Below are 494,614 nucleotides of genomic sequence, written 5' to 3' on the forward strand. Positions count from 1 at the left end.
ACGTGTTTAGTCACCACGCAGTGTCACTCTGGTCTTCCGAGTGTCGCTCCACACCGACCTGGGTTTCCTCAACTATGAAGAGAGGGACGTGGGCAGACTGAGGAATGCATGGCTTGCCTGCCTTTTCTTGACAGTTCCTTCAAGATCCGCCTTCTCCCCCTCCCCCACCCCTACCCAACCCAGCCCAGAGGGCTTTGGCCTTGGAGTTCCGGTCACTCCCCTCCAAGAGGGCGGGAAAGGCAAACCTCTCCCACTGGACGGTTGAGCAAATGCAGCAGTGTGTGTGCTTGGGATGTATTCTTTCAGAGAGAAAGTTTGATTTAAGAGGAACAAGAACAAAGGGAAATATTAACAGACTTCAAAGATCTGAAAGTGGAATGATTCATCACTGGGAAGGGAATAGAGGAGTAGCCTCTAAAGATGAGCAGTGGTCATGGGTGCAAGGGGCACTGCTGAGCCATCAGTGCAGAACCGGGTAGACAAGGAGGGAAGGGCATGGCAGTTCAGAAACCTGCAAGCATTTGGGGGCAAAACAAGTAGGTAGCAGGGGATTTTGTTGAAAGATGAAACTGGAAGAAGGATATTGGAGATCAGAACATGAAAAGCCACCTTAGGCTGACTAGGGAGCTTGTGCTTGATCCTTGTTGCAAGACAGGAAGGATGTCATTTTGGAAGATCACTCTGTAGTTAAAGAAAAGATTGGAAAAGGGCGAGACTGGGAGACCAGCTTGGGGAGATTAATGGTAGTGGGCACGAAAGGGAGAAGCTGGATGGAAAGAATATTTGCATTTTGAGGCAAAGAACTATGGGGTTTTTTTCCCTTTAATTTTACTTGAAATTGTAGTAAATGCCCATGCTTAAAAAATCAAAGAAAAGAATATATGAATTATATTTTATGGATATTAAAGGTGTGGGATAATATTTGGATGAATAGTGTCCCCCAAAAGTCATATCTGCCTAGAACCTCAATGTGACCTTGTTTGGAAATAGGTTCTTTGCAGATTTAATCCATTAAGATGAGGCACTGCTGGATTAGTCTGGGCCCTAAATCTAATGACTGGTATCCTTATAAAAGGAGAGGATGCAGAGATATGTAGACATGGAGACACATGGAGATGGAAGAAGATATTGGAGTGGGTAGCTTCAAGCCAAGAAATACCAAGAGCCAGTAGGAACTAGGAAGAGAGAAGAAAAGTTTATTCCAAAGAAACACAGCCCTGCTGACAACTTGAGTTTGGGAAGGTAGTCTCCAGAACTGCGAGAGAGTAAATTTCTGTTGTTTTGAGCCACTCAGTTTGTGCTACTTCTCTATAGCGTCCCAAGGAAACTAATTACAGGGATCAAGATAAAGGATTATAAAGTGGTATTGGGTTGAATTTGTAGCTCCTTTCATCACTTGACTTCCATCCACCCAAGAGTGTCTACACTAAATGAAGTGCCAGAACTGCCTAAGATACTGTAGAGGAATCCATCCAAAGTCATGGGGACATTGGAATAGTAGAGTGTATTTTTTATGTAAGACCTGCTCACCCACCTCAGGAGGGTTCAGAGGACATTACCTTTCACCATGACATTGAGAAATAAATTTGTGAGGGGAGCCCCAGCATCCTTGAAGAAAAATGCAATTGCTGTTCTCTGGAGTCAGATATACGTTAAAGTGGAAACTTCTACCATCAAACTGGATTCCTAAAAGTAGTGGGGATTATGGGATCCCAGGTTGGCATGAACCAAGAGTATTACTTAATTGCCAAATACTAGGTGGGCGTGGTTACTGCAATGGACAGCTGAACTAAAGCAGTAATCAGAAATGTTGCAGTTTCTAGACTTGAGTCAGTTTATACACCCAGAACTCTTTGAATGAAGGGAAGGCACAGAGCAAGTGCCTTGCTACATTATCAAAAATGTAAAATGTTATTCTTGTCCCCAGCTTTCCCTGGAGGGTCCTGTGGCCATCTACCAGCACGACTGTTCAGTGAGGGAAAAGAACTAGTTGGACTTTGGAGAGATTAGAACACAAGGCTCTAATCTGACACTAATTCATGGAAACCCAAAACATCATTGTGTCTCCCTATCACAGTAGGGGCTTAGGGAGATCAAGAGTTCAATGGATCTTTAGCTCAGGTTCATCTCACATCAGGCCCAGCGGGTGTCTGAACACATCCTGTGGTTATCTCCCCAGCTCCAGAATGCATGATTAAAAGAGACATGCTCAGCCACTAGCAGAATCCCCACATTCGTTCCCTGACCTGTGAAGTGAAGGTAGGAAAGGCCAAAGAGAAGCCACTAGAACTGTTTCTACATAAAAAAAAATGTAAACCAAAAGCAATACCACATTCATGGAGGAATTGTAAAGACTAGCACCACCATCAAGGACTTGAAAGTTGCAGAGGTTGTGCTACCCACCATGCCTGTCTTCAGCTCACCTATTTGGCATGTTCAGAAGACAGCTGGACCTTGGATAACAACAGAGGATTTTTGTAAATCTAATTATGTGGTGATTCCAGTTGCACTGTTTTTCCAGATGTGGTTTCCTTGCTTAAGCAAATCAACACATTTCCTAGTACCTGGTACACAGCTATTGATCTGGCAAATGCTTTTTTCCTCTATACTTGTTGAAAAAGACTGCCAAAAGGAATTTAATTCAACTGGCAAGGCCCGCAGTACATTCTCGCTGTTCAAACACAATACAGAGCAACCCTTTGGCCCTGCATCATGATTTAGTCTGCAGGGACCTCCATCCCTCTCTTCTTTCCCTTCCACAGAACATCACACTGCTCCGTCAGATTGACAATGATATGCTGATTAGTCCTGGTAGATAGGAAGTAAAAAATCACTGTACACACATTGATAAGATACTTGCATACTTGAGGATGGGAAATAAATCCCCTAAAATTCAAGTGCCTTCTAATTCAGTGAAATTTCTAGGGGTTCAATGGTGTGGAGTATATCAAGGAAAGGAATAAGTGCCTCTATTTGGCCCCTTCTACTACTACTTAAAAAAAGGCATGACAACTAGTGAGAGAAGAGAAAGCTGCAGCAGCTCCAGGCTGCTCTGCCACTTGAGTCACATAATCCAGCAGATTTAATGGTGCTCGAAGTGTCAGTGGCACAAAGAGTTGCTATTTTTAGTCTTTGGCAAACACCTAGAAGTGAGTTATAATGCACACCCTTAAGATTTTGGAGCAAAGCCCTGTGGATAACTCCTCTACTTTTGAGAAACAGCTTTTGGCTTCCTACCGGACCACAGAGGACACTGAATGCTTACCACGAGCTACCAGCTTACCGTGTGACCTGAGCTCAGTGAAATATCATGTTTATAGATTGTAACCTTGATGTGGTCTGGTGAAAATAATTCTGCCCTTCTGTGATCTTCCCCAAAACCATAACCCCAGGATAACTATGAGAAAAACGTCAGACAAAGTACACATTCCATTAAAGAGGCACCCTGAAAAATGTTTGACTAGCACTCTTCAAAACTGTGAAGGTCATCAAAAACAAAAAAAGTCTGAGGAACTACCACACTCAAGAGGAGTCTGAGGAGACATGACAACTAAATATGGCGTGATGTCCTGGATGGGATCCTGGAGCAGAAAGGGGTATTAGGTTAAAAGAAGTCTGAATGAACTAGCCTTTAGTTATTGGATATTAGGTGTAAAAAAATGTACCATATTAATGTAAGAAGTTAATAATAGGGCAAACTGGGTGCAGGGTCCATAGAAGCCCTGTACTATCTCCTGCATTTTTCTGTAAATCTAAAACTATTTTAAAAAAATAATGCCTATTAGGAGAAGATCAAACTCAAATGGCCATGGTACAGTGTTAAACCAAGAGTTTCCGAAACAATGAATATCTAGTTATACTGTTCTTATTTTGAGCTTCAATGGAAAGTTTTAAATTTAAATGTTAATGATTTCATCTTTAATCTTTTAAAAATGTCTACTGTGTATATATTTTACTGCATATATAGTACATAAGTACACAGGTACATGTGTGCATTTTAATATATGTATATTGGAATATACTAACATTTTTATTAAGATTACAAAAATAAATTATTAGAGAACAAATATAGTAAACTAAATAAGGCAAAAGCTAAATTAGGCTTTCTTAGTGGAAATTGTGAGAAGCCCATGAACTGTAATATAATTACAACGAATAGCCTATTCGTATGTCAAGATGAATAAATAACAAAAAATCTATAAGTTAAGTAACAACCCATAAAATAACATTGCTAGAGACAATTCCACTTACTTTCCAGCTTCTTCTTAGAATTACACATTCCTAAATTAGATAACTAAAAGTTATATGATGCTATTATACTTTGTAAGTCCTTAGACTTGTTAACTTACATTTTGAATCATCTCAAACTAATAGAGCTACTTCAGTGCGCAGAATAGATAATGCACGAAAGTCCCTCTGCTTTGAACACTCTAGCCGTCATTTACAAACACTGTTCGTGAAGGACACTGCTGACCCATCAGCGTTCGTGTCGTTCGTTTGTCTGCTTGATTTTCAGTGCTCTGTAAGGACCTTAGTACAAGTGAGGTCACATCTCCCTTCTCCATACCTTAAATCTCATATTTTACAGCAACGTCAAGACACCCTATTTTTTGCTTTACGGAATTTCCCACTGTCCCAGAAATAAAAAATAGATTTCAGATGTATTCTGTGTACCAATTTTCAGGTATTCACAGGAAAGCTACTTTTTGGTCTGTGATTTCACAGGTTTGCATACTGTACTCAAGCTTGAAAGGAAGCATGGCTAGTTTCACCCAGAAACGAACTGCTCTAGAAACGTCCATGTGTTTATTTGGAAGACCTTCTTGATTGTGGAATGTTCACTATTGTCAAACACAAGGGGGGACCTACTATGTTTTTGCAGTTCTGAGACTCTAAGATATAACTTTAGAGAGGAAAAAAATAGGAGAAATAGTTTATAAGAAAAAATGTCTGGCAGTAATTTAGTTTCCTGGAAACCCCCAAAACTGTCCCTGAGAGTTTTCTTTGTGATGCCTCCAGGGCTGAGTTATCCAATACTGAGCACCTGAAATGGAGCTGGTCAGAATTAAGGTTTATTGTTTGTCTGAAATGCTACAGGATTTCAAGGGCTAAAATCCCTTGATTTACTTAAAAACAGAGAGTATAAATTATCCCATTTTTAATTTTTTATATTGAGGGAGTATTGAAATGATAAGTTGGAAATATTGTATCATATACAACATTAATCTCATGTGTTTCTTTTAGCTTTTAAAAATATAATACTAAGAAATTTAAAATTACCTATGTAGCTTACATTGTATTTCCACTGGATGGTGCTGTTCTAGAGCACCCAAACAAGGGGACAATTTATTTTTTATTTTTTATTTATTGCCATTTTATTCTTTTTTTATTTTATTTTAATCATTGTTCAAGTACAGTTTCCTGTCCTATACTCCCATTCCAGCCCACCCACCCATCCCTCCCCACCTCCATCCCATTTCCAACCCCCTTAGTTTTTGTCCATGTGTCCTTTATATTTGTTCCTGTAAACCCTTCCCATTCTCCCCTGAAATTCCCTCCCCTCTCCCCTCTGGTCACTGTCAGCCTGTCCTCTATTTCAGTGTCTTTGACTATATTTTGCTTGTTTGTTTGTTTGTTTTGTTGTTTAGGTTCCTGTTAAAGGTGAGAACATATGTTATTTGTCTTTCACTGCCTGGCTTATTTCGCTTAGCATAATGCTTTCCAGCTCCATCCATGCTGTTGCAAAGGGTAGGAGCTCCTTCTTTCTTTCTGCTGTATAGAATTCCATTGTGTAAATGTACCATAGTTTTTTGATCCATTCATTTACTGATGGGCACCTAGGTTGTTCCAGCACTTAGCTATTGTAACTTGTGCTGCTATGAACATCGGGGTGCATAGGTTCTTTTGGATTGGTGTTTCAGGGTTCTTAGGATATAGTCCCAGCAGTGGAATTGCCGGGTCAAAAGGCAGATCCATTTTTAGTTTTCTGAGGAAGTTCCATACTGTTTTCCATAGTGGTTGTACCAGTCTGCAGTCCCACCAACAGTGCACTAGGGTCCCCTTTTCTCCACAACCTCTCCAACACTTGTTGTTTGTTGGTTTGTTTATGATGGCCATTCTGTCTGGTGTGAAGTGGTATCTCATTGTGGTTTTAATCTGCATCTCTCTGATGGCTAGTGATATTGAGCATCGTTTCATGTGTTTCTGGATCCTCTGTATGTCCTCCTTGGAGAAGTGTCTGTTCAAGTCCTTTGCCCATTTTTTTAATTGGGTTGCTTGTCTTCTTAGAGTGGAGTCGTGTAAGTTCTTTATATATTTGGGAGATTAAGCCTTTGTATCTGAGGTATCATTGGCAAATATATTTTCCCATACAGTTGGTTCTCTTTTTATTTTGATACTGTTTTCTTTTGCCGTGTAGAAGCTTTTTATTTTGATGAGGTCCCATTTATTTATTCTTTCCTTTATGTCCCTTGCTCTAGGGGACATGTCAGTGAAAATATTTCTGCGTGAAATATGTGAGATTTTCCTGCCTATGTTCTACAAGGGGACATTTTAAATCTTGCTTTCAGAGAAACCTCTGAACATAAGGCACCAAAAACTTGCATTCAGTCTTCATGTCTTTCCTTTTCTTCTCTCAAGAGAGGAGATTTTGTATTTAAATTGAGTATTTGGTGAATATGTAAATTCCGATACATTGTAGAGTTGAGTTATAATAATGATGGCAACTTCACTCAAAGAAAGCATTTATCCATTGAGGGAGAGTCTCAAGAGAATGAAGTAAAATAATGGTGAGAAATAGCAGTGGCATCTTCTGTCATCCGGATGACACTCAGGCAGGGCTGTCTGGCTGCCTTACTTAGCAATCAGGCTTAGCAGGAGTGCTTGTCAGTGAGATGATTGTGTTGGGGTACTTCCCAGAACTGAGAAAGTGACTGACTCTTGACTGGATGGATAATCAATTCTTTTGTAGGTCAGGTGGATTCTAATTCATTGCTTTCAACAGATTTGAAGGAGAACCAGAAGTGGTTTGTTGATGACTTAAAATAGTATTTAATGGGAGATTACTATGCTACTTTCGGCATGCAATTCAGAAGTTGAAAGAATTGACTTGAATTATTTAGTTATAACAAAACTCTTTTCATCCACTTTTGAGAACAGTGTTTCTCAGTGTTTATATCTGTAAAACCCAAAAATACAAATAGAATTGAGATTAAATCCTATCTCTAACAAAAAATAACATTCCCCAGTAGATTTTGAAAGGGTTGTATGTATCCAATAAAATTTTACTATGTGAAATAATATATAATATTATAATGTAGTGATTCAAATTTTACTATTAATAATTATAGTAAATAAAAATTTAAGTAACTTTGAGTACAAATACTTTCAAACATAAAAATATGGTGCATCAAATAAAATTCTGGGAGTGGAAATAAGATTTCAATGAAAAAAGCAATGATGCAAAATCAGTCTGTTTTTATGAATGACAGTGATGTTCTAATAAACATTATTTAGACTCTAGTGCAAACTAAGTCAGGTGATGATTTTATTTTAAGATGTCAATATTTATTTATAACGCAATAGAAATTACATCCTTAAAAACTACATTTCTACTGGAAAATTTTAGGTATCAACTTTCAAGTATGGAAAATTTCCCAGTTTTTCAAAACTCTTTTAGAGGAGAAGGTAAGTAAAAATACTCAGATTACTGCCTTGAATGACAACTAGTCAAAATTTATTTTTTTTATAGATGTGGCAACTGAAGACCAGAAGTTCTGCGCAAGAACCAGAAATCCAGCCCGCACTCAGTCACTGGCTCTGCAGCTCTGTTCCGGCTCCCACGCAGACAAGGCCCACGGATTTTGTGAGGAAGCCCACGTGCATCAGTGATGACGTATCTCCAAGTAGAGGTCATCTCTCTGAAACGTATTTGGGTTTAGAGTTGCTGTCTGGCATCTGGTGGCAGCCCGTTACCACCGTCTCTTCCACTGTCAGGATTCTTTCTAAAGCACAGGTGGCAAACACAGGGCCCATGGGCCAAATCTGGCCCTCCACCTTGTTTTATCTCGCCCGGCACCTTGTTTCTACCCAGCGGCAGCACTGAGCTCCTTGCCCTTAGTTAAGGAGTACTGTATTTTTAGGATTATAAGACACACCGGATGATACGACGTACATAGGTTTTAGAGGAGGAAAATAGGAAAAAATATTTTGAAGCAAAAAATGTGGTAAGATATTTAATAACATAAATAACATAGGCCGCCTCCACCACCCCAACAGTGAGCCAGGTAAGCTACATTCGACTATAAGACACAAACCCCCTTTTCCTCCCAGATTTTGGGGGGAAAGTGTGTCTTATAGTCCAAAAAATACAGTAGTTACATTTATACAGTCCTAAAATTACATTCAGCCCTTTGAAGGCAACTACGAGGCTGATGTGGCCCACAATGAAAATGAGTTTGACACCCCTGTAAAGCAATCATTCAGAAACATGAGGTGGTCATACCTCTACCTTGGCAAGTTGAGATGTCATTTATCTGTCGATTTCCCTACTCAGGCTGGGAGCACCTTGAGGGAGGTAACTCTGCACCATCTTGGCTCGGGCAGGGCTACCATAACAAAATCCCACAGTCTGGGGGCTTCCACGGTTCTGGAAGCTGGAAGTCCAAGATGAGAGTGACAGCAGGGTTGGTTCTGGTGAGAGCCCTCTTCCCGGCCTGCAGGCCTTCTCACTGGGCATGCCTGCCGAGGGACAGCGAGGTCTCCATTCTTCTTCTTCTCATAAGGACACTAATGCTATTGGGTCAGGGCCCTCCCCTGTGACCTCATGTAACTTAATTACCTCCATAAAGAACCTATCTCCACTTACTATTGCATTATGGGTTAGGGCTTCAACATATGAATTTTAGTGGGACATAAATATTCAGTTCATAACACTCATAGATCTTTATGTACTTTTTTCCTAAGCCAATGGGTGGTATCAGTAATCATTAACAAATTTTTGGTGAGTGACTTAATATTAATTTTTAATACTGGCATCATAATGGCAATGTAGTATAACAAAGACAAAACTGGCTATATGACCTTGGGCAAGCCATTTAACCTCTCTGAGCCTCAGTTTCTTCAGATGTAAAATCTAGATAATAATGCTTATCCGGTAGATATGTTATGAGGATTAAGGAGCTGTGTCACGGGCCTGGAATAGTGGTGTGAAAAAATTGCTGTATCTAATACTTTCGCATAACACATTCTAGTTTATAAAGCACTTTTGTTATACCCCACCCTACAGAGTCAAGGCTTGAATGCCTCAGACACTTGTGGCGCCAAACCTAGCAATCTGTTCACTATGCCAAGTGACCTGAGACCTCACAGAAAGTGCTGGTTTTAAGATAACCGTGGATGTCACTAGGTCATAACTTCTGTTTTATGGAATGAAGTAATTCACTGAATTGGTCCAGCCCTCAGGGCAACCCAGAGGCCGGGTTAAGAAGTCTGCCTGATAGGGAGAGAAAAATGATAGGTGTTTTAATAGCTATTTTAAGCAGTTGCTTGCAATTTCCTTAAATAAATTACTTTTTAGAGTATGTGTAGTCAAAGCTTTGTGGATAAGTCCAATCACAGACACTAGATGGCATCATAAGAACCTCTCCTGGACCAACCAATTCCTGCAGGTCTGAAGCTCTTCCCCACCATTTACGGCCTGAAGATTCTGGGCGCAGACTAGAATGTAGAAAACTTAGAGGAATGCCCTTCCTTTTCTGTGTAGAGTCCATAAGATTCTTTTTCTAAGAGGCTGGTCTTCTACTGTGCATAGTACACAGAGGAACAAGGCTCTTACAGCAAACTACAGCGTGTGGCACAAATAACGCCCTTTTTATTACAAAACCTTTTATTATAAAATAATACACATGTAATTCTTAACATAACAATATCACACTCAAGCACATCATAAGACATTTGAGGTGAAATGTTCAAATTAAAACTATAAATTATTACACCCATATTATTACCCTACCAACTACACTCAAGCAGGCGTTCAGGATGCTTGACCCGAGCCCTAATGCTGATGTGAAACAGCTGTTTTTCTTGGAGAAAGTCTATTTCCCTCCCTGTGTGCATCTCATCGGGTTCCTGGGAGGACCATGCGAAGTCATGCATGAGAGCTGCCATGTGCTAATTAAAAACCAAGGTTCTTCCACCTCTGTGGCCCTCCTCTCCCTGGGAGGTGCCTGCCTTGCCCCAGCTCAGGGTCCTACTCACCCAGCCCCTGCCCACTCTTTACTAACTCCAAGATCACTCTCAACATTTATAAAGGACTCTGACACCAGACCTGTTCATTTCAACATTCACTCGAACAACTGAAACTCAGTCTTTGTGTCCTCCACAGCAGTTGTGTTCAACCTCTCTTCAGCAGCTCAGTTCAATGGTTACACCCTGGGTCTTGTCATCTTCCGAAGCAGCCCCCTTAAAATCATCAGCTTTACCTCCCACCCTAGGCCAGAAGTCACCTCTCCTCCCCCTCTCCAACTGGCTCCTCAAGTTCATCGGGACTTCTAGCGCTTTCACTTCTTCCTTCTCTCCTGTCCATCACCCTCCACTTCTCTACACACAGAACCCCTCAGTAAACACAGAGCCCTGTGTTTTACTGAGGGGGAGGGGCACAGGCTCAGAATGGAATTAATCCCTCTGAGAGTCAGGCTTGGGTATTTTAGGTTGATAAGAACATCCTCTCATACAAGAATCAAGAGAGATGATCAATGAAATGAGACTTGTGAAATATATCTTTATCTTTTGGATCTTCCATGTCTATGACCTTTCCTGTGACCCAGAGGGATCTATCTGGAGGACAAGCAGACGAATGGATAGACTAGAATGATTAGAATAAAAATGTGCCCAGAGGAAGGGTGTAGTTTACTTCCAAAATAGGTAATTTAAACTCAAAGCTAAAGGCCTGAGGGAAGTAGGGCTTAGAGATTAAGCCAAAATACAGTTTGGAACAACAATAGGAAAAAGCCAGGTAAACCTTCCCTGTTTGAGCCCTCTGTAACCAGGGAGGATCCTGAGGGCCACAGAGGAGGAGTCTGAGTAGGGCACACCCTCAGAGGAAAAACTCCACGTCCACCTAAGCCTGAAACCAAGGTGCGGCCCTTAACTCCCAGTGCAGGAGGTATAGCAAGGAAATCCACAGCATGTATTAAGATACTTAGTCCTCAAAAATGCCACAAAACCATTATTACCAACATGAAAACAACACTGCAGATTATTACTGGTCCCCTTTTACTGAATAGGAAGCAAGTGACAGGGTCAGGATTCTAACCAAGCCAGCTGGCTTCAAAGGCCGTGCTTCTAACCATCATACACACAGCCTTTCAATAAGCACCAGTTCCCTACACTCAATCCAACCCTTTCTCTATTAAAATCCACATTAAGGAGCACAGTTCAAAAAGATAGGCTACCATGTGCTTCATGCTATTACCATTTAAAGTCTAAACTCAATGGGGCCTTCGGTCCTGCTCCATGACTTGTTTGCTCCATGACTTGTTTGCTCTCAGTCTGCTCCCTTCCCCCATTCCTGCAATGGACCTCCTAAACCTCCATCATTCCCTGCCTGCCTTACTCGTAGCAATGAACTTGCCTGATTCACAGACAGAATCAGTGCCACTAAGAGTGGACACACTCAGCTTCTCTCCTTCTCCCAACTAATGTATCTTCAAAGGCACCCTCTCATCTTTCTTTCCAACCAGTTTCAGTGGAAGAGACAGATGTCTGTCTGTCTATCCTTCTGTTTCAGACCATTCCCTCCTTTGCCTTTTCCCCTCCTTCAGGATTTCCATTGAGTGTCTCTTTTCCAATATCTTTAATCAGCCCTCTCTCTGCTGGGCTCTTTCAGCATTTAAACAAAGTAAGATCTTACCCTCCCTTCACATTCTTTCCATCCATAATTGTCCCAGACATCAGAAATTTCCAAGTACTAGTCTTTGAACTCTTCCTAACAAGTGATGAAATTTCACAAATTTATTAGAAAAATGAGAAACCTAAGGATAACATAGGGGGTTTCTCATTAAACAAAGGCAATTAAATTTAAATAATTTTCTTTTCTTCTGACAATATAGCCTTTCAGAAGCATGAAGACTGTGCATGAGCAAGAAAAAAAGACCTCTTTGCTGTGTTAAGATATGGATGTTTGAGACTTCTTTGTTATTTACATAACCTAGACCAGAAGTTCTCAAACTCTTTGGTCTCTGGAAAACCTCTATGCTCTTTGCACTCTTAAAAACTATTAAGGGGACTTCCAGCCAAGACAGAGGCATGGGTAGATACACTGTGCCTCTTCACACAACCTAAAGAAGGACAACAACAAAATTAAAAACAAAAAACAGCCAGAACTGCCAGAAAATTGAACTGTGTGGAAGTCCAACAACCAAGGAGTTAAAGAAGAAACACTTATCCAGACCGGTAGAAGGTGTGGAGATGGGCAGCCCGGGTGGAGAGGATATGCGGCGAGGCAGTGGCTGGAAGACCAGAGCAGGCAAAGTTGCAGCTGGTAGACTAGGCGAGGTGGCGGCTGGTGAAGTGGGTGATCCCATATTTGCGTGCAGATAAACTGGAAGGAAAAACTGGGGAGCGAGACAGACCATGCAAACCAGGGTTCTAGTGTGGGGAAATAAAGCCTCAAAGCCTCTAACTAAAAACACCTGTGGGGGTTGAGGCAGCAGAAGGAGAAACTCCCAGCCTCACAGGAGAGTTTGTTGGGGAGACCCACATGGTACTAGAATGTACACAAACCCACCCACCTGGGAATCAGCACCAGAAGGGCCCAATTTGCTTGTGGGTAGGTGGGGAAGTGACTGAAAACTGGCAGAGAGCAGAGCAAGTGGCACTGTTCCCTCTCAAACCCCTCTTTCACATACAGTATCACAACACATAGGTTGCCCCACCCTGGGGAACACCTAAGGCTCCTCCCCTCACTACATAACAGGTGTGACAAGACAAAAAAATGGCCCAAATAAAAGAACAGATCAAAGCTCCAGAAAAAATGCAACTAAGTGATGAAGGGATAGCCAACCTATCAGATGCAGAATTCAAAACACTGGTAATCAGGATGCTCGCAGAAATGATTGAGTATGGTTGCAAAATAGAGGAAAAAGTAAAGGCTATGAAAAGTTAAATAAAGAAAAACGTACAGGGAACCAACAGTGAAGGGAAGAAAACTGGAACTCAAATTAACGGTTTGGACCAGAAGGAAGAAATAAACATTCAACCAGAATAGAATGAAGAAACAAGAACTCAAAAAATGAGGAGAGGCTTAGGAACCTCCGGGACAACTTTAATCATTCCAACATCCAAATCATAGGGGTCCCAGAAGGAGAAGAGGAAGAGCAAGAAACTGAAAACTTATTTGAAGACATAATGAAGGATAACTTCTCCAATCTGGCCAAGGAAATAGACTTCCAGGAAGTCCAGGAAGCTCAGAGAGTCCCAAAAAAGTTGGACCCAAGGAAGTACACATCAAAGCACATCATAATTACACTACCCAAGATTAAACGTAAGGAGAGAATCTTAAAAGCAGCAAGAGAAAAGGAGTTCCCTATAAAGGAATGCCCATAAGACTCTCAGCTGATTTCTCAAAAGAAACCTTGCAGGCAGGAAGGGGCTAGAAAGAAGTATTTGAAGTCATGAAAGGCAAGGACCTACATCCAAGATTACTCTATCCAGCAAAGCTATCATTTGGAATAGAAGGGCAGATAAAGTGCTTCCCAGATAAGGTCAGGTTAAAGGAGTTCATCATCACCAAGCCCTTATTATTATATGAAATGTTAAAGGGACTTACCTAAGAAAAAGAATAAGATCAAAACTATGAACAGTGAAATGACAACAAACTCACAACTATCAACAACCAAACCTAAAAAAAACAAAAGCGAAAACGATCTAAGCAAAAAACTCTAAGAGGAATAGAATCACAGAAATGGAGATCACATGGAGGTTATCAGTGGGGAGGGGAGGGGAATGGGAGAAAAGGTACAGGGAATAAGTAGCATACAAAATAGACAGTGGGAGGTTAAGGATAGTATAAGAAATGTAGAAGCCAAAGAACTTATATGTACGAGCCATGGACATGAACTAAGGTGGGGAAGTAATGCAGGGCAGAGGGGAATAAATGGGGGTGATGGGACAACTGTAATAGCATAAGCAATAAAATATATTTTTAAAAACTATTAAGGACCTGTATTAACTATATTTTCTTTCTTTCTGTATTAGGAGGTCCTAATGGACCTCCTTTCCTGATGCTCTGGCATTTGGGACCGTGCTGGCCCAGGAGAGATGGCCCCTCCAAGGACTAGGTAATTCCTGGAGATAAATTACTCACCTATGAACGAACACACCTTCATATGCACACTAACCAATCTTCTACAGATCACAGTGACATCAAAAATAGAACATAGTTCTTATGTATTTATTTTAAAAAGTAAGTCTACACAGGAATTATTTAGATAAAATGTAAAAAGTATTTCAGATGTCCCTAAGTCTTATGACATTAAGGTACTAGGGCAAAATATATTGAAAGCTATATAAATTAGGTGGAAATTTCAGATATTTGTAATTGAAACTATTATATCACTCTAATTTCTGCCCAACAAAATAAACATTAAAATAAATGTTACTAAATGTCATCTACTATTATGAACAAATTAACATTTAAGTATTTGAATGATTCTCCAGTTATATTGGTAGCAATTATTAATTTAAGCAGGAGGAAAAGCATTCCCTTAAGCTCATAGTGGAGAACTGTCAATATGGGAAAGATGTATTGAATATTTTCAGCTCAGGGCCATGAGAGTTAGGAGATATTTTTTCAACTCAAGGGTAGGTGTTGGATAAATATTGTATCTGGAACTTTTTAAGAGAATAAAACTGATCTCATTTAACTCACTAGATTCTTTTTCTCATTTTGCTTTTCACCAATGGGAAAAACTCTTTTGCAGAAGGTAATAATTTCCAATTAAAGCAGTTTAATCTTTCTCTGATTGTATAAAAGGGATTATTTTCTTGCCAAAGAACAGAATTGAAAACAAGAACTTAATAGTTTTAAGGATAGAAAAGAGTTCTGGGCTCTCATTTATTTCTTTCCTGGCTATCATTTTCAAGCAGTGTAATGAGAAAAGCACAGTGGTTGAGGCACACCTCTTCTTCTGCAGATGTCACATATCCTATGCCATTCAGTTTCACAAACAGGTCTTTTACTAGAAAACCACTAAAATTTTTCTTTCACATAATATTTCCCAACAATTATGTTGTAAATGAATCCCCTGCTTCATAATGAAGCTACTCAGATGAATATTGGAATTCTTATTACATTCTGTGAATAAACCCTGGGAGAATTGCCGGGGGGAGGATTGGGAAGAATCAGAGAAGGATCACTGGTTTGAAAATAGTCCTTCACATATCAAGAAAGTGAAAAGACAACCCACACAATAAGAGAAAATATTTGCAAATGGTATATTTAATAGGGGACTTGCATTTGAAATGCAAAAAGAACTTTTCACCATAACAATAGAAAGAAAAACCACGCAACTTAAAAAAAATAGGCAAAAGATTTAAATAGGCCTTTTTCCAAAGAAGAGAACAAATGGCCAGTAAGTGCAGGAAAAGATGCTCAACATCATTAGGCATTAAGGAAATGCTAGTGCAAGTCAAAGCCACAAGATAAAACTCCACACCCACTAGGGTGACTAAAATTAAGAAGAAAGACAATAACAAAGGTTGATAAGGGACATAGAGAAATTTGAATCTTCATACATTGCTTGTTGAAATGTAAAATAGTGCAGCTGCTTGGTATTTAGCAGTTCCTCAAATAATAAAAAGATTATGTTGCCCAGCAACTCTACTCCTAGCTATATACCAAAGGGAACTGAAATCAAATGTCCACAGAAAAAAATCTGCATATCAGTGTTCCTACCAGAATAGCCAAAATATAGAAACAATTTAAATGTTCATCAGCTAATGAATTAATGAATAAAATGGTATATCCATTCAATGGGTTATCGTTTGTCAATAAAAATTAATAAAATACTGATACATATTACAACATGGATAATTCTCAGAAACATTATGCTACATGAAAGAAGCCAGTCCTGAAAGGCCACATATTGTATGATTCTGTTTATATAAAAGTCCAGAATTGGCAAATCTGTACAGACAGTAAGTAGATTCCTGGTTGCTAGGGGCTGAGGGGATTGGTTTCTCTTTTTAGTAGTAAAAATGTTCTAAAAGTACCTAATGGTGATAATTCCATAACTTTGTGAATATACTAAAATCTGCTAAATTGCATACCTTCATAAGGTAAATTTAATGGTATGTCAATAATAACTAAACAAAGGTATAGTTTAAAAAGATTCCTTAAAGTGTTTGAAAGTTTTTTTATAAGTATAGCATTTACTAATACTATTGCCATTGGAAGTAGAAGCTAGAAGAAAATTTGTAGGAAAATTGGTGAAGGACGTCCTCTGACCTATTTTCAACATGTCGGATTCAGCACCAGGGATAGCTCCCTGGCCATTGACTTCCTTTCAGACAGCAGGTCCTGCAAGTTTTTTTCTTTCTTTTTTCATTGTTTATCTTTTATTGTTTATGCTATGACAGATGTCTCATTCCCCCCCTTCTTTCCCCTCCATCCAGCCCGCCCCCAACTTTCATGGTCAAGTCACATTTCTACTATAAACTTTTCTTCTTTTCAACACTGCCATATACTATGGCAGCCATGATTATACATTTTGTGAAAATTTGACCAGGAGACTAAAGATCTGTCACATTAATCTACTTAGAAGATTACATGAATTGTTAAGTACCAAGCATTTACTCAGCATGAGATCTTAGACAAGTAATTTGCCTCTCTTAGTTTTATTTCCTTATCCAAAACGTGTGAATAATTACACATGCATGATAACTAAGACAATATTTGTGGCATAAGTCATGGTTTGCATTAATGAAAGGTAGTATTCCTGAACTCTTAATAACATCACCATTGGTAATACAAGCCTTGAAGAACATACGTACAAAAATTGGTGAAGGCAATCCTCTGACATTTACACCATGCCAAGTTTGGCACCAGACACAGCTGAAGTCACCCCATTGCATTGCTAAGCAATTTATTTTATTCTGGGGCACATAATACTTTCTGAAACCTGGACTAGTATCCTGGATAGACTCAGGCTTAAGATTAATTCTGCTAACAGTCTTCATGGAAAGAATCATCTTCTTCAGCATGCTTCAGATGGGAGCAAATTGCTAAGACATAACCCTGGGTCTGGCCAGATAATGGGTCTATTTCTAAGGATGAAGAAAGGGTTAAAAGCCTTTTTCTAATTCTTTACCTATTTACATTTAGTAAATGAATGAATGAATGAATTAATTCAAAGATGAACTTCAGCTGAAGTGTGACCCCTACACATGTATCTATACTATCAATCCTGTCATAACACAATTTACATGTAAAGTGGATGTTGCTTTTAACCCTATATAACTTGTATAAAGGAATACTATAAGATTTAACAGTTCAAAATAAGAAATTATATAGCAAAGTTTCACAAATGTGTGAACAGCAAAATTGTGTCAAGCCATGTAAACTTGTGAATTCACCTGTATGACTGCAATAGGACAGGTGGGCCAGATGATCTACAAAGATCACTATAAATACGTAGGGTTCCACTTCAGTGTTTTTCATTACTCTCATTCTTACTCAACTGGTTCGCCTTTAATTGTCATACAGTAATCATGCTCATGTTTGAATATCAAAATAACTAGCATAGGCTGCTCTGAATGCTGCCAAATTCCATAAAGCCAGATGTTGCTTCCTTAAAAAAAATTTAAAAAACATAAAAAATGATTATTGATTTTTAAAGGGAACCGAGTGGAAGGCAGCCCTTTGATCTCTGGATGTCCATTATTTCCTTTGTTCTGGCTTAAGTAAAAATGTTGTATAAAAGTCAGAGTTCATTTCCTTAGGAACCCTGGGGGTTCCTAACACGAAAGTCATAAATAGTACTTCTCTTCCTGAGGAAAGAAAATGCATCATTTTGAGTAGGCACAAACAGGATCCCCTAACATTCTGAGAAGCTGGGAGGTGGATCTTGAGTCCAAATGTTTCCAGAAACCAAAAGCTTCCCATTTCCACTCCATAATGATTCTTTAATTTAATCCTTACCTTTTCCTTCAGTCAATAGCTAGTCTCCTTTTGTGGTGCACAGAATCTCAACAGTCTGCTTCTTTGCGTTAATGATTTCTCCACATTTCCCATCTGCCTACATTCCTCTGCAAGGTTTGAATATGCCACATCATTTCATACTCATCACTCATCAACATTTATTATGTTTAGAATACCTTCTTCTCCAAATTCATTAATGTATTTTCTTTCTGGTCAGTCTTAGAGTCCCATTAGAAAAATAATAATAATTAATACATATTTACAGGAACACAAGAAGAGAGACTGCAAATAAAAATTATATTGAAAAAATACCTATAAATAAGTCCACAACACCAGCTGCTATATCAGTTTACTTCAGGCTAAAGGCAAGCCATATTATACCTATTATGCTGGGTTTAGAACCATAAATTCCATTTCCACAGATTTATAGTGCAAAAGCATTAACAAACTTGCCCTCTTCAGTGTGGACCCCAGACTCAGAAGTACAGCTGGGTGATACATTGAAGGCGGGCTCTGTATTCTGGGGACACCGAACCTTGTGCACATGTCCCCCTGGGGCTTCTCTTTCATTTGCAGTACCAAGGAAGGTATGTTCTGGTCATCCAATGTCCATCAACCCTTCCCAAGAACACCCTAAATTCTTTTGGGGAGGTAGCCCCTCCTCTTTATGTACATGCAATCTCTGTCTAACTGTGATTACAGGAAGCAGCCGTCCTGCTACTGAGACCCTGAGGGGTCCTGGGCACTTCCCAGCAGATCCTCATGTATCCAGAGAGTGGACAAATGATGAGTCAGGTGCTCTCTTCCAGGATGGAGACACTTGAACCAGTGAGATATAGGTTTGAAGCAAGACTGGAGTTCATTTATTTACTCCAGTGGAAGCCACCTGAGCAGACTGTCCCTGCTATGGACCATCCCTGGAGTTCCTGCTCCCTCCCTGAGGGAGCTGTCTCGGTTCCAAGACTAATTTTCTGATCTTCCTAATAATTTTCTTCCCCATAAGTCAGCCAAAGTCCATTACTGCTACTTGCAAGCAAAGAACCTTGACTAGTTCATTTCTTATTTCCAGTGGAGTTCCTCGCCATGTTTAATGACTACTTACAATAGCCAGTGTTGTGTGCTATTACCAGATAAAGTGCTAGAGCATTGCCAGGCTGAACTGTCTGGGAAGAATTATTACACAAAACAACTTTGCTTTCCCCTCCACAAAACTGGAGATTAAAAGAACTATAAAATACCATATAAAGGAAGACATCGCCAATATTGCCGTGGATTCTTTTTAACACTTTTGTGCACATTGTACCATGTGTATGTTTTCATTTTGCCACTCTCCTATTTTGTCCTCACTTCTCCCTCCTACTGCCCATAAATATGCAAATGTTAACAGCCAATATTTATTTTTCCACACTTTCCCCATTCTCAGACTATCATGGATGTATGTATGTATCGATGGGAGGGGCAGGGAGAGAGAGAGAGAGGTTTTAGTTCCTGTTTCCTATACATTGAACAAAACGGAATCATACTCTATTATACAACTCTGCGTGTTGCTGTTTCCACTTCACAATGCATCATTACATTCCCTGTGTCAGCTGGGTCTAATTCACTCTTTTTTGAGGGTTTATAGCCCTCTATATTTAATGGTTGGGATTAAATCTACCATATCGCTGTTTGTCTTTATTCATCCCATCTGTTCTCTGCTTACCTTTCCCCCTATTTCCTGCAATTTGGTTTGCTAGCTATACCTGTACATTTTAGGTTTTAATGGTTGTGCTCATGTTTATAATGTATATCCTGAACTCATCAGGTCTACTCTGAGTAATAATATTGAATGTTTTATAATAACCTTCTAATAGTACACTTCCATTTTCCCCTCCATCCTTTGTGCTGTTGCTGTCATACATTTTGTTTCTGTGTAAGTTATGAACCCCAAAGTATGTTTGCTATTCTTGCTTTTTGTAGGTAATCACTTTTAGAAGACAGTTTAAAATGAAAATAAAATAAATTCATATTTGCTCATGTATTTATTATTTCTTGTGTTCTCGGTTCCTTTGTGTGGATCCTGTTTGTCTGACTACTCTTTCCTGCTTAAAGACCTTCTTTTAACATTACTTACAGTAATTGAAAGGCAAATTCCCTCAGCTTTTGTTTATCGTCAAAAGCCTGTATTTCACTTTAAATTTTAGAGGAGGTTTGCTGGATGTATCGTTCTTTTTTTTTTTCAAACTTAAGTCATTTTTTATTTTTATTTTTTTTCAAGATTTTATTTTATTTATTTTTAGAGAGGGAAGGGAGAGAGAGACAGAGAGAGAGAGAAAGAAAGAGAGAGAGAAACATCAATGTGTGGTTGCTGGCGGTCATGGCCTGCAACCCAGGCATGTACCCTGACTGGCAATCGAACCTGAGACACTGGATGTATCGTTCTTTGTTGACAGTATTGGCTTCGTTCTGTTCTTTTCATTCTGCACCTTAGCAGTGATGCACCATTGTCTTCCAGCTGTGTCACACTGGAGACGCAATCTGCCCTCATTTTTTTTTTTCTTTGCTCCTCTGTACCTCAGGTGTCTTTTCTCTGGCTGATGTTAAGATTTTCTTCTCTTTATAACTGTTTTTCAGGGATTTGATATGACACGTTTTGATGTGATTTTTTTGTGTATGTTTATACTTCTTGAGGTTCATTAAGGTTCTCAGATATGTGGATTCATAGTTTTTATTAAATGTGGTATTTTTTCAGTCATTATTTCTTTATCTTTCTGTCTCCCTCTCTTCCTTTCCAGCCAACACACACTTTTCTGGAACTCTAATTACAGATATGATAAACCAACTGTTTTTATCCACAGGTCATTGAGGTCTCATTTATTATTTCCCATCTTTTTTTTTCTTTTCTATGTTACAGGCTGAATAATTTGTATGGCTGCATCTTTGAGTTAACTGATCTTTTCTCTTTCCAAGTCTGAGCTGCTGTAAACCCCACCCAGTGTATTTTTTCCATTTTAGGTATTTTAATTTTCATCTCTATAAGTTCCATTTGGTTCTTTTTGTATCTTCACTATCATTCCTAATTTTATTCATATTATTTTAAGACCCTTAAATACAGGGCCTCAAGGAAGGCCTGCTTGAGTGTGGTTGGTACAGTAATAATGTGGGTATAATAATCTATAATTTTAATTTGAACATTTTGCCTAAAATGTCATGTGGTGTGCTTGAGTGTGATTTTGTTATGTCACAATTACACACTTATGCTTTTGTAATAAAAGATTTTGTAATAGAAAGGGGGCATTATTTGTGCCAGGCCCCATATGTTACGTATGTTTATAATAGCTATTCCGAAGACTCTGCATGCTAATTCTATCATCTCTGCCATTGGTGGGTCTTTTTCTATTGACTCTTTTTTTCCCTCTGGGTCATGGGCCAGGTTATTCTGATTCTTGGCATTCCAGCAATTTTTTATTGGATGCTGAATATCCTGTTAAGTTGTTGAGTATCTTAACTTTGCTATCTTCCTCTAAAGAGCATAGGGTAAGTTCTAGAAGGCAGCTACATTACTAGAAGATTAGATTGCTTTGATTCTCTCAAGCCTTCTTTTTAAATTATTTATGGGTAGGTCTGGAGTAGCCTCTATTCTGAGCTAGTTTAGCCCTAAGACTAAGGTGTGACCCTCTGGGTCTCTTGAAGAGTCACTTTGGAAACTGGCTCTCCTGAAGGCATAATGTGGAAAGTCCCTCACTTGACCTCGGCAAAAAGATTAATACAATCTTCTCTCAGTGTTGGTAAAGCTGGAGACGAAAGAGTTGTTGTGAGGAAACGTGGAACATAAAGTTGGCTACAGCTGTATAGAAGGACCAAACATATGGCTAATGCTTAGAAACAGAATGCTCCCGTAAAGAAAGGTATCTGTCCGACAGTCAATCATTAATCACAAAGTCAGTAATTCAGGCTGATACTTGATCCTCTTTACACATAAGGATTTGACAGCTTTCTGGCCTGCCACGTGTCAGTGATGCTGAACTTCCTGGTCCCTGCTGGGATACAGTGACACTGAAGATTGCATTAATCTAACTATGCATCCCCTTTCCAACCACCAGCCTACAACTAGAACTCCGAGGTGCTGTTATACTTTTGAGGAGAGTGTTTCTCATCGTGTGTCTTTGCACACATTCCTTTATAAACCTCTTTAAATAGTTTTATGGAAAGGTACTCCTTTCTAGTTCATATGTAAAAAGAAACTAAAATGGTAATGGAAAAACATAGTAAAGATTACATATTTTTAAAAAATAAACAACTTTTTATCCATTTGAAAATAATTTTGGTTACAATCCCTGCTCCTTATTCAACACAATAATTGACTGTGAAAATCTCAGTATTTGGAGGTGATTTAGAGATAAAGTGGGGGACATGGCTCTGGTACCAATTGAAATTATTTCACTGTATTTATTTACTTTTTCCTGAGTTGAAGTAACTAACTATGGGTACGGCACCAAAAATATCTGTTTTATAAGGCACTTGTTTCTTCCCACATGGATATTCAACTGAGGTTAGAATGAAGCTTTAAGTCTGACTGTCTTATTACTGTGATTTGTATAGCATTGTTCAATACATTTACCCATTCACTAGGTCTTTCTGATCATCAGCTTGTAAGAAATATTTCCTCTTTTCCGTATTTATTTTTAAGCCATGCTGCCCTAACTGTGGCTTGCTAAGTTGCATTGATAACCTTTGAAATGTAGAAGTTTAATGTCTCCAGCACAGGTTGGTCCAGAGAGAGATTTAGTGTATTACTCATTTATAATACCAAACTATCTCTTTTGTTTTCCCTGAGGTCTTCCCAAGGCTTCCCACTGTTTTTATTTACTTAATTTCTAGAAAACCACAAATGCAATCTGACCAATGTTATTAACAACCACCAGGTTTAACCTTCTAAAGGTTTGGCTGCTCTGCTCTGTTCCCTGGCCCCGGGTTGTACCTTAACAGTTAAAATATTCTCTAGAAATCATAATAGGCACGGGGAAAACAATATCTCCTTACAGTAAACACAAAACTAACCTGTAAGGGAGCTATTGGGAATTCTGTGCAGAAGTTTCCACACAATCAGATTTGACCTTTGTGCTTATTATGCTTCAGAGTGGAGGAGCCAATTTCCACTGCTGGTCAGAATTTACTACCCATGGCACAAAGAAAACAACACATTAAGGAAGTTGTCATGGAACCTGGAGGAAGCAGACAATGCGAAGTCCACCTTTGCCACAGGAAGTTCAAGTCCTGGAGCCAGAATGCTTGACAGAGCTAACCAACTGCAGGCCCAAGATGTGGCTGGAAATGCACCTAGGTAATGGGTGGAGGACAAAAAAGAACTGTAATTCACTTTTTATCAAAACGCTACAGAACTCATAGCACTGTGGCTTGCATTGTACAAACAGCATATGTGTACCTTTTTGGCTCTTCGCCTTATCCACAGCAACAAAACCACACATGAAGGGATTAACCTGTGCGCCCGTATCCTTTTCTTTTTATCTTCCACCCCAATCCCTTAGAAAAGTACTTCGTGAGGGCAACTTTGTGCGACTGCTACCCTCACTGCCACCTCGGACCGGCCTTTGTTCTTCTCCAGTGACCTCATCAGCATTTCTTTCAGTGAGGACAGTAATTGGATGGTTACCAACATTAACTGTTCACTACATTCTTCATCCATCACTGAAGGTCACTGCTGTGTGACTCTCCACATGCAGTACATGTGGTTTGAGGCACATCTTGCTCGTGCCCTCTTCCCAGGACTTTGAATCTGTGCTACAGGCAACCAGGCAGGCCCTGACCACAGATGACTGGATAGAGTTGAGAATGTAGTTCAAGGGCCACAGGTGGGCCAAGCTAATCAGACTCTACTTCTCAGGAATTTGAACTGATGACCTAAGATGCAGTTTCCTTCCACGGTAGGAGCTGCCTTCTGTACCAGGAGGATGAAGAGTAGGGGACAGAGGTGGACAGCGACAAAGAGAGGGAAGGAGAGAGAGAACATGTAGAGTGAGGCTGGGAAATCTTGAGCAAGGAGACCAGGGGTCACACGGACTGTGAGAGATGCATCTGGGAAACTTAATTCTTGGCTCTCTAGGTCATAGCAACTTCCCACCCTGTCACTCTGTGGGATTCTCCCTAACAAATGCACCTGAATGGTTTTCCCTCTCCCCACACCCTACACTGCTTGAATAGAATCTAAGGTATGTTAGAAACTTATTTCTCACATTTCTGGCAAGACTAACTTAAGCTCAGGCAATATTTCACACTAATCATAAAGCAGCAACCATAGCTTGTAAGCATTTGTTGTGCATACAATAAAACCCACATGGAATTAAAATTCATGGACTTGCCCAAAGCATTCTTACTCTGGACATTTGGCCTGTGCCCTGTCTTCAGTCCGCCATCCGAGGCCAGCAGAGGCCAAGTACAGTGTTTGTCTTTCAGAGGCGTGAAGACCATCAGGACCTGGGGGTGATGGATGTGTCTGGGTTCATACAGTCTGGGGGAGAAGAGACCACTGCATGCCTCCTGTTGTTTAAGAACTCCCTCCTCCCCTACTTGCTGCCAAGAGGTGTTTTCCTCTGTGTTGGTGATAAGCTTATCTGGGACTTCATTTTTCCTGATTTCAGCTGTGCACCTTGGGTGTGTCCTTGTTTTTGACTTTGACATCTATTTGAGGTAGACCCAAGTGTTCCCGCTATAGCCCTTCCAATTCAGGTTGCCTGTGCCCTCGCTTCCTGTTTGTCATGCCAGCCTGACCCTACGCTGCAGTCTCCAACCTGGGACCTGCAGGGGGGCTCCATGGCATCCAGACCAGGGTCAGGCCTCTTCCACAGGCAGTGGAATGTGGCACGTGTGTTCCCTGGACACCATAAGGTTCTTTCTGTTCTTTCTTAGGAGTCCATGACCCCCGTAAATGTTTTCCAGGAGCCATCTTTGTTTAAGAACCTGCTTCTGGGCAAACTCAATGTCCTTGGTTAATTTTAACCTTGCTAGAGATACAATGTCAGCAAAAGTTGGTTTGACCTCTAATACCTAGTGTAGCTACTCTGTAGGTTGCACTGACTTGATGAATATGCCAGGACATCACAAATTTCAGGAAGCTCCTCTCCCAGGACTACACCTAAAAACTTGCTCTCTTCAAGTCCCAGATCAAAAAAAAATATTTCAGGGGAAATAATCACATTCTTAGAAACTTTGTTTCTTTAAGTAACAGCTGAACTTGGCTATCATAACTTGCCATTCAGAAGTCAAATGATATCTGTATGACCATTGTCATCGTCACAGTGACGTAAGACATATATCCCTTCCCATAGGAGCTTGAAATCCAGTAAAAAGGTAAAATGTGGTGATGAAGAGTTTTATAACACACAAAGAACCGATATACAAAGGAGATTCTTGCTGACTTCTGCTAAGAGAATGTAGAAATCTGTGAGAGCCTTCCCCCATCAGTAGAGTCCTACTGCAAATGCAAGCTGACCTGAGGACCTCTGCCCAGCAGGCCTTTTACACAAGTGTTGGCCTCAAACAAAGAGCCAGACGCTTTTCCAGCAAAATGGGTTTATTTGGGAACCATGAGAAATTACAAGTCAGGACATACTTCTAATGGTGAACATGCGCAAGTCCAGGGAAACCAAGGAGAGGCATGCCCTTTTTTGAACTCGGGAGGGGGGCTGTTGTAGTTGAAGGGTCCATTGGAGGAAACTGTACTTGGAACTGTGGTGACTTTTCATCAGCCGAGTTTCGGCCATCTCCCATTGGCTGAGCTGTTACTGGGTGAAGAGGAATCTGTTCTTGCCCCTGCTGGGTGCTGAAGATGCAAAGTACCTACCTGTCTTCCTGTTGGGGTCAGCGGTCTGTGTTGAGTGACCTGTACGTGAGTTCTCTCTTCCTGCCTCCTGACTCCACTTTAAATGAGGTTTCTGTTAATTCATCTTCACACAAGTCAGGAAAAGGTGGCCCCACTGGTACGGGACTTGGTCAGTGACCTGATCCTCATTGGTAGAAAAAGACACCCCTCCCACAGGGGCAATGACATCCTCTCCAAGGGCCAAGGCTGGAAGGGCAGGTCCTAGCCCCCGCTCACCTCCTCAGTCCAGTGCCCTGAGCCAGGCACACACTGCACGGCTCCTTGCAGCAGCCTTGTCTGGACAAGAAGGGAAGGAGGAAGGGATGGAGGGAAGAGGGAGGAAGCTGCCCTCCCACCTCCTACACCAAACTCCAGACAAATAGCCTCGGAATCTACCGGTTTGTGCCTGAAACTCCTGCTTCAGTGCCGCTGAAGAGTGCTCTACAGACCAGCGTGACGCTGAGAACTCTTTCGCCAGTCTTCACGAACACGTGTGGAAACTGAGGGAGGGTTTAAAAACTGTCACAGCAGTTTGATCTTGGTGCAACACTTTCATTGTATTTTACAAAAGTGCCAGTCTGCAAGGGTTGGGAAATTTTAAAAAACTTGCTCACGACCACAGATAGTTTTAAAAGCACTGCTCTGCCACAACTAATTTCAGAGAAAAAAAGGCCATTTTACATCCTGCTCTAAACAGAGGATCCCATGGTATTTCCTTTTCCTGTACGGCACAGAGAGGATCTTTCAATTTGCTTGCCCCTAAGACATACAGTAGGACGGGCGGAAGCTCAACTACTGACAGAGCTGGTCTCACGAGCACGCTGAAGTGTTCCAGTATCACCTTGCAGAATACAAACTGGGTGGGAAAATTAGTGTCTCTCATTTACCATTAGCTGGTTAATGAACTAAACGTCTACCACATAGACACTGGTGCTCTTTCTTTTAATCTATCCAGCATGTTTAATTGTAGCTAAAAGTAGCTTCTGATAAGACATAAACGTTTATCTTTCCTATTTACCTATGACATGAATGTTTTATAACAAACATCATTTTCAATGTGTATCATTTCACCTCTGCTCCTTTTTAAGGGAATCCTAAATGTGTCTATTTGGAATCCCATAATTAGAGTTCCGGAACATTCGAGCAGCCTTTCAGGTTTCCGCCCCAGCTGTTAGCTCGCACCAGCTGCTTCCCTTCACCTGTCCTCGGGGTCCTTTCCCACGAAGCTCCATCCAACAGACAAGCCGGCCCCCAAGGGAAGTCCGTGCATGGTGGACAAAAGCCGAGATCTGACAGGTACTGGGAGTAGATCCCAGGTTGCTTCCCTGCTTTTGTCTTTGGGGGTGGCAATAGGACACAAAATGGGGCCAGGAGAGTCTCCGACTTCTGTGCTTGTCCCTAGAAACGTGTATGATAAGGCGACGGAGGACAGTTACCCACTGTCCATGACGCATCCTGGCATTCGTGATCCGACCCTTGTCCCACCTTTTCTAACGTGCGGGGGAGTAAAACGAGATTGTAAACCGCTCTGCTGATACTTAGTTTTAATTACTGATCTCTGTTCGGTTCCTTTTAGATATTCTGTCTGAGGTTTTATAAGTTAGGAACAAGTAAATAGGCTTTGTTTGCAAATATGCTATTTCAGTGGAAAAATGTTTCTGTACTTCAGGAATGCTTGTCTGTTCAAACACATTACGGGTTTACATAAACTACCTGTGCAGAAAGCCTTTTATAACCCATCTAGACTAAGCTGAAAATATGTAAAGCAAACCCTTTTTTTAAAAGATTTTATTTATTTATTTTTAGAGGGGGAAGGGAGGGAGAAAAAGAAAGAGAGAGAAACATCAATGTGCGGTTGCTGGGGGTGGTGGCCTGCAACCCAGGCATGTGCCCTGACTGGGAATCGAACCTGCAACACTTTGGTTCGCAGCCTGCGCTCAATCCACTGAGCTACACCAGCCAGAGCGCAAACCCTTTTTTTAATTTTAGAAAACTCTCTTGACTGAACTTTCCAAATTATTATTAAAAATAGGTGACACTGGTGGCATTAACATGACTTAAAAAGCAATCTAAGACCCGATGACATTGAGTATAAGGAAGCACCAAGAGACCAATTATATACAGAGATCGCTTTTTTAAACCGAGAGTGTGATTTTACATCCCACACACAGTCCCCTCGTCCACGATGCTCTTGTCTCCTCGCACACACCCTGTGACCTCCACAGGAAGACACGCGGCACAGCTCTGGCTGTGCTGTGGAGCACTTTGGTCTGGGGGCTGTGAATGTGTGGGTTAGCGGCTTCTCCGCTGGCCATGGACCATGTGGACACGGAGCATCAGTGTGGTCCGCCAAGCGTTTGTTCTCTTGGCCCGCAGGAGTACGGCAGGGTTAGCGCTAAAGTGAACTTGGGGCAGACCCATCTATTTTGAACAAATGAAACAAAGGTGATTGTACTGTTTGGACCCACTTAACTTTGTGTCTGACTATAAAAACATTGTGATAAAAATAGAATTTGAAGAAAACAATAGTACAGAGAAAAGTATACCTGAGTGTGGCCAATACTTAGGTAATGAATGCACCATTATTCAGTTCGCGACAGGAAACCCAATGGACGGTTGAAGTTTTAGATCCATAAAACTATAGATTTTATTTTAATAGCAAAATACAGAAATGATCCCTGAAAGCACAGTCTTTAGATTTTATTTTAAAATTTTACACAGCAACAAGCGTTAAGCAGTGTGAAACACATTCTTATAAAAAGATTACACAGCTTTAGCAACTTGCCCTTTAAAACTAAGATGACTGAATTAGTCGTCCTTTTCTCAAATTTGCACAGGTTTTCACATGTCAGGTTAGATATCAACCTAAAAAGATTCACCTTCTTTCATGTGGCATTCCCAATATTTTCAGAGTACTCAAAATCAAATAAATAGTTTCCTCCCCAAGACCAACCAGCTTAGACAAAAGTAAGCTGGTCTTTCTCTGGTCTCACTGAAATCTGAGGAAATCACCTGGTCTACGACAACAACAAATATTTCCGCCCAAAGCTCATCTGCAGGGAAGGCCTCGGAAACGTGATGTGAAGGCCCCTGAGGGAGTGCTCCTGCCCTGGCCTGGCTGAGGGCTGTCCGTGCGCTAGCAAAGGCCCGGGGGTCAAGGCTGTGAAGGTCCACAGCCAGGCAATTCAAGTCTCCCGGTGGCCCTGAGTTAGCACAGTTTCCTGGGAGAAGCTTTCAAATGAGAGCGCCCCTAGGATGAAGCCAGAAGCCACCCATGGTTATTTCTTTACTTTACAGACGAAATGAAACCTGATTTGCCAGATCCATTCATTCGGTCACCTAAACCTCCCTCACATTGGACATCCGCACTGGGGATCGTTTAAGTCGGAAAGAAATACTCAGATGAGAAGGGCATGACATAAAGATGTGGTGAAAAGGAAAAGAAAAAAAAATCCAGTTACCAGGCGAGGAAATCCCACTTGCCTCCTATTAAAAGTCAGTCTTGAAGAGGACAAAGTTCTGAGGGTGGGCAGTGGCGATGGTCGCACAACAGCATGAAGGCACCTGACGCCACTGGGCTGCGTATTTAAAGGTGGTCACAATGCTATGTTTTATGGGAAGTGTATTTTACCACAATAAGAAAAACTAGTCCTGTACGGATATTCATACAATTCCTCGGGATGGACACACATGCCCAAATTTTGACAGAAACATTCTAATATCAGAAAAAAGACAAGGGCATATGTTTTCATTTTTCCTATAATTCTCTTCTCGCTGAAAACAAGTAAGGTTATAAATACACTAAACGTTGGTGTCACATGTCAATTCCCCTGTGCCGCTGTCATTTTAAAGTGGTACTAATTTATTCGCAACCCTTTAGAATGTTTGTTACAGTCCATATACAACTAATTTTTTTACAAATAACAAAACGCCTAATATCTCCTCCCTTAAAATCTTCTGTTTTGATGCCTTTCTCAAAATACCAACTATTTAAAGGTCTTTACTTTTTCCTTTCATTGCATTAGAATGTCCTGTTTTCACAAGTTAACCTTGCCCCTCTGTTTAAAGAATTCCTGCCCCACTCCGCCCTGTCCCCACACAGTTGAGGGTACACAGAACGGGTTGATACGTCGCAGAGATACAGGCTGCCAGTCCCCGTGAAAGAGTTCTCCCTTTCAGTCCCGGACTGACGGAGAAATAATTACACTGGGCAAGGAGATGCAAGGCGAGTGGAAATACACAAAATCCAGGCAGATACCTGGATGGCCGCACTGAGCCAGAAGTCCAGAGTGGCAATTCTAGGGGTATCAGACACAGCCTGCCGCAGGCTCTCATTGTGTGTGGTTGTGAAGCGAAGGGTCGAGTTCATTTTTCTAGGTCACAGTAATGCATCAGGGGGATAACTTCCAACAGTGTCCATTAAATGATGGGGTTGTGCAAGGCCACAGACACTTCCAAGCAGAACAGGACAGCAGAGGTCAATTAAGAACTCCCGTTTTGTTTGCGTGGTCTCGAGGTAATGCAAGGCCCCTTGGTCTAAGCTCACTACTCTCCAACCAGAAGACAAAATGACAGCAGGTGTAATACAATGCATGATTGGACACCTGGCTTCCGTAGTGCATACAGGTGATTACCCCCATTAAAAAGTCTGAATATTATTTTGGTACACCACAGCATTTAACATACCTGTTTTTGGTTACAATTTTATTTATTTTTTAGAGAGAGAAGGGAAGGAGAAAGAGAGAACCATCAATGTGCAAGAGAAACATCAACAGACTGCCTCTCCCGGCCTGTAATGTGGGCATGTGGCCTGACTGGGAATCGAACCAACAACATCTTGGTTCATAGGCAGGCACTCAATCCACTGAGCCACACTGGCCAGGAAAACATACCTCTTTTTTTATTTATAGTAGAAACTATATGAAAAAAGTGAGAAAACGTCAGCCTCGAACATGTTAAGGAAGCCATTTCTCGGGAGGGATTTGTAACTTAAAAGTTATTTTGTATTTATTGAAATTCACAATAGATTTAGTAAAGTACCTCCAAAATGAAGATGATCAAAATAAACTAGAAAAGTATTTCCAAAATAAAGCTAACCAAAAATTAGTTCACCTGAGTATTGTCTATCATTGCTGTAACACATTGCCACGAATTTAGTGACTTAACACGAATTTGTTCTCTCACAGTCCTGGGGGTCCGAGGTCTCACCCAGGTCTCCCTGGGCTGGACTCACAGCGCTGGTAGGGCCGTGTTCCCTCCTGGCGGCTCTAGGAGAGAACCCATTCCCTTGCCTTTTCCCGCTTCCCGAGGCCACTCCCATTCCTTGGCTGTGGCTCCTTCCTCCCTGGTCAACACCAGCACGTTGCGTCTCTCTGTACTGTCCTTCCAGATTTCCCATTTCCCTCCGACTATGACACGCTTCCAATCCCCCCTTCCTCGTTTACAGACCCCTGTGATTACATTGCATTCACCTGAAAAACCCAGAATAATCTCCCTAAAACAAGGTGAGCAGATTAGTACCTTAATTCTACCTGCAACTTGATTCTCCTTTGCCATTTAACCCAACAACATATTCACAGGTTCTGTGGATTAGGATGTAACATATTTCTGAGCAAGGGGGGTGGCAGGCATGACTCTACCTCCCACACATTAAATACATGTGTCAATACACCGCAGGTTAATTTTTTCATGACAGTTCAATAGTTGTCATTCATTTGCCTCAAACTACAAAATTTATCTGTTTCATCTTAGAAAATGTATTAAGCTGGCCAGATGTAATAACAAAAAATGTAAAGAGATATGAAACAAACTGTACATTACAAAGTAGTGGTTATCTGTGTATGTGTTTATATGTGTATATATAAAACTATACATGTATACATTGGGGCATGAGTGTATATGTGTACATACACTGCCCTGCCCCCCATAATTTTATAGTTAATCAAGTGGTTCTAGAAAAGTCAAGATACCATAAAGATTCCTGGGAAGGTCATCCTTATAAAATAAGACTATGTTTATGAGGATCCAAAATCAACCAAAGGCAAGATTCTTAATGAAGACTATAAAAGCTAGACACAAATTCATTCTTTCTAGGTTAGTCTTTTCTCCTACTTGTCTTCTCCATGTTTTCCTGTTGTTTTCGTCCACATTAAATGTTCTCATGCTCTTAAAAACCCCCAGGTATGGAGGGACCCCAGCTCTTATGAACAAGGTCAAACCGCGCACCCACAAATGTATTAGTGCAACTGCTCTGGAGGAAACCACTGAGAAACAAAGAAAGGCCGTGTGTGCGTCGCTGCGTCCAGTGTACCTGGCATTCTGGAGAAGGTCCTACTTCCTTCAGTGGCTACACCGCCAGCTTTGGTTTTCCCGGAACACTGCACTTGCCAGCGTGACCACTGTCACTGGCGGGTATCTGGTCCACGCCAGACTTAAAAGACGGGGATGTGGTAATGGCGGTCATTCTCGGTCAGCAGGGAGATCTCAGGCCACTCCCTGAGTGGCTCCTCTGGGTAGCAGACTTCAAAGTCCCTGGAGTTAAACTTGAACAGTCTGAACACTTTTATCTTGACTTCAAGTGCATATCCAAGTATAAACATATCAATCTGGGAAAGAGATGAAAGAGAGGTCACAATACACATTTCAAACTCCTGCCCTCCCACCAGTGGGGGGAGCACGCTCTTCGTCGTCAGCTTGTGAAATAACGTACTTCTCTGCAGACCCGCGCATGACCCACGGAGTGGGCACGGGCCAGGAACAAATGTGCACTACGTGGAAGGCAGGGGACCAACGGAGGAACATCTCTCAAGACTAGCCCAAAGAAATCACAGGGAAAAGTATGTGGACAAAAACTAATAAAAAAATTAAGGAATGCTTATAATAAAAAGTACACTGTTTTCCCCTCTGGCTGGTGTGGCTCGGTTGGTTGGAGTGTAATGGAGTAAACTGAAATGTCACGGGTTTGATTGCGGGTCAGGGCGCATGCCTAGGTTGTGGGTTCGGTTCCCTGTCGGGCACAATCCATGTCTCTCTCCTTCCCTTCTCCTGTCTCCAAAATCAATGAGCATGTCCTCGGGTGAGGATAAACAAAATGTTTTTAATTTAAAAAAACTACACTGTTTTCCAACCAGTTTTATATCATTTTAAATCAATTTATTTAAAAAGTTAAGATGATTTTGTATACCTCCTAGGAAAGCAAAACAAAACAAAACAAAAACCCTTCGGGGGACATAAAAGCATTTTCTGGGTTTTAAAAAAACTGAAATAATTTCAATTTATCTGCAGTAAGTAACCAAACGCTTTCCCAAACCTTATCTCACTTTCCAAGTGGGATTTCTCCTGGTTACCTCTGCTGTGGGAGACCCTATTGTCAACTGAGAAGCAGCGTGCAAGGTCAGAAAGACGACCCAGCAAGGGTGTCCTTCAGCCACAGGGGCGAGAGACACACGGCAACCAGCTCAGAGCGGCGAGGCTGTTCCTCTTCTCTGCTGCATTTCCGGGGCTATAACGTCAACCCACCGCTCTGCAAGCGCAGCCAGTCTCACCACTGCGGAACGCAAACACCGAGCCCCTGCGTGTTCCAGGATTGCCAAGATAATCCTTGATCAAACACACCCGATTCTTCCACCCCTGCCCCGCCCCTGCCATACCTGCTCTAGTCCACACGTGTCGCCGACAGAATTTAGGTGATTCATCATGAAGCTCAAAGGATCAGACGATGTCTCCCGGGAAAACAGGAGTCTGAAAAGACTGGGAATGATCTTTTTCGTCTTCATTTGTTCATAAACTTCAGTGACTTGATAAAGCATGATGAACTTTAAAGCTTCATACAGTTTGTATTCCAAAATGGCGTCAGAGAAAAGGATGTTGCACATACTTCCTCTCTTGTGATAGTCTTTAATCCCACTGAATTCAGTCCACTAAAAACACAGACGGAACCGCAAAATTTTGAAGGGTAAGGATGAATACGTATACCCCTGCATAACGTTTAAAGTACATACAACACTTATAACATAAAACAAAGATGAATAGAGGAAAATAGAACTTTCACTTTTCATTTTATATCTTTTGACATGGACTTTTTAAAACATAAGCATACATTACTTTTACAATAACAAACTAGCTTCAATAAAATGTTTTTTCACAAAAGCACCACCCTCCAGGGAAAACACTAAGCGAGTCAGTTTCCTTCCACTGCTGATGACGGCTGCGCTGCACAAAGGCCGCTACGGCGCCCGGCGGCGCTGGCCCGCCTTCTGGAACGCCCGCTGAGTGCCAGGCACAGTGTAAGGCGCACTCTGTGTGTATTAGCTCACTGAATCCTCACAGGAACCATACAGGGTCGATACTATGTACAGTTCCGTTTTACAGACAAGAAAGCTATGGCCCAGAAAGGTTATGGTGCTTCCCAAGGAGGATTCATTCCAACAATCCAAAATCTGTTTTTACTAAAAGACAGGAAAAACTCTGCTCTGAGTCAAATTATAACATCTCTGCCGTTGCCAAGTCACTAACAGGGCGCATTCCAGAAGGGCATTTCTGAGTGTCTTGTCTGGAACTTGCACCCCATTTCTCTGGGGAAACAAAGGTTCGTGCTTGTTAAGGTTTCTGGGCCAGCCCTCAAAGGGCCTCTTAGTTCGCGAAGGACCGAACTATCGGATCGTGTAGAACAACATTGCTTTCATTCATCGCTTGAAGGAGAATGAAGATCAAGGGGAAGGAATCTCAGGCACCTGAAGCAGCGTTTCTGCCCGCACTCCCTACGCAGCTAACATAGAGTGACAGGCCTGACACGGGAGGAAAGGGGCGAAGTGTGGGACGGGTGCTTTCGTTCCCAGCCTCTCGCCCCAGCCGCCAAACTCTCACCTGTGTCTTCAATAATTCCACACATTTACGCAATTTTCCAAACACATTGGAACCTGTGTACTTCTCAGGGCCAAAACTGTATTGCTGGATCCAATTACAACCTTGTGAAAAGAGCAGTTTCTCAGGAAGCTTGAAAAAGAAGATGCCAACGGTGATTAGTGTGTCAACATTTATTATGCACAATTGGGACTGTCAGAGCACATAATCCCACCTCATTTAGCAATCTTCATTTATTTAAAATTTTTTTTTAATTTTTAATTTACTTATTTTTAGACAGCAGGGAAAGGAGGGAGAAAGAAAAGAGAGAGAAACATCAATGGGTGGTTGCCTCTTGCATGGCCCCCACCCAGGCACATGCCCTGACTGGGAATCAAACCAACGACCCTTTGGTTCACAGGCTGGCGGCACTCAATCTACTGAGTCATACCAACCAGGGCCAATCTTCATTTAAAAAGACTATAACCTCAGTAAAGGAAAAACATATAGTCATTTTCTTTTAGACTTCTGGATTCTGTGACTTGGATCATACTCTTAATTCATAATTTCATAACTGATAAAAACTTAACTATAAGATTAAGTCCATAGAAACAATCTTTTGGGATATAACATTTCCCAAACTACCTAGATATAGGTACTACTTAGATATAATAATTTCTACCCTTTAGAAATTATCTTTAACCAGACAATGCGAGAGCAACACAGCACATCCGGGAATAGGCGGGTTTGGGGATGGTGCTTGTTAGGGCTCAAACCCAGCTGTGTAAATCACCTGCTGGGAAGTTACTCAACCAGCAGGTTATTTAATGACTCAGCCGCATCCTCCACTATAAATCAAGGACAGTTTTATAGGACTTGGGTTGGGGCTAAATAAGATCACAGCGTATGTAAGAATCTGATCCACCATAGGCATCCAATGCATTTCCCACCAGATTCACCATGTGCAACCCAGGCTCCCAGGGGTAGTCTCTGTCCTCAGCCATGAGCAGCTGGGCTGGCACACTGAATACACCTGGCAAGCATTTGTGAGATAAAATAAAACTAATAAAAAAATCTCTGGATTAAAAATGATAAGGAAATGGAACATGAGGAGCTATCTGTGTAAGCATACACTTCATATTTCTTTGCTCCTCCAACTTAAATGTGCATCCCACATTAGGATACTGCATTCAAAATAAAAATTCAGGTTAGCACCAAGAATGTATTGGTTTACACTGTTAAGAAAATGAAAAACAAGGAAAGGACTGGAAGAAAATATCTGTAAATCACATATATGATAAAGCACTTGTATTCAAAATATATAAAGAATTCTCCAAACTCAATCAATAACAAAAACAAGACAATAAAAATATGGGCAAAAGATTTGAACAGACACTTCTCCAAAGAGAACACAAGGATAGCAAATAAGCAGAGGGAAAGATGCTCAACATCGTAACTCACCAGGGGAATGCAAACTAAAAGCACAATGATACTAATGCACACCTATCAGAATGGCGGAAACAAAAACAAAGGTGAAAATAAATGAACAAAAACACCTGACAATCCCGGGTGCTTGTGAGAATGTGGAGCAACTGGGACCCTGACACATTTGTGGTACGCATGCATCATGGTACAGACATTTGGAAAGTGGTTTGGCAGGTTCTTATAAAGTAAGCATACACCTGCCATAAGACCCAGTGATCCCACCAGAAAGGAATGGAAACTTATGTGCACATAAAATCCTGTATGGGAACATTTATAACAGCTTCATTCATGGTATTAACTGTCACATTGCTGTCAAGCAACACCACTCAACAATAAAAAGGAATGAACAACATATTCACGGACCATCTGGGTGAACTGCAAATTCATTATGCTAAGTGAAAGACCTCACTTCAAAAGGCCGCACTCGGGATGGTTCCATTTAGATAGCATTCTGGAAAAGGCAACAAAAGCACAGGGACACACGACCTGTCAGCAGTTGCCAGGAGACGGGAGTGAGAGAAGGACTGACTGTGGCGGGAAACAAGGGGGTGTGTGGGGTAGTAGGCACACACCGAGTTTGTCAAAACTCAGATAACTACAGAGTCCAAAAGTGAGTTTCAGTAGACTGCCTTCCCTGGAACCGGCAGAGGGCATTAAAGACGATGCCAGGAAAAGACAATGGCATTAACACATTAACAACTGGGTCTGACTATCTTTCTGGGACGGTCTGTGGGCAAACGCACGTGGGAGTCGGAGGGCCTGGTCAGCGGAGTTCAGCCTCGGGACCCCCGCATACAGAGCTGCCCACGGCAGACCCAGAGCGGCGGGGCTGCTGTTGTCACCAAGGGGACTCTTAGGTGTTTCTGGTGGGGGGACACACCTTAACGATGTCTTTCTCCTTCATCCAGGATGGAAAAGAAAGGCCCTGGCTGAATATCTGGAACAACACAGATCTCAGTGCGTCGTAGTTGTCTCTCTTCACTTGTCGGACACATTTAATGTGACGCCGCCAGAACAGCTCCTCGTAAGCCTATTTAGCACAAAAACAGAAAGCTGCTCTTTAATTCTATTGGATAAGAAATAAGGAAAGTGATTTCAATGTACTGTCCAGTGAGGCGTGCTTCTACATAAAGCAGACAACAGAAATAAAACAACTCTAAATTATGAATTGGACCACACGTCATTTCATGTCATGGTGTGTGTGGAGAGACGAGGGTCCCGTGCTACCCTACACGGTAAGTTCCTGGAGCCCAGGCCAGGGAATGTCACTGTGGGGAGATCACGGGTACGGCTCGGTCACAGTGGGAAATGCTGTGCACTTTAAAACCATGCTAAGGACTATTTTAAATGTACCACCTTTTTTTTTTTTCCCCTTTGCTAGTGACAAGTTTGGGCAGCACTGCTGGGAATATTTCCCAAGACTGATCCAATGGAAAACTCTAAAAATCCTCAAAATATTTTTATCAAGGGGCCAAATCCCTTCAAGGACAGAAGTCGCCCCCACAGCCACAGAGGTTTGGCTGGCCTGGTGAGGAGAGAGCCGAAAGGAGTTGATTCCGTTTTCTGAACTCACAGACTGGACTTCGCCCCAGTAGTCGAAGGCACTGGCTCTGGGCAAAAGGCCCAAAGCCAATGTCTAGCAGCTGTTTGGCTTTTAAATTAGCGCCACGGTTGTCCCTTATGTCACATTCAGTTTCAGTTAGTCTCTGGGTCCATAAAGCAGAGTGGAATGTTTGTTTACACACAGATTCTCCATCCCCCATGACCTTTACAAACCTTCCTCATCAGCTTGGCACGGGGTGTCTCCCCTTTCCACTCTCTTGCACAATAGCTGAGTAAGTCGACTTCCGCCTCCACGCTGAGGTTCCCTGAATCAAAAATAAAGGGTAGTTAATTTTCCCTTTCTTCCTCCTTCTTGAACCCTCTCTGCAACTTAAAAATAAGGACAGATGCACATAAAAATATTTACTTTTGAATTTTCTTTGCAGATATCCACTCCACCTGAAAGAAAGAGGAAACAATAATACCAAAAATACTACCTTCACGACAAGAATGTTTTAGATATTCCACAGATGACGCAGCCACCCACCATTTCAGCCGGTGCCCTAGGTGTAAATTCAGCCGTCGGAAGTAGCAGAGGGTGGCCAGCAGCAGCGAGACTGCCAGCATCACGGAGCCCTTCGCTATTCCCCACGCAGTGTCTAAGGCTTGGCTGGTGACGAGTGTCCAGGAGTGAACTTGGTCGTTTCCTACAAAAATGTAATTGAAAAAAAAATCACATCACAATTACACAAGTCTGCTTTGTTTAAGGGGGAAAAGGATACAATGGATAACTATCTGCAAAGGGTCTACGGTTGATTTATATAAACATATTGAAAGCATTCAAAAATGACATCTGAAAATTAAAGAAATGCCTCGTTCCAATATAATCAGGGTCATATACAAGAATATCTTCATCCCCAAAATCCAAGAGGAAGAGTGAACATAAAGAATGTAGGTTTTGCAATCCCTCCAACCTGAACTCAAAGCCTGCTTCTCCTACTCACCTAGCTGTGTGCCCGTGGGAAACCCACTTCTACCCTGACTTGTCTCAGCTGTGAAGTGGGTAAAAGCCTGACCTTGCTGGGGAAAGACAGAATGAGATGATTTATCAACCAGCACCATGCCCTGTGCTGAGTATCTGCTGAATCCAGAAATGATGCCGCCCCATCCACTTCTGCCCACTTTGGTATTCTTTTTTTTTAAAAGTATATCCCTTAGTTCACATCCATGGGTTGTACATGTAAGTTCTTTGGCTTTTTTGGCTTCTCCACTTCCCATACTATTCTTAACCTCCCCCTGTCTATTTTGTGGCTACCAATCACGCTTTTTTTTTCCGAAGTTTTTTTTTAAAGATTTTATTTATTTATTTTTAGAGAGGGAAGGGAGAGGGAGAGAGAGAGAGAGAGACAGAGAGAGAGAGAGAGAGAGAGAGAGACAGAGAGAAACATCAATGTGTGGTTGGTGGGGGCCGTGGCCTGCAACAGGCATGTGCCCTGACAGGGAATTGAACCTGCGACACTTTGGTCCGTAGCCCGAGCTCAATCCACTGAGCTACGCCAGCCAGGGCCCAATTATGCTTCTTATTCCTTGTACCTTTTCCCTTATTCTCCCCCTTCCACCTCCCCACTGATAACCCTCCATGTGACCTTCATCTCTGTGATTCTGTTCCTGTTCTCGTTGTTTGCTTTCTAGTTGTTTTTTAAGGTTCAGTTGTTGATAATTGTGAGTTTGTTGTCACTTTACTGTTCATAGTTTTTATCTTCTTTTTCGTAGATAAGTCCCTTCAACACTTCATACACGGGCCATAACACATGGCCTTACCACACGGAACCAGTGACTCAAACAGCAGGCACACAGACACCGTTTCCAGCAAGTGGCCCCTTAAAAGAACAGTCACGAGATGGAGATGGATGTGCTGCGGGTGGTGCACGCTCTCCTTCCTGACTCGACAGGGGGGAAATTATGAGGCCTGAAGAGCCCAAACTGGGTACTTGCAATATTTTACTAAGGCAGGAGATTCCTAACGGTATTATGTTTGGGCGAAGAACAATGCTGAAGCACAAATGAGGAAGAGGACTCCTGGGGTTCACCGTGAAACAGTGTCCTCCACAGCACAGGGTTTAGTAAAATCCCCATGACTAATGCAGTAAAAGCCTCATCCATTTGGAATCCACACCTTTAGTATTTTTTTAAAGAGAAAAATACTTTAATGCAGAGCATTTTTTATTATCTTTGATGTTTATTTACACTTTCAATAAAGAATTTACCAGAAGATAAAGAAATGAAAAAAGTTACCAGCAAATAAAAATGCCTATTTTTTACATCATTACTTAAAAAGACATTTTCAAACACATTATTGTTTAGGATTAGCTATTTATTATAGACTTACTCCCACCTAGCAATTTAGTAATATGGTTTATAAATTATTTAAAAATGTAGAGCCATACTGCCTTTACACCTATAATTTAGACTCTTATTAATTCAGTCTGGTTTCCCAACTCTGAAAATTCTCATATATGCACATATTTTTAGTAAGTCCTTAAAGTCATGGAAGAACTAAAACATGGTCAATGATACATGATTTCTCCTATCGCAGTCACAGACATTTTCTAGAAACATGCAAAACTGCACAAGACAGTACAGGTTGTTTCTTCTCTTCATATTGATGTCATATGAAATTACAAGTTGAACATCTTTTCATATCACTACGTATAGATCCACATTATTCTCTCTGAAGACTGCTATGGTACTTTGTACTGTAACACTGCAGTACAAAGACAGACCATCACCGCCGTAATCACAGCCCAATTACTAACCATTGCTTGCTTCCACTTTCCACTTACGATCATGGCTGAGACAAGCATTCTCTTCCACCAGCCCGTGTTTGTGGCTCATGGTGGCTCTTAGGACAATTTCAGCAAGGGGATACTCTGGGTCAAAGGGCTTGCACATTTTTAGTGTTGACAGATGTTGACACAGTGCCTCCCAAAACAACACTGCCACTGGACACTCCCCACTGGGGCGCTGGAGCACCTGTTTCCCTGAATCCCACGCCAGTTACGGACTCTCACTGTAGCCTGCAGTTCTGAGCAACACGCTCTCATTTCTTCCTTTGTGAAGGGCTTTCCAGAGCATCTGTCTGCTTTCCACTGGGTGGGGCTCACCTGTATGTGGACTTGAGGGCCCCAGTCTCTACACTGGGGCCTGGCTGCCACCCTTGGTGGGGCACTGCTCTCACGGGTCACGGACTCCCTCTGACCCGCTGCATTCCTCTAAGCCGACATCTGGCCACTAGGGCATTTGATTTGAGGCCCCAAATGAGGGCCTTCTCTGCAGCTGCACAGGAAGGACCCACTGCAGACCATGGCTCTCCCTGCTCCAGTATGCACGCACGCATGCACACCTCCCCAGCCTGCTGCCCTTATCCTCAAAATGAAACCCTGCCCACAGCCCGAGAAAGGGTGATAGTATCAACTTAGCAGGAAAAAAGCCACATGAGGCTCAATACGCCCTTTCCAGGCATGCCTAGAACAGAAGCCTGAACTCCCAGATCTCATGGCCCTGACACAAGAGCCCCTTCCTGGCAGGTACTCCAACCACAAATCACAGCCAGTCCCGAGGGGCCCCCAGATGATGTTATCAGGACAGGGCTTGTAAGTCAAAGGAGAGGAAGTGCTGTACAATGTTTTAGTAGGAAAAGGTATGGCTTCATTGATCATTAAAACAGTTATAGTTGATGTTTTGCTATGTGCCAGCTCCCGTGCCAAGAGTTTCACAGGGATTATCTCATTTGCTCCGGAGCTCCGTGGCGTGGGTCCCATCCGTCGCTGCACACACGCTGGGGGAGGGCCTTCACCTCCAAGGCCTCTGTCCCCTAACCCGGAGACGGGACAGTATATAACAGTGAGGGCCAAGTGGTGCCCGCCTCTCAGAGCTGTTGTGGGATTGGAGGGTGTAACGGGAAGACAGGTATAAGGCTGTCGGGCGTACTGTAAGCACCCAACAAGTGGTCATAATTATTTTTATTGCTATTACTCTAATCACCCCAATTTTTAAATGAGAAAACCGTGGGGGACAGAGATGAAACCAGCAGTCCAGCCAGAATTCAAAGACAGGGCAATGTGATGCCAGCAGCTGTACGTCTCATCACCGGGCTGTCCTGCCGTTGAATTATGTAGCTGAGGAAATCTTTAAACCAGTGTTGCTAGATCAGGTATAGAATAAAGACTTTAAAAAGAGAATTTTTGTTTAGAATTTATTTATTTATTTTTAGAGAGGGAATGGAGGGAGGGAGGGAGAGAGAGAGAGAGAGAGATACCAATGTGCGGTTGCTGGGGGTCATGGCCTGCAACCTAGGCATGTGTCCTGACTGGGAATTGAACCTGCGATGCCTGGTTCACAGCCCACGCTCAATCCACTGAGCTACACCAGCCAGGGCTAAAAAGAGAATTTTAAAAAATGTTTCCTGCATGTGTCAATAACTGGATGACAACTCAAAAAAAGCAAACAGAGCCCTGGCTGGTGTGGTTCAGTGGATTGAGTGCTAGCCTGTGAACACAAGGGTTGCCGGTTCGATTCCCAGTCAGGGCACGTGCCTGATCCCGAGTGGGGGTTGCGTGAGAGGCAACCACACACTGATGTTTCTCACCCTCTCCTTCTCCCTCCTTTCTCCTCTCTAAAAATAAATAAATAAAACCTTTAAAAGAAAAAAGACTTAAAAAGAAAGAAAGCACACAGAGAACACCATAAATTAGGAGCCTAGCAAAACACTATCACGACCACAACTCTGATAATCCTGTGAGTCAAATCTCACTTCCCCAGGCACTGCTGAGAGTGAATCAAACTTTCCATGTCGGAGTCTTCACCAGGGTCCCCCTGCTGCCGGCCTGCCAAGGAGAACTCAGCACTGGTCTGCCCGCCTTCCCCTCCCCCTGCGCTGGGGAAGTCCCGGCCTCACAGGGGGCTGGCCTCATGGGATGCTGACTGGACTGGTCGGAAGGAAAAGAAGGTTCCCCCAAAAGGGATTCAATCATTCAACATAATGAAAAGAGGAGCCAGAGCAAGGGAAACAAGCAAAAAGAGGGTAGGTGGCGGAAGGTTTTGGCCGTGGAGAATCTCAGAAAGTGAGGGTTACAAGAAGACGCAGTAAACAGAAGCAATTGCCAGGAATTTCGGATTTGACCCTCTTTAACGTTCATCAAGTGACAAAAACTGAACTTTCTTTTTTAATACTTTTGGACTGGACCACTGGGGTGGTGGCTGAAGGAGGTTCTATGTACGCACCGTGCATTCTATTATTTTAGAAAGTGGATTGACTCGGTCTCACTCACTTCCCCAATCATCACCACCCAAACATTCCCAGAGACCCCAATCCAGACTCCCAGAGGTAACACTTCAGATATCTTTGAATAATTACCCCACAACCTCCTGAAATCAACAGCATGACGATTTGAAACTAAAATCTGATCTGTGATTCTCTCAGACTATATATGGCAGATGAGACCACTGACTAAAAGTAAAAAAAAATTTTAAAAGCCACCGTTTTTTGTGGTAGAATTCTACTTAGATTTTTTTTCCGTTCTCTAAAATGTAACAAAGCTGAAATAATTCAAACATTCAAACAGGAAACCAAAACGAAAAAAAACCCCTGAAAACAAAACTAAAAGACACTGAAGATCCGGAAACCGGGTGAGTACCCAGACGGCAGATCCGCCGGGAGCCCCGGAGCCCCTGGCTCGCTCCCACGGAAACCCATCCTTGTGTGGTTGGCCTCCCAACATGCACTGTTGTTCCAGGTCCTTTCCTACCCCCATGTCCCCACGGGTCTGCCACACTGTCTTCCCCACTTCCTTTCCCAGCCGTATGCAGCACAGCAGTGCATGGGGCTTTCTCCCTGCACAGCTACACTGTCACCTGCGTCTAGCACGGGGACTTTCTCCAGAAGCAGAGATGGTGGACTGAAGGATGCCCAGTGCACCATGAAGGGGAAAATAATGAGGCCTGAGCTAAAAGGCAATTTAATTTCGACGTTTGAGGCAGCAGAGCGAATGAAGATACATAGGCATATATTAAAATCATCTTGTTAAGAAATTTTAAGGTAAAAAATACCAGCTTTAATGTAAGAAATACAACAGGTATTTCTACCTGCTGTAATGCCATGTTATGGTGAATCACCAGATGAAGGACAGAGAGGCCAAGAGACACAGGTGGAAACAAGCAGAGAGAGTGGCTGCGGAGGCAGCCATCCCCAGACAGCGGTGCCCTCCCTGCGGCCAGAGCAGTGGAAGGGTGGGGGTGGGGTGCAGCGGGGAGGGCCCAGACGTGGCAGAGGTGCTGGGTGAACTTTTCACACCTTCTGAGCTGTGCTGTGGAATGCTACTTACTCCCTCTGAAAAGGTGAATGTGGCTTTTGGGTAGTTCTGAGCCGGGAGGGAGGTGCTGCAGAGAGGGGCAGGCTGAGGCCAGGTGGGACGGTGGGCAGAGAAGGGCCCACAAAGCCCTACTTTCCTCTCCCCTCACCCTCTGCTTATCCTTCTTCCCACGTGGGCTGGGCGCCGGGCTGGCAGTGAAGCGACGTGGGAGACACACAGCCTGCCCTCAGGGAGCTCATGCTCCGGGGGCATGATGCCCTCCCGTCGGGAAAGGCTACTTACTGGTCAGCTCATCCCAGGCCCACAGAGCCACGACCTGCGCTCCCCGGGCTCAGCCCATCCTGGTGTGGGCACCTGGCCAGCACTCAGAATAACACAAGGCCCTGTGATGCCCAGATGGGCAGCAGACCTCTCTTCCACAGTGGGTCATCGCCCTCAGAGGTTAGTGCTGAAAACTCAGAGGCCCCAGAACAAAGCAAAATATCACCCATTAGTCCAAACAAAGAAACCAAGCAATATGCAAACTGAATGACAGACACGCAGAACAAATTCTATTAAGTCATCAAGGTTTCTAAATAATCGAGAGCACTGGAAGACCCCTAGAGAATGTTAAAGGGTCAGCACGGCCCTGGCCAGGGGGCTCGGTTGGTCAGAGTGTCGTCCCGTACACCAGTACACAAAAACGCTGCAGGTTCGATCCCCGGTCAGGGCCTGTTATGTAGGTAGTGCATTCAGTCCCCAGTCGGGGTGTGCACAGGAGGCAGCCAGTCGACGTTTCTCACATCAATGTTTCTCTCCCTCTCTCACTTCCTTCCTCTCTCTCTCAAACCAGTAAAAAAATATCCTTGAGTAAGGATTTAAAAAAAAAATAGCAATAACAAAGGGTCAGCACAGCAGTGTGAGAATGGGTTTAAGCAGTCTTGGTTCTTTAAAAAACATAGGTCAATTATTTCATGTCAGTTACGGGGGAAATATTTAGAAAAAATATCCTCTTAATAAATCTTTGAAATGGTGAGGTCAAAAGACTTCCTTTGCTTTTGTATGTCAGGTATCAGTTCTGGCTCAGTTAAGAAACGAGTCTTCCACTTAGTGAAATACTACAACCAACAACCACAAGATCAGTTATCACTGAGGAAGAGAACCACCAAGTGAAAGGTTTTTATCTGGAAAGTCACGACCAGTAAGACACTCAGCTGCAGCCCTGTCGTGCAGCATTCTTAAGTGTTCAGCACATCCCCGCGGGACCGGGCTCCTGTGCAACTAGGAGTGTCGGTGATGCGACAGGAAACTGCTCCTTGCTGAGCGAACTGTGTGTGTATTTAATAACATCAGAGCTCAGGTTTGTTTTTGTTTGTTTGTTTGTTTGTTTCATTTACTGGGCACATCTTTAGGAGTATTAAATGCAAGCCATCATATTAAAAGGTATAAGTTTGTTTTTCTAATCGTGTGGAGAGGTTTTAAAACCCGCCCAATTATTAAAACACAAAAGCTGTAGGTGGGATAAGCTTCGGTGGAAGAGCGAGCTGGAATCCCTCCCCGGGAAACCCCAGAGCCCGAGGATCACTTTGCCCAGGCAGGCTCCCGGGCCGGGTACAGACAACTGGTTTGGCAAGACGGGCCCGGGGCTCTGTCTTCACTCTGCCGTGTTCTAGCTGCAGGACCTCCTTGGACAAATTACGTGGCCTCAGTGATCCCTAAAAGCCTCCCCAGCAGCGGAGACCAGCAGTGACGACAGAGAGCTGGAACACAATGCACACAGTGAGCCCCGAGAGAGTGCTCACAGCGCCGAGGCGCCCTGCAGATGCAGGCCCTGTCACAGTCTCCCCTCCACCTAGTCTCGGACTGCCAGTTGCATACCTCTCCCGGGGGGCACTCACTCCCTTTTTGGGGAGTCCATTTCTTTTTCTGGAATGTTTCTCTCCATCCCGATCAAAATCTGTTATTATTCTATGAATACAGATAAAGCTCCTCTCGCAGGCAAGGCACTGTGCCAAGAGCTGATGCTGCAGCTGTGAACGCAACAGACTGGAATGTTCTGGCATCGATTCACAGGTGGACGCTCCAGGTGCGTCTGGATCACAGTCAAGGATGGCCCAGGAGAAAGGGATGTGGCTCTGTCAGCAGCGGTAACACGGGCACTTGGCCTAGACCTGCGTCAGACGAGGGGCAGAGCTGGAACCACAGGATGGACAAGAGCTCCTGGGGCCAGGAAAGTGAGGGGAGGCCAGCCGGGCTCAGATCGGCAGGGCCTTTAGATGCTGTGGGAGACGCTGATGCTCAGCTGAGGAGCAAGCAAGATGCTTCTGTGATCAGATCTGTAACCACAATTTAAATCGTTATTACTCGGGTCATGAGGCACTTCTGATTCCTCCTCTGTAGGACAACCTTTTATATCTCTCACAGAATCACAGAATGCTTCAGGCTAAAGGTGCTGGATTTCCACTTGCTTTCCAAGGCCTGATTCTTACCAGCCCCTGAGCAGAAGAACTCCCTCGACCAGGTGCCCCCTCTGCCCTCCGTCTACACTGCAGGCAGGTGTCCTCAGGACATGTCCCCGACTGGCCTGAAGGCACCTCTAAGGTGAAAGCTGCCTCTTCATTCACTGTGCACCTGGCCATCGGATGAGCTGTCACGCACTTCTTTGACATGAAGAAACAAAGCCCAGAGAAAGCAAGAAGTCTGAATTTGAACCCACGTGTTCTGACTCAAGGTCAGCGTGCCCTCTAAACTAACCACATACATAACTGCCTCCGCTGAGTGATTCTCATCAAGCATTCAAAACAATGAACGGGTGTGAGCGTAGATACCATTTCCACCGTGCCTGTTTCCCTTCCAGATTAAACACTCTCTCCACCAGTTCTCATGTGACATGGCTGGCACTATCTCAGTCTCTTCTCTCTTCACTGTGTCTTCACCGTCCCAGTCACTCTTCTCTGAACCCCATTCCACACTCACATCAGACCCCACGTCAGAATACAATGTCCCGAGTGCAGCCCGACCAGAAGGGTGATCAATGTCGTGACCACTTCTTCATTCTTGATCAGCGGTCAGCAAGTTCTCTGGGCAGGGTCAGGGAGGAAGAACTTCAGGCCTCGCCCGCCATCTGGTCTCTCCCCGACTACTCGAGCCTGCCCTGAGAGCGTGAACGCAGCCAGCAGACAACACGCAGCGGGGCTGAGTTCCAAGAGAACTTACGAACACTGAGATCCGAATTTCATATAAGTTGCACATGTCAGGAAATGGTATTCGTCTTTTGATTTCTTCCCAACTATTAAAAAATGTAAAACTATTCTTAGGTTGTAGGTCATATAATGAAAAAAAAAAAAAAGCAAAAGCTGAGTGGGACTGACATGGCCCAGGGGCTGTGGTTTGCTGAACCTCATTCTAGATGATACATTCCAGTTCATGTATCACCTGTGACTGTGTTGGAATTATAGAGCCGAGAAATAAACGTGCCATCAACTCTCATTCAGCCTGCTGTCAACTGAAAGCCTTCAGAGCTGTTGCTGGAGTGTGTCGCTCCCACTTCGGAGGAAGGAGTTGGGAGAGGCGCCTTCATCCCGGCATCCTCCTGGCATCCGCCAGTTTCCAGGAGGAAGGCTTTCCTGGAGCTCTGGCGCTGGTGTTCACCTCCCACCCCTGCCCAGGGTCTCACTTTACTCCTTCCCCAGGGAGACATGTGATGGAGAAGTTCCGGAGAGTCTGCTCAGCTCAGCCCCTCCTCTCCAGGAGGTGCCCTGGGCCAGCCGTCTCCCTGGGAGAGAGGCCTGGCCTTTTATGGGTAACTTCAGCTCCGCACTGCTAGCAAGGCCCTCTGGCCACACAACTTAGACCTATGAATTTTATTAATGAGCTTACACTTAAAAACCTCTGACTCCTGTGTCTACCTTTCAGTTCATTCAGAACCTGGCAAGGGAAGCAAGGTTGTGTGCAAGTTCTGTGCGCTGTGGACCCAGGTGCTGATGTGTCTTCCTGCTACATTTTATGTCACTGGATGGGGCTCACTGTTCCAACCTGCCATCACCTGTGTGGTTCTCTCTCTCTCTCTCCTCTTAGATGTTTAAGATTAAGCTTGTCTTCTATATCCTAATACAATCATTTACGAACATGTGACAAAAGAGAACTAAAGGGACATTCTGGGACAAGCCACTCTCCACTTTCACCCTGTGGTGACTTTTCCATTCATCAGAATCATTTGGGCTCCATCGCTAATGGTTGCTAGCCCTTCCCGTTAGCTCCCCTTCCCCAGTGCCGTCTTCCCCCGTGGCAGTGGTGAATTTTGCGGGCAGGTGGGGGCAGCAGGGGATGGGGTTGCTTTGTTTGTGTTTACATTCAATGGATGTGTTATGTCTTATTTAGAAATCTTTGTGGCTTCTGTTACTTGTAGGAAAAACCCAAACTCTGGCAGCCAGTGCTCATGGTGAAAGGGGAAGGACACACCGCTCAGTGCTCCATTCTAGCCAGAGGCCTCCGGAGGTTCTTCTGGAACCAGGAACCTTGCCTTGGAACCAGATGAGGAGTCGGCACGTGCCCACTGCCGAAGGAAGCACACGGCCGAAGCCTCCCCGTCCTCCACCCCAAATCTTTCCCTTTCTTTCCTCCCACACACCCATCTGTCTTTACATGACCCTTGAAGTCTCCTCTCCTAAAGAGCAACCAGTGACATCAAAACAAACTCATCAAGTGTTAGAGAGCTTTGTACTCAAAGTCTACGCACCAGAAACATCCACACCATCTGGGCACTTAGACGTACAGATCCTCAGGCAGAGTCCGTGTCCACAAGAGCCTGCACCTACAAGACCCCCACAAACCCACGGCGAGGCCCAGGCACCCGGAGTCTGAGGGGCGCTGTCGCGGAGCCGAGAACCGCCCTGCCCTGGATCCCCTGCAAATTTTCCCACGTAAAGGGCTGGGGCCCCATCAATCCTTTTAAGTTCCCCAGTGATCCCAGGATGTTGCCGGGGCTGAAAAACGCCGCTCCAGGGTAAGGGTTTCCTCCACATTTGGCCGTTGCTGTTATCTCCACTGTATTATCACATGCCAATTAACTTCTCGAAGTACAGTTAAGAGACATCATGCCAGATAAAGGAAAGTCTCACTAATGTTGTCCAACTAGACGTAAGTATGGCCTATGCTTTGCACCTCTCTCCCTTGGTCCATGCGAGGGGCTACTTTTCACAGTCAGTGGTGGTTTACTTTGGCTGGCCAGCCATGCTTCTGTACAGAGGAACTTTGCTGAAATTCACAATAAAGGAACCCAACTATTAACGTGACCTCCAGGGAAGGTGACCGACTCCTCCAAGCTGGCCTGGGACTCTCCCAGGGTTAGCACTGAGAGCTCCATGTCCCAGGACATTCCTCAGTCCCAGACAAACCGGGATGGGTGGTCACCCTGCCCCCAGGGTCTTTGGGGTCCCCCACCTCCAGGGTCCTTGGGGTCTAACCTGGGCTCCCCAGTACCTTCTCACCTCTTCCCCTTCCCTAAGATTACTGGCCGTTCCCCTGTCCCTCACCCCTGCCGCCTCTCCCACCCCCCATCCTCTGCCTCTCAGCTCAAATGTCACTTCCTCAGGCAAAGCTTCTCAGACCCTTTCCCAGCCCCCAGGACTGACCAGGTCCCCGCCACACTCTCCCACAGCACATGGTGTCCCTTCCCGTCACAGCGCTTGTCACCGTTTATACAAGCATGTTTGTGTTTGGTTCGTGTCTGCCTCCCTTTGTAGGTAAACGTCATTGGGACTGGAATTGTGTCTGTTTTCTCTCTGCTTTCTCGGTGCCTCGGCACACTACAGACCATTAATAAATATTTGTTGAATAAATAAAAGGAACCCGTGTCATCAGGATCTAGTCCAGGATCTAGACTGCCTGCCAGCAGCCATCCTCTCCTCTTCCACAGAAACAGAATCCTGACTTGTGGCTGCATGCACAGCTCCATCCCACCCTCTGTGGGTGCTGGGTACAGCCGTGTGAGTGAATTCTGGCTAGGAGGTATGACTGGCGATTTTCAGAAGGCTCTGTTGAGAGGGGTACATTCCTTGCCCTTGCTCCTCCAGACTAAACTGGGATGTAAGTGTGGTGATGGATGTTCATCCTGGGGGAGGAAGCGGCTGTGGGCGTGGAAGCCACGCAGGGTAGAAACAAAGTGGAAGGAGTCTGGGCCCCTGACACTGTGGAGCCCGCTGCAGCCCTGGGGACTCATCTCCAAGCTCTGACCTGGGAAAACCTGATTCACTTATTTGAAATTGTTCGGTTATTCCACTATACCTGGTCCTCACCAACAGCCTTGATCTTGGTGGTCCCTCCTGACTTGTAACACGTATGTCAGAAACAGTGAGCCACCAGTGTGGTTTCTCTTCCCTTAATTACACGCACGTAAATGTAAAGTAGGAAGTGAGACTGCGAAGCGGTCACCTTGTGGGCTGGTTTCAAGGTGGCGGAGTGAGCAGACACCAGGGAGTCGGGAATGCAGGGTCTCGTCCTGGAGAGCTGAGCGACTCTGGACCACAGCTCCCTCCCCTCCGGGCCAGCATCCAGGGGCCAGGCCATTAACCCCTACTTCCCTCTATAGGCCTCTTTATGTTCACGAGTTTCAGAATTACTCTGGAGGTAGTCATGTTGGGGCACAAGGCACAGGGTCTGAAGTAGTTGGGAAACAACTGAAGTTCAACTAAACTTAAAACATTGCTCAAAACTCGCACCACAGGAAAGATGCCCAGAGCACGTACAGTACGTACTAGAGACGCTGACCTGCCAATACTCCAACCTTTGGCAGTGCATACTTAGTTCTGCAGCTCTACTATGTCAGTTAATGTGCACTACAGTCGTTTTGGTAAAATCCTCACCAGAGGACATTTTTTCATTGCTTTTAGAGAAAGGGGGAGAGAGAGATAGAAACACTGATGGGAGAAACACCGATTGGTCACCACCTTGTATGTGCCCTGAGCGGTTACTATACCTGCAACCTGGGTATGTGCCCTGATCGGGAATCGAACTCATGACCCTTCGGTCTACAGGACAACGTTCCAACTAACTGAGCCACACCAGCCAGGGCCTGAACCATAGTTTTGATAAAGAGCCTTTTCCACAAGTGCTTCCATGGAGGTGACCAGTTTCTTAAAAAATGGCAAGAAAACAAGGAAGACACAGAAGACTGAAACAAAGTCAAGAGGGGGAAACTGGACCTTCACCTGCTACAGGCTCCACATTGTGAATGAATCAGTCAATGAGGTGTAAGTGGGGACGAATGCTGGGATATTAAAGCATGATAAAATGACAGGACAGGGTAGGACAGCAAGCACCGCTGTATGGGTTCCATCAGGGTTATCAGCTGAGTACTCAGAACTGAGTTCGGAGATATACCATGAACAAACCATGGGGAAAACTGCCCTAATAAACTCCCTCTCAGTTCAGGTGATTCTTCTCCCTGCTTGAGATTTCAGAGGAAGGAACCAACCTGCCTGAGTGTTCCACACGGCAGGTGCAAAATGGAGAGACCCAACATTTAGACTAATAGTTCCACGGGCTACACTTGGGTTTCAAGGGGAGCAGCCAAACTAATCCTTAGCTACAAACTGAACTCCAAGTTCATTTTCTAAATGCCAAGTCAAATGACAAAGAGCTGATCTTGTCCACTGCCATCGGAGCCGCCCAGCCCTTCGTGTCCAGATGGTGACTGACTATTCAGCCCACGCAGGCGCTGGCTTGCCTCTCTTCCACTTCCCCTTTCCTACCAGCCGTTCTGCTTCCTCCGCAGCACTTCGACCTGTCCTAGCGGTCGATTTGGAAGACAGAGCGTTCAGTTCTCCTGTCACTCTGGAGATCTCACAGGAGAGCTGAGGCCTTCTTGTCGCCAGTCAGCAAATACGCCTGCGAGGTGCCAGGTGTTACTCTAAGACCTACAGACACACTCTCTGTTTACCTGACAAGAAAGAAGCCAGTTCACTTCTCTTACGCCTGGGAGATTAAATGCTCCAGGGAATACTCCCTGTCCTGGCTTAGAGAAGGAGACCCAAATTGTTCCAAGCATGCACCCTGATGAGCTCCCACCACTAGCTCCCCAGCCCACCTCTGTTCCTGAGCCACCTGGGACCTGGTCTCTGCCTCACCTGGAGAGAGCAGGGAGCCCGTGCCCACTGTGATGGGGACGAGAGAGGGCAGTCTACCTCTCTTTTCTTGGCCCTTGACATTGAATGAGATTCTGCTTCTCTCTCAATCCGGGGAGGTCTCTCTTAAGAAACTGACTTCCAATTACTTTATCACCCATCCCCCACAAGACTAACCCTATATTCATTAAAAAACCAATAACAGGATATGCAAAAAAAGACTTGATGTTATTTTAAGTTACTATGTATCTATCACTCAATAATTCCATATAGACTCAAAGTCATAATCCCCTGGTTAAATCAATGACGAAAGACTTTATTAAATTCTGAACTCAGAATTTATTGAGGATAGCATTTTATATGCTACGGTTTCCGCAATTTGGGTTTATTACCTGGGAACCCCAGTACTAACAGACAATAGTCCTTAGTCTCCCAGAAAAGAACATGTAATGTTTCGTCATCTGTCCATTTTAAACATGATGCTACCTGTCTGTTCTGGCTCCAGTCACACGAGGAAGCAGAAAAATGGAGCATGCCTAGAACAAAAGATCACCGGCACAATGAGTGCAGAAACAAAAACTGTTGATTCACTATGACGTGACATCTAAGTGTTCTTCCATTAAACTAATTACAAATTAATAAATGTGCACACAATCTCAATTTTCAGAAAGGATTGTGCTAAGTGACTGAGTATTTACCAGAGGATTCAAGTGGACAAGAGAGAAAGGCCAAATTCACTAGTCTAGTAACTCTTTCAAAAGTTACAGAGAGACCTAAATAGCCATGTATAAGGAGCTGTGCATGTAGAAGTTTTGGCTTAATAATGAAAATTTTTCATAATCTCTCTTCCCCTGTACCTCAGACCTGAGACCCACCTTGAGAGACAACAATGGTATAAAGATGATAGCCCAATTTAATTTGGAAGAGCTGAGTGTGAGGAGGTTCCCTGGGGAACTAGGGCGCTCCCAGGAAGGAGCTTGCGCTGTCTCAGGAGATAGAAGCCGGCAGATAACCCGCCGAGGTGGAATCGCACTGCCTGAGTTTGAATCCTACCACCTCTTCCTTTAGCTGGGAACTTTGGGCAAATTCTGGAACCGCTCTGCGCGTCAGTGTGGCGCTTGGAAGGGTTACGTACGGCTATCTGTGGGCAGTGCCTCCCTGTCCAGCACCACGAAGAGAACTCAAATGCTCAGCCGTTGTGGCAGGGACAACACTGGGCACTACAGGCACACAGGACAGTACCCACCCACTCCAGGGCAAAGGTCATTTCAATTCAATGACTGTGCCAATTAAGGATTTTGACTTAGCTCAAACATGTGGTGCCAAAAGTTACATTTTATTTGATATTTAACCTATCTAACAGAAATGTTAAAAGTAGAAGTATAAAGTGGGGGCAAACAGGCTGGCAAAAATATCAACTATGGAGCATTTAAAGCATTCTGTTGTGTGTTAATTGCAATGTTTTTTCCTAAGCCCTCAAACTGTCTTTTAAAGAAGGAAAATATTTCTCTTTAAGGTCACAACTAGCACATGAAGAACCACAGCTCTCCCCTTTGGCACACACTGCCCAGACAGGGCCCCCTCTGCTCCTTATTCAACTCCTTGACAGCAATGGCTTTGAGAGCACTAAAAGAAGGTTCTAGAACAAGCAGACAATTCTAAGCACCCTTTGCAGCCTGTGTTGAGGAGGGAATGTCTGCGCCCTCCCGTCCTCATAAATGCGCTTGCTGCTGACCAGCCACCGGGTTCCAATTGGTCCTCTCCCTTTGACACAGAAGTGCTCACCAGGTAAACTCACCTGCCTACCTAGTGTGGTACCTGTGACTCCCCAGGGGGACGGGTTGGACTGCTTATGGCAGGTCAGAAGCATCTGCTTCATACATAGTCAGTCACCCTTGAATGGCTTTGGAATAACAGGACCCGTGATATTAAGGAATACACCTTTTAACTAGCAGGAAAGTCTGCGTAAGAAGTTGTGGGGAGGGGTCTTGTATCAGTTCCTATGTGACTCAGTTTCCCAAAAGGAGGATTGAAAATAACAACTACCTCATGTATAAGGCAATGATAATAACAGCAGCTAACCTGGGTACCTACAGTGGGCCATGCACGGTTCTAAGTACTTTATAGGCAATAAATGAGCTAACACATAAGCAGCACTCAAAAACATTAGTCATTACCATTATTTCTAAACTTTTGTTGAGCATTAGACCCTTCCCTCTGAACAAAATCTTATCTAGAACAGCATATCAAATAAGAGGTGGGGAGCAGAGGTGTTCCACATATAGCTGGAGTGGGGGGATCTGGCTGATGGGTCTCCCATTCCGCACTGGGCATGCCGTCCCTGGGGACCACCACAGAGTCCTGTGGCTCCCAAGAACATCACTGAAAACCCAAGAGACTCCAGTCTCCCCTCACATTTCTACCAAACAAGTGGACAGTGGGTGAGCAATGGTAAAGAAGAACCACAGCTCACTGAAAAAGAAATAGTAACAATGGCTACCAAAAACCTCTGTCTACCTCTGCCTGTTCTGCGAGTTTTCTCCTGATATTCTGTTTGCTTTTTATTGTCAAATATTCCTTGCTATCATTTGCTACTTTCTCAAAAGCAAATCTTGGTCTCTCTCTTACCAAAAGAGTTAGGGTAGGTTAAAAAGCTGTGGCATCTTAGCTTTGGCAAGTGATTTTAAACTTCACCACCCCAAAAAAACATCACCGGCAAAGAAAGGAAACTATGCTCCTAAGTCCCTGGAGGTTATGTTTGGGAGAGAAAAGTTTTCCATAACCTGATCCTTGAAACACATTCTTCCACCACTGCACACCAACTGCAGACGCCACAGGCTGGAACAAAGAATTCTTGCTGGGTTCACAGTGTGGGCACACCTTGAACTTGGTGTATTGGGAGGAAAAACTCCTGGTGATTATGTTAAGCCCAGAACAGGCACCTTTCCACCTCCCAGAGCAGCTTTTTCCAGCTGTGCCCCTACCTCCATTTCCAACTTTGCTTTCTCTGCCAAAATAAAGCAGGAAGAAGGGAAGAAAATAACCCAATAAAAAGTTCAAATGAATACACCCACAGGAAATATTTGGCTAATTCCATAATAATCCAAGGTGCAGAAAGGTTCGAAAATGAGTTCATTCTCCAAGCTTTTGAGAGTGGGAGGATCACTCTCCATGACAGAATTCTAGAGTGGAAGGGCCTTGGGGATCAGCCTTATGGAAGTCCAGAGCGGTTGTGGCTTGTAGGCACGCAGTGCTGGGCAACACCATGTCTAAAACGCATGTCCTGATCTCAGAGGGTGCTGCTTCCACTACACCCACAGCAGCAAAACCCCCAACTATTTGCTGTGTGGATCAACGCTCCTGCTGGGAACCAAGAATGGCAATTAATAAGTAGACCTGGCATCTGCCAACTTCCCATAAATGCTGCAGTACCTAGAGTCCAAACTCTGTGTGTGCAAGCAGACATGCTCCCCAAATTCACTGCGGGCTCACACCCCTTGGGTGCTCACCAGAGTTACAGAAAGGGAATGTGCTCAAAGCTGAGAAGCAATTATGCTCATCTTCTTGGAGCTGGGACTCCAAGGCACAACTGAAGGATGGCAAGGAAAAAACCCTTCACTTCTAAGGTGAGGAGGACCCAGCTGCCCACGCAGAGGGTGAAGACACGGAGACACAGGCGGTGTGCCCAGACCTCAGCGATCCGACTCACAACCTGTGCCATACTGGGCTGCTGCTTTGTCCTTGGTGGCAGTTTTGTTAAGAAGCCAGTTTTCTGTTGTAGAGAGAGTCTCGATTGCAGCGACGGTGTGGCCCACATCCTCTGGCGGCAAAGCGCGAAACCCATCAACTTCCCTCCGACAACAATCAAGTTCTCAGAGGGGACACCGAGCAGGGGACACCCCGCTCCTCGGAGGCAGGGCCCGACACCAACTGCTGCCTGGACCCCTCACCCTGCCCCTCCCCACCCCCCGCAAGACGGCTTTCTATTTTCAGGAACCTGTCTTCCCCACCTAGACAGATGACTCGCTGCCTGGACCCAAACAGCTCTCCCTCCCGAGGACATTCATTGTTCCTTATTCAGATACGACCCCGGTCCCCGACGGATGCCCAAACCCTGCAGCGGGTGTGGAGGTGCAGCCCGTCACCGTCGGCGCCTTGGCCAGGGGTCCAGTCTCCCACCGCTCAGAGCGCGGGCCTCGCACCCCAAACCCGCGGGAGTGTGGACTGCAGGCGGAGGAAAGCGCGTCCCAGGCTGCCCACTGCCCCCCCTCCCGCCTCGCCCCGCCCCATCGCCCCGCCCGGGGCCCACCTGCCGCGAGGGTACTAGACCGTTCTGGCTCCCGCGCCTGCGGGGGGCTCCTCCGCGCCGCCATGCCGGCCGCGCGCTGCGGACGGGCGCGGAGCCTCGGCCCGTGGGTCTTCCAGTTGCGGCGGCCGCCCGCCGGCGCCGGGGTTAAGCTTCCCGGCGGCAGGCGGGCACAGGAGGATCGGGGCCGGGGGTGGCGGTCCACGCTCCCGCCCCAGGTGCTGTGGCGGCCGACTGACGCAGGGTTCCACCAATGGGAGGCCGCTGCGGAGCCTAGGGGCGGGCCCTGAGGGGATGGGCGTGACCTCAGGGTGGAGTCTGAGTCTCATGCCAGGGCTGAGCCCAGCGTTGGATGAAGGATAGTAGAGCGGAGGCTGCTCCTGCGATCCAGGCGCTTTTCCAAGGAAAACAGCCTGGGATTTCCACCTGGATGGATCCCGCGATCTCCCTGGCGCTTTACAGGGATGGCCTGTTGAGTGGGAAGGAGAGAAACCTGGAGGGTGGGATGATGGCGGAGAGGAACCAGTGCCTTTTTCCTCTCCGCTGCAAAATAATAGGATTCCCTTTCTGGCCCTTAGGTCACAACGCTGGGGTGTGTTAGCCAAGGGAGGGCGAAACTGGAATCCAGATGTAGCTGTTGGCCCAGGGCCAGTTTCACTAGAGTGGGCAACTTTTCTGATCTTTATTTCCCTCTGGGTCAGCAGAACCGGTTCGTGCTTACTTAGAACTTACAGTTTACTTTAGGAGCGGGAATGTGTGTGTTATTGGCAAAATTAATCCTCCGACAAAATGATTTAAAAAGGAAAAAATATGGCAGTAGCAAACAGTAACAATGAACAGCCCAACAATAAAAAGACCCTCACAACAAGGTTCTTTTGCCCCCATTTCCTAGTCAGATGGACACCCCCCTTTTCTTTTTCAGAAGAAAAGGGAAGAAAAAAATCCAGTGAACACTTCCTCTTTTTCCTGTATACACCATTCCAGAGACAGACTTTCTTGTGCCTGTTTTGGCACCTTTTGAAACAGAAATTTCATAACAACAGAAAGGTGTGGAAAACACCCTGAAATTCTAGGTGGCTCCAAGTGCACCTAGCAAGTAACAGAATCACTGTCCCCCTTTTCAGAATCTCAGAGCGAATGATGCAATCATAGTGGTTGGCAAATGCAATAAAATTCTGAATCACAGCAAACAGCAGTTAATACAACGTTAGGCATTTACTGGCAGGCGACATCAAGCCAGCCACTAGGGTAATCCATTTACCTATAATTTATGTATTATTTCACCTAATGAGGTAGGTACTGCTATCATCTCCAGTTCATAGATGAAGAAACTGAGGCTCAGTAAATGTTAGTGCAGTGTCTAAACCTAGATCTGATCTCTCAACCACCCCACCTACTGCAACCATGACTCAGAAGATAATAAAAATGTTCCCAAACTCGGCTGCATGTTTAAGAAAAAAAAATCCCTTTTATCCAAATCAGATTTTAACACAGAGGGTAGTTTTCTACAGCCATAAACCAAAACTGCTGTGTATAGATCTGCATTACTCATATAAAACAAATGACTTTAAATTGCTGTGCCTAATTAAAGCTAAACAAAGTTATGAGCAGTGATGAGTACAGCTGTCTAGAAGCAGTAAATAGTAGGACTAATTTCTTGTGGTAAAAAAATACAATAAAATTTACTTAAGTCTTTAAACCACAAAACAATTTAGCCAGTAACTTTCCTCCTCCTCCAGCAAGATAATATTTATGAACCATGTTTGGACTCAGCCTACACTCTTTTCAACTAATTCATGTTTAGGATTTTGTGATTTGCTGTCCATTGTCACTCGGAAAGCTGAGGGGGAGGCCCCATAGCGTGGTACTTACTGACCTAGACCTTAAAGCCAGACAGCCTGGTGTGGCTGCTGGTTAGCCACAGTCTTATGCAATTATTTAATGTTTTGTGCCTCAGTTTCCTCATCTGTAAAACAGCATTCATAAAAGAGTATCTTCTTCATGGGGTTGTTATGGGGATAAAGTGACTAAATATGTATAAAATCCTTAGAGTGATACTTTGACGTAATAAACACTATAAAAATATTCGCCAAATAAAGAGGATGTCACTACACAGATTTGTGAGTGACTTTCTGAACTACCCACGTGTGATTCACCAGATGTCTTAACAGTGATAAGGTTATTGATTTTTTAAATAAAATACCTGGATAGTGAGCTCTTTGAGGACAAGAACTCTGATCTCTAATGCCTAGTGTCTAGCTTAGAGTTAGGGGGGAAAAACCAAAGCAAACAAACAAACAAAAAAACAAAAAAGAACCTGGTCAATAACTGTTTGCAAATATTTTCTTGGAATTTTTTTTTCACAAAGTTTTGGCCATTTGAACTCTGAAAACAAAATGTCAACCTCCAGAATGCTTGAAGACATTGAAAAATGTATTTTCTATTCCTATGCCAAGCCCTTCATTTTGCTCCAGGGTCACTCATGCATACCTGGGTCAGCCTCAAGTTAGGACAAGTGGACATGGGGAACCCACTATACCTTTGGGCAGTGATTGCACTTTCATTTCTGTTGAGAGTTCCCTTGGTTGATTGACTTCTGCTGAAACATCCTCCTCAAATAAGGACATTGCAAAGGCAGTTGCTGGTCAGTTGCTGTAATCCCTGTACCATGAATGGTACCTGGCACATGGAAGTTCCTCTCAACATTCATTCAATGAAAATACGAGTGAATGTGTGAGTGAAGGCAATGACTGGACTTACTACTAAGAATCAGTGAAATTTTCCCACCTGTGCTCACTTCCAATTGTGCTTATCCGAATTCATTGTCTTTGTGTGTGTGTGTGGTGAAATAGAAAAAAATACAGTTTACCATTTTAACCAGCTTTTCAATGTAAAGTTGAGTGATATCAAGTCCATTCACACTGCTGTGCAAATATCATCAACTATCCATCTCCAGAACTCTTTGCACCTCCCCAAACTGACACTCTGCACCCATTAAGCATAACAAACACTCCTTTTCTCTCCCTCCCTCACACTCAGCTCCTGCACCCATCATTCCACTCTCTGCCTTTGACTACTTCCTGAATTTGACTATTCTAGGTACTTCATACAAGTGGAATAATACAGTATTTGTCCTTTTGTGACTGGCTTATTTCACTTGGCATAATAACGTCTTCAAGATTATTCCACATTGTAGCATGTGTCAGAATTTTCTTCCCTTTTAAGGCTGAATAATATCCCATTCTATGGATATACCACTTTTTGTTCATCCATTCATCCATCAGTGGGCACTTAGGTTGTTTCCACATTTTGGCTATTGTGAATAATGCTATGAACATAGGTGTACAAAAATTTTTTGAGTCTCTGCTTTCAGTTGTTTTGGGTGTAAACCCAGAAACGGAACTGCTGGGTCATACGGTAATTCCAAGTTTAACTTCGTGAGGAGCAGCCATTCTGTTTTCCACAGCGGAAAACCCTCCTACCAGCAACGCGTAAGGGTCCCAGTCTCTCCACATCCACATCAACACTTGTTCTTCTCTGTTTTTTAATGCAGGGTGGGGCAAAAGTAGGATTACAGTTGAGAGAACACAAAACACAAAGTTTATGCTTGTATTATTATGTATCGGTTACTGTATTATTTTTCATACAAACAACTGTACACCTACTTTTGCCCCACCCTATAACAGCCGTGCTAATGGGTGTGGAGTGGTATTTCACTGTGGTTTTCACTTGTGTTTCCCTAATGATTTATGGGACATCTGGAGGCTGAGCATCTTTCTATGTGTTTGTTAGACATGTGCATATTCTCTTTGAGAAAATGTCATTTAAGTCTTTTGACTATTCATTGTCTTTGAAAACATCATGTCACCACTGTAGATATCCATCAAAATTAAAATTTGAGCAACCCTCATCTTTCTACTTTCATTCTGCCTTGTATCTAAGAATAAGCAGATACAGGGCAAGATACTACATTACATGAAGTCCCTGAATAACTACAGAAACTTTTATTCCAAAATCAGTTAGCGTTAGTTTTTCTAACAGAGGACAATGTGTAGAGGCTGATAGGTGAGGATAAAGAAGAAGAAGAAGAAGAAGAAGAAGAAGAAGAAGAAGAAGAAGAAGAAGAAGAACACAATGACAGTAGAGTATAACTGAGCACTTACATGGTGCCAGCCCCTGTTAAGTGCTCTACATGTATTAATTAATTCAACTCCAGCCTGCTTACTTGAGATATGTACCATTATTATTCCCAATATACAAACAAAGAAACTGAGGCACAAAGAGTTTAAAGCATTTGGTGCTAAGTCCTCCCACTATTAAATGGCAGCCCAGGATTTGAACTCAGCTTCTAGGACCATATAGAAAGTATCCTCTAAAAAAATACTTATTTCTCAGGAACTCAATGACTCCCCAAAAGCCCCGTCTAATCTCTTTCCTGGATGATCCGAGGCTAGGCGAACCGGCCCACCTTGGAACACGCCAGCCCAGGGCACAGGCGAGCTGCCCCATGTCCACCATCACAGCGTGAGGATGAGGTGGTGCTGCAATGGTGAACCTAGTGTGAGGCCAAGACCCAAGCTGGCACTTCACAACCAGTGCTGAGAAACCCTGAGTCCAAGGCAGAGATAGGGAAGCCAGGGTGGGGAGCCTACACAGGCAGGGAAACCAGGAGAGTCCTTGAGAGGCGCCTGGGTGGCAGGAGCAGAAACAAGCCCGAAGAGCCCTGAAGCCGTCCAGCAGGCACTGGCAGAAGCATCCGTGACTCCTTTCCACTGGGTCCTTTCAGCTGTCCAAGCTGGGGCCTCACGCTACAATTCAAAATGTGTTCCTTGGTCTGAGATTTAGTCTACTGTAAATATAATCCAAATCAACTAAATGACAACACTATCCTGTAAGTCATTTGCACCTCAGTGTCAACAAGCCTCGGCTCTTCCTAAGAACAGATGTGCAGAAGGAGTGCATAAAAAGAGCTTCATGCTGGCTAGAGGGATAAGGAGGTCAGCTGAGAGCACTAAAGGGAACTGAAAGATGCAGGGGCGGTGTGTGTGGAAAAGAACTTCATGATTTGTGTAGGTCCAGACCAGAACTTGGCATTTTCTTAATTTTTTTTTAAAGAAAAGTAGACAGCTTCACTGTTTCCCAAATTCCTCTTATTTGCCCTGCCTGCAAGTTGCATAGGGTGGTGCTCACTCACTATCTCTGGCCTTTGAAAATCGCGTTTGAACTACCTGGGTCCTGGCTGGCCCCTCTGGTTTTTCCAGACTGCTCCCATTTGGCAAGCCATCCTGGACCACCCATGATGAGTAAGCAACCCAGCTCCACCACCTTCCCGTGCATTCCCCGTGGTCCCACTGCGTGCACCGGGTGTGCCGGGAGCTCCTTGTCCAAGTTCTCAGCTCTCCCAACTTGATTGTGAGGTACGGGGGCCAGAAACCAAGATCTCAGTGTCCCCTGAGTCTTCTGTTCAGTGTCTGCAGGACACTGAATAAGCGCTTTCCCAGTAAGGGCTTACACTCTGCTTTTCTCCTCAACACCAGGTTCAGTGAGCCTGCAGGTAGATTTCTTTCCTTTCTTTGTGAACGGGCTCTGAGTACTTCAGATGTCCTTGTTGAGGAACTCTCCTGAAGGATGGCACTTCCTCCTTCAGGCCTGGTAAGTGTTTTAAGACTACGGGGACAGCCGGAGCCTGGCCACATGAAATATACAAATGAAGAAACAATTTTGCCATGTAATCTGACAACCAAGTAAAAATATACGGACAGCTGCAATCCCTAAAACTTAGGGACCTTCCACTGATCTGGCAGTTCTGATTAACCAACAAAGCACTTTAAAAAAATATTTAGTTAAAGAGGAACAAACAAACAGCAGCCTTTGTGGCTTTGTCTACCCACACCCCACCCCCATTTTTAGAAGTAAATCCAAGAATAGGAAAGAAAACCAGATCACTGTTATTCTCTGATTCCCTTAGTTCTCAGAAACCGGAGGCAGGCACACTCAGTTTGCTGACTGCTTTTCTGGCCTGACATTTTGCTTCATGGTTGAAACATAGAACAGCTGGCAGAAGAAAGTGAATCTTGGAACCACCAAGATCTGCCTCCCCACTGTCAATTACTTGAACAATAATGGGAAATCACTTACCCTTTTTGGACCTCTGTTTCCTCTGCTGAAAGGAATAGAATGTGCTGGTGGATCTCTCAAACCCCATTGAACCTTGTAATCACGATTCTGAGATGAAAATTTCCTCAAAAAGTTTGGTTTAAAACCTCTGGTGCATCTAAAAGATCACATATCACACAGCAGATAAATAGCTAATAATCTTGATAATATGTAATGGATATTATATTCCTGGCACTTCTCAGTGCTTTACCTCCAACATCTCACCCATCGCCTCCTTACCCAAAACCTCACAGAGCAGGTAAGATAATTACCCCCATTTTACAGCTGAGGAAACAGAGACACAGAGATGTAACAAGATGCTTTGAGGTTGTATCAGAGAACAAGAAAGAATCCTTGGAAATTAAAAATGTGATAATTCAAATAAAACATTCAACAATGTCCTGTCAATTTTTGCAAAAATGTCGTAGTACAATTTTAATCAATGTTAATTATTGCTTTGGACCATTTGCTTTCCGGTTGCACTTTCCTATTCCACTATTATTTTATGATCGACACCAAGATCTAAGTCAAGGCACCTTTTATATTACAAGTTCCTATTGGACACAGTGTAAGATTTTAGGATCTTGGATAACCTGGCTCCCAAGTTACTGCCCTTCCATCTGATGTCTTGTCTTGGTTGCATGCAGCAGTGGGCATGCAGGTTGGGGCGGCTCAGCTCTTTCTTTCAAGAAACACGCACCATCCCCTGGTCTGTGATGTCTTGAGTGGGATGCCAATCCCAGGGGCCATCAGAGCATCCTCAGTGCTTCTGGTCAAGAAGGGGCCAATGGCCCACAAAGAGCTAACAGGAACCTTCTCTGGATTTGGGATGTAGACATTAGAATAAAGAATTCACCTTTCATGAGGGTTGCTAGTGTAGCAATCTTTTTCCTTTACTCATCTTTGGTTCCCTAGCTGGGGTCCTCTGAATTAGACACGTCAAAGATGGATTGACAGGCAAAAAATAAACAGAAGTTTATTTATAAGTGCATTACTCATATACATGGGAATGCCGAGCAGTGAGTGAGCCAAAGAAGTGTCTAGAATTTGGGCTTATAATACTCTCTGAGGCTAAACAAAAAAAGGGGTATGAGGCTTCTGGGCCAGGGAGGCAAGTTATGGGAAGGTGATCAGGAAAAGTATAGTAAACAAGGTTTGTTTAGTAAGGTTTGTTATGCATATTGGTGTCTTCCCCATTTATAAGAGTTAAGAGTCCTCCACTTCCTGGTAGAGGAGGGGGAGACAGATTGACAAAGGGAAATTTATAAATATAAATTTCCTTTACAAAAGGACAACTTGTGCCTTGTTTTTGGAGGTTTTCCTGTGTCTGCTGGGTCTCAACAGAATTTAGCTCAAAAGAATCCTTTTTGCAAAGAGGCATGTTTTGGGGTGGCATGCTCTGGTACCCTTCATTCATCAGGAAGAATCTGCGAAGAGAGTGGCTGCAGGCTTCCCATGGTGTGAAGTGTGATGTCGGGTTGACCCAGGCTATGGAGACGAGACAAAGAGCCTTGATAACACCCCTGAGCATGGCCAAGGGCAGTCCCTGGATAACAGCTGAGCAGCCAGTCTAGCAATCAGCCAGTGCAGTTGAGACAGGAAGCCAGAGGGTTCTGGAAGGGAGGACTCCAGGGAGAAGAATGGAATGGGTTGTGCATTAATGCATTTGAGCTTTTGGAGAATAATATAATAGGTATCTGATAAAGCTGATGGCACACTTGGAAAAAGAAATAAATATGGGTGCCTGGAAAACTAAGCAAGTGGACAAAAGGGAGGCAATGAACTCAGGAAGAACACACAGTTGTACAAGAAGGGGAACATCCTGCTTCTTGGCTCAGCAATAAGCAATATTGACATAGTTATAATAAGGCTAAAACATTGCGATGACCATATTGGTAGAATGGAAGGAGATAAAAATGAGGGAAAGGGTAAGAGACAAATTTTCCTCTTGTAACAGGAAGTCAAAAGATAATATCTGAAATGATAAAGGGTAGAAAAGGCATGTCATTTAGATATAGGAAAAGAACTACCAGACAAACTAGGAAAAGAGCTCACATTTTTAAGCAAGAAGTTTGGGAGTTTTGCTGCTGTTTAAAAGCAAAACTATGTAGTTTTTAAAACCATATTTATTTACTATTGAGGTATGTAGTATACCTCAATAGTAAATATATATAAAACCATATACACTATTATTGTAAATAGAGTAAATATTATACACATATATTCATGTTATATTTTTCCAAAATGTACATGTTTCAAAAATATATATATTAAAATATAAGATAATCAGTAGCCCCTAAGAAGCCATAAATGTGGGTCATATCATGACCTTAATAATATTTTTAAAATGTAATCTTTATTATATTTTTTTCATTACCATTTAGTCCCCTTATACTCCCTCCCCGCAGCAATCACCATACTGTCGTCCACCTCTGTGAGTCCCTCTTCCGTTTCGGCTCCACCCCTCCTCTGCCGAGCCTCCCCTGGTTCCATTAAAGTGAGTCAGCAAGTATAAACACAAGAAACAAAGAACACATGCTTCCGTCAGACACAAGTCTCTGTGAGGGCAGTGAAATTTAATGATATGGTGAGAAGGAAAGGCCAGGGAAGAAAAGGAGTTTTCATGAAAAGAAACCTCTTTATGACAAAATGGCCCAGAAATGCGAGCAGAGATCTTTGTCTGGACAGTGGCCCAGGAGCCTCAGCTGAGGGGGAGGCAGCCTGTGAGCAGGCAGGAGGCAGGTTATAGCCCCATGTCCCTTAGAACATCGTGTTCAAGGGCAGGGCAGAGATCTCCGTACACAAACATTTAAACATCTTAAAAATAATAGCTATAAAAGTGTGTGCATGCACGCATCCATGCCAGAGGAGAGTGAAAAGTTTCCACTTTTCCGGAACTCCATCTTCTCAAATCTGCTTTCCTTGGTGCAGTTCCTGGGACTGTCTCCCTGTAATCCTGTCCCTTTGGTCCCAGCCCTCCAGAGTCCTGCCAGTAACGTGTGGGCATGTGTGATGCTCTCCGTTCTGCCTTGAAGGTCCAGAGAAGATTCCCCAGAGGGGACCGCTTGGTTGCCTTTACGCCCAGGCTGACCTCCAAAACCGTGAGGGGGTGTGATTTAGGCAATCCCCCCAAACCCTGGGTCTAGACTACTCCAGACCCACTCTGACCTCACCAGGAGGAACTTTCCCCACCAGGAGATCACATAAGGACAAAAGATCAAATACAATGACAGACTCATCCTGTGGAGTGTGGCTTATGCACTACAATATAAATCAGGACCACGTGGTCACCAGTGACAGAATCCCAATCAGCACTAGCACATGTTAAAAAAGGAATACATTGACTCCATTAACTGGGAAGTCCAAGGGGTAGCTCTGGCTCCAAGCATAACTCTTTCCCAGGTTCATTACTGTCTTGGTCTTGGTCTCAGTCTCTACCTCTGTCTCGCTCTGATCAAGGCTCCTAGGATTCTTAGCACACACAGTCTCACGGGAAGATTCTCCCTTCCCCAGCAGCCACAGACATCCTACAGAATGGGTTGTGGTCCCACAGTAGACACCATACACACACGCGTGCACATACACACACGCACAAGCACACATGCACACACTCACAGGCACACTTCTGGAACAAGCGTCGTATTGACACAGCCTGGGTCATGAGCCCGGAGAAGGGGTGGCAGGCCCTTGGGTGAGCAGCCCCTCCGAGTAGGGGACAAGCCATCTCCAGACTGGACAGGCCCATCTGTTCCCACAGAAAGGGAAGGAATCGTAGGCAGGCAAAAACTATAGAAATCCACATTCCTAAAAAAATATAACTTAAGTTTAGCTCTGACTTAAGCATAATTATATACTTAATAGAGTGTTATTGTTGCATTAAGTAATTATCCCTCCTTACCAGGAAATCGGTGAAACCCATTGCCAGGAACAAGCTGCTTTCCCGGGCCTTTCAGATTTCCTCCCTTTGTCCTGCTCACTCCACAGCATCTCCTAGCCCCCGTTTGTCCTCATAAAATCGTATTCCCGGTCATCTTCAGAGCTCTTCCTGCTCATACTGCGGCCCAGGGGTTTCTCCTGCTCTCTGTCAGCAGTCGCTTAGGGAACACAGCTGAGCTCCATTGACTGCATTTTTCTAAGTCTTGTTCTGCCTATTCTTGTGAGCATTTACAAAGCAACCTGCAAATGGTGGAATACAGGAAATCAGCTCTTCTTCAAAGATTTTAATGATTTTTTAACATATTGAAGTCATTGACTTTTGGATAAGGAGGTAGATCCTGTGAGTTCCCATTTATGTTCTTGAACTCATGATGGCAGATTTTCAGTGCTGGCCGCATACTATGTCCCATCCCAGTGACATTCTACAATGCCACCTTGCCACCCTCCCATCAAGAGGTGGAGTCATTGTGGAAATGATGCTGTGTGTCACAGGTGATGCCACTTCCCCCTTGTTCTCTGGGACACTCGCACTTGGACCGCCAAGGTGCCCTGCAGCAGTGTGAGCAGCTGTGGCCGCCATGCTGGGAAGAAGTCCCGTTACATGGAGAGGCCCCGTGTGAGCACTCTGGTCGGCAGCCCTTCGTCTTTGCTGCCCCCAGCCCGTGCCATGCACCACAGTGAGAGTGAACACACCTTCCAATGAGGTCAGCTCCCAGCCATCAAGCCACACCAAGTCTTCCCAGCTGAGGCCTCATAATACCTCGTGGAGCAGAGACGGGTCCCTGCTCTGCCTTTTCCAAATTTCTGGCTCACCAAACCCATACACATAATTATATGGTGGTAGCTTATGCAGCAATGGTAACTACAACTACCTCCTGAACAAACCCCCCGAGGGGCAGACCCGGAACTTATAGCGCCATGGAATTGCCCCGTAGTTCTGTGGTGTCCAGAAGGGATCCCTGTGGAGTGTTACGGGACTCAGAGACTGTGACTATGCAGAGCACAGGGGCCCTGGAGTCCGTCTCACTTTACACGCAAAGAAACTGAGTCTGTGACCTGGGAAGCTGAGTCACACAGCAGTCCTTTTCATTAGGGATTGGAGGCCTAGTGATCTGAATAATGTCAATCCAGGTTGGCTGGAGAAGTATAAATCAGAGGCAGATGCGTTGCACTACCTAATGCCTTCCTCAAGGAAGTACAACTGGAAAGTTCATTAACCATCTCTGTCTGTACTTCTGTTTCAATATATTAAGAGCCACTTGAGGTAACGCTTTAAGCTTGGTAGCTACCTGGACCAAAGTGATGAGTTGGCTCTTTGCATGGGCCATTTGACTTCCATGGGCCCAAGGTGAGAAATTTAATTTGTACACCACAGGTTGCCTGTCTTGGAAATGCATGTGTCAGCTCACAAAATGAGCTGAGCAGGAGGGCCTAGGTCAATGGGGACCAGATTAGTTTTGTCATTAGGTCCTGAGACTCCAAGGTCAGATGCTGCATATGAACCCTGGTTTCACTGCTGGCTCACTCTGCAACCTTGGGCAAGTCGCTCAGCCTTCCTGAGCCTCAGGGTCTCAGGTGGAACACCAGGGTGACAGCAGCGCCTCCCTTGTCGGGGTGGTACAGATGGGATGAAGTTGTGCATGGGAAGCACCGGGAGCTTGCCTGACACATGGCAAGCATCCGATCATGTGGGCTCTGATAACGGATACGACATGCTGCTCCGTGGTCCATATAACCATGCTCTCCTACAAATCATAACAATGCCTTAGCTAAGAGAGGCAGGCTTTGCATCCAGAGCACCTGGGTTCAAAGACTGACTCTACCATGTGGTAGCTGGGTGACCTTGGCTATGTCACTTACGCTCTTTATTGCTTCAATTTCTAACTCTGCAGAATGGGGATAACAGCAGTGCCTACTCACAGCGGTGATGGGAGTTAACTTGCGTGAAGCCTGGAGCCCAGGCCTGGCAGGTGGTGATAAATGTTAGTTATTTTTACCGTAAACAAGTCCTCTGTTTTATAATTTGAAGCCTCCCCTGACTCTTAGATGCTCAGAGTAGGCTGTTTGATCTAAAGGCACTGGCTTGAATTTAAGGCCAAAGGTTAGGGTGGCGATGGCGGGGTTCTGGCACCCAGCCCGCAGCCTGCGCTCACAGGGCTCCAGAAACACCGACTGAGTCTGCGAGTCTCGCGCTCGGCTCCTTCATGAGCGTTGCCTCTGACTCAAAAATCCCCCACTTTTCCATTCAACAGGCGAAAAAGGCCCACAGTTGTGATAAACAATCACAATGCTTCCATCGGTGCCCCATAATACACAGCCAAGCTTAAAGAAATCCAGACCCCTGGCCCTTTAGGAAGGGGGGGGTCCCACAACTGACCCCCTCTCTTTCCCCATCTCCCTTCTCATCTCCCTTCTTTCCTTCATCTTGATTGAGATATGACTGACTTATAACGTCGTGTAACTGTAAGGTATACAGTGGGTGGATCTGATATACTTATGTGCTGCAAAATGGTTGCTCCCATAGGTGAGCTAACACTTGCATCGCGCCACACAATTACCATTTCTTTTTTGTGGTGAGCGCACCATCTCCCCTCTTGGCTCACATAATCGATACCTCTGCCCTACTCCTTTTCAATCTCCCATGTCTCTTCTTTATCCCTAAGAACTGAAGAGGACACTGAAATAAGGTCACTGCTTCCGGACCCATGTGGACAGAGGTCAGGGTATTTCTCTCCATCACACACCTCATATACGTTCAGGAGGGGAGAGAGTTCGGGCTCAGAGGCAGAGATGGAGGGTGGCTGGTAACAACCTCCTGAGTGACTTCTGAATGAAGAGGGTGTGGAACCCAAGTTTCATGTGGTTTTCGCTCTCAGGTTGGCAGCTTGAACTTCTACCTCCTGGTAAGCACGCCCACGCCCACGCCCATTCCGGATCCCCACGGCAGCTAGTTAACCCTTATCTGCTCCTTAGCAAGAAGCTATTGTTCTGGCCCCACCATCTGTCCTCTGCCAGGAGAGCAGCTTGGGCAAACAGAAGCATTGGGCAGGAGGGGGAGGAAAGAGCCCTAATAACCCCCGACTGGAAACACTGGGCAGAGATGAAGGACCTCAGGCTGGCGGGGCACAGCAGGGCAGGAGCAGGGAGTCTCACCCTGCAGGGCCCACAGGAAGCTGGGGAGGAACCGAGTTCACCACACCAGGCACACCATTGGCTCTAACGGGTTTGCTTTGAAGCGAAGTCTCACAACACATTTCAGCAGCCACTCAAAGAAAAACCATAACATAAATTGTGGAATAAGTGTCGCTCCGTCCTGTTTCTAGATAGCCTTATAGTCAAGCATGGAGATTTTTCTTTTATCTCTTTCTCTTTCTCCACTTCCTTAAAAACCAGTAACAGTAGTCAGTGGCCATATCCATTCAGGTTTCCTTTTGGGGGGTTGATTTGAGGCTTGCTATGGCAAATTGGGCTCAGTCCCCAGAGTCACTCTTCTGCCCCTCAGCTCCCGTGGCCGCCTCCTGCAGTCCGCCGGGGCGTCTGCGGGCACAGACGCAAGCCAGAGCAGCACGTGCCCGGGAGGACACGTACTCCCCGCCTTCTTTTCTTTTTGAAGATCTTTACCTCCGCAAGTGGAAGGCTTGAGAGTTGGAATAATGTAGTGCTTGCACTAATTACAACTCTAGGATTTTTCTGGCGGAATTCACCTGGGTAACCTGAGAGGTCCGAGGCATATGGGCAGCCTCTGTGACTTGCAGACATCTCTGATGGAACTGGGGGAGTCCGAGAGCCAGGCCATTCCGAGGTGGTTCGCTTCCCGGGAGAGCCCCACAGGCCTGCAGCTTCTGCTAGGGCGGTCTGCCGTCCCCGCTGATGAAGAAACAGAAAAGGGAGGAGAGACTCGAAGTGCACCAGTCAAGGGGAGAGAGCTGGGCGAGACCTGGCATGTGGGTGTCCCCTCTCCCCTCCTCTGGGCCAGGTTCACAAAAGTGCAGTTTCTCCAAGGGTTAGACTGAGGCTGATGTGTGGGAAAGGAAGGGACCCGGCTCACCTTAGAAACGATGGGGCTTTGTGGGCAAACTGTGCCTGAGCCAGTGCTGGTCATGTGTGATACCGTGTTTGTTGAATGACTAAACACAGAATCGTGAAAGGGACCCAGGTTCTTCTCAGGTGAAGTACTCTCTTTGAGGTTCACACACCCTCCTTGAAGGTGAGTAGGATGCTGACCTGAAGTTCGGGTTCTCCCCCAGGACTGTGTCCCCTCCGTAAGGGGGTTCCCTTTCCCTCTGCTCTTTTAAGAAGGCAGGTTTGGGGAAGCTACAGGCACTAAGGGGTCTCTCGGCTACTTCCTCCATGTCCTCACTTGTCCGCTCTGTAGAGTGGTTGACAACCCCGTGTTTGGGGTGGTGCCGGTGTGCATGACCCCATAAGGCCTGGTCCTTACCTCTTGCCTTGCATTCTGCAGCCACCTGTCCTGCTCGTCTGCTGGTCCTGTGCACTGGTCAGCCCCTGTTCCCCCCCCCCCCCCCGCCCCATGGTGGCATGCAGCAGCTTCTGGGGCGACATACGCATGCTTCAGAATTTGAGGTGCTACTCAAGACCCCTCTATTTGGTCGCCTCCTTCCACCCTCCCAGCACCACCTTCCTGTGCCTTGTGGAATGTGGCGGGGGGTGGGGCCCTGGCCTAGGTGCTTCTGGCTTTCCCCCAGCCTCTCTGCAGGTGCTGCACAGGTACCTCAGGCCCGCGTGGTGCCACGCTCAGCCATTTCTAGTCTGGAGGGATGGATATTGGCTGTGGTCTGGTGCCCACACGAGGCTTCCCCTGATAGGCATTCAGTCTTTCCCCCTGGCCTGCCCTGGGGAAGCTGAGAACATGCCTTCTGTGCACAGAATTCCTGCCCCGCCTATCCCACCTGCCTTGGTGTGTCTGCTCATCTTCACCTCCATGGGATTTTGATCCCAAGAATTAGTGGAGTCTCTCTCCTTCTCCCTCTGGTGTGTTGGGGCTTCTCTTACATGGATCCTCCTTCCCTATTTTGGCCTCAGGACAAGCTCTTTTCTCCCAGAGGGAAGGTGGGGGCGGGGGGAGAGAGGAGAAGGAGAAGGAGAAACAACCCAGGGGATCAAGAGGAAAATTCATTTGTAGGCATTTCAAAAACAGCTTCCTCGTTACATCACAGTGATGGAAACTTTCCTCATTTCCTAGTTGCTGAGTGAGAAATCAGCAAGCAAGGAGTGACAGGAGCCCTGAACTACTTCTGTGTCTTTCTCTTGTGACCCCAGGAAGGCTTTGTGGCAGCTCAGGCGGGAGGTCGGGACCAGCGGCCATGCTGACTACCCCAGTGTAACTCTGGGGCGACCAGAGACCCCCCTGCTCCCCGCACCGGGGAGGGTCAGCCGAGGACCACTGCTGGCCCGAGGTAACCAGAGTCCCAGAATGAGGAGTGAATTCCAACACTTCATAGAGCATACTCAAGGGAGGAGGGGGCACGTGATTTAATCCAGATCTTTCCCTTTCAAGCAATGATCAAACGTAGGTCTTATGTGAAGCTTCCAAAATTGTGTGCAGTAAAGAACCATTACTCTGACCTATCCTGCTCTGGACCCCTCTTTGCCCATTAGAAGCCTGTGGTTTATACCCATGGGCAGGTCGCGCTGTCTCTCCAGACTTCCTAGGGCATTCCCCACCCCCAGCCTTCTGGCAGAGTTCCCACCAACAGAAAATCGAGAAGTAGTTATGTAACATTGTCTGCTGAATTTCCTCTTTGAGGGGCTGCCTGTCCCTTTCAGCGGTTGCAAAACAGGAGGAGCTCCCCAGCACTGTTTGGAGACCTTCAAGTGTTCTTCCCCAGCTGTGGGTCTGGAAAAGCTGGCAGAATTGCATTGGCTTACACTGTTCAGGCTGGCATGGCTATTATGCCATAAGACATCTGCAAAGAGGGCAAAATACCCAGTTCCCAGCAACGAAAAAGCACTGTAGGAAGATCTATGCTTTAAGGATGGTCTAATGGTTCATGTGTGATGGGAAAAATGCATTTGTAATTTTATATAAGATTGTAGCCCACAAAATACTAGTCGTGTGGCAATGGAAGTTGATATTCTTGAAGGGGGGGGGTGCCCTCTGTCCGTGCTGTTGTGAGGAGGCTTAATAGTGTGACCCACGATGCGACACAGAACCACCTAGTTCCATACAAGGATGGAGGGGACCGAGGTCGTGTAAACCTGCATGGTGGGGCAAAGAGAGGAAAGCACGGGCTGGATTGCGACGGAGCCCGTCTTTTCCTGGGCATATCGGGTGCCCGCAGATCTCCAGTGTGATTTACAACAGCACCCCACTGGCTAGGCTGTGCAAGGTACTGTTTATGTTTGTCTGTAAACTTTTTAGGGCTCATGCAGCTGTGAGTGGCAGAGATATAACTCAGGCAAAAGGGAGAGTTCATGGCTCATGTTACTAACACATCTGGCCGCTCTTGGCTTTGGCCATGGCTGGGTCTTGTGTTGAAACGGTGTCGTCAGCCCACCACAGGGAATGCAAACAAACACTTAAAAACCCTTAGCCTGCAAACTTTCCAAAGCTGGGTGTCACGCACGCAGAGCACATTTTACCAGAGAAATAACGCTGGGAACAGCAGGCGGGCCCCAGGCTGACCACGCAAGTCTACTGAACCCACTGGGGGCCGAGCCCAGGCCACACGGAGTCCTTGTTGTGGGCCGGACCAGAGAAAAAGCAGAAGAGCGAAAAGCCAGGGGTTTGTGTCTTTGTCTCTCCCTCTAGAGTTCACGTGTTTGAAGAACAGTGAGCTGAATGAATGGAGAATCAGGAAGTACACGGAGTAACAGTTTCTTTCTGTCTTTTACAATCACTAAGAGAAATCGTGGCCCTCGTGAGCACTTTAGTAGCCAAAGCACTGGTTCTGTGCAGTGTCTACTCTCGGCTGAAGGCGGAGTGGGGGGGAGTGTATGAGAGAGAAAATGGGAGGGCTCACTGTATGGATATGTACGAAGACGTATAAGATACATACTGTTAGTTACCCCACCACACTCAGCTGCAATACATGCCACCTTCTTCATTTTTTATTTTTTAATTTAATTTTTTTCAAATTTTATTTTTTATTTTTTTTAAAGATTTTATTTATTTTTAGAGAGGGAAGAGAGGGAGATAGAGAGAGAGAGAGAAACATCAATGTGTGGTTGCTGGGGGTCATGGCCTGCAACCCAGGCATGTACCCTGGCTGGGAATTGAACCTGCGACACTTTGGTTCGCAGCCCGCGCTCAATCCACTGAGTTACGCCAGCCAGGGTCCAAATTTTATTTTTTTTTAAAGATTTTATTTACTTGTTTTTTAGAGAGAAGGGAAGTCAGAGAGAAAGACAGGGAGAGAAATATCAATGTGTGGTTGCCTTTCATGTGCCCCTCCACTGGGGACCCAGCCCAAAACCCAGGCATGTGCCCTGACTGGGAATCAAACGAGCAACTTTTTGGTTCACAGGCTGGCGCTCAATCCACTGACCCACACCAGTCAGGGACCTTCTTCATTTTTTAAATCACGACTCTGACTCGGTCTGCTCCTGTAAGAGAAATGACAAGAAAATCTATCTCACTTATGTGGGAGGGGAAGTCCCCCTCCACTCCCAGGGCATTGTATAGAAATTCCTTGAATTAATGCTGTCTAAGAATTATGAGGCAGGGCTTCTGCCGTTCCCTGTAAATAGTAACGACATACCAACGGTTGCCTGACACTGCTCTAGAGGCTTCATCTGTGATGACTCCTTTCATTCTCACGCAGCAGCCCGAGGGGCTGAGTGCCCCCTGTCCCCATTTTACCAACCGGAAAGCTGAGGCACCGCACTTCTGCTAGCAGGTGGGGCTTACCCACTGTGCTGGGCCGCCTCCGACTTCCTGTGCCCCCAGGCCATGCAGGACCAGGCAGGTCCGAGCCTCCAGGGCCCTGCTCTCCACCCGGGACACTTAGCAGCATGTGGGGGGTGGGATGGGACTGGCAGGGGAGGGTGGAGATGGAAAGATAACTGGCTACCGCTGTGAGCAAAACCCACTCACTGGAATGTAGGGATGTGGCGACAGTCAGCTACGGATGTTTTGCCTGCTTTTCAGAATTGAGGGTGCACTAGATGGAGGGACATAGGTCATACGATGAAACATGTATTAAAAAGTTGAAGTTTACGAACAAATGGAAAAACATTCCAGGTTATTAATATTCACTTCAGCTGAAGGGATGATACATGAGCATTTAGCCTATTACATAAGCAGTTATTTCAAAGAAATAAACCTGACTCTGTACTCTAAAAAAGTCACTCACTGGCTGGAGTCGTTAACTCCAAAAAGACCAGAATAACTTCATTCAAAAGAACAAGAAAGTTTTAAAATTGATTTCTGTACTATAAAACCCAGGGGTGCATAAAGGACACATACAGTTGAACGCTGTCCCCTCAGCTGGTCACTCAGGCACGGCGTCCCCTCCCATGTCACGGGCCCTTACGTGTCCTACCGGGGGCTTGGGGCTCAGGGTGTGCAGTCTCCCCATTCCCGCTTTTACCCAAATAGGTGGTCTCTCCCCCGTTCTACATGTGCTTTAAAAAAGCACATGATCTACTTCGTAGAGCGTTCCATATGGTTCACACCCCCTTTCCCCAGGGAGCGAGACTGCGGTCACACGTAGAAACAGGGAGAGCGAGCTGGGAGGCACCCGCTTTCAAAGGCTGCAGGGAAGTAACTGCACTTACTGTGTATGAATCACGCCGGACAGAACAGCCTCACTGCCGCTAAGCCCAACAGGACATAATATGTTGGGATAATTATTTATCAACTTATAAACAGTGACTCCATCAGACCATGGGGGCTGTGTGGTTAGAGAGCTGAGCTTCAAAATCAAAGATGTCTACAAGTGTAGACACACAGGCTGAGCGGAAGGGTCCTGCCCCAGCGCCAGAGGAAGAAGCCGCCTCCAACCAGGCAGGAGCACCCTGTGAAGGGGCTGGACGTGTGTGTGTTGGTGGGGGCAGGGTGGTGGTGAAGCACAGTCTCTGCCTGTCCTTGTTTCTCTCCGTCTCTGGAACTCCAATGGGGGCAAGTCAGGAGAAGGAGGCAGTTAGAAGCAGGAGCAGAAACTTCTAAGGGGGCCTGGAGGTCAGGGCTGAACTGCTAGGATGTGCATGTGTGAGCATCTGGGGCAGGGGAATTGTGAGGGGCCCAGAGAACTGTGGTGATGGTGGGGCCCTGGAGAGCAGGTCCCCAGGGCTTGCTGCTGAGATCCCCAGGGGCTGCCTGGAGTCCCAAGCAGGTCTCATTCCCGTCTCCACCTGGTCCATCTTCACGTCCATCTGCCCAGATGTCCCAAACTGCCCTCCTGTCACCACCTGCAGTACAGGGGCTGACGTTTTGGGTTTTGTTTAAGTCTTAATGTGGTGTGAGCAGGAAGAGTTAAATCTAGATGCAAGGGCACTAGGGAAGCCAGGGGAATGTTCCAGGGATCTCCTTAATTAAAAACAGGAAGCATTTTCAAGGATTTTTCAAGAAGGCTTTTCCAAGTAATAGAGTTTTAAAAATACCACCCTGAGGTTTGCATCGGGGACAGGTGGACCTACGAGTGGGAAGTGTCCCCCTGCCCTTTTCTCCCCCAAGTGTGGGTTTCTGTCAGCCCAGGCTCAGCTCTGTGGACTCTCGGACTCAGACCCAAGCAGTGCTTGCAGAGCGCCTGCCACTGGGTGCCTGGAACCCGCCCGGGTGGTGCTGCACAAAGCCCAGTTAGTCCCTGTTCGCAGGTCAGTAGGGTGACCATTTGTCCTGGTTCGCCCTGGACTGAGGGGTTCCCCAGGGTGCCCAAACCAGGACAGCCGTAGGGAAACCAGGATGAACTGGTCACCCTAACATGACACTGAGACAGAAGTGACTCCTCCACTTGCTCCTGTCCTCCCCACGCCCCTGGACCCACCAAATGACTTCATCAGGAACACTGCTGCCCCACTTGACTATCAGCTCTTAGTCCTCTGATTGTCCTAACTCGAACGAACTTCCGGTGACTTCCTCCACCAAGTTCCACCTTGCTGCTACTAGGACTTCTAGCCCAAGAAGAACAGAAATCTCAAATTCTATCTTCCTAAAAAATGTTTGCAACCGAAACTAATGCGTGAAATATTTGAGCATTGTTTTAATTTGTAGTCACTGGCTTTCGTGATCGAACGTTTAATTGTAACGTTAGTACCGATGTAACAGAGGAAGGGTACTGAGAGCAGGTGGCAGGGCCTTTGCTGTGTTGGGGGATGTGAATCCCCTTTTCTCTCGTTCCCGAGGGCCTACCCTCCCTGCAGTCTGGCAGCGCAGTTCTCCAGAGTCCTGTCCCTGGCCAAAGGCCTTGATTTCCTTCCAAGTTGCTGCTGTAATTACAGATTAACAACTCCTTCCTCCGGCAGGACGTTGTTTGATGAGCTGTGTATGGCGCGCTGTTTTGTTTACTGTGCGAGGCTCACGGAGCCCGGCGTGTTTACCTCCCTGGAAGAAGCGTGGCTGTGCGGAGGGAGACAGGGCGAAGGTCCGTCTGAGTCACCGCCGCTCCCACGCCGACTTTGTTCTCTCCCCAGCCCTGCTGCAGAAGTCCCCAACCACTCATCTCTGGGTATAAACGCTGGCATGCTTTGTGTTATTCCGGCTGACTTTCCACTCTCATCTTTGTTATTTTAAAAACTTTGCCTGCACGAGTGAAGACTAAGATTGCATCTTTGAGTCTGTGTTCTTGACGATACATCGGCCTGACTCTCGGAGTCTCAGGCCACAGAGCGACCACAGAAAGGCGGAGGGTGGTGCCCTCTGCCCCACGTGGCCAGCTCAGACTCTAAGGATTCAGGTTCGGATCCCATATGTCTGGGATCCAGGCCTGACATTCTGCTTTTTTTTTTTTTTCTAGGCTGAAATACATTTTATTTAATTCTGCATTCATTATAGATTCGCATGGAGAGAAACACTAGGCCACGGAGGAAGTAATGAGAAGGCGGGATCAGCCTCCTTTCTGTAGATGGGCCTGTTCAATCACTTCTGTCTCTATTGGCTTACACGCTCTGCTGCAGCAACGAATCGCGGGTCGTGGTGTGCAGGACGTAATCCTAAACTCTTTTCACCACATGGATTTTTACATTGAACACCAAGCTTTATACACGCTTTACACATTCCACAAGTGAACAACAGCATGATGCTCGTTACTTTTGGCTGAAAGAAAAGACTGCCTGGAGCTAATTCTCCAGGCAGGAAATGACATTCCGCATTTCCAGCCAGCTCCTCGGTGATGTCGATGCTGCCGGACTAGGGACCACGTTTTGAGCAGTGACACAGTTGAGAATGACGGAAGCCCAGGGCTGAGGGGCCAGGATGAAGGTTACAACCCAACTCTTCATACCATGCAGGCAGACTTGAACACCTGCAACCATCAGACCATGGACTCTGCAACCTGAAAGCTTGTGTTGTCGCGAGTTAATAGGATCGATTGAATGTGGTTATGACAGTTAAATAAAAATAACACTCAAACTCCCCCTCTGCATTCAGGGGTCCGCCTATACTGTCTTGCACTGCGCTTTTATTTTTTAAAATTAATTGTAGTCACTATTCCAAATTCACACAGACAAATGACCTTACTGATACAATGGCTAGTATAGTATTCCCTTGTATAAATGCACTCTGATTTATTCAGCCGATCCTGCACGAGTAACCCTTGCTTCAGTTTGGATGTACCTTCAGCGGCTTTCCGAACGCCCTGAAACCTGGCCGCATCACTGCCCCAGATGGTTGCCGGAGGCCCTGAGGGTAGTGCCCCCGGCATCCCGAGGGGCACCTGGTGCCGGCCTAAGCTTGGTGGGCTGGGGGTGGGGGTGGGGGGTCGAGGGGGCCACAGAAATAATGCCAATCTTGTTGTTGGCCACACTGCACATTTTCCAAAAGGACGTTATTAAAAAGAAAATTTAGAAAAACATGTTCTTAAAGCAACAGTGATATCACTTTCTGGAGAACAAGGTATGGCTGCATCCCCTGCCTCCCTCCCTCACCTACCACGCTCTCTGCCCTCTTTTCTTCACAGGGACGTTGTAGGGACCTTTGACCTCCGCATTCTGAGGGTGTGACCTGAGGATCCGGCCCAGGTCTTTCTCCCGAGTACCAGCCACTTACTGGAAGGTACTAATTCCAGGATCTTCTCTCAAGCAGCCATGGTCTCTGTGAATTCTGGGGCAACCTAGAGAAGCCGGAGACCACCTAGACTGCCCCACTGGGCTCGGTGTCCTGGTGTCAACCGCACAGTGTCCTGACTGCTGGCATTTTGTGCCAGGTCTTGGTCGTGTAAGTGCTTCAGCCTCACTGCTCTTCAAGATTGCTTTGGCTTTTTATGGTCTTTTGCGTTTTCATACACATTTTAGAACTGGCTTGTTAATTTCCACAAAAACAAACAACAAACAAACAAACAACAGCCAGGGCTGTGATCGGGATTGTACTGAACTGACAGGTGAATTTAAGGACAATTTACATCGTCACAGTGCTGATCCACCCAATTTGTGAACACAGTATTTCTCTCTATTGTTCGATACTTTTTAAGTTTCTTAACATCCCTTCGTTGTTTTCAGCGACAAGGTCTTGCACAGCTTCTGTAAGATTTTTCTTGGGTATTTTATTTTTAAAAATCATTAGAAATGAACCAGTTTTCATTTGTAAAGGACCCTGGATACTATCTCCCAAAGCCTTGCTTTTATGACTATCATTTACATTTACTTAAAACATTTTTAAAGCTTCAAATGGAGCTAGAGCTTCCTTACTTGGGGCCTATTCACCTCTCCCTGAAACATGAATGCCCTGGGGACACTGGGAGCCACTGATAGAAAAGGTAAATGTCACAGTGACTCTTTACTATTGACAATTAGTTTTCCAAGGAACCAAAGCACCAAGGGGGAAAAGACACCGAAGTGTGGAAAAGAACCCATTTGTGGAATGGGTTTTGCACATGCCAGTGGCCATACACAATGACTACATCACACTCGGCCCTCTCGGCTTCTCAAGTCCTTCTTAGATTTTCTGCAGAAACATCCCTCCCTTCGCCTGCTGTCCCAACTTGGGAGCACTGCAGGGTGTCAGGTGCAAATAGGTAATCGGTGTGCGGAACTGGACACTCTTGCCTAGAGGCAGGGCTCTCACGCCAACGTGCTCCACGTCCAGGCCGGGATCCGTCCATGTCCGTCGTGGAGCCCTGCTGAGGGGAACCACCGCTGGGTGACGCGAGCAAGGACCTGCGGGGAGACCAGGCCCTGCGATCAGCAGTGCCGCTCCGCTTTGCACGGATGGAAACCTACGTCCAAGCCTCAGTTTAGAGACGGAAGTGATTTGCTTGAGCCTTTTCTTTCTTTTCTTTTTTTTTTTAAGTCTTTTTGTGCGCTTTATTCAGATGGCTGGAGTTCTGAGAAAGCCCTTTTTTCTTATAATTACTTTGCTTATCTTCATTATCTTCATTCCCTGCCTGGGCAGCCATTTAAGTTAACAGAAATGACTGCTAGGCTCCCTGGCAAAAGACCGTATGCCCTCTGAAGCCAGTGCTAGGACAGATCGGCTCTCCTTCGTGTCACTGAAAAAATGAAAGGCAGTTTATGGATTAAAATAACGTATAGAACTCACTGCAAGGAAATAGTCTTTTCCATTTAGTGTTACAGGCCTAAATGGTTTTTTCTTAATTAGTAAATCTATGCTCTTAATTTTCTGGCTCTTGCAGAATGATAAACAGCTCTAAGAAAAGTCTTTTTTTTTTAAACATGACAATTTTTAAGCAAACACATAAGAATTTTAGGTTCCTTGTAGAAGCAAGTCATCTTGCAAATGCAAATATAAAATTTGAGTCCTGGCTGGGGAGCTCAGTTGATTAGAGCATTGTCCCCATACACCAAGGTTACAGGTTTGATTCCCAGTCAGGGAATGTAAAAGAAACAGCCAGTGAATGTATAAATAAGTGGAACACAAGTTTCTCTCTCTCCCTCCCTCTCTCCCCTTCTCTCTCTCTCTCTCCCTCTCTCCACCTTCCTGTCTCTCTAAAATCATAAAGAAAAAATTTGAAGATGGTGTCATCATTAAAAACAACCCACAGAATCAACATATAGTATGTGGTGGAAGCTTCCCTGACACTTGGCAGATAGTTGAAGGTTTTCTCATGGGGCGTATGTTCGGATGAGCATGACCCATGGTTTTCCACCTCAACAGAGCACAGCAGGTCCCCGTTTCTAAGCTGGGTTGTAGTCCAATTGGAAACAGGAGTTATGAATAAAATTTCCTATGCAAGTAATGACATAGAGGTAATGGTTAGCTTCCCAGGGTAGCCTGCAGCCCACTAAAGCCATAAAGTACCTGGGACTCCTTTTCCAATTGGCCAGAGGAAGGCAGATGCCCTCAGGAACTCAAGGTTTGAACTCTGCCTGGAAGTTTGGCTCAAGGAGTTTTCCATCAAAAAAGTTAGCCCTGGTTCTGCAGTGCCAGGTTGGGCCTGGAATAGGGCTTGGGGAGGGAGCCCAGTGGCTCAGTGAGTGATGGAGTGCTGCCTGGCTCCAAGACTGCTCTGTGCTGGCTGAGAGGGAGGAGGCGCCCTGCAGCTCCTGAGGATGGACATCCTTGGGCTCTCTCCTTGGCCCCACACCACTGACCCTATCCTGGCCTCACACTGGCCTGGCAGGGGGAGGGGTAAAGGGCAGGCAGGGACTGGACTGAGGGAAGGGGCCGGCATTGGCTCTGCAGGGATCCCCCAGGGAAGGGACTTCTGGCTATTGCATCAGCAGAAAAGGGTGTTACTTTCTTGGAAGCCTTGTCCCAGGGTCTGTTTGACTCTGGGATGTTCATTGGTCCAGGGGAGCCTGTGCCCAGTGGTCTGGAGAGGGGGAGTATGACACGTCTGGACCTTGTGAGAGGATGGTTGTTTGTTGTGCACCGACCGAGTGCTGAGAAACAGTGATGGAGAAGACAGGTAAGATCCCTGCCCGCATGGAGTTTGCCATCTAAGAGTGGTGTTGGGGGAAGCAGAAATGAAACACGTAAAAAAAAAATGCATCACTTAATGCACGGACGTGCAGTGCAGAAAAGAACAGGGTATGCGAGGGACTAAAAGAGACCAGCCCTTGGGGGCCAGAAGGACTTACCTTCAAGGACATCTACCTTGAGGTCAGAGGTGAGAAGGCAGTCAGGTCAAGGTTGGGGGGTGAGCGTGGGGGTCCAGAGGGCCTAGGCAGACACAGGATGGTGTGTGAAGGCCCCGAGGTAAGATGGGAGCATGCTTGAGGCCCTGAGCGAACCTAGTGTTTGGAGACAAGGTGGCGAGAGATAATGGCATGTGGTGAGGCAGAGACACCGTAGGGGCTGACGTCATCCTCACAGCCCCCCAAGTTTAGGCAAGGAGTTTGATTGCATTTCCCCAGACTGACTCTGCTCTGGGCAGGCAAAGGATGAAAAGTGGGCAGCAGTGGAAGTCATGAGTCCAGTTAGGGGGCCTCTGTGGGGCGGATAGGGACATAGAAGGAGGTGATGGGGGGAAAGGAAGGGCCAAGGGGGTGTTTCGGGAGGTGGATGAAATGCAGAAGGCAGGGGAAAGCCAGGACAAACACTGGTCTCAAGATTCCTGGTCTAGAATCTGGGCAGATATGGTGTGGGTGTTAGGTGAATACTGAATTTCAGTATCTAAGCAGAGTCAGGTATAGGGGAGGAAGAGTAATTTTTCCTCTACCTCTGTGAGTTATTGCCTCAGACTCCTGCATTGAAAGACAAACTAACAAGAGGAAAACAAACCTAAGTTTGTTAGCATGTAAACCTTATGGGTACATAGGAGACATCTAAGGAAAATGGAATAACTCAAGGAAGGGCTTAGAGCGCTGGCTTACCTGGCATATTCCATAAAGAACAAGAAATCTGTGGAGAAATGAGAGGACAAAAGAGACAGTTTTAGGCTTCTGAAGCAAATGTAAAGGTTAGTTAGTAAAATTTGTTATGTAGATTCCTCTAATGTCAACCCCAGGCTGATAGGTCTAATGTTTTCTCCAAGGACTGACTTCTGTCTTTCCTGGCTGGCGGAGAGGGGAGGGGGACACCTTTGACCACTTAGGTTCTGCTTTTAGGTCGACGAAGGGGAGGGCAGGGAGCTTTCCTTACATCTGCTATTTTCCACCTGCCTTCAGCTAAAAGCAATCCTTACGCCCAACTGGTGTATCTGATCCTTTCCCTTGGTATGTGACCTGGAGCACAGGGAACTTGGCTGGGGACACAGAGTTAGGAACTGTTGGTACAGAGATGGTGTGGTATGTTGAAAAAAAAAATGGTCCATCCTCCAAAAGACATCTGTGTCCTAATCCCTGGACCCTGCGGAGGTTACCTTATATGGCAAAGATGTGATTAAGTTAAAGATCTTGAGGTAGAGAGATTATCCACAGGAGTGCTATACATGCCAGCGCAAGGGTCCTTCTGAGAGAGAGGCAGAGGGGTTTAACCCACATACATGGAGGGGAAGGCAGTGTGAGGACGGAGCAGAAAGATCTGAAGGTGCTGGCCTTAGAAACTGGCTTGATGTGGCCACAAGCCAAAGGGTGGCGGGAGCTACTAGATGCCGGAAGACGAAGGGAACGGAGCCCTCCCTGGGGCCCCGGGCGTGCAGCCCCCGCCGCCACCTTAACTTCAGCCCAGCGATGCTGAAATTGGACCGTTTGCCTCCAGAACTGGGAGAAAACGCACTTCTCTTGCTTTGGGCCGCCACGTTTGTGATGACTCATTAAAAAGCCACAGGTGACTAACATGGTGTTACACAAAGGAGCAAGATCAACTGAGGCCACCTGGGAGGAGAGCCTGTGTGGTCGTCGGAGGTGGCCCCTGGCCAAGGTCTGAGCAAAGTCCCACTGAGAAGGAGACAGCCTCAAAGAAAAGCAGGATGGTTCAGAGGGCTACAGCGGGTGAATTTAACACCCACCCCGCTGTGACGCCTACTCCCATTTGTTATATCCCTATTCTGCACCCTCGGCCATGAAATCGGAAAACACGGAGTTCTTCCCACGCTCGGCGAGCCCACAGAAGTGGCTCCGGCTGGGCTGAGCTGAGCGGGGAAGGTCATTTTCATGTTTGCAAAAGACTGATGCTTTGCATCATTTCCCTTTTCATGTAAAAGTTTTGAAGTAGATATGAAAATCAGGTCACTACCGTATCTTAACAAGCCAGCCATATGGGCAGTTCTCAAATTATCAATAGGGCGTGTCTCAAAAATCTGTTTTTACGTCGCTTGGCCTGACACATTCTTTCCTGTGTGAGCACATTCACATGAGATAAATGCAGTCATAAAGAAACTGATGGAGAGGGTGAAATTGAGTAGAAGAGGCCTTTTTGGACACTCCGTATCATTTTATATTAGCTCCAGGGGCGCAGCACAGTGGCGATGCCGTTATGTATCTAACTTCCCAGGTGACTCCTACTCCCCACCCTCCCGAGTGTGTCTAGCACCCACCTGGCACCCCACACATGGGGTAAAAGAGGTTTTAAAGTTGAAAATGGAGCAGAGATGCATGTTTTCTACAAGCAGTCACTGTAAATGAGAAAATTAGTTTTAAAACCTGAACTGTTCCCGGGTTTTGTGAGGGGCTCAGCCTTGTGCACCTGCCGGCTTTCCTGCACTCTGGGAGGAGGCAGGGAAAGGCTCTGGGAAATGCAGAAGCGATACCTCTGAACTGGGATTGCAGTAGAAGGGAGCTGCTCAGTGAAAGATAAACCTCTACAAACTTTTGACTTGTAAATAGGTTGCCAGTGGAAGAAAGAGATCAGAGGAAGCAAATGTGCTGCTGCCTCAGATTACACCGGAATCCTGCCCTCCTCTCCCGAGCCCTTGCCCTGCTGCCAGAGCGACTGCACACTGGGACCCCTCCTGGGGCCGCTGCCTGGAATTCTGCTCTCCCTTCCAGCCCAAGTGTGCATTCCTTTCTTTTGTTCCTTCAGAATTCTTATTGGACAGTTCATTGCACTTCCCCTTCTAGAGGTTCCCTGAGTCAGTATTTTTCCCCAGACACATCCTGAGAGGCCAGCCGACCATTGCGTCCCCTCCAGCCCTGCAGCGTGCGCAGCTGTGAGCGAGCAGCCAGGGCCGGCCTGGGCTGTTCCTGCTCGGCACCCTGGCCTGGCCTCACTTACCTTCTCTCGCCAGTTATCCTTCCCGGATGTTCTGTCCGGTTACTGTGCAATGGGAGTGGAATACTAGTGCTGGTAGTTAAGTGAGATTTCAAACAGAAGTGAGTCAGCAGAAAAGTACAGGGCAGTAAAACGTGCAATGAACTTAAATGCTGGTGAAGTCAAATGCTGGTGTGTAGTTCCCCCTGTTATAACTGAGAAAATCGGTCACTTTGCAAGTGAGATTAAGTGGTTGTTTCGTGCCCACCTCAGGAGACCAACATCACAGAATCCTAAACCAACAAACAAAAAGAGATGCAGGCCTGGGAAGCTGGGGCGCAGAGAGGTTTCCTGTCCCACTGAAATTGCCAATGGCTGCAGACAACCGAAGTCCAAACAAAACCCTGCTCTCCCTAGACAAAGGACCAGGAGAGGGGCAACCTGGCAAGACAGAAAGCTTTTAGACAGTAACTGCTGCTCTAGTCAGACGCCACAAAAAATGTGCAGAGGCTCCCACCTCTGCTCCACCAGCAAAGGCTGATTGCGGAGCCTGCACTGCCACCACTGCCAGGTTGTCATGGGTCACCCAACCCCCTGGGTGCCCCATTGCTGAAAGTGGGATTATGTGGGGAGCCTAGATTTCCATATTGTATTTATGGATTGCAACAATTAACATAGTAAAAGGTATTGCTTCTCCCTGAATTAATATACACATTTTTAAAAAGATTTTATTTATTTTTAGAGAGGGAAGGGGAGAAAGAGAGAGAGAGAAACATCAATGTGTGGTTGCTAGGGGCCGTGGCCTGCAACCCAGGCATGTGCCCTGACTGGGAATTGAACCTGTGATGCTTTGGTTCGCAGCCCTCGCTCAATCCACTGAGCTATGCCAGCCAGGGCGATATACAAATTTAATGCACTTCCATCTGTATTTTGCTTTGGGCAGTGATCACAGGTAAACACATATGTACAAATGTATTGAGTTATATACTTAAGATTTGTGTGCTTTTTCTGTAAATTGCACACACACACACACCCTCACACTCAGAGCATCCTGTTAGTCCCACACGTTATTTTTGTCCTCAAAATTAAGTCTCACAAATGCACAGTTGAAAACATGTTTCTTCCCAGTGGTCTAGTGTCCTTTGGATTAATGGTTGCTGTAAGATGATGCTTATAATTTATTGTCAGCTGTGGTGGCCATGCAACACATTCTGGGGCCCGAGACCCCGCCTGCGTGCTGCTGCAGGGGCTAACACCAACTTTACATTTCTGTCCCTCCAGCGCCTGTGGAGCCACCCGTGTCCTGGCACTTAGAGGAGGTGCCACCTCAGGGCGAGCATCTGTCTCGCTGACTTAGGCTCTCAGGACACATGCTGTCCTTTCACGCCTGTCTTACCTTCAGGATTTCAGCAAACAGAAGAAAAATGAATCCTGCTCCCCAAGTCCCCCAGGACAAGGTGACCCCCACATGGGGTGGAGTTGGGGGGCTCTTCACAGGGGCAGGATCTTTGGTTGGCTTGTAACACGGGTGCTTGGACCTAAGCACTTCCTTTTCCTCACTCCGTCTGGACGAGGTTAACTTTAGGATGCAGCGGCTCTCTCCTCTGCTCTGACTCCACACCCATCAAGGAACGGGACGCCTTAGATATTCTAACCGGGACAAGGGGTAGCCCCAGGGTAAGCCGTGGGCATTTGGTTTACACACCTGTGTCTGGGTTCTGTGAACCAGCCTGGCCACGTTCGGCTGAGTCCCAGTCCGGGAGACTCTCCCCTGGAGTGCCCCCACTCCCTGACCCACGAGGGGCCCCCCTTCAGCCTCTCCCTCAGTGATCTGTTTGATTCAATCATGACCACTTCAAATAAAAGGCCTAACACAAAATCAGGCAAATATGTTTAATTTTTTAAAATAACTGATGGCAAAATAAAATATTTACATCACATCATACTGTGTAAACATGTAAGGTCTCTGTACAAAGAAATATACATGCAAAGTAACGTAAAAATTTAACTGAAATGATAAAAGAAACAATACACAAATAAAAGTTGAGGTTACGAATACACATCCAGTTTTGAATCCAATCTCTTTTAAAAAGTTTCTGTACAATTTTACAAGAAACAAACAAAACCCAACAAAAGAATAAATAAAATACATTGGAAGCTGCAAGTCTTAACTATGCCACGTTATGGCTCAAGACCCAGGTGTCTGGCTGGCTCGGGAAGCAGCTGGCCTCCGTGTTAGTGTATTTCACACAACAAAGATTAGAAGACACCCCCAAATATTCAAGCATGCCCAGAAATCCAGCGTCTTTTGTGGAAGGCCACCCCTCACCAGCGTGACTCGGCCACAGTGACACAGCCAGGGGACGCCAGCCTCGGGGCTGCTAGTGCTGAATCGGCTTTTATTTCTTACCAGAAGCTCAAAGGCCAGCCAATTGGTATACCGAAAGTTGAACGTCAAAAAGTCTAAAAAGTAGTAAATGTCCGGACTGATTTTGGGGAAAAAAAATAATACTTTGGCATTCTGAATAACAGCATAGTAAAATTTAAAACATTACCCTATTGTCCAGTTTTATATTCAGAGTATGAAATCGCTTTTTACAATCCTCAAAACTGACCACTTTCACAAAGAGTTAGGTCTCCTTGAACGGATGGCACCGGGCTACGACCCCCCCACCCCTCGCCCCACCCCCGACACACACACAAAACCATAAAGCTCACCGTACGAAGTATGTGCTTTTTCTATATATTTATTACAGGTACAACAGAGGTCTTCATAAATAGTTGCATAAAATGTTAAAGCCACGACATTGCACATGATATGAAATAAAACCAAAAAACCCCCCAATGAGTGCATTTACAGTATTTTCATCGGACTGTGTACTGCTCAACAATCTGATTGACGGCTTGGGGGTGGGGGCAGCGGGGCAGGGCCCAGCCTGATGTCCTCGGTGGTGGGCAGAACCCGCTGACCCCCAAAGGGCGCCCCAGGCAGAGGGCAGGGCGTGGGAGAAAAGGCAGGTGGGAGAAGGACAGACCGAAGGCAGGACCAGTCTTATATACAAGTAAGGCCTACATTTCATCAGAGCAAAACAATTCATTCTATTTTTTTATGCAAAGGTTTGAGGTTGGATGCACGTTTCAGAAGCCTGGTCTGGCATCCCAGAGAGACGCGCACAGACCGGGCAGCTGGCAAGGCTCAGAGCCGGGCGGACGCCAAGCTCCGGCCCAGGCCGCGGGCCGGCCGCCACGGGCCGGGGGGTCTTCCCCAGAGGTGTCCAGTATCTCCGTTTTGTCCGTTAACGCCAGTGGTTGAACACAGGCATTTCGTTTCCTTGAATAAGTCTTGGAAAATGATAAATTTGCAAAATTCTATTTGAGTTCGTTTAAAAAAAGTTTCTTTTTCTTTTTTGCAGAAACCTGAATGAAAGACTGTGACACAGCAATGCTGTCTCCGCCCTCAGAGTGCAAGAGAAGGTCCTCCACCCCAGCACGGCCGGCAGCCCGAGCCCCGAGCACAGCCCAGCGCGGCCCGCTCGGGGGGCGAGTTCCACACGATGAACATACGGCAGCTGAGCAGCCACGTTGGTTTGTGTCTCTCTTCAAAGTTCAAACAAACAGCTGATTGGCAGGTGAAAGAGAATGAGAAAGAACTTCAAGACAGGTCAAACCCTAGGCAAAAGCCTGCTCTGTAAGAAGTTTTTAATGCTACGAATCGGTCGAACATCGTTCTGGTGTTTGCGCCGCTCAATGAAGGAAGTCAGTCTGGACGTGTCGAGGACGCCCGCGCCTTTGCCGTCGCCCTGGCCCGCCTGCAGCCACTGCTCCTGGAGGGCCAGCGCAGCCGAGGGACGCTTGGCGGGGTCCTCTTGCAGGAGGAAGCACACGAAATCCTTGGCCTTCTGGCTTACTCCTTTAAAGTAGTCATCTGGGAAGCTAAAGTCTAGTCGGCAAATGTTCAGGCAGGTCTCTTCCACGCTGTCGTCCAGGAAGGGGGACACGCCGCTAAGAAGTACATATGTGAGCACTCCAACACTCCACGTATCCGAGGTCAGGGAGACCGGGTTCCCCAGGATGATTTCGGGGGCTGCAAACTCGGGGCTCCCAAGGAGCTGGTGGATGTAGTAGGTCGTGTTGAGTTGGACGGCATCTCCGAAGTCAGCCAGTTTAATTGTGGGCTTGGCTGAGCTCTGGTCCACCAGGATGTTTTCGGGCTGGAAGACAGGACAGGGCAACTGTCATTTTCATCAACCCCAGTCTTAAGCTTAAGCACGATGCTCACCGGAACGTGTGAGGTCGACTGGAACAAGCTGTTCATGTGCAAAACAGGATGCAACTCCCGGCTCACAGGCCCGTGGCAGGAGGAAAACGCAGCAACGTGGAGGAGCCGCTTGCCCTGGTGCAGCGCCCACCGGCCCTTTCCGGGCGTTAGCGTCAGGCAGCGCCTTCCACGTGCTGGCTCACGACACTGGGTGGTCACTTCCCCTCCCAGCACCTTCCTTTCGTCATCCACGCCGAACCGGCCCCACACCAGCCCAGCAAAACTCCCAGAACCTCCTGAAATCCCATGAAATGTGTGGAGATCTCACACTGCCGAAAGCAAACTCTTGAAAACAAGAGTTTGGAAGTCAGCGTTCCCATTTCCCACCTTCTCTAATTCGTCCCCAGCCCCCCTTGAGGCATGTGGCCTGGGTTCAGAGGACAAGCGGAGGGAGGACCCCCCCCCCACACGCTGCAGCCGTGCCGTGGTCACACACGCCGCTGTCCCGGGAGCCCCACTCACCTTTAGGTCCAGGTGTGCTATCCTGCAGTTGTGAAGGTATCGCACAGCTTCCAGAACCTCCCCCAGGTACGCTCTGATCTTCCCTTCGGTGAGGTTTCCCCATCGCACCACGCAGTCGAGGAGACGCCCCTGGTCAGCCCTGCGGAGGGGGGAACGCGCACGCCTGTCACCGCGGTGCTGGTTCACTTCAGAGGCCTCTTTGGCCTTGTGTGAAACAGACGCGCCTTCTCCAGCCCCACTGTCAGTGCCCTGTTGGCATCTGAAGATCCTGCTCCACCTGAAGGCACAACTATATGGGAAGGGTGATTTCTTGTTAACAGCAGGGTGGTGATGAGTGCACATGCATGTGTGTGTGTGTGGGGGGGGGGGGTAGGGTGGGGTGGGGACAGGGCCAGCAAACCCGTGGAGGGAAGCGGAGGCACCCACCCAGCCGGCTCCATTCAAACCCGCAGCCACAGTTCCGTCACCTGTGGAACGGGGGACGGGAAGGCTGTACAGACAACGGAGGTGGAGGCAGGCAGTAAGGCAACACAGTAAGGGCTGCACACTAGTCTTCCTGCTATGGATTTACTTTTAATATTTGAAAAACACATACACAAAAGAAGTAAAAAAAAAAAAATTAAAAAACACTTATATACAGCTGCCTATATACTGGGGACTAAATTCCTTCTATTGATTCATGTAATTTTCTGAGAAGAGTGTTTTACTTTCCCATTTTATGGATGAAGAACCCGAGGCCCAGGGAAGGTATGTAACTTGGCTCCGAGGTCACACAGCTCGTAACTGAAGGCTGGAACTGAGGTGAGGTAGTCCGGCCCCAACCTTTCTGACCACTGGTCTATGATGCCTTCTTTGTTTGCAAAACAGAAACTTATAGGGAGATCAGCCACTTGACCCATAATGCGGAGTAATCCAGAAAAACTTTACAGTAATTTGGTATGGAATAACTTCATAGTATTGTTATGGGATAAATCCTAGTAACACTATGATGAGGCCAAAACATTCAGTTTCCCAAGCAAAGGGAAACGACGGCCCAATGCACTAAAGCCTCTAAACCACAAACGGCGGTCTTCTCGGTTTTCGACGGGGACTCCGGGCTGGTCACGTGTGCACCCCCAGGGAAGACGGGCACTTCCCAGTCATCAGGCTCCCAGAGCTGGAAAGGGCCCAGCCGGTACTGAAGGCCCGCAGAAGCCAGGTCCCTGCTTGGACATCATTTCAGCCGCACAACAACCAGGACCAGGCAGAGCTCTCAGGGCCTGTGGGGACCAGGTAGCCTCTCCAGGCTGGCTGAGACTGAGCAGGAGCCTGGACAGTGATGCCAGGCTTGCTGCTCCCGTGTGGGACAGCACCTACCTCAAGCCTGTGCTGGGAAGTTGTAAAACTGTGCTCTGAGCGTAGACACGCTTTTGAGAAGTTCTGTGAACCCTACAATCCGGATTTCTACATGAAGCAACAATAAAACACTCAACGCTGAGGCTGATGGTTACAGAGAGAGGACGGAAGTCCAGGTGTACGCACATTTCCAAAACCAGGACGTAGCTGGTAGGGGTCTCAAAGGTGTCCAGGAGGCCGACCAGGAGCGGGTGCTGGACGTTCTGCAGGACTCCAAGCTCGTGGGTGACCTGGTCACGCTTCATCAACTTCTTGTTCACGAACTTCGTGGCCACTGCTCGTTTGGTTCCCTTCTGGTCACACTTCTTCACGACAGAGAACCTGCCCCTGGAACACAGGTTGGGGGGGGACTGTCAGGCCTCTGAATGTCATGGGGAAGAGGCTCGGAGAGCCCCCATGGCCGGGACGCCTCCTGACCGAGCCTGTCCACGCGCCCAGCGATGGCCCCGAGGCAGCCAGCCTGTGTCCAAGCCCCTCGGCTGGGTGACAGTCTCTCCTCCTCCTCCAGGCAGACTCCGCTTGCCCGGGTCTGGCCAGGGCCCGTGACTCCCCCACCTGCTGAGTGCGGCAGGAGCCGCACGGTGAGACCCACTGGGCAGACCCCACCCTGGCTCTCATGGAGAAGTTTCCTCATCCTGTGTGAAGCTCCGGAGGGGCTACTCGGTGCCTCCTGGTCACCACCCCACTCCTTCAACAGGTGTGTCACTGCCACCCTGCCTTTGCAGGTGCATGTGCAGGTGCAAGCCACTCGTTGCTCGTTCGCAGCCGCCAGAGCTGCACCCCAGGGGCCACGCCCAAGAAGCCTCGATGGCACCTCGACATGCTCTGGACCACAGGGTCTCGGGCCTCAGGTCTGAGCCTGCTGCTGTAGTTGGATGAGATGTGGGAGTGTGGAGGGGGTGGGACATTGAGGAACGGAAACTAACCTGTGGCCAGGGCAGGCTGTGGCAGGTTAAGAGGGCCACACTCCTTTGCTCACCCTCCTGCGGGGATTGGGGGTGGGGCGAGTGTGTGTGCGTGTGCGGGGGTCTCTCTCTCCTCCCTGGAACCTGGGCTGGGTGGGGGCTAGTTGTGACCTGCAGAATTTGGAGGGAGCATGGTTGCTGATTTCTGAGGCTGAGCTTTAAAGAGGCCTGACAGCTTCCTCTTTTGCTCTCTTGGAGTGCTTTTGCCGCCACACGAAAGAGTGCTGGGGACCATGTCCCAGGTGAGGCCGCAGACAGGGGGTAAGGCCCAGGAGAGGCCAACAGAATGACTGCCAATCAAGAACCTGATGCAGGTGTGGTGGATCCCTGCTGCTCTGAGGTGGCTGCCCTGTGCCACACGGTTCCTGAGAGCCACCCCCCCACCCCCGCCACAGCACAGCCACCTGAGTATAAGAGGCTGCTGCTGGGGGACAGCATTTTTGAAAGGGACCAGCTCAGTCAGAAGGGGCCTGGGTGCCTGAGGACACTGTCTGAGCCTGGGCTGGCCCTCTCCGCTGAGCCTTCTCCCTGCTGTGCTCGAGAGTCCCCCGCTCCTCCGCCCTCAGCTCCCTGTGCAGCTGGATCCGGAGGGGCGCCTTCAGCCTTTCTCACCCTGGACTCCAGGGGAGAATGAAGTCCTACAGGACAGGGGCGGGTGACTCCTCCTTGAGTTCCCCAAGGATGGGTCGTGGGTGTGCTGCCCCGGGGGCACAGGGGGAGTCACTCCGTTATATCAGTGGCAGCTCATGGCACTGGGTCTTAATTTTCTCTCAGAACCTGAGCTGAAAATGTCTCCGTTACTTCCTGGCCATTGGGTATTGAATGGCGGTTATAGGCTATGTTGCAAATGCAGTATCTGTAACTTCTGCCCGCTGGCAAACACACCGTTTATCTTCATTGTCTACCCTTACAGGGAGTATGTCTCATGCGCTGCTCTCCCGACAGGGGCCCTGGCTCATACCTGCCGAGCTCAGCCACTTCGCTGTAGAAGGAGTCAAAGTTGTCCTTCCAGGTCACCATGATCCCATCACTCCCTGGACCTGCAAGAAGAGCAGCACCTGTCCTGAGCTTGGTGCATGCGGTGTGCCGCGGGGAACCAGCCCACAGAGCTGTGCCACCCCGGCAGGCACACGCGGCTGCCGGGCATCCGAGGCTCCTTGCAAGGAGCACGTGCTGCCCTTATGTGACGAAATGAACTCACACCTCCACTTCCATGATTTTCCCACTCACTTCCCCACGTGTCGAAATAGCCCCCTTAACTTTCACTCGTGATTTGTTTTTTAAAAAGTCACCTGCAGAATTCTGTGACATCTTTTAAAAATTACAACATTGGTGATTCTTCACTATCAAATTGAAGACTTTCTTGTGCCATAATCCCCAAATCAGAATACTTCCTTTCTCTGACTTAATGGGGTTGAAAATTTAGGATTAAAGCATCACCAAGCCCTTATCATATGAAATGTTAAAGGGACTTATATAAGAAAAAGATCAAAATATGAACAGTAAAATGACAACAAACTCCCAGCTTCAACGACTAAACCTAAGAACAAAAACAAACTGAGCAAACAACTGGAACAGGAAGATTCACAGAAATATTGATCACATGGGGAGGGTTACCAGTGGGGAGGGGGTGGGGGGAGAATGGGGGAGAAGGTACAGGGAAAAGCAGCATAAATGGTAGGCACAAAATAGACAAGGGGAGGTTAAGAATAGTATGGGAAGTGGAGAAGCCAAAGAACTTATATGTACGACCCAGGGACATGAACTAAGGTGGGGAATACTGGTGGGAGGGGGGGTACAGGGTAGAGGGGAGTAAAGGGGAGAAAAAACTTGGACAACTGTAATAGCATAATCAATAAAATATATTTTAAAAAAGGTAATGTGAAATAAGAGTTCTAAGGCAATTCTGTTTATTGTCTACACACAGAGTGCTCCATATTCAATTCGCCTTTCAGTTCGGATTTTTATTCTCATTCTTGGAAGCAGCTTCTCATACCTGGTACAGCTATAGGATCAAGAAGAAATCGCAGCAGCGCCTATTGCACAGCTGGCCGTGAATGAGATGGTGGTTGGAGGTCAAGAAACACGGGTTGCTACCGAGCATCTCCATGTGTCCAGTGAAACCACTGGGACATCTGAAAGGCTTATGGCGTGGCCTCTGCCTTCAATAGCGCACAGTTCAGTGGGCAGAGAGAACAAGGCCTTGCCGGGCAATGGAGAGAACAGGGGTTCAGATCGGAGACTTGGACCCCTCGAGGCTAACTTAAGCTCATGGAAGGGAGAGGAGGACACATCCCCCAGATGAGTCTTTGTTAGGGTCCGAGACAGGCACAGAGCCTGCACAAGCCTCAACCACACTCCCCCTTCCCCCCCTTCGTTTTCACTCATATTTCACAAGACCGACAGAGATCAGATTCCCTTAGAGCTAGAGTATCCACTGACTGACTAGGTCGAAGGGAAACTGGGTGCAAGAATGTGTTTTGATGACTCAGAGCACAGAACACACCTTGTTCCAACCCAGAAGCTCAAGTGCCCAGTGGCCGTGGTCCGAGGTCAACCACCACCTGACGACCCAAAGACTGCTACTGGCAGCTGCGGGCCTTGGGAAGGCCCGCAGTGACACACTGCCCTATTTTTCTGGCCGTGCTGTGGGTGGGGTGGGGGGGGGCCTCTGGACTTGAGACTCCAGCTCAGGAGCGCAGCTTACCTAGAACCCTCAGACTGGCCGAACATGAGGCTGAACCCATGTCATTCACCGCGATGCACGTGTAGATGCCGTCGTCCTCTGTGGTCACGCCGACGATCTTCAGAGCGGCCTCTCCTAAGTCACTGATGCACAGACGAGAACACGCCCGTCAGACAGGCTGCCCCCAACCTCTCTCTGTCAGGGTCACAGAAAAGCAGGGGCCCGAGGACCGAGGAGGGATTTCAAATGGAGTTTTAATTTTAGCCGCACACCCAGATAACAAAATGTTCCCTCATGGGAAGCATCCCAGTGAGAAAGGCGACCCTGGGCCTCAGTGACGTGACGCCGGCCACAGCGAAACCCGCCCGCAAGCGAGCCCCGCTCACCTGTAGGAGATGCTGTAGTGGCCATCGTTGTTCAAGGTGTTGTGTTCAGGGCCTTTCCAGGTGATCGAGGCCTTCGGGCGTCCACAAACTCGACATCTAAGAACAACGGTCTCCCCTGTCTCACACGTGACTTCACTCAAGGGAATGACGAATTCTGGGGGAACTGCACGAGAAGGGGGTCAGTGTCGTGGGATCTCTGGGCTCCCCGTCACACCCGCCAGTGCCTCCCAGACGCAGGAGCGGGACCTCAGTTCCTGCCTGAGCCCTGAGCCCCCCCCCAGGAAACCTGTTCCCCCAAGTCACACTTGAGTGTTCTGAGACACACCCCCAGACCTACAACCTGTGAGACCAGAAGGAAGAGAACGGCACTCACCGTCATAAATGTAGTTGGGATTGAGAAGCTGAAAGGGAAAGAACACACCAGTATTAACCAAAAACAGGGCCATTTGAGATACACCACTTTCATTCCAAGGCTACAATGATCACTGAATGATGAGCAGAAATACGACTTGGTTTGCCTGGGTTTCATTCACAATCGACCACATTTTCACTCCTTTAAGCACACCCGAAGCTTCCTGCCACAAGAAACGGGGTGAATTTAAAACACAAAAGCGCTGCTGAAACTCGGAGGTGTCCATTTTCCTCCTCCTACGAGCTGAGTCCAGCCAGGCCTGGACCTTTCCTTCTGCAGGACGGCCCGTGTCCTGACCCAGGGTCCCTGGATTCCCATCGGGGAATACTTTCTTCTTCCCCAGGCAAAACCCCCACAGCTTGAAAGCAATCTGATTATAAAGAGTAAAGCGACTGGAGCCAGGGAGTTTGTGCCAAGGAACCTCTATGCCGGCATCTAATCACTGCCCCCGGGATCTGAGGAGGCCACTGAAGGAAGTCCGAGCCGCAGCTGCTCTGCACTGTCTGCTCCCCGGGATCCAGTCTCGGCTTCTTCTGGGGACCGACAGCATTTTTTTGGTAAAAGCCAGGCGTGCACCTGGTGAGGTGTCTGCTGCGTGTATTCCCGGTTCCTCAGAATACACATGTGTGCCGACGCCAGCCAACACTGCCCCCGAGAGCCCTCTGCAAAGCCTGGCGGGATCTGCTGGTGCCAAGCAGGACGGGGCCCCTGGCCTGGGGCGCACCACCCTCCACGGCTTCCCGGAGACACCTGAACCCACCTTCACAGATACCTTGTTGCTGAGGCCTTCCCGCGATTTCCGATAACCGTTCTCTAACTTGCCTTCCCGTTTGCCGTCTTTATCTTTTTTCTCAGATTTTTTCCTTAAACGGAGTGCTGTGTGCCAAGATGTTGACTTCCTAGGGGGAAGTTAACGCATTGTTAATGTCCTGCCTTTCCAGCGTTCAGCAAGTGATTCCGGAAAGCTTTGGAGAAAGAGGACTAGGCAACTCACGCAGACATAGGGTGGAGGAGAAAACTTCCTAACAGTGATCTCTGCTGAGAACACTTCCCCATGAGTCTCAACGACCAGGGGATGAAACCGACACTCTCTTAAATCAAATCTGGAGAATAAAATACAAAGACCCCTGTAATGGTTGACTTTAGGTATCAACTTGACTGGGCCATTGGGTGCTCAGCAATTTGGTCAACATTATTCTGGGTGAGTCAAACATGTTGGTCAAACATATTTCTGGATGAGATTAACATTTTATTTTTTTAAAGATTTAATTTATTTGTTTTCAGAGAGAAGGGAAGGGATGGAGAAAGAGAGGGAGAGAAACATCAGTGTGTGAGAGAATCATCGATTGGTTGTCACGCTCCCAACCAGGGACCTGACCCGCAACCCAGGCATATGCCCCGATGGGGAATCAAACTGGTGACCCTTTGGTTCATAGGCTGGTGCTCAATCCACTGGGCCACAATAGACAGGGCTGGGTGAGATTAACATTTTAAGTGGTAAAGCCAGTTACTCTTGATGCAGCGGTGGGCTGTACCCAATCAGTTGAAGGCCCAGCTAATCCAAAGAGCCTCCTTGAACAAGGGAAGGGGAAACATTCTCTAGCAGACTGCCTTTAGATTTTATCCGCACCGTGGGCCCCCTGGGGTCTCTAGCCTGCTGGCCCGCCTCTCTAACTGCATGAGCCGGTTCCTTATAATGAACCTCTTTGTCTCTCTCTCTCTACACACACACACACACACACACACACACACCCTATTCTATCTCTCTGGAGAAGCCTAATACAGAGCCCAAGAACATTATTGGAGAAAACAAAGCATAAAATTGGAATTTTCGAACAATGTATTAGAGTAAAACGTTTCCGTGTGCCAAGGAGACGTGACCAAGGAGAAACAGGACAAGAGATAGGCGTTGGAGCTAGGCTCTCTGTAGCCTGAACTCCAGCCCAGCCCCCCTTGTGGGGTGTATGGGTGAGGGTCCACAGCGGAAACCAGAGGCACAGACTGGACTGCAAACTCGGCCAAGGGCAGGGCCAAGCTTGGGGAGGACCACAACCACCACTGGTGCCTTCGGGGCTGGGCTCCTGAAGCCTTTGGAACTTCCAGAACCATCAAGTTCAGCAATGCTTCCCGGAAGCCATGTGGCTAGCCTTGACCACAGCCAGAGAGATTCAGTGAAGGGAAGTTTTTGAATCCAGCACCCAACTTGAGTCCTCTTTAAAGTAACGTTTAGCCCTGGCTGGCGTAGCTCAGAGGATTGAGCACGGGCTGGGAACCAAAGTGTCCCAGGTTCGATTCCCAGCCAGGGTACATGCCTAGGTTGCAGGCCATAACCCCCAGCAACCGCACATTGATGTCTCTCTCTCTCTCTCCTTCCCTTTCCTCTCTAAAAGTAAATAAATAAAATCTTAAAAAAAATTAACGTTTAATGCAACACACTTGTTTTCAAGTTTCTTAACTAACCTTCCAGTAAATATAACGTAAGTTACCTTATATCTTTACCTTCAGCTTACAGCATGAGCACCTTTTTAAAAAAAAGATTTAATTTATTTATTTTTAGAGAGAAGGGAAGGGAGGGAGACAGAGAGGGAGAGAAACATCAATGCGTGGCTGCCTCTCACACATCCCCAACTGGGGACCTGGCCCACAAAACCCAGGCACGTGCCCTGACTGGGAATCGAACTGGAGACCCTTTGGTTCGCAGGCTGGCACTCAATTCACCAGCCAGGGCCAGAATGAGTACCCTCATCGATGCACATCAATAATAAGTTAGGGAAGTCCTGGAAAGTCCTGTAGAAATGCCCCCACCCCCTGGATATCCAGGAACTAAAATACCACCGCCGTCTTTCTAATGGCTTGGAACAGCTGTGTAGTTCGCAAGCGCAGCCATTAAAAGAGCCTGTAGGGCAAGTCTGACCGGTGGAAAGCCATCTTCACTCTGGGGTTCCACCCTGTGCTTGGAGAGGAACCTGAACTCACAGAGAAGAGTGCCGCTTTCCCTCACTGCCTTTCGGCTTCCCGGGGCCCTCCCCACGCCTGCCCCACCGGGCACTCACTTGAGGGTCCCGTCGGGGTTCTCCATGATGACTGTGCTGGTGTGCCCCAGGACGAAGCCCGGAATCCAGCCCTCGGCTGCGGGGCACTGGTCAGTGGCGGCTCGGAACACCAGAAACATGTTCTGCTGATTGCTGGCCAGAATCTGAACGACCTCTCCTTGATAGACGTTGATCTCATCCTCCTTCACTGCCGTGTAATCGTGTGTCACCAACATGGTGGAGATGTTGCTACTGCTGCTACTTTCACTCTGCAGGCGGGGAGATGGAGAGAAAAGAGGCAGAGGGACCTGAAACGAGGCTGGGGACGGGGACTCGCTCGTCGGTGCGCATCAGGGCACGGCGACGCAGAGCAGGGCTCGCTGGGTGGACACGGAGGACGCCACACTCTCTGCTACTTTGTGCTTTTTCAATAACCGAAAACCAGAGTTTAAGCAGTTTAGGAACAATCTTAAAAAAAAAAAAAAACACAAAACCCCGTGCAATGATGACACTTGACTTTGGAAGCTTTTATTTCAGCCCCATTACTTCAGCCCCACCTCCTTGCACGGTGGAAGGAATGGCTTGGGTCTTGTGTTCATGCCACGTTGGGTCCCTCCTATGTCACAGCAATGCCACTGCGACTGTCACGCTCACTGAAACTGCTACTGAATGAAAGAGCTGTGAACAGCAGCCCTTCAGTGCATGGACGGATCAGACCATGGAGGAGCCCCCAAGTCCACTAGATGATAAAATGTTCATTGCGGACGCATATGCCAGGACCCTGCCGAGCTGCTGGTGTAATCATTTCCACCTCCTTGTCCCTTCTAAACGAAGAATGCGTGATACCTAAAAAGTAAATCAAGCGCGACTGCTCTCAGGGATAGCTGCTCTGCCTCCTCCTCGTGTCCCTTGGTGGGTGGCCTTCTTGTGAGCTTGTGGATGCAAGCGTCCCAAAGGCACTGTGGCTGTGCGAACACATCATCACAGAGGACCTCTGAACACTACTGGCCCCGAGACTGAAGCGTCAGGGACAGACTCTTTCAAGTGAAAGCCCACACTACACTTAACCTGCAGCCCCAGTGGTGCCCGATCTCTCTGGGACACTACAGGGTCTTCAGAGCCCAGCCCAGCGACAGACATGTAACAGGCACTCGATACATGTTCAGTAACACAGTCAACGAGGCAAGATTGCAAACGTGAAACAAAGATCATTTCTAAGGCGATCTCCCCAGGCCCCAGAGCTGAGTGCTACTGGCTAGAGAGTAGAAAAACACAAATGGCAGTATTTGTCCCAAGGTATCATTTACCAAGTGATCTATTTGTTTTGGAGGAGGAGGAGGCAGGAGAGGGGGAGAAAACTGAGACCACTGCCCAACCCTAAGCTGCATCTTGCCCGATCCCCTCTATCAACAGCCAGGGCGCAGGGAGTGGCAGTGGGTGCCCTGCTCCCATTTGCTCTACCCAGGGTGCTGTCCAGACATTCCCGGATCCCCAGGACTCTGATGACGCCAGCCTCTGCTGGGCTCTTAGACACCTGGAATAGGTGTAGATGTGACTGTCAGACAATACTGCCACGTGTCTGTCCGCCCCGGGCTACTGCACTGGTGTGAGGACGCGCTGGGGCCGAGGCGGACCACTGCCAACAAGCTGGCGCACTGCGAACCCACAGGACGGGCTCTGAACCAGGACAGCCGTGGTGTTGAACTTCAACACACCAGCATTGGGGGGAGGTGCGAGCTGTCCCTCCTGTCTCACTGGGGACACTTGCGCGTTCCTGCCCCTTGTGGAAGCCTATGCTGTCCTGTGGGGCTTTGGCACCTGCACACTCATTTATACTGTCTTATCCTTACAGCGTGTATTTTAGTAGTCCGGCTTATCCAGCGACACCCAATAGCTTTGAGATTACAAAATCAAATTTGCTGAAAAACATAAACAGAAGACAACTGCTGGCACAGCTGCTTTTGGTAACGTAGCATACCAGACTATGTCTCATAATCTGAGTATTTTCCACAATCATAATAGCTATTTTAGAAATTCTTCCTATGTACCAGACTAAGTAATAAGGACATCTAAAATCTGTGTCATTTATTGCTCACAACCACCCCAGGGTCCGCACCCCTATAGGATGGGAGGTTAGGAATCTGCAAGGGCCACCTGCCCTTGCAGAGAAAGGCAGGGTTGCCCTTCCAGTGTTGCCCAGGTGGGCGTGTGCAGGGGGTTATGCGCTCATGTTTGGGGACCGGCACAGTCACCGTTTGGGTTGACCCACATCCATGCCACTCCTGTTCTCTGTAACTCTCTAGAAGGTGCCCATAGAAAGGAGGAAGGAGAACCTGGGACGTGGGCTAGGCACAGCTGCTGACTGTGACCGCAGACAGCTCCACGGAAGTGGTCAGGAGGAAGGAGGCCGCTGCCGACTGACCAGCCAGGGGATAAGGTGGCCCAAGTGGGTGGGAACAGGGCAGGGCAACAGTTCCTTTTAACTGAAATACTTAAAGAGTCCAGGGGCCAAACCCCCATCTGAGGCCTCTAGTGGTCTTCCCGGGCATCTAGGGCAGACCCATCAAAAACTCTGACCCCTCCTTCTGACCCATCAAAAACTCTGGCAATTTCCTTGTTACCTGCCACATAAGAAAAAGCGAGAAACAGAAATAAGAGGTAAATTTCGCAACCTAAAACTGCTGGATTATGCACCACGTGTGTCTGTGCCTCTGTCTCAGTGGACATTCCGGGAGGGAGCCAGGGGGTGGCCGTTATGCCGTGTGCGCTCCCAGGCGCCCAGAGTCCAGCACGGGCTCCTGGGCCGGAGTAGCTGGGTGTTCATTCTGAAACACCGACTCTGAGCACTCCTCAGGGGCTTGGGGAGAGTGTCCAGGTTAGGATGAGCTCACATCTGGGAGACGGGCCTGGCCACTGGGCCCTCTGCATCTTCTCCTCTGGCTGGAATCCAGTGCTGACGCTCACCTGCGTACCAGCACTGCAGGCCGAACGAAGGGGCCAAACTACTCTGCAGGACACGGAAAGGCAGCCACCCCACGGTCACTGGTGATGGCCACTGCAGGGGGCGCCTGCTCAACTGCCTGCTTTTGAGAATAAGACTCAGGGTAAATAAATGTGCCAAGACCCATTTCCTAATTTCTTCCTCAATTAAATGCAGAGATTAACAACATACAAGAAACAATAGGAGTAAAGGATAAGGCCATGTCAACCGGAACAAGGAATTAATAGAAGTCCAGAGAGAGAAAGACATGCAAAAGACATTTTTTTTATATATATAAATAGAGACACAGACCCTTTTAGGGAAATGTATTTAAAATTTTATAAAGCGATCACACATACACTCATTAGAACAGTTGTATCCCCTCACGCATGCCTTCAGGAAGGTGTTATGGGTCAGACCGTCTACTGTGGAGGACAACAGTTGGGCAGGAGAGTGAGGAGGCCACAGGATGGGAGGAAAGCCCACCACCACAACCCTTCTGCTTGAGATCACAACACAGGTGTCCGGCAAAACGAGGGTAAGGATGCAGTCCGCACTGCGCCCCCTGCTGGACAGAATGCAGACACGCTCCCACTCCAGCTTCCTGGGCCTCTGCTCCCAGCCGCTGGCAGGAGCCCCATCTCCAGAAGCCCTTAAAGCAGTCTCTCTCTTCGCGAGTGAAACTGGGGGGGGGGAGCAAATATTTTCACTGGAGAGATTCCTGCCCCCCCATATTGTCAGTTTAGTTTGCTTTGAGTAGCTGTTGGAAGTTTTCTTGAGGAATTTTTTTTTTCAGCAGATGAGTCAAAAATGCTGCAAGGATAATTTAAGGCATAAAAGAGCACGACCAAGGGACGAGCAACAAGCTTATCAAATGTAGGTTTCAAACTAAACAGGAGGGAGGCAGCAGGGACACTGACCCCTCTAGAAAATGTGAGTGAGGAAGGCAGGGCCAAAAAGAAAGTTCCAAGAGAGTCTGCTGGTCGGAACACGGAAAAGACTTACAGATGCTGCATTCAAAAGGTTAATGACCGGCTTCCCCGTGTTAGGAGACACAAACAAAGCGAGGAGCGAGTTAGTAGAGATGAGAGCAGCGCTGTCCCCGGAGCAGGAGGGGTTAGGAGGCGCTCCTGTGTCGGCTGGGCCGCGGCACGTCCAGGCCTGCAGACAGCGGACGCGCGCACACAGAGCTACACGTGGTCTACGTGGTCAGTGCGCCGACGGAGGCCCGGAGGAGCTGGGTACGGCGGCGCGGCGCGGAGAGCCAGGAGTTAGTACGAAGAGAGCGGCAGCGGCGGGAGGTTTAGAGGAGCTGGCGGGACAGAGGCGGCGGGGCGGACGGGCGGAGGCTGCCGGGCGTTCTTACCCCATTGCTCTGGGCAGACTGCACGGACTGCTCGCTGGCCGAGGAGCACGTGCTCATGCGGTCCGTGTCCTTGCTGGGGGCTGCGTGGCGGTGCGCCTGCCGCTGGAGGGAGTCACTGTCTCCCGGGAAGGTGAAGGAGCCCGGCCGGCTGGCAGGGGAGGCGGGGATGGAGCTCCAGAAGGAGCCCCCCTTCTGCAGGGGGCTGCTGGGGGAAAAGGGCTCCTTGCCCAATGGAGAAGGGAACGTGGTGGAGAGAGGAGAGTTCAGCGGCGAGATAGCCCCAGGCCTGGGCTTTCCCAGGGGCAGGGAGCCCAGGCCGCTCCGTGAGCGGCCATCTTCCTTGGCATTTCCATCCTGGCTGGCACCTGCAGCGTTCCCAGTGGACTTCCTGGGGCTGTCAATCATCTTCATCTTGGGGATCTGCTCCGCTTCTTTCTCAGGACCTTCAGAGTGGCTGCCGGGGGGGTGCCTGCCGTGCTGGCTGGGACCAGCCTCCAGAGTGAGGCTGCTGCTGGGAGGAGGCAGTGAAGGGCCGGGAGTGGACATACCTGACATCTTGTCTGCCTCTGCCTGGCTTGAGGCTGCAGAGGAGACCAGCACGGGGGAGTGGTGTCGGACAGGCTGGGGGATCCGGGAGGGTCTGCTTCTGCTGGAGCTGGGGAGGCCACTGCAGCTGCTGGGGCCACTGCTGTGGTTGCTGCCACTGCTGCCGCCACCGGGGGTCGCACCTGCGCTGCCCCCACCTGCGCTGCCCCCACTGTGGTTCCTCTGATACTCGATTGGTGATGTCAAGGCTGTAAAACAGGCAATACACGGAAGAGAATCAGGGCGCTGAGGAAACTATTGTCTTGGGCAAAGCAAAAGGAACGGGGCGTGATCCAAAGGGAGTGCTGGATGTGATCTCCCCCAGTCACCCTAGGGTAATTACCATCATCATCGCCTTCAAACCTCCAAACAGCCACCCACCTGGCTGCAGCAGACTGACGCCAGCCAGCAATAAAGGAAAAGGTCTTCAAGGCCACTGTCCAGTCCAAGGACGAATTAAATGAACTTGATGGAGGGCAGTGGGCATGCGTGAGTGGGCAGGCAGCAGGAGAAAGCCAAGGGTGCGGAAGGACAGAGTGAATGAAGACAAGGGTGAGGGAGACGTTCACTGCCTCAGAGCAGCGGCAAGCAGAGCCTTAGCATCCCCGCCAAGTGGAAAGGAGTCGAACTGGCTGGAGGTCCTGGGCAAACCGCCAATGTCAAAGGGAGGCCCCGTGCTGCCAGGAGTCTCCACTGGGACTCCACCGGCACCAGCTGGCTCCTGTGTGGGGAAAGTTTACTCCAGCTGCTGCAAAGAGAAGCTGGCTAGGAGCTGAGGAATCCTCGGTCACCAGGGAGGAGGCAGGGGTCTGGACCACCTCTGTGTTTTGCAGACTGGACACGAGAGACCAGGGGTAGAAAAGCACTCTACGCACTCCCTTCTGGGTCATGAAGCTGTCTCAGCTATAGTGATTTGATCTGTTACACAACCATCTGCAGGGAACCTCAGGAAACGTGCCAGGTGAGATACATGGAAACACTAACACAAACACTTAAGGTGCAAAAACCTTTGAGAAAGACAACAATCAGACACAGCCCCTTTCTGCTTGGGGCAATCAGGCATGTGTGAAGTAGCGCCCTGGAGCCAAATGACATTTCACAAACTCCGCACCTGCCATGGCCTCTCACAGGAATGGAGGCGGGGGAGAAGTGTGGCGACCCGCCCCCGGCTACCACTCCACTCCTGACCTTGTCCAATCCTCCGATACTGCTATTATCCTACCTAGACCGAGGGTCCAGGGAACTAGAGCAGCCTGGCTGACTCATGCTTGCGATTTGGAGGCAGTTCATTGTACTTTAAAGAGGAAGGTAAAAGTGTAGAGATTTCCCAAAAGTTACATGCTACAGACTGGCATTTAATACAACACGTAAGAACAACACATTAAAAGAGGCCTCGCTGCATTTGCTCACTGCCACACAGTGAAACGTTTTTCTGCGTGCACAGGGGCCGCTGTCCCTTGACCCCGTGCATCTAGTTCTAACAGCAAAAGTAAAATAAGGTCCATCTACGATCTGGACAGGACCTTGGAGCTAACATCCAGGCAGCTCATTTCTCACGGAGGCTCTTGAGTGTCATGCAAGGTAGAAAGGCGGGTTTGTGGTGACAGAGCAATTACAATGCCCTATTGGACTGGGGCACAGACACTGACCATGAACATGGAGAAAAGGACAAAGAAAAGCCATTAAGTATTTTAACTTCTGACGGAATTCTTGAAGTTCTTCAGTGATCACCGAATTGAAAGAGTCGAAGTCAGCAGTGACAAAAAGAAGCAAGCAGTTTCAGGTCATACATATAAAGCCACAATAGTTATCTGCAATGGAAGGCCCGTTGCTCCCCTATAACCGCTCATGTTGTGGAGCTGGGGGGGGGGGCACATGCAGAACATGTCTCGTTTTCTAATGGCGTCGGGAGGTGCAGATGCGTGATGCCACTGAACACAGACTTCACAGTGGCACTGGAGGACGTCCCCATTCCCCCTGCTGCCGTGAGTTTCCTCACACACGGCCGTCCCCGGATGGGGCTCTGGTGCACACGGCACGAGAGACCGTGCGGGACAGGGTGAAACAGGGCAGCAGTGCGGGGCCCGTGTCTGAGAGCCAGGCGGTCTGCTTGGAATCCTGACTGTGCCACCGACAATCTGTGGGACTTGGGGCAAATTACTAATCCACTCACTCCATGCCTTGGTTTCCTCATCTATAAACTGGGAACAATGAGAGTGCCTGTCGCACAGAGGCGCTGTGCAGAGGGAATGACGCGGTAGATGGCCAGTGCTGAGAACCATGCCTGCCACACGGAAGGGCTGAGTCAGTCCCGTCGTTACGGTTCGCGTGTGGTGGGAGAGGGCAGAAGAACAGCAATGCACACGTTAGGGACAGACAACACATGCCTAGTAGCGGGGCACAGATTACCGTTTAGAAAATTGCGCTGGTTTTCTAAAATCTGGTTGATTTCATGGATCCATGTTTGCCGGACACTTGGACTGGACGAATGCAAAACGAAGGTCTCCACCACGTCACCCGTCCTCGACGTCAGGGCAAATTTACAGGGATCGTTTTCCACGTTTTCCTCGAGGCAAAGGCAACTCACCTGGAAAATATTAGAGCATGATTCTCAATGGCCAAAAGGTGGGAGGTGAGTGTTGATGAATGAAAATGGCCTATCCATACAATGGAACTTATTCAGTCTCAAAAAGGAAGGGCAGTCATGGCTGGCCAGCTCAGACAGTTAGTGTCGTCCTGATACACTAAGGTTGTGGGTTTGATCCCCGGTCAGGGCACATATGAGAAACAACAAATAATAAGTGCATAAATAAGTGGAGCAACAAAGTGATGTTCGCTCGCTCTCCCCCGCCCCCTTTCTTCTTTTTCTCTGAAATCAATAAACAAAAAAAATTTTTAAAAATTATTCCAAAGGAAGGGCACTTTGACACATTACCTTGTGGATGAACCTTGAGCACATTAGGCTAAGTAAAAAAAGCCAGCCACAAAAAGACAGACACTGCCGTGATCCCACTTAGAGCAGGTCCCCAGAGCAGTCAAGTCCACAGAGACAGAAAGGACGGTAGCTGCCCAGGGCGGGTGAAGGTGGATGGGGGACTTAGTGCCTCAGGAGCATGGAGCTTCCGTTTGCGAGATGCAGAGTCCTGGACCGGGAGGGCGGTGATGGCCGCACCACAGTGTGACTGCACTTAATGCCACTGCGCTGTGTATTTTAAAATGAGCAAGGCAGTGCATTTTATGTTACATGTACTTTCAAATAAAAAAATAAAGCGCATTCATTCTTGTTGCTCAGGAGCTAAGTAACGTTTAGCCTATGTCAATGCTGAAACCAGCACACTTCAGGGTGTGGACAGTACAGACAATAATAGATGGGTGAACTTAAAGGTTCTGAAATGCCGACTATTTACTGAAAAAAGCATCGGGACGCATTGTCGTTAAAGAGGAGACAGTCCATCAGTGTGATGGGCACACACACTAGCACATGAAGAAACACGCCAACACGCATCACCTTGATACTGTTCTTGAACAGGAATCCTGGCATGGAGAAGCCCTTCTTTTTATCCAGTGGCTCACTGAAAATGACGATCTGCTCGAAGAGGAAGACCCGCCTCTCTCTGCAGCGAGGCAGGAGCCCTGCGTCTTGGTCTGTGACCAAGAATGTATCCTGTAAGAGCAGCTTGCCCTGGGCAACAATTTTACCCTAAAACAAGGGAACGGGGGCAAAAGAGGAAGAGAAGAAAACATTGCATTCTAAGTTAAGACACACGAAGTTCTGTTTTCTTTAGACATCCTCCCACAAAATCATATTTATTTCTTCTATTATAGAGCTTAAAATTTTATTTTCATGAATTCTTAGCTCTAAAGAGAACTGATATCTAATTAAAATTCTACCCAACTTCTGTGTAAACCACTGGCCTCCGTGGCAAGCACAGACTGAAAGTGGACCTGCAGTGCCCAGGTCGCCGGGAATAGGGTTCTGCAGGCTCGGCCTCTGCGCCCGCGGCACCGCCATCCGCTGGCAGGATGCAGGGGCAAGAGCCTGCATTTTTGGAAGCCCTGTGGGGGCTCTGTGTGTGCTTTCTTGAGAGCCACAGCAAAAGAACTTTAAGCCCCAATCTCTAGCAAAACAGTAGATAAGAAAAGTAACAACTTCTTCCCTGTCCTTATTCAACAAATTTTAAAAAGTTGCTGGTCTTGAAATATCCTGAGGACACTAATAGGTAATAAATACGTGACAGGAGTCATTCGGCAACTCACAGAAACGCTGGTTAGACTAGCGATGAACACAGGGACCCTGAGCTCAAGCTCCCGGGGTGACGGGTGGACAGAGCCCTCCACTTCCGCCACCTGCCAGCAAGGCAACTCTGCTCTTACGGCAGCAGAGAACCCAGGAGACAGGGCACAGTAAGGTCCCCCAAAAGCAAATCAAATGCACCAAAAAGGGGTTGATAGAAAATATCTGTTTGAAGTAAAGTGAGAGAAGATAGAAAGCCAAGCACAAAAGGATCAGTTTTCTGCACACGCAGATAAACAATCCGGCCCAGGGGATGGCGGTGGAAGCCCGAGGGGCAGGTTAGAGAAGAAGAGCACATTACGTCGAATCCTTGCAGCCGCCCGACGTTCATCATGTCATTGCAGCGCTTCGGCACGATGCACATGACTTCCACGGCTCTCTGGGGGCGGGGACAGAGCAGTCAGCGGTCAGCCCGCAGCCACACTTCCGAGTGCAGCTCCCGCCCCTCCCGCCCTCCGGAGTGCAGAGGGACATCCCTGTGCTGGGGAGACCACCACCACCCATGACAATGACCCCTCCCAGGGACAGACCCCTCAGGGACAGCAGGTGGCTTCAGAGACATGCAGGAACAGCCTGGGGAAGACTGGGCCGGGCCAGCGGGGTGCACGTACCTCTAGTTCCGACGTATCCAGGCTGGCTTTTTTGGAATACTTGAGGAAGTCCTGCAAGGGAAACGGAGAGGACGTGAGCAGGTGACGTCATGGCAACAGCTCACTTTTGATCACTCCTGACACCCTGGGCACTGGCTGAAGAGCTTTAGTTCCGATATCTCATTTTCCCCCTCCCAGTAACACAAGAGAAAGGTGGGTTTCCAGCTGCAGCAAAGCACAGTTGGAGCAAAACTGTCCAAGCAGGTGACGGCTGCTGTTTCCATCCTAAACAAGCCCTTGGTCTCTCTTTTTATATCCACTTCATATGCAAGAAAGGTCTCAGTGCACTTAAATAGTCACGTTCCTCACGGAAAACAGCACCTACGCCTTTAGCTGTGATGAGCCAACAGAGACGAACGGGCAGCGAGGAAAAATTTCATTCTATCTAAGGCTCCAAGAGGGTCAGGGAATGTGTAAGGTCAACAGAGCTGAAGAAGAGCCATTGGCATTCAAAGGTCCTTGGTGGGGAAGAGGTTCACCATAACTGACACTTTGATTCCAAACTTGATGTAAATGAGAAACTGAGAAAACAATGTGAGGTGTCTTATTAAATTAAAAAAAAAACACTATTCTGAAACATTTAAAATCAGAAGTAACAAGACTGCTTTATGGTTTTGTACAGGAAAGACTCCCTCACCTGCCCATCCCTCCCCGCCCCCCACCACGTCTCCCCTCACCCGACACATTCCCGACACCAGAACCTGCACCCGCTGGTCCGTACCTTCAGTAACAGCTGGTATTTCATAATTCTCTGCACTGGCTTGATTAACAAATCTGTGAGCTGCAACCGATGGCCCAGGCGCTGCTTTAAGTCCTGTGGTTTTCAAGGAGAAAGAAAGGTTAGTGTTGCCTTTAACAAGCAATTTGTGAGCCCTCAGACTGGCCAGAAACGCTCCCCCACCCAAGTGAAAGTGCTGAGCAGGGGCCACGCTGCACGGACCCCAGTTAGTGGGCACTTTTTCTCAGAAGGCCCGAAGTTTACACTTCAGCCTTTTAACCTATTTTTCAAAATAGTCTTTAATACTTGTTTAAAGACCTGCTTTCAACTGCCTTCTTCTATCCATTCATATATTTGTTTTGGGCTAAAAATTTAGTAGATCATGAATTATTCTGAATTTGTGCTGAGCATTAAGTTTAAAGCTGATTTTTTTTTAAAAAAAACCTATTTTCATAATGATCCCAATTTTCTGAACACTGAGGGATATGATCCCAGATTGAATTCATACTTGTTTCTCTCATTTACAGGAAAGAAACATGGGTTCGGATTTCTTATAATTGAGGCTAACTTCCTGAATACTCCTGGGCAACAATTAATATTTAAAGTTTTGAAAAGCAATGATAACAAAAGATTCAGAAATGCTTTGTTTCTGTCTTAGATCTTACCTCAAAAAAGGTATCGATGTATTCTGAGACAATGTGCTCAGACTTTGGTTTATTTTGACAATAAACTATGTACATGTGCAACCTTCTCTCCTAGGAATGAAAAAGGCGAACAGATGGGTTAAGACACTTAGAAGGTTGCTAGACTACAAGAGCACACACACATTTTAGCACGTCCAGAGAGGCAATTTTCCTGAAAGAAAGCGGCACGGTTCCGACTCGGGGGGCACATTCCCGACGCAGGTCAGCCCCCTTCTCAAGGCTCCCCGGCTGTGGCCGATCAAGCCCCTCACTCCACGGGGCAAACACCAGGGGCAGTGGGAGGACATGGTTCTTGATGCCAAAGGAAGAACTACTCCCGCTCCTACACTCCTGCCAATCATCCTGGGAAGTCTGGCTGTTTTTAACAGGGAAGAAAAAGCTCCTTGGTCTCACACATGAAGGCAGGAAAAAGCGGACAGTGAGCCATCCCTGACCTAGGGAACCTCCCAGTGTGGTGTGCACACCCGCAGGGTCCCCGAGGTCTTTCAGGGGGCCCGTTCAAAACTGTCTCCCAAATAACACTAAGATGTCAGGGGCCCTTTCCACTGTGCTACCCTGCGCACCGAGGTGCAAATCCAATGGTGGGCGAAACCACTGGCGTCTCAGCAGATGTCCGTCACCACCACACGTGTGCAGTAAAAACCACCGCCAGTTTCACCTCGGAATGTCCTCATGAAGTAATGCAAATACATTGTATGAAACTCAATCACGGAGCGTGCATCTTTTCAACATTCTTGCAACACGATGAAGGCCCTCGCACCAGGGGTGCAGCACACGCTCGCTGCGTCCAGGAAAAGCACTTGTGTGAGGGCCGGGGGCTCAGCCACCGCTTCCACTTGAAAGAATGCTGGACACCAACTACAGTTATGTTCACTCGGGTACCTGGTGGACGCCTTCGTGAACAGGAACAAAATGAGCCTGTTATGTCAAGGCAAATAGCACTGTCTGGAAATAACGACTCTGCCACCGTGAACTTGACAATGCTTAAAAAAAAAAAAGGGAGGCTTTTCTGAAGAGATGGGTGGTACTATTAACGAGTCTCATTTCTGATACTGTGTAGTGAGATGTCCAACATCTGGGGGCTTGTCTAAATCAGTGCAGCAGTGTTTTCTGAACGATTGATGCATGATGCCACATGCTGGCACACGGGTGGCAGAGCTGGGACTTGCAAGACAGTTCAGTGGCTTCTGGTGTCACAGCAGGTGAGAAAGAAGGTCACCGAATGGTTTTCAGGTTCTAAGCTGCAACTAACCTTTAAGAAGTCATCACCCAGTCCCCCAACCCCCCTCCGTTCTGGCAGCCCTCAGTCCACTGTTCTCTGTGTTCATGAGTCTGCTCCTCTTCACCTGTCCAGGTTCGGGGCAGTATCTAAGAAATCTCTCTATATTGATCTGAAAAAGCTATAAAAAGGGTCAGCCCTTTCCAACCATATATCTGTGGGAGAACAGACTTATTTTAACTAAAAAATAGCACAACAGAATCAACACATAAGCAGATAGGAAAATCCATCTGTCTTCTAGTAAGCTAGACCAGGGATTTTCAACCTTTTTCATCTCATAGTGCACATGAACTAATTACTAAAATTCTGCAGCACATCAAAAAATATATTTTTGCCAATATGAAAAAAGTAGGTATTATTTTGATTGATTTAAAAAAACAGTAATAGTAATTATCTACCCTTTTTGTTCCAAAGTAACTTTTTAAAAAATCAGGTACCTATACTTGTATATAAGGATTTCTAGTATCAAGAATTAAGCAATCAGATGCAACCTTATTATGCAATGTGACCAATAAGATGCAACTCTATTACATGACCTACATATGTATGGTTCAAGACGGGGGAATTCACAGCCAGTGGCTACTTGTGTTGGCTGTTGTCATTCGTTATTTGACAATCTAAGGGGAAAGAGGTAATTCTTCTGCCACATCGGCTGAAATTTGCTGAGCTAGACATTAAAGAGATTTGCAAAAATACAACTACTGTCATGAATGTTTTGAAGATAGAATAACTTTTCACTAAAAAAAACAAAACAAAAAACAACCCTTTAATGTCAGCAGAGTTATTTTACAGGTACACACGTATTTGGCTACCATGTTGAACCCACTGCATGCCTAGGTATGTCACCATCTCCCCCACACACCTGTTTGCCCACAGACACCCCCAAATATGCTCGTGCTGCTGGTCTGGCTCTGGTCCCCTTCTGCCTTCTCTGTACTGCTGTGGGTTTAAGAGCCAGCTGTGGCCCGGTGACCATGAAGGCCGATCATTCATATGTAGAAGAGCTGGTGAGGACTTTGCTTTCAATTCTCTGACACTGTGTTGTTTGATTTTATTCTTAACACAGGCACTTTTGTAAACTGTGAGTTCCCCTGCAGTCTGACAAACCAATTACTAAACATGACAATATCAGAACAGAATCTAAATAGCAGTATTGTACTTACATGCTTCACAAAAAGGGATCCTAGCTTTTCTGGATCTTCAAGGCACTTCTCCAACTCTCCTAAAAAAAAGCTGAAACGAGAGAAGTATTAGAACCATTTCCAATTTGGCCTTCTAATTTTAGATTGCGGTTCATAACTCCAGAGCAGTCTGTTTGGGCACGAGCTGCCAGGAAGTGTCGAGTATAGACACTGAGTTAGGACAAGAGAGCAAAAGGCGACAGTTTAAAAAGACAAAGCAGATCGACAGCATCCCTTCACTGGCTGGCAACTTTCCCTTCCTTTGGGCAATTAGCATCTTTGTCTCATTTTTTAAAAAATGACACATGCAATAATATCCTGGCTGAATACTGAGAACAATAAATGCTCCAAAGCAATGTTTATTTCAAAACACTTGGTCCTTGTACCTGTAAGATTCATATTATTCTATTACATTTTTAAGAGGCTCAAATTGAATAACATGTAAAATATATGTAAAGTCTGTGACAGTTTTATGAAGTTTTCTCAAACATCATCAAAATCAGCTTCTAGGCCATAAACACGAGCTCCCATGCAGATCAAGATCAGGTATGATCACAGAAATACGACAGCTGTGGGCCACTGCTCCTCATCTCCTGGGCTGTAGCTGTTTGCAGAGGGATGCCCACCTACTGTCATCTACATGTCTTGATATTTATGCTTGGTGTTTTATTAACCTGCAAACCTGTATACCAATTAATGCTGTGTTGAACGGTCTCGCTAATGCTGTGTTGGGTTAAAAATACCCCTAGTTCTGCAGATGTCATGACAGACACAATCTCCGGGTGCCAATTTCTCTGTCTGATTAGCCAGGACCACTGTGTTATTTTCCTCTTCTCTGTCACAGCTTAAAAGCCAGCCTTGGGAGAAGTCTAGCTGATAGCACCAAGTATCCCTTTTTAAATTTACTGCAGACTATTGTAAGTCTACAGAGTCGTAAGTTAGAGTGCTGTTTCTACAGCTGATTGGTCATTTTTATCTGAGTCTGGCTGAGTTAGATATTATAGGAAATATAAAAATTAAGACCCTGTACCTGGGTTCAAGAGTTTCACATTCTATTAGGACAGATAAGTATTGAAATAATAAAACACCGCTGGATACACACCATGGTGATCCCTCTTTATATCTGTGGAGTATGTTACAGCTTCAAAAGCACATGTACATGTGTTATCTGCAAGGAGGAGAGAGCATGTCTGATGGGAGTGGTCAGGGCTCCAGGGAAGTGCCCACTTGACTTGGGTTCAGAGGCTGAGGACAGTGTGTTCTACGCTTCGGGCAGCTATGCACGTAGAGGCAGGAAAGCAGGAGGCCTGTCCACCCAACAGAGACCAGAACAGCACAGCTGGAACGTTTCACAATAATAGCAGCAGCTGGCACAGAGCAATCCCCAAATGATTAAGGATTTTTAAAACCAGGAGCAAGGTGACCTGAGGGGACAGATATGCGGTGACCAGCCCTGGCAGGCTGTGGCAGCTGCTGTGGAATCAGCCCTGGCAAGGATCTCCTTCTCGTTAGAACAGGCATGGCAATGTAGTGGGGTCAGTTTGATTTTCATGGGCAAGTCATGTCTACTTTTTCCATTAAAAATTGGTTGGAAAAATGAGCATCTTCCAAACTCTCTAGGGATAACCTGGATTTATTTATTCAAGAGGTGGCTGCAATTCTTTAGAACCATTTATCAAGGCTTACTCAACGCAGGTGGTGCTCTAAGTGTTTCACATGGAATAACTTAGTTTATGAAAATCCCAAGTCCGGCCCAGGCTGAGAACCCAGCAGTCAGGCTCGGTGCCCCCACGCAAGTGCCCTGGGCAGACCAGCGTGAAGGAGGTAAGATTCCTCTGTGGGCCACGAAATGCTGCCACATAACTCCTCGGCCCACAAATGTTTCCTCTGCACTGGCTACCTCCACTAGCTACATGGTTAATAGATAAGACGAAATGAACCAATGAATACCCATCCCCATTTGTGGACACACTGCCAGTCTGGCAGGTGACGCTGTGTGCACACCCTCGAGCATGAGGTGGGTTTTACGTACTCTCGGTGCCAGTCATAAATCTGGTGGATGTTGCCAAACACGATCTTGTCTTTTCCTTTCATGTCATCAGGAACGCCATCTTCTTTCATAAGTGCCATGTAGCCCTAGAATTATTTAAAAATACATTTATTTAATTGAACACGTTTGAATAATGGTTTTAGTAAAAGTCATAAAGGATAAAACAGACACGCACCGTGTCTTGGAAACAACTCTTTATTTAAAAACAAACAAAAATCCTATATGAAAAGTGCCCTTAACTGGCACTTGAAATATAGTTGATCACCAAGTAACACAGGGGTTCAGGGGTGCCAACCCCCATGTGCTTGAAAAATCCAGGTATAACTTGATTCCTCAAAAACTTACTAGTCTACCGTGACCAGAAGCCTCCCCAATAACAGTAACTTGGTTAACACATACTTTCTATTTATATGTATTATACACTGCATTATTAAAGTAAGCTAGAGAAAAGAAATGTTACTACAAGCCCTGGCTGGCGTAGCTCAGTGGATTGAGCGTGGGCTGGGAACCAAAGTGTCACAGGTTCGATTGCCAGTCAGGGTGCATGCCTGGGTTGCAGGCCATAACCCCCAGCAACCGCACATTGATGTTTCTCTCTCTCTCTGTATCTCCCTCCTTTCCCTCTCTAAAAATAAATAAATAAAATCTTTAAAAAATCAAATAAAAATAAAAACCACTTAAAAAAAAAGATGTTACTACAAAAATCAAGAAAAAGAGCAAATACATTGACAGTGGCTACTGAGAAAAGTCCATGTATAAGGGACGCACGCAGCTCACACCCCTGAAGGCTGAGGGTGCATTCAAATAGAACGCAAGTACTGTTCCAGTCACGGCCGTGATTTCCGCTCCCTGACCTGTTGGGCATGCATAGTCAAAATTCTTCTAAGGAGCTGAAGAAGTTTAATAAATGTAAATGGTTTACACATCTTATCATAAAACAAATCTTATCAGCTTATAAATATTACATTTTTGGCCAGAAACATTTTTTTCTGTTTTCAGCATTTCTCATATAAATGGACATTTCTCCTTTTGAATTATTTAAATAATTTGTTGAATCAGGATTTTTAAACAATGACTGATTGACTACATTGCTGAAATGTGATTAAAACTTCCATTTAATGCCAAAGAAATTCAGCCTGTACCAGAACCACTTACATATTCAACTGACTTATTTCACTATTAACAATGACTGTGGACAAAGCAAGTATGGCAAGTCTTTCCAGTTACACAATGAACTTATTAGCCACGACTTTTAATTGAATGGAGACCCAAAAAGCATTGCCCGGTACATGTGTGCAAAGCTGAGAGAGCAGTGGTGAGACTTTACACTGTAACAACAGCTTCCGAGGAGCTGAGAGTATGAGAATGACTACGCCCTGAACCTAAGGGCAGGGAAAGCCTGGAGGTGGCCCTCCATCCGGTGTGACAGGCAGTGTTTTTCTGATGGCTGCTCAGGACATAGCAGCTTCTGGGCAGTGAAAAGGGTGAGACCATCAGTTGTTCCGAGGAAACACTGAGCGGCGATCTGGTGCACCCACCGACATCCCCTGAATCGAGGAAGGTGCGGGGTGGGAGTGAACCCCAGCCGGACACCCTGACTCTGGTGACCAGTGACGTTCTTGTTTCTGTGGTGATACCCACTCCAGTAAAGAAATTAAAGGCTCCCATATGAGGGAGACAATGGCTGGATACCACAATTTTAAAACTTAATTATTAAAAAATTATTGTGTCAGGTATGTTAGGCAAAAAGAGGCCTTTAAAAGTGAATACAGACTATTAAGATTAATTGGCTAAACTTTATTTTTCAAAAATACTTTTTTTTTTGTCAAAAATGTTTTTCAAAGCTTTTGAGAAGGTGTGGGTGCTAAACTGTAACACAATATCCCTTTGTAGACCCCGAGGGCTGACAAAGGTTATGACTTCTCTGAACACATACCTCAACCACGTAGCCGAGGTCCCGCACGTAGTCACGCTCTGTCTCCACTAATTCTTGCAAAACGTAGCTGGAGAGAGAAAAAGTGTTTACAATCCAAACTCTTTGTTTTCTACACGAATTCTTTCACACTTCTGCTTCTGTCAAGTGAAGACTCCCCCAGGACTGAACAGGAACGGATTGAGCTTGCACACCTGAGTGCCCGATTCTGAGTGTCCCGAATGCTGACAGGCTCATGTGGGTGACCCTGAGGGCTGCGGGGGTCACAATACAGTTCCCTGTCAGGGTGAACTCCCACCGCCGGACTCGGGTCACACACACGAACAGCCGAGAGCAGCTCAGACATGCCACGGTGACCTGGCATGACGTGACAGGGAGCAGGCTCTGGTTTTCGTTTTGTGGTGTTCTGTTTGGTAAGCTTCATTGGACTATGAGAAAAAATTTAACTCGGAAGTGTTTGTTTTGAGAAAATTTAACTTGGAAGGTTTAGAAACTGCTTAAGGCCACTCAGATAACAGAAGACAATTACTTGATCAGTAGAGCACATCCTCTGGCCGGAAGTCATTCCTCCGTTTGTTCACTCATTCATTCAACCAGCCAGCACTGACCGAACACCTCCCACGCGCCCGGCGTCACTCCAGGTGCTGGGGAGGACTCCGCGTGCACAACGGCCCTGCCTCTGCCCTCGTGCAGCCTACCCGTTTCCCTCTCTCCAGAGGCAAGTTTAAACCTCGTATTTACCAGGACTCTGTTTTTTTCCTTTTACTGTAAGATGCTTTACTGGAGCTGAGAAACACTACCATTAACGTGCACTTGAAAAAATATTATAGTTTCTGGGACTGTATTTAATTTTATGTTGCCTTCTTTTTCCTTCACAACCATGTACACAACAGAAAGTATAGGAGTTTCTCAGCAGAAGTGACAGAAGGTATTCTCGCCTGAAACCATTTGTACTTATGAATAAAGTATAATATACAAACAAAACCATAAAAATTGCAGTGCTGGTTTACCGAGCGCTTTTCAAACACATACAGTGGCTCAGAGACCCTGGGTCTCCTCACTGTGCCCAGTTAGACGTCAGCCCCAGACACAGGTCTGAAGGTCACAATGACGGGAGGAAAGCCACCCAAACAATGACAATAAAAACATTTGTGTCTTACTGCCGTCTCTTTAGGGAGCTGGACTTCCTCTCTTCCATCTCATCAATCGGCGAGGAGGAGGAGAGAAGGGAATTGTCTGAAGGGTTGAAGGAGGGGCTGCTGCTGTCTCCCTGGTCGACTAGGAGTGAGCTGGGACGGTCCTCCAGGGCCTGAAAGAAAGGACACCCTCAGTCACATTTCTGCCTCATCGGAGCCCAGGGCAGGATGGGAAAATCTCACACTGAGGAGATACAGAAGACCTGCTCGCAAAGTTAGAAACTCTGTGTTTGTGAAGTTGCACGGTATTTAATAACAACTCCCCTCCATGTTAATTTAAACACTGAATAAGAGGAGCTGGGTAAAAAAAGGAAAGTTAAAATGAAAAAAAAAAAGTGAATTTATATACATTGATATAATCTATTCACAATCGCACATAATTAGAAAAATATACAATGTGTTTACATCAGAGCACCACACCCATTTTAAACCCAGCAATTTTCTTTTCGGTTACATTCCTGCAGAACAGAAGCATGATCATTTCTGACAAGTATGGAATTGTCTCCAACAGGCCAGCTGACCCCAGATACATCCACCCATGAGCCTTGGTGGCCCATGTAGCAGTATCAGCCACCTATGTTTTAGTTTAAACAAAACTGGTTCAGTTCTTGATCACCTATGAAGCCTTGACCCACACTTTGGGGCACACAGGCCGCTCAGTTAAAAGCAGTGCCTATCTCCGGGACACCCGCTCTTGCCGTCTTCTCTCTCCTGGAGGAAGCAGTTGCCATGCTGGCCTCGACTTCTAGTGGAGAGCTCCCTGCTTCTATCCGCACCCCCCGCCCCCTGCCCCATTGACGGGATTTCAGTTTTTTTCAGGTAACAGTTTTCGATGTTGTACCTCCTGGAGAACCTCCAGCAAAGCTTTGTGGGTGATCAATACATCTCTCAGTTAAGTATCGGTGACATCTTTCCTTGGATTAGTGTGACAGTGATTTGCAATTGATTACTTTCTAATTGGTACATACTCATTTTCTTCCTTAGCCTGAATTCACAAAATATAGGTTACAGTTTTAGAAGCTCCAAAGCAACCCAGCTGGGCATAGAGATGATCAAGAAGTACTTGGCGACTGAACTGGAAAAATGCGATCAACTTATCTTCAAACAAAAAGCCCAATATAAACTGCAAGAACACAGTATTTCCTGTCAAACCAAACCTCTAACACTTGTCCCATTTTCTCCCCTTAGAGGACCGGCTGATGCCGACTCCATCACCAGGCACAGGTCGGAGGACAACGTCCATACATGCAGTCTTGCCCACCACACAGCACACCCACGGAGCTGTGGAAACACTTCAAGTGCTGCTCTGACTTAGGGAAGACAGTTGAGGAACAGGGTTTAACGAGCAGACAGCCCTCTCATTTTCAAAGAATTTGCTATTGACCTTTACTGGAAGCAAGTGTTTGCAGTGAACAGCAGAGCCTGACCACGTTCCTTGGTTCTGGAGGTCTTTGGCAAGAGACCAGAGTCTGAAGAATGAGGGGGAGGAAGGCCTGAACTGTCTCCTGTCTAGATTTGCAAGGGAACAGCTGAAGCTCCTCAGTTTTAACTCTGTTCACTTACATGGTGAGAAAAAAAAAAGGAAAGAGACATGCCCCAGAGGCGCCCTCTCTCTGAGGAGGGAGGGATGAGGTCAACTCCTAGGGTCCGGGGATGTCCGTGAGGCTGGCCCACTATAGCTGGGCGACGGGCTGTCTGGCCCAGACCTGGGTGGGCATCCAGGCAGAGACACGGGTGCAGACACCCGCACAGGGCGCGGCCGGGGGTTATGAGTTCCCGTCACATTTACGCCGTCCACTCCCTGCACCACAAAGCTGGCTCGGACCCGAAATGCCTGGGACTCGACACACTCAGATACATTACTTGTGAAGTCCTCTGGGTCTGGTGGTGTTTTGGCGGGTAGGTTTTGGTCAATTATATCTCTTAAAAATTGTCCATTTCGTCCAGGTTTTCAAATTTATTTTCAAAGAGTTGAACAAAGTAATGTGTTGTGACTGCTTCAATTTCCTCAGTTTAATGATCCCTCATAATTTTTTATTTTGTGAATTTATGCTTTCTTTCTATTTTCTTCAGAAGCTTACTTGATACTTATATTGTTTGAAGGAACAAAGTTTTGGCTTTATTATTTTACTATTTTTCTGTTTTCTAACTCAGTAATTTCTGTTTTTATCTCTACGAACTCATTCTCTCTTCTTTGCTTTATTTTGTTATTGTTCTACTACCTTGAGTTATATGTTTACTTCATTAATTGTCATTCTTTCTTGTATCTTTCTTAATATTTAGATTAATGCAAAGAAGAAAACCCCGAGGTCAAACTCAAACAGCCACTGTGGCTGTCCACTGCTGCTGCTGTGTCACAGATGCTCCGGAAGGACACGCTGCCTCTGAGTGGTGGCTGGATCAGGAACGTGGGGACGAGAGACGGGGGGGCAAACCCCAAGGAGCAGGTTTCTGGGGGACTCTGACTGTTTGGATCGAATCCTCAGGCTTTTGGGTGAAGAGGTTCCAGTCCACGATTATGTAACCGTTGAGCACTTTCCCCTTTCTCCTCCCCCGTCCGATCCATTCGCACACAGCTTCTGAGGCATGAACCGGCCAGTCTTCCAATCCTGTCAGGAAAGTGCTCTGGCCTACAGATCCCGCCCCCCCAAGAAGACAAATGTGATGACTAAGCATCTACAGCACGTGGTAAGACAGGCAGGAGTAACTCAAGAGTCACAGGGACCAGATTGGGGAGGAGAATATTAAATGATTGCATTGAGTTGGTATCCACAAAGAGTAGTTCCTGTTTGTCATTAGAGAGTTAGTGACAGGACATTAATACCGAGTGATGTTTTTCTTGGACCAGAAAAAGAGGCAGAATCTAGATTACATTCCATGGACGATGAAGAAGGGGTGAGTCCATCACAAACACACAAGTATGGCTCTCCAACGGGGAAGAAGAGACATGCGTGAATGCCCACATGACGCAACCCTTTTAGAAGAACAAGCCGCACGTCATGATGCCCAGTTCACCACTGAAGGACAAGTTCGAGCGGCTGTAGCACTAAGTGGGAGAGTCTGAACCCTGGTCTACCCGACTCCAAAACCTATGCCCTTCCCACAGTACTAATAACTTTGTTAGGAAGACACATGCACGAGTAGAACTGGAAAGGGGGAATAAGCAAGTAAGAGCTGAAAGAGACAAGCCGTAGAACTCCTCTCCATTTGGAAGTCTATCTAAATTAACTACAAATGAATCTCAGACCACTCAAAATGGAACGCAATTTAAATGTGTAGAATGACGACTATAGCAAGTTGACAAAATGTTGCCATATAGCATTCCTTGGGAATACTATTTCCATTCATAGGCAAGACTGATTTTAATGATTATATATAATTGATGTGATGAATGGCTGTTTTTAAAATGTTTAAGGATGCTTGAAACTCACTGAATACAATTTGAGCATCCTTTGTTTGAATTATTAATTAACTTCTGTCAAAGAGACAGCCAGGATGTGCTTTAACTCAATTCACACTGACACGACCCCAAATTCTTGACCATGGAGTCAAGTTCTTGAGTTATCTGCCAACTCCCAGCAGCCCTCCTTGTCTAACTTCCTGTCGAACTGCCAAGCCCACTGCGTCCTTTTCAGAAGACAGCACGACTACCCAGGGGAGATTCCAGGTACGGCAGGGCAACAGGGTCAGTCTGAGGCTTTCTCGATATATTTCCCATTTGTCCTAGTTAACTAGTTTCATTAGAAGCTGGTTAGGAGTTGGAGAAGAAATTGGAATGATGTATATGGTACCTACCATACTGACCGAAGGAGGAGACATTTCTAACTTTCTACCCTTTGATGTAGCAACTCCAGTGCTAGAAATCCGTCCTACAGATACGTGGATAATCACAGACACAACCAGCGTGGATGTTTATAATAGTAAAAAGCTGAAAAACCAACTTAATATATATTAGCATGAAATTTATTTAAACAAGTTGTAGTATAATCATGTCTCTGTCCCTTATTAGCCAGCCAGATTTTTAAACATTCTGTGTGCCTCAGTTTCTGCATCTGTAAACTGGGATAACAGTCGTGTGTGCCTACCTAATAAAGCTATTGTGGGGAGTATTTACATTAAAACATGCTTGGCACTTAGAATAGCTCCTGGTTTAGAATAAGCCCTTGGTGGTATTATCACTGCATCCATTAGTAGAATATTATACAGTTAGTAAAAGGACCAAGATAAATCTATAGGTACTGACATGAGAAGATCCTTAAGATACAGTAAGTCGAGAATTTTAAAGACTGAACGAATCCATTTTGAAAGAAAAGGCACGCGAGCACACACAGCCACGTGTGCCTGCACCGTGAGGGAGATGTGTCCAACCGTTCAAAGTGGCTACCTCTGCAGACCGGACAGGTGGGAGAGGTTGGAGGCTTTTAGTTTGGGAGAGGTGACTTTTAAAAGACATTAAATAACTTTACAGGGGAAGTATAATATACTAGTCTAAAAAGTAATTACCATTAGTGATTTTTCCATTTCGTAGTTAGGAAAACTACGGAAGTATTTGAATCAGAAGCAATGCACACCTGTCTAACTTCAAAGAATCAACACCTGCTTTGGGCTTTAATAAAGGAATCCGTGTCGACAAACTGACAATGCAGAAGTCACTAACGAATTAACCTGCACATAGCCATCACAGACCCTCCTCTCTCACACACTGTAAATCCAAATGAAAGACCTTGGAGACAGCAAAAGGAAAGTGTCAACCTATGTGAGTAACCACTGACTCTGGCCACATCCTTACACAAGACTGGAATTAACCACATTTGTTATGAAGGGGCTGACACTGAAGACAATGTAGGTGAAGGAAAGGATCAACCTTGGCTCCAAGAGGTACCTCACTTGGGAGGTACCTCACTTGGGGGCTTTGGGCCAAGACGGGTATGCTAACAATGTAATTTTGGTGGGGGCTTTGAGCCATGTGTTATCTTGATCTCTAGAGGGGCATGGGTCAAAGGTGAGCCATGCAAGCAGTCAATCTTATAAACATGACTGAGCCCCTATAAATGTCTGAATACCAACACCTGGGTAAATGCCCCTGGTTGGCAACACTCTGTACATAACGCCAGACACTGTCGCCAGGGGATGTCAGCACTGTCCACACTGACTCTACTGGGTGAGGACAATGGGCAGCTTGAACCCGGAACCTTCCTGGGCCCTGCCCCACATCTCCTTCCTGGCTGATTTTAATCCGTGTCCTTCCATGCAGTATAGTGCAACTGTGGCTTTTCTAAAGTTCTCAGTCCCTCAAGTGAACTACTGAACCTGAGGATGGTCTTGGGGACCCCAAACTGAGCAGGGCGTCAGACTCCTTCTGTAGCCCAGAGCGACACACGGCCAAGGGCACATCCACCTGCAGCAGCGCCGCGGAGCAGCTTCCGAACCTCAGACTTTCTCTGGGGAGCCTTACCATCTTGCTTTTCACGAGTTCCTCAATTGCACTGACAAGCTCGGCTGCGCTCGGCGTTTCGGAGCTGGTGGGGCGGACTAAGAGCCGAGAAGAGGCCTATGGAAGAAGTTAAGAAAGAGAAAGGGAGGGGGGAGGGGAACGCCTTATGTTAGTCACTGGACAGACAGTAAATTCTCCTGCAAGCTCAAGCTTTTTAAAAAGTAATTCCAGACAGAAAGACCACAAGTTTGTCTTTGTTTGCATTTATTTAAAGTCATCCTTTAAAATTTACAATATTCTGACATGAAATATTAAATAAAACCTGTCTCGGATACATGTGGAAAGCAGACAATGTCTGTTTTTAATCCGCAGTCATGTAACATCATAGTGTTTTTCAGAGAGGTGACTGGGCACAGGGAAATTCTAGCTACAGCGTTTGCCAGCCGCTGGCTAGGCTATTGGCGGAGGAGGAAAAAAATACAGGGTCTGACCAGTGGGAGCATGGAAGGGTTAAGGTCTAATGAGTGAATCCTTAAATAACTAGGAAACAAAACAAGATACTAAAAATGGCTTTACTGTGCTTATGGGGTTAAAAGAAAGGAATGAGAAAGGAAAGGAACCAGGGTGCGCTGACCAGACAGGGAGGAGGGGGACGCGCTCACCATTTTCTGTGCCATCCACTTCCCCAATGATTAGTGCAGAGTACAGAAGATCTGTGGCCGCACAAGCTACCAGATGCCGTTTACGGCTAGAATCAGGGTGCACGGGGGTGACAGTTAAGGATCTGGGGGAAGGGCTACTGAGTTCAAGTTCAGTAATTAGCAAACAGGGTGTGTTTGCAGATTACTCGTGCTGTTCACTGATTGGAAACTAGAAGGGGGCGTAATATGAACCTCGCTTCATATTAAGGACAGCGGAGATGCATGCGACACACAGCTAGCTGTCCTAACGACGCGCTTCTCACAGCAGACAGAAACGGATTTATGCATTTACAACGAGGCTGTTACGTATGTGGACTCAGGTATGCGCTTTGCAAAACGAATGTTGGCTTGGTCTAATGAAATCTGGAATATGAGGTGAAGAAAACAAAGAAAAAAATTCAAATGGAGAGGTAAGGAAACTGAGCCAAAACAGACACAGAACACAAATCAACATAATGCTGCAGTGAAAGTTTACAAAAAGAGAAAACAGAACAAAACAAAATATTAGTCACAAGATAATATACTCTCTGGGAACAATCACTATAAATTTTTGTAAAGGAAGAATCGCTGTTGACAATACCTAGTGAGATAACAACTAACCAATAAATGATTTTAGCAAACAGAAGAATACAGTGTGACCCCCGGTTTAAGTGGAGAAACATGCTCTTATTTGGTAAATAGCCAGGTTTAGCACCTCACTTTTGTCTACCATCCAAATTTAAGCCATTTCAGTTTTCTGCTTTTGAAGAATGGGATAGCTTCAAAAACTACACACCAGCTTCGGAATTGTCAGAGAAACAACGCAGCCCTGTTTCCTGCTGAGTCCACTGTGGGCAGTGGGGGGTGAGGTCCTCCTCTCCTCTCGGGTCCCACCCACCCCCAACAGCACAGGGCACGCCCCAAACTTCAGACGCAAACCCAAGCTACATCCTTCCGCCCGGACCTGCAGCTCCCTGACTGTGTGTATTGAGTGCCACAAAGGGAGGAGGAGGTGAGTTCTACAGCAAAGGCGCTGGAGAAATATCTGCCTTAGGTTGGACCTCGTCAGCTGTCAATCACTGGGCCCTGGCTGACCCCCGCCATAAAATAGGCAACTTAGCAAGGGATCGTGATAGCACTGAGGAGGGAGCCAGGAAAGGAAAATGGGGAAGGATGGGGAAAACTGATGCAGACATCTGTTTTATTCCTAGAACAGTTATTGCCAAAAAATTAAAAAATAAAAATCACCAGTAATGACTTCACAGCACGGTTTTCAACACCGGACAATTTGGAGGAGCACAATGGGCCAGGGTGCGAGAGGCTGTGTAAGCCAGCCATCAGGTTTCCTTTTTGATATTTTAGGGTTCTACAATTGGGACATATTAAATAATTATAGATTATGTATGGACTCTAAGACACAGCGAGAAAAGACTGACTTGGCTTCAAGCCTCCGCATTGATCCAAGAAGCAGGTTCTGAACTGACTCTGGCCCTTGGACGCCTATCCCCACAGTCCAGAGCCGTCCCGGGTCCTGGCACATGGGAGAAAGGGGGTGGACGGCAACACCGTTTCGTTTGAACCAACACCCCTGAGCAAAAACATCTAACGGGGAGAACAAGAAGGCCTAACGCTCAGTGAAAACGCAGTCATGCAGACTGCGCGTGACTCTCTGCTCTCTCAGGGACCCTGGTCAGGACAGTAAAAAAAGTGAACATTATTTCAAAGGTAGCAGTTACTGTGATACCATTTATACAAACGCACGTGTATGAGAAACTGCACACATCGGCCTATTACTTAGTCTAGCTGGACTCTATCATCCACAAAGGTTTTGGGGTAAAAACCAGCAGAATCTGCCTGGAAACACAGCATGCTTCCCAGCTGCCCCTGCACAGCCCTGGAGTCACCTATGTCCTGCAAGGAGGCTGGAGCAGGGCAGCTACCGGAGGGCCCTCCCCTCCTGCGGGCAGCCTGGCCGCCTACCTTGTCGTCCTGCGAGTCTGGCTGGAGCAGGCTGTGCTGCTGGATGGCCATGGGCGGGGGCAGAGGCACGGCGTCGGCCCCCTCCTCCCCTTCTTCTTCTCCGCAGCTCTGCATGCCGGAGGATGAGGACTTGGAGAGTGTGCCGCTGCTCAGGCCCTCGTTGCGGCCCCTCTGAAAGTGAACCAACATTCGCTCATTATACTCTAGGCCCTGATTGCCGGTGTCAGTTCACAGAAACGAGCCCTGAGGGGTTAACTGGAAAAACACGGCCTGGACAGAAACTCAGATGGAGCGCGGCAACAAGCTCTTTCCAACCCTGGAGGCAACTTCGCATCCCTTCCTGCAACCCGGCCACCTCGCTTGCCAACTTGGACGAGAGAAGGGCCACTGAGTGTGCCTTTTGAAGGGGCTGCCAATGGTATCCGTTAGGCTTTGAACACATCATCTTATCTTCAAGAAGGAAAAAAAAAAACATTCAAAATTTGAACCATAACCCTCACAGTGAGTCAGGTCCTTTGGCTCATGCTCACCTCACTTTCAGTATCTTGCTATAACAAAATTCATGGAAATAATAATGGCATAAACAATGCAATCCAAGGTGCATTTTTAAGAATCTGAATTATCTCATGAATATTCCTCTATTCTTACTTTAAGAAAAAATCTGAGTATTACTTCTGCTTAAGAGGACACAGATTTAGAAAAAATGGGATAAAATGAACCACACATTCCAATGCAAACCCGTGGCAGAGCATGCCCAGGAGCAGAAAACCCGTATCTGCAAAAGAAATTAAATGACACAGAGCTTGTCTTTTCTCTCCGTCTGCCCCTTTCTTTTCGAGTCTATGAGCGATCCTGGTAGGCCCGGTGAAAAACTCCGTGAGCCCCTCGCCGACACCACCAGGGCTTCTGGCCCAACTTGGGGATCACGAAAGAACTTTGTTTAAGGTATGATTTAAAGCCCCCTTGTCTCCGACAAAAGGAAATGAGAAAAAAGAAAATCCCTGGCTGACCGACATACATTTGTCTTTGAAGACACAGGACTAACCCGGTGTTCACCACTGGGTTAGCAAAGTGAATTATCGGGGTATTTCCTACTCAGGACAGATGTGAGTGTGAGTATGGTGGTGGGGGAATAACTGGACGACGCACACATTTCTCTAGTCCTTCCGTGTCTGACACTGGTGCTCTCCCTGCAATGTGCTGCTCCCGGGGTCTAGTGCTAACATCCCTAAATCTTTGTGGCTGCTCAAACCTTGGGCAGCACAGGCCGGGACTGGTCAGCACCCCCTGATCTCAGCCCTAGTTGAATGAGGAGGAGAAGGGCTGCAGCGGCACGGCACCCGCTTGCTCTGGAGCAGACCTGGGGTGCCCAGGCTCTGGGAGGGAGGGTCACGGTCCTCTGCTTTGTTCATGACCCTGCTGACGTGGAAGCAGCTCTTCCTGGAGCTTGTCCCCACACTGGGAGTTGAGTGGGCTCCCCGACACCTCCAGGCACACACAGAACACAGAAGCAAACGAGAGCTGTCACCCGACCAGCAGCTATGCCTGCGATCAGGGTCCTGACCTCTTCGACGGTCTCGTCCTGGGGGGTGGCCGCGCTGTCATCGGAGTCCTTCTGTGAGCCGGCATCGGCACTCTTGCGGACCTCCCTGCTCTTCTTGTGCTTGTGCGCCAGCTTCTTCACGTGCCCGTCTGCCTTGCCGCTGCTCAGCCGCCGCACCGGGCTCGTCAGCCACTTGCGCAGAGTGTTGCCCGGGCGCTTGGGGCCTGGGGAGCTCTGGGCCCCCATCATGTGGGGTTGAAGGGAGGCCACGGAGGCAGGTGGGCTGGCATCGTTGCTGGAGACGGACAGCGAGTCTGAAGGGATGACAGAGAGACAGCAAGTGTGACTGAATGGCTTGCCAACGCTCCCAAATGTCCAAGCGGAGCCATTCTGCCCACAAGCCTCAGCAGCGCCGGGCGAATGTGGAGATCGAGGGACGGCTGAAAGCTGCACCCACCGGCTCACCCTATGGCGCAGAAATGTCACAGAAGGCCCACCCATCCCTTGGACACACGCTTTTCAAATGTTTATCAAACTTGAGTTACACTAGAGATGCTTTTACTCAAGATGTTCTGCCCACTCCAAGAAACCCCAAGTGTCCCATCCAGTAGTATTATCTATCACAGATTTAAACTGTCACTATCACTTAAAAGGCCACAGACATCGGCAGACAGAATGTTTAATTATTTTTACCCATTTTCTGGATAAACGAAAAATAAGAAAGAATGGTTTAAAGAAGAACTTAAAGGAAATTAAAAACTAATCCTGATGGGTAAATGTTACTAGTCTGATTCGCTCCCAGTGAATAAAAGTACAACTCAATAAATGAATGTGTTTATGTGTGTGCGTGTAAATCAGTCTAGATTTGACCGGGTCAGACTTTGTGGCAGATGGCAGCCTTCTGGCAAGTTCAGTGTCAAAGGCACACAGTGGCTGTGGCAGAGCTGAGGGGTGTCCTGGGAGACCCAGTCACGACCCCTTGTTCACAGCCAGACTCGGAAACCACACAGATGTGCGTATCTTTGCTCGCAGAAGCCTCAGTGAAGTTTCTTCACACGCTGGAGTACACACCAGCAACAATTAACAAAGCAACAACACATTTTCAAAAGAAATATGCGAGGAGGAGAAGTTCTTCCCCAACAAAAATGCCGTAGAGAAAATATATCCAATCTTCTTATCGGATCTTAAAAATGAAATATAGTCAACCCTGAGCGGATGATTTTTCAGGAGAACAAAGGAGATATAAAAAACTTAGGTTACAGCTGATACTCAGCGGACCCATGGAGCTATGTGTGAGGCGTAAATTAATTTACAAACTGAAAACCAGGGTCCACAAACCGAACCCTGGCCCTTTCCTGAGTGCTCCGATCTGGGACTTCGCCAGAGTGAAATGGAGTCAACACTTTACTTTAGGAAATGGCATGAGGAAGGAGATCATTCACTATGCTTGCTACTTTCTGAATCTTTTGAAGTCTTCACAATAAACTAAAACAAATCACTGAAGATTCTTTCACACGGACTAGCTGCATTTACCTCCGCTGGCACCGCGGACCATTATGCGACGCAGGTGGAAAGAAAGGGCGTTAATTCCCCCCAATCCTGTGATTACAGCGAGAGTCACGGCAGTTTCCCACTCACGCCCCAGACGCCAGGACGAGACAGCGGAAGCCCGTCTAATTGCTGTCCCATGGCTGTCCCGGCCCAGCCTCGAGCGGCGGAGGGTATAATCTTCCACAAACAGACGCGGCATTTTAAGCAGGATCTTGAATCTTAAGAATCTAGATTTTCTCAGGGGCTGACTTTGGTTCAAAACTAATCAAAATAGCATTCTGTTGAAGAGTAATAATCTTTCCCCCTCTACATGTTTTTATACACATTTTAAATTTTTAAAAAATGAGTTATTACTAAAACATTTCCACATTAGTCTTATTTTTCTCAAGTGCCATCTGGATGAGGCAGAAAAGAATGCCACCATTAAGGTGGTATTCACCAAGTAAGTACTTCCGAGGGACTGTCTCAGGGACTGAGAAAAGGCAAACGAAGGAGACCCGGTCCCTCGCCTTCGAAACTCTTGGTGCTAGTGACAACAGGAAGGACCAAAGGAAGAGGAGGGTTTGAGTAATCCACATACCAGATGATAATTTATTCAACTGAAGTTTTTTTTTTTTTAAAGTACTATTAGCAAGACACAGTGACATATTTCACAGTCATTTAGTATGCTGTGACTCAGAGCTGAGCCCTGTACTCGCCACCGGGCAGAGATGAATGAAACCTACTTCCTTTACTCATGGGGTTTACCACATAGTGTTTTCTGGAATTGCATAACTATCATACAGGCAAGAATGGGCACAAGCTAGAAGCGAGTCCAAACACTGTTAGAGGCTGAGAAGAAAGGGAACTAACTGGCTGGAGTGATCACGGGGGGCTTTGTGAAGGAGGCGGCACTGAAGCTGGCCTTTGCATGAGCTCAGCCTGAGGCTCGGGGGCTAGAGAGTGTAAGCTCCATGAGGGCAGGGGCCTCATCTGTTTGTTACTTGATGTACACCTTGGGCCTCACCTACGATAGGTGCTTATTAAGTACCCAAAGGAAACCTCAGAAATCTCCAGCCTAAAGAAACAGAGCACGCGGAATCACAACCCACAGTTCAAGGACAGTCATTTCTTCAATGGGTATGCCCTCAGCTGAATGACTGCACAGGACAAAGACCTAGGAAGGTGGCACACGAGTGGAGGTGGGGCCCCATCCTGGGCAGGCTGAGCTGGGCCTGGGTGTCACTGAGGGAAGTCCGCTGTGCCTTGCAGGGACTGGGGCAGGCAGGAGAAAGACTGAGGCCGTCTACTTTAACAAAACTGCATCAATTACAGGTCTTAACACTCATAAGCATAATACGCAGACATCAGAAGTAATGGGGAATACCATCTAAGTCAGCAAATGAACTTCACGTGTATTTCTGTGCTTAAATGTGAGAAGCTGGGGGGCTTTGGCATGGGAGCAATGCAGCACACAACATGACTTTTAGGTGCAAAGAGGACACTTACCAGGAATTCTGAGTGTCTTTGTCCACTAACACTCACAGGGTTACAGAAAAGTGAGAGGGCTCTTAGATTGGGTGAGAGGCATGGGCAGGGCATCCCCACCCCCGAAGGTACAGACCTCCCCACCGGCCAGCAGACCCAGCAGGCCTTAGCAGGCAGCACACAAGTACTGCAGTCAACCAGTGATGCTTTGGGGGCCCTGTGGCTTTAGGAGGATGATTCTTAGGACAGTCTATCCTTGCCTGGGAAAGGAGCTGGTGGTTGTACCTGCTGGTTCTAAAGAAAAAGAAATCAGAGACGTTGTTTCTTAGCTTCTGTCCCTGGGTTCAGCTGTATAGGATCTGGTTCTCTGCACTTCGGAAAGTAGGTTCAAAAGAGAGCTCCTCATCTGGCGGGTGGAGCATTACAAACTCGGCCAGAAACGGGCCGTCTCAGAGCCAGGAAGGGGCAGAGCTGCCCGTCAGAGCTCAGGATGCTGCAGGCAGACTGATGCTCTGAAGGCGGCAGGTGTCTCTCCCTGAGCTGTGTCTCATCAAATCGCTTAAGTGGCATCATTTCACGGAACTGGAATGTTTCTGACCTAGGAAAAGAACCCTAACTGCAATTATAAACTAAAAAGGAAATGTTTGTCAATCTTTAAGTTATATCTTGAAAAACAATTTGGTTTCAGAAGTCAGAGTATGTAGAGGAGAAATTTCATCGTCTGTCTCTAAGATCATCAGATATTTTGTCCTGGTGCAGATCTGATACACTTTTTACAATTCTGGTGATGAATGAAAAAAAAATAGCCAAAAGCAAAATAGATAAATGATTCCTTTTCTACTTTGTTTTTAACAGTAATGTTCTATTCTTTATGCTTTTGACATTCTCTGAAAAACCAATAAATTGTATTTTATTTCTTTCTTTTCAATACACATACTCCTTTTTCCAAAATCAATGGATTATAATAGTCCATTTGTATACTCTTTCCTGGATTGTGATGTAATGCATAAAGCAGTTTTAAAAACTCAAAAATTATTTAAATACAATCTTTAACAGGATGAAATAAAGTGCCTGCTATTACTTTTAGTTACCTGAAGAACAGACCTTGCTCACGAGCCCAACTGCTCTCTTGCAAATTTGAAATTAAATGAACAGGTCCTGACGACATCCAGTAGGATTGAGTTTCCCATGTTACTGGGCATTAAGGGAGAGTGTAAATCACACAGTAAACAACCCGCTTTAGCAAGTCTCCTTGGGAAGAGCTTAAATTACTGTCTGCAGCTGGTGACTTTCCCAGGAGAGCTCCTGGGGGCTGAGATGCGCTGCGTCTGCAGAGCCTGCTCAGCTGGGAAGGGGCCTAAGTGCTGCTCGGGGGCCCCTGCCCCCGAGACCTTGCATTTCTGCCCTGAATGGGACTGTGGACAGCTCGGGCCCATGACAGGAGCGGTCCTCGGGCGGAGAGCCTATGTCTAGAGCTCTATAAAACCATTACAGGACAGCCCCTTCCCAGCTGAGTAACTGTCAAGACAGGGAGCTGCTGTGACCTTGCCTCCAGGCTTCACGGTAGAGGGCGTTGGGCCTGCTTTGTGTGCAGCCACCGGCCCCGCTGCCAGCAGGCTGTGTGGCACAACCTGGGGGCCTAAAGGGTGCATGTGGAATGGATGATGAGGAGGCAGATGAGCGAGTTGATGGCCAGCTGCTGACCATGTCCCGGCCTCTGCGTCCTGCCCGATGACTCAGGCCCCACGTGCATGGCGATGTCTGGCCGTGGGGCATCCCCTGTCAGTGTTGAGATGAGCTACTAGTAACGTTTACTTTTAGTGAAGTTCCAAGTTTATGAGTTATTACGAACGGTAATTCGGAACATCTCAAGGCTATTCTTGTAACAGCCTGCACTATACGACACTTTCTTGCAAGACAGAGCCAGGCTAGCTGCCCCTCGGGGAGGGTGGTATGCACGGGAACATCACCCACCACGCATGGCAGGGGCACGCGGGCAGAAATGGAGTACGGGAATGAACTGCCCGAGAAACAGAGCGGAAAACTCATCTGCCACTCTGTTACATTCCCCTCAGTTTCCACACTCTTGGAAAAAATACTGAACACTCAGTGCTGTGCTTTTCAGCACGTGAACTTTCACCTCGATAAGAATGCCTGCAGCTCAGGCCCGGCTTTGCTTGGGAGTGTGCCTTCCCCTTTTCAGCTTGGGGAAGCTCCCCCGATTCGAGGTCCAGATGGAAGACCAATTAAGGATGTCAGAGGAACTCTGGACTTGTCAAGGGTCTGAGTCTGTGCCCAGCTCTCCCCCTCAGCGGCCACGACCCCACACCGAAATGCTGGCACCTGAGTTTCCTCATCTCACACGGCTGCAAGAGGATCACGTGAAGTCATGGGAATGAAGGAGCTTTACAAACGGCCAAGCACTATTTACAAATGCAGGGCAGCCAAGGCCCTGTCCTCCTGGCCTCCCTGGTCTTCCAGGACTTAACTACACTGTATGCATGCAAACTGCGAGTACTCAGAACACGGGGCTTTGCTCCAGTCACTTCTGTAGTCACAGGCTCAGCATGCTCAGACACACTCAGAGCCATTTTTAGATGTATGAAGGATGAATGAGTCGCTCTGTTACTTCTTTTTTCAAAATAACTTGTCCCTTATGAAGGGGACAAAGGAAATTTTCGCATAAAGAGATACAATCAGAACATCACAGCCATTTAAAAAGATGTTTAAGCAAGTGTGTGTGAGAAAGTCATTTGTGATCTGCCTGCAGCCCTAAGAGAGAAAAGTCAGTAAGTTGACCTCTCCTTATTTCGAGGAGGAAAACAACCCCAAGAAGACGGCTTCTTGGCTGAAGTCAGAGTTCACACAAAGTCCATGCTAGATTTCTTCTTAAAATAATGAAAAAGCTAAAGAAAGGAGGGTAAAGCTGGAGCCCTGACCCTCAGCCCCACACAGGAAAGAATTCCACCATGGAATACACACACATGCACACACACCACTAAAATTGCTGCGAGAGGAGAAATCGCTTGCTATTCCCAGACTGTAAATTTGAGACATCTGTGATTAATAAAGCACTTTTTAAAAAAATGTAAGAAGAAAAGGAAAAGAGTCCATATCCTGCTAGATGCAGACTAAGAAGGATCAAATTTCATTTTAACCCTCTCCTCGTTTTTGGAATGGTAAAGACTTAAAGATGTTTGCTCTTGTTCTAGAGTAAAAGCTGGACTGCTGAGTAGGGCTGAGTGTGCACCGAGTTACAAACGCCAGCCTCTGAATCGGAATCTGAATGTGTCGCCACCAACATCTGTCCATGCCCTTGCAGGCTCTATTTGTATCTCCGCCACTACGGCCTCGACAACATGCTCCAGCAGGGCAGAGATTTTTGCTGCTCGTTTACGCTGGATCTCTAGAGTTTAAAACCTGCCTTCACCTTAAAGTGATCCCTTTACAGACGAATGGTCATTCAAAAGCAATGGGGCCAAGTTCCAACCCCACTGTGGGGGGTCACGCGCTGGGCCTTTTACAAGGCTTTCATTTCCTGATTGTGCAATGACTGATTCCTCAGCAGGCTGCTGGGGAAAGGAGCAGAAATGGTCCTTGTAAACTGATAGCCTAACAGGAACATGAAGCAATAGTCATATTTTTGCAGAGAAAAGGAAATAGCCAACGACAACGTTAGAATTCGGGGCAAAGTGGAGCCGGGAGATGTGCACAGACCCATCTGGGAGACGAGGGCCAGCAGCGGGAAGACAGAGCAGTCGGGACAGTGAAGCCTGGTCGCTTTGACGGCCGGTGTCTCAGTGCTCCCCTAGTCCCTGCACGTCTGCCGGGACAGGCACCCCCCACGCCACATGCCGTCAGCCAAACTCGAGCATGTGGGACCAGTGCTGACCCCGCAGCACGTCGGAGGAGGCACGGCCGCCACATGGATGCATGCATTCCGCCCGCACTGGGAGACTTTCCAATAAACAGCTGTCTCACATTTCAAATTCTCCTCCACAGTCTCCAAGAACAAATTTAGCGAGTTCATTTTAAAGAAAGATGTTTCCATCTTTCTGTCCATTGTAGGTGTTTGAAAATATCAGTCGCGTGAGCAGTGCAGTGATGGCCTAGCATGGACAGTCTGACTCGGGTAAGCCCAACGCAGAGCTGGGCTCACTTCCGAAGCAAAGTGCGCATTTACAACTCTGGCTGGAAGGACTTTGAAAACTGTTTATCAGTTGTTTCGATGTGCAAGAGAAAGATAATTCAAGGACACTTTGGGGCGGTTGCTTCTGAAATCTGAAGGTAATCCCATCAGACTATGTTAGAACAGACTGGGACAGGATTTAATCAGGGACACCTGGCTTACTAAACCTCTATCTTATCAAGAATTCAGAGTAGCAAACCATGTTTTTATTTAGGAGATTCTTCAACCACATCAGGAAGGTGGAAATGTACATGTGGAAATAAGATCAATAAATTGCTTATGAAGTGAAGAGCAGATAAGTTGTTAGCTTAAGACTGCTGCCTAGGTTGGTTCGAATAAACTGGAGCAAAATTTTGAGTAAATGATTCTCATCTCTCTGCTTTTAAAACTGGATTTTTAATTTTTATTTTTATTTATTTATTTTTAGAGAGGGAAGGGAGGGGGAGGGGGGGAGAGAGAGAGAGAGAGAGAGAGAGAGAGAGAGAGAGAGAGAGAGAGAGAGAAAGAGAGAGAGAGAAACATCAATGTGCGGTTGCTGGGGGTTATGGCCTGCAACCCAGGAATGTACCCTGGCTGGGAATCGAACCTGGGACACTTTGGTTTCCAGCCCGCGCTCAATCCACTGAGCTACGCCAGCCAGGGCTTAAAACTGGATTTTGATCCCCTGCTTTTGGGCTCAAGGTGAACTTTTGTTGGAATAAAAACAACAACAACAAAAAAGGAACATGACACTCTAGAAATCGTCTTGAAGATCACATAAAATGCAAGGTAATCTGTAAATTGTTCTTCCAGGTGCATTTCTAGGGTCACATCATCTCTAAATTTTACAGTGATCACGTCACCTCCACGTCTAGGTGTAGTGAGTGATGACGGTGAAGAGTAAGTCGAAGCTAGGGTGTCAAGTGGGGAATTCCAGGACAATGACCTGCCCAGATATGGTGATGCTTTTGGTGGTTCAGAATATAGCAGATCTTTTTAGAATATTTTTCCAAGTTTAAATCTACATGCAATTTGTCAATAAGTGTCTGAAAACCCAACTGACTTCCAGTTTTTCATTCTAGCTACCTTACTGATACACACGTGTCACTCCTCTGCCCTGTGCGAGCCAGTGGCTCTGGGTTCCTGGGCGCACGGACAGTCACCGGGGACTGAAACTCAGACTTGAACTGGACGCTGCATCCTTGGTGAGTGGCTGCTTCTCTGCACACACCTGGCTTCAGGTGCTCTCAGGTTCCAGGGCTTTACTCCACGCTCTGTCATGCACATTCATGTGGACACGGGAAAGAACCTTTTTAAAAAGTCAGAAGCTGGGCGGAGGCACTGGGCCCTAGTTTGCAGGATGACGGCTGGAAATGTGGCAAGAAAACACTGGATGCAGATTTCACAAAATTTCACAATTTGGTGACACAGTTCACAGTGGGTCCTTAAAGGCAAACATGTGAACTCTGTGTTTGCTTTCAAATATGAAGCGAACACAGAAAAGATGATGAAGAAAGATCAATTTCCCCAACTTTAAAAAAAAAAATCCCCAGATTCAACCAGAGGGCCAGCAGAGCGCGGCCCACAGCTCTCACACTGTAATCAAGAACACATGGTCTTTGCTGCCTGAGAAAATACACATAAATGACCTCCGCATTCATGCTGCCCCCCCTCCACAATTCACAGGGGAGCCTTCACTTGCAGTCCACCTGGGGACCCCTGAATAAAAGAACACAATGCAATCACTGGCATTAATTAAAACAGACTCAGCTAGAAACAATGGGCTCCATGAGGAACAACTGCTCTACCTTTGTGTGGGGGTTGAAGGCCAGAGTGTGGGCTGGGCGCACACACAGCAGTTTCCCTGCTCTGTGCTCCAGGCTGAGGGGACGTGTTTGGCAGGGAACAGCCCCCTCTACACCCCCGAAGGGGGAGCAGGAGAGGGAGGGGCCTGGTACATCCATCCAACCTAACAGGACGTGCAGACAGAGGCTGCATGGGCACACGTTTGCTCTTCTCACTCTCAGGGAAGCTCTGAGTGCCGCCCATTCCTGGGGTGGTTTCTGAAAACAGTTAAAACATTACAGAATCATTGGAAAATGTGGCTATGTCAACAAAGGCAAAACTCCAAGCATCATTTTTCCTCTCAAACTCCTTCTTGTGAGGGGATGGGAGTGCTAACCTGTCAGAATTTCTAGTCAGAAAACCATCTCATTTTAAAGGTCCTTCTCCACTTGAATTTCACCACTTGCATTTCCAATAAAGAAATGTAAAGACATTTAATGAAAGCAGATGGCATAAGCCTTTGCTCGGCCAATCAGATAAACAGCATATTGCATACTGCTGAAGTGCAGATCTGAAAGCACCTCAGAAATAAAATAAGGAGCAGGGTCATTACTGATAGTGAATAACAGAAAGAATGGGTGAGCTTTGATCGCCATAGGAATTTAATGCAAACCTGCTGACGAGAGTCACCCAGGCCCTGAACAAAACAAGCCCTGCCTCATCTGCTGCATGAGGGGTGCTCCAGGGTGCCAGTGGGGCTGGGGCTGGTGACCCTTCACCACTGGGCTGCTGGTTTCCAGAAAAAAAGGACCTTGGTAGATGTCATGGTTAGTGACCCGCAAGCTGGGCAGGGGCAGCTCTAGCCAGAGGCAAACTGGCCCCCAGCAAAGCTGAAGCTGAGGTGACATCCTACCAGCACTGCTGGGGGGACTGACAGGCCTGACAACCCTTCCGGCAGGTGGGTTCACACCTGGGTCAGCGGCTCGTCAGGTGCACACATCCACACACTGTTAAAACCACATGGTTACAGAACACAACTGTTGTCCGGAAGTTCTCCTCTTTTAAACTCTGCTTTAGGCCGGAGCCTGCTTCTCAGTGTGATCCTTCTCCCCTCAGTCCAGACACTAGCCTTGTTCCGGGACAGTTTTGAGCCCATAGTCCCATCTTCTTAGAATGGCAGGGCCATTTTCTCTGTTTTTTATGGGAGCTACAGCCCTTGAAATTTACTCCTTGGGAGAGGAATAGCAGGCTTTTTCTGCAACCAAAAGTCTAAGCTGTCACAAAAGGAAGAGAAATCCCCCAGGGAGGAGATCTGGGCTCATTTCTGACTTTTACACAAGGACAAAAGCAGATGTTTCAAGATATCCTTGCTGGATGAAAGAAAAGACTTTTCAAAAAAAAAATTACATAAAAATGAGGCTGGAAACACACACTCAAATCCTGCATGCTGCTGGCATTAATGTCTACCAGAGCTTTCTGACGCCTCCCCACTGGGCCCTCAGGCTCCGAATGCATGAGCCACAGGGCCCTTCAGCGCCACTGGCCAGACGAACTGAGAACTGACTCGTGAGAGGAGGTTTCCTGTCGGCCCTCACGTGGGAAGTTCTCCAGCCAGCCAGTGGCCCCACTGCCCACACCAAGCCCCACGGTGGCACTGCTCCACGTGCAGTCCTGGGCAGCGGAAGGGACTGGGGCTGGCCTGACAGTGCTGAGCACAGAGGCTGAGGTGAAGAAGGCCGTGACGCCTCACCTGATCCCACCCCCCACTCCCTACAGGATGCAGCAAAAGGTGTGAGCCCCAGTCTAGGCTGTTCCACAAAGGCTCTGCAGGAGAGGAGGCTCTGCAGGAGAGGGCACTGCATGCAACTGCACGGCCACCCAGGGCCCCGCCGCGCAGGCGGTTAATGACATCCTGTGGCATGCTGATCTTGGCCTGGTCTGCTTACAGGCTCAGAGACCAGGAAAACTTCTGAATGCTCCTCTATTCAGTTGGCTTTTACAGAGGCTGAGACCCTCTGTGTTCCCAAGAAGTCAAATGATTAATATCACTTACACAAAGGAAGACTAAAAAACAAATCCTGCCTGTTTATCAGATTACTTAGCATTTAGTGTACTGCTGACTTAGGGATAATGAGGTTGCTCTGTGATAAAATAATGTGTTCTTGATTAATTCCTTCATTTGGGAAGTCACTTCCAAGGCAATACAGTATTTGTTCTTGTTCTGAATAGATAATCATTCTTTGAAAGAACAGAAAGTGAATTTGAGGGGAAACAAGCAACCACAGGACGCTCACACAACATTCCCTCCATCTGATTCTGCCTTTCAGAGGTTCTGACACTAGGAAACATGGATATTTAACCTGTGGACAGTTACTCCTGATATTAAACACAAAGTGTTAGTCGTTGAAATTCTAATCTTAGTTGAAGGAGGCTTACATTTGGAACTATGTTCTTCCTGATGAATATTTATGCTTTTGATTAATGTCTTCTTATTACTCATTGAAAAAAAATGAAGTAACTTAGGTAACCTGCTTAAAGAAGAAACCAAAGATACTTTTTAGGGACGATATGTAGATTTTCAAAGTTGCAAGTGTCTTTAAATGAAGACAAAGACATCCCATGTAAAATGGTTTAAAAGAACATTCTGCAGTTAGCAATTTAAACTATGTGACTGATTTATTTCAGGTGGTGATAGCTTTCTCTTCATTTATATATAAATTGATTATTTTAAATTAAGACCAGATTCAGAATACTAACATGCAAAAGTCTTTTTCCTACAATCTAGAAAATGCATGAATTGCCTAAGAACGCACCTAACCAAAATATGCTATAAACCACACAAACTTATGTTTTCATAAAGCCACATAACTCATTTCATGCAGCCATATACTCATTTTTATACAGCATTAACTAAAGCAAACCTGGCCTTGGAATGTTCTGCTGGGAGCTTGCCAAACTGTGTCACTCTTCACATCATCTACCCGCAGGTTAGCTGAAGTTTCAGTCTCAAGGGATGGAATATTAGTTTAGAAAGAGTTACAGCTGTGCAGAATCAGGAAATGGATGATCTCCCCCCACCCCAAACCACAAAGCACATATCTAGGACATTATATTCTAGGGTCCCTGGTGGTTTGGTTCAAAAACAAAGAAATGGAAAGCCCTAACCAATTAGGAATTCCTTTCACAAGTATATTTTTGTAGCACCTCTACCAAAAGTCAAACGCTGCTCTAATTAAAGCTAAGCATGGGATTAAAGTGTGAACCGCACAGATGGAAAGGCGAAAAGCCCAACATGTCCACTTCCAAGAACACGGGGGGTACGGGTTGCAATCTTACAACCTCATCTAGATTTGATTTTACGACATCCTGCCCCCAGGCCCCTACAAGAACTGAATGGCACTGAATTTTAGTTTTCAAATTATGATTTTGTAATTTCTTGAGGACTGCCTGCTCTCTTTCCAGGAGCTCACATGCTAAAACAACAAAAGCCCAAACAACAACAACAACAACAACAAAACACCCCAACCCAGAAATAAGAGAGGGTTGGAGCAACTGCTGCTGGTTTATTCATGTGTCCAGTTCGGGACCTGAAATCTCCAACTGCAATGTGCCTCTGGAGGAGTGACTGAGTCCAGGACAAGGCAGCTTCTAAGAACGCCCCACACCTCCTCACCAAGTTGCCCTTTTAGGAACTCTTCATATGGCGGCAGCTGAGCAACTACAGTGAGAAGGAAGGAAGGAGGGCAGGAGGTTGGAGCTACTCCAGGAAGGAACAAAGCAGGCACAGAGACAAAGGGAATGAAAAGAACGCCTCTGCTAGGAACGCCAATTAATGCACAAATTCTGCCTTTGGCTTTAATTAGTGCCCCGTGTGACAGAATGGCACTGCCAGGGCAGAGAGCGAAGGAGGGAAGCAATGTAGGAAATAACCAAATAGCCTCTTCCTGGGGAGTGGGGTGGGGGGGGGCGGGATTGGGGAGGTGGGGAGAATGACCTGGGTAAGTGCTGTATGTTGGCTTGCTTTCCAGCTGCAGAAAGACAAAGGAAAAACATCCAGTTTTCAGTTCTCATAATAAGCACTTTCCCTTCTTGTTATTAAAGACTCCTTACTCAACTTCACAAGGCCTACTGGGCCTTTGGGCCACTTCTTCCAGTAACTCATCCCACCTTAGGAGACAAAAGAGAAAGGGGAGTTGCCTTAGGGCTATACCCTTTGGTCCAGAAGTTTCCGGGTGGCTGCACCCTTAGATAGAACCACCCTAGGCACACTGCCATGGTGTAGGTCCATTTTCACGAGGACATGGACTGGCACTAATTTTAACACGATGCAACAGTAGAAATTTCTTCAACTTTGCATTTGAGAAAACAAACCATAGAAAGGATTGAGATGACTTCTTTTAGTCAAATTTAAAAAGTATAAATAAAAGATGCATTCCTTTACACACAAAAAGATTGGAAGGACACGTGTCCAAATATTATCTGTGGTTGTCTTTGGGTGTTATTTCCCCCTCTGCAGGCTACGTGTGTCTGTGAATTTTCCAATCTTTTTTTTTTTCTTTTACAATTTGCATATGATTTCAGAGAAACGACGTATTTTCGGGAGACGCACTTTGTTCATGTTTGTGAAGTTTTACGTGAGAGCTGTAAAAAATGACTAGGGCTGTGGTTCCTCCCAGTCCCCTGCCCCCGCCAGTCCTTGGAGACAGGAAGAGGAAGTGGAGGGAGCCTCCAGGCCTGGATTCCATGGCTCATTACCCACCGGGCAGACCGCGCTGGGTTTATAGACTTGCTCACTCACCCCCGAGGCCAACTTTCAGCACCTGGAGGAAATTCTTCAGAGTAAAAAGCCATAAATTCATGTTTCCCTGAAGCCTAGCTAAAGGGAAGTGCTCAGAAGGACCACATACTGAAGAGAGACCACGGCTGAAGAGGAGGAGGCTGCTCCCTGTCCAGAGGAGGAGGAATTCCGGAACCCGAGAGGTCATTTCCTCCAAAGGCCCCTGACTCGGGACCTCCAGGTTTCTAGGGCACTTTGAGGGAACACTGCAGCCTATTTTTTAAATTTGAAGTTCTTAAATTAAAACTTCAAAAAGTCTTAATATTTCAACTTTTTATATTTGCCCTAAAGAAGGCCAAATAATTTTAAGTTTCTTTGATTTTTTTGGCTGGAAATGTACATAAATTCAGTGTGCAACCCTCCCCTGCCCCAAACTGTCATCATAAGCTCAGAGTAACAATTAAATACAGCTCTGATCAGTGAAAAGTGAGAAAACAAATTAAAATTACTTTAAAATTGCAGTCTACTTAAAAGGAAACCGAACCTTTTGTAACTGAACCTTTTATGTAGTATTAGAGAACATCACCAGGACAAGCATAGTTTTTTTTTTTTTTCATTGTCGCTTTCAGATGAGGAAACTGCAGTTGAGCGACAGTAACAAGGACTTAGCCAAGGTCACACTGGCAGGGGTGAGCCGAGATGCGATCACTGGTGGTCTGACTTGCACAGCGGCACACTATTCACACTGCATTACGCATACTGTGTCCTAAACTCTGACTCATTTAAACACACCGAAAGAGCAGCTCTCTCTGAGACGGAATTTAGTTTGCAGAGTCACTTATGTGAAACGACCAGTCTTCACAGCTGCAACAATACAGTGTTGTACTGAGTGCTGGCGTGGCTTCCGCTCACTCCCAGGAAACCGACTGTCCCGGGCACCGGTGTCCTCGTGTGCAGGGGGCCCTGCTGGTGACCGACTTGCATACTTTCAAAGTGGGCTCATACTATATTTCAGCAAAGAAATGTCTTTCCTGCACTTAGTCTTTGAAATATTTTCCTTCATTTTTAAAAATTGCACTGGTGAGAATGCACACTCCTCATCAAAAACCGAGAAGACTGGAAGAGAGCTCAGGAATGAGAAGGCACAGAGTTCACGCTCTCCGTACACGGATCTGTTTAATGTCAAGGGAGATCGCTGCGTTTACGCTCTTCCTGACTCAGGGGGCCATGTCCAGCACTGGGGCAGGTTCCGTGTGTTTTATAAAAGGGTACACACTTATTTCAGAATGAGAACAAGTTTAGTATTCCACTTCTGTATCAGTATAACCGGATTCTCCCACTGGAACCCTCTTAAAAGATAATCTGTAGCTCTTCTGGACCCCACCCACCGTCTCTTGAGTTCTTGTCCTAACAATCATGTAGCAGGGAAACTGCACAGGCTCACGGCCGTGCAAGGGTTCGGCAACAGCAATGTCTGCAAATGCAAACATGCTTCCACGCAGGTGACCCCAAGCCAGACTGATGCGGACAAGGAGGACGCCCCAGTGAGTGTGTGAGAAGCAGACAAACGGTCTGTTCCCGAGGCACTTCAACAAAGGACCCCCAGCCTGCTTGCGGGGGGAAAGGAAGGCTTTGTTACCTCTCTCTCTGATTTCACCAAGCATTTTAAAGTTGCTTTAGGATTTAGTCTTGGAATATTACTCAAAGTCATTTTTTCCTTTCCCAAAAGATGCATGTATATTTTCCCACAACCAATTAAGTGGAATCGGACTGTATTAAAATATCACTCATATAACATGGTATTTAGGAAATTGTCTTGGAATCACTATGAAGGTTTGGAAAGAAATGGACAATCATATTTCTCCAGAAAAAAAAAAATCAAACTAGAGTTTTGCTTTGCTATCTTTTACTGTAAAGAGATTTTTTTCCCCATGAAAATTCCAGAAGACATCAATTTCTTTCCAAATCTGCATTAGCTCAAAACGATTGTGGTGACAGCCTGGGTAACATCACCTACAGTTTCCATTACAGTCTGAGAACTGCCAGAACAAAACTAGATCTAGAGAAAAGCAAAAATACACTAATGTAACTATCTTCCAGTGTTTAAAAAGTCAAGTTAATAATGTTTCTCCAGGAGAACGCCTAGGGACTAAAATACTGCTATGATTCAAAGTTCCCTGTATAAGAAAAATGATGTTTTCTTAAAATCTCTGACTTTTTTTTTAATCCTCACTCAAGGATATGTTTATTGATTGTAGAGAGGGAGGGAGGGAAGGGGAGGGGACGAGGGAGAGGGGAGCGGGGAGAGAGAGAGAGGGAGGGAGAAACATTGATGTGAGACAGAAACATTGATCACTTGCTTCCTTATGTGCCTGGACTGGCGATTGAACCCACAACCTGGGTATGTGCCCCAACCAGGGATCGGAATCCACAACCTTTTGGTGTAACGGGACAATACTCTTATCTACTGAACCAGGCTAAAATCCATTACTTCCTGGCAAAATGTTGGGGATGTTTATAATATACTGACAGGGGTGCTCTGTTCTTATTCCCATTCTGCAGGCAAAGAAAGTAAGTTCAGAGAGAGAAGGTACTTGACCAGAGACCAGCAGCTACTGAGTGGCTGATTCAGAACCAGACTGTTGGTGTGGTCAACTGTTCTCTTCACAGCACAGCCATTACTCCCTTCAGGAGAGACCACGCGGAGCACCCGCCCTCACCCACCCCGAGCAAGGTGCCCAGTGCACAGCGCCACTAATGGGCACCCCAGCTTCAACACCTGTAGAGAGGGAAGCTGCTCTCGAGCGGTTTGATGAGCATAAATAAGAAAAATGTTATGGTCAGTGACTTTTAAAATGTTTTGATAGCTCTGTGAAAAATACAAGAGATGTTATCAAAAACAATGTTTACACGAGCAAATTTAATATCCACACAGCCAACACTTATCCCCTTCCGGACCTGTCAATCGAAGGGGATTTTGTTGCTTCCCTCTGGTATTTCACGAGGAAACATGTCAACGGTGCCACTTCCCCTTCACGGGCTGCAAGACGTGTCTGAGCTTCCCTCTCCCTCGGATCCCCCTTCTTTTCTGGGTCCCTCCTCCTCAGCCCTTCCCTACTGAGCTCCCGGTACCCACTGGGCCTGCCTGGCCTGCACCAGGTCCCTGAGGCCCGCTCCTTCTCGCTCCCACTTCTGAGACACGTGTGAATAATGCTGGCAGCGAGTGGAGGCAAACATTAAAAGTGCATCCGGTCAGGAGTGAAATTCCGGCAGGGGCCATCCCTGCGGGTCTGCAGGCGACAGCCTGTGAGAAACTCGCTTTAACGACTGCACAGCTTGCTCACATGTCAAAGGTTACCGCTGAAGAGGGAGCCGCCTCTGGGGCGCTGCAGGGGCTCCGTGGGGACCCACGGACCTACCGGGCTTCCTCCCCCCACTTCATCCTCTTATATTCGACTGCCTTTTCCTCAAATGGAGGAAAGCTTATTTACTTGGCATGAACCGTGTTTTCTTGTCTGGATTCCAGTTCTGTGTAAAACTCCAGAGGCTGGCACACGCACGCCCTGGAAATATGCTGGTGGTTACCGGGAGACCCTTCCCCCACATAACTTCACAGTATCTTATTATATGGCTGCAGTGCTTAAGAGAAGGAACAAGAGAATCTAAATATAAACGCGGGACACTGCAATTTTCTTGAATAATCTGAAAAGTCCCAAACAAAATTAAACCTGAAACAGACATAAGGCCAACTAAAATCCTAAGAAGGCAACTGGCAGCTCAGATGACTTGAGACTGCTCACACGCCGTCTATGAGAAGAAAGGGGTGATCAGAAGCATCCCCAGACACGAGCAGTGCCTCACAACCGAGCAATCAGCACACAAGCACACAGGGCAGAGCCCCCCATTTCTCCTTCCGTTTATGGAGCTCCCCACAACCACCCCCCCAACACAGCCCCCTCTCACACGCAGTCAGCACCTATCACTCCAGGGCAAAAGCACACGACATTTCAGAGTGGGGCGCACAGCGACCGTCCCGGCAGCCACCTGGAAGGCAGCAGCAGAGGGTGCGTGTGAGGAAGCACGGGTACCTAGGTCGAGGATCCAGTACTTGCAGGTGCCAGGCTGCCCACTGTTGCGGTAGGCTGAGCCGACGGAGGAGAGCGAGTCCAGCGGATCAACCGGCTTAACACCGTTGGGCATGGTGCGTGCTGAGCGGACTGGAGGCTGAAGGCTCTGATCCCTACCCGCTCTGACCCTATGAGCAGCCAGAGTAAGCCACTCTTCAGCAAAACCAGATAGCGGGTGGACAAGCCCTCAGCAGCAGGCTGGGACGGCCACAGCGGCAGGCACACTGGCAGGGACACGCAGCCCCGGGGCCCAGCCGCAGGCGACCCGCAGCTCCTCTCCTGGTGGACAGCCACTCCCTCTGCCTGCTTCTCAGCTCTGCTGTACAGTTGGGTTTCACATGGGGGAATATCCAGACGCCCTGGATTACATTCTACCACAGTGACTCTAATTGGAGCTCAAGGAAATTCTGAGGGCGCAGCGAGAGCCAGATGTTTCTCCTCCCCTCCACCAGCCAGAGCTGCGGTCTCTTTACTCAGAGTGAAATGTCAGGTGATGGATCCACGCCAGGCTTTCTGACTTGGGCTTTGTGAGTGTTTGGACGGAGGTCTTCTCTGAGACATACAACAAACAGTGCCTCCCGATGTGACTTGATAGCAAAGAGAAACCGGTTACATCACTGTGATACAATGCCACTCCTCACTTACTCGAAACATATCTTCATTCGTCCTTACAAGCAGCAGCCATGCAAAGTGAAAATAAATACCCCTATTTGTGACTTGTAAAGGCATTTTTCTTAGTAAGGCATCTTAAAGGCTCATTTTTGTCCTTTTGGGAAATTGGGTATTTTCTTCAGCTGACATAAATTCTTGCTCTTTATTTGAAAGTTTCTGTGTGTTCTCTCCCTTGTCTTACCCTGCACAATGGCTCAGAGAATACCCATGGTTTCACAGCCACGAAGCCTGGCTTCCCACCCTCTGTGGCGAGTGTCTACACTCTCATTTCTCATCAACTCCAGAAGCACACCCTCACTCTCCAGCCTGTACGGGGATGGCCCACCTCCTGCTGTGAGGCAGGCACCTGGGGTGGTCTTCACATGTCTGAAACCGGGAGGTGGCCCTCAGCGACCCAAACGTTTTCAGAGGGGGTGTTATATGCTGAAGCCTACACCTGCCTTAACAGAGTCATGTGCTACTTCTCTGAGTTCATTTGATTAACAATTCTTCTCATTTCTGCTTTATATAACCTGATTGTATAAACGATTAGGTGTTGTACTATTGCTTTGTTAAGAAAAATGTTGTCTTTTTTAGTTCCTTAGTTAAAAAAAAAAAGTCAGCCCTAGACAGTGTGGTTCAGTTGATTGGGTGTCGTCCTGCAAACCTAAAGGTCACGGGTTCGATTTCTGGTCTGGGAACATGCCTGGGTTGTGGGTTCCATCCCTGGTTGGGGCATGTACAAAAGGCAACTGATCATGTTTCTCTCTCATACTGGTGTTTCTTTTCCTCTCTTCCTACCCCCCCCCCCCCACCTCTAAAATCAACAAGCATGTCCTTGTGTGAGGATTAAAAAGGCAAAAAAAAAAAAAAGTTAATCTTGGGTTCTCCCTCCATTCCCTCTTGCAAAGTAAATTTTAAAAATTCTCAAACTGAAAAACGTGAAAATAGCATAGATTTCTAGTTGGGTATCAAACTGCAACCTGTTGGTATATGGGACGACACTCCCATCAACTGAGCCCCCGGGCAGGGTGCCCTCTTCTTCTTCTTAAGAGACCAAGAGCAAAGCCGAGGTGGCTTCTCCCTGCAAACCGTCCCATGGCCGATCCAGATGGCGTGCCTCGGCCACGACCAACCAAGAGGTGGAATTCTGCACAGAGCACTTTTTATGCAAGAAAAGAAAACTTTATTGCCAAATAAATAATCTTTCTTGTTGGAAAAAAAAAGCAGTGAAAATTATGTCCTAAAGGAAATCAAGTTAATTGACATTCTAAGGTTTCGTTTACTACAACATTTATTAAATATTTTACTTTGACCCCTTCCAAAAACACAGACTGTCAAGCCAGGGCCATTAATTAAAAATTTAAAAAAAAAGAGTTGTCAGGAAAATTAATTATTTATGTGTAATATATGTTCTCTACCGAAGAGGAAGGGAACAACGCTTTAAAACGAGTAAAATGCTTTGGCTAAGACATATGGGGAACTTCTCCAGTGACTGCCCTCTTCCAACTTCAAGCCCACATCTGTCAGAGAAATGGAGCATAGCAGGAGTCAGAAGGGAGCTTTTCTCACCCTCTTCTTCTTCCCATTCACGCAGCGTGAGACGACAGAGTGTTCACCGTGTGATCCGGCACTTTACAAAGCAAGTGAAGATCAACTGCATCAGGCGAAGGTACCATGTGATCCCGACCGGGAGGGACTGGTAATCCAACCCACCGGCTGACAACCACGGAACCAACAGAGTACCGATGTTACCGAGGGAAAGGGACACGCAAGGAGCTGAGGCAAATGAGGGAAGGGAGAAAGTTCCAGCAAGTGGCAAAGCATCCCTTGGTGGTATGACCGGGAATCTGTTCTAGGAGTCTGAACCAAGTTCAAGTGAGAAAGACCCGAGGGTGGCCTTGGCAGACTGTGGGAAGGAAAGCCCAGCAGGAACCGTGGCCGGGAGGGGTGGGAAGGAGAAGGTGAGAACGGGGGCCGGTGGCTTCAGTTAGCAGGAAGAAGTCTTAGGAGACGTGATAACCAGAAAGAAGATTGGAAGCGACTGAGAAGCTCAAGCATGAGGGGGACCAGAGTATCTGCAGGGTGAGAGCATCATCAAGTAGGAAAGGTGGTCAGGAAACAAGGACAACAGGCTGAGATTTAAATGACCAGGACCCAGGAAGGGATTGGAGCGGTCATATCAGTCTAGAGAAGGTGCAGGTGAACTGGGCAACGAAAGAAGACACAAACACTGATTAAATGAGGGTGGGTTAAGGACAAGCATTTTAGGCATTTGGCAGAATAAGAGATACACAATGTAAAAATTAAAAGAGTAGAGTTTGTGAAAGAAAACAAAAAATGGTTTTTCAGTATTTTTATATGTTTTTGATGTTTTCATTTGACGCCTGGACATAGGTTTACTAACATCACATACACAGAGAGAGACAGAGGGAGGACAGAATATGAATAGAGACACGTGTTCACATGCCTGTCTTCTGAGAGGACCTAACAGTCATGACACCACATGGCAATAAGCACACCTAGCACCAGGTTTTGGTTTTTCATTCTACTCTCCAGTAAAGGAACCAGGCTACGCTGGAGAAATGATGGATCCGGGACTATAGCAAAGAAAACCCAGGATAGCCAGGAGCATCCTGTATTGACAGAAAGCAAGGAAGTGCTCCAAAAACGATGAGGGTGTGTCCGAAGTACACAGAGGCGAGCTGGAAAGAGCTCCTGACAGCCAGAGGTGGAACAATTTGAGCAATAAACAATGACAGTATTGGATTATGACCCATAGAACACAGTAAGTACCCATGACTCCACACTGATAGAAATAATTACATGAATAAAGGAAGCAGAGGGAGCGCTCTTTCCTACAGATATCCAGTTAATGGATTTAAAAGAAATGAGGAAAACAAAATCACCAGCAGGCAACCACCACAGCAAAAACTGTTGCAGGTCAGAACCATGCTGCATGCTGACCTGAGTAGGTAAAGGCACACAGGATCTGCATCCAAGTATCTCCCACAAGGTATTTATTAATCACAAAGAGAGAAACAGTAACTTTACAGAGGAAAATGCTGCAGGCGCTACTTTAACCACGACCAGCAGTGCGACGTATGTGGACCCTCTCGTGCCCCCTGATATGAGGCCGAGAAGGTCCCATTGCTTTTGTGGTATTCATGCCCAAAATGCATGAATTTCACTTAGTCAAAAGTAGTATCTGATACACCCAAATTAGGAAACATCTAACCAAATAAAAGACCAGAAAGACCTCAAAGGTGTCAAGGTCATGAAAAACAAACAAACAAAAAAGATGTTGGAACCATGTCAGCTGGAAGAACACTAAATGCGAGGCGGGTCCTGGATTGCATCCTGAGCCAGAAAAAAGACATTAAATCAAAATCTGAAACAAGGTCTGGCTTGGGTAGCAGGGCTCAGCGGGGCTGGTGTCCTGGGTTTGATCATGAAACCAGGGTCATGTGACAGGTAGCACCAAGGGGTCTTGGCAGGGGGGTGGGTGGGAGCGGGTAGAGGAATTCTCGGTACTAGTTTTGCAACTTTTTCTGTACGTCTAAGATTATATCAACATAAGGAGTTTTGAAAAATAAAAATATTGAGTATTATGTTATATAGATGAACACTGCTAAAGAAATTAGAAGTATAAAAAGAGTCATCAGAGAAAAATAGGCAATGTCAAAGGAGAAATTTTGTGCCAAGAGAAATATATTAGGTAAATTAATTACCTGTGAATAAAGGGATGTGTGATTGATTGAAAAAATACACCGTGGGAATATAAAATCATTATTTGTCCGTACATTTATAAGACAAAATTATAACAGCCAACTGCATTCTCATGAAAATAAAGGCATTTTTAGATTGCCTGAAAGAAATTCTTTTGCTCAAAATTAATACTCCTCCAAAACTGCTTTTCATATAATCATCTTTTATGATAATTATGCCTGAAATGTTTAAAACTAAAATATCGGTGTTCAAGTGCCTGTTATTTACGTGTCCATAAAAAATGAGACAAGGTCATTTTTGCCAATGAAGATCTCAAAAAAAAAAAAATCCAGTGAAATAGGTCCATATAAAAATGATACTTTTAAAATCAGGAGTAAAAATATAGTTAAAAGAAAGTTACTTGTAAAACTAAAACTGAGATGAGCCAAAGGACCCCATGCCTTCCCATTGAGGTCACGGCACAATCTGCAGTGGAAATGAGCATTGATAATCAGCCCTTTGATGTGAGGAGGAAAACGCCCCCCAAATCTTAAACAAAAGACACATAAAAACAGTGCCAGCTACATTTTATGATTGCGACTCAAATGATGTAACTATTAGAAATATTGTTTATAGCTTCCTCTAAAAACCAGGGATGGTGAGTGGAGGCCTGAAACATCTGTCATGCTGGTAAATGGTCAGTGGTCTGTCCTGCAGCCGGTGCCGACACCCCTGTCATTCACAGCAGAGAGCGTCTGCGGTTGGGGGTGGGACCCGGGAGAGCCCTGTGGCTTCATCAGCACAGTGACTCCAGGCGGGTTTCCGCCCAGCCTCCCAGCCCTGGTTTTCTCTCCTGCGTTTCCTTCACGCCCAGCGTGGCCTCCGCACAGCTGCACCAGCGGGATCGCGTTTCTCAGGCCCCACGCACAAAGATACCCCTGTTTGGAGGACGTTTTGTGCAGTTCCTCACCCCACAGATAACACCTCCCGCTCTGGAGGGAAGGGGCTGGATGACTAAATCCTGCTTCTTAGGGCTCCATTCAGCACATTATTTCCTGCTGCTTTCCAGCACAGTGGCCAATCCACAAAAGCACCTTTATTGGGCATTCAACCACTTCATCTGGGTGCCAAAAACCCGATAGGCCCCTTTTCATGGCTTTACTTACTATCCTTTCACAAGCAATGATGTGAGTTTTTCTCTTTCTTTAACAAAACAAACATTCAAAATACGCCTTTTTTACCCTGCACTTTAACTCGGTATGTGACATTCTCTGTTTGCATCAGCACTGAGCACGATTTGCAGAATGGCAATATGAGATGGTAACCTCCAAACGTGTTCCCTAAGAAAATAACAGAAACAACAGTGTTCAAAAGATCAGAGCCATGCTACCACCCCGAGAGCCAAAAAGAGCTTGTGATGTCCCAATTCTGTTTGACCTCAGAGAGTGAGTGACATGGGCCACCTCTCGCTCAGGGACAGGCCGGGGTGGAAGACCTGACAGGAAGCTGCGCTCCCCAGGTCTTTCCAGGAAGCACTGTGGTGGCCATGCAGATGGTTTTAATTACTTTTTGGCGGGGGTGGGGGGAGGGTATGGGTTGTGGAGCAAAAACCTTCTGCTCTGGGATGCGAATGGTTTAAAAAAACTGTTTTTACTTTGAGACTGGTTCTTCTGTTCATTGACTCACAACAGGCCCACTGTGACTCGAGTTCTGAGCTGAACCAGAGGAGGGAGAACAGAGAAGTAGCTCACAGGAGGGAAAGGAACCAATTTCCATTAAGATGACTTCTCTGGGTGACGGAAGGCTGTTGGATTTGTTGTATCATAATTCAGATCGGAAGGGAACCGAGGCATGGGATCATGGAACAGACTGACAGCTGCCAGAGGGGCAGGAAGAAGTGGGGACTGACTGAAGGAAGGTGAAGGGACTGGTCAAAGAACATACACGAAGGACGAGTGGACATGGACGACATTGTGGGGACTGACTGTGGGAGTGCGGGATGGGCTGGGTGGGGGACAGTGAAGAGGAAAAATGGGACGTCTGTAATAGCATAAACCAAAAAAAAAAAGGAAAGAAGCTGAAAACGGATCCGATGTCAGAGCAAAGGCGTGCTGGGGGGCCAAGGTCTCTCAAGAAGGGACGCAGCTCTAGGATGCAGCCACAGTCTTGCATGTGGTGGGCTTTGGAGACCGGCTTCTGGAATCAGCCGTTCCACAAGCGGTGAGTGAGGCCTGAGCAACTGAGGATCTCTTGAGGCTACAGCTTCTACCCTGCACCCAACATTCCTTCCCGCTTGTAAGGGGTGCAAGGTGGTCACTGGTTAAGGACTTGAGCTCTGAAGTCTCACTGCCACTTTTAAAATCCCACTTTCCGTCACCTGCTAAGCGTGGTCGAGTTAATTTCTGTGCCTCCACCTCTCGTAGACTGCTCTGGGAGGCCCTGGGGGTTAAAAAGTACAAAAGCAGCACAGTGCCTGGCTCACTGCGAGCCCCCAACACACCCTGTTTGTTATTACTATTCATTTTCTAAGGGTCCCACAGTACCCTCGGCATGGGCCGACTGCCCCTCCCAGATCTGTACGTTGAGGTCCTAATGCCCAGTGTGTCAGAATGTAACTGTGTAGGGTCTTTAAAGAGGGGACTAAGTTACAATGAATCTGTTGGGGGTGGGTCCCCGTCTAATATGACAGTGTCCTACTGGGAAGAGAAAACTCAGACGGAGACACAGAAGTGTGCACAAAGAGAAAAGCCTGCGTGAGGACACAGCAAGAAGGTGGCCGCCTGCAGGCCGACAGGAGGCCTCAGAAGAAACCCAACCTGCCAGCACCTCCTTCTTAGATTTCTAGCCCCCAGAACTGTGAAAACAGAAACTCTGGCTGATGAAGCCCTGCAGCCTGCGGTATTTTGCTGTGGGAGCCTGTGCTGACCGACACACCCCCTTTCCCTCCTCTGCTCAGTCTGTTCTGTAACCCAGGGCTGAAATGGTTTGATTGTTTTTGAGACAGCAGGAGAACCAATCCATCTCTAAGAACAGAACAGAACAGAACAGAACAGAACATTAAAATATTCCTTCCCTCTAGTAAATTCCAAGTTCTACAGACTCTGGAAAGGGGGTGGGGAGGGAAAGGATGGACTCAAACACAAAGGGCTACATTACAATTACATGTAATATGGGGTTCCAGAGCTGCCTTGCGATGTCGCCAAGGCGGGTGAGCCTGTTTACTGTCCTCCGCGGTGTTTGGAAAGGCCCTTCGAACCATAAACACCCGTCCTGCGCCTGGCTGGGGGTTTCCGGGGAAACGATGACCCCCTCGAACAGCTGGCCCTGTGCAACGCCCCAGCTGCCCACAGCACTCCCATTGCTGCGGGCTCAGACCACACCAGGTTGTGCCTTGGCCGCTCAGGCGCTGAAGTGTCACACAAGTTTCCAGGGTGGCTGCTCTGGTCCATTCAGAACACCAGAAAGGGCAGCCAGGACCTTTCTCCTACACAAAGCTGGCTGCGGGGGTCAGAGTTCAAAGATCAGCCTCCTTAACCCTCTGAAGGGCCTCCAGCCCTCCATCTCTCTCCTCTGTCCCCTCCCAAATCCTTCCATGGTGTCAGTAAAGAAGGGAGTTAAGACTGGGGTGGGCTTGAAAAACAGTGTTTTTAAAAAATTTGCTGTGAAGTGTTATGATAAGAGTCCTTATGAACACGAATCCTTCAGAAAGCACCCAGGTTATACGGAGACCTACAGGCCCATTAGAGAAACCACAGACGGCGCATCTCGGGAATGTTTCCCGCGGAGACGCTGCGGTCTGGGCTCACAAGCAGCTTCGCCTGTGTGGAAGGCAAACGCGGGGCACCCCCGAAGCTGTTTTTATATACTCAGGGGAAGTTACTGGTTCTCCGGAAACCATCCCCTTTGGTGGCATACTCCTACTTTGCAGCCCTTTAACAGAACCTATAATAAAAACGCAGGAATTGGGGTGAAACGTGATCTACGTTAACATCTCACTGCATGCTCCTGGTGGAGAGCCCCACAGGAAAATGTCCATCAAAGCCTCGCCTCACGGAAGCCACACGGAGACTGGTGATTTAATTTAGGTGAATACTTTTAATTTAAAGAGTAACCTTATTCGAACGGGACAGTTTTTTTTTCCTAAGTGGGTAAAATGAAATTGAGAATTCAAGGGGTTTGGTATAGCCCAGACATCATTAAAATATATAAAGCAAAACATATAAAAGCAAATGTCATTATATAGCATGTTTACTATGACTTTTCTGATCTAGTTAATTTATGACCCCAGGGATTCCTCTTTAGAAGTTTGTTCTCTACAGATGCATTTACCCTTTATCTCATCCACCCTGGTCTCGAATTCCGTCTGACAGACACACTTGATTATGGACGGAGCATCGCTGCCTGGTGGCCCACGGTGGTGCCATGTGCCCTACGGTTGGCAGCCCGCACTGTGCGCACATGAAGTGCCGTCCCTCCGTGAAAGAGAGTGAGGCTGATCTCTGCACTGGCATGGAGTCCCTTCTAAAGGGTGTGACCAAGTGAAAAAGAAAAAGCAGGGGCTAAACAATACCCTAACTTTTATGTAAGAAAATGGAGGGAGGAATGCGTATGTTTGTATTTGTCTAACGAAGTCCCACCAGAAGCAGGAGTTAGAAATGAATGAAGTTTATTACACACGACAAATCGGACTGTGGGAATAAGACTGCTCATTTGTACCTTTTCTTGGAAAGTCAGTTTTGAAATCTGGGTTCTCTTCTCTTCTTTACAAAAGAAGTCACAGAAATTGTATGCAGAAGTTTTGTACCCAAGTGTGTTGCTCCTCTGGAAAGAGGACCCATCGCCTTCGTCAGAGCTGATCAGGGTACGTGATTCAAACCCCTCCGAGCCCGCTGCTCAGAGTGAGCAAGAATCTGCGATGACATTGGCCCTCCCAGCGCAGGTGCAGCTCAGCTATGAGGTTCAACAGTCGGACTGATCAAACTTCTAGGTCTTTATGGGAAAGCTTGCTCTGGAAATACAAGACACTTACAACATCACCCCAGGCTTCCCTTAAAGGAGCGAGCAGAGGCGAAAGCTGAAGCCCACTGTGGTCTGCCAGGCACACACTTCTTAGGAGCTGTGTTACCAGAGCCACAGCCCACTGCATCACGAGGCCAAGTGCAAACTGACCCAGAGGAACACAGAATTGTTTGCCTCCATGCACAGCACTCATCCATTTTCAAGACACTTAATGCAGTCCAGCACCCTGAACTCTCCAGCATGCTCTTAGCAAATACCTCATTGCTTTGTAATTTTTCACAGCTAATTAGAGTGAACAAGTTTAAAAGTGAACCCCCAGTCTGTCTCAATAGCAAAGTCAGATAAATCCGAATGTCAGAAAGGACCCAGTTGAAAAGCAGAGACCACAGAGAGTGAGGGAGTGGACACCCCCGCCCCGCACCTGCCCTGAGCCTGGCCCCGCTGTGAGCCGCCCTGAGCAGGGCGGGCTTCTGTCACCCCTGGTGGTGTCTTCTCTGATTACAGATCTCCCGAAATGCTTGTCGTGGCCATATGAAGCCGAGTGTGGGAAGGCAGTTTTCTCATTGTTTATGACTTTGCTATCTATGTAATTTTGTGATCATCTAATACGGGCAGTGTCAATACCCGGTCCTGGTTTTCTCCTGTTTTAATAAACACTTTAATGTAAAGCTGGAACAGGAAAACACCTCTACCGCGGAGCTTTCGGCAGAGTGACGGCCCGCTTCTGCGGCTCCGTAATTACACACTGCACACAGCTCGCTCCGTAATCACGGGGCTCGGGCTGATCGCCTTGCCTGGAGCCTCAGTCCGCAGGGGGGATGATGTCTTTGTTCTCGGTGGGACTCCGCTTTTCTCAGTGCTGTTTCCCACGGGGACGGGTAATAGCAGCTGGCCAAAGAAACTAAAAACTGCCCTAGAACAGGCTCACTAAAAAAATATTTAGATCTTCCATTATGTGTATTTTAAAAAGACGGCGTGGGCACACGCGGGTTTGAAATGTCTGCATGCGTGTGCCTAGGTGCGTTTTCTGATTCGGAGGGGCGATCTGGCACCATGAGTATACCAGAACCACAATACATTCAACCCAATTTTTTAATGCCAATGAAGTCTTTTGAATGCCCTACAGTTTTTGAAAACCGATTAGGTCACTGCAACGTCATCACCAGTTGTAAGAGGTAGGAGACGTGATCCACCCTTGGGCCAGAGTGGTTCGCAGTTTGGGAGAGACGACGTTGGCCCCGAACAGACTGGGACCAGGGAGCTCTGTGTTTGGTCACACAGATTTCTGCAGAAGGCAGAGAAGCCCCTCTGGCTCACAGAGCTGCTGCTTTTCTGGGCGGTGCTGACGTTGGGGGTCAGGGGGTGGCGAGCACTGGTGGAGGCCGTGGCCCTGAGCGGAGGCCGGCCCTCTGTCGCTGGACTGGCCTGGGCTGTTGCTGTGCCGGGAACTGGGAAGGTGGTTGGATGGGGCCCGGCATCTCAGTGACTGCGCGCACTCCACGGAGGGAAGCAGCTTGGAAGTACTCTGAGCTGGGGGCCCACTGAACCCTGATGAAGGGAACGGGCTGGGAACACAGGTGGTGAGGCCCAGGTGTGGGGTTCTCAGGAGAGGACACCCCGATAACCTTCTGAGGCCTGTCCTTCCATCATCTGAAAAGTCTGGTAAAGCCCTGTCACCTGGTCTCATGGGCATGACTTGGCGATCAAGGGCCAGGGAGCTGAGGGGAGAGAAAGGCCAACTCCAAAAGCCGTGGAGCGGGCAGTGTGGGGCAGCCCCAGGCAAACAGGTGGAGCCACGAGCTCACAGGGCCCAGCAGCTTACACAGAAGGCGGAGGAAAGGGCGAGGGGAGGACAACAGCCCTGAAGGGAGGATGGCAGGGGCTCACAAGGGACCCTCTTCCTAATTTTACACTCTCACAGTGGCTACCTTGAGAACAGAGGCAGAGCTTAGCTCCTCCATGCACGGGGTATGGGCACTTCCATTCACTTTAAGAAATGACAAGTGATTCCGAGGAGTGACCCTTGGTTACATATCTATATAAAAGGCGTTATCTTCAAAGTCAAACAGAACGGAGCCTGGCAGAGTGGACCACAATGAGCTGCTCTCATCTACCCACCAGCACCCTGGCTGGAGATGGTGTTCCACCTGCGGACCCCTCACCTCCACCCCCCGTGACGGGCCTCATTTAAAGCTCCCCTGGGCCCCGTGTTCGTTCTCTCAGTGCTGGCTGCACGAGCAGGTCCACTGCCCCTCATCAGTCCTGGTGTTTGAGCCAGTGTGATTTGTATTTCATCCGCCACATTTCTAGGTCTGCACCATATCCGCACCCACCCCTCTTATTAAAATCTGCTGCAGAGTCATCTCAGTGAGTTCCCGCGTGGTCTTCAGGGGCCCCGGGGCTCATCTCATTGGGACCGCCCCTCTCAGGTTGCCCTGGTGTCGGGCACTGTGCTGACACTGTGCCGACACACTGTCTGCACCAGGATTTATTCTGTGCCCCCCTCACCACCACAGACTCACCGGGTAAATTAATTTTTCTCCTTTAGGACTTTTCATTTTTTACTTATTTGGTGAGAAATGACAGAGAATGTCTGGTAGGGGTGAGGGACTAAGGAAAAAAGCCTCCACTACTTGATGTACTAAAGCAAGGGGTGAGAGAGGTTGTTTGCACACGTTTGTGTGCACGCATGCATGTGCATAACCTATGCACATATGTGAGGTGCAGGCCTTGTAGGACATGTTAGGAACCTGCAATTTTATTCTGTGACCAACAGCAATCCCGAGGGAACTGAAGCAGGAGCCTGTGTCGATGGCTTTGTGTTTCAGCTGCAGTGAGAGGGTAAGAGGGGTGAGGCTGGGAGACCCGGGGGGGCGAGAGGTGACGGTGGTGTTGGAAAAAAGAGTACGTTGGAAATATATCATTTAGACAATGGGAACAAAAAATGAGGGCGTGCTCAAAAGTTAAAACTTGCAGGCTTGTTCCCAAAACACTGAAGGCAGGGACCTGAAGAGGGATTTACCGCCCGGGTTCAGAGCAGCATCACTCCCAGTAGCCGGAAGGCGGAAGCGGCTCCAGAGTCCATCAGCAGCTACATGGATGAACAAAACGTGTTCTCTACACACGATGGAATATTATTCGGCCTTAAAAAGGGAGGACATGTGACAACTTGGATGCACCTTGAAGACATTATGCTAAGTGGAACAAGCCAGTCACAAAAAGAGAAATACTGTACGATGCTACTCACATGAGGTGCCTGCAGAGGCCGAACCCACAGACACAGAAAGCAGAAGGGGAGTGCCAGGGGATGGGGGGCTGCGGAGTGCCTGTTCAGGGGGCACAGAGGTGTCACTTGGGAAAAGCGTGCTGTGGAGGGGGCACAACAATGGGAATGTGCTTCGAGCCCTTATACACTTAACGATGGTTAAGTTGGTAAATTTTATGTTTTGTGTACTTGACCGCGATTAGAAAAAAATATGGTGGGCAGTGAAGAGAGCCCCAAGTGTGCTGCCGTCTTCTGGATGAATAAACGGGGCCCTCCCACTTTCGGAGAGGGGCCAGCAGAGGGAATGTGAATGTTACTGGTGTGAAGAGGGGGGTGAGGCAGTCCAGTCAGAGTGAGGTGTTTGTGTGGACAGAGCAGGATGGACAGGAGACTCCGGGCAGGGACCTCGGGGAGAGAGGCGTGCAGGCAGCCCGGCGTGGAGCCCGGAGGAAGCCCTGCACTTCAGGTACCTTCTCATGAAAACGTCTCTTTCCTCCTTCTGAGCTAAAGCAGATACCACTTTACTGATCGCAATCACACACCGCTGATTTATGAGAAACAATTCCTGGGTGCTCTCTTTTAGAGCGCAGCCGGTCCGGCCTTGGCGGGAACCTGCTCCAGCCGGCGCCCGCTTCCTGCAGGTGCTGCGGCGCCCAGGGAGCCCGGGGGCCTGCTGCTGGGGCGGGTTTCGGTGACTACAGGGGTTGGGAGGCCTGCTTCTGGGGCGGGTTTCGGTGACTACAGGGGTCGAGTTAAAGCCCCTCGGTGCTGAGGCGCGACTGCCAACAAGCAAGAGGTTTTACTTTTGTTCCCTTGTTTTTTCATGAAGAATTCAGAGTAAAAAATCATGGTTTTTTTTTTTTTTTACTTCTTCAAAACAAAATGCAAGTACTGGGCTGTGCACTATCCAAAGGAGAAAAAACTTTAGAGCTTTTAGCTAGTAAGGTTTTTAAGTGGGTATTTTCTTCTAAATATATCAAAGAACTAGTAAAAGACTACCTGCCACCTCACTGTGGGTTAGCGAAAGGAAAAGGGAGAGGTCTGAAACCGGCCTTTACTCAGAAAGGCCTCCTAAGCAATACAAACCTAGAACGTCGGAGCCGGCGAGGACCTAAGACAGCACCGGCTGACCTCTGACCTCAGGCCTGGAGCTTCAGGGTCGCCAGAGAAGGGGACAGTCTCAGAACGCGGTTCTCCTGATGAGCACAGGCCTTGTGATTTCAACCCATGGCCTCTTCTGAAAGCTACGGCCATACGCTCAGAGGGCTTCTCTTCAAGCCGCAGGTTAGCAAAAAAGAATTCAGTGGGGGAAGAAAGTGACTTTTCAAATTCGACCCAAACTGCGCCAGTCCAGGTAACGGTGGAATGTGAGTGACAGGCAGTGTCACGACAGTCACAAGGCGGTTTTTCAGGTGCAATGAGTTGGGTGTGAGCACAGTAGAAGGACCACCTGAAGACCAATGATGGACCCCAGTCTCACCCTTAGAAACAGAGGAGATGGTCAGATGTTGCCTCTGTGCACTTCAGACACGTGCCCTGAAGAAAGTACGCGGTGCTGCTTTGTCTAGGTTGCTGCAGACAACTTCGCTTTTACTGAGTATCCTCCATGCCCGTCACCACCAACTCTGGGCACTGCCGCCCGCCCAGTGCCCCGTGCACTGCCCTAGGTAAGCCGGTCAGGCTGTCACCTCAGCCACAGAGCTAAACTCTCAAACACTATCATGCATGGTAGGTAGTTTGGGTTGTGAAAAAGAAAAGCTGAGTTACTCGGTTCAGGGTAGAATAAAAAGGCTGACGTTTTAAATTGCCCTGGTTGGCAATACAGCTGTTTCTAATATCCCTGTTTACTTTCTGTGACCAACACCAAGTAAACAGAGAAAAGTGACAAGTTATACAAGCTAAGACAGTAGGAAAGAAAAATCCCTCGGATTTACTAAGAGATCAGAGATAATTACGTGGTACCCACTCCAGGAGCCAACCAATGCCTCCGACGCAGGGGCTGGGGGAGAACAGAGCTCCTCCGTCCGGATGAAGGGCACACGCGCTGGGGCCCAGATGCAAACTCCGCACCCCAGGCCCCCGGTGGCCCCAGGGTCTGCTGTGATGGTAGATGGCACAAACCACAAACACAATGAGGCTTCCTGAGCACAAGGAGATACCGAACCCTTATTCTACTGTAATGTGCTGGCTGTTTGATTTGTGACTGAGATGCTGTGAAGAAGGGAGAGTGGCTGCCGGAGCAAGACGAGAGTGAAACACCAAGCTGGCCTGTCTGCAGAGACTGTCCCCACGGCAACCTCCCGATGCGGGCCTCGCCCACACATGGGACAGCAGTTTCCAGAGGAATGATGTTCACGCTGGAGCCTAGTTTCAGACACAGAAATAACTTCTTGAAAAACAAACTGTACAATTACATTCCTTGTTCATTTAAAATAAGTTATACTTTTATCCTCTGCCCACATCACCCAGAGACACAGAGCATGACAAAAGAAAATGAGTGCTCACAAATTCCACATATCCTCTTTGTCCCACAGACTTCCAATCCCAGCTGCGCTGCAAAGCCACGGAGGGGCCCTGGGCAGCGCTCCCACTGAGCTCTGAGAGCTTCTTGGCTGATGTGAGTATTCACAGTCACACTACGAATTCTTAGAATACTTTACAATCAAAGAAATAGACATTTGACCTTAGCAGGCATGTTTTTCACATTTGAAATGTATGGAAATTTAAGTTGATTGGACCGGGGAGTTACTAGAAAATACTGAGGCAACAAGGCTGAGAAAACTCTGGAGCTAGAGATAAATAAATGTGCTCCTTCCTCCTGCTGGAAGGTCAGAATGGTGAGCATCAAACACACAAAGCTATCTTTAGACATCAACAGCAAGTGACTGGAAGCAAAGACATAATGACAGCTCCCTAATGCACAGGAGTTTTTAAGTGTGTGGAGGGCAAGACCTCTTCCCTGTCTGAGACAGAGGAGACCCATATGGTGACAGACACCAAGTTCTGTGAGAAAAGAGGTTAATGTTTACCTCCTTACTACAGTACCCATCAAGCCCAGTGTGGCTCTCCAAACGAACAGGGGCTCAAAACGAGACGATGCCTAAGCAGAAGCAGACCAAGATCTCTTGTGTCCCCAGTGGCAGTGGCCTTTCCCCCCAGAGTCTCTACGTCTTCTTTTGGACTCTGCTCCTAGATCCGCACCCTCTGCTGTCCGGACTATCTGATGAAGGCCTCCTCTCTGAGATGGTGACCCTGGTCACAGCTGCCTGCTTGCTTGGACTTGCCCATGGACAGGAGGCTCTGGGAGAGGCTTGTCAAAGCACCCCAAGTAGGCCTTACCGCTCGCCCAAAATCTACCGCCTACGTCCTGACGCTGCAGGGGAACAGGTACTCTTCAGACTCCTTGCATTATATGAAAAATAATGGGGAAAGAACGGATAAGGTTTGAGTCCCTATCTACTTACCAGCTGTTAGTCCATACAGGTGATGCTCAATGAAGAAACACCTTCTTGGAAAGACAGAGCATTAGACAGAGGGGCAAGGAGTAACTCTTCTAGAATGTCACAGACTCTCAAAGGAAAAAGGGCTCAGAAAACAAAATGGCACTTGAGCTGAAAAACAACTGAGAAACCCAGCCCCCATAAGAAGTTTTTGGGACAAAGTCAAGTGTGATAAATACACAGTTCTTTCCTCTCTGCTGGCCTGCAATTACAAACCCCAGGGAGGAAAGAGCACACCACGGGACAGGCACATATAAAAGGAAATCTTCCAGAACCAGTGTTATTTGTAGCACGCTAAGTTCACCAGGGCTCCTTTGTATAAAAGATCAGCTTTAGAAAAAAACAGCGGATTTTATTTTCTAAAACCCAAGGCTTCAAGTGCATTGAGCAACTCGGGAAACACTCCGGCAGTGGGCGACCGGGCAGCCCCGCACAGACTTGTACTCGACCCCCAGTGTGACATTAGGGGACGTCTGATGTTCCTCTGAACCCACGGACAGCTCCGCCAGAAATAAAAGCAGATGCCTCGGCTTTTGGCCAAACTCTGAAATTCTGTCTTTTTTTTTTTTTTTGATTCCTGAAGAAATAACAGCTGAATTCTTCTATTTCTTACTAAGGTGACAGTAAGGTCCTAGTTAGGCCACAAGGGACCTGGAACACAGGTGGGCCTTTCACCAAGGAGAGGAGCTCCTCAGGGGGTGTCCTGCACAGTGTCACTTAGCTCGAGGCTGTGACTGACCTCCGTGGCCAGAGGATGGACTCCAGGACACGCCGTGATGAGTGTGAAGAGGGCACAGATGACAAGGGGAGGGAGCGACGGGAATGTTTCAGAATTAACAGAAAAGAACTTAAATACAGCAGACTGTAGTGATCTCTCTCAGGAAGGGAAAACAAACTGTACTGCCCCCAAATCTAGAAAACTGGCTATTTGCTAGTATTGCAAGAAAATCAAGACTGTGACATAATACGGTTCAAAGTACGTAAACGCGACCCATCCTGCACTGTTTCAGATGATACAGACTGATGTGTCTTAAAAAAGGCTTTGAGGCCTCAAATTAGCTTCCCACTAGGAGAGAGATTAAATGAGCATGGTCCGACAGAAACACAGTGCAAGTTCATAGATAACGTGTTCCAGTAGCCATAACTTAAACTAAAAAGAAACAGGTGAAATTATCTTTAGTAACACATTGTATTTAACCTGCTCTATGACATACACAGGGCCAGGCAGAAGTAACGCCCCGGAGTGTGGTTGGGAGGTTATGTGACTGTCACACGCGAGATGGACAGCAGTTCGAACATCTCACCTAAAATATCACACGGTGTGCTTGAGTGTGATGTTGTGTCACAGAATTACATGCTTATGTTTCGTAATAGAAGATATTTATGGAATAAAAAGGGGCGTTATTTGTGCCAGACCCCTGTATTACCAATTTAACATGTAATAGATACAAAATAATTACATGTTCTTTCTTCCGACTAGATTCTGAAATAGGTGTGTACTTCACACCTGCAGGTCACCTCAGTCCAGAACATCTCCACAGCCACACCTGCCCAGTGGCTGCCCAGGGGGCGTTCAGGAGACGCAGACTCACACTCCCCCCGGAAGCCCGGTTTTGGCCCGTCTAGACCCCCCTGGAGAAGCAGTCCAGGTGCAGTTACCTTTACCTGAAGGGGTCACCGCAGGTACGCCTGAAACTACTACAAAATAAAGCCAAATGTCCACGGTGATGGAAAAACAAAATACAGAAAATTAAGGAGGGACTGAAGAATGTGAAACACCATTCTGTCCACACGCCCTGTTATTTCCACCTTCCTTCCCGAGCCCGTCTCTCGTCACAGCCGCAGCCGCGGGACCGACACCGAGCCCTGTGGGACTCGGCAGCCCCTCTGGGCGCCCCGCTTCGCACCCTGTCCGTGCAGGGGGCTGGGGGGGCTGGGGGTGTCCTCAGACACCGCACTACTATGAAGACAGCGTGGCTACACTCTCAGGGCCTGCATGCTTGACTTTCTGGGATTTTACACTAACAAAATAAAGAACCTGCAATGGGGAAACCTGATAAGGAGATGCTGCTTTTAACATCACCTGGGCGAGAACAGTGCCTTCTCTGTGTTCTCCATTTGTAAGTGACACTGGCCCCAAAAGAACGGCCCCCTGCCCCTTCGCTAAACTAGTATTTTATTACACCGTCGTGGGAAATGAGGCAATCATTCATTATTTCTGAGTAACAAGTGAAATCCTCATTTCTACTTCAGCTCCTGATGGATTAAAAGGGCCCAGAGACACAGTGATGATGGCCTGACGCAGGAGAGGCAGGAGTCATACCTATCACAGGGTTGCGAAGACACAGGGGACAGAAGCGGTGTCATTCCCATGTGCACTTGCCACCCAGGCCCAGGGAGCCCTACCTTTGTGGTTGAAGATGCCCTCCATTTCCATGCTGCTTCTCGAGTGGGCGATGCACAGGGAGCCGCAGGGGACCAGGCCTTCTGCCGCGGGCGACCGGTCGGTGGTGCGCACCAGACACCAGTCGGGCTTGTCGTGGGGCCGCTCCAACACCTCCACGGTCTGGCCGCGGCGGATGGTCAGCTCGGTGCTGTTGCAGGCCGTGAAGTCGTGGATCACCACAGTCAGCTCGCAGCCGCCAGAGAGCTGGGGAGGGAGAGGGACACGTCAGCGGGCCGGGGACACGGGACGTCTGCGGCGAGGCTGTGCACTGGGCCAGGAACTGGACTTTCTGTCCTGCAGTCGGGTCAGCAACAGTGAGAACCACCTGAGGGACGGCTCTCCACTCTCACTGTCCCTTAATTCTTTCTCCCTTGGAGTCCCATCACATACTTATGTGTGATGATGCGCTTCTGAGTGTTTCACTGTAAGAATCTGATACAACTGTTCATATGAAAAATTTTTCATATGAGCATCCAAATCTTTTGTACCTGAGACATTATTCTCTGTGCTATCTACTAATTTTTAAACTTAGGGCAAACTAATAAAAATTTGGTTTGAAGGCCATTGGGTGATTGCTGTGAAATGTGCTGAAGAAATGGGATCGAGTTTTGTTCCCAATTTGGTATCTGAATGCTCCAAGCTCTCTGCCAGCCTGGGGGCTCTCACACACGCCGAGGGGAGACCAAAAAGTCAACGGGGCTCAAGGTCCCAACACAGGGCAGGGCGACACCTTTCTCTCTTTAAAACCCTTCAGGATACTCCTCAGAGGGCATTCGGACCCTCTGGCATCTGTCCCTGAACCCTTTCTAGGCTCCCTTCCCACTCCACGCCTCCCACGTTCTGTGGGCACTGGCTTGGTTTCCACAGGCCACATCTTTTCTGGTCTGAAAGTCCTTTTCCCTCTGCTTTCCTTTAAGCTCAGTCCTGTTTTCTTACTGTCAAAACTCCATGAACTCTGTGGGCCTCTGAAGCACATCTGCACACTCCATAGACACAACAGAGCCCTGGCTGGTCTGGGTCAGTGGGCTGAGTGCTGGCCTGTGAACCAGAAGGTTGCTGGTTCGATTCCCAGTCAGGGTTCATGCCTGGGAAGTGGGCCAGGTCCCTGGGTGGGAGCGTGTGAGAGGTAACCACACACTGATGTTTCTCTCCCTCACTTCCCCTCTCACCACTGAAAATAAATACAAATTTTTGAAGTTATTAAAGGAGAAAAAGATACCCCTCCTGGAAGGCTGGTGCATGGTGCTGGTCCATGACCGTTCACTCCCTCTGGCCTGCGCCCTTCTGTCTTCCCCTGGATGGGCGTTCCCGAGCGGCCTCCTTGCTGGGGGCTCCAGGCTCGCCTTCCAGGCTATCACAGCACTGCTCCCAGTTCCCAGTGTAAAGTGGGGGCCCCCCATGCAAACATGCCGTCCTCTTGTTGGAGAACCTCAGACACCAACTCCTTAACACAGGATTCGAGGTCCCCACACCGGGTCCTAGCCCACCTTGCCGGCGCGGCCAGCGGCTTCTCCTCATGTGCGTCCCAGCCCAGCGACCGTGTCCTCCTCCTGAGGGGGTCCTGCGTGCTCCATGCTACCCTTTCTGCTCAGAGTTTCCCATCAGTAGGTATCACTCCTGTATTGACCACCCTTAACGTTTTATAAATAAGCAAATTATGTCTCACTTCTGAAACGAGCTGTGTCCTGGGCTGTACGCACACGTGTGTGACCACCCTCAGCACGAGAGAGTAGTTTGTGTTGCTCCTCTGTGAACTTCCCATGCCCTGTCCGTGGCGGGGGGGGGGGCGAGCGCGGGCCCATCTCAGCCGCCACCGCTGAGCCCCTGGTGCCAACAATGCAAGCACAGGGCTCGTGCCAGGAAGTCCCTGGAGAGTGTCTCCAAAAACCTACCTCACACAGCACTGCGTATCCAGCAAGCAGTCAAACATTGGATGAAGTGGAAAAGGCAAAACTGATTTGCTCTTAAGAAAAAGAAAAAGGCAGCTCCTCATTTAAAAAAATCAAAATGAATCACGGGTTTCCCTGGTGATTTCAGGAGCTAACTCTGCCTGTGTCTAACCTCAGACACGCCCAGTCTCCCTGAAGGACACCAGCACAGAGGAGAGAAGGGACAGAACAGCAGACAGCTGGGCTGCGGTGCGTGAGAGGAGGGAATGGCGCGGGGGTCTCCTGCGGGGGGACATCCCCGGTCCAGGGTGGCCACCCGGCCCCAGTCCACTTGCAGAGGGCTGGGGATCGAGCCCGCCGCTGCCGCTCACGGCCGGCAGTGTCCTCGGGCCGCCGGGCCCACCATGCACCGCGCCTGCCAGCCCTGTGCGCTGCCCTGTGCTGTTCATTACCCTCTGCTCCAACAGCCTGTCTTTCAAGAGAAAGTTGAGATATTCAGAATAAGAAACACATGTCCATTGGACAACCACAGAAACCAAACCAACACAAACTCTTCCGTAATAAAGCACAGACATGACAAAACGAATCGTCTTTGCTCGGCCACAAAGGGAATTTTTCACAAATGTCTAATCCCCTTCTACATTTTACAAATTGCTCTGTGGGAAATCCTCGCAAATCTCACACGTTTCCCAGTGAACGGCGGAGGAGGTTAATGCCACAAGGTGACAGGTAGAGGCCTGGAGCGTGGAGGAGCCTTGCTGGAAGCGGTTCACCCCTGTAACGCAGAGGAGGAGTGTTTCCTGTTCCAGGGAACTCGCGAGCAGCCACGCGGCCCCGACGTGGCGTCCAGCTCGCCGAGGCCCCGCAGACCCGTGCTTCCCATGGATCCTGTCCTGCCTGCCGGCGCCTGTGTGCGCCTAGCTTGCCCCCCCACCCCCACCCCGAGCCCCGCAGCACAAGCCCATCACACTGCCTTGACACTTCTCCACCCCCAGCCTTGGGAAACGGAACTTCAAGATGTACCATCTCGTCACTAGCCCTTGGCCGTTTCATTCTCGAGTTTTATTAATTTTTCAGACTGCTCAAAGACACATGGTGCTTTCTGTGGATGGGGGAAGGGTGGGAAGGGAGAGGGGGGCTGTCCAGGGAGAGTTAAGTTAGACCTTATTTCTGGCACTGGTTTTTTTAGCCCCTTACAGAGTAATAAAAACACTATTGGAAACATCTGTGTACTTGACAGAGCATGAGAAATAAAAGCCCAGCCTGCTCTGACAAAGAACTGCAAACTGAGTTAAAAAACTCTTTTTCAACGGCTTTAGAGAACTCAGTAACAGAATCGAGTACCAGAAGACTGTTTTCAAGCAGCGCTAAAATTATCATTACGAGAAAATATGTATCTTTTTGGCTTTACCCCTAAGAATCAACTGGTGTTTCCCATAAGAATCTCCCGCACAGATCTTTAAGAGGAGGATTAAATGGATGTTTTCTAGTCCAGAGAAGAGACATCTGTGGATTCCTGTCTCAATGTTCACATTTGAACATGTTAAACTTATTATAAAACCTCTCTTTAAAACCAGGTTTGGAAATTTTTTAAAAATGACATTTTTGTATAAAGGACTTCAAATAGCTATTTTGCGGAAGCAATGCAAGTTACTGCCGCATTCCCATCAGAAAAAGTTCAGACAACGCATTACACACCACTAAGTACAGCCCGGGTCTTACTTGCTTTCAATGACTTTCTGACCCTCAGTGGCCCAATTTCATTACTATGTTGAGTTACCATTCCATTTGTCTAGTGTAAAATTCACTTTTTCCTTTCCAGAGATGCCTTGTGAAAGTTTTCAAAGTATCTTCTTTACTTCCGTACACGTCATGGACTTCTACCACGGGCTCCCAAACACGTGCATTTCGTTTAGGATTGCAAGTTATGAAAACACCAATTTCTGTGACTCACATTAACACTCCTGTGAGATTCACACCACAAGAGATTTTGAAAAACTCTGCTTTTTACCTTTAAAAAATGAACATGGTAACTAAACAGCATGAGAGTAAAATGGCCTTACTCGGAGCATGGACCAGGGACGCCCCCCCCCGCCAGACGCCCAGAGCAGCTCTGGGGTGAGCTCCGCCCGAGGAAGAGGGGGCTCTTTGCTATTGGCCTGGTGGACGATGAGGTCTGCTCTGCAAGCGATTCTACTTCAAGCGCCCAAGATCACTTGCAGGTGGGTGTCTGGCCAATTTTCTGAGAGCAATTCAAAAGGAAAGGGGAATGGGTCTGATAAAAGCCGTTTTCCGCTGAAGAACAAAGTGTGTCAACTCTTGTGAACAGTCACATCCTACAGCCCAATGCAGTTCAGCTACTCAGAAACCTCACAAAAGGGCCCCGCGGTTTCGTGGAGGTTTCACACTGAGCGGACCAAAGACTGACTGATGGCTTGGTTAAGGGGATTAGGGAGCACAGCCCCATTCCTGGCAGGGGCAGCAGGGAAAGGCAACCAGCGGGAGTCAGAACCACACTCCGAGGAAGTGAATCACACCCCGCGGCCTCACCCGCCCACGCTCCGGACTGGCAGCTCCACGGAGGCTTGGGCCGCACAGCAGCCGGTCGTCCGGAGGACAGAAGGCCCCTGTGCTCGGCCGGACAGAGACCCAGCTCGCAGAAGCGTCCTCCAGAACCTGCCACCGAGTTTCAAAGGGGACGATTTCGACAATCTCTCACTTTGGAGGAACATAAAGAAACTTGTGAGAACTGAGAAACAGTTAAGGTGATAATTTTTTTTTACCACCAAATAAAGAGTCTGTGCGAAAGATGTTTTCAAAAGCAGTAACTTACCCTATCCAACATTTTTATCCAGAAAATAAACAGTGAGTACAGTACTCAGACACTATCCTCTACCCTTCACCAAGGCAACCACATGCCGGTTTTCTGACATGAAGGCAGCTCTTGGAAGGCTTCCTCGGCCGTGTGATGCACATGAGGTGGAATGGAAAGAGAGATGTAAGGGAGTTCAAGGGGCGAACTTTAACATAAAATGTTAGGTAAACCAGAGAGACAGGACAGCCATTATGCACCAGGCATCAAGGGGTCAGGGAGCCAACGTGACTTCCAGTCCCCACGCTCTGAACACACCCGAGTGAGAAAGGCCACCACACACTGAACGGGACTGCGGGCTCTCCCACAGGAAGCAGAGTGAGGGCTGGGAAGGGCGGAGACCGTTGAAAACCACCTGCATCGCTCTACGTCTCCAGGCCCTAGGAAACACAAAGTTCCTCAGGACAGTTTAACCCAAAGAAATCCATTTACTGCATTTCCTGAGTGAGCATGACCGTCTTCTATCCAGAAAAGTTCGTCTGAAATGTCTCCTTCTGTCTGTAACAAAGGGACACCAATCCCACGAATGTAGATGTGAGAGCTGGTTGACCAGCTGCCGGGCCCCTCCCAATGAGGAAGAGCAGCTGGAGTAAGCCTCCTTCCTCAGTCTGCATGGAACTGTGCCACTGTCCTCAACGGGAACTCTAACTCTGATTGGCAGTTTAAAATCTACATTAAAAGGCACTTTTCAATGCGCCAGTACTCCTATAAATGCTTCTATTACATTTCTACCCAATCTTTATATAAAAAAAAACCCTTTGCAATCGAGGCTTTCCACTTCAACACGGGGGAACTTTGTTTTCTTGAGTAACTGCAATGATCAAAGACAACATTCATTTTGTGGTTTTAGGAGAGCCCTTAAAAACTAGTTAAAAGTTACAAAAAACCACAGTCACTTACCAAAATAAAAAACAAAGATTAGCAAAAGGAGAAAACAAAGGCAGGTGCAGGAGGACTTGTCTCCTCGCTCCTCCCTGTGCTGAGGAGCCTGTCCTGGGCTGGCACACGGGGCTGATGCGCAGTATTCATGAATGAAGGTCTACCTTGTGAACAGCACAAAGTCATTTTATATACACGTGGCCACTGTGCAGCTGACTGGGTAGGAGCAAAGGTGAATAGCTTGAAAAATGTTTTAATCAAACATCTGATTAAATGTTTAATCTCTTCTTCAGTAACTGCCCATTCAATTTGTGGCCAGTATTTTGCAGCTGAGGCAACAAAATGCATAACTCCAGGTGCTAAGGCTGAGCAACTCATCCTTAGGACAGCTTCTAGCTCCTAACAAACAAGACCAGCCGTCAAGAGTGCCCACATAAGAGGAAACAGAGGCTGGTATAGACAGTTATCTGCAACAGCTAATATTAACATCAGCAACTCAAGAGGGAGGGAGGAGGAAGCAATTTTTAAAACGAAGACATAGCAACTGCTCACGTGTTCAGTGCTCTCAGTGCATGCTGGGCGCGACACTAAACACACTGCATATTTTTAACTCGCACAGCCTATGTGGTAGCATTATCCCTGTTTACAGATGAGGACACGGAGGCACAGAGAGGTGACTTGCCCGAGGCCACCAGTCACTGAGAGGCAGAGCCCGAGGTCTGCTGGTGAGCACGTCCCGGTTCTCAACCACCTGCTATTTGGTGTCCAATACTCCGCGGAACCCCAGTCGGCCCTCACTGAACTCATGGATAGGTTCTGTGGCTTTAAGTGAACCGAGGTATAATGACACCAGCTTTCCCACAGGCTAATCATGATAGACAAGACTCGGGTTCCTACGACATCCTCAACATTGTAACTACCTGGTGTTAACTGAAACGACATTTTCGAGGACCTGCTTGCTTGTACCCTGTTACCCTCTGAGCAGAGAAGGCTAACGGATGTCTGGAGGGTTCTCTCTGAGATTAAAACCACGTGCCACGCTGCAGAAAAGCTTCTGAATTAAATGACTCGATTTCATGCCGACACGGGGCAACCCTACACGAGGTCCTGGGAGACCTGGAGAGCTCTAGCAAGGCGCCTCCTGTGAGGACATGTGCCCCGTGGCTTCCAGACGCTTCGGCCAGAGGAGAGAGGGCTGAGCAACGGACCTGGGCTCCTCTCCACTGCCGCTCTGTGCCAGGTGTGCAGGGGGCGGAGGCTGGATGACAGGGGGTGGCATTCTCTAAGCAGGCAGAAGACAAGTTTCCTCTTTCAAAAACGTGAATTCAGCCACATTTTAAAATGGATCAGCATTAAATGCTTTATATACTATCTCAACACTGAAATTTCCATAAATCCAACCTAGTTCCTATGGTATAGAAGGTCACTTCACAGAGAAAGTTGACTTTTTAAACTACACGAAATCTCAGGTCCCCAGCAGAGAGCTGTGGCTTTATTAAGAGTAACTGAAACCATTTATAGTTTTAAGTATGTGGATTCATATATTCCTATTAAGCTCAGGAAATTCATGCCAAGTACCTATCCACCAACTTTCCCATTCCCTGAAAATCAGAGCGGCGTTACCTTGGGTCCAGAAGCAACCTCACACCTGGCCCCTGCTGGCGTGGGCCGGCCTCTCTCCATTGGCACCTCATCGTGCCCGGGGGATGTTTTCCATCTCGACCTCGAGATGCTTTGTTCCACAGTAGCCTATATCTTAGTCCATGTTTTCTATTTTCCTCATAATATAAATTTTATTGTAGGAAATACATCATGGACTAATTATAATAAGGCAGAGAAAGAAAAACGCTTAAAAATTCTTTATTATGCTGAAAAATATTCGGCTTCATATGCCGCTCTCGTGTGAAGTAATACCAGAGTTATTAGACCCACATTCCATCCCTGGCTTGAGTGCGCTTGTGCTGAGCGGCCCTGCGAGGGTCATCAGCCACTGTCATTTCCTCACGGCCCCAGGGGCTGGCTTAGCACTCTCCGCCCCACCTCTGGGGACAAGCTCGGGGCAAATGAGATAAGGGCCTGGCAAGCACTTGATTTCTTTGGAACCCAAATTACGCTTTCGTAAGCTCATTTTTGTCAGCCTAAGTGCTATGAATGTGGGCAAGAATCAGTGCTAAACTCACTTGTAGAACAAAGAGATGGCATTGTCCACAACTGGTGTTTGCAGAGAAAGGAGCGTGCTTTCAGGGCATGTGGTTTGTATCAGCGAGCAGCCTCCCGGGCTCTCTGATAGCACTCCCTGGAAAGAGGGCGTCTCTGGGAGCCCCTCCTTAACAGACTCCTCCCCAAACCTTCTGCGCCTCATCTGAGAATTACCCAGCCCTGGGCAGATGACTCTTCCTTAAGCACTCTCCAAGAGGCTCAGTCAAAAACATCCCCCCACCCAGTTTCTGCAATGGAATCAAATTCCATGATAACAAGTAATTCATAACAGACATCATAAATTAAGTCCCACAGGCAGAATGTGGTTGAGTAATTTCCCTCGACAGATATATCTACCTGTGTCATCAGGGGCTGTCTAGACCTGAAGAATGCACGGTGGAAAGGACCTTGAGACATAAGAAAAGTTCCTGCCATCTGAGGAACAGAAGGGGACTTTCCGCCTAGGACTCGTTCAGAGAAACTGTGTTTTACAAACTGACTCAGGAAAGAATGCAGTTTCCCGATTTTCAAATAGCATTCTCCCGAATCGTCTACCGAACCCAACATGCCCTACCAGAGAAGTGCAGAAAGGGAGATGGCCGTGAGACACCTCCCCGCAGAGAACACACACATGCAGGCGTGGGCGGGAGCCAACACGCACCCTCTCTTCGGAAGGCCTTCTGGGTGTAGGTTCTCGCCAACTCCAAACTCCAAATGCTCACTTATCTTTGTTAGGCCCCGCATCCTGTTTATTCTCACCCCCAACGCAGACCCCAAGAACGGAAGACAGCCCATTGCAAGTCTATGATCTTAGGAAGACGTTTCATCCCTTTTTCCTACTTTTGAGCCTATTGAGGGCTGGTGGTCTCAGTGAGGGGTATTAAAGCAAATACATGCCACACCCACTTAAAAAAACTGAGTTTTGGAGTGTCATTGCTTCAAGATGGGTGAGAATCATGAGAACGTTGAGCTGAGTGCTGCTGAGTGACAGAGTATTGTCACAGTTTCACTCAGGAACATCAGGGGACACCTCCACAGAGCTCAGGTGGGGACAGTGGCTGCCTTCACAGAAGTGGTCCTGCAGGGCTGACTGGGCTGTGGAATGAAGCTTAGAGATAACGCATTAGACGAGATGGACAGAAATTGGTGAATTATCTCCACGGATAAAATACCTGATAGGCAGTTTTTCAAAAACTCTGATGTCCCAGTAAACTCCCCGGCAGAATGATCAATTTCTGCAAACCTACACTTTTCTCTTAGTGATTTATTCTTCCTCTTTCACTGGATACAAATAGAATTTGCTGTCTGGATGGCAACAGCCCTTCAGATCATGCCTGATTTTACTACAGGAGTAATGCAGGCTGGGTTCCAGGTTCACATAAGCCTGTTAAGCCGGAACGGATCTGAAGCAGAACTAGTTCTGCAGTTCCTAACGCCAGGAGAGAGCCTGATTTCTGTGGCAAACCTCCTGTGGACTCCAGTTGGCCACACCCCAGGGGCCAGGGCTGCACTGGGTGCTGGTGCCCGAATTCTCCACATGTGAGGAGGCGCGTGGGAGCCCCTTAGCTCATGCAGGGGGCAGCTCTGGATCCCCACCACCACCCATTTATATATGAGCTGCATGAGAAAACCAAGTCAGCATTTCTTCTTGCAATGACCTCCAGAGGAGTCTTAACACACTTTCCAAAGGCAGAACTTCTTACATTTATTTGTCTCTTTGGCAATGTCAAATAACTTAAAAAAATAAACCTTAAACTCATGTCTAGGTAAGCCCAGACCAGATCCGTGAGGACGTATCTGGGAAGAATGAATTTTGGGCTTGATGGGCCTACAGCTGGAGCGGTGAATCTCAGCCAAGGCAAGTCTGTGGAACGGTCTGAAAGAGCGTGGCCACTCCCCTCGACCTGAGCTTCTATTACTTCCTATAACTATTAAGAATCATTACTGTAATTCTTATGCAAACTGTGTATTGAAATTACTCAATTGCCTCAATTACTGTTTTTTTTTTAAAGAAAATAATCAGAATTACTCTAATGAAATGTTTCCAAGTTTAAACTTTATTTTCTTAAGGGCTGTGGGGTGGGGCCGCGGGGAGAGATGCTATTAAGAACGAAAAGCAGGAACATGTAATTTATCTTATTCCTCACTATTACTACTGGCAAGAGATATGTGCTGAATGCTAACACACTGAGCTCTGAAAAGAATGCAATGAGACATTGTTTTTATTCTTCAGTGCTGATACTCTAAGCATTTGAAGTTCTAGGAGTTATTAAGTGAACTCAAAAAATGGAATAAGAAACAACTGATTATTCAAACTAGAAGGATTTTGAAAATAAGATCCCTGAAGAAAAGCAGTATTTTAAAACCTACTTAACTTGTGTCTTGGAAATTACATCAAATACCATGAGTTCTTCTGTAAACTTAGTGAGAAAAGACTAAAGTCTAAAACTGTAAGAACTGCCATCTGAAAATAACCCCAATATGGGACCCTCTTCTCTGTCAGGAATCATTCCCAGATGAGGGTGAAGTCGGGGCACTTCCTTGCTATGAAGGAGCTTCGCAAAGAGCTCCTGCATCTCACGACCAGGATGATGGTTTCACACGGGAAAGCACAGCCTGCATGAGGCAGTGAGAAACCCAGGAACTCTGAACTGATGATGGTAAGTTAAATAAAACCCCTATTTATTGTCAAATACTTCTTTTTTAAAAAAAAATAAGTTGGTCTCGAATTCTAGAAAAAGAACAGAGCAGGTGCTCCTGTCAGCAGAACAGAAGACTTGGTCGAGATGAATGCCCTGGCTTTTACGGAGGACATCTGTGCATCATGTAAGCCCAGGATTCCAGCTTCTCCTGTTAATTTACTTTGTAGGTTTTGTGACTCTGTCAAGACAGAATCAGGGATCCTCCAGGCCATGACTGTGGACTTTGATACGAATCAGATCTCTCTCGATACCAGTCAGCACCGGTGCAGGCCCAGCCCAGGGCACACTTCCTATTTCTGTTGTGTTGGCCAAAAAGTCCGCTATGCTTTTTTCCATAAAATAAAAGGCACAATCTTCATTTTCACCAATCACTTTATTGATTTAAGTATTTTGAGTATGTTGGCTATCTCCTGCTATGGGCTTCTAGTATAGGCCAGGGGTGCTGCTAAACATCTTCCAATGCATAAGACAGCCCCACAGCAAAGAGTAATTTGGCCAAAATGTCAGTAGTACCAAGAAACTTCACAAAACACTTTGACACATTCAATCAGTCACAGCACCTTCTCCACACACTGTACATTTTTTTATGTGTCAGTTGTGTTTTTACCTTTCTTGAAATAATAAAGCATAATATGCCAAAAATGTTGTATATTTTCTTCTATCTTCAACATTATAATGGCTGCACAAAAATTCACCAATTTTGATAAGTTTTTTAAAAAATGCACGGTGATACGACAGCTGTCACAATACAATCTAACAAAATTGTTTCAAATGACATTAAAGACAACCAAGCACTACTAGAACCATCGTACAGAAAAAAACACAATGGACTTTTTGGCCCACCCAGCAGAAGGCTCCTCAGGGCCAAGGTGGAAGAAGCCGGTGCCCCTGCTTCGTCAATCGAACGCCTCTGCTTTTATGTGCCAGGGCTCTGTGTAATACTATTTCAAAATAATAGGTTCTCCTGCTTAATATAAAATTAAAGAGCTTAAATGCACTGCCTGCGACACCATGACAGAAAACCAGGTGACAGCACTGGGAAAGGCAAGTGATTTTTTTTTTTTGAATCCTCAGGGTCAACATCTTCTAACCCTGATAGCCCCGAGTCTTCACCCTGGGACTGAGTCCTGACCTCGCTCTGAGCACATGGCAGCTGGCTGAGCCTACTGATGACACCTGTCGCTGACAGACAGAGAGAGGCTACTTCACATCAGACCCCTGCCTAGCTGCATTTGTGCCCCCCCCCCCCCCCCCCCCCCGCCCGCCAAAGGCTGGGTGCGGCTCACCTTATCACTGTCCAGTGTGTTCTGAGACGTCCGGGAGGCGATTGAAATTGTGTCGGGCTGGCTGCTGCCATCACCTTGGCTGTCCAGGTCCTCACCATCCCTGGAGACATAAGACACTTTGACTTTCTGACTCTGTTGGAGTCGTTTTTCAAGGCTGGTGAAGATCATCCGCCAGTCATTGGAGACAGAACAGACGTGTTTAAAAACATGCAAGTGAGTCTTCGTGGTTGCTGCGACCCCACTGCACTCACAAGGACTGATCACGCTTTACTGGCACAGGCTTTTTGCCAGGCACTGGGCCAAGCGTCTAACCTATCTTATTCCATTCAATTTACAGAATAAAATACAGTTGATATGATTATTTCCGGTTTAGAAATGAGAAACAAAAATGGCTACTGTGACTTGTCCAAGGCCTTGTGCACGATTTGCACATGTGCCCAGACTCACCCTGGGTGGGAAAGGGAAGTGACCAGGGATTTGTACCTAGCCCTTCAATTACTTTAAGCTGCAGCAGGATCTTGTCTTGATAAAGTGATTTCATTGCTAAGAATGTGACATATAAATGGTGTTTAAAAAAAAAAAAACATTCCTCAAAATGCCTGACAACTTCTGAAAAATATGAAGTTAACATTGCCTTGTTCCTTCCCCATTCAATACACAGACTCACCGGAAGTTCCTGCAGCACACTCACCTCCTGCCCTTCTGTCTGGTGGCCGGGGCTGTTTTGGGGATGTGAATGGGCTCCTTCAGGGCGCCTTTCAGGTGGATGGTCCGCTCCTGTATGACTTCCCGGATGTGCTTGATCCAGTCCTGCTTGTTTTCTATGCTGGAGGCCTTAACGAGGCATGAGAACCCATCAGGACACGGAAGGGGCCCTCTCCGGATCCTGCGCTAACCACGGGCAGGCCTCCTGCATTCCTGGGGTTTCCCATTTTAAAAATACCTTCCCAGCAGAGAAGCAACCACATCCGACGTTTGATGTGCCACCAAACCAATGATCCTTGTTTTGAGTATTTTTTCATCAAAACCATTTTTATTTTTTAGCATTTATATCATTTCAGATCTCTGGATATTCTTATCATCAATCATTCCCTGGCCCCAAGACATTAAAAGCAGCCCTGGGAAAATACGAAAACACAGCCACCCCAAACCAAAACTTCTCTAAGGCTATTTAGGCCAAGAGTAGTGGTCAGTGGCTACTGAAGTGTCAATGGAACTGAACTAATGCCCACGAGTCGTGTTGCCCTATCCGCTGGACTCATCGAACAGCTGCAGCGGCCGCAGCACAGCACCTGCATCCTCCGCTCACCCCACGAGCTCCGTGTGGGTCAGGCCTCCTGATCCTCGAGGGAACACGGCGTGGACACCAAGTCACACTACCAGCAGGTGAAGGAGCTGGAGTTGTTCCAAGAGTGCATGGCAGAGCCTGCCCCTCAGCTCTGCATTAATGTCCCTCTGCTTATAAACTGGAATGAACCACTAGAGTAAACCAGTGCAACCTACTGCCAACTCCACATGGTGGACGTGCCTCAACTTGATTATAGCTGTGGAAAAAGATTCTCCGAACATGACACATAGTAGATACTCAATAAGCATCTGCTGAACGAACACACATGGCATCACTTTTTCCAAATTTCTTTCCTTGCACTGTGCCTCAAAGGAGGTGGTTTGTTTTTCCTTTTTACATGTGCTAGGCCTTAGTAATAGTTTTTAATCTCCTTACAGAAAACACCAACCTCCTGTGATATAAACAGAATTCCCTGTAAATGATTAAAACAATCATCGGTGGGATTTGTAGATGAGATCACAGAAGGGAGGGGCCCCACCGCTTTCTCACAGTGGGCCTTGTTTCGGAAACAAGAAAGCCGAAGCCTGTGGGGCGAAGGGAAATTAAAATTGAGAACTCTCTGGACAAAATGCTCTCTCTGGAGCACACGTCTGCAAAGTCACTGTGGGGCAGTGACGGGGACAGGAAGGATAAGAGGAGCCTGTCACTTCCATCACGGAGCCGCTCCCAGGAGAGGACAGCAGTCGGACCCACGGCTTTGGGGCGGGAGGCAGGGTGGCCAGGGGACAGCGGCGTGTGTCTGAGAAACAAGCATCTGGGGCCGGCACTCAGAACAGGCAGATCTCCTGGAATCTAAGAGCCTGATGCAAACGTTCGGGAGGAGGAGCAAGGAGAAGCACCCGAGGAAGGACGTTGGGCAGTGCTGGGCGCCGACGGAGAAAAGCTGCCGCCGTGGCTCAGAAACGCAGACAATTCTCACGCCAGACAGCAAATTCATCGCTACATTTGTGGAGCGCAGACCTCCTAGTAGTCTCAGTCTGTTCAAGGGAGGACTTAGAAAGAAAATTCTCCCTTGTGGACGATAAAAGTAAAAAGAAAACAAAAGGCCACAATTTTGTGTTCCAGTTCCTGGGCCGTCACCACCACGCCCACGCCCTCCTCCGGCACCACCGCCACCTCACTGCTGTCCCCACCGAAAGCTCCAGCATCTTCTCAGCCATCACGGTCACCTCTGCCCCCGCCTATTCCAGAGCCACCGTCACTACCACCTCCACTGCCACCACCTCCACCGCGGCACCACAGAGCAGTCTCCGAAGTTAACAAGGACATCATTCCCTTTAGTCTCTACTTGGAAGCCAGAAAAACCTTCCTCAAAATTCCCTAGAAAACCTTCATCTGGTAAAGCCCACAGGAAGTCTTATTCAACTGCACCATGAGCATTTTATCATGTCCTAAGTGAGAGTAATCCATATCTGGCTAAGACATCTGGCGCTCTTTTTTAGACACACCCTTTGGCATCTGTCACTGCAACTAATCTGGAAAAACACTTAATATAAGCTGGAACTTTTAGGTCTTCAGTATAGTTTAAAATTGTATGCCTTAGAGAAGTTCAGTTATCTACAATTTAGTTAACAGTGCAATTAATACTTTACAGGGCTTTATGCCACTATTAACAAGAACACACTGGTCTGGTAATCATATACTCACTGCAAAAACAATTCATCCTTTCTATGTGACTAAACACCTTGATGCACAATGACGTAACAGTCAGTGGTCAGTCACTCAAGTACAGGCTGCACAAGAGTGACACGCTGCTGAATAATCATGGGTGCTGGAAATACCATAGGGAGATTAGAATGAATGCACAAGGCAAAATCGCTGACATGCAAGTTCACACACCCGAGTCCTATTAAGCTTTTGGCTCATCTCCCAATTTCTACAAATCTCTGTCTACATCTCCCCCAGAAGGTCCTTCAGTGGACTATGGTCTTTCCAGACAGCTCAGAAACAGACAGTTCCATCTGTATTTTCTCAAACATGGAGGGAGGGAGGGAAGTTATTTAAGACACTCCTAAGAGTCCTCTGCCATGCCTAGGAGACGCCAGGACAATTGAAACAGAGCTCAAATCAAATATTCAAAGGTATTTCCCTCCCCCAAAGACTATGTACCTCAAAGCACTCTTAGTGTTTTTCAACACTGGAAATCAAAGCATTATCAAAACCCCTGTGTCTGGTAATTATCCCCCTTTTCCCTCTGCCCCCAAACTAGAAAGTGAAAGAGCCTTAGGGCCCCAACGGAGACTCTTGGCATGTTCCACCTCGAAGCTCTCAGAGGCAGTCACAACCCCATCAGGTGCCCGTCTCCTTCAGGAAACCCGAGGTCAAGTGTGCAGTGAGAGCTGTGGGTCCATACCCCTTTCCTCCTCTGTCTTAACTTCCTGCATCTCTTCGGGAATGTACTAATTCTTTTTAGGGCTGGAAGTATGGGAGAAGCCTGATGACTTGCTCCATTCGGTCTTTAGTAGGCGAGCAAGAGCTTAGCTCACATTCCTTCAACCCTGGAATACTGAACTGAATGCATTCTACCCTTCTTTCTGGGGTGCTCACTGATCCCAATAGGACATTAAAGGAAGCCATAAAACTATATGAAAATTAGTGTGTCCCAACCACAGGGGAAGAAAAGCATACACTGCCATGACAAACTTGTCATACAGCACATCCCCGAGCTCCAAGTGAACGTACCTTAAGGACAATCTTATTATCTGAGGTTGGCGTCCTCCCCACCCACAGTGCAAATTTGCAAGGATCTCCTTCCACGTGTTCTGTGACACCCAACTCTGAGGTCTGAAGAAAAAGACAAGCATGAGTAGTTGAGAGTACAATTCAAAGACCCAAACAAAAACAAACAAATAAACCCCCCCCCACAAAATGTTTTTGGTGACTTGTGGTCATGCTAGGTTATAACGACACAGTTTGTTAACATGTTAATAGGAAATCTTTAGGCCCCATTTTAGTTAAAATAAGGAAATTTTGTTCTTCGGCTAAAACTATGGGTTTTATCTTTTTTTTAAATTTCCTCTGAGCACCTCTACTGGAGATTCTAATGCAAGTCAACAAGTATACCCAGAGAAAGCAAAGCAAAGCAAAATATCTGAAGGCTCTATTACCTGAAAAATCAAGAGTGGACTAATTTCAACCTTATAAGTAACAAAATGAGTTTGTTCTAGTTGTAAAAGCTGCCACCTTCCATTTTCAGCATCAGTCGAGTAGCTTCACAGAAGGCAAATGATGTCCACTTTGTTTATCAACAGCATTACCTTTTAGCATTTCACCAATAATTGTAAGGACTAAGAGACAAAACTGCTCTCTGTAATATATGCAGCTGTAACATGCAGAGCACGGAAGAGCATAGATGAAGGTCAACATCTTCAGCCCCCACACCCCACCATGATCAAGTTCGCCCTGAATGCGTTCTTCTCCCTCCAGCAAAGGAAGTGATTCATAAGTCGTAGCTCCAGAGGTGGCCTCTGAGGGAACCCTAACTTTTCGAAGATAAATTAAGTGAAGATGTATCAGCTTCTAAAACAGACTAGCTTGGTCTCAAAGGATAGATTAAAGCCAGCTAGTGAAATCACTAGCCAGCAACGCTGCACTTTTCCTTTGCAGTTAGAACATGATCTAAAATGACGTCAGGTGGGCTGCGATCCAAAGGACAATCTCAAACCGGGTGTCGGCCAAAGAAAATGGTATGAAAACCATTAGTTTGAACTTGCAAAGTCCAGATTATTATTCAGATGATTTCTACACTTGGTAGTATTTTATTACTTTGGGAATTTGATTAACATATGGATATCATAAAAATGTATAATGTATAAAATATAAATTATCCAAATTCCAAACATCTACCAATATTTATAAGCAATCTGCCATACCTTGTAGCAAGAAACCAAACTCTGCTGCATTTTCTCTTCTTTCTCTGATGGTGACTTTTCCTTAGTTTTGCCCAAACCGCCCGCTGCCTGACCCTGCCCGGCTATTTGTTTGGTGACAGTCCTCTGAGGTACTGCCCGCCAAGGGAAGAAGGAAATCCAGGGGGCCCAGGGGACGACATGGGCCCGAGACTTCTCTGAGCATCGAGTGTGATTCTATAGAGACTGGGTGGGCACTAGTAATGAAAAAAAGGTACCAGGTGTGTTTCTCTTGCCAGGAAGTACACTGACAAGTAAGAATTCAAATGTTTCACTGTATCTACCAAGCACCCAAGGATAGCTGCCTCTAAATAGGTGGGATCGCAGACCTTTAAAACTATTATTGCTTACATGTATTTTCCTCCAATAACCATATTTTGCTATTGTTAACCCACATACTCATGTATTACACACTTATTTTTAGTGAAAAAATTCTCAAATCTCATCATTAAGATCCCATAGTGAGCCACCCAGTAAGGCGGCTTAAATATATTCCAATGTTGGTGAAGGAAAATGTAATTACAATAATATGAGAACTTATTCATAGCCTGATGTGATCATTTTATGTATTTATAAAGCTAGTAAAGGTACACGGGAGGTATAGGATTTAAATTCACTTACAAAGTGTTTTCTTATCCTGTCATTAGATTCTCTGGAATTTGGAAAAAACAAGTGTCCCGAGTCTAGGAAGCGCACACGCAGGAGCGCTCTCTAGTGGACCCAGGCTGTCAAAGAATTTCACCGAGGATGAAAACAGGACAATTTTGGACTTTCGCATTTTAGGATGGCTGGGGAGGTTAAACTGAAGGTGACAAATAGTGCTTTTCCCCCATCTACAGAAAAGTTGCAATTGTGTGACCTTTAAACTTAAAATTCTGCATGTCTATACTTACAAACAGTTTGCTTTTATAAAGGTACTTGCTTCTCCCACTGGAATCTTTCACTTCTTTACTAAACACTAAGGACATTTCAAAAAGGAAGAGATGCCGCTCTCGACCCTTTCGAATTAAGGTTTTTGGGTCCCACACTTGGAAGGATTCCTGCAGGATGAGTTCTCCCTGAGACTCAATATTTTCATCAAACCCTGCAACATAAAAAGAGGAGGCGCAATCAACTTAAAACAAAAATGAAAAAGACAGCATTATGACTACTTAAACATTTGTGGAACGCCCATCGATTAAATGTCAGAAGACCGTTTCCCATTAGGGCCCCTGACTCCAGTCTCCCCAGCACTGACCCATCCATCCGCAAAGGACAGTTCTTCCTGAAACAAGTCTTCACATGTATTTTCCATAGTTCAAAAAAAAATTTGCAGGGACTCCTCTTGGTTTATTTTTCAAGTTCTATCTCTTTAGGGTTCTCACCATCTGGGACTGGCTTAACTCTCTACCCCGGGTTGCCCTTCACTCACGGACTCCACCATACTGACCTCTTCCTCCTCCTCCCAGAACGCCCCCTGACTTCCCACAGGCCCTCATCTACTCCAGCCTATCTTGATCCTCTGCTTCCTCAGCCTAGAACACCCTGCCCACACATTCCACGGCGGTTCTAGGCATCCTTCAAAGCCTTGGCTAGCCTTCTTTCTGGGAAATGTCCCTGGCTACTCATCTTTGGTGGAGTTCTCCTTCCTTCGAATATAAAACTCTGCATGCGAACCGGTCATGCTCTGGCCCCTGGTTGGCTCTCCCTAACACTCACCTCTTCATGGAAGTGACCCATTATATGGACTTAAAGATACCCAGGGCAGGTAGGAGCTGCTAGTTATCTCCCAGCTTCCACTCTGCCCCTCCTCCTTAATAGCAGACACCCCCTTCAAGGACGCAGAAGGCAGCACTGCATTTCCCCAGCACCCTCTGCAGTTCAGGGCAGCCACACACCTATGCTCAGGCCAGGTGGGGACAGTCATGAGTACAATGTCTAATTTCTGCCCTTCTAGCTGTTCCCTGCCCTCCCTCTCCCCCTCTTCCTGCCAGACAGAAGGTGAACAGGGTCTCGACACACCCTGAATCCAGCCAGCCAGCCAGACAACACCCAAGGAGTGGAGAGAAAAGAGTTGGAACAGAACCCGAGCCCCGGACATCATGAAGGGCTGCCGCACCAGCTCAGGGTTTCACATCAGAGAAGGAGAAAGCCATGTCTCTTGGCCTCTGGTTTTGGGGTCTCTGCAACAAAGAGTAAGCAGCACCTCTGTCCTAATTAGTGTGCTATCAAGGCAACAGCGAGAATGACACTGGCCACCATAGGTTTCTTATAAAGATTTCTGTGTAACTGATCATAAGAATTAAGCTATGTAACACAGAATGAGCTTTTGTGAACAGAGGCATTCACAGAAATTGTAATTGCGACACAAATTTTGATGTGCATTTAGCTAATTCTCTACTGTGTTATACGCCATGTGGAACTACATACCCAGGTATATGGTACCTGCTATGTTCAAGGCTTCAGTGAATGATGCAAGACAGAGAGATGAGGAAGCAACAAGCTCTTTTAAGGATTTTATGGTCTTGGGGGACTGACCTATCCCGCCTTCCACCCACCCGTCTGTCACAGAGACCAGGCAGACGACACAAAGTGCCCCTGGGGCTCAGGGTGTGCAGAGGCCATTCTCCAGGAATGAACAGGGACAGGCGTTTAGAGAGATGGAGGTGGTTCATGTGATCTTTAGGGGAAGCAATGAAACCAGTTCATTAAAAAAGAAGACATTCACATTTACACTCTTGGATCTTAAGCAAACACAGAGGCACGCAGCCACGATTTTCAGGGCACGGGAAATTCCTTTACCGACATCGGCAGAGAGCATACCAGTGCACTTGGGGGACGCGGGGGTCCCGTTACCTTCCAGCATGCTTAGGTGCATGGCGTCGTTGGCCCGCTTGGGCACGCTGAGCATCACCTCCAGGCCGTCTTTGATCTCCCCCTTTCCTTCCTCGCAGCACGTGAGCAGCTCCTGCGGAAGACCAAGCCCATGAGCTGGCCCCAAACTGTGAAATTCTCTACCACTGTGGTCTTTGCAGAAATGAGAGTCCACAAAGATCCATGGTTTTCAAGACAAAAAACGGCCTGTGGTCTACAGGGCGTATATTCTCATAGAAAATGAATTACTGCCCACACATCACATCAGAATACACCAGGGGTAGTAAAAATTTAATATAAAATTAGTGTTCACATTAGCTATCAAGCCTCAAAAAAGATAAATAAAAATATTTGGTTAGCAGAGCGGAGCACAGTCAGCTCCTGGTTGTATCTGAAGGTCACGCCAGAGTCCGGCTGGTGCTGCTGTGCTTCCCGCAGGCCCCCAGCGAGTTTTTGAAGCTCTGTGCCATGCACACAGCGCCGTCGAACCTGGAACCGCCACACAGCACAGCGGGGCAGTAACGCTGTGGGAATGTCCACAGTGAAACAGCTTTCTGTTGTGTGGGGGAGGTTTGGAAAACGCTCCAATGACTGCACTACACTCCCGGGTGCAAGTACACCTCAGATCTCAGTGGAACATCGGTGTGACATGAACATGGCAGGGACAACAAGTCCGATTCTTCTGCACTCCAAGATATTGCACCAGTGCATTAATGACTATTAATCGGTGAGGGACAGTGTCAACAGCTTTTTGTGTCCCTGTGTTCAATAGAGGGACATGACAGTGTAGTCAGCTTTGGTGTCACACTGGATGGCTAAGAGCAACCCAGCTACCCAACAAATGCCTTTACTCACAGCCGGAGGATGCTTATCTATTATTTTGAACAACATGGCAAAAAAGTGCTTCAAAAGCACACGGAGACTAACTGCACTGGCGGAAAACCGTACGTCTGTTCTTCACAAGAACCGCTCAGCAGAACTAAGGGAGGTTTATAAATTAAAGCACCAGTCTAACCGTGAGTGACTGGACGGGAGGTCACACAGAAAGCGATCTTTAGCGGAACCACATGCCAGAAGGAAAATCCTTGGAGCCTGAGGACGTCAAGAGGTAAACTGCTTTTGTGGAATTAGAAGGCAAAGAGCAAACATTAATATAAACGGCTCAGCCTCCTGGCTTCCATTTCACGCTCACAGCGCCCACATGTCCTGCACAGGCCGGCAGACCAGCACTCAGCAAGGCTCTGGTACCGAAGTGCAGGAGGTCTGTTCTGATAGAGAAGTCCCAGGACCGTCTCACTTTCACAAAAGAACGCAGCTACTTCCTAACTGTTTCTAGATTTTTCTTACCAACAAAAAGAGTAAAGTGTTTTCGTAACTCCAGGAACTCATAGCTCCATCTATCTTCTGATTTCATTGTCACCTCCTATTGCTGTGTTGGGGGTGAACTGGGGACAGCTGGAGTCGTAAATACTATCCCTGGGATGAATGGATGGTTGGTATAGTCCAAGGCTTAGTTAGTAACATTCACCAGCCAGGGAAACGGCAGGGAAACATCAGATGGAGGCTGTAGATTATTTTTCTTGTAGTCAGGAGAACACGTATCGATTATGTATGTAACACATTCTTTGATATTTTTATCACAAATTCTAAGTTTTCTTTACCATGCAATTGTCAAGCTAATAGTGATTATTAAATTTTTACCAGTGTGATTTTAATTGTGATCATTCAAAACCAAGAAAAAGCAGAGGCCAGTGTGACTCACATGCTTGTGATTTGTATGAAGAATATGCATGAATCTGTGCGACAAATGGACAGATGACTAGCTAGAGATAAGGGGGAGGAAGCTCCCGAGGGTGAGTTCTCCCTGGATTCACTGGAAAACCCAGGCATCAGCCTGACCTGAGTGCAGGGCCACGCACCCAGGTGGTAGGGATCCAGTGACAATGCTGGGCATGACCCTCGCCCTCAGGGGCCAGTTGACACCTGCAGATGAGCACCGTGCAGATTAGCCTCACCCTGTGAGGCTAACTTAACCTACACACGTACACAGCACAGCACAGTGGCTGGCCCACAGTCAGCTGCCATCGTAGGAACAATGGTCTAAAATATCCAGGGCTGACAGATGTCTCTCTCCTTTCTCATTCTGTGTTGGGGACTACTACTGCTCAGTGATGTTGAGGTGCATAATGAAGGAATATACTCTTAGTTACCTGCTACACTAAGAAACTGGGCAGCGAAATAAATGGCAATGTATTTAAAAATAAAAACAATATGCTGGGTGTTATTTTAAAAATTCAGAGTACTCTACATAGAAAAAAAATGGTCAGAATAGTAATGTATAAATCAACATTTTGCGGGCCGATGCTTCATACATACTTTTAAAAGGAGCTGATACTTCGTTATTCGCTGAACTGGTTTAATAAGGTAGGAAGAGATGGAATTGGCTAATCCATGCCGCTGCTGTATCTCCTGAATGAAACAAAAATTACATATATAAATAAAAACATCACTGTGTAAGTTAGATAGCACCAACTAAAAGTTTACATTTATTTTCCCCACAATGAATATACACAGATAATTTTTCTGTAAGTATACAGCAGAAATAACTGATTATTCTTTTAATGTGGTCAACCTAAAAATAATAAAGCTCAGCCAAGTTATCACTTTGAACCCAGAGGGCAGCAGCGTTTGCTCTGTGCTGCTGGCTCTCCGGTGCAGAGATCAAACAGGCCACACCCCAGTCAGGGACTGACTCACCGTCTCTCCCGAGGCTTCCCCTGCTGAGTCACAGACCACAGCCCGCCCCATGGCCCACCTCCCGCTACAAGAGGCCTCCTCCTTCCATCTCCGCACTATTAAGGAATTCTGCTCTCCTACGCACGCTGGTTACTCAACTACCTTCAAGCCCAGAATTTCCACACCAACAGATTGTGTCTGCATTTTCTTAGTTCTTGGCATCCTTCTCAGAAGTTTTTCAAAAACACCAATTATCATCTGACAGTCTATGCTTCAACTTCACTGTTGGATTTAGAAGCCACCACATGCCCCTGTGACCCCCGGCTGTCATTTAGGTTTGGCTCCCCAGCACAAGCGGACTAGAGCGTGAGTGCTGTGAAGTGCCACCGCAGGAATCGCCAACCACTTGGCATCCAGCAGATTAAATGGAAAACCTGACTCCTCCTCCTCTGGCTCCCAGGTCATAAATATGTTTTTGAGAGTTTCTTTTCAACTGGCAAAGATGAAAAAATATGCAATTCAAGATGTAATGACGATTACACGCCATTGTCATTTAATATCACATCTAAAGGATTTCTTTCCACATACAGTATAATTGAAAGTCTTAAGGACAGGTCATTGAGTTCTGGACAGTGTTAACCCACTTGCAACCAACTCCCAAACCAAGACACAGAACATTTCTGCTGTCATGGAAAGTCCTCTCATGCCCCTTTCTGATCACTTCCTCCCAGCCCTACAGCCCCGCCGCCACCAAGAGGTGGAGACAGTGTCATCCTTGTTGGAGATTCTGTTACCACAGATTGGCTTTGCACATTCTGAAAGCTCATATAAAAGGAATCATGCAGAACAGAATTCCTTTACATCTAGCTGCTCTCAGGCCACATTTTTAAGATTAATCCATGCTGTTCATGTAGCAAGAGCTGACCCTTCGCACGGCTGAGCAGCAGCCCCTCTCCTGGACGTGCCACCACACACGGGAAACACAGCGCACCGTCTCCTTGGTGCACCCTGTTCCAACAGCATTGTCAGAACTGCATCTCCAGTGTTTCTAAACATGGATCTATTCTGTTGACATCCCTATTACCTCATCATAGAATTATACAATTGAAAAATGGTTATAAGATCACAGTAGTCTTCTAAAATACCTCACAAAGATTTAATCCTGCTGAAATAATAAAGTTTCCCTTTTCTGAAATTTCTTTTCCTATAAAATTTTGCTTTGGATGGGAGGGTGCGGAGAGCTGGGGGTAAAAGGAGTTTCTAGCTCCCTGGTCAGCGGCATATGTATCCGAGGCCAGGATTTCTCCTTTGCATTTGTAACTAAGTCATTTACAGGCAATAAAGTCCTGGCTGTTTTCACTCCTCTCTGCACAGGTGGGCGCCCTGTGTTACTCCCACTCTCTGCACAGACCCTGAGAGTCCAAGGAACCCCCGACAGATGAGCAAAAACACTGTACAAAAAGAACTACAGACATGTAACCTGTGAAATCTCTAAGTTAGACAAACATGACTTCCTGTGTTCTTGAAAATTTTTAGGGCAAAAGGCTTTTAAAAAACGGCTCTGGTTCCAAGCCTTAAATGTGCCACGTGTTCTCACTGCTTAGGCCTTAACTCGTTCTAACACTACATGTAGCCATACAGTGTGGGGTTTCTCCTCATGGCGAAGACCCAGGGCTGTGTGAGACACTGAGAAGAAACAGCAGCGCTGGCCTGGGAGCAGACTTCGTGTTTACGAGGGCAGTGACGTGGGAGCGCTGGTCCTGAGAATGACGGTGAAGACAGGGCCACCTGCAGGTGGGGCCTCCCCTCAGAGACAGGAGCTAAACTGTGTTCTGCCCTCGGAGGCGGTCAGAGAAGGGCAGGTTATCTATCCCCGCCGGCCTTGTGCAAGCGTGCCCACGGGAACACCCAGCGTCCTGGTGGCCTGGTGCACCAAATCATGCACAATGTGCAAAAGCACCTCCTCCTTCAGTGAAGATTTATTTGGCACACATTTGACTGCATTCGGGAAACCCAAAAGGCATTCTACATGTTACACCATAAGTGTCCATTCCTTTCTGTAGTAAGTCACTACCCTGTAATATCTTTTAAAAACAAAGATGAGCTACCTCTGTGTTTACACCAAGGAGAATACAACTGGTAAACCTCCCGCTGTGCCTAGCAGTTACAGTGCCATTTGTAAAATTGTATGGGTAGGTCACTTATGGAAAATAGTAACACCATGAAATTAAAATGGGAAAAATAAATGATTTAAAAAGATTCAAAGTTACCTTTTTAAGAGGGGGGAAAGGCTTAATTTCATAGTTTATATCTTTGATACAAAATTTTACAAGTAAAAATTTATGATTATATAAAAATAATAGTAATGATGTATACACATGTGCATATAAAATCTGAATTTCTGGCAGGGGAGAGTGGGGGGGGAAGGGGACAACTGTAATTGAGTAACAATAAAAAAATGTTTTACATATCTGAATTTCTTACTGATACATAGCTTGCTATACTTCAGAAGGAGCTTTTAAAAACAGAAGGAAATACAAGAATATCCCACCATATATGTGATAGATAAAAATAAAAATGTTGTCCCATGAATCGGGTGAAAGTCATGAATAATTCTGCATTTTGGGCATGCTGAATACAACTTAGGAAATTTCACCGTCTCCTTAGCTTTTCACGACTTACATCGAAGTAGGACCCAGCGTGCTCCAGTATCAGCTGAGTAGAATCAGGCTTGTTTTTGCAGTAAGTGACATACATTTGAAACTTGTCTGCCTATAAATAAAGAGAAATTAGACTATCACTGTCAAATGGCTGCACATCAAAATATGATAAACTTTTATGAAGAAAAGAAATGGTGTGGATTAAAGGTATTTAATCCCTAAATTAAAGAAACACTATTTTATAAAGACACCTATTAAAATAAGAAGCACCTCCCGCTGATACCACACACCTCCAGAAGCCTCCCTTGACCCTGCTGCAAGCTGGGGCCGGGCACCTCTCTCCCCGCACAGTGGTGTGTGGAAATGCAGGCAGTGTGCTTCGATGGCACGATCACCAGATCACTTGCTTGCCTTCCCTCAGGACTGGGTGACCCCTTTGTTCCCCCCACCCCACCCGGGACCGGCACTCACAGCAAGCCGAGAATTCCCAGGCCACGCAGAGGTCCAGCACACTACAAGGTCTATTTCAGACCATCACTACTGCCAATAATAAGCTCGTTCTGCATTAATAACTAGCTGGGGAATGCAATTCTTTGAAACAAAGCCTGGTTCTCTATGCAGCTACCAGTAGAAGACGGTGACAGAAGAGACATGAACACTGTTCCCTCTAACTTCCTTCCAAGACACCAAGTAATTGTGGGACGAGAAGCCGAGGTTTCATTACCCAAGTGACAAAGCAATGCCCGACGTCCTCTGGCAGCTGCTCGTATTTTTCCAGCTCTTTCAGGAATATGCTACAGAGAATAAAAACATCATATTACTAAGAGATTTTAAAACATTTTAGTAGTGAAATATGGTAGAAATTTGACCAAGCATGCCATGGCTTAAGGCAAAACCTGAATTTCATCATTTTAATCATGTGCAGTGAAACATGTGTGCCCCCTAGATTTTGAGATTTAACGAAATGTACAGCTCTTAACTAGGCTAAGTTATTGTGACTTTCAGCTAATCAGTTCAGCATTTAAACACTGTCTAATATAAACTCATCTTAGTGGCTCACTTCTGGGAAGGTGTGATGTTTAGTAGCCAGGGGCATAATGTAGAGAGGTAAGTGTCTGATCGGAAGAAGCCCTTTAGATGCCAGTGTCTTTTGTTGGGGTGGGAGCCGGGGAGTGAGGACGACCCTGGAAGCCCCACATCGTCTTTCCACAGGCTACTGGGCTGTGCAGACTCTACCTAAAGGAGCTTCTGCTGCTTTTTAAAAATTTTTTGGAAACAAGACTATGTGTCTCCTTAACCAAGGGAAAGTATATTTAGTTTGCACAAACCACGCATCAGCTCCACCCTCAGTTCCTTCTTCCCTCTTCTCCAAAAAGACCAAACGTGAGCCTGCCACCCACGGAAATCTCTTCCTTCTTTTAACCCTGCGAAACAACTTATGTAGCAGCTGATGGCACATAAGCTAGAGAGAGGCTCAGGTTCTCACAAAGAGGGTTTTCACCGTTTTCCTAGTCTTATTTCTGCAGAAAGTGAGCACAGATATAAAACTGAGTCTGGATTGAAGTAGTCTCGAGAATGTCAGTCTTTCTGAAGAAAGCTGGACAGGATTCACTCAGATTTCAAGAGTCACTGAAACCAATCTTTGCTTCTCTCGGAACCCCTGATTTCTTGTTATGAAAGGTCAACACAGGACCGAGATTCCCGGAGTAACTAGCCACGGATCCCCAAAGATAAAGCCACTCACTTGTTGTGGAACTCATAGATTTCCTGCATGTTCCCGAAGATGATGAGTTCTTTGTTCACGATGCCTGGGGGGATCTCCTCCACGCCGCTGGTCATTTCCCACAGGTAGGTCTGGCCGGGAGGGAAGCAGAGGCGTTAGACAGAAACCAACACCACATTTTTAAGAAACGGATGTTCATGACATCTGTAGATACGGACCCAGAGTTAATGTATACCTGAACACATAGCTTAAGAATGGAATCTTTCCAACAAGCATTAAAAAAAACTGGGGGGGAGGGGGAGAAAGAGCTCCCCCGTTGCTGTAATACTTGAGAACAGTCCCTATACTTTTCTGCTCTAAACTTACTTCCAGCTTTGAATGACCTAGTCCACAAGGCACAACAAATATTTGTAACACTGAGCACTAGTTGTCAATTATAATTAGGAGGCACGCTTCTCGGAAGCTGCTGTAAAACTCTGCACAAAGGGACTGTCAGCCAGGCCGTCATGGGACAAACGGAACACGAGGATTAATGCTGCGTCATCCCCGCACTGAGCAGAAAACAAGCCCGGAACTTCACAGAAGTGCGGAAACACGAGACCGGCGGCTTACACACACTTTAAATCTCAAAAACAATGAAAAAGTGAGATTATAAGAATTACTACTAGGAAGGAATAAATACAAGATTACACTCAGTCTAAAGAAACAAGTTACAAAACTTACTTACATCCATACACTCCCGGAGGTCTCTGACGTAAGCCTTTTCCGTCTGAATTAACTCAGCCATTATGAACCTTACACAGAGGAAGACAGCAAGTAGTTCAGTTCACAGGCACGATACACTACCCACTTCTATGGTTATGAAATAATAAAGCGGTTTAAAAATCTCCAGGCAGTAATGGTTTTTTTTCACAATTAAATCAAGAATAGATAGAACGATAGTAGTATCCAGCCACCATTCAAAGGGAAAACAGTTTAGATTGAAGCAATTTATCCGGGGCCAGACAGTGCTTTGCGGGGGGCTGTCCTGTGCCTTGTGGGACGGTTAGCAGCCTCCCTGGTTGCCACCCACCAAGTGCCAGGAGCAACCCTCCCCCCACCACCTGAGTGGCAACCAAAAATGTCTCCACACATTGCAGTGTCCCCCAGGAGACAAAACTGCCCCTGACCAAGAATCACTGGTTTAGAACTATCTTTTTGTTATATTAATATCTAGTATAGTTCACTAGTTGGCAATGTTTAAACACCTCCACTTGTGTTATTAATTTCTTCTTAGTACTGCTACTCATGACCTACTGATGATGAATGATAATAAGTCAAGTTGCCAGCCCCACTTGAAACAGGGGCACGAGGATAAAAATAACGAGATACTATTTCTGACGTAGGTGATAAGGGTCAGTGCACGCAGTCAAGTCTGAGCTGCAAAAACTAAGCACATTCAGAACAAGAAGTCATAATGCCATTTGGTTTCAGAGCACACGCAGAAGAAGAATGTTTGTCCAAGTGACGTTTTCTTGACTCTTTCAATAAATCTGGCAGGTTCTTAAAGACCAGCTTACTCTTTCCTGCGGGCAGATTTCCGTTTTTCTTCATTAAGCTCATGAGCGGCATCACGCAGTTTCACCTCTGACCCAGGGATACTGGCTGGAATGATATCTAGCTGAAGACTTTTACTCTGCGGAATAAGAGAGTCAGTGAACTGCAGTGAGCTGAATCAACAAAGGGGACTCGAAGAAGAGCACCGCGATTTATTCAGTTCGCACAAAGCAATTTACCGATTTGTTGGAATCTGAAGAAATCCCCAGGGCTTTCTCCAAAGAGGTCCTGTACTTCTCCATCCGCAAAGAGAAATCTCTGTACCTCTTATCCACGGCAGTGACACATTTTTTTATCTCTGCCGCATGGGCATGCCCTTTTTCACAAAAGCCATCAGCTAGCTGTATCAATAGCTTCACCCTCTCTTTGGTTTGCTGCAAAAAAACAATACAACAGGAAAGTATTATGAAGCTAATGAACCCAGCTGCCAAGGATCAGAGACACCAGTAACTTGCCTAGAATTCAGCTCTAAACCAGAAAAACACCGCTGGTGACAGAAGCCCAGACTCCCGTCCCAAGTCCACCCAGTTCACCTCCCTGAGTGGAGACGAGATCTTTCCTCAGCTCCTCCACCACAAAGGGTGTTTTTAAGACCCAGGCTAAAAAAAAAATCTAGACTTTCAACGTCTTCATCTGGTCAGTGATCAGTAAAAATCTGTGGAATGCAAAATGAATGCGCACTCGGGATGTGCTCCCCGTGAATCTAAGACTATCCTCCTTTGAATGTACATGTGTGGGTTGCAGAGACCGTCCCTGAGTTACGCGTGTTTACGCTGTGTGCCCGGTTAGACCACAAGTTCGATCAGGGCAGCAGCCATCCGAGATTCTGCTTTTCCTGATGCACACACGTGTCCTCCCGTGGCGGACACTCAGCAGAATCCCTGATGCAGCTCCTCTGCATCACACGCTCCTGTCTCTTTCCACTCTTGGGGGATGTCACCAGTCAGGGAATGATGTCTACAGAGGTATTTTAGCTTTTGTTCCCTGTTTAGAACTCTCTCTTTTAAAAAAATTATTTCAGCCCTGGTTGGTGTGGCTCAGTGGATTGAGCACTGGCTTGTGAACTGAAAGGTCGCCAGTTCGATTCCTGGTCAGGGCACATGCCTGGGTTGCGGGCCCAGTCCCCAGTGGTGTGCACGAGACAGGCCACAGGTAGGTGTTTCTCTCACACATCGATGTTTCTCTCTCTCTTCCTCCCTTCCCCTCTCTCTAAAAATAAATAAATAAAAGCCTTTTAAAGGATTTCTTTTTATATATACATAGAAAAAATCTTTTACTAAGTTAGGCATTACATTTCTTACTTCTTGTAAAGTTGAGGACAACTATAAAACACTGTCCTATATATGCGGCAGTAACTGCACTCAACTTTGATTTTTCCACTGCTCTTCAGCTGCATCCATTGCATTTATCTTTACTACGAGGCTTCCTTCAATGTTCCCACAGGCATTTGAAATGAGTCTACCCTTCTGCTGCGGAAACTGCTTTTCTCAGATAAGCTTTAACTAGAAAATCTTTATGACCAACGTTCAGGAAATTGACTTTAAAATCCCCAAAACAAAGGTCAGAGTTCAAAACTGGGATCAATTATCTTGGTTCACACAACAAAATTTTTGAGCCAGAATTCACCAGAGAACCTGTCTAATCAGCTGTAAAGATCTGCAGACCGTGCATGAACCCCGGGCGACCTGCCGGGGTCTGAGCATCAAGTGCCCCCGCATCCAGCACCCATGTCCGCTCTCGCCTTTGGCTCTCTGCACAGGTCTCCTGCTGCCTGCGATGCTGCCCCCCAGATAGCACCATGGCGCCTTCACGTCTTTGCGCCACCAAAGGCCGCCCTCCACCCCGACCGCGCTTCCTCATCCGCTCCACTGTTTCTAACAGCGTGCTGCACCTTCCGCCACAGGTGCAATTACTCATGACATCAATTTACTCTGACTCCCTTCTATTAGATGGTGATAGCCACAGGCCAGGGACACTGGTTTGCTTGCTAACCTCTCCCACGCCTTCCACGTGTGGCACACAGTGGCCGTTCACCAAACATTACTGGGAAAATCAACTAACAGGCTCTTACACAAGACTGTGTACACCTGTAACTTTAATGGGCACAGCAGTTACACTTACCAGCATAAATACACATGCTTCAAAAAATATGTGGAAAAAAAAAAAACACCCTCAAGGAACATCAATGACCTCTGTGAAAAAATGAATACTGTGGATTCTACAGAAGCTGCTTAGTTGGGAAAAGTCAGCAACACTGAAAACACTCTCCAAGTTTCTAGGGCTTTCGTTCTGTGTGATGATGAACTCTCACAGAGTGAACCACAAGAACACGACCTGCCACACAGACCTTTTGGTTTGCTGTCTGCATGGAACCTTTCTAAAGGTAAGACTAGCCTAATTATAAACCAAGGGAACCAGAAGTCCAAGTTTCACATCTGGAAGCATAAATTCCAAAAGGAATTAAATGAGAAACACTACTAATTTTATTTAATTTAAAGATTTTATTTATTTATTTTTAGAGAGAGGGGAAGGGAGGGAAGGAGAGAAATGTCAATGTGTGGTTGCTTCTCACACGCCGCCTAGTGGGGACCTGGCCTGCAACCCAGGCATGTGCCCTGACTGGGAATCAAACCCCTTTGGTTCTCAGGCCAGCCCTCAATCCACGGAACCACACCCGCCAGGGGGAAACACTACTAAATTTTAATATCTAAGAATATTAATATAACCAATGCAGGATTTGTAAAAATTAGGTTGCATTTATCAGCTTTCACTGCTGTGTGCCAAGACGCTAACCTGCTGAAAAGCACAGAGAAGTGTTGCTGTCCCAGCACTGAAGCACAAACCACACAGATCTCTTCAGGGGCTAAGAAAGCTAAGTTGTGTTCTAAGTGCTGGAGACAGAGAGGACAAAAAAGATAATGCAGCTTACCCACATTAAAAGAGAAAACAAAACAGCAAGAAATTTCAGGAAGATTTCGGTGTTTGTGTAACATCACAAAACAGACCAGTTGCTGGCATGCAACACCAATGCGCTGATGCTGATTACAGGAATGTATTTTAACACGCAGAGTTACAAATGAATCGAGCTGTTTAGTGAGGAGAGGCTTTATTTTCCTTAGCGCTAAAAGTGTTGCAGTACTCATTGCTGTAACAATTGGATTGGAAGATCGTCCTGTCAGAGTGAAGGATTCTCTTTATATAACAGGAGAAAAATGACTTCTTAGAAGATGGTCTCACAGGGTGACAGAGGACAAACAAGAAAGTAGCCTAGTATCAACAGCAGAAACTAAACTACATCTCCAAGCACCAAAACAGGTACTTTCTGATGGAAAGGCAGCCAGAAAACAAACAAAAAAACGTTGCTAAGAAAAAAAGGTGAAGGGTATTTTTTTCAAAACCCACCAGTTCCTCTCATCAATATATCCAATGAAAGAAACAGCTCTGTATATTCGTGAAACAGAAAGTCAGATGTAATCTATGGTTTTAGACACTTTTTAAAAGATAAAACACAAGGGCAAAAAATAATGCCTGTTTACTGCTCATTTTTCCACCAGTCCTCCAAAGTTGAGGAAACCAAAAATTTAAGAGTAGTAGGAAAACCCTTTCATACACATTCCAGTGGGAACAAAGCTGTCATGCTCCTCCAACCCAGACAGGGACATGCACGTCGCACTCTGTGTGCACGGCGGCCCCCGGAGTTGTGCAGAGAACAGGCTGTGTGGCCACGCAGAGCAGCCTGCAGAGTGGAGCTTTACCGAAACTCTCAGTCCGTGAAAAGGGACAATTCTTACATCTATCTCTGAGTGCTAACTTAAGTATTTTTTCCATACCTTTATGTTCAAAGGATATTCAGAGAAAGAAATGCAGATCATACCATGCCCACAGTAACTGTCATTTATGAACCCACCATGAACAAAAATGAAGATGCCACAGCTAACATCCACAGTGTTGCATCCAGAGGAAGGAAGAGGCTTGATCCTTACCTGCAGAGGCAGGACAGGCTGGCTCCCCTCTGGGTGCCCACGATTCTTCTTATCATGGCAAGGCTATCCTGCCTGCCTGCCTGCCTGCCTGCTTGCGCCTGCCCCCTAGCCCCCGACCCAATGCTCACGGCGCCCCATGAAGGGCCAGGTCTCTTCACCGGCCCTGCAGTGGTCAGTCTGTCTGTACCTGCACTAGACTACATGTTTCTTCAGGACAGAGCCAGGGGCTGTGGGTGCCTGGTACCCAGAGGCTGAGTGGAAGGAAATTAGCTTAGAGCTTGGACTAGGGGTGCGGGGCAACTGGGAGTGGAGGGCTGGGAAGAAGAGGAGGAGTCAGAAACCGTTACAGAAAACATAAAAAAGTACAAATAAACAGAACACAAAGTAGCTGTCTTTATCCCAAACGATTAAAAAATTCCTCTTTGACATGTTTTCAAGCCAAGTTAAGGGCGACTCACACACACAAAACAATCTCTTTACTTTATAGGGACACTTCTTTTTAACCAAGAATATTATTTAACTTGAGACATTCTGCTCATCAATTTAATTGTTAGCTTTTTCTAATAACTCAATCTATCATGGAAAACAGAGGCACTTATGAAAATATTATATTAAATTATATTCAAAAACTTAAACAAAAAGAACGCCACGGGCCAAGAAGGAGACTGAGAGAGTCGCAAACTGCCCTGAGGCTGGGGCAGAGGGAGCCCCGCAGGTCCCTGTGGAGACGCTCACATATTTGCTGAGAAACCAGTAACTCCTCCCACAGACTGCCTGTGCCACAGAGGTGCGTTCGGTTTTATTTTGATTTCCGGGAGAAAACAGAAAATGCCTCTGGTTCCACAAACCTGTGAACCACCACCTACGGCGCTGACATGAAGCCTGTGGCTAACAAACACAGCCGGCTCGTGCGGGCTTGCGCGGGGCTGAGTGGAAACGCTGCAACTGTAACAACTTCCACTGACTCCCGGGAGGAAAGAAAACACCCACGGAACAATTCAAGTCCAGCTGGCAACACCTAACGGTGCTTCAGAAAAACTGCCGGTACCCAGAAAACGGAAAAGAAATCAGAAAGAAAAAGAGAATAACAATGAAAAGGACACGAGAGCAATACAAAGGAAGGAGACGGGAAGGATTTGCAGAAATCAGAGAGAGAGCAGCAAACAGATAAACGAAGGGAACAGATAAACCGAGGGCACGTGTGCAAGGCAGTAAGAAGTACCAAAAAATTCATGTGTAACAATCCATTTCGGCCACCCTGTTTCTTGTTTCATAGAGTATTTCTTAAATGAGACTCTGGAGAGTTACTTTGTTGACTCAAAGCACGCTGTTTTGGGCTACTCTGCAAAAACCTGAGCGGACCTATGGGCCACTCACTGATCGGACGCACCTTGGCGGTTATCTGGAACTCCTCGTGCTCCTTCAGCAGCTCCTGGGTGTGCTGTATGCTCGAGCCCGTGGAGGTGTGTGTGGACAGGTAGAACTCCCCATTGTCGTGGATCCATTCCAGAGCCTAGGCAGGGAGGGAACAGAAACACGCTCACGGGTGACCAGTGGGGAAGGCGGTCCGAAGTGCTGAGTATCTCGGGGAAACAGGAGGTCACAGGCCGCGTACCTCGAGAAGTGTCCCCTCAGAGACACAGACAGCCAAGTTTCTGAACTAAGGGTCATGATGCTAAAACTTAAAAGTATAGTTTCAACCCTTTTTTCCCCCTATCCCTGTGTCTGGTGAACACCCAGACGTGGACCCACTTTGCTTGTTTTGAGGGCTCTTGCAGAGGACCTGTCACATTCGCCTTGGACGAGCCACCGGGCAATGCTGGCAGAGGACGTGGCTTAACCCTCCCAGCTGCAGGAGAGAGGTGACCACACCTGGAGAGAAGGGGGCCGGCGAGGGTCAGCCTGCAACGGGATGGCGCTGCTCTCACGCACCTGCTCTTCCTTGTTAGATGGTAGCTATGTGTTTTCCTTCCATTTCCACATAGCTGAAGTGAAATTGGACTTATTTAAACATGCACACTTTCCACTATGTATGGAAAAGCAGCATGAGAAACTAGAAGCTTTTATATCTGCCCTTCAGATCTCGAAGTTATCCACCGTCGTTTGCTGGCATTGGAACAGAAACGTTACTGTCTCTCTTGGATATTTCACAGCACGGATAGTGCTTTAGGAGAAAAAACAAAAAGAAGCCCATGACCCAGATTACTCACCATGCAGTTTATTGGCTGGGGATCTATGTTTGTTATGCCTGAGCGTGCCTGTCCCATCTCAGAAACAATGTTAACATTGACTCTGAATCAAGGCAGAAAGCCATTTGTCAATTTATTCAAAGGTCCCTGGCTTCTCTATCCAAACAGCCAATGGTACCTGAGTGCCTACCATGGAGTCAGGTGCTGGGTGAGGAGGCACCAGGGAAAGAGCGGCTTAGACCCTGCTGCTGTGGACCGGGAATGGGGGAGAGATGAAGTAAGACACACAAAGACAGACGAGAGGGGGAGACCTTGCCTAGAAGAGTGGTCAGGAGAGGGGTAGCAAAGCTGGGACCCGCAGGCTGAGAAGGGATGGGCTCAGGAGGGAGGCAGAGAAACTGTGCAGGGTGGGTGGGGTATGGGGGTGAAGGGGAGCACCCCATGGCCCTGAGCAGAGGGAGCTGGGTCCACTGCAGGGAGAGGCTGGAGGTGAGGCTGTGGAGGGCAGGGGCTTGCTGTGTGGAGAGGGACTGGAGTGAGGGGAAGGAGCCACGCCAGCCAGCACACTGGTCCAGAGGCTCAGACAGGACCCGGCTGGCTCTGGACTCGAGACAGTCAGGCAGATCTGACACTCGTGGGTGGTTTCCACCTACAGGACTGATGAAGGGGTGAAGGTGGGAGACAGGAGTCGGGAACCACACATCCTGCAAGATGAGGGGACACAGGGCGCAGTAACTCTTCAGTCCACTTCTGCCTCTCGTGAGGCCAAAGTGGAGCCGCGCCAACAAAGTGGCTGGGATTATCAGTCTGGACTCCACAAATGGAGACCAGGGCTGTAAGACAGCAACAGAGAAGATAAGAGAGGAAAGAGAAACAAGAGCAAGCCTCAGCTGAGCCCTGGAGAAAGTCGACACGCAGAAGCGGAGATAAGGAAGAGGGGGCAGCGGCAGTGTAGACAGCAGAGGGCAGCACTCTCCGGGGGCAGGGCCGGGCAGGAAGTCCGCTCTCCACCACGGGGGAGGCTGCAGCCAGTGAACCTCCGGGCGCCACCCTGAGAACTGCAACCGGCCAGGGGCCTCAAAGACGGGTCTGTTGTGAGCAACTGGCACTGACCATGGCATTGTGATGACGGCACAGGACAGAGCCCAACAGGTCCGCATGGCCGGGGGGGGTCACCCTCGGTCGTGGCCTAAACTTAATGGTTTTGTATTTGGCAAATGAGCTGACTTTAGGAGAAAGCAACAACACATCACCCCCGTCGAGGGAATTATTTACAGGTCTGTTCTGTGTAGCTGAATGAGTGTCTTTCGACAGAGAAATAATACAGACATATGAGAGAGAATTATGAAACAATCTCTAATTAGAAGCAAAGTCAGGCTGCCTTAAATCTAAAACATGGTTGAATTGAACTGTTTTTAAATAAGAGGTTAAGAAAATACAACTTAAACATTAAAAATACTACTGCTTTCCTCCTCTGCTGGAAATGTAAAGTCAGCCAAGACGAGGAAAAGGCCGAGGCATGAACTCCAGCCAGCAGCCTCTGGGGAGTGAGGCCACCCACCGTGAGAGTAACAGTCACCCACAGGGAACAAATATGCTCCCTAAGTGGGAAGACCGTGTGAGGAAGATACAATCGTCTCAGGCCGTAAGATTTCAGCAAACGCCTGCTCTGGGACAGGGACACAGGAGGCAGACGGGTGGATTCGGATGGCGGTCTGTGTCTGGCATGGTTACCGTGGTGACGAAGCTCCTTGACATGGAGCATGTGAGACAGCTCCACAGATTCCTAGGCCACTGTGAAGGCCAAAGAGAAGTGACAGGGACCTCAGTGTTCACGTTAGGGGTCCGACAGACTTCCCCTAAAATGACCTTCCATCCCTTTCATTCAGGCAGGAGCACTTCATCCCAAAGTGACTCCAGAGCGGGGGGCACTGTAAGTGTGCCTGCACTAGGCAAATGCATGAACGTTTCTGACCATACTGAACTGTCAGAAACGGTCACATTTCTTACTTAATTTTTCATCAATTTACCTGAAGAACATTTTATCTCGAACACATAAATACAGCCACGTAACAAATCTACCCCCCACAGTATTCACACAAGCACGGCACCTCGACTCTACAATGATCTCTAAATTATCATCATACGTAACGTGTACTCTGCTGTCTTAAATATGAATGAGGTCACGACAGTGGAGGTGAGCTGAGTGACATTCTTGCCGGGGGCCAAAATCACCCAGTGACACGCTTTCCTGAGGTGGTGGGGTTTTCTTTTTACGCCGAAAGGTTAACTACAAGGCACGGCCTGTTCAGAACATCAGAGAGTGGTTCTGAAACTGCTGACTCAAGGTCTGAGTACAGGGTGGAGGGCACCGGGCAGCGGGTGTGACACTGACCTGCTTGGCACTTCGCTCGAAGACCACGTACTGCTGGCACTGGTCCAGCCGCCTCTTCCGCATGGTCCAGTAATGCAATACCCTGTTCTCCCGCTGGAAGAGCTCGTTCAAGATATCTGAGAGAGTGAAGAGAAAGGTGCGTGCTGGTGTTGCAATCGATGACAATGCCCGCAAAACCTCATTCACTTTGACTTAAGAGACTTTTCATTCAAATGCCACTGCAAGACAGATTTTACACAGGCTACACTGGTTGCTTGTCCCGTGTTCCCAATGAGCCTGTCAACCAGAACTCTCCTTAAGTCTTTTACCCCAATTTATCACTGGAAGATCAAGATCCCTCTAAGGCACAGGTGGCAAACACAAGGCCCATGGGATGAATGCAACCCTCCACCTTGTTTTATCCGGCCTGGCACTTTGTTTCTACCTGGCGGCAGCGCCGAGCTCCTTGCCCCTTGTCAGGCAGTAGTTACATTTACACAGTCCTAAAGTTACATTCGGCCCTTTGAAGGCAACCACGAGGCTGATGTGGCCCCTGGTGAAAATGAGTTTGATACCGCTGCTAAGGTTACAGTTGGCCTCTAAGACCTCAGGGTCATGGGATCAGTGGGCCACGCTGCCTCCCCTGCTGGGCAGTCTGCCAACATCAGTATTAGCTATTTCGTTCAAGACCATTGAAACCTTCCCATATATAGAAGGAATTCAGCGCACGTTAAAGGATGTATGTCAAAGTGGTGAAGGATTAGAAGAAAATAAAAGGTATTCTTAAAAAAAATATGAAGTAGACAAAGGCCAAAAAACCCTGATTACATAAAAATTAAGACTGTCATCACCAAACAATAACTGCCATAAAAATATTATACCAATCAAAAAAGACAGGAAAAAGTATTGGGAAAATATAAGACACTGACCTAATTTACTTAATAGTCAGGAGACAAAGATGAACAATCTGTAGAACATGAAGTTTATGATTTTTAAAACGTGGCCACCAAACATGGAAACGAGTGTGAGCTCACTCTAACAAGGAGACTGTCTCCGGCCACCTTTCCGGGCAAGCACTGGGCTGTCATCAGTGCTAGGAGGGGTCGGGGAGGCGCTCGGGCCCCTGTCTTCTTACTGAGGGAGGACAGAGCACAGCCCAAGGGCTGTGCTGGCAGAGGGCAGCTGGCAATAGGGGGCGACGTTGAGGTGTTTGTCCCCTTGAACCAGGATTTACCTTCCAGGTGGATGGCGCTCACACAAGCAGCCACAATGATTTGTACTCAGATGCCTGAACACTGACGTGCGGCAACTGGGGGATGAATTAAATCAGTTATGAAATCACTATCCTAGACATTAAAAAGAATAGGGCAGATCTTCAAATCTGATACAAAAATATGACTAAGATATACTACTAAGTGACTGAAGCAAATTGCAGGGAAATATAGTCCCATTTTGGTTAAAAAAAAAAAAGCAGGATGGGTGAGTAGAATCCACCTATGTTCAGATTTCTCCACATATTTAGACTTATGTGTCGAGACAGGATGCACAAAAAGTCTTGACAGTGGTTATCACCAGTAAAGGGATTATGTATTTGTCACTTTTCAAACTTTTTACAGTAAATCTGTTTTACTCCAGAAGTTTATAAAATAACCATATAAAAAAACTTCCGACGAATGATCTCACCTGTAAGAGGAACCTAATGAACAAAACAAACAAATGAGCAAAATAGAACCAGAGGCGTGGAAACAAGGAACAGACTGACAGTGACCGGGAGTGGGGAGGGTTTAAGGGGGAAAAAGAAGGGGAAGGGCCTGCTTAAAGAACATGTATAAATGACAATGACCCATGCACATGGAAAACAGCATGCAGATTGACTGTGGGAACAGTGGGGGGCAGAGGGGGACAGCCAGCAGAGCAGGGGAGAGCAACAGGGGATATTTGGGACAACTGTAATAGAACAATTAAAAAAAAACTTCAAAAGAAAAGTCCCGAGACTGAAATTGCAAGTCAAATAGATGGTAACTAGACTATAACCCCACTGTACTGGAAAATTCCACTAAGTGTCCCACCAACGCTCACTGGGTTCTCAGTAGGCTGAGCACTGTGTGCAAAACAAGAGTCTGTGAGCATCCTCCTCACTCTGCTGAAAACGTGAACTAGTTTCATAAAACAGAGTAAGACTTCGAAATCTGAAGCTCGTCAAAAAATTAAGTTACTTCTTAAACAAAAACATCACATGTGAAAATTAACATAAACCTCTGGGTCTTTTCTGCTCTCTGATTTCCCTAGTCTCTGCCTGGGACAGGGCTGACTTGGGGCATGGAAGCCGCCCAGCAGGGGGGCGCTCAAGGGCTGCCTGAAGCTCCTGAGGGTTACCCTGATCACGTGGGCTGACCCTGCTCGGCCTGCACCTTCTCCTCTGGCACCGTCATCCTTGCATGAATCTACTGCAGTGACCCACTATAAACCTTCTGTCCTCAAGTCTATGGTGAGAGAAAAAGAACGTTTCTTTTTTAACTCTCCCCAGCACACAGCATGGAGAGAAACACTAGTGAATGCATGATGATTATCTGGTGAGTGAGTACATGAACATACATCCCTCTCGCACATGCATGTACGTATCAAATTAGTACAACCTAGAAAGCTTCCTAGCATCTTCAATTAGAGCAGAGTATGCCCAAAAATCAAAAGCAATATTGAGAGATGAGAGAAAGGAAATGATTTTTCTGTGAAATGAGTCAAGGAAACTGATTACCAATGCACAGAACTTGCAGGCAATGAGGATTCCTTTCTGCTGAAAATGACTGCGCCTCTTAGTCACTCATTTTTCCCAAGAGAAAAGCCCACTGACTAATAAGTAAATAAATCTCTTCTGTAGAGCTTTGAGGGTTGTACCAAAGTGAGACGAAATCCTTCTGGGACAGCAGATGAATCAGATCACCAAGGAGGAGAATGCAATATACAAAGTTTTTGCCGATCATGTTTTAAAAAGTGTGGGGTGAATCATTAGTTAGGTGGTTGGTTGTTGCAATTTTTCCCTGTGAAACTCCACTGCAGGAGTGCGGCTGTGCATGCTCCGTTTCCCCTGGGACTGACTGCCAGGCTCCAGGTGAGGATCACGCGGACAGAATGTGGACTCAGCTCAAGGCTACTGTAAACATCTCTCACCATTTTCTCAGGACCCACTCCCATGTCATTTCAATTGAATTTGCAAAAACTATGATTACATTTGAGCTTAAAATTATGTAATACCTGACTGCATTTTCTCTGTAAAATAGTCAGAATTCTACAGAGTAGAAGTTTAAGGCCTCTTCACCTGCATCCACACCAATCCTGTTTATCATTTAGTATAAATTTTGCCAGATTTTTTTGTGTATTTACACATGTATGTTATCAAATGATATCAAACTATATTATTTTGCAATTTTCCTTAATAATGCTTATATAGTAAAATTAATAACACTTTATTTTGCTTATAGATAACTCTGGTTTTCATTTTTTCCCCATTTATAATATTTTTACTTACTTTAACAAAATAGTCAATGCCAATATATATCATCCTAAATCATGTTTTTTCTGTTTATATACTTCAACTTTATTCAGTAAATTATGAGTCTATATACAAAGACCAGCAGAAGTATCACCTGCTTGAGTGTGGTTGGTAGAGTAATGATATGGGTGTAATAATTTGTAGTTTTAATTTCAACATTTCACCTAAGATGTCATATGGTGTGCTTGAGCGTGATATTGTTATGTTACAGAATTACATGCTTATGACTTTGTAATGAAAGATTTTGTAATAAAAAAGGGACATTATTTGTGCTGGACCCTGTATTTAATATTCTATTCTTAACCTAAGATACTCAGTAAGAACTTTAACCATCGGAAATGAGCGTTTAATAAAGTGAAGCCCCCGGCAAAGACTTCCAAACACACCCGCCCGGCTCCTCCCGCGCCTGGTTGGCCGGGTCGGCTGGCCAAGTCCTGGCCGTACTCACTTTTCACTTGCTGCTCGGGGGCTTTGACGTGAGTCACCATGCCCGGCATGTTCACGCTGTTCCTGTGCAGGTACTTCAGGAAGACGTCTGCGTTCCTCCTCGCAAGCGTGCAAGCCTAAGAGCAATGGGGAGTGGTGTGCTGTTAACCTGACTCACACAAACACGGAGTTGTGAGTCCTCATGGACACGAGTTGGCTCTAACACACACCTTTGCTGAAAGTGTTCACCTACCCAGCTGTGGCTTAGAGAATACATAGTTTAAAGCACATTTCGATGACAAAAATCATGTGTTGGAGCCCTTGCTCTGATGAAGCCAGCTGCTCTGTTGTAAGCTTCCCTGTGGAGGGGCCTGGGAGCAGGGGGTGAGGGCAGCTGTTAGCCAGTGAACAGAGAGCAACCCAGGCCAGCCTCAAGGCAGCCACATCCATGGCCAACCCCTGAATCACAGCCGTGGGAGAAGCCCTGAGCCAGAGGCCCCGGCTGGGCCGGGCCTGGATTTCTGTGAGCAGCAGGCAGTGCAATGCTCTCGGCCTCTGAGTCATACAGTCTGTGTCTCTGCTGCCTCTGCTCGACCCACCACCGTGGAGGAAAGCGGCCGTGGATGATCTGAGGATGACTGGGGGGGATGGATTTACTTTCAGTTCTCGGTGTGCCAATCCCTGGTTTAAGCCCTCAAATTTGGGGGTGGTTTGTAATGTGGTGTTATTTTGGTAACAGATAACTAATATCACATGTTTATAAACCGAAGGGACCAAAATTCTACCACCCTGAAGCTACTTTCTGAGGATACTGATTTTAAACTGATCATTAACAAATGAAAGACTCAGAAAGAACCTTTGGCCCTCCCCCCTTTTCTGCCCAAGAAAGATAGACTGAGATGCTTCAGAAAGGAAATCTTAGGATGTTTCGTTCACCTAATATGAATTAAGTATGGTAAATAGAAGGTTTCAGGTAGGAGCCTATTAGCTGAATACCCCATGTGAACTAGAGACATGGAAATAAGCAAAAGTCTGACAGCTGGGGGAGGAGGGGAGGGGAGGAGGGGAGGAGGGGAGGAGGGGAGGAGGGGAGGGGAGGAGGGGAGGAGGGGAGGAGGGGAGGGGAGGAGGGGAGGAGGGGAGGGGAGGAGGGGAGAAGGGGAGGGGGGAGGGAGGAAGCAGAAGGGACCAGTCAAGGAACATGTATGCATGACCCATGGACATGGGCAATGGAGAGGGGTCTGAGTGTAGGGACAGAGGGGTAGGCTGGGTAGAGGGGGCAAAAGGTGAAAAATTGGGACAACTAAAATAGAATAAATAATAAGTAAATACCCCGTGTGTGCCACTGTTTGAGTCACTTAGCAAGGATTTCCCCACTATGAGTTCCACTCTCCCTCCACCACCTGTAAACCGCCCATTCTCACCTCTGAAATCGAATATTCATCTCCCACCCTTTTCTCCTTTGTCCAAAATGCCTTATACACGTATACTCATCGCTGCCTCGCTGTCTTTGGAATTTTCATGGATTTATCACGTCTATGTGAACTCCCCATGCACGAGTATTAAGCTTGGATTTTCTCCTGTGTAATCTGTCTCTGTTAACTTGGTTATTAGCTCAGCCAGAAGAACTTAGAAAAGTGAAGAAAGCATTAATATGTTTTAGCCCCCACAAAACCAAATAAGTAATTTTATTAATGTATTAAAAAAAACAGAAGTTCAGTAAGAGAAATAGAATATAAATATGAAGTGGAAGAAGTTAAGGAAAAAAACCCACATTGATTATATTTGAATAGGAAATACCTTACACATTTCCTGCCCCAGATCTGGAATTAATCTTTTCTTCAAAGAGCTCTGCCTCCTTCTTGTGGTAAGTGGTACTGAGAGACCACAATCTGGGCACGAGGGGTGTGCATTATTATTGGGTAGGTCACTGTTTCCAGGCCTTTCCCATAGATGGATGGAGCTACAACACATTTTTTTTTAATTAAGCTAAAAATATACCCTGCATCTCTACTGTTGAGTCTAAAAGAGCCAAGCACGTACCGTGCCTTTTCTACGTAAACTCTATTTTAGATGAACCTAACAGCTGAGGGGTAACAATCCTAGCTAATCAAGGAGGAGAGCATGGCAGAGCATCATCATTTTGCAACGCCTAAGGAGTGATGTTACCAGTGGCTACAAAACCCATTAGGTGAGAGGCTGGTGGGGAAGCGTGTCACAGGTGAGCTGGACTCAGCACGTCTGAGGCACTGATGGACCCTCACACTGCAGAGACAAAAAGAAAAGCGGGCCTGTGTGCCTCCTGACGCAAAGCATGGGAAGTGCAAGCACCACCCATCGGGTGTGCTGAGTGCACACACATGTGCACACACTCACACACACTCACACCTGACGCCGATCAAGGCTTTCAACCTAAGAGAAATTCAGAGACTCTGGGAAGGTGCTTTCACCAAAATCAGAAAAGTGGGAAACACCCCAGAGTATGAAAAACTTACTTCCTCAATTACAAATGGTAATGAAAGAAAGGGTGGCTTTAGACGAAGAGAGACTTAAGAGGCGTACTAATCAAATCAATGTTTGGACCTTGTTTGGATCTTGATTAAAACCACGTATAAAAAGGCACTTGCAAGACAATCAGGAAAATTTGAACTCTTTGATTTTACATGAAATAAGTTATTATTAATTTTACGATTCGATAGTGGTATTGTGGTTGTTTTAGAACAGTGTAATTTAATGTTTAGATACTTGCCAACATGTTTGCAAATAAAATGAGGTAAGGTCTAGAATGTAAAACGACCCCATGAGGTCAGGCACATGCCTGTATGTTGATGGTCACTGAAGCCGGGTGAGATGCACGGGGTTCTCTCTCTCTCTCCTCTCTCTAGTTTTGTACGCATCTTTAAACTGCCATAATGAAATGTTGAAAGGCATCTTGTAGAGAAACACTACAGAATTCTAGTGACCAAAGGAATCCAAACAGGCCTGTGATTATTTTTGCTTTTTAATTTTACCGAAATCTTTCTTCATGACATTAACCACATAGTGTTCAATTTTGTGTTGCACTAAGTGGAGCCCAGAAAGAGAGGGCAAACTATGATTCTAAGTCAAAACATCGAACACTGGTTGGCATTTCCCAAACCTGAAGAGCAACAAGCACAGCGGGACTTCCCGGTCCCGTTTGAAACAGTTGCAGTCAGCGACTCCGGGGAAGCTACAGCTGCTTTCCTGCCCTGATTTGCTTCAACAGAAAATCACTGGGGTGGAAGCTCAAAGTCAGTACACCAGGTAAGAATTTTCAGGGAATTACCATTTATTCTCCCAGACTAAACAATAGCTTTCCCTTTCGGGATGGACCGTCACCTCAGAAATGAAACAGAAATTATTAGATGTAACAGGAAATAGTGTCAGAGAGGTCCGAATGCTCCAGTAATGAGGAAAACTAAACTTTAATAAAGCAACAGCGAAACAGCAAACACCACACCGGTTTTCAACATGTCTGAGTGCCAGCAAGATCCTCAGAAAATCTGTTGCAAGAGGAAAAGAGTGCAGCGTGGAAACATTCGATGTCAATGCTACTAAAAACACTCCGGCCACTGTTTAAAGTTTCATTGTCTGAAAGCACATCAGTGACTGAGGCACAAACAGAAAAGTAAACACACACACACACACACACACACACACACAGCAGGCCTGGAAAAGTCCTCATTTAAAGCTTCTCAGAGGTAAACCTTACAGCCTGGCGCACACTGCACTCAACTTCTCCTGCAGGAAGCACTTCCGGAGGAAGTAACAGAAACTGATCCTGTAAATCACAAGAGGTGTTCCTGCTTTGGGCTCACGTATCTTCTGAGGTACAGCCTTTGTTCCTGAGAAGTGACCTTCCAAAGGAAGGTTATTTTATTTAAGGCATTTGTGGTTCACCAACTCAATCTCTCTGTCCAGAATCATTTGGCATTATGACTTTCACCTGTTTTTAATTCACAGCCTTCTAGCTTTCTCTGTGAACACTAGAAAGACAACATACATAACAAAAACATTTTTAAGATTTTGTCTGAACAACTAACCTGTTGCCCACGCGACACGGCCCGGACTACTTTCCACACCGGGGGAGAGCCGTGGGGTGTGCGGGACTGCCCCTGGAGAGCAACGACGGCACGTGTGCCTGGCCTGGGGGCACCCACGGTTCTCTGACAGGCCAGCGCTCGCACCCCTTCAGAAGACCCCCCCCCGGATCTGTGCACACTGCTCAGTGAGGCAGCGGCCCCCTGAAAGCCGGCGCGTACCTTCAGGAATGCTTCCTTTTGTTCAAGGTGCTTGCTGATCATGGGAGTGACGTGATCCGTCTCGGAATTGGGGCCCAGCTTGTCGGCCCCGCCACACCAGTCCTCCTCTCTCTTGTACTCCTGCTCCAGGCTCTCGAGGACACTGCAGACCTGTGGGCAGAAGCAAGGTCCAGGCTCAGAGGGGCCTGCTGGCACCTCAGGGCACGAACCTGCATCTTTGGGGAGCGTTTCCAGTCGGGCTCTGGGCACAAAAGTGCCAGCCCGAGGGCCAAGGCCACTGGAAGGAACCAGGGCTCTGTCTTACATGAGGACAGATGCAGGGCATGTGGAATAAGGACAAAATAATAGCTGACCTTCCTGTCTTTCAGGCCACATAGTTAAATGAGAGGAAAAGGGGCACCTTCTTGTGCTTTGTTTGATACCTAAGGTAAGCAAAAATTATCTTTGAAGAACAGCTTCTCTTCTCAGCTGGACCTGGACTTGGCTGGTTCCATCATGACCAAGGAGTTAAAGACTGAGCTGTCCACTGCAATTAAGCTCAAAATAAAACGTCAGTTGGGGGGCCCAGGGCCAGAGCCCCCGCTCCCTACCTGCTCCGAAGTTTTGTAGAAGGCGACGGAGGCGTTCACGAGCTTGAGGCGGTCTTCCATCTTGAGCATGAGCTGCTGCCAGTGAGAGGCCACCTTCTCGGCACAGTCCCTGATCATGTCCATGTCGTAGTGGTTGGCCTGCAGCATGGCTTCGGCCTTCTGCTGCACCTGCAGTGCGCTCTGATGCGTTTTCTACGGAAGGACAGCGACAGGGGGGCTCCTTTAACAGGGGCGTCATGCACGTGCTGGAAGGGAACCGGGCGGGCCGCAGTGCTTCTGCACTGCTTGCTTTCACAGAAGCAACCTCAGTTAACACGGGTTAGGACACTTCTAAAAACACAGCAGATAGTTTAGTTAAAAAAAAAATTAAAGTTCTCGTTTCTGGCAACGACTGTTTCTATTTAAACGACCTAATGAAGGATGAAGCGCACGAGGACTTTCCAGAACAGGCCGCAGCAGTGGGGTGCTCAGCTCGAGAGAGCAGGAGCACCTTTCACAGCCAACGTTCTGAAAAAGCTGTTGAAATGTTCCAAGTTGATTATTCCCATCGATCCTTCTCATAATAGCAGCTGCAGGCAAATGAACAAGTGGATAAAAAGGGGGGCCAAAGTGAGTACTCTTATTTTCATTTTCGACTTTAACTCTGGACCAGTATAAAAAGTTTTCAAGAACTATTGATTTTTTTAAAGAAAAACTTAATGAAAAGCGAAGAATAAATGAACTGTTTTCTCTGGAGGTCCGTGCCATAGTGAACCTACCAAAATAACATGACAGTCTGGGAAGACCCCTGAGACCCCCGCTCTCACCTCCTCACTGGGAGACCGTGGGAGGGGCCGAGGGGCCGGGCTCTCTCTTGCAGACCTGCACCGCCAGGCAGGGCAGCAGGAGCATCTCCAAGGACAGACTCTTTTATTATTTTAACAATAGCCACATTTTACATTGCATCTGCAAAGGAACTGAACTAGTGATTCCATAAAACTCTACCCAATATAGTCCTTACACCAGATCCAGGATGTGCTCTGACACCCTAATTAATAGAAATCACTTGGCACAGTGCGCACATTTCAAAAGATTCCTGGGGTCTGGGCTGCAAGAAGAGGTGTTAACGGGTGTCCATGGTACTGGTTAGTTAAAAACTAATCTAGGGAATAAATTCATAGTAATTCCTGGGGCTTCCTTCTCTGGTTGACAATATTCAGGGTTTGGCACAAATAACGACCCTTTTTATTATAAACTTTTATTACAAAATCATAAGCATGTAATTCTGTAACATAACAATATTGCACTCAAGCATACAATATGACATTTTAGGTGAAATGTTCAAATTAAAACTATAAATTATTACACTCACATTATTACCCTACCAACCATACTCAAGCAGGTGTTACTTCTGCCAGACCCTGTATATGTAAAGAGAGAGGGAAGCAAGTTTTTTGTAATGAAATGCTCCTTCACCTTTCACTTTATCTTGAGACCGCCTGTCGTAATTATTACTGCCCCCCTACCCAGGAAAGCCGAAAGCAGTCATCTCCCTGCTGTGAGAGTGAGTCTGAGTGGGCCTGGAGTGGGCACGGCACCGCCCCCCACGATCAGGGGGAGCGCTTTTCGCCAGGCTCAGAAGAGCGGTCTGTCGGGAACAGTGAAGTGTGATCTGTGCCTGGCCGTGGGGAGCCGCCCGGAACGCTCTGTTTGGCTAAAGCTGCTTACATAGCAGGGATGTGCCTACGGCACCGGCAAAATATAGGAAATCCTCAGCCCGGATGCCAACTTGGGCTCCTGGGTGCAGGCTCCCGACCCAGGAAGGTGCCTCCTGCCAGGGCTGTCTCAGCGGGCCTTGGGGACCCTTGCAGTGAGGCTCTGCTGGCTGGCGTGCACAGCCTCTCCACTGCAGTCACCAGGCTGCGGCCTTTCCCTGGTATAAACTGTTGATTTGTAAGCACTGCCGTTTTGGGTCCCGCTGGCCCTGTTCTTGCTTGACACATGAGGGGATTAGCAGGCTCCCCTTCAGGCTGGAAAGACCCAATGCAGAGGCGAGCCAAGCATTCCTACCTCGATGGCATGCTGGAATTGCTCGTGCTCCCTCTGCAGCTGCTCTGCCTCCTGCAGCGAGCTGGCCGTGATGAGCCCTGCGTTCAACATCGACTCTCCGTTGCGGATCCAGCCCAGCACCTGAAATGTTACACAGGGTACTACTCCAAGCAGCGGCCTTTCCCTGGGCAGCCTGTGGGCCAGCAGCAACTCGGTCCAAGCTAGCAAGGTGGTCATGATGCGAACATCAGCTACAAAGTGCTGGTTTTCTTAGGACCCTACGGCCATCAGCCTGATAACCTGCAGCAGTGCGTGATCATAAGTGCTGCCCTTTTAAATGAACCCTGTTATTTTAGCTGCAAATGGGAGCTGGGAGGTAGAGAGAGGGTCTAGAGGATGGTTATTAGTCCACAGGTCAAAGCAGACTGAGGATCACACATTAGAAACCCTATTACCACGAAGAATTCTCTGATAATATAAAAGAAGTATTTTTTCATTCCTTTCAGTCCTAATGAAAATGCAAAATTGGCAAACTGCTTGATAAAAGAACTATTTCATATCAATAACAAATTTTCCAATTTAACATCAGTATTAAATGGCACAACAACCAAAGTGTGAATGAAGCTGTACCATAGTGCTTAAGGCCACACCACAAGAGTCTCAACTTCATACACAAAGACAGGTCAACTCTGGCTGCAGAAGTCACAGAGGCTGTGGAAGGCCATTCGGTAGTTACTTGAGCCAGAGACCACTCATTACCGATTTTCCTTGTCTCCTTTTCTCAGAAGTCTCCCACTTTTGGGGATGGCTTTAAACAAAACCACTTCTTGTCCCCTACTACAGCCTGGCTACAGACACGACATAGTAATTCCAGCCAATGAAATCAAAGCACCCACCACTGGGGGGTTTTGTGAAAATGTTCTTCTGATACATATCTTGCCTCTTTCTTGTTATGCTTTCCCCTTCCCGATGTCTGGACCATGGTGGTGATGGTCAGAGCTACAACGCCATTTGGCAGCCATGAGAAAAAGGCCAATGTTATCAAGCTCGCAGCCTAATAAATCAGGGGGCCGCTGAGTGGACACCAGCAATCCTACCACCTTTTGAGTCGGTATGTGAGGAAATAATTTTTTTAGCCACTGTTTTTGGACTCTGTTACTCATTAGGAAAATGCAATTCCTAATGAATATGTCAGTCTATGCCTTTATTTCTCAGATTGTTTTCTCAAAAATTGTTTTATTTTTGGCAAGAAGGAACACTTTATTAGCTGTTCTTTAAAAGGCAGGTCACATACTTCACTCATTACCCAGGAGATCAGCAGGCACTCTTTTCAAGATCTCTGTTCAATAACGCACCTGCTTTAATGTTTAATGTGAGTGCTGCCCACTTACGCACCACACCACTGGCGGTCTGGGGGCACCTCAAGGCCCCTCCAATCAGATTAACATGTGCTTTTCTCCGCATCTGCCACAAAGCCACACTGTCCCTGCATTGTGCCAGCATCCAGTGGTTTCGCTGTGCATGAGATAAAATGTCACGTACATGCTGAATATGGGTGTGTGTGGAATCCCATGGGCTCTGAGCCAAAAGCGATCACTTCCAAAGGTTCCACTTTATTTTGCCTTGCTATATGGCAGAATGGACAACACGAGAAAACCCTAGCATATGCACAGCCTGTGATCTAGTCCAGATTTGTAACAGCGTAATTAGCAGGAAAACCATACAGCCAGTTGGACCAGGAAGCAACGTGTGCAGGGTTTCAAGCAAGAGAGTGGCAATAACAAAACAAGCTAAATGGACATTCCTCTCAAGGGCCCGCTGGGCGGTGAAGCCCGTTTCCCCTGCAGCGAGAACACACAGCTGTGGGCTTTGGGGGGGCGGGGGGGTGCTGGATCACCTATCAGGGCAGCTGGGTTCTGGTCAGAGCCAAACTTTCCCAAGGCTTCCACGTCCCAATTACCAGACCCTTCACGAAGTCCATGTCAGCTGGCTCTCATCCAGCACTGTTTACCTGTTTCACTTCCGCTTGCAGGTGGCGAAGCTGCACACACTGCTCCAGGTGCTTGCGATGCTGCTCCGCCGCTAAGTCCAGTTCTTGCTGCTTTTCGTGAAGAAACTCCAGCAAGTCCTGGACCCGGGTGGCCATGTCTACATCTCTGTCGCAAAGCAGCTCCACACCTGCGGACACCAGACGGAAGCCCTAGAGTTCAACTAGCATTTCAATTTGTTCTTAAGGGGTGAACGCCAGTCTACCTGTGTGAATCGTGGGCCCAGCGGGGGCGAGGCCATTACTCTGAAGGCCAAGTTCAAGGTCACAGCCAGAAGCGGAGTATTTACCCCTACCCTGGAGTATGCAGACGTGCTTCAGAAAGTGTATTTGACGTGTTAAAGCCAAATGTAATAGTGTCTAGCCAACCACATTAAACCCATTTCCTGTTAGTCTGCTTCTCCTATAATAACTGTGAAAATGTGACATCCTTTATAAATGAGTGAAGTTTGGCTTGTTTGTGTTATCTGCTGTATACCTAGTTTACTTTTTAGAAAGCATTTAACAGTACGATTTGTGTAAAATTAGTAATGTGCTATGCAGGTTGTAGCTAAGTTTCTAACACTGGAGTTCTCTCTACATTTTTGAGCCTGCAGTGCCATCTCCTGGTAAAACATATATTAAGAAAAACAGAATGTGAAAATATTTTCTTCGGATTTACATTTTGTTCAGGGAGATACAGTAAATAGATCATTTATAAAGTTAAAGTTCATGCTACTTAAAATAACACCTAAGAATACTAAGGGTAAGAGCACTGACTGTGATGTTGGATGTGACTGTATTACGTTGGGGAGGGGGTCGGTGGAAGCAAAATGTTTTCTTTTGAAGAGCAGCTATCTACAGCACCTGCATCGCAGGGGCCAGCTGAACCTTCAAGTCGCCACATGGAAACAAACTATACGATTCCCCACGGGGCCAGGAAGAAGCCACAGCTGACACAGAACGGAATGCACTTCTTACCAGAGGCCTGCACTTCATTGACATACTGCAAGAGGTCCTGCCCCTGGTGGATGACATCAAAGGTCAAGTTGTTCATGGTCAAAGCTTTGTCTGCGTGGTGCTGGAGGCGCTGTTCCGCTATTGTGAGATCTTCCGTGTCAAAGTCATTCATCTGCTGAGAAAGCTCATCGTTCCAAGACTCGAGGTCTGAGATGATCTGACAGAGGAAAATCTCTGTTTAGGATCAAGGCTTAAAAAATAAATATCTGTTGCAACAGCTTCCGTGCCAAGTAAGGAAGACACGGACTCATGTGATCATGTGAAAAGGACACAAGCTAATTGAAGGGGCTCCCACTGGCCAAAGATGGGATGATTAGACACTAAAAAATTAAAAATCACCACAGTTGAATTAAATATACTTAAAAATGTATTATTTCCTAATGATGCTTCAAAAAAAAGAAGAGCTTAAAGCCAAACATTAAATGAAAAAGTATTGGTTCCAATGACAGGGAACTAATCTTTATCCTAAAAATTATTTAACTATAGAAGAAAATTATATAAGCATTTAATGGTAAAGGAAAGTTCCCCTTTGTGGATAAATCTATTTAAAAGTAGAAAAAATTATAAAATCAGAACATTTTATTCTAATTTTGTTTGAAATTCTAGTAAAATGGGTAATGACCATCAGTGCACGGTAAACCATCAAGAGAAAGGCTGATGGGGAACCCCACAACAGATCAGGCTGCCACCTCCTAAACCTGCAGACCAATCTGAGCCTCCCTGGAGGGGCGGGACCAGACAGGACATGCCTTCTGATGGGAGGAGCTAGGATATACCCCCTGGTGAAGCAGTCTTGCCCAAACACAGAACCTGAATTCTCATCAGGTCTTTACATCTGACTTCTAAGTTTACAGGAGATACCAGGGAGAGAAAAACAACTAAACAACCTGGAAGAAATCAAGTGAGCAAATGCAGAAAGGGGGATCGTACAACTAATGAAGCTTTCCAACAAGTCATGGCATGGAGGGAGAAAGGGGCGGGGGGAGAGACAACCCCGGGTAACAGACAGGGCTGAGCAGCAAATGCAGGTGCAGACCCCGCACAGCCCCTGACTCCTAGGCACCTGCAGAAATCTGCACAGAGGCTGGTGTCACAGGACCATCAGCATGGCTGTCAGATGGGGAGGTGGGCAGTGCACTGACGCTATGTAAGTGACTGGCCTCATTTACTAGGACAGTCTTCAGGGTGAAATGATAGGCTGACCAAGATTTTCTCTAAAGTACTAGAGCTCAACAAAGACAAAAGAAGGGATACCCGAAGCGAGGGGGCAAAATGATGTTGAATTTGGGGGACACGCAGTTTATTGTACTGTCTTCACTACTTTTGTGTAGGTATTTAGAGAGGGAAGGGGGGAGAGAGAGAGAGAGACAGACACATCAATGTGCAGTTGCTGGGGGTCATGGCCTGCAACCCAGGCATGTGCCCTGACTGGGAATCGAACCTGCGACACTTTGATTTGCAGCCCGCACTCAATTCACTGAGTTATGCCAGCCAGGACATTATAACATACTTTTTAAGAAATTAAGAGTAAAAGTATAAGATCCAAAAAGGAGGAAAAAACTTCTTGTGGAAGAATATTATACAATCAACTTGAAAGGAATAACATTTCCCACGGGTCCCACTTTCCTTCACCCACAGGAGCAGTAGGCAAATGACTATGAAAACTGGTGAAGGTGAGCGTGTGCACAGAACCCAGCGAGGGGATGGGAAATGACACCAAACTTGCAGCTTCCCCAAACTCCCACTGCACAAATCTTCCTGACTCTTTCATTATAGGGGCCTGCAGGCAACACGTCCATTACATTAATTTGTGAAGGTGTACTTATTTATAAATTAACAAGTTTAAATAATATCAACTAGACATAAACCAAACGCCACTGAGAAAAACATTGTTAGGAAAAAAAAATTACCATGATTTTAATCTTTCTCTCTAAGGGGAATTTTCTTTCCTAAGGTCTGTTCCCTGGCACTGAGGGTGAAGACACTGAGGTGTGTGTGGTGGGAAGACACGGACCGGTGACAATGCCTCATGGAGCCCCGTCGGGCCCAGACCACACACCCTCCGGTAACGGATACCAGACCAGGGGCAGCGTGCCAAACCAGCAGGGTCTGAACATGCTCCCTGGGCAGAAAGAAACCCTGGCAGTGGCCACGATCAAAGGGTCATCGGAACGGTCCTGTACGAAGGCTAGCATTATAGCTTGTGAGCCACACAGGCCAGCAAAGAAATCTGTGCCAAAAACAAAGTTCAAGAAAGTGGAAGTCATTTTTGAATATCGATTATTTGGAGAAATATCCTGGAAACAATTTTTTCAAATCTCTCCCAGAATATTTTGAGTCTAAATTTTTCTTCCTAAACACACATATAATGAGGAGTGCCTCCCATACCTAACCTGTCACAGGATGCTGTAGTAATTACCATGTTCTTCCGTCAACGGAGCAGGTTTTACTTGGCTATCTGGGGGCTGAAATAGCAATATCCTAAGCCACAGAAATCTCTATCCACCCTTGAGACACGGAGCTGCTACTCCGACTGACATACAGAGATATGGAAGACTTGAAAAAAACTAGCCAAGTAACAGAGGAATGTCTACCAACACCGTAACTCCATGCTTCCCATGGGCGGTGAGACGAGGCATCTTCCCAGCTGAAACCGTGACTGCTCAGATTTTCACGTTTCAGGACCATTCAAGGAAAACAAGGCTCTAAGGATGTGACATGTTCAAAGCTTTTAAACTATATCTTAGCACTTGCCCTTAGCCTGGCACCCTGGCTTTGCTGAGGCCAACTGGGATCTTGGGCTTTAGTGTGGGGGGAATGCACGTGCCGGGTTCCTGGTCTCTACTTTTAACACTGGTTCAGTGAAAGTGGAAACGCAATTAATTTTCCCCCTTTTAAGTGCCATTAATACAAGTGAAGCCAATTTTCCTCCCCCCCATATCCAAACGTCCCAGAAGGAAAAACTTCAAGTAACGCTTCAGATTGTTTTATGTCCCTGTAACTGCAACTATTTAATAAGCAGCTGAATTTACAAAGGCAATTCCTCCGAAGCAGAGGTCAGAGAAGAAACCAGGCGGCTGGGGCCCCTGCTCCCACGAGGCTGCAGGCTGGGCCCAGGTGTGTTGGGTCCGAATCCACTGAGGCCACAGCAATTCTCGGCCACGTGGCTCCAAGTGGACTTACAGGTCAAGACTCTGAGAGGAATATTTTTTAAACCAAGGACATGTGCAGGGGTTAATGCTTTTCTTGTCATTAACTGATGGTGATGATGATGATAACGAACACGGCCAAGAAGGCCTTTCTTTCAGGAAAATAGTGATGGGAGTTTAGACAAGCACATGACAAAAGACCCCGCAAGAGGCCTACACGGGGCCTGGCCCGGCCCCGCACGGCACGCGGCTCTCCGAGCTGGGCCGCAGACAGGCCCCCTTCGGGCAGGGGGCTCCACAGAGCCTTGCCATTGTTCTGCCTGTGGTAGCACTGAGGGTCCGGGCCCACGTGCCCTCAAGGCACTATTCGAAACCCAGGACAAGACAAAAATGTGCAGAGAGTATCCTCTATGCACCCTGGTCGCAGTCACGGGGACCTCCCGGGTGACCTGTCCCTGCCACCCGCTCTGTGGGGCTGAGGGGCAGACCCCAGGAAACCGGCCTCCCAGACTGAAGTGAGTTTTGGTTCCTTTCATCGTGTTTCACAGACAGACGTGGTGCCGTCCAATAATACTTCCTTCTGCTTTGCACTTCATCAAGTTCAAAAACAAAAGCGACCTCCCCTGGCACAGAATTAAGAACCACACTCCTTTTTTTTTTTTTCTGAAGAAAAAGAAACCTGAACTGCCTTCTCCTAGTCACACATAAAGTGTAAAAGCCAAGTTTTAAGTAAGAATTACAGACCATCTGAGAACACTTCTGTGGGAAATAAAAATTGGGTTTTCTACTCCCTAAGATGCTATCACCACATGCTTAGCTCATTCCTAGGCTTGGACAGAGAAGAAAGGGCGAGGGGAGGAGGGGAAGCCCGGGGAAGGCGGGAAGGGGAGAGGCTCCCTGCCTTGAGCTTGTGCGCCCTGCTTCGTGGACAGCCACGTGCTGCTGTGCAGTGAACGGAGTGGTGAGATGTGCTTGTTGTCAGAAGCTCTGCCTTCGATCCCCCTCCACCTGGCCCTGCTCCATCCTGCTGGGCAATGGGGACCCCGCTGTCCCCTCTGCCTCCACCGGTTTCAACCTCAGATGGAGCGGCTGTGGTCCCAGCTCCCCTCAAGCTGCTGAGGCAGATCGTTTTCCCCTCCTCTCTCCTCTTCATGCCGAGGCCAAGGGAGAGGATCCAGGAAGGGAGCCGGGCAGGGGACCGGGAGGGGACGCAGGGGGCCCCCTGGCGGACACAGGCGTGGCATGGGAACACTCACGTCAATGGCATCCCTCTCAAAGATGCGCAGCTGCAGGAAGAGCTCGAGCTTGATCTTGCGCTCCTGGAAGAGCTCCTCCATCTGAGCCTGGGCCTCGTCCAGCTGCTGCAGCACCGTCTCGATGTGGCTGATGGAGCTGTTGTGTGGGGTCTTGTTGCTGGAGATGGCGGAGTCCCTGCGAGGGAGCAGAGCAGGGGAACGGGGGTTGCACGGACACAAACAGGAGTTGGAGGAGCAGGTCTCAGTGTCAGACACCAGATCCGGAGGAGGCTCAGGGCTGGGGTGGGGGGCGGGGGAAGAAGGCCAGCAGGAAGCAGGACTGCTTGTCTCAGAAAATGGAACGGGCCGCCCCTCCCGCAGAACAACAGCGGCTTCCTCCTCTGAGCAATGCTCCAGACCTGAGGACGCACCGAAGAATTTCCCATTTCCTCCCAGTCGCTCGTATAAAAAAAATCTAACGACTAAGTAAGAAAACCTAATCATTTCAGCAGCGTACCATTTCTAGCCAGTTCTCTCCTTAAGGAGAAAGAATAGCTCACACCTGTTTACTATAAAGGGTGGTTATATTGGCGATGAGAGGTTAAACTTTGATGCATCAATTAAGTCTCTGTCAAGTAACTTTTGCCTGACTCTGCAAAATTGGCATCACGTGAAGTTATTGCCAAGGATTCAATAAACCGGCCTCTGAGTAACAGAGTCGGGAGACGACATTTACATAAACGGTCCCTGTGATCCAATAAAAGGAACTTGCTTCCGGCCCCAGAGTACTGTCCCCTCTTCCTGCCACGAGAGACAGGTGTCACCCCGAAGCCTGGCCTGCCCGGGCCACAACTTTGAGAAGGGGGACATCCCACCACACTCTAGAGAGACAGGTCACTCAGGGCCTGAAGGACACAGTCCTAGGGGGTTTAAATTAATCTGGAGTTAAAGCTGAATTCTGGGAAGGTTTATTAGTCAATGCTGTAATGAGAACAATTAGAGAAAAAAACTGTAAGGGAGAAAAAAAAGAAGCTACTCTCTATTGTATCACAGATGCTATTTGTTCCCTACGTAGCTGGACAATGAATTATAGCCAATTCTTCCAGAAAGTGAGGGGAAGGGGAAACCGCTGGTGGCATTTCAAAGTGTCTGCTCAGGCCAGAGGACAGGGCAGCGGGCTCACCTCAGCTGCTGGATGAGGTCCTCCCCTTCCTTGATCACGTTGACGGTCACTTGCAGGGTCGTCTGCTGCTGCTGGCCGAAGCGCTTGATGAGGTCCTGCACAGCCTCCACGGACTCGGCGTACACGTCGTCCAGCAGCTCCTTCTGCAGCTCCTCCAGCCATGTCCACAGCTGGGGGAGGAGAGACCAGTGAGGCCGAGCCCCGCTCCACCACCGGGGAAGGCCCCGTGTGGAGGCTGGGAATGACGGGCGGGGAGGGAAATGGTGGCAGCTTGCCCTGGGGAGGAGGGAAGGGGGGAGAAGTACCCCAAACAGCCTGAGAGCCAGCAGAAGAGGCACAAAAAAACACAGTATGCAACCTCTGCGTGGTGAGAAAGTGAACAGGCAGAGAGCCGAAGGGGACTGTCGCTGAAAGGAAAAAAGAAAGGGACAGAAAGCCAGGCTTTGCCACTCTTCCTGGGCTCAGTCTGGGCGCAACAGAAATCTGAGAAGACCCCCTCCAACAACGGAAGCATCTGCTACACGCAATGGACTTTCTTTCCCGTGTCTTCAGGATGGTTTTTATTTTATTTTTAGCAAGAGCATTACAATGCATTATTAATTATTAAGCCACTGCACAGACACGGGAACTCCGCAATCCTCAGAAAAGGAAGCACTTCATGTGGTGGAATAAACCCATCACCGGGCCTGGCAGGGGATCCGGATATGGCACTGCGAGGTAACCGCGCCCAGCCAGAACAAGTTCCACCGGGCACAGCTCAGTGTCTGCATGGAAAGAGCGGGCATAACTGAAACCACTTAAACAACTCCTTTGTCACCACCATTGAAAATGTGTCCCCGGGCTTGGACGGCTAAGACAACTTGGCTTCAGGTCTGGTGGGAGCAGAGCACTCCGCCTGTTTCTGGGAAGTCGGCAACTCCTCCAGGTCCCTGCGGAGCCATTCAGTGAACCAAAAAAGACAGTTAATTAAACCGAATGGGCCCTGGTGGCTTGGAAGTGGTTTGTGAGTGGAGAAGATGCTTCCTGCTTCCTCGGGGATGTAAGAATCACCTCCAGCACCTTACACGTGTGCATCTCCGGCAGCTGCTGTTGCCTGAGCTGCGGTGACATGGCGCCCAGAGGTGTCCCTGCCACTGCCCAACCATGCCGGCCTTGATGGCTCACACAGCACAAGTGCACTCACTAAAACAAGTTACTTTGTGCATTTCGTCTCATTTCTACATGCATCCTTTTTGAAAACTGCTTTTCTGGGGTGTAAATGCCACACGATGAATTGCACGTATCCAAAGCGTACAGTTGGCTAAAAGTTTGACGTGTGTACCTGCCCATGAAATCGTCTCTGCTCTCAATTAAAAATCATATAAGCAGCATTACGCAGTGTATACTATACTCTTTTTGCAGGGGAGGGGGGCTGGCTTTTTTCATTCAGCATCATTGTTTTGAGACTCATCCATACTATTGGTGCATCAACAGTTCGTTCCTTTTCATTGTTGAGAAGCACTCAATTTTGCACATATCCCACAATTTGTCACTCATCTGTGGATGACAGCTGGGCTATTCCCAGCTCTTGGCCATTACAAACACAGCTGCTCAAAACACCTGTGTACGGTCTCTGCACACACCTACGCTTTCTATCTTTTAGGCACCTATCTGGGTGGACAGTGGCTAGAGCATATGGCAGGTATGTGCTTAACTTTTTAACAAACTGCCAAGCTGTTTTGCCAAGTGGCTGTACCACTTCCATCCCCACCAGCAGTGTGTGCGAGTTCCGATTCCTCCGCATCCTCGCCGGTACTGCCAGCGTTGGTCTTCCTAGTGCAGCCATTTTAAACGAGTGATGTCCCTATGGCTTTACTTAGCGATTCCCCAAGGACTACTGATGGTAGCCCCTCGTGTAGTTCTTACGAGTTCTTTTGTTGTCACACCACATCTCAGCGGGAAACAGAGGGCTCTCGTCAGGTCCACAGAGATTTTAAACGTGGCAGGCCAACTGAAAGATGAGGGGAGCGCTGGGCCTCAGAGGTCACTGCATCGCTTTGACACTCACTTTGCTACAGCACAGACACTCAATGTCAACACTGCCCTCCAGAAGTTATTACGAAGGTGGTGAGAGAGAGAGAATGCAGGACTGCTGGGTGATCGGCGATGTTCTGTACAAATTTAATTACCCTAAGTATGACGACCCTCTCGAATTAACTGAAGAGGCAAGATCTGCTCAAGAAACCACGCATACGCCAACAACCATTTCTGAACAATGCTGAATAGCTCACCAAAACAAGGCTGTAATGTTTTGTCCCAGTTGAAATACTCAACCCAAAACATCCATGATACGTTACCCACCAGGGAGACTTTCTGAAAGGTGACATGGTTCCCTCAGTGTCACAGTAACCCGCTTTCCACGTGCCGGGGCAGGTGACTGGCCACTCGCTCCCAACAGAGGAAGCCTTTCAGCAGCGCTCGGCCACTGCAGCCCTCCCACCCTCTGAATCCTGGCCTATGACGAATGTTTATGAAAAAGTGGACCTTTACAACTGTATTTCTCCTGCTGAAAACAAAGAGAGAAAACCACGTAACTTTGCTCCCTTCTCTCAAATTCTCAACTGTATCTTCCATCTTAGTCCACGTGCTGTGCTGAAGCTGCCCCACCTGGCCACTGTGTAACGAAGCCCCCAAAACAGGCGTGTCCCCCTACCCCTGCCCTGCACAGCTGCCTGGGACTCAGCCCCAGCAGCTAACAGGTGCATAGAAAACGGAGAACACGGAAGGAATCAATGGAAGGACACTGCGTTTAAACTGCTGAGTCTTTGGGAATGGTGCTGCCTCAGCATTTTATGCTCATTCAGTGGAGCTGAATGATGTAAGCGAATGTACATCCAAAAGAGATTGCTCTTCTCTTGTGTAATCTAAATATCAGCCTTGACGCAAAGAAAGGTAAAGGAGCCAACTCGACCAGAAATATCGAATCTGCACCATAGAAGATGGTGTATGGCGGACACATGGGACAACAAGCTGGTCTTCGAAGACACTGAGGGCTGGAGCCAACGCAGCCTCCAGTTCTAGCCACAGGATGCTTTTAACAGCTAGGATCTCATAACATTGGTAGAAATCAGAATCACTTCTTTTAAATTTGTTGAGAAAACACAAATGCAGGTTTTTAAAAGCTCACTAGAAAAACACAATGTCAGCAACACAACATGAATTAAGGCAGCTGGAACAGAATTTGTGGGGCCTGGATAAGACACACCTAGTGTACAGGGGTGTCACCTACCCTCTCGCCCCCATTCAAACAGTTGGGTCCAGGATGTAGCGTGCGGTGCCTACTGGGTGGGGATGTTCCAAGATTCCTCTTCTCCAGCAAAGACTACACCATTCACTGACACTATCATTACATGCCACTTAAACTGCAAAATCATTATAACAAGTCTGGCTTCTCTACAAACACACAGCTGTGCTTCTATATGACTCTACTGCCACGGCATAAGAGTTCATGTTTTATCTACAAATCATTGAAGTAAAATATTTCTCATACGAGAGAATGCGGAATTACATTAAGAGCATGGGTTCTCAAGTCAGATTGCTGGAGTTCAAATCCTAACTTATCCTGACTTAACATTTCCTACCTGTGACTTTCGGCAAGTCACTTACCTGGATCCACGTGTCAGTTTATTCTCCTATAAAATGGGCATGGCAATAGTGCCTACCTCACAAGTTACCAGGAAGATTGGACAAGGTGAGGCTCCCCGAGTGAAGAGATAAGGAAATGTTTGCCACTACTGTTAGTTCTGTTTTCGCAAGGAACATTCTAATAATAGGAATTACAACGTTTTAAAAATCTTCTTTCTCTAGGTATTTTTCAAAATGTATCTAGGTTCCTGCCAATTGTTCAAAATCTGTCACTTAGTCTGGTCAGCTTAACACCATCCCACATCTCCATCTTTTCACACCTAAAAATAGGGCAGCCTGAGGAAAAGGCTGCAGTGAGCCTGTTGGAGTCTATAGAAATCACTTCCCCTTGGTTCCAGGGGAAGTGCCGTGTGTACTTGTATGTGAAACCTTTTCCCTTCCTCCTGGTAATTTTTTTTAGAAACTGGCTTATTCCCTCAACATCCTGGACCTCTCACACGTGTCCGTGGTGGAAACGTGCTTGCCTGCCTGGCGGCCAAGGACCAGGGATGGGCCCCGGCTGTGCGGGAGATGGCGGGGCCCAGGCGTGGGATCCGGCAGGGGGAAAGGGAGAAAACCGAGGAAGGAGGAGTGAAGTTACCTCCAAACACATGAGGATAAAATGTCCAAAGGTCCTCTGCCCCTTTAAAAATTTTCTGTCTGGTCCAAGAAATATTCTCATTCGATTTGGAGAAAAAAGTCTCAGAGGACAGCCTTTTCTAACATCAATTGCAGATGAACTGGTGCACGCTTAATGCGATAGACAAGATTCAGGCAAAGTCTACGTTTAAGCTTCGAGAAGGGTACACGACTCCTAAAATAACCTTTGAACAAAAGCAGTGAGAAAAAGCCTCTAGAAGACCTGTGAAATTTTTACCATAAATTTCCTGAACATGGAAAAAACTGCACTTCTGTGCATGCTGTTAATTTCCCATAAAAGATAAATTTTTGCTGGAGAACAAGAGAGGAGTAGCATCCTATGAAAGCTCTCAGCGGCAAGAGCTCTCAGCAAGGGAACTGTGTGGCCCACAGCCTCGCGCTGCTCAGGCAGCCAGAGTTAGGCAACACTGCCCCCTAGAGGCCCTCTGAGCTGTGGCCAGGAGCATCCCGTAGCAGAGAACTTGAACCCAGCCCCCAAGTGGGTGCACGTGTGTACACCCTGGTTCACAGACCAGGATCCATAGCAAAGGCTGGGCTACGGGAACACAAGGGGGCTCTGGGGAGACAATTCCTGTGATGAAGACAAGAGAGCCTGGTCCTGGATCCAGCTGGTGTTCAGCCGAGTCTGGCCCAGCTGCACCCTTCCCACAAACTCTGGGCTGGGTGAAACCTGAAGGAGGAACCTCACTCTGCTAGGAGCAGAGCCCTGAAAAGCCCCTTGCTCACTGACTGGAGGGGGGGACCCCACCAAAGAAGGCTCCTAGAGGAACTCATTGGGGAGGGGATTCCAGGCAAGGACTGAGCTTCTAGCTGATTCGGGGTGGGTAGGATCAAAGTCCTGAGATTTGGGGGTTGCTCTAGGGACAACCTTTCTCAGATGTGCAGTCTGGGCAGAGGCCACAAGCCGGCTCCCAGCACACCGGAGGTGCGGCTTGATCCCCTCTGCGACCATGGGAAACCCTTGGAGCTCTTTACCTCCAGTTTTCTCATCTATGCAATGGGATCGTTTTATCATACAGATTTCCCCACCTGGCAGAGTGAGCCCGAGAGTCCATTACTCCATGCTCTTTATAAACAGAAGCTACTGCCACTGGGATCTGTTGCCCTGCTCCTGTTTATGACTAAGATCGTTCGGGTACCAGCGGGGATGGGCGGCAGTAGGGTGGCGTGGGAAGGAGAAGCAGAAGTAGGTAGTTTCAATGGCAACTCGCAGGTGGAATTTCAGAGGGCAGCCGGCGTGAACACATAATGGGACCCAGTTTCAGGCTGGAGAAGCAGAAATCGAAGCGGAACAGTTCCAGCCGCGAGCATCACAGCACACTCTCCAGCCTGAAACAACCAACCGCACCGTGGCACATGCGCCAGTTGCCCTGACTAAGGAGGAGTGAGGGTTTCAGCAGTACTGGTTATTCTCAGTGCACCGCAGACCTCGCTGTGCTTGGGTGGGGATAAAAGATCTCTTAATACGATGAGAGGAAATTTATGAAGGGTGGCTGGGCAGGGCAAATCAAAGTCAGCAGCATGAACTAACAGCACTGCAGATCTGTGTCAGAGGGGAAAAGGGGAGAAGCCAGGAGCACTTCGGGGCAGCCTGCATGTCAAGGAGGGACGGCACGTGAGAGTCACAGCGTTGGAGGGTGGGAACGCAGTGAAGTGGGAGCGAGGACAAGGAGTGGCCTGTGTGTGTGACAGGGCTGACATTGAGTTCAAGGTCGGTGCCAGAACCTCAACAACCAGGTGGTTACATGAAGTCTAATTTGCTAAAAAAGGAGATTTTGAGAGGAGAAAAAAAATTTTTTTTATTTCCCAAATCCTTGAAAGATAAGACACACTGCCCAAAGTGCCAAGTTTGAGAAAAGCCCCTCCCCTCCCCAGATCACTCTGGAAGCTACACTGTCTCCCTCAAATAGGCAGCTGTTGGTCAGAGTGTTCATTCCTCTTTAACTCTCCAAATCTTTGGAGGTGGCGCCCCTTTCTGCAGCCTGCCCTCCTCTTCCCAAGGCTAGCACTTGACCCTGAACTCCGCCAGCACCGCGTCATCAGAGTCACCACCAGCTCCCTGTCCCCTGAACTGTCTCCCCTTTCAAAGTACGGGCTGCAGAACTGAAAGCAGCCCACCCCGCTTCACGATCCTGCGCGTTTCCTCATCGCCGCAGATACGCTGCTTTGGGGCATGACATTGTTGTGGACACGGTCCATGACCACGTGTAAGATTTCTGTTTGTTTAATGCCTACATGCCCCTTACCCTGTAATAAACCTGCCTAAGTTAGTAGTTCTGACTCAGAACAGATTCATGTATTAAAACCTACAAATGAAATCTCTGTGAAAGATACTGACTTACCCCTGCTGAGATCTTTGGGGCCCTGTTCTATTACCTGACATGTTTGACAGACCCTGCTCTAGACTTCCATAAGCTTGCCTTCTTGGCCGATGCACCACTCACAGGCTTTCTGCGTGGGGACAGAGATGGACAGCGCCACTGGAAGAGTCCCCCTGCCCTGCCGGCCTCATCCACTAGCCAGCCCCTGTCCTGACAGTCTCCCTTATCAGGGTTTTAATGCAGCCACAGCTGTTTCTGCTACAGCACCAAGAGTTTCCTCCCTTTGTGGCAACTTGCCCATTTTCAAGACAAACACCTCTCAACATTAGCAAAGGCGAGTTTTCAGGTTCCTGAATTTGGATGCGAGATCTCTCCAGATGTCCCATACGAAGTCCAAGTTCTGAATAAGTTAGTGGCATCAGCCCAAAGGCATGACAACTGTACAGGCTGCTGCTCCCTGATGAAAGGTGACGGCAGGAATTGAGAGCTGTCTGTTGGGCCTCGGGTTCAGCTGGGATGACTGGCCTGCCACCCGCCATCATCACCTTCGTGGACTGTGGGTCCGGACTGGAAATCACTCCCTACTCACACACTGGGTGTGAGTGGTATCCTGCTATGACACACACTTTCTTCCTGGCATCTGCTTGGAGATCAGTGTGGGAGGATAAGGCAGTCCTGCTCCTGTGTCAGCTGACACCCTCAGCTGACCTTTTGTTGCAGCCACTCCGCAGTGGAGTTCCAGTGCAACTGTACCAAGAGGGTCCACATTTTTCTGTCTTGTCTATAATTTACACGTCAAAGGCCTGGTCAAATGCCCTTCATCAAACCAGAAACATAGTATAGAATGAAATAAAGTTAACACGCTGGGACCTGTTTGTGAACAACTTCCTTTACTGGCTGCTTATAAGCTGTCATTTCTAGAACCCTGCCTGAGATTGCTTCCACCTGAGTAACATGTGGAATCCACCTTCCTAAAAAAGCAAGGGTGTATTTTCAACCTTCTGGTGTCTCTTCCCTCTCCCGAAGTTCGTTACTTAGAGAGCAACAGACCTAACATGGTGATGTAATACCAAGCTCTTTCATTATCTGGGGCACTAATTTATTTTGGAAGAGAGACTTAAACTCTTTTAGAATAAATAAGCCCTTCCTTATAAAATCGTCACCCATTTTGGTCTTTGACTTCTTCCAATTCAGCTTGAAGAACAGTCCCCTTGATGAGAAAAAGCTAAAGTGAGAGTTGTGTTTTTCTGCCTTTTCTACTTTGCCCCCGTATCCATCCACAGCACCGGCCCCAAGCAGAAAGCCTGACCCTTCTTTGACCTTGTGGCTCTGAATTTTGTGCTTTAAAAAAGGGAGAGAAACCAAACAGCAGCAGCAGCAACAACAACAACAACAAAGCCTCATCACTTTCTACCAGCCTGCCTTAGCTGGAGCTTTAAGCTTTCCTGACAAAGCCCTGACACACTGCTAGCGATCAGTCCTCCCAGTGTTCTTGTTGACTAAGTCAACAATGCACGTCAGAAATACATACAGATACTTTACTTCTTCACGTGCAGCAATAACAATGCACATCAGAAACACATACGGATACTTTACTTCTTCTCCCAATTAACCAAAGGTCTCATCTACTTTGTGAAGCTGAGTATCAAACTGAGAAAGTAAAAACATTAAAAATACTCTATAAAAAGAAGTCTAGCAAGTAAATGAAACCACATATCCATCCATTTTAGCTGGGCATTTTAAGATCCATGTTGTTGCATTTCCTGACCTTCTGTGGAAGTGGCTCACCCTTCTAGAACATTCACTGCGGCCAATCTACAGACAACTAATACAAGCAGACACCTGCAACTCCACTTGGAGGTGACCTTCAGCAACACAAGCATACAATTTAGGAATCAGTAGTTATGTATTTTCAATCCCTGTTGTAATACTGAGTAATAAATAAAGAGACTACCATATATTATTAATTTATCTGATAATTATCCTAAGTGACTCTTATTAACACATCAGGTATGTTAGTGGTCCCCCTACGACTTTTTGCATTAATTTCTCTGCTGACATAAAAATATCCTCTATCTGAAAATACAGGGCCAATATTAAGACATAGACAATTCATGAATTTAAACAAGTTTTAAACCATTTTATAGAGAAATATAAATATCTTACATGAATTAAGCTATTCTGACAAAAGGACTTTCCTTTTAGATGATAACATCCCTCTTTTCCCATTGGTCAACACGAATGTTTTACATGCATTGACTTCGTGGGGGGAAAAGCATTCATTTATTTCACAGCTTTGGCTGGGAATAAAAGTCCCTAGTGATGTGTACAAAATAGCCTGTGCCCATACGAATGGAGCTGCCAGTAAAGAGGCTTCGTAGCAGCAGCCTGCCCTGTCCTGAAGGACTGAGCCGGAGCTGGAGCTGAGGCTGCACACATCCCAGAAGGGCTCTCTGACTTTCGACCTCACAACAAGGGTCAGCGAGGCACCTGCTCTGAGAGTGGGCACCAGAGGCAGAGTAAATGGTTCTTGCTGTTCAAAGGTGAGTGAGCAAAATAGCAGATCATGCCCAGGTACTTACACCTTTGTAATTTATACTTAAATCTCTATCATTTTGTTGATGTTGAGTAAGTTACAATGGGGGTGGGAGGGGAAAATGGCAGCTACAGTGAGACAAGCACTGTGGCATTTTACACCTGTAGTTTCACTCAGTTGCACCCTGTCCCTTGGAGAGGTCATTACTCCCATTCTGCAGAAAGCCAGGGACACAAAGAGCAATGTGTGTCATACCTTGCAGCTGGCTAAGGAAGGGGATAATGTGTGCCAAAATATACTTTAGTTATTGTAATAAAGGCTGTATTTTTACAGAAAAAGAATCGTATATGATTAGATCTGTTTTATATTCTCGTCTATGGGAAGACCACCTATTATAACCACTATTTTTTAAACAGCAGATACCACAGTCTGTGTGAAAACCAAGTGCTAATGAACTGGTAGCCCACAACGGAATGCCTGAAGTCAAACCTACGGTCCCGTCGTGCACAGGCTGGTGACATGGGAGACGGTTCCAGGGGCCTCGCTTCCTCTTGCTTTCTCTGGACTGAGGCCATTTAATTGCCTGTTTGTATCTACCTCAGATAAATAAACAAATCAAACATGTAAGAGTGCCGGTACATGTAAAAAGTTCAGCTAAGGAATCAAATGTTAAAACATAATGACCGAGATTTGATGATACAAAGCAAATACCCTAAAATATGCGTTGGATCTTAACCTTTCCCTCTGACAAATTTATCAAAGCAATCCTGGAGTTCTGGGATGTGAAAAGCTGGAGATCACCCGTGTGTTGCTGAGGGGAGTGTAAAGTGGTACAACCATTCTGGAAAAGTCTGGCACTTCCTTCTAGAGCAACATGTGCTTACAAAGGGCCCAGTGATTGCTTGCACTCACGGGCCTTTGTCCCGGAGAAATGGAAAATCAGTCTATGTGAAGCCCACATACATAAACATCCATAGCTTCTCCTTTTCTCACAGCAGGAAACGGAAAACACGGAGCACAACTGTCCCTCAATGGGTATACAGTTGTGCAGGTCATGTTACTTCTATACTACAAAATGCTACACAGCAATGAGGAGGAAAGAACTACTGATATACAGGGTCTCAAGGAAATCATGCTACATGAAAGAGGATGGTCTCAAAAAGTTACATATTGTGGGCTTCCATTTGTATAACATTGTTTGAACTAACAAAATTAGAGACAGAGGATGATGGATTAGTGGTTGCCAGGAGTTAGAGATCGAGTAGGGGCTGCACAAGGATACACGGAGGCAGCCCAAGGGAGCGATGGGACAATTCTGTACGACTATGTCCATTTCCTGCGGTGGTTAGTACAGGAATCTACCCGTGATAAAACTGCATCGGGCTCCACATGCGCGGGTGCAGCACACCTGGGGAAACTGGAGTATCTCTGGGGAGTGTAACACAGTCACCTCTTTCCTGCTGCGCTAGCCCATGTGGTTGTATAGGATGTGACCACTGGGGGGGGGGCGGGGGGGCTGGGAGGGGGGTACATGGACTTCTGGTTTGATTCTTCCCCATACCCAATTTCCAGTGAACTTACAATTATTTCAAAAAAACCTTTTTTTTTTAAAAAAGCTGGGGAATCATGTTTAAAGATATCACATCTATCTTTGGAGGCATATATGTGGGGCAGAAATAGGAACAAAGGAAACAAGCAAATCATTTTAAAGACTATGTATAGGCAGATGAGTCATCAGCAGCGCTACTGCAAGACAGCCAAAATGAAGGCTTGCGTGTGGAGAGCCAAATTTTAGGGAACTCTGCATGGGAGATAGGAGGAGTCTGGAGGAATTCAATGCTCGAGAGGCCGGGATCACTCAGAGAACAAACCTGTTCCCGTGCAGAACAGAAATAGGCCTTCCCTGGCAAGGGAGGTGTGGTGAACAGGCTCTGCTAACGATTACCAGAGTCCACTGGAGGGCAGCTGGTCTATGCCAGGAGCAGAGAGAAAGAGAGAGAGAGAGAGAGAGAGAGAGAGAGAGAGAGAGAGAGAGAGAATTTCTTTGTCGATTTTCTTGAATTAGGTGAACCACCAAGTATCTGATTGGTTCTCCAACTCCCGAAAGGACAGGAGGGAAAAGAAATCTGGACCCTTTAAGACCAGTGGCGAGTTGAGAAAGCAATGGATGTGTTTTCGGCAGACTCCTGGGGCAAACTAGGTGAGGCTGCGAGAAAGGGCAGCCCCTGGTGCCTGGCTCCCCCAGAAGTGAAGAGGGCTCCAGCTTCCTGGCGACCCTCCTCCGACCACAGTGTGAGGGCCAGGAAGGCTTCTCCCCACTCCCCAGGGAGAGTGCGCACTGGCTGAGCATGAAGAAGAAAGTCTGTTTGCTCCAGTGTGAGGCATAAAAATGAAGCCAGACTGGTATGAGGGACCAAGAAATCTCCAGGTGGCTGGGAGGTCTTTATTTCTGACTTCTGAATAAAATGAAAGGTTCCTGTTTTCCCAGGCATTACCCCAAACAAAAACTTGTCCCAGTTCAGTGTGTACGTTTGCAGAAGTAGAACCAAAAGGCTTCTTTACTTAAACGCAGCAAGGATCACAGCCCGATTCAAATGAGAACAATCTTTCCTGGGAAACCAAGGCTGCTGGGAATGGCGTGAACAAAAACCGACTCAGGGCCACTGACTCAGTTCCAGAAATGGACTCCGGCGGAGACTTCAGTGTGACCACCTGGTGGCCTCAAATAACCCGCAAATCTCAACAGTAATTATCAGTTATCTCAGGGCATCATTTTGAGAAGGAAGTGAAATGAGTACAAATGAATGAAAATAATTATGCTTTTGCTATATGTAAAAATGGAAATACGTCTCTCAGAACATATGCTAGAAATACACACCATTATTCTACAAGCATCTGAGTAGCTCCTGAGTGTGGCAGGGAGGCTCACGGGCGGGTACGAGGTGAGACGCAGTCTGGTCTTTAAGGAACTTAACATCTACCAAGGGAAGCGAATGGACGTCTGAAATACATGACGTACACAGAAGCAGGAGTAGGTTCCCCACCGTCACTCACTTGTGCATCACCTCCTTGAACATTACAGCTGGCTTAGGAGGTGCTTTGGAATGAATAAGTGAAAGAATGAAAGAATGAGTAAATGAATGGCAGTGGGAAAATGCATTTGAAAGGAAAGGAGGAGAGGTAACAGAAGGCTAATAATGGGGCTACTATAATCAGAAACGATGTGAGGAAAACACTGCAAACAATCCTGAAGGGAACAGAAAGATTGGGAGATGGGAAACAAATAGAGGAGATAAAAGTTCTCCTAAAATAAAATCTAAATTTATGTTAGACTAATCAACAGTTCTTTTAAATACGATTTCAAAAACATTTTTTAAAAAGGCATAGACCCAGTCTTCGTCTTCTAGGAAGTTAAGCATCTCATGGATTCCCTTCAGAGAAAAAAGAGACAGAAGGAATCCCAGAATGCTTCCAGATCTGAGCTTACGGGTGAAATGGAGGCAGACACCTCCAACAACCACGTTCTGCATGCGACCTCAAGGTATAACATATTTGCCATCTCCATGGAAACATTTCCTCTTCTCTCTCTTCCCGGAAACAAGTATTCTGCTCGCTGTCCTCTGTCCTCTGGGGGTGAGAGAGTAAAGCGTCCGGAGATCTTGGTACACTACACGGGAGGATGTGCCTGGTCTGGACGAGCCTCGCAGGCCCAGCCTACTTCTAGGAGTGAATCTTAAAGGGGAGTCCTGAGCTAACACTGAGCAGACGTCACCGAAGCCAGGGTGTCCTTAATTAATGCTGATGTCTTAGTCCTGGCTTTGGCACATTCAGTGTTCTGTGAAATCCACTTTTACTAGTATCTGAGAGTGCCCCTGCAAGTCTGATACAATCAGATGGCAACTGTGACTTCAGCCACACGACGAGCTAACACACAGAAAGGAAACCCGACAGCTCTGACCACAAGGCGTGGGCCGTCTATTTATGCTGACATGGGTGCACACTGTCTCTCTCCAAGTGAAGGTCCCTCCTTCAGCTCACCTCCTCATCCACACCTCTCCCCAGACACCCAGCCCTCACGGGGCTGCTGCGGACAGACACACAGGCCTCCACCACCCCCAGCAAAGGCATGCATGTGCTCGTGCTGCAAGGCAGGCGTGCATCAGCACCAGCCACCTCTGGTCCATTCTCTCACACCGTGACCAAGCCACATCCCTTCCAATGAGTTCAAAGACCCTGCAGTCACAGGCTACATCTCCGTCCCCCCGGTGTCTTACCTCTTTCACGTGGGTGTGAAAGGACACGGACATGTCCAGGAGGATCTTCCGTTGCTCGACCCGCCGAACAAAGTCTTGTATCCGGTCTTCGAGCTGGTGTGCAGCCTGATAAATCTCTTCGGGGTCACATTCCCCAGTCTGAGCCAGCTGCTCTGCAGCTTCTAGTAACTTGTCTGCATTGGTGTATGTGTTCTGCACAAGAGAACAGCCAGAAAAGCACAAGGTGAACAAAACCCAAACCGGTCAGGCTGGGAGCCATAACACTGCATCCGAGTCAGTCTGTGCTACTGATCATTTCTGTAAATCAAGCAGAACACACACGATGCAAGGGCTGATTTCGGGAGTTCACTACATCTCTATCAGCAGCCCTTGCCCTGACTGTCGTAGACTGTTAAACCTCGAACCTCATGACCAGCCCTTCCGTCTCCAGCAGTGAGGAGATATCTGCAGGCAGTTGCTGGCTGACTCCTGACTCATCCAGAGCTCTCAGAGCTTTCTGCACAGCCAGAAAACAGCACGGAGCCACAAGGGCCCGCTTCACTTTTTCTCCCGCTTTGGTGACAGCGGAGAGTTCCAGTTTCGTGTCTTTCACTATGATAGACCACCACCTCATGATCACTCCAAGTGCAAGTGGGAAGGTTCACTTACACACAAGCATAAGTTACTGTCCCTTTTTACATATTTCTACTTCTTGATCATTCTGTGCTTATCTTTTTTTCTACTTACAGGTACACCTTTTTTGAGAAAAAGGAAATAATAACTACAGTGGCTATAAAGTAGTCAAGAGTTAAAAAGAGTTGGAAGTTAGGGCAAACAGGTGTCTCAAATACCTGGAAGATCGGCCCAGTTTTAGCTCTTGCTCGCTGAGGCTGCACATGGGTTCCTGGAATGAACAGGTGTGCCGGAGCCCTGATCCTGTGCATCTGTGCAGTGTCAGTGAGAGGCTCGCTAATGGGGGCACGGGAGAGGTCAGGCAGGTGGAGGACTTCTAAGAAGACCTGGGAACCTTGTGGTCCCCCCGGTGGAAGACAGGCTGGGCCCTTCATGCTCCTCCCCCAGCACTTCGGTCCTGAGGCTGCACAAGGTCGGTGACTCCTCAGTGAGGGTTGGTGGCACCCTGTGTGTGGGAGGCTGTCCCTGTGGGGAGTCCAAGCCTGATGGGGGGCATGAAGCTGCTAAGTGCAAACACTCAGGACAATGAGAGGCAGGTCCCGCACTTTGGAGGACAGAGTCACACACGTGGAAGAGGAGAAACCTGCGTTAACCGTGTGGGGCGGGACTAGAACTGGAGGTGTCGTCGTGAATGAGGAGGGGAAGCGGCCAATTCCAGGGCTGGGATGGCACAAAGTACAAGGTGACCCTGAAACAGTCCACTGGGCCAAGGCAGGGAAATGCTCCAGAACCACGTACACAGGTCTGGACACGGAGGTCAGCTTCAGGAGGCCCCTGCTGGCCCTAGCAGGGATGATGAGTGTCAACAGTAACAGGGACAGTGTGACCCGCTGAATACTAGAGGAAGCTGCGAGTCTCCTCTGACACCAACAAATAACACTGGATGAGGAACGGGAGTCTACCGAACTTCAAAGCACCTCCCCACCTAGGACTCACTAATCACAAGGGGGGGGGGGCGGGGAGACTCACTTCACAGGGGAGAAGTCAGGTAGGCTCACCACCTTACCCCAGGGTGAGAGTGAACCAGCTGTCACGGGACAAAGGAAAATCACACGCCCCCTGATGAGGTGGCCTGAGAAGGACACAGCTGCACTCCCGGGACACCCCTGATGAAGACAAATAACCACCGGAATCTAATCATGAGGACACGTCAGACAAACCCAAAGGGAGGAACCGTCTCCAAACCAGCGGGCTCAAAATCTTCCAAAGTGTCAGATCACAAAAGTCAGGGGAAGACGAAGACTGCTCCAGGCTCAAGTGCCCTGGGGACACAGTAACGGTCTCAGGTGATTCTTCCCCGGACCCTTCACCTGTGAAGGGCCTCATGGGCTCTGAGGGCTACAAGGCCACCAGGTATCGGTGTAAATTTCCTGATTTTGAGGGTAGAATTTTAGTGGTGTGACAGAATGTCCTTTTAAATAGAAAATACATGCTGAAATAAATGGTTCAGGGCAAAGCAAGTTCTTTCCACTTTTCCTGCTAGTGTAAAACATGTTTAAACAGCTGTAACACACAGCGTGCCAGGTGACCGGTGATGCCCACAGCGGTAGCGACGCGCACGCGCAGAGCTTGCACACCCAGTGCGTCTGGCCGCGCTGGGCGTAGTCCGCCGCGTGCAGGTGGCAATGGGGGTGGATACAGTGTCGGCAGGGTCTAAAGGGATGACAGAGCCCAGCCAAATGTTAGCCTGCTCTCTTCATCGCCAACCCTGAGTGTCACAGTCATCAACACATACTGCGCATCAGATGTGAATGCCGCCCTTGCACTGGGCTGTCCGGTCCCAACCACAGCCCTCTTACAACACGGAAGGAAACTGAGGCCGGGAGGCAGCCACTGGGTTCGAGGGACAAGGCTGGCAGGCGCTGGAATCAGGAGTCCGGAGCCCGCGCTTACGCCACGCGCATGTCGTCTGGCACCTGGGGCTGCTCCACACGGAGTTTCAGGCTGCCCCGCTCGCTCACCGCTGTGAGGCAGGGCTCACGGTCATCTCCTCCTCCCTGTCTGTTGGGGAGACCATTTTCGGGGCGTCTTTTCATTGCTGGTACTACCCAAAGTCTCATGGGAATACTCTGTACCGTGAGCGAAGGCTCTCTCAGAACTCTTTTTAGAATTAAATGATGGAAGAGATGTCAAAGAATCCCTTAAAACTTACCAGTTATGGCCAGACTTGAAAAATGCTTGTGTGCATTTTACACGTTCTTTGGAATCCAATTATTTGAAATAATTTGAAAAGCACAGTCAGTTCCCCAGTCTCACTGTGGGACTTTCAAGAGCTCTGTTTTATACACTATATTGGGTTTTATGTCACTCAGGGTGACATATTTAAAAGCTAAGCTATAATGTCCTACATAAAGCAGAAACAGTGAAACTGCCCACTTCAAAAGAACTTTGTAACAATGAAAGTATGTTACATAAATGCCCACCCTCCACCCCGTGCAATTTTCTAGCCCTCCACTAGACCTCCCTGTGCTGTAGTCTGGCCACCTGCCGATGATGACCGTGACAAGAAGCAGCCCTCCAACGCAGGCTAGGACACTGTCAAACCCCCTTGGAGAAGCAGAGTGACAAGACAGGACGGAGACTCTCATCAGAGGCCTGCGTTCCCAGACCAGTCCCGTCACTGACTTTGTGACCCTGAGCCTCGGGCTAGAGAGGAAGGATCACTCCACGCTATGGGATGAGCCAGAGAGGAGACAGTCTATGACTGAGGGTCAGAAGAATGCCGTAACGATGAGGGAAGGGATGACTGCCATTAACGCCGACAGTAAGAATAATGAGAGAAACTGTAGGAGCCAACAGGAACCTAAGGAGCCTTGACAAATAGAGAGAATGCAGTATCCTGGGCGCGATCCTGGAAGAGGAGGCGCCTAGGGACACCTCAACACAGTATGGACTTGAGGTAACAAAGATGCAGCAACATTGGTTCATTCAATGTAACCAAGGTACCATACTAAGAAAGATGATAACAAGAGAGGAAACTGGGGATGGCGTATGGAAACTTTTCTATGTCACTGTCACAATTTTTCTGTAAATCTGAAACTGTTCTACAGAAGTATAGATAAAAACGTGAGTGTGTGTGTGTGTGTGTCCGTGTACACACCCAGTCCTTCCCCCTGAGATGCTAGCACCCTGCCGCTCGGCGCAGACTCTCCACACAGAGCAAGCTGTCCTGGAGGTGGCCGGCTGTCGGCATTAAGGGCTCCTGCTACAGAGGCCCTGCACACATGCTGCCCACAAAGCTCCTCCCATCACTGGAGGCTGCACTGTGACGTGACTTCCGGGCAGGAGGGGCTTCTGGAGACCCACGCTTCCCCTGCAGGGCCTCCCGCAGGACCCACGCCCTGCTCCTCCCAGCAGAGGCACAGCTCACAGAGAACTGTGCTTTATGCTGCACACACACTCATTTTTAAGAGCTGAACCCTTCTTCTTATTGATTGCCACTGCCAGGTGACAGTGCCTCCCAGCAGCTAAACTTTATGGCTCTGAAAGAAAGCGTCCCACCTCTTTGCTAGCAGGTAAAGACATCTGCAAGAATAAATGTCCAAAGGAACAAGTGCATTGTTAGATTATCTGGGCTGCTAAACAGCATCCATTTAACCCCACTACTCAGTCTGCACTTGAAATGAACCAGCACCAAGGGTTCACGGCCTCCCCTGCGCACCTTCCCACAAACAGAACCTGCCTCGATCCTTTACCAAGAGAGGTCCCTGTGTCACTAACCACAGAGGCCATGAATGCTAACTTCGGCAGAGTACCTACCCCAAGCCCCACCACAGCCTGAGACGTGGACATTATTTCATTCCCACATCACAAGGGAGGAAACCGAGGCACAGAGAAGTAAAGGAATTAACCCAAGGCCACCAGTGGAGCTAGGACTATTCACACAGCAAACGCCCGGCCACGGTTCCTCTTACGAGGGAAAACGGTCACTCACGTTCAGGCGCAAAGACAGGAGGGGTGTCAGGTAAGAAAGCCATTTTAGAGCCTGAGGAGACTGGACTTCCCCTCGCTCCTACCTGCAGTCCTGTCCCTGGGGGCATCTCTCCAGTCTCCCCATGCCTGTGGGTGGGTAACAACCACCGCCACGGGGATCCAAGGAGATAAGTAAGGGCAGGGCTGGGGTGGGGGCCCCACCGTTTCCTCTTTTCTTGAGAATTAAAATTGTGTAACTGCTTGGAGTCAGGAAACAGGGAACCTCTCACAGGCGGGTCAGACCTTCCCCCTCCTAGTGTCCTGAGGAGGTAAAGCCCCCAGACGGCCAGAGGCTAGGGTAGCAACCTGGTGGAGCAGATGGGTCTCCTGGTCTTAGGAGAAACGGGACAGGAGGAAAAACACAAGCATTTCGCGGCCTGAGTTTAGGCAGTGCTACAAACGTGGCCCGGTACCCTCCTTACAGAAGTGGAGGAGTTCAGTAGGACCAGGGAGTAGGAGAATCGGCCTGCTTATCTTCTGAAAATCTAGAATGGCAGGTAAGGTTTCCTGCTTTCGAAATCCCACACCTCTTTGTCCTGGGAGACAAGATAATTACATGGCACTTATAAAATGCTGTTGACAGAAATGGCTTCATGGAGAATGACTTCCTGACAGGTTATGTCTTTGGAAGGTAATTTGAATCCCGAGGGATAAGCGGGCAGGAGAGAAGGCAGTGGAAGAACTCGCAGAGTAGGCAAGTACGGGAAGATGTGCTGCCAGCAGCTCACTAATCAATCATTTTAAAGAAATCTGTGCTCTTAAAATCAGTGTCTTCCCTGAACCAGAGTTTTCTGGGCTTTAGTGGCTTTTGTATTCAAGGCTTCTTCCATCCCAAAGGGAACATGAACACAGATGACTGTCACAGAGCATCTTCCTCTCTGCCAGTCATCTGCAAAAAGCTTCACGTGGAAAGCACTTTAATTTTTTTTAAGCTCCTGCATGAAGCATTCAACATGGCTGTGCATGCCACACCATAAATTCATTAGCACAGATTCATTCAACAGGATGTATCTACTCATAATCCCTGTACCAAATAAAGAAGGAAGGGATCTTCAGGTTGGTGCGGGTGGTCTTTGGCTCTGCAAAATTGCATGCAAAAATGATGCAAGTGCTTCCTCATGTGGCTACAGCGGCCTTGGAAACAAAGCCGTAGGCCGGGCCCTGCAGCGAAGTCTGTATCCTGCAGAAGTGATGCCCGGCTGTATGGCTCGCTTCCACCAAGCACACAGGAGAGTCCTTTCGGGTTCCTCCTTAGAGCACTAGAATTGTTCTACATGATGAATCTATATTTAGTGCATTTCAAAGGAATTCAGCCAGAAGACTTTCGCCACTTCCTTTCTGAACCTGTTGTGTTACTTCTTCATGCCACAGCTCACTACTTTGAAGAAGGTGATTATAAACAGAAATTATTAAATAAATTGCTAATTCAACACCTCTGAACTAAAAACAATTTAGAATGTGTTTTACAAAGGATCTTTCAAAACACAACCACAAGAAACAAACTAAACAACTTCAAACTTAACTACTAAAGGACATTTCTTCTCCCTAAAACCAAAATTGGCTTTATCTTTGTGAATAGGTTTCAGAAAACCAAGTTAGCTCCTTATTAAGCACTGAAGTACCTGTTTCCATTTTTAAGGTGCCTCCAATGGTTATTCTGTCAAAAAAAAAATACATAGATCTACAATACAAACTTAGATCTCTGCCATAATCCCTTCTATTATAATTTGCTTTGACAGAAAGCAGTCACAGACACGGAGGGCAGAGAAGGAAATTTGGGGAAGGGAGTGATTCATGTCCGTGGGCCTCGCTTCCCCTCTGCTAAAGTGAGATTCCGGTCATTCTGTTGTCTGGGACAAGCGAGGGGGGTGCCATTGAATGAAGCTACAAACACAAGCATAAATAATCTTTACTAAACCAGGTAGAGAGGCTGCAGAGAAGGCCACCCTGTTTTTTCAGGTCTTATAGCTCCCTCCCCACCTCACTACATTTAACCTGTGGCTAGTTCCAGTCGCAGAGGGTGGCCCCTCTCGGCCTACACGGCCTGATGGTGTACTCTGAGGCACAGCAAACCCCTCCCAGAACCGCCCTGGAGTGGTTCACAAGTGTTCTCTGTGGTGTATGAGGCCTGCAGGCTCCTGGCTGGAGCGGCCAGATTCCTGAGCTCTGTCAGTGACCACCTGGGGCCTTTCACACAACAGGAGTCTCTAAGGGCTTGTGGGAGGACAGAATCAGGGCTTTTCCCTCTGACACCAGTGGAGGGAAATTATATGAGCGGCTGGGTTGACTTCTGAATGTCTACAATGAGCAATGGCGATCACTGCTGGGCCTAGTGCATTCTGGGCTGCTGGCAACCATGGGTGATGAGCAGGCAGAGGAAGATGGCATCTGAGACATGGCACAATCAAGTGCCGTTCTTTAAGACAGGGATGGTCTTTATTGCTGGAAAGAAAAGAACTAAGAGCAGGAGAAGCTGAAGATGCTGGGAGAAGAGGCCGACTCGCAGGGTCCAGGTCTGGGCAGTGAGGTGGGAGGACAGTGCAAGCAGAGAGGGCACGCTGAGCCGTGGGAAAGCGAGAAACCGCAGTGCGGCCAGGTGCGGGGCGAGTGCTCTGAGCCTGCTCCCGATGGTGGGTCTGCAAAGGAGAGAGGCCCGCGGAGAGAGGAGGCTCCCAAGAGTCCACCCTCCAGCCTTCCAGGCCACATGGCAATGCTGCCCAGCAGTCCTACCGCCTGACCCCAGGCCTGCCTCTCACATCTTCTTCGTCACCAAGCAGAATTTTACTAATTTGTGGGTCTTGGCTTAGCCAGCAAACCTACCAGGGAAAGCCCTCTGACAGGTGGCCACACCTATTCAGGAGGTCTAGGCCTGGCCTACCTCCCCCACCCCCCAGTGCCCAGCAGAAAGAATGCCTGACACATGACAGGTGGATTATTTGAAACCAGAGCAAGAAAAAGTGGGCAAAGAAGTTTGCAAAGTGAGTAAAAAAAAGGTGTTCACATTTAAGGTTTCTTTTCATGCACAGCTCAGATTTAGGTTTTTAAGCCATTTCAGTTTAAGGAAAAGTGAGTCTGGCACCCCTTAGAATCTCAGGGGCAGTGAGCAGAGATGACAGGAGAGGACTGAAACCCAGGTGGGTGGAGTGCGGAGCAGGCGAACACCTGCCTTTCTCCCAGCCAGTGGTGAGGAGCAGGCCACGGCTCAGGGCGCTACCCTTGGCTTGAGCTAGAGACCTTTAGGCAGAGACATTGCCTACAAAGTGTTCTTGCTCTTGCTGCCCCCAAGAACCTGTGCTAACAGCTCTGATGATCACCTCAGACCTCATGAATAAACTGACCAGGAAAACCCAGGGCAAGATTAGTCATAGAGGAGATTTCCCTAATTTAGAATGGAAGGAAGCACAGGAATTGGAGGGAGGAGGGCCCATGGGTGCTGGCCCTGAGTGCTGGACACACTCGAGGACCTTCAGGAGACCCTCACCCTTCCTGTGTGAGAGCGCACTCAGGAAGGGAAGAAGAGACTGGGTGAGTGCACCTGCAGTCCTGCTTCTTAGGTTCTTTGGTACCCAAAGTCTTTGCTCACAGGATACAAATTTCACACCCATCCTGGAACTACACTGGCTACAGCAGTAGCTTATCTTATAGAGAAAACAAGGGGGAGATAAGAGCACATTCTTCACATACTCTTTGCTACAGAAGGAAGGCAAGTATTTTCCAGCATGTGCAAGAAGGAGACCACATGTAATGCAGATTAAAAAAACCCAAAGACACATCCACCTGTGGCAAGGCTGCTGAACACTATTCTTAACTGTTTCTTGAGATTCAGAAGCAGAAAGGTTGGGATGCTTATCTTTAGTTTGCACATGAAGACATTTAAAGAAGGTAACATTTTAAAGGCACTGTCACTGAATAGGACTTACCTGCCGTGTGTTCTGTTATCCCACAATTCTAGCCGGTAGTTCCCTGAGTAACTGAGTGTGTGAATGAGCCTTTATCATATAAAACCTACCCACATGGGAGCCAAGGTGACTGCAGTTTACCTTTGTTTTACAGATTTGAGACTACAGTGTTAGAGGGCTAGTGACACTCTTCCTTCTACAACTGAAGACCCTCTTCATTTCTACTAAGTTTTCATGCTTTTAAGCTTAGTTGCTTACTATTACTATTTCTATGGTAGGTTTTGTTTTTTTTGGGGGGGGGTTATATTTGCCTGGTAGACCTTTTTCTAATACTTCATATATTTTCAAACTTCCTGGGTATTTATATTTTAGGTGTGTCCTTTGGGAAAAAAAACAAGCAAGATTCTTAAAAAGTATTCAATTGGATAAAACTTTGTTAACAACTATAGTCTGTTTTGGGTTTACTGTAATTACAGATACTTATGGACAAATTACTGCACCTTAATTGTTGTTTCTGTCATGATTTTTGTTGTTCTCATTTCTTTTGCTTCTACCAGATCCATGTAGTAGGCTTTCATTTACCCAATTTTCTGTATTTCTTTTCCCTTTGTACTTATTTTGAGGTGACTTCCACTCCTAAGCTTAGAGTAGTCATTCAAAAACACTAACATACACACCTGGATTTGCAAACCTGAGATAAACCACACCCCCCACCGGACCCCTGAGAACCTCTCTCCATTTCCTGCGCTGAGTGGTCTGGTGCTTTTGTTCTGTCTTGTTTGTAACTACCCCCAAATTCGCTGCATTTTGTTTAATCACAGGTGGCAAACACAAGGCCCGAGGGCCAAATGTGGCCCTCCACCTTGTTTTATCTGGCCTGGCACCTTGTTTCTACCTGGTGGCAGCGCCAAGCTCCTTGCTCCTAGTTAAGGAGTAGTTACACTTACACAGTCCTAAAATTACATTCAGCCCTTTGAAGGCAACCACAAGGCTGATGTGGCCTCCGGTGAAAATGGGTTTGACACCCCTGGTTTAAATGGTCACTCCACTGAGATTTACAAACATATTTACCAATATCTGTGCTCACTGATGCTGGTGGTCCTTTCTTCTTATACTTTACTTCCTCTCTAGGAGCCTATTTTTCAGGTAAGACATTTAACCTTAAACATTAAGGAACTTTTCCAAAGTCACACAGCTAGAGAGCACTACAGTCAAACCTCGAACGGGACCAAACACCACAGCCTCTGCCCCGTCTCCTAAGCACACACATTTAAAGGAACTGGGAAAAGGACATGAAATGCCCACCCAATGTTACAGAAGGGCAAGAACTGCTATTCTCTGGTTTGAAATGAAACTTTGCAAACTAGTCAACAAACCTCGTACAATAAATATGGCAAAAATATTCCAGATGTTTTTTTGTTTCAATAACATATTTCAAAAGGGCCAACAGACTACAGCACTGTTCCGCCTCTACCATGCAGGTTCACTCTAAAATCTGAGCACCGTCTCCCGTGAGTCACCTTCAAACACGTGTAGCCGAGGCTAACTCTTCTCAGATGTGGTTAAAAGTGATTTAAAACCATGCACAGAGGCATTTATGGAAAAAAACGGTCCCAGCCATTGTTTTACCTGTGCTACTTCTTCAAAATCTTCATGACGTTTCTGCAAAGCTCTGGCCCGATGAAGGGACTTCCCCACACCTGTGTGTTTGCTCAGAAATGCTTCCCCGTGGTTCTCGATCCAGTCCAGCACCTGCAGTGGGAACAAGTACACGTGCCATCAAAACGATGCCCTGCCTTGTTCAAGGGTAGGGCTATCTACCGAAGACACATGCTGTTGCCCAACTCTATAAAAAAAAAAGCAAAGGAGAAACAAATGGAGGCAACTGTATGCTAATCTAACACGCTTGAGAATTACATCTTCTATCAGCTTTCCAACACAGTTTTAATCAGCTCTTTAAACGTGTAAATATATGTATTAACGTTACAAGCATGATGGTTGATTTAAACCCCACCGCACTTTATGCATGATGAAGCCACCAAAACTGACTAGATATGATAGTGGTTATCAAGCCACAGGGGACCAAGTTAACATTTTTGTAAGACTCAGAGTGTCACAACTCAGGCAGTTCAAGTTTAACTACAGAGCTAACGTTTTTCTGTCTCTCCTTTAGAAGACTTGAAACATATCAATAAAACCTAAGAAAACAAAACACTTCAACACCTCTGTCCTGGTCTTGAGGATAATTAATTCTATAAACTAAGCTGTTGTGAAAGCTAAACCTCCTATGGATTTAATTACTTAGGTTGCTGTTGAAATCCACCCCACTGCAGAGAAGGAGGGAAAGCACAGCGCACAACTCTATGGTTTTCGTTCTCAGTGGGGACTGAGCAGCTCCGTGGCGCTCGGGCTGGAGAAAACACTGGCAGTAGCACAATGTCAAATGCACATTCTGTCGCTTTCTGCTGAAGGAAAGTAAGTAGCAAAAAACTAAGTCAGTGACATCTTTGGCTAAAAATGGAAAGATATGACTTAAATATTTAAATACACTTGCTAATATGCCGCCAAAGTGCTGAAGGCTGCCTTGAACTTGCACTGAGGTAAACATGGTAACTGCATATGGATCAAGGTGATTTGGGACTGAAGAAGCTGCTGGGCAGGCACAGCGGGGACAGTGGTCTAGAGGGCCACCTGGAAGCACAGCGGTAACGGCGAAATAGAAGGGGCCTCCGTGTGGGGTCCATGGCTGTGAAGGGGGTTCCTGGCCCTTTGTTCCCTGCACTATGGAGAGGTCAGTGGTGCTGCCAGATACCTAGGAGGGGCAGTTAGGGCCAGAGGCCCCAGCCCAGGGACGACAGGACTTGTGCTCTATAGCTCCAAACCAGCACCTTCTGAAGCCGAGAGTCTGAGGGGTCCTCTCTGCACAGGCGGAGCGACATTAGCAGTGCATGCAGTAAAATGGCTTGTGAACCAGAATGAATCTCTGGTGGGCCGCTGTGAAGACCCTTGCAGACAGCAGGAGCTGAGAGCAGAAGTGTGTGTTCACGGGGGAGGGTGGGGCGGGGCATGGAGGCCCAGCCTTGCAGGGGGTGCCCAGGTCAAAGCTACGTGGTTAAAGTAAAAAGTTGGTTTTTTACTAGTTTGTTTCTGACACTTTTGTCAGAAACCTTTTACTAGTTTGTAAACTAGTTACTACCTTTTACTAGTTTGTTTCTGACACTTTTGTCAACGCCACCACTCTACCAGTCAGTCACCTGGGGTCTCACTATCAGAGGAAGTGTTACTGGATCCATTTGTATTGCCTATCAGCTCAGTTCCTCAGTCCACCTGAAAGCTCTCTCCCTGCACACCAACACAGGGTCTAGCTGTGTGTTTTTAGGCAAGTTCCTCACAGTTTCTGAGCTGCGGCTTCCTTACCTGCGCAGTGGTGATATCATGCAGGCGTTCAGTGATAGCTGTGTTAAGCACCTGAACATCAGAGTGGCAAATATACTGAGCATGTGTGCCCCCACCCATAAACTGTGCCCGAGGCAGGCTCCCATCAAGGTGTAAGCACTCTGGTGGCACAGCTAAAAAGATCCCATTGCTTTTTAACTAGTCTGCTTTAGTACATCTCTTTTTCTTTCCAGAGACAGAGAGAGAGACAGAGAAGCATTCAGTATTGTCCTGCCATTAGAAGGTAATGCCACACTCACTGACTGACTTCAAGGCAGACATGAAGCTGCTGAGTTGTTTATACTATGGGCTCTTCGTACACGTTTTAAAACACATATTTTAAAATTCATTGGACATATTAAAAAATGTCCAATGACAGCTTCAAGACATCTCAGCCTCCAAGAATGGATACGGTAAATGGAATGTGCTTCTGGGCATGAGGCCAACAGCATGCAGAAGACGGGGATCACATATTTTAAGAATGAAAAGAATTTGGAGCTACATAAGTAACATCTGTGCCTCGGTCCCCCTGCCCATCAGATCTGCATGAAGGGCTGGATGACATTCTTTACTGTAATTATAATTCATTCTGTATATTCCTTGACCATAAAGAAAAAAAGGAAGCCATGGGTATGCAGCAAACCTTATGACTGCTGGTAGCTCAGTACAGACCTGAAATGAGGCACAATTTCAGAAAGTAAAAGGTAAACATTATTTTTTGGTAGTAAGGGCTCGGAACGCAAAAACACAGTAATTTAAAAGTAATTATAATTTGTTTTTTAAGCCTAAGAAAAGTTGGAAGTAGAAGATATTATACACTGACCACTCAGGGTTATCATGGGCATTTTTCTTTTATCAGTGCTTCCTTTAGACAAAAATTGTAAATACCAGGTCAAATTACATTTCCAACAGATATGAACACAATTCAAAGAGTGTACACATTCCAAGCACTTTATTAAAAGAGTAGCAGGTGGTTATGAAATCCATCCAGCTAGCATTCAAAATGCAACTCCCTCACAGGCTTTATTTTTCACAAGCCTGCCAATATCTCCTGGATGGCCAAGGAATCCAGAATCAACAGAGTGGCCCGAGGAGCATTTCAAAGGCATGCTTGTGGATCCTATCAACTCAAAATGTGCATATAGGGGAGGCTTCATCAACCTTATCCAGCCCGCCACTACTGACCTCAGCTGTGGTGGCAGTGGCTGCCATCTCTCTGCCCTGTGACCTCGAGGCCAGAAACAACGAGGACTGCGAGTAGGATCTGCTGTGTGGCTGCCAGACTCGGGGAAAAGGGCAAAAGCTGATCCCTCCCGGCAGTCTACCTGGCTCCAGGCACAGGGCAAAGCTGGGAGGGCAGTTTCTGTTCAGAGGATACAATAGGAGGTCACACCCCTGCGTGCCAGTGCCCTCTGAAGGACACGGTGACAGCTTCAAGGTCAAGGTCAGTCCAAAGGGAGCCACCAACACTTACATGTTTCACAGCATCAAATGACAGATGTGCAGGAAAGCCTATGGATTGTTTAGCTTAATTCTCAGGTTGTCATTACACAATTGAACGTGATGCTGGTAAGTACGATTGTGCTCATTTCTTAAATATTGATATTGTTCTCAGCACGCTGTCTAGGATTGCTGATTATGAAAACAAGGTAAGACCTCTGACACTAGACATCCAAGAACACACAAGCCAGTATATTTTTACTGGTATTTGAGGACCCAAAGCGTATTCAGAGAAAATATACAAACATCTGTCAATTCCAGCTACTGTCTGAAAGAGACAGTACACAGTAACGTTCTCTGTCATAGTAAGGAGAGCCCCTTCTAAGTCACGTTTTATACATATAAAAGTGAAAATAAGCTCTTTTGATTCTATATTCAGTTAAAAATAACGATGATTACATGAAACAAATGCAAAACAAAGGTACTTCTAAAATACTCTGCATTTCTTTTTTTAATATAAAATCAGATTTTTTCTGGTTGTAAAATATGAATTTTTCCACACCTTACCCTCTATTCCCTACCAAACCAAAATTAACCTAGTTTCACTTATTTTAGTTATTTCCTTGTTCAATCTGTTGGCTTTTATTTAAACCACTGGAGATGCCAATGTAGACAGAAATGGACCTAATGAGTTTCTAGCTGTGCTTTTAAGTAAGTGCTGCAGAAAGAAACATTCACTTGTATTTTGCCATGTATAATGTGCATCCACGGTGCTGCGTGCATCATACATGGGATTATCACACTCATTACTATACCCATGATAAGTAACCATCATACCCATGTATAATGCACATCAGCATTTTTTCCTAAAAAATTTGGGCAAAAAAGTGAGCAGTACACATGGCAGAATGTGAACCTTCTTTATGATCAAATCAATGTTATGTTAGTGATTCTAACGAAGGACAACTGATCAACCTAACAATGTCATTTCAAATTTACTGAATGTAAATAGGTGACCAAACAGGAGGCCTTCGCTTAGAAAATGTTTGTTTTTATTACAGGCTGGTGTTTAGCATCACTGGCAAGTTACCTAACATGCAGCTTACCCACAAAGTTTAAAATCACAAATGAAGAAATGCTCTGAGCGCACATTACTGGCCTCTACATACTCATCCTATGTTGGGCTGCCTGACGCATTTTTGCCCCACAAGCTTGGAGTATATTTTGCTCCTGAAGCCAGCGTCTGAGTCGTGCTCTCTCCGCCCCCGAGGAGGCCAGGCTACCTGACCCACATTGCACGGAGAAGACGCAAGGCCCCGGCTGGCTGGGAAGGGCTGGGCTCCAGGCTGCTAGGAGGCGTTCATGCCCTTGCTCTCTCCGGTTCCATTTATCCACTCCTAAGGTGATGGGCTAAACTTCAAAATGTTGTTTGTTTGTTTTTTTTTAGTCTCCTTGAGTAGCTATTTTCCTTCACTCTTGGGGATGGGCAGTGGCAGCTGCTGAGAAAGCCCTCTTCCCTAACTTTTGAAAAAGCCCCCTTTCCAGCCCAGAAAGCCCCACTTAAATAGTCCTTCCTAAGTAACAGGTCAAGTCAATTTTACTCTCTGACCAGCTCATAAATGAAGCATCCCCCTCAAATCAACAGCGACAAAGGAGTTACTAGCCTTCTGGGAGCCTCGCCAAGTCCCCTGACTTCTTTGAGGCTCTGTTAGATTACCTGGAAAATGAGAGGCCAGCACGACACAACTTCTGCAGTGAATGGAAACAGACACGAAAGCCACACGCATCTGTGGTCTTTGGGACTGAAGGGAGGAGGAGGAACTTAGGTCCAGCATTTTCAGCTGCCTGGCAATAATGACAGTCTCCCGCACCATCCCCTGCTTCTTTATTTCTCTCCACTGGGGCCAGGAACACTCGTTTCTTCATTCATTGCATTTCAAAAGCAAATTAAGTTTGTCCTAAATATATATATTCTTAATATGGAAATATCTTTTTAAAAAAGTGGTTTCTAGAACACTACAAAATCTACTAAGCCAAATCACTTGGGGATAAAAAAAAAAGCTATCAAAAAAACAACCCCCCTGGCTGGTGTGGCTCAGTGCACTGAGCACTGGGCTGCAAACCAAAGGGTTGCCAGTTTGATTCCCAGTCAGGGCACATGCCTGGGTTGCAGGCCAGGTCCCCATTAGGGGACAAAGACAGGCAACCACACATTGATGTTTCTCTCCCTCTCTTTCTCCCACCCTTCCTCTCTCTAAATATAAACAAATGAAATCTTAAAAAAAAAAAACACCCCAAAACCAAAACTCTCAGTTAAGTTACACACAGGAACTATATGGTACAGAACCAAAATGCTCTGCGTTGCAAGAGCGGCTTTTGTTTAACAACATGCTCCTATGAAATCTCACTCCATGCACTTTCTTGACTGAAAGCGTGGGTGAAACCCATGAAGAAGGGCTCACAAAGAGGTTAAAAGATTTTTAAACTTCTACAACATCTGTCCGTCTTTGAAAAAAGAAACCACCAGTTCTAGTATTAAACTAGTTTTAATTACGTAAATACATAAAATTTCTTAAGGAAAACAACTTAGAAAGAAAGAGGGAAGAAGAAAAGTAGGTAGGTTATTATTAAAATAAATAGTCTTAACTTGGATATCCGCATAAAACCCTAACCAAGCAAACCACCCCTCTACCAACACTGGTTAATCCTTTCAGTAATTTTATAAACATTTAAAAATTATTTTTTCATTCTTGGTTTAGAAATGAATATAAAACAGTCCAAAGTTGTCCAGAAAGCTACCTTCCTATGCCCAGATAACTTTATCTGAGAAAATGAAGTTATTACGTACAGATTAAGTCTACGCGTTGAAGTATATAGATATATACACATAGACAGGTACGCCTTATGCATGCCTGTCAGCTTCCCTGTCCAGCTGATCCTCAGGCACTGACCTCACAGGGGGCCCTGGCAATGGGCTGGCGCTCACTGAAAGGGAGTCCCAAGCTGTCTGGGGTTTGGCCTGGGCTCTGCTTACTCCTCATCGTCCCGGCTTTTAGCAACTGCAAATTCAAGGGCTCAAAGGCCTCGGCTCCTCGCTGACTTTCAATTTACCCCAGCCACCTGGGCTCCTGTTCCAGTTCCCCTGGCGCACAGTGGCAGCTCCCGCACCCTGTGCTCTTGTCTGGTATCGGCTCTGAGGTAGGGATTCACCCATTTTCCCACTTCCTTACCTCCCGCCATTGAACATTCAGCTCTCTCCAAGCTGTGGTTACTAAGGTTACTCTGACAGTCACGTCTCTTCTGGGTTCACTAGGACAAAAGGTAATTAAAGCCAGCTCCACGCACACCAGGAGGCGTGGTCAGCCTCAATCTGCTGTCAGCAGGTTACCAACCCCAAACGCTTGCCCTCCAGGACTTCCTAATTCTAATTGTAAAACTCTCATAAAAGACAGCAATCCTTTACAGTCTAAATCATTCTTATCAAGAGCCACAATTGGAACTGCGACCTATGACCGTGGGAATGTGCCCAGAAGAGAATGTTAAATAGCTGGGGCTGTATAATGAGCCTCATGAGTGGGATGAGAAAAGCCCACCTTCCTGGCTTCATGAGCAAAGGACACATATGAGGTTCAGGAACCTTCACTTACGGAGTAGGCCCAGTGTCTCTGGTGCCACCTAGATTGAGCCGCTGAGTCAGCCATCATGGGGAAATGGCTTTTACTGGCAAAGGATGGCAGCCTAGTGTTACAGGGTGCAGCCAAGAGGGGAGACCCCAAATAGGCATTTGAAATGGGGTCCAGAACTCAAGGTGTCCAGGAGATTTTAAGGTGTCTTCACCCCTTCCCCCACAGGTATGAGTTGGGGGAAGGGGCACACAGAGCAAGAACATGCAGGGCAGCTTTGCAGCTAATCCATGGCATGGTCATTTAGCATACCTATAGCCTTTGGCTGGTCACTTAGATATGCTAAATAGCTATGGCCATGCTCAAGGCCAGGGGGATGGAAAGGGACCTTCCCCCCAAGATGGGACCTGGGAGGCAGGTCCCCTGAGTTACAGCGCCTGTGTGGGAGCTGGGAGAAGATTGGCTCCATGACATGGGGTGACACCTGCCCAGACTCACGATGGCGACCAGAAAAGCTGGAGAAAACAGCAGATTGAGGGCAAGTGTGCCCAAGTGTAGGAGGAGTCGGAAATGGAGCTGCAGAAGAAGATTGGTGCGGGGGATTTAAACACGGACACGGCAGCCATTGAGAGAGAAACCACGCGGCCTTGACGGAGTGGAGACTCCTGCAGCCCTGAGAGAGAGGACCACATGCCTGGCAGAGTGGGGACCCCCACAGCTTTAGAAAGGGGAACCACCACCTGGTTTTAGCAGAGATCCTGGTGACTCAGCCGAGGGTGCCGGGAATCCAGGGAGGTCTCCCAGTCGATGGAGTTCTAACTGGAAAGAACCAGAAGACTACCTAAGCCATGGACTTCTATTTCCTTTCCTGAGATATGGTACTCTGGACTGGGCAAAGGGGGAAGGAAGGTAGGACTGTGTGTTTGTGGGTGTTTTTAGGGACTTTAGGATTTTTTTGATAAAGACATTAGGTCACTACTTTAAGTTAGTATAGCATTAAATAATCATTTTCTTTCCTTTTCACGAATCTCTGGCATTGAGAGACCTCTTTCCTAGGGCGGCGGACATAACGGACCGGGGCCTTCTTTTAATAATAGTATATCGTCCCAGGCCCCCCCTTGTGTGTTCTATAACACTAGGACCCTGGTAAACCCATGAAATCACTTCTCTGTGGACCAGAAGAGCGTTTCTTTGCCTCTTTGGCATATCCTGACTTCCCTTTCCCTGCTATAACCGGGCAGTTAGGACCCTCATTTTGCATTCAGGTGCCAAATCTTTAATGTTTTAAAGAGCTCATGACGCTTGCAAAACTCCTACGCACTGAAATTATCCCTTCCTTCCTAAGTCCCTAACTTCCCAACATCAATCAAAGCTGCTGTTTCTGCAGGATCCCCCAGCTGGATTACTTGATTCCAATAAGGCCAACTACCCTACCCCCCATTCCAGAATAAAGAAAGAAATTTTTAGTTTAGCCCAAAAGAGTCTTTTAGCAAAATTGGGGAATTCCTTCAATTCCTTCATTCACTCATTAACTCACTCAACAAATACTGAGCATCTAGTCTATCCCAGGCACTTGGGAAACACCAGGGAATAAAAAAACACAGAACAGATCACTGCCCCCAAGGACCTTACGATTCTGCTGAGATTTCTCCATGGCTGGCATGGACGTCCACAATGGGAACTTCATCTGTCTCCTTACGTAGAGTCTGGCTCATCACACTGCAACCAGAGCAATCTTTCTAAGGCAAGTAGCATCATGTCATCCACCCCCGTCCCCCACTGCCCACAGCATCGAGTCAAAATGCTCTGACGACAGGCCCTTCACAGTGTGAACCAAGGTGGTGAAATGGGAAACGCACTCACTCTTCAGCAGGCTCGCCGTGAGCATCAAGTGAGTGTTAAGAAAGGACAGATACCTACAGGTCAGTGAACACTCACAAAGCACCAAGATGTATGAGATATCATACAGAGGTTCCCTCAGAGCCACACACAAGTCACTCCAGGCCCTGGCACCAATTCACAGCCCTCAGTCAAGGTTTGCTGTGTCCCTGCAGTGGTGTCCTAAATCTTACAGCAACAAGTCCCAAGTGTTCATCACAGAGGTCACCTCTCCTGCAGCAGCCCCAGCTCAGGCCTCCCCACCTCTCCACACAGGGCCACCTCATGCTCTTTGATTAGACCCTGCCCTCCTGTGTCTCTGGTATCTTTGCAATTCCTGTTGCCCATTCCTCAACTTACTGACCTTCTACCATCCTTCAATGATAAGCTCCCATGAGGCCTTTCCTGGTGTCCAACAATTGCTGCTTGCAACTCTATTACAGGACTTGTCATTTCCCTTGTTTACTAGACCCTTGACGTTTGAGAAGAACACAGACAAAACTCTCGGGAACGCCCAAATCTGGACAAGTCACTAACTCACAGATCTGTCCCCTCAGAGCACATGCACAAGGTAGGTGGGTAACAGATGAGGGTAGGTGGGTAACAGATGAGGGTAGCCAGTTTCATTTACACTCTCACTCTGGGTAACACCCTGGTGGGCATGACTCAAACCAAATGTGTAAGTGCCAAACCTGAGTGTGTTGTGGTCTACTTTACTAGACTATTAAACCATCTATGCCTTGATTATAACTCCTTGGGAAGAGGAACTGTGAGATATTCAACATATTTACTTCCACACCTCTCACAATGTGACACATTCAATTAATATATTTTGAGGAAAAAAAAAAAGTATGGATGAGAAGAATCTAGTGTGACCGGATCTGTTTGACTATCGTTTCCCAATCTTAGTTAATGACCCAGCATGAACCTGGAGAAAGTTCTTTAAGAGATACTTCATCAGGGGCAACACTACCACACAAGAAGTGCTGCTGGGGAAGCCAGAGGTCCTTTTAGGGAAAGGTCTTTCCGAGGGGCTTCTTTGGGGGAGCCAGCCTGCACAGGACGAGTCACCTCACCTGCAAGTTGGAGTAACTAGCCCCCACCCATCCAAGAGGCAGGCGGGCTGAACTGGTGAGTCAAAAGGCAGGTTTGATAGAACCCTGCTTCCCAACTATCACCCCATTTGAATGAACACAACCAAAATACACTACCCTGCTATAGTACACTAAAGCATACTCTAGACTGAAAAACACCGTTTAGCAGGTACCCAGCCACTCATGAATTCAACCAAACATCCACCGAGCGCTGCTGTAACAGCCAACGGAAGACAATGGGGATGCGTACTATGTGACCATTGGGACGTGCGGCCCAAAGATCACTGACTTCACTTTTAGGTAGGCAATGACGAAGGCTAGTGCTGAAAAGGCCAGTGCTGAATGTCGGTCAGTAGCTAGCACGTGGGCGGAGCAAGTCTCCGGCCAGTCTTCCCACCCCCGTTGCCCTTTGATATGGACAAGTGCTAAGTGCTATGTAAAGCAGCTTCACCTGCCCCTACACCGCAGCACCTGACTCGCATCCCAAACACCTTCCATAAAGAAATTACAAAACTGTCTTTGCTTGTTATGGGAAAAAAAAAATAACCACGAGGACAAAATTACTCGTGTTTTAAAGATCAAATGCCCCTGCCACATCCCCACCATCCCGCCCTGCTGAACGGCTGGTGGTCTGTCTAGAGCCCCGTCTCCCAAGCACTTCTTTTCAGACAGTGCCTGCCCTTCAGGAGGCTTGTTTCTGTTGAAATGCCGTCATTCCACACCCACTGTGTGCTAAACTGCTGCTTTTTTCCCCTCAGCAGCATGTATAGATGCTTCCTCCTCAACCAAAACAACCAGACAAAAACTTGTGGCATCTCCAGTTGGCTTATGATGTTTCTGTGGATTTTCATTCTTTTTATCTTCACAAATTTATTTCTGTTGACAGCGTCTTTCTGAAGTACTAGTTTCTTTTTTCACTTATTCTCAGCTTAATTCTCCTACTCCTGCTCAATATGGCAAAAATTTCCAAATGCTGTAACTTCTTGAGTTTTGAAAACACAGTTTTGGTTCTGACATCCTATGCACCCCTTCAAGGTAAAAGACTTTGCTTCATCTTGCAACTTTGCTCCTGACTTCCCAAGTCAAGCCCGCATAGCAGTTTCCTGTACGCATAACAAGTCCTAACCATTCCCGATGATTTAATCTACAAAACCTTTCCCTCCAGAGCACCTACCAGGTGTCTACGGAGGGCTGAGCATTCCGGGTTCTGCAGGACACTTCCTCCTGCTGACACCCTGCCCCACCAACTGCTCCTAAGGAGAAAAGCTAGCTGAAAGAACTGTCCTCATTATTGTCACCACTACCTTTCTAATATAACAATTACTATTTGCTGTGTTCAAATTCAAGTGCATTAAGTACCTGGTGCCAAATTAGACTAGACTCCTCAGCCTATTCCCACAGGCTGCCTTTCCTCGTGCCTCCCCCTGACATAATAAACAGTTCAGTGGCTTATCCTTCCGTGACTGGGCCCCCAGGAACTGTCGGCAGTGAGGGTAAGAAAGGGGGGGACACCCTGCTGCCACTGCAGACACAATCCACAAGTGTGTTGGCCCAGGTTGTGGAATGAATACTTGATCCAACAGCCAGAGAGGCGGGTAGGCAAGTCCTCTAACAGTCACAGCTCACGGCGTGTGAAAGTTTTTGGACAATTAGGAAAAACTAGTCCTCATGTTTCCAGCCTTACCATTTCAGTCCGCAGAGTAACTCCTAGACCTGGACTCCTTCCCCTCACTCCTCACTCTGTATTCTCTCCCCCGCAATTATCTTCTTGGACTAAAACAACACTGTCAAGAAGCATGAATCACATCAAACCCATGATTCCTGAGGCGCTCTGTGTATGCAACTTCAGAGAACTCAAAAACGGCAAGTCAGTCAAAGCACAGTATGTGAAAATTAAGAATTATGGCACAAGTAAAAGAGCTGTGAACTCACCAGGCTCCCATTGCGCGGAGAAGGGTGGTGAACAATGTGGAGAATGTGTGTTTATCAGAACACAGCGTGACTTTCCACAACCTCAGCCCACTCAGCAGAAACCCTTCTCACCTTCGGAGGGTGCTGGGGAGAGTGAAATCTGAGCTCCTGCGTGTCTGAACAAAGCGCCCAGGCTCTCGGACGCTCAGGCAGAGTGGAGTGTCTATCACTGTGGCTTCCAGCCAACTCCCCTGGATGCCGAGCTCCCCTGCACCCCCTGCACCCCCGAGGATTCCTCATCCCCAGAGCTGACACCTCATTTACACCCTTTCCCCCCTCTACTTCAGAGCAAGGACACAACTATTAGCTTATTTATCACTAAGGCCAAGTTGTATTGTATCGGTCCCCCCAGTTTTAATCCTCAAAACGCTGCTAGCGGGACAGCGTTCCCTGTTCCACACTAAGGAGATGAACAGCAAGGGGGCTGGGCTCCCTCCTACTTTTTATGACAACAATAACGAAGGGATGTCAACTGCTTAGAAATGAAGAGTCATGAAAGGCCACTTTTCTTTAATTAAACAGCTATTTATTAAGCACCTACTGTGCCCTACAGACTACCAGGTGGGAAAAGAAACACAACTGGCTTATAGTTGAAATAATGGGAGAGCAGATAGACCTTATACTGTAATAGCACAGTGGTACAAGCATCACTGCATTATTTTCACAAATAAATATAACTATGAATGGTCCGTCTCAAGAACAAAACTCAGAGCCCCTCCTCCCCCCTTAAGGCCCAGCATCTCTCCCGTGTTTCGTGCACACGAGGTAATTAGTGGCTAAAAACAGCCTGAGCAGGTGCTCTCCGGCGCTGCATGTGTGTTACTGCGCATTTTGTGTTCCCCCGTCATTATCTCCCACTCCCTCCATCAGCACAGACAAGCCCGGCATGGACCCTCTCACCTACACTCTCTCTTCAGCACATGTTCCCTAGGGGAGCAGTGGCGCACGGAACTGACCTGCTGGACGTCCTGCTGGAACACGCACAGCTGCAGCCTCTGGTGGAGCCGCACCTTGCGGTGCTGCCAGATGTTCTCGAGCTGCCGCTGGTGGTGCAGCACCTCGTGGATGACATCGAGGACGTGGTGCACGGCCTTGGAGTAGTTGGCAGAGGCTGTCAGGGAATCGGAGCTGCCGGGGGTCAAGGGCCGCTGGAGCTTGTCCAGGAGCGACTTCCCATCCTGGCTCACCTGCCCGCAGAACAGACTCTCAATTAAAAACGAGCAATCACTCAAGATCTGCCGCTTTGCTCAGGCCACGCTGCAGGTTCCGTCCTCAGATGTGTGCACACGTGTGTACATGCACTCACACACAAACATAAGCCATACTGTTATTCAAAGGCATATTTTGTAGAGAACAAAATGATATACTTAGAGCAAACCCATCAGCTATCTGATGGCACCACAAAACCACAGGTGGTGAAACATGGGTTGAAAGAATGCTCATTATCATAAACACTGTAATAGACGCTACTCTTAATGAATAAACATAGTATTTCGCCTTAAATGACATAAGTCAGTGGATATAAAATTGCATTGCTGCAATATCCTCAAATTAAAATTTAAAAGTAATAATTTTCTCTTGAGATATTGCTAGAAAAAACCCAATCACAGTGGAGTGAAATTTTAATGTTGAACCTTGAAACCCCATTTTTAAAAAATAATCACTTAGCACTAAGCAAGGAATATGCATGTAAACTTTCTGATGTGGTTGGACAGCAATTTTACTTCACAAAAGAAAGAAAATGTTAAGGTGCCACTTTATTTGGTCCATCAACTTTAAAAAGTAATGTTAATTAAAATGTCAGCTTTTGAAAAAGACTTCAGTGCTGTTATTATGGCAGGTGACTATGAAAATACAATTAATGAACAGTACTCAGACTAACTAAAGAAAAGATGAGGAGCCCAGGCTGGTGTAGCTCAGTGGATTGAGCGCGGGCTGGGAACCAAAGTGTCCCAGGTTCGATTCCCAGCCAGGGTACATGCCTGGGTTGCAGGCCACAGCCCCTAGCAACCGCACATTGATGTTTCTCTCTCTCTCTCTATCTCCCTCTCTTCCCTCTCTAAAAGTAATAAATAAATTAAATCTTTAAAAAAAAAAAAGAAAAGATGAGGGCAGAATATGGAAAGAAAAGCATTATGTATTTTTCATTTTTAAGAGATGATGAAGCTGGACGTGGCAGAAAAACCGTGTCCAACCAGACAATGAAAGACACGTCAAGTAACTGGGCTGCGTGGTTCGGCGGGCTCCTTACAGCAAGGCCTCTGCCACAGGCTTTGGAGAGCCTGGTGAATCTGCAAAGCCCCTGGGATCCCACTGAAGGGCGGAGCATGCAGGGGCCTTGCCAACAAACAGGAACAAGACCCAGCGGTGAGCCCTCCGCACAGAGGGGGCGGGGCAGGGGGGGGGGGTTGTGAATGGGATGGGCGGACACAGGAAGCCTCTAGCAACTAACTGAGATGGAAAGCCAGCAAGAAGCCTCAGGAATTTCCTAAGCTCTTCCTTTAATCCTCTTACAACGTTGTCAGGCTGGAATGTAACTTTTTTTCCCCATAACTGCTCCTGAGATCTTTGTTGGAGGTGCTGTCTGTTGCTTATAAAGGCTGCTCTTCATAGATTAAAACTGATCTAATACATCAAAATGGCAAAACTTAAGTGGAAACAAGCCAGACTGACATAAGCAAAGATAAGAGGTACAAAAAAGAACCAAGTGCACCACTGAGGTAGGGCCAGGCACGTGTGAAGACAAAACAGAGGAGATGCAACAAGTCTTCTAAAGCAGGGACACCCCAGAAATCACTGGAATCCTCACGGGCGTTTCTGACAACGTGGCTGGAGGAAGAGGAGGCACAGTGAGTGGTCTAGGGGGCAGGGCATGGAAGTACTGTGGTGGACTCAGAGACACAGGATATTACTTTCAAATGATGAAGAGTGCCTTGCTTTTGGCAATTACCTGAACTAAGCACTATTTAACATATAAACATGAAGTTCTTTTTTGTCCTTTTTCTTACCTACTCTAACACACACTGATATTTTTCCTGGGAATACATTTACCACGTTCACCAAGCAGGCAGTGCTTGGTTTCCTTTGGAGCTTTATAAGAGCTGCTTACTACTTCAAAATACCAGCACGATAACACCGGTCTCGGTATTTGAGTCAGCAAATCTAACAGTCACGTCCAGTCTGCATGTGCAGTTGCCACACTCACAATGGTTTTAGATAGATGCCCAGCACCTGAATATGTGTTTTTTTTCTCTTCCATTGTGCAAATACTTTTATCAACTAGCACATTTATGGACGAAAACACATTTTATCATAAGTCACCTTTCTTTTGTCTCTAATTTACACTGTAGCATATATGTAATATGTACATGAACATATACAAGCTTTACATAAAGGTAATCACCCATGTATTCCATTTCAGCAGGCAGCATAACATTTCTGTTAGACAAGGGGCCGCAGCATCTCTTAGGGCTGAGAACCAGTGTTCCAACTCGCACATTTCACATTGTACAGAGCCTCGATAAAAACCCTTCCGAGCATTTCCTCTCCGTAGTCCGTACAGGACACATACGCAGGAAACGTACACCAGAGCGCGATTTGGTGAACAGGTGCCACAGGGACACGGATCAGAAGGCGTGACAGAGACTGGCAGCTGCCTCCGCAAATGCACTTGCCGCTCCTCAGTAGCCAAACCGTACAGTCAGGAACGGTAGTACCGCAGGTGTACAACTCTGTTCCCCAGGCTTGCTTACAAACAGAAGTGGCCCATGTGCAGAACTAAAAAATGTTGGATGCAACTTCCAGAAAAATGGAATAGTAGGCTGAGCATGCTCATTCCCCCTTGCCTCTTTCTCCCCTCTAAGGCCAAAACCTTGGTGCAGATGGTTGGACTTTCAGTAGCTATTCATGACCTTAAGGATGGCAGCCAGCTAGGTAAGAGCGGCAACAAAAAGTCGAAAGCATCCAGAGAGCCTCATACTAAGAGAGCCACCCCACCAGCCCCGAATGCCAGCCTTGGGGCCTCTACCCGAGCAGAAAGCAAACCTCCATATTAAGCCACGGCTTGGGATCTTATACCAGCAACACAAGATGATGAACAGGTTCCAAGCCCTCACCACGTCTCCAAAGACATCCATGCAACACCATTCACATTCGACTGCTGAGAAGGAAAGAGTAACCTGAGCAAGAACATCCCAGTGACTCTGGAGTAATGTCTCTGGTGTCTCTGTACCAGCTCGAGCGCAGACGCCATTCCCAGGTTTGGAACTCTTGCTCCCGGGGGAGGGGTGGTGAGGATGGCGGAGTGCGGAATCACAAATACCGGAACACAAGACGATGCTTTAAGCAAAGCTTTGCCTTCAGGGAACCCCTAAGCCGGGACTGGGGTGTCTCTGTGGGCAGCACCGCTGGTACTGCCACTCAGCAGTAGAGATGCGGCAGAAATAGCGGGAAAGGTTCTGGGCGAGAAGACACACTTGCACCCATGAGGACCAGGCAGCGTGCACCTCCAGAGGCATGCTCAGACACTGCATTTCTCGCAAAAACCTTTCATTTAATTCCATTTCATCTCAGTGCAGCCTTCACAGGTTTGTCACCTTAAAAGGCATTATTCAAGCACATAAAGGATATCATATATACTTTAGTAGCTCTTAGCAAAATATCTTTGTAAGTGCAGTAGTATTATGTAGGGAAAAATATGCTTGAATTTTGTGAAGACCATTGTTCTATTTTTTAGAAAGAGATTTTTAAATGGTACAGAATGACCAGGAAAAAAATTACTCAAAGAAGAGACTGAAAACTATATAGTGGCCCAAAATACTTATACACAATTTAAGTACCAAAACACGTAATACACATAAAGTTTATGGTATGTGACGCAGTTTTGATTTCTTTGCTATAGAACCATGAGAATTAATCTGCTTAAGTCACATGTTTCGTCTAAAAATGTGCACCTAGCTTTCAGGCGGCCAGTGCTGGCCCCACAGGGGCTTTGAGGGACAGAGCGCTGCCAGAGAGAAAATCAGCCTTTGTCACCCAAAGCAGGACTCACCTTCTGTCATTTCTGAACAGATCAAAGTGGCCCATTTTCTCAAGTTTGCTCTTTTTCTTGGAGTACAGTACTTGGGGCCTTGAATGGTCACGGAAGTGACATTTTACAAACATTAACATTTTATGAACATGTGAATCAATATGCTCAAGTACCTGAATGAGTTAAGAAAAAAATGGAAGTACTAACTAAAGTAAAAGAAAGTGACTAAAGTTTAAAAGGTTACCATATAAAAGGTATGTCTGTTCCTAACATTTAAGAAGAAACTTACTTAACGTCTAATCACAACTGCACATAAGATTTGTGGCCTGAATTCCTGTACGTAACCCTAAAAACACCACCGACCCGCACAGGGACATGCCCCTTCTTATTGCTGGAACTTGGATGGCCGCGTTTCCCACGGAACCAGGTCACAGTTAAGTCTCTGGTGGGAACTTACTTCACTTGCACAAAGTAAGCATGTTGCTCCAAGCTAAGGAAACAGTACTTGGAGATAATTGCTTAAAGGTGCAAAAACCACCACCCAAAGACCAACTAAGGCCTATGATATGTCGATTAGGTCAAAATGTGGTGTTGCAGATCTAAAAGTGCTAGGAAATGTTCTTCCAGAGACAGAACCCAAATAAGCGAAATACACAAAATACATAAAGGCATGGTTAAAAATGACTAGACTTAGCTTGTCATAAAGAAACTGTGCATCTTCAAAACTTGCATGTGCACTCACTCGAACCAACGCCCGTTTTGGTTTTTCACAGGGCTTGGCTCGCTCTGCCCTGCAAGAGGACACACCTCCACGCTAAGACTGGAAATTGTGTCACAGCTACCACTATGCTTTCCAACTCTTATGTAATTATTTAAAAAAAAAAAAAGGTTTTAGCAAAGCAGGAAAGAGTGATAAAGACGTCAGCACGTGAGTACCCAGCTTATTTTGTAGCTACGAGGGACACTCCTCAGCCAAACAAGTGAACACTTCATCTTTGAGGAAGGAGGTTAAACCTGTCCTAGCAGGGCTGCACCAAGAAGCTCCTACCAACAACACAAGCCACAGAGTCCCGTTTCCATATTCCCCCACGCCTCAGCGAGGCCCCCGGGAGGGGAGAGGCAGCATCCTTGCCTTCAGAGCTTTGGGCTCCCCTCTGAGGTGGTTCTTTCCCTAGGCAAAGGTCTTAGAAATCACCTTGTAGTGATCTAGACTATGTCTTTCAGGTACTGGGTTCCTTATGCAAAACCAGGTCAATCTAATTCTGTTTGATTCTGACACCCCTGAGATTATCAGAAAGGAAAAACCAAAACAAGACCAAAACCAGAAACTGCTGGTTAGTTAAGTCAGGTGTATGCAGAGAACAGCTGTGTTCTGCAGATTCCACTTGGGCTTAACCTTTTTTGCTCCTGTATTTCAAGCCCTTGCAAAGCTTCAGGTTGAGTCTTGGGGGAAGGAGAGAGACTGTTGCGTGACCTGTGGGCTCTGATGCTGTGCCAAACGATGGCTCCAGCACCTGCACACCTACTTAAAGCTGCAACACTTAATGAGGCTTTGTAACAACCGCTTCATAGACGTTACTCTGTAGACGAGCCTCCACACACCACAGATACATTATTTTAGTGCATTCACTACGCAGATGACTCACTTTACTGTTTGTTTTTCTCCCATGCTAATAACACAGATCATGCCATCACCCACTTATCCAGTGTCTTAGAAAAGGAGCTTGGCCAGCTTTGCAGCCAGCAAGTCAGTTGCTTCCACAAGGCCCTGCTGGAGTGTGCAACAAGTCAGCACATTTGTTAAATCAAGGAAAAACTGATACAGAAACTAAACCCTGGAGTCACAGTGGATGGTGTGGGCCAAAGCCCACGTGGAACTTGGCCCCTCTCCTCCAAGAACTGCCACCCGCAGGGGCCTGGACTCATGCACACACAGTCTTACCTAACAGTTCAGATCCTGGGTGTTCAGGTCTACAGGTTGGCATGGGCATGCTGAGATTACATCATCTGCATGAACTTAGTTTGTTGAAAAAGTAGCTGATGAGTTTGCTTACTTAAAATGTTAAAAAATAACCACTCTGCATGCTGTTTCTACAACTATAGCTTATCCCAGACGTCCATATTGCTTCACTGTCCTGTGGTCAACTGCATCAGGCACCATGACCCCTAACCTGGCAAGCTGAAGCAAGCGAACGTTTACGAGGCACAGGTACGCTCCTGTTGCTAAAACACAAACAGGAACAACATGGGGCAGGTCTAATTAAAACACAGAAAAGCAGGTGTTTGGGTCTTGGAAAAAAGTGGTGGGAAGGTTTCCCACTGCAAACTTGTATCATCAGAGCCTGGAAACTACAGGCACTGTTTAAAGAGAAAAACTGGGGGATGGAGGGAGGAGAGGAGAGAAAACAGAAGAGTAAGCCTTGACTGTAAAATTCCTACTTGTAAGTGACCCTGCATCCTCAGCAGGGGCACGGTGACCTTTCTGTGGGAGGGGTGTCCCATCTCCTGACTCTGTCAGAGGACCAAGCAGCACAGACACCCCCCCGACCCCGAGCAAATAAACCCTCTTGAGCACCCAGACCCTAAGTTTCTAAACACCACACAGTAGCACAAGGAACCACAACTTCTTGGTGAGGCTGTTGATTCCAGGAATGAAGCAGGGAAAGGGCGAGATGAGTCTGGCAGCATCTTGTTATGCTAGAAAGTAATGCTCACACAATGGTAAGATATATATTAAGAAAAAACGCACAAAAAGGGGCTCCTGCTAGCCAAACGTAGATCATTTAGGCATCAATACAGGATTATAACCTGTTGAATATAAAAAGATTTTTGTAAATCCATACTGAAACAGAATGAATGAGTGAATGAGTGAATAAACAAATAAATAAGAAAAGAAAGCTCTTCCTTATGGTAGAAAAGGTCACCTAGTAAACCGTTTTACTTAATGATCAGACATTATGGAAATTAATGATCAGACGGCCATGGTTGTGGCAAATGACATGGGCAGCACTCGCCAGTGGATGCTAAGGCCACAGGGAGAAGTCTGAGGAGGAACAGGTGCTGTTCTATCAGTATATCCCTTCGCAGTGTGCTCATCACAGACAACCTTTCTGATGGTGATTTTCCACTGCAGAAACCAACCTTATCAAGAGGTCAAGGTGAGTATCACCAGTGACAGGATGGGTCTGCTTCCCAGGACCCTGCTGTGACACCCAGGTCCACCCGTAAGGAAAACTGAAGGGGGAGGGAGATGGGGGGTCATCCCACATACAGAACGAAAGGCCTATGTTCTCTAAGACTGTCAGAGACACGAGGCAGAACAAGACTCAAGAAAGTTACACGGGGCAGGAGACGTGCCCACCACTGTCATGCAGCTGCTGGGCGCCATCCAGGGCCGGGAAAGAGAAGGGCAGAGCCACAGTCGGAAGAGTGGGAAGTATGAATGGGTCTGCAGGCAGGATGGCCGTGGGGCATCGGCGATGGCATGCTGGCTGGAGAGACAGGGAAGGAGGGAGAGAGCGAAGCAAACGTGAAGTCTTAAGTGGGCAAATCTGGGTTAAGGGAGTGTGGGAGTGCTTCTGTTCTAATGCTTCTGTAGCCTGAAACCATTTCAAAATTTAAATAGTTTAAAAGGAAAATAAAAATTCATTCTGTTCTACTGAAAGTCTTTCCCATTCATCTAGTTCAAATTACTGCCTCCTGGAGTATATAGCCCAAGGACTCAAAATTGCAGCTGAAGACCCCAGCCTGGGAAGCTGTCTACCTGCCATGGAATTATGAGGACCAATTTAAAATCTAATGAGTCTGCGCCATAGGTACACATAAGTTTCCATGTCGAGATGCCCCATTTCCATGGACTGCAGCTGTAACAGTGAGAAAAGTCTGCACTTTGCTAGAAGTACTCAGGGCAATGGGCAGACTGAACCGGCCAGCTGGACCAGAGCTGGTCAGGTCTCACCGACTCTGGGCAAGCCACGCAGGCAACGGCAGTAGCCCAGCCGCCTTGTGAGCTCCTCAAACCCTCAGTGGTCTGCAACCTGCAAATGCAACCAGAGAGCAGATCCTGGGGCTGCTCCTCGTTAGGCAGGTGAGCGAAGGCCTCCTTACACCGTGGGTAACAGGGTCATTCACTTTCTGAATCACAGGCTGGAATCAGACAATGCAGAGACACGGTATACTTGGGAACTTAACGCTTTTGGAATTCAAAATCTTCATGAATCTGTGCAATACAAAATCACAGTTCTGTCCAAATTTCATAATCACTATAAAAAAGGCTAGCTATCACTTATGTAGTTCACATTAAACTAGATAATCAAACTAGTTAATAAACACTGGATGCAAACTTCAGAAGCAAAGTATAGAGGTGGCTATTTTTTAATTCCACGGACAATGTAAAATAGTGCTAAAAAAGAAAAAGGGATCTTGTCAGGCAAAAAGGTGGCCAGAGAAACAAGCACGTAGATAACAACTCCCATGGGAAGGAGGTCTGAGCGCATTCCAAAGCATCAGACATCTTCAGCTCCCCCTCGGGCACTCAGAGGTCAGGTGAGGACAGCAGCTTGGGGAAGCAGGACGCGCCAGACTGAAAAGCGAATGGCCAGTCTCCTCCCCGTAACTCTCACAGTGGCTGTGGTTCACATCAAGCAAGATTTGGATTTAAAGGTTTACGAAACATCTACTCTGTGCCCAGCCTTCTGCCAGTGGGTGAGAAACATTTTCTCGCTAACCTCGTAAGCCTCCCACTGACCTTTCCCACTGGCACCCACAGTCTTACAGAGGCTCATTATTCAAGGAGAACGGAGAAAGCCCTGGGAAAAACAAGCACGCACGGAATTCCTACGCACTCCCACTCACCTCCAGGAATTAACCCACGTCGTGAAGGCAGGCTGGCCTGAAGGGCCAGATAACCAAGATGTGACCGAGAGTGGCACGCCTCGACCTTTCTGCGGTTGTCATCATCACTGGGCCTAGCACGTGATAGGACACCACGGCAGCTGACAGCACGAAGCTGGCCTGCCTGGGCTCACATTCCGGCTCCACCTCCTAGAGCTCTTTGACTTGCACAGGTCATCTCATCGCTGAGCCTCAGTTTCCCCCTTTGTAACAGTGGGGTTAATAATACCACAAGCCCCAGAGTTGGGAGCATTAAATAAGTGATTATATAAAGTTCCTACAGCAAAGCCTGGCATGGAAGAAGGTGGCAGAAAATAGAGTAATTATATTAAATAACTCACCCTAAAACAATAAAGAAAACACCAACACTGAGATTTCTAAAACAGCACGTAGCATTACGCACGTGAAAGAAAACAACGGGCGCTCTGCAATCCAGAACATGAAGCTCCATCAGGTTTGCCTCTTTTCTGGAAAGTTCCATTCAGGAGGGTTAAATGGAGTTTGGCTAGACTAAATAGCATGCAAATGTGTATTTCCTAAATGCACGTAGACAAGAAGACTGGGAACTCACTTACGTTAGCAGATGGAGGTCCAGGCCCTCTAAAGGAAATCCACCCACGTGGCAGGGCCATGAGACCTTTGCTCACGGCCCACCGTCCTCTTTTGCTCCCTAGCTTTTACCCCCTACTCAAGTCCAAAAGTTACAATAAAATGGTAGTTTCCACTAAAAAAATCCAAAGTGCCTTTCTAGGCTAGCCAAAATTTCCATTTTTTCCCCAGCTTTTGTGCTATGACACAAAAATACTGTTGCTTTGCAGCTGAAGTTGAACGGACCACTCACCTCAGAGTAAGCCAGGGTGATGTGCTCGTATATCCCCTGGTGGTGATGGATGGCGTCTTCCAGATCCTGCAGCTCCGACGGGAGATCCACCTCCCCGCAGGCTTTGCACCACGAGTCCACGTTGCTCATGTACTTGAAAGGTTAAAAAAAAAAAAGATTGTGTCTATCAATGGCGATGCATAGTGAAAAGTGTCTATTTTTTAACATGGTTTTGAAATGAGGGTAGTTGAGACTTTCTACAAAGATAGCATGGTTGAATCTCTCTCTCAAGTGGCTTTCTGGTGAGTTCTCAAACTGGATTCCTGGACTCCACCCCTGAGTTTAGGTCCTGGCAGCACTGGGGCTGGGCCCGGAAATCTGAATTGGAAATAGTGACCCCAGGTGACTCTGTGGCCCACATGTAGGAACACTCCTGGAGCAGCTCTGCCCTGCATTATCTGTTTTGGGTTTCCCGGTTAGTTTCCCACTCCACGTCTGAACTCACATTTCTCACTGTCCTGCCCTGCTGGCCTTGGAGGACCCTCCCAGCCTCAGCCAGACAACAAGGTGCAACCCTGGGAGCTGGAGTCCAGCCTTCCTGCTTTCCTCTTACATTAAATTGCTAATGTTTAAAAAAAAAATATATATATATATATCCAATTCTCCCAACACTATTTCTTGAATAGACTGTCTTTATCCACCTTCTTACACCACATACAAGAATAAACTCAAAATGGACTAAGGACTTAAATGTAAGACTCACAACTGTAAAGGTCCTAGAAGAAAAACCAGGCAACAAAATCTCTGACATTTCTCTTAGCAATATCTTTTCTGATATATCTCCTTGGGCAAGAAAAACAAAAGAAAAGAGTAAATGGGACTATACCAAACTAAAAAGTTTTTCTACCACCAAGGAAACCGTCAACAGCAGCAGCAAAAGACAACTTACTGAGTGGGACAAAATATTAGCCAATGGTACATCCAATAAGGGGTCATTACCCAAAATTTATAAAGAACTCAAACAAGAACAACAAAAAAAATCCTATTAAAAAATGGGCAGAGAACCTAAATAGACATTTCTCCAAAGAGGACGCAGAGATGGCCAAACAGACATGTGAAAAGATGTTCAGTGTCACTAATCATCAGAGAAATGCAAATTAAAACCACAATGAGGTACCACCTCATACCGGTCAGAATGGCCATCATCAATAAATCAACAAACAACAAGTGCTGGTCAGGATGTGGAGAAGGGAACCCTATTGCACTATTGGTGGGAATGCAGACTGGTGCAGCCACTATGGATACAGTATGGGGTTTCCTCAAAGAATTAAAAATGGAACTGCCTTATGGACCTAGCCACTCCACTTCTGGGTATATATCCAAAGAAACCCAAAATACTAATTTGGAACAATATGCATACCCCTATGTTCATTGCTGTGTTACTTACAGTAGCCAAGATATGAAAGCAACTCAAGTAGATAAAATAGAAGAGTAGATAAAAAAGCTGTGGTACATACAGGGTGGGTCAACAGTGGGTTAACACTGTTGTTCATATGGAAAATAATATAAAAATTAATAAATGATGCAGGAATAAACTGTGTAATAAACTGTGTTTCATGTCCTCACAACTGTAAACCTACCTTTTCACCCACTCTGTATGTACAAGGGAATATTACTTGGCCACAAAAAAAAAAAAGAAATCTTACCATTTGTGACAGTATGGATAAGCCAAGAGGATATAAGGCTATTATACTATGTGAAATAAGCCTGTCTGACAAATGCCCTGAGATTGCCCATATTTGTGGATCTAAAGAACAAAAGAAATGAACAAACAAAACAGAAACAGACTCACAGACACTATGAAACAGAATGATGGCTGCCAGAGGGAAGGGGAGTCAGGGAACTGGGTGAAAAACGTGAAGGGACTGAGAAGCACACGTTGGCAGTTGCAAAGAGTCACGGGAAAGCGAAGTGCAGCATGGGAACGTAGCCCACGGCATTGTCGTAACTGCAGAGGGGGCCAGGCGGGCAGCCGAGACACCGGGGGGAACACTTTGTATGGGTGCGACTGTCTAACGGCTACACTAACCACCTGGAACTAATGCAAAATAATATTAAATGTAAACTGTAATTTAAAAAAATTTTTTAAATGCTAATGGTAAAATATCTGAAATCATCTCCCTAACATTAGGAAGAACAAGCCCATTTTTTCTACCTTCTTAAAAGCAAATGCACACAGGAGTAAGAGAAAACCGAGAAGCTCCCAAACTCCTCAGCTGTGGCCCCTGAATCTAAGGGCAGGCAAGGAGGCACCACATGGCTCATGTCTGCCCTACTTTGCACGTGAACAAGTAGCGTGCCCGCCGCAGGCTGCAGAGCCAGGCTGCTGACTGCCATTCCCATATCTCCTCAGTTTTCTCCACTGCCACCCCCACATCCCCAGGATTCGTCAATAGCTGAGAAACCACTGCCAAATTTCCTAAGGAGTTCCTATCAGCATTCATCACGTTAAGTGTCAAAGAGAAGCAGCAGAAGGCCCAATTAAGGATGCTAATTCAATTAAGCCAAATAGACAGGGACACATTTCCCTGGGTTTCACCTCTTCTACTCCAGTTCTTCACTGTCTTTCTGCCTACCTGGGAATACAGAGGGTGGCCCTTGAAAACAGGGTAACTGATCAGTCGCACAGGGAATGCGCTAGGATTCTCTTAAAATACATGTATGAGAATGCTCTCCTACGTACTTATGACATTTTCAGAACCTTAAAATAGACAAGTCATCTAAATAATAACTTTATTAAAATCCTTTTGCTGTGATGTATTGGCTCAGAAAAATATCTGCATGCAAATCTTCGGGCTTGAAACCAGTGCTGCGGCGTGAAGTGTCACCTGACAGCACGTGGCTTCTGGTGGCTGCACACGTGACCACACCGGCACTTGCACAGGGGAGCGTCCTCATCGCCCTCCCGCACGGCGCCGGCCCAGCATCCTCGAGGCAGCGAAGTAGTCATAAAGCTCCTTTACACTTCTCTCCCTCCGCATACATGCAGGGATGACTAATCAGGCATATTTTTAAGTATTTCTGGGGTGGGTGTTCTATAAATGTCAATTGGGTCAGGCTGAATGCTTCTAACTATTCTTGATCTTAACTTCACTCTCTCCTCCTTGATTACTGCATTTAACACCACTTATCAAGCTATTATAAACCTTTTTCAATTGGGAATTGACTGAGGTTAACCATCATCATCAATAAATCATCAGGTCAAGTCGGTAATTCATTGCTCCTACACACTGGTCACTTCAAAGAGCCCAAAAAAGAGTTACAACGTATTCTTAAGATGCTAAAAGCCTTCTGATAAAACAAGGTAAGGACATGTTTTTGTTACATACTACTTCACAAGAAGCAGAAGTGTAAGACTAATATGTATCAAAGTGACTAATTAGTATCAAAATGACTAGTAAAATATATTCAACTCCAATTTTTGAAGCAACTAATAAAGAGAAACACTCAAGAAGTTTATATACGCCTATAAGAAAAGTAGTTTACTTATAATTTTTTAACGTATCCTGAGAGTATTTGATTATATGTACCTGAATAAATGTAGCCACATTCTAAATACATCAGGAAGGATGGCGTGTCACGTAGACACCTTGTGGAAGGACTCTGCGCATCTAAACTCACGGGGTTAAAATATCCCAATGACAGAGAAGAACCTGGCCATGGTTTGGCAGGGACTTTAGAGTAAGCACACTTTTTGCCTTAAGAGATGGTGACCCTGGATCCCAGCGGGCAAGCCCCAGCCCTGGATGCTTTCGGAAAGGCTGACGACCCAAAGGGCCTGAGCCTAGGTGCCACGGGCGCAGCAGTCCCACTGAGGGCCAAGAAGGAGGGTACTCATAGGTGTTCCACAGAGAAAAAGTATGCTGGGGCCACATCTGGTGGCAAAATGCAGCAGCTACCTATAGAATAGAACCTTTTAGCAACTTGAAAAATGATGATGTGCATGATGCATATGTGGGGGCTAGTATGTTGTTTAAAAACCTCTCCTGACTGCTCGGCTACATTCCACCCCACCCCTATACACACCTGTTACCACCTTGGAAACAACAGTTTGGGATGCAACACCAGGGAACCGGTCCAGCACAGGGCCTGACACTTCATGAGGGACAACAGGAGATGGTACTCGGACTCCGGCAAGGTCAGAGAAGCCAGTTAAGTGTCTGAAGCTTTAAATGCTGAGGAGATCAAGTATGTGAATACCCAGCATCTGGCTAGACTGAGGGTGAAGTCAAGGGAGTGCAAGGGAATTAAATGCTTCTCCCTGAATTCAAATCAGGAGCCGGCTTCAGGACTGGGGATTCTAATGGATTCTGATGCTCAGCACAACAGTGACCTTTTTAAGGTATGCTGAGTGGAAGATAAAGGGAGTCTGGGTCGGCTGGCTGCAAAACTGAAGCACCACATTTTACCATGTATAATCCACATGTACTCGGGATTATTATACCCATTTATTATACCCATGGTATGTAAGGGTTATACCCATGTATAATGCACATCCTTATTTTTCCCTCAAAAATTTGGGTGAAGAAGTATGCATTATACACGGCAGAAAGCAGATGAGGGAAGAGTAATTAATATATAAGATTTAAAGAAGGAGCTTGGATGATTAGTTAGCAGACTGATTTTCATAAGCATTTATTCCACTAATCTCCCTCTGCTGAGTGAGAGGGAAGGCTTCCAATTTGGAAGCAGCTTGGCCCTCTGGCCCATTTTCCTCCCACCACCCAGAGCTAGGGTCCTCACAGCTAGTGAATTTCACCCCCACCCACCTCTCACACCCACTGCCACGTGATGGAGTGGCAGCTGAGCACAGGTGGCTTAGGAGACAAAGGGACAGAAGCTCCCTAAGATGTGAAGTTTTAAAATACTTATGTAGGACTTCCAGCCAAGATGGAGGCCTAGGTAGATACACTTTGCCTCCTTGCACAACCAAAATAAGCACAACAAATTTAAAAACAAGAAACAACCAGAACTGCCATAAAATTAAACTGTATACAAGTCTGACAACCAAGGAGTTAGAAATAATGAAGGAGAACTTCCCCAATCTGGCAAAGGAAATAGACTTCCAGGAAGTCCAGGAAGCTCAGAGAGTCCCAAAGAAGTTGCACCCAAGGAAGCACGTACCAAGGGACATCATAATTCCATTAGCCAAGATTAAAGATAAGGAGAGAATCTTAAAAGCAGCAAGAGAAAAGGAGACAGTTACCTACAAAGGCATTCCCGTAAGACTGTCAGCTGATTTCTCAAAATAAACCTTATAGGCAAGAAGGGGTGGAAAATAGTATTCAAAGTCATGAAAGGCAAGGACCTGTATCCAAGATGACTATCCAGCAAAGCTATCATTTAGAATGGAACAGCAGATAAAGTGCTTCTCAGATAAGGTCAAGTTAAAGGAGTTCATCATCACCAAGCCCTTATTATATGAAATGTCAAAGGGACTTATCTAAGAAAAAGAATAAGATAATAAGACCAAAATATGAGCAGTAAAATGACAACACACTCTCAACTTCAACAACTGAATCTAAAAACAAAAATAAAAACAAAAACAAATTAAGAAAATTAGAACAAGAACAGAATAACAGAAATGGAGATCACATGGAGGGTTATCAGTGGGGGGGGGGGAGAATGGGGAAGAAGGTACAGGGAATAAGCAGCATAATTGGTAGGTACAAAAGAGACAGGGGGAGGTTAAGAATCGTATAGAAAATGGAGAAGCTAAATGCACTAAGGGGAGTGGGGTGGGAAGAGGGGTGCAGGACGGAGAGGAATAAAGGAGAGAAAAAAATGCGACAACTATAATAGCACAATCAATAAAATACACTTAAAAATAAAATACTTACATAAAAGAATTTTCTCCTCTTTGAAAAAAATTAGGACTGAATTTTATATATATATATATATATATATATATATATATATATATATAAAATATATATGATGTCAAACTTTAGAGTGCTTTTCTAACTTACCTCCAATTTCCTCATTTTCTGTTTTTATTTCTAGGAAATACTACCCTAAGTTTTAATTCATCATACCTACTCCCTGAGTCGTAACCAGCACACTCCCTTCTCCTGGTGCCCCAAAGGGAGACAGGCCTCCACCTCTGCCCAGGGAAGTCACAGGAAGGCTGGGCCCTGACGGCTCCAGCAGATAGGCTGGAAAGACAGGTTCAATTTGAACCAGAACGGGCCAAATTGAGATCATTCTGAGTACCTTACACCTGAGTGGTAAGTTTTTCACGAATACATTTTTATTATATACACATATATATATTTATTTACCCCAATTCCTTTCAATTCGATGAGAACTTTGTTTTACTACAAGCCAAGAACTAGGCCTATGCTTTCAATAAAGTAAAACAACATTAGGATGGAAACAATTAGATGTGTATTATTTGCCTTAGAAATTCCACAGGGAATACCGAAGCAGTATTATTTTCCTCTGAATTTCAACCCAGATTTACGATAAAATTAGCCAGACAATAACTGTCATATTTACAGTAAATGTTACTTCTGAAGTTTTTATGGAAAGTCAAACTGTATAAGATTATTAATATAAGTGCCTGTTTCTGAAACAGTCAGGGACTAAAAGATTGTCATAGACCTAGTGGAAGTCCAAGCTTTGAGACCACGGGCAAATCACTCCCCACACAGAACACAAGGACAATGCCAGCGGCCCCGTTTACACCACTGGTCTGATTTAAAGAAGAAATGAGATATTGGGTTAAAAAGCTGCAAATTTTAAAGGACTATGCAAGTACTGGTTGTTACTTTATTTTTGGCTATGATCAAATCAGAGGCCCTTAGAGCCCTAGATAAAGGACGGAGGTCGGGTCTACGGTTCACTGCGAAGGTAAACCTCCGTCAGCATCAGCGCACACAGCGCCAGTGCACACAGTGCACACAGCGCCCCCTGCAGCGACGGAAATGCGCTCTGTGCTCCCGGCACGCAGCAGCCCCAGGCCCCTGAGCGTCTGAAACATGGACTGTGACTAAGGAAGTGAACTTTCATGTAATTCCACTTTTACATTATTTTAACAGCGTATTTTATTGAACTTGAAGGAACTGCTAGAGCTACAGGTGGTGACTGGCTACCATTATAGAACAGTGTAGCTCTAGTGGAGATCCTATTTTTTAATAGTAAAAATGAAAGATTTTAAGGTGTAGTAAAATTAATTCTCTTTATTTCTTTATTTTTAATCCTCGCCTGAGGATATGTTTGTTGATTTTAGAGGAAGAAGAAGGCGGGGAGAGAGAGAACCACCGCTGTGAGAGAGAAACATCGACTGACTGCCTCCCGTACGGGCCCAACAAGGGGTCGGCCCGACAACCTTTTAGTGTGTGGGATGACGCTCCAACCAACTGAACCACCGGCCGGGGCAAGTCACTTTATTTCTTTATGTTATAAAAATGTAATTCTAATATTTGCTATGAGAACTTCTTAATACAAAGGGACTGTCTGGTGGCCGTCCCACAGGACCAAAAAAGTGAAGGCTGGGGCACCCTACGCCGTCTGCTGGTAAAACGGCTCACACAGAGGTCCTGTCTCCACAGCGACACTCCGATATCCTGACTCTGCACAACCTCCACTGGAGAGGAGGCCTTGGGAGAGAAAGAATGGCCCAGACATCTTCGGAAAGCAAACACCTATGCAAGGTCATTCTCATCTAGTTTCAACCTCAAGATTCATGTGTATGAAACCACAGCGAATGCCAACACCAGAACATCCAGAGACAGAGCAGCGAGGCTGGGGGCTCAGCGCTCACATGTCCCTCGCCGGGGCTGCAGTTCATCAGACTGTTAACCACTGGGACACAGAGTTCAGTCCTATGTCCCCTCTATATCACAAGATTTGAACTCTTAATGAGAATTCTGGACGGTGTTCGAAGAAGTGACTATGATGGACACCTAACTTATGATGTCCAAATGTCTGGTCCTTTCCCCAGAGAGGTTGGGAAAACAGCTTAAGCGTAACTGGAAGGTGAAGCATTTAAAAAGAAGGAACAGCCCTGACTACTGTGGCTCAGTGGGCTGGGTGCTGTCCTGTGAACCAGAAAAGTTGCCAGTTCGATCACCAATCAGGGCACATGCCTAGATTTCAGGTTCAGTCCCTGGTTGGGAGGCATGTGAGGCAACTAATCGATATTTCTACCACACATTGATGTTTCTCTTCTGCTCTTTCTCACTCCCTTCCCCTCTCTCTAAAATATAATAAACTAAATCTAAAAAAAAAGAAGGAACAAACTTGATCTAGTCCCGTGACTGCTTTCTTGGGTAGAGGAAAAACTAGGTTAGTAAATGTGACCGTCTTCCACACATCAGAATTTCAAGGATCTTACTCTGTTTTATTCAGTGAAGGGGAAGATACACAATGCATTTTTACTTGAGGGTAAACCACTGGGTCTCAGAGTTCAGTCCTATGTCCCCCTCACAAGATTTGAGGGTATTTTTACTTGAGGGTAAGGAAACACTTTCTGAAGACATCCTAATGTGCTGTGGGCATGTCTCAGGTGCCCGGGCAGGCCTCACTGCCTCGGTCAAGGTCCATCGAAGATGCTGGGCCCCTCTCTCACCAGGCCACTCTGTCCCTAAGCGCGGATATGGCCTCTGGTACCACAAGCACTGGTATTGTTTATGCAGGACACCAAGATACTCTGTTCAACAGTATAGTCATCTAGTTTAGTCTCCTTCAAATCCATAACCTTCAGCCACTTGTTTTATCCAAATAAAAATAGCCCAGACTTCCTCAACTTTGCTGCAAGTATGGAATTTTTAACAATAAAACACGGCAGAGAAAAGTGCCCTATGGCACTCACATTTCTAGATTATTTTCAGGCAGGTCAGAGCAGCAATTAATCTTCTGGGTTCATTTACAATGCCAAATCCTGCGATGTTTATGAAAGAGATTTCCCTATGAGTTAGTATGTATTAGAGATCACTACTTCCTGCCTTTCACCTCAGTGGCTGGTGGTGCTTCAAATTTATTCATATCATCTTGACACACCTTATGGGGACCCACTAACAGTTCACACCCCCACTCCAGTTCCAGGGGGCGGCGGTGCCCCGTGTTGGTTACCACGCCAGCTGGCACGTGGGTGGGCAGCATGCAGCTCACCTGCCCACTCACAGGAATGCCCGGGGAGCTGTGCACCACTACGCTGCACAATGACAGGGACCACAGCAGGTCACAGAGTCCTGTGGGCAGTACCATTTTATCTCAAAGGGGGTTCCTGTTACTTTAAAAGAGCTGTTTTTGTGTGGGAGCTTTTATTTATCCTTTATCATAAAACTAGTTAATGCATATGGTTAGGAAGCAGAAAAATCTTACGACTGAAACTTGAAAGTCCCTTTTCACAGTGTAGCTTTTATATGAGGCAATTAAGGTTTTTTCTCTTCGTAGTCCACTCAGTTTCCTCTCTTGCTTCACACTTTAAAGGTTTCTAGAGTTGAGATCACTACTAATTAGTGTCTTGTGCAACATCTAGCTGCCTTGCCAGAAGCGCAGGCAAGCTGGGGCCTCTGTCGTGCCCTCACTGACTCCACTCCTCAACAGAGACCGTTTCTAGATGAAAGAGATAATATTTCCTTCTTAGAAGCACCAGTGCAAATCCCTATGAAAATAGTTCTCTGCAGGATAGCTGAATCAGTATTTTTCCTTTAAAATATGGCAACCATTTGCCTCTTCCCCATACATCTTTCCAGTAGCTAAAAGTTCCTGTGCTCTTTGTCAACAACCTAAAAGAATTCCAGCACAGCTTCCACGCTGGCGTCTGTCACAAGCACATCACTTTCCTTTTGCTACTTTCAGTGCATGTGTACTTAAGCCGGTTTGTTGGAGGAAGGGACTATGGTGGAGGTGTGGGGAGTGTCCCTGGCACACACCACACAGCACCTCTTTAATCAGCTCTTCTGACCAGCACACCAGCCAGTGAGGCCACTGTGTCAGCATCACACACGTCATTCAGTAATTGTGGCAGATGCCGAAATCTGCCTGCCCCTCGGCCACTCTCCCAACCAGCCCTTGCTGAGCGAGCCTGCCTGCTGCTGTGGGGCCTAACAAGCTGGAACTACCCCTTCCGCTCTCCTTTGCACCAAGGTGCAGGTGCACCCCACTGCTGGACTATGGGAAAGCCCTGGGGTGGCAGGAGCCTCTGACAACAATGTTTCTCCAACTAAAGTGAGAGGCAAAGACACTTGGTGCCAGCTCTGCATTTGCTGGACACCACGGCTGAGGGGCTGGTGCCAGGAGCTATGGCAGATGTCCTGTGACGATGGCGGAAGGTCGAACTGACCAAGAAGAGCAGACCCCAGCCCTGGCATCGTCGTCCAGCTAGAACTCCCTATCCTTTTTCACTTCTTGTTTCAAGAGGAGAACAAAGCCCTGATATTTAAACCTGATAGTCAGGCGTTCTGTTACTTGCTGCCAAAGCATCCTAACTAGAATCCTGCAGTGATACTAACGAAGAGGATGGGGAGAAAGAGAAGGAAGAGGGAGAAGAGGGATACAGAACAGCAGCCACCACTGATTAGTACTCACCGTATGCAATGCACTGTGCAGGGCACCTCATATGAATTATCTCACTTATATCATAAAACACTCCTCTCAAGCAGAGACTTTTACTCCTACATCACAATGAGAAAACTAAGGAACAGGGAGGTTGAATCACTTCTGTAAGGTTACAGAGCAAGCAGTGAGACAGCTGGGGTTTCCCCTCGCAGCTGACTGACTCAGAGCTCAGGCCATTAACTGCCACACAAAAGGCCCCTGAGGATCTGGCCGCAGAGATGGAGGGACCGGAGGAGGCCATGTTCTGGGCACCGCCTCGTGATGGGCACTGACCTTTTCCGCCTTCTGGTGGAAAACGGAGGACATGTCCAGCAAGGTGCTGCGCTCATCCAGTGCGGCGGCGAATGCCTTCCACTCCTGCTCCAGCTGATTGGCGATCTGCTTAATCTGCTGCGAGGCGTAGTGGCCAGACTCCACCAAGCGATTGGCCACTGACATGATCCGGTTTATGTTGACATACACGTTCTGAGAAAGGGGCAGAGAAGGAGGGCTCCTTAGGGGAGGGCACACAAAAGGCTTCTTTTAAACACACATCAACAGCACTTTCTGAAATATGGCCTATTCCCTTATCACATTTTAAATGGCGGAATCACCTGCTACGTAATAGTGCACATATTTGCTAGGTGGAGTTCCATAAACTCTAAGCATTAGTTCCCGTTTCTGTTTTTAAGACTGCAGAACGACAAACCAGCTAGCTGAAAGTCATATTGTCAGGGCCGGAGCACTCAAACGCACAAGTGTGTGCACACAAATATACTATTACTCACTCCTTGGCTCCTGGTCCTGAAAAGGGTCCAGATGGCAAGCCTACCCACTAGCAGTCACCCAGAGCTGCAGGGACCCAACATTTCAGTCTCTAAACCACTAAATACGTACGTAGCAATCCAAGGCTATTTGTGTGAAAACAAGCTCTCCTTTCTACATAACCCCAAATTGTCTTTGTGATGCCAACTGAAAATATTCTGTAAATGGATCCACTTTCTCCAAGGAGAATGAACTGGGGCACAGAACAATGCTGTGTTCAAATGTTAAATCAAGCTTTTTTAGTGTTGAAATTCCTATCTTCAAGTCCACCAGTTTATTTAAAAAATAAGGGAGCGAAGCTTAAAACAAACAAACAAAAAAACCCCCTGAATGTTTTGCAAAACAAGTTCTCATCATGGTATTTCCCTTAACACCTTTGATATTCTTTGAGGGTCCTATTATAACCAAGGCTTAGTGGGGGTGGGGACGGGAGGGAGATACACACCTTCAACAAAGCCCAGGCTGTTGTTTTTCACATACTTATGATTTCTCTGTGGTGCATCAGAATAGTGTGCTCTCCATGGCCCCCCCCCAAATCACAGACGCAGCTTTGGCTCCTCCCAGGCTTGCCCCTGCATCTTGTCACCTTCCCCATCCAAACTCCTCCACATTTTTCCTCTCTTCTTCCCTTCCTACACTGGTCCTTCCGGCCAGTCTCCCACTGCCCGGCACCCAGACCTGGGCAAGAACTGCATGGTTGTTACCTGGTCTGCAGCCCACCCAACTAAGCATCTTGGAGGATTCACTTGTCCGTTCTCTCCCCATACCTTCTTTCACTCAACTTTTCCTCCATTTATGACCCAAACCTGAAATAGGTAGAGTCACCTAGATCTGGGATCAGAGAGCCACAGACGTCAGCCGCTGAGATACTTTTCTGGGCTGCATCAGCGTGCTAGGATCAGCTAACAGATGGCCGGGTGTCGAGAGCGGCAGGGAGAGAGTACACTCTGTGAGGCTGTGACAGCCAGTGAAGGCCACGATCACTGGGAAACTGGCCTTGCTGGCTTGTGTGGCATTAATGCTCTCATGAGTGACCTTTAAGTCAAAAGCAGTGCCTCCCTTTCTCATGGCATACTCTCTCTCTAGTGACAAGTAACTATGTCCGCTAACGTTTGCTTTCTCTACGACCTTAAAGAGGAAAATCAACCCGAAAACTCTGTTAGGAACAGTTCAAGCAGAGCTCTCTGTTGGCATCCAGACGAGAACTGTCCATTCCGATGGCTGTACTGTGGGACCCACTGAGGGTACTCGTTGCCCCTTGAACCCAGTACCGTGCCCTGCATTACGTTTATGTCCTCCAACTGACTGTATTCACAGACTGCAGGGTACCAGTCTGTGCATGAAACCTTTGCCATGTCTCCATTACGTCTGGCGCACAGCAGCCTGTGCTCAGACACCACAGTCCACGCTTCCCTACATCGGAAGTACCCACACCTCCATTCTTACCAGCGCTCCTTTTAAAGTATCTGTGCACACAGGTACACAGGTAAAGAGTGAGCACGCTTGCTGGTATCCCTTAATATGCTTTCTTTAAATATTGTCAACTTGGCATATTGGTATTTATCGATAGTATTCTCCTTTTTTCAGAAGCATTTAAAACGCTGTGGGTAATACAGGAAAGGGCTGAGGTGAACAGGCCCTTGTTCTCCATAAACAAATGCCAAGGCTCAGGAGCTGCTGAGGGCAAGGGGCAGGGCAGGCCCGGAAGGCTCTCCCCAGCCGTCACCCAGCACAGCACAAGGCTACCGTGTCCTTTTCCTTAACACTTCAACTTAGACACATAACAGAAGTGTATTGTAGGAAATCAGAAAGTATGCTTAAGCCAAAAAAGAAAAAAGCTCATACTTTTCAAAGTTTCTTGTTTTGAAAGTATTTTTAATCAAATTGATGATATCACTGACAGTGGTAACCATTTGTCAAATATTTATTATGTGTTCAGCCCTATGCTTAGTGTTTTGCATATGCAGAGAGAACAAAATAACATTAACAACACGGAGGGCAGACATTATCCCCACTTTACAGATCAGGAGGCCAAGGCTCCGAGTTCGGCAGCTGGCCCAAAGTCACATGGTAGGTAGGAGAGTCAGAATTAAAACCCTTTGTATTCGCAACCCACGTTCCTGTCTCCCACCTCACACTTCCTGTTCTGTCGATGCCTAAATCTGTCACTAATAATGCCAAAACGTATTTCAATATTTCTAGTTTTTAAAATACATGGTAGAGTGGACTGAATGTGCTTTTCAATACTAGCTGAAGTTTCAGAATATTTTGAAAAACTGGCAGGAATTTTTAGGAAGAAATTCATCTAAGAAGCTGCCCCCAAAGGCAAACATTTCGGCTCTCCTTACCTATGCCCAGGTTTGATGATTTACACCAGAAATTTTCTTCCTTAAACTCTAGGACAGTTATCAAATGCTTTGATGATGTCTATTGTAAAAATTGTACTGCTAAGTCTTATCTTTGAAACTATCTAATTTGAAGCACTTAGCTGACCAAACTTTAATTAATGGCATCTTAATTAACTTAAACCAAGGCCCCATCTATGTATGGCTTCAATGCTCTGAAACAGATGTTACAAGGCCTAACGGTGATTAATTCTCACAAGGCTGGTCCAAGTCCAACCCAAACTCCTTGTCCTTGAAGAGGAAATTTCTAGACGCTTACTTGTCTGTAGAAGCAACTGTATATCCTGTAGAACACCACATCATTTTTAGTTATATTAACTGCAAAAAATGTAACAAAAGTGCTATTCAGAATTCAGAACTTCGGTTTCTGTGATGCAGCCCCGCAGCGAGCCCTATCTGGTCCCAACAGCCACGGCGGTCCAGTAACCAAACTCAGGGAGCGCCAGGGGATTCCAGGCAGGCATGACATCCGGACCCCAGTCCTTCCGTTCAACGTGGGAGGAAATCCCATGTCTTAGGAGAACTGGAGTATGCCTTTGAGGTTAGAAGCAGGCTGGCTAATTTCTTCGTCTTCAAGAGCAGCCAGCACACTGACAGGGTCTCTTCAGGGGACACAACTAGGCTTCCGTCTGAGAAGCTTTTCCAGAACCCTGCGGGCTCCTAAGAGGTAGAGCACAGGAACCGGCATCCACGTGACTGGTTCACGTTCCACTGGTTTGTCTGCTTGCTCATTTTCATTTTTGTTTGCTGAAAACTGAAAACCAGCTCCTTAGACCCTGCTAACACTGAGAGCGTCCCACACTTGGAGGTCAGCTGCCACCGTCCAATCAGTGACTCTGCAGGCCCCACAGGGCCTCCCTGCTGCGTGCTGGGCTGTGCTCTGTGTGTGTGAATGCCCCCCATGCTCAAATACCTTCCCAGGCAGCATACATCGGTTCTGACAGAATCTTACCATACAGTTCATAGCGAAGTGGTTGTGCTGTGTCTGAAGCTCCATTGCATGGGGATGGCTGGTCCCAATCTCAGTGTAGCTGTTCAGAAACAGGCCCTTGTTGTGTGTGATCCAGTCAAACATCTATCGGAACAAAAAAGACAACCTGGAATCACTCCAGAAAGAGAAATGACTGACGTGAACCCAGGAACAGGGCCAAATGCAGAAAAGGCAACATCCTTCATTCGATAACCTCTCAGACATTTGGGCCTGGGAGATTCCTGACTTCTCAGAAGTCAGCGCAGTCCTGAACTTGCAGGATCTGTAAGAAAACCTTATATAATGGGTTCCTTTGCAGATGAAGAATTAAGGAGCAAAGGTCTTCATATTCCCCAGGCTAATTAAGAACTTGAGTCTTTTGACTCTCGACCCAGCTCCCCTGCTCCATTAGCCACTTAGCGGGCCACGCTGCTCTTCCATTAACGACCTGGTAGGGGGAAGTGGGGTTACGGTCTCCCGGTGGGCTTTCCCACACCCTCAGGTTACAGAAAGCAATTACAAAGACTGAAAGATCACATTCTTCAATGTGAGAAGTACAAAAGAAACCTGGGAAAATGCAAACAACACAAATTTACTGTGATAATAAAAACGGATTGCGAAAACACGAACAAAGACATCTCTCTTAAGGTTCAGTGGAGGGTCTGCCTGGAAGAGGATGGCAATTATGTCTTCACAAGGAAACACTTGGGGCGGGGAAACAGCCTATCAGTTAGCATAGCACTGGAGTTAAGGCTTGAGCCAGAATACCGGAGATGGTCAGCTGCTTTTCTAGTAAGTGAAGATTTTCTAGTGTCTCTGACAAGGCAGTGCTTAAAACATAAGTACACTGACAGATGTGTCAAAAGCTTACCAAGTAACAGTACTGGATGGTCACCTTCTAAAAGATCCTTTTATAGCAAAGATTTCTAGTGTAGTTTTTTTTTTAATTCACAAAACATTCCCCATCCATGAAAAAGTTTTAATAAGCTCAACTAAAGATCAATTCACCCACATTCATGGCTTGCAACACTGTCCATAAATAAGTACACTGCTTTCAAATGGCTACAAGTGAGCTACCCAGCAACTGACAAGAATTCTCGTTGACTGGTTGGTTTGTCTGGGGCACAAGAATAAAACATGAAACCATAAACAATCATTGCCTGTATTTCCTAGAAGCTATTATTTTTAATGCACTATTCACTTTTATTTACAAAACTATCTGAATGGTGTTCTGTCACTAGCTTTTCATATGTGGAAGGGCAGTTATTAGCAAAAGACACATATATGTAATTATTGCTTTCAATAATATAATCCTATAAACTTTTCACTCTTTTAGCCGAAGGTGTCATTTCATCTCTCTTACAGGCATTTTAAAGCAAGCTATCAGTAATAACAACTCAAAGTTTCTAAAACAGCACTGCACCACACAAGGAATAACACAGAAAAGCAGGTGCAGGGTGCTCTCTGAACGGACCCTTGCCGTTTCTAACCAGTGCCAGGAGGGCACCGTACCCTGCCCCAGCCCTCTCTCTTCACCACACCGGCCTTGGCGGCGGAGACCTAATGACCCGGGAAGCTTCCCTCCACATCTCATGTTAGCATCCCTCTCCCCTCTCCTTTACCTTCTCAGCATCCTGTTCAAACAGCCTCAGCTGAAAGCACTGGTCCAGCTTCAGTTTCCTCACATGCCACATCTGGTGCAGATGCTGCCGCGTCGAGTGCAGCCTGTCCAACATGGCGGACACCTTGGGCAAGAGGCTCTGCAGGTCTGCATTGCCTGACCCTGAGTTCTTTTTGGGGAAGCTGTCACTGCTCTGAATCCTCTGGAGCAGCTTTTGTCCCTCTAAATCCAAGTCCTCTATGGGGGCCTTAATCACCTTCTTCTTCAGCTGGGAATGTTCCTCGATCATATTCCGAGCCCCGTCTAAATCCTGAGGCAACTCCTTCTTGGCTAGGATGTCCTGAAGTTCCTCCAGCCGAGAGAGCATATGGGTTGCATTGCTAATGTAATCTTCAAAAGCAACTCTGATTTCAATCCATTCTTCATGGTTGTATTCCAAGCAGCCATCAAACTCGGGAGTTAGCTGAGAAGGATCAACTACTTTGGTAAGGCCTTCTAAAGAGACCATATTTGTCTTAAGGGGAAAAAAAATATGTATGAGAAGATGAACCAACTCTACACAGTCTTATCATAAAGCAATTAGCAACACTTATCACAGATTTTCAAACTTAAAGCAAGTAACCTATTTATAGAAAACATACCATACCTTGTTCTGGCCCCATAAAAATAAAATGTAAGTAAAAGAAGCATTATAGTACAGTCAGTGAAAATAAACCTATTAGAGCAACACGTATATACTTAGAATCATATGTATTTCATGAGTGCAAAAGAAATTTGATTTCTTTCAAAGAATGTGGCAATTAACCCACTATCTTAGGCACATTGACCATGAAACATGTTAAAATTGCCAAAGTACAGGGCAGAGATTCAGAAACTTCACTGTTATCAACACAGACTTCCTCGTCCATGCCACTCTGCCATCTCATTCCCAACAGAGAACTCTGTCGAGGCTGCTTACTATTTGTGATCAAGCTAACGTCTTGTTTGTGGGCTCCAAACACCCTTTGGAGCACACTGCTTTCCATGAAGGGTAATTATTTGTGGACTGCTTATTAGGTGACTGGTCAACGCTGCTGTGACCAAACCACCCTCACTGTTCTTGTTTCCTAAGCTCCACCTCCATCGAGTAACAGATGAGGGGATATGAATGACCTTTTCTTAATGTAGAAAATATACAAGGGTCAGCAAGAAAGCTGACAGAAGCTCTTTTCACAATGGGGAAGACAGAACAGTTCATTCACTGCAATGATCTACCACAATTCTGAGCAACATAAGTGTTGCATGTACTCTGCACTACGTGACAAAGTTTTAGTCGATTACAACCCAAAGAGGAAATTTTAAACTCACCCTACCTGTCAGGTGTGCTGCAGGATTAATATAGGAAGTATGTCTCAAGGAAAGCATGGGAGGGGTATGGGAGATTAAATGCAAAGACAAAGGTAAAGGAAGAAGATTTGTGGCCCAGACCCAAAAGACAAAAGAGAGAACAGCCCCGTCTGTCACCTCCAGCCTTAGAGAAACCTACAGCTGCGTCTCTGTGCTGTTTGGCATTAATAAACCGCAAAGGGCAGGAGAGCTAGAAAGAGGGGCTGCATCTTATAGAGAATCGACTGTAAGTTCATTCCTTTCTCATTTGCCTGGACTTTTAATAAAGTCCATGGGGACAAACAAGTTGAGTAGAAAAACCAGGAACAGACACCTTAAAGGCCTGAGGGAGAGAGCAAATTTAAACTAAAACTTGCATGCATTATTTTGCCAAACCATTATTTCTACTTAGAACATGTACAATTAAATACAATGCACTTTAAATTCTGCATCAAGAAAATTGTAAGACCTAATAAATCATCCTCCAAAATCATTTCTAATTGTATATGAAGGTAAAGGCTTACTGGTTCCATGCTTCACCTAAATCTCTTGAATGTAGTTTCAAGTCAAAATTAAATTCAGAATTCAGGTTGAAAATCAGTACCATGGAAAGAGTTTTAAAAATGCAGGTAACACACATGTGAAAACATTTTGAAAAGTGTAACATGTAACATAATGCTTGAGGATTAATACTGGGTGAGGTAGTTAATACTATTAGTGCTGTTGAAGGGGACCAAAGTCTTGCCATGTCAAAATATGTCTTCTGGGATACTGATTTTTAAGCTGGTTATTAAGAAACAATAGACTCAGAAAGAACCTCTGACCCTTTACCTGCCTCAAGGAATATAGATAGAAGAAAACCAAGGAAGAGAACATCACCTTGGCATCATGATATACACTAAAACTAAACAAAGCCTGTTTGTTGGACTCCTCTCTGTATCCCACTGTTTCTGGGTGGCCCAGCAAAAATCTGTTTACTAACGAGTTTGCTCTTTATCATCTACCTGTGAGTGTCCTGCTTTCCCTTTGAAATCCCTCCTTTCTCCATTGTCCAAAATGGCACATAAACCTCAACTGCCCAATGGGTCTTCAGGTCTCAGATTCCGGCAGCACTCCTGCACACACATCCAAAATCAATTTGGAACGTTTTCTGTTGGCCTGTCTCATGTTAATTTGGTTATTAGATCAGCCAGAAAAACTTAGAATGGTGAGAAAAAAATTACTTTTTTCCACCCTCCCACTGTTTACCTTAAAATACATGAATATAATCAATGAACCCTAATGTTTGGGAAAGTTGCTAGAAGAAGCAAAAGCAATTATTATAATCATTAGAAAATATCCAAATTGTATTACAGTATAGGGCATGAATCCAGTTTCGAGCTGGCCAGAACCCTTTTCCCCACATAATCTTCTCATTAAACTAACTGCATCACAGCCTTGCCAGAACCTTGGTGGCTCAAGGAGAGGTTAGAGTGGAAAGACAAGCAAGTTAACAGGTCGAAGTTCGTTTTATACACTGTCTGCAAGGCAGCGACCTTACCTACCACCCAAAACCAAGAGAACTGAAACTAAACCCATCTTGGGTAAAATGATCCACTCGGATAACACAACAAATGAACCTAATTTTGTTATTTCATGCAAAAGCTAATGTTATATATGTACATAAGATATGCAGTTCCCATTTAATATAGGGTTTAAAAAACATTATCAGTCTACATGATGAGGAAAAAGTCATTTTTCAACAAACCACATGTATGGTTGTAGTTGGTCTGGCCACACATGGAAGTTACCTCAAATTCAAATTTAGAACTGCCAAAATTAGTCCTCTGTTTCTGCCAAAAGTTGTCTGGCTTGATTATCAGTGCAACGTGAATGCAGCAGGGGAAGGACTCTTGCAGGATCTTCAGCAGAGGCTTAATGGAATCCCACTTGGACCCACGCATGTCCACAATCACTGTGAAGCCTCGCTTGCAGACTTCTTCACTGGAGGAAAGGAAAACACACATTCAAGCCACACAACTCTTGCCCTGTTTTCTGGGCGGAGTCCCGCTGGGTGAGGGTGACTCTGCCTGTGTCCTCCTGATGTCTGTGGGTCACTGTCAGGTGGGGACTGGAAGGGAAGAGGTGCCCCCCGACCCCTGGCTCCACAGCCTGGCTGCAGGTCAGCACTGTGGAGAGTAGGGAGGGGTGAGGAAGGACATTGGAAATCAATTCAGAAAGAGTTCAGATCTTACCTGTGGAATCAAACTCTTTCTCACCCTCCCTTGTCATGAAAGAATACCCATGGCTATTCATGCACCCGAGAACAATGATGGCTTGAAATAGGGTTCAACACTGAAAACATTCAAAACTTCATTTTGTATGTATGGTTTTGCAGCCTGTCTCCCCTTTAGGAGAAAAACAACTCGCATATAAACTGATCGCTCACGCTGCCTAGCACCTACTACAGCAAAGGTCCTTGGTGAGCACTAAATGGGGCCAGACCTGACAGCGTGCACAGCACCCAGGTTGGGTGTCACAGCCCCGTGAACGGCAGTCACCCAGGACTCTCCAGCCACAGGCACTAAAACCACCCCCGCCAATGTGCTGGCGTGAAAAGTGGGAACTTTCCAATGTCACTTTTTGTTTCTTTTAATTTGTCCCAGGACCCTGGGCTATCTCAGAAGTTCTCCAGTGTGGCCTGCTGGTCCACCCTTGGCACCCTTCTGGCGGAACTGTGGGGTGAGCCTATTTTCACAGTAACACTGAGATTATCTGCCTTTTCACTCGGTTGCAATGATGTTGTAAAGGCAGTGGCGGGAGCTCTGCTCGCCCTGAGCACAGATCACGGCAGTGCAGGAAGTCATTGTAACCTTCCTCTCCACGCTCTTGCAGAGTGAGCAAACAAAACAAAAAGCCAGTTTTTTTAGAGTGACCTTGATGAAGCAATACAAATTACTAATTTTATTAAATCTCAACCCCTGACTACATGGTAAACACATATAATGCACTTCTGTAATAAAGAATAAACAATAGGCATCAAAGATAAAACACAGGTGAAAGCTTTATCCTCACTTGGCTGTAACTTCAGGGTTACACGCCCTTGCACTTAAGGAACAGCCTCACCCTCACTGCCGTGTAGTGAGCACACAGCGCGCAGAGGCTGCTGATGCTGGTGCAGGCGTGACCAGGTGATGGCTGCCTGCAAGTGCTTCGGAAATACACCTAAGGCCTCATGAGCACCCACAGGGAGTTTAAGGTTTCCACCTGACATAAATGTAGCGGGACTATGGGAAATGTATTTGACATTTTGTCTGCCTCGTGTAATCACCTGAGAAATTAGTCTAAATGAAAAACTCAGAAAACTAATTGCTATCATAAGTGATGTGAAAAAGCCCCCAAAATTTAAGTCAAAATTAAAACCAATTTCATGCTCTCTTGAATGAGTTCACTGCTCTTCCCTCCCCTCCCTTTTCCCCTCATATATGTGCACACGCACGCACACACACGCACACACACTTCTCCTCCTTATCCTGATTCACACCATCAGACTCACTGACACCCCGAGTTTCACAGACATAGAAGTTCCTCAGACAGCTACATCAGTGTAAGAAGCTGTCACAGAAGTATTCTGGAGAAGTCTGTGGGGACAGAGCCTGAGTCGATGGTGGCTCACAACCCGAGGAACCTGGTGTCGAAAGCCACAAAGAGAAAACGGGCGGACCCAGTGGCCTAGCTCACCAGTCACATGCAGATGACCACAGGGGTGAGCTGATAGTGCCAGTCGCCTGCTCCTACATGACTCAGAACTTGAAAGGAGTTAACACGCAGCTCACACGCTCCTTGTGCTACCCCCTCAGGGTCTCACGTAGGGCCTACCTGTGCTGCAAGCCAGCCAACACCAAGGGCCTCCTTCACAAATCCTAGGGGCAAACAGGGCTTTCAGAAACGTCTGAAAATCTCCCACGTTGCCGAAATGAAAGATTCCGGGCCTCCTTGGGGTCTAATGGTGTTTGCACGGTTTCGGGATTCCATTCAGTAGAAATGCCAGGGCCCCGAGGTGGGGGCAAGGCCAGCCCAGGCAGGAGGAGGCCTTGTACCCCATCCAGGCTCCCAGACTCTGCTGCCACACAACGGCGGGACACCACGAATACGTGTGTTTCGCTGTTTTATTAGCTGCTGTTCGGTCGACTGCACTTTAAACATCAGTCTTCACCAGATCAAGACAAATTCTCTGGTAGCCTGTCTTCCTCCTCCTTGCATAGCCGACACAGTATGTACATAAAACTACAAAGCCCCTCCACTTGAAAGCGGCTTAGAAAGAATCCTGAGTAACTCCAGACCTAACAACAGGAATGAGCCAGAGAAGGACACAACTGAAAGGTACCCCGTGCTTGCACAGTTTGCAGAAGGATTAATGATTCGCCCTCCTCCGCAATCAAACTGTTAGCGCCCAGCGACTTCCCGAGAAATGAAAACTGCGCACGCACCGGACTGGGAGCACACACCTTCCGACCCCTCTGTCTTTACCAAGTCCATGCCGGTCATTGTTAGGGAACCTTCCTGAGCCCAGTTCTGCTCGTGAGCAGCTATGGAACATGCACGGCTGGCCACAGTCCACCGAGAACACGAACGAGAGCACTGGGAAGCGTGACTTATGGGGCAGTGCGGTTGGCGGTTTGTCAAAGAGCCTCGCTTTATCTATGGGATACAGAAAATTTAGATAAAACTGAGGTCCCTTCTCAACACAGGTCTCTAAAAAAGAGGAACTCTACTTTCTTTACTTCCTAGAAAGTTCCTTCTTATTTGAAAGTTCATAAACGAATCCATGAAAAATCTCCCCATTGTTTCATTACTGTCCGAAGAGAGAGCAGTTAGTCCATTTAGCTACTATAAATCACTTTAATGTTCTAGAACATACTAAGAACAATAAACACCTAGAGGAGTACCAAGACCGCTGTTGTTTTCATCACTGCGCAGGAATCCCCATTACACCCTCAGGAAGTTCTGCCATGGCATGATTCTCCTGCACACATTTAACAGAAAGTTTCCTTGCACGTGAATTCTAGGAAAATTGCGTTATCACTCCTTTTTTTAAAGGAGGGGGAGGGGCATGGGAGGTGACCCAAGTAATAAATAAACCCCAGTGACTCACCCCTCTCAGATCACATTATGTGGAACTGTGAGGGCCACATTCTGAGAGGCACAGCCTGGAGGCCACACAGAAGACACGTGAGGTGATCTGGCTCTAGCACACGTCAAAAGGAAAGTAACGGAAGGAAGGGAGGAGAGCAAACGTGAAAAGATGGAAATTACGCGCTAATTCTGAGGCAGCCACTGTACCCGAGGCACTGCGCTGGGCGTGCACATAAATCATCTTACTCAATATGCACAATGATCCAAAGAAGTGCCGATTAGCATCACAGTTTGTAGATCAGGAAACAGATAAAAGTAATTAAGGAGCTCGTGCCAAGTCACAGTCAGTGTGACTCTACCCGTGCTTTCCAGGATGGCACGCTTCTCCACGTTCCGGAATGTGGAGGGACGGAGGGACAGCCAGAGCTACCTTCACATCACAAAAAATTTGGGGAATAATGGACAGGAGAAGAAATCTCGCAGACCCTTAGGGCTGTTTATACCACTCAGAGAGTATAAGCAAACCCACAAGTCCAAAGAAATACACACACCATTAATTTTCTGATGACTTTCATCGATCCTGTTGTTTGGCTAAAACAGTCCTCACTAGTTCTTCTGGGGTCAGTGGGGGACCACAGAGTGGGGCTGGGCGGGGAGGGGGGACTCAGAAAAAACTCGTCCGGTTGCCACTGCTGTCCACCTGGACCACTGTGGAATCTTCCTCCATCCTCACTTGGCAAACAAATGTGTCACTTACATGTTATTCCCACCTGTCTACCTGCTCATTAACCAAGGATGAGCAAATGGCATTTCTTGTCCCTGGGAACTGTAAATATAGAAGCAAATCTAGGCAATGAAATGAAGTGACTGTGCTCCGTAGTTGGAGGGTCACCCTATGCACTTAATTGTTAATGAGCAAAGGAATAGAATGTTTGGGATTTGTTACAAAATATTCCACAGGGAAAACTCAAGAAAAACAAGACTGGCAAAACCTCATAACTGTGGAAGCTAGATGACAGGTACGTGATGTTTGCTACCCTGTCTACTTTGGTGTCTGCTCACAATTTCCCAGTGACAAAGTTTTGTGTGTTTTTCTTAAAGTGGGTCATCCAGGTGATCCAAAACATACATGAATCAATTTTTTAATAATATTTAGGCTACTTTGCTTAGAACTCAAGCTGGGTTTCAGCTCTTTTCTAGACAGCACAGCGCCACACCTTAGAACAGTGAAATCAGTGAAAAACCCCAAACCACCAGAGCTTAATGTGAATGAAATGAAAGTTAACTTTTTACATTTACAGTCAAAACAGATTTCGAAACTAGAAAGTAAGTTGACAAAGTTACATACAGCAATTCAATTATGTAATTTAAAAAACCACCTTGACGATACCCAATTCGATGCGTTTTCCATTCCACTACATGACAAGTATCATTTTGCTAGGGAAGAATTTTTTTGACATTGTCCTGTGTATTGCTCTACTTCTTTTTCCATCATCAGCACAGTGCCTGGCACCTCAGAACTCAGTAAGTGGCAGCTCTCGACTATACTGTTATTCAGAAGTGATAGTGAGTCACACATAACTTCTAAAATTCTTTCCAGCTCTTTGATTTCAATAGTTCAGCAGTCCAAGAAAACACCAGAGGAAGGAGGGAAAACATTTTCTGTATGTGCAAATGGGGCGCTATCCCTTTGTCGCTGATGATACCAAGTGAAAGCCCTCCCGTGAAGGGCTCCCACACAGAAAACCCAGACCGTCGGCTGCATCCGCCACAGCCAGGACAGCTCACAAACAGGTGCAGCTGCGCTCCCTGGGTGGCGTCCCAGACCCTGTGGGGGGGAGGGTCTGGTACCTTCGCCTCGACCTTCAGAACCTATGATGTTGCCACTGATCATCTCTTATTAAATATGCTCTTGCATAACGTGTTCCTTAAAGTGACCATATACTCCAGCCTCTACTATGACTGAGGGGTTTTTCTTTCATATGTCCTCATTTAGTCACTTAGGAAATGCCATCCTTTAGCATACGTCTTTCTGGAATAAAGATTTCCTTTTCTTCAGAGGGGAGCATCTCTCCAAATCTCAGCACGCAACAGTCTCTTGTTTCAGGTGTGGCTATATCCTTGGATGATATCACAGTAGTATTCTACTTCCCAAAAAGTAATCTGAACAATGAAATGGGGATATTAACGTGGGGGCGGGGGGGCTTCTCTCCCTAGTTGTCATCTAGCAGCGCTGTAAGTAAAACCACAATTAGGGCAGAAATGAATATTCTAAATTCCTCAAGTATACACTCAGGCCAATTCCTATGCATCGTTCCTCACTTCAGGGCTCTCCAGAAAACAAAGCTTTGCCTATTCTTGGTGTTCTTTCGTAACCAGATTCCCGGACTATCTCCCTGACTACCTCCAGTGGTCTCTCAGATTGGATGGGGCTCCCAAACTTGATGTCCTGTTAGTTGGGAAGGATTTTTAATACCCCCCAAACTTCATGCTACAAACCAATGGGATCCTTTACGGACCCATAGCTCAGGAGGAAACAGAAGCGCAGCATCACAAACAGCGCTCATCCCAGGGCATGAGTCTGATCTCAGAATCACCAACCGCACTCTCCTTCACTTCTGCCCAGGCCCCCCGGCCCAATACCCACCTGTGGGCACCCCCACCCACCATCTCACATGCAGCTCTTCACTCAAAACACGTCCCTTCTTGTCCCGCCTCCCAGAAGTGCTGCAAGCATGACAGAATGGTCACTAAGTGGAAATACGGAGACAGATCATGACTTTAATTTTGTACTACTCTGTCTGCTTGGAACGGAAGCTGGGGTTTAGTTGTTTTCTAGAGAGCACGGGGCCACAGCTTAGAAGAGTGAAAACAGTGAGAAGCCCCAACCCCCCGGAACTTACCTAGGGATACAGGCCAGGTAGGAAATGAGTCTCCTGAGATCCTCCTGTCGTATTCTGTCATGATTGCTGCGGGCTGGAAAGGTTAAAATGGGACCTCCACGTTTATCTCTGCCGCCTGAAAAACAAACATTTGGAGTACACTTAGACAAAACAAGAGGAGACAGCACACTAACGTGCCACTAAGTCCGACAGCGTCACCCTTCCAGTCACACGAAGCAGTACCTCTGTCAGCCGCATGGCTGGAAAGGACTGCGAAAGGCCACAGTCCCTGCTCCAGTGGGCTAGGGCCAGGCTAGCTGCCCACCCCCAGGCCTCTGTAGAGAAAGGGTGAGTTCTGCACACCACCTGGAAGACGCCACCAAAGGCCCTGTCCTTTTCTTCCACAGTGTCTCCTCCTTTCTCCAGTTTTACGTTTGGAGAGAGAAAAGTTTTCACACACAGGTGCTCACTCACTTAAACAACCAACCACCTCCCCCCAACCTGCCACTCTCTCCCTCTCCTCTGCATTTTCCCCTCTCATCCCGACCCCACCCTGCATTCTGTGCTCTCTCTTTGGCACCACCCAAACTGGGTTTTAAGTCTTGAGAGGGAAAAAGACTGAAATGTTCTTCAAACTTCTTGCTGAAGACAACTTTATATAACCTGGAGCTGGGGCAGCTTCCTCTCTCCGGGGTGGTACCCAGCCCCAATGGCCAATAATCTTTTACACAAACCCACGTCTACCAAAATATAAAAAAAAATGCACGAGGTTGGGAGGTGGAGGGAGCTATGCATGCAAGAATTATAAAGCAGAACTAAACTAGTTAAGGACTTCAGACAAGTTACATCACATACTAAGTACAAACCTCAGATGATTGGCCTTTGATAGATGTGCAGAAATATTAACAAAGACACAATTCTAATGAAGTCTGCTGGTACCACGGACGATTTTTTGTGAAATTGTCACATATATTTTATTATTTCTATCAGAGTTTTCAAGAAAGAAAACACAGAATAAAAACCGACCCTTCTCAAGTGGATCCTTCATTTCATTTTATAACTCTGGTCATCTCTCTTTGGAAGTACAACACTAAGATCTCAAAACTCAAGTCACAATATACAACTCTTAATTATTTTCTCATCTTAATTACTTACCTCATCCGCATAGGTAAAATTAAAAAGCAAGCAAATAACAACATCAGAAAACCTGATTCTTTCCCTTTAAAAAGGCCAAGAAGGTACTCAGCAGAATGTTATTTTAAAAATACGTTTTATGAATATGGGTATTTACAATTTCCTGGGACAATTAACACTCTCTCTAAACAGGAATAAACTTAACTCTGACCATTTGAAATAATCTATGTGTACTGTTCCATTACACGGCCTAGAAAAGTGTTAAATTATATATAAATCCAGTAACTCTGGTATCAAATGAGAACAGCACTAAATCAGAGCCACCAGCACCGAGTCTGTGCACGGTATCCAGCGGTAGACGGGCGCGTCTGACTGGATCACCACGAGGACCCTGTTAAGAGGTCATATCCTTCCAGCTGTGTAATTAAAGAGGAGGGTCAAAGCGCTTCCATAAAGACAAAAGGACGTGTCGGTGTGGTCACAGCCGGGCCCGTTGCCCTGACAAGAACTTTCATAACTTTTCAAACTAACAGCTTTAGTTCTTTCTGAAGTAGTAAAAATGTCGTGAGGACAACTGAGCGATGGGCTCCTCGGCCTTGTCTGTGAACGGAAAGCACTACTGACAGTGAGAGGCAACACTGCTACAGGGAAGAGAACGTCACTAGCAAGTAACCGTCTAAAACATCAGACAGTGTTTGCAGAGTGGCATCAACGGTTCTAGTTTCCTGGAATACCTCTTGTCTCCACTATAAGACAGGAAACAATTTCAATATTTTTATTCCCCCACATCTCTCCTTCTTTCAAAAAGGAATCAATATCCTTAATCAAAAACATTATAGTTCAACACATATTATAGAAACTGGACTTTTTAAAAATACAGTATGGTATTTAGATGAAAACATTTACCCCTTCTTGGTAAAGAGAATCATATCTAACATTTTCCTGAACTACCTTTCTGAATTTCTTAAATGCAACACAATACTTCACTCAGGAGGGAGATGAAATGCCAAGGACTTATATTCAGCTCCCCTCTCTCTGGGATCACTGTATCTCCCAACGCAAGCAAGGCAGGGTTTACCACAGTGTGAAAAGCAAAATCCAAAATGTGCCCATCCGAGAGAGTCACGTGGGGAGTCCACAGGTGCACACACTGCCCACGGCCATCCCGGTCACTCCAAGGCGAGAATGCAGTGTCAGTGTGGGCGAAGTACTGGCTGCTTTCGCTAGACTGCTTCACCTTTCAACTAAGATTTTTCCCAGCCTGGCAGCACTGGCAAGGAGCCCCCTGAGACTTACCGGCAAGCTCACCCCCCAAACAGGTTCCCATTCATGCCCACAAAAAAAGCATATTTGAACCTAAATTTGAATTTCAAAATAGAGGGGGGAAAATTTCAATTGGTCTGTTTCTTTTTCCCAGAATGGTGCTTCAGAAAACTCCCTAGAGTAGTTTAAAAATTTCATCAAAAATCACTTACAAATTTAAATATTTAAATAAGAATTGCACAGTCTATGTTTAATTAATCTAAAATTTTGTTTTCACTTGCAATCCCCCCTGCACTGGGGCGTATCTTCCAGTCCATGGTGTGTCACAGTCGGAGACAGGCAGGTGCCAAAACCACCCATCTGCTGACCCTCCCGGTGAGGTTAAAGATACACACATTAGAATTAAAGAAATGTATTAGTTAGTTCAGAGGTTCATGGTGTCTGAGTCTCAAGGAACTTTAAAGCAATGCCACGGGCATCTGTTTAGATTACAGGTACCAAGATTTAACTTGTTTGCAAATACCACCAAAGGCACCCAATGGAAAATACTGTCTGAGTTATAAAGCAGAAATGTTACAACTCCCAAGTTCTCATTCCTGAACTAATAAATAATTACAACAACGCTGTCCCTTATAAAAGCATCATCTACTACGATATACTAATATGTGTCTGATGTCAACCCTCATGGTAAGGCAGGCGGGACAGATGTCAGGCCTATTTTACAGACAGGAAACTCAGCACCTTGGGGTGGACAATAAAAAGAAAAGGGCAGGAAATCCATTTCCTGCACCTACCGACGTCACAGGATATCCATGCGGGAGAGTTCCACAGCCTCTGGACCTCTCCAAGTCCACAATCAAAACCCAACAGCTCATGAGGGATTACCTGCCTACCCAAATGTGTATTAGTCAAAAAACAAAAGAACACAAAAAGGACACTTTTATTTTCAAGTCTTAGAAAAACCACATCCACTCTGCTCTTCCTCTCTCCATTATTTCTGTAAGGCACCTATCACCTTCCAGTCACCTATATAACTTACACATTCTTTGTGTCTGTCTGTCTGTCCCCCCCCCCCACCCCAAGAGCCGGAAGCCTACAGAGGCCGGCAAGTTTGCTCATTCACGGATATCAGTGAGCACTCTCAGTGCTCAGTGAGGGACTGACGAGCACAGAAAAGATGCTCAGTATATGTCTGCTCCATGAGTGGATTCCTCTTCTACATGCCACACGAAGTTAATTAAAAATAGAGCGGTACCTCGGACCTCATCTTTAATTCATTCCAGAGCTCCAAAACCGACAAGTGCCCCGTGACGCAGCATTTTCTCTCCCAGGACAACGCCGTGACTCACACAAGTTCCTGCAAGGGCGACGAGTCCCAAGCAAGCGCCAAGTGCTCACGCATTTTTTCCCGGTCAAAATGCCACGAGTACAGGGTTTGACAAAGTCGGAAGCCCACGAGTATGGAGGTGTGACTGCACCTCCCACCACGTCTCAGGAAGTTAAAGAGGGAAATGCCTGAATGTTTTTACAGGAGGAAATACAGATGCTAAATCAACTGAGGTTTGTTTTAATATCAGAAAGAAGGCTGGAAAGGTCCCACATTATAGCTACAAATGCCTGTGTGACGATTACTTCCTTAAACCCAGTGACACTCATTTCCCTCTTCCAAAAGGCAAAAAACCCTCCAGGGGACTTAGTCTCTTGAGCAGTATGGCCCAGAATGACCAGAGGCAGCTAGATTCAGAGTTGCCCTTTATCTTTAAATAAATTAAGAACTCACCTTTCACCCAATGAGAATGGACTTCTCTTGGAAGACATACTTAGTTGGAGAAGCACAATGTAACTTTTAATGAACCTACTGGATTGTCCTTTGTAACGGCTTTACTTGAATTTCTGGATTAGAACACCATTCTTTACACCTCCCTGAGGAACAGTCTAACTCAGGGCCATGAAAAGCCCTGAAATGATGTGGTTTATAAAAGAAAAGTTATGGCCACAATCTCTGAGTCTATTAGGTAACGAAACTCTGTTAAAAGGGTGTCCACTGGTCCCCTGCCCCAGGAGCAGCTACTAAAGCCGACAGCTCACCAGCCCCATACCTGCCGGCTCGCCTCTTCCTGCCGGGTCCTGAGAACCAGAAACCGGCTCACAGACTGCTTCTCATGAAGACTCTAAGGGGTCTCCAGACTTCTGGGAAGGCCCCTGACTGCCTCCCAGACAGCCACTAGGGACTCAGACTGTACTAGGCCCTCACAAAAACATACAAGATGAAGGGAAGAGACCCTCTTCCCTTTCTGTGAAATACAGAACTCCGCAAAACTGCAGCAAGAGGAATTAAGGTCAGTAGTCGCATTACCAACAGCAAACCTCTGGGCAATCAAATCCCACCTTCCTGTCAATACCTCCACTTGCAAAGATGAATATTCACCTTGTCCCCCAAAAACTAATCTAAAAAAGTAACCCAATGTCCACCCATAGGTAAGTGACTGAAGAAACTGTTGAGCACATGCACACAGTGCAGTCACATGCAGCTGTGAAAGAAATGAGACCTCTCCATACGCACTGCTTTCCAGAACACTGTTTGAAGTGAAACAAGTGAGGCACAGAAAACGGTGCATCGTCATCACTGTTTCTCCAAGGGGAGGGGTATGAGACTGGATGAATGGGTAGATAGAATGCTCTTACTTTAAAAGCATAGGAAATAAACAAAAAACTAAATAAAACAAAAAATAAAATGTTTCCTATGGGGGAGGGAAGGTACAGGGTGAAAGAGGTAAGGAGGGAAACTAGATTTTACTACATCTTATCTTTACTGTTTTTTAGTTTTTGACCTTGGAGTGAGGTACTCATTATACTTACTGTTGAAGCCAGATTAGCTGGCTGTTTTTTTAAGCCTTAAAAACATAAAGCAAAATGAAACAAATACCCCTGAGTTTCAAAGTGGAAGGGACTTGAGCCACACAAAGAGGAGCTATTTTATGTGACTTTGAAAATGCAGGAACGGGACAGCACACTGCTGGGGGCACACGCCCTGGGGACCACAGAACAACAGAAGTTGCACTGTGGCAGTGAAATCAGTATTACAGTGTAAATAAGCAAGTGTCGATGAGGGCAGGGGCTGAGATTTTTAGCATACAGGAAAGGAGACATAAGTATATAACCAAAGAAAAATAAAATATCTGTAATCCTAATTGTAAACTGGAAATTTTAATATGGATTTATATGACATCTTAACTCAATGGGGGAAAAATGTCTGTGTGTGTATGTAAATATATACATACACACACATACATATTTCCTGGATGTGTCCACTGGAGAGACACAGACATGACAACTGTACCAAGAGTGGCAGGCTTCCTAGCTCCCGCAGAGGGACCGGTGACTTTAGAAAAACAGCTGGCTGCACATGTGGAGCGGGACACGGACAGGCGGGCATGAACCACTTGGTTACAGCCGCAAAGAGAGAAGGTGGATTACTGTGGTGCAGGGCTGGATTCCGAGCCCTTCTAAAGAGGCTCCCACTGCCCGCAGATGGGAAAATGTTAACTTCGTTAAAAGAAAACAGAATGGACAGCGAATTAAAACACATCAAATATATTTAAAATCATGAGCTCGAAAAGATACTTAAAAAGGCTTCATCATTTTTCTTATTAGTCTAAAATGTCTAATGGTCATTTTTCGTAAATCTGAATACTGGTAAAGGACAAGAAGCAATCACTTATACTGCTTGACCTGCATGAACTGTGTTCTCAGGGTCAGCAAGAAACTTTGGGACATCTCTCTCTATGGAATATCCAAGTTGATAAATGAAGAAGAAAAGAGGTGGGTAGGGCAGGGGAGAGTAATGGGGGCAAAATGGGGAGAACTGTAATTGAACAATAAAAAAAATTTAAAAAAAGAATGTCAGCATTTTGCAATCCTAGTAAAATGCCAGATCTAAGCAATGCTCATCAATAAATGCTTAACCAGACTCTCCCAATAAAACTCCCAGGAGAACTACCCAATACCAGCCATGAAGGAATCTTGCCTCCTTCCCTGCAAAATCTAAGCTAAGTCTAATTAAGCCTCAGGATTTAGCTCCTAATTTTACAAGAAATACAGGGAAAGGGGAACATGCTAAACGACCACCCAGGGATACAACCAGCAAAATCTAAAATACAGGAAAATCTACAGGAAAACACCTGGTTTCCTCGTGTAACAAACAGAAAGGGGTAAGACAAAAATAGTAAGAAGGAGAAAGAACCTACAAATTAAAAAAGGCATCAGACATATCAACTAATTGCAACATGTAGCCTATAAAAAACACATTATACAACAAACAGGGAAATTTGAATATTAATTGACTATTTTAATATTTAAAAATCACTACTTATTTTTAGGTCTGTTAATGGAAGTGTGGGGTTTTTAGGCTTATCTTTTAGAAAACTAAATGTTTATAAATAAAATGACATAATATCTGTAATTTACTTTAAGGTTATCCTCAGTGAAGGGAGGGGAGGAGTGAACAGGAACACAGACAAAGCAAGGTCACTGACACAGACCGCGGGTCCACAGAAACTCACTATACCCGCCTCCCTTGTGCGGGATGTTGGAGCACCCCATGATAAAGCCAGCGGGGGCGGGGGGGAGGGTAGTGTTCTTAATTCTGGTGGTTGTCTGTGAGTGGTTTTAAGGCTGAAACCCTAGTGTCACAGGAATCACGTGTCGTGGTTGGAACTCCATATAGGATGTCATACAGAATAGATACGGATGAGTATGTATGTATATATATATATATATATATATATATACACACACACACTTATGACATTAAGTATGTGATATATACATTAATTATATATACTATAAACACATATAGTGCATTAAGTATATATACAATAAACATAAAGTGTACACACTTTATTATGTTTATTAGGTAGAAACTATAGGACACTTCTTTTAGTGCCTTCTTTCTGACTTCAAGCATGAACTTAGATATGTCATCTAACCTCACTGAATACTACTCTCTGAATGGAAAAAGTTTTGCTCTCCTACCTCAGTGCAGTGAGGATTACGTTTCAGAGTACCTGGAGATGAGACTGAGGGTCAGAAATACTCGTGTACAAGAGATCCGCACTGGTTTTTTAGATCATGACCTAATAAGTAACTCATGGAATCACTGATCTCTTGGCCTGCTTTCTGGAAAGCCCTGGCTATTCTACTTAATTTACTAAAAGCCAGTCACAAGGAGAGTTTGTACAAAGGTACCATAATATCCCCTAGTATTTTTAAAAATAGGGTCTTAGCAGAAAGATAAGCAACTGCCAGGACTAGCGGGGGGTGGGGTTGGGAATGGCAAACTGGGCATGGGGTTCTTTGGGGGTTAGTAGAAATGTTCCAGAATTAGACTGTGATCATGGTTGCACAACCCTGTAAATACACTAAAATTCACTGAATTGTACACCATAAAAAAGATGGATTTTATGTTATGCGAGTTACTTCTCAACAACAAAAGAAAAAAAACAGATTCACGGGTGAAATTTTTTAAATAATCATTTGTGTTTAGTTTCATGGTGTTTTTCCTCTCCCCTTATTACATGAGATAACAGTGAGCCTAAAGCAACCTGCAGGCAGCGCACGCTAACACAGCCGGCAAATCTGGTCATGGACCAGAAAGCACAACAATACAAAATCGTGGTGGCACCTTTACTGACTGCGCCTCGTTAACACCCATCCTGCCAGCTCTGGCATTGTAACACAGTTCCACATTAATTTTTTGCAATGCAAAACTACCCCCCCCCAACTAAAGACAGCCAGCTTTAATCAACCCTGCAGAATTTAAGGTTTCAGCAAAGATGCATGATATAACTCTAAATGATTAATCATTTCATTTCTTTAATTCAATAGAAGGGAAACAGTTTTAGTTTTGACAGAAACTTAAGTAAAAAGGCCATCTAGTAATGTGTTCTGTATTAAATACCTAACAAGTAATGAACACAAAAATCACCTATCCTACCCTTGCGAAGTTTTACACACCTGTCTCCAGGGAATCAGCAAAAGAAGACCGCAGTACCCAGAGGTCTGGGGACAGAAGAAGGGACAGAAGGGACAGAAGGGACAAGTGCTCTCCTCACAAACCCAGACTTTACAATAGAAAACTGATGAACGTGTGGGAATGAAGTTTCTTTAAGCCTTTCTTACTGATGCCTCCAATATTTATCAGTAGAGTCTTTTCATTCTATTGACTGTAAAATCCATCTGTAAACTCCAAAGTCCAGAGTTCCCAAAACCAGCATGAACTCGTATTATGCAGTGTCAGGAAGTGATTAGAAAACAGCAAACGCTACTTTTAACACAGTGAATTACAAGCCAAGAGCTGTTTGCGTTTTCATTTTTTAACCATGTGCCCCCATCGATCTAAAGCACCTCCCTCCCTGTTTTCATGAACTTTGTATAATCTTCTGTTAACCTTCCAAATGCATTATGCATTAGATTTACTTCAACGAAACCATCAAACAGTGTCTGACAGGGGCCAAGAAATACTGCTGGATGGAAAAAGCAAGGTAAAAGTAACGAAAACACCATAGGAAGCTGCATCCTACCTAACTACATGTGAGTCCCATAGACCCAAAGGACACACAAACCACAGAAAAGCAGCCAGTGGGATTACAAATTCAAAACAAAACACGTTCAAGAGGAGACATCAGATCAGCACAGTGGGCCTGTTTGAGAAAGATAAACAGTTAGCAAGGGAAGCACATCCAGAAAGACGGTCTAAAAGCATGTGACCATCTTGAGATTTACTTTCTTGTAAAACAGAGCAGAAAAAACTTGCAGATCTTTGTTTTGTAAATGGGTGCGAAACAGATGCAGTACCCAGTCACTGTCCTCTTCATGTAGGAGGGAGCCCCCAAGGACACAACCCCCATAAAGCCCTAAAGCTGACCCTGCATGTGCAGAAGGGAAGGCAGTCAAGTGCCCCAAAGCCTGAAGGGCTGGCATGGACTGGTGCGGACTGGCGCTATGCTGCAGGTGTCCCAAGGATGAGGTTCTACAGGTAAGTGGAGGACCCAGCTGGGGAAGATCACCAGGGCTTTCACGATGCACAGCAAGAGGGCTGTAGCAACTCCAGGACCAGAGAGGCCATGGCCACATGAGTTTCCTCACCTCCCCAAAGAAGAGGCAACAGGTAGCTACAAAGTTCAAGAAACCAAAGTAAAAAATCCAGGACACATCAACATACGGTCACACTCCCAACACTTCTGCAGAGATGACAGACTTTTTAAAAAATCAGTTGTTTTACCTAACTGGGGCAAAAGAGGCACACATTTGCGGAATGACAGACACAAACATTTCAATCACCAGTGTTATCTGACTTACCCAGTGCCTTCCGGCAAGAAGAAAATGCTTCGGGCACTAATATCTCAGGAAAATGCTACAAGAATAAAGCAGGTAAAAATCCACCCAAACACCCATGCTTCTGTGGCAGGGGCCAGTGAGCTGGGTCAGTATTTCAGACTCTGATGCTGCATCAGAAATAGGGGATCGATAAAGCAGATTAGAAAGTTAAAATTTACCTGAAAGGTACGCAACTTTTTCCTTTAAAATTGGCAAAACATCCATAGCTTTCATTTCATCGTTTTTCCGAAACCCTGAAATACAGAAGAAAATAAAATTACTAGGATGCTTGAGTGACATTTAATTTCTTAACCATTCTATCCAATGCCAACATAGCAGCTTTCTTCATACCCGTTAAATCATCTCTGGAAATGGCATTATTTGAAAACATCTGAATTCTGTGAAGGAAACTCTCTGATCTCAGAACGATCATCTCTTTTAATGTCAAGCAATGATCTGCCCACAGACCCAGAGGCTACTGCACCAAACAGGCCCTCAGCTATTTCTAAAATTTCAAAATCCGGTCCCAAAAAGACTAGGTATAAAATCAGCCCACATCATTTCAAAAATCTTCATTTTAATCTTGTAGATAAATGCAAATACTGACAGATAAAGCAGCAACATTGCTTTCAAACACTGCTACCTGTGGCACACAAAAACCTCTAGGGGGCGCCCAATGCCTCATCCTAGCAGACTTCAGTCTTTAAAAATAAACAGTGGCAGGGAGGACAAAAGAGATTATAAATAGCTGGGAACTGGACACAGCTCCCTGTTGGCTCTGTCCTTCTAGGTTTTCTGGGCCATGCCCCCCTGGAGGAATGTCACTGGCTAATGTGGTAAGATGGCCCAGTGCCACCTACTTCCGAGGGTGGCCAAGGACCTCACTGCACACTAACTCTCTCCACACCCTGCAATATCTTAGTGGAAATCTTGTGGAAAAGAAGCACGCAGCAGGCAAGTTGGGCCAAGCCAACATCCATCTAAACAAAGTGAATTCTTGCAGCCCAAACGTGTCCAGCCAGCTCATCAGGGTGAATGCCCACAGGGGAGTTTGAGGTCCAGAATGTTCATACCCATGACAACGCCTCAGGATATTTGTCTTGGAGGTCTCTAACAGAGGTCATCTAGGTTCAAGGGTGCTGGCCAAGCTCATCAAAACTAGTCACTATGGTTATTGGCAGAGCACACTCTAGAGAAAAATTAAAGACTGTCCCATCCCTATTTTCTTGTTTGTTCTTGCCAAAATAGTATGCGAAAACATCCTGAATGCAAGCTTGGTAGCACAACCAATGCAAACACGCAGACCTGGACCGAGAAGGTAAACAAATGGAGCTTCCAGTTCAGGTCTGTCTGAGCGGCTTCTGAGTGGCCCTATTGGACTGGCCCTGCCACACTTTAAATCTGCAAACACAGCTAGGTCGAGGCACTGGAGAGTGACCAAAAGCAGGGAGAGACTCTTGGGAAAAGGAAATGACGTTGTGTACACTTCCCCTGTTAAGGCTTGAAGTCAGAGGACAGCGCCCAGGCTAAATCACACGGAGCTGCTAAAACCAGAATCAGAATCGGAGCACAGCTCAGGACGACCTCAGCAGGGCGGGGAAGATCATGGAGAGGGAAAGAGGGACCCCCAAAATCAGAATACAAACTTGGACCAAGTCTCTGGCTCCCCCCGAGCCTCACATGTGCAGGGCAAGCTCCAAGTAGCCTAAGCTCTAAACTAAGGATAAGAGATGTGACCACGGTCCGAGCTGTTGTCCACAGCAGAGGAGACAGAGTTTGCAGCTTGAGTCCAGCCAAGTTGGTAGCTGCTAAAGCAGCAAGCATACAACAACAACGAGAGCGGCACCTTGGGGAGGAATACAACAGAACCCAATCTCTACAACATTATCATTCACAGAAGCAAAGAATGACTATGTTAATGGTGTGGTGGGATTGTTTTAAAGTAAATCTTTTCTGTCCGGTATACAAAGATGGACAATGACATCTCCTGTCACCAGAGACTCTGCACACGGATGGCAGTAAACAAACCTCGACGGGGACCCTGAGGCCCGACTACTTAGCTGGTCGGGAAAGGGCTCGGCAAAACCTGCCCCTCCAAGATCACTAGGCCATTTTGCTTTCCAACACCATGCTCCGTGCTGGCAACCTACCAAGCTTGTAAAACAGTGGCTATTTATGAAAGGCAAAACAAGAGCCAAAAGGTCTGCAATTTCATCCTTAAGGTTCCTTCAAAACCTCTTGAATGGATGTAATCTAGTCTCAGCAATCCACTGCCAGCCATTGGGTAATTCATTGACTGTGTCTACAAGATTGATTACATCCGATTCCTTCTGAGGTGAACACAAGTGGCAGCAGGGCAAATGCAGAGAGAAGTTAGGTCCCACCTCAGGCCTCAAGGACACAAGCCTTATATACCCCTAGGGTAAGGCACAGTGTGAGACGCTCCCTGGGCAGTACAAAGTGCTAGGGGAACCCAGACAAATGTGGAAGCAGACCGAATGATAAGAGATTCTAGAAAGGGTAAGCCTTACCTGTAGATCCCAATCTACAGGGATTTGTAAAGGATCCCCCATCTATTGCTACCGGATAAGAGAAGGTTTGCTTCTTACCCTCCCACATAGCCCACGCCCACAGATGCCCTGGCCAGTCACAGCAACGCCCTCTGGCAGCGCCAGCCCAAACTGCAGTCCTGGACTCCCAGACTCCAGAAACAGGGGCCCCGCCCCACCTGTGGGTCTGGCTCCCGCTCACACATCCTCCACAAGGAGGATGTCCCAACCCCATGCTGGTGCCTCAACAGAGGACTGTGCCACTTCTAATAATCACGAACGTGCTTGATGATTCCTACTGACTCTCAGAACCACACCCATGCACTAACACCTCAATGGAGTGAATGATGGGAGTTACGGCTGCCACGTGCCAGGCCAACCCCCCCCCCCACCCGGGCCCAGGAAGAATATCACACTGATGTGAAAAGAAGGTGGAGAAAACAAAACTTAACAATGAAAACTGCAATTTTCTATGTCCTACTATAAGCCACAGATTCATTCCCTTGTATCTTGAGTTTCTTAAAACTGTGGTGACAATAGTCTATCACCTGAATTTCCCCCTTAAAAAATCTCAGTCTTTCTCGGAGAGGAAAGGCACATGAATCAATCCTAAATTGGTGTTGACATGTGTTATACTTGTATTGTGATATATGTACATGTCCAAACACAGGCTAGAATATAAATTCTAAACAGTTTTACCACGATGTTTTTATTCAATATGTCACAGGAAAAGAATTGTTAATGTTATTAAAATTGTCAGTTAAAACTTTCTAAACAAGAAAATGGGGAAAAGGCAGAAATATAAAACTAACCACACAAAGAAATAGTTTGTGGCTATTATGGAGGTCATTTAAGCATTATTTTTAATTTCATTTCTGCTTTTAAAAACAGACGCAATAAGCAAAAGACTGAGGACGTATGTATACATACTAAAGCGAGATTTAATACACCATGTAACTTTCAATGAAAAGCAGGAAGAACTCAGCCATGAAATATCCTCATATCAAAAAGGCAGATTCTGTTCCAAGCCCTGAAGAGCTACTTATGAAAACTGAGTGTGTGACTATTTAAAAAAAATTACAAAGAAATGGCTTCTGTGCTATTCTGCTGATTCTAGATTACACTACAGACACTGCTGCCTTCTTTCTTCACGCGTTGAAGGGCCCAGCTGTGGCTCCCGAACTTGTGGAACAAAGGGACGCGCTCAGTGACAACGCCGGGAAGCACACACCTCTCCGCCCACACTTCCAGAGAGGGAAAGGAGCAGCCACAGCCACCGTGGAGCGACACTTCTGAGACCACAGACCAGGGGTGAGCGGCAGTTTTACATCCAACTGTCACCAAGGGAGTTTGAAATTGCCAATAATAGGTGGACGGGGATACTATGAAGGGACTTTTGCTAAAAAATTAGAAGAGAAAGGGCAGAAAAAGAGCAACTTGAAAGGGGTAACTGGCCGAAGTCAGAGGACATTTAGTTGTACTCATTTCTTGAATTACTGTATATACTTTTTAAATGACACAGAGCTTATATTGAAGTGTGCAGAAAGACAGGTGGGGTTCTTGTTACAATTCAGAGTCCATTTTGCTACCTGAGACAAAGAAGCCAATGTAAATATTAATGAAATGCTAGCTAGCTTCAGGAGACAGAGCACACAGCCCAGACGGCCGGCAGCCCAGGACAGTCCACTGGGGCCTAAAAGGCATGGATGCACCAAGTGCACTTTCCAGACAAACCTACAAGGAATCTGGTCAGAATGTTCACATGGTTACGTCTGCTCTTCCTCTAAGATCCTGAGATTACTATTCATTGAACACCATTCGGGGAAAGGGGTTTGGGTTAGAAATCAAATTTTATCATTGTTGATATAAATGCAGATAGCGCTTGATGGTTTCCTTTCTTCCTTCCAGTTTCAAATCAACACAAATAATCTTTTTTCCTAAAACAAGTGAATTTGATTATTTAGAGGTTTTAATATATTCATTTAAAAAGTCTCAACTCCAAGGTTCAGCATGGTATCACTTCCCAAAATTGATTCTGTAATCCCCTTTTAAATGGCTATTTGGTACAGCATCATGTCACTGTCAGAAAAAATTTAAACTCCTCCCAAACTGTTCATGTCTTTAAATGATAAGCATCATGTTGCCCGTAAAGAAATAGTTTTTCCTTTCTCTTTCTCTAAAGCAGCCTGCTAGCCAGAAGGTGGCTGTTTTGCTCCCTGGGGTAACCCGGACACCCAGGATAGAGCCAGGCACAGCGCAGTCTGCAAACACGGGATGGCTGAACATACGAACAAACAAACAAACAAACATACTTCCCCAGCTCCTCACCCCTGAAGCCCCAGTCAAGCACCCCAATGTTCCTCAGCACTTGCTGTTTGAGGCTGTGAAATACAAGCTCAGTGTTGGTCAGAGGGTCACTCCTGCAGTATGATTTATAAGAAGGAAAATTAACCTCTCTGCCCTAGGAGGAAATATTCTACAAGTTATCATTTAACGATGGAAAGTCTTTTAACTGAGTCAATGGTCTGAAACTTCCACTATCTAATACCTCACTGGTCAAATCAATTTTTCATTTTCATCCTGAGCCTCTGCAGAGAGGGCAGGCGCTGTGCTGTTGTTGTTGACACATACCTCTTGAAGTGAGTCACTGCTGACCAGAACGGCTCACTCATCTGGTCACTTCCTCAAAAGGGAACACCCCCCTCCTTTTTTTTTTTAATAAATTTAAGAAGAAAAAAAGCACCGTGGAAATATGCTCACAATGAGTAAAAGCTATTATGTAGCCCATTATCCTACATGTTCTTTTTTTCTTTTTACATTGTGGTTTAAAAATTGAAGATGAAATAAACGAGTAAAAAAGTAAATCAAATTTTTAAAAAATTTAAACTAAAACACAGGTTAATTTTTTAACCCCAAATTTCTCCAAGATATTGGTCCTACCCAGTTATTTCCTGATCATCTGGGCGGAACGGGATGAAGTGGCGCCTTGTCTGAGTTGTCTGTCAGCCTCACCCCCTGCCTCCCCTCTGAGGAGACAAGCCACAAGACCAGCTGTGCTCCTTATCCATTTCAGAGACCCTGTCAGCTGAACTAATGGGAAAATGGAAAGTGAAAGAAACTGAAGAAAAAAAAAAAACTCACAAAAACACAGGTTGTAGCAGAAGTAAAAAAATGCTGATAAATAAAGCAGCATTTGGAAACAACAAAAAGGTACATTAAAAAGTAAGCTGGAGGGTTTATTTGTACTAAGTCTTGGTGGTAATTACCGAATTTACTCATTAGTTTACCTAGGGGAAAAGCGGGCGCCACGCACCCCAGAACACAAAGAGCAGGGTGATAAATCTCTGCATCACCGGCGCCGCGCCTGCGCATGCACCAATGGAGGTGACGTCACCCCTTCCAGGCGGGGGTCCGCAGTTCCGACTCCCGGACCTTCCTCTGCAGTGCCTGCCGGGTTAGTCACAGATCACAGGGAGCGGCAGTCGTGCGGCACGACGTTGGCGCTAGTAAGGGGTTTAGTTGGGCAGGCATCTAGACCAGTGCTGAGTAGGGAGGAAACATTTTAACTAGCCTGGGTCCTCTATGAAAATGTTTAAGGGACAAAGATACCAACTCATCAATCAAATGGTTTCAATGTCTTTTTTTACTAACATATAAAAAATTAAAACATAACACAATGCTTACATTATTTTTACATAGATATAACTATAACCCACATGTACACACTAAAATGCATATAAAGTGAATTAAGTACATAGATCAAGAATAGGGACATGTTCACAGACCCCCACACAGGAACGTGAACAGGTTATACAGTGCAACACCGTAATTTCTACTTAGAATCTCTAGGGTTATAATAACCACCAGGCTGGTTGATTTATTCCTTCACAAAATTTGAGAAGCAACAGACTGCAACATCACAACTTTAAGAAGAAAAAGCAATGTAAGTTTGAACGATTCAAGGGAATTAAGGCATTTTAACCTACAGTAGCTCTGGTTTCTAATATCTTGAGCACAAAACATAGGGGACGAACCAAAATAACCAAAAAGACGGTAACAAAAAGAGTCTTAAACTACATTTTAAGATAAATGAGACAATCTATAGAATTTTTAACTTTTAATAATTTCATTATGTATTAACTATGCATTAGAGGTTAATTAAAAAGCGTAACTCAAACCAATGGAAGGGAATAACTCAATAGCAAAAAAAGCAGCATTATAAAAGGGGGTTCTACCTTCTCATGGTCTCATAAATCAAAACAGAATCGGGTGCCCAGATGTGCCATTCATCTCTGTGTCCTCAGGGACCAGCACCAGGCTAAGCACAGAGAAAACACATCCTCATGTTTGCCTAATGCCAAAAAAAGGAGGCATCCATCTGTCTGCACCTGTGAAGCCTGGCAAGAGGTGCCTCTGGGGGAAGCTCACCCAGCCTGCACTCAGGGACCCTTGCCACCCAATCCTAACCCCCCCCCCCACACACACACATGTATGTGCACACATATGGTTCTGTGATGCTGGCCTACTCCAAAACAGATTTGCTTCACCTAAGAAGCAGCTTCTCAGGAAAGCTGTTTAGAAACTTAACTGGTATCAAATGAACCACCACAAGATAAATGATACGATCGTATCAAATGATCTGATTGCTAGCAAATCAACCAAGGTCCACTGCTAAAAGAAATCTTGTTAATCATTATCTCAAACATTTCACACAGGTTAGCACCCTTATTGTCTGCCAATAAGAAAATAAAAAATTCTAATGTCCACATGTCATTCAATGCAGATCACAATTGTATTCTGTAAAAATAAAGCTATAAATATTTTCCTTTATACAGATATATTTTTAATTATTACATAAGGTGCAGAAAAGTTTTCAAGTATATACAAGTCACATAAACTAGTGACACTAAAACGTCTCTCTGTGCGCACAGACTTGCCCTGCAGTGGGTGGCCTAAAACACAACCGAGACTCAGTCCAACCTTTGTTGAACTGAGCCTATTTGGGAAAGCTACAAACACACATGGCCAGTTCTGTGATACAGGTACTCAGTATGGAAATACCAGGACCAGAGGTATTGGAATGGGAGGGGATTTCCTAGAAGATATAAAAATTTGTGGGGGAGCAGACAGGGGGGCAATTATGGTGGGGGTCGACTGCATAGCCGGGAACTGTCACCACTAGAGAGACACCATGAAGAACAGGGCACCTGCATGCCTACGGTGCAGCTGTCTCCACCAAAATCCGGGCCTTGGTGGTGTGGCTCAGTTGTGGTTGGGTATTATCCTGCAAACCAGAGTCACAGGTTCAACTCCTGGGCAGGGCAGACACCTGGGCTGTGGGTTCAGTACCCAGTCAGGGTGCATGCATGAGGCAACAAACTGATGTTACACTCTCACATTGATGTTGCTCTCCCTCTCTTCCTCCTTCCCTTCCCCTCTCTCTAGAATCAGTAAACAAACAAACAAACAAAATATATACCTCCCACCATTTTACTACCCTAAAATTCTTCAGATAGAGCCCAGACTCCCTGACATGGCAAAAAGTCCCTCCTGATCTGATGTCTGCTCGCCTCTGTAGCCTCACTAGTTCCCCATTCATCACCCTCTCCCCACACCCACGCCAGGAATTCCAATCACCGGCAGTAACACACACCTGCACTCACACTGCTCTCCCAAGTGTCTGGAACACCCTCTCACGTCCCTAGATGCACATGTCTACACACACTAACACTCACACATACACCCGTCACCTTCACAACTCCTCCTGAAAGTCTCAAAGACTCACCCCTTCTGTGGCACCCCCATTGCTGATCAGACCCCTCATCCTGCACGCCCACGGCACCGCGAACCCTTCTCCCACTGCACAGTGATGATCTGAATACACACCAGTGCCCCCTCTTTGGAAGGCGAGTCCTTAGAGGGAAGGGACCACCAACATATGGTGCCAGTGGCTGTGAAGCGCAGTGCCATGGCTCGCAGTCTGAGCTCCAACCCTGGCTCAAGAAACCTCCCGGTACATGTGCTTGGAGCAGTTGGAAATTTTAAGTGGCCCTGGATGGTGTGGCTCAGTAAATTCAGTGCTGGCCTGCAAACCGAAAAGTCACTGGTTCAATTCCCGGTCAGGGCGCACATCTGGGTTGCAGGACAGGTCCCCAGTTGGGGGCGTGCCAGAGGCAACTGATCAACGTATCTCCCGTACATGGACGTTTCTCTCCTTCTCTTTCTCCCTCTCTTCCTCTCTAAAAATAAACAAATAAAATCTTTTTAAAAAATGTAAGTGGAAGTCTCCAACCTGGAGTTCTGTGCGAGGTATCCTTCTAATCACAGACAGTTAGCAACAGCTCACAACAGTTGACCAGCTGTACACACTCATTTTGAGGAGGCTAAGGTGATGGGTAGTGCTCTGTCTAGTACATTCAGTGACCAGTAGATAAAATTACATTCACGTATGTGTATCTACATCTGAAAGTAGGAAATGATGACTTGAGGGTATTTACAATGTAAGTAAAGGTTACTTTCCTACCCCAGCCATCCCTCCAAAAATATTTAATTAACTATGGAACGTGTCCTGGTGGGACGAGTAGGCTGTGCTTGGGGAGAAGAGCATCTGGCGGCTTCTCGCTCCGCCTCCTCCACCACCAAGAGGAATGCAGAGACCACTTTCAACGGAAGGGCTGAAAAGCTATTTCCATTTGGATTTAATTCCCACATAAACTCGCTAGAAAGATACATCTTTAATATCAACAAAGAATTTGGCAGAACTTTCTACCAGCCAAGCCCTTCAACGAGGCTGAGAATTGGTGTTTTTAATCACGTGGCACTCGGACAGGACTTGTTTACACCCGGTCTCTCTTAAGCACTAGAGGTTTCCCCCTAAATGGGATGTCCCTGATTTTAAGGAGCTTACAATCAAAAACAAAATAAAACGCACGGGAGACCAGCAGTGGCCTTAACAATGTACATGCAACAAGCAAAGTCTGATGGACAAATAAATGTCTTGCAAATACATGTACTGTTATTTATATATGTAAATACAGACCAAAATGTAGGCATTGCTGAATTAGGCAAATTCATCTAAAAGTAGTACCTTTGCCACTGAAATCTTGTATCAATCACAAGCACTAAAATTAAGTCCCATTTTGAAAGGGCTGGAAAATCCTCGCTGCAGAGGATATAGCCACAAAGCACCAAGTAAATAAAAATAGAAAGAATGTGTTCAAAGGTCAACACCGTGATGTGTTCATCATTAGAAACCCACTTGGTAACTTAGATGTGGCTGTTCTGCCTACATTGTTCAGTTCACCTACTGTGCTTTGACGATTCTCTTCCCGTTCTCCTGAATTACCAGAAGTACACTGTGACGCGTCTGCTGTCCAGGACACAAGCGGGAGCAGGCTCAGCCCCGCCCTCCATGGGTCTGCCGGCCAGAAGACAGAGCCGGGAACAGGACTAGACTCCTAGGAGAAGCAATGCTGCCCCCGCTAAGCAAGGACAACAGAAACTTTGCTTTATAACTTGTTTGTCTTCAGGTTGAATTCCGAGTGCAGCCTGCAGTTAAGGTTGCAGTTTTCATCCAGAACCTCTATTTAGCCTAACGAGATCTGACTGCTCCACAAGTGTGTCAGCCCTGAGGCAGAGCTGCTGGGAGAAGGGCCACTTGACTTTGGTCACAGGTAATGTCACCTGTTTTAAGATTACACCAGTGAGGGCAACCTCAGCCTTTAGGACTCACTGGCTGTTAAGGTGAAAGCAACCCCTTTTGCTCCCGGTAACTCAGGTTGCTGGTGTCCTGCCTTACCCTCACTTCCCAGCCGAGGGGAAAAAATTCTGGTAGAAAGGGCCCTATCATTTACTTTCCTACTGAATTCCTAATAAGAAACTTAAGAAACTACAAAAAAGGGTTGAGAAAAGTAATACATCTGCTAATGTGAAAAACAAAGGGAAATTCATCCACACTCTCTCTACCCCTGCTGTCTCCTCGAATTCCCTTCTGCACCCATGCAGTGGGTTTTTAAAAATCTGGTTACAAAGGCGTTTATTTAAGCCAAATAATTTAGATATACGGATGGGAAACAAGTTTCTATATAAAAGTGGATTTAATGTGAATTGACTCAGTAGCACTTGGTATTTTTATGCACTTTCATTGACCAGGAGAAAAAGATGCAAATTCACAAGGTAGGGGGACAGAAGTGCCCCAGGGGGCAGGAACCCTCTGGGAGGGGGCAGGAAGCTAACAGGGAAGGAAATCCCTGCTGGGGACCTGCTGACCTTGAGGAGATTACCAGCCCACAGGGCCTCCTCCCTTGATTCAAGGTCCAGGTGGGACCTCGGGGAGCAGAAGCCAGCGCGGGCTCAGGGGAGCCTGCACTCTGGCGAGGAGGCTGTGACCCTCACCAGAGGTGAAGCAGCTCCAGCTGTGTGACCGACCACATAACTCACCATCCCATCTGGAACAGTGCTGTGCCAGAAGCTGAGATGACAGGTGTCAACTGGGCCTGTGCTGAAGTCACAGGGCCTCCTCCTGCTTGTTATGGGGTTCCTACCATAAACAGCCCTGGGAGGAGGAAAGGGGAGGGGAGCGAGGGAGAGGTCAAACTCTCCAGCAAGCTGACTTCGGCAGACTTGGGCCCTGAGAGCCAAAGTCCTATTCAGAATGTTTTCCTTTCTTCAATCCCCTAATTGCTAAGTCAGTGTCTCATCTACCAGGAATCCCAGGGAACACTCTTTCCTCAATTGGCTCAGTAGAGAGACACAAATGGCACTGCAGGAAGGACATGCAAAATACGGTGTGTGGTACTCACTCCCCAGTTCCCTCACCTGCAGGACCTCTACAGCACCTGCACAGAGACCTAAATCCACCTGTTAGCCAGGTGTGTGCGACACGCAGGAGATGACAGGGTTACAAGCAACTTCCTTCCAAGGGAGACAGGGCACAGACACCAGAGGTGTGGAGAGGAATTCACACCTCGCTCCAACAGCATTACATTATACAGACATCACCCGAGAGCCACAGTGTCCTGACTCAACACTGAAGTCTCCGTCCAGGTACAAGTGCATCTAGCTCGGAGCCAGGGCTGGGACTCCCTCCAGCCCCCACTGCCAGGGAGGAGACCGGGGTGGGCTCTGAGAACCGACTAACCAACAGCACCCAGAGCACAATAATGATTACCGCCACTGACATCTGAGGAAGCAGCTTATTCTTAGATGTGTGTGTTTGATAAGTGCTTTAAATAAATGAATTTGGGGCAAATTTGCCCATTTACTTACAATTACTACATTCTATAAGGAGATGCATCTTGACTCAAAACAAAACAAAAAAAATAGAATTGAGACCTGTAGTTATTGTCTAAAGCCACAGAAAAAAATTCTTATTTTTTTAAAATCACAGTCATAATAGATTAACCTTGGCAATTTCCTTCTTTTGGGATGAACTATAAATAATTTGAGGAACTAAAAGACAATTAAAAATCAGAGCACTCATCTGCCTGACAGTGTTCAGCAGTTTACCCTGAGCCCTTGTCCCACTGTTGCCCAGGGGCACCCACCTGTACCTGAGCACTCCTGAGGCCCTTCTACCCTGTTCCCAGCTATTATGGTAAGGGGCAAATAAGGACACAATTAATTAGAAATGACAGACAGATGAGAAAAAAGTCACCTGAGGGGAATACATTTTTTGGAAGCGATCTCACAGCCTCTCACTAACACAGTGGCAACAAACCCTTTAATAACCCCAAAAGTGCTCCCTTTCTGACACCTTTTCACCGCACACCTCTCAGTTGTCAGAAGCCCTTCCACTAGTGTACAGAGTCCTCTTCTCCTGCTCTGAAGGGCCCGGGGGAGAGGGACCACAGCTACGCTATTACTGGCGGCTTTACCAGCCAGGACCTGAGCTCGCTCCGGACCCCTGGACCTGGTGGAGGGTGCGAGGATGAGCTGGTGTGTCGCCCAGAAGGAAAAGGGCAGCTGGCTCCCAGGTCCAGGCCCTCCACCGGCATGCGCTCTGTGTCCAGGGCATCTTTAACTCCAGGAGGAGGTCTCGCTCCACCTGTGATGCTACCTCGCTCAGGCCTGAGGCCAGAAGGCACAAACAGACCACACTCTCCACTCCCCAACCCTGTCCTCATCTTCCACTTCCAGTCTCTGTCATTGGTGGACGATGGTCTCTCCTTTTAATAGACGGACAAGAGCAAACAGGGTTTCCCTGCCCTGACTGGACATGTAGTAAACAAACACTGACACAAACAGCCACCCACACTGTTCAAAAAGATGCTGGCCTTTGCACACTCACTGCCCCAGCTGCCCCACCCTTAGCCCCGCTGGTGAAGGCAGAACTCGTTCGCAAGTAAGTCTGTAAAGTGGTGAAAACCACACTGTCTTCCTTCTTCGTGCCTTGTGAAAGCAAGCCCAGATGGCCCCGTGGAAGCTCATGGCATGACATCAGTCATCCTGCAGTGGCACCACCTCAAAACCTCAAAGCAGGAGGACAGGTGGGTGCTATTACAGTGAATAACTTCTAAGAGCCCTGATGGCTTTAAGTATTCAATTATTCACTTCATGGTAAAACAAAAAGGCTCTTCAATCAATTTTTCTAATTCTTCTAGCTACTAAAAGGGAAGCCCAAGCAAAAGAGGCCCAGACTGAGAAGCGAGCACGCTGGTCTGCACAAAGGCGGGCTGTGTGGGTCACACATGCACGCACGGGGACCGCCCTCCTGTTCAAGAACCAGGGCGATGCCGGGACCTTAGAAGCTTTCTCCACACCCGGCCAGTGGTTCCCGCCTCCTGGCTCCACACCTAACCACTGGAGTGACTCTTAGGATAAACATGTCCTTGCTTTTCTTCATAGTTGTGCCATTTACCAAATCAATCAGCATACACATTCTTTTGCTTGTCTTTGAGCTACACAGGAATGTAGTCATACTACATGCATTCTCTTTCGACTTATCTCGGTGTGGACGGTTCATCTACATTGATATGCATGCTGAGTTATATTTAATGCTCTGCTCTAAGACTGTACCACAAGCTTACTGCAATCTTGTTAACGGACATTTGCTCTGCCTCCCATTTTTGCTATTGTAAGTGAGGCTGCCGTGAATGGCCCTGCCTGCGCGCCCCAGAACACTGCCAGTGCCCATCTAGGCCTGGGGATAGGCCAAGGGGAGGCACTGTGGGTCCGAGTGTGCATGCCTCTCCAGGTTTACGAGGTGACGCCAAACTGCCTTCCCGAATGGCGGTAACTCTGCATCCTCTGCAGAGGATGCACTTGCACTGCTGGTCGGATGAGTCATGTATTTTTTTACAGGAGGCAACCATGTGGTCAATTCTACCAAAACGAGTTGAAGAAAACAAAAACAAGCAGATTAAGGGGCAAGAGATTAGTTTAAAATTAATCTGGACTTCTAACCTCTCTGAGCGAAGAGAACAATAAACCAGATTTTCACATTTCACCCTGAAACTCGGACACTGAAGGAACAGGATACCCCAGATGTTTCCCCTTCTATTTCCATCTCGACCGAGTTCCCCTAATAGTTCCTCCCATTTAAAACTCCGTAGGAGCCACTGCCAGAAAGGAACTGCTCCAGGGACCTGCACGGAAACTCCGCCTCTCACCTCCAAAAGGCCTGTGCTCCAAAACTGTGTTAGTAAGTTCACCGCTACTGGATTTCAGGAAAGGATTTCCCCAAGACATAATACTATAGGTTAGTCTTAGGGTGTCAGGGGTTCCCATGAAAGCCTATCTGATACACAATGACTCGTCCATGCTACTGGTGTCACATGGAGCAGAAACAGGGAGGAGGAGTGGAGATGGAAAATGCAAACCTTCCCGCCTTCTCCAGGGCGGATGGAGCCAAGGCAGCGGCAGGAAGAGGGCTCTCGCCTTCACCGTCCTCCCACCTGCCGAGCCCCCCTCCCCCGGCTCCCCACCCTCCGTCTACCAGCCCGCTGACACAGCCAGCAGCAGATCGTAGAGGCTGTGGTCTCAAGACCCCTTTTCGGTTTATTCTTCCTGTCATCTGTTCATTCTGTCCACATTAGATCTAGATAGCTAATATGGATACCTACCATATTAAAATTAAAACTGAAATAGCTTAAAGGATTAATTTCTTTAAAAATAATATTGTATTAAGCCTATTACATGGTAACAATAATACTTTCTATTTAAAATATCAGTCTTTTTCAAAGCAATCAGGAAGAAGGCTGGCACTGTTTCATGCTTTTGAGACTGGCTTTAACCGTGATTTCCACGTCTGCCCCTGCCCTCAATCTGCTGTGACACCACAAGCCCCGCCGCTGAGGGAGGACAGCCCTCTACACCCGGTGGAGAAAGAGAGTGACAGAAAGCTGAGACTATACAGCAGGTTCTTGAATAACATAAATTTTGTTCAACGTTGTTTCATTATAAAGTTGAGGAGATGCCTTAGTTAACTCTTGTTTATGTCCATTAGCCTATGGTAAAACTGGTTTTGTTACACGTTGTCTCACTTAAAGTTGCGGAACCTATGGACATTAAGTGTGGACTTACTGCATTTGCCTACTGGTAAAACAGCTTTAACTCACAGATCCCCTGAAAAGTTCCTGGGGAGCCCGAGGGATCCTGGAACCACACTGTGAGAACCACTGCCCTAAAGCAATGCTCCTCAAATGCGTTTGCTCAAGAATCTCACCACCCAAGAATTTTACTACATGCCGCCAATCATGTTACAAATGTCCTAGTGTGCTGGTATATTACATAACCCCAGACATTTGAAAATCATAAGGTATAAACGAACATCTGTAGAAAGCTTCTGGCGTTTTCTCCCACACCCAGGAGGCCATGGCGATCACCCGTCTGGTGAACGCAGAGCTCCCGGCCTCCCTGGAAGGAGCACTGCCTGTCCTTCAGCAGAGCTCCTCTGGGCACCACGGGGAAGCCAGTGAAATGACAGGGCCGTGCGCATCAGGGACACAAAGTCATGCTGAGACAGAGGGCGCTTCCTTGGCCAAATAAACAGCTACCGGTGATTTTGAAGCCAGACTCCCCAGTGAGGGCAGTGCGGGTGCTGTATATGGCTGAACCCCAAGCCCAGGAGCCCTGAGTGTGGGGGCCAGTCCTACAGGAGAGTGCCCAGGGCTCAGCCGCCCTGCCCTGCACCCCTGTCCTGCCCCCCACATCTCCACAAGTCTGGTGGAGGCAAGGAAGGCTGCACACCAGCCCCGTGCAGGACCTCATCGTCCCTCTGCCCCTCTGCAGGGTACTGCAGGGACCACACCTTCCGGCTCCCAAACCAGACAAAGTAAAAACCTATACTGGTTCACGTACGGGCCGCCCAACACAAGTGGACAAATTCAGACCTGGGAAGGACAGTTTTAAAGGAATGTTCAAGGAATGGTTTAATTCATTTCTGGAGCTCCCCTGTCCTCTTTTGTTGTTCCTGCTAGAGGTGGCAACAGAAAGCGCAGGGCATCCCCTGAGAGTCTTGAGTTGGAACAGGCCCCACATCGGAACAGGTGAGTCCCTCAGCGACACAGGAGAGGCCACCTGCAGAATGCAACCTGTGGCAGGCTGAGGATGAATGCATGAACACGTTTACATCACGGCAGAGAAGGCGGGCCGAGGCCAGGCCATCAGGTGAGGCGGCCAGGCCCAGCCGGGAGCAGGGGTGGGAGGGCCGGGGAGAGAAGACGAGATGGAGAACGACCACAAGCGGAAGCACAAGTCAGAGCCGTCACCCTCTGACATGATGGAGAAGCAACAGCCCTGACACCCTGAAAATGTCTCCGAAGAGTCTTGCACAGAAGATGCTTAATTTTTAATGAGACGAAATCTTGACACAAAATCACCACAACTGAGTACTCAGTCAGAAAGTGACCTTTTCCTTTTGTAAACAAGTATAAACGAAGCCAAACTGGTATTTATTTTTATTTCGGCGTCTGATTTGACAAGGTCTGGTTAAGGCTAAAAACACAATAGCTTGGGAAGGGCATCTTTGAAAGGGCGCCTCCTTCAGAAGCCTCTGCTAAGGCTTCACTGCCATCTCACAGGCTGGCCACGTGGGGCCGAGGCCAGGTGAACCATCCCCACAAGTAAGACCACGTCTCCAGGGAACAGAGGCTCCTGCCACTGTGGCTGTTCCCAAATGCCCTGGTCTCCTCAAGTCCTTGACCTGAGCTCACCCTCTCACCCAACCGGCACCTCTTACTTCACCAGGAAAAAAGCCAGGTTGTAAGATACTAACTAGGTCACTGTATTTTTTCCCTTCCACATCCAAACAGCTCTACTGCTGACTTCCCTTCTGATTTTAGAGAAGAAACAGACACAGTCTTTCCTCGAATAATCTCCCTCTGATCCTCTGGCTTCTGTTGGCACCCGCTTCACCTATTAATGAGGCCGCTCTCAGCCCTCACCCCTCTCCCCTCTCCCCTACAGATGGACTCAAGGCCCCAGCCGTCCCCTGCAGGGACAGTCCCCACCCCCCAGGCCACTGGAGGCTTCAGAGGGGTGACAGCAGGGGAGCACCCACAGGTACGCAGCACTAGTGCTCTGTACAGCCATCTCGACACTGAACGGGCCCCACACCTTGGTTCCGTGATATCCGGTCCGGAGCCTGCACTACTGTCCTCAGGGACAGAGCGCAGCCATCCCAGCCCGGGGCGCAGCGAGGCCGCAGGAGGTCGTGCGTGCCACGGGGGACGATGCAGCACAGGACAGTGTTCCTCTCCATCTCCCGTCACCTCAGACTCGAGGTTCTCCAAATAACAATGCGCTCTCAGAGCCGGGGATGAAGGCACTGTGATTTTTATCTGCACTGGAGTTAAGCACTGTCACTTCACGTGCAGCCCATGAAAGCTGATCAAAACTGGTGCCGACAGAGCTTCACGGAAAAGTTCCCAGAGGCATGGGGCCCTCTCGATCACGGAAACCTCGTGAGTCCTTCAATATCAGAGGTCACAGCACCTGACCACTGCAATGACATCACCCAGAAAGCCAGGCACGAGAGTGCAAAGCTGTCTGGATGTCATTAAGCCTCCCTGGCTGGGGACGCACAACACACCCAGGGGCTCTTAACAACTGGCAACAGAATTGCCAAGGTCGCTTGAGGAGAAGGAAGACTCCACACCTAAATCTTTCCTTTAAAGGAAAAAAGGCCACTGGAATCAAATGCAAAGCGCTCCTCTGACCCGGCAGCCCCCAGACAGCCCCCGCCCCCAGCTGCCCTTTCCTCCCTGCAATGGTGGGTTTCAGAAGCTGTTGGTGAATCTAATGAGCAAACGCAGGAAAGTGTTTCACCCAGAGCTGAACAAATAAGGCCGCAGTCCACTGTAGTGCTTACGTAGCTGCTGCTGCCCTAAGTCAACAACAGGATGGAGTGACGACCACAGAGGAAGGACAGCCAAAAGGCAGCCCATGTGGCTGAAAAAGGATGTGCTTCTCCGCGCATGCCGCTGACCGTGGTCGTCTTCCTGTTCACCACCTCGTGTGCAGGCTTCAGGTGCGCTGCTGTCAGAACTCACGAGAACACGGCGGGAGGAAGGGAAAAGCCCACGCTGTGAGCATGTTACCCTCTAATAAACAGGCAAGTGGTTGCTAATGGCAACAGAGCCTCCCTCCCCCAATTTTAAACCTGTGCACACACACAGTCTCCGTGGCTTTCTACAGCACGCTACTCTGGTCATGCTTCTGTAGAAAAGTCACCCATGGAACATGAAGGCACACACATGTATAAACAGGAGTATGCACAGCCTGTGAGGAGGAGTGAGGCACTGCAAGAGGAACGCGATTTTAATTCCAAGTGCACAGCCGTTCCAAGCTGATACAGCGCTGGCAGCGCAGAGGTGTCCGTGTGAAGACAGTGACGGCATGCTCGTGCCACGTGGCCATGGTGAAAAAGATTACATCATCCCCTTTGTGCAAAGATGAGCTGCAGAGAAGCAACTGCTCGCTGGTTTAGGCGCCACACGGGGCTGTGCTACAGTCAGCTGCAGTTTCTGTGAGTGACAGTCGCCCTTATTTCTCCTTTGTGTCAAAAATAAAGCATGCCCCCGAGATGATCAAATCAAGCAGCGTGGATGCTCTAACAAATTCACATTCACCGTTACCCTGTGCCTTCTGAAGTGCACTGTTTATTAACAGGATAATTCCTAGAACTGGAACGGGAAAAGAATAGGTCTTTTTACAAACTAGGTACGACAAAAACTGGCAGAACATTCATTCATTCCAGGACCTACTCCGGCTCTCCACTCAGTGCCAGGTGGCACGTTGTGGTTTACACCTGGTGGCCACACTCTCTCCCACTGTGAGCTGGAGCTGCTCGGGGCATGGGGGAGCTGATGTCAGCAAGTCTTTAAACCAGCCCTCAGGCAGGCAGGGCTGTGACCCAGGTCAGAACTCCGCTCCGTTCCTTTTAAAATGATTCTATTACACAGGCAAGCCATGAGTCGGCTCCAAATGACATTATTACTGAGAACCTTGCTCACAAAATGTGTCCCGCAAGCAAATGCCTGCCGTCCCCTGAACCTGATCCACAGCCTTGCAACTGGGTATTGGTGCCCAGGGGTCCGTCCAGCTGTTGGCCTGGACACATGCGAATGAGACTGACACGAAGGAGCAAATGAAGCCCAAACCACATGAACGTGTTCTCTGTTGGTAAGCCCCTCCCCTAAAGCCCAGAAAGTTCTGCTGTTTTTAAGGCCAAAGTAATAATGAGGGTGTTCGCCTCACCCCACCTTTGTAAACAGCCTTGGCCTGGTGTGATGGGCAGTCGGCAAAGGGGTCGGCTTCACCTGGGCTGAGTGTCATCGGCTTCATAAGGGCGACCTCTTACCCGGTGTCTGGGATGGCTCTAGGGCCCAGAAAGCAACAGAACCAGAAACCATTTCCCCCCTTCCCATCTCCAAGGCTGCTCTACCAACGAGACCGTGTCCACTTCCCTGCACGTTTCCACTGCGTTCCTCAATGCAGAAGCCGCGCGCCCACCTCTGGGAAACGACACACAGGTCAGCCTGCAGAGCACACGCGTGCGTCTGTGTGTCCCATAAAACTCTCCCACTACGTTCAGTCCATCTTCCAAAACTGGTTCCAAGTGGTCAAGAATTTCCTCAATATAATTTCAGTCTCTGTGTTAGCCTATGTTATAGGCTAAACTACAGGCTATAGCCTATAGGCTATAGGGTAAAGAATGAATTCCTTTAAAGATTTCAATTTTTTAATAACAGGATACATCAAAATAAAACTGTTCCCTTAAATTTGAAAATAAGTAAATTGCACATTATTAAATTTTTTCATGATTCAGACTGATTTTCCCTAGAATTCCAAGGTTTATGTCTACATATCAAAACAACGGACTGAGGCAGCACAGCTCAAACCCCCTTGTGGCAGGAACGTCCCAAACTGGGCTCAGACAGAGGGCAGAGGGGCAAGCGCCCATGCACTCTAACAGCGGACCCCAGGCACATCGCTGAGGGGCCTCCTGGGAGGCACGGAGCCCAGCAGAGCCCTGGTGCCACCCCTTGCTCTGCAGGCGAGGGGCAGAGAGCGGGCGTAAAGACACTAGCCACTCCTCCCAGTTTGGAGGGTACACATACTGCTGGTGTGAGTACAGGGGCCAAGGAGAGTGCCCAGGACAGCCCGACGGGACAGGTGGCCTACGGGGGTGGCAGGGGGTGCACCTTCAGGAAGAGAAGATCTGGAGAGAAGCTGTAAAAAGGTCACCTCACCAGTGTCTAGGAACATTTCAGGCATGGGGTGAGGGGTCTCCAAAGAACCCAGGAGACAGGAAGACAGAGGCAGAGAGAAACAGGGAGAGGAAACGCGAGGGAATGGCAGGTAACGATGGTCACCCTTTCCTCTCCCCTGTCCCTCCCCACCTAGAGAGGCTGAAAGGAAAGGGGTTGGGGGTGGGGGAGGGGGGTGATGGGAGGTAAATAGATATGACCCTTTCCCTGTAGCCAGTCTGCTGAAATGGAGGAAGGGGGTAGCAGGGCTGGGGTAGAGGGAGGTTAGAGGCCTGAACTGTGGAAGAAGAGTTTTGAGCTGGATGAAAGAGTGGCATTATGGTTTAGACTGGTCTGGTCCCTTAATGCCTAGAGCAGGGCCTTCCTAATAGCCAGAAGAGAACTGTCAGCTACAGGGCCTGCCTGAGAAGCTACCAAGAGGTGGAGACAGGCGGGGCAAAGCCCAGCCCACTCCTGGCTGTGTCTTCCCAGTTCCCACAGCTCAGTGAAGTGGTGTGATGTGACTTTACAGATAGACGTGCTATTTTAAACTATGGACAAAGATACTAAGTTCCAGGAGCACATGGACCTCCCAGGCCTGAATGATGTTAAACCTGCCAGTTCCCACCTAGTTTAACACCTAGTAAATGAAGTTTTAAATTTAAGAGAAATGAGGTAGCAAAACTTGGATACTGTTGATCCTGCAATTAAGTTGTATTTTATTTTTCTGTTTTAACGAGGCATTTTGTGTGTTTTGAACTTTCACCTTCTGACTTAAATTGTCTTAAGGGCTACAGTGAAATAGTATTGCATATCAGAGAAACAGCTCAAGTTGAGAGGGAAGTAAAATTTACAAGGGATTTAAGTAAGTCAAGGGGCTGGATAATGTGTTTTTCCCCATTACATCATTAAGTAAAATATACTTTCCAGAACGATCAAAGCAGTATTTAATACACACTCGGTGCCTAAGTAGTTCCCATTTTTACCTGTTTGGAATAGATGCCACATAGCCAAAACTCAAAATAAGCTATCTAATTCCAAAGCCTCACTTAACCGAAATGCTAACATCTGACAAACGCCCTGGATGGCAGTGGTGACGACAAAACCACAGGCCACCGGTTATACGGGATTCTGATGCACTGAGCCCAAGTACCCCACCCCCTGCACACTCTTCAGCCACTTGTTCTTCTTACTGACCTCTGAGTGCAAGGAGTGCAGAGGCCCCTGAGGGGCACGGAGAAGCCCTTCCGAGCCGAGGCCCTGCCCATTCACAACAACAGAACTGTCCCCAGCATGGTCTGACATATACCATCATTAAGCAGTGACAGGCAGAGCTCTTAAGAAACCAAGATTTGCCCTGGCTGGCGTAGCTCAGTGGATTGAGCATGGGCTGCAAACCAGTGTCGCAGGTTTGATTCCCAATCAGGGTACATGCCTGGATTGCAGGCGATGACCCCCAGCAACCGCACATTGATGTTTCTCTCTCTCTTTCTCCCTTCCTTCCCTCTCTAAAAATAAATAAATAAAATCTTAAAAAAAAAAAAGAAAAAAGAAACCAAGATTTTTGTTAGCAGCTGCCTCAAAAATAAGCTAAGCCTTTCTTTCTTTAATCCAAAAGTGGAGGGGGGCAGTGAAGGAGCAGCAAGCGCAGCCCTGAATGAGGAACGCTGTCGCTGCAGGAAGGACCGAACCATCTGAAAACTGTGCATGGACCCCGTCACACCCATCCACAAGGAGCGTTCTGGTTGAAATGAGAACCTGCAGTGAGAGAAGAGCTCCGACTCCTGGGGGGCACTGATGCAGAAATGATGCCAGCATTTTCGACGGGCGCAGAAGAGCTTTCCCGATACCCCAACTTCAGCGCCCTGGACAAACGGACACTCGCAGAGCGGCGATGTTAACGGTGGACAATGGTAAAACCATCAGAGCAGGGGCGTCAAACTCATTTTCACCGGGGGCCACATCAGCCTTGCAGTTGGTTGCCTTCAAAAGGCTGAAATAATTTTAGGACTGTATAAATGTAACTACTCCTTAACTGTTAAGGAGTTGGAATTGCACTCGGCCCTTTGAAGGCAAGCTCGAGGCTGATGTGGCCCCCCTGGGTGAAAATGAGTTTGACACCCCTGCATTACAGGAAAACAGTGTTAGAGATACTTTATCACAACAAATACCATCTTTTCAATGACCCAAAAGATTCACTAGCTTTTTTCAAACTTTCTGTCAGCAATGCTTTGTTTGCTGTAGGGAATCTGGTACATGTAGCTCTCAAAGTTAAAATCACACAGGCACAAGCCTCACTCCCCCTGAGCTCCCAGCGACGGTGACCACAACCTCCCCGCAAGCACCAGACCCCACCAGGATCCACCAGGATCCCTTGGCCGCTAAATCAATGGCAAGGAGCAGAGGGCAGGGCTGCTGGGACACTGCTTTTTGCTACATGGGCTTTGCGGTGGCGGGTGGGCAAATGTGGTCCCACTGGCCCATCAGAAGAACTTCAAATCTACTTTAATAATTACTGTTTGTCCTCTAATATTATTACTATTGTAATTCAGCCATTATTACAGGGTAAGTCAATTTCTAGGGTCTGGCCTGAGAGCCTGGGTCCCAGGAATAATTCTACAGACAAACACATTCTGGAACGTAAACAACCAACTCAGAAATGTTGGCTGCAGGCTGCCCGTCAGCCCTCTACGTACTCTTGTGAAAACTCGATGTCCCTGACAGCCTCACTAGAAAGCATCGGTTTCTACCTACGTTCTGCAGTTCGGAGAGGTGAGCCAGCCTTTCCCAGGATGTCTGCCCCACGTAGGGCAGACGTCGCCAAACCGTAAGTCAGAACTCCTATGCATTTCTATACTGAATGCTCTAATTCAAAAGGAAACAGCAACTCCCGTGTCTTCCCAAAACTGGCAACGTCAAATGCAAAATAACCATCTTTACAAAAAACAGGCTACAGTTTTTACTTACATTAAAGAAACACCAGCACCCATGTTACCCAAATATTCTATTTAAAGACCTCAAAACTTTTCCATGATAGTTTATTTTCCTTATTTGAACTAATGGAACAAAAGCATAAAAGGGCAAATCTACTCACGTTTGTCAGGCAGTGGCTGAGCAGCAGCAGCCCAGACACCCCCGCGTCCCACCCCCCTGCCCCACTGCAGGATGGGAAGGTGGGAGGCACCCCTCCCTCAGGGGGACCCCTCTGCAGCCCCCAGCCCATCTGCATCGGGGGTGTTAGTGTGAGCATGCTAGCTAGTTTGCTGAACAGCCAATGGAAAGCTCCAATGAGCCTTTGCTATTTTTCTGGAAAATATCCTTTATTTGATGAATTAGGAAGCTCTAGGCTCCTGGCATGCCTATTCTGAAAACTGACCATACAAGACAAAAACTAATGAAAAATACACACAATTAAGGGGGAAAAAATGGCCAGCCTACAAAAGTCGGTATGGCCTTTTAATGCACCTAATTATCTTCATGGCATGTTTTCCTTAATAAATGTATGAGAAAGCAAAGGCTGGGAAAAACAGATTTGGCTTACATCCTCCTGCTGAATTTTTCTTTTAAAACTCAGGCTACTACATTCATTATAAGACATAATGTTTTCTCATTATCATATCCATTTGGAGTCTATCTTTCCAAAAATCATTTTCTAATTTAAGCGACTCTCATAACAAAAGTGGCCATTACAGCAGGTACATGAAAACTTTTTAACATCAAGCACCACAAAGCAAGAAAAATCACCCGAGGACCCTGTAAGCTAAACATAACTTGATGGGGGTGAGGAGAAAGTTTCCTAGCATTAGGGAATATAACCTTAAATCAAAATTAAAGTTAGCTTAAAAAAACACTCCATTCCTAGGAAGAAGGATAAATGTGCATGAAGAGGAAAAGGAGAAGACGGCAAAATAATAAAGAGAAGAGAGAAGCCTGAAGAGTCACAGCGAGGAAGTGGCGGTACCCCTTGGCCGGCCGCACCCCTCCCTGCTCCTCCAGAGAATCTCTGGGGGGGAGGGGGGGAGGATGGGAGGAAACAGTCTCCACCCAGCACCTACCCACTGGCCCCTGTGGCCCAGTGTGAGGGACTCCCCTTGCCTGCTCACCACTGTCTGTGTCCCTCTGAAAGTCTCCTCTGCTGGAACTTAGTAACCAGCAGTTCCAAGTCTCACCTGCAATTCACCTCCCCAAGTAGAGGGGGAGTTTAGAGAGGATGGGGGTAGCGTTGCTCATTTCTGCTTCATTTTCCAACAATATCCCGTATGGTGGGAACTTCAGGAATCAAAGGGTAGACAAAAAGTCCCCATGTTACTACCTTGTCCTCATGATACTCATTTGTGAAGGAGTATGGATACAAAACCAGAAACCCTTCTATGCCTGGCAAATAGCACTTTATTTTCTTCTTGTGAGGATTCCCCAAAGGAAAAACCCTATCACACTTTATAATATTTTTAATCATCAAAATTGACAAGACTTCAGATCTGCACAGGACGGTGTTGTATGTGTTTCATGTTTAACAACTTTTATCCTGTGTACACACTTTTATTATATACATGATACATATATTCATATTCTAAGACCATATCAACATATGCAGAAAAGAACTTTCTATCAGTCAGCTGAAAACACCACATAGAAAATAGTAGCATGTGGTTAAGAGCCAAGGAATAAGACCCCATTGCTTGAGTTCAAAACTTGGTTTTGCTACTTCGGAGCCGCGTAGCCTGGGACAAGTCACAACTTGTGCGAGCCTCCATGTTCATCCCTGAAATGTTACTGTACCTCGCAGTGCTGCACTGGGCTGCAGCTGAGACAACTCCAGGTTCCGGCCAGTGCCGGGTACACACTAAGAACCACAGTGACCACGGTTGCTGCTGCTGCTATTTTTCACTATTATTATTTAAAATGCCGCTAAAATAATTTCCTTTCAATTTTACAAAGATTGTAACAGTCAAATATACTGAACTGCTACAAATCACTGTTCCAAGCTTCCCAGAAATACAATTTGTCCCACGTCCGGCACCGGTGGGCTGTGCGGCTGATAGAACCAGCGCCACTGGCGTATCGAACGTGCAAAACTGGAAGCAAATACAATGCAGAGGGCGTCTGGGGCAAGAGTGAGAAGCAAGAAGCTAAAGCGAGCACATGTGCGTTTCAGTGTTACCTGCTTTACTTTCTGCAAACTGTGTTATTTACACAGTGAAGGAAATGAAATGTGAAGGACGCTACGATCAGAGTTTTAGAGCTGAAAATTTCTCTCCATCCACAGCAAAATGAATATAAATATCAGCCTGTAATAGGAACGGAGTTCCAATTAAATTAAAGGCTCTAAAAACTTTTTTAAAGTATTGGGTTGGCCAAAAAGTCCTTTTAGTTTTTCTATAAAAGACTCATTTTTCATTTTCATTTTCACCAATAACTTTATTGATTTGGATATTTTGAGTATGTTGGCTCTCTCCTGCTATTGGCTTCTAGTGGGTAGAGGCCAGGGGTGCTGCTAAACATCTTCCAATGCATGAGACAGCCCCACAGCAAAGAATTATTTGGCCAAAATGTCAGTAGTGCCAAGAAACTTCGCAAACCACTTTTGGCACATTTGATCACTCACAGCACCTTCTCCATACACTGCACAAATCTGTGTGTGTGTGTGTTTCAGTTGTGTTTTTAACTATCTTGAAATAATAAAGCATAATATGTTGAAAATGTTGCTTATTTTCTTCCATCTTCAACATTAAAATGGCTACAGAAAATTTCACCAGTTTTAGTGGTCTTTTTAAATACACATCCATATGACAGCTGTCACAATGTGACCTAACAAAATTGTTTTGAATGAAGTTAAAGACAACTCAGCACTACTGGAGCCATTGTACAGAAAAAAACTAAACATTTTTGGCCAACCCAAAACATGGTTTTGCGTAGAGACCAGCAGCTGATTCTATCAACTCTCCCAGGCTGTTCCCACGGCATCGGATAGAGATAACCCTAATTAAGTACTTGAGTTTACAACACATAGATTTTATGATCATACTAAACAACCACTAAAAGGTTACAAAATCTTCTGCCTCATCTGTAATTTCTACCTGGTTTCCCTAAATCAACATCATTCAGTTCCCTATTATGATATAAGGCTAATTTATGATGTTCAAAGGATAATTACCTATGAATTTGAATATGTATGAGACATGCCCCATAAAAGGCCTACATTTGTAGTTAAAATAAAAGAAAGGTATTTGGAAAATATTCTTCTTTGAATAAAACCGTCAAATTGTTTTTGAGATCTTCACCTAAAATAAACCCCATGGCAGGAAGAAGCCTTAATTATAACACTGACAAATAACACAAAAGAATCAAAGTGGCATTTTTGTTTCTTTCAAGGTATTAAAATGCACTGCTATTTCTCCAAAAAATTATCACTGGTATTTTAATCACTCAGATACTCTAGAGACCCAAGAATTACTCTTAAAAACTTCCGTTTCACTGTGATGAGAAAGAAGTACAAATTTCAAAATTTATCATATTATATTTCAAAATGGGTCTTGCTAACAGCTTTAATAAAGAAATTCCAGCCCTGGCTGGCGTAGCTCAGTGGATTGAGTGCGGGCTGGGAACCAAAGTGTCCCAGGTTCAATTCCCAGCCAGGGTACATTCCTGGGTTGCAGGCCATAACCCCCAGCAACCGTACATTGATGTCTGTCTGTCTCTCTGTCTCTGTCTCTGTCTCTCTCTCTACCCCCTCTCTCCCCCCCCTTCCCTCTCTAAAAATAAATAAATAAATAAAATCTTTAAAAAAAAAGAAAGAAATTCCATCCCTTCCCAGTCAGGGCACATGCCTGGGTTGCAGGCCACAACCCTCAGCAACCACACATTGATGTTCCTCCCTCTCTCTCTCTCTCTCTCTCTCTCTCTCTCTCTCTCTCTCTGTCTCCCTCCCTTCCCTCTCTAAAAATAAATAAATAAAATCTTAAAAAAAAATAAAGACATCCCATCTTGATTACAAAAAGAAAAATAAAAGAGAAAAGTAGGGAGAAAAACCCAAGTTTGCCATCCTTTCAAATTCAAACCAATTGCTAGATGTGCAGAATTCACTCAGATATCGGTAACTGGGGTCTCGTTTTCCATAACTTAGAACTTCTCGCCTTCGGAAACATGTACATCTTTGTTGTCTGAAAGTCCGCACGAGGACCCCCATTCCCAGGGCAGGCAGGCGGGCTGCCTCCTGGACGTCAGAAGCGGGAGGCGGGCAAGCCCACTCCTTGCAGCTGAAAGGGTTTGGAAAACGTCTGGCTGGTTAACAGATGCTTGGCTTGGGTTTCCTCCCAAATACGTTTTTAATGCTGATAATGCTTAAATGCAACTGTTCACAGTCAGGGAAAGGGAGAGGAGAGTGGGAATCTGCTCTTACGCAGAAAGGGGGACAGCCTCGGGACAGCAGCTCACCAGCAGGTTCCGGCAACGTTCACACACACAAACACAGCGGTCGTCCCACTTGGCTTCTCACCCGAACCCCTCTTTCTTCACTGGTCCCCACCGAGAAGCTCGCGATTCGAACATCGCCCCCACTGAACTGCATTTGCAGATAATAGCTGAACCCATCTTTAGAAGTCACTTACTTATCTGTTAGGATGAGCGGATGGAACCACGCCGCATGCACACAAGCAAACGCACTTCATGCCTCACTTGGTCTCTAAAGCCTTGCTCCAGAAACCTGTATGATTCCCATTAACTTTTCTTATTAGTATTTGAAAACTTATTACTCACAGACTAAAGACAAAATCCTAAAAAAACAGCAAAACTTGGGTTGCAAAGGAAGGAAAGCCAGACAGGGATTAGAAGGTACAGTTGGAGAGGCAGGAAAACCTAGGGAGCATTTGAGATGGAAAGACAGGGTCCTCTGGAACAATCTGTAAGTTATGTGTGAATCACTTCCAAATCAAGAAAAACACTCCTGCTCTTGTAACAGCCCCTCTCCCCACGCCCCCAAAGCACCCTCCTTTTCAGGTCAGTCTCAACGTTCAGGAAGGCTCTCCCAGTGCTGGGGAAGCAGGGGAGCAATGCTGTTCCCTGAGACCCCATATGGTATGCAGTTCCCTATCCTCCTTTGGTATTGCTGAACTGAACTTTGTACTTCCACTAGGAAGTCCACAGTCCTTTATGTTCTTGTACTGTCCCCTCCACAAAAGTGAAGGCGAACAATGACTGAAAGAACGTGGGCTTTTAGAAGCTCAGCCTGATCAGAATTCAGTTCTGCAACCGGGTGGCCTTGGGTCTCAGAGTGCCCATCTCTGAAACGGGGTGGTAGTGCCTGATGAGGTCAGTGAGGACTAAACAGGAAAAGCAATGACCAATCAAGACCCAGTTCATGGAAGTCAGTTACATGCATATTCACTACATGAACATTTCCTCATCTCTGGGGTTTGGGGGACCAGGGAAGGAGAGTGGGGTGGGATGACACTGTTTTTCTCACGTTGGTATGCCAAGGACCCCAACCTTTGGGCACATGAAAGCTGTCACTGCAGCTTGGGGCACTGCATATACCTATAATTCTTATTCTGTACATTTCAACCAAGGATAAGTGGAGGAACAGCAGCTGCAGTTTGAAGGACATCCACAAAAGCACCAGGAAACGCTGGGGCAGGAGGGGTGGGAGGAGGTCTGTACTGCTAACCAGAATAGAAAGCTACAAAGTGATTGTTAGACTTTCTATCAGAAACAAATATATCAGCATGATGTCAGAATGCCCTGTATATATTCTGGGGCTATTCCTGTTAAGGTAGCATTTCCAGTTTCACTATTTTTTACTTACTGACTCTCTAGGCCACGATCTATAAGAAACAACTTCAGGTAACCTGTCATCCTGCATGAAAAAACGGCCCAAACAAAAGCATCATTATCTTCGGCATCACCATCACTGAGTTGATACCACGAGCTGGCGATTCTAATTCCATGAACAGCACGTTTTCACACCCGTCTGCCATGAGAAACAGAGGTTTGCGGGGGTTCGTTGACCAGCACAGGCGCCAGAGCGGCAGGACACCGGCCCAGGACTTCTCGGCGTCCACCACGCCATCGAGACCGGGCAGGAAACACTGCAGCCGTGTGCCAGGCTCCTCACAAAACTACACGGCAAGACTTAACTGTAGGGGCCGCTTTAAGAATCAAAGAAAAAAAGGAGCATAAACAGTTACATTAAACAAAATGGGCACACACTGGATTCTCTTTTTACTCTCATCCTGAGTGATATGCACTTGGAGCATAAAGGAGAAAGACACTCAACCAGAGCAGGAGACAGGGCACCCGCACGGCCCACCCTGCTGCATGAGCTGCCGGTCCTGGGAGGCTGCACACCTGGGCCCGTGTGGGGTGATGGCGCTGATGCTGGGAACCAGTCACAAACGTGGCACAACAGACACCTGGCTTCCACTGGACTTAACACTGGAATGGGGAGGAGACAAACCCTGCCATCGACATTACGGATGTTTCTGAGTAATGGGCACGTGACTGAAAAACTTCACATCAGCATTAGAGAAAACTCTGAAATGTTTCTCACCACCGAGGCACCTTCTCGCTCACAGCAAGTCCTCCCCAGCACACAGGCAGTCAGCTCGCCTCCAGCACCGGCCGTACTCCTCCAAACACGTCTCTAACTTTCACCCCTATTAAAGTCTTCTACATGCCCACTATTTTGAGAAATCCAACCCACACTCAGCTTTCTCACATGTAAATCGTTCTGTATCTCTGACTTAATCTGAGCAGTACAATCACTTTCAAACCCAGAGAATATAAAAAGGAAAACATATCTCATATAGCTCTTCCCACACGCTCAGCTGATTGGACTCAGGCAGGAGAGGGGCGCAGTGGCTATTTTAACTAGTCAGAGCAACATCTTTAAAGGTAATCTTGCCCAGTGAATAATAATAGTACCAGTGCTAAGAAAGAAGAACAGGGGTTAGTCATGAATTCTACTTCCAACAGGAGTGACCTCTAAGTTAAACCTAGGCAATCGGTCTGTAAGCTGTTTCCCCTTTCAGTACCTCGCTATAAAGTCTGAACCAGCATCAGTGGGCTCTGGATTATTTATCAATCGGAGAGTCGAGGTGGGTGCAGACAAAGTTGATAAGTTCAGGAATCGGCTGCACATTTTAAGCACCACGGTGATCAGTGAATTCAGAGACTATGCAGAGGGTTTTGTGTCTCATACTCAACTGTGTCCCTCCCATCTATGTCGAGGCCACAGCTGTTGAGTCCCACCCAACGCCTGCTTGGCGCAGCAGGTGTGCCGGGCCATGTGCGCACAAACATCCCCTGCACGCCACGTCAGTGTCCTCCCTGCTTCTGACCCTCTGACGTTCAAACAACATGCAAGCCACTTCCTACCAGCCCCGCATCGCACACAGCACACCTCCCACAACACTACAACGCCAGTGTACCTACTGCTTCTCCATCGCTGTATCGACAACCACATTAGCGCCAAAGGAAGGTAACCCTTGGACACTGTCAGAGGGAAACAAAGCGCTGTAATGTGGACCAGCAGGCAAGAGGTCCCATTCCTCTCCCAGCAGCTTATAGATGCACCAAGTTATCATGCAGCACAACACGCAGACGTCTGGAGACCTCCCGGGAACACCTTTCTCAAGCCATGAAAACAGGCTGTCTTATGGGCAAATCCATGGAGAAATAAAGTAGCTGAGCAGATACTGAGGACTGGGAGGGATGGTGAGACTGGAGGGATGAAGGTTAAGGGGAGTGGGGTTTCTCTGTCATGTTCAAGGTGTTCCAAAATTGACGGTAAGGATGGCTGTACAACCCTGTGGTTATACTTGAATCACACACTTGAAATGGGTGCTTTCAATGCCTCGTCAGTTACATCTCCACAGAACTGCAAAACACGAAAGGCTGTTTGGAAACATTACCAAGACATTCTACATAAAACATTAGTCTGCACCTGATTAAAAACATACAAAATGGAATGGAGAAGAGGTTATTTCCAGTAGATGTAGTGTGATTATTTCTCCTCTCCTTAAAAGCACACAGTTTTGGCATATTTAATAGCTATTTAGGAATAATGTTGAATACCTTGGCCAAACACTCCTCTGGAGAAGTAAGTGAACATACTCCACACTGACTGCCCCTGAACCCCACGGTTCCTTCTGGAGTACGGACCAGAAAGAGGCTGCTTACACATTCCTCACTTTTGCTTTGGCGAGTAGTTTACTACAAGACTAAGGCCAGAAGAATAAACATATGGATTTTAAAATTAAGACTTTTTTCCTAAAATGTGTTTTGTTGTATAAAAAAGGCAAATGTTGTTTAAGATTCTGAATCTTTGAATTAGCTTTAAAATAGCTAATTCAAATAGCTTTGACCACCAGTAAGCTTTTAGTCTCAAGTGACCTTCAGTGCTCTGGGGGGTGGGGGGAGCTTCATTAAACTGCCTGTGAAGGGCCGAACCCCCACAATTCCACACCATTTGGGCTTTCACTCTGAGAAACCGACAGTTCGGTCAAATGAGCATGGCTCCTACCATGAATAAACAAACTGTTGGACAGGCGATCTAACTGACCGGGCCAGTTGGTTGAATCTACAGTCGTAAGTTTTATATTTCATCAAAAATGTATCATTTCGTCAGGGAAACCACAAAAAGTCAACATTCCCTTCCCCAAAGCTCCTGACAACTTTCCCGTGAGCTCGTTCCATAAGCACATGCTTGTAGATTAAAACGGGTACACGTCAGTGCTTCGATGTCATTATGGTTTTCTCATTTTGGGTCTGGAAGGAAAGAATGATTTCTCTACAGGATTTCCAGTTTTTGTAAATTAAACCACATTTGGACCTAGCCAAAAGACCACTGGCCAATATCCCACCTTTAAACCGCTAAAACTATTAACATTTTATACAGTCCTTTCCAGTTTTCAAAGTACTTCCCAGACTTAATTGGCTCACCCAACGACCAAACCCAGCCTTTTTGGTCTACACTTTAGAAACCAGGGACTTGGGGGTCACAGATGAGGCATCACCAAAAACGGGCAACAAAGCAGCCGGGAAGCCATCACCGAATCCGAGTCTTCTGACAGCTTCCCCCCACCCACCCACCCCTGCCCCTGCACTCAACCCAGAGCCTGAAATTTTTGTCTGATACGTTTTATTTCCCGAATTTTAGTTTGTGTAAATAAATTAGATTGTATCATAAGATGCTTAAAATATACTTTTAAAGTATCAAAAATGATCTGAATTGAAATGTTTTACAAGTAGCCAACTATACTTCCTAGGTTTGCATTATATTCTGATTATGTTACAGGAGAATAGATAATATTTTGTCTTGGTTTTGCTTTGTCTTTCAGAGATACCATTCTCCCCTTCATTCCTTAACAGATCAGAGAATTCATCAGAAAGAATAAATATTCTTCAAGCTTTTATTAATACTGTCCTTAGATTAAATTTTCCAAATTATTATAATATAATTTAGGACAAAGTAAAAATCCCTTTCTTTTATATACCTTTTGAAAGATAACATTTAAAAAGAAAAAATAATGCATGTAACCTAAAACAAATTCTTTTCTTTCAACATGCTGCATTATAGACATTCCTTGAAATAATGTACTTTTGTAGATGAACTCAAAAAAACTTTTAAAAAGTCATTTCAGACCTTTTCACAAATAAAGCGCTTTTAAATGCCCCACACCTCTACTAAATGACCTGATACGACGATCGCACTTTCTCCTTCAAACACCGCTGTGTCTGCTTCTGCGTCAGAGCTAAAGACATTTTGCATCCCAGTCTGAAGTCATTATAATGCTTCCCATTATTTGTTACAGGTAGAACAGAAACAATTTTCACTATTTCACTCCCTACGCTGTACTAAAAATCATTTTTTAATACTGATTCTCCACCTACAGCTCTCAGAACGAGTCCCTCAACTGCACTGTGTAGTGAACTTCCCTCAAGCACAGGGGGACACTGAGGTTGCAGAAGCGACTGCTGGGGGCTGTCTGCCTGGCAAGCAGCGGGCTCCTCAGCAGCATCACCGCAGCCTCGCAACGTGGAGGAAAACACGCCAGACGGCTACCACGCGACCCACAGGTCAGCCAGTGAGTACACATGCCCCATGCACTGGTCTGGCCACCAGCTTCTAAGGCCACAACTGTCTGCTCCCCCTATCCATTGCCCAGCTCATCCGAATGACACCGCTCATCAGTTGATCTGTTTTGTCCTCTGCCATTCATTCATTCTACCCCTGAAACTGCCAGTGCCTCCCCTGGGCTTAAAGCAGCCCACGGTGTTACGTACGCCATCATACATTCTTTGTGCAGGAACCTCATCAGCATTTGCAAGTATAACAAGGAGTAAATAGTTTAGGTATCTCTGTAAAAAGAATCTGAAACAATCTCATAAAGATGTAACTAAGATCTTAAGAAGGGAAAGAATAAATTGTACTTTATTTCTACTATAGCTAGAGGTGAGAGAGAGAAGGAAAAATATTTAGTAAAGGATAAGAGAGGGACAGTCACCTGCTTCCTCAGGGACTCAGCAACCTGTTACTTCAGGATGGTGAAATCTGACACCACTGAGGACTGGTGTGAGACCTGCGTCACAGCCAAGTCTCAGCCTTCCTGATGCATCTTAATTTCCCACCACGGCCCCAGGAACCGTTCTGCTCAGCAGCTCACCCTACCCTGTGTGAGCCCAGTACTTCCCACTCCAGACCACGCTAGACTCTGAGCAGCCCCACAGTCTGATCCCTGGTTAATTCCTTTCCTCACAGGCTCCCCAGCCCCCAGTGACAAGTGTACTAAGCCTCCTACACATTGATTCTTTGACATGTAAAAGAAAACATTAGAAACTCCATGTTTTAAAAAGTTCATTCTTTAAAGTTCCAATTTTGTGAATTTTTGCAATATACAACATATATTAAGTAAACAAACACATGTTGAAAATATACACTCAATTTTTTTTACTGACTTAGTGGGCAGTTTCTCAAAGTTTGCTGCCCACAGCCTGAGGGATGCACACCTCTTTCTCCAAGCAACCATCACTTTCTACTGTGTGTGTAAGTAGCATAGGACATGGTGGACAGAAGTATGCACATCCATTCACTCATTTAATAAATATTTCTAGTATATCCATCATGCTAGGCAATGAGGACAGACAGTTCCCACCCTCATGAAGCTAAGAGTCAGGGAAAGCAGATACACATAAAATAACTAACACCATAAATGCAATCCAGTATCAAGCTGGGGATTAGGGGAAGTTGAGGGGACATATACCAGGGGTGGGTGGGGGTCACAAAGTTCATTTAAGGGAGCAGGGAATGTCTATCTGCAACAGTAACACCTATGATGAAACTCCCGTGATGATTAGAAAGTGACCAAGGCCAGACAGGAGGCAGGGGAAGGGAAGATGTGTTCACTGACGACAGAAGGACGAGGCCAGAGGCAAGTAGGTATTTCTGGCTGTCATTCAAGGGCCTCAAAGAAGCCCACTATGGCAGAATATGCAAGCAATGGCTGTGTCAAAAACACAAACTGTGTCCCTATCAGCCCTCTGACCTTGAAACCACTCAGCATCTCTCATCTTTAGTTTCTAGCACTATAAAATGAGGTAAACAAAACCTACCTGGCAGGATTGTGGTAAGGACTATGTATGGACCTCCGCCCACAGGGGCTGTTGCTGCTGCTACTGGTGTTAAGATTAGGTCCTTATGTTCTCAACTAGACTTGAACACCCAAGGCCAGTCCTGGCTGGGTAGCATAATTGATTACGGCATTGTCCCAATGTGCCAAGGTTGTGGGTTCGATCTCAACCAATGAATGTATAAATAAGTAGAATAGCAAATCCATGTTTTTGGGGGTTTGAAACACCCCTGAGGCCAGAATGATCTTGTACAAGTATCTGCTCCCAACCCCCATAACCTATGATACTATGAGTAAATAATCAGAAAAAAAACCCTGGCCGGTGTGGCTCAGTGGATTGGGTGCCAGCCTGCGAACCACGGGGTCACTGGTTCAATTCCCGGTCAGGGAACATGCCTGACCAGGTCCCTAGTGGGAGGTGCACGAGAGGCAACCACACACTGATGTTTCCTTCCCTCTCGTTCAAGAAAGAAAAAAAAAATTCTAAGCCACTGCTTTCTGTCTGTATCAGCTTCTCTGCAGGATCAGAAAGGACCCCCTACTGAGTCTACAATAAAATAACTTTCTATAACTTTGCGTATTAAAAGCTTAAAATAAGTGTGCCGTAATGGCACACTTTGTTCTTGCATACTTCATGCTCTAACCGTATGATTAAATTAAATTCACCAGGGTGGAGAAGGAAGCTGGTAAGCAGCAGCAGACCTCCGCTGCGGAGAGGGCAGAAGAGTCAGGGAAGAGATCAGACTGCTCGGGAGAGCAAGCCAGGCAGGCCTGGAGGACACGCACCCCCCGGTTAGAGGGAATTAAGTAGTGATTACGACTCATTACTACTCAACTGTGGAATCCACAAAAGTCCACTGAAAACAGCCAGCCTTGCTGCGGGAAATACAACCTTGACCCTTGTTTCACACACAACAGTAGTAACACTGCTCCAACATACACTTTAAAACTCATCCTGCAGATCATCAAAGGGTCTAGCAGGGTTGGGGGGGCGGGTAGAAAGGTTAGGGGGCCTTACTGAAAAATGGGCTTGTTCATCAGTACTGAGGGCAACAGGTCACAGAGTGTATTTTTTTTTTAAAACAAAATACATTTCCTAACTTTTAGGAACCAAAGCCATGGTAAACATGGAAAACAATTCTTTGTTTCCTTTCATTGAGATCTGTACCAAGCAGACAGTAGGCAGTGGCAAGCAATGCAAAAGCAGCATCTTGCAAAAGCACCACCGCGTGCGAAAAGTACTAATGTAGCATTATGATATATATGAGCCTTAACTCCACCACTTTCTCTACAGCTCAAAAAGAAAACAACAACAAAAAGGGAAGTCAACAGAGAAGAGAGTGGTATTAGAAAAAGTACATGGCAAATTTCAGTGCTTCAATTATTACTGGTAATAAATTATTTTCAGCACACCTAACAAACGATAACACTCTCCAGTATGTTGGAACATCAACATAAGAAACTTGAGCCTAGAGAATGATACAAAAGATAAATGGCCACGGGAAATGATGTGATGCCAGGAAAAGATGGAGACATAAGGGGAAGACAAAGAAGTAGAATGCAAGAAAGGGGGAGAAGAGATTCAAGAACAGCTCCGGATTTCTGAGGGAGCTTGGGAAGGGGGGAGCCTGCTTTCATCTCCTCTCTGCAGGCCATCTGCACCGTCAGAGCCCAGGAAAGTACCGATCCAGACGTTCAACCGTGTGATTAACACTCTTCACGACGCTTACCGGAACGCTCCTTTGTCCTATATTTGGAAATCTAATGGGGGGTGTCTGCAATTGTTACGTAATGGGGGGGACACTCCTGGCATTTGGAGGATGACGGGCAGAAACACTGGATGGACCCCCAACACACACACGTGCAGGCACCTCTGGTTAAGCACTTTGCCGGACTTTCCAAAGTCTCTGTCAGATAATCAAGGAAGTGAAAACCCTCAGCTTGGATCCTAACAGCATTTGGTGCATAAACAGAAACAATATGGGGCGCGCAGTGTTCATACACGACATTTTTCAGGAGAGCAACTCTCCTGTAAAGGAAGGGAATTTCTACAGCACTTTGGTTTGGCAACGTGCCGAGAGCTGCTCACTTCAGAAGAGCATGTCACCTGCAGCAATGTGGCTCCTGGTACCTGAGTCGCCGACACCTCAGTAGCAGTATGGCTGCAAACGCTATTCCACCTGCTAGAGCAGTGCTTCCAAAGGGCGGTCCAAGGGCTGGCTGCAAGTCCACAGGCTCATTAACACCTCTCTGCTCTTAGATAAGGAGTTTTTGCCTCTTTGGGCTGACCTTTTATTTTTCCGAAGCGAGACTCAATGAAGGAAGTTGCTGGGCAACTTACATTCTCACAGCAGACCAGCAATTTCAGTGCCACTGCTCTAGTACACAGTCGTACCTGAGTATTTACATACTCAAGTTAATGTTTATCGGTTTCATTTACTTCGTTTCTTCTCCCTTAGCTAAAAAGCATTGTGTGGTTATTGAAGTAAAGGTCTCAGGACAGCCCAGGGAGCATTACACAACATGCGATAAACAGGGAGCTGGGCCTGGTGGAGCTGGGGGCCACTGCTGTGAGGAGGAGGAGACTCCCTGGGATCCAGCTTTGAACATGGTCTTCCTAAAGGTACTGGACACCTGTCAAAAGGGGGCGTGGATATCTGCACTGTTCCAACATGCAAACAAATTACATCACCCCAAACTTAAACGAACTCCTGGCCCAGGGTCTAGAGACTACTGCTGATATTCCATAGCTCACTTCTTCAAAAGTAGCACAGAGAACAAGAGAGACTGCCTCCCCTCCCAAGCCTTAAAATAGCACCGCAGGAAGGGACCAGCCTGTTCTCTACCACACGGCTCCCGAGTGACAATCGTGGGGCTGAGCCGCTGGGATGGAGACCCGGTGGGTCCAAACAGCCAAAAACACTTCCTACCTGGCACTTACCAAAAAGAAAGTGCCAACTCATCTTCCAGATCAAACACACCTTGTTGTTCTATTTTTCTCTCAAACCTAACTTAAATGTGTAAGATCTGCATCAAACAAGGTCATAAGTGGGACACCATGGGGGATGTTGGTCTGAGCGTCAGTCTCTCGCACTTTCCGAACACAGACCTAACGTTTCCTGTCCAGATTCTGCTTCGTCACAGGCTACAATCAGAATTGCTTAACCCCACAAATTAGAATTTGAGATATTCAAACAACATTAATGAGAGAGAAACCTTTTTTCCTACCAAGCAAATTCCTCTAAAGTCAAACAGCCCCACAAGCACAAGGGGTGATACAGCAGGTGTGAAGTTCATCCCGAAGAGCTTACTCAGAGTGACCTGTGTCGCAGTCAACTACCTGCACTGATATCCACGCGCACCCTCCCGCCAGCTCACGCGACTGCAAGAAGCAAGACGGGCTCCGGTGAGGGTGTTTTCCATCTCGGGAGCCCTGAGCTCAGGGAGTTCACGGGTGTACGCTGCTGTGGTTACACCGTCCCCTTTCTCTCATGCGTTCCCAGGCCATTTGCCATTGGAGTCCCAGCACACACACCGAAACCCCTGGTGCGCTCTGTCAGTCACGGGCTCACATGTCCACGGCTGCAGATCATTGGTCCACTTCAAAAACCGCCTCCACTCGCCAGCACAGTGTGGACCTCGGGAAGACCGGGCAGGAGAGAAAGCCTCACACTCTGGACATCGTTGCACTATTGATGCTGTCCCCGGCGCACCCACATAAAACATACCAGAACTGAAACTCTGGGTGCAGAAAACTGCATTAAAACAGACACAATTTCCCCCCAGACCTAACCAGATAATAATGAAAACAAATCCGATTTTTTTCCCGTTTTCCCTTATTAGGGGCAGAGTTTCCTGCATTTGGAAACTGGCTGCCAGAAACCCCGACTGGGCCCAGCTCTCCGCGGCCTCCCTCTGAACTCCCAGCGAGCTCAGACACAAGCCCGCAGGGACCTCTCTTACAGAATGTTTTGCAAAACATTAACATGCACTGTCCTCACTGAGGACATATATGCCCTGAGTTTCAAACACAATACCAGCAAACAACTCAATTCCAGTCTTATTCATAAGACTTTCCCATCGCACAGGAAAACTAACTCGATTCTTATACCATAATCTCTTAGTTGAGACTGAAACACCAGGCTAAAGTTGTTTCCCTGAATTTCATTTCTCAATAAACAATTTAAGTGTTGGACTCATATCACATGGCTTAAAACACACCTTGCAGGTATGATTTCATCACGTTTGGCACAGCATCACCTGCTTCCTTGTACCTGGTCAGAAACCAGACGCAGGTCTTCCTTCCCCACCCAGCCCCTCAGGGGCGCTACCCTTTCCTCCCTTCTCCTACAGAGCTCAGGGGACGGTCCCGGGAAGACAACACACACTAAGGGGAAGTGCCCCCAACTGGCTGCTGCGACACCAAGCCAGGGTGTGCCACCCCGTAAAGCTAACCTGCAGTTTTAAAAACCCAAACGAGGAAGCCCAGCAGGCGGCGAGGGTCATGCAGTAACCAACGACCTTCTAGAGGTTTCCGTCCCACACAGCAGCGAAGGACGGGTGTCCCTGTCCTTCATGGCTGAGGTCGACAGGGGCTGTTCCTTGCTTTTGTCCTCATGCGCTGATTTACAGAACACACCCTCCTTTCAGCTTTCCAAGTGGTGAGCTCAGGGCGAGTCCCCCTCACTTCTATGACACGCCAGCTGCTGACATCCACTCGCTTCCTGAAAGCTGTGACGGGGGACTGACCAAAACGCCCGCAGCTCCTCCGGCACTGAGGGGCGCAGAGCACAGCAAACCTGGCCTGCAGGCGGGCTGCTTCGGGTGACTCAGGATCTCCGGTTTGCACCCGTTTCCCTCACGGCTGTCTCACACGCCTCGACCCCGGGCGTCCCAGGAGCTGTGGGTTCACTGCCAGTCTCCCCATTTGGAGGGCACCATCCCTCCTCCTGGCCCCACCAGTGCCAGGGAGCAGCTTCGGGGGCACGAGCCTTGGCTCGGCCATTGTCTTTATTACCCCCTCCCCTGGAGCACTGTGGCAAGTGAGCTCTGGGATGGCCCATGACACCCTCCCAGTCCCCTTCCCTTGAGTGTGGGTGCGACAGTTAATATGATGAACGGTCACTCCTGTGATGAGGCCCAGCAATCACTGAGAGCTTAAGAGGAGGTGAAGTGTCAGAGAGGTTGCCCCCTTGGCCACTACAGAGCCAACTGCCACATGGTCCAGCCAGCCATGGGGCCAGGACCTCGGAGTGGCCTCAGTTGGTAAGAGTGACCCTTGGCCAGCAAGGAAACCGGGGCCTCCGTTCTTCAACCACGATGAAATTAATTCTGACAGGGGCCTGAAGGAACTCAGAAGAGGACTCCAGGCTTCAGAAGAGATCATGGTCTGGCCTTGACCTCAGCCAGTGAGACTCCGAGCAGAGAACCCAGTTGTGTTGTGCCCAGAGGTCCAACCCACAGGAAAGGTGAGATGACAAACGTGCCCTTTTATGTGGTGATTTGTTACGCAGAACAGAAACCAATACAGGCACCCCCATTAGGTTTTGGTTCCATAGATTTTCATTCCATCTGCCTTTCTCCCTTCCTCATGAAGTGTGCTAAAAATCTCCTCCCTCTGGTCTGCCCCACCCCCCTCGCCACCATCCACAGAACAGTCCATTAATGCTCTTTGATCAGGGTGTTAAAGCCAATGAGTCCACACTGGTTGTCTAAAATTCAAGTGAAACTTAAGGAAACCCCCTGCTTCAAGTGGCTTGTGGGGTCTCGTTACAGAGAAGCATGTAACGCTGGGCTCTCAGAAATAATGAACACACTGCTCAGGACTTTTCTGTTGGATACGAAAAGCACAACCCCTTTCATTCTTAGAAAGGAAGAAACTGAGGCTCAAAGGGTTTAAAAACTGAAAGATCAACATAATACATAATTTTATACATAATATTAAAAGCACACAATGTGTATTTAGCACAATGTTATGTATCTTAGCCTATGACATGCTTAACATTCTGATATCCTACCTTTTTCTCTCATTTAAAAACTGGCTGCAAGCTACAGTTCTGGTTTCATTATTATCTCCTATATTTATAATTTCTACGTCCATGCCTATGGCTTTAGGGCCAAGACTTCAGAAAACAACCCAAAGGCCATCATTTTTGTCAGCTGAAATATAACTACTGAGTCCTTCCACTCTGCCTTTTCTATACAGCTCACTTATTGTTTTGCATTGCCTGCTGGCAACTTATAACTCATCTATAAAAGCAAACACCCACTTGTCCTTCCGACGTTCCTCTATCCTTTAAAATCTGTGTGAAGTCAAAATGTTTCAGGTAGTGCTGACATTAAACACTACATCATCTGCCGTGTAACCTTTAGCGTATTCTTCATTTCAGTCCGTCTTCACTAAGAAGCCGTAGGTGAACTCAGCTCTGTCTCTTCAACTGAGAGTTCTTCCTTCCTCCAGGGAAAACCCAAATGGCAAAATAGCTAATGGATCAGCTCTGCTTCCTTTCAAAATTATTTAAAAAGACAAGTGCAGAACTTCAACTTAGTATCTACAGTTGTCTGCATTGTGGGAAAATGCAGGTTATGATTATGGCAACAGCTTTATTAACTCTGCTTCATGTACTAACAACTGTAAACCTACTTTTGCCCACCCCTGTATGAAGTTAAACCAAAAGATGATTCAGGGTTTTGGTTTCACGTTCTTTCTGAAAATGAAAAAAAAAATGCTGTTTCTTCCATTAAAAAAAAATCGAGAAATGGAAATGAGATTGACATCAAACAAAACTAAACATGTAAATTCTCAAGGTGAGCAGACGGTCTAGCAGGACAGCACGGACGCAGGACTGCAGCCTCGTCTGAAGACATTCACCCTGTAAATACTGTTAAGTCCAAATACAGGTTCTGCCGCTATCTATGGACTCTCCAGGGTATCAAGAGGAATGGCAGATTTAATCACCTGTAAATACAAGTCAAAAGTTTGGGTACATTAAATGCCAAATGTTGTAAAATCGTATTTGAAGAGGACATATATCCCTATAATCCAACCTAGACTAAAATTAAGACTAATCCAAATTAAGACTAAAATTAGATGGGAAGTGGAGTGCAGAACGCTACACCTTTTAAATAAGGAAGCACGCGTGCCAGAGACACAGGGGAGAGATGACAATCTGCGAACGAAGAACAAAGTCCTGGTGGGGACCGCAGAATGCACAGCCCCACGGCGCCAGCCCAGCTTCCTGGACACACAGCCATTTCCTCTCGTTCTCACGAATCCCACTGGAGGTAACTCCCCGCCTACACACTGTCCGAAGCAGTGGCCTCGTTCTGAAAGAAAACCCTCGTCCCCTTCTTTCCGTGAGGAGACGAACCCGAGGCTGTGCAGCCTGCACCGCACCTCGTTCCCAAGCCTGCTGGACTGGGCGGGAGGCCAGCGAAGTGGCTGCGATGCGATCTCCACCTCTCCCGCTGGCAGGCAGGGCTTGCTCCCCGGAGGAGCTCTCGGAGCAGAGGACCTCTGACCCGGGGGCCTGCGGCGCCCAGTACGATTCTGTCTACGTCGTTCTCCCCGAGGTGCTCAAAACACGGACATACGTTTTGTTTTGTTTAGCCACTCGGTATCTCTGTCAGGGCAAGGGACAGGCAATACTACTTCTTCAAGAGACAGAGAAAAAACACTGCACTTGAAGTCAGGGAGAGATACTGTCATATAGTACCCTTGTTTTACAAAGGATGCAACCAGGCCCCACAAGGGAAGCTGTCGCCTAGGACCCCAGAGCTGATGGCGGAGTTGGACTGGGTCCGGAGCAGTGACTCGGAGCACCATGCAGACGGCCCAGTGCACGGTCCACCCTGAGGTCCACCCCTGCGCTCTTGCTCCTCACGTCCCTAGCTCCCATCACAAAGGGCATGGGTCTAAAAGGCCAGCCTAGAACCAGCAGCAACAATACTTGCTTCCAAGACAAAATGCTTCAGGCCCAGTCTTCTAAAAATTGTCATTTTTAACATCCCATTTCTTTTTCCCATGAGAGCAACTCCCTCGGTCAGGACCATTTACCCTTTACATCTCGTGCCACCCGATTCCTTCCAAGGAGGGCGGGCTGACCTGGGTGTGTGAGTCCAGGCCCTGCCCTTAGCATCTCTCAGACGGAAGTCACCAAATCAAAGCCCTGTGGCCACGATGTCCTTCTTTGTTAAACGGGGTGAGGTGTCACCTCACAGACTTGTTGCAACGTTTACAAGGTAAGTACCTACAAAGGCAGGTGAGTAATTCCTGAAAGGTGGTCCCATAAACACGTGCCCCAGAATCACACAGGACGCACTGAAATGCAGGACCCTACGCCCACCTCCCAGGTCCTGAGGCAGGAGGCAGGCTGCACTTTATGTGGTGCCCTGGGAGACTCCAGCGCACGCCCAAGTGTGAGAGCCACAGCCAAGGACAGATTAAAGGCTTCCGGGAATCTTTCGTTATTGATGTTCGTCACAAAGTAGATGATTTACTGGCGGGTAAATGATCTCATGGGCTAAGGACTGCAAACGATACAAAAAGATACTGTAATGAGAAGGAACTCAGAGACATCTACTTTACTGGCTTTCATACTCTATCGGCCTTGACCCACAGAAAGAAATACATTTTGCTGTGTAACCCAATACATGAACTTCGGAGTCTCACAAAGTAACTTTTGGTGTGTGAAATTAACTGAAATTTTTCTGTATTATTCTAACCTAAGTTCTTTCTTAATGCTAATAACAAACGACAGCTTGAAATATTTTATTTCCTCTGGAAATGTTTCTTCATCACTAGTTCTCCCATAGAGAGAGTCTCTTCATCACTAGACTCTGGTGAGATACAGAGTCCTGAGCCCCATCCCAAAAATCCGGGTGTCTCGGGTCCAGTGGGTCCAGGTGCTGTGATTTCACAGGTACTTCGGGTGATGCTGACCCGAGTGGCCCACCACCCAGGATGAAGAGGCCTGGCCCACACGGATGCCAGGGCGTAGGATGACGCAGCCCGAGGAGGCACAGGTGATGGAAGAAGAGGAGGCCTGCTGAAACTGTGGGTCTCCAAATCCAGAGGAACTCCTAGGGCCGACCGCCCGAGGCAGCACACCTTGCGGAAAGCACCTGAACATGAGGGACAACGGATGGCGGCGCCATGGGGATGTCAGCCGATTAGAGATGTGGTGGGAAAAAGCAAATCTTTAAGACCCCTCTGGCTGAGCATTTTGAATGCACTGCTCACAGAGTTCAAAGCAGGGCTCTACAGGAAGCTTTTCAGCTCCATGGGGGAGGGAACAAGGAGACAATTGTCTGGTCAGCTTTTCAAAGAAAAAACCTCCCAGAAATTATATGAAAAGAAATAGATACTCCTCCACCTACCCCCACCTCACATACCCACACAAAGCACCTGACCCTGAACTTGGTTTTCATATGCCATTGGCATTTAACAAACATTCACCAATGTCATGTCACCACCCTGGCCAGGGCATATTTCTACAAAGTATGAGCCACCTGCTTTCACATTGGACCAAGTCTCTCCCTCACCTATGACGGCATCAGAAAGTGAGCACTGTTTTCAACCCTGTAAAATGAAAACAAAAGTGCAAGAAGCAGCCTCCCTGGGTGGAGCAGCCACCCCCACAGCACTGCGGAAGAAGGCACGGAGTCGCTGGCCCGGCTGACTCCACGAAGACCCCCATCAGCAGGGCCAGTCCTCTTTACAGGATTTGACTCATCCAGGACAGTTCACGAGCCTTTGAAATGACCATTTCCCTTGTTTCGCCAGCAGTCCGTGTTCTGTTTAGTGCAGAAGTCCTGGCTCACAGCTGTGGGCAATCTGCTCTGCCCACAGCCCAGCCCGTGAGGACCACAGGCGGGTGCTGGTGGGGGCCGGCCCGAGGCCGAGCCCTCTGCCCTCCCCCATGTCCAAGCTGCCGGAGGTTCTATCTTCCCCTTACAAACTACCCTTATAATTTATTTAGTTTTGATATTCAGTATCAGTTTTATGGTAGTGCTGACTCACCAACAGTCAGTTAGCTCAGGTCCTTGGATGCTAACTGTTGGAAAGGTTAAAAATATTTTCAAATTAAATGGCACCACAAAAAAATAATGATTACTTTAACAACCTTGAGACACTTAATCTGCCCCAGGCACCATCCTGAGCTGACGATGTCATCAGATCACCCACAGCCTCCCCCGTAGGTCACAGCGCAGGCCAGCAAGACCCCACGGTAGGAGCCTGGGAACCCTGTCCACATGGGCCTTCCGCTCACTGAGCCTGCGGGCCCACACTCCATTGTCCGCTCTGCTGCTTTTTAAAAAATGTATGTTAACATACATAACTTATATAACCCACTAAGGAGGAAAATGCCAAGCACCCTTTATTAAAACATTATTTAGGTTCCACTTGATTGCTTGCTGGAGTGAAATGAAGAGGAGACCTGGTACATAAGTATTTACTTTACAGAAGTTACATTTTAAAGCCCGACCTGTTTGGAGACAGCAAATGAGAATCATCCTCCTCCCCAAGAGACATAAATTATACTTCTATTAAAAATTACCGTGGCCAGGTAGTTCAGTTGGTTAGAGCAGCAGTCCCCAAACTTTTTGGCACCACAGACTGTTTTTCCCGCGGACAGGGGTGGGATGGGGTGGGGGCAGGAGGTCACTGCTCACCTCCTTCTGTGGAGGGCGTTCATGGGGGAGGTGAGCTCAGGTCCAGTTCCTGACAGGCCACAGACCAGCACCCACCCATGGCCCAGGGGTTGGGGACCCCTGGGTTAGAGCATCATCCCAATACCCCAAGGTTGCAGGTTTGATCCCCAGCCAGGGCACACACAAGAAGCAACCAATGAATACATAAATAAGTGGAATAACAAATCGATGTTTCTCTCTCTCTCTCTCAAATCAATAAATTAAAAGTTTAAAGCAGCTAAGATACCGTTATACCTTTCACAAGAAAAGCAAAGTTTTATTTCTAAAAGTAATTGAATATTTGTAAATGTTTAATTTCAAACTTATTAAAGTCACTTAATACTTTCTCAAACCTTAAACTCTTAAATAATTGGCATTAGTAACATAAAAAGCAGAAGGCATGTTCAGGTTCCCACTTGCAATGCTCTTTTCAGTAAGAAGGAGCATGGTCCGTCGTGACCATGTGCCCCACGGTGTGTCCCCTGGGCTGGCCCTCCCAGTGCTGCGGCCCCGCAATGCCCAGGCTTCTGGAAATGGTGCCCACATCTGAAATAGCTGCCCATGGTCCACCTTTACATTTTCTCATTTACTTGGTCGAGGGTGCCTTTGTCATTGCTGAGAAAAGACAATTTTCCTGTAAATCAGAAATCTAATTTGAACAACTGAGAGTTTCTGTAACTGAGCAAATGGCACTGAGGTTGGCTGACTGGAGGAAGAAAGCACCAGAATGCTACCACCCAATCTCCCAACACTTTGTACGTGGGGCTGTGGGGGAGGGGCAGGGGAGGGGAGGTGACGGCGATGATGATGATGACAACGACGACGATGATGATGATGATACATGAACATTTAAACAAAATACTCCAGCCCCTCCTGAGTAGACAGTGAAAAGAAAAGGGGACTGTAAGTCCCATGATTAATGATGACAAAGAGACCCACAAGGGGACTTCGGGTGTAGAGATGGAGTGTGCTTTCTGTGAATTCTGCAGGTGACTGTGCGACAGGGCAGCGTCAGGACACCTGACAGAGTGAGCGCTGCATGGCCGGGGCGCAGTGACCACACACTGCACAGTGGCAGGCACTGCAGGTTCTGTTTGTTTAATTCCTGGCTCTGTTCAATCTCAACAGCTATATCAAGTCAAAAGTGGGAGGCATGAAGTGTGGAAAATATGCCGACACAGATGCATCCCCCAGAACTATATGGCCAGGACCATTTAACACCCTGGTGCACCTCTCTGGAGGAAGAACTCACAACCCTGTCCTCAGCCCACACATCCCGGCCACCTGGCCCTGTGCTAAGAAGCCGGGGTTCCCAGCAGGCGCTTCATGACACAGGGGATTTTGCATTGCAACTGTGGGTCTTGGGAGAGGCAGCAGAGCAGGTAAGAATGCCAACTCCCCCTTCCCAGCCATGGGAACCTGGGCTGGCCACCTACCATACCTGGGTAAGCACGACAAATAGGCCAGTGGTGAGAAGAGAGGAAAAGCAAATGTGCTGGCCGGTTCAGGACACTCCAGGGTAGTTTCCTGCACATCACTGCATCATGTTAACAGTAAGCACGCCTTTGTCCTGCTGCTCCCACACCAGCACAGGCCACGTGGAATGCACGCACAATTAACAGCTTGCTATATGGCAGGCAGGGTCTTTACAACCCAAGAGGGCTGGCCAAAATCTACCCTACAAAAGTTTTCACCACGCATTGGAAGTCCATTCATCAAGACACCTCAGTGTCACCAGAGAATATGGATCACAGGTCATTTCTAAAGAGCCATCAATACTCCAATGGCCATTTAGTTCATTCTTAATGGCTGAGTCTGTGACAACAACCCCAGCAATCCACAAAAGGGGAAGCAAATCCAGGAAAGAAGATAAAAATCATCTTGTTGTTTGATGTATCCCTTCTTCTCTTCAAATAATCATATAAATAAATGTGCAGACAGAAATAAAAACCGTGATCGGACAAGCACGAATCTATGTTTGGCAGCAAACAAAAGCCGGTCTCGGGGCTCCACGCCCATTCATAAATCTGGGAGAGCAAACTGCTAAGTGTTTCCACAGTCAGACCGGGTCATGGGGCTAGACAGATAGCAGAGGGCAGGTTCAGACACTCCGCTGAACTTATGGGAGGAACAGAGCTTCGGCAGGCTGCCACAACACGGAAAGGACAAAGTCATGATAACAATCTCAACGCCCAACCTGTCAAGGTTTTGCTCTGTGTGCAGCTCTGCACGTATTACCTCACTGAACCCTCATGACAACACCAAGTGGATACCACTGCCACTGCTAATTCACAGGAGAGGAAATGGAAGCTCAGAGAAGGTAATTAATTACACACCCATGATCAAACAGCTATTGAGTGGAGGGGATGGGTTCAAAGCTGTCTCCAGAATGCAAGTTCTTAATCACTGAAGTATAAATGAAAAATAATCAAACCAGCACCATGACCAGCTCTCAAAACTAGCTTCTATTCTCAAAACTGCACTGTTTACTTGCAAAGAACAAGACTAGCAATTGGGTTTCTGAAGGTCTACTACGCCCTTTGCAGGAGCAGAACCGACCCCGTGTCAGGGGTGAGTCAAGATCTGGCACACAAGTGAGATCACACGCTTCGTGGGATGGCGGGACCTTACAGCTGGAAAGAGCTCGGGGTCACTGAGTACAGAGTCTCCACTTGGTGGACCAAAAACTGAAGTTCAGGGAAACTGAATAATGTTCTCCAGGTCACACATAAAGATTGCAGGTCTCAATAGAGAAAGCCAAAGGGAGACGGAAATCAAATGTTTATCACTAGCACATTGATGAGTAAAATATAAAAGCCATAAAGTGTAATACGTTTCCAGATCATGACCGAACCTGTCATTACCACCGGTAAGCACGAACACCGTGCGGCAGCAACACTAAAACAAGGAACCTACCACAGAAGAATGTCCCCAAGGGGAATGGGGCAGAAACAAATGTTACAACTCAGCACTCTCTTCATTAGCATCATAGAAAGAAGAGGCAAGCTTTGGAAATAAGTTTGTTACAATATTTTTTTAAACTTAAAACAGTTATAAACAAGATCTGGGAATCCCAAAATTAAAAGCCAGAAAGACAAACACCAAATCATCGCTCTTTAATGGTAGAAAAGCAAAAAAATCTAGGTTATTTGGCTTATGTAAATTCATTTCTCTAATCCTGTTGCTGAACTGAACATTGTAGCTTCTCTTTTACATCACATACAGTAAAAACCAAATATATAAAAGATTAATTTTCATCAAAAATAAATTTCTCATCATATTACTTTCTTCCAAGTCATTTTTAAGTCACTGTAGCATATTATTTTTTTAATACAAGAGAAAGAAAAATCGCCATAACTGCTGTTTTGAAGTCAAGGATGGGGCACAATGACCTATAAGAGGATGTGTTTCATTACCTCAGGTGCTCCCTCCACCGTGGTCAGAAGTAGAGCATACCCTTGTCTATACACGTACACCAGATGATGTCACAGACAAATCAATGAGGTCCTGGGTCATCAAACTGAAATGTGACACTCAGGTTAATCCATCCGTTAAAAAATAATTAGGTGAAACAAAGTGCCAATGGGGATTGACTTCTGGTTTGTACGACAATAGGCTTTCATTCCCTCTGCTGTCTTCTTCCAGATTTTCTGGGGAGCTACGGCAGACGTAAACTTTAAATGACACGGGTTTCCTAATCTTTTCAAAAACCTGCGTGTTGGTCAGGTTACCCTGTCTTTCCAAACTCAGACCACCCTGTGCCCTTCCAGAGAACAGGAGGTAAGGGAACGCCTCTGAACTGGCAAGCCTGGCGCCTGTGGCGTTCAGGGTGGCCCGACACCTGTGAGACTTGGGCAGAAGAGCCCCGTTTCCCTGCCCCCGAAATGAAGCACAGGACGACACATCCGGCAGTGGCCCTGCCTAGGTGACCAAGGGCACGTCTGTCTCGAAGGCCTGCAGGTCCATCTGATCACCAATACAAAGGCTCAATGGTCTGCCAGGCTAGCCAGGGGACAACTAAGGCCAACAAGTCACTTTCAGCCTCAGTGGTGGCCGGTCCCCCAGTCCTCTAGTCCCTACACACACGTGACTGCTGAAAGGTGAAGGAAACGCACCCCTTGCCGGCAGGAACACACTGTCCGCCGTGACCCCCACACGGTGACGGAGTCCCTGCCTGCGGCTGGCCTGTGCGGAGGCCTCCTTCTCCGTGTGATCACTAACCGTTTGGTCAGTTAATTTGTAACTAAGTCTGTTGAAGTGGAAAGCCATGAAAAAGACACACACTAAAGATTCTGTTTCTTTCCTCCTCCCAGTCAATGTGGACACAATGCTGAGCCCACTTTAAGAGCCCTGCACCCTTGCTGTCACCTTCAGACCCCGGCTGAGGTCTTCCTGTGGGTACAGGTGCTGATGGGAAGGCTTCACTGTCTGAGCTTGCATCGACCCTGCTCTGCCAATTCTGGCCCTCACTTTTAAATGAAGCTGGAAGAGAGAGCGACTCCAGGATAAATCTAAGGGCAGAATGCTAATAGACATTTACAAAATTTCCCTTTCGTCAACTGTCTCTCCCACACTTAATTTGTCAGTTTATTTTACATGTTTTGCCTTTCTGAAGTCTTCCCAAATCATTTAATTGCGCTTTTACAGAAATATTTTCTTCTCCCACTAGTACCGTCAACCTCACTGACGCCTGACGAAGTTCTGCAGCGACGGGGAAAGCGTGCCCGGCTCACACAGGCCGGGACACACACGCTGCCTCGTCCATGCGTGTGTGTGTTTGTGTGTGCGCGCACACACACACGGTGAAGGCGTGAGAGCAGAGCGCCCAAGCCTGCAGAGCGGCGTGCTCTCCGCTGCCAGCAGCTGCAGTTAATGACAAGGTTAATATTTACTTTAAAAAAGGTGAGGAGGAAGAGAAAAGAGGGAGGAGAAGTGAGAGGAAGGAAAAGAATGCATTTTCCTTCCTCTTCATCCCACTCCCAGGAATCCTGCTCCAATTCAAACCACTGATATTTGTGAGGACGAAGCAGGCTGGTTTCGCTCGCATCCTTACCAGTGTCGGTGAGGTCACTCGCACAAAACGGACGAACCTCTAGGAGGACGAATCCCTCGCCTGTTCGGAACTCCTCTAACATGTGCTGGCAGTGTCACCCAGCGGCACTCAAGCCTTTCTTAGGTTGGAAGCAATACACTCTAAGTCAGTAGACCAGGCCCCTAGCCTCCACTTCGTCCCTAGCTGTACACTATTTTCTTCATCCAAACATGGGGAAAACACAGCTTGCCCTACTTGGCCCTTTGGTTGTTAGAAAATAAATGAACCAGTATGAGCACTGTACAAATAAAAATCATAAGAACCGCTTTCTCAAGGTTTTTTTTTTTTTGACCCAAATCAAATACAATCTGTACATTAAAAAAATAAAGTAGTGGGCACCGAACCCCATCTTCCTGGCCACACTCAGCAGACTTCACGTACCCCGGTCGGAAGAGAGCCGTTTGCTTTGTTCTCCCAGTCCCCTCCCCGGCCCTCCCGCCATTGTAAGTGGCCCAGACTGGCATGTAAACGTCAGACAAGCTTCGTAAAACAGCCCGCACGCCGGAGACGTGAGTCAGCGACGGCGGCACGCGTGCGTGCCTGAGCACGTGTGCGCGTCTGGACAGGAGAGGCGGCGCTGGGCCGGTGCCTTCGTGAGTCCGAGCCCACAGGACCTGCCCTTGGAGCCGCTCTGACACAACCCTCTCCATAAAGAGGGGCCGCTCTCCTTTCAAGGAGGTGGGGGGGGGGGGCGAGAGCAAGAGTTTTTAAAATAATTTTAAGAACCAGTGCCACCTTTACATTTATACTTGAAGTGGCATTATATGCACACTGAAGTCAGAGTATGGGGATCAAGCAAAACATCATTTAAAGCCAAGCAATTCGAAACTGCTTTTCTGAAATGCTGAAAATTTTAATATTCTATTTTAATATCTTTTATCCGATATAAATAAGCTTGTTCCTCCTATCTACGTGAGTGATCAGTTTATGTGCCTTCCATGTACAAATACTGGATTACAGCAGAGAGTATGCATTTAAAGGAATAAACGTTGTAGCCAATTAGGGAGGAAGGTCTTTTGTCCTTTTTTCCTGGTCATGGATTAAAAACTATACTGATAATATCAAGCTGTGTCTCACAGAAATAATGCTGCACTGGTAATCATCTGTTTGACAGTAGCAAAAAAGACGTGAAAAGCACTTTGTGGTACAAGAATCCTCTATCGGTCCTCTTGCACAACATCCCACCCCAACCCAACACACACACTCCGTACCTAGCATTCAATAAACAATGTGCTAACTGAGAACCTTTTCAGTGAAAAAGATATCCAGGGATAAAGCCAGTACAATTCTGACCTTCTCAGAATGTGGTAAATCAGGTAGCGGGGAAATTCAAATCCGGTGTGCAGAGGGTGGCTGGAGGTCCGGCAGAGGCTGGTCTGCTGGGCCGGGGCGTGACTCTTCGGAAGGAACCACACAGCCCACTCAGGCTGCGGGCGACCGGCCAGCAGGAATCGCCCAGGCCCTTGGAAACCTGTCTGCTGATCCCCGAAGGCATGCGGCTGGCCCACGTCACCTCTTTCTAATTCTTTCCCTTCTGAGCCCTCTACAGAAGCGTAAACAATACATTTAGCCACCACTTACTTTACTTTTATAAGTTACATTTCTCTTGATACGTTTTTAGTCCACTGAGAAATTTTCCTTCACAGCACTAACGCACTGATTTAATCAGAATACTAAACAAACAAACAAACAAACAGACAAACAAAAAAAAACCCCAACAACAACAAACCCATATTCTGGTCCTGAAACACAAACTGTTGATATTGGTATCCAGATCTAGCCAACAGAGGACATATGTGACAAAAAACATTGTTCTTACTAATTTCTGAAGAGTGGATCATAAATTTACATACAAAAAAGAAATATAACCAAGTTTACACAGAAAAGTTCTACATATACTTCAGCTGATAAATGCTTGTTCTAGTGTTTCATACTTTCAGTCCCATAAGCCAAAATATTACATGGTTTCATATTTTAAATCACTGTGTAAGTATCTTCTGTTACAGGTCAATTCACAGCGGGGGCAAGCTGACAATAATAATGACTGCTTATGTTAAGTACACTTAAAGTCAGTAATGGCAAACCATTTCTAAATACGGGCTGCATACCAGTTATGTTTATAAATAGGTCCAAAATACTATTATTCATCGCATTGCATGTTAACAGCCAGACTTTCTGCTGCAATTTGGTCAGATGAATTTTTTTGAGGCAGTAAACGTCCACCCCTTTGATTCTCCCACCTTTGAGGAAATGGTTTTGTAGGTCTTATAAATATGAGTCATTAGTCTGACTGCAGCCTATAGCTCTCATTGGAAAGTCAGAAGATAAAACCAAGAAGTCAGAAAATAACATTATGATGGCCTTTTCTTTTCCAGTTATCAGGAATCCCCAAAAGTTCTACCTATTCCTTCAGCAACATGGCTACAAGTGGCAACCAGTAAACCTGAGCAATTCCTAAAAATGCCAAGGAAACAGACGCCAGGTTTGGCTGAAGGGCTCATGACAGACGTAGGTACAAGGGCGGGAGTGGAGGGGGCAGCAGAAGTGAGCGGGGGGTGGGGGGGGTGGCAAAAGAGGTGCCAGGCGCCAGGAGGAGGGCTAAGGAAGGTGTTAATGCAAGGACACTGAGCATCCACACTTTGGGGGGATGGATCATTCTTCAACGTCCACCTCATTTTTGCTGGCTTCAAATTTTAATTTTACTCTAATTTCCAACTCCTGGACAGTGCGTAGGGCTAAATCCAGTAAGTTGGCACTTTAAAATCATACCATTATAATAAATGATGAAAAAATGGGGGTGATACCGATGATTCATACTGAAACAAAACATGACTGTTTCCTCTTCCTTCCATGGTTTTCACCCCCAATCATGAAACTAGTAGACGATGTTTCAAAAACAAACAAATACTGCAAAATGACCTCCACTCAACTCTCTCCATGGGTCTGGGAAATGAGGCCACTCAGCGGCTCTGGTCATGCTGCCTAGGCTAAGGGGAGACAAGCAGCAGTGTCAGGGGCTAAATACACAGGGCAGCCGGCGCCCAGTGGGGTCAACGAGGAGGTCCGCAGCAAGGGGTGGGGGATGCTGGGGAAACCAGGACACACCAGTTCTGGTCCGAGTTCCCTCCACAGTTGAGTGTGTAGCCTCAGGCAAGCCACAGCGTCTGCAGACTTAGTTTCTCCATCTGGAAATGAGTAAGTCAGACAACATATTGTCCTTACAAGTAACATGTGGTTTCTCTAAATGACCATGCCAGTTCACACTTCCAACCTTCTGCACAGATCTGCCCCCATCATCTAACATGTAATTTTCCTTCAAAACTCAACTGAAGGGTCCACCAGCCCCTCCAGAACTCACACCCTCCTCCTCAGGCCCCCCAATCCCATACATAGGGTTCTGGCCTTTGATCATCTGCCCCCTCGCCTGGCCAGCCTCCTCCACCACCCTGGGCTCCCAAGGCCAGATGCCCCACACAAGGGTGCCTGCACAAGGGATCATCAGCCAGCAGCACCCTTGGAACCTCCTCTGCTAGGGCACTGCAATGCTCATACCTCCCAGACCCCTCCCTCCCTGAAACCTGAGCCCTGTACAATTTCCCAAAGGTTGAAAGACTAACTTTTAATACTGTCTTGAGGGCTGACAAGGGTTTTTTGTTTTGGTTTTTTAAAGACCTTGGCTATGAAAGAGCTTTGCTCATAAGACACCTAAAGTAATCACATTGTAAGCAAAAAGGGGCGGGGCAACAATACCAATAATATCTTCGTTTCTAAGTAACAAACTACAAACAGAAAAGAAACAGTTGGACCATATGATCTCACCTTTAACAGGAACCTAATCAACAAAATGAGCAAGCGTGCAAAACATAACCAAAGGCACTGAAATAGAGAACAGGCTGACAGTGACCAGAGGGGAGAGGGGAGGGGATTACAGGGGAAAGGGTGAAGGGTTTGCAGGGACAACTATAAAGGACACATGGACAATAACAAGGAGGGGTGGAAGGAGGGGAGAAAAGTGGGGAGGACTACGGTGGTACGGAGTGGAATGGAGGAATGGTGGAATGGAGGGAAAAGGCAGAAAACTGTACTTGAACAATAAAAAAAATGTTGAAAAGGAAAGAAACAACTGGGCTATTTCTTTCTTCATATATTCTTGGACAAGCACAGCTAGCTAGGGCAATTTCTTCTGAGTCTTGTGAAACCTTTTTCTTAGAGCACACTTGAACTCACTGGGGAAAAAATGGCCTTCCAAACAGCACAGTTCTTCTGGGCCATGGAGCTCAACTAAGGACGGCTGCTCTGGGGAGCAGATGGGCCGCTGGGGTCCGAACACCTGCATATGCCACCTGGTCTGCCAGTTACGGGTCCGGAGACCTGAAAGTCACACATCACTGCTGTGTGACTCAGTTTCTTCTTCTGGAAAATGGGCATATCATCTAATTCTTAGAATCAATGTTAGACAGCAAACAGCAAAGGGCTTTATAAATTGCAATCTGTCGAGAAAATCTGATTGTACTCTTGTTTAAAATACGCATTTTAAGCGACTGTACAATGAGCTGTGGTGAACTTACAGCTGTGTGGCCATTGTGACAGTTTTAGAGTTCCTGCCTCACTCCACCGAAACCCTCGTACCTCTCAGCAGGCACCCCTCTGCCCCCACTCCAGGCCAAGGCAACCACTGATGCGTCTTCTGTCTCTGCAGTTCTGCCTTCTTGAGAAATTTCATGTAAATGGAATCACATGATACGCAGTATTTTGTGTCCGGTTTCTTTCACTTAGCATAATGTTGGTGAAGTTCACCCTCTTGGTGGCATGTGTCGGAAGTGTGTTCCTTATTGCCGAATTTCATGGTATGAATATGACACGCTGTGTCCTGTTTATCTACTCAGCAGTTAATGGACACTTAGGCTGTTTGGGTTTTGGCTTTGAGGGGCAACGCTGCTGAACACTGGTGTGACGTCTTTGCAGGGACATATGTTTTCCTTTCTCTTGAGACAGACAAGTAGAAGTGGAATTGCTGGTTCATATGGTAAGTGTCTGTTTAACTTTTTAAGAAATTGCAACTGGTTTTCCAAAGTGACTGTACAATTTTATATTCCCACCAGTAATTTATGAAGGTTCTAATTTCTTCACATCCTCACCAACACATAGTAGGGTCAATGTCAGTCTTCTTCATGACAGCCATTCTAGTAAGTGAGCAGAGTGACTTCACTGTGGTTTAAATTTGCACTTTCCCAGTGACTAATGATATTGGACATCTTACCACGAGATTATTTGCCCTCTAGATAGCTTACTTGTTGGAGCGTATATTTAAATCTTGTTATTTTTCAATTTGGTTGTTTGTGTTATTATTAAGTTGTAAAAGATCTTCATGTGATTGGGTCCTTTATGGGGTTATATGATTTACAAGTATTTTCTCCTGTTCTGTGACTTTTATTTTCATTTTCATTTTCTTAATGGCATGTTTTAAAAAGCAAATTGATTTATCAACTTTTCCTTTTGTTGTTCATGCTCTTTGTATCTTAATTATGAAATTTTTGCTAAACCCAAAATCACAAAGATTTTCTACTGCAAAATGACCTCTTTAAAAATATGTGAAATATAACTACATATGCTTATATGTAGTTACATGCATACAAACATAAATAGAGAAAACCTAAATGGTTATACACCAAAATAGCAGATAGGTACCTATGTTTCAGAGAGTTTTATTTTCTTCTTTTTTGGCAGGGCGCAGGAATAACATACAATAAAGTGGTTGGAAAAATGTTACACTCCAAACTGTAGGCTCTGCCTCACCCAGACAATGAATATGTAGCAGTCACGTGCATGTTGCACAAAGATGTCATCAAAATGGAATGGCGAATTTCAGGAGCAAGGCAGCCAACTGTCAGGCTGCCTGTGTGCCAGAACAGAAGGGACACGAGAGACGCCCTGGAGGCTGGCAGGCCATTAGGGAAAGGGGGCTCCTGGGACCCCGGAGAGCCTCATGGGAAAGAAACTACTAGTGCTACACTTCTGAGTATGACAAACATCTGGAGGGGCTGACTGTAAGCTGAGTGCCGAGAATGCAAACTTCGCAGGACTGCAGCAGGAATCCAGAGGAACTGAGCAATGTGTTCAATGTTTTTTAAAGACACTTCTTTCCCTAAAGAGTACATTTCTAAAAGAAAAAATTGGTATGTTCTAAAATACGAGTACTTCTTCTGTGTTAACAACATAGAGTGGCCAGATAATAAACATTAATGAGTTATTATGGAGTGTGATATGCAGCTTTGCGTGAATTAAATTTAGTTGCAAATACAAACTGAAGGTTCCTGTTTTTGCCAGGAGCTTTTATCCTTCCATCTCTGGCTGATGAACAAGGGATATGAGACAGGTCTTCGCTGTGAACCTAATGGACAGCAGTATTTACTTGTGAGGTTGCTGCAGCCCTGAGGAGCTACTGTTTCCTGTCGTGAAGATTTCTGAATGAAGCAGTTAACTGCTTCGCCATGCTGATAAATTTTTAATCCCTGTTTCTCTGGATCACATGTTCTCTTTTCCAAAGAACTTCCAGGTCACGAAAGACACAGCCAAGGAAGCCTGCGACGGGCAGGCTCCGCCAGCCCCACCGACTCGAGGCTCAGGCCCCGACGCAGACGCTCCCTACAACAATGTTCTTTGCACAATTCCGGCAACAGCTGATGCTTCAGGACAACGAAGTTCTGTGCCCTCCCCAAACCGTGGGCACCTCCCTTTGCTCCACAAATACTGGCCTGCAGGAAGGAAAGCCTGGAAGCAGAGATTTGGAAGAGGGCAACGCCATGGCCACTGGGTTTCTAACAAGTCTGAGAAATAGCCCTGACAAGTGGTGCTAATAAAACACACGCAATGTTTATGTGCCACCAGGGCCTATTCCAGGCAGTTCACAACAGCAGGTGGTCTAATCACCATAGCAAACCTACGTGTGAGTACTTGACTACCCATCCCCACTTTACGGAGCAGAAACTGAGGCAAAGACAGGTGATGTCCCCCGCCCAGGTCAGAGTCACTGCTCTAAAACCAGGACGCCCTCAGGACAACTCTTCAGGCTACAACACTGTGCCTGTTCTTTACCTCTGTGTCAAAAAATCTGCATGACAGTTGACTGGGAGATGGGCTCAACACAGTGCTCTTGTTTAAGACAACCTCTTCCCCAAATCTCTATCATCCATTTCTCCAAACCCCTCTTTAATTAGGTATGTTCTCACCATACCTAAGGGCACACTCCCGCATGAGTCCTGCACTGACAGTGCAGTGACCACCTGTCTCTGCAGCCCAGGGGGGCCCTGCTTACAGCTGTCACCCGTCATAAAGAAAAGCCAGCCGAAAGGGATCGAGTCACAGTCCTCTGCACCCACAAATGGAGAAGTGTTAGAGCCCTTCCTGCTGTGTACCCCACAGGCTTAGTAACCCAGAACCCTTTGCTCCCTCCACCGGGCTCCCAAGCTACATTGGCAGGAAAAAGGCAGGCTGCTGCCTTCCAAACCAATATTTCATGGTGTGAGGTCAGGGTAAAATCTAGTAGCAGCAAAACCACAGATGACACTTTTTTGGCTTCAAACAAAACACACAATCCAAACAAGCATTTCTTTCCCAAGCATCAGCCACTTTAAAAAGTCTAGAGCCACTGACTAGCAGATCCTAACACTTTCACCAAGGTCTAGAAACAGGCAGGGCACCCTCCAAGACCCTAGAAAGGGAGCTGCAGAGCTTCCTACCTTAGCTGCTTTTACTCAAACATACCAGATGTTTCCTAAGGTGCAAACTAACAACAAAATAATGAAAAGGGAAAAGGCACCAGTTCAGCTTTCTTTTGGGGGGTGGTGTGGAAACCCAGAAACAAACCAGAAAGTACGAGTTTTACTGTATAGCCAACTGGAACACACCTTCCTCCTCGAACTCTGTGCTGCACTCCTCCTCGCTTGTCCCACAGCCATCAGCCTGCACGCCCCTCACCCCCGGCTGAGGAAGTGGCCAGGCCGGGGCAGCTTCGGCGCGAGCCCTGAGGGACCCAGGCTCAGGCTGAGGACAGGGACAAGGACACCCTGCTCATGCCCCCGGCTCTCCTAGACAGGGCTGGTCGCAAGTCCCTCCAGGACTGTCACATTCTGAGGGTGCCAAGAGCACTGGTGGACGGTTCACAAGCAAAACGAAACTGTTGAAAACACTGCTTCTTACAATGTATTACTAGTACACTAAGAATACAAAAAGGTCATTTAAGTAGAAGATCTCTGTCTTCATAGCATTATTCCATCATTACATACAAAACTAGAAACATCCGACCAGAAATCACCTTCTGCAGAACACCACCCCCGATCCGATTCTGGAAAACCACTGTTGGACTGAGGTGGTGACTGCCAGGCGTTTGCAGTCCTGAGCGGGGAGGCGGGCAGGGGACAGGGGTCTGGAAACAAGGAATGAAGCTGTTTGTTTTCCCTCTTACTCTTATTTATTTTTAACAGAGATGCCAAAATAAATACCCCAGCATGTTACCTTCAGAGTAACTGCCTCGGGAAGCGCTGGACTACCTCCAGCGCCCACTCCAGAAACGCCACCCGCGCGCAAGGCCATCTGGATGCTCTCTTTCCAAGGTGCCCACTGCTGCCTGTGGCACCTTCTCTGGGAACTCTTAATGTTATTCTTTCAGAACAGATTAGAATTTGGGAATTAAGTAAATTATTCAGTGCCAAGTATATAGGGAAATACAATAGTGAAACTTGGTTATTCCATTTAAGAAAAAGTTACAAGCATACCTGGCGTTATCAGCTATATAATTCCTGCATTTACAAACCACTCCAAAACTCAGTAGCTCAAAATAAGGACTTCTTATTTCTCACAACTCCATGGGTTGACTGGACGGTTCTTAAAAATTATAAATAAAATCATAAATAAAAATGGTAAGTGACTAACTGGAGATACATCATGTTTGTGTGTGCCAAGAGGAATCATGGTATTTAAAACTGTTTCAGCTTGTGGGTAGGCCCTTAGAACAAGCGAGGAATGCTGGGCTGTCTACATGCCACTTGCACGGGGTAACAGGACTTTCATTTTTATCTTTGTCCGTAACATTATCACAGCAAAGTAAATGTGGCTGCCACTTTGGTCCATCTATACATACCACGGGGCTCAGATTTTCGATCACTTCTGTGTTTTTGCTTTTATTTATGTAAGTTTGTGATTTGAAGATAATCCATATTTTAAGAAAACTGGGCAATATATTCAGAGTTAATAAATGAGAAGCAATTCACTAATCTGTTCAAAGTAAATCTGACTGTGTGAAGCAATAAAAAGAACCTCTCCTTTTATCCAAGTAAGGCACAGTCTGGGACCACAGCTCCTCCCCTTCCAGGAAAAGGTCCTGTGATGACAGACAGCAGCTCCACTTAATCCTCAAAGCTAACAAACAGTGCAGCCCAACATCTTACAACTGCAGGACATAACATGAGCACAGTGTTGCACTCAAAATGCAACGTACTTCCCTGCAATCAACTCAATGTTAGGAGTCCTATTTAAAAATACTTCTATGGTAGCTGCAACTTTAACTTTTGTTGTATGGTAAACAGAAGCAAAATCTTCTTAAATTAAAATGAACAGGAGATCAGAAATAAGTTTTCTTTTTTGGATACAGTTATCTTTGAAAGAATACTGATTTTTAAAACATTTAAGTATGGACATAAAATGTTTAGCTAACTTTGAAAAAGCAAAAACTCAGTTAACAAAAAAAGAAGAAAAATTAACCCACTAACTGGTGATGTGTTCATATGCTGGTGCCGACACTAGCCTCTAACACCAGCAACAGCACCAAGAAGAAGCCCAGAGGAGTTCTCTTACTGGATGAATAGCTTGATTATGTACTAAAGTTGGCCAAAAAGTTCATTTAGTTTTTTCTGTAAGATGGCTCTAGTAGTGCTTAGTGGTCTTTAACTTCATTTGAAACAATTGTGTTAGCCTGTATTGTGACAGGTGTCATATCAGTGCACTTTTTTTTTTTGAATTATCAAAATTGGTGAATTTTTGTGCAGCCGTTTTGATATTGAAGATAAAGAAAATACGTAACGTTTTTGGTGTATGCTTTATTATTTCAAGAAGGGTGAAAATGCAACTGAAACACACACACACAAAAAGATTCATGAGTGTATGCAGAAGGTGCTGTGACAAACTGAACATGTCAAAGTGGTTTGAGAAGTTTCTTGGTACTACTGACATTTTGACCAAATAATTCTTTGCTGTGGGGCTGTCTTATGTACTGGAAGATGTTTAGCAGCACCCTTGGCCTCTACCCACTAGAAGCCAATAGCAGGAGACAGTCAACATAAAATACCCAAATCAATAAAGTCGTTGGTGAAAATGAAAAATGAGTCTTTTATTTTACAGAAAAAACTAAGCAGACTTTTTGGCCAACCTGACACTATGAACCAAAAACCCAGTATTGTTAAGACCACCCCCCTTATTGTATGTGCTTCTGTCTTCCTCCCCTAGCAACTCCCAGCTGTCAGGTCCTTCACTCTCTACTTGCAGATCCACCTACCAATTTCTAGGTTGATCCAGGACCACTGGGGAAATACTAAGCCCGACCCACTTAGTGAGCAGATAGATATTTACTAGACACTTACAACTGCCAACACATCTCAGATCATGGGAGCCCAGACAGGAAACAGACAATTTAGTCCCTGCTCCCAGAAGCATACCTGTGCTACAGGGGAGACTAAAATGAAACATACAGTCAACGCAGGAAGTATTCAATTCAGGTGCCAAGTACAGTGAAAGATTAAGGACAGGATCTATGCAGTGTCTCACAGGGAGTTCCCTGATCTGAGGGGTCAGAGAAATCTTCTTGCAAGTGGCACTTCACTATGAGCTGAGGATGGAGAAGAATGGGTGAGGGGGAGAGTGTGCTGAGGACAGGAGTGTCCTTCAGGGTCAGAATAAAGGTCCTTACAGATAGAAGTGCGGGAGAGGGGAGGGCAGGGGCACCTGACTGACATACACACCATGCAAAGTCCTTAGTACACAATGTCTGCCTCCCGGAAAACACTGTCCCCACGGAGGGACAGAATCTGGGGTCGGTCTGAATCACTGGCTTGTGGCAGGCACACTGTGATCATGACCCGCTCTCATCACTCAGTGAACTAACTGTGCTCTGACCCCTGGCTAATGCTCCTTCAGGTGGGTCCCTTAACTGTGACCATGGACCTTGGGCACTCCGTAGCCATGCCAGTGCCTGCCACATTCCTTCCTTCTTCAAGTCTGCCTTGACCCATTCTAAAATGCCCTGTCCCTACCCCTTCTCTCCAGTTCCCCATCTAGGCACACACACAGCAAGGAGAATGGTCAGGCCAAAGGCAAAAGACAGCTGAGGCTCTGCTCCAGGCCAGCACAACTCTGGTGGTGAACGCGCCACTGCTGCACAATCTCGAGATCTGGGACAGAAGGGGGAGTGAGAGAGGCAGGGAGCAGAAAAAACAAATGGCAATGAGATAATTCCACAGCTCCAATGAAACGTATCAAATATCCCCTCCATAAAGGCCAGTCAACAGAATGACATCGGAATAGAAATAATCCTTAACAGCAACAGTCTCCTCTTCGTAAAAGAAGCTGGAACTTGGGTGACTGGGTGAAGGCAGCACATCATTATAATTTTCCAAGAACTAATAGGCTTAAATCATTCAACAAAGAATAATATTTTCTTGAAAGCAAGATAAGACAGCTTTGTGCCTTTCAAAAGAAAGACACCATTCAAAAGAATATTTAGCGATTCTGCCTTAATCCAAATCTAATAGTACCATTTTTTTATTAAATCAAGGCAAATTCTATTTATATAAATACCTTATAACTGTCTTTAATGGAACCTAGAAGTATGAATATTTAACACCTTGAGATGCAGGTTTTAGGGGTACTTTTAAGAAAAGGTTTTTCAATAGATTTTAATAAACTGAGAGAAGTACGTGTCTAGAAAAGCTCTACCTTGCCACTATTCACAAAGATCTGAGTCTGGCTGGAAGAATAATTTTGAAAACCAACTTCTGTTTGGGCAAGTACTCCCCAGGGCTCTGTGCCCCTTCACCCCAAGACAGCCAGTCTGATTCCGGGGGGTTCTGAGACTGCAGGCGGGGATAAGTGGAGTGGTCCACGGAGCAACTGCAGGCTTCACCTGGCAGGAGCAAGGAGGCCGAGAGGCTCCAAGAAGCAGACCCCAGGTTTACCAACCTGGTCAGGGCCTAGCGCCGAGGCTCTTACACTCACGGTTCTGTGTCAGGAGCTGAGTCGCCCAAGCAGTGCAGCTCACCCACCGACTTCGTACAATGCCCCGGATTCCCACCATCATAGTTCCAAATTAAAGTTGTGTTGTTGTTTCCCAGAGTGTTCAGCGAGAGGTAATTATGTTAAATGAGAACGTTAACACCTTAAATGAAAGGACTGGACCAAATGATCTGAAACCTCCTGAGTCTCTAAAACTCTGATTCTGCACTAAGTATAATGGAGTGCTGGGCAGAGAGGACGGGGCAAAGATGCTTCACCACGTCAGGAAGAACCTCGGCAGCCGGGAAGGGCGAAAAGGCACAGTATAACATTCGCCAAAGAAATTAAGTTACGAGGCAAAGTGTACAATGTTACCAATTTCAATATATACATGTTCTATACAACATGGAGATAAAACACTGAAAGTGTGTACTTTAAACCTTTCACAGTGATTACCTTAGAATGGGAAGATTACAGTGACTTATTTTTTATTGTTTTCTAAATTTCCACAATGCGTATTGTTGGCAGACAATTTCCCAGGGGTCTCTTGAGACTCTACACCTCATGCCAGCGGAGACACTGTCTTGGTTCCAAGACCATCATTACAGGAATACTTTTACAACAAACAGACTTAGAACAGAGACAGCATCTCCATCCAGAGCAAGGAGCAGTCATGCTTACAGTATCAGAGGTCTGGACGCCCTGACTTCTGGGTTCTTCTCTTGTAACACAAGCCACTACATGTACAAGTGTCAGCTGGCCCTGCACGTCACCTGGTGGAATCAGGGCTTGGAGAACTGGTGCAAACAAAAAGAAAAGCTGATACCATGACTACTGTTACCATGAGTAATAAAAGTCCTTTATCTCAGACCCAGGAGTCTTGTGTCTTCTGCCAGCATCCATCAAACTACAGCAGGCAAGTAGGGTAAAAAACTCAGCCCTTTCAGAGATCTTTACAAATATGTACCGCTGATACCATCTGAGATGCTTAGGGTAGAAACATTTTTCTGCTGCTTCTAACCAAAATCCCTGACTAGTGATATACATAATTGCTTTAGGAATCAGATCTTCAGATGTTCTTTTTAAAAAAGTGGCGGGGGGGGGGGGGGGTAAGGATCAAGAGGAACCCTGCCTCTTCCAGACAGCACTGGACAGGACAACAGGACAGGACAACGCTGTTCTCGATCTTCCTGCTGTCCTGCTCCAGAAGACGCTGTGCCGGGAGCTGAGGAGAGAGCTGGGAACAGGACAAACCAGCACCTGGCGGATGTGTGTGTGACTGCTGCCACGTTCACGTGAGATGAAGCAGGACGAGGGGCTCTAAGACAGTAGGAAAGGGGGTCAGCTAGTCCAGAGGACCAGCAAAGGCGCCCCTGACATTCTACAGAGGGCACGTAACGGTGCGCATGCAGATTCTTTCTTCCTGGCAGGCACGTCTTCATTCAGAGTTTACAAACTGAAGAACTGGCACCAACAGACCACGCCTCCATTCTTCCAAACCAAGTGTGTTCTGCAGTTGTAGATGAACAGTGTAGTGTAACTATAAGGTGAGCACTAAGCAGCAGACTGGTCAGCATTTCACAACTATGGTCACCAAGAAACCAATTTAGAGTCACTGGAAGTTACCAATCATCAACCACAGCCAAATAGACTTTGCTAACTTTTATATATAAAAATTTGGAATATTATCCAATGAATGGAACCTACAAATGTAGCCGTGAGGCTCTTTAACAGTTCTTATAGTGCTTCGTAGTTAGGCGGCACTTAATAAACAAGAACAATATTAAGGGTTTTCTAAGACTACTGGACTCAAGAGTCAGATCATCAAATTTACTCTCAATTTACTCGTACTTCAGGTAAGTCACTTAACCTCCCAGGCACCGGATACCTCATCTGTCCTAAGAAAGGACTGGAGCACAGCTTGTTATGACTTCCTAAATTCTAAAGGTAGAATAATTATTTTTTAATTTTTTTACTTACTGATTTTTAGAGAGAGCGAGAAAAGGAGAAAGAAACAGCGAAACATTGATTTGTCATTGCACTTACTTACACATTCATTGGCTGCTTCTTGTATGTGCCCTGACCAGGGACTGAACCCAATGCCCTGGCATATCAGGACAATGCTCTGACCAACTGAGCTACCCAGCCAGCAATGCAGAATAAATATTTCAACTCATCAGATTCGCATATGGTGGCCTTGCTCCATTTCACAATGGAAGCGGCCTGATGGCTATTACATTCCCCAACCACACAGCTGCCTAACTGGTTACAAAGCGCTTTTTAGATGACACACAGTGACTGACTTATCGTGTTCTTGACAATGAGAATGAGATGATAGTGAATTATTCCATCATTTGAAAACACTATCTTGAACATAAAGAACTAGCCAGCTTCAGAACAGAGGATACCACTTTTATAAAAGGAAAAAGGCTCATTTTGAAGTGTTCATATTTTAAAAGAATATGTGAACAGAAAATCTGGTCAATGTGTCATCAGTTAAAAGAAAATATTTAAATTAACTAATCCTCAAATAAATTTAGTAATGTATCTTTGCACTATTCTGCCTGTGCCCATGGATATATTTTTTCCTAAAGCAAAATGCAAGCAAGAAACAGCACTGCGTTGTAAGCTGCCCAATGCACTAATGAACAGCAAACATCCCCCTGTGCCATGGTGCCTTATTATTACTATAGTGGTACTCCACTACCTACATCACTTTAATGGCTGCATAAAAACATACAAAAGAACAGTGAATGTAAACTGTAACTGAAAAAATTTTTAAATATTTTAATCAAAAATATGCATCGCACAATAAACATCAATTCAAAATTGTTACTAATAGACACTGCATGGAAATGCAGTCTGCAGACGAAATTTCTAAACCTGAACTCCTGCAATGAGACTGATTATTGATACAGATTTCCGAGTTCCTTCCCAGCAGGGCCTCCCTGTCGTTCCCACCGCCAGCAGAAAGCTTTCTAAAACACCCCGAGTTCTCCAAAGCTCCGGAGCTGGTAAGAACAAGGCCATATATGGCACACTTTCCTTCAACTATAATCACTCTCCTGCCTTCAAAGTAAACTATGCCTTGCAAAGTGATCATTTCTAACTTGCAAGCCATCGTAAAAATAAATCAATACCACACTTGAGATTCAAAAACTTTGATTTTAAGGGCCATCCAAACTCCGCTGAGGACAGGTAATGTCTATGTAGACTTTCGGTCAATCAGTGCAACAGCCAAGCAGAGAAATTCGGGGAGCCTCACTCCCCTCCTCCAGTTCTGACCTGCAAATGCTCGTGGGAAGGCCAATGCTAGTGACTCAGTACAGTCCCATCACATCCTTTAAGAACTGCTTTACAGCCAATTCTGATCTATACCTATTGTCCCAGCATAGTTATGAACAACACTCCCTTTCATTTTAAAAAACATTCTGGTTTGCACAACAAATAATTTGGGAACCTCCAAGAAGTTACTGAGGTGCTTCCTTCATATGTGAGTGAAACCACGTTCACGCCACTCAGTAAATGGAAGTGCTCTTTATTGCTGTTGCCATCAGTGTCATCGCTATGATCACAGATGCGAAGTACGTTCCTCTTGTTTAAATACAACCACCTTATGGCTGAAAGTTAGATGCACCATTCTTTCTGAATTCCCTTTCATTTTTTTTTCACATTGAGATGCATTAACACCTAATCCTAGTTGTTATTACTTTTCCTAAATTCCTTCTAATTTTTTCCACATTTTTGATACACCACCCCCTAATATGTTTGGGTGGGTGAGGGAGAAACAGAGAGACACAGACAGAGAAGTGGGAGTGAGAACACATTAAACAATAATAAGCTCTATTTAGTGTTGTTATTGTATTCAAAGAGGTTACTCAACAAAAATCTAGAATCTGTGGGAAAGAAGCAGAGCCACTAGCTTACGGAAGACATACTAAGCACCACAAAAATTCTCGACAGTAACCGTCTTTTCCAGTCTTCAACTTGAGACCGTGGTTTACTTCTCTAATCCTAATTACTGTCTGCTTAGTCATCGGAGTGGGCTTCCTTACTCATTCCACCCATGGTTTAACTGTTTATCTTAAAAAACATTCTAAGTTACATTCTGTGTGCTACTGATGGAGTAAGTGGACAGGTTGCTGTGGCCGGCCGGCAAACGGGGGTAGAAGAATATGCACACTGCTGGACTGGCAGGGGTTTGTGGTAGGTAACGTAGGGATTTCTAAAAAAATCATTTCCATGTTTATGGGTAGAGAGTGCAACATACATACATGCCAAGTACGTCAGGTTGTTGTGGGTTTTTTTGATAAATATTACAAGAACCTGAAAATCCCAGCCTTGCCCCACGAAGGAGGACCCAGATGCAGACCTACAGTGGACAGGGCTGCTGGTCAGCACGCCACAAAGCAGAACCCCATGTCCTGCATCCTTCCTCCTGGTGCGGGGCAAGGGCGAGGGTCCCTGCAGAGGCTGTGGCACTCCGCCGGCCACTGCCCCCTTTCCAGGAGAACTGGCTGGGCTAGTTACTTAATAATATATGTATCAATCTCAGGGGAAGGGTACTGTTACCTAATTCAGGAGGGAAATCCTAGAACCACTTGTGTGGATACATGCTGATTAAATTACTATGCAGTGTTATTTGGCCTTCTTCTAAAAGCCACAGGTGTCAAATGAAGGGGCGTGTATGTAAATCTGTCCTGAGATACCTTTGAGTAGGTGAGGCCAGCCGTTCACTTCTCATTCACTTCTCGAGGAGGAATTTTTTAAAATCTGGGGAGTTCTCTGAAGATCGGGGAGCCAGGTATTTTGCAAAGGATTAGAAGTTCCACAAGTCACCGCTCCAGGGAATTGAGTTGGTCTTCAAATGAGTAAATGCGGAGCAGACAGAAAAGGCAAATTAAAGAAATATTTGTACTGAAGTCGCCTGTGCCTGGACGGTTAAAACAGGCGGACACTGAGTAAACGCACATGGGTCCGTCTGCAGGGCGGCCACGAGCACGGAGCCTGGAGGGAGCCAGCTCCAACCCTCCTCCGACTGACTCCGGGTACTGGCAGGTATTTTGCACACACATGTTTTTTTAAGTGATCTCCCATGAACAAAGAGGTTCACCGATATTGCTTTTTAAATATTTGTGTAAGCGGTTGATTTTGTGAAGGATGACTCTTTTTCTTTTCAGAGTATGGCTGGTCGGACAAAGACAAACACCACGTGACTTCCCTCATATGTGGAATCTAATGAACAAAATGGACTAACAAGCGAAAGAGAGACAGACGCACACACAGAGGGCAGGCTGACTGACTGAGGGCCGGGGTGAGGGGTTGGAGCGGGTGGGGTGAGATGGAGGGAGGTAATGGGGGGATAAAAGGTGATGGTCAGAGACTCGGCCTAGGGGAGTGAACACACAATACAGTGTACAGATGATGTGTTGTAGAATTGTGCACCTGAAACCTGTGTAATTTTGTGAGCCAGTGTCACCCCCGACATATTCAATAAAAAGGGAAAAAAATGACATTTATGTCCTTGGTCACAACTAGGCTTCCTTACACGGCTATGCAGTTTTCCCACTCACTGGACGGGGTCTGACCATGCAGGCCTCCTCCCACCTGGCCCCCAGGCTGCAGGAAGCCTTCCCTTTCAACAGACTGCTTCTCCTTTATTCAGGAGTCAGAGCCCCTATTAGCCAAAGCCTGTAAACTCTGTCTTCACAGACCCATTCACTAACTACTATGTAAACTAGCTCTGTTGACCAAAGAAGGCCATTCGGCTGTGCCAGATATGAACTAACTTCTGAAGCCGTTCAAAACAGCAGCACCTGGCCCTCAGCAGTGCCAGATGAACTGCAGACCCCTTACCGCCTGGGCTGGCAGAAACAGCACAAACTACGCTCCCGAGGGCAAGGAAACGGACTGCGCTCACACGGGGGCGTGGGTACAACAGAAGGTGGGAATTCTCCGGGCCACACACTGACATGATGAAGAGGAACTGCCATTTTTTTGTGTTTCAAGATTAATCCTTTTCTGCCCTCTCCAATCCAATGCTACAGAAATACTGGGGGGGGGGGGGGGTCAGGGAAAAAAGCTTCAAAAACATCCCATTTGGAGTTGGTCAGTAATTTTTGCTCAAATTTAATAAATACAGCACTAGGGGTGTTAGGTGCTGTGTCAAACCATGGCAGCAGAAGTGCCAGACATCCCTGTGGTATTCAAAGGAGACAAATGCCACCAGCCATGTACCAATGTCCTCACTCACTAATGCTTAGGCTTGCTGTAGAATAATTTTACATGTAAACCCATTCTAAAATCTCTACAATAGAAAAAAATACTAACTTCAATACTAAAAATAGAAATAAACATAATCCCAAAGTCATGCGATTCTAAAACTCTTAAACCAAACTGCCAATTTGTATAAGTTTTTCAAAGGGGGAACCAGAGCCAAACTTGTAACATCTACAGAAAAAAAAAACAAAAAACCCAAGACCAACATTAAAGAATTATTCATGGAAAAACATTTTCACTACAATGAGCCAGAGCTCAACTACTAAAAATATATTTAACAGGCACATAAGTGCATGCGTTTATGGAAGTGTTCATCTCACAGTCTTTCCACTTGACCTGCATCACCAAATTCTCCCCGCCCGTGCGTGCCCAGGCGCCGCGGGATCTGATCCGCGGGACGAACCTGGGAACTGGTGAGAACTGCGGCAGAAAAGCTGCAGAGCATCGATGGGCAATGAGGAGGAAAACTGTATGAGACCGAAAGTTGTTACCGGTGAGCTTGCTTCCTCCTTCTCCCTCGAAACCTCTATTTGTAAGTATCAACAGTGACAGTGGAAAACGAGGGCAGAAAAATTACTCAAAAATAGGAAACACCTTTCAGAACATTAGACTTCGTGTAAGGCGTGGGAAACAATGGGTATGATTTTATGTCACATAAAAAATAAACTGATTTATACTCATGTCTACTAAATTATTTAGTTTGAAACAGTTACAGTTAAGGGGTTATGAGTATGGACAACGACCTAGGTGCAAATCATGCCCTTCCCTCACCTAAGCCCACACCTGAGTCTGCTTTCCTCTGTGCCTCCGTCTCCTCACCTGTGGAGTGAGGGTGACGGTGTACTTACTACTCAGTAGTGCCGGCCAGGAGGGCAGCCCAGAGAATAGCGGGCAGCGCGGGGCCAGCACCCACGATGGGAGAAGCTGGCATCGCGGTTATTCTAAGGTCACTTGAAACTGTATCAAGAAAGATTTACTCAGATCCCCCAAGTGTACTCTTTCTCATTTTTGTCAAAATGTTTTTAAAACTCTCAGTGCGTGTGTGTGCGAGTAACCTAGCAGATGTCACAACTAAAACAGTAGTGATCTGTAAAGTTTGTATTCACAAATCCAAAGTTACAGTCCATCCTGATGTTCCAGTGTAACTTCTCGGCTGGCGAGGGGACAAGTGAGGTCATCATTACGAAAAACAGCAAGACAGATTCAAGCTTCCTATCAGCAAATAACAGAGCAGTGTCTGCTCCCCACTCAGCCAGGACGAGCTCAGCAGCAGAACAAATGAAAACTTCAATGACAAAACACGTTCGTCCTTGTAAAAAAGGGAGAAGCATTTGTTCTATTATTTTAGTAACTCCTTCCTTCTCTCCTCCTATGTCTCATTCTGTGGTTGTTTTTTAAGCAAATACATCATTTTAATAATCGGGAAACACCAATGTTAACACCTAAATAACAATATCCCTTAAAGCACTGGGAAATACAAATTAAACAAACATTTGAATCACCTTTTACTTAATCGATGTTCTATGTGGAACTGACTTAAAATAAAAATTCAAATGTCAAATCCCATTGCAAATGTTCATTTTTGTTCATAAATTCCAAAACTCCAACAACAAAAGAAAACATAATTTGTTCGGATTAAATAAGACTGACCAGGACTGCTATACACACCCCCTGGTATAATAACTTTCAAAACTGATTGAAAGGTACTCTCTGCCCAAGAGCCAATTATTGCATATGCTGGATATTGTGCTAAGGACCGTGGGCAATAACGCCAAGTCAAACAAAGCCCACGACATGAAGGTTTACAATTTCATAGTAACACAGAGAGAAAGACAACCGGCAACTCTTGTTTTTTCTTAAAAGTCCTTAGTGCCCCAATTAACCGGGCATCAGCTTTGCAGTAGTTGCAGTACTATGCTATGTATTACAGTGGTGCATATAATACATTCCAGTACTCACCAACTTATTGTATTTGACATCATAATCAGACACATAAGAAAGACAGCCCACAACTGACATTCCATAAAATACTATCCCATCCATCACTTTAGGCTGCTCTGACCAAATACCTTTTTTGTCTCATGACTTGCCCACACTGACGTATCTTGGTATCACCAAGGATTCGTGCTCTGTCTAATCTGCCCAAATATTACTTTTATAAATAAACATGGGTTTACCCACCATGAAAACAGAGTATTGGCCCCAGCTGGTGTGGCTCAGTGGATTGAGCACCAGTCTGTGAACCAAAGAAAGGGTCACCAGTTCAATTCCTGGTCAGGTCACATGCCTGGGTTGTGGGGCCAGGTCCCTTGTAGGGGGTGTGTGTGAGGCAACCACACACTTTTGCATCTCTCCCTATTCTTTCTCCCTCCCTTCCCCTCTCTAAAAATAAATAAATAAAATCTTTACTTTAAAACAAAACAGAATACTGGTTCACACTGGTATGACAAAACCATGAGGCTTTATGTCCAAGAGTCTCAAACGTCGGAAATTGGTTACTGATGTAAAAATGAGGGGCTGTCATTTCAGAAGTGAATGCAGGCAAACCCAAGCGCCTCTGTGCAGGTGAGTCTAACACTGCCCACCCTACTGCTACTCAACAAAGCACCAACCAGGGTGTTCCGCTGGGACACCAAGAATACAGCCTTCACTTCGGTTTCAAATGAGTCCAAATTTAGACTGTGCTCTGGAACAACGTGAAAAACTATCTTGAACTGTTTTTATAGTTCTTTAATATCTACTGGATGACTCACAGTTATGTATCATAGAGGCCAGGTACTTTTAATTCTAAAAAAGGAATATGTTTGAGTCTTGGGGAGGCTGGCCTACTGCTAAAGCTTGATGACTGGGCAAAAAAAAAAAAGGTGGGGGGGAGAAACTAGTTGACCTCTAGCTCAGAAAGAGTGATTCTAAAGACCAAAGCCTCTAAAATGTCACATTTCTCACTTATATGTGGAATCCGATGAACAAAATTAACTGACGAACAAAACAAAACAGAAACAGAGGCCTGGACACACGGAACAAACTGACAGCTGTTGGGGCAGGGGGCTGGATGACAGAAGGTGCAGGGATCAGCCAAAGAACATACATGCCTGACCCACAGACACTGCACCTGTGCGGTGACGGCCAGAGAGGAAAGGGGGCAGCGGCTAGGAGGAGGTAGGCAAACAGGAGTGGGGAGGGAAGCAACGGGGGCATCTGTAATAGTGCCAACAATAGGAATAAAGTTAAAAAATAAATCGAATAAAATGTCACACTTAACTCGAATTTGCAATTTATTTTCCAGCATAGTCTCATGAAGCTAGTCAACATTTAAACACTACTCAGTAGTGCTAATGGGTCTACCTCTTAAAAGTCTGTTTAACAAGCTATTCAAAACACCCCAGTCCCAAGTTGCCTAAAAAAATATTTTGAAAACGTTTACCAGGGCATAGCTAGGAATGAGTGTTTCCAACGGCTCTTTCCAGACTGTGGCACTCAAAACAGTTCTCTGATTGGAAGAAAAACCTCCACAATCCCCACTCCCCACCCCATGTCCACCTCCCATAAAGGGTCTGCTCATTGAGTAAGGTTTGTAAGGCTTCAAGGAATCAAGCAAGGAAGTAACAGTTGTCTGTTTCACTTTGCAAATGAGAGAAATCAACCCATTTGTAAGAGCAGCAAGAAAAACATGTTGCTGTTAGATGTTCTACAGATACATACTCAGACTACAAGATCATTCCCCAACTGCCCACAGTTGGTTTATTCTGTGAGCGCAGTCCAAATATAGTATGTCAAATACACATGCAACACCAACGCTCCCTCTGCTGAATCAAACCACCTGTAGCAAAAAGTGATTTGCAGAATAACTGTGGGCAGTACCTATAAGCCATCAAATAAACATCGGAGACTATTATACCTCCTGTTAGAGGTTCTATTACTGGCCACAAACTGTTTAACATACACTCATAACTTTAGGAAAAGCAACACGAAATGTTAAATGCAAGGCTTAAGAACCTACCTGGCAAAAGTAAAGACTAAAGAAATACGCAAATGATTTTTTATTTTTTCAACTAACAGTAAGAAAATGATTTACTTAAATTTGTTATGAAAAAATATGTCTTTTGTGTGTGCCCTGACTGGGGATCGAACCCACAACCTTGGTGCATCAGAATGCTCTAAATCAACTGAGCTACCTGGCCAGGGTTGAAGAAAACATGCCTGGAATTAGCTGAATTCAGGCAAGCCTATTTCTCATCCATTAAACCAGCCTCAAAATATGTTGATATTTTCCCCCAAGAAGTCACTCCCCTACCACCTTTCCATCAATTTGGTCTTTCCTTCTGTCTTCTCCTAGTCATTATTTGCACTTATTTTTTTGGCCCCTCCTCACCATTTCCTAGGTGTTTGGTGTAAGAACAGCAATACCCCCAATTCCTCCCTGCTCCTTGGCTCAGAGGATTTCCCTGCATCTGCACATAACAAGGCAGGTGCACACAGGGAACGCTGCACATGGGGCAGGTGGGCATGGGAATGCACAGGAGATGGGCACACAGTGGGGTGGGTGTGCACACAAGGGAAAGTGTGCTGGGGATGTGGGCACACACCAGGGCAGAAGAGCATGTACTCCCCAGGGTGTGACAGCCAGTCTGGGCCCATGAGCCCACTCAGAGCCCAGCCAGTCACCTGTTTTCACGGCCGTGTGTACCAACTCTGTGCCACTCAGGCCTTTCACCTGTTCGTCGGAGCAGGCCCAGCACCAGCAGGATGTCCAGCCCACTTAGGACTGGAAAGCATGTGCACCGCCCGTGTTTTTATGTGTTTACTCTCCAGTTGATGTTAAACCGTCTTCAGAATTCAATCTGGATGAAAACAACAGGACCAAGCTCTCTGTAATCCTCCATAACTCTGTTTTGTTTCGGGCTTTATTAAAGGGAAGGAAGGGAAGGAATGAGAAAAAGACAGCTCAAAGAAAGGGGAGGGCACATATTTTAAAGGAAAAAGTAAAAAGATGCACGAGTTCTGGATTCAGTCACTGAAAATGAGTGAAATGCCTTTGAGATCGGACAGTCCACTTCCATTCTAGGGAGATCAGTCACCCTCAGCACACACACACAATCTCACGCACACCTTGTCCCACGCCAGGACCTGCTGATCGTCTGCCTGAGGGTCATTCCAAGGCTGGTTACGCAAACTGCTCCATTTTCCACTGAAGTACATCAGCAAATCATTCCTTTTCCCCCTCTATTCTGTATGCTACAGATTATAAGACACATTCAAGATTTAATGACAGCTTTGTATTGGGTAGGAGAGGAGATAGTAACACATTAAATAAACATCTGTTGTAAGATGCACGAAGATTTCAGAAAGTAACAGTATCTACAGTTACTCATTACCTCAGATACTGTTACAGATAGATACTTGGCTCATAAAAGCATTGATCAATTTTCAGACTAAGTTTTACAGACACTGGAAGTCACAGCAATGGCCCGATGATGAGAGCCACAGAAGTCTAAACTACAGGAATCCTGGGTGTAAAAATCCTACGCACTGAACACTGGGCAAAAAATTTTTTTTTTTAAAGATTTTATTTATTTATTTCTAGAGAGAGGAGGGAGGGAGGGAGAGAGAGAGAGAAACATCAATGTGAGGTTGCTGGGGGTTATGGCCTGCAACCCAGGAATGTACCCTGGCTGGGAATCAAACCTGGGACACTTTGGTTCCCAGCCCGTGCTCGATCCACTGAGCTACACCAGCCAGGGCTAAAAATTTTTAAGTACATGAGACGGAAGCTCAGAATTTTTAAATCATGTCTAAAATCATGGCAACTGCTACTACAAATAATTATCACTAACAGCTTTAAATAAATGGTCTTTCCCTTTTTCACATCCTCTCTATCTCTGTTTGTCACTTCACTCTGTTCATCAACAGGGCAAAACCCAATAACACATGTGCTTCTCTGCAATTACACATGCACCCGCACAAAAGACCCAACAGTCACCAAAAAATGTTACACCACTTTAAGGTACAAACAAGGTTAGTGAAGTAAAAATGCTGAACCACCGATGACCACGGGGCACATTCGCACGAACAGATTAAAGTGTGCACTGCTCAGGAGCGAGGTCCATTTACAACCGGCCCTGTCTGTGAGCCACAGGGGGCTGGGACCCTGCACACGAGGCACCTGCCAGGCCCCGCACAGATGTCACACTGCGCATGTGGCTCCCTGACAGCAGGCTGTTCACAGCATGAGTCCGACCTTTACTTAGGGTTCAGAACTGCAAAAGCGAGTAACAAACACGACAACAACGGAAGCCGAGAAGCGTGGAGACCACGGGGAAGGCAGAGCAGTGCTTGACGGAAGCTGAAACGGGGTGAGTGAGAACGAGCCCAGAGAGCGTCTGCCCTCACTCCCACTGACCTAAATTTCTTTTTAAAAAATGTTTCCTGGAACACCAAGAACTTTCCACATACAGTGTGTACCGAAAAGAAACAACAGAATCTTCTATAAAGGAAGTTCTTGTCAGGAGCATTTAAAAGAAGTTAAAATGCAATCTTTCCTCTAAAGGACAAGATTTTAATCATATGAGGACAGGAACAGTTAGCAAGGAAACTGAGGCTCCTCCAAACCAACGAAGTCTGAATTGTAATACAGCATTCCTATGAAGCAGATGCAAACATATCCCAGCACACTAAAGCTGTATAATTTTCTCAGTATGACAAAAATCGCAAGTCCAAAGCCTCAGCAACACAGTTAAATACCTTTGGTGGATCAAAGAACAGTGAAAGGCACCTTGCAGGATGGCAGCCCCGTGATCGGATGGCTGGACAGAAGCTGCAGAGCAGGGGCAGCCTCGCAGCCAAAGGACAAAGCGTTTCCAGCAGCTGCCAGTTGTCTTTTTGCAGAGAGGACACACTGTGTGTGTATTCCCTTCAGCCCTGCAAATGCTGCTGCTGCTAAGGTGAGCAGCAAAGCTCTTCTAACAAAAACAATCAAAATTCCCAAAGGACAAAGCACGCAAGGGCTCAGCTAGCAACTGGCTGGATTTTCCGTAGACATGGAACCCAGCTCCCTGAACCAGCAGCTGCTCTGGGACAACTGCTCCTCTGGCTTAGAACCAAGCAGTCAAGGTCAGTGAGAAGTCTTCTTTAAAAGGCCACTGAGCACACAGTGCAGGAGTAAGTTTGTCGGGGGTTAATAGTTGGCAGTGTCCCCCAGGGCCCCAGGACAGCAACAAACCACCTCCAGAGACCTGCGAGGGACTGCTACTACTAAAAAAGGGGGGGAGGGCACAACCTGTTTAAGTCTCGATGTGGCTTAACAGGTTAACAGAGAGGGAAAACAAATCACAAAAAACGACCTCGCCAGCACAACCCCAGTACCGCAGAGCCACAGGAGTTCAGAGGTTGTGAGTCACGGCTTCCAGTGAGGGAAACTGAGGCAAGTTTCATTAAGACTGTACTTCTGCACAAGCCCAGGCCAGAGGGAGCACGCCTGGCTGTGGGGAGGGGCTAGCCACGGGAAAGGGGAAAGAGCAGGCGTCCTTTGGAACACCTCAAGAAGACACCCCACGTCCCCAGACCACAGGGGGCGTCTGGGCTCCACCTGCAGGCCCAGGGCCGTCAGCCCCAGTGCTGCCCATGGGCCGGGCGAGGAGGATGGGAGCCTGTCCCCACTCAGAGAAAGAGTGCCACAGCCCAGCGCGTCGGAGGGAGGAGGGGGCGTGCCTCTGCCTGCCCTCCCTGCTCCAGAGGGGGGTGATGGCCATGCGGACGGACGTTCTCAGCAGCATTTGTTCCTGTCATCCTTATGAATCCTCCAGAAAAACCGGGGCAGGATTAAAAAAATCATTGGAAACCCAACGTGCTCCCAGGGAGCACTGCACCTGTCAGGAGAAACGAAGTGAATTCTGAAGTGCTAGTGAGCTTTCCAATAGCTGATTTCTTAGAAAGGAAAACAAAATGTTGAAAAATCATTAGATTAATCATAGAAAAAAGGACATAAAATGAGAACACCATCCTTTTTCATTAATGATGACTTCCCACTGACCGAGCCTCTACACGTAAATTTCTCACTGATTCTTATCCTTCAGTTCTTAACAAAATTAAGGCACAGAATTTATACCATCATCATTCAATCAGGTCCCTATTTATTACAAGAGCAATTTTTAGCCACACCCACGAACAAGAAGAGACGACACTCTGAAACGATGGAACCACGGTCTCCTCACTCTGAAAACCTCCCTAGCCCGCCCACGCTCCAACCACAGTTCACATCGGGTGTAAGTTTGTCCTGAGGTCCCACTGTCTCCATCGGGCAACCCAGGAGGCAAGTGCTGCTTCAGTAAAAGATGCATCATTGGGCCACATGTGTCCCCGCTCCCCGCTGAGCCTGAGTAGGGTCAAGGAGACCGCAAAGAGTGGGCGCCTCCCCATCCCAAACACGCGCCCCTCTCCTTGGAGCCTGCTGGTACGGACTTAGACAAGACGGAAAGCCCCGGTCATCGAACCCTCACCCACACAGCTCGGGGAAATGATTATCGTGCTGGGTGGGAATGCACACTATCCAAAGATCTGAACAGGAAGCACTGAGAACAATAAGATACAATTCAACGATATGTATCAAGTCGCTTTTACATATGAAATGTTAATAATGTCTTAAGTGCAAGGCAGGAAGGGCCTGTGTGAAAAAAGAAGACAAAGGTACAAAAACAGGGGCATTCTGGAGAGTTCTGTGAGCCGGAGCTCTGACAGGAGCAAGTCGTGCCCCGCACGGGTCTCGACGGTGAGGCCCGGGGTTCTGTGTTCTGCACGGGTGCCACCTCCCCGCCACCTCCCTACCAGAGCACAGTGAGGGGAAGTGTGGGTGTCTGAAGAAAGGCCCGAGGCCAGCGGGGACCTGGTCACGGTGCTCAGATATTTCAAAGGCTCCTCGGAAAACAGCTTCTGCAGTTCCGGACACTTGGACACCAACAGGCAAAACTGGAATAAACTGAAGTTTTAGGGAAAGAAATTTCACCTTCTAAATGGTGTTGGCAGAGGGACAGCAAAGAAGAGGCATTTTAAGGGTCAAGGTATTTAAAAATAAATGGTTATAGTTATATTTAGGGATTTCTTCCCTTTCAAGTTCGAGGTGTCTCTCTGGTCTGTGACTGCCCCTCAACACTGAGTTCCAGCCCCGGGCCTGGGAGAGGGGTGGGGTCGCCCCACTGTACTGCTGTGCTGTTAGCTGGGGCTCCAGAGCCCAACCGACACTGCGAGTCACAAAGATGAATCCAGCAACTACTTCTCTTCTCCTTTCCTGTTGCCCTGCGCCATGAGAAACCTACCGGAGCTTTTTTCCACGAAAAGGAAAGCGCCATGTTCCCACCACCACGCCTGTCAGCTGCGCGACTGTCATGAGCCCCTGAAGACGGTTGAGGATAAGCTGGAAAGGGGAAAGCATGCTGTTTCTTGAAAACGGAGCCAAAGTTGGACAACTTTCCATAAAAGTCTGTAATCATGGCCCAAAATACATTTTGGCAAAACTGGACACCACTAACATATACATCAGGAATCAGGTGAATCCCCAAAGAGGATTTCAGTGTCACTGTTCTTCACCTGTGCTGCCGAGGTCGTGTCCCAGGCCGGCATGGTGGCATGGACCCCGCTCACTCTGCTTCCCCTCGGGGTGAGCACAGACCCGAGACAGGGCCCTCAAAGTCACTGACACAGCAGCCATGCCAGCCAGAGTATGCCCACGTCCCCACCTGGTGCGCACCTGCCTCCAGCTCAGCTCCAGGGCCGTGCAGGGGCAGCTCTGTCCCAGGGAACTGTCACTGCTCCCCTCTGACCCAGTCTGCCCTGTACTCAGACTCTCCTCCTTTCTGTGCCCTCCTAACCGGGCTGGAGCCACCAGGCATATATTCTTTGTCCCCAGTCATACCTCTCTCTCCACACCCCAGGATTTGAGAGCTTAGCTGGAAGAAACATGAAAGTTAAAGGAAGGAACACAGTCCAAAAAAACCCACACATTAAGCTTCAGAGTTAGACCAAGCCAGGTCCAGATCCCAACACTTCAACATCCACTGGCCTCCTGGCCTTCAGCAAATTAAGAGCTGATGTCACTGAGTCGGTTTATAGCCCTCTCATCTACAAAATAAAGAAAATAACCGTTTCAGCGGGGTGTTGGAGGGGCGTCCACGTAAATGTGAGACCCCAGGCAGAGACCCTTGTTTCTTACCCACACACAGCCCTCAGTGAACAGCAGTCACCGCGCTAACATGCTGTCACAGCCGAGCCGGACCACGAAACCCCCGACCCCTCTCCTGACTTCTGTTCTGTGTCCGGTCATGGCTCCTGATACCCACTCCAATTCTGAACTTGGCCAACATCCTCTACTCTTGTCTTTAAATATGCCCAACGTTGGTCTATAAAGCAAAGCAAGGAAGAGGAAGCCAAGAGTGTTCAGAGTGTGCTGAAATAGCTTCAAAAAGCTGCCCTGGGGCAACTGTGGCCACGTGTCCTATGTGAGTGGTCCCATGTACCACCTGCAGGACCACCTGGCCCAGAACACGCTGCACCCGACCACAGATGCTCATGGCCATTCACGACCTGGCAGGAGGGTCATCACAGTGCTCAGACTGGACAAATCACAGGATGACCATGAGGCTTCTACAGGCTGGTGCCAGGATCTCTGGGACCCTGATGACAGCTGCTGGGATCAGATCACCAGCTCCCCGACTCATCTGTGCTCCAGGGAAGCACCTGCTTTCTCGCGGGGCCCACAAAGACTTGAGTGGAGTTCCACCTTCAGTTTCAGCAGATGCCAAAGCCTTGAGACGGGCACTAGCACGACATCCACCGGGCCACCATCCGTAAGGACTTCCCTCGTCAGCGTTCTCCTGCCGCCCCCCAGGGCATTTAAGAACAAACACGGTGTCTGCAGAAACTGCCAACATTCATCCTATACCCTTAAATAAGGCGTCTTTTTCATAACGTCAGGAAGGCTGTAGAGTTAGCTGCATGTCCTACAGAGAGAGAGAGGCGGAGGCACAGCGCGAACAGAGGACTAAAATCTGCATTGTAATGCCCCACTGTTGGTTATTTTTTTGCAATACGTATACTGGAACCAAGGAAAATTCTGAAAGTGAATGTGTACGACTGCCCTTTTCTTGCATGTTCTTTACACCTTTGCTTTTTTTATGCAGAATTTTGCTGGACAAAATTAAAGATTTCCACAGATGCAGACAAATAAGCCAACCAAAATAATAAATTTCCCAAGAAAATTAAGACTATCCACCCTTATTCTCATACTCAAAGATCAGACAGTTCTAACACATGTCCTCCTTCTCTGATGTTTTTATGCCAAAATCGAGATTCCCACAGACGTCCAGCACAGGTTCCATTTTTACGAACGCAAGCCAACCTACCTATTTAGGTACGGGTCCTGGCTGCGGCCAGGATGGCCTCAGTGCCGAGGCGCGGCGAAGGAAGGGGAGTGGGACAGCCAGTCATCCTCTTTGCCCCATCCTCTTCAGAATAACCTTTTTTAATCCAATGAGAATTGGAAGCTCCAGGCAGTATGTCATGATCAGTGTGGAAATTTAGGCCACACAGACTGAAAATATCAGCGTGTAACCAGCTTTTTATCTAGGTTATTTTGAGAGGCTGTGCCAGAAAACCAGGGACTAGGAGGCAGCGGCCTGACGATGTCTGTGTCACAGTTAGTTGGCACTTCACCCAGGGTGCGTCTGAAAATCAAGGGAATTTAAAATATATGTGCAATATGCATAAAACTCCAGGTTGCAAGAAAAAGATATGCTTTAGCACATTCTTTCTGAGGGCAGAAAAAGTTAAAAGAATATATTTTATTTTAAGATAGTCTTAAATTTCCTTTTAAAAGTGCATTGTAACCTAGCATCACAGAATAATTAAGAACAAGTGCAGACCAACTCCTCTAACATACAGTGACGGTGCCAGGGCTTTATCTGGGGGATCTAAGTGCAGAAGAACATTCTTCATCCTTCTGGGACACCAGACTGATTCAGGGGGTGGGGGGAGGGGACCAGGCGGGAAGCTGGCCAGGAGCAGGAGAGGACTCTGACCAGAATGACTCTCCTTACTCAGAGCAGGACTGAAGCTAAAAGGCCTTTCTCACCCCTCTTCTTCTGTGACTGGGGGCGGGGCAGCACAATGACCCCCTTCTGAGTTCCTGTAAAGAAGGGTGGGATGCAGGCCAGGTCCTGAGTGTTGACAAATCCTGATTCAAGGCTCCAGTCACACTTAGCTCACACACAAAATGAGTGATTCACCCACTCAGGGCGGGGGCGAGGGTGTCTCTGAATGCACTCCAGGTCTGTTTTTAAACAGACCACCATTGACAGAAGCTCTGACTCAGCACCATCCCTTCTGATCACTCTTCTGGGCCAACTGTCAATGCCTGTGTGTGTCCAGCACCGAACTAACTGACCATCATTTTACCCAAGCCAGGGATAACCACAAAACACTCATCGCTGGGAGTCATGAATATCTTAACATGACTCCCATCCTGTGTGTGGAAATTCCAGAACTGTGGTAAAGTCAGGTGACCACCCACCCTGGTTCGACAGGGACAGTTCCAGTTTACACCTATTGTTCCAGGGAAATGATCAGTAACATCCTCTTCCACTCTCAAATGCGTCTCTGTTTGGACCATAAATTATGTGCTCAGCCTATCAGTATGGAATGTCAAGCTAAGGAAACGTCATTAGGCAGGAACACCTGTCTTTTTAAACAGCAGGCCAGGGCTGGGCTTTTGAACATACAGCACAAGATGTCACGCCAGGCTTCTAAAGTTAAATCTCAGCAATGACTCTGCACCAACCAGCTGGAATGCTGTTCATTTTTCTCTCTGGCCCTTTAAGTGGTGGCATTCCTGTGCTGACAACCAGCACCCTTAGTGACCTCCCTTTGACCTTTTGCACCAGGGGAGAGTCTTCATTGTGTGGTCTTAGCACCACACACACAAGCGGGCTGCTTCTGCTTGGCAAATAGGAAGTGGTCAGGGCCCAGTAAAATCTCCGCCCTTGGCAGACTTAGGGAAGAACGGCTAAAAGGAGTGGGGAAATGGAGAATTACTCCATGAACTAGGAAAATCATGGGTAGAAGTGTTTGTAAATTTATACAAATGCATATAAAAAGTATACACATACACAAGAAATAGAACACTATATTAAATGATACATAATAAAGTAGATACATAAAATGGAAAAAGTAAACACTGATAAAATCCTTGCAGAGGGCCAGACAGAGGTAAACGGAGGGGTAGCCAGGGCAGATGTAATTTCTTTGTTTGAAGCGCAATAAAGGGCCTGCAGCAATTCCAGGGAAAGTTTAACGTTTTTGTACAGATGCAAAGCGACCCCTCCTTCCTGCAGCCAAAACCCTCAGAGGCAATAAAGCAGCAATGAACCAAGAGGAAGGAGGAGGAGCGCTAGGTACCTCACCCCAGGGACAGGAGAAGCAGGCGGGAGCTCTGGGAGCAGCTCTTCCTCCACAAGGGGCCTGGGCCCTGAGTCCCCACAGACTCCCCCCTACACGGGGAGGGAAGAGCCAGTGAGTCCTGCAGTAGTGGCCCTCTTTCTTTCTCCCCCTCTGCTCCCTGTCACCTACCTTCTCCAGTTTTACCTTTTAATTTCCTATTTGCTAGTAAACCACAGGCAGCAGTCAGAACCCTCACTCTCTAAACCTCCAGGTCCCAGGCTCGGAGCTGGCAGGGACGGAGCACGCTGGGGTGGCATGTTTCGGGGCAGGCAGACACCCAGAATCAACATGCAAGTCACACAAAGGCCAGAAATGCCTGGCACTCAAAAGACCTCTGTGTTTGAAATTTTCCACAATAAAAGTGTTTTTGTAAAAAGTATCCACTCATATTCCAGTTATTATCAAAAAAAATTAAAGGGTGACCTTTAAACTTGTGAAATATTATATAAGCCACGGAAAACAAAATGTAAATGGGGCAGTTTATTTATAAAAGCTTTAAATAGATAAATATTAATTTGTTTTCAACACTCTGATGGGGGTGTCCAACCTTGAGATGTCTCTGGGCCACACTACAAGAAGAGTTGTCTTGGGCCACACATTAAATACATTGTGAAATATAATCACAAAAGAATCTCATAATGTTTTAAGTAAAGTTAGGATTTTGTGTAGGGCCTCATTCACAGCCATCCTGGGCTGCGTGCAGTCCGCGGGCCGCAGGCTAGACCCCCCTGCAAAAGATGCCAGAATAAGTCTGTGTGCTCACTCCTGTCAGACTGGGCGCCTTCCTCTCTCAGAGCTCGGGGCAGAGCCTGCGACGAATCTCTGCTTCGCTAAGGAGAGTGGTGGCAGAGAAATAAAGCGTAAATGGGTTGTTTGTGCTTATCGACAAATATTCTTATGAAAACTAAATTCAAGAGTCAATGTTTCAGAAGACCACTGCATTTATGAAATGAAAATATCTATCTAACACCACTCCTGTAAATATGTGTACCAAATATTCAACAGCCATGAAGATGGGACTTAAAACCCAATCTTCAAGCGGCTCTGCTTTAAAGTAGAATTAAATGTTTTGGCTATCTCCACTTAACTGGCATTAAAATGTTATTTTTGCAAGATTCGATGTATCCAAATTTTAAAATCATCTTTAAAAGCTCAAATTGGAATTTTTAAGCCCTGTTTTATAAAAACTGTCATAGAATGTATTTTTAACATAAAAACTAGGATTTATGTTTGTTATTCCAAAATGCATTAACCTCCAGCTGGTCTTCACAAATCAGTATTTCCAATTCAGAGAGACACCCTTTTACCGTGATATGACATTGTGTGAACTTTTCTTTCATAAGCTGCGTTTTCCCCAGCACAGTAGGCACTCTATCTACCTACATGTCCCACCCATTTCCATGAATCTCATCCACTGTACTGAACTTGTCATACACGGATTCATAGTATGCTGCCTGGGGGACAGGCTACCTTACCTGATAAGGAGTTTCCAATATAGTCATGTATCTTCAATGTGATAAATTTGATATGACTTAAAATGCCCAGGTAATAAGTAAAAATAAATAAAATTAAAAAAATAATAATAAAACGCCCACGTAGATGTAAGTGACTTGACCTTGAGTCACACCTAACCTTGAGAAACAGAGGCTCATGCAACATCATCCTGCTTCCACATCTTGCTCTAGTGTTGCCCTGGTGTGTCTCTAAATTTCCATACTGTAAGAACCTAGAATCTTGAGCTCTAAAGAATGCAAAATTTATGCAAGGGACAAACAAGAAAGTCCACGATTATATCTCAAAAGGAGGTGAGAAACATGGAAAGGGAGAATGGAGTTCTAAGTAAAGAGTGGGAAAAATTGGAAAGTTCTAGAAAGCATTTGAATCCTGACAGCCATAAAGAGAAAATCATGGTCTCAATTCCAACTAGCAATTTTGTAGGAGTGTATCTAACTAGTGGCAGTCTGGTGAAACTTAATGGACCTCTTCTGAGAATATTGTTTTTGAATGTCTAAGAGTATATATAGAAGCTTACACCAAAAACCCAATTATATATTTTAAAGTTATCAGAAAAATTTAACATATTATGTGCTTCATTACGACACATTAAGTAAAAAGGTCTCGCAGTCAGTGTAGTAACTAGTGTTCTTTTGAAGTAGTGATGAGCATAACTGATATTCTGAGAGACTTGCAGTAACCAACTATAATGTAATTTGAAAATACCTGCGATATCCACTGGCGACAAAGCACAGGTACTGCCAGAACTACTGCACTACATTCATAATTTCAAGAAATGCTGAATTTAGCTGGACGGCTGTAAAGATAGAGCTGTAATTAATTTCTTTCCCATCCAAGTTCAAGGCTCTTGACTACAGACCAAAATCTCTTACTCTAGACACTTTGTTACTCATTTGGCTTTTAATCTCTACCTGTGGGAAGAATGTCTTAGAAAGTTACCTAAGGCCATGGCTGGTGTGGCTCAGTGGACTGAGCACTGGCCTGAGAATGGAGAGCTGGCCGCCGGTTTGAGTCCTGGTCAGGGCACATGCCTGGTTTGGGGGGCCAGGTCCCCAGTTGGGGGGTGGATCGATGTTTCTCTCCCTTCCTCCCCCTCTCTCTATTTCAGTAAGGAAGATGGATGAAAGAAAACTTAGAAAGGGAAAAAGAAAGTCACCTCACCCACAGCATCTTCTTTTCTCCAGGGCAAGGGTTCGGGTGGCCGCCCTGTGTGTGCGTGTGCGCCTCCGACCAACTCTGCAGAGGCGTCCTCGACTCTGAAAATGAGGTCAAGTTGGCTGGGTACACACACAGGCAGGCACAAAGGAGACCAGAGGGAGAGGCAGGAAACAGAGGGACTGAGAGCAGCTCTTCTCGGCTCCCACTCCAGCAGCCCCCCAGGGCGGGGGGTGCGGTGCACTGAGGCCGCACCACCTCCCTGCCCGCTGAGTTGACTCAGAGACTCCCAGAGACTCCCATCCGCTTAGGATCAGTTCTACAGTTATGACCAGTTTTGCCCCAAAAGAGCCTTAACTAAGTAAGTCAGGCCCTGGACGTACATGCCAAACTATGTGTGTAAACTATTCACATGTGAACTCCTAAAAACCACTCACAGAGTGTGACATCAGCATAGACGGACGGTGACCAGGGTGAACTTTCCCACAGATCTGCAACATCCTCAAGAAGATCCTTCTAAAAGCTACATGTGATGCTGAACATCAGCAGACGTATTCCTCTGCCTCACCTCCTGCAGCAGCCTCCCCTCAGCCTACCTACAGTCCCTCACGGTCGCTGCTGATTATTTGGTTGTTTTGGTAGCACCACTACTGCATTTGCAGAACACAGCCAGGACGTACAGACAGTATGTGGCTCTGTATTTATGTGACCACTACAGCAGGGCAGGGGTCACCGAGACAGATACTGCTCATTCGCTATGCAGAGACAAAACCAAACCACACCTCAGTGCCATGATGGCAGTGCTTTTGTTTTTTAATTAGCAACAAGCTGATTTCTTCTTGCTTTCTAACATTAGTCCAGGGAGGATGTTTCAGAATGAGAAATAATGCAGGGACAGCAATAAGCCAGCCCTTGAGCCTAGTCGGGTTTCAGATAAACTTACGGTCTATTAGAAAATTATTCTGATGCAACTTCCCTATCTCTGTGTGATTTCTAGCTGCACTCTACCAAGTGAGCAGACAGACATAAGAACAGCTATTGGCTAAACCCAAATAATTTAAATTACCTAATTTTGACCTCAGGCTCTTCAGCTTGTGATTTAAATTCAAAGTTGCAAAATTCAGCTAGGCAACACTACTTCGAATGGTGCAATTTTAGAGTCTTTCAAAACACTAAAAAACTTAGATTGACATTCCTATAGTTTTAGTCAAGAATAGGAATACTTACAGTGACCAATGAGACTTAGCTAGTTGGTTTTTCTTATTGTGGCACTATATTTTTGGCAAACTATTATAAAACATTTTGTTTCTTTTACAAGAGTACAATAATTCGCTGTGCATAACATTTTTCCTAAGCATAAATCACTTTTTCTCTGTGGTTGTGCATATTGAAGTAGTAACAAACCAGATGTTTTATTTACTTATTTTCCTGGGCAAATCAGGCTTGGTTAGGTCTTTTGGACTTTCATTTTATTTTATTACTTTATTACTCTAGGATTTTAGTTATTTCCAATTGTCCCCAAATATCTACATGATATTTGACTTTAGGACAAGGCTGGATAGAATTTAAAAACCAGAATGCTAAGTTAGGGTCAAGTCATATTGCAATAATTTCTCATTATTATAAATTGCTGATGTTCCATTTTCATTTCACCAGATACTAAAATTGTATATCAAGTTAAAAACTGATAGGTATTTAAGCTGTGTTTTAATATTTTTAATGCAAATGGTTAAAAAGTAGATATATGTATACATACATATATCTTCTTTAAGAACTTCAAGTCAACTTATTTTAACTTACAGGGAAGCTTTACTGTTCCTGACTGCGTGGCACACAGCACATGCTCAATAAATGGTGCACAGATAAGTAAACAAGCACTAATGATTGTTTTAAATAGTGGTTCAACTGGAGGGTGAAGGGTTTGGCAGCTAGCTGAAGATCACCGAAGTATATACATCAAGTTTTTAAATAAAACCAAAACTTTCTAACCACAGTATACACAAATGACTACCCTCTCTCCACTGAATGTTTTTCATTAAAAAGGAAAAGCCTATATATTATCTACACTATAAAGTTATCACAGTATCCCTCTTTTATATGGCTAATGTGAAACTTATAAAAAAAAAAACCTTCCATAAACATGTAACAACAGGACTCCCTGGCTCGGGCAGGAGACAGAAAATGTACCCAGGAGTATAAGGGAGTTCTGTGAGGCCCCGCCCCAAGTCCCTAACACGTGCCCTGATGTCTCATCCTCCCACCGCCGTCCCCTTTCTCCAGCTTCATCTGCTTTCCATGTGGTCACCTGGAACCCTGCTTTTCTCATTTACTTTCTCTTTCGCCTATGAAAACAGCTACCATTTGTTTTTAGCAATAAGCTCTTCCTAAAATTGTTTGTCTAATTACCAAATCACTCTACAGCTGGTGACAACACAAGTGCATGAATCCAGTACTATCAACTTCCTGGTATTTCCAAACTAACCCTAAAATGCCATTAAGTACTAATCACTTTTAGTTTTCCAAAAGTAGATTTAAATCTATGGGTAGGTGATCCTTTCCTTAAGCACTCACTATGAATCCAAGATGAGAAATCATAACTAAGCAGTTTAGAAAACAATTATTTTACCGCCAGTGCACAGAATAAACCTAAAGTTACACTGCACTTCACGGACGTGTGTTTTATAACTCAAGCACTCCCGTGGAATAAAACAACATGATAGACCTGATAAGCCAACATATAAAAAACATATGAAACAAGAGCAAGTTTCCTGGGACTCAGTGGTACCATCGGGGCAACAACCCAAATTTTTCAGTTGAATTAAAATCACTCATTTTAGTCACTAGTAATAATACCAAGATCAAAAAGGAGATATTTAGCCATACCAATCAGAAATGACATTGTCCTTTGAAGGTAAAGGCCATGGAAATGTGGGAATGCGCTCTTAAAAATACAACTCTTATACTGTCGAATAAAACTGTGTGAGAAAGAACACGGTGTAAAAGTAAAAATGGGGCCTTCCTGTCTGTAAAAGAAAAAAGAATGAAAAAGGCAGTCAATATCCATTAAGAACACAACAGAGGTGATGAACAAAAGCAGACCAGGATGTCTTAAATTTCCCTTTAATTCTGTCCTACACAAAGAACAAGAAACTTAACCCATGCACTCACCTCAAGTAACCTCATTAAAAAGTAAAAATCCAACAGTAGGAGTCAAAAATCTCACTAGGAGTGGCCCCGAGGACACTGCCTGTGGAGGTCACCTGGAGACCACCAGCAGGGCGTGCAGATCTGGGTGGGAAAGTGGGCAAGGCCTCCTGCCCTGCCCCCACGCTCTGTGCTGACACCCTGGGGACCAAGGCCGAGACCTACCCCAGGAGAAGCACTCCAGAGAGACTTGGGTTTCCTGGTGACACTGCCCATAATAAATGGGCATGTTAACACAGGTTATTCCATATCTCAGGCTGCAGCACACATCAGTGATTAAAATAGAAACAAAGACACATAATAACACGAATGTAATCATTTCTACTGCAAATGGTAGCATGAACTCCTAAATCCTGGCACCACCACCAAGTCAAAGAAGCCAAATACATCAAAAAACTGCAGGCTTGCTCAGCAGGCAGCGTTCCGAATCAGAAGGAGCAGGAGAAGGTAGGCACCCACCAGCACTTCCGGTGCTGGAAGACAGTACCCAAAGCCTCACAAAAGCAAGCCATTCTGCTAGAGCATAAAATGAACAAATTTATACCATGCTGCATAAGTCACATTCTGTTGCCAGACATTCAGAATCATTGGAGAATCTCCTATTTTAAAAACAGGATGCATTCTTTATTTGGGAAGTCTCTACCTAGTTCCCCAATGTGGGGCTACCCTATGCAGGGGACTCCAGGGCCAATTTAAAGCGCGCCTCTTGCATTAGGCTATGAGGACAACACAGAAAACTCAGTCATGAATTAAATACGTGGCACGTGCGCTCTTCACAGACGATAAGGGCCATAAAATCAGCGATAAGGTGTTTCCCTGATCTCAGGATGATATCTTGGCTGTGATGCTGTGAATGTTTGCACCCGTGAACCAGTTCTCAAAGCTACTCAGGCTTCTTCTCCACTTTACAAGCATAAGACGGTCCTGGTATCTTTTCCCAGGATCATGCCAGCAATGACTACCATGCTGTAAGGGTGTCTACTGCCAGATAAATGTGAAGAACCATCTGGCAAATCCCACCAGTTTCTTCTCTTCCTGATTTGCTGTGGTTTAAATACCTTCTCCATATCACAGTATCATCAGCTGATTCTGATACACAGATAAAAAGCACAGTCATCCAAAAGGACTTAGGGGATAAGAGATTTAAGTTTCTTATTACTGAGTAAGAAATGAACGTTTGGCAGTTAGGCAAAGCAAAATTACCTGTTCACCTGCAAAAAACATACCTAGGTCGCCCCCCTTGGGTGGAAACCCACTATGAATGGCGGGCTGTGAGGGGCGCATTCAGTATCAAGGTGCTTCTCCAGGTCCAGGAACTCCTTACAGGCCTGCACCTGGCCTTTCTCTCTGACCCCCATCGCCGACCTCACGCGGCACCTGGCCCACAACAGGCTCTCGCGGAATATCGATGGCATCTGGCGGAATTACTCACCGTCCAAGGCCACCCAGAAATTCACATCTGGCAGTGCTCAGATTCTCAGGCCCTGCCAAAGATGAAGCTTTGAGTATTGGTTATCTCCCGTAAACTACCTTTTTCTTTTAGAGGATAGGGTTGTTTTCTGAAACCCTGCTTTGTAGAAATGTCTTGACCTATTTATGAGAAACTGGGTTGGCCTCATATTGATGTGTATAATTTTAAAAGGCCCTATAACCTGCTTTCAGAGCCATGTAAATAAAGCTTTAAAAGGGGAGGGGGGAGAGGGAAGTCCCAGAAATGGGAGTGAAGTACGGAATAAAGGAAAGACCAAGAAGGGCCTACGACGTTCGCAATGGGCTCATGGAAAGCTCTCCTGTACACACATTCCCAGGAGAAAACCATGCCCGCGCCGCCTCTCCCCAGTGCGACCTTCCCACACTCTGCTCGTGGGGAAACCACCTCATCACAAACAAAAACATTCAGAGGCGACTGGACCTTACAGCTCAAAGGAAACCTGATAAAAGATGCTTCTTCCCCTCCACTGTGACTGATCCAACTCAGCCATCAGTCAGCGAATACTGATCAGGGTCTGCCCTGAGCTTGGCCGGAGTAGAGACAAGGATTTCATAGGAGTCACAAGTCCAAGCGCCAGAGGCCTGAGTCCTGAGGATTAATTATTAACAGTAAACAGCAGTCAGCAGATCAATGGCGGCAACCTGAACGCAGCCAAACAGGAAGGGATGGCCACTTTGACCTGCCTTCTCCAGGGCTGCCCCTGCCCACACTGCACAGGCATGCAGCTCACTTACGGTCTTCCAGAGGAGGGGATGCAACGCCAGAGTAACAGGAACACCTGGGCCTCTCACCCACTGGATATGGGGATGCAACATGCATTTCACTGTGCATCTGCTAAACACTTAGTAAGTACCAACTGTGTGCAGGACACTGGGGATACAAATACGAGCTAAGAATTAGCCTCAATGTAAATTACAGCTTAGAAAATAAAATAATCAGCAAGAAATTATATGGCGGCTGTGAGTCGAATGGAATTATAAGAATATTGCCATAGTTTAGGGATAGAGATTAAATCACCTCCAAAATAAGCACCATCAGCTTTGTTTGCTAAAGCAAGATTATTAGAATCGTCACAAAAAGCAAATTTTACATTAGATGAGATGTGGGTAGGGGGATGTGGGAGTGGAGTAGAAAGAGGGTCGGAGTCAGGAGCCCACGCCCAGTGAAGAGGCACGGGAGTAAAGGCAAGAGGGGACACACAGACGTCTCAGATGCAGGGGCCGTCGGACAGAGGGGGAGCGGGTGCCTCCGAGTGCAGCATTCGCAGGTGCCAACGCATAATCTGGACTCCCCAGAAGTCCCGCCGCAGAACTCGAACTCTTATCTCCTACTGCCTCCCACACGGGGTAGCATGGCGGCGAGCGGCTCTGTTCCTCTCAAGTGGTCAAAGAAGAAAGACAAGAGAAGTCAAGGAAAAGGGAAGAAATGGAGAAAACAAGAATAAAAAAGAAAGATTAACAGCCCTAATTAGTGAGGAAGAAAAGGTTGTTGTCAATTTAACAAGCCTGCACTCAATGCCTGCACCCCTAGCAGCCACCACGCATCCCATTCTGGCTGATAGCACCTCTGACAAATGGGAAAACTGGAGACACAGGACTAACATGGATACTGTCAAACGGGCGGGGGGCACTGCCAAGCTTATTTCTGGGTGGACGGAGCTCTGTTTGGGAAGGGCTGCGCCTGTGAGGGTGACCTCTGGGTGAGTCACTCTCCCAAACAGAGGAAAGTCCCCCTGAAGGCGCAAGGAGACTCAGAGACTCAGGAAGAAAGATGGATGGTCAACAAGAAGGATAAATAAAATAAAGCTGGCAGGAGCAGGGTCAGGGTTGCTTTCATCCACTCGTTTTTCTTGAGCACCCGTCCTGGACTGAGAGGTGGCTACCAGCTCCTCTGTTCTTGCGACCACTGTTCATCCAAGGGCCCACTGGAAAGGGTCCACGTGTTCTGCTGCCCATGGCTCTCCACCCTTATGCACCCTCAGTGTTGCTAACCAGTAATTCAACCGGTGAAATGACGGTGACACTTCAGGGCCCAGGGCCTAGATGTGAAACGCTGGATTTGGATCAAACAGGCAGATACTGAAATAAGGCAACTCCTCCTGCAGAGATAACTGACAAACAAGGGAATAATTTTAGGGGATTCTTAAAAGGAAAAAGAGCCCTGACCGCAGGTGGTGGCTGAGTTGGATGGGCACCATCCTGCAAAGCAGAAGGTTGCCAGTTTGATTCTAGGCAGGGCATGTGCCTGGGTTGAGGGTTCAGTCCCCGCTTGGGGCACATATGAGGGGCAAGCAATCGATGTTTCTCCCTCACATCGATGTTTCTCTCCCCACTTTCTCGCTCCCTTCCCCTCTCTCTAAAAATAAATAAATGATATCTTAAAAAAAAAAAAAAGACAGTCACATCAACACCAGTGAGCTAGCTGAGAAGGACAAACAGAATTCATTTCAACCCGACCAAAGGCCAAAGATTAGACTTCCCTACTGATGAGAAACAAACGTGTGGAAAGCCACCCGGTGAGTCTCCAAACCCAGATGGCTGGGAGAAGGTCATCCACCCACCCCAAAACAATCTGAGGAAAACAAGACCCTGCGCTTGGACACCCTTCTGCCCGTGATGCACACCGGATCCTGAGCAGAATCTACCATCAGCCTCCCCTCGTTACACAACAAGCGGCTTTACTGAGCCAACTCATCTCCGAGCCCCTAGCCCTGCACTTTGACGCCTGGGCAACTTCACCCCAATTCATTCAAGCTGGTGCCAGCAGACAGGACAGTTCCCAGGCGGTTCTGTCAACCTTGCCAAAGGGTGTCTGTGCTTATTAAAGACATTAAGGCTTCATCACACATCCCCGCCCCCCCCCCCCTCTAATGGCTCTGGGTCCTCTTATAAAACTGTTTCACAGATTTTTCCAATAATATTACCAAGCCCTTTTAAAAGTTTTTTCTAGCACTGACACAGAGGTGTCAAACGGCTTAAGGCATCCCAGTGATTGATCCTGAAGGAAGAATGACTGCATCCGAGAGAGCCAGGTTCCCAACGGGCCTTCAGGTGCCACTGCTGAGCGGCACTAGAAGCCTCCACCAACGCCAGCAGCACACGCCGGTGCAAAGTCCTCCTGCAGGCGGAGAAGGGTCCAGGAGAAGCGCCCGATGCTGTCAACGCCTGGACTCAGTTTAAAGCACACAGTCACTTACAAGCAACTCAGGAATTGTCTAGAGACCAGAAAACTTGCTTCTTAACAGTTTCTTCTCAAGAAACTGTTCATGTATGTCACATGATAAATGAGTCATAAAAATGTATGAAGAGACAACCTGACAAGATTCCTGAATCCTTTCAGCACAATCAGTAAAAGATAATAAAGAAAAGAAGGAAAAAAGAATGTGAAAATAAAAATCTAAAGATAGGTTAAACATATGTTTTACTACAAGTACTAAAAAAACAAGGTAAGTTCTGCTGAAATTTTAAATTACGCTAATAAGATCATCATTTCCTTAATTTGAAGTGGTTTAGATATATACCCACTCTGGTCATTTACACACGTAAATTGTAAGCCACTCCGTGTGTGCGCATCTGTGTGTGTTCACATGTTTGCATCCTAACTCCAGTTGGGCTGCAGTTCCTACTAGAACAGAGAGAGAGAGAGAGAAACTGCAGGGTGGGCCTCTCGAAGGAACTACCCTTCACACGGCTGATCACACATAAAACACCTTGGAAGTGAACCTACATGATCTTTTCATTCCTCTGTGAACACGTCTCAATTACTATCAGTCCAGGAAATAAAAATTATCCCAGGCTGGTGCTATCAAAAAAATAATAGTATGAATTCTGTAAGTGGAATGGGGTGGGGGGGGGGGTGGCGGGAAAGGAGCAAATTACATGTGGGCTCTAAAAGCAAAGGACAAGAGGCCCCCACACCTTCCATCACTGCCACTCTATATTGTGTCTATGGCGTATAAAATACCCATTTAAAATCTTTGAACGCCAGCATTTTTACAGGTAAAAAAACAAAGTAAGAACCGGTATTTTAAAATGTTCTCAAGTAACAGTACAAAGAGTATGGGTTAGGAAAGTGTTAATTTACAAGCCATCTGTTCCGATAATTTACAATGTGATTTCTCTCATCTCCTTCAACACCACATAACATCTCTATGGCAACACGGTGACTTCAAATGCGAGTTCCAAGGGCCGATTGTGCCTTCAGTCTGTTCACACAGGGAAAGCCAGACCGGTCGGTGAGCTCCTCCATGAGCCAAGATCTTTTCCTTCGGCAGGATGTCCCCGTCATAAACTGCCTGAATTCTCTTCCTCCATTCCCTCCATAGATGTTGTAAATGAGAATGATTCTGCAAACAACACGTACCGCACCTTACAGACTGGCCGTGGTCCTGCAACCCACAACCAGTATGTGTGGACAAAACGCAGCGGTGCTTAACCCAGCTGTGCAGCTGACCTCCCAGCAGGGCTTTTCCAAAATACAGGGTCCAGGGCCTTGTTCTGGCTACTAAGTCAAAATCTCTAGGGAATCTGTACTTTTAAAAAACTTCCCAGGCAATTCTGACACAGGCTGGGTTAAGGAACCATGAGTGTAAATCACAACCAGACTCTACTGGGGGCCTGCCCTGGGCTGATGGCCTGGCATCTCATCTCACAAGGAACAACCCAAAGGCACCAGAACCAGGAGGTAGTCTTCACAAGGTACCACATCAACGCTGACGACCAGCGAGGCAGGGACAGACAGGAGCAGTTTGCCAAAGGAAGTGATGCTTGAGCTGAGTCAGTTAGGGAAACCCAGGAGGGAACACCCAACACAAAGACAGGTTCAAGAGCACGTACACAGACTTGGGTGTGTAATGGGGGCCTGAGAGGCTAACGGGCAAGAAGTCTAGGAGCTTCTGTGAACTGAGGCCAACCCAGATAGGGCAGATAAACTGACCAGGTCTGAAACTCAAAAATTTGTGTTTGTGATTCAACTCTGGCCTTGGTCACAAAGTATCATCAAAAGAAAAAGAGGATTTGGGGGAAGTAGAGAGAGAACTGAAAATGATTCTGCCCTACTCTTTACCAAAATCCTCATCTGCGACACTGGAAAAATACTATACATATCAACATATATCAATAAACGTGTGATAAATGAGAACTAATATACTATGTCCTTTTAAGAGCATCTCAAATTTTATGTTCACCTTGAGAACAATTTCAATTAGGCAGACTTGAGCTAGTTGATCACCTGTTATAATTTTAACTCTATATTATTCCCCAGTACATTTTTTAAAAGAGGCCAGAAGAGGATCTGCCTAATCATCTCGTCTCTTCAGAATATAAGCTCCCGGTGGCCGGAATATTTTTGTCTTTTCCAGCTGTAAGGCACCTGGCATATTGACACTGCCCAAAGGATAAACAATTCACTCATGCCACAGTGCGCACATTAAAGAATGCCCACAAAGTCCTTTGAAGATGAAACCACTTCAAGGGCTAAGAGTTCAATAATTCTGAGCTGGGCATTTGAAACTCAGAAACAAAGATGACAGGCCAAACAGCATAAAAAGGTCACTGGCCAGCAGGGAAGCGCTCGTTTGGCCAGAGCTCCGGTCCCTTTGGTCCCTTCAGTCCCTTCGCAGGCGCACTCCACAGCAGACAAAACCCCCACCTGCTTCCCCTGCTTTCAATATACAAGATCAGGGGGCAGGTTTCAGATCCCTAAAGAGAACAAAATTCTTCAGTGGTTCATTTCTTTCAAGGACCGTGCCCAAAAGTCATTTCAAAGTCACACAAATTCTCCTTTCTGAGACGTCTCCTTTTAAGTGAGGCTAAAATACTCTAGATGAAGTGTCAACTCAATTCTAAAACAGGCACAATGAAAATTCTTGCAACAGAGCATATGCGATGTTATGCAAATCAACAGTTTCTATGCAAATCAATACAGTTTCTCTCTTACTCTAGGTCTGGCTCACATTTGTGAGGGAGCAGAGCTAACTCACTCCAAGGTTCAAGAGTAGAGAATTCACACTAGCGGGAGAGCCCTGGTCACGATTCTTAATGGCAGGACCATTTTCAGCAGGAGGACCTCACAAAGTCGCCTCTGCCTTCACCCTTCCCAGACTTTTATTAGGAAGACTAAAGCATATCACCTTGAACCATTCCAGAAGTGCCAGTCGCTGTCCCCAAATAAATACACCACCTCCTGGGAAGCAAAGTCTGTTCTTTTCGAGACTGAGACTCCCTGAAACTTTTAATGGGAGAGTTAATCCGGAGTGTTCTAAGAAATCACCAAATACACCATCAGATCACCAGTGAAGCCCAGTCAGATCTTCCACAATGCCCTCTTTCAAACAGGGGTGATTCCCTTTTTTCCTCCCTGACACCAAAACGAAGGGAAGCAGAAAGCTCCCCAAATGCAAGTCAGAAGTCTCAGCGTGATGTGCATGGCCCAGCGGGAGGCAAGCAAAGCCTCCTCCCAGGACACCCACTTTTGGGAGAAAACCACTGTGCATTAAGCGTCCTCACGTCTGTCCCTCATAGCTAGTGAGCTGAAGCAAGTTTCTAAAGAGCTCTCTGAGCTGCCTTCCTCAAGGATAAAATTAGATGTCACTGCCTACCCACCTTGCAGGGAGCTATGAGAATTAGTAGCTGGTGTGTAGTAAGCACTCAGTAAATGAAGCTGTTTAAGAACCTGAAACATGTTGCCTTTTTAGCCATGATCTGTTTTCTTTTTGATTGATAGATAACATATCCTATAAAAGTCACCATTTTAAAGTGTACAGTTCAGTGGTTTTTAGTCCAGTCACAGGCTGTGTGACCATCACCAGTGGCGAATCTCAGCACATCAGCAACCCCGAGACGCCCCCCAGAGGGCCTGCCCATTAGCAACCATTGCCACTTCCTCACCTCATGGCCTTTTACTCTCCAAATTTTCCAAACATAAAAAAGCCTTTTCCCTTTAAAATATTAGTAAGAAAATCATGATTCTTCTTTCTTGCTAAGAAGTCTAATTGTAGGCAGGGCTTCTAGAAGCAGAGGCCAAACATTCCAGAACGTGACCTAGCAGGCATGAGGACACTTCCAGAAATCACAGAACACAGTATATGACATGAAGACTCTCTCCCCGACTCAAGGGCCTGTGCTCTGTGTCGTCTCTGAATACAGAAAAACACCGCACAGCAAACACTCATTCTGCCTGTAACACACAATCGGCACTTGCTGGTCCATGACTTCTAGAGCAGAGGGCACGCACACTTCCCAGAAACCCCGCACTAAAGCAGGAACCACCCCGCTGTCTTAAACTGACTGCAGCTGGCTTCTGGGAAGAGACGTTTGTAGTCAATGAAAGGCAGCGAGCAAGAGTCTCTCAAGCCATGACTCATGACTGACTCCAACGCGACTCCGCTCCATCCCTCCTCACAGAACGTAATTCTCTTTTCCTGAGAAAAGACCTTCCCACCCTCCTGGTCCCACCACCCACCCCTTCCTTCCCACCCGCTCCCCTCACACAGTCTTATCATCTCAATGGTTGCCTTTTCTTCCTCTCCTCCAGAAATTAACCCGTGCAGCAGGTGAAGATGATAAACTTGGCCACAACAGGTGTCGTCTTTATGAGCTCCACTTATTAGGAATTGATCTTTCCTTTGTGGCAACCCCGTCTTTTTCAAATGAGAGCATCAACGCCACCGGCAAGTGAGCTGCTGATGGCGCCTGGCAGCCCTTCTCTCAAACACGCCCCTGGACATCCCCGCACGTGACGTCATCTGGGTTCTCAGGATGACTGACTGGCAGGCACTGGGCTGCACAGAACCTGACCACGAACTGCTGATCTGAATAGTTTAAACTGGGAGATGCAGGTTCGGTTATCACAGTGGCATGGGTTAACATTTTGAAATGACTTTCTGCACATACTTAGGATTGAGTAACTCCATAAAGATACTGAGGATAAAGGGAGCCTTCGCTGTCAAAAAAGGGAATTACAAATATAGAAAAGGGAAGACTAAAATGCACCCAGTGATGCTGGACTGGAATCGAAGGCAGGAGTATAAACTCATGGGTTTGATTACAAACAGGTAAGTGAAGCAAGAGATATGTATTCATATGTGAAAATGTGTATACTTATGTGCATATACATGTGTGTGCGTGTACACACACACCACACTTCCTAGCCCTGTCCACTGAGGGGTTCTGAAGGCAATGACACCTCTACAGCAATGAGCCCAGACTGTGTTTCTAAACACTGTTCTATGCTCATGAACAGGGCTCCCTGGAGAAACGGCTGACTCCAGGGCCGGAGCAAGGGAAGTACAACACAAGCCGAGAACACCTATGTGTCAGAACATAAGAGAGGACTCAACAAATGATAGGGACAGGCCACAAAAGATAAAGGAATGAGGCTGAAAGGACTCTCACTGGCCAAATCTTGAACAATTTGAACATCAAACTAAATAATGATAGCAAAGAACTATAAGCTATTGAGTAAGAAGGAACCCATGAGGACAGACACATACTAGTAAGCACCTGGGGCACAAGGAAAAGCTCTTCCTTAGGGAGAAAGCCAGCAAAATACAGAAGAGATGATGAAGTTAGAAAAACACCATAGTGCAACCATATCATGGTCACAGATTCAGGCAAAAATCACCAATGGATGCTACTTACAAAACCCAGCAAGTAAAAGTCAGGGAAGATACCGGACTTTACACAGTCTCAAATTATCTGCCCACAAAACACTAACTAATTACAAGGGAAACACAGAGTGGAGGAACCTGGGAATCCCCACCTGAACCAAATGACTTAAGCAGACATCCCGCAGTGGGACAGCTGACAGCTCTGTCCCTGACAGGGTGTCCCGGGAGGATAGAGCCCTCCGGGCAGACATGCACAACAGAGTCCACTCACAAGGGCTCCCAAACCAAGGGGTGGTCTCCAAAAGAACTGACCGTAATCTTCAAAAATATTAAGGTAACAAGACAGACAGACAGACTGGAAAAGATGTTCCAAATGAAAGATAACCAGAGACAACAACTAAATACAATATTGATCCTAGAGAGAATCCTGAACCACAAATACTAATTGCCAAAAAGGATGTTTCTGGAACAACTGGTAAAACTGTATTAAAGTCAGTGTTTTGGACAGTAATATTACAGCAAAATTAATTTCCTGATTTGGATCATTATTTAAGGGAATGTCCTTGTGCCTAGAAAATACATATCAAACCACCATTTAGATGTAAAGGCATCATCATCGCCGTTGTAACTTATTCTCAAATGGTTCAGAAACAAAACAATCTGCAAATTATCTGTGATGCACACATATATGTACACATGTGTGTGTGCATGTGTGTGCACTCCAGTTTATGGGGGTGAGGGGAAGGGGTAACCACTGCGGTAAGCAGTCACAGCTGGGCAATCTGAGTCTGAGTTGCTGCTTCTTTGACCATGGTGAGCTGGGACTTTTCACAACAGACTTACCTCCCCGGCAAAAGAAAGAAAACAACCTTCAAACAATGAAGACATGGATTAACACAACAGCCAAAAATTATACAGTGGAATCTCAATTAAACTAAGTTAATATGAATTTGAGCTTATGTCAAAAGCCAACACAATCTCACATTCAACAGCAGGCCCATCCTATTCTTTTAATCCAGAAACTTAAAAAGCAAGAATTAACCAAACAAAAAAAAAATACCTTGAAACATAGAAATTCCTTGAACAAACTAGGAAAAAAACAAAAAGTATAACTTTTTAGAATGTAATAAACCTTCCAGTTACACAATGTCTGCCCCCAAGGTGTCAACAACTCAACCACCCTCTGTGTGGCCCTCTGTGTGACCCTCTGACTAAAATACTGAAGGCCAAGGCAGGCGGGGGCTTCCTCAGAGACACACAGCAGACCGTGTCCCTGTGCGGGATAGTGCTGGGAGGTCCAGGTGGGGGAAAACCGGCGTAAGCATCCCATAAATCAAGCTACTATGGTGAGAGGGGCTGGATGAGTTGTGAGGGACAAAAATGCACCCCACAGAAGGAAAAACCTAGAACACAGGCCCAGGAATCATCTCACTGAAAGAAAACAGTGAAAAATAACTCCATTCCCCATAACCACACATGGTCATCTACGTTTCGATGAATAACATCAAAGAAATGAGTGGCCGCAACAAACAGCTATATAGAGAGAACCCAGGAGTTACCACACCCACCTTATAAAACTGTCCCCAAAAGAGCAGCTTAGCAGCCTATGGCCCCACCCCACCCTACCCCCACCTCTGTTCCCTTCCTAAAAGAGAAAGGAAGCCCTGGTAATCCTTATAATGTGTCACACACAGCAACGGCTGCAAAACTTCCCTCCCTGGCTAGCCTCTCCAGGCTGTCCCAAATCTCCTTCCACCAACCTCACTGGCCACAGAGACTTCCTATCCAGCGCTTCGGTCCAAGTCCGCAGGCCAGGGAAGCAAGGACCCGCACTTCCCCCAGGACTCCTCTAGAGACTTGCAGGGGGGTGGAGAGGCCAGGAAGGGTCACAGAGCCGCATGCCTCCAACAGATACCTGGGGTGACTTATTTATGTAAAAGGGAACATCAGTTTTAATTAGCTGAGAGGAGGAAAGGCATAGAGATGAAATTATAGGGCCTGGACCAACATGAGAAAAAGCCTTGCTGTACCCTGGAATCTTCCACTCAACTTTTGTTTGGTGTGAGACTTGTAAATTATAGCTTCGATCCTCAACACACAAAGATATACGTATCCACTTTTAAAGATTTGAAAATTACAACGGAGGGCCTCGTGGGACGCTGAGGGGCATTCCTACCGTCCCTCCATCAGGGAGGGAAGGGAGTCAGCACACTGAGGTTTGGCAGCCTGGGGCTTACATTCCCGCGCAGGCCCACACAGCAGCGCAGCCTGGGGCAGGTCACTCTGCCTCCCCAGAGGCCGGAGTCTTCATTCTAGCACACCACAACATCCCCCTGCGGGGAGCAGAGATGTGGTTTTATATGAGAAAACGTACATAAAACACCTGCACGGTATTCAGAGTCCTAGGCGCTCAGGTGGCAGCAAGTGGTGGCAGCAGTACAGACAACAGCTAAGGGAGGCTTCGCCAGGTTTTCTTGGAATACAGAATTGGCATTAGTGGCATTTGGAGAACACTGACATATTTCACATGTCATCCTATGACCTTACAAGCAGGCATTTGTTTGTTTTCAGCACGTGCTTATTTCACTCCCTTCTGGAGCGTGAGTCCAAAGGTGTTCTCTGACCGCTGGTGTCGAGAGTCCTGGCCGCTCCCTGGAAGCAGCTGTGGAAGATTTAGATTAGAGCAAGATGTGGGGAGCATGGGAGGCCAGCTGGCCACGGCATGACTGCCCAGCATCCTGGTTTCTCCCCAAAGACCCCACATCCACACTGCACGTTGTCACAGAAAATTTAGTGATCCCCTCTCAATCCTGCACAAAGTCTACAGTCCAAGGTTTCCAGCAATTTGGTTCAGGGGCCAGGTCCTATCTCACAAACAGGCTGAACCCTGCAGAAGCGAGACAGGACCTAATGCACAATGCCATGGGAGAGGAGAAAGATGCTCAACAACAAATCCTGCAAACTTTGCATCTCATGGACTACAGCTGCATACTGGGAAAGAAAGAGGTAAGCGGACCAGCTAACAAACCGCTGAAACTTAGCGGTGACTCTCCCATGAAGCCTCTCCCACGAGAAGCGGCTCTTGCACAGGCAACCTATCGGGGGACATTTGATCTGAACCATCCCAGGCAGGAAATATATGGCCTGGAAACCACCAAATTAGCACTGGCCCTCAAGGCTCCCGAACCCCAGATATATAGGGCAAGTGCAACACGATGCAGATGAAGGTGAAATAACTCCAAGTAAAAGAGTGAAACGCAACGCATTCTGCTTCTCTGCAATCTGGATTTTTGAGCTATTAATGGTCCCCTGCATACAACCTATCATCACTGAGGTACTAGAAAGGGCAGTGAGGGATGGAATTTCTCATAATCATGAATTTTTCCCTACAAAGCTGCCTATGAACAAGAAACATCTATTCATTTAGTATGAGGCCAATGAGGAATTCATCCCAGTTATTTGGGTGCCAAGATATTAAGACATTTAAACGTTAAAGATTTTATTGTGTGAGACTAGTTAAGGAGAAATATTATACAACATTCTAGCCAAACTACTTTTTCCCCAATAATTGTGGGCACCTTCAGAACACATAATAGAGGAACTGTAATTTTTGGCCCTTATCATTTATCAATAAAAGTAAAACTGATCAAGGTATCCAAATACTAACAATATTGTTATTCCTGCTGACCCTACCACATTTGTCATGCGGAACAAGGACAGAGTGACCTAGGAGTGTCCTCCCCCTGGGTTTGTAGAGGCGGGTGAAAATCAGAAGACAGGAATCCTTGAAGGTGTGGATCCACGTGAGGAAAGGAAGTGGAGCAAGAGGAATAAAAGATGGAGCATGTGTGTTGCTTTGAGCAACCTCTTACAGGCATTCTGTATGCATAATATCCAAATTAAAATATTTTGCCTGAAAGCATACATGTCATTTATACTGTCACTTCTTATATACTAGGAGACATGAGTCTTTTTAAAATGGATTTCAAATCCCACAACCTCTTCATAATAGCTCAGCTACTGTAGGACTGTTGTAAGTATCCAACAATTTCCAGAGATGTTATGTACACAGCTGTACCTGATGGAAATCTGTTACCATCCCACATTTTTTTTCTGACATTCTACTAAAGCAAATTCTAGAAAGTCTGATGTATGTACTCTGCCAGTTAATTCTGCTAATTCTTCAACAAAATTTAACAGAGATGAAATGTAAAATAAAATACAATTCCAATATTAGTCTCTGATATGTTCATTCACTCCATCTTGTATTGAAACCACCTGTTCCACAGAACTCCAAAGTGAGGTGTTCTATGACCCTTCCAATATCCATACACACACCTATGCACAGATGGGGGAGAGGGGAAGACAGCAAGAAACACTATATAACAATATTCAAGGACTGTACTTTTAAATTTGCATTGTGTTTTTCTCAAGTTCAAGACTAGCTTTGTTTCAGGGTTATGAATGTTAAATGAGGGGACTACCACTTTACGAATTCACTCATTAAGCACCAATACTGGAAAACGGGTAGCTGCAAATTCAGAGGGAAACAGATACTAATGCAGGAGCAGTCCCCAAACTCCCAAAGGAAACCTACCCCTAGAAATGCCTTCTTAACACCAGGAATGCTGGGGCACTGCAGGCCATCCTGCATATACTGTTCTTTTGCTATCTCCTTCTATCTGGAGAGCAGCAAAACTCACCTGAGTGAGAAATTTTAAACCAGGAAAAGTGGTGACTTGTTTATATCTAAAGATGGCTTTGTTTTTAAGTCTGCAGACTTGGCCTACATGCCATATGGATTCCCCAAGCTAACACTTCTTACAGAACCCAAGAAAAGGATCTTTATTTCCCTATAACTATCTTTACAGTCCCCCTAGACTATCCCTAGAAGTTGCAGGAAGTTTGGTCCCACATGGGGCAGTCTGAGTGACCACTATTATCTTTCAAATCAACAGGAAATTTTTCCCAAATAACTCAGCTTTGTTCCACTTGACCTAGAGAAATAACTTACACTGCAGTTGGTTTTGTTGGTATCTTGAGGGTCTTTTGTGTTTCCCTGGTTGCTAGTAAGGCTGAATATTTACTCATCGGGCACCTGTACTTCTATGAATTGTCTGTGTGCCTATTTCTCTTTGAGACTGTCTTACAGATGTGAAGGAACCCGTTTTTCATGTATATGTTTGTTTGTCTGGTTTGTAATAAATGTTTCCTCCTCATTTGTTGTTAGCCTTTTTTTAATGTTAGGTTTAAAATTAACATATAGTAAAACTGGATCTTTGGGAAGGTGGGGCAGTAAAGGTCTATGAATGTTGATACATATCATCACCACAACCAGAAAGAAAAAAAAAACAAAAACAGCTCCATCATCTCCCGAAAGGCCCCTCACACTGCCCCTTTGTATTCACACCCTCACTACCCCTAACTCCTGGCACTCAACCTATCTGTTCCCTCCCTGCGGTCCTGTCTTTCTTTCTGGGAATGTCACCTAAGTGGAGTCATATAGTACGTAGCCTTTTGGCCGCCTTCCTTCATTCAGCAGTAATTGAGTGGATATAACAGTTTATCAGTTCACAGCTACATTGTTTCCATGCTAACAATGGCAGCCCCTCCCAGCAGCAAGTAAGTCAAGGACCTCTTTCCCGGAACTGAGGGGTCCACACGTGTGCCCAAACCCTGCAGAAACCCCTCCTAAGGACAAACCAAGTGCAATGCATCACTGCCCATAATAGGACTATACACTGTAATAATAATAATAATAATAATAATAATAATAATAGGAAGCAGCAGCAGCAGCCACCAACGCCAGATTAACTCACACAGCCACCACTAACTCAAAGTATCCTAGACCTAGAATCTATTCTTTGTGTTGACTAACGTTTTCATTAAAGCTTTCTGTCAGTGTAATTGCTCAAGTGTACTAATTTATGAGAAATCCCAAATACGGCAATGCTTCCAAAATACAAGATTTGCTCTACAGATTACTTCACAATCCTTCCTAACCAGACAGGAGTAGATACGTGGCTAATCAAAACAGTAACCTAAAACTCAAGTATATTTTTTCACCAAAATGAGGCTCTGTCTTTCCACGGCACTTCTGGCATTGGGTCACATCTTACAGGGTCACTATGAAGAAACCCCAGAGGCTGCCCCCTTTTTCCTGCAGCTCAACAACCTTGGTGCCCTGAATGGGGAGTCCGTACTCTTGCTCTGGGCACAGGCCTCTCCCAGAGGGCAGGTGATTAATAATTTGGGTTTCAATGGGTTTCCTCATGTGGAGAGGAAACACAAAAAGAGGAAGTCAGGGTAACAACTATCCCGTAAGCAAATGGAGTGTTTCTATTGGTGAATGAGAAGTGAAGGGGTATATATATATACACTTGCTGGTCATTAAACACAACACGGGAACATGATTTCCCATCAATAAGACTATCTGTCTGTACATAAGGGTTAATAATGTTGAAAGGTTGGGAGGCTATACTGGAAATTTGAGCCAGATGTCGGTTTCCTCTTTATGCCGGGCAGAGGTGGCGGATAACTGGAGTCTGGTGGGGACTGGGCACCGCAGCGAGCAAGCAAGCAAAGGCTCTGAGAGGCAACACCTCCACCGTGGGCACCGGAGGCCCTGGATGGAAGAAAAGGGCACAGGAAAAGACAGCAGAAAGCAAGGCAGTGTAGGGAGGGCCTTGTCTCATTCCTGCCTCTTCACTCCTTTTTCGCTTCTTTGCCCTCAGTTCAGAGGAATAGGAAGAGAACTTCCAGAATGATGCCAGCTGAATCATCACCAGCCAAAATTCCTAAGTGCAAGGGACACTGAGAAGATGCCTGGTCCATGCTCACACCCATGCCCTCTGTTCTGCTGAACCCTCCTCCACTGGCAGAGTCTGGAGTAGGGCAAGAGTGAGGGCTCTGCCCCGCACCAGCTGATCCCTCTACCCCCTTCTCCAACCCGGGGCACATTCACGGCCCATGATCAGCTCAAACAGGGCTGAGGAGCATGCAGAAGACATAAAAGACAGCATCTCCGTCCACAAGACAAGTAATGCAGTCACTCCGTCAGTGCCCCCAGTCTACTCAGCTGACCTCTGGGTTGGGGAAGAAATGAGAAGGGACGTCAGCGCATGCCACCAGCTCCCACCAGAACAGCAGGCTTCTCACCCGACCCTCCACGGTCCATGGAGTCGCTGGTGTTCCTGCCAGTGGCACTACTAGAACTTTGTCAAGACAATGCACTTAAGGAAATAAAAACCAATTCATTATAGAACTGAGGAGGAATGAAGGGGGGTGTTAAGACTGCTCTTTATGTTCAAGTAAAGCACAATTCATCCCTATCAACGTAAGTGATTTTACTGGGGAGTAAAGTGTGGCTATTGATTAAGAATTTGACTTTACTCTGGATTTCTGCCAAGGATATGAGATAAAATTTTATTTTCTCAGTAGGGAAGTCAAGTACATAAACTTAAAATAAGTATCACATACAGCCAATTTAGATGACAGCTTCAAACACATCTTTCACTTTTCATTAAAAACACGCCCCAAATTTATCATATTTAAAAGGTCTAAAAGACCATCTTAATCACCTGTTTTTAACACACATTTGAAGAACATATGTAAACTACACACGTCATTTTCAACAGAACCTCTGGCTTCAGTTAAATCTTAGTTAATCATTTAAATGGTTCAAATGGCTACATTTAAATGGTTCTCATGGCTACATTCAAATCTTCATTTGAATCTGGGATAGTCAAACTGCAAAGGGAATACAGTATCACACGTCAATTAGTCAGTTTACAAGGTCTCAGTGAAAAGTTTCTGTCAATGACTGTTTTACTGCTCTTTGATTTCTTGAAAGTCACTTACAGGATTATTATTTTTTTTTTTAGCTATCTCTTTGCTTCCTCTAAAACTGTGCCTCACTGTGCCACCAAAACACAAGAGACCAGCATTCACTATCAAATTACATTTTCTTCAGCTTCCCTTTTCAAAACATTGAGAGTAACAAGGGCTGACTCCATAATACAATAATTATTACTGGTGCTCACAAAGACCAAAGCTGCCAGACTGTAAAGGCACACAGAAGTAGCCTGGCAAGCTTGAAGGCCAGCTACTTACGTGGTGTCAGAAGCATAAATATGAAGAAACTCTTCCTTTGATCCTCCATGAGGAAACCATCATATCAAAACATGGAAAGATACCCATGCGGCTCCCTCCCTAAGAACTAGACCCACTTTCCTTCGCGTATTCCATTGCAAAGAGAAGGGCAGCTGCCAAGAGCCCCAAATACGATTTAATGATGAAAAAACCCAGCAGGATGGGCCGTGACACTTCAGAAAAACCACAAGCCTTTCTTCTCTGCACATTCATTTAATGCCAACCTAAAACATGCTAGGCAAGTTAAAAATATTGCATTTATGTAAGCACCCACACACGCGCACACACACTTGCAAGGTTAAATAGAGAGCTCTGAACGAATAATTTATTGCCACAAGAACAGAGCCCCAAAATAGATTGGCAATAAAAGTGATTGGTCCCAGTGGGTTTGAGAACTAATATAAGCCGGAGTCCTGGCTGTGAGAGGCGTCCAGGAAGGAGCACCCCCCACCCCTCCCACCCCCACCCCACCAGCTTCCCAGCCCTGACCTTGCCGCTACGGGAGACCCATATTCAGGCTCCCTGAAAGACGTCTGTGAATTAAAAATAATATTAAGTAATAAAAACCTGTGCTGGCTCACCTCTGTGGTGTTGTGTGTGTGTGGGGGGGGGGGGGGTTGTTTTGTTTTTGCTTTGAAATCTGCTTTATCTTTTTGGTGCCGAACTCTGTGCAAAGGGAAAAAGTGAGGTCTGAAATTCACTAACACTTGCAGAAAATCCCAGCTGCCCTTTAACACACCATAACCACATTTTTCAGCTCAATTCAACACTAAATGACCTGCCAGGTAGTGCCAGATCTATACAAGGGGGTCAGGACTGCCCAAATGGACCGGAAGTTTCTGTGCCAAGGACCTGAGTGGAAAATGAAATGACAGCATAAGAGACGAGACCCGGAAGAAGGTGGACACTGGGTGCATCCGGTGGGGAAGCAGAGAGGAACAGCAATCATGGCTCCGAAGACCTGCTCTACCCAACGAAAAGCAGAGAACAGCCATTTGGTGCTAGGTGCTCCGAGGGAACTATACGGTATGAGAGGGTGAAACAGCCCTGAGCCATCTCCCCAGACTCAACTCCGGACCTTGGCAGGGGGCGGAGCCCCTGCTTAAGCACTTCCAGTGATGGAGAAATCCAACGGCATTTAAACATTCCAACTGTTTAAAAGTCCCACTAAACTATAAAGTCTCTCCCCTTCTTTCATTCAACTATGGGCACCAGTTTTCAATGTGTGACTGACTACAAAGATAAAATTTAGTGCAGCGCAGACAAGGACTATAAAGAAAAAATAAGGTGGCCAAGCAAACAGTTCAGGGCTGAGAAATGAAAACACAATGAGCAGAAACACCTTGTCTAGGGCACACTGGCGATCTCAGGTACCAGGCTCAAAAACACCCTGGAAAAATGTTCACACCTGAAAGTGTCCACCGCAGCTGATAGCAACCAGTTTTCTGTTTCTCCACATCTTAGGAAAGAATGCCACACTTCACTAATGGACTAACCTCCCCATTCAGCCGTCCACATTCAATCAAAACTGCCCAGGAGGCTTCCCTGCCTGAGCCATTCTACCAGCAGAGCTCCCCACCAGCATCCTCCTGCTTCACCTGTCCAGACCAAACCCCTCCCCACCCCCCACCACTCCAACCGAATGGGCCCTCTCTACCTTCTGCTAGACTTCACTGCCCTAGATGCTGGAGCCAAGATCTAGGTCAGGAATTCAGAGCTGCCCAAAGGAGGGAGAAGCACTTTAAAAAGACATTCCAGACTACCCCTGGGATAGGACAGCGCAACTGCTGCCTACTTAAAATCTGCTCTAGCTCCTGACTCCAAAGTCAAACAACTAAAGGGATGGTTTGTTAAACCATTTTGGAGAGGGAAAGAATGGAGCAAACCAGTGAACAGCACTGTCTGGTTCTGGCTGACAGTGAACATGAGCAGGAAGGAGCCAGGGCTTGGGGGCAAGCGTGGGCTGAGGCATGGCCGCCAGCAGGTTCCTCTCCCCAGATGAACCCCAAGGAGTGCCACAGTGACACCAAGCAAGTTCACCGTGGGTGTCCAGTCCAACCGGATGTCTTCAGGGGCTCCTACGAACATTAAGTGATTTCTCTAGTACGTACAATAAAGAGGTGAGAAAGCCTGGTCTCACAAGCACCATAAACTCCTGCTGCAGAGCACAGGAGCCTTTCTCACGGAGGAGAGCTGAACTTTGCACAGAATCTATTATTTTGTGACAGGTGGCAGAGTCAGAGAGAAGACAGGCTAGACTTTACCTTCAGGGCATGAAGGGAAGACGACCCAGTTCTGCTATGAAGAAGTAAGAAGGGACTGCTCAATCCGGCTGCGTGCCCCAAAAGAAAAAGGCTTTCATCCCGAGCTCATGTTCTCTTAAACTTTTACTTTCTGCAGGGATCTCACGGGGAGAGGGAGCACCGAGGAGTATTTTAACCCCGAACTGACACGTGAGTCGGCATATGTCACGCCCAGCCACAACCAAACTGTTAAACTGACTCAAAAATAACCCCGCCTGGCAAAGATCAAGAAATCGAGGGGGAAGACAGTACAAGAGCATGTACCTACTGTTACTGCTAACTTCTGCCTCTGCCCATCGCTCTTCCGCTGCCAACTGCTCCGTGCGACCCGGATTACCAAAGTGATCTCACCGAATCAAGGGACTGTATTTTGAAAAAGGCCACGGAGAAGCAGAGCCGCCAACCTCTGGCGCGCGCCCCAGGGCAAGCCGCTCCCCCAGCTGCCCCGGCCACGCCGTCCCGCCGGGGCCGCCACCAGTACCCACACACGCCCAGCCCACCCCGCCCGCCCCAGCCCGGACCTGGCCCGCCCTCCTCCGCTCTCCGACGTCGAGCCGGTCTCCTCCCTGCTCGGCGCCCGGCCCGCCGGGCACTGCGCTTCAGGCTGCAGGTCCCGAAGCCGCGGCCGCCAGCTTCGCTGTGGACACCCGGGCGCGGGAGCAGGCAGGACTGGGAACGGGGGCGCCGGGATGCGGGCCCGGCTCGCGCGGGATCTGGGCCGGCAGGGAGGAGGAGGCGCCGCCGCCGGGGGCCGGGGGACGCCCTGTCACGCCCCCCGCGCCTCCTCCGGATCGCAAAGCACGCCTCTCCCGCGGCCACCCCCTCCTCGCCGGAGAGACACCTGGCACTGCCTCCACCTCCAAGCCACCCAGGCAGTGCCCCACGAGCTCACGCCCCGCGCCTCCCCCAGGGCCACCATGTTCCCAGATGTCCCTCCTGGGCCGCCCCCGGAGACCATGGCTCACCCGCCTCCCGACCGACCGTGCTGCTTCTCCGCCGCCTCCCTCCACCCCCGGGCGGCGTGTGCCATGGCTGCCCCGTTTCACAGAAGTGTAGACCGAGGCCGGGGAGGTGACAGGCTAGAGGGCCGAGCTAAGAAACCTGGATGCTAAGGAGGTCGAAGAAGGGCCAGGTGCAAATCGGCCACGGAGACCGGCCCAGATGAGCTGAGAGCCCGTTTTTCCGGGCCCGGGCCCGCCGCCCCCGTGCGCTCGGCCTCCGGGACTCGAGCCTCCGCCCTCGCCATCCCCGCCGCCCCCTCCTCGGCCCTCCAGAGAAAGAAACAAAGAACCGGCGCCGCAACCCGTAGAGCTGTGGTCGCCGGAGTCGGGAGACCGGGAGGTTTTACTCTGGAACCAGGGCGGGCGCGGGGAAGGACGAGTCGGCGGCGTCCCCGCGGAGGCGCGGCGCGCAGGGCGGCGCGGGTAGCGGGACCGGCTGCTGCGGGTCCAGGAGCCCCGGTGAGGGGCGCAGTGGCCGGGCGAGAGCGCGCCGGGCCCCACCGCCGTGTGAGCGCCGGGCGCGCCGGGGCCGGCGAACCGCGCCTCCCGGAGGTGTCGACCGAGCGCACCGACAGCGCCGCAGCTGCACTCACCGGATCGGAAGAAGGCCGCGATGTCGGCCAGGTCCTTGGCCGCCTCCTCGGCCCCCTCGCCGGCGCCGCCCCCGCAGCCCGAGCCCGCCGCGCTGGCTGTGGCGGCGGGGCTGGAGGACGCGGCGGGGGCGGCGGCGCCGCCGCTGCTGCCGCTCATGGCTGCGGCGGCGGCCGCGCCCGGCTCGGGCCCCGCGCCCCTAGCGCTGCGCGCCGCTCGCTCCGCGCCGGGCCTGGCGGAGCTGAGCGCCCAGCTGCCCGCACCCGGCGCGCGGACGCAGAGCCCCGGGGCGGCGGCGGGCGGCGGCGGCGGCTCGGCCTGAGGAGCGCGCCCACATAGACGAGGACGCCGCCCGGTAGCCGCGAGCTGGCCGCGGGGCGGGGGCGCGGAGCCACGGCCTCGGCGGCGCCGGCCGGAGCGCGGGCAGCAGCGCGCGCCGCGCGAGACACGCAGTGGCGAGGGCTGGGGCCCGGGGCCGGCGGGAGCTCCGCGATCACGGACGCCGGGGGCAGCCGCGAGCCTCCATCTTGATTTCAAATGGGGAAGGAAGGAGGGGGAGGGGGGAAATCACGGCCGAGGGAACCCGGGTGAAAGGAAAAGGGAGAGCAGGGAAAGGAGAGGAAGGGAAAAAAGAGGGGCTTCGGCAATTTCCGGCGAACCTCGTCAGGGGCCCGAGCGTGGGCTCGGTGGGAGGGCGGGCCCTGGCGGTGGGCGGGGCCTGGCGGGAGGGCGGAGCCTCGCCCGGCGGCCGGGCGCTCGGAGAACCTGCGGGCGGTTGCCGGAGCGTTCAGCCTGGCTCCTTGCTCATCCCCCGCAGCTCCGAGCCGTGGAGGAGCGGGAGTGCTCAGGCAGCCTGGGCAGACCTTTCCAGGCCCCGCGCCGTGTACCCCACCGGGCGCTCCTTCCTGCACCGCCATCACCGTCCTCCCAGCGCTCGAACTGCTTATTGCTCATCTCGCCCGCGAGATCCGGTGGCTCGGGCACAGGGCTGGCACTAGCCTGTAATCGGTACTCCGTAATAGTTGATGAATGAAGAGACAGATCGTGAAAAGAGGTTAGCTATTGCAGTCCTGAGTGAGGCAAGCCCCTGAACTCCCAGAGGAAGTCTCCTCATCTGTAAAATGAGATTCTGACTCACTCCACCAAAATGTAGAGAATGAGGAAGGCTATGGGACTGGGAAGACCAAAGGAAATGAATGGTAGGTGTCATCCAGCTTTAGGGACGATCCGTGTGAAACCAGCACTTGAGAAATATTCAAACACAAAACCCCTAAGAGGTGGCTGCAAGAAAACTGATCAGAAGGATGGTGTCAGAGTTTAAAGGATCCAACATTGCAGAAAACAAAGAGAAACAGCAACAAGATTCATTTTTTTTAAAACTGAATGATGAAACCACTATATGTGTATACTAGAAATGAACGAATGAATGTCAGATGGATGGTGGATACCAGGTTTCTCACTGTTAGGGAGGTTACAGATATGTAAGGGGAGGAAGCTAGAATGATCCATGTGGTACTGGATTAACGTTGGAGACATCAGTATCAATTCATGTTTAGTTTAATATAGATACAGGTGGGTACAGGAAACCGCATAAAAATGATTTACAGATATGCATATATACATGCGTTAGTACACACACATAGATTTCCTTGCTCTGTCAGCTAAGTGGTCTTAGAAAAAACACTCCAGTAGCAGTGAGCATGCCTGGCACTCAGATCTCGTTTTAAGCACCACTCTCCAATAAAAGGAACAAAGTCTCTTTGGGAAGATGGCTGAGTTTAGGACTGGGGCAAGAAAAGCAGAAGACCAGCATGGAGTATCTTGTTCTGCCAGCAGGCAAGAAAGTGCTCAAAATAAGATTTGTTTTAACTTTATTTTTTTAAATTTATATTTAGAGGAGGAGGGAGGGATAGGAAGAAAAACATCACTGTGTGGTTGCCTCTCACACGGCCCTACTGGGGACTTGCCCTACAACCTAGGCATGTGCCCTGACTAGGAACTGAACTGGCGACCCCTCAGTTCTCAGGCCGGTGCTCAATCCACTGAGCCACACCAGTGAGGGCTCAAAATAAGGTTTAAAAAAACAACAACAAAAACAATGAAGAGGGTCTGTCAAAGGGACACAGGAGTCAATTGAAAGAGCTCCCAGGGGCCAAAGCTAGAACAACTTGAGCAAGAAATAAATAAATAAATAAATAAAGCAATACTTGATTATACCCAAAGTATAAAACAAATACCTATTTGTCCATACTGATAAAAATAAGTGATGTACAAAGTAAACAGAGAGGACACTAATAACCCGCCATGCAGAGGGACCCCCAACCATGTGTACAGACACTCTGCCCTTAACGAGATGGGACAGAGCTCCTCTCTCTTTAACTATGGGCTGCACTGCACGTTGTGACTCCTTCCAAGGAGCATGAAACAGAAAGAGGGTGGGGAATCACCTTACAGTGGGGAAGGCTGGCAAAACACTACTTGGGCCAGGTGGTCGACACCACGTTAGCATTAACAGTCAGGAATCACGTGGACAGTGTGTGCCCTTGATATCCTGTGATGAGAACGGCACTTTGCTCTGTGGTCCTCTTCCCCAAAACACGTAACTCCAGTCTCACCATTAGAAAAACATCTTAGAAATCTCAGTTGAGGGACATTCTACAAACTACCCAACCAGCACTTCCCCAACCTCTCAAGGTCACCAAAAATAAGGAAATCAGAAAACCTGTCGGAGCCAAGAGGAATCCAAGGAAACCATGACAACTAAACATAATGGGATCCTGGAACCAGAAAAGGAAATGAGGTAAAAACCAAAAAAATCAGAATAATATATGCACCTTTTTTTTTTTTCAGTAATAACACACAAATACAGACTCATTAGTTGGGAGTAATGTAGGGGGTCTGAGTGTGGAGTATATAGGAACTCTGTACTATCTTTGCCACTTTTCTACAAATCTAAATCTACTGTAAGGTAAAAAGTTCATTTAAAAATTTTTTAAAATTGTGTAGTATCTCAAAATGAAAAAATGCAGTAGGTCCAAATGCCACAGGCCATTAGTTCAGGTATGCTGACAGTGTTTCTTTTTCCTATTTTTCTGCCGGGTGATTTTTACCTCCAGCTCCCCTTCTTCCTCATGGCAGAAAGCGTAATCCTAGTTCAGGGAAAACTCAATCTCCAGGATTTTTCTTCTTCAGCTGAGTGCTTTCCCCTCCTGCCTTCTGCCCAAGGTCACTGCCAAGCTCCCAGGGGCATTGATCAGATCACAGCATGGGATGGGGTGGAGAGGTTGCCCCTGGGCCCTTGGTCTGTTGCCCCCACTAACCTACTCCCAAACACTCAGGAAAACACTCAGCTGCCTGCACGGGTGCTCAGTTCCCCTTCCCCCACCCACCTCACTCCAGAAAGTTGAGGCCAAGTTCTCTCCTCTCCCAGATCCCTCGAGCCCTCCTGGGCACAGGCATCCTTTCTCAGAGACTCATGTGGAGGTTTAATGCTGACCATCATCTCTCCCCCGAAATGCAGAATTATTTCCAATGCAGGAAGAAAACCTCACTCTAGTTTCTTCAGGCTTTCTTCCAAATTTATTGTGTTGAGCATAACCTTTGTGTTCTTATGGGACTTGGTTTTAGTATTTAGAAACCCTTTGCCCCCTGTTATCCCCTCTGCCACAGGTTCCAGGAGTGCCTTGAAATTCAGGAGTCAAGGGCCGACTTCTTTCTTTCACTTCTCGTTCCTCCCATAGTAATCCTACTGTGCAGGCGGTGAATATTGGGGCCCTCTCTGCTACCTAAATGGTAGAGAAAGGTCAAGAATTTGAAAAATAAAAACTGCTAGGGGTTGATGGGGCAGGTCATGTATCATAAACCCACAGAAAGATTGGTAATACCATAGTGGTGGTACTGGGAAGTGACAATTGGTAAAGGCCAACTTATGTAGGAGCGTTCTCAGGTGAGGGCAACTTCCGGGTATTGGAAGTTGGCCGGAAAGGGAATGTGACTGAGTGGTAGCGCCTGCTGTAGGGACCAGGGTGGGCACGGAACAGGTGCATTGGGGTATGAAGTGCTCTCTAGGGTTGAGACCCATATATTGACCAATTCTTCTATATCTGGTAGAGTCAATTCCAAGAAAGAGATATAGAAGGCTTGTATCTGAGTGTGGCACATGCACGAAAGATGACCCAGATTCCAATGAGAAAAAGAAGCTACACACAGGTTTCGCCCCACCCTGCCATCTGAAGGGGCAATGGAGGGGGTTCTAACCAGGATTTCATGACAGCTGCTGTTGATCTGTTGATCCTACCCAACCTTCAAAATTCAGCTCAGGTGTCATCCCCTTTCATGGCGCTCCTACAGAACCCAAATTGATCTGTCCCTTCTCTGTATTCTGCAGCACCAGTCATTCTGGCATTTGAGTGTGTACTGCATTACATTGTGTACATCATCTGTGTTTAATGTTTTGCCCACAAGGTGAGAAGATCCTTTTCAATCAGTACACAGGCATCAGTGTGTCTCCAGTGTGTGCCTGGACCTATGCGAGGCTGGAAAACGTGAAGCAGGAAAAATGGCAAAAGCCAGCTGGCTCAGACACTGCAAGTTGTCTACTCGATATCCTTCCTCTCTTTCTTAGCAGAGCCCATGCCCTGCTAAAACACTCCATCTCCCAGCTATAGTGGCCATGTGACAGGGTGCTGGCCAATGAGATAGAAGTGGAAAGGACTGGGCAGGACTCACAAAAAGTGTTCAGACTCAACATGTGCTTGCCCTATGCCCTTTGCCCTTTGCCTCTCTTCTCCACAACACAGACAAGATGCCAGAGGTGAAGAGGCCACTGTGTGACTCTAAGAAGGTGAACATGAGGACAGAAGCTGATGGTACAGTGGCTGAGTCAGCTGCCCACGTCCAGAGTTCTTGTTCCATAGATATATGCAAGGAAAAAAAGACCCAGATTTAGTTAAGTGGCTATAAGTTGTTTGTTCAGTTTTGTGTTCAGCCAAACCAGCTCTTAATAGATAGACCAGCCATGGTTTTTTATTAGTGTTTCTCAAACTTTTCCACTAAAAAAGCCCTGAAGATGAAGGAGGGTGAAGAGGCAAGTGAAGGTTGTATCATTAAGGGGCCAGGAGGAGAACCCAAACAGCCACCACAAGACAAACATGTCTTTAAAGTTGCTAGCTTTCTCACCCTGGCCAGTGTGGCTCAATTGGTTGGGGATCATCCACAAAGCGAAAAGTCACTGGTTCAATTCCTGGACCCACGGTCCAGTGATGTTTCTCTTTCTCTCTCTCTCTTGCCCTTCCCCTCTCTCTAAAAATAAATTTAAAAATATTTTTTTAAAAGGCTGTTTTTTTCTTAGAAATTCATGTGAATTTTTTCTCTCCTTATACACCTGTTTTTATTTTAATATATTAATAAAGGCTTAACTTACTAGTTGTCTGGGGTTGGATCATGTCGTTTCTCCCCCTCTAAAAAAGATATCTTGAAGTATAAACCCCCAGTACCTTAAAATGTGAACTTACTTGGAAGCAGTGTCATTGCAGATATAATTAGTTAAGAGGATGTCATACTGGAGTAGGGTGAGCCCCTAATCCAATGTGACTGGCTCTGTTATATGAAGATGGCCACATGAGACAGAGACATTCAGAGGGAATGCCACGTGGATGTGGAGGGTTGGAGTAACACATGTACAACCGAAGGGATGCCAAAGATTGCTGGCAAGCCATCCGAAACTGGGAGATGGGCAAGGAAGGCCTTCCGTTCAGGTTTCAGAGGGCGTGCGGCCCTGTCGGCGCTTTGATTTCAGACTTGTAACCTCCAGAGCTGAGGCAATACATCTCTGCTGTTCTAAGCCACCAGCGTGTGGTACTTACAGTTATGGCAGCTTAGGAAACGCACAGGCTCATCTAGTCCTCCACATTTTTGAGTGAAACTCTCCTTCTAGAGAGAGAGTTACATACTGATCTTATAGACAATATTTGATGAGTGCGTACAATAAAAGAAAACGAACAATCCAGAAGACCATTGTGAGTTTCAACGTGAGGGTTAATGGAGCAAATTAATGTTCATGAGGACATACTATAGAAATGTCCAGATGAAAATGTGAGCTCAGGACTTGACCTCTGGCCAGAGTTGAAACAATAACTGTAAATTGGAGCCAAAGAGCATAAAGATACCTGGACCTCCCAGTCTTGACTGGTTTACCAAGGAGAGATGAGTGTAAAAATGAGCAGGGCACAGTGCCAAGGGCTGGACTGTTATGTTCTGGTAACAGTGGGGAGCTCTGGTAGAGACGTGACTCGAAATGTGCCAAGTGTCCCCAGTTCATCCTGGAGCAGATGAAGAAGCACGTGGAAGGAGAAGAGCAGGCCCACAGGGGCCAGGGCATCTAATTCAGCCAGACCACGCTAAATCTCTTCACAGATGACTCCAAGTGAACCCAGCTTCTTGGATTCCTTTGACTTGGGGTGACCTCCGCTAAGCCACAAAGCCAGAAAGATCCAGGCCAGAGCCCCGCTCACCCTGCACTGAACCCATATTCACAGGCACCGTCCCCAGGAATAGCTGACTGACCTAGAGGGTTGATTAGCAAGAGTCTCTTAGGCCCCTTCACACCAGTACTTTCTCCAGTCATTGAGACAGCGCTGAATATACAGGTCAAACAAAGAGGTCCCAGGTGGGAAGTAGAAAAGGGAATTAGGCGAAATGACCCAGGAAAATGCCCAGGGGATGGCATCTGGAAGCATCTAAAATGCACAGGGGACAACAGTGTGTGTGTGTGTGTGTGTGTGTGCTCGCGTGCGTGTGCACACACGTGTCTGCACATGCTCGTGCCTACCTGCATCGGGGCTAGGAGCTAAGAAAGATCTTGATCTGGCAGCAGGGAAACACACTAGCACAGGAAGAAAAAAAAAGGCAGACTCAGCTTTGAAGTGAGCTCAGATTTGGAGGTGGCAAGGTTTTATTAGTACTGGTGAGTAAATGAAAAGAGTGTCTAGGAGAAGTGATAATATTTATACTTGCTCCTTGGCCTCCAGTTGATCGATGATGTTACAGGCTCATTGCTTAATAACTGCTGAGTTCTTCTTCCTGGCCAGTTGGTCAGAGTTCCAAACTGAGCCCCCAGCCCAAAACATGCAGAATCTGAAATTCTTCCAGGTGAGATTTATTTGTTCTGCTCCTGGCCAACTTTTGGTCTTCCAGATTTCTTCTTAAAGGATAAGCACTCTGGGGAGTACTAACACCTTAAACCCTTATCACTTAATGCATTATAGAGAGGATTAGTGGATTAGCCCATGGGTGGCCTGGAGTAATGAGGGATAAAAGAAGGAAAAGAGAGAGGGAAGCACCAATAGAAAAAAAACCCCACCTACTTTGCTTTTGCCTAGAGCTGGTCTTCCTGCTTCTGTCGAGTGTAGCCCCTGAGAAAGTGCTGACCCAAGTTCTTTTGCAGGAATAATAAAGATTTTTATATTTCAGGGTTATTGGTTATTCACAGATGGCTGCCCTTCCACAGGAAACCACGTAAAGACTTCACGTCCACTTTGGGGCTTTTCTAGAAATCTTGATTTATTTGTGCAGTAAGCATTTTACTACACAGCTGACACTTTAAAGTTATAGTACCCCAAAACAAGCAAAAATACTTTCCCTGACAGAGTTAACTTTCTAGAAGGGTGGAGAGAAAAACAATAAACCAGTAAAATGTGTAGTGTTCCCACAATACTTTGTACAACGGAGAAGAGTGAGACAGGAAACATGAGAAGGTTGGGATGAGGAGCAGTGGGCAACATCATATGTGACATTTGAGCAAAGATCAGAATGAGAGAAGGAACCAAGTAGGTATCTGGGGCGGGCAGCTAGTGCAAAAGCCCTGAGGCAACCCAGGGTGGTGACCTTGTGAGGAAGAGAGGGGAAGGCGCTGTGGTTCAGAGTGGAGGAACACAGGAGAAGCAGTAGGTGAGATACAGGAACCTCACTGTGTGAAATCTCATAGGTGCTTTGGAGGTACTCTGCCTTCCAATCAGAATGAGATGGCCAGTGTAGGTTATTGTATGAGAAGATGCTAAAGGATTCAAAGTTGAAAACGGGAGAGTATGTGGGCTCATCAGATTGTTGGGAAATAAAGCAGAAGTTTGTAAAAAGGTTTACACAAGACCGTAGTGGAGAGAGCCTTAACTGGAAACCAGTGGCGGTCATCAGCCAGCGTGAAGGCTGCAAGAGATGTTGGAAGGCCCTCCCATCCACTAATGGGGCCTGCACCCAGGCAGGGCAGGCTGGAAGCAGAAGGACACCCACCTGTGAAGGGAGAGCCAGGGCAGCCCAGGTGACTGGCCCGGTCACTGCTGCCCGCCTCACAATGACTGGATGTGCTCTGTGGGCATGCTCCCTCACAAGCTCAGGGGGCCTGTCCACGTACCCCCATGCCCCACACCCATCTGCCTGCTCATAGGGACCTAGTGAAGAGAAGAGACGAGACACAGGAAAGCTACTTTTTAGACAGCACCTCAGCCTGTTTTTACTCCCTGTTTTTCTCGGGCCTCAGAGTGAAACACAAAGCAACGAGGAACCCTGGTTAGTGAATTGAATTTCTTTTCAAAACCAGTATAGTTCACTACCTTAGCCTAGAGATGACCAGGTAGATAGCATCATGGAGGGAAAAGAGGCCCCAAAAGGAACCAGTTTGGGTGCCATCTCGGACACCATTTAGTTGTATGATCCTGGACCAGTGAGAGAGAGAAATGAACGTTGGCTGCCCAACCCCAACCTTCAGGAACCGCCCTCCTCCCCAGGGAAGGCCCGATATGCAGGCATTGCTTCCACCAGGTAGCCTCCATCTTCTTCCTCCTCTGCCCTGACCTCCCTTCACTGGAGGGGTAAGAAAGCACCTGAGATAGGCCAGGCTGAACTCATTGCTACTGGAATTAGGAAAGTTGGAGGGAAGAGGCTGAGAATGCTGCAGTAGAGGAAGTGCGGGGAGCGAATGAGAGGAGGGGGCTGGTGGAAGGGCTGCCCCGGTCTGGCCTTTACCCACCTCCTACAATAAACTCCTTTTCTGAGATCGTGAGGGGGTGCACGGTGTTTCTGCTAAAAGCCCCTCACTGGAACAGTAACCAGTTCCAGCTCTTCACAGCCTCAGAGAAGCAAGGAAAGGAATGAATATCTATTGCTTGACATATATTATACGGATTTCCCCCCCAAGGTGGTGGGACTGGCATTGGAAGCATTTAAAAGCCACTCTTACATTTACTCACTCTCCCTTATCATCCCAGTCCCCACCTTGGTGACATCTCAGATCCTTGGTCTTCTTGCCTTCCTGTCTCTTCCGCTGTCTCTGACATGATCTAATTGGTGTCCTTTTATTCCTGAGATAGAAGAAAGGAGAAGCCAATGACCGGTGAAGCTGAGACTATACTGAACTGCAGGAGAGCAGTGAATCACACATCAATGGACTTCTCGTACCCAGAATTTTACGAGCCACCCTAGACAGAATACGTCCAGATTATTTTACCCTGGAGCCCTGCCAAAATAATGAAGATTTTACATTGTGTGCTCTGCCTTTACTGAGACTCATCTGCATTTGAAAATGCTGGCCTTCTGTTATTTAATTTCCTTTTAATAAATAAAGACCCAGATGCTAGCTGTTTTAGAATTTGGTAGTAGAAAGTTCATCTCTGACAGATGGTTGTGCTTCCTTTTATGAGCTAATGCAAACTATCAATATGAAACTCACTGTGTTTCTTTTTATTCCTTGGAAGTCAAGATGCTCAGAATTACATTAAGTGCTTATTGGAGGCCCCGTGTCAGAGTGGTCAGTTAACAAGCCAGGGGAAGTTGAGTACTCTCAATAATGGGACATCATTTGTCTCTGTGGTGCCTGAGGCTGGGGACACCTGGGAGTCACAAAGGGTTACAACAACAGGGGAGGGGCATCTGTCCCAGGGAAGGGGCCCTCCCTCTGGACATTCCCCACACCTCAGCGTCCCCCTACGATTGCCCCTTTGACCATCATCCCGCTGACCTTCCCGAAGTGCAGAGCGGGTTATACCTCTCTTCAAAAATCTTTGATTCACTCACTCCCTGCCCTTCAGAATGTTCTTCAGACTCTTTGCATAACATTAAAGAACCACCTTCTTAGTGTCCCAAACCCCAGAATTTCCTACAGCCTTTATTTTAAACCCATATTTTGGGGCCTCTTCCAAGCAAAATGCCCCAGGAGCCCCACAGTCCCAAGGCCCTGACGTCCATACCTGGTGTTGCAGCTGGACAGGAAGGCCCCTGGAACGCCACAAATTCTGTAGACCAGGACTTCAGCCACTCACACGTATGGGGCTGGTGGGGTACAGCCAGAGGGCCCCACTGTTCCAGCATCTTCCACCACACCTGTGCTCCCCATGGGGCCTCTGCTCCTGACAGTCAGAGGTGAACACCCTGAGCACCAATTCCACACTGTGCGTTGCTGGTCAGAATCACTTCCCCTGTGCAATCCAGTGGGACTTCTCCTGACCGTCTTTCCCACCAGTTCCTGGAGAATGGAGACGGGTCCATTTGTTCTTTGTGTCCTGCGCTGTTTTTGCTTCACTGCTTCACGGATTTAGAAAACGTTCGAAATATGACCGCTGAAATAACAAATTGCAAATCTGATGTTAGTCACTTATTTTTAAGTAGGAATGTTATCCGAGCTATTGCCTCCCACAAGACAATTTAAACCTTTTCTCCAATTATGCAACTGAGTGTTTCAGCAGGCCCCGAGATGATTTAGGTTTGGGGAGCCTTGGAGGCCCTTCCCAGGGACACGGGAACCACACCAGCGTCCCCCAAGCACCCCTGCAACTGCCCCCATCGGCAAGGAAAGGAAAGAGCTAAGGAAAATCTACCAGACCAGAACTTCGGAGTGGCTGGTTTAACCCAGCCCAACCGCTCTGCTTTTCTTAGCATCTCTCTTTTCTTTGCCCCTGATTATGGCCTCCAAACCAACAGCCAAAAATATAGGATGTGGGAACACTTGAGTGAGAGAACAAAACCAGAATATTTTCAGCTTTGGGGAAGAAAAAAACCTTTTTTTTATTCCTGTTGGTGTTGTTATTGTCTTCTTTCTTAAATTTTAAAACTTATCAGTCATTATTCTAAGTTGATCTGTAGACATTTATAGACCATCTTCTGTGTTAGGTATCATGTCACTAATGAATTTGTGCTCCGGGTCATAATTTACATATCAGTGGTGTTTTGATGTCTCTAATTTAAACATCTATGTCTGTTTGAAAAACAAAAACTTTCCTCAAGGCAAGTGAAAAATTACCTTACTTACATGAGATTTTCATTGTGTTGGATTCTACAGGAGCTTACTATGTTCATTTTCTCTTATTTGGGGGCTCACAGACTACAATTCCCAGACTTCCTTGCAGTTAGATGGGCCCATGTGACAACATTCTGTCCAATGGAATATGCTTATGAACCTCTATTCTCCACTCTCCATGCATATCAGCTTTGGAGGCCACACATCCTGGATGCTGAAAGTACAAGATGAAGCAGAGTTACCAACCTGTGATAGATGAGGACATGAATGAAAGAAACTTTCACTTTTGTTAAGCCTCTGAAATGTGGGAGTCTGTGTATTAGCAAAGCTTTTAGAGTAATAAATATTCTTTCCTTAATTTAATGGTATTTGTTTTTGGTTGATTTGGTGGATTGAAATTCTAGAGAGCACTGCACCCTTTTTCGTTAGCTCACAAGTCTAGCGCAGTGAATAGTCTTGAGAAGAACTGACGCTCCTTCCCATTTTCCCGTCGGCTTTCCATGATCCGACCTCAGGCAGTTTCGTTGTGAGTCTCCTGGCCCCAACCTCACAAAACACATTTTCATGGCTTCACCTTTTATGTCTTCTGCTAGGAGGTTTATCAAGATCTTATTACGGCCCCTCAAACTAGGATCATCCTAAAATGCACTTACGACATTAAATTAAAACTCTGCAGACACTAGCTCTACCCTACTGGAGTAACCATTCTAACAAAATTTGAAAAAGTTGTGCAGCTTGGTTGTCGTCACCCGCTCACCTCCTGTTCTCCTCCCAGCCTGTGGCAGTCTGGCTTTCCTTGCCAGCCCCCTCCACACCCACCCCCGCCCCCAGCTCACTAAACCCGAGCAGACACTTTCCACTCCTCCACTGTATGAGTGTGAATGGGAGGGATGAGCATATGCTTGTTCCCCGTTCCCAATTCCTTCCCTGAGGGTTGGCCTACCCGACTGGTGATTTTGGGAGAGGGAACTGGGCAGGCCCAGTCTTGCTACTCCTGGTTTTTCTCTTGGGAGCAGCAGCTGCAGGGAGCTCACCTTGTGGCCTGCTCCTTGTCCAGGCCCCTGCAGGGGCCCCGCACTGCCTGTGCCTGGGGTGAAGTGGGAGGCCAGGTTTAGTACTTGGTGGTACATGACAGCCACACACGTTAGCCACAGTGTTAGTTGTCAGCTTTATCATTAATGAGGGTGGTTGTCAGTTCTTCAACTGCCTATTCCCTTATTTTCTCTTAATCAGTTCAGAATGCATTTAGGGAAAACAGGAAACATTTATTAACCCCCCCTCACAAACCCCAATATAGTTTACCAGTCTCTCAGATGTCCACATAAAACCCTGTATTCAACACTACCCTAGTCCTATCACACAGTGAACAGTAATTTCCTCTGTATGGCTGCGTACCTCCTGACCGGACCATGCAATCATGGTGGGCTCTGTACCGCACCGTCCAGACGTCCCTTCAATGAAAGATATGTCGCCCCAGCTGCTGAGAACACTGTCGGCAAAACAGCTTTCAGCTGTCACCCTCATCAGGGAGTGTCGCAGCTGTAGGAAACAGTCTTGCCCAAGGTCATACCCGATCCTGGGGCAGCCCATACGCCTGGATATCTCAGCCAAACTCAAGACAACTCTGCTGGGCTATTCTAACTCCTGGGACTTGGCCGAGACTGTCATTGGACTTTCCTTGCAGCTGATAAGTACCTGACAGCGTTGCATGGACCAGATAACAACAAGGAATGACCATCTGCAAACTGAAAAATGAGGTTATGCTACGGGCTGAGAGGAGCCGTCCCACTGGTGTTGGCTGTCAGCGTCCTTGGAGTTCTGTCATTAAAGATGCATTCTGGGACTCTCCGGTCTGAAGTAGATACTTCAGGGAGCAACGTGTCTCATTGTTGTCAGAGACATGAAATGATGGTAGAAATGCAGGGCTCTCAGGAAAAAATCATGACCATCTGATGGGTGTGGTAGAGGCCCACAGAGCTCTTGCTGGTCACAGACCTAGAAAAATTTTTCATTTCCATTATGGGGCAAAAAATGGGGCCTACCTGGTGTCCTGCTTTACAGAAAGTCAACATAAACCAGAAAGCTATGCATTCCTTCCAGGCTACACTTCTGAATAAAATTCAGCTGGTGTTTTCCTCTGGCTGTAACAACGTCTCATATTTCTAAAATGTGTCACTTTTTTTCTTTTTCTTTTCTTTCTTTCTTTTTTTTAATGTATTTACTTTTAGAGACAGGGAAAAGGAGGGTGAAAGAGAGGGGAAGAAACATCAATGTGCAAGATACACGGATCCGTTACCCTTTGCTCACCCCCATCTGGCAACTGAGGCTTGTGCCCTGACTGGGAATCCCGGTTCTCGGGCCTGTGCTCAGTTCACTGAGCCACACGAGCCAGGGCTCAAGCGTGTCACTTTCTTAGTTACATTCCTAGATGCACAGCCTTTTCATGTGACTCCTTCCAGGTCAAGGAACAGTTCTGCATCCCCCTACACATTCATGCCTCATTCACTCGATATTCAGCATCTATTGTGTTGTGCTGTGTGCAACCTCTGTAGGATACAAAATAAGTAAATAAATATGAACATAAAAATAGAAAAGATCATCCCCCACATTTATTTTCTTCCCTCCCTTCCTTCCTTCCTTCCTTCCTTCCTTCCTTCCTTCCTTCCTTCCTACTGATATGAGCATCTCCTGTGTTGAGTTGTATGCAACCTGTATGGGAAGCAAAAAAAAAAAAAAAGAAAGAAAGGTCGCTTATGGATCCCCCTTTGAATGAGATAGAATCTAGTAGAGAAAAGATATGTGCATATCAATAATAGACTGTAAGAAGAAAGTGGTAGTTGACACAAGATGAGCAATTTGGAGGAAATAGAGTCTGTCTGGCCAGCTGAGATGACACCGTCTAGACAGTGACACGTCTTTTCCTGAGCAGGTGAGTGGGCTGTGGCCAGATCACATCTGGGGAAGGAGCCTCCCCGACAGCTGGGGAGATCACCTTCTTTCTAAAGGGTGACAACTGACATTATCTTCAAAGCACGTGCTCTTTTTGACACCACGCTTCTCCCAAACCTTTTTTTTTCTTTTTTTCTCTTTTCTTTTCAAACCTAATATCTGTCTGCCAGTTGCAGAGGAGAAAGAAGATGGGGCTTTTCAGTTAGACAGACCTGGCTTCCAATTTTATATCTGCCACCTTCTAGCTTTCTAGGGCCCTGAGTAAATTACTTGACTCTTCTAAGCCTCAGTTTTCTCACCTGGGAAAGGGCTCCATAAGCCAGGGCTCAGACTCCAGGGGGATTACCTGGAAGGCCTGCAGCATTGAGCTTGGCACATCAGTATGGAAACATTGTTTTCTAATACCTTCTTTCATCAAAAAACCACACCTGAGCAAGTCCCCAGAGCTATTGTCTGGGCTTTCCCAGGTGCTATTGTCCAAGTTTGTGTGTGGCAGTCGCTGGGAACTGGCTGGTGCACCTACAGGCTGGCAGGTGCCAGGTTGGTCCCTGGAGATGCCCACCCTTGGTTTCCAGCCCTGGGGGGGATGAAGTGGGGGTGGGGAGGAAGAGGACAGCACAAGGAGCACTCTAACAGATAGAAGCACACTACAGCCTCCTTTCCGTATTAGCGGATTCCGTATTAGGTGTGCTCTGTATTAGCACACCTGCCAGGACTCTTCCATGTTAACTGTCTTTGTGCTGTTGCAATTTACTCCATTCTGAATGCCCCGTTCTGGCCCCCACCCCTCACAATGCATACCAGCCTGTGGCCTCAGGGCAGCCAACATGCATTTGCCTCCGTCATCTGAAGATGGTCTTCAGCCTGCAAACTAGACTCTCTTATCACAACATCTTCCAGGTGCTTCTTGAACTGTGTTTCCTTAAACGAGTTGTTACGAAAGATCAGCCCCAGAATTCCACCTGTGGGGCTACAGTGCAGGTTTGTGTATTCATTTCTGCTTTAACCTGATCTTCCTTGCTTCTTTTCAGAAGATGTATTTTTTTTAGGAACTACCCCCTCCCCCAGCCCAGAGTAAAAATAAAAAGCATGCGGCTGAGCCCATCAAGCATGAAGTCACTCCCAGTTTTAATCCTGGGCTGTGTCAGCTGGACTCCCATTTGTGCTAACCCCCAGGCCTGACCCTTTGCCTTCACGGCCCAGGTCAGACACCACAGGACTTGTCACGTGAAGGCTCTTGAAGAGCTGCAGAAACTGTTAAGGGAAAGCTGTGGACAGCAGCTTAGAGATGACTTTTCTTTTCGAACGCTCCTCTGGTGCCCATTTCTCTCTGCCTACCGTGTGCTTGTTTTCTTCCCCCAGAGTGTTCCGCGTGTTGACGTCAGATATCTGACAGCGTCAGTGACACAGTGTCCCATGAGACCATGAGACACACACCCAGTTTCGAACAGTTCATTTACTTTTAAGATTTGTTCTTCTTCTAGTCCTTACTCAATGGTGGGGTTGGGGGTGCATAAAAGAAGTCAGCGTGTTTGCTTATTTGTCCAGCTGGGAGTGCATCCAGGTGGCTGCTTGAAGTTTTCACTACAATGACCACAGTTTGCAGGGAGCTCTGGAGTGAGAGTGTGGAACACGCAGTGCATGCCAGCTCAGAGAGGCAGAAGCCACAGAGAGCTAATGGCCTATTGTCAGTGCCCATCGTGCGGTCTCCCCCCGGGGGCCAGGCCCTCTCTAGACAGAGCCCTGGCTCTTGGCAGCAGCCCCTCAGCTGCTCTGGCAGCCACCAACAGCCACTCCTGGGGACACAGGCACTTCTGTGTCCCTCCCCACTGTAACTCTGCCACGGGCCAAGAGACTGACCCCAGAATCAGCAGCAGCTTTCAACTGGAGCCTTTTGTAGTGGAACAATGGTTAACTATGGCTCTCAGAGCGTCTCGGGTCCAGCTCCGTTCACAGCGGGATTTCCTTCTGTGCGGGTTTTTCCAGCTGTCTTTGTCTCTGGTCCTGTCTAACAGATGGCTGTGGCCTTGGAGAGCCTTCTAAAAAAACCAGTGACAGCGGGACTTGGGTCCCTTCCGGGAAAACTGCAGTAAGGGCTCTTCTGGGGTCAGCTGAGGCCTGGGCAAGAATAACATTGGCCGTGGCAGGACCGCACTTGCTGCTCCCCTCCGCACCCTTCTTCTCCAGGGGCAGCAGAGCACTTGCAGGGACACTTAGGGGATGGCCTCTGGTGCAGGTCCACGGAGATAAATATCAAATTCTGAGAATTCCTCCTTTGGAGGCCTCCTGGAAACATATAAAGAACTCCTCCAGCATGTGAAATATGAAACCGCAGGGTAAGCTTATTGGTTTTTTAACCAATGCGATTAACCCGCTAGGTCCCTCAAACCAGCGAACTCACTGCAGTCAGGGTTTCGCTGCTTCACGTGTAATTGGGTACTCTTCTTTTGGAACTGTTTTCTGAATTAGTCAATTCAATAGTTAAGAGTGAAAACATTGCCAATAACCCAAAAAATTAATAATAGGAAAGGAGAAGATAAAAAATAGCCTATTATGTAGTCACTAAAATATTGTTTACATAGACTATGGGACTATACTTATGGTAAAATATGAAGTGAGAAAGGAATATATTAATATACATGAATTATTTCAAATTTATTTCTTTTATTTTTATTTTTTAGATTTTATTTATTTGTTTTTAGAGGGGGGAGGGAGATAGAGAGAGAGAGAGAGAGAGAAACATCAATGTGCAGTTGCTGAGGGTCATGGCCTGCAACCCAGGCATGCACCCTGACTGGGAATAGAACCTGCGACACTTTGGTTCGCAGCCCGTGCTCAATCCACTGAGCTACACCAGCCAGGGCTTCAAATTTATTTTTGTAAAATAAAGTAGACACATTGCTTCTCGGCCTTTTGGCTAAGATCAAGTGTAGAGTAGACACACAGGTAAGACAGGAAGAAAATCCCCCCAATGCTAATAGCAGTTATATCAAGTCAGTGGAATTGTAGGTGACTGATTTGCTTTTTTTTTTTTGAATCTTCCAAGTTTTTAGCAGTGTGATTATATGGCTGTGTGATAAAAAATATATATAATTTTTAAAAAGTCCCATAGAAATTATTACCTGGGGCAGATTAATTTAATAGTCTTAGGAGAAACTTTTTAATTTAAAGTTGCAAATACTGTTGGTAAAAATTGCTATCATGCAGCTAACTGCATCTTCTCTGATGCTTGGCTATTTCTAACATTAGATCTACTGTAGCAAGTGGTAAATTTTGCCACCACTGTCCATTTCCAGGAGAGCACAGATTTTTGCCTGTGCTATTTAGAGATACGATCCCAGGCCCGGGGATCATATGATGCCTAGTAAGACTCTGTAAGTATTTGCTGCATGAATGAACAGCCTGTAGGTTGTAAAAGGAGTTGGAGCATAGGGCAGAGAAGGGGGCTGTGGGATAAAGAGGCCAATCAAAGACAAGAATTGCAAGGAAGGTTTTGCAGACAACACAACGCTGCACACTCCAGGGCTCACCCTGGCCCCTTAGGCTGTCTCCGTGTTGCTGCCTGTCCCTCCCAGCTCCAACGCGCGTTTGCTTCTTGAGGCCCAAAGCTGCTGCTCTTCTTCCAAAGCAGCCTGGGCTGCTGATTTGTCCGCACTGCAGATTCCCGTGAAGGATCAGGCCGAGGCTGCTCTCCCCATCGTTGTTTCCCCATTTTCCGCTTTGAGAACACGGGGGCACAGAGTGGCTAAATTACTCACCTTTGTGCATTTGAAGACCCACCTTGAACTGGGTGTTTCTGACTGTCCTCCCTGAGGGGCCTGAAACACCGTTCAGCATCTCTTCTCCTGGTCTCAAGAATGGCCTGTAAGAAAATAGCACAGACCAACCCAGGGAGTGGAGCAGGGTAGGAGCCGCATGGGGAGCCTGGCTGGGTCACCCCTGCCCAGTGTGGATGGATCCAAAGCAGAATCAGGAGGGTCAGGGAGAAAGGCCCCCCCCATACGTAAACATGGGGGGAACATTAGAAAGCCAGTCTGAGGTCTGGCTGCCAAGGGCGTGCTGAGTAGAGTAAAGCCAGGCTCCTCCCGTGGAAGCCACATTCAGGTCTTTGTGGACGGCCTTTGATCTAACTCTGAGAGACCTTTTGGTCTTCCAGGACCCGAAATTGGAGTGATGTGTAATGCCTATTTCCTTTGGAAAGATAACTGTGCCTGAGGAAGAGGAACAGTTTAATGTAAACCCAGAGCTCTGCCAAAACATTCTTTTGGTTTAGTACAGGGACGCTGCCCAGTCGGTAGTTGTGGAAACCGTAAGTGGACAAACGGATGACTGTGAACGAACAGAGTTCCCTGAGGGCGAACGAGCTCTCGTAGGGGCCTAGGCCATTGGAGACAATGACAGCATGATGCAAATGACATTCCTGGAGGTTCAAGTGCCCACGGGCGGTACAGTGATTCTCTGAGTTGAGTATGTGGAGGGAATGAGACAAGCCCAAGCAGGACTGTGACTCCAAGGAGACAGGGTCAGAGGTGGCAAGCAAGTGTCCCAGGGGTACTGAGAAGAGTGAGGTTACACCACCTGGCAAAGAAATCAGGAAAGTCAATCCAGAGGGAGTGCATTTGAATTTGCTATGAAATAAGTAATATTTCAATAAATGGGATGTGGGAGTGGAATCGGAGCTGGGGCAGGGGAGGCGGGAGAAGAGAAAGCAGAGTCAACCAGGCAGGAAGCTGAGGTGAGAGTTCTAGTTTGATTGGAACATGGATGCTGGTGAGAAACACTAGAACATTGGGTTTGAGAGAGGGGTTGATTGTGAGCTTCATAAAAAGAACTTCCAGTGCCGTGGTGGATTTGAACTGACCTACCTACATACTCTTGCCTGTTACTCACTGAGGGGCTGGGCACCTCTGGGTGCACACAGACAACATTGGGAATGGGAAACGAATGGGCAGCTGCACTGGTGACCTGGACCTCAGGAGCACTCTCATCACTGGGCCTCAAAATGTGTTTGAATTAGTACAGCCTCTGAAGGTATAAAAGGGTATGAACTAGTAAGATAAGGCCAGAAGTGTAACCTTGGCAACAGTTAACAAAATAAATTGAATGTTACTCTGTGCCCAATTAAATGCGGAGTAGCAATGGGGAAATGGAAATTTATCTGCGGGCTGGATAGCTTTGTTGCAGGTTGTGACAAAACTGAGTGCATTGGGTCAAATTTTCCAAAAATGGCTGCAACAGCAGCTCCCATCCCACATGTTTTTCAGCAACGTGACCTTCCCACTCCCTATCAGGAGGGGCGATTTATTTCTGCACGCCCTGGAATCTGGGTGGGCCCCATGGTTGCTTTCATCAATAGGATACTGTGGAAACAGCGTTGCCACAGTTGTGAGCGAAGCCCTTGGCTGGCCTGGCAGCCTCTGTGTCCTGTCCTTTGAACCACACGTTCCTGGGATGCTCCTCTGGAAACCTGGCTGCCATGCGGAGAGAAGCCCAAGTCACAGAGAGGGGCTCACATCGGTTCACAACCACCACTGGGCCTTCATCTCTGCGGGCTGTGGGAGTGGACTGTATGGGAAGTCCAGCCCAGGGGTGTCTTCAGGTGATGTAATATCAGGGTGCAAGGCCATGAGAGGCTTTGAGCAAGAGTCACTCTGCTGAGCCCAGTCCACTCACAGAGCTGTGAGGGATCACAGTGAGTTGTTATTTAAGCTGTTAGGGCTTGGTTTGCTTGTTAACAGTAGGTTCCTAGGCCACCAAGATCAGGATCACTGTGGGTGCAGGCCCGTGGTTGTGACGGTGACCGGATAGTGCAGTGTGAGTGGTCAGAGGATAGATGACCCATGAAGAGTAAGGCAGCCCAGGTGAAGGCCCGAGGTGTGGGGATGCGTGAGTGGGCGGAGGCTGGGCTGTGGCTGTCAGCCTGAGCTCCCCTTTCTCACTCATAAAGTGGAAATAAAGCCTCACCAGGTGTTAGGAGGATTAAGCAAGAAGGCATAAATAAAGGCACTTTGCACACTGTGAGCCTCCCCTAGAAGGTACCCTTGTGATTTCCTACAGACGGTCAGTTGTTAATGACTTGTTAGAATTTAAAGGTGGTGCATCAGGAATGAGTTTCTCATTGGAATGGTAGCAATTCCAAGAAACACATCTTAAACCTTCATCCTGGGACATGCTCTCCACCCCTGGCCCGCCTGGAGTCCTGTAAAGTTCTCTACATCCATTTATTCAGTCATGCTTTCATTCATTCAATTATTACTTGGATGTCAATTACCTGCCAAACAGTGTTGTAGGCATTGGGCATAGTGCAGTGAACAACCCTGAAATGGCTTTCCTTTGTGGGGTCTGCAGTCTGGTATCAGGGATTATGGTAAAACGTTGCCAACAGTCTTAAACTGTTGGGGGCAGTTTAATGTACGTGTTCAAGAGTTGGCTAGAACTGGGTTCACATCCTGATTCTACCACTTACGGACTGTGAGACCGGGAAATTCCCTTCAGCGTTCTGTACCTCAGTTTCTTCATCTGTAAAGTTAATACTACTACTACTAATAATAATAATAATTTCACAAGGTTGTTGCAAAGACCAAATGAGTTAGCAATGCATGTGGAACAATGCTGGATGCAGAATAAGCTGTCACGATAAATATTATTAATGATTATATTATTATTATTTTGTTTCTGTTAAGTAGTTTTCCTATATCTCTTCCTGTTTTCTGATCAATAACATGTTCTCTATGCCATTCGGTGTGGTAACTTTCTCTTTCTTTTCTCTTTGCTGTAGAAAGAAGTATAATGAATGATTTGTGACACATGTTTTCCCGCCCAAGTCATCCATGCCTGGCAAGTTTGAGAAAACTCATCTAAATTAGCCCCTAATGAGATTATAAAGCCACAGATTATATTAGCAATTGTTCAGTTGATCCTTGAGCCTAAAATAAGGTTTTTACTTGTCTCTCTGAGGTCATAACCCCTAGAAGAGAAGAAGGTCAGCAGGGAATTCCGTGGAAGCCAGGAGAGCGAAGGCCCCGGGTCCAGTGGACCCTGCCCACACCAGCCATGGCGTCCCCTGGAGTTAGGTCACGTGGAGGCCTTAGAGGACCTACTCTATAAAGTCAGGGAAAGCAGGACTGACTATAATTCCTCAAGACACAAAAGCAGTTTTAAAAAGAAAGTAAAGATACTTAACCTCTGAAGGCCATCAGGTTGGCTGCACTAGTGAATTAATGAAAAACCTGCACAGGAGGCTTTCTGTCCTGTCACAGAAGTCCCAAGGCAGGCAGTTCAGGGAGGGTATGACATCAACACCATGTCATCAGATGAGAATGTTCCCTGCATCTTTCTCCCACCACCCTCAGAGTGTGGCCTCCCTTTCTCAAGGTCTACCTCCAGATACAAAATGATTGCCACATCTCCAGCTATCATGTCCGCATTCCAGGCAGGAAGAAGGAAGCCTGGGGGAACAAAGAGGTCCCTTTCCCGGCTGAGTCAGCCCTCCTTTAGAAACTTTTCCAGGGGCTCTGCTCAACAAGTCCCACTTCTGTCTCACTGACCACAGCAGAGTGCAGAAATCGTCCCTGGGTGTTGTGCTGTGTCAGGAAGGACTGAGCTGAACCCTCTGTAGTGAGGCGGAATGCTCCAGGCGGCTGCCGTGAAAGCCCTGTCCCTGCTGACGCTTTGTCCTCTGAGCTCCTTTGGAAGTCAAAACCATCAGATATAAAATATCTGAAGTCCTTAATTATCACAACACTTCAAGCCCTGAAAGTTGGGACTCTTTCTCTGATTTCCAATGAAAAGCATAAATATTTAAACAGTCTTTGTCTTCTCCCTCTGTTCCCATCCATCCTCCTACCTTATCCCCAAACCTGAATTCCTGGATTAATTTTTAATGATGACAGTTCAGGGAAGAATTATAGCGTCTATAATTTTTTTTTAAGTTGCTACATTCCTTGGTGGGTTGCTCTACCCATCCCAGCCCTGGGACTTCAGGTGATGCTTCCTGGGGGTCCTTTGTATGAATTTTGTGTCACGAAGCCTGAAAAGTTAGTATTTCCTCCGAATGAGCACAGGACTTGTCAGGTTCTAGTCTCATGATGTCACTCACTCTAGTTAGTTAATTAGAGTTTACATAAACTATTCCCAAGAAACCTTTAGGTAATTTACAAAATTGGGCATAATTAACAATAAAAACCTTTGCGATAGAAATAAAACATTTACAAAGAAGAGCGCCGAGGGTGGAGGAATCGAGCAAAAAAAAAAAGAAAAAAGAAAAAGGACTCACGGACACAAACAACGGTGTGGTGACTTGGTGATTGCCGGTGGGGAGGGAGAGTACAGGTAGAAGGGGGTGTCAGGGGGATAGATTGTCATGAAAATTACAGTAAAAATAAACTATTAAAATAAAAAATAGGAACATTAAAACACAAAAATGTCTTTTCTCTGACTTGTACAAAGGACAGCACGACACGGTGCTCCTTCAGCACAACGCTGCATTGAAGTGCAATGAGCTTTCTCCAAGTGCTTTGAGATCCTGCCCAGAAAGCTGTTATGAGCTTCAAGGGCCATGGCTACTAGACACTGTCATTTGAACATAGCTTGAAGCATTCACATCCTAGCTGTGATGTAATGTGAACTGGATGCATAATCTGTAGATTCAAGGGACAAATAACTTCCTAACATCATAACACGCCCCGGCTCTTGCTCCACCCAGTAAGTAATTACCAGAGAAGTGAATGGGCTGAGTGCTGACACAGGCAGTAGCCACTGAGGAGGGATTTTGCTCTCTTCCTTAATGATCTTTCTTACAAGCACTTTGAAAACAGTTTTTCTTGATCCTGTTTTTTAAAATTTTTTCCATGGCAGTTTACATTCAGTATTATTTTTGTATTAGTTTCAAGTGTAAGCCCAGGGGTTAGATAATCGTATACTTTACAAAGCATTCTCTGCGATTTCCAGTACCCATCCGGCACCATACTTAGCCATAAAAAAGGACAAAATCTTGTAAGCACTTTTTTAAAGGTGCTAGTGTGATAACAGCCTTAAGAAGCTGAAAGCTGGGCCGGCTTCTTAGAAAAGCGTGTTTGCATTGCCTTGTTAGTATACCTTTTAAGGACCCAGGCACAAAGAAGATCCTTTTAAGATACCATCTCTGGCTGATGCTGCAAGAAGAGCAATAAATGATGTCTGTAGACAGGGAGCATTGTGCAGGGAACAGGTCCAAAGGGTTGGATCCTAGACTATTTTGTCACTACCTGGCCGTGAGCCCTTGAAAAAGTCACTTTGATCTCCCTGGATCTTACTTTTCTCTTGTATGAAATGCAATGATCTCTTCCAGCTTCATCAATTTATAAACTTATGAGATGCTGAACCTTAGGAATGCTCTGTGAGATCCATCTGCCCCCCACTGTGTGAGAATGGGCGGGACTACCTTCTGCTCCTGAGATGTGATGCGGTTTGTGTATTTCATGATGTCTGTTCACTTCTTGTGTGCGGTGAGTGTGAATCAATAATTAACACTTGAATCAAGCTGAATCCTTTTGTATCCTATATCAAGTACATAAAAAAACTTTTTTGGGGGGGATAAATAGTTACAAAACATTTAAAAAATCTAAATGGAGGGAAGAAGTGGGTGGAGATTGGAAAGAAGTGGGCAGAACAGATTTACTTTTTAAAAAAAATTTATTTCAACTGACCTCTGTTTATTAAAGGCAAGGCATTCAACTTTGCATTACTGGTTCCTGATTCACCAACACAGATTCAACGCTCAACCAGTGAGAACATTTTATTGCTTTTTAAAAAATGAGGATGCCTATGGAGTGAGGTCTTTCAGATGTAACTCTAAAAAATGAAACTGGGTGTGTTTTAAATCATTAAGATTAAAAACGGTCAAATAGTTTTGTCTTTGTTGTCAGGGCCCAAGGCACTGTGCTTTGATTAGCGGAGATTACTCATAGCTTGTGAGTGATCTGAGGAAGGAGATAGATGAATTGTTGTTTATTTACTTCTTTAATCTGTGACAGGTTTCTGTAGACACATGGCTTCTTTAAAATCTCCAGGGCTACAGAAAAAGCACTGAACTAGTGGGAGATTATGGGCACACCTCCCCCTACTGGGCATGATTTGCAACTGCTTACTTGTATGGACCTTGCTGACAGGTGTGTGGATGGTGGAAGAAGGTTGGTTTCCCTGGAAATAGAAACCTTGGGATTCTAACTGTTGTTCAGGAGGTAGGGGGGGAATGAAGAGGGGTGTGTGTGTGTGTGTGTGTGTGTGCATGCGCATGCGTGTGCATGTGTATGCGTTTTTCTACTAGACAGGAAAAACATCATAGGTAAAGGCATGGAAGCCAGGACATGATTCCTTGTCCATGTTTCACTAGAGAAGAGTATTGTGTAGGAGAAATCATGAGAAAGAGTCTGGAAAACTAGGTTGGAGCTGGTTGTGGAAGACTTTGAGCCTCAAGCTATAAAATGGGGAGCCACTGAAACAATTTTTTTCTCTACTGAAGCTAATTTTGAACGGAGGAATCCACCTGTCTTTTTGTTTTTCTTTTTAAAAATCTTGTCAGCAGGCATTTGTTGAGCATGTCCCATAAAGCCAGTTGTGTGTTCAATGCTGTGCACAAGCGAAGATAAATCTCTCTGAGTCCTGACCTCAAGCAGCTTAGAGTCTAGTAGTTGTAATCAGGCAGGTACCGTAACACAAAGTGTAAAGCGTGGGGCACGAAGTAAAACTAGGAAGTAAAAGGGATTACTCTGAACAGTTTAAGGGAAGGTTGTCATGGCGAACTGCATGTTGATCTTGGCAGTAAGAATGTACTGGAGACTGGAGTGAAAGAACCTAGTCAGATAAACAAATTTTGGGTATATCATGTCTTATATTGAACATACACAATTTCATAACATAACAATTTAGAGTACTTCTACGTATGGGATGAATGTGGGTAAACAAACTGTGGTATATTCATACAGTGGAATACTGTTCAGCTATAAAAAGAAACAATCACTGTACTGATTCGTGCAACAATAGGAGTGAATCTCCAGAGATTGTTCTGAATGAGAGAAACAGGACAGAAAAGTGGGAAGACTGTGCTACTGTTTCCATGGTGAAATTCTGGAACAGACAGAAAGAATCTGTATTGGTAGAAATGAGGCCACTGGTTGACTAGGGTGTGGGGGGAGGGGGAAAGGTGTTGACTGAGTTCGGATGAGCTCCTGACACTTTCTGGGCCGATATTCTGCATATTAAGAGGGGGCAGTGGTCACATGGGTGAATACATTTGTCAAATTTCACTTATTGCCACATAAAATATGTGAATTTTATTGCTTATAAATAAAAATCAATAAAGTTTACTTAAAAATAAAGAAATGGTGAAGCATAAGAGATTACTATGGTCAGCAAATACCACATTTTTTGGACCATAAGATGCACCTAGGTTTTAGAGGAGGAAAATAGGGAAAAAAAATTGAAGCAAAAAATGTGGTAAAATATTTAATAACATAAATAACAATATTTCACCAAAGTCAATGTAAAAAGAACTCAACAGCAGCATTAACAATCATTATTCCTCTGAAAAATTTTTTTGGGGGAAGTGTGTCTCATAGTCCAAAACATGTGGTACTTAATTTCTAATTGGCCATTTTTAAATTTTGTTTATTAGTCACTAAAATGTTGTTTAATAAGGCAAGTAAATCCACTTTAAAAATTGTAAATTTAGACTTCCAGCAAGATGGAAGAATAGGTGGACGCACTGTACTTCCTCGCACAACCAAGAACAGAACCACAATAATTTACAACAATGATTTGCAGTCATAATATCAGAACTGTCAGAGGATTTATCTAAATGGAAGTTGGACAGCCAAGAAGTTGAAGTAGACTCGTACATCCAGACTGGTAGGGCACGACGAGCAGAGCGGGCGCGGGGCTGGCGCGGGTCGCAGGCGCGCGTAGGTCGGGGGAAATTTGGCACAAAATCGGTGCGACAGCCATCCGGGCGCGGGAGCGCAGCGGTGCAGCGGTGATCCCTGAGTATGCAAGCAGCGGCTGGGGGAATCAGTGGGGCAGCGATTGTGGACCAGGGCAGAGCTCACGTCCCAGAAGCCCAGGGAAGTGTCTGACTCCAGGAGAACGGAGGGGTCGCCATCGATCCCTCCTGCCCCCGCTCCCGCCCCTGCCCCCACATATAACGTCACAAGCTAGTGACTGGGGCGCCCAGGCCCGGTGAACACCTAAGCCTCCGCCCCCCACCGTAACAAGAGCGACCAGACCGGAGAAAAAATAAATAAATAAGTAAAATAATAGGAGAGATAGGGAAAGACATAAGACATGTTTCCAGCAGAACAGATCAGTCCCCCAGGACTCATCCTTTTGAGTGACCAAGAAATAGCCAATCTATCAGATGCACAGTTCAAAACACTGGTGATCAGGAAGCTCACGGAACTGGCTGATTTTGGATCCAAATTACATGAAAAAATGCAGATTACCATAAAAGGGATGCAGGAAGACATACGGAGGAGAGCCAATTGTGAAAGGAAGGAATCTGAGTCTCAAAACAACACAGTGGACCAGAAGGAAGATAGAATCAACCAAGCAGGAGAGCATGATGAAATAAGAATTCAAAAAATCGAAGAAAAGCTTAAGACCATCGAGGACACCTTTAAACGTTCCAACATCTGAATTATAGGGGTACCAGAAGGGGAGGACCAACAAGTGGAAAAGTTATTTGAACAAATAATAAAGGAGAACTTCCCCAAACTGGTAAAGGGAACAGTCTTCCAAGAAATCCAAGGAGCGCAGAGAGCCCCAAAGAAGCTGGACCCAAGAAGAAACACACCAAGGCACATCATAATTACATTAGCCAAGGTAAAAACAAAGGAGAGAATCCTAGAAGCAGCAAGAGATAAGGGGACAGTAACCTACAAAGGAGTTCCCATCAGACTGTCAGCTGATTTCTCCAAAGAGACCTTACAGGCAAGGAGGGGCTGGAAAGAAATATTCCAAGTCATGAAAGACAAGGACCTACATTCCAGATTGCTCTATCCAGCAAAGCTCTCATTTAGAATGGAAGAGAAGATAAAGTGCTTTTCAGATAAGGTCAAATTAAAGGAGTTCATCATCACCAAGCCCTTACTTTATGAAATGCTAGAGGGACTTATCTAAGAAAAGAAGATAAAGAAAAGACATGTATAGTAAAAGGACAGAAAACTCACAATTATTAACAACCACACCTAAAGCAAAACCAAAAGAAACTAAGTAAACAACTAGAATAGGAACAGAACCACAGAAATAGAGGGCACAAGGGGGGGCTAGCAGTAGGGGTGGCAGGAGGAGAGAGGGGGAAAAGGTATAGCGAATAAGTAGCATAGAATGTAGGTTGAAAATAGATCGGGGGAGGGCAAGAATAGTACGGGAAATGTAGAAGCTAAAGAACTCATAAGTATGACACATGGACATGGACTAAAGGGGAGGAATGTGGGTGGGAGAGGGGCACAGGGGTAGAGGGGAGTGAAGGGGGAAATGGGACAACTGTAATAGCATAATCAATAAAATATATTAAAAAATTGTAAATTTATTTAAAACAAAACAAACAAAAAGACATGCTAGAGAGAGTGAGTCACTCCCACTTTCTGTAGGGGGTGGACAACACAAGGGAGTGAAGGGAACATTCAAAGAAGAAATACTGGAGAAGCTCCCAGAACTGATGAAAGACATGAATCTACAGAAAGCATCACATACACCGCCCTGACCAGCATGGCTCTGCTGGTTGAGTGCCATCCTGCAGAGCGAAAGGGTCGCTTGTTCGATTCCTGGTTGGGGTGTGTGCCTGTGTGGTGGGGCCATCCACATGGGGAGCGTGAGAGAAGCAACCAATTGATCTTTCTCTTGCTCTCTCACACATCGATGTTTCTATCCCTCTCTGTCTCCCTCCCTTCTCCTCTCTCTAAAAATAAATAAAGTCTTTAAAAAAAGCGTAACACATATCAAGTATGGATAAATAAAAATGCTTATCTCCATTCATGGATTTAATCTACCACAGAAACATAAGGGTCACTAGACATTTGAGTGGAAATAAAAAAGAAAAACTAGTGTCGCAGATTCGATTCCCAGTCAGGGCACATGCCTGGGTTGCAGGCCATGGCCTCCAGCAACCACACATTGATGTTTCTCTCTCTCTCTCTCTTTCTCCCTCCGTTCACTCTCTAAAAATAAAATAAATAAAATCTTAAAAAAAAAAAAAGAAAAACTGGACACACCTAAGTGAATTGAGACAGCCCAGTGGCAACAAGGAGATATGCAAAAATTGAACAGTCATTGCTCTAATTAAACCTTTCAAATGCTTTCTAAATCTGCCTAAGTTTTCATATTCTTGGTACTTTTATTTGAAACCCACCAGGTTTTCTCTGGTGTCCAAGAAAAGTAACTTTTTCATGTGAAGGCAGAATGAGAACTGTGACATTGTAAAGGGAATTACAGTACATTTGAGGAACAGTTTGGTTTGCTTTTTCAGTGAAAATTGAAAGAAAATTCCTTGATAGGTAAAATTCCCCATGAAATCTCTCTATGGGAATGAGTACAGTGGAAATTTTCCTCCTTCATTATTCAGGCAAGCTCCCTATAAATCAGGAAATATGTTATAGATTTGAAGGTACTTAAAAATAGAATAGGGAATCTTGCCATGAGTTAGTGGTGATGGAGGTTGTTTACTCTGGACATCTGATTTCATTATCCTATAGTCATTTACATCACTCTCTGCTTAAGCCATGCATTCGTACGTGTTCCTCTCATGTGTTCAGATTTAAGGAATCATTTTCTTTTCTATAAATAGATAAGATAGGGCTAGGAGATAAAGATTTGAAAAAGAGAAAGAGAGAGAAATAAATTCAGGCACAAAGTATCTTCCTTTGTCCCTGCCTGTGCCTAGATCCTTGCCCTTATTTATTCCTGCCATTGGCAGAGAGCCCAGGGACCACAGGTTCATTTATTAAGCAAATTCCTTACTGATGACTCTAAGAAAGGGTTTGGTCATGTCTAATCTGGGAGAAATGTGGTAATTTCCATTCATCTGTTCAAAAGCTCCACTGAGGTTAGCGTGCCAATCAAGGTCGTTCAGCGTTATAAGAGGGAGTCACTTGCCTCCTTTTCTCTAAAAACAACTAGAGCTTCAGGGTGCTGCCTGCCTTTGAATTGATCTTTTCATGAAAGTCCATGGAGATAACATTTTTTTCTTTTTAATAATTTTTTAAATTTAAGTTTACAGTTGATATACAATATCATATTGGTTTCAGGCATACAACCCAGTGATTAGACACTTACATATGTTATGAAGTGATCGTCCCGATAAATATAGTTCCCATCTGACACAATACAAAGTTACTACAATTTTACTGGCCGTGTTCCCAACGCTGTACTCTCCATTCCACGACTACTTTGTAACTACCGGTTTGTACATCTTGGTCCCTTCACCGTTTCCACCTGTTCCCCCAACTACCCTCCCATCAGGCGACCAACAAAATGTTCTCTGTATCTGTTTTATTTGTTCGTATACCTTGTTTTTTAGATTCCATATTTAAGTGAAATCATATGGCATTTGTTTTTTTTTATGTCTGATTTATTTCACTTGGAATAATACCCTCTAGGTCCATCCATGTTGTTGCAGATGGCAAGATACCATTCTTCTTTTTATGGCTGAGTTATATTCCACTGACAACATGTACCACTTCTTAATCCAGTCATCTACTGATGGATACTTAGATTGCTTTCAGTTGTAGAGAGTGCTGAAATGAACATATGGATGAAAGATATGTATTGCCATTTTATTATTCATATATTTGATCTTCTTCTTCTTCTTCTTAAAGAAGACCCTTTGATATTTCTTGTAATACAGTTTTAGTGGTGATGAACTCCATTAGTTTTTTCTTGTCTGGGAAGCTCTTTACCTGTTTTTCTAATCTGAATGATAGCTTTGCTTGGTAGAATAATTTTGGTTGCAGGTCCTTGCTTTACACTACTTTGAATATTTCATTCTAATCCCTTCTGGCCTGCAAAGTTTCAGTTGGGAAATCAGCTGACACTCTTGTGGGAACTCCCTTGCAGGTAACTTGCAGCTTTTAAGACTCTCTTTTTGTCTTTAGCCCGTGGCATTTTAATTATGGTGTGTCTTGGTGTGGACCTCTTTGGGTTCATGTTGTTTGGGACTCTCTGAACTTCCTGGACACATATGTCTATTTTCCTCACCAGGTTAGGGAATTTTTCAGTCATTATTTTTTCAAACTTTGAAATTCAGTCTTTATGTTTTCATCTCCTTGCTTGCTCTGTCTTTTCCCCTTCCAGCATCCCCATAATGAGAATATTGGTGTGCTTGAATTTTTCCCAGAGGCTGTACAAACAATCCTCATTTTTTGACTTTTTTTCTTTTTGCTGTTCCAATTGGATGTTTTATGCTTACTTATCTTCCAAATTGATGGTTTGATCCTCTGCTTTGTCTACCCTACTTTTGATTCTCTGAATGTATTCTTCATTTCAGTTAGTGTGTCCCTCATTTCTGACTGGTTCTTTTTCATTTTTAGCTCTGTTTTTTTCCCTATCTTTTTGTTGAAGTTCTCACTGAGATTGTTGAGCATCTTTATAACCAGTGTTTTCAACTCTGTATCTGGTGCATTGCTTATCTCTATTCTGTTTAGTTCTTTTTCTAGAATTCTGTTCTGTTCTTTCATGTGGAATATGTTTTTTTTGTTTCCTTATTTTGGCTGCCTCCCTGTGTTTGTTTCTATGTATTAGGTAGAGCTGCTGCTACATATCCCAGTCTTGATAGAGTGATCTTATGTGGTAAGTATCTCATAGGGCTTAGTGGCTCAGCCCCCGCAGTCACCTGAGCTGGATGTTTCAGGTGCACCTCTAATGTGGGCTGTGTGTGCCTATTGTAGTTGAGATTTGATTGCTGATGGCATGTCAATGGGAGGGTTTAGCCCAGGTTGAACAGCTATGAGGACTGGCAGTGACCACAGCAGAGGATCTGTTGTGTATGTGTTGACCCCATGGAGAAGGACTTTCTTCAGTGGGGATCTGGTGACTGCTGAGTCTGCCCCTTCAGTGTGTCAATTGTGGAGGTGCTTGGGTGGTGCTTGGGTGCAGTCTGAAGCTGTTCACCAGGTGTACTGTCTCTCATGCGTCCCAGATGATGCAGGCCAAGGTTACCTGCTGCCCAGCCCAGGGCCACCTGGCACGAGTTACAAAGTGATATGCAGATGGCTGCTACTTGTGCTGGGCTTGGAGGTGCTTAGGAGAGGCCAAGCTGTGAACAAGGCCAGGTACAGCTAGTGCTGAGCCTGGGTCTCCTTATCAAGAGGTATAGGGCACGCAAAGGCCAGATGCTGCTTGTTTGTGATTTGTGAACCTTTGAGAGATTTTAGGAAAGTCCGCAGCATGAGCCGAGGGCAGGTGGTTTCTATAGAAAAGTCACTGGAAACAGCTTGGGTGAGGTCAGGTCTCATGGAATCAGTAATGTGGGGTGAACAGTGTTATCCAGGTTGATGGAGACAGAGATGTGGCACCTGCCTGCCAGCTCTGATGGGGGAGGGTTCAGTAAAGGAACAATGGCCTCTGCCAGAAACTTCTATCTGGAACAAAGCTGCCCTTCCAGTCCTCATCCTGAAGCTGACCAATTCAGTTCCTCCCCATATGTCCCTGATACCTTTCAAGCTGCTGCCCCAGTTACTAGAGCTCAAAGCAAGTGAGTCAGAGTAAGTCCCTATGCCTGGGACCTCCAGAAGCCCTCCTTCTCACTCAACCACAATCCCCACTGGTTTTCATAGCCGGCAGTTTTTGGGGCCTCTCTTCCCAGCACTAGAACCCTGAGTTGTGGAGTCTCGTGATGGATTGGGACTCCTCACTTCTCAGGGGGACCTCTGTAGCTGAGATAGCCCTCCCAATTTTTAGCTGCCACACACAGGTGTAGGATCAGCCCCTTCCAGTCTCCACCCTTCTATTAGTTTTGATGTGGCCTCTTCTTTACATCCTTAGTTGCAGGACTCTGTTCATCTAGGTTTTAGGTGGTTTTGAATGATGATTATTTGTAGCTTAGTTGTAATTTTGATGTGGTTGTGGGGAGGCTCCACGTACCAAGTTTACCTACGTTGCCATCTTGACCTCAAGTTCTTTCTTTTCCCTGATGAAAATGTAGCATGTCTCCAGAGGACATGATGTGTACCAAAGGGAGGAGTTCCTGAATCCTGTGTGCATAAGCTCACATGGACACCCCTTCATCACAGTTTGTCAATTTTTCTTTACTTCCTGTTCAAGAACTCCACTTTCATTGCTCATCAGTCATTATGGTTCATTGTTAGAAATTTACCTAATTATATATACCCCTTGGTGGCAAGAAGGCAGTGAAAAACAGTACATGATCCTCTAAAGATAAACCCTTAAATAGCTGTTGCTTTTCTTACTACTGTAAAAAGATCCTTGAATTTATTGGGACCTTGGACCAAATTTGTGAGAGGCAGCTGCTCACGAATTGTTTTTCATTTTTTTTAGTGTTGGGTTGTCCAGCGTCCACTTGCATTAGTGAATGTGACCAGCTTTCCTTTTTTAATGTATAAATGAATATTTTTTAGTGTAAATTTTTTATTCTTTTAATAATTTTCTTTTTTAAAGATTTTTATTTATTCATTTTTAGACAGAAGGGAAGGGAAGGAGAAAGAGAGGGGAGAGAAACATCAATGTATGGTTTCCTCTCACTTGCCCCCTATTGGGGACCTGGCATACAACCCAGGCACTTACCTAACTGGGAATTGAACTGGTGACCCTTTGGTTCACAGCCTGTGCTCAATCCACTGAGCCACACCAGCCAGGGCAAATTCTTTTAATGATTTTCTTAAACTATATTTTGAGAGTTTTTGGTGATTTTTTCAGAGTTTGCCATATACATGTTAATTTATCAGAATCTACTTCAGATTTGTACTAACATAATTCCAGTTAGATATGGAAATGTTACATTTCACACAAATAGAATCATGTATTTGTGATCACCTGTGATGGCTTTTTTCCACTTGGCATAATGTTTTCGAACTTCATTCATCTTTAACTCATGTCACTATTCACCTTTTTATTACTGAATAATATTTCATTTAAAACAGATCCATATTTCAAATCTATTCATCAGTAAATGGGCATTGGATTGTTACCCCTTTTTGGCTATTATGATAATCCTGCTATAAACATCTGTGTGCAAGTTTTTATGTAAATGTATATTTTCAGTTCCTTTGGTAAAATGCTTTTAAGAAGGGGACTGCTGAGTCATATGGTATCTCTATGTTTTAGCCATTTTGAAGGCTTGCCAAACTATTTTTTCAAAGCAGGTGCACCTTTTACATTCCCAGTAGCAATGGCGAGGGTTCTAATTTTCACATATTCGTAGTACTCGTTTTTGGTAGTCCCTTGTATTTTAGCCACCCTGGTGGGGTGTGGCATGGTATCTCATTGTGATTTGATCTGCATTTCTCTTATAACTGGCGACATTAAGCATCTTTTCATGTGCTTGTTGGCCATTTGTATATCTTCTTTGGAGAAGCATATATTCATATCTTTGCCCGTTTTTAAATGGATTTATTTGTTTTCCATTGTTAATTTCTAGGAATTCTGTATCCATTCTCAATATAAATCCTATGTTGGGTATATGATTTGCATTTTTTTTTCATTCTGTACATTGTCTTTTCATTTTCTGAATAGTGTCCACTGAAGCACAAAAGTTTTAATTTCCATATAGTCCCATTTGTCCATTTTTCTTTTCTTTCTTGAGGTTTTGAGAAATCATTGCCTAATCTGTAATAACAAAGATTTACTTCTGTATTTTCTTCTGGGGCTTTATAGTTTTGGCTTTTTTATTTAAGTCTATGATTAATTTTTAATTAATTCTTTGAATTAATCCTGTGAAGTAGGGGTTCAGCTTTACTTTTTTGTATGTGAGCATCCAGTTGTCTCAGAATCATTGTTGAACAGACTATTCTTCCCTGTTGACTTGTCTTGGAATCCTTGTTGAAAATCAACTGACCACTCATGTCAGGTTTCATTTCTGGACTTCAAAACTATCCCATCGGTTCATATGTCCATCCTTATGCCAGTGCCACAGTGTCTTTATCACTGTAACTTTGTTGTAAGCCTTTGAATTGGGAAATGTGTGTCTTTCCAACTTTGTTCTTTTTCAGAATTATTTGGCTAGTCATTATGGATCCCTTGCATTTTATATGGATTTATGATCAGTTGTCTGAGAAAAATCCAGTGGGAATTTTGATAGAGATTACATTGAATCTGTAGATCAACTTTGGAAAGTATTGCCATCTTATCTGTATTAAGTTCTTTGGTCCATGAACATTTTTAGGTTTTTCATTATTTAGTTTTTCCATTATTTAGAAATAATGAGTTAGCCAACAATGTCTAATAGCTTTCAGAGTACAAATTTTGCACTTGTTTTTTAAAATTTATTTCCAATATTCTTGTTTTTTTAGGATATTGTAGTTGAAATTGTTTTTTTTAATCTATTTTTGGGTTGTTCCTGTTAGTCTACAAAAATATAATTGATTTTTTAAAAGATTTTATTTATTTATTTTTAGGGGGAGGGAAGAGAGGGAGAAAGAGAGGAAGAGAAACATCAATGTATGGTTGCCCCTCATGCACCCCCTACTGGGGACCTGACCCACAATGTAGGCATGTGCCCTACTTGGCTGGGAATTGAACCTGCGACAGTTTGGTTCACAGGCTGGTACTCAATCCATTGAGCCACACCAGCCAGGGTCCAAATATAATTTATTTTTGTATATTGATTTTGTATTCCTGACTGCTGAACTTGTTTATTAATGCTAATCATTTTCTAGTGAATTCTTTTAGATTTTGTATATGTAAGATCATGTCATCTGCAAATAGAGATCATTTTGCTTCTTTCTTTCCAATGTGGATACATTTTATTTCTTTTTCTTGCCTAAGTGCTTTGGTTAGGGCCTCCAGTACAATTTTGAAGAGAAGTGATGAGGGAAGCCATCTTCATCTCTCCTGGTCTTGGAGGAAAGCTTTCAGTTTGCCTAAAATTAAATCTGATGGTAACTACGGGTTTTCCATACATATCTTTTATCAATAGGAGGAAGTTCCCTTTTATTCATAGTTTATTGACAAAGTACTATTTAACTACTCTTTGTAAAGAAGTTGAATCAATTTTTACTTCCAAAAAGTTCCCTTCTCCCCTCACCCTTTTTCCATTTTTCATTTTTAAAAACATTTACTCAGAAAATGTTTATTTGGCCTATATGCCATATAGTATATTTTTTAAAAGGATCATTAACTTTTTAATTAAAGATTTTATTTCTTTATTTTTAGAGAGAAGGGACGGAGGGAGAGAAACATGGACTGGTTGCCTCTTGCACACTCCTAACCAGGGACCTGGCCCACAACCCAGTCATGTGTCCTGACTAGGAATAGAACTGGCAACCTTTTGGTTTGCAGGATGAATCCAATCCACTTAGCCACACCAGTCAGGGCAATAAAAAAGTAATTTTAAGAAATTACTCAAGAAATTGATTGTCTAGGAAAGTATTCTTTCCCCACCTTCTGCAGGCACCAAAATTTCTCTTTTCTCCTTTTTTTCTCAGTACATGATAAGTAATTTATGCTTAATGTAGAGCTAAATCAAGGTATCATTGGCTGAGGGAGATTGCATTTTTAACCTTTCTCTAACTGATGTTTCTCTGATGTAAGAAAAACATTTTCCAGCTGGGGGAATTCAGACATCAGTAATGATCACGTAGGCTGTCACCTATTCTGGTTAAAGGAAATAAGCTGGTGTTTGATCTGAAGTCATCTTTAGCAAAATGGTATTACAGAAGCTCTTTCAGAGTTTCACAGAATAATTCAGCCACATTAGTCTGAAGCTCAGTTTCCTATCAGTTTTCTTTCTTTCTTTTTTTAAAAGATTTTTTATTATTTTTATTTTTTTAGAGAGGGGAAGGGAGCGAGAAAGAGGGAGAGAAACATCAATATGTGGTTGCCTCTTCCATGCCCCCTACTGAGAACATGTCCTGCAATCCAGGCATGTGCCCTGACTGGGAATCCAACCAGTGACTCTGATTCTACCAATCCATAGTTCACGTGTATTCGTTTTCAGGTAACCATGGTTTAACAGAGTGAGGAGATTATGTATACAGGTCTGGTTCTGGATAACATATGTGACTACTATTTCATGTTTTCTTATTGATCAACCAACCAGATTATTTCCCCTAAAATGACTAGTTTATACTACCAATAGGTTTGGAACTAGGAACCTAAATTCCAGGTGACATAATGGATTCTTCTTATACACGTCCTCTGGCCACTTTGAGGTCGAGGGACCCTGAGTTACACACATCCTCGTGGCCACTTTGAGGTGGAGGGACCCCGTGGTTAATCTATAGAACATCAGCTGCACTGGTTTGTCAATGGGTTTTTTCTGATACACTTTTTACCACTGTGGCAAAACTGAAGTATTTTGGGAGTTTTTAATGAGACCACATCCTGCTTCATGAAGCCCTCTACAGATGCCTCATCACCTTTCCTATGGTTTACATCTCACGCAAAGCTTTTGCATTTGTTAAATATGATTCCACTGCAATGGTTGTAAAATCAAGTCCTGACTTTCTTATAAAAAAATAAAACTGTCCTTGCATTAATTTGCAAAAAGAGATGTTACTTACTTTTACAGAGAAGGGAATAGAGGGAGAAAGAAAGAGAGGAAGAGAAATATCAATGTGTGAACAGAGAAACATCAATGGATTGCCTCTCACATGCGCCCCGACCAGGGACTGAACTCACAACCCATGCATCAAACCCGCGACCATTGACACGTAACCACCTGAGCCACATGGTTGAGGCATGACCTTACATCTTAGTAGGAAAACACTGGAGGTTGAATGATAAAATCAGAGCTTCGTTATTAAGTCAGCGAAATAGTCATTACTCCTTTTAGTTTGTTTCTTATCCAGGATGCTTCTTGCACACGCTGCAAAAGCAAAAGGAGAATGGGAAGTGGGGGAATACCCTGCCTCTTTGAACCTTCCTCAGGCCCTGGTGGGTTCTTTCATTTCAGGCTCCGAAGCAAGGGGTCCCTTTTTCCAGCTAAGATGGCAGAAAAACATGTATTTTTATGAAAGCGTAAGAGTCTCTGCCACCTACCCCTTAAACGGAAATTATATCTCTTTAATCAATTACAGAAGTTTCATTCTGATGAAATTAGGTCAAATGTTGACTTCACTTATGTTTTCAAAAGTCGGTGGGGGAGTTCTTTGCATTCTGTTCTTTTAGAGAGAGCATTTGTTTTCTCACCCTTTATTTCACACTCCCTTTGCTTTCTCTTTACGAGAATATGAAACAAAAAAGAGCATATTTCATCTTCGCAGACATTATCACCAGAGCTATTTTTAACTTCAGTTTCTGCGAATATTCTGCCTCTTCTTTACAGGAGGGAAAGAAATCAGTCTTTCATATTAGAAAACAAGATTGTGTCATAGGAAGTTCGTCTTTATGTGTATTTATTAGAGATTTTAAAGAAGACAAAACCCCAGAAGCTCATAGTATTTGATTTCCCATATCATGCCTATGTACAATAGCATACCACTGATTGAGCATAAAAAGTGTAAAAATTGCTTAATTTTTAATTCTCTTTACCTCCTCCTCCCCATTCTCCTCCCCTTTTTACCTCGTTTTGTGTGGATATTGAGAATACTCTCCCAAAGTAATTAGCAGTGGCTATTTCTTTGCCCAGAAATTTGAGACTTGCCTTACCTCAAGTATACATTGGATAATGCAAGCACTGTTGCATAGCTCAGTGACAGTGACAGAGCCAAGGGTCACCTGTGTGTGACAATTCTAGGCACTCTTTTGTTACAGGGTTTGGTCTCAAGGTACCTGTAACTTAAAAAAAGGAAACCTCCTTCATTGAAAAACACTCCTTTATTATTGTAAACAAAATGTTCCCAATATTTTAGCAAAAACATAGGAATTTTTTTTAGTAATGGGAAAAAACTAACAACCACAACTTTTTCTTTCTATTTAATTGGAAATTGTGTTGGACCTAAAATTTGAGAAGAGGTGTAATTTTTCATCTTGGGTGTGGAGTAAGACTAAAATCAGAGACTTGAATATCCTGAGAAATCTATACTTGTGTATTTTAGGAACACGGAGATCACGGTAAAAACCCTTGCCAGAAAGTTTGCTCCAGTATTTATAGAATGATTTTTCCATCTGACATTAGAGATTGGTGATTATTCAAGCAGTGTCTCTACTTCATATCACTTTATATATTGAATATTTCTGATGGTTACTGAAGTTGAAAATGGTATAGTACCATTTAACCAGCCCGGGTAAACAGAAAGGTTAATTAAACATGCCATGATGAATCAATTACCAAAAGGAGAAGATAAAACACATTTGCAATATTTGCTATAATCATTTGTTATTTTATATGATTCAGAAAGTGTTCTCTGGAGTTTTCTGGGTCATGAATTATTATTATGAATGGCAAGGCTATTAATATTCAGAAATGCTTCTTTAATACAGGTATGATGTGAGGCACCACAGAAACCTGGTTGGTGAGCATCCTTGCTCCAACTCTTACTGTCTGTGTGATTTCAGACAGGCTGGCTCCATCCTTACCCATTGCCACCATAGTGCTATGTCACAGATGGCCTTGAAACTCAGTAACATCAAATAACATGAGTCCATGGGTTTTGCTTGGCATCAGCTGATCTAGCCTGGGCTCACCTGGCTTTGTCTTGAAGCTGTGATGTGAATCTAGGACTGCTTCACATGTGTCTTATCTTTCTTGGACCAGTAACACCTGTCCAAGACATGTTTTTCTTACAGTAATGACAGAAGCACAAAACTGCAAGCCCAGCCCTGACTGGTGTGGCTTAGTTGGTTGGAGTACTGTCCTATAGGTTGGAGACTGAAAGGTTGTGGGTTCAATTCCTGGTCAGGGCACATACCCAGGTTGTGGCTTCAACCCCTGATCAGGGCACGTATGAGAAGGCAATCAATCAACGTTTCTCTCTTACATCGATATCTCTTTCTCTCTCCCCCTTACTCTCTCTCTAAAAGCAATGGAAAAATGTCCTTGGGTGAGGATAAAAAAATGCAAGCCTAACCACACAATCACATTTCAAGCTTCTACTTGTGTCTTATCCACTAATGTAACTTTATTCAAATTAAATCTCATGGCTCAAGTCCAACAGATACAGACTGGGGAACATATACTTAGTTCATGGAGGTGAGGGTGTGTGTGAACACTGATTAAGTAGTCATTTTATCTATCATATTTAACCTTTCTAAACCTCTGTACTTCCTATCAGTAAAATTCCAATGAAAGTAATTGCCTCACCGTAGTGTGGTGAATGTTAAATGAGACATCACGAAGTACCTAAGGCAGAGATCATAACGAGCAGGATTTCCTGAGATGGCAGATGTTATCATCATCAAAAGGAATGTGGCAGACTCATGGAACAACACAGCAGGAGGGGAAGGAAAGGCATCATCTGATATTCAAATGGATGGAAGAGTTGCAAAGTTTGTACAGAGAACTTTTGCCTACACTTGACTCAGATTCACCAGTCGTTGACCTTTTACCACATTGCTGTTATTTGCAGATATCATGCTTGTTTTCTCCCTAGATGCTTCAGTGTGTAGTCCCTAAAACCAACCTGTTATATAGCCACAGTACAAATATAAGTTCAGAAAATTTAACATTGATTTGGTATTATTATCTACAGAGTCCATATTCAGTTTTAGGCACTTTATGGCGATCTCTGCCCCACTCCCCTGGTTTTGGAATGTGGAACCTATTCTAAATCACGCATTGTATTCAGCTGTTATGCTTTTTTCCTAACCTTTAATCTGAAACAGCTCTTCAACCTTTTAGTTTGTTATCTTCCATGTCATTGCTTTTTAGAGGATTATGGGTCAGTTATTTTGCAGACTGTCCCTCAGTTTGGTTTTGTTGGGTGTTTTTTCCTAATTATACATTGTGGGCAAATACTCCACGAGTGATACTGTGTCCTTCTCAGCACATCGCCTCAGGGGACACGGCTAGCCCGATACTGGAGATACTGCATTGACTTCGATCCCTTCATTAAGGTGGTGTCTGTCACGTTTCTTCATTAGAAATCACTATTTTCTCCTTTGTAATTTATAAGTAATCTATTGTAAAACACTTTGAGATATGTAAATATATTGTTCATCATATATTCACCTTCCTTTTTGTAGCTATTGAGAATTCCTCCTTGAATCAGTTCTTACTATGATGGTTAAAATGGGAGGATTTGTTTTTTTCTACACTTAATAGTGAGCATTCTGCTACAAGGAATCACTTCCCCTTTTCCCCATTTATTGATTTAATCAGTATGAATTTTTAGTGAATTTTTACTCTGTTCTATGGATTGCGACATAACATCATTTTTGTTATATTTTGATATTCTAATTGTCCTGTATTTGGCCAGTTTGGAGGCACTTTGAGCTGGTCCCTGGGTTCTTTTGAGCACATTCTCACTCTGGGGTGTAACAAGTTGTTCCAGGCTCACGGACTTTCTTGCTCCAGTCATAAAATTCGCTATTTCTCCAAAGAGCCCAAGTTTAATATGATCTTTTGCCTTCAGGCTGAATTACATTAATTCAGATGAAAATGTAGCCGTAAGCTCAGTAATGTAGGTTTGATAACATTATCATCAGCACTCTGAGGAACTATATACTCGAACATGTTGTACTGACTTTTACATAAGAATTTCAAGTTGATGATATTATAAAATACAATTTGGCAAATTGACTAATACACAAAAACTGTATCATTCATTAATTTACCACATTAAATACATTTCAATATTATTCAACATAACATAAGAGATGTGACATGCGGATTCCACACTAAACGAAATAGATACATGCTATCGTGTAATAGACATGTACACCTGGAAGGTTTCCTGCCCCCAGGAGGAGAACTAAATAAATGCTGAGACCCAGAGGTCATCGGTTCTTGTGTTTGCCATTGTCTGTGTCCATTAGAGATTCCAGAGTCCCCGTCTTTTTTTTTTTTTTTTAATCACAAAGAATCAAGTACAGTAAAGAATCTGGACATTGTCTGGCTGTTGTAGGAGAAAAATGTCATCTGCCTGAACATAAGGTAACCTGGAGTGACCGTTTAGCAGCAGTAACTCATAGAGAAGCATTAGTTAGAAGCCCAACTGGTGTGCCTGCTCTCTTAAAAGTTCCTACCAACCAAGGGGCCTTTTCATCATGCAGTTCAGGTAGGCAGTGGGTTAGTTATTTACAGATTGATTTCTTCTCCCTCCTTCTATTTACTTTCCCTTCTGGATTAGCATTCTGTTTACATTCCCATAATAACACAGCTCCCACCTTCATCTCACGTCCCTGAGGGCGCTGGCTTCTCTAACAAGAGGCTGTTTCCTTGGGTTTCCACAGGAGCAGAACACTTGTGGTAGCAACTCATACCCTCTGCTTGTGGCTCTAGAGCTACTGAGACAGAAGGTTTGGAAGGAGCCAGGAGCATCTGCTGAGAATTCCAGCGCTGCCTCAGCCCAGGGGTGACCCGCAGGCATCAGTCCACCAGCCTCCAGTGAGATGGAGTGGGACTTGAACTTGCCCCTCAGGCTGGGGCAAAGGGAAAAGAGTGAGAGAGGGTGCAGACATGAAGACAATCCTTTACTGTTCCCATGAAAGCCCTCGAAATAGCCTGTGTTAGTCCTGAACTGTGTGAGCCTCCTTCTTCCCGGTGAATCCCGGGTGCATTTTTATTTATAGTACCGTGCCTGCAGGTGTCATAATATGATTAACTTATATTGTTATTTGAGTACTTGTCTTATCTCGCTGCTTTCCAAGTGGTTATGTAAGCACCTCGACAGCAGCAATGTCTACACACACCTCTTACCACCATTACGTGATGAAAGTGGTTAATAAATACTATTTCTTGACCTGAAAGTTGATTATACTCTTTATGCCCAATAGCCAATTATGTGATGTATTCATCCTCAGGATTTTTTTCCCTAAAAGTATTTCATTTTTAAACAGGCAACACTCCAATTTAGGTCCTCATCATTCACGACTAATTGCATTGCTTTGAAAATGGTGATCAGACCTCAGAGTTTGTTTTACCAAGAGGGCTGGCTGTGTAGATCCAAGCGGCCATCACCACTCATCGCCTGTTCAGTGGGCGTGGGAAGGTTCACAGACACCACCTTTCTGAATTAAATGCCTCACCTGTGGTTCTGGAATAGCGGCATATTACAGCTGTTTGAATAACTTCATGCGGTGTTTAATCCCCAAAGCATAAGTGCTTAATACGTGCTTAATCATTTAAACGAATGATTAAAAATAGGGATTAGAGTTTTTCTTAAAAAGAAGTAACAGTTGAGCATAAACCAGAAATATGAATTCTGTGTCCTCTGACTTCATCATCCTTGAATCAGGCCCAGCTCTGGTACCCAGGCTCTGGGGACCGAGCATCCTGCTGGGACTCCCAACTCTGCCGCTTCCTATGCCACTCAAACAAGTTTCTTAACCTTTCTCTGAGTCCACCTCTTCATCTTTAAAATGGGTGTTATAACAGGTCATCTATTTCTTTTAACATTGTTGTGAGGCTTAAATAGGTAAACACAGATGAAAAGCTCACCATCGAGCTTTGCACGTGTTAAGCACCAGTAACCGTGAGCTGTTTGGTGAAACTGGGAGGTGTTCTGGGAACGTACACACCACACATGTACGAGCCTACATGCCAAGGCTCTCCCAGGGACGCTCTGCCTTTTGCAGCCCAGTGTGGTTCTTCTCCTGACATTGAAAACAGCGGAAAGCTCTGCAGATTGTTGATGCTGGGGAGGGCTAAACTAGCCTTTGGGGACTTGGGAATGTTTTGGGTCTGAGGTTACAGGTTTATGGAATGGAGTTCTCTCCCCTTTGGTCCCTAAATCCTTGGGAATCTTGGAGATTCCAGCCGCTGCCCCATGGGTGAGCAAACTATGTTCTGAGAGGACACAGAGGTAGGGGGAGCCAGACCCAGAGATGAGGATCAGGGGGCTTCCAAGGAAGAAAGCCCCTGGGATGGTGATGATGAGGCTGGAGGACCAAGGTACCAAGTGTCAGACTTTTAGCTGAAGTGAAAAGATGCTGTGGATGATGGTTAGCAGGAGTCAGAACTTGTAAAGACACATGCCCCAGGCTTGAGTGTACATTAGGCAGATTCTGGGGTTTACTCTGCAAGGGCAGCGAGTCTCAGGGATGCTGTAAAACCTCTTGTAAGGAGCCTCCCCACTCACTAACATTCTGCAGTCTCTCTAGAGAGTTAGGACACCTTTGCCTGTGCTTTCCAAAGATAGGCTCGCCTGACCGTCTCTTAGCCTGTCCTGGGAAGCCAGATGGAAACCTAAATTCACGGACCATGAGAGGGATTATGGCCCTCCGTAGGGCTAGGGGTTGTCTTCTGGCCACCAGCCCAGCCCTTCTGGTGTCTCCTGTGGGTTTCCTTGGGGCTGGGATGCTTGGCAATCTGTGGCCTGCCTGCCTTCCTGAGGAGACCACTCTGGGGCTGTCGGGGCCCCAGATATTTGAGGAAACCTGAAAGCAGGTTTTGATGTTCAGGCAATTCTGCGACAAGTGAGTGGCACAGGTTACATTTGGTCATTTACTGCATGTTCATTTCCATGCTTGTTTTTGTTTGCTTCCCTTGGAGCTATTGTGCTTCAGTGTATTTTGTTTTAGTTACTTCACTTCCTTGACATTCCCAACACTGTATCAGTAATTAAAATCAAATATTGTCTCTCTTCTGTGAGAGAAAAGATACCTGCTTTTTTTGCTTTTTCTTGAGCAAATGGCTGCTGCGTTTACCTTGACGCTGCATTCCTTTTTGAACAGCTATTCCCTTCCCCTCCTGTAACAGCAAGGAAACGAACCCTTCGAATCCTACAGTGGAATTGTGGAAATGTTCCTCACTCCACAATGCTGAATTGTTAAAATGGCGCGGCATATGAATGGTCTCGTGTCACTAATGCAAAATGATAATCCTGCAGGCAATTGCTTTTCCTGATTCTGTTTGATTTTCCGTGAGCAGATACCATTATTCAAAGCACATACAAAATCATGCACCTGGGCATTTAAATTTGGGACTGACTCTCCCACAGACTGGCGTTTGAAAGAAGGCTTCGGGGAATTAGCATTTCCCAGCATCAGATTTAATAACCCTGAGAAGAGGCTTGCGAGTCCTGCTGTCCATCAAGGAGCTCAGTTGTTTTAAAGGGCACGACAAGGGAAATTGATTCTATTAAGGAGACTTCTCTTCCACTGACAAGGTATTTGCAAATCGTAATAGACATAGAAAATGAATCGTGTTATGAGATGATTTGTAAGGTTTCTGTTAAATTTTTCTTCTGGTTTATGCTAGCAGGCACTGCACGTACACAGTACCTAAAAAAATGTCTTGGACAGTAGCTCGCTTTGGAAAACTAAAATCCAATCTGTGTGAAACCTATAAAGGGACACCTTTTTTTTTTTACCATCACTCTGCTCTTTCTTATGAATCATTCATTCATTCATCCCTCATTTGGGTTTTATCATTGCTTTCTATGTTAGGTGCAGCATCCATGGCACATGATGGCTCTTGTGAGAATATGGAAGAACACACTGAGCATCTCCCTCTTGCATTTCCTTTTCTTGTCATTCTAGAATCATATGCCTATGGATCCATGTGTTTGTAAAACCCACATCCAAGTAGGGGAAGTAGCATCTGTGGTGTGTGCGGAAGCAGGGAGCTTTGAGGGGGCTGCAACTGGTCCACGACACATGGCAGTTTACCATCTAGCTGTGATTCCAAACAGGACAAGCTTGTAATTCCTTCAGGTCACTTGGACCCAATCTTCAGCTTTTAAGGGGGCATAATCAGTAGAGCTTCTGGATTTTGTAGGATGACTGCCTCAGTTGCTCGCTTTGAATTGCCACTGTAAATTTTAGCTGTGCACATTTTATATACTTCTTATTTATGATCACCCATCCATTGACTCAACAAGTATTTACTGGGCATCTAGCATGTGTCAGGTATGTTCTAGGTGTTGGAGATAAAATGGGGGAAAAATATTCATAGACATGGTCCTCACCCCCGTGCTGTAAAGATGCTAGCTTAGTGGGAAGACAGACATTAAATAAAAACAACACAAATATGTAATTATGGACTGTGGGAGTGGGGCAACTTTGAGGAGAAAAACTCAGTGTGCATTGAGTGACTCTGGCAGGGAACTGCTCTAGAATGGTGGGGATCAGGGAGCCCTCCCTAGAAGTGAATTTATGCAGAGATCTGAAGAATGAGTGGGTGTCGGGCAGGCAAAGAATTGGGCACAAGAAGGTCTTGGGTAGAAGGAACAGTATGTGGGAAAACCCAGAGCCAGGGCAAATGAAGGCCAGTTTGAGGGGAGAATAGTGAGGGCAGCAGATGCTCTTGGTGGGCCCCTCTTCTCTGTGGCATCCACCAATCCAGTGCATGCACCGGCTTCCTACAGCAAGCCTCTGCGGTTCTCCATCGGAGGGCTTCTCCGGCACGCTCACTCTGTGCAAGCGGAGCAGATGGGAAGAACTGGGTAGAGAAGGTCCCTGCAAGTAGCCACTGGCCAATGGAGATGAGAGTTGGAGGACTAGTGCCCCGGCTTCCTCCATCGTCAGGTGAGATAAACCCTGAGGCATGCCCTGCTTCACCTCCTAACAGTTGCCAGCAGGACTGAGCCCCTGTTTTCTGCAGAGGTGACCTGCGCATGAACATATTGGTGAACCGATATTTTCTAAATGATCAATGCATGATAGTTCACAATCATGCATGGGTAAAAGATCCATTCAAAGCGCAAGACAGTCCGATGGATTTTAAGGGAGGAAAAGAAAAGGGAGGAAATGAAAAGGTCACTGATATGAATTCACATTCTACATTGCAACCAACCATTAGGAATGGTTGACCATCAGCATGACCACATGCTGAGATTTGGTATAGTATCAAAAAAGAATATTCACAGTGATCTGACTACCTATTAAATATTTCTTTCTTTTCCAACTGCCTGTCTGTGTGAGCCCTAGTTATCTTCACACTTATCAGCATAATGTATCAGAATGGACTGAATGCAGATGGGAGAATCCAGATGTTTTCTATTGTCAGGCACTAGAGATATTTGCAAAAATGTAAAACAAGGCCATTCTTTTTACTAAAAATTGTTCTGGGGAATAGAGTTAGTCTTTATAAACTTGTTTTTTTTCTGTTAATCAGACATGTTACTTATATTAATTATATTAATATGTAATGGTTCTATTATTATTATTAAAAATATGTTCATAACTAACAGTAATGTTTTCTCAGTTGAACTTTCTAATTTGGTAAGTATTGATAGATATAATCCACATATACAGAAACTCTTTGAGGTTCTTTATACCTTTTACAAGTGCAATGGGGCTCTGAAATGAAAAGTTTGGAGAGCACGCTGGTTGCAGGACGGTGGACTCTCACCAGTTCGGCGGAGAGCCCCCTGAAGAGTTTTTAAGCAGGTAAGTTCCAAGTCGAGCAGATCTTAAAAGTCATTAACCTTGCACATGGGCTTGTGTGTGCGATTAAAATAAGTTAACAACTTCAGCAGCGATGGAAGGCAGACAGATCCTAATGGGGCGCTTATAATCTGTCCCATCGGGCCCTGCTGGAGAGAGGCACCTTCTCAGCTGCTCTCTCCAGCTGATGTGCAGGGGTCCAGCTCCCTGATACCGGTGAGGTTTCCATTCTTGGTCTTCAATTAACTGCCTGCAAGTCATCCCAGGCCTGCAGAAAGCAGTTAGTCACAAGCCATTTAACAAATACCCACAAGGCGCATGGAGGTGTATGAGGGAGGCACCTGAAAAAGATTAGACAAAGCCGCATCTTTTCAAAGCCTGGGGTCTGGGAGGGGAGGGCAGGATCTGCTTTCTCCAGGTGAGTGATTACCACCCAACCCTCCTCCGACTTGCTTTGACCTTACATACTGTACTCTTCTAACTTTCTCTTGACCCTCCTCTTTGCTCCCACTGGTAGGGTTCAGTTGAGCCAAAGAAGGGTGAGAAGGAAGATTTAAGTGTGGGAAGCAGGAAGGGAAAAGAACAGAAAAAGGGAGAAAGGCGTTCTAGCTGAGGCACCATGTTCAATGTGTTGAGAGCGCCTTGCTCAGGCCTGCCCCCTTGCCTGGCTGCTCCCACTCCAGGGGCTTCCTTGCGAGTTAAGAAAACAGTGTTTAATGGGGTGAGCAGGGAGTTGTCTTGTTGAACAGCGTCAGACCCCTGCAGTTCCTGCAGGCTGGAGTGGGAAATAGAGGGAATTGTTGTAATATAGGCAACATCTTGCTGGAGTGAATGCAAAGTTTCTGCATTATAGCATGACTGGGTGACTAAGAATGCGCGTACCAGCCTGAACTGGCCGCACACGGAGCTCAGCTCTCTCCAGCACAGACAGGACTGGCGGGCCTCTGCAGCTGCCTCTCGCCTGGGGGAAGCTTTGTCCCTGGACGGGATCCTCTGCCTCACTTCCTTTCAGGGGGCCAGCTGGCCTCTGTTGTAAGAGTCCATCCCCTTCAGTGTTATGTTTCAAAAATCCTTTCAGCGATAAGTAATTGGTTGTTTCTTTCTGAGCATGCGTAATAGGATGGGAGGCAAATACGGTACCTGTTCTCTAGGAAGGGGCACGCAAATTGTGCACGAAGGGCAGGGCTCCTTCCTCCTGCAGAGCAGTTTATCTTAAAGGGCATCATCAGTGTCCTGGGGGTTTTTGCCGGGAGCACAGAACGAACACACACATCCGAGATGTGGCCACCTCCGGCTAGGCTCTGGTGCGGCCGCTGTCAGCCTGGAGCTTTCTTCCTTCCCTTCCGGAGCAGCGCTGACCTTCCTGCACTGTCTTGCAGAGCCAGCATCAGGGTGGAAACATGCAGCCCGCAGTGTATGTTTCTGAAACTCGTTCCTTTCTCTGCATTCCTTTGCAAAAGGGGGAAAGGCCCCAGATGGATATTTCTGGTTTCAGTTTGCTCCTTTATCTCCTTTCCAGGCTTCATTACAGGAAAAAGTTTCATTAGCTCTGGTGGTATCCACAATAAGGACAGTTTTAGTAAAACGATAATAGCTTTGGAGATGGTGCATTGTGAAGCTTTGCAGAGTTTCTCCAGAGCAGAATGTATTTTCCTTTGACGCAAACTCTTTAACATCCTGCTGGGGGAGTTGAGAGACACAGCTGGACAGGGTGGCAGTCTTTGGGCTCCTGCCTGGGTAACCCAGGGGCCAGGGCCTGTGCTTCCTCTCTGCAGAGCCAGCAGGAGCCAGGGGTAATGAAGAAGATGCCCAGAGTTTATGATTCGTATGAAGGGACTGGATGGAGAGGAGTGGAATGTCCTGAGGTGGGGTAGGTGTGCTGGGTTTTGGGGGTCTGAAGGAGAATGTGGTGATTTGGGGTTCTGGGACAATCTCAACACCTCTGGAAGTCTAGGCATGAGGCCTTGTGTTGGCCTTCTGGGGTACAAGGGATTGACTTGCATCAGGCTGTCTGTCCTGCCATAGATTATGCAACAAACCCAGGCCCCGTCCAGGCTGGACTCAGAATTCAGGTGTGTGATGGGGGTTGGGGCTGCCCCGGGGTCACCTTTTTATTTACCACGTGGCTCAGGTGCTGAGATCCAATTCTTGGTGTAAATGTGGCACCCCTTTTCAGAGGCATGGCAAATGTCTTTGGGGGGACCCTTCACTTAAATGTCTCTGCCCTTCTAGGACTCCTAGGAAAGTGTAAAGACAGAAAATGCTGTGGCCCCAAGGAAGGTATGATGCTCTCACCACCGGGAGCAGAAGAATTTGTGTCAGAGTGAGACAATGGCTATTTGTACAGGCCCCGTAGAGTTAGGTCATGTCTGGCTTTGATCACTAACCCAAAGCTCCCGTAATGACCCAGCCATTTCCTGTGCACCAAAACTTGCAGCTGCTCTAATGGGATCCTGCTCTCCAAGAGACGGCGTGAGGTGGAGAGCCAGCGCTTGAAGTCAGACGACACTGAGAATGAATCCCAGCTCTCTCATCCCCTGTGTTATGTGGCTCTTTTTTTTTTCAAATTTAATTTTTATTGTTTTTTTCCCATTACTGTTTAGTCTCCTTAGTGGCTCTTTCATTTATTCATCTCATACTGTCTGCCCCGCAGGCGGCAGTGAGAATGGACTGAGGCAATAGGTCAACGGCCCTCAGCATAGGTTCTGCTTCCCGGGCCACACTGAATGCCTGGAAGCCTTTACATGTATAGGGAGGATGGGGATTGAGGTTTAATCAGAGAATTTATTAACCAGACCAAGGCACTGTTGAGGGCGAAAGGAAGGGGGCAATTTAAGAATTGTGCCGGACAGCAGCAGGCATACGGCAGCCCTGGACCGGCTGACTGGGATGCGTGGTCTCCCCAGTTATAAAGAGTCTCCCATCAGAGGAGGCTCGGCCTTGGCCCCAGATTGTTGTGGGAGCCACCACGTAGTGCTGGGTGGCCAAGGGCAGTGCGAGAGAGGGAAGGCGCCTGGCTGAAGGCTGTGACGAGGCTTCAGGGGGCGCCTGGGCCAAGTACCTGAGATTTAACCCGGGATGGAGGAGCTTCTGCTCAGCGATGGAGGTACAAAAAATGAGGAGAGGCACTTAAACTGCAAAGTGGGGGACTTACAGCAGACCCAGGAGCAGTTGCTGGTGCTGAGGAGGCATTTCCGGGGCTAGCGGTGTTAAGGCCTTCGGGGGCTTTAAAGGCAGAGCTGAGTTCACTTCTTCCAAGGCAAAGGCCTACCTACCCCAAAGGAAGCGAGATAAATGAGCAGATGTCTGAGCCCCTGAGCACCTAGATCTGGAGATAAAACTGAACTATTGGTTATAGGAATGTTCCAAAGATGGGCAAAATATTTGAAGCCAGATTTGTTGAAAACATTTGTTAAAAAGTAAAGAACAAAACTAGAGGAAGTAAGGAAAAACCTCAACATACATTTTGATGACTATTGGTACTGTGGAAAGAAATAATTCTCACATTTTATTTATGTGGGGTTTAAGAAGAATTACTGTGAGAAAGAATCTCTCTCAGTAGCTTTTCCTCACAAAGATTGTTAACAGCAACTACAGTTTTTCTTGAATATGTATCTAAAGGAGATAATGCTATTTCATATATTACATTAAACAAAATGTTTTCAGCTATAAATTAATTTCTATCGGAAAATAATACCAAAGCAAGCACCTAATTATGCATTACCATATTTAACAGACATTTATTTTTCTAGATTTTCTCTTCACATTGTCTAAGGTTTTCATTGTTTTACAACAAAAAGTGGTATCTTGAATATTCATCAAACCAAAATGGGTCAGATAATTTCAGCCAATTAACAAGTGAATAAAAGACGGCCTGGCCTATCAGTAGTTGTCAGAGGGGAGGGGACTGGACGGAAGAAGGTTAGGGATTAGCCAGAAGACATGTGCACATGACACATGGACACTGACAGCAGTGTGGTGACAGCCAGAGGGAAAGGGGGGAGGAACTGGATAGAGGAGAGGAGGGCAAAGGTGGGGAATATGGGGACAAAAGAGACTTTGCTTGGGTCTGTGGGTCCTTGATGCAGTGTGCAGGTGATGTTTTATAGAGTTGTACACCTGAAACCTGTGTGGTTTTGCAAACCAGTGTCATCCCAATACATTCACTTAAAAAATAAAAAAAAATAAAGTACACAAGATAACCTAAAAAAATACATGACCTGGCTGATAGGAGGCCAACTCTAGTTCCAATTTTGGCTGCACTGACAATGTGATATAGAGCAAAGTGATGAACATCTTGGGCTCTCAGGTGGGGTTTTGGTATGAGAATCCTTTCTGCTGCAAGTGATAGAAACAGGGATCAAAGTGTTCTGTGCAATAAGGTCATCTGCCACCTCACACCGGAGGAAAGCTGGAGGCAAAAGGCTCTAGGGAGAGTTGACTGAGAACTGTCAAGGCCAGTACTCTTGGTCTGTGAGCTCTGCCATCCCGTGTCATTGTTATTCGCAGGCTGGTATGGGAACAAGAAGGCCATGGCCATTCCAGGCGTTCCACGGAGACATGATAACATCCAGTGCAGGCAGCACAAGAGATCTTTCTCCTGGGGCTTTTCTTGGATCACCCTTAAGATGTTTCTTTAGATCTCATTGGCTAGGTTGGTCACATGCTCATTTTTGAGTCACTCATTGGCCTGGGAAATGGGGTTACTCTGATGAACTCAGGCACGTCCTCTGGGATGGAGTAGATGGTGTCAAGTTGACAACAGTGTCCACTGGATGCTGATGCCTGAGAGAAGATGGGAAGACCACCAGGGGATGGATACTTTGTAAATGGCAATACAACCTGAACATGCAAGATGTCACTGTTATTTAAATATTCGTGATATATTTGTCATTCAACTACATATCCCCTAATGATAAAAGAGAATGCATTAGAATGCTTAAAATTTGTTTATCAGAAGAGTATGTTAGATTATAGACGTTTCTTCCCTGAAAAATCTTTCAGGAGAGGACCATCATTTGCAATGGTAAAATAAAGGTACACAAACAGGAATCTCTGTTGTCACCCATCACATGCCAGGAGGGGACAGAGGGACATCACACTTTGTACTCTGGTCTTGCACGTGATGAGGCTCAGGTTTATATTATGAGGTTCTACGGTCTTACAACAATCAGACCTGAGGCATGTGGCTAGTCAGAGAGGCGGGGTCATGACTGTGAGTTGCTCGGGTGGAGAACCAGCACACAAATCTCAGTTTCTCCACTTACAAATCCCAGACCTCCACACGCATCAATTCATTAACCTCTTGGACCCTCAGTTTCCTAACAATATCTATTTCAATGAATCGGGGGAATTTTATGAAATAATGCTAAAAACCATTAATCATTTATCCATCAGAAAAGCCGATGCTCAAGAAATGCTAGCCATATAGGAAATGTTTTCAAATTACTAATTAATAATAATGAGAAGATGCCCCAGAAAACTTCCAGTCTCAACAAATTCAGTAAATTCAAGTCAGTGGACACTTAACAAGCATCTACTGTGTGAAAGGCGTTGTGCCCCTTCATGCCATCTTCTTTTTTATTGTGTAAGAGTGGTTCTTGCCTTCCAATGCCCTTCGCATTCTTAGGGCTCCCTCCACTCTGTTCAATCTGTAGCTACAGTCATCCCATAATATAGGAACGCTGGGAAGTAGAAATAATGGAAGTATCATTAATTGGCAGGAATGGAATAGTGTCAGGGGAAGGAAGGAGGTCAAGACTGAGTCTAAGAGTCATTTGGTGGGGCCAGTAGCAAAATAACTAAGCATGGCTGTGTGAACGGGCAGAGAGAAGTGAGTGTATGTATGCGTGGGTGTATTTGTTTGTGCTTTGCTCCTGTCCCCTAGCCTCAGGCAGCCATTATTCTTTGTGGTTCCCAAACTGTGCCCAGGCACTCTGGGATACTACAGCAAACTTAGGCACCTTGGATATTTTAAAATTTTGAGGAAAACACAGAGACATCTCTTGCACACTGTGAAAGCCACTTTCGTGAAGTTGTTTGGACCTAACTACTTACTCAGTAGAGCTGTTAGGTATTTCTTGTGGCTTAGGCTCCAGGAAAAATTTACTGAGGCACTAATAATAACGTTTGCAAAGTTCCTCCATATTGTTTCATTATATCATTCATTCACATCTCTGAGAAGCATTTCAATGTAACACAGTGTTTCTAAAGAAAGCTACTATGAACATTCGTACCCAGAACTTTTGGGTACACATGTTTTGATTTTTCTTGGGTAGAAATCTAGAAACAGCATTTCTAGGTCATATATTAAGTATATGTTCAATTGTTTTCAGAAACTGCCGAAATGTTTTCCAAAGCACAATTTTACACCCCATGTGCTTCACTTCCTTGCCAAAGTGGCATTGACAGTCTTTTAATTATAGCCATTCCAGTGGGCGTACGGTGCTATCATGTTGTGCTTTCAATTTGCATTTTCCTGATAACTGTTGATGTTGAGAACCTTTTCATGTGTTTATTGGCCATTTGTGTATTTTCTTTATTTTTTAAAAGATTTTATTTATTTATTTTAGACACAGGGGAAGGGAAGGAGAAAGAGGGGGAGAAACATCGATGTGTGGTTGCCTGTCACGCGCCCCCTATGGGGGACCTGACTTGGCTAGCAACCCAGGCATGTGCCCTGACTGGGGATTGAACCGATGACTGTTAGGTTGGCAAGCCGGCACTCAGTCTCCTGAGCACACCAGCCAGGGCTGTATATCTTCTTTAGTAGAAACAGTTCAAATCTTTTGCCCATTTAAAAAAATTGGCTACTTTGACTTCTTATGATTAAGTTCTAAAAATTTTGCATGTTCATAAGACAAGGCCGTTGTTTCTTTCAGCCTGTGGTTTGCCTTTTCATTGTCTTTTCAGTGTCTTTCAACGAACAAAAGCTTTCAGTTTTGATGACGTGCATTTAATCAATATTTTCTTTTATGGTTTGTGCTTTTCTGTGTCCTAAGAAATGTCTTTCTACCTCAAGGTCATAAAGATTTTCTCTCATTTTTTTCTCCAAATGTTTTATATGTAGTTTTCACTTTTACATTTTGGTTAATGATCCATTTTGAGTTAGTTTTTCTGAACGGTGTGAGCTAAGGCTGGAGGTTCATTTTTTTTTCTTTATGGATATCGAGGTACTCAAGCATTTGTTGAAAGGGCTATTCTTTCCCCCATTGAATCACCTTGGCATCTTTGTTGAATATTAAATGACCACATATATGTGGGTCTATTTCTGGATTCTTCCTTTTCTATCCATCTTATAACTGCCCTTTGCCAATACCACATTGTTGATTACTATAGCTTTATAAAAAGTGACTATAATACTTCCCAGCCTCCTTTGCTGCAAGAATGTGGACATGTGATTAGAGTCCACCAATCAGATGCACCAGCTGGGACACACTCACCATGGGCCCTGTTCTGACTCCCTGCTTTCTCTCACCCCTACAGCCAATCATTCACCAAGTCTTACTGATTCTGCCCTCGCCCCTCCAAGCATCTTCTGAATCTCTCTGCTTCCTCCTTCCCTACTCTCCTAGCCCTACTCAAACATCATTTCTCACCTGAACTTTGGCAATAGCCTCTAATTGGTCTCTTTTTCCACTCTTGGTCCTCATCTTCCCATCTTTTTCACACTGCATCCAGAGTTAGTTTTGAAAGAAAGCAAATCTAATATCATCACATTCTTGTTTAAGACCCTTCAATAGCTCATTGTTGCTGTTAGTTTAGAGTTCACACTCTCCAAACTGGTTTCCACAGCCCCATGTAATCTGCCTCCTGCCTCTCTCACCATATCCACCAGGCACCACACCCTCCTCACTGCATCTCCAGCTATGCTGGCTTTCTTTCTGTTCCTGGAACATGCCAGCCCTTTCCCGTCTCCGGCCCTCCCTCATTCGCTGTTCTTACACCTGGAATATACCCCATTTCCACTCAGCCCGCCCTTCCTCACCCTCAGTGAAGCACCATACACTCAACTTCAGAGCACTTCTTACAGTTGGAATTAAATCATCCTGTACTTATACTTAGTTGGGTAGGCTGTATAGTTTAGATCATAAAACGTGGGTTTTATAGCAGAGTGTACTATAGATGTGATTCCTACATTCCCTACATATGTGACTTTGGACAAGTTTCGTTGTGTTTCTGTGCCTTGGTTCCCTCATCTGCAAAATGGGTGTAATAATAACACTATACTTGCATCTAAGGTTTGTTGTGCTTAGAACAGGGTTTGGCACATTTTCCTGTAAAGGGCTGGGTAATAAATACTTTAGGTTCACGGTCTCTGTCTCAATTACTCAGCACTGCCACTGTAGTGCAAAGGCAGCCGTAGACAATAATCCCTAATGAGTAAGTACGGCTGCACTCCAGTGAAACATTACCTACAAGAACAAGCAGTGGGCCAGGCTTGGACCATGGATGGAGTTTGCCAACCCTGGCTTTGAACAGGCTTGACACAAAGTATGTGCTCAGTGTTAGCTGTTATTACTAATTGTTTAATACTTTTCTTTCCCGTTAGAATGAGCTTCATGACAGTGAGGACTGTGTCTCTCTTCATTGGCGCCATATCTCAGTGGTACATAGTAGAGGCTCAATCAATGCACACTTAATGAGTCTGTCAAGACCCTAGCCCAGAACTCAAGGCAGAGCTGGTACTCAAGAAGTGTTAATTTCTTCATCTCCTTTTTAAGAATGGTGCCACTAAAGCATTTTTAAATAAGGCATATATTTATGGTTTTCTTTTAGGTGAAATGGAGGACTTGATTTCCTTGGCACATATTTTCAAGGGCAGAATTTTCTAGTTATAACATGACTTTTATGGCTCTTGATAAATGATAATAATGTTATACATTTTAATGATAATACCTAGAACTTACAGCATAGACACCAGATTTTATATTTAATATAAATCTTTAATCTTCACCACAACCCTGTGAAGAAGATATTCTCCACTTACAGATGAAGAAGCTGAGATTTGGAAGGTTAAACATTTCACCCACTAGTGGTTGGTAGAACTGTAAATTAGACCCAGGTGTGTCGGCTTCAAATTCTTTTCTCTTTCTACTATGCTCACTGCAATTATGGTTGCTTCTCAAAGGGGCCTACAGAAATGCTTCCTTACTAGCCCTGGGTGTTATCATAAAAAAAAATTCCTAATTCACTTGGCAAAACTCCATAACAGTGTAAAATGTTGTAGTTTTTGGTGGTTTCTTTTTTTTAAGACTTTATTTATTTATTTTTAGAGAGAGGAAGGGAGGGAGAAAGAGAGAGAGAGAAACATCAATGTGTGGTTGCCTCTTACGTGGTCCCCACTGGGGACCTGGCCCGCAACCCAGGCATGTGCCCTGACTGGGAATGGAACTTGTGATGCTTTGGTTCCCAGCCCATGCTCAGTCCACTGAGCTACGGCCAGCCAGGCTTTGGTGGTTTCTCAATAAGCTAAAAAACATAATCACCACAGAACCCAGCAAATGAGTAGAAAATGTTCATAGCAGCATTACTCACAATAGCCCAAAAGGGGAAACAACCCAAATGTCCATTAACAGACAAATGGAAAACAAAATGAGGTATCTCCATAGAACGGAGTATTATTCAGCCACAAAAAGGGATAAAGTTCTGATACATGCTACCACGTGGAGGAACCTGGAAAACACGCCGAGTGAAAGAAGCCAGACATGTCAGGCACATATCGCATGGTCCCGTGCACTGTGCGTGGAAGAGACCGAATAGGTAAATCCATAGACAGAAAACAGCTGGGGGCGGGGCTGGGGGCGGGGCTGGGGGCGGGAGAGTAAGGCCTGACTGGCAGTAGGGTTCTTCAGGGTGACAAACATGTTCTGGAGTGGACAGTGGTTATGGTCGCCCAGCACTGTGAATGCAATCAGGTCACTGTAGTGAACTCCCTAAAATGGTGAGTTTTATGTTGTGTATTTTACCACATTTAAACACGTCCATAACAAATTTGGAATGTGATCAGCAAATGATTTCCCACAAATATTAACACCTAGATACTTCCACAACCCTTTCTTACTACTGATCACCCTACCCTTTTTCTTCTTTAAAAAAAAATCCTCACCTGAGGATATTTTTCTTGATTCTAGAGAGAGAAGAAGAGAAAGAGAGATGTTTCTACTGATGTGAGAAACATTGATTGATTGCCTCTCCAACACCCCCTGACCGGGGATTGAACCTGCAATCTTTTGTTGTCCAGGATGATGCCCCAACCAGGGCATTGTTCTTCTGTTTCTTTAGAGAAACTTTTAGCTTTCTCTCACATAAGCTTGGGTCCAAAGGCCTGAAGACATCCTCTGTGGGCCGTGCCGCCTTCAGCCTCCTGCACCCGAGACCGTGCGTGCTGTTTATCTCGGCAACGTGTGACAGAGCCTTGCCCCGCCTAGGTGGATTTGCCGAGCCCCATCGGAGAGACACAGGCTTTGTGCTGATCCGGGAGCCTCGCTCGGACCTGCAGGGTTTCTCTCTAAGGTGCCCTGGGAGTCTCGTGCTCCGCATCCGCCTGTGGCAGAGAGAGGGCACGGAATTCTCTGGTCTGCTTCCGAGGTCTGCGTCAGCTCCAGGACAGCCCTTTGTTCCAACCTGGAGAGTTTCCTTGGTAACTAAGTGAACAGTCAGTCACTCACTGCTTTCAACTCTTCAACTTATTAATGCTTGCTCGCTTTTGAACAGTTTGTCTCACTTGAAAAGAAACTGCAGAAGCTGCACTTTTGTTGTTGCTAATTTTTTTTTAACCTGGATTCCTGCCAGGCTTTTTAAAGGGCCCCTACACATGCTTGAAAACGCAGTTAATGAATACGACAAATTGCACCTACTGTGCATCAGGCTTCCTACATAATCACTCATTTCACCTGCACGACAATCCCGAGGTAGGTACAATTATTTTATTATCTTAATTGTAGAGATGAGGAAATTGAGGCACAGGGAGGTCGAGTCCCTTGCTCAAGTCAACAAGCAGCACCAGTTACACTATATCGTGGAGAAATTTCTTCAGACCTGTCTGGGTTACCTACATTTTATGGGAGGTCCCTGGAGGGGGACGTCTCAGCATGAAGGGATGGACTGTTAGTGACGAAGTGGCAGGCATCGTTGCAGGTGTCAGGAGAGAGACTTGGGGGCAGGGGACCTCTCAGCAGAACTCCTCATATCCCACCCTCTGGGCATTCCCAGTAGCACAAGTAGAATGCCCCTGTTTCTACTGACCTTGGCACATGACAGAGAGGTTTAAAAAGCACAGGCTCTGGGGTCAGGCAGAGCTGGGAACGCCTCCAGCCTCTATCACTTAGTCACTGGGCAAATGACCTTGGAAATTCTTAAGCTGGGGCTGGCCGAGCTAGGAGGGAGTTTTTTTTCTGAGGACATGCATGGCCGGACAGGCTTTTGGATTCAACGAGGATTTTTCAACCTTGATATTTGGGCTGCACAATTGTTTGTTAGGAGGCGCTGCCCCAGGTATTGTAGGAGGCTGAGCAGCATCCCTGGCCTCCACCCCCTCTAGATGCCAGCAGCTTCCCCTAATTGTGATAACTAACAGTGTCTCCGGCGAGAGGCCAAATGTCCCCTGGGGGACACAGCTGTCCCTGGTTAAGAGCCACACGAGTAGGTGACCTAAAGCTTCTTCCCATTCAGAGATTCTATTGCATTTCCTCAACATGTAGAGCTGTTTTGTGTAAGGTCACTTGTCACCTCGTCAACAGGGAGTGAGATCAGAATTGAGTCACCATTCAGACACGCAGGAGGGTAACCAGACTTCTGGAATCTGTTATGTGCAGCCGCCTCCTCTCAGTGGCAACGACTTCCATAACAATTTTGCTCCATTTCCACTCAGGAAAGCAATCTTGCCAAGCAAGGTAATTCTGTATTTTTTGCTTAAAAACAAAAGCCTCTTCAGTAAACCTCTGTCACTTCAAAGTTCAAAGTTCCTACCAGGCCTTTTCCCACCTGCACAGTTTCTCTTCTCACCTCCCTCCTCCCTGAGAAGTCCCTGGGGGCAGGGAGAAGCTTCCGAAACATTGGGGCATGGGTCAGGCAGCTGGTTCTTGGAGCTGGCCTTGGAGGAGATGTGTGTTTTGGTCTTTGGGTGGGACCTCATCTTACTTTCTGTGCATTCTGACTGCTGCAGGGGGCTCGGTGCACACGCCCCCACCCGGCTGCCCGGGCACACCCTGCCACAGCCTCCTTCTTGCTCCCAGGTCTGCACTGCCACTCCTGGCCTCCTGTGTCTTCTTGCTCTAGTCCTGATGACTCCCGGCGGGCACCTTGATGAAATCCTCACTTACTTTCTGACCCCCCAGGGCTATGGGGATGTCCCTGGATCTTCATTGTGCTGGGTGGGGTGTGGGTGACTCTCTCAGGCCATTTCCTTTCCAGATCTACCTTGTCACCATTCCTTCTCTCCAGTCTGTTATCCCGCCTTCCGCCCTCATGTTCCAAGGCTGCCTCCGGCCTGGGCTCTGGGATGGGGGGGAAATGTGGCGTGGTCCACCCTGCCCTTGGAGCTGCAGTGTTGCAACTGCAGTTCTGGAGAAAAATGGCAATGCAGCTATTTCAGAGCTTACCTTATGAAAGGCTAACTGAAAGTTTTTAGATTTGACTTGATAACTCCTTTTAAAGCCCCACTCCAATAAACCCACAGGGATTGCAATCCACTGAACTTACTGCCAGTAATTTATTTCACCTTCTTGGGCCCTCACTTGCCCCCTTTCCCTTCTCCAGGTGAAAGTCCACCCTCAGTCAGTTGTAGACACTTCGGTCCCTTTTCTTCTTTCACTTCAGTGAACTCCGCTGATGTATTAGTCGGTGTTCTGCAGAGAAATAGTGTCAACAAATACATGTGTATATATACTTCAAGGAATTGGTTCACAGGATTATGGAGGTGGGCAAGTCCAAAACCTGCAAGGTGGCCTGGCTAATGTGTTGGTTTAAGCACTAAGGTCATTTGCTGGGAGATTCTGTCTTGCGCAGGGGAGGCCAGACTTTGTTCTGTGAAGATGTCCGACTGACTAGATGAGGCCCACCCACATTACAAAGGGCAATCTGCTTTACTGAGGTCCAGCAGTTTAAATGTAAATTTCATTCAACAATACTCTCACAGAAACATCCAGAGTAATGTTTGAGCAGTCTGGGTGCTGGGGCCCAGATGAGCTGACTTACAAAGGTTATCATTGCAGTTGCCTAAACCACATTCCTGGTCAAACCTACTTGCCATCTGCCCTGATCCTGTCCCCACATAGCTGGAGGTGGTGGGAGCAAGGCGCCTACCATTTCTCACTAGAAATGAATAGTCAGTTCAGTAACCCTCAGTGCAGTCAAGCAATTGCACTACTTTCCCTGCTTCAGGCCCTCTCCCACGCTGATTGTACCTGTCTTTCAAACCCCTGCCCAGTTCTCAGTCTCAGTGGATGACCTTGCTCCTCGCGTTCCAGAGGAAACTTTGCAGGTCTTCACTATCACATCTGTCTCCCTGCAGGCTGGGTTTGTGCTCACACGCTCTCTCTTTCCCCCTCTTGCCACGGATGAAATGCCCAGGCTGCCCACAAAGGCCCACCCTGCCTTGTGTGATAGGTCTTACCTCTCTCGTCTGCTCACGGTCATTCTCCAACGATTCCTTCCTCTCTCTCTCCTACATCATCAGTTTTGTCTTTCCTCATTCTTTCCTATTAGTGCACACACTTTTCTTGACCTTGCTTAGAACTCTCATTCTATTTCTCTCTGACTTACAGCAGCACTTCCATTTCTGCTCTCCTCAATCTCTCTCCTCCCACTCTCTTAACAATTTTTTTTTTACTGTGGTAAAATACACATAACAAAATTTACCATTGTGATTATTTTAAGGTGTCTAATTTAGTGGCACTAAATACATGGATGATGTTGTGCAATCCCCACCATTGCTGAGTTTTAGAACTTCCTCCATACAAGAAATCTTGTATCCATTAAGCGCTTATTCCCTATCTCCACGCCTGCACCAGGTCCCCAGTGACCACCAATATGATGGCTTCTACTGGATATTCTACAATAACAGAATCATACAATGTATGGTGCTTTGGGATTGGCTTCCTTCATTCACCATAATGTTTTTAAGGCTCATATGTGTTGTGGCATGTATCAGTACTTCATTCCTCTTTTTTTAAAATTTTATTTTAATCATTGTTCAAATACAGTTTTCTCCTTTTTACTCCCAGTCCAGCCCCCCCTCCCACCCCTCCCCACTTCCCTCCCATTACCACCCTCCCCCTAGTTTTTGACCATGTGTCCTTTAAGTTTGTTCCCGTGAACCCTTCCCAATGTCCACTGAAATTCCCTCTACTCTCCCCTGTGGTCACTGTCAGCCTGTCCTGTATTTCAGTATCTTTGGTTATATTTTGCTTGTTTCTTTGTTTTGTTCTTTAGGTTCCTGTGAAAGGTGAGATCATATGGTATTTGTCTTTCACTGCCTGGCTTGTTTCGCTTAGCATAATGTTTTCCAGCTCCATCCACGCTGTTGCAAAGGGTAGGAGCTCCTTCTTTCTTTCTGCTGAATAGAATTCCATTGTGTAAATGTACCATAGTTTTTTGATCCATTCATTCACTGATGGGCATCTTGGTTGCTTCCAGCATCTAGCTATTGTAAATTGTGCTGCTATGAACATTGGGATGCATAGGTTCTTTTGAATTGGTGTTTTAGTATTCTTAGGATAGAGTCCCAGCAGTGGAATCGCAGGGTCAAAAGGCAGATCCATTCTGAGTTTCCTGAGGAAGTTCCATACTGCTTTCCATAGTGGTTGTACCAGTCTGCAGTCCCACCAGCAGTGCACTAGGGTCCCCTTTTCTCCACATCCTCTCCAACACTTGTTGTTTGTTGCTTTGTTTATGATGGCCATTCTGTCTGGTGTGAAGTGGTATCTTATTGTGGTTTTAATTTGTATCTCTCTGATAGCTAGCGATATTGAGCATCGTTTCATGTGTCTTTGGATTTTCTGTATGTCCTCCTTGGAGAAGTGTCTGTTCAAGTCCTTTGCCCACTTTTTAATTGGGTTCCTTGTCTTCTTAGAGTGCAGTCTTGTAAGTTCTTTATGTATTTTGGAGATTAAACCCTTGTCTGAGGTATCATTGGCAAATATGTTTTCCCATACAGTTCATTCTCTTTTAATTTTGATACTGTTTTCTTTAGCTGTGCAGAAGCTTTTAATTTTGATGAGGTCCCATTTGTTTATTCTTTCCTTTATGTCCCTTGCTCTAGGGGACACATCAGTAAAAAAGTTTCTTCGTGAAATATCTGAGATTTTCCTACCTACATTCTCCTCTAGGACTTTAATGGTGTCACGTCTTATATTTAAGTCTTTTATCCACCTTGAATTTATTTTTGTATATGATGTAAGTTGGTGTTCAAGTTTCATTTTTTTGCACGTGGCTATCCAGTTCTCCCAACACCATTTGTTGAAGAGGCTATTTTTACTCCATTTTATGTTGCTTCCTCTTTACTTCATTCCTCTTAATAGATAAATTGTATTCCATTGTGTAGCTATGCCATGTTTTGTTTACTCATTTATCTGCAGAGGAACACTTGAGTTGCTTCCACCTTTTGACTCTTGAGGGTAATGCTGCAGTGAGCGTAGGTGTACAAATGCCTCTCGGAGTTCCAGGGCCTGTCCTTCATGTGTTACTTTGTTGGTTGGGGAGGGAGCTTTAAAAGGAACAGTGTTAGCCCTGGTCTTATCCAAGAATGTGAGGTCAGATGGGTTTCAGAGTTCTGATTTTTCTTATTTTAGAAAGATAATTTCGTTTGTATGTGGCACATAGTATATTTTGTAGTGCCTAAGGCATTATTATAAACAGACTACAACTAGCCCCACGTTAGTTTTAGGTTTGGTTTTGCAACCAAATCTATTTGCCTCAAATTTATTTTTTAGACCTTTTTAGATTTCCGAATTGTGGATGAGAGATTGTAGACCTTTATCAAAGGTTACCAGTTTGGAGAGATAAGAAAAAAATATACATTTTCCCTTCTAATCCATTACTGTCCCCTGTCTGCTTAATCTCTGTATGCAGTTTGGTAGAATTAATTGGTCAATTCAGGGAAGAAAACGGATTGAATTGAAACAACTGATGAAGTAGCTGGTGACTGTGTTGGTGTGGCCAAAGGGCTTCATGGGTGCTCCCAAGTCAACAGGAGCTGTGGGGAGGGTGATGTTTGGGCAAAAGTTAGAGGGAGGAAATGAAACAGGCTATTTGAAAATTCAGCTTTTTGAAAATTAAGATTCAAAGTTGAGGTCAGGAATGTATTTATAGCTTTACTAAAGAAAGTTGAGAAGAACTTAATGATCCCTGGATAGAGGAGAAAATACATTTATTTTGGATTTAACTACCTTTTTGTGATGGTTGCACCATTTTTGAGAACTTACATTATATGAAGCTTTATGTTACACACTTTAAATAATACATTCCCTCATCCAGCCTGGAAAGAAATATTCAAAGTCATGAAAGGCAAGGACCTAGATCCAAGATTACTCTATCCAGCAAAGCTTTCATTTAGAATGAAAGAGCAGATAAAGTGCTTCCCAGATAAGGTCAAGTTAAAGGAGTTCGTCATCAACCAAGCCATTATTATATGTTAAAGGGATATATCTAAGAAAACAAAGATTAAAAATATGAGCAGTAAAATGACCAAAAACTCACAACTATCAACAATTGAACCTAAAAAAACAAAAATAAAAACAAAAACAAACTAAGCAAACAACTAGAATAGGAACAGAATAACAGAAATGGAGATCACATGGAGAGTTATTGGGGGGAAGGGGAGGGAAGGATGGGGGAAAAGGTACAGGGAATAAGAAGCACAAATGGTAGGTAGAAAATAGACAGAGGGAGGTTAAGAATAGTATAGGAAATGTAGAAACCAAATAACTTATATGGTATGACCCACAGACATGAAATAAAGTGGGGGGAACTCGGGTGAGAGGTGGTGTGCAGGGTGGAGGGGAATAAAGGGGGGAAAATGGGACAACTGTAATAGCATAATCAACAAAATATATTTAAAAAATAAACACATTCTCTTATTTAATCCTTATAAGTCTCTGCAGTGTATATTTTCCTGTTTCCAAGACAGTCTCTATGTACTTTTTGGAGCTCAGTGAAAAATGAAAATGAGGGACCCCTTGTTCAAAAAGTATTAAGAATTCCAAGATGGCAATAGCAGGGCATTACATCAAGCTCAGGGCCCTTCTAAATGTGGGGCCCCGTGCACTAGCACAAGCTGAAGGCCTCAAAGCTAGATGTCACTGTCCCTATACTTCCCACGAGAACCGGGACAGAGGGCCTATGTCTTGCTCAGGGTCAGACAGCTCTGACCCCGAGAGGCAGAGGTCAGGGGGGGCCCTGTTGGTCATTGCACCCCCAGTTTAGCTCAGGGAAGATGCTCAGTGAGTATTAGAGGAGAGCAAATCAAGACAATCCAGCAAGTGCCAAGGAGTGCCTAGAGCTTTTGCAGGTGTTGTTGGGAGCACGAGAGAGCCAGCGAAACCCGCGTTAGTAAATCACTATAAATATGTAGGAAGCTCTGTCCTGACTCTCGCCCCAGGCTTTTCTGTTTCATTCCTCTGGGAGGGTAATGTCAGCCATCTAACTTGTGAAGATTTCTCATTAAACCACTATTTGCCTAATTGGGGTAAATCAAACTAAATGCTAATTGGTATCTTCCAAAGAGTAAAAATAGATCTCTAATCACTCACATTATTGCTGAACACAGAGAGCAGCAGGGGACTGTGTTTGCAGAACCTCAGTCTTATTTAACGCTTTACCAATTTCATGCAAGATCCCACGTGTCAGCTGCAGAGCAGTAGCTGATACGCAGCCGAGATGCTCGAACACGGTTGACTTCCAGAGGGTTGTCATGAGAAGCTCCGTTAGCGGCTACTGTTGTGACTGTGTAATTAATTCTGACAAAGAATTTCCTCCACAACTATGTGGCTAGATAGAATTATGCCAGTGAAATTCAAGTGACAGCTGAAGACGGCAGGATGGAATGAGCATGGCCAAAGGTATGACAAATAGTTACATTCACTGCATATCATGGCTTGGGGAATGGCTTTGGCAGAGGATGGCACATTTGAACTTCTGTGTTCTCCTTCTGCAAGATTCCCGTGAGATGGTTCTGGGACAGCTGACACTACCAGCTGACCTCATATCTGAGAGTCCTGGCTTCCCTGGTCTAAAATTAACATGCTTCTTTGGCCTCCTGTTGACATGGGCCATCTTGGGGATCACTTAGGATGCTCCAGTAAAATCGGCCCAAGCAATGGGCCAGGGTTCTATCATCTCCTCCCAACAAGAATGGAGGGAAGAAGAGTGGGGGATCAGCATCTTGAGGATGTCTCCTCATGTTTCTGGGCCACTGTCCTCAGCATATTGGCTTTCAGCCTCAGTGTTGTCCCTCAAAGTACAAAAAGTCATTTCCTTATAAAACTATGGCTGGGTCTAGGAAGGGTGACTTATTTCAAGTTCCCTGAAAAGCAGAGCCTGATATCATATATGTGGGAGCTGATTTAGGACACAAGAGTGAGGGACAGGGGAACAGAAGGCAGGGAAGGAGGAAAGGCCAACACGAGGGCATGTCATGGAGCTGCTGTGGGTGTCAGGGACTAAGTTCTCCTGGGATCTCCCCGGACCTGCACAGAGCGTGGCCAGGGCTGTCCACCTGGAAGACAAGGCTCCTAGAGTCTTCCTCCACAGCTCCTGTTCCCTGACGGCGAGGAGGGTTGAGAAGGCAGGTGTGTGGGGTGGCAGGCAGCACCATAGGAGCAGACTCAAAGGCAAAAATGCAAAGAGGCTCAGTGTGTGGGCTTGAGGCGGGCTGCAGCCCACTCAGGGTGAAGAAGAGCTCCTGGGAATGCCCACCCTAGTGAGGGAATCAAGGGTCAGTTGTACGTGCTGCCTCCATATCTGAAACTGGGAGGACAAGCTCTCTTCCCAGCTCTGCTCCCACAGATCCAGTCCCTTAGCCAAACAGTCCTTCTTATCCCAGGACCAGACCCTGTTCCTGCTCATCCCTGAGTATGGGCTTCCGTTTCCTGCCAGCCCAAAGAATTATTCAGACAAGCCCATCACACCCTCCCTCAGGGGACAGGGGCACCCTGTCCTCTTGTTACTACATAGCCTGCCTACCACATTCCACTGGTTCGCTCTGTTCCCCAGAGCAGCTCCCACTGACCTGCATGGCGTGCAGTGTCCTCCGCCCCTGGGAGAGAGTATGTGTGACTAATGCATTGCTGTTGCTCTTATCTGTCTTCCACTGGGTGTTGTGTGTTTGGCCCTGGGGGGGGCATCCTCCCCGCTCCTGTGGGGTGAAGAGGAGATGACCAAAAAAACCACCGTAGCTAAGAACCTTGGCTCTGGCTGGGATCCAAGCAGGCTCAGGGTGCGCTGGGGCGGGGACCAGAGGCGTTGGCTGCGATGGGAAAGTGGAGTATTTTTCCTTTCTTGTCTCTTTTTATGAGGAGGCCAGGCAATGGTCTCTCATGTCTTACTGGACTGAACTGGGCCACCTGCCTACTTCCGAACCAATCACTGGTAAACAGCAACAGTGCCATGGTGACTAAGTGGAGACCCATCCTAGTTAGCTCTTTTGGGTGCTGGGGGGGGGGGCACTGTTCATGAACACATTTTTTTCCTCAATGCCTGAATGAAACCAGGGTTCTTTTAGGACAAAATAATAGAGGAATGGCTATTGGGTGGATGATCAACAGAATCTATCCTCTAGATAATGAAGAAATCGCTCAAGGGTTTAGCTCCAGAAGTAATGCCATCTCTATTACATTTGAACTTGAGTGATGCTATGTGAAAGAGAATAGAGAGGCAAGAAATTGGAGCAGGTGAACCAATTAGGTGGCAAGTACATGAGCTGAGCACAGTGACCATAGCAAATAGTACATAGTGTGGGATGTTGACCACAGCTGAGGAGGAAAAGTCCCGGTGGTTACCTTTACAGGACAGAGAAGTTCGTTGGTTCTCAAATGTCAGTGTTCTCAGCAATCACCTAGGTACCTGCCAGAGATTCTGATTCATAAGGTTGGGACTGAGGCCTGAGAATGTGCAGTTTCAATTCGCACCCCCCCAGGTGACTGTAAAGTAGGTGGTTGGTGTCTACACACTGAGGTGCTCTCCCACTGGGTTACACCCTGGGCTGAATAGGTGCAAACACAGCACACTCCAAAAGGGACGGGAGGCAGGCTTAACCCTCCCTAAAGTTTCATGGTTCAGCCTTTACTGCAGAATCCATACCAATTGCAAACCAGGGTTCCCTGCCCCTGAGCCGATGTGTCAGGGATGCCCATCAACACAGGCTCTGTGGTGTCAGCGACAAAAGTCTCACTCAAGCTGAAACACTCATTTTGCCCTGGTGCCTCCTGTATAGCGGGTGACCTGGGGTCCACCTGATGATATTTGTACCTGACTCTCTTACACTAGATTGCTATGGTCATGACTTCAGATTGAAATAATTAGGGGCTGACTTGGCTTGAGCCTAACATCATCCCACGCACAAGCTGCCTTCCTTCATTCTATAAGTATTTATTGAGGAGCCATCTGCCAGGTATTGTTCTGGGCTATACGGATCCAACATGGAAACAAGTGGGCAGAGTCCCAACTCTCCTGACACTTAAACAACATGAGTCACGCACGAAACAAATAGACACAAAGTCTAATGGGTTGAATTGTGTTCCCCTCACATTATGCCCACGTTCTAATCCTGTTACCTATAAATGGGATCTTCCATGGAAATAGGGTCTTTGCAGATGTGATAAAGTTAAGGATCTCAAGATAAGATCATCCTGGATTTAGGGTGAGCCCTGGATCCTATGACTGACGTCTTTATAAGAGAAAGGAGAGAGGTTGGAGACACCAAGACAGATGGAAGAAGGCAATGTGAACACAGAAGCAGATATTGGAGTGGTGCTGCCTCAGGTCGAGGAACACCTGGATTCACCAGGAGCTGGAGCTGGGCCAGGCGGGAAGGCCCCTCCCGCAGAGCCTTTGGAGGGAGCGCAGCCCTGCTGACACCTTGATGTGGGACTTCCGGTCTCCATAAGCAGGACGGAACAAACGTCTCTTCTTTAAGCTCCTCAGTTCAATTGCCAGTGGTAATTTGTTATGACAGTCCCGAGGAAACTAACACTCAGAATAAGTTGGGTAGTAATAAAAACTGGGGGTGGGAAATAAAGCAGGGGCAGGGGAAGGAGGGGGTTGGAGGGGTGGTGGAGATGCTACTCCAGGCAGAGCGACCAGGAGCACACTGGCCCTGGCTCATCCTTGGGTCTGTTTCCTGGATCAAGGCCTCTCGACCTCGTGTCATATTGCCTCACCCCTGCTGTGTTCACATCACTTGAGTTATGATTTCACCTCATAAGGATCTGAAGATGCAGCTCAGTGCAGACCCTGTTTACCCTCTGCAGAAACTATTTTGTGGGTGGGTGCAGGGGTCACAAACCTGATGAGGGCCTGGGTGAAGGGCCATGTAGCAGGCACGTGCCCTGCCCTGAAGCCGGCAGCGGCTGCTCTGCACCCGCTGAGCGTGGCCACGTGGAGATGAGACCGCCTCTGCCAGACCTTCCGGCTTCTCGAGAGAGGGCAGACATCTGCTAAAAGTTTCTGATTTTTTTTTACATCTACTTAATAAAATTGAGGTGAAATTGACTTGGCATAAAATTATCCATTGTAAAGTGGACAGTTCAGTGGCATCTAGCCATTCACAATGTTGTGTAACCACCGCCTCTGTCCAATGGCAAAACATTCTCATCACCCATGAAGGAAACCCCGTACCCATGAAGTAGGCACTCATTGTTGCCCCCTGCGCCCAGCCGCCGGTAACCCCCAATCTGTGTTCCACCTCCATGGATTTACCTGTTCTGGACCGTTCCTGTGAATGGAATCGTGCAATTAAGTAACAACAGACAACAACAAACAGACACTGTGTGGATCAAATAAAATGGCCCTCAGATGTTCAGGTTTTTCTTAAGTTTTTGTTTTTCAAGTACAGTTGATATTCACTATTGTGTGAGTTTCAAGTGTACAGCACAGTGGTTAGACATTCATGTAACTTACAAAGTGATCACTCTGCCAAGTCTGGTAACCCGCTAACACCATCCTAGTTATGACAGTACCATTGCCCATATTTCCTATGCTGGTCTTTGCATACCCATAAGGATTTCGTAACTCCTTCTTAGTCCCTTCACCTTTTTCATCTAGCCGGACATTCAGTTTCTGGCCCTAGACAGGTGGCCCCTCATTTCCAAGTGATGAGTTGATTTGGCAGCTGTCTCTGTGGCCTGTTTGGGTACTGACAGTTGCAGGCAGGGGAGTGTCTGGGAAGGTCTACCCTGGGTAAGTGGCTTTGGTGGCTGTGCTTCAATTCCAATCTTCTCCTCAGGAGGAACCATGACTGTGACCACTGGCGCTGGCAGGGCAGCCCCTCCCTGTATGTACAGGGCCCCCAGGGGTTAGAAAGGATGCTCTTCTCTTCTTGGTGGTCCAGGCCAACGTGCCTGTAGATGAAAGAGAGAGTGCTCAGAATGGCATCTGAACAGGTGGGAAGTGGACGGGACCTCATAGCCACAGTGGTCCCTGTGTTCAAGATTTCCCTTTTACAGAGCAGTTCCCTGCTCTGGAGAGGGAACTGTGTACCCTCCATGGGAGTGAGGTCACACTCTCCCTTTCAGTTTAAAGCAAGAAAAAGCATTAGGTGGAGGCTATGTGCTCTTTTGCTCCCAGAGCCATTCATTCCTTTAGTGAGTGGTTATTGAGCACCTGCCAGGTACCTGGTGGCATGAGGATACGTCACTTGTCAGCCCTCAGGTTTATTAGTAGGGGGTGACAGAAAAATGTTTTTAAAAATCAGTGTTGCCACATGTCAGCAACAAGGAACCATGGGGGTAAAAGTAGGAAAAGGTTGATTTTACTAGGAAAACGGGGAAGGGAGTGTGTAGAAAGTTTCATTTACTTTTCAGGCCATTGCATATAGTGCTAGAATTCCATCTCTGCCCAGGAGCAGGGGTGTAGCGTGGCCTGGGGAGGTTTGGAGGAGGCAGGCAGCAGGGGTGAGTGGTGGCTGGCCCATTGACTCCGCTTACCCTGCTCTGCCCAGGCTCTGGGCAGCTTCTGCCACGAGGGGGTTCTTTTCCCCATTCCTTTGCCCCAGGGGCCTCCGTTTTAAAATTTGCACCGAGGCACCGTTACACATGGTGCTCCTGGATTAGCATAGTTCTGCTCTGTGCTGTGTGCTGCAGGGTTCCACTTTGCAAAGCCCTTGTTGTTGTTTTTGGAACATAGGGATATAGAGGAATGGTATTTATGGTTGTTGTAAGTGGTCCTTCTCTGGCCAGCTTATTAAAAATATGGCTCCTTTTCCTGGGGCTGAAGTTGTCTAGGTGTGGTGCTGCCTCCAGCCGAGAGAAGGACACAATGACTCATTTAGGTTCTTTTCCACCGTCTCATTCAATGAATTAGGTTTTCTTCAGAGCCGTGAGTCACTTTCCCTGCTCAGTGACTCGCATGGCAGGGAGGTGAGGTAACCAGGCACTCAGGGAGCCAGCTGGTAGGTTTTGTGAGGGATTGTTAAAAAAAAATGTAGACTTTCAAAGACCTGGGGGAAATCCGGAAGCGTGGAAAATGTCATTATTTATGAATACAGTTCCCGAAACAAGGAAAAGCATCTTCCAAGAGTCATCGAATTTTTCACCTTCTCACATTTCACTTTTGTTTCAGAAGGAAGCCTGACATCACCCGCGTGGTTTGCCGTGTCGGAAATACTGCGGGTGCCTTTGCGAACAGCTGCAGCCCTGGCTCGTGCCCTGCTCCTTGCACAGCCTGGTGACTGTTTTGTCCACTGAGGTTAGAGCCACTCCCTCCCCGCTTAGCTACTCTGCTTTGCGGGCCTACGTGTAAAATGGATCGTATAGAAAATGCCATTTTAATTGTAACATTATCAGAAGGTAAACTTGAGTAACATATGAGGAAATAACTTGTATATCTGAGTATTATTAAATGTGTGTCAGGACAGTGGAGAAAACAGATGTTATCACTTGTTTTCCTTTTAAATTTGAGTTGAACTGTGAAAAAGCTGTTGGGTAAGTAAAATGGACACAGTAAAACTTTCAAAGGAATCTGTCCTATTTGTCATGATCTGTGCCCTCAGGCAGTTGCTTTTTAAATCAGTGTTTGTTAACTTTCAAAGAAAAAGTTATTTTATGTCTTTCAAGTAAGTCCATTGAAAAGCTATTTGACTAAAGTACACACCGTGTGTGAGGGCACAATCACCGTATGAAAGACTGAAGAGCTTCTTTAATTGTGGCTATTGATCAGCCTGGACCTTGGCTAATAATAAGTTTGGCATCATAAAGAGAAGAAAACCATACAGTGAACTTGTGACATATTCTGGTTGTCCTTTGCTGTGTACCAAATTGCCCCAACACTTACTGGCTTAAAACAACAGCCATTTTTTTTTGTTATGCCTTGTGATTTTGTGGGTGAGGAATTTGGACAGGGCTCAGCTGCTCAATTATTCTGCTCCACGTGGCATTGACTGAGGCCGCTTGGTAGTATTCAGCTGGCAGATGGGCGGGTCAGGAGGGTCCAAGACGGCTTCTCTCATGAGTCTGGCACCTCAGGAGGGACGGCTGACGGGCCAGCCTCAGCTGGGACTGCCGAAGGAGCCCACGGCCAGGCTTCCTAGAGTCTACCTTGGGAAGTCAAGCAGCCTCACCTCCCTGTTCTAGTGTCCGATGCAGTCACAGGCCAGCCAGATTCAAGGGAAGTGGAAATAAGTCCCCTTTCTCAACAGGAGGAGGGCCAAAGAAGTTTTGGCTGTCTTTAACCCACCACGTGATGTGAGATATATTTTTAGCCAGGCTCTCAGGAATGCTTGGAAATTCTTATACATTATGCAGATTGGATCCTTTAGTGGCCCCCAAAGCAGCTATTTGGAACATTTCAGCTTCCTTCTCTCAAGCCTTCAGCTTAGCACTTCCAGACTAGGAGATGTCTTTATTTCTACTTTCCGGATAAAACGTGGGCCAATGGGCATAAACTCAGTCATAGAAGAAAAGCATAGGTTCTTGAGCCAAAGAACTCATGTTCAAAAGTCATTGTTTACCACCCCTGAGACCTTGAGCAAGTTACTCAACCTTTCTACCTCAGTTGCCTTGGCTGCAGAAAGGGGATAATAATACCCAAGTCACTGGGTGTTACTGATGAGATGAGTACAAAGTGCTTTATATAAACCTCAGTGAGTGTGATTTCAAGTGTGGTTAACTTTGAGCCCCAATTCTGTCCAAGCCTGTCTCAGTAGCCTGTGGGCTATTTTCCTGACACTGACATTTATTAGAATAAGTCACTAAAATTCTGAGAATTTGAATTATGTACAGTGTTGAAGAGATGATTAGAAGTCATCTAATGAGTCAAGAGATGATTAGAAGAGACCCATAGAAGTCTCTGTAGCTGTCAAGTGCATTATAATGATGAGGAACATGTGAATAGTATCATCATCATCAGAGTCGGCTCCTAATTGCTTTGTGTTCCACATGGCCAGAGTGATTGCCCATTTCTCGGCCCGCTGCTTAGTTTCATGGTATTGGAGATACTGTGGAATGAGGAGTAGAGGAAAGAAACTTTTTAAAGGGTGGGAACAGACAACCAGCTACATTCACAATAATTTATGTGGTCTAATCATATGTTCATAATTTACTATTATAATGTAATAACACCCACCCAACTTGATCTGACACATCTAATGTTTCACACAATCCTTGCTTTTACTGCATGGTAGTTAAGTATAGAAAGTAAAATTTCAGATAAATAACTGTAATCAGTATCACTTGAATGTCACCAAAGCAAATTTGTAGTCATTCTATTTTTGTTATTTTTTCTAGTATTCATAATTAGTGACAGTGCTAACAGTGTTTCCTGATAACCTGTACAGTTTAGTTCTATTCATTCATTAATGACTCACTCATTCATTCATCAGATATTTATTGGGTGTCCACTGTATGCCAGGTATAGTGCCAGGTCCTGTAGATACAGCTGGTAATGTGGGGACAGACAAGACAAAGGAGATTACTTCAATACAGTGTTAACTCTCCTGCAGTAGGATAGTTCAGCATTATACGAGCATACAAAGGGTAAATCATCTAGTTTTGTACTTCCAGTTAGCGCTCCCTGGAGGAGAAGGTGAGCCCTAAAAAGTTTAGCCAGGGCAAGGGATCTGAGGAGGGAAAGAACTACAAAAGAGAGCACACAACTGAGCTTAGAAACCAAGTGGGCATGGCCGGGGAGAAGTTGGGAGGGGCCAGATCACGACCCACCCTACTGGCCAAGTTATATGGCGTGATCCTAGGAATGGAAGTATTTAGGAGGTAGACTTGGTGACTTGCTGCATGTGAAACCAAGGGAGAAGGGAAACCAAAACGGACACCCTCCGTTTTGGGTGGTGAAAGAGGTATCTCTTCTGAGACAGGAGGAGGAGCAGCTTTGAGGGAAAGGCATTTGTCATGAACATATGAGTGCATTTGCATCTTTTTAGGCCCTATCCAAGAGGAACTGTCCTGTTGGCAGTTAATACCTGGATCTTGCATGCCTTGCATGTCCAAGATGCTAGGCACCGCTCACTTGTTGCTATTTAAATTTAAATCAATTAAAAGGAAATAGAATTTTAAAAGTAGGTCTTCAGTCAGATTAGGCACATTTCAAGTGCTCAGCAGCCCCATAGAGCTAGTGGACACAGTGCCGTACAGGGCAGATAGAGGACATTTTCATCGTCTCTGAATTCGGGCTGACATAACAAATTACTATAAAACGGGTGGCTTAAAGCAGCAGAAATTGCTTTTCTCAGAGTTCTGGGTGCTTGAAGTCTGAAATCATGGTGTCAGCAGGGCTGTGCTCCCTCTGGAAGCTCTGAGTAAGAATCTGTTCTGTGGTTGTCTCTTAGCTTCTGGTGTTGCCAGCTGCCTGTGGAGTGCCCTCACTGCACTTGCGTCTCTCAGTTCTCTGCTTCTGTCTTCATATGCTGTCTTCCTCATGTGTATACCTCCAAATATTTCCTTCTAAGAACACCAGTCATTGGATTTAGGGGCCCACCCTAATCTAATGTGACCTCATCTTAGCTCGATGACACATGCAAATAAATACCCTATTTCCAAATAGGGTCATAGTCACAGATATCAAGGGTTAGGATTTGAATATATCTTTTTGGGGAACACAAATTAACCCATAACAGCTGCAACAATTATGTTCGGCAGCTCTGCTCTGCAGTCTAGAGGGCAAATTGAAGCCATGGGTGTAGATGGGACCATGCAGGGAGCAGATGGAGAAAGAGAAGGGAAGCATCTTACTGACATTTACAGGGTGGGCAGTGGAGGAGAAACTCTCAAGGGGACTCCCAAGGGGAAACATTACTAATGTATGTAGTAATGTGTAATCACTACACATTAATTATGTACATAATATGATGCACATCCATATTATGCATATTAATATTAGCACACAATGATAATATTAGCGAACACTTATACAGGGGTGTGTTATGTGCCAGGCATGGTCTTAAATGTTTTACCTTGGTAAATAAAATTAATGAAAGTTTCATAACTGCGTATAATTACATCACCCCCAATTTGTAGATGACGAAACTGGGGCACAGAGAGGTTAGCACTTGCCTGAGGCTGAAAGCTGGCGAGGGTTGGTGTCAGGACTTGAATCCCTGACCGTGCATTGGCCTGTTTATCCTATAAGGGGTGGAGGGCTGATCCTCGATCATGCTCAGGACTCTTCCCTGAGATAGACCAGAAGGAGAAAGGGTGGCCCGAGCTAGAGCAGAGAAAGGGATTTTGAGCCGAAGAAAGGGATGCTGATGGAGGCCGCAGCTCATAGTGTCTGCTTTTACCGAGAGTGAAATCCACTTTGGAGAGAGAAGGGGGTAGGGACGGCGGTGGGGAGCTGAGAGATGCGGTGAAGGCTGGTGGCAGCTGCAGAGAGGGATGGGAAGGAAGTCGTGTACTGATTAGGAAAATGATTGTCGAGAAGCATTCAGAACCCAGCTGTGCGATGGAGCACATGAATTTGTAGAGCAGCCACTCAGCTCAGTTAAAATTTTTTTCCATCAGCATTTAGAGAGTTACAACGCAGAATGTGTTGTATTGACCTCAACTCTTCAGTCCACGAATTACTGCCCTACTAAGGCCTCTGACTTACACTCTCCTTCCCCTTCCTTCTATTAAGTTTGTGCCTAGTTCTCTGCTTCCACCCTAAAGACTTGAGGCAAAATTTAGGATGTGGATTCCCTAGTTAGGACCTCATCACGTGGGGAGGCCTGGGCAAACATGGAGGCTCTGGAGAACCGACAGCCCAGAAAGAATGGCATTAAGAAGCACAGAGGGTGAGAGGAAGGAGAAAAGGGAAGCCTATATTAAACCAATTGTGTCCTTTATTCCAAGTACTAGAGAGCAACCCAAGCAATTACTGTCCAGGGTTAGCCTCTGTGTTAGTGTCTTTCCAGGAACATCTGAAAGGAGACCCCAAACACAGATGTTGAGGCAGGTTGAACCAAGTCACTCTTCTTGCCCGAAGGAGAGGAATATTCCAAGCTTCAACATGGCGTAGAATGCAAAACCTAAAAGGACAGATTGGAGTGCTGTGGCCACCGGGGGTCCAGGATGTGCTTACAAAGAAACAGAAACTATTTTGTAAGAAATTTTCCGTAGATCTCTTTTGGGGTTAATGTTGTTTTAGATACTCTGCCGATTAAGTCCTGGAGGGTAAGTAAAGGTTGAGCAGAGGATGAGAAATTTCTGGAAATAACAGAGGCTCTGCAACCAGACAGTGCCATCTGAGAACTGACCAGGTGTAGACAAGAGAGCTGGGGGATGCACAGAGACAGCCGCCAGAAGCGACACGAATCGGGATGATGAAAAGTCTGGAGGGGCCAGCACGGAAAACATTTTTTTACTCTCACATTGTTCCTGGTGGGGAAGTCAGAAATTACTAACTCCAAGTTTATTTCCTCCTACTCTGTATCATTATCTTTTGGGGTGTATAATTATGCTTAAGTCAACTCCATTGTAAACTACATTTAGTTTCCATCCATGGCGTGAATTCACTCATTCTTAGCCATCCATAAGTATTATTATGGATGACTTTCTGAACTGGGTGGCTCCCTCCTATGTATCAAATTCAAGTTTCTAATTCCCCGAATGGGCAAAACAAGGACATTTGTTGCCTTTACAAATGTTGCCAGTATGAGATAGATTTCATTATGTTAGTATTTATATTCAAGAATGTAATTTGATCTTACATCACATCAAGCAATTCCTTCTTTCTTTTTACATCTTTATTGATAGTTCTATTTCACATACCATGAAATCCACCCATTTAAAGTATTCAGTTCAGTGGTTTTTAGTATATTCATGGAGTTGTGTAGCTCTCATTGCAATCTAATTTTAGAATATTTTCAACACTCCAAAAACACACCTTTTCCCATTAAGAGTCATTCTCTGTTCCCTCTCTCTTCCTCCTCAATGCCAGGTAATCACTAATTGGCTTTCTGTCTCTGTGGATTTGACTAGTCTGGACATTCCACATAAATGGAATCATATGATTTTTTGTCTTCTGTGAGTGGCTTCTTGCACTTAGCATTATGTTTTCAAGGTTCATCCATATTTTAGTATGTATGAGTACCTCATCCCTTTTTAATGCCCAATACTATTCCATTGTGTAGATAACACACTTTGTTTTTCTATTCATCATTTGGATAGATAATGTGGCATTTCCATGAAATGGAACATTATTCAGCAATTGAGGTTATTTCCACATTTGTCTATTATGAATAATGCTCCTGTGAACATTCATATTCACATTTTAATTTGAATACATATTTTCATTCCCTTGTGTCCATACTTAAGAGTTGAATAGCTGGGCCATATGCTAAGTCCATGTTTAGCATTTTGAGGACCTACCAGACTGTTACCCAAAGAAGCTGTACTACTTTACATTCACACCAGCAATGAGTGGGGGTTCTAATTTCTCCCCATTCTTACCAACACTTTTTATTATCTTTTAAAAAATTTTAGCCATCCTAGTGTGAAGTGATACCTTATTGTAGTTTTGATTTGCATTTAATTAATGAATAATGATGTTGGGCATCTTTTCATGTATTTTCTCTTTCTCTTTCTCTTTCCTCCTCTTACACATGGTTCTCTGTGATGTTACAATTTTGTCAAAGAGACAAAAAAATGGCCAAAGGAGATTCCCAGGTAGTAAAGGGATTGGAGGTTCAGAAACAGTGGTGAAACAAACACACATGAACAAAAGGGCTAAGAAGAATGATGGGCCTAGGGGGTTGGGGGAGGACATGGATAGACAGAATGAAATACTTTCTCTCCTTTTATTTCAAACACAGTGATTTCTGTTTGCCTCTAGATGATACTGGGAACCAAAATCTCAGTGCTGGAGTCATTGCAAAAGACCTTACAGTGAGAGATTACTCCAGCAAATGAACTTAAAATGGGAGGAACAGCATCCCACGTGCTTATAAAACAGAAAGACTGACTACTTTATTCATGTGTTTTACTCATTTATTCCATAATTATTTAATGCTATGTGTTCTTAGGTAACTTTAAGAAGGAATTGGGTTAGGAGATATTTGACCTGTAGATTCAGTTACATACATGGTGTACTGCCCACCATCTATCCTAACACAAGCCCCACTCAACAGATACACATGTTCCAACATCTTTACCTACGGTATGTACATGTGGTCATAACTAACTGAGCATCTGCAAATGTTCTTCTCATTACTTTTCTTGATCTGTACACCTTGCACATATGTATTTCTATTATTTAAGAGTTTCGCTGTATTCTATTTATTGGTTGACTGTTGGGTTTTTGAGAGTAGGGGCCATGTTTGTCTTACTTGCCTTGTAAACCATTGCCTACACATTTTAGTTCCTGATGTGTAGTAGGTGTCTAAAAAATATTCCGGGACCAGGGACTTAAGGACATTATTTTGTTTAGAAGTTAAGATAGAATTATCTTGTGTGTGTGTGTGTGTGTGTGTGTGTGAGAAAAGCATCTACTAGGAAACAGAAAATAGAAGAAAAAATTTGACAGTAATTGTTTTTTCAACTTACTTTCATAGGCTCACAAACATACATGCAAACCATTGTGTAGTCCCAAAGTTCTCCTGGGTAGATATATAAAGGCCCAGGTCCTGAAGTGCCTGAAAGACTTAGGGAGGATCTTTGCCTTATCAGGGCAGGGACTGCACAAAACAAAGGAAAGCACTCACTGGAGTGGACAGAAAGCCCAGTGTCTAGAATGAGAGTGAAGACAGCAGGGGAGGCTAATTGTTGGTCTGAGACGCCTTATAGTTCTCCCAGTGATTCCAAGGTCTGGAAAGGGCTGGATTTACAGATGGGCTGTATTCATAGGGCTGGGAGTGTAACAGACAAGATGTAGAAAGGAGGCGGAGTGTCCAGAAAGAAAAGGTAACTGGACAACCCAACTGCAAAGGACCAGTTATGACTTTAATAGTTGACTGATTATTATCATGTTACCGGATCTGAACGTGGAAGGGACTATTGATTCTGACTACAGTTCTGATGTGTGGGTTTTTTCTCCCATACCAAGCAATTCTTTGACACCACCTTGGTGTCCTACAATTCAACTAAATTCTGACACTACCTGGAGATATCATGGAGATCCCATGGGTTAAGGGTCCAGTCCCACAAAACTGCTCTCCCCCAGCATCCCCACCTTTAGACGCCGATGGGAAGTTCAGGTTGTCACTTGTGCTTTTGACCCATCAACTATAGATGGGGATTCCTATGACCCTCTCCTTGGGGTTAATTTGCTAAAACAGCTCACAGAAGTCAGAGAAACATTTTACTTACTAGATTACTAGTTTATTAGAAAAGCATATAACTCAGGGGCAGCCAGATGGAGGAGATATTTAGGGCATGATGGGGAAAGGGCAAGGAGCTCCCACACCCTCTGCAGGAGCAGCATTCACCCCAAACCTCCCTGTGTTTACAAACCTTTTTGGGTTTTATGAAAGCCACATTAACTGGTATGGTTGATTAAACCATTGGCCACTGGCAACTGAATTTAATCTCCAACCACTCTCACCTCCCTGAAGGTCATGAGATTCTCAATCCCAACCCTCTAATCATGTGGTTGGTGCTCCTGGCAATCAGCCTCTATCCTTAGCTGGTTTCCCTTGTCACCTCATTAACATAACAAAAGACACCTATATTGTTCTCAGCACAGGAAATTCCAAGAATTTTAGCAATGAGGTCCAAATACATATATTTTTTATAAACCACGCTATCATAAAGGATCTTAGAAAAACCTCTAAAACGAGTAGGGAGATACTATTGGATTTTTCACATCCTAGACTATTATTAAACTCTGTCAAAAGGAGAGAAGTTGAGAAGGTGAATCTTTCATAAAATGGATTGATGTATTATTGAACTGTAAGGTCATCACCATTAACTTTTTGTTGTAGAATAACGAAAACAACAACATAGTGAATGCTAATCTAAGTGGGATTTGATGAGTATACTTGGGCTCAGTGATCATATGTGATCTTCCATCCACACAGTTCTTGCACTTGAACAACCATCTGCACTTCTCGGAATTTCAAATCACATGGGATTAAAATACGCACGCTCAAAGTAGCTAGAACGTTAACACTCTTCATTACATCCCCTTTTGTGGCACAGCCACTTAAGCAAGCTAAAATAATGTTGTAGTAAATTGAGAACACTGTATACACACTCTAGTACCTTCTGCCCATGGAATTTGGGAAATAGGCCTTGCCTGATTTTAAGGGACATGTGCCTTTTGGTGTTAACAAAAGTGTTATTGGTAGACATGGAAACATATTTCTTAGAACTAAAAACTCTTTAAAAACCCACTGAAGGAAAGCTAGTTTTATTTATTTTTATTTTTAAAAGATTTTTAAAGAAGATTTTATTTATTTATTTTTTAGAGAGGGAAGGGAGGGAGGAAGAGAGAGAGAGAGAGAAATATCAATGTGCAACCCAGGCATGTGCCCTGACTGGGAATTGAACCTGTGATGCTTTGGTTCACAGCCCACACTCAATCCGCTGAGCTATGCCAGCCAGGGTGGAAAGCTAGTTTTAAAAAGAGTGATAGAGTCACTGCATTTCTATCATGAATCTGAGAATGGAGGATTGTTCCTTAAACTTGAACCAGCTCTATACCTTTCCGGGGATTTTGACTCTCAATATTCATGATTCATGTAAAATATACACAACCACTTTTGCAATGGCTTTAGAGGAAAATGAACATTTTGAAAAAATGGAAACTAAAAAGAGCATTGTATGCTTACTCTCTGCAATAAATTTTCCCCAATACTGGCTTCATTCAATAAATGGTTGTTCTGAAAAATTTTAAAGGGGGTTATATGTAGGTACTTATGACTCTGAAGAATAAAGAGGAAAAAGTAGAATAAGTGAAAAGTAAAAAGGAAAAATGTTTAGCTATCCTTTAAACACTACCGAGGAAAGATGTAGTTGAGGTGAAACTAGAGCGGAGTTGAGCATATTAATTAGCGTTTACCTGTTCTGTGTCTGCTTTCAGCTGCTTAAACTGAAAACATCACCTGCATTACTAAGCCTCCTAGAAGCACAAACAAGGTCTTGGTGGCTTGAGTTTAACCTTCTCAAATCTGCCCTAAAGGAAAGGTAGCAGTTAACAGGAGGGAAGAATTCTAGTGCACTTTTTCCTGGTTTGGTTGCTTACAGAATTTCTACTGGAACATTTACTTGTTTAAGTTGCTGCTGAGATAGCTTTTCAGGTGGCGGCCAAGGGCTCCTGGGTGCTCAGGAAAACAAGCTGTGACAGCCTTGGGTGTTTTGGGACACTTTCTCCCGGAGCCTCCTCAAACTCGACACCCTTTCTGGCTATATGTCTCCGTTTTCTCACCTTTCTGAAGAAATTCTGTGTCTGAACCTAGAATTCCTCAGGACTAACTCTAAACTTTCCCTCCGTGGCTTTGTGGACATTAGCTTTTCCACACTTTTGAGTTCTGCTCCTCCTTGATTCGGGTGCCTGTGGACCTGCAGGTCCAGAGCACCTCGCCAGCTCCTGGCCCTGTCCTGGCTCGGTCAGCCAGGCATCGCCCTCCCTCCTGTCAGATTACTGGGAAGAGAAAGGGCAATTCAGCTAAGGAAAAACTGAGAGAGATTTTCAAATATTTACACACACTTGCACACACTCACTCACACATCTGTCTTCCTCACTAACTCAGACAAAAGAATGAAATTCAGCATGTAAATAAAAAAAAGAAATACATTTATTACTTTTAAATATATACCACAATTAGGCCCAGGGTAGCAAATCATTACCTAGAAAAAGTCCCGAGGGAATCATATTTGACGAATATATAAGAATGCTTTCCAATTAATGTATCAATGATTTATGAGTACATAGTTCTCTGGAGTGCTTGCACATATTTGAAGGCCGTAATTACTTACAGAAGGATTCAACAGGCTAAACTGTTCCACCTTGGATGAACTTTGGATACAAATTCCCATACTGAACAAATCTCTTCTTTACAAACCATGAGAAGACACACCAGAGCCCAGCCCTTTGTTCGTGTTACTACAAACACCCAGTTTTGTGGAGTCTGAATTATGTATGAGACTTTGCATGTCTAGCGTTTCAAGGGGGATCTATTCCCTTGTTTACCGAAGCATGTGGGATTGGAAGGAACTGGGCTTCCCTAAAATGTCACCATTCTTGCCCTGGTGAGCAAAACCCAAGCGGTTGAACAGTAGTTGTCCCAGTCGTGGTAATGACACGTGGCCTAAGAATTGATTCATTTAAGTTTTTAACATGACACTAAAGTCAAAAAATTATGTAAATCTATGTACTGTATTGCTTAAATCTCTCTCTTAATGTCTGTGAAGTTGAATTACTGTTAAAAACATTTTTTTATGCAGGCTGATCTTAATGATCTTAATCTAAGAG

At 46.2% G+C, this 494,614-nt stretch overlaps 2 protein-coding genes and 2 long non-coding RNA genes across 9 annotated transcripts; 1 reads left to right on the forward strand and 3 right to left on the reverse strand.

The window, feature by feature from the left end:
* Positions 1 to 31,912: 31,912 nt before the first annotated feature.
* On the reverse strand, positions 31,913 to 56,910 carry OTULINL (OTU deubiquitinase with linear linkage specificity like). Its single transcript, XM_028520549.2, has 8 exons — positions 56,708 to 56,910; positions 38,473 to 38,632; positions 38,353 to 38,384; positions 38,160 to 38,251; positions 37,264 to 37,413; positions 34,923 to 35,051; positions 33,707 to 33,976; positions 31,913 to 32,662 (listed from the first exon to the last, which is right to left on the reverse strand). The coding sequence occupies exons 1-8, from the start codon at positions 56,769 to 56,771 to the stop codon at positions 32,489 to 32,491; spliced, it is 1,071 nt and encodes a 356-aa protein (XP_028376350.2). The 5' UTR covers positions 56,772 to 56,910; the 3' UTR covers positions 31,913 to 32,488.
* Positions 56,911 to 86,823: 29,913 nt separating this feature from the next.
* On the reverse strand, positions 86,824 to 412,929 carry TRIO (trio Rho guanine nucleotide exchange factor). 6 transcript variants are annotated; one of them, XM_028515627.2, is made up of 57 exons: positions 412,758 to 412,929; positions 302,246 to 302,320; positions 292,314 to 292,428; positions 286,086 to 286,278; positions 282,932 to 283,444; positions 281,292 to 281,414; positions 277,404 to 277,595; positions 266,526 to 266,657; positions 256,719 to 256,949; positions 243,951 to 244,073; positions 233,779 to 233,970; positions 220,325 to 220,494; positions 219,163 to 219,337; positions 214,719 to 214,914; positions 213,723 to 213,889; positions 211,733 to 211,852; positions 209,684 to 209,875; positions 209,094 to 209,243; positions 204,833 to 204,947; positions 200,856 to 200,971; positions 197,662 to 197,784; positions 192,468 to 192,662; positions 192,252 to 192,367; positions 191,420 to 191,486; positions 190,714 to 190,823; positions 189,694 to 189,763; positions 188,992 to 189,081; positions 185,950 to 186,042; positions 183,556 to 183,667; positions 181,614 to 181,804; positions 179,495 to 179,596; positions 176,156 to 176,298; positions 175,465 to 175,564; positions 163,598 to 163,841; positions 127,195 to 127,487; positions 125,631 to 125,801; positions 122,992 to 123,087; positions 117,501 to 117,649; positions 116,344 to 116,410; positions 114,390 to 114,493; positions 112,340 to 112,409; positions 109,859 to 109,948; positions 109,197 to 109,289; positions 108,437 to 108,487; positions 108,127 to 108,204; positions 107,040 to 107,231; positions 105,941 to 106,118; positions 102,947 to 103,740; positions 98,622 to 98,869; positions 96,329 to 96,467; positions 95,530 to 95,557; positions 95,157 to 95,319; positions 94,792 to 94,913; positions 93,046 to 93,124; positions 91,246 to 91,446; positions 89,725 to 89,863; positions 86,824 to 89,155 (listed from the first exon to the last, which is right to left on the reverse strand). In XM_028515627.2, the coding sequence occupies exons 1-57, from the start codon at positions 412,912 to 412,914 to the stop codon at positions 88,607 to 88,609; spliced, it is 9,297 nt and encodes a 3,098-aa protein (XP_028371428.1). In that variant the 5' UTR covers positions 412,915 to 412,929; the 3' UTR covers positions 86,824 to 88,606. The 6 variants fall into 6 exon arrangements, with proteins under 6 accessions (XP_028371428.1, XP_035876146.1, XP_035876148.1 ...); XM_036020253.1 differs by lacking the exon at positions 122,992 to 123,087; XM_036020255.1 differs by lacking the exons at positions 86,824 to 89,155; positions 89,725 to 89,863; positions 91,246 to 91,446; ... (3 more) ...; positions 95,530 to 95,557; positions 96,329 to 96,467 and having other exon boundaries at positions 98,734 to 98,869; positions 103,495 to 103,740.
* On the reverse strand, positions 359,733 to 385,307 carry LOC118499425. The gene is made up of 3 exons (XR_004901903.1): positions 384,511 to 385,307; positions 371,574 to 371,576; positions 359,733 to 359,743 (listed from the first exon to the last, which is right to left on the reverse strand). It is a non-coding gene; the product is annotated as an uncharacterized LOC118499425 (long non-coding RNA).
* On the forward strand, positions 387,101 to 409,179 carry LOC118499426. The gene is made up of 3 exons (XR_004901904.1): positions 387,101 to 388,331; positions 400,306 to 400,310; positions 409,167 to 409,179. It is a non-coding gene; the product is annotated as an uncharacterized LOC118499426 (long non-coding RNA).
* Positions 412,930 to 494,614: the final 81,685 nt, after the last annotated feature.

This window comes from Phyllostomus discolor, chromosome 3, assembly GCF_004126475.2.
Source record: "Phyllostomus discolor isolate MPI-MPIP mPhyDis1 chromosome 3, mPhyDis1.pri.v3, whole genome shotgun sequence".
Classification (NCBI taxonomy): Eukaryota; Metazoa; Chordata; class Mammalia; order Chiroptera; family Phyllostomidae; genus Phyllostomus; species Phyllostomus discolor.

Bases quoted from the DNA above. Each gene is read 5' to 3' on its own strand.
- OTULINL (XM_028520549.2), bottom strand. From the start codon at position 56,771: ATGGCGGCGCGGAGGAGCCCCCCGCAGGCGCGGGAGCCAGAACGGTCT. The intron at 38,252-38,352 runs GTAAATATTTTT...TTTTTGATTCAG, and splicing joins TCTGCAAAGAAAATTCAAAA to GGAACCTCAGCGTGGAGGCG. The intron at 37,414-38,159 runs GTTTGTAAAGGT...TGTGCTAAATAG, and splicing joins GTGCCAAGCTGATGAGGAAG to GCTTACGAGGAGCTGTTCTG.
- TRIO (XM_028515627.2), bottom strand. From the start codon at position 412,914: ATGAGCGGCAGCAGCGGCGGCGCCGCCGCCCCCGCCGCGTCCTCCAGC. The intron at 256,950-266,525 runs GTGAGTGGTCCG...TTCTGCGGGCAG, and splicing joins TCACCCTGGCTTACTCTGAG to GTGAGCCAGGATGGGAAGTC. The intron at 89,864-91,245 runs GTGCGTACACCT...CCCCCTCCGCAG, and splicing joins TACGTCCTGGTTTTGGAAAT to GGCTGACCAGGGGCGTCTCC.